This window comes from Aedes aegypti, chromosome 1 (genome assembly GCF_002204515.2).
Source record: "Aedes aegypti strain LVP_AGWG chromosome 1, AaegL5.0 Primary Assembly, whole genome shotgun sequence".
Classification (NCBI taxonomy): Eukaryota; Metazoa; Arthropoda; class Insecta; order Diptera; family Culicidae; genus Aedes; species Aedes aegypti.
The window spans coordinates 182,709,348-183,286,063 of record NC_035107.1 but is presented as its reverse complement, the minus strand read 5'-3'; the positions used below and the strand labels follow the sequence as shown (position 1 = coordinate 183,286,063).

Below are 576,716 nucleotides of genomic sequence, written 5' to 3'. Positions count from 1 at the left end.
GCGATTGGTGCGCCAAGTATTAGGATCGATCCAGAAACAACCAAGATATGGCCATTTCCCCGGAATCGGTGCCGGTAGTGGATCCGAATTGGCATCAAACAATTTATTCACTCAAAATATGTCGCGCAATATTGTTTTCTCCCTAGCTTATCATAAAATATCCTATTATAAATTAAAAAAGAGTCTTGTACAGATTTGGCCACTCATGGCGCCGCCAAGTGCCCCGAGGGAACCTTGCATAGGGGACATTTCGATTTTGACACCAAAGCATATCATGCGACGGCTCATTCTTCATGTCTTGTCGTAAATAGGGCAACTGTAGACTCAAAACGGATAGTTGACTACAGTGACTACTTCCGGGACCACCGGATGTTCCAGAGGGAACCTGTAATTAGGGACAATTGAAATTGAACTCCAATACATATCGTGCGATGGTTCATTTTTCATGTCTTGTGCTAAATAGGGCTATTGTAGACCTAAAGTGGATATTTGACTACAGTGGCCACTTTTGTGACCACCGGAATTTTCCGGAGGAACCTGTCATTGGGGACATTTCTGTTCTTACACCAAAACATAACATACTCCGTGGATTCACCTCAAAACTAGATTAGTTGACCCGTCCATTACTTCTTAAAGAATTGAAATCGGTCAATTTTTGTCAAAGTTACAGCATTCCAAAGTTGGCCCAATTTTTGCCTGTCCCAGTTATTTTGACAACCCCCGTTTATCAAATATTCCATCATTTGCGATACTTTAAAAATGGGGAGGGTGCAAAAAAGGGGGAGGGCTTCCTGCAAATCTTATTACAACTCTTCATATTGGACTTAACGTTTTAAACATTATATGGCACATGAATTCCGCTGTCCTGAATATAAAACACTGTGTCGGTTTATTGATTAGATTAGATTTTTAAATAAAAAATGCAAAAAGTTCAAGTATATTTTAAAAATGACCTGGGGCAGACACGAACATTCTGAAAACGCCATTATTTTTTTTTATTTTTATACCTTCAAGCCCGAGTTGTCCGGTCTCTGTGCATTCAGATCGACTTTTTTTGTCGAACAGTGTTATCATAAGGTCGCACATGCTCCTTGGGGACAATATAGATCTAATTGGAATCAATCACAGGTCAGTGGAAGAGGCCTTCGTGCCTCTGAAAAGGGAGACAGCAGGATAGGCCTGATCATTAATTCTACCAAAACGAAGTACATGATTGCAGGTAGAGATAGAGTCAGGCATGGTGGTGTAGGTGCTGAGGTAGTATTTGATGGGGATGTGTTTTAAGTTGTTGAAGAATTTGTTTACCTTGGAACACTTGCGACATGTGACAACGACGTTTCCCGCGAAGTGAAAAGACGTGTTGCGGCTGCGATTAGGGCCTTTTACGGACTACGTAACCAGCTTAGGTCCCGCACCTTGCAAACGGAAACAAAATTCGCCCGGTATAAAACATTGATTCTTCCGGCGGCACTCTACGGGCATGAAGCGTGGACGTTGAAAGAGTCAGACAGGAAAGCTCTCGGTGTTTTCGAGCGTAAAGTACTGCGGACAATACTCGGTGGTAAACTCGAAAATGGTGTGTGGAGCAAACGCATGAATCACGAGTTGTATCAAGTGTACAAAGATACGAATATTATCAAGCGTGTAAAATACGGCAGACTTCAGTGGGCTGGTCACTTAGTTGGAATATCGGAAGAAAGAATTGCGATAATAATATTCAGCAGGGAACTAGGCACAGGTCGGTGGCTTCGGTGAAGACCCCGAATACGCTGGCTGTACGCAGTGGAAGTGGACCTGGCGACCCTAAACATTCGGGGCAACTGGAGAAGTTTCGCCCAAGACCGACGAAGATGGGGCTCTACAATACGCCCGGCAATGGCGTGACGCTACGCTGTAGCCATCAAGGTATCAAGGTAGGTAATCAGTTGGCTACAAAGGTGACTAGAGTCGGTTAGGACCAAATTAATCGTTGAAGGGTTTCTAGAAAAGGAAAAACATGTAGGACATACATCAGGGTATTGAATTGGGTCCTAAAATGTATAATGAATTCTCGTTTTTATTCAATAATACGAAAGAGCATGTTCTTGCAACTACTTTAGCAAGTTTTCCCGCTCAAATAACGGCTATATATTTTTTTAACTAAAATTTTAAAAATGGTTCCAAATATCAACCTTGACACTTGTGATCTTGTTTGACATTCACTTTTTCGACAAAAATGCCACAGGGCATATAGTTTTAACTCTGGGGTTGTTCCTATCTGACATTTCGGAAGGGACACGGAAAACAAAATATACCCAAAATTCAAGTTTAAACCAAGGGGTTTGACAAAATCTCAAAAATCATAAAAAAAATGTTTTTTTGTGCTTAAAACAATGAAATCATTTAAAAATTGAGTAAACTTGTGTTTCTGCCCTAAACTTAAGCGTTTGGTAATAAAATTGAGACGGGGCTTTAGGACCCTATTGAGAAATATCCTGGAGAACACTCATCAAATAAAATTCTGTCGTTGGAATTACTTCGCGAATTATTCCATGAACGATGTTTGGCATTAAAGTCACCAATGACAAAAAAATTGACTTATTGCGAGTCAATTTTGACAAGTCAGTTTGAAGCAAATAAACAAATTCACTGCTCAGAGCAATGAAAAGGCATTCAGACAGCAATGAAAGTATATTTACCAAACTGTGTTTTTGAATGTTGCAAAAACCATTAGTTTCAAATGATGAAAAAAGTTTATGTTTTACACACCTATGAATGATGATTGCAACTCCACCACATGCTCCGTCCAGTCGATCATTACGATAAACAAAAAAGTTTTGACCTCTTTTGTGTTTGGATCCAGGCTTCAAATGAGATTCAATAATAACTGCTATATGTATGTTATAAGCTGTTGGAAAATTAAACATCTCGTCCTCTTTACCATTCAAAGAACCAGCATTCTAATTCAAAATATTTAAAAAAAAGGTGAAGGTGAAGGTGAATCGAAGCCAAACCTCAAATTTTCAAGAGCACAAATCTGGAGAACCAAACATCCGTTTCAGCTATAAACTTAATCGATTGGTCACTAGCTGGTGATGACCAATCGATTAAGTTTTCAGCTCAAACGAATGTTCGATTCTCCAGATTTGTGGTCTTGGAAATTTGGCGATTCATCTTCACCTTAAATCAATTGGATAAACGTAAACCAATAACAATTTAAATAGTAAATTTTACACCAGCTTAAACTGATTCAGCCTTAGTGGTGGTTTTGAATATTGCATCAATCATTTGATTAAATTGTACAGTTCAAAAATCAAAATCACAGGGAAATAAGTTACTAGAAGTAGGTGCATTTTCTGATGATTTTCGGTTGGGATTTTCCGTTGATGAAGGGACGGAATAGAGGTTACCTGCAGCAGCATAAGCATAGATATATCCATTTGATTTAAAACAATTCGAACGGTTACCCTTATAATGACAATATGAAGAGGAAAAACTGAAATTAGCTTTTGAATTAGCATGGTTATAATTTACCTGATAAGTAAGAGCAACCGATCATAAACTAAAAAATTAAATTCGTTGAAGATTTTGCCAGGGGAATTCCGACTACAAAAAACGTTACCGTTTATCTGCATGGTACGAACCTCAACAATTGGTTTGCCCGAAGGACAATAGTTAGACATATGATTGCCAACGCAATTTGTGCACACCAAATTTTTGGTATCTTCCTTTGTCGTCATAAGTAAAAAAAATGTGCTTCTTCTCTTCAAGTTGTTTGAGAAGAAGCTCGCGATCATTAAGAGTTTCCGGCAAAACGCGAAGTCTACTTTCTTGGGGATTTGGAAGGAAACCTTGATGATCCTAATGGAGTTTAAGATTTTCTGCCCAAATCCTCCAAATTCGGAACAACTGACCACGATTGGAGGCACCCTTTGTTTACTCACTGGAATCAAAAAGCCTGGGCTAGAGGCTGCTTTGATTTGATGTTCTGAAAATTTGTCTAAAGCATCTGACTGATTGCTCATTTCGATGCTATTATAGACATTAATCATTTCACCCTTGGATGAAAGCGCGCATTCCGGACAAACGTTCTTGCTTCCATTCTTGATAGTATCAGTTCTTAAACCAACTTTTTGGAAGAAAGTTTTGAATTCAGATATTCACCCTTTCTTTTGCTTATGGTTGCAACCATGTTCCGTGAATAAACGAAAGAAGAAGTTACCTTTTAAGAGGATTTTTCCCAAGACGGTTTCCAAGAAGGATTAGCTTTCGCTAACAGGCCCCGCGTAAAATTGGGTCCAAAAAAGGATCAAAAGTAGAAAAAAGATTTTGGCAATGGGATGTCATAATTCGCTTATTCAATTTCCAAATTGTTCAAAACATAACCCAACTTCTATTCGCCAATTTTGCTATCAAGGTTTTTTTCGGTTTAACATCTATCGAAATGCATAGATCGATCTGAATGCGCAAAGATATGATCGTTCGTTGATATTTGTTGGCCAGCAGCCATCAGTGAGTGAATTTCAAATTGAAATCATGACACTATTCGTTTCGCTCGTTCCAACCTCTAGCCAAATGTGTGGCATTGCACATTCCAATTACCCCAATTGTCAAACATCCATAATTTCTGGAAATTATTCCTGATAGCGATTAACGTTGATAAATTGCGATTAGAGGCTCAACAGTATACGTACGATCACATGGGCTAAATGGAGATGACGAGTTTAGAAACCATGGCCACTGCACAAGGGTTAAGCAAGCTGATTTACGAGGGAAGATGCATTTTAGGATTCTAAGTGAAATTGAAATAGTTGATAATAAACTTTTTTTATATATGTGATTGGTGATATGTAAAATAATGTTCACATTTTCATGTAAATTAGGGTATCTATGCTTCAATAATGTTGTGGATCATGCAATTTTTAGCAATTGTGCTAGAAAAAGTATTTTTGTTGCTTTTATGACTGCTTTTTAACTATGTTACGCGTTATTAAGTCCGTTGAATCAGATGATGCTTATATGTAATAAGTATTATGAAACAATTGACATGAACATGCCACGAACAAAACTAATACAAATTTATGTTTGTTATCCCAAACAATAGTAACTAGTAAGTAAAGTACTTTTGGAAGCTTGAAAACATTAAACTTATTCAAACATGTCACTTAAAATTCTTTGCTTTTGGTTTAGGGCTCCTCAACCACAATACAATTTATAAAAAGCAGGTCAACAAAGCAGAACTTGCAGACATCTAGTTTCCTAATGTTGAAGTAGACTTTTGAACTTAACGCTAACAAAGAATTTCAAGCTATATGTATAACCAACTACTAATAACATTTGCAACATAACATTGTAAAAAAGTTTAGTTTAGAATCGAATCCAAAAAATGGAAAAGGTTATTTTCTTCTGAATGAACACCAAATTTATAAGAATGAAATCGTCCGTTTTTTTTTTAATTTTAACAATTACGATAAATGGACGTTTTCATTTTTTTTTTTTTGTGATTTATTGACCTATCGGATGAAAATTGCTTTTATTTCCTCGCAAATACTTCATTCTAACTAAAAAGACAATTTACACCATCTTCAGCCATAGGCTGCACAGACTGAACATAACTTACATTAGACAGCGGACACACGGAACGACAGCGGACCACTGAAGAATTTTTCGTTGTACGAAAAGTTTTCTCCGACTGGGGCGGGAATCGATCCCACACTCCGTAGCACAATACGCCTAAACGACTGACGCCGCTAACCGCACGGCTGCAAAGCCCACAAATTCATTCTAACTAGAGCCTTAGCTTTGACTGTTTGACCATCAGCGTCGACTTCACATGATCGCCAAGCGTTTGTTAATTTTGCTATCATTGCCACGAACACTCAGATGAAATGATTTCGCTATACTCAAACGCTTCTCGATACAGTCACTGATAATGATGAAACCGAAGAGAATGACAAAACGAATGTTCCAATTGGATTTTAACCCAAACGCGGTTGTAACTCGTTTTTAGCACAAGTCGGCAATAATGTTTTGTATGCATCTATCGAAATTGCATGAGTTTGTGATGAAGATGATCAAAAAAACTGTGTGTCTGTATCCTAGTCTTTGCTGCATAAAACACGTGGAGCGAATAAAAGAAATCAACACAGAGAAGTTAAACATCAGCATGTTTTTTATTGCTATTCGTGTCCACGGAGGTACGATGCTGCCATCTGGAAAACAAGTAAACTGTTCGATAAGTGAAGCACTAAATAAGCATGGCAGGAAATATGAAATGAACCTTCAAGTGCTCAAACAAAATTAACTGCAAAACTTATTTAAAAACCGTTCAGTATACGTTGAAAAGTTTTTGATGGGCTGCATCATAAACGTATTACCTATATTGATTTGTATTTGTATTTGTATTTGTTCCTATATTGATGTTTTTTTCTTTATAAATTGTTGATCCTATAGCTTATCAAAATTCCTAATCCATTAACTTAAAACTGTTTAATTAAATAGTATTTTGAATTTCATAGAAATATTTCAAATTTGACTACTTTGCCAACTGAGCTCAGCACATCGTGTCAAGTATGGTAATTATTCTCGTGGTCTCGAATAGAAGGTGTGTTCGTTGTCCAGTTTTATCGAAGCGTTTTTTATTCCAATTCCAGTCTCTCTTTAGCATTGATGACTGCGTAGTTACTCACGAGCAATGACAGTGGAGAGAGGAAAAAGCGCGCGAATTTGTGAGTGACTTTTGTTTTGATAACTGTTTTCCTTCCGAATGATATTCAGTTCGTTGAGTATGTGAATGGAGAAGGTTTCATTATTTCAAGTGCATTGTGATATTATCCTTAAGTTTGGAAAAAATATCTGCATACCAAAATGGCACACTTTGCTGAGTTACCTCGGTAAGTTTTTTTTTGTATTGACCTTGCGCAAACAGCTGGGTGGTTCCAGTAGGGAGAACAGAAATGAAAAAAAAATCAACAACAAAAGCTTTTCTAAGATTAGACTAAATTTCAAAAATGAAAACGCTATTTTCTCCGTAATAGTAAACAAGTCGAAAAGAATGATTATCGAGAGATGGAACTTTTTCATATCAATTTTGAGGGAAATGTTAAAAGCTATGGACTATGGAGTCCATGATTCACAACATTATACACCGTACATTTTATTGCTAAGTTTTAGAGGAAAAAAAAAACAATGCCAAAGTGAATCGTGGAAGTGCCCAAGAAATTCATGTACGCATGTTTGGCAACAAACAAGCTAATAGTTGTTGCTTCCATAGCAAGCAATAGCATTTATCATATATCTCGAATATTTTTTCGAATAGTTAATTACACAGCTAAAAATATGTTGTAAATCTAAGTTTATTTTCATGCACATATTTGGAGCATCAAAATAAACGTAAACGACCAATCCATTATTTTTCAATTGAATTCACTTAAAATTTACACGATCATGTAATATTCAACCGTTTTTAGTTGAAAATTCAATGTATATTCATTTAAATTTACATTATGCTGTAATAACACACGAATTTAATTCATTTATACAGTAGACTTCAGTTTACATCACATTGAAAATTTAATATTTTTTTCTGTGTAGTTTTTTGTCGCAGTGCAAAGATGAAGATAAATCGATTATTGCAGATAAGCCCTAATAAATTAAATGTAGCCCATTTTTTTTAATGTTGTTGCTATTGAATGTATAGCAACGCGTGATTAAAAAACACTTTAGTTCTGTGCAATAATTCACGTTTGAAGTCCCATTCAGGTGATTTCAGCTTGTATGCAAGCAGCGGCAATTTATTACGTAGAGCTAAAATTGAAAATTTTTGAATTCCTTCCCCCTCTATAACACATTTTGTATGAATAATATCAAATTGTTGTATGAGCCGTATCGCTTGAGCCTACTCCCCCATCCCCCCTTTCTAGCGTTACGTTATATGCGGACGGCGCCTATTTTTTCAAAAATTGTACGAATGCTCGCAGCCATAAATAAGGTAATTTACGGCTTTCGCGCCATTCGACTATTATTGGCACTCAAAATCAAAACGCCTAATTTACAATATTGTTTCTATCAAAACACACCGCTGAAAACATTCAGATGATTCCTTGTACTGTCAGCTTTTTCCTGACGATATTTCCGAGACTGAATGAACAATTTCAACAGAGAAATCATTTATTGAAATAAATACGCTTCAAAATGCGGCTAATGGTGGCATTGTAAAAACGATTCCACAAAAATTTCAACAGGTCTATCGGTGTGAATCGATAGAGGATTAAGCAGCGCATAAAAGTTAACAGAGTTCTTTGTGACCCTCAATAAGTTCAGATATTTACTAAGAATTTCCAGATATCATCAACATTCAATTAGCTTAAAACTATTCTAGGTATTTCTGGTTATCCATAAACAATCAAAATTTACTCAGACATTTATTTAGGATTCCAAAGTTTATACCAACAATTCAGAAATTATCTAAGGGATATCTATACGTTTAAATTAATTCATAATCATTCTAGGAAATTTCAGTTATACTTCAACACTTCTAATTTGTTCAGACATAATCTGAGATTTCCAAAGTATCCATCAACATTTCAAGTATAATCTTAGAGTTCTCTGTACTCCTCAATTAGTTTCGAATCAAAATGGGAATCCCTTGTTACCCATGAGCATTCCAAATTAGCCCAGAAATTCAACAAAATATTAAAAATATTAAATATTAAATATTCAATATTCAACATTCCAAATTTATCCATGTTTTATCAAAATGCGTCTTCAGAACTAAAAAAAATAATCTTAGAGTTCTCTGTGATCGCAATTCGTTCAAAATCAACCAAATATTCATTATCCGTTATCATTCCAAATTTCTCAAAGCATTCTCCAAAAATTAAAAATATCACCAAGAATCCAAAAATAATCTTGTAGTTATCTGTGATCCTCAACTAGTAAAGGAGCATTCTAGGAATTCTTGGTTATTTTTGAACATTCCAAACTAATTCAGTCAGTCTCTCAAAATACCAAATAATTTTCATCATTCATAGACTATCTCATTTTGTCCAGAGTTTTTCTCAGAATTTCAATTTTTTTTACCAACAATTCAGAAATAAATGATATATTTTAAGAAATTCTCTAACATTCCCAATTTTCCAAGATATTTTATAAGCGTTCGAGAGTATTTACCAACAATTCTTAAATACTCTTAATATAGACTTCTAGTATATGTTAACCCACCGTCGGTCGCCCTAGTGTACTGAGTACACGCACTTTGCGAAAAGACGAAAAACACGTTGAAAATCTCTTCAAATTGATCCGGGTGTTGGTCCTATTCCAAGATCTACTCTTCTTTTTGATTGTACAGAAGAAATTTTCCGAAAAAATCAACGAAAAGTATTCGAAAACATCGTGTTTTTAACCTAAGTTTTTACGCGTGTACTCAGTACACCAGTGCGACCACTCGTGTAACTTTTTTTTACCGGGCCCGTCACACGAGTGGTCGCATCGTGTACTGAGTACACGAGGAGCATTTTGATTATAAATCTAAAACTAGGCAAGATAGAGTATTGATGTCTTCGGAAAATTTCTTCAGTTCAACGGTACCAATTGGTCAGTGGACAAATGACATCCTCAACTTCCAGTGGCCATCGGATTGTTCCCCGGGGGAACCGATGAAGGGGACATTTTGCAATGCAACTTCTCGAACACAAATATCTCAGGATCTAGATTGTTTAGCACGATAGTGTCTTCGGCAAAGTTGTTCAGTAGGTCAAGAACTAACATGTGATAGGCCGCTTGTTTCGGAATTCTGCCACCAGTTGGCGCTAGTGAGCATGTAATTTTTCAAACACAGATATCTCAGGATCCCGACTACCTAGAAAGATGCGGTCTTCGACAAAGTTGTTTAGTAGGTCATGCACTAACATATTATAGGCCATCTAACTTGAAATTCTGCTATCAGATGGCGCTAGTGAGTACACAATATTTCAATCACGAATATCTCAGGATCCCGATTTTTTAGAAAGATTGTGTTTTCGGCAAAGTTGTTTAGTAGTTCAAGGACTAATATGTGATGATCTATTCAATTCGGAATTCTTTCACCAGATGGCGCTAGTGAGCATGACATTTTTCGAACACATATATCTCAGGATCCCGATTACCTAGAAAGTTGACGTCTTCAACAAAAGTGTTTTTTGTTTATTAAAGACACTTTACACTCAAAGAGTGCATTCGTGTCGTAAATTGTATTTGTTCATTTCACATATCAACAGCGTCTTATTAATTAAAAACATCTTTTTTTCGATCGTGTATAGTGCACCTTCCACTAAGAATCGGGTTTCTGATCGCCCTGATTACACGATCTCTTGGCAGTGTTGAGTGGGATAGGTCATGTGATAGGCCACCTAACTTGAAATTCTACTACCAGATGGCGCTAGTACAGCATGCTGTATTTTGATCGCGGCAATCTCAGGATAGCGATATTATAGCATGATGGTGTCTTTAGCAAAGCTGTTTAGTAGATCAAGGACTAAACATGTGATGTGCCGTTTGATTAGAAATTCTTACAGAACACGGTTTATGTATTTTTTTCGAAAGCATATATTTCAGGATCCTGATTAGGAAAATAAAAGATTAGAAAGATGATGTCTTTGATGAAGTTGTTGATCACGGGCCAACGTGTGAGGGGTAAAATATACTTGAAATTCTTCTACATTCATTTTAAAATGTAGTGGGCGGCTAAATTTTAAATACTTACATCAGGCTACACTAGAGATCCTGATTCAAATTTTTCTAATACAGAATCTCGAGTTCCCGATTATTTTAAAACTTGACGCCTTCGTCAAAGTTATTAAGTAAGCAAAGTGCTGACATGTTATGGGCAATTATATTTGGAATTATGTAATTCGATGCCAGTGAGCATTTTATTTTTTAAACATCTTATTATGCTGATATTTAGGCTATCAGTGCACGTTTTGTCAAATGTTTAAATATTTTGCTACCAATGAATTAATAGGCAAGCACAACATAAAATGAGAGATATAAGGTTCATTCTATAGTTCTAGATTAAAATTGAACTTCTTTTTTACATTTAGCCCATTGAACGAACTTCTGATGAATACATTGATTATGTTTGCGTGAAAAGACTTCGTAAAACGCACAGAAGTTCTCACATAAAACGCACTATATCTACGCGGTTTACAGGTAGAATCATCTCGGAAATTCTCATGATACGGTGAACCGGATACATGGAGATCCGTACACACTTACATTATGCCTCCGACCTCAGCGAAACATTTCGCCAAGATCCCAAGAGCTGAGAACTCGGTAGTTTTTAAAATAGAATCTCGGAATATATTCTTCCGAGATATCGGCAAACCGAATTTTTCACAACATAAGTACTGTTTGGTTTTGGTAACATTTGTTTTCGACCCCAATGCAATGGGTTTCCTAAATATGTTATGACATAGCATTAATTATGAACAATGTGTATAACAAAATCAATGTTATAGGATGATTTACTATTTCAATATCTAAATAATTTGACTTCAAAACTGAGTCACAAAAAGATCATTTAATTTTGGCATGCTTCGTTTATAGCAACATAAATAATATTGAATTTTGCTGCACTGGTATATTTGCGTTAGTTCTACGAGTGTCGTGAGGTGACAATTGTCGGTGTCGTATAGAGAGGTGACAATTCGCGACTCGAGTGAAGTGACTCTTCATTTGATTTGCACGGCGAGTCACGTCACTCGAGTCGAGAATTGTCACCTCGCTATACGACATCGACAATTGTCACCTCACGCCAGTCGTAGAATAAACCCAATTGTGAAACCTCCATGAGTCAATTTTTCGCTACTCGATATCGACTCATGGAATCATACTAAAATTCAAATTTCATGTTTACTGTTATTACCCCCAACAACAGCTTTCCAAGGTACTGTACATAACGCGATATTACAATGAGTCGATGATCCTTTCAATTATCAGAGCAATCATGGAGCGTTGACTATAATGAGCAAATATGATTATGCTAGAGATGCATTGAGAGTATTTTGAATTTATTTATTAACAACACAGGCAGTGACAATAGATCGTTGCACGCCTGACGTAACCTCAAAACTCCATATAAAAAAAAATGTCAACAATTCCAGCAGTGAATGACAGAGATGAGGAATTTTTGTGACCTCACCATGCACTCTTCTATCACATTCGAGGTGATTCGAAAAATGTTGTAGTGTGCGTGTTATCCCGTGAGTCGCCATAATAGACCGAGATAATCGGAGACGTCACTTTCATATCGCTTTGCACTAACACACACCCATCTTCATTTTTGTGTAACAGCTTTCTGCCGCCAATTGGACAGGCCTTTTCATGAGACAGGTCCGTGTTTCCATTCGTTTCTATCGGTGGAGGACCGGTGCATTCAAGGGACTGTCATTTCTATTCAAGACTTCAAAGGGATCGTTCAAATATTACGTAACGCAACAGGGGGAGGGAGGGGGTCTTACATAGTGTTACGGTTCATATAAAAATTTAAAATTTTCCATACAAAAGCTGTTATGTGGGGGAGAGAGGGGGTTAAAAATTGGCAAATTTTGCGTTACGTAATATTTGAATGAACCCAAAGACCTTCCGAATCAGTTGATTTGAAACATCTCGTGAAAAGGCCTATTGCTCGATTGGAACAACGTTTGACAGTTCTTTGATTCCAATATTCACGCATCTCTATATAAACAAATTCTGTGGATAACCCTACTTTCTGGATAATCTTGAACTTCAAGTAGTATAGTAAAATACCTTAAGATGAATGAAAGATGACAGATTTGACAGATACGTGTCTTTTGAGCTCAATTGTAAGACCGTCTTCAGTGTCGTGTACTCGGAAAGCAATTCTATTGAAAAAACGATGTCAAAAATGAATATGAGAACGAATTTTATAAAAAATGCTGGTGCTGCTGATATAGAGAGGAAAACTTATATAATTCCTAACCAAACACAGTTCAGCCAAGATTTTTTAGGGTTTTTTGTAATAGGAGCCAGGAAGCTGTTAGTTTCGAGAAAAATCCAACACAGTTTGTAAAGAGAATAGAAGACGCCATATTTACAGTCAAACCTCCATGAGTCGATGTTCCATAGCTCAATATCGACTCATGAAACCATACTTGAAACAAAAACAGAAATCATTGTTACTATGATGTTCCCTTCAACCAGCTTTCCAAAGAATATCTCTTCCATGAGTCGATGATTCCATAAATATCGATTGGAAGTTTGACTGTAGTGAAGATTCTGAAGTATATACTTATGGAATTTTCATGCTGTACAGCATCGTTTGGTGGGATAATTTCGAAACAAACGGATTATTACAACATACTTTAGCCTTAAATAGAATAAACCTGATAGAGACTCGCGAAGAGGAAAAATATCAACGTCATATGCAGTCCAGATTTTTGCCCTACGGCACCTGAGCCTTCGAAATAAACGAGTAAAGTAAAAAAATAAATAAATATGCAGCCCAGATTCCGCTGTCACGAAACGTCAAATACAGCCCCTGTATTTTCATGGCTGAAAAAGTGAAAAGTATTCAAAATAAACTATTTTGAAAAACCTCAGTCAACGGAGCAGTTTTTCCAAAGATTCTGATAAATCTAAACACAAGACTAATGTCTGCTACGTTTGCTGGCATGAAATTTCACTCAAAATCCCGTATCTGCTTCGGTGTGATCCAAACGCAATAGTTTATGGCTGAGATGGTCATGTGAGAGCTTGAACGGCTTGCGCAAGATTGATGTAAACACTAAGTGAAATAAGAAAAAACACAGCAATTGCAGAAAAAGAATACCGTCTCCGCGAGTCTTGTCTCAGAAATAAACAACTGAAGATATCATTTTCATGATTATGTAATCACGATCCTAGACATTTGGGTTGTAACTATAGCATACTCAGTAGCACCATCTAGTGGAATAATTCCGTCCTAAATGTGGCCCATCACAAGTTTTTACTTGATTAGCTGAAAACTTTTAGCTGAAAACTTCATCTTTCGATGTAATCGGGATCCTCAGATATTAGCAATCACAATTCTGCATGCTCACTAGCGCCACCTATTGGATGAATTTTGAAACTTGAGGTCCTTCGCATTTAGGGCCTAAATTTTAGGCTTTCATCTAATGAACAACTTTGCTGCAGATGTTATATTTCTTAGTAATGAGTATATCTCAGGACATTAATTTAGGAATCAGGATCCAAAGATATCTGCGTTTGAAAAATTCCATGATCACTAGCACCGTTTTGTGGAAGAATTCCTAACCAAACGGCACATCATATGTTTAGTCCTTGATCTACTTAACAGCTATGCCGAAGACACCATCTTGCTATAACATCGCTATTGAGATAGCCGCGATCAATATACAGCATGCTCACTAGCGCCATCTGGTGGTAGAATTTCTAGTTGGGTGGCCTATCACATGCTAGACCTTGACCTACTCAACACTTTTGTCGAAGACGTCAACTTTCTAGGTAATCGGGATCCTGAGATATATGTGTTCGAAAAATGTCATGCTCACTAGCGCCATCTGGTGAATGAATTCCGAATTGAATAGATCATCACATATTAGTCCTTGAACTACTGAACAACTTTGCCGAAAACATCATCTTTCTAAGAAATCGGGATCCAAAGATATTCGTGATTGAAATATTGTGTACTCACTAGCGCCATCTGATAGCAGAATTTCAAGTTAGATGGCCTATAATATGTTAGTGCATGACCTACTAAACAACTTTGTCGAAGACCGCATCTTTCTAGGTAGTCGGGATCCTGAGATATCTGTGTTTGAAAAATTACATGCTCACTAGCGCCAACTGGTGGCAGAATTCCGAAACAAGCGGCCTATCACATGTTAGTTCTTGACCTACTGAACAACTTTGCCGAAGACACTATCGTGCTAAACAATCTAGATCCTGAGATATTTGTGTTCGAGAAGTTGCATTGCAAAATGTCCCCTTCATCGGTTCCCCCGGGGAACAATCCGATGGCCACTGGAAGTTGAGGATGATTCCAAAGTGTCATTTGTCCACTGACCAATTGGTACCGTTGAACTGAAGAAATTTTCCGAAGACATCAATACTCTATCTTGCCTAGCTTTAGATTGACAAGCAAAATTGCTCCGCGTGTACTCAGTACACGATGCGACCGCTGGTGTAACTTTTTTTTGAGCGACTGACGGAAGGTTAACCTAATCTAGAACAGACGTATTCTTTTAAAAAAATCAGGTTATGCTTCAACATTCACAATTTTTCCAAACAATCTTTCATAATTTCAATGTAATATCAACTTTTCAGAAATACTCTCAGAGATCTCAAAAGGGTCAGATATATTGTATTATTTTCTCGATATCCTTCAACATTCTCAAATTCCAAAGTATTCAACAATAATTTAAAAAATTGTAACATTCAAAATAATCTCAAAGCTCTCTGGGATTTTCAAATAGTTAAGAAACATTGAAGGAATTTCTCTTTATCAGTAACATTCCCAATTTGTCCAGAATTTCTTACAGAGCTCCTAAGTAGTGAAAAACAATTCTGTTGAATCTTTAACTATACTGTAGCGTCATTAATGGACTCACTTCAACTGCTCGAATAGTTACATCAATAGTTGTCTCGCTTTCGCTCATGTGCCAATATTATTAGAAGATCACAGCATCCGATCGGATTACCGATCGTTATCAGATCCTATCTCTATACCATCTTCCCGCTTATCGATAAAACTCGATAGCCATCAGAGCTCTAACTCAGTCGCAAATAAAACTAAACTCTTGATCCGTCTTAAAAACGTGAGGAGAAGGCAATTTCAACGCACTCGCGATCCTGCTATGAAAATTATATGGCAGGATTTGCAGAAAGAAATCAAGAAACGTTTTGCTCAATTAAGAAACAAAAATTTTGAAAATAAAATTTCTCAATTGGACCCTGGCTCTAAGCCCTTTTGGAAATTATCTAAAATCTTAAAAAAACCTCTGAAGCCAATACCGGCATTGAAAGAGGAAAACAAATTATTACTAACTAATTGCGAAAAAGCTCAAAAACTTGCTATGCAGTTTGAAAGTGCGCACAATTTTAATTTAGGACTTACTAGTCCAATTGAAAATGAAGTTACTCAGGAGTTCGAAAATATTCTCAATCAAGAGAACGTTTTCGAGAATGCCTGTGAGACTGATTTGGAAGAAGTGAGAACTATTATTAAAAAATTCAAAAACATGAAAGCTCCTGGCGATGATGGAATTTTCTACATCCTCATCAAGAAACTTCCAGAAAGTAGCTTATCATTTTTAGTCGATATATTTAACAAATGTTTTCAATTAGCATATTTTCCTGACAAATGGAAAAATGCTAAGGTTGTTCCAATTTTAAAACCAGACAAAAATCCTGCAGAAGCTTCTAGCTATCGTCCAATCAGTTTGCTTTCCTCCATCAGTAAACTTTATGAAAAGGTTATTTTGAACAGAATGATGGCCCACATCAACGAAAATTCAATATTTGCCAATGAACAGTTCGGATTCCGCCATGGACATTCGACCACTCATCAACTTTTACGTGTAACAAATTTGATCCGTTCCAACAAATCTGAAGGCTATTCTACTGGTCTTGCTCTTCTAGACATAGAAAAAGCATTCGACAGTGTTTGGCATGAAGGTTTGATTGTAAAATTAAAAAACTTTAATTTTCCAACATACATTGTTAGAATAATTCAAATTTATCTGTCAAATCGTACACTTCAGGTTAATTATCAGAACTCCAGATCTGAAAGACTTCCTGTAAGAGCTGGGGTTCCTCAAGGCAGCATTTTGGGACCAATATTATACAATATTTTCACATCTGACTTACCTGAGCTACCTCAGGGATGTCAAAAATCTTTGTTTGCGGATGACACAGGCCTCTCCGCCAAAGGTCGAAGCCTGCGTGTCATCTGTAGTCGATTGCAAAAATGTTTGGATATTTTTTCTTCATACTTGCAAAAATGGAAGATTTCTCCAAATGCTTCCAAAACTCAACTAATAATATTCCCACATAAACCAAAAGCTCTTTATTTGAAACCTTCAAGTAGACATGTTGTCACGATGAGAGGGGTTCCAATAAATTGGTCAGATGAAGTTAAGTATCTAGGGCTCATGCTAGATAAGAATTTAACTTTAAAAAATCACATTGAGGGCATTCAAGCCAAATGTAATAAATATGTAAAATGTCTCTATCCCCTTATTAATAGAAAATCAAAACTTTGTCTTAAGAACAAGCTTTTGATATTCAAACAAATTTTCAGGCCAGCCATGTTATATGCTGTACCAATTTGGACTAGCTGTTGTAATACCAGGAAGAAAGCTCTGCAGAGAATTCAAAATAAAATTTTGAAAATGATTCTGAGACTTTCTCCCTGGTATAGTACCAATGAGTTACATAGAATATCCAATGTTGAAACATTGGAACAAATGTCAAATAAAATAATAAATAATTTCAGGCAAAAATCGTTACAATCTTCTATTGCCACGATTAATGCGTTATATGTTTAGGTTAAGTTAGGTTAAGTATATTAAAAACGTTTTTTTTTCTCTTATAAGCAGGTGAAATCAACTCACCTGTAAAAAAACTGAACTGCTACGGCAACTGAAATGTAATATGTTGTTAACAAAATGTTAATTAAATCTTAAATTTGTTTTACCAAATTAGGATGATAGTGTTGTCTAATAACACAGAACACCTAGATATAAGAAATGAATGTAATGTTTAGAATGATACTAATAAAGAAATTAAAAAAAAAAAAAAAAAGTCGCAAATAAAACGTTAACCGCATCACACTGTATATCGCCGCGTATATTCAGTAGAGCGAATAAAGTCGTTCTTTCGTTCCCCCCCCCCCCAAATCGAAGCACAATCATTCCAAATTCGAAATCCTACATAAAGTATGGTCCTTCGAGCCGGATGATTTGCTTTTGGGAATTGTGCTTGCGATTTTGTCGTCGTCGGTTTGGAGTGATCTCGAGTGATTTCGTGCAAAAACTGTGACTGATCGAGAAAAGAAATTTTCATCCACGGACGAGTGGATAGTGATAAAACGAATCGAATTGAACGATCGAACCTTGAGTTGCGTGGTCGCTGTGAACAAGTGGTTGGTGCTATCGGTCGCTGATAAAGTGCAAAAAGAAGCCACCGAAGAATATTTCAATTGTGAAGCCGTGCTATTGAGAGTGAGGAAGTATTGTTCCAGATTTCTTTGGCGCCGAATTCGATAGCTTGGCTTGGGTGTCGTCGAGCAGCGTGGCTTGGGCATCACCGCGTGGGGTGGCTTGGGTACCTCATCAACGACTGTAAGTACTGAACTGCATGCTGCATGTGACCCGATCGTCAGGAAATACCACTTTTCTGCAATTTCCTGCATCGCTGAATTTTTGAGAATTTTTGCATGAGCTGATTGGTAGTAAATCGTGGATTTTTAGAATTTGCTGATCTGTGTTAAGCACGTGTATAGCCTACTACGATTGTTTAAGTGCTAATGATGGCTCCAAATTTGAGAAGGTTAGCGAAAGGAGAGCGTTTCTGCCGCGATTCATTGAAGAATTTAGCGCATTTGGTAGATAACTATCAAGAAGATAGAGATAGGGTAATGCTTGAGGGTTGGAAGGAGCGTTTAGAGGAGATTTTTGATGATTATAAGGACACTAGGTTGCAGTTAGAAGTTTCTGAAGATTTCCAGAACACGCTCAAGCAACAGTTGGAAGCAAAGGCACTAGAACAATCGGAGGCAGGAATAGAAGTTGATCCACAATCTCTCGAGCAAGTGAATAGAGAAGCACGTGCAAATTTTGATTCCACGTATTTGAGGCTGAAGGGTTTCATTTTATCCAAAATTCGCGCTAATGGAGATATTCCTCGGGAACCCACACTGGTCCAGGCACCGGTACAGCAGATTCGAGTAAAACTACCGGAGATCAAATTGCCAACTTTTGACGGCACTATTAAAGAATGGCCGTCGTTTCGTGATTCCTTTCAGTCGCTAATTGCCTCAAACCCGCAACTCAGCGACGTGGATAAATTTTCCTACCTTCTTTCGTCACTCTCGAAGGAAGCAAAGCGTGTGGTCGAGGTGATTGAGGTAACCTCCGCCAACTATGCAGTAGCGTGGGAGCTCCTTGAGAAGCGGTATGAAAACAAATACCTGATTGTAAAGTCGTATGTTGAAGCGCTGTTTTCTGTCGATTCAATAAAGAGGGAATGCCATGAGTCTTTACATCGCCTAATAGATACTTTCGAGCGTAATTTGATGATGCTGGAGAAAGCAGGAGAACAGTCAGCCAACTGGAGTACGTTGTTGGTTTTCATGGTCAGTTCTCGTCTAGATCCTGCAACGTTACGTCACTGGGAGACTCATCGAAAGTCAACCATGGTCCCAACATACACTGAACTCATTGATTTCCTACGCAGCCATAGCCTCGTCTTGCAATCAATCGACACTTCCAAAGGTCGACCATCCGATCCCTCTCGCTCCTCCACACACCGTCCCCCTACACAAGCAAACAAGCCGAATTTAGCACATTCAGCCATTACCGCTCCAAAATCCTGCCCCTTCTGTAAACAGGTAGCTCACTCGCCCTACCAATGCGAAGTGTTTCGAAAAATGACTCCTGCACAGCGGTTTGAAGCCACGAAGAAAAACGCTCTTTGTATCAACTGTCTGTCACCTTCGCATATCGTTAAAGCTTGCATGAGTGGAACCTGCAGAGTGTGCCAGCAAAGACACCACACAATGTTGCATCAGAGACCCGTCGCCTCGAATAATCCATCGGTCCAACCGACCATCAAACCGTCAGACTCTCAGCCATCGTCGTCCACAACTCCGACCAACCGTCCTCAGTCTAGTCTTCTGCATAAACAGTCTCAGCAAGTCGAAATCCAAACCCAAGCCACCGCGGTCCCTGCCCCTCAAACCAGCCACTTTTCGATGCCTTTCACCGAAGCCCAGCGCACTGTTCCTGCCACCGTTCTTTTGTCGACGGCTCTGGTGAAGGTTTTCACTTCATCTGGTTCTCCATTGTGGGCCCGCGCCTTGTTGGATTCTGGATCGCAGCTGAACTTCGTCTCGGAGAATCTCGCCCAAAAACTGAAGCTTCGTCGAACCAAGGAATTCGTTCCAATCAGCGGGGTTGGCCTTTCGTCCGTTTCGTCCAAACACACCACATCTATCCGTATCCAATCCCACTGTGCTGATTTCGAAGAGACTTGGAAATTCCATGTGTTGTCCAAGCTAACTTTGGAGCTGCCGAATCAAGCTGTCGATGTTTCTCGATCTAATTGGCCTTCGGATATTGTATTAGCAGACCCAACATTCGACCGTCCTAGTTCAATCGATTTGATACTAGGCGTGGACATCTTCTACGACCTGCTCCGTGATGGTCAACTCAAGAATGGATGCGGGGAGCCGGTTTTGCAGAACACCGCCCTTAGATGGGTGGTATCCGGAAAGGTAGAAGGGAAGGTTCCTGTGTCGGTCTCCCATCTTGCCCATATTTCGCCAAGTTCTACGATCGGGGACCAGTTAGCGAGGTTCTGGGAAATAGAATCGTGCTACATCCAAAGCACGCACTCCGTTGAAGAAGCAGAATGCGAGGAGTTTTTTCGCAAAAACGACTGTAAGGGATTCTTCTGGCCGTTTCATCGTCGCGCTTCCTACCAAACCTTCGATGATCTCGAAGCTTGGGAACTCCAGAGACATTGCCGATCGTCGCTTCTTTTCTCTGGAACGTCGCCTCAATACTAGCCCTGCGCTTAAGCAAGCCTACTCCGCGTTCATCCATGAGTATGTCCAGATGGGACATATGAAGATTATAGAAGATGAACAACCGGGTCCATTTCCGGCTTACTATTTGCCTCACCACTGCATTGTCAGACCAGATAGCCTCACCACCAAATTACGGGTGGTTTTCGATGCGTCCTGTACTACCGACAGCGGCATTTCCCTCAACGACGCTCTTCGAGTAGGTCCTGTCATCCAGGACGACTTACTGACCATCGTCCTTAGATTCCGAATGCCCCAGTTTGCCATCATCGCAGACATCGAAAAGATGTATCGGCAAATCCGAGTGCGGGATTCAGATCAGCCATTACAAAGGATCCGATGGAGAGATTCGCCGACTCAACCATTGCAAACCTTCCAGCTTACTACGGTTACTTACGGAACGTCTTCGGCTCCGTACCTTGCGACAAAATGTCTGCAGAAACTTTCCGAAGAGGGTGCCGAAAGTCATCCCGCTGCTGCCATTGTTCTCGGTCGTGACTTCTACATGGACGACATGCTCACCGGAACCGATAGCATCGATGAAGGTCGGAATCTCTGCCAAGAATTAATAGAACTGACTAACTCAGCTGGTCTACCTCTCCGCAAATGGGCTTCAAACAGTTCGGCCATTTTAGAAGCAGTACCTTCGCATCTAAGGGATGAGCGAACTCTTTTCGAGCTCGATTCCTCAGCCTCACCCATAAAGGCATTGGGACTTCAATGGGACACTACTTCGGATCTCTTGCAGTTCAGCGTTCCGAAATACACCACGCAAATCCCGATCACCAAACAGTCAGTACTGTCGGACATAGCTCGCTTGTTTGACCCTCTAGGTCTAGCTGGTCCTATATTGGTTCAAGCAAAGCTTTTTCTCCAAGATCTTTGGAGAGACGGTTGTGAATGGAAGGAGCCGCTCACAGAATCTCGTCAACATCAATGGTTAGAGCTTCGAGATAGTTTTCGTCAACTGGCCGACCTCAGTATACCCCGATGGGTTGTCGCAACCACCAATGTCGTGAGTCTCGAGCTTCACGGATTTTCCGATGCGTCTGAAAGAGCGTACGGAGCTTGCGTTTATATTCGCGCGGTATCCAACACTGGTAGCATCCATGTCAACCTACTTACTGCTAAATCCAAGATCGCTCCGAAGGGAAAGGGATTGAAAGGAGGAGTTGTAAGTCTTCCTCGCCTCGAACTTTGTGGCGCTCTCTTGCTGAGCCACTTGTTCGAGAAAGTCGAGTCCAGTTTGAACCTGAAGGCCAAGAATTTCTTCTGGACAGATTCTGAGATCACGCTCTATCAAATTACCGCAAACCCTTCTCGTTGGAAAACCTTTGTCGCCAACCGTTGTTCAGAAATACAGCGGATTACAGCCAATGGCATATGGTCTCATGTGCCAGGTTCGGAGAACCCTGCGGATATAATCTCCAGAGGAATGCCTCCAGCTCAACTTCGTGAACACATTATCTGGTGGAAGGGACCAGATTGGCTTTCGCAACCATCCAGATTCTGGCCGGGTCTTGGTCGTCCAACTAACCGAACGTTCACTTCCGAGGAACTAGAGGAAAGGACAGTATCGCTACCCGCCCAAATACAGACCCCAAACGAGCTCTTTTCGTTGTATTCTTCATACTTCAGGCTCGTCCGAATCGTTGCCTTACTTCGTAGATTCTCGCATAACACAAAGACTGCAGATAAGGGAAGTCGTCGTACTGGATTCCTCTCTACTACAGAGATTAACGAAGGCACAGTAATTCTCGTGAAGCTTGCACAGACAGAACGGTTCGGTCAGGAACTACTGGATGTCGCACGTGATAAAGAAATCAAACCCAACTCTCGCCTCGTCGCTCTCAACCCGATTTTGGTAGATGGCGTCCTGCGGGTCGGTGGCCGGCTGCGCCATGCTCCTATTTCGTTCGAACAACGCCATCCGATGATTTTGCCGGATAAACATCCTCTCACCGAGCTTATAATGGTCCACTACCACTGGAAACTCTTACACGCCGGACCGCAGCTTCTCGCCGCGGTTGTACGGGAACGTTTTTGGCCGCTTCGGGTCAGAAATCTTGCTCGACGAGTGGTCCACGCTTGCACACGCTGCTTCCGCTGCAAACCGAAGGTTTTGGAGCAGCTTATGGGAGAACTACCACCTGAACGTGTGCAACCAGCCTTCCCATTTCTTCACACCGGGGTCGACTACTGTGGCCCATTCATGTGTCGTCCTACTCGCCGCGCCACGGCAGTGAAATGTTACGTCTCGGTGTTCGTCTGTCTTGTGACAAAGGCGGTCCATTTGGAGTGCGTAGCAGACTTGACCACCAACTCTTTTCTAGCCGCCTTGAAGCGTTTCGTTGCTCGCAGAGGCAAACCGAAGCTAATTCAATGTGATAATGCGCTCAATTTCCAAGGAGCTAAACGGGAACTTGAAGAGCTAGCCCGTCTGTTTCGGTCTCAACAGCATCGAGATCAAGTCACCCGTAGTTGTTTGGAAGATGGAATTACTTTCAAATTCATCCCTCCCAGATCCCCGAACTTCGGTGGACTCTGGGAGGCGGCTGTAAAGTCCATGAAGAACCATTTGCGTCGGACCGTAGGGAATGTGATTCTCTACCAGGACGAATTTTGGACCTTGCTAACCCAAATAGAAAGCTGCCTTAATTCTCGTCCTTTGACACAGCTATCATCGGATCCAAACGATCTAGAGGTGCTCACACCTGGGCATTTCTTGGTCCATCGATCGCTCACTGCCATCCCAGAGCCCAGCCTAGCCGACATACCGTCCAATCGACTGGACCGGTATCAACAGACACAGGAGTATGTTCGTAGAATCTGGAGTCAATGGCAGTCCGAATACCTGTCCGGGCTGCAGCCTCGTACTCGGTGGACCAAGCGGCATAACAACATCCAGGTCGGCACGTTGGTACTGGTGAAGGAGGACAATCTTCCTCCGCTGAAATGGAGCATCGGACGTATCACGAAGATCTACCGGGGAGACGATGATTGCATCCGAGTCGTCGATGTGAGGACGAAGGACGGAGAATATCGCCGAGGTATCTCCAAGATCTGCGTGTTACCAAATCAACCCGAAGGTGGCGACGCCGCCGAACCCAAAGAAGGAAACTAGGATCCTTCCATCGAACGCAGTGTTGAACTGCGCACCATTGGGAGGTCAAATGGCCTCCCATTCATGTAAGTCGTTGTGTTTCATTATATTTCAAAAAATAATAGAATTGTCGTCCCCCTGCGTCTGCGATGTCATCGAGCACCGATCTACAACTACGAGAGAGGTTCAAGCTGGCTTCAACGGTCTGTAGCTGACCCAATGCATCCACTGTACGTCGGATAGACTTGTGGATCAGCTAGGTGGAAAGCGAAGACTTGAGATACCAAGCTAGTAACCAATCAACGTCGAATCCCGCTTCGAAGGATGTTCCGCTACCCAACTCATCATCACTCATTGAAGGATGTCACCATTCACCAAATCAGACTCATCAATGCACAAGCGCGCTCAGTGCTTCGCTGCCAACGGTCATCGTCCGATAGAGGACCCGTGGAGGCCGGTTGCCTCCGCTCCAGTTAAGTATTGTTTTTATTGTGTTCTCGATAGTATGAAAAAGCCGCCTATGTTTAGCTGTGTTCAATGACTTTGATCGAACTTGCTCGGGGTTGGTTGTACTAGCTCGTATTTTTTGTCAACAAATAACTGTCAAAGCTACTTCGAGCAACTCCAAGCTGCTTTCTCAATGAACGCTCTTTTTACTAATTTACCGGAATTCCACGTGAAAAAAAAATCGCGCACTTAACAATCCGTATCGCTTCGGAATTTTGCTTTTTTTTTCAATGTTTACGTTTTTAAACGTCAAAAACACGAGCTACTGCGAGCTGGTTGAACTAGCTCGGACTCTAGCTTCCAACCTGTTTCGAGCGACTCGGAGTTGGTTGGACTCGGCTCAATGAACACAAACCCGAGCGACTCGAAGTAGGTTGGAGTGGCTCAATGAACACCAAAAGCTGACTCGCAAGTGGTTGCAACCAAGTTCGAGCAGCTCGTTGAACACAGCTTTTGTTTGCAGTATACCACCCCGAAGACGACGACCCGAGGAGCCCGATGAGAAGGAAGCCCAACACCCACCATTCACCCCATTTCCATCCAAGCAAGGCCAAGGTCAGACACGATCGGCCATACCCGAACAGTCACATGGCCCGATCCAGCAATTGCCGAACTGTCGCCGAAATAGCACGTGGAGAAGTACCTAAATACTGGACGAAGTTAGCGCGAACACCGAATGAAGACGGCAAGCAGGAGACCCAGCAGCAGAAGGAGCGACATGCCATCGTAGCACGAAGAATAAGTTATTTGAACTCTCAAGCGACGGATAAAGCGGATTGGAATTGGAAAGAACCAATAATGAATTCGAAATAGTAGATTAGGACATAGTTTAGTATGAAGCCCGGCCAATAGGATTAGTAGATAAATTAGTTAAAATTTGCATTTTCACGGTGGCCGGCATGTTGAATCTTTAACTATACTGTAGCGTCATTAATGGACTCACTTCAACTGCTCGAATAGTTACATCAATAGTTGTCTCGCTTTCGCTCATGTGCCAATATTATTAGAAGATCACAGCATCCGATCGGATTACCGATCGTTATCAGATCCTATCTCTATACCATCTTCCCGCTTATCGATAAAACTCGATAGCCATCAGAGCTCTAACTCAGTCGCAAATAAAACGTTAACCGCATCACACTGTATATCGCCGCGTATATTCAGTAGAGCGAATAAAGTCGTTCTTTCGTTACCCCCCCCCCACCCCCCCCCCCCCCCCCAATCGAAGCACAATCATTCCAAATTCGAAATCCTACAAATTCAGAAATAATATTATAGTTCTCACCGATCCTCTAGCGCAGTGTTTCCCAAACTTTTTTGACTTTCGCCCCCTTGAGACCAATATTTTTTGAAATCGCCCCCCTGATGTGAAATTTAAACATTTGTATAAAGCGTTAAACTTATGTTGAAGTATTGATCAATGTCTCAGCATAAGTATTCCGAAAATTGGTCAAATTTTAAGGGTATAGGGGAAGAGCACCAATTTTATCCATAATATATTCGGCAATATCTACAATATGCATCAAATGTTTTTTTTTTTCAACAAATCTACGATTCTAGCAACTACGATCATCGGAAAAGTTTTGGCTCACTTTCTGCTTTTTTGGCTTCTTTTTGAATGTTCAGTTGTTGAAATAAATTTACGAAATTTTTGGTAATATATTTTCGGCTCTCATGGAAAATATGAAAAAATATAAGTAAAAGCAGGCTTTTTTCCAATTCTTCATTCACTGAAATACAACGTTTAGTGCAATTAAGATTCTTTCAAGGCTTTGATTTATGCAATTTTATGTCACTTATGCATATTTTAAGTAGTTTGATTTAAGTATGTGACATTTAGTGGTTTTGTGAAACCAAAAAAAAAATAATTGAATAGTGACATATGCGTGACAAATGATAGAAGCTCAAGCTGTATTATTCTAAAGATCCCCTAACAAAAAGTCGTCAAACTTTAACTTAGAATTGAATAAACTTACTTTCAAAATACATTCAATATTATTTTTGGCAAAAACCATTCAGATCTCAATGATAATCGCCTAATTTTTTAATCAGATTTTAAAAACGATCGCATAAAAAGGCATTTTATTGCTCCCATGCCATCACTTTCGCCCCCTTATTAGCTTTTTCGCCCCCCAAATTCAGTTTTACATATTTTCGCCCCCCTGGACCTGAAAATCGCCCCCAGGGGGGCGAATTCGCCCACTTTGGGAATCGCTGCTCTAGCGGTTCAGAATGAATCTATGACATTTGGTCGAAAGTACATTTGGTCGAACGAACATTTCGTCGAACGGACTTTTGGTCGAAAAGAATTGAATTGCTTTGACAAGCGTATAATATTGTAACGTTGTATAACAAGGGAATTTCAATGGGAATATTAAAGATTATATTACAGAGAGACATTTTATCGTTAGTACACAGTGATTGCGTTACTTGTGTTTTTATTACGTTTTTTGATATTACTTCTCATTCAAGCTGGTTCTGCGAGTCGGATGAATTGCAACAAGCTGATTTCAAATGGAAGTATTTCCACTTTTGTCACATCAGTCAACTCTTCTCACCTCACCCAATACAGAGAATAAACATGAGTCTGTTGGTCGATTTCCTTCGTTTGAATTATTTATCCAATTATTATCATTCAAAGTCGGCGACACCGTCATCAAATTTGCTCTTGGAATATATGTTTTTGACTTCTAGACAACAACCTGATTCACAATAAGCGGCTCTTTTGATGCACTTCGTCATAAGCAATGCAATGGTCAGTGAAATTGGACCCTAGATTCGACTTACAAAAGTTAATTTTATGCATACAATTCTATGTGACCAAATAGTTCTATAGAGAAACTTAAAAGTAGATTAGCATTGGTAGGGAGACTAACGGCTTCGGCACCATTCGACTATTATCGGCAACCACATTTTTTAAACGCCAAATACACCGTATTTTTCTACAAAAACACATCAATGAAAACATTCAGGTGATTCTTTGTTCTGTCCGCTTTCCACTGACGGAATTTCCGAGACTGAATAAACCATATCGCCAGAGATGTCATCAATTCAAATGAACTAGCCTCAAAATGCGACTGATTTGGAGCTGCCGAAGCGATTCACCAGCTGTTCTTATGGGAAAGTTGCCGAAGAGAATGAGGCTGCCGACAATAGTCACACTAACACTCACATGTTCGCAGCGTTGTAAAAACGTTTCCAAAAGCATTTTGACAACAGACTAACACGGAATTTGTCTGCTGATGTCCGAGAAAATTGCAAAAGAAGCGCGGCATCGGGTTAGACTGCCGAGAATACGTAAGTTCCCCTATATTCCGCCGGAATTAAAAGGTACAAGGTACTCCAATCTACTTTTAAGTTTCTCTATTGAGATTCTTATCAGAGGATTCGAATATATTAAAAAGAGTTTAAAAAAAATATTTCTATACACATTCCAAGTCTGGTCCCCGCATTCCTTATTTTTAACCAAGTTCAAACGCTTTAAGATCTGAAAATCGTACAATTTTCCGAGCACTCCAACTGAATATCAGCAGATAGATATCAACATTTAGATATAAAGAACGATGAAATTTTGATAGAATAATAAATTCAAGTTCGAGCAAAGTTACTGAAAAAAAAGAAAAATAATTGGAAGGAACCAAATGTCCCTTCGACCAAATGTACTGTACCCAATTTCCCCAGACATTCTTTGACAATTTATTCTAGGTATTTCTTTTATCCTTAAACATTCCAAATTTATTGAAACATTCTCTTAGGATTCCAAAGTATTCATTAACAACATTAAAATAATCTTTCAAATTATTATCTTAGAGTTAATAAGTTAATAAACAACCTAGTTATCCATTAAATTTTAATATATGTCCAGACAATCTCTCAGTTTTTCAAATTATTCAACAACAATTTTGAAATAATTGTACAGCTTTCTATACAATGGCAATCTTTCCGAATAGCAAATAATTCACCAACAATTGAAATATAATCTGAGAGATCTTTTTGATTCTCTTTTAGTTCATGTTCTAATTCAACTTTCCTATTTTGTCCAGATATTCCGCATTTTCATATATCTGAATCCCAAATCATTCAGCCACAAGTGAAAAATAATCTTTAGGTTCTCTGTGACCCTCAATCAGACAAAAAATATTTAAGGAATCACTCGTTATTCTTCTACATTCCCGATACATCCCCCCCATAAATTCTCACATAGCTTCTCGTGTATATTGTGTATTTATCACTGCTAGAAATCAAACCCATGACCACTTGCTTACGCAGCGAAAGTGTAAACTCGCAACTATGAAAAACCTTGATTACTAAAATTTTATGGATATAAAAATATGCTGCTCACATATTGTATGCCCAAGAATTCTTCAATTTAATTATTTAATTTTTACCACAATGTATCAATTTAATTATTTAATTTTTATCACAAGTCATGCAGTACTTCTTACTATTTATTTGGAATATTGGAAAGTAAAACTAGCCTAGATGGTTTCAAAGCCATGTAGATCGAATTTTCGCTTGACAAATCTATGCAATACAGTTCGTGGGAGATAACAATTCTCAAAAACCCATATACATATTGGGCTATAGAAGATTTAACTAAAAAAGTCGGGATTTTGTCTCACCGTGTCAGGCCTACTACAGTTGTTGAGCCTAAAGTAAGTTATTTTACTTTTGTAAACATGCACCTGTTTATAGTATTCTTATATTTTCCATTAATTGAATTACAAGAGATTACAATACTTCCCATACCGGTACTTGGATGAGCTCACTACCACCAAGAAAATTTGGATTTGGAAGCGGGTTATGCTAATCCCAACGGAAGAGTGGTCAATTTCTCATTAAGTGTCCGTAATATGAATTAGAACGGTCGATTTCTTGATTGATGGTATCCTGGGAGGAAGGCACAGATACTACACACGAAATATGATACAAAGTTTTTTCAAACCGCAAGAAAATCCCAGCTTGCCAACTACAATCAAGGCAGACTTGATGAAAACGGCTCGTTTTCTTTTGTTGTGTACCTTCGATCTTTCCGGACAAACATGGAAAAAGGGCCAAAGTTTACTATGCATTTCATTTTCGTTTTTGTGAGAAAAAGTAAAATTATGCGTATTTGAATACTTTATATTAAATCAGAATAAAAAGGTGCTATCGTGACCAAGGATGGAAAAAAATCAGCTCTAACGACAAACAACACGGTATTTGAACGGTCCAAGAGGGCCATTGCAGCAACATGATTTCAACACCTCACCACGCGCGCTAATCATAGATATATCGAGCATCCGATAAACTGTTTGTCGTAGGACAAAGGGTTTGTCGGATATTGTAACAAGTTGCGATTAATGCGAATCCATTTAAAATTCACGAATAAACTTTCTCACATTCCATGCACGGTTGACTTTAGGATAAAAAATGGTATGCTAGAAGTCATATCGCAGAGTGAAAGCGTGAAAATCTTCCAAAATTTATGAATTCGGTTTGCGAACAATTGATCGTTAGCACCTGGGAGGGAGAAACTAATACAAAATTTCTCTACGTCACGGTGAGCCGAGATTTTGCTGTCACGAACTGTCACTGTGAGCCCGGATCTTAAACAATGGACAAACATGATAAAAGCGCTTAATAAGCCTAAGCTTATTTTTGCCTTTCATCAAAAGTAGCAAAAATTGAATTAGAATCAATGCATGCACATTCAAAAGAAACGTCACGAGAGCACCGTTAAGGTGAAGCGGCGTGTAAGTCAAAGAATCATTAGAATCATCATTGATGTAATAGTAGTAGTGTCGCCTTTCCATGTATATTTTCAAAACAAACAAACAAAAAATATAACATTTGTGTTAAGAATATTTTTATGTAAACACATGGGAAATTTAGTAGATTGACGAGTATTGGAAATCAAAATCAACTCTTCAATCGTACATATCAAAAGAAAACATTACAATTTAATGAAGGGCAACGAAATTTCTCAGTTTTTAATTGGATTTATCTTATATTTTTGTTATGCATCGGTACGGTTTATGTTTGCAAGGGATGACGGTGTTGCCAGGTGATTGGTGACAGATTTTTCTAGCAATTTTTATATGCTTGTTTTCGGAACATTTGCTGCATATCATAAAAACTTATCATTTTGCAAATAGTTTTCCATCACAAGATCACTGATTTAATAAAATTTTAGTGATTTTTGTGATCAATTCACATTAAATGCTATGATTTTACAGATAGCAACTCTGACATCACTGCGCTCAACGATCGCGATGATTGTGCACACACGATAGACGCGTTCCGACGCATCCCGACGCATCGCACTGTGGGGCTTTTCAATTATTTTGGGTGGTCCAAATTGATAAACTATTGGTATGATTTTATGCTTCGTAGAGATGGTTTTTGTAATTTGAGAGAATCTAAAAACAAACAACGTATGAATTTCAAGTTTCTATGCTTTGCCCAACCTATCCGCACTGAAAATTAATACAACAGAAAAAAAGTTTTATATTTTAGACTATAAACACAGGCATGTCTCAGTGTGCGGTGGCGGCGTCGATTCGCAGCAAGTGAAAACCACCGCCATAATAGTTTTGAGTGTTGCGGTTGATAAAACTTTATAAATATTTGATTCCCGTTTGAAATGTGTTCCTTTAAGGGAAGTAAATGAAAGATTTGTTTAGTGGAAGTGTAGTGAACGCAATTTGAAATCCAAAACACAAATGTTTGCTGCAGAATTACAATGGAAAAGGTAAGCACCTTCTATTTACAAGTGTAGTTGTGTGAGGCAATGAAATGCGGCATAAAATCGGAGATTTTTTTGAGAATATAAATCTCATGTATATTGTCGCTAAATTGATAATGCTGTACCTGAAAGTGTTGATTAAATATTGAAATACCACCTGAAGCATTTTTCTTCGCATAAATTATCCATTAAATCAGGTGATAAGCAGTTATATTTCATCGATGTTGCAAAAACCAATACTATCATAACAATATGTTAATGATTTTGGAAGAAGCCATTTTGTGATGACGCACCAAAAGGCCTTAATTCTTATTTAATAACAACGTATTGGAATGAGGCTTTATTTACTGTTTTCATTCAAACTGAAAATCAAACGCATAGAAAACTGTGGCCCTTTTTCAAGGTTTGTCCAGAAAGATCGAAGGCACACAACAATTGAAAACTAGCGATTTTGACTAAGCCTGCCTTGATTGTCGTTGGCAAACTGGAGTTATCTTGCAATTTGGAAAACAATTGTATCCAATTTCGTGTGTAGTATCGGTGCCTCCCTCCCAGGTTAGCACACATGCCGAGCGATTCATTTTTCGCGGAGCGAAGTTTGTTATGATGGCTTGACGACTAAGGGTTTATCGTTGTTGCTATGATCGCATGATAAAGAACAACCACGATGCATCATTTGTTTTATCATGATCACTAGATTTCCATCCTTGATCGTGACATTGCTTTTGAATAAGCATGAATAGCTTTTAAATCTTTTTTTTGTCATTTTTAATGAAATGCAAAAATATGTTTGATCAATTACGCGCTTTTATCATGTTAGTCTATTGTTTAAGATCCGGGCTCACAGTGCCAGTTCGTGACAGCATAATCTCGGCTCACCTTGACGTACATAAATTTCTTACCGGTTTCTTCCTCCCAGATGGTACCCATAGTGATTAAAATGTCGCTGTTTAGACCACACGTGCATATGGCCTGCTTGACGATGTACTTTGATGGTTTTTAAATCTCGGCCGCCTTTCTTTTCCTTGATGCGCTATAACATTTACAGACAACAAAAAAACTCATGAAAGTTTAGAAAATCATTTGCATATTGTCAACCAACTTACTCAAGCCATATCCACTGTACTTCAAGAGTACAACTACAATGAGACTCCTCAACTGGATCAAATAATATTTAACAGATCGCCAACAAATAGTAAGATTTGATGGAAAACTGTCTAAACCTGTTCACGTTTCATCAGGAGCTCCCCAAGGTTCACATTTATGTCCCTTTTTATTGATATTGTTTGTTAAAGATATTTCATATGTGATAAATCATGTTAAAATTCCCATTTATGCTGACGATATGAAACTTTCTATGGAAATCAATATCAAAAAAGACAGCGACATTTATCTGAATGGAATAAGTATATTTGATGAGCTGAAAGCTTACTTCAATTAGACGTCAAAAAATGAAATCTAATCACATTTAGCAGATTACTATCTTTTAAGAAACCAAGATGTTCAAAATTGCGATAAGATTAGTGATTTAGGTGTTATATAAGATTTCAAACTTACAGTCACTGATCATTATAATACGATTAGGGATGGTACACAAATTATGTCACGCTAAATTTCAACTTTTCCGACCCTCTCCCTCTCAAAAGGGAGGGCACTTTTGTCACGTTTTTGTATGAGTCCTCCAAAAATTTTGTAAGGTTTGTCACGCTCGATCTGACCCCCTCCCCCTCCTTGGAACGTGACGTAATTTGTGCATGACCCCTTATCCATAAAGCTATCAATATGTTAAGCTTTGATAATCGTTTTAGCTACAATTTTCAAAATCCATATACATTGCGTATGTGAGATTAGTTCTAGAATATTGTAGTATTGTGTGATCTCCACATATGAAAACCCAGTACAGAAGCAATTTCTTGTATATACCTTACGCAAATTAGTCTGGACAACGTTTCCACTGCCATCATATGAGGCTCGATGTATGCTTATTGACATTCAAACTTTAAATGAGCATCGTGAATAAGTCATTTCATTTGTCAATAAAATTGTATCGCATCGTAATGTTTATGATTCGGAATCGAACAAATATCGCAAAAAATAACCGATTGCATGCCTGGAGGCTTGCAGGATGCCTTTAAATGTTTGCTCTCATTCCAAAACTATCGTAATATTGCTTCAACTTTCTGGCACATTATTGGCTGATTTAACGATAATAAAACTCGATAACCAAATCATAACAAACATTAAACAAAGCAATGGTCTATGTTTTCATAGTTGTCACAATTGACAGTGGGCGATATTCACTTATCGCCCGGGACATCCTGGCTACGAAGAACACTGTGTATTGATATATGGTTGTCTATGGCCTGGTTTTAATGCATTTTGAACATAACAACGTTCCAGATTTTAATTATTTGATCAAAAAGTAGACGAACGTTAATTGTTATTAATTTTACATTTGTTTGTCTGTGTCACCGATTTGCTGCATTGCGTCCTCCAACAAAACCACGTTAACAAACCCAAGGCTAAATCCATTACAAACGACAACCAAGATCAGATTTTTAACGGTTGACTAATTTCTCTCCCAAGATCATTCCATTTTTCAATCCACTGTAATATGTGGTTTAACGCTGGTGATAGATATTACGGAAGACGAAACTTTCTGCCTCGCTGCAAAAATATGCCAATAGCGATGAAAAGTGGCATTAATTACCCACTCAATACATTCCTCCAAACTGATTTCAAATGTGATCATGTAATCGCTTCAGATCATCTGAGTTTTTCGCAACTGAAGCAAAAGCATATTTGTGTCATAACGGAGAACATATAATATAGTATACCGTAAAATGGGGTGAAGTGGATCACTTATGAGCGATTCGGTTCAATGAGATCTGGTGGAATGAATGTATTATCATCCAAATATTGGTTTAACCAGTTGGATTTGGATGTTTTTACAAATAAAAAAACAATAAACATACTTTACTATACATATAAAAAATAACACATTTTGTTTGAAAATGTTGTGGCAAAATATGAAGTTAGTGTAGTCCCATATTGAAAAATAAAGGCATAATGGTCTCTATATGAATTATGATACCTATTAGCAGCTACAATACTTAAATTATGTTCAAGTTAGTTTATTTCTCGATGCCTACTTTTTCCATATGGGGCAGTTTTGCCTTTCTGGGCAGTTTAGTCCTCAAGGTTTTTGCCATCCTGCAAGGCTCCTTTTTTAAACATGTTGTAATATTCAACCAGAAATGCCTTCAAGGATTTGATTGTGAATTTCTCTAAGAATATCTTCAGCAACTACTCCAGAGATAACTCCTAAAATTTCTTTTAAAATTCCTCCAGTAACTCTAAGAGATTTCCTAATCATCCTAATATGCTAAAACAAATCTAAGATTTTATTACAATTTGTTAACAACATTTTACATTTCATTTGCCGTAGCATTTCAGATTTTTTACAGGTGAGATGATTTCACCTGCTTATAAGAGATAAAACGCTTTGAATATACTTAACCTACTTTAACCTAAACATATAACGCATTAATCGTGGCAATAGAAGATTGTAATGATTTTTGCCTGAAATTATTTATTATTTTATTTGACATTTGTTCCAATGTTTCAACATTGGATATTCTATGTTACTCATTGGTAGAAATTTTATTTATTCTCTGCAGAGCTTTCTTCCTGGTATTAAAATAGCTAGTCCATATTGGTACAGCATACAACATGGCTGGCCTGAAAATTTGTTTGAATATCAAAAGCTTGTTCTTAAGACAAAGTTTTGATTTTCTATTAATAAGGGAATAGAGACATTTTACATATTTATTACATTTGGCTTGAATGCCCTCAATGTGATTTTTGAAAGTTAAATTCGTATCTAGCATGAGCCCTAGATACTTAACTTCATCTACCCAATTAATGGAACCCCTCTCATCGTGACAACATGTCTACTTGAAGGTTTCAAATAAAGAGCTTTTGGTTTATGTGGGAATATTATTAGTTGAGTTTTGGAAGCATTAGGAGAAATCTTCCATTTTTGCAAGTATGAAGAAAAAATATCCAAACTTTGTTGCAACCGACTACAGATGACACGCAGGCTTCGTCCTTTGGCGGAGAGGCCTGTGTCATCCGCAAACAGAGATTTCTGACATCCCTGAGGTAACTCAGGTAAGTCAGATGTGAAAATATTGTATAATATTGGTCCCAAAATGCTGCCTTGAGGAACACCAGCTCTTACAGGAAGTCTTTCAGACCTGGAGTTCTGATAATTAACCTGAAGTGTACGATTTGACAGATAACTTTGAATTATTCTTACAATGTATGTTGGAAAATTAAAGTTTTTATAATTTTACAATCAAACCTTCATGCTGTCGAATGATTTTTCTATGTCTAGAAGAGCAAAACCAGTAGGATAGCCTTCAGATTTGTTGGGATGGATCAAATTTGTTACACGTAAAAGTTGATGAGTGGTCGAATGTCCATGGCGGAATCCGAACTGTTCATTGTCAAAAATTGAATTTTCGTTGATGTGGGCCATCATTCTGTTCAAAATAACCTTTTCAAAACGTTTACTGATGGGAGAAAGCAAACTGATTGGACGTTAGCTAGAAGCTTCTGCAGGATTTTTGTCTGGTTTTAAAATTGGAACAACCTTAGCATTTTCCATTTGTCAGAAAAATATGCTAATTGAAAATATTTGTTAAATATATCAACTATAATAACAACGTCAAACGGGGTATCTTGCAACAGGGGTGAAACATGCACCACTTCGATATGCAACCTAATTAACATTTCGTTTAGCATTGAGTTACATTATTATTATTTTGTTCACCGTTTATTGTCCATAGATACAAAACAGAAGATTTTGGCGAGTATGTGGGTATTGTTTATTTTTTGGTTGGTTTGCTGGAGGGGAAAAGTATATTACACGTTGCATTATACGAAAATAATGCTGAAAATCGTTCCTCGTACCCCCAAACGGTAGAAATATGTCATTCGAGGCATTTGCTATCAGTTACAGTACATAGTAGTGTACTAATAGACAATATAAAAGTTTTTTTTATAATTTGACGCTTAAACACTATAAAAATTTAAAAATGTTTTTGACTACCCTTGTGGGGTAACTTGCAACAGCAATGTTAATCTCAATTGTTCGATATTTCTTGCCGCACGCCATCAACAACACATGAAAAAGCAAAATTGAGCATATATTTGTTCAAAAACATTACAATTATTGTACCTCAATCGATTCAATACTCGTTTGGTACAGAATATTAGAAAATTTACATTAACCCCATTATAATTAGAATTAGTTTTATTTTCTTCATGAACATGATTAATAGTTTTGAAAATCTGTATCAACATAACCTAGCAGATCTGCTCTTTCTACTTTCTGCATGAAATATGATGAAAGTTATGCCAAAACACCAACAGAGATTATTTTTGGCATACATATCAATATGTAATACGTCGCATTGATTGAAATATGAATAAAAAATAAGTTATTTGTAAAAAAGTTTCTTTGTATTTGTAGAAAAGTTGCATTAAAACGTTTTAATGGCTTTCCCATAACTGTAAAGACTTATGACAAGCTAGAATTTTCCCGTGTAGACACCCCATGCAATACCAATGGAATTTTCAATCGAATTGGCTTAATACTCATAATTCAATCAATAATAATTAGTTTTCTAAGAGTAGATCATTCTATTTTTGATTATTGTTATGCTTTTACTGCAAAACATTATTAAATGTTCATAATAACACGATATAGGTTATGTTTTGAATAGTGAGCTTTTGGTAGCACTGTGTGTTGCATGTTACCCCACATCAGGGGTAGCATGAAAAATGTATGTTTTTCGTCTCTCCTGATCCCAGAAAACCAAATACTGATAAAATGAATACCACGTGGTATTCTTTACGTGGCGATAAGGATACTAGATGGTTTTTGTCTCATCTGAATCCATACATTTTTCATCCATATAGCTTTGAAGTTGAAAAGTATTGCAAGTTACCCCGTTTGACGGTAAGCTACTTTCTGGAAGTTTCTTGATGACGATGTAGAAAGTTCCATCATCGCCAGGAGCTTTCATATTTTTCAATTTTTTAATAATAGTTCTCACTTCTTCCAAATCAGTCTCCCAGCAATTTTCGAAACGTTCTCTTGATTTCGAATATTTTCGAAGTCCTGAGTAACTTGATTTTCAATTGGACTAGTAAGTCCTAAATTAAAATTGTGCGCACTTTCAAACTGCATAGCAAGTTTCTGAGGTTTTTCGCAATTAGTTATTGTTGTTTTGGATATCTCAAAATACAACCTGGATTTTTTTCCAAAAATAACCACAGAAATTATCTCAAAGATTCCGTCAGGATTTACTTCATAAATAATTTCAGATATTTTTCAGGAAAGCCTTTACTGCCCATGAAAGCATAACTGTCCCATATTGATTTCCGAACAAACACCTTTTTCATTGCAACATTCGTGTTGCATGTATACCTAATTTACTACACATATAAAAGTTAACACATTTTGTTTGAAAATGTTGTGGAAAAATATGAAGTTAGAGTAATCCCATATTGAAAAATAAAGGCATAACATATAAACTTTGAAACCCAATAGCAGCTGCAAAAAATCTAGAGAAACTGAATCACGAAACAAAGGTTGAATTTGAAATGTTCCCAATAGATTTGCTGGAATAACCACTCGAGAATTTTTGGTAATAATTCTTTGGAATGTAGACAAAATGAATGTGGACAAAATGGCGTAGAAATTCTTGTTTCGGGATATATTTTAAGTATCCTCAAAAACTTTTAGGTTGATACCATGTCCAAATCCTTGCTTAGAACTAGAAGTTTATGAATGTTTGTCAATAATACATCATACATGAATCTGGAACTTACCTATTTAACTTTATTTTCATAGCAAGACACATTCTTTAACACAGTAATTTCACAACACGCCATTCGCCAATGGTCCCGAAGAAAAACGTTCATTCACTGCAGGTTTGAGGTTACATTGACATTTGTGCTTCATTAGGAAGAAATAAAATCATATGACCCGGTAATCAATTTCACCCGAATTTACGGTATTCCGTTTTGCAAAAAATAAAAACAACATTCAAGAGTTTACACATGACTAAAACATAAGAATATGCGTATTTTTAGACCAAATTAATACGAAAAATCAAAACAAACTTTGTTATCGATCAAACACATTCTAAAGCCACATTTTGCAAAATATTTGTTTTGTCACGAGTTCCATATGAATGGAACATTATAAATAGCTTTCGCTTTTCAAGAGTTAAAACAGTATAATCATTAAAGGGAGTGTTTGAACAAATTGAAGGCCAAGACTGAGCCTTCCAGTAAAAATCCAGTGCATCCATCTTCTTCTGTAGTCCTGTTTACTGATAGTACTGTTGCTTTTATGTGGAGCGCTAATAAACGGTTCCTTATCTCCACGTGCCCTTTCATAATTCTTGACCCTCGGGAGCGCTGCAATCTACTTGAATACTTACGCCTGCAATCCCAGCTGGTTGGTGGGGGCAACAGTAAAGGAGGAAATCGTCCTCTCGTGTGATTTTCCTCTGTTAAAAATCGTTAATTCAAATAGTGCAGTTTAATGAAATCGTTTCTAGCGATAATCACACCAACACAATTCGATCAGTTAATCGCAATCGTCCTATTGGCGCACTTTTTGTTTTAGCTGGGCGTGCGCATGGCACATTAGAGCTTCATCAATACTATGATTTTGCGAAGATATTTACCTCGGCGGATGCTGTTGAGCGATGTTCAAATCAATTCTCGATTCAGTTGCAGTTCATCGTTCGTGGACATTCAACGGTCAGGACTGGACAAGTGGCGACCCAACACGGAAGGATCCGATCAAGTGCAGGATTCGGAGCAATCAAGCTTTAACGGATTCGCGTTACCATCATTTTTGAACGGAACTTCGACCGCTTCAGACGTTTCTCCGTTTTCGGCTGTTCGAAAATTAATCAAACCTTTTGTGGAGAACATACCTTGTGAAAAATCGACCGACGCGAACATGATCGGTACGGCTAAGGTTTTATCGGGCGTGGAAGTTTCCAAGTGAGTTATCAAATGAAAAAGTGTACAAAATACGCTGAAAGTTTAGATACCAGTGACGAATGAAAATGATTATCAAACAACTGAGTGCTTACAGCAGAATATTTCTTTTTATTTTAACAACTCATTTTGCAGAGAAATTCGTGACAAATTGAAAAAAGATGTGAGTGAAATTAGGAATAAGATTCCTACCTTGGTGCCAGGATTAGCCATTGTACAAGTGGGTGGTCGGGAAGATTCGAACGTGTACATCCGCATGAAGATAAAGGCTGCCGAAGAGATTGGAATCTACGCTGAGCATGTGCAACTGCCCAAATCAACCACGCAGGATGAGCTTTTGATGGTGGTAAGTGCTCTAGATCAAGCTGGTGGGAGATGAATTTAAGTCGTGTTTTCAGACATTCGGCTTCCCAAGTGAAAACATGAATGTACCAGTTTTCAACCAAATAAGTGATACCAATGATAATTGCAGTTTTACGAAATAATCATTCACAATACTCAGAGGCGACCGACACTAGTCAAAACCTTTATAATAAATATATTATAATATATTATAATAATAATATATTTATAATAAATAAAAATAATAATAATTCACAATACAGTGTTAAACAGCATGAAAATAAGGTTTAATCATTGGTGGAATATTTTAACATTAAAAGATTCACAAATGTTAAGTGTGACTTTCTTTTATCTTTTATTTTTGGCATTTAAACTCACAATCAGTTAGACTTGGCTATAATAAAAGAAATTTCAATGCATAAAGTTGTTATTTGTAGCAAAAATGTTGTTTCGAGAATATGAGACACTCACTATGAAGCAGCAAATCATCCATACTTTCTGACGTGCAATACAGGTGAAAATTCCATTTCCATTTTTCATTATAATTTATCTATTTTATCATTCAAATCTACATAATGTGTCATTACTCGATTAAAACTTTACTGAAATTACTGCAAGGAACTTAAATATGTATCTCTTGTTTAGGTTTATACACAAGTTTCTGCATTATAACCATTTTTTTGTAATAATAGCCATTTTATTCGATTGTATGAAAGGACTTAATTTTGACAAATTTCACTATAAAATAGAATTTCCAATTTGACAGTTATTTTCAACGGGATGATATCAGGTATCCAAGATAGTTGATAGATTACTATTATCAAGCGATTTGGGACTTATTTGAGGTTTTGTCCGCTCTTTGTATGAAGGGCCGCCACTGTACGTTGCATCGCGTGGCTGTAAGATAAAAAACATACATTAGTAAGTTTTTTTTTTCAAATTTAATTAAACATAAGTTAAGGGATCTATTTTATAAGTCGAGTCGATCAAAACACTTGACTAGCTCTGTCACTCGAGTTTCTCGATACTTGTCACTCTACGTGACCGGATTACTATGGGAATCGATGGGTGACATCTGAAATATGCTTGCTTACTTTGATCGATAGTGATTACAGACATGATCTCATGAATCTGCTAGATTTGCAAAATATACACCTAATACTACGTTCAAACTAGCACTTATATTGCGTAATATAGGCTCTCTTGATATCAGATATAATACATCTAGTTTTCACTGGAAATAACAAGTATGACATTTGATATCAAGTTGGCCTACACACTTAAATTATTTCACCGACCTCAGTAAAATTTTTCGCCGAGAACCCAACAGCTGAGAATTCGGTAATTTTCAACGCCGAATCTCGGTACTTATTTTACCGAGATTTCGGCAATCCGTATTTTTTGCCGAGATCTCGGCGAACGTTACCGAGAATCGGCAAATAATTACCGAGATATCAGCTGTTGGGTTCTCGGCGAAACCGTTTAAGTGTGTATATTACGTAATATCAGCTCTAGTCTGAACATAGCATAAAACTAGAAAACTCCAGCTCAATTTGAAAATCTAAAATTAAGTTTTGTCCAAAAAAGGGGGTTTAAAACTGTCACTAAACGTGGTATAGATGGAAGAGAGAACGTCTCCAGAATGCGCACTTTCTCCCAAAAGTGAAATGGGTAATGCTGGTAATTGCATCGAAATGAGTGAGAAAACAAAGGGTGCTGCAAATCGTGCCCAATTGTTCCGAATTTGGAGGATTTTTCCAAACAGTTTTTAAAATATTGTGTTTTGGATTGCTCATTCTTTGGATGGTTAAGAGGATGAGTTGTTAATTTTTCTCATAGCTAAAATCATGCATATAGCAAATATTTCCGATACTTATTTGAAACTTGAATCCAAACTCAAAAGAGATGCAAACATTTTTGTTTATCGTAATAATCGACTGGATGGAGCATATGGTGGAGTTGCAATCATAATTCGTAGCAGAGTCGATGAATGGAGAGTTGCGCGAAAACTGAAACCAAGTCTACCTATTGAACTGTCAAATCGTCTACCTACCGAGCAGAATAAACAAGCACGTTTTGAGACGAGAGGGGTATTGTTATCGTGACGAAATTAAAAAAAAAGATTTACAATTATGTAATGAAATAATTATTCTTTAGGGCCTATGATTTGTGAATGAGCCCCCTACTTGTTACATCTAATGTAATCTCACCCCATTAGTGGAAATATATCAATCCGTTCAATAGTTGAAATGTAACTGGAATTAAAAAAAAACTATTCAAAATTAGTTAGTTTAAAAAATATATAATTGTTATTCAACACAGACTAAAGCTATAATAATTAAATGATTTGTGATTGGGGAACTTGTTGCCAGTTCTCTTTGCGCAACTCTCCATTCATAGACTCTGATTCGTAGGCGTATAAAACATCAACCTTTTTGTCATTCGAAACCTAAGCTTTTGGAACTTTGGTGTTTTTGTTGAAACCAGTGCTGGGAATGGTAATAGTAGTAGGCTTGAATTTCGCGAAAATCACGTGGCTCTCCCAGTACAGTAGTTCAGAAACGTAAATCTCATCAAGTAACCTATGTTGGGTGTATGAATTTTCTAAATGATTAGTGTCATTGAAGACTCTGAAGCCTGATTCGCTGCTGACAAGTAATTTCTCGGCCTATCTTGATGCATGGAAAATTTCTGCAAGGAATTGATCAAGAATACGCTTTTTGCTGATCGCAGTACGCAGTTGAAAAGAAATGTCAGTTCAAATGGGAGTCGCTGTAGAAAATTCTGCAAGGAATCGACGAGAAATTTCTTTAGCGATTCCTTTTCAGTAGCATACCAGACTTAAATGCGGGAAATGCGACGGGAAATAGAACATTTTTCTGCAGTAATTTTGGGTTGCCCTTAGCAACGAGTGTTTTGCTATTTTCAAGGCTTTTTCACGGTGCTCCCCTGACCGTTATTATCAGAAAAAAAAATCTCCATCAAATCTGTACTCACCAGTCGATTTCTATAGCTAAGCTGCATGTCTGGGCGAAATTTCAAAAAAATCGTAGGGCCCGTTTTGAAGTTACGCCTTTTTGATTGTATAAATCCACAATTTCATAGGAAATCTGAGATATTTAAACGGATTTTTATTCGCCATGATTATCGGAAGAAATATACTAGCAAAATTTGGTTCAAAGTTGGTGTTCTTAGGTATTTGTAACTTCTAGGTGGAGTTTTGAATGGTAAAATTAGCAAAATATGGAGTTACGCTCTTTTGGAGGCATAACAATTAAATTCACTATTTTTCAATCTATTAATTAGGCATTGTAATACCGTTAAGCGTATTCAAATGTTATCAATCGCACATTGCTCTTGCATGCCGTCAACATTTTTTCACAATTAACTGTTTTTTTTTCATAGGCTCAAGTGGTATAAGGCATTACGGAGCCAAATTAGTGTTTAAACAACAAAATATCTGGATAGTTTAGTGAAACAATGAACTCACGATTCTGATTATTCAACATGAAATTAACGTTGCATATCGAAGCGCAAGTTGACGTCAAACAATACTTTTGGACTTGAATTTTCGGTTAAAAAATGGAAAAAATAATGCAAAGTATAGAACATTTGTTATTATTTTGTTAAATGGAATATAAAATCGTAACACTTACAGAGCTTAATTTCAAATATTTGTCTTTTTGTCACCTATGAAAATTTTGTTTAGCAAAGCATGATTTATTTTCGTGTGTTTTGATTGATAAGAGCTGCGGGTGGGTCTCAACTTTACATGCACAGTTTGCGATCGGAAAAAAATGAAAGTGTTCAGATAAATCATCAATTTGGGTAGGATTCATACCTCAATGAACACTTCGACAGTTATTTACTGAGAGTTTCCAAAGTTGCCATTTTCGCATTCGTATATCGTGTGGCAGGTTTGATGATACGCTATGCCCAGGAAAGTCAAGGAAATTTCCATTACGAAAAAATCCTGGACCGAAAATGTGAAGTAAAATTCGAATCCGTTAATATAGACAATGATCTTAAACTCTTAATCCATCTTTAAAACGTGAGGAGAAGGCAATTTTAACGCACGCGATGTGTGGCAATGATCTACAAAAAGATAATAAAAAAGTTTTACTCAATTAAGAAACAAACATTTTAAAAATGATGTCTCGATTGAAGCCAGGTTCAAAGTATTTTTTTGGAAATTATTAAAAATTAAAAAATGAACCTCGGAAGCGAGTTCCGGTATTGAAAGAGGAAAACAAATAATTACTAACTAATTGCGAAAAAGCTCAAAAACTTGCTGTTAAGTTTACGAACACGTACTAGCCCAATTGAAAATCAAGTTACTCAGGCTTTCAAAAGCATTCTCAACCAAGACAACGTTTGAGAACATTCATGGGAGACTGATTTGGAAGAAGAGAGAACTATTATATAAAAAAAAATATGAAAGCCCCTGGCGATGATGGATTTTTTTTATATCCTCGTCAAGAAACCTTCAGAGAGTAGCTAACCATTCCTGGATGATATATTTAACTAATGTTTCCAGTTGGCATATTTTTCTGACACTCGTAAAATACAAAAGCTTTACCAATTTCAATGAGACAAAAATCTGCAGGCTTCAATCTATCTTCCAATCAGCTTGCTTTCCTACATCAGGAAACTTTTTGATAAGGTCATTTTGAACAGAATGATGGTCCACGTCAACAAAAATTCAATTTTTGCCAGTGATCAGTTCGGATTCCAAAATGGACATTCGACCACTCATCACTGTTCTACGATCACTAATTGATGGAGTCATAATGAGTTCGTCGCTTATCCTTGACAGCCTAGTTATAATAGAACATGAATTCGGTCTCAAATCTCTTATCGAAAGCCAATTTTACAAACTAGGACCATTTTTATAATCTAAGTCAGAAATTTCCATATAGCGTTAAACGCCTAGAGGTATGCAACGCGCTATAAATGTTCAGGAATCCATTCAATTTTGTTCGATTTATACTCCACTATCAAAGTTACCCCAAAACAGAAATCCGACTTTCGATTATATGAAAAATAATATATCTATTCAGAATTAATCTTTTAGCAATCTATCAAGTGCAATCGATAGCTAGGCAGTACTGGTTTTAAAAATATAAATTGTAATTCTTTGCATCAGCATGCATAAACATTGCAGTTTTCTTCGAAAAAACTATCAAAGTTACCCCGTTTTACGGTATGTCATAAAAATCTTTCCACCATAAAATGAAGCCTACGTGTCATTTGTAGTAGTTAGCAAAAATGTTTGGAAATTTTTTCTTCATACTTGCAAAAATGGATGATTACTCCTAATGCTTCCTAAACTCAACTAATAATATTCCCACATAAACCAAAAGCTTTTTATTTGAAACCTTCAAGTAGAAATGTTGTCACGATGAGAGGAGTTCCAATAAATTGGTCAGATAAAGCTAAGTAGGGAGCCGGATCCTATTCTTGACACTCTTGATTCACTTCGGCAGTGGTTTTTTAGGAATCCACTGTGCTCATATTTGGCCACAATATGCGTTGTATAGAAATATTTCTTATTACAAAGTTTCAGACAATTCGGCCGAGAAAAACCCTCCATGCCAAAGTGAATCATGGAAGTGCCCAAGTAACTCTGCACCCTATCTAGAGCTCAAGCAGATAAAAATTTAACTCTCGAAGATCATATTGAGGGCATACATGCCAAATGTAACAAATATATAAAATGTCTATACACAGCAAATCCAGATTACCGACCCCAGTAAAATTGTAAGGATTTTTAGGTAATTTTTACGATTACCGAAAAACCCAGTAAACCAAAATATGTTTTGTTTGATGGAAATTACTGACTTAGTTAGTAAAATTGTAGAGCGTTTTACTGGCTTTCCAGTTTCATATGCTTCACGCTTTGCTGATAATAAACATCTACGGTATGCTCGTATCTTAGTGGAGGTAATCGAAAAATGTGTGACAAAATCATTATTATTTTGTTAGTTTGCATACAAGTTTGATACAAATGAATTTACATTTTTGTATGGATACAAACCGAATTTACCATTGTAAGCAGTTTAAATCATGCTGAGCCTTTTTGGTTGCTTAAACTAGATGAGTTGGTCACTAAATTTCGCCTTCTTAGGGTTTCGTTCTACTTCGTCGTAAACGCTATTATTTGTCGTATCACATTTAAAATGTTTCACTACGGCGGATATTCCAACTAACCTGCAACATAGATGCATTTTCCAAGTGTATTTTTGTGGAAGCTGTTAGGGTTTGTACACTTGTTCACGAATTCACGAAATTTTATTGAATTTTCTCACCGTCCGCGTAAAATTGAGAATGTAAACAAAGTTCAATCCGTACTGAGAAAAAAAGCTTGTGCGCATTAACCCTAATTAATTAATACGGTTCCTTTGATTGTGTTGTTTTCGCTGCACTGTGAGCAAACAATAGAAATATAAGTATTAGAACGCTAGTGGCGCTGTTATCACAAAATTGAATTATTTTATTAATTCTTACCATTGAAGTTTTTGATTGTCTGTTTAGTGCCATGTAGTAGAGAATGTTTTATTATGGTTGAAAAATTTGATTTGACACTTATAGACCCGGTACTCAGACTGTCAGAGCGTGGCAAACTAGATGTTTGTCACACGAACAGTCGCGACATTGGCCTTCTACGGCTAATGCATCTACTGAGCAAACGCCATAATTGTAAGGTCAATAGAAATTGTGTTCATATGTTTGGGCTGAATTTTGATGACGAACAATGAATTTTAAAGGGAATTAGTATATTCCATCATGCTGAATGAATGGAGGGAGAAGCCCGTTGATCTATATATTCTAGTAAAACATTTTATTATAGCGTTGATGTATTGTGTTTTGACCACTCAATATATCACAGTAAGCCGTAAGTTGTGAGACGAATCTGGAAAATGATTGCGACAGAAATGAAAACGATACGACGGATTGAGAATACGACAAGATGCATTTTCTTTGCATTATTTCCAAAAAGAGATCAAAATGTATCAAAATCTTATTGTACAATGTTAAAGCCATTCTGAGAAAGAATTGTTTGGAATCGGTTTGTATCAGCATCATTCACTGCAATACTTGGAAAATTGCAGTTCTCACTGGTTGCCATTCGCGACTACGAAGGTGCTGATGTCTTCTTCGGTTTTCTGTAAGAAAAACAAGGAGAGAGATATTTTTTGCTTTTTTTTTCACGCACACGATGACAGTCCCTTACGAAATTATCTGTTGGTGCGAGTGCTTTGTGGAATCTCTTTTTGCTTCGTAGTCGCGAATCCGTGTTGCCATAGCCGTGTCTCCTGGCGCTGGATGATTCTACAGCAGCTGCTGTATCGCCTAGGAGATTCTCATTTGACACATTCCCGCATGCGCATCAGTATGTTTTGATTTGATTTTGACGACCAGTCAGTAAAAAACTTCAACTGATATTCTGTAATTGTTGAAAAAACTTCAAACAATAGCCGGTAATTGTTTTTACTGACTTTTCGGCCTGTTTGGTATTGCTGCAAAATTGGGTCTGACAACGGTAGCTGTTCAGTAAAAAGTAAAAATTATTGCTGAACCTCAGAAGTTTTCAATCAAAAAGCTGAAAGTTCAGTATTTTTTTAAGATTTACAATTCGTACTCAGTATAAAAAAAATACCGAACAAGCAAATCGTCATTAAGTTATATCCACTAATTAACAGTGTGTATGCTGTACCAATATGGATTAGTTGTTGTTATACTAGGAAGAAAGCTCTGTAGAGAAAAATAATATACTTAAATGATTCAGAAGCTTCCTGCCTGGTAAAATATTCATAAAAATTACATAGAATATCTAATGTTGAAACATTGGAACTAATGTCGCATAAAATTATTAATAATTGTGTGCATGAGCGTGAGCATTGATGTCCGTACAATTCGTAGTTGCTACTCCGTGATTGACAAGAATCATCGAAATTGTACAGGGAACCAACAGATGTAGCTTGGGAGTAGCATACCATCTTCAATGTACATTTTCGAGAACTCTGAAATTAGTAATGTCAATAATGGCGCCGGCCACGTCCTTACGGTCATCGGAGAAGGGAAGGAATGTTAGTGTGACATCCATTGTTACTAAAGACCGAGTATACCTCAGCATCTTCATGATTGCCACGAGAAGGAGTTGGGTGGCTTCAAAGCTACATGATCAGGATTCACTTTGGTAAATGATGCGATTTATGTAACCTCTGTTTAAAAAGTCTATCAATGCGTCGACATTTTAAACATCGAACTATTCCAAGGTTTGAATCTCAAAATGTTTTAAAATATGAATGAGCGCTTATGTCAACACTTAAAGTGACGAACTATTCATAGTTTGATCAACAAATTCATAAAAAATACATGTTATGATACAAATGTGTTATTTTAGCATGAAACGAGCTCACCAGTTGGTAATCCATCCTCGACTGAAAGTTACAATCGCAGCGTCAACACATATAAGCAGGTATATAAAATAACTCCGATGGCGCGCGTATGAAGTGCTAACTGAAAAACAACGATCACTCCGAGCGCGCAAAAAATGAATCGGACAGCTTGGGCCTTCACAAAGCACTACCCAAGCGAACGAATCCAGCGAAAAAACACTCCGAGCGCGCGAAAACCGAATCACTTGGACCTTCACAAAGCACTAAGCAAGCGAACGAAGCCACCGAAAAAACACTCCGAGCGCGCGAAAAATGAATCGGACTGCTTGGGCCTTCGCAAAGCACTCAAAAAATATTAATTATTCTAGACAAAAACAGTTGCAATCTACTATTTCACGATAAATGCGTTATGTATCTAGGTTAAGTTAATTCAAAACGTTTTTTTTTCTCTGAAATATACTCACCTGAAAAAATTCGGAACTGCTACGGCAAATGAAATGTAATATGTTGTTAACAAAATGTTGATAAAAACTTTATTTAATAGCACCCAATAAGGATGATACACAACACACAAAACACATAGATATAAAAACAAAACACAAAACACATAGATATAAAAAATGAATATAATGTTTGATGTGAAACTAATGAAGGAATTTGAAAAAAAAAACTGGAATGTACAGATTGACAGATAACTTTGGTTGGTACTAACAATGATTATTGAAAAATTTAGGTTCTACAATTTTTCAATCAACTCTGCCGAATATTTGTTTATGTCTAGAAGAGTAATACCAGTTAATTCTCCGACATGGCTTAAGGACATTTCGTCGAATGACATTTGGTCGAATGACGTTTGGTCGAAAGTACATTTGGTCGAAGGGGCATTTGGTCGAATGGACATTTGGTCGAAAGCTTATTTTGAAATGGTTTTTGAAAGATCATTCGGGAAAATTGATTATTCTTTTCTAAGTTTTGCAAAGTTGGGACTATAACGTATTCATTTGAATAATCTGAATTATTACCTGTTGTTGAATGAAAAACGAGACATTATTGTAGTCATATTTTTAAATTTCATACGTCTATGTATTTGTTAATGATTTGAAGTTATGCCAATATCTAGGATATCGATGGTTATTCAAATGATCTTTAAAGAAGTATTTTTTATACATTGACTGGAATATTTAGATCTAGTGAATTTATTATTCTTTTAAAATATCATCATTCTTTGCCAAAAACTGCTCAACGATGATTTGTTGAATTCATTATTCTTTTTAAATGTCATCGTTCTTCGTAATGAACTGCTGATCTTCATCTGATGGAAGCATTCGGCGAGAGTGCTCGGGATCTTTCTTTCAATTTCGGGTCTTGCAGCTAACCAACGTGGGTAAGGTTTTTGAATGCGGAAATCAGACATAAAACGGCAGGAAAAATTTGCTTCAAGGAAAAAAGTTTAATAACATTCCTCAAGCAAATATATGACTTTGCTATCGGTGTTGATGACATTGGGTACATTACAGAGTTTGCAGTGGAAGCTTTGAATAGTTGAACGAGAAAATTGTATTTATTCTATGTAACGGGTAAGAATAGACGATTTGGCAGAGGTGACAAAAGTTGATTTGTTTCTATTTAAGATCAGTTTAAATGAAAAAGCAGCATGTTGATCAGTATGATGGGAGAATAGGCATCAAATTGAATAACAAAATTTTCTAACCCTGTATAGTTTGTTGGTAAAATGGCTGATACCTGTTTCAATAATTCAATCACGACGATAATGAGACTAAACGTAAAATTTTGCTTCCATACTGTTTAGATTCGACCACATGTTCTTTCCACGAAATGTCGGTTCGATCAAATGTCTTATGCTTTCTGTTCAAATAAACCTTTTCGACCAAATGTCCATTCGACGAAATGTCCGTTCGGCCATATGTACTTTCGACCAAATGTCATTCGACTAAATGTCATTCGACCAAATGTCTTTCGACCAAATGTCATAGATTCCTCCGAGAATCTATGACATTTAGTCGAATGACGTTTGGTCGAATGACATTTAGTCGAAAGTACATTTGGTCGAACGGACGTTTCGTCGAATGGACATTTGGTCAAAAATAATTTAGTTGTTTTGAGATTTGATCGAAAGGACATTTGAATAGGGATTTAAAAAAATAATTTTTGCTTCAGCAAACCTGGAGCGTCTGCACTTCATGTTAGAAGCGGCTCACAACAGCGTCTGTTCCCTATGTAAGGGGCAGCTGATCATCGTCCGAGTGCCAGAGACGGACATTAAGCTAAACTGCGCACTATGGTCCTCCGGAAATCTAGGGTGTAGGTGTCAGGCCCTGCAAACCAGCCGTAAAAAATCAAGCAACGAATAATCAACGAGGGAATGCGAACCGGGACAAACGGCGAAGACCACAGCGACGTAAAGGGACTAGCGATTGGAAGCTCGGTACATGGCACTGTAAATCTCTCAACTTCATTGGGAACACACGCATACTCGCCGACGTGCTGAAGTACCGTGGATTCGGCATCTTAGCGTGTTGGAAGGGATTAATGGTTCGAACGTTTAGAGGTAACCATACCATCTACCAGAGCTGCGGCAACGCACACGAGCTGGGAACAGCTTTTATAGTGATGGGTGATATGCAGAGGCGCGTGATAGGGTGGTGGCCGATCAATGAGAGAATGTGCAAGGCTCAAGGGCTGGTTCTTCAAATTCAGCATAATAAACGTGCACAGCCCTCACTCCGGAAGCACTGATGATGATAAAGACGCTTTTTACGCGCAGCTCGAACGCGAGTACGACAGCTACCCAAACCGGAAGTAGGTCATTTGGCATAAAGTCGTTTGACATAAAGCTGTTCGGCATAAAATCGTATGGCATAATGGTATTTGGCATAAAGTCGTTTTGCATAATGGTCGTTTGGCATTATGGTCGTTTGGCATAATAGTCGTTTGGCATAATGAGTCTGAAACCAAGAATTTCTCAATTTTTCGTTTTTACGTTTCTATTGAATCTTTCTGATGACATCAGGCTTGTTTTGGAGTCAATTGATACAAAATGACACTTTATTCAACAATCATATGTTCTTGAATAAATTTAAGCATATTAGGAAAGTTATTGCAATTAGTATTTTATTATTAATCCAGAAATTACCCTTCTTCCAAATATTAATTCTTCTTTTTTTTTAGTTTCGCTATTGGAACAAATTTTTGCACTGAAGATTTTTGTTCTTTGGAGCTATATTTTTAATGTATTTTTTTGTTTCCAACTGACAGAAGGGCGGCATTCGATAACATTGATCTGCTCAAATTATCAGGGAAAAGAGAAATCGATTACTGCAGTTACTTCGATGGGTTGTGCTACTTTTCTCCGAATTTCGGTTCCCTGAACGCCAGTTCCCCGAATATCTCGTTTCTACGACTAGCCCACATCCCCGAAAAGTTTTAAACACTCATAATTGTCGTAACTTTATACATTTCAGGGTGGTGAACGAAATGACCATCTAATATGCACCCTTCTTTATTTAATTGGCGGTTCTGTGGAGTTTTACCGTCCTCAGATTTTTTGCCAACATGCGTATAGCCGAGAACGACGGAATACTTCATTCTTTTGACTGTTTATCGTTCTTTCTCGTCACCGCTTTTCGGGGAAACCAGTCATTCGGTGAAATGGCATTCGGAGAAAAGTAGTACAATCACTTCGATGATTCTGAAAGCCCTTTTTTATGTCTTTTCATTTTATTATGCCGCAATAATTTTTGGAGTCCATTTTTCTATTGGTTTAATTATAAATTTTCCCTTTTTTCAAATAGGCTGTTCTTTATATTTATACTGTTTTAAATTTTATAATTTAGTAAAGCTAAATGTTAACCATTTTTATATTTTGCTGTTTTATCAATTCTTGCCAGATGTATTGTTAGAATGATAATTACTTTAGAACCTGCCAATATTCAACATATACTTTTTTGGGGAAAATGTGTGATCTCCTTTCGAGATATGCTAGAAAAAAATATTATTTCAATCACTAATTTTTCCTTCTCTCGATAAAAGGCGGTAATTTTCTTTTAAAGATGTGTTGTTTATTTGAGCTATGCTGTGAAAAGATTTTTTTACGTTAAAGCTTAAACATTTTAAACGAAAAATAATCTGCTCTCGTGTAAAGGCTATTTTTGCATTAAGTCGCATTGATAGATCTTTGGATTAGCGTTTGATATTTTGCAAAAAAAAAACATCCATTATTTTATCAAGTAATTATAAGTAAAATCATCGAGTGTTACGTCCAAACTGGAACAGAGCTTGATCAGCAGAGAAATATTTTATGAGCGTTCCCTTGGTTAATAACTGTGAACTTTTTTTGCCAATTTACTATAATTTTTATATGTATCGCAACAAGCTCAAAGATACTCTATGTTCTGAGATGTAGGGACCCGTCAAGAGTTTTTATTTAGTAATGATCTCTAATGTCACAACAATTTTTGAAATTTATTTATTTATTTATTCAGTAAACATTATTATTGTATTATTCATGTAACATAAGGCTACGGCCTTTTTTATCGTTACAACTAGTGATTCAATTGCTTCAATTATGCTTTCTTGGCTTGGAAAATCTCTGAACGAACACCACGCTTGTTTAGAACCTACCAAAATTTTTTGCTATAGGCTCGGTGGTGTTGATCTCGATAAAAGCTTATGCCAAACGGCCATTATGCCAAATGACCATTATGCCAAATGACTTTATGCCAAACGGCTTTATGCCAAACAACCTTATGCCAAACAACCTTATGCCAAACGACTTTATACCAAACGGGGTACAATCGCCCAAACCATAACGTCAAAATCATCATAGGAGATCTAAACGCTCAGGTTGGCCAGGAGGAGGAGTTCAAACCGACGATTGGAAAGTTCAGCGCCCACCGGCTGACGATCGAAAACGGCTTACGACTGATTGATTTCGCCACCTTCAAGAATATGGCCATTCGTAGCACCTACTTCCAGCACAGACTTCCATACCGATACACCTGGAGATCACCACAGCAGACAGAATCACAAATCAACCACGTTCTGATTGATGGACGGCACCTGTCCGACTTTATCGACGTCAGGACCTATCGTGGCGCTAACATCGGCTCTGACCACTATCTGGTGATGGTTAAACTGCGCCCATAACTCTCCGTTGTCAACAACGTACGGTACCGACTTTGAGCGGCTCAAGCAACCGGATGTCGCAGCGGCACACGCGCAGCACCTCGAGGCTGCATTACCAGAAGAGCTGGAAGAAGCCCCTCTTGAGGACTGCTGGAGAACAAATAAGGCAGCCATCAACAATGCAGCTGAGAGCAACGTCGGGTATGTGGGACGGAGTCGACGGAACGATTGGTTCGACGAGGAATGTAGGCAGCTTCTGGAGAAGAAGAACGCAGCGCGGGCGGTCATGCTGCAGCAAGGGACCCGGCAGAACGTGGAGTGTTATAGACGAAGACGGCAACAGCAGGAACAGCTGTGCCGGTCTCAAGAAACACGCAAGTTCTATCAGAAGCTCAACGCATCTCGCAACGGCTTCGTACCGCGAGCCGAGATGTGCAGGGATAAGGATGGGAGAATTTTGACGGACGTGAGGTTATCGAAAGGTGGAAGCAGCACTTCGACGAACATCTGAATGGCGCTGAGAGCACAGACAATGAAGGTCGGAACAACGGAGGAAATGCCTTCGTCTGTACTGCGAAGGATGGAAACCAACCAGCCCTCACTTTGAGGGAGGTTAAGGATGCCATTCACCAGCTCAAGAACAATAAAGCTGCTGGTGACGGTGGTATCGGAGCTGAACTCATAAAGATGGGCCCGGAGAGGTTGGTCATTTGTTTGCACCGGCTGATAGGCACAATCCAAAATATTAAATGTCTTTCAGTCGTTCTGATGTTTAAAAAGGCCCTCCCTCTATCATAAGAGATAAAAAGAACCTTTCTGGGTTTGTTATTTTGCTCAAAAATTAGATTCTTCCACCGCCTTGCTTATATGTATGCCAATTTGAAGCAGAGAGAAACTTAAAGTCAAATTTTAAAGGACAATTGAAACAAAACATAAACTTTTTTACCGTCAAACGTTTCAAATGCAATACAGATTCATGCAGAATATGAACTTTTGTTGAAGTATGCATATTCTCAGAGATTAAGGGGGTGTGCATTTCGCCCCGGGTATTCATTATGCCCCTAATCCCCATATCATAAATTTAAGCCATTTGCATATGACGTATTTTTGCTTTTCTAAATATGCATGGACTTATCTTATTTTTATAGCATCTATCAAAATTACTTGCAAAGTAGAAAGTCACAAGTTGACCCACTCTATAAAGGCCATAAAGTGTTTAGATATGTCACACAAATAAAAAAAAAGGAATTTCTGGTAGTCTTTTTAAGGGAAACTCTTCTGATTGGTTTCTGATTCAACTAAAACTATAATAACGTTTCATTCAACAAAAAATATAAGAGAAATGAATAGATATTAATTATAATATTTAATGACTTTAAAAAAAGAACACATTTTCAGTCCACAGGAGGATGGTTAGACATATGTTCGAGAAAAAAGACATGACCATTACTTTTCAGTGCTTGTAATATCCGAAAATATTATCTTGAACTCCTGATCGTATTTACCTTTGAGCTTTTTTTACAGTAATGGTAGAGAGTAATGCTTTTTGTGGAAGTGCAGAGGACTCCTTGAATTCCTTAAGGTGAAAATGAATCGAAGCCAAACCTCAAATTTTCAAGAGCACGAATCTAGAGAACCGAACATCCGTTTAGGCTGAAAACTTAATCGATTGGTCACGAGCTGGTAGTGACCAATCGATTAAATTTTCAGCTCAAAGGTTTGGCTTCGATCCATCTTCACCTTAAAGCAAGCTACACGTCAACATTCCCCTCTAATCCCCAAATTGACCTGCATTCGGACTTAGCCGGTTCTTTTATTGCTTCTTATAATAAGATCACCGGTAAAAGCTACTGATCCCGATTAGCGTCTGTTGGTTCCCTGTGTAAGTACAGCTGTACTTACAATAACGGAATGAGGGCGGATAGTCAATATTGATCATGTTCATGCTCTTAGGTAGTATTTTCATTATCAAAGCTTGAAAAATATTTTGAATAATCGCGTACTTAGGTTTTTTGCAAGAATATTATTTATTTGTTTTTATTACAAAGATTTCCAGCCTTAGTTCGTTTCTTTTCGCAATGATTTGAGATTCGTATGGCAATGAAGAAAAATATAATTTATAAAGAGGATCCTTGTTTTTTGGGATGATTATACATTTTTATTAGAAGAATTGAATTACATGGTTCAAAATCCATAGCAATATGAAATTAAATTTGTTCATGTTGGAGCTCCACCAAAATTGTCTCTTTGACAAATCATTTCCCTTTCAAATTCAGCATGTAAGTACATAATTACGGAGACAAGCATACGAGATGTGCAAAATGACACTTGGTCACGGCCTAAATAACGTTTCGCTATGGTAATTTCGCACCTCATGATAGCATGACATAGGTGAAGACAAATCACACGCCGTCATACGTCGGTCGTTCATTAACACGATGGAGATTTTTGGACGACATCTGCGCTTATTTATGCCTTACTTGATTAATCAAACACTCTGCCTATTGCCACTCGCCCACAGCTCTGTAACGATACGAAAACATATGTAAAAGGGTGGTCGATCAATTGCAACAAAATTGTCAATTACAAAATTGTGGGTGTGCGGTAGTATCCGACGATCAAAATGCTCTCTCATCTCATTCACTTCGCGCGGGATATTTATGATGACAGTGCAACAGCTAACCACTGATGATTTATTCGCAATGAAGGCTATACCTTAACATGTATTTCTAACGCTACCGAGATGTAGCGCTGCAGTTTTTATCGAATACAAATTAGTCAAATATTTTTCAATAAATTGCGCGTGGAAATATCCGGTGTACGTAATTGGAAAGACATATTTTCAAATGATGTACATTTTTCCGCTTTATTGCAGATCAAACGGCTCAATGAAGATCCCAACTTCCACGGAATTATCGTGCAGATGCCCTTGGAGTCCGACAATCCAATCGATTCGCACCTGATAACCGATGCCGTATCGCCCGACAAGGATGTCGATGGGTAACGTAATTCATTATCATTAGAAAAAAAAAATTGTATTATGTTGTAGTATAAGATGGGGCAAAAGTTATAAGTGGAATAACAATGGACTTTAATGCCTACAATTTTGCTGAACAACCTACGGTTAGAATGTTTTTAGTTATAGCACTTTCAGAACTGGTTGTTCCAAACGACCAATGCTCCACCGATACGGCAAGAGTTCAAAACTATTATGCCCATGTTCACATGGTCAACGTGACCACCAGCATTATGATTTCTGCAACAAGTTGCAGAATGAATATTTACAGCACCAGTCGTACATTGCAAACTACTCTGATTACTACGCTTTGAAATGAATCAACATTCGTTTATACCATACAAATCACCATTTAGAGAATAAAGCATAATGCTCGGCATCTTCCATCAATAAGCCTTATCTTGAAATCCTTGAACCAAACATAACAATCAAATATAAATATTTACCTACTAAAATATTACTTAATAAATCAGTATCCGTGCCTAACTGTTTAACATTTTAAGTCTCAACACAGTTAACGAAGGCCGTGTAGCGGTCGGGGATCTGAGTGGATTCCTTCCGTGTACCCCAAACGGATGTATGGAGCTTATCAAACGCACCGGAATTCCGATCGCGGGATCGCATGCAGTCATCATCGGACGAAGCAAAATCGTCGGCACTCCGATGTCCGAACTGCTCAAGTGGCACGATGCCACCGTCACGGTTTGTCATTCCAAGACGAAAAATATGAACATGACGGTAAGACACGGTCTCTTGGTTGGAAGTTTTTTGATAATGAACGTTGATTATTTTCTCATTGTTAGATCAAAAAGCCGACATTTTGGTGGTTGCAGTTGGAAAACCGGAAATGATTCGCGGTGCCTGGATCAAGCCGAGTGCCGTTGTCATCGATTGCGGTATCAATTCAATCCCAGGTGAGTTCAATTTTATATTCGCAACAAATATAACACTCAGAAAAATGCAAGTTAATGGGAACACGAATCAAAGTTATACGTATATTTCTCACAGAGCATAAATCTAGCGAACAAGCCAGTCGTTCAAGCTGACAACATGAATCGGTCGATTACCAACAGTAAAGTGACCAGTAGATCAAGTTTTCAGCTTAAACAACTGTCTTGTTTTCTAGATTGGTGCTCTTGAAGATTTGAAGACTAGCTTCAGATAAAAAAAATCGACATTTAGTGTTAAAAAACATCATATTCATACAAATGATGACGAAGTTAAAGCATTTTGAATAGTTGATGTTAGCACCAACTAGCGTAAGAGTGAAGACACCGTAGAAACCGGTCTTAATTTCAGCTTATCCTTGTCGTCGATTTCGAATTTCTTCTTTTTCCTAGTCATATCCACGGGTTGTTATTGCTTTGCTTCAGAGGTCTGAAAAAAGCTTTTCGTTGGCTTTTTGACCTTAGACGTGAGTTGACCACTCTTACTGCTGCTATGCTCTCTGGTCACGGACCTGCGCAGGACGGCCGCGTAAGTCGCATTTTCTTTAGAACACATGGCTACGCTATTCATATCTTGGGAGGTTCCCTCTTACCCAGCATGTTATCGAATGATGTGATCTGACATATAGGGCAGTTCAAAATTTAAAATCAATCTCCTATATCTTCTTACCAGCTACAATAAAAGTAGTGTTCTGTGAAATTTTCTGCTTTCTCGGTAATGATTTAAAGGGGCCCAAAGCAAATGTAGGTTTATAGGAATTGTTTGGAGAAATATGGAAATATATCAAACACGTTAGTAATGTAAGTATTATCACCATAGTTAAAAACTCATTCTTTGAACTATAATAAAGAATTGCTGAAGAGTCAATTCAATACGACGGATATGAGGAGAGATATCCCTTGCAGTTGCCCTAAAATTTTATGGCTTAAGCCTGATTCGCTGCTGATAAGTAATTTCTCGGCCATACTTGATGCATGGGAAATTTCTGCAAGGAATCGTCCGAATGCGCTTTTTTCTGGATCGCAGTTACGCAATTGAAAAAAACTGTCAATTCAAATGGGAGTCGCTGTATAGAAATTTCTGCAAGGAATCAAAACGGTTTGCTCAAAAGAGTTTGGGAAACTTCCCCCCACAACATATATATTCTAGTAAAACATTTTATTATGTTTCATTGTTTTGACCACTCAATATATCACAGTAAGCCGTAAGTTGTGAGACGAGTCTGGAAAATGATTGCGACAGAAATGAAAACGATACGACGGATTGAGAATACGACAAGATGCATTTTCTTTGCATTATTTCCAAAAAGAGATCAAAATTTATCAAAATCTTATTGTATAATGTTAAAGCCATTCTGAGAAAGAATTGTTTGGAATCGGTTTGTATCAGCATCATTCACTGCAATACTGGGAAAATTGCAGTTCTCACTGGTTGCCATTCGCGACTACGAAGGTGCTGATGTCTTCTTCGGTTTTCTGTAAGAAAAAACAAGGAGAGAGATATTGTTTGCTTTTTTTCACGCACACGATGACAGTCCCTTACGAAATTATCTGTTGGTGCGAGTGCTTTGTGGTATCTCTTTTTGCTTCGTAGTCGCGAATCCGTGTTGCCATAGCCGTGTCTCCTGGCGCCGGATGTTTCTACAGCAGCTGCTGTATCGCCTATAGGAGATTCTCATTTGACACATTCCCGCATGCGCATCAGTTTGTTTTGATTTGATTTTGACGACCAGCCAGTAAAAAACTTCAACTGATAGTCGGTAATTGTTGAAAAAACTTCAAACAATAGTCGGTAATTGTTTTTACTGACTTTTCGGCCTGTTTGGTATTGCTGCAAAATTGGGTCTGACAACGGTAGCTGTTCAGTAAAAAGTAAAAATTTTTGCTGAACCTCAGAAGTTTTTAATCAAAAAGCTGAAAGTTCAGTATTTTTTTAAGATTTACAATTCGTACTCAGAATAAAAAAAATACCGAACAAGCAAATCGTGATTGAGTTATATCCACTAATTAACAGAAAATCGTGTGTATGCTGTACCAATATGGATTAGCTGTTGTTATACTAGGAAGAAAGCTCTGTAGAGAAAATTAATATACTTAAATGATTCAGAAGCTTCCTGCCTGGTAAAATATTAATAAAAATTACATAGAATATCTAATGTTGAAACATTGGAACTAATGTCGCTCAAAATTATTAATAATTTTGTGCATGAGCGTGAGCATTGATGACCGTACAATTCGTAGTTGCTACGCCGTGATTGACAAGAATCATCGAAATTGTACAGGGAACCAACAGATGTAGCTTGGGAGTAGCATACCATCTTCAATCTTCAATGTACATTTTGAGGACTCTGAAATGAGTAATGTCAATAATGGGGCCGGCCACGTCCTTACGGTCATCGGAGAAGGGAAGGAATGTTAGTGTGACATCCATTGTTACTAAAGACCGAGTATACCTCAGCATCTTCATGATTGCCACGAGAAGGAGTTGGATGGCTTCAAAGCTACATGATCAGGTTTCACTTTGGTAAGTGATGCAATTCATGTAACCTCTGTTTAAAAAGTTATCTATCAATGCGTCGACATTTTAAACATCGAACTATTCCAAGGTTTGAATTTCAAAATTTTTTAAAATATGAATGAGCGCTTATGTCAACACTTAAAGTGACGAACTATTCATAGTTTGATCAACAAATTCATAAAAAATACATGTTATGATACAAATGTGTTATTTTAGCATGAAACGAGCTCACCAGTTGGTAATCCATCCTCGACTGAACAGTTACAATCGCAGCGTCAACACATATAAGCAGGTATATAAAATAACTCCGATGGCGCGCGAATGAAGTGCTAACTGAAAAACAACGATCACTCCGAGCGCGCGAAAAATGAATCGGACAGCTTGGGCCTTGACAAAGCACTACCCAAGCGAACGAATCCAGCGAAAAAACACTCCGAGCGCGCGAAAACCGAATCACATGGGCCTTCACAAAGCACTAAGCAAGCGAACAAAGCCACCGAAAAAACACTCCGAGCGCGCGAAAAATGAATCGGACTGCTTGGGCCTTCGCAAAGCACTCAAAAAATATTAATTATTCTAGACAAAAACAATTGCAATCTACTATTGCACGATAAATGCGTTATGTATCTAGGTTAAGTTAATTCAAAACGTTTTTTTTTTTCTCTGAAATATACTCACCTGAAAAAATTCGGAACTGCTACGGCAAATGAAATGTAATATGTTGTTAACAAAATGTTGATAAAAACTTTATTAAATAGCACCCAATAAGGATGATACACAACACACAAAACACATAGATATAAAAACAAAACACGAAACACATAGATATAAAAAAATGAATATAATGTTTGATGTGAAACTAATGAAGGAATTTGAAAAAAAAAACCTGAAATGTACAGATTGACAGATAACTTTGGTTGGTACTAACAATGTTAATTGAAAAATTTAGGTTCTACAATTTTTCAATCAACAACAATCAACGAATATTTTTTTATGTCTAGAAGAGTAATACCGATTAATTCTCCGACATGGCTTTAGGACATTTCGTCGAATGACATTTGGTCGAATGACGTTTGGTCGAAGGGACATTTGGTCGAATGGACATTTGGTCGAATGGACATTTGGTCGAAAGCTTATTTTGAAATGGTTTTTGAAAGATCATTCGGGAAAATTGATTATCGTTTTCTAAGTTTTGCAAATTTGGGACTATAACGTATTCATTTGAATAATCTGAATTATTACCTGTTGTTGAATGAAAAACGAGACATTATTGTAGTCATATTTTTAAATTTCATACGTCTATGTATTTGTTAATGATTTGAAGTTATGCCAATATCTAGGATATCGATGGTTATTCAAATGATCTTTAAAGAAGTATTTTTTTATACATTGACTGGAATATTTAGATCTAGTGAATTTATTATTCTTTTAAAATATCATCATTCTTTGCCAAAAACTGCTCAACGATGATTTGTTGAATTCATTATTCTTTTTAAATGCCATCGTTCTTCGTAATGAACTGCTGATCTTCATCTGATGGAAGCATTCGGCGAGAGTGCTCGGGATCTTTCTTTCAATTTCGGGTCTTGCAGCTAACGAACGTGGGTAAGGTTTTTGAATGCGGAAAACAGACATAAAACGGCAGGAAAAATTTGCTTCAAGGAAAAAAAGTTTAATAACATTCCTCAAGCAAATATATGACTTTGCTATCGGTGTTGATGACATTGGGTGCATTACAGAGTTTGAATAGTTGAACGAGAAAATTGTATTTATTCTATGTAACGGGTAAGAATAGACGATTTGGCAGAGGTGACAAAAGTTGATTTGTTTTTATTTAAGATCAGTTTAAATGAAAAAGCAGCATGTTGATCAGTATGATGGGAGAATAGGGTGCATCAAATTGAATAACAAAATTTTCTAACCCTATATAGTTTGTTGGTAAAATGGCTGATACCTGTTTCAATAATTCAATCACTCTGTGTATTAGCGGAAAAATTCTACTCACGACGATATTGAGACTAAACGTAAAATTTTGCTTCCATACTGTTTAGATTCGACCACATGTTCTTTCCACGAAATGTCGGTTCGATCAAATGTCTTATGCTTTCTGTTCAAATAAACCTTTTCGACCAAATGTCCATTCGACGAAATGTCCGTTCGACCTAATGTACTTTCGATCAAATGTCATTCGACTAAATGTCTTTCGACCAAATGTCATAGATTCCTCCGAGAATCTATGACATTTAGTCGAATGACGTTTGGTCGAATGACATTTAGTCGAAAGTACATTTGGTCGAACGGACGTTTCGTCGAATGGACATTTGGTCGAAAATAATTTAGTTGTTTTGAGATTTGATCGAAAGGACATTTGAATAGGGATTTAAAAAAATATTTTACATGTGACATTTTGACGTTATTACACAGTGTTTGTGTAACATGTGTTTTTTTACATTTCTTGCTATCGTTTTCCTCATTCAGGCTGATTCTGTGAGCCGGATGAATCACGACAAGCTGATTTCAAATGAAGGCAATTCAACATTAGTCACCTGAGTTGACTCTTTCTACCTCACAAGATACACATAATAAACACGATTCTCTAATTTATTTTTTTGTTGTTTTCGTTTGAATTATTTATCATCTTATTATGCACCAAAGTCCTCGACACCGTCATCTAGAGCAATTATAGAACCATATTTCAGCTGGAAGATACAATAACCTAATTCACGATTAGTAGTTCGACGTATCATATAGACGGCTATTTTGATGCACTTTATCAGAAGCGTTTCATAAATGCAATGGCCACTATATTCAACGTATTAATGTGAACCCAGACAACCAAAATGTACGTATAACAAAATCACCTGGAGGCTTTGTATGTGCAAAATTTCACTTATAAGATGTTGTGAAAAGGCCTTCTACGTACAAAAGTGGAGGCGATATACGTGCATATATTATGTGATGAACAATAACATACAATGCGAGTGTATAAATTTTCTTCCGAACTAACATGTGATCTTAAGCGACTTAACTTAGGATAACAAATGTTGATTTGACAGCTGCTACGGATTGATTCGACTTACTTTGTACGATTGTACGAGACGAAACAAAATGTACAAATGAACTCAGAAAAACAGCGTTTTATGCGAGGAAACTCATCAATCTGACGATTTTACCCACCGTGTGTTGCGGGTTTGATGAAATTTGTATGAATAAACGAGTTATTACGTGAACTTTCATGCGACTTCTGGTTGTCTGGGAATTTTATGCAAAATTTTATTCGAGTTGATCAAATAGTTCTATGCCCGTTCTATGTCTGGTCGTCGTATTTCAAATTCTTAACCAAGTTCGTACACTTTAAGATCTGAGAATCAGAAAAGTTTCCGAGCATTCACACTGACTATCGTTGAATAAGATCGGCAGTCATATTCGAAGAACGATGAAATTTTGAAGGAATAATAAATTCAACATATCTAATGACCGAATCAATACGAAACAATAATAGCTAAAATATTTATTTGGAAGAAATTTTAACAAAGAACGATAAATTTTGAAAGAATAATAAATTCGACAAAAAAATCAACATCTTTGAACTAGGAAAAATTATTTTTAATAACTTATCGGATGAAATAAAACGGTCAGCTTTTCTATCCAACAAAAGCTGAAGAATAAGATAATTGATAAGAATTATGTAGCTTGCATATACTAATCTCGTTGAAAACGTAGTTAGTAAATAATTATCATTTAGCTTCTGATGAAAAGTATGCTTAAAATAGATCCATTGTCATCCATTGTGCAAAAAGTTCAGTTTGATTCACCTTTTTCTGTTGGACTGAATGATTTTTCAATGAACCATTACAAAATAATCTTCCGGTAAAATGCCTCGATTGGAACAAATATCATTTTACGAAATGTTTTAAAGGTATTCGACCAAATATCCATTTTATCAAATGTCCCTTCGACTAAACGTAATTCTCAACTAAGTGTCCCAAAGCCCTCCATGATATTCCCAAATGGTACCCATGGCGTACCATTGGTATCTCGCGTACCTGCAGGAATAAATTGAAGTCCTTAGCCTCTTGCCCAGCAACTCCTATCCCTACCTCCTCGTGGTACTGGCCGGGGTACGAGTAACCTTAGGGAAGATCTGGAAACCAACCCCGTATGATGGCAAGGGGGGGGGTTGCTTTAGTTTTTGCTTCAGCAAACCTGGAGCGTCTGCACTCCATGTTAGAAGCGGCTCACAACAGCGTCTGTTCCCTATGTAAGGGGCAGCTGATCATCGTCCGAGTGCCAGAGAAGGACATTAAGCTAAACTGCGCACTATGGTCCTCCGGAAATCTAGGAGGTAGGTGTCAGGCCCTGCAAACCAGCCGTAAAAAATCAAGCAACGAATAATCAACGAGGGAATGAGAACCGGGACAAACGGCGAAGACCACAGCGACGTAAAGGGACTAGCGATTGGAAGCTCGGTACATGGCACTGTAAATCTCTCAACTTCATCGGGAGCACACGCATACTCGCCGACGTGCTGAAGGACCGCGGATTCGGCATCTTAGCGTGTTGGAAGGGATTAATGGTTCGAACGTTTAGAGGTAACCATACCATCTACCAGAGCTGCGGCAACGCACACGAGCTGGGAACAGCTTTTATAGTGATGGGTGATATGCAGAGGCGTGTGATAGGGTGGTGGCCGATCAATGAGAGAATGTGCAAGGCTCAAGGGCTGGTTCTTCAAATTCAGCATAATAAACGTGCACAGCCCTCACTCCGGAAGCACTGATGATGATAAAGACGCTTTTTACGCGCAGCTCGAACGCGAGTACGACAGCTACCCAAACCGGAAGTAGGTCATTTGGCATAAAGTCGTTTGACATAAAGCTGTTCGGCATAAAATCATATGGCATAATGGTATCTGGCATAAAGTCGTTTTGCATAATGGTCGTTTGGCATAATAGTCGTTTGGCATAATGAGTCTGAAACCAAAAATTTCTCAATTTTTCGTTTTTACGTTTCTATTGAATCTTTCTGATGACATCAGGCTTGTTACGGAGTCAATTGATACAAAATAACACTTTATTCAACAATCATATGTTCTTGAATAAATTTAAGCATATTAGGAAAGTTATTGCAATTAGTATTTTATTATTAATCAAGAAATTACCCTTCTTCCAAATATTAATTCTTCTTTTTTTTAGTTTCGCTATTGGAACAAATTTTTGCACTGAAGATTTTTGTTCTTTGGAGCTATATTTTTAAATTATTTTTTTGTTTCCAACTAACAAAAAGGCGGCAATCGATAACATTGATCTGCTCAAATTATCAGGGAAAAGAGAAATCGATTACTGCAGTTACTTCGATGGGTTGTGCTACTTTTCTCCGAATTTCGGTTCCCTGAACGCCAGTTCCCCGAATATCTCGTTTCTACGACTAGCCCACATCCCCGAAAAGTTTTAAACACTCATAATTGTCGTAACTTTATACATTTCAGGGTGGTGAACGAAATGACCATCTAATATGCACCCTTCTTTATTTAATTGGCGGTTCTGTCGAGTTTAACCGTCCTCAGATTTTTTGCCAACATGCGTATAGCCGAGAATGACAGAATACTTCCTTCTTTTGACTGTTTATCGTTCTTTCTCGTCACCGCTTTTCGGGGAAACCAGTCATTCGGTGAAATGGCATTCGGAGAAAAGTAGCACAATCACTTCGATGATTCTGAAAGCCCTTTTTTATGTCTTTTCATTTTATTATGCCGCAATAATTTTTGGCGTCCATTTTTCTATTGGTTTAATTATAAATTTTCCCTTTTTTCAAATAGGCTGTTCTTTATATTTATACTGTTTTAAATTTTATTATTTAGTAAAGCTAAATGTTAACCATTTTTATATTTTGCTGTTTTATCAATTCTTGCCAGATGTATTGTTAGAGTGATAATTACTTTAGAACCTGACAATATTCAACATATACTTTTTTGGGGAAAATGTGTGATCTCCTTCCGAGATATGCTAGAAAAAAATATTATTTCAATCACTAATTTTTCCTTCTCTCAATAAAAGGCGGTAATTTTCTTTTAAAGATGTGTTGTTTATTTGAGCTATGCTGTGAAAAGATTTTTTTACGTTAAAGCTTAAACATTTTAAACGAAAAATAATCTGCTCTCATATAAAGGCTATTTTTGCATTAAGTCGCATTGATAGATCTTTGGATTAGCTTTTGATATTTTGCAAAAAAAAAATCCATTATTTTATCAAGTAATTATAAGTAAAATTATCGAGTGTTACGTCCAAACTGTGACAGAGCTTGACCTGCAGAGAAATATTTTATGAGCGTTCCCTTGGTTAATAACTGTGAACTTTTTTTTTACAATTTACTACAATTTTTATGTATATCGCAACAAGCTCAAAAATACTCTATGTTCTGAGATGTAGGGACCCGTCACGAGTTTTATTTAGTAATAATCTCTAATGTCACAATTCTATGTTAATTTCAAAAATATTAATTTATTTATTTATTCAGTATTATTCATGTAATATAAGGCTACGGCCTTTTTTATCGTTACACCTAGTGATTCAATTGCTTCAATTATGCTTTATTGGCTTGGAAAATCTTTGAACGAGCACCACACTTGTTAAGAACCTCCAAAATTTTTTGCTATAGGCTCGGTGGTGTTGATCTCGATAAAAGCTTAAAAAATGCCGATATTCAATTTAAGTTAATCATTATGCCAAACGGCCATTATGTCAAATGACCATTATGCCAAATGACTTTATGCCAAACGGCTTTATGCCAAACAACCTTATGCCAAACGACTTTATACCAAACGGGGTACAATCGCCCAAACCATAACGTCAAAATCATCATAGGAGATCTAAACGCTCAGGTTGGCCAGGAGGAGGTGTTCAAACCGACGATTGGAAAGTTCAGCGCCCACCGACTGACGATCGAAAACGGCTTACGACTGATTGATTTCGCCACCTTCAAGAATATGGCCATTCGTAGCACCTACTTCCAGCACAGACTTCCATACCGATACACCTGGAGATCACCACAGCAGACAGAATCACAAATCAACCTGTCCGACTTTATCGACGTCAGGACCTATCGTGGCGCTAACATCGGCTCTGACCACTATCTGGTGATGGTTAAACTGCGCCCAAAACTCTCCGTTGTCAACAACGTACGGTACCGACGGCCGCCCCGGTACGACTTTGAGCGGCTCAAGCAAACGGATGTCGCAGCGGCATACGCGCAGCACCTCGAGGCTGCATTACCAGAATTGCTGGAAGAAGCCCCTTTTGAGGACTGCTGGAGAACAAATAAGGCAGCCATCAACAATGCAGCTGAGAGCAACGTCGGGTACGTGGGACGGAGTCGACGGAACGATTGGTTCGACGAGGAATGTAGGCAGCTTCTGGAGAAGAAGAACGCAGCGCGGGCGGTCATGCTGCAGCAAGGGACCCGGCAGAACGTGGAGTGTTATAGACGAAGACGGCAACAGCAGGAACAGCTGTGCCGGTCTCAAGAAACACGCAAGTTCTATCAGAAGCTCAACGCATCTCGCAACGGCTTCGTACCGCGAGCCGAGATGTGCAGGGATAAGGATGGGAGAATGTTGACGGACGAGCGTGAGGTGATCGAAAGGTGGAAGCAGCACTTCGACGAACATCTGAATGGCGCTGAGAGCACAGACAATGAAGGTCGGGACAACGGAGGAAATGCCTTCGTCTGTACTGCGAAGGATGGAAACCAACCAGCCCTCACTTTGAGGGAGGTTAAGGATGCCATTCACCAGCTCAAGAACAATAAAGCTGCTGGTAACGGTGGTATCGGAGCTGAACTCATAAAGATGGGTCCGGAGAGGCTGGTCATTTGTTTGCACCGGCTGATAGGCACAATCCAAAATATTAAATGTCTTTCAGTCGTTCTGATGTATAAAAAGGCCCTCCCTCTATAAGAGATAAAAAGAATCTTTCTGGGTTTGTTATTTTGCTCAAAAATTAGATTCTTCCACCGCCTTGCTTATATGTATGCCAATTTGAAGCAGAGAGAAACTTAAAGTCAAATTTTGAAGGACAATTGAAACAAAACATAAACTTTTTTACCGTCAAACGTTTCAAATGCAATACAGATTCATGCAGAATATGAACTTTTGTTGAAGTATGCATATTCTCAGAGATTAAGGGGGTGTGCATTTCGCCCCGGGTATTCATTATGCCCCTAATCCCCATATCATAAATTTAAGCCATTTGCTTTAATGTGTGGGGCGCATATGACGTATTTTTGCTTTTCTAAATATGCATGGACTTATCTTATTTTTATAGCATCTATCAAAATTACTTGCAAAGTAGAAAGTCACAAGTTGACCCACTCTATAAAGGCCATAAAGTGTTTAGATATGTCACACAAATAAAAAAAGGAATTTCTGGTAGTCTTTTTAAGGGAAACTCTTCTGATTGGTTTCTGATTCAACTAAAACTATAATAACGTTTCATTCAACAAAAAATATAAGAGAAATGAATAGATATTAATTATAATATTTAATGACTTTAAAAAAAGAACACATTTTCAGTCCACAGGAGAATGGTTAGACATATGTTCGAAAAAAAAAGACATGACCATTACTTTTGCTTTTAATATCCGAAAATATTATCTTGAACTTCTGATCGTATTTACCTTTGACTATTCTACCTTTGAGCTTTTTTTACAGTAATGGTAGAGAGTAATGCTTTTTGTGGAAGTGCAGAGGACTCCTTGAATTCCTTAAGGTGATGATGAATCGAAGCCAAACCTCAAATTTTCAAGAGCACGAATCTAGAGAACCGAACATCCGTTTAGGCTGAAAACTTAATCGATTGGTCACGAGCTGGTAGTGACCAATCGATTAAATTTTCAGCTCAAAGGTTTGGCTTCGATCCATCTTCACCTTAAAGCAAGCTACACGTCAACATTCCCCTCTAATCCCCAAATTGACCTGCATTCGGACTCAGCCGGTTCTTTTATTGCTTCCTATAATAAGATCACCGGTACTTACACATTGAGAAAGCTACTGATCCCGATTAGCGTCTGTTGGTTCCCTGTGTAAGTATAGCTGTACTTACAATAACGGAATGAGGGCGGATAGTCAATATTGATCATATTCATGCTCTTAGGTAGATTTTCATTAGCAAAGCTTAAAAAATATTTTGAAGAATCGCGTACTTAGCTTTTTTGCAAGGATATTGTTTATTTGTCTTTATTATAAATATTTCCAGCCTTGGTTCGTTTCTTTTCGCAAAGATGTGAGATTCGTATTGTAATGAAGAAAAATATAATTTATAAAGAGGATCCTTGTTTTTTGGGATGACTATACATTTTTATTAGAAGAATTGAATTACATGGTTCAAAAACCATAGCAATATGAAATGAAATTTGTTCATGTTGAAGCTCCACCAAAATTGTCTCTTTGACAAATCATTTCCCTTTCAAATTCAGCATGTAAGTACATAATTACGGAGACAAGCATACGAGATGTGCAAAATGACACTTGGTCACGGCCTAAATAACGTTTCGCTATGGTAATTTCGCACCTCATGATAGCATGACATAGGTGAAGACAAATCACACGCCGTCATACGTCGGTCGTTCATTCACACGATGGAGATTTTTGGACGACATCTGCGCTTATTTATGCCTTACTTGATTAATCAAACACTCTGCCTATTGCCACTCGCCCACAGCTCCGTAACGATACGAAAACATGTGTAAAAGGGTGGTCGATCAATTGCAACAAAATTGTCAATTACAAAATTGTGGGTGTGCGGTTGGATCCGAAGATAAAAATGCTCGCTTTTCTCATTCACTTCGCGCGGGATATTTATGATGACAGCGCAGCAGCTAACCACTGATGATTTATTCGCAATGAAGGCTATACCTTAACATGTGTTTCTAACGCTACCGAGATGTAGCGCTGCAGTTTTTATCGAATACAAATTAGTCAAATTATTATATATTTTTCAATAAATTGCCCGTGGAAATATCCGGTGTACGTAATTGGAAAGACATATTTTCAAATGATGCACATTTTTCCGCTTTATTGCAGATCAAACGGCTCAATGAAGATCCCAACTTCCACGGAATTATCGTGCAGATGCCCTTGGAGTCCGACAATCCAATCGATTCGCACCTGATAACCGATGCCGTATCGCCCGACAAGGATGTCGATGGGTAACGTAATTCATAATCATTAGAAAAAAAAAATTATATTATGTTGTAGTATAAGATGGGGCAAAAGTTATAAGTGGAATAACAATGGACTTTAATGCCTACAATATTGCTGAACAACCTAGTGTTAGAATGTTTTTAGTTATAGCACTTTCAGAACTGGTTGTTCCAAACGACCAATGCCCCACCGATACGGCAAGAGTTCAAAACTATTATGCCCATGTTCACATGGTCAACGTAACCACCAGCATTATGATTTCTGCAACAAGTTGCAGAATGAATATTTACAGCACCAGTCGTACATTGCAAACTACTCTGATTACTATACTTTGGAATGAATCAACATTCGTTTATACCATACAAATCACCATTTAGAGAATAAAGCATAATGCTCGGCATCTTCCATCAATAAGCCTTATCGTGAAATCCTTGAACCAAACATAACAATCAAATATAAATATTTACCTACTAAAATATTACTTAATAAATCAGTATCCGTGCCTAACTGTTTAACATTTTAAGTCTCAACACAGTTAACGAAGGCCGTGTAGCGGTCGGAGATCTGAGTGGATTCCTTCCGTGTACCCCAAACGGATGTATGGAGCTCATCAAACGCACCGGAATTCCGATCGCGGGATCGCATGCAGTCATCATCGGACGAAGCAAAATCGTCGGCACTCCGATGTCCGAACTGCTCAAGTGGCACGATGCCACCGTCACGGTTTGTCATTCCAAGACGAAAAATATGAACATGACGGTAAGACACGGTCTCTTGGTTGGAAGTTTTTTGATAATGAACGTTGATTATTTTCTCATTGTTAGATAAAAAAAGCCGACATTTTGGTGGTTGCAGTTGGAAAACCGGAAATGATTCGCGGTGCCTGGATCAAGCCGAGTGCTGTTGTCATCGATTGCGGTATCAATTCAATCCCAGGTGAGTTCGTTTTTATATTCGCAACAAATATAACACTCAGAAAAATGCAAGTTAATGGGAACACGAATCAAAGTTATACGTATATCTCATATCTTCACAAAGCATAAATCTAGCGAACAAGCCAGTCGTTCAAGCTGACAACATGATCGGTCGATTACCAACAGTAAGTGATCAGTAGATCAAGTTTTCAGCTTAAACAATTGTCTTGTTTTCTAGATTTGTGCTCTTGAAGATTTGAAGACTAGCTCCAGATAAAACAAAATCGGAATTTAGTGTTAAAAACATCATATTTATACAAACGATGTCGAAGTTGAAGCATTTTGAATAGTTGATGTTAGCACCAACTAGCGTAAAGATGAAGCACCGTAGAAACCGGTCTTCAATTTCAGCTTATCCTTGGTCGTCGATTTCGAATTTCTTCTTTTTTTCCTAGTCATATCCACGGGTTGTTATTGCTTTGCTTCAGAGGTTCTTGAAAAAGCTTTTCGTTGGCTTTTTGACCTTAGACGTGAGTTTGACCACTTCACCGCTGCTATGGCCTCTTGGTCACAGGACCTGTCTTCCAGCTCTGGAGGACGGCCGTGTAAGTCGCATTTTCTTTAGAAACCATGCGTCATATCGCTACGTATTTATTCTTGGGAGGTTCCCTCTTACCCAGCATGTATCGAATGATGAGATCTGACATTAGGGCAGTTCAAAATTTAAAATCCAATCTCCTATATCTTACTTACCAGCCTTACCATTAAAGTAGTGTTCTGTGAACTTTTCTGCTTTCTCGGTAATGATTTAAAGGTGGCCCAAAGCAAATGTAGGTTTACATGGAATTGGTTTGGAGAAATTTTGAAATATGATCAAACACGTTAGTAATGTAAGTACAAACTTATCATCCCATAGTTAAAACTCATTCTTTGAACTATAATAAAGAAATTTGCTGAAGAGGTCAATTCAATACGACGGATATGAGGAGAGATATCCCTTGCAGTTGCCCTAAATTTTATGGCTTAAGCTAAGTATGCTGTTCCGCTCAAGAAAAGTAAAAATTTTTGCCCAAGAAATGGTCAAGAAATTTCCTACAGTGAGCTCCATTTGAATTGACATTTCTTTTCAATTGCGTACTGCGATCAAAGAAAAATGCTTTTCTTGAGCATTTCTTGCAAGAAATTTTCCACGCATCGAGATAGGTGATTACTTTTCTGTTGAAGTGCATACTTCGCTTTATACGGTAATCTAGAATGCCGTGAAAAGTGTACTGCGATCTGTCAAACTTGGGTACCTATTGAACTACCGAGGGACCAAATGCAGTGCTAGAAGTGGTACCCAATCTGAGCCCGAGTGGGACGGACCTGATTCAGCTAACTATGAATGCGTTGAACGAAGAATCAACAATATTATTTGGCAAACAATTTTCCGGATTGAAGGAAGTGTTGAAAATATGATTTATTTTATAATATTCTCCTTAGAATAATTTTTCAAGAAATTCCTATTAAAATCATGTGGCGGCACATAAACACAAAACTATCCTGTCTTATTCGGATACGTAAAAAGGAACGGAATGCTGCTCATCGAAAATACCGCACTAATCGATCATCGTTAAATAGAGCCTCGTTTAAAGCTTGCAGCCAGAGATACAAAGTTCTAGGCAACCATCTTTATCGTCGTTATGCTAAAAAAAGTCCTATACTGGAATCATCCTCTATTGTCTGGGATCCCTATCATGCAACAATGATTGGCCAAATTGAAGCTGTGCAGCGCAAATTTTTAAGATTTGCTTTGCAGTTGCTCCTTTGGAATGAACCTGTGAACCTGCCTCCGTACGAAGCTAGATGCCAGCTGCTGCAAATCGAACCATTACAACTACGCAGTGAAAATGCCAAGGCTGTGTTCATCTCGAAGGCCCTGACTGGGGAACTTGATGCTCCTAACTTACTGGGATCGTTAGATTAGATTAGGCTCCCCCAAATCTACGCGACTTTTTACGGCGACAACGACAAAATATCGTCGCGATTTCGTTGTTATGTCGCTGCAAGCACTCTTCTATGGAACCATCTTGACAGACACGACGCGAATCGCTGCGAAATCGCATCGCTGTATCTTAGACGCGCCCATCAAACAGTGCATGCAGCGAAACATCAGCGAAATCGCGGCGATTGTTTGTCGCTGTCGCCGTAAAAAATCGCTTAGATCTGGGGGAGCCTTAAACGTGTCAGCATATACGTTCCGCTCCAATGATTGCTCTCGCTTACCACGACGACTCCACGCCTACGATTCGAACGAGCCAATTCGATCAATGATTAACGTTTTCAATCAAATGTATGATAACATAGATTTTATTTAATATTGACGTTTATGCTCTAACTATAGATTCATTTAGAAACACAATATTGTCAGATGAATACACCACCAAATAAATAAATAAATCTAATTTAACATGAACATAAAAAAATCAAATAACGCGCACAAAAACTTCATCAACACAATGACGATATTTAGCAAAATATTTGGATATATGTGATCAACTAAATTTTGCAATCAATGCAATGCATTTGAGCAATATAACTCAAAAAATGAACTTCAGATAAAGTCCTGTCCAACAATTATGTGAAAACCAAACTTCAATCCAACCACTTCCTTATGTATTGCGTGTATGTATGTACCCTGAAGAAATTTGCAATCTTTTTGCCGAATTCTTCCAAGACGTATATACTTGGGTGGTTCAAAATCTTGTTCTTACTCCACACTGCTTATCTGATTTTATTTCAGATTCTGAGTGTCCTCCCAAAATTTTGGCTCACTTGGATGACTGTATTAGTATTGGACTGATACTGTTAGATACATTCATTAGTTACAACTTTGTCAAGTGCGCATCGTACCTTCGTGCTGTGCGTACACGAATTCTCTCTGCTCTTGGATGTTTTCTTAAAAACTACCTAAAGCAATAAAACAATACTTTTCAGTGCTACATAAACAGTACTTTTCAGTGCTAAAATTAAAAACGGTACTTTTCAGTGCTACTTAAACAGTACTTTTCAGTACTATTTTTTCTACTATTGATCCCTTTACGATCCTTGTTTGGACCCGTGCCTTCGATTTTTCGTTGGACCCGTTGGCGAAAGCTAGCGGTGGTAATCCTTCTTGGACACCGTTTTGGGAAACAAACCTCTTGAAGGTCACGTCTTCTTTCGTTTATTAACTAAACATGGTATCAACAACTAACAATAGGAAGGGTGAATCTCTGAATTCACAACTTCCTTCCAAAAAAGTGGGATTCAAAACTGTCACTAAACGTGGCAAGAATGGAAGAAAGGACGCTTCCCCGGAATGCGAACTTTCTTCCAAAGGTAATATGAATAATTGTATCGAAATGAGCAATCAGTTCGATGCTCGATGGAATACTGATTTACCAGTCCAAGTAATCATTATGAAAAAGAGAACCCAATATGGCATTGTTCGGAACGGGCTTTCTCAAGAATATTATTTAGTTCACTTTAACAAAAAAGAACTAAATAATTGTGAAGCTTTAGAAAAAGCAAAACTTTTGTTCGATGTCCGTGTGACATGGGAACATTTTCAGAAACCTGGAGGAAATTACCAGAACCCCACTCAGTGCCGCCGATGCCAAAAGTGGGGTCAAAAAATTGCCGCATGGATGCTAAGGACTAAGGACGTCTGTCCAGTGAAGGAAGATACCACCAAGTTCATATGCTCTAATTGCGGGGCTAATCATAAGTCAAATTTTTGGGACTGTCCTTCATGCAAAAGAGTCGTTGAGGCTCGTGCCAGGCAGATGAAGGATAATATCCGTTACGATAACGGTCGTTTCTGGAATTTTCCTGGTAGAGTATCGAACAATACTCATTTTTCTGTTAACGATCGCTTGATTAGGAATCATACCCATCAGCAGTGTTGTGAAAAACTCAATTTCTCACAACTCACGCTTGATATTTTTCATGCGTGAGTTGTCAATCATGCAACTCAGCAGTCAAAAAATCATGGATGAGTTGGCTCACCTTTTTAACTCATTGTCTCGTATTTCCACAGTTTACTCACACACGGCAATAATTTCTTGTTAGTCTGGTAAAATTATGTTAATCCTTTCTAACGTAAACAACAACATTCGGGTTTCACGAGTTTTTGCCGGGTTTTGCGACTGAATCATTTTTTACGGTTTGAGTTGATTTTGCATCAAAATCTCAAGCGTGAGATTTGCGAAGCAGATCTCTAATGAGTTTGCTCTCACGGGAGAGCGTATTGATTGAGATTTTGAGTGTGAGTCTATCAACACTGCCCATCAGGAAGATCATAATCATGCTCATTCACAAACTAATTTTAATCCGTCGGGTAGCCGTTCGAATCTTTCAAATTCGAATGTATCTACCCACGGTGAATACTTTGCCGATATCGTAGCAGCTAATTTAAACTCCTCCCCTATTCGTACTATGAGTACCCTACCGCTACAGGTAACATCTACTCCACCTCCTCGTCTACCGAAAATTCTAATGGGAAATCATCAGATAATGTATTCACTTCAAGTGATATGTCTGCCTCTGATTTTAATTTTCTAACTGAACAATTGAATCTAATGATTGATGCAAATTTTAAAGCCACCACTATGACTGAAGCAGTCCAAGTTGGTGTAAAATTTACTAATCAAATTGTTATTGGATTACGCTTTTCTAATGGATCCAAATAATAATTTAAATATTTTAATTTGGAATGCTCGTTCTTTGAATGGTAAAGAGGACGAGCTGTTTAATTTTCTTACAGCTAATAAAGTGCATATAGCAGTTATTACTGAAACGTATTTGAAACCAGGATCTAAACTCAAAAGAGATCCTAACTTTTTTGTTTATAGTAATGATCGACTTGATGGGGCATGTGGGGGTGTTGCAATCATCATTCATATGCGTATAAAACATCAACTGTTTTCGTCATTTGAAACTAAAGTTTTTGAAACTTTAGGTGTTTCTGTTGAAACACAGCTTGGTAAATATACTTTCATAGCTGCCTATTTGCCTTTTCAATGCTCTGGACAGCAAGTTAATTTGCTCCAAAGGGGTCATGCACAAATTACGTCACGCTCCAAGGGGGGGAGGGGATCAAGCCAAGCGTGACAAGCCATACAAAAATTTCGGAGAACTCATACCAAAAAAGTTACAAAGGAGGGGGGAGGGGGTCGAAAAAGTTGAAATTTAGCGTGACATAATTTGTGTACCATCCCAAACTGACTTGCGAAAATTGACTCGCAATAAGTCAAAAATTTTTGTCATTGGTGACTTTAATGCCAAACATCGGTCATGGAATAATTCTCAAAGTAATTCCAACGGCAGAATTTTATTTAATGAGTGCTCTTCAGGATATTTATCAATTCAATACCCTGATAGCCCTACATGTTTTTCCTCTTCTAGAAATCCATCTACGATTGATTTGGTCTTAACCGACTCTAGTTATCATTTTAGCCAACTGATTACTCATAAGTAGATGAAAAAACCCGTAGCCCACCTAGTGAAAGATTTTCACTGATCGGGCTAAGTTTTAAGCTGTCAAATAACCGATTACAATAGAAATTCAGTGCTACCAACATTGACAAATTAAGGTTTATGTCGTTTGCCTTCGTTTTAGGTGGGCTATAGCCCACTTAACGGGAGCCCAATTAAAACGAAGTGCAATCAAACGTAATGCAACGAACGAAATTCGACTGTATACCATTTAATTCCACTAGAGTTTGTATCCTTTGACAGATACGCGTATTTCGACCTCAACTGTAAGGCCGTTTTCAGTGTCGTGTACTAGACTCGAGTCTAGAGTAAAAGTGCACTATTTTCTTTTCAACGGAGTAATTCTTACTATATAATAGAATACTGCTGTAAGTAGCAGCAGTAGTTTGTTTGCCAACACATATAAACATAGACCTCTCGCGATGTTGTCGGGTCAAAAGATTATCAAAAGTAGACAGAAAATAGCAACAGTTATTATACTTGACCGTTATCAAAGCGAAACACGAGTGAATGTTTTTGTTTACAAGACATTCAAATATTTGAGGGCCATACCTACTCATACGTATAGCCTTGCAACTGTTGTAAAAGGGAGTTGAAAGGTCGATCAATAATCTCAAGAAGAAATGTATTGCAATGTCACTACCCCTCTACCAGCAGCATCATTTCTAACACACATATATTGAGGATGAATATAAACTGCAGCCATACTTCGACTTCTCAAGCACGAAAATCTGGGAAATAAGATATAGGTCTACGCTGAAAACTTGGTCAGCATTATTGTTTATACTGAAAAATACTGAAGTCGCGAAAACTTGTTTTTCGATATTTTTGCTCCATTTATGCCCTTAACGAGTTTAAGGCGAAGTAGGCCGTCACTGAAATTTGTACGCGTCGTTGATGATTGTTGCTAATTCATCTCACGATTTCGAATAAAAGAAAATCAGTTGGTTTTGCACTGACACAGCTGAAAAAGTAACAGCATACTTTATGCATGTTAGCGCGTACAGTGATACTTTTTCAAGCCAAAATAAACTATCAAGACTGAATTTTATCACTTTACAATTGCAAGCAACAAATTCATCATTTCTGCTAAAACAAATGACGGGCTATAGTATACTTAGCCTTAATAATCCAAGTAAATCCAATTTTGTGATATTTGTTTGTGGAGTGTTGAAATAATACAGTGAGAAGTATATCGATATCATATCGATTTCCGCCATACTTCTTTTTCGTGACATTATATCTTCACTGAGACAAAGCCTGCTTCTCAACATAGTGTTATGCACTTCCACAGTTATTAACTAAGAGCTTTCTTTGCCCAAGTTGCCATTTTCGCATTCGTAAATCGTGAGGCAGGTACAATGATACTCTATGCCTAGAGAAGTCAAGGAAAATTTCATTGCGAAAAGATCCTGGAACGACTGGGATTCGAACACAGACACTTTAGCATGGCTTTGCTTTGTAGCCGCGGACACTAACCACTCGGCTAAGGAAGGCCCCGAAGCACTCCGTGATTTTTTTATTAGCTAATTGTCTAGCAGCCCCTAGAGTATTTCTTGCAAATGCAGGTATCTCTAAAATAATTCTTCTAAAGTGATTTGTAGTAATTCTTACAGGAATAAATCCAGGAATCCCTGGAATGCTGCTTTGATGAATTAATGTGAGAATTCTGAGAACTATTTTGGAAAGAAATCCTAAGAAATAGGTAGATAGACTTCTAGAATAATGTTTGAAGCAAATTTATGTTAGAATCCCCGTTAGATTTCTGGTGTAACTCCATAATCAAAATTAATGGTCAAGTAATCAAAAAATCGCAGTGAAATTGACAACATTTTTTTATATGCGATAGGATGATTTCGACAATGGCATACATATAATAGAACGTCAATCATAACCGTTCATCTGATATGATCGATTTCTTTTCTTTTCATCAATCCTCACTTCACTTACTTCGTTTCCTTGACCCGATGTAAAGTTCAACTAACAGGTTATCGTTTATAATTAAGTTCAAATTACAAATTACTTACAACTTTGGTCAAATCGAAGGATCCTAATTCTGTAGGGAAACGCCATAAATTACGTCACACAATAAGATGGCAACCGAGTTTTGTAAATCCATACAAATCTTTCGAAGATTCTCTTTAAAAGCGAGATATAAGAAGGAAGGGAATTTGAAAAACTACCATTTTTGCGTTACGTTATTTGTGGACGTTACCCAGCAATATGAAATGATACTCTATCGCACAACTTTGAGCCATCAAAGCTTATTCTATAAGGTTTCGTTTTGATTCAATGTATGGTGATCGTTCATCGTGCCGAAAAACCTGTCGAGAACACTGATTGATTTAGCTGTAATGTTGCGGATAAGAAAACAAAAAGAGACAAACGATCAAGTCATTTGAGCTGTAATGATATTGCTTCTAATTTATTCATATATATATAACAAGAAGAGATAGTCATAAGAACTTTAGAAGAATCAGACAAGCAGTGAGAGACGCAAAAGGAGATAACCATGCTATCGTTATCATTTCTTGGTAAGGAGAAAGTGATTCAAAATGCGTCAAAATGTTGTTCACTTTTCTTTGTTGAAATCTGCACAATTTCGAAAACAATACATATATGAATTCAAATGATTTTCCATATCGGAATCTAGAAAATATTTGGAATGGTGGGTGCTTTTTGAACTACTTATCCCTATTTGGTTAAGGTTTTAATCTATCTACCGGACAAATCCGGTAATAGGATTTTCGATTTGAACCCATAGGTATAGACGCCGACATTATATTGTAGTCCATCTCATACAAACATTTTGGCTTTGGACTTGGATGTGCAAAAAGGATGTTAATACTGAGATGAGCTGTTTGACCAGATTTGACCTACCCGTAGAACTGATACATTCACAACTCTTCTAACTCTATTATCAACTGTCTTTACTGTACTGCTACTGATATTGTTATTCTTTCGTCAAATTTTCGTTACATGCCTTCTTCACCGCTCGACCGGACACGTTTGAAACCAGATCCGACTAAGAAGAGTGGACAACGGTTGGTGGGGGATGTGAAGTATGATGAAGCCCTGGTGGTGGCATCGTATGTCACTCCAGTACCGGGTGGCGTTGGCCCAATGACCGTGGCAATGCTGATGCAAAACACCGTTCAGTCTGCTCAGAGAGTCGCCAAGAGGTTGATCGATATGGAGTTCCGCTGGACGATTAAGACACTGCCGTTGAAACCGCTGGAACAGGTGCCGAGGTAAGTGGCTGTAGTGAAGTGCGTTTATCTACCGGTTTGAAGTGATGTGCGTATGTATTTCAAATAGTGTGACAACTGTAATTAGTTTCATCAAGAGATAATGAGGTGTTTATCGTGATTACATTGCGAATGGAAGACTATCGGTAGTTTAAAGTGTTTCTATTACGACCTAGTTGAGTGGTACAATTTAAAATGTGTAATACAGTCAACTCTCCATAACTTGATATTGATGGGACCATCGGGTTAGGCTATCAGTACATTATGCCAAATATTTGGCTTGGATCGGTACAGAGCCAAACAAATGTTCGACATTGCAAAGATTTGGTCAGAGTTGAAACCGATGTTTGTCTATTGATTTATGCTTAGCATAATATTTGCACATTTGGCAAAGCGTGTACTGATAGCTTTAAGTGCAACTTAGTTTCAAGGGATCATCAAGGTAGCCATGAAAACCAAATTTTACTATGGTTCTCAAACTCAATATCGAGATATAAAATATCGAGTTAGGGAGAGTTGGCTATATATGACCGCCTTATGTAATCAATACCTTCAATAGTCACACATATCTTTTCCTGAGATGATTTATCGAAGAATATAGGTACAAAATATCTGCTAGCATTTTGTATTTGTTTAGCTTTATATTGCTGTTTGCTTCAGACCTGCAAATCTTATCTAACTCGGCTTGAAATGCGGTAACACAAAGAAACCAATGGATACTTAGCAATAATGATCAATATCACTGCCAACCTATCAAAGTCAGTGCTGGGAATGGTAATAGTACCGTTTTGTTTCAAATTCCGAACAGACTCATATTCTGAACACTCGGTTTTTGTATGGCGATTTGGTTGAAATGTTTCGCTGAAATATGTCACCAAATAACAAGGAAATGGCAGTCAATTGCAATTCAATTTTAATTTTTCCAATATAATTTTTACCGCGGGAAAAGTGATGACTCTCGAGTTTGAGAACAGTAGAACAAGCTCAGATAAATTTATTTGCGAAATTATTCATTTGAATACGATTTATTCGTGCTGTTCGGAATTTGAATCAAGGTGTTCGGAATATGAGACAGAATAAGCACAGTGTTCGGCATTTGAATCAAAATGTTGTTCCATACTTTTACGTAAAAACAATACTGAAACTAATTAAATCAACATTATTATTGGTACACCCAACAGCTAACAGTTAGGCTTTGCGAAGAAATTAAAATTTACACAAATATTAACCAATTTATGTCAATCAGATGCATTTGAAGTTACTGTTGTCCTTAAGTGTTCGGAATATGAGTCAAAACGGTAGTAACGAGTAATTTCGAGATACTCACGTGGGTCTTCCCAGTACAACAGTATAGACCAATGCACGAGCTCACTAATTTGACGTTTGAGCGGTGCCGAATTCATTCGTTCCCTTGGTTACGTAAATAACACGGCACCGCTCAAGTGTCAACGAATGAACGCGTGCATTGGTCCATAGTAGTTCAAAAATGTGAATCTCAATTATGTTGGGTGCATGAATTTTCCAAATCATTAGTGTCATTGAAGGCTCTAAAAGCGGGAAACAGGTAGAACATTTTTCTACAGTAAGTTTGAGTTGCCCTTAGGGGCTGTCCATTAATTACGTAAGACAATTTTAGCAGTTTTTCAAACCCCCCCCCCTCCCCCCATGGTAAGATTTTTTGTATGAAAACCAAAAATATTTTGTGTGGTGCGTAAGAAGTCTTCAACCCCCCCTCCCCCCATAAACCCTTACGTAATTAATGGACCACCCCTTAGCAACGAGTGTTTTGCTATTTTCTAGGCTTTTTGCATACAGCAGCGCTGGGCGTGAGTTTCACTGGCTTCGATGACTGTGATTTGCTTTGCTTGGCTGCTGCAGAGTGATTTTCATGTTTTTTCCCAATCCTGAGCAATAAGTACCGTATTGTCTCAAATTCCGAATAGACTCATATTCCAAACACTCGGTTTTTGTATGGCGATTTGGTTGAAATGTTTCGTTGAAATATGTCACCAAATAACAAGAAAGTGGTAGTCAATTGCAATTCAATTTTAACGTCTCCAATATAATTTATTCCGCGGGCGTAGTAATGATTCTCTTGTTTGAGACCAGTAGAACCGGCTCAGATAATTTTTTTTCGAAATTATTCATTTGAATACGATTTATTTATGCTGTTCGGAATTTGAATCAAGGTGTTCGGAATATGAGACAGAATGAACACAGTGTTCGGCATTTGAATCAAAATGTTGTTCCATACTTTTACGTAAAAACAATAGTAAAACTAACTAAATCAACATTATTATCGATACAATCAACAGCTAACAGTTAGACTTTGCGAAGAAATTAAAATTTACACAAATATCAGCCAATTTATGCCAATCAGATGCATTCGAAGTCACTGTTAGTCTTAAGTGTTCGGAATATGAGTCAAAACGGTATTTGCGTTTCAAACGCATACAACAATATTCAGTTTAAGCATAGAGCATAGAGAGAAACACTGTGATTTGAGTTCACTGTGCGAAAAGATATTAAAAAACTCATACAAAATTGCTTCCGACAGAATTGCTTCTAAACCGACAAACACATTGTAAATTATGGCTAAAATTTATCTAGGCTTTTCTCATATCAAAAAACGTAAATAATGTTTCTGATTGAAACACGAAATCAAATTTTCAACAGTATTTAATAGTAAAAACTAAACATGTCCTGCTAGTCGGCATGAATAAAATATTGCATGATAGAAATTGATGATCATGAAATTTAGATGCGAAGAACCGATTTTCTATTCAACTGTAAATCAAACAGTTTGAAAAGATTATGACTGCTCGTGTGCACTATTGGGGGACGAGTCTGCTTATCAAATTGAAAAGACACTGGCGACCTTCAAATAAAGTTCACAGACAATTATTCAAGTACAGCCAAATTTCCATTCCATGGACATGTATGGTTTCAATTGACTATGTCAAGCGATGAAGTCATTCAACTTTCTGAGTAGGGTACCGCGGGGCAAGTGGGTATATAGGGTAAGTGAAAATAATTGGTATATTTTACTGAATATGTAAATTATCGGTTTAAATTCATGCGTAAACCTTTTAAGCCATTCACAACATTAAAATAGGTAAGAGATTCCTGAGATTTTTCAACCATTTTTGCAAAATAGAGCGAAAGATTGATAGCCTTTTAACTATTACTCCGTTACAAGTTGGTGGCGTGCAATCTTATTTTAATATTTTCAGTAGAAAAAAGCTGCGGAAAATAATTTTCTGTACCACTTCTAAGTTGTACTCTCTGATATTTTCAAACTGCAATAAAAAAAAGTTTTAGAATTGATTCGACGTAGACCTAAAAATATCTAATTTGAATCACTACCAACTTTCTAATCACGTGGGGCAAGTAAAAAGTTTCTCATTAGAGATTGATGTTTTTTTGTTTTCTCTTTTAAACTTAATTAGGTTGCTATAAGTATACAAAATTCACAATTATCGTAGAAAAACAGAACGAAGAAACACTATACTCAAAGCGTTAAAAGCTATTATAAATCATGGAACTTCTTTAAAAGAGGTTGCCAAACATTACGATATTATTATGTCTACTTCGGACAGCCGATTAAAAGGAAGACGTTGATTGAAAAGTTCCAATATAAGATAACGCACAGAAATCTCGCAAAATGTCTATACAAAGCTAGTTCAAACATAAAATGGGGTATAGGTGTATACACTCAAAAACGATTATAAATACTTTATTAAAGGATTCCGTTTGATTTTTCCCGAACAGTTATCCTACGTCAAATTCGGTGGAAATTTCATAGAGCAGACAGCAGAATGGCTGTCCCATGATGAAAGAACTAACATTAAGAATGTTGTATTTATAATGTTGTCGAATCATTTCAACAAACATATTTTTTTTTTATGGAATTCTTTCTATTTTCCGTGTAATTAACGGAAAAACTGGTTTGAAATTATTTTAATACCACCAAGCTTTTCTTTCGTGATTGGTTGATCGTAGAAAAATATAAGAGGTACGATTTTCATATAACACGTTGAATGAACCCCGGTCATTTGTAGGTTATATAAGAATACAATTTTTCAAACAATTTTCAAAAATACTAAAAAGTTTCAAAAGCCATAAAAACATTTCTTATATGCGTGTTATGAGTCCAGATTTAAGCTAAAAATGAAATAATTTTGTTTTCCGAGCAACGAAAAAATACACAAAATTCCAAAGTGTACCCCGTCTAAAGGCGGGGTTGGGTATTAGAGGGTTAAGGATATTCTTGGATAATTGTCTCTATGTTGCACGGTATTTAGTAGTATGCTCATGGTTATTCCTAGTTGATCAAGATAAAATGTTTGATATTATTAAAGATATTATTATTTGAGGAATTCCCAGCGAAACTCATAGAGGTAGCCTTAGAGAAAATTTTGGAATATACGTTGAAAAAATAACAAACAGAGATTCTTCTGAAGTAAAAATATTTTCCTGGAACTCTGTCAAAATTCCTTATATTCTCGGATTTTTTTATAAAGTCCTTATAAAAGAAGTCTTAGAGAAATCTGGCAAGAATATTTAAAAGAATTCTTAAAAAACTGGTAGAATCGCTAAGGAGTTTCTGGGGAGATAACTGCTTTTCTCACTTTCTTCAAGTGTAGTAATGGACGAATCCAAAAAAGGCTCTCTAGAAAATATGAACGGCGAATCTCAAAACTACTAAGATGACTGCAAGAAAAAGAAATCCTCAGATAAATCTCAAGGGGTATATTTGAAATGAATAAAATAATTCGTTGAATAACCCTGAAGTAATCGGTAAAGTAATACTAGAGAAAACCACGGAATTTCTTCACCAAGGGTACACCAAGAAATCCCTTCAGTGGTTTTCAGAGGACAATGCTCAGAGGTCTGCTCAGTGGAATTCTTGGTTGAAACCTTGATAAATTCTTAGAATGATTCCTGTTAAAACTCATGAAGAATCCTTGAAAAAATCCATGACATGAAAATATATGTTGTTAATTAATGCACTTCTTGGAAATAACATACAGAGTCTATGTTGACAAGTTGTAGCACAGATGGCATCTTCAAGCATCTTTTGACCATGATAGACAGAAAATAAAAATTATATAGATTGCGATCGAATATCAAAACGATAGCCATTTGATGAAAGATCCATTTTCTAGCATGAACGTTATTTTTTTTTTTTTTGTTTTTTTTTTTTGTATGGTATTCAGTTGGAGCTGCCTGACAGCTTAACTTGTCAAGGCTGAACCCTCGGTCTGGCTTTTGCCAAGTTTCCCCTCTACCAGGACCAATACTCAGACGGACTAGGCAATGGCGCCCACATGAACACTGTTTTTTTATTAGTATTGTGACGTGGTAGTTTTTGAAAAGTACCCATATTCCCTTGCTTCTGAGAAAAGGAAGCATTATGAAAATCAGCAGCTCCATTAGAATTTGTTTGAAATACTAGTGTAGAATTTGTTTGAAATAGTAGTGCATTACTAATACTGTCTAGTCGAAATGGTTTTGAATAATTTGTCATTCAAGTGCTATTCTGATTACTATTGTCTTTTACGTAAGATTAGAGTCTTAAATGTCAAGTGTCGTCAAGTCTTAACAAAATTAGGCTGTTTAGTAGTAGTTCTAGTTAATTTCATTTTTTGTTGTTAAAAATATTTATTGGTCATTACGTTCATATATCCTCAAAGAAAAAAGTCGCTTTCCTTGTCTGTTCAACAATTTTTCGAAACTAGCAAGTGTACCCTAATGATCGATCTCAGCGTCTTATTTCCATAGTCATTTTTATAGTGAACATTGAAGAGTAAAGTTACCTTAGGCTTTTATTACAGTCTCCTACAAGATTCACTTTTCGGTGGCAAATGCAATGCTTCACAACGCCTACTTTCTACTTGTAAATTTTGCGAAAATGAAGCTGGAATTAGATTATTTATACCGCTGTTACAAAAGAGGTATTTCTTATTATGGCAATGTAAAAACCATATTAAAATAAGATTGTCGCCACTCATTTCTACTCAGTGAATCTACTAGTCATTTTCCTAAGAGTTCCTAAGTATTCCCTACGTCGTATATGATAACGATGTATCTAGCTAGCTAATAGTAAGAGTGGCTACGGATCATTCTGGTTAGCAAAAGGCAAACTGAACGTCACCAATAGTATTAATGTCCACTTCGAATAGATTAATTATTTGAAATGGGCATCAATTCTATCAATGACGCAGAATGTCCGTTGGATCACATCCGAGATATTATTGCGTCTATGCCATATGAATTATGACGCGGCTTTAAGCAAAAAATGCCAAAATGTGATACCACCACTACAGGTTACGCCTTTGGTTTCCATCATATGGGCTAATGGATTATGCCCTCCCATCGCGGCAAGGTCGCATAACCAAGGGGAGGGTCTAGCATGAACGTTATTGAAGTTAAATACATGAAATGTGCTTCCATCTATACGTGAACAAGAACTATCTGAAGTGCCTCGTCATTTTTCGGGCCTTGTATGTCATGTATTCCCTAGTATTTTAGTCGTTTATGCTACTAGTCTGAAAAGAGGTCAATGTTATAACTATATGAACTCACTAGTGAAAGAAAACCATAAGTATTAGGATTAAACAGGAATTAGTGAGTTATCATTGATTTATGTTTCACTACATTCCTGATTATAGACAACGACATCGGAAACTTGATGCATTGATCTAGTTTTTCCTCAGTCCCGTAGGTCAGTATTGCAATAGGTCAATAATAACATTAGTCAGTTTGTTATATACAGCTTTTCATATTATAATCTGGTTTCGTCTGTTTTCATTTAGAATCGTCGTAAATGAATTTCTATGTACCGTAAAATGGGGTGAAGTTGATCACTTTAGAGCGATTCTGTTCTGTAACTCCTAGTAGAATGCATGTATTATAATCTAAATATTTTTAAAACATGTACTGGTTGGATATCTATCGAATTATACAATCGAAATTACGACGAAATTTTCTCTTCATAACAAAAACATTTTTAATAAATCAAAAAGTGGAGTTTTTGATTCCGGGGTGAAGTTTCATTTTCATTTTGCAGCGTTTGGTGGGGCAATGAGAGCGCAAGTCAGTCCAAAGCCGGGGTAAGGGATAGGTAATGGCCGTAATAGTCTATGCGGACCACTTGAACACCATCGGAAAGGATAAGAAGGGTTGGGGTAGGGTATAGGGAATGGAGAAGACTTGACACAGTAATGCGATTAATGCTGCAAAATGTAAATGTGCTGAAAGCAATTTAATTTGAGTTTTGAAGTTTGATTTGACTTATTAAAATTCCAAATAGATCGGCCATTGTACAAGTAAGAAAGAATATGCTGATCGCTTTCTAGAAATTTTATAAACAACAAAATAATAACAATATGAGAGTGATGCTAAGGGCTGCTGATGGCACAATGCGACGCTTTAGGAGATTTTGATACTGATTGAACATTACTATACAGAGCGCAATTTAATCGATGGTGATAACTTTACAAACTTTATCTGTTTTTACACTGATTGACGATGCTGATTTATATAAAAATATTTTAAAAATATTTGATATTAGTTCATTTGTTTGTGTGATCTAGGTGTTAATAATGGAAAAATTTTACATACCCTTGATGAAATACTTCCCTGACCAGAAATATTATATTTTGAGCGCCCTTTTCGAAGCTATTCTATCCAGGTATCCATGTACTGCTTTCAATCCTGAAATTATTCTTATTGTGCATGCTCATGCATTATATTAGTGATGCTCATAATCATGCAACAGATAAGAAGGAGAGAAAAAGAGAATATAGGAACAGTGATTAGTAATGAGTTAGTTATGTAGTTTTGTTAGAATTATAAACAATTAAACAGCAGTAATGAATAACTCATAAAATTACTTTGCAGCATAGCTGAGCCTTTCGGAACGTAAGACCGATGTATAAAAATAATTTGTTTCGAAATTGTCCGCGTGGTCTTCTAGTGCCCCTATTAGATCAGAATCAGTCATAGACATACATATCGAATGCTCGCCATGACCCTATGACCAACATTTGTATATGTATAGACTTAGCTGATGTGGCTTTTCTAATAGGTAGTTCTTTCACTCATTGATTGTCTTCAAAACCTTGTCAAGTATAGAAAATTGATTTTATTTCATTTATTACTACATTGAAGCTACATTGTACTTATTAAGTATTAGGTATTATTTTATGTTTTTATCACTATTGATATTATCAAGGCCAGAATTCCCAGTGAGTGAAGAATTTTATAGTACTAGAACACCATAGAAGATCGCTTAACATTACCTAATCATGGAACGGCTTTTTGCTCTATTATTATAGGTAGATGCTATTGATCTCCCTTTGCTCCTATCCGCAACCCGGTGCACGCGCCCTGTTGGTTTTCGAAAACCTCGTAGAAGATTACAAACCGTCAATGGCATTCCCAATTACTACCCCACATTGCACATTCAAGGGTCTGATTGTGCTCCTAACCCACCCTCAGTTCGTAATCTTCTCGCCATCTTGAAATTATATTTTCCCGAAGTGAAAGTAATTTTGATGAGTGATAGCCTAGTGCAGCCCAACTGCATAGTACAGTAGTTTAACCAGAATCTTAAGGTCAGAAGATAAAATCTAAATTTTGTAATAAAAAGGTTGCCATTGCTTTGCTTTGAAATTTACCCAACATCTAATCAAAACTACTAACAACAGCGATCAATTATCAAAATTCATCGCTCCCTGGAAAATATAATCCCAAGCCCAGGGGAGTTTTTGATTCCGGGGTGAAGTTGATCAATTATTGCGATGAGTTTCATAAGATAAAGAGATAAGCTATTCACTAAATTTAGAGTCACTGAATCTGGATCAAGTCTCAAAAATCTTACAACTTAATGATATATCGATCAATTTAAAATTGTAATGTCGTAAATTACAGAATACACCACATTATGCATGCCTGAAGGTATGCAATTTTCTTTGAAATTAGCAACTCACACACAAAAAATACATTTTTTTACTCAGAAAATAGTTGTTTATCCATAATACAAAGTCAAAACTAGATTCACAGAACATATCTGGAATGTATGAAGCAGTTTATTTAAATGGTGTCTTTATATAGCCTTGTCAATAGTTGATTTCGTGCAGAAGAACCATTCAACAGTTCATCAAACATTTCCTAAAATATCTGTTTTTCCATTATATAATTATGTTGATTGTCAAACCGAATTAGGAATCATCAAGAGCAGTCATCAGATAATACGACACCACATAAATTGTGCTAATTGAAATCGAATAATAGCTCTCTTAACAGTTTATACATGTCGGTACGTGAATGATCAACTTCTCCCCACTGATCAACTACACCCCGAATTACGGTAATAGAAACTTTACTAGAAATAATGAAGAAATAGGAAGTCATTTTTTATTGTCCGGATCCACTTTTCGGTGACAATTTAGAGCTTCATCGCGCGAATTTTGCGAGGATGAAGTTGTTGTAGTGTTATGATACCAACATAATAAATGTGACTCTTTTATTATGATTTTAATAAGAGAAGCATAATAAATTAACATTTGTGTCTTATTATACAAGATTATAATTATTTAAACAGAATCTAACCTATCTGCATCAAAGCGTGGCTACGGCTCCTGTTACCCCGATGCCTGGTAACAGGATAACCGTTAGATCACATCCGAAAGATTGATGCGTCTATGCCAGATGTTTGAAGACGCGGCATTAACCAAATATTTCATGTTATGATACCACCACGACTGGACATGTCTTTGGTTCCCATTTAAGGGGGCAGGATCCGTCATTGATTTCGGAATTTTCAAAAGCAGTTTTTCCGTTCATTATCAAGAAAATTTAAAGGAAAATGTGTTCACTGTATTCTTTTCGCCAACCGAAACACAGTGAACGCTTTTTTATCGAATAATTTTCAGTTTCGAACAGAAAAACTGTTTTTGAAGTTTCGAAGATGACGATGATTGCGATGACAGAGCGTTGAACGTTAAGTACTAATGGGGTAAGCCCACCTATCGCGGCAAGATTACATGTCATAGGGGAGGGGTTAACCCTATCAAAAAGTTAAAAATATTGAAGGTTTATTTTATTTAATTCTATAAATCTCTAAATACTTTATTGGAAACTCCACACCGGGGGATGATTTCTCCAGAAGATTTATCTAACGTTACTTCCGACCTTTGTAAAAACAAACTAGGTACAAAGTACAATTATAAGAAATTATACAACACAGGAATGCAATTGCTGTCCCATGATGTGTAAGAAGTATGTAACAATAAATATGATGTAATAATAATGTTGTCGATTGATTCGAACAAGCATGAAAAAAAATGAATCGTTCTGGTGGGCTTCGAGCCCACGACTCGGAATACGCTAGACTGGGCGCGTAGGCACGCCTAGAAGAGTTGAATTGGGCATCTAAGAGAACCAAAGGAGATGCAGAGTTGTGAAGGAGAATGTGGGGTCGTTACGGACCTTGGATTTAGGTTGGCCAACGGCGCTGCAGAATCGTTGCCCGTTCTGTGTCGTAATTGGTTAACGCGTCTAGCGTTAGTTAACCAGTCTAGCATATTGGGAGTCGTGGGATCGAAGCCCATCAGATCGATTCCATTATTTTTCACAATTTTACATCTCAATTTGTTCAAATTCACTTTTGTGCCTACGAACTTCAGTTTTTTCAAAAATAAAATGTTCGTTGCTTACATATTATTCATGTTATTGTTTATCGTAAATTGAAGTGTCAGTTTTTTAATTTATTTTTTAAAACGACAAAATTTTCACTTACAAGTGAAAATAGAGGAGTCATTTTTCAAAAACTTTTTCATATGTTTTTCCTGGAATTTTGCACGAAATTTCAGAATACTGTTCATAATTGGTGGAAGTCAATCTAAACAATACACACGAGCTCATTTGTTTCAATTATAAATGTCTTTATGATTCAAAGAATCTCAATTGTACGATTTTTGTCACCTACTATTCCCACGGTACCTTAATATTTCATTTAAAAAGACACTACACGTTAATGCTTCCAGTGGGCTATTTGCCCTTTGAAGGAAGCACCACACTAGACAACGGACTAGCATGCAACGCCCAGTGGCACAGTCGGAAAACATTCCTCTTGAAAAGTTTTTCGGCCTGAGGCGGGAATCGAACCCACACTCCTTAGCACGATGCGGCTAAATGCCTCGGTGACACTAACCGCACGGCTACGAAGCCCACAAATATTATTCATTATATTTATTAACTGATAAGTCGCTATTGGTATTATCAAGGCCAAAACTCCCAGTAAATCAAACATTAGTACTAGAACACCATAGGAGATCGCATTACATTACCTATTCATTGAACGTTTTTTTTGCTCTGTCATTTTAAGTAGATGCTATTGATATACCTTCGCTCCTATCCACAACCCGGTGCATGCGCCCTGTTGTGTCTCGAAAACCTCGTAGAAGTTTACAAACCACCAATGGCATTTCCCATATACTAAACCACATTGCACATTCAAGGGTCTGATTGTGCTCTTAACCCACCCTCAGTTTGTAATCTTAAATAAATAATATTTTCCTGGAATATAAATGATGGTAACCGTATTACGCAGTAGTTTGAATAGAATTACTAGATCAGAATGTATAAGAACTGATTATTTATTTAAAAAAATGCAAAAACAGTGCATACAACCTATAATGAACACTTCAGATACAGCGATCAGAAATCTAATATCATTACTCCCTGGAAAATATGATTCCAGGCGCAGGGAGAAATAAAGTATTAGTGTAAATAAATTCAAAACTAGTAATAACCCATCTTGGGGCCTTCTTTAGCTTATTTAGCCGAGTGGTTAGAGTCCGCGGCTACAAAGCAAAGCCATACTGAAGGTGTCTCGGTCGGTCCAGGATCTTTTCGTAAAGGAAATTTCCTTGACTTACCCAGGGATAAAGTATCATCGTACCTGCGAAAAATGGCAACTTTGGCAAAGAAAGCTCTCAGGTAATAACTGTGGAAGTGTTCATAAGAACAATACGCTGAGAAGCAGGCTCTGTCCCAGTGAGGACGTAAATGCCAAAAAAGAAGAAGAAGGAAGAATAACTCATCTTGCCCCGTTACTATTTAAATGAGTCTGTATGTAAGGAAACTATTCAAAGAGCACAGCACAATATTAATGCACAACTCTAAAATTTGATACATATTCATAGAATCCTTTTTTTACGGCTTTTCCAGTCAAACGTAGTGAAAGCGGGATAGTTATGTAACTTCCGAACATTTTATCTCGTGGTTTGACCGGAAGAGCCATAAAAGAGGGTTTTATGAACAAAACAATCGGTCGTATCAAGCAGAAGATAGTCATCTGACAAAATCAATTATGTTATTAAATTCATATTACGTTCAAGAATCTGAACCATCTACCCCGTGTTCGCCCATATCTATTCGCCAATCTAACGGAAATGAATAAAATCTGATTGATCTTTTTTTTCTTCTAGTGACATCGAAATCGCTCGGTCCCAAACACCAAAGGATATCTCTCTGTTGGCGTCTGAAATTGGACTGATTCCTTCGGAGGTGTCTTTGTATGGCGACAAAAAAGCTAAAATTTCCCTCAAGGTGGTGGACCGCTTGAAGAACGAAGAGAATGGAAAATACGTTGTCGTAGCTGGGTAAGTTATAATTTCTAAAATATTAAGTTTCAGTTCCAAAACTCTGCTATTTCTATCCAAACAGTATTACACCTACCCCTCTGGGCGAAGGTAAAAGTACCACCTTGGTAGGGTTGGTACAAGCCCTCACTGCCCACAAGCAATGCAACTCCATCGCTTGTCTTCGTCAGCCATCGCAAGGACCTACGTTTGGTATCAAAGGAGGAGCAGCCGGTGGCGGCTATTCTCAGGTGATTCCGATGGAGGACTTTAATCTACATCTGACCGGAGATATACACGCTGTTACGGCAGCGAATAACCTATTGGCAGCTCAGTTAGATGCGCGAATTTTTCACGAAGCGACGCAAACCGATCAGGCTCTCTATGAACGGTTGGTTCCGGCTATTAAAGGGTCCAGGAAGTTTTCTCCCATACAATTGCGTAGACTAAAGCGATTGGGCATTGAAAAGACTGATCCGTACGCTTTGACACCGGAAGAAATTCGACGATTTTCGCGATTGAACATTGATCCACATAATGTAGTGTGGACTCGAGGTAAGATAGGAAAAAAATAAAGATCGTTTGGTATGATGGACATAAACAGAATTTCGAGATATGCTTGTTTATGATAAAACAATGTTACGCCAAATGACCATTAAGCCTGATGACTCTAATGTCATTCTATATAACATTAATATTGTAAATCCGATTTCAGTGTTGGACGTCAATGATCGCTACCTTCGTAAAATCACTATCGGTTTGTCCCCGACTGAGAAGAACATGATTCGGGACACCAGCTTCTCTATTTCCGTTTCAAGTGAAATCATGGCGATCCTTGCTTTGGCTACTAGTCTGGAAGACATGAAGCAACGACTTGCCAAAATGGTCGTGGCTTTCGATCGCACTGGCAATCCTGTTACGGCTGACGATCTTGGAGTGACAGGAGCCATGTTGGTTCTACTTAAGGACGCCATTGAGCCGACATTGATGCAAACGTTGGAAGGTACTCCAGTGATGGTACATGCAGGACCATTTGCCAATATCGCACATGGCTGTTCGTCGATCGTAGCCGATGATATTGCTTTGAAGCTGGTAGGAAAACCAGGCTACGTGGTAACTGAAGCTGGATTCGGATCGGACATTGGAATGGAAAAGTTTTTCAACATTAAATGTCGTGCTTCTGGAAAGATCCCTAATGCCGTTGTCTTGGTGATGACCGTTCGAGCACTCAAGATGCACGGTGGAGGTCCTCCAGTCATTTCCGGAGCACCCCTTCGCAAGGAGTATACGATGGAAAACTTGGAACTGGTAGAAAAGGGTTTACCCAATCTTCTGAAGCACATCGAAAATGGCTTGAAATACGGAGTTCCTGTTGTGGTTGCCATTAATGCTCATTCTAGCGACACCAAGGCTGAGCATGATCTAGTCAAAAAGGCTTGCAAACAAGCTGGAGCCTTCGCTGCTGTCGTATCCAATCATTGGGCATTGGGTGGCGCAGGGGCAGCTGACTTGGCACAGGCAGTCATCGACGCTTGTAAGACTAAGTCCGATTTCAAACTGTTGTACGAACTGGACATGACGATTGAGGAAAAAATCCTCAAAATTGCCAAAGAAATGTATGGAGCTGGAACAATTGAGCTATCTCCCAAAGTTAAGGACGCTATCAGGCTATATACTGAAAAGGTAAAGTGAATCACCCTTTGTAATATTGTTTATTAACGTAATTAATATTTTTACAGGGTTTTGGAAATCTTCCAATATGCATGGCAAAGACCGCCATGTCGCTGACCGGTGATCCCAGCGCCAAAAATGCCCCAAAGGATTTCAAGCTGGTCATCAACGATATCTGCCTGTCGGCCGGTGCTGGATTCATCGTTCCGATGTGTGGAGAGATCACCAAAATGCCCGGTCTACCCACTAGACCATCGATCTTCGATATCGATTTGAACACTGAAACGGGCGAAATTGAAGGTCTATTCTAAACCTTTGCGATTACTTCATGCAATTACACCGGAACGATGATATCTGCTTTTACAACAACATAAGCGGGTGGGGCTTTTAATTTCAATCTCTCTGTTTTCTCCTGATAGCTATTCTACTATATACATTATTCATGACAATCACCACACTTTGAGCTTAATAGACGTATGACGTATATTTTAAACTGTTTGTAAGTTTGTCTAATAAAACTTCTATTTTACGATACAAAGTAATAAATTTAAGGTTGACTAACAAAAACAAAATAACAATTCTACAATTTAGCATTAATCCGAAAAATCCATGCCCACACTTAGACTGTGGACTTGGAGTCATGCACAAATTATGTTACGCTCTATGGGGAAGTGGATCATGTAAAGTGTGACAATCGTTACAAAAATGGCAAATGGTTTTTACCTGGGTAATATCCAAAAAAGGCGTGACATAATTTGTGTATCTCCCACTACTAAGTCTCATGTACTGGGTGCCCGGCCATTGTGGAATTGAGGGGAATGAAATCGACGACAATCTAGCAAGACAGGGTGCAGCTTCGAGCTTCGTTGGCCCCCAAACCGTTCTGTGGTGTTCCTGAGTGCACTCTCAGAATGAAACTAAAAAATTGGGAAATGTCCATGGTATAATCCAATTGGAACGCCACGGATACATCAAAGCAAGAGAAAAGATTAATAAAACCGAGCCTAGCAAAAGCCCGGGCTATACTGAATCTTGGGCTGCAAAACGGTGAGTCGACAACAAGGAAGGAGCGTTCAACACAGCTCTGGTCCTCACAAGTTCCTACCTCACGCTTCCACGGGTCAAACGATGACAAAGACCGCCAGCTAAGGGTTGCGTACTTAGCTGGTAGTGCAGCCTGGGCACTGTTGTCCTTCTGACATCAGCTAGATTGAGGAGGTACGTCTCGAGCGTCTGTTCACCAGGAGGTGCGGCTCAAACAGCGTCTGTTCTGGTATCCAGCGGCTGAGCAAGAAATGCTGAATCGCGCACAGCTAAATCCAAGGTGGTAGCCCCATCAGCGCGATCGTCCTAGTGTTAGTTGGGACGTTAAACAGAGCTGGCACGATGGCGCTCCGGCGAGACAGGAGTGTTGGCGTAGGCCCAATAAGCCACCCGTAAAAAACCTTATTGCGAATAACATAGGAGATAATACGACCCGGAACAATCGGCAAAGACCCACGCGACGAAATAAGGATTACGATTGGAAACTTGGAACATGGAACTGCAAGTCACTTGGTTTCGCAGGTTGCGACAGGATAATCTATGACGAACTACATCCCCGTAACTTCGATATCGTAGCGCTGCAGGAACTTTGTTGGACTGGACAGAAGGTGTGGAAAAGCGGGCATCGAGCGGCTACCTTCTACCAAAGCTGTGGCACCACAAATGAGCTAGGAACTGGCTTCATAGTGTTGGGCAAGATGCGACAACGCGTTATCGGGTGGCAGCCGATCAACGCAAGGATGTGCAAGATGAGGATAAAAGGCCGTTTCTTCAACTACAGCATCATCAACGTACACTGCCCACACGAAGGGAGACCCGACGACGAGAAGGAGACGTTTTACGCGCAGCTGGAGCAGATTTATGACGGATGCTCGCCGCGTGACGTGAAAATCGTTGTTGGCGACATGAACGCACAGGTAGGACGAGAGGAGATGTACAGACCGGTGATCGGGCGGAACAGTCTGCACGCCGTATCTAACGACAACGGCCAACGATGCGTCAACTTTGCAGCCTCTCGTGGTATGGTAGTCCGAAGCACCTTCTTCCCCCGTAAAGATATCCATAAGACCACCTGGAGATCACCCGATAACCTAACCGAGAACCAAATCGACCACGTTCTAATCGACGGAAAATTCTTCTCTGACATTACCAATGTTCGCACATACCGCAGTGCGAATATAGATTCGGATCACTACCTAGTTGCTATATGCATGCGCTCAAAACTTTCGACGGTGACAAACTCGCGTCGAAGCCGAACGCCGCGGCTTAACATCGAGCGGCTACGGGACTCAGAAGTAGCCCAAGAATACGCGCAGCAGTTGGAAGTGGCCCTACCAACGGAAGAGCAGCTCGGCGCCGCCACTCTTGAAGATGGCTGGAGGCACATAAGATCCGCCATAGGTAGCACCGCAACAGCAGCACTAGGTCCAGCGGCCCCGAATCAGAGAAATGACTGGTACGACGGCGAATGCGAGCAGTTGAAGAATGAGAAGAATGCAGCATGGGCGAGAATGCTGCAACACCGCACGAGAGCGAACGAGGCACGGTATAAACAGGCGCGGAACAGACAAAACTCGATCTTCCGAAGAAAAAAGCGCCATCAAGAAGAACGAGATCGCGAAGCGATGGAAGAGCTGTTCCGCGCTAAAGACACACGGAAGTTCTACGAGAAGCTTAACCGTTCGCGCAAAGGCTTTGTGCCACAAGCCGACATGTGTAGAGACTTTGACGGAAATCTTCTCACGAACGAACGTGAGGTGGTCGAAAGGTGGCGGCAGCACTACGATGAGCACCTTAATGGTGATGTGGCCAGTAGCGGAGGTGGCACGGAAATAACTTTGGGAGCACGCGCGGACGACGAAAGACTTCCGCCTCCAGATCTCCAAGAGGTAGAAACGGAGATTAGACGGTTGAAAAACAACAAAGCCGCTGGAGTGGACCAACTTCCTAGCGAGTTGCTAAAATACGGTGGTGATGCACTGGCAAGAGCGCTGCACTGGGTTATTTCCAAGATTTGGGAGGAGGAAGTATTGCCGGAGGAGTGGATGGAAGGTGTCGTGTGTCCCATCTACAAAAAGGGCGACAAGTTGGATTGCGCCAATTATCGTGCAATCACAATTTTGAGCGCCGCCTACAAGGTACTCTCCCAAATTCTATGCCGCCGTCTATCACCAATTGCTAGAGAATTCGTTGGACAATATCAGGCAGGATTTATGGGCGAACGAGCAACAACGGACCAGATATTCGCCATCCGCCAGGTGTTGCAGAAATGCCGCGAATACAATGTACCCACACATCATTTATTCATCGATTTTAAATCGGCCTATGATACAATCGATCGAGAACAGCTATGGCAGATTATGCACGAATACGGTTTCCCGGACAAACTGATAAGATTGATCAAGGCGACGATGGAGCGAGTGATGTGCGTAGTCCGAGTATCAGGGACACTCTCGAGTCCCTTCGAATCTCGCAGAGGGTTACGGCAAGGTGATGGCCTTTCGTGTTTACTGTTCAACATTGCTTTAGAGGGTGTGATAAGAAGAGCGGGGATAGACACGAGTGGCACGATTTTCAGAAAGTCCGTTCAGTTACTTGGTTTCGCCGACGACATTGATATCGTAGCACGGAACTTTGAGACGATGGCGGATACGTACATCCGACTAAGGGCTGAAGCTAGGCGAATCGGACTGAACATCAATGTGTCAAAGACGAAGTACATGATAGCGAGGGGCTCAAGAGAAGACACGGCACGCCCCCCACCTCGAGTTCATATTGACGGTGATGAAATCGAGGTTGTCGAAGAATTCGTGTACTTGGGCTCACTGGTGACCGCCGACAACGACACCAGCAGAGAAATCCAGAGACGCATCGTTGCTGGAAATCGTGCCTACTTTGGACTCCGCAGAACGCTCCGATCGAGCAAAGTTCGCCATCGCACGAAGTTGACCATCTACAAGACGCTGATTAGACCGGTACTCCTCTATGGGCACGAAACATGGACCCTACGTGCAGAGGATCAACGCGCCCTTGGTGTTTTCGAACGGAAGGTGTTGCGGACCACCTACGGCGGAGTGCAGATGGAAGACGGAACGTGGAGAAGGCGGATGAACCATGAATTGCACCAGCTGCTGGGAGAACCAACCATTGTCCACCTCGCAAAAATTGGGAGGCTGCGGTGGGCCGGGCATGTCACCAGAATGTCGGATACCAACCCGGTGAAAATGGTTCTCGAAAACAATCCGACCGGCACAAGACGACGTGGTGCGCAGCGAGCAAGATGGGTCGATCAAGTTGAGGACGATCTGCGGACCCTTCGCAGAATGCGTGGCTGGCAACGGGCAGCCATGGACCGAGTCGAATGGAGACGTCTCCTACGTACAGCAGAGGCCACCCAGGCCTTAGCCTGACTGGTAAGGTAAGTATACTGAATCTTAATAAAGGAAATCACAGTTCGCGTTGAGCACCCAGTGTGATCGATCGCTTTGCCATTAGATCTGAAGTGATTGATTTATTATTCTCAACGATATTATCCGGGAGCGCCAGCGCTACGCCTCCCGGCTGGATAGTTTTGTGGAATCAGTGTTCTGAGTGTAGTAGTTGAATTGCGAAATTATACCGCGAGTATTTTCGCTATCTCTACCAAGCGCACAAACGAGCGAAGTAGCATATCCCCAATTACCGGGCACGGGTGGTCGACCAATCGGCTCCATCAGCGTTGGGGAATTGTGGAGAAAAACCGCAACCTAGGTTGCTAACACAGGTAGTGATAGGTTGAGTGGGTGAAGAGAGAAGCAACATCAACAGGCTATTAGGCTACCATCCATATTGATCAGGTGATCACAATCTTATAAGGTAGGGTCAGATTTCCTTTTTCCTCTTTATTCTTCCGCCGCGTCGAGGTAGGTAGTGGGTGACCACTACCCTTATTTGCGGTTTGATCTCTCCGGTCTGAAGTAGGAACAGTGCATGGCCTCCGCTAACGGAGGTGACCCCGGGGGGTCAAATGGAAGAACGTTACCCGTATATCTGGATAGACGCAACGAATTCGGAGCTGTAACTACTCTGCTGATGACGGGTAAGGATGGTAGAAACTTTCCATCGAGCCGTTTATCATCGGAAAGAGTCTTGAACTATGCGCCGGTCCGATCGAACTCGCAAAATCGCAAATTCGTGGGCTTCGTAGCCGTACGGGTAGTGTCACCGAGGCATTTAGCCGCATCGTGCTAAGGAGTGTGGGTTCGATTCCCGCCTCAGGTCGAAAAACTTTTCGTCAGGTTTTTCGACTGTGCCACTGGGCGTTGCATGCTAGTCCGTTGTCTAGTGTGGTGCTTCCTTCAAAGGGCAAATAGCCCACTGGAAGCATTAACGTGTAGTGTCTTTTTAAAAAGCGAAAACAAAAGTACACGTTATGTGATACAAACGAGGAAGCCGACACAAGTTGAGAAGCTGCTGAAAACCCCAAACGTTGCTACAATTGCTCCCAGAACCACGAGGAAAAAGATGTTTGTGACCATGCTCCTTTTTGCAGAAATTGTGAAAAAGACCATCGGCCTTCTAGTCGACAATGTCCTATTTACAAGAACGTAATGGACATCATCAGAACCAGCTATGTACAAGTCGCGGCCCAACCACAATTGGACCAAGCTAGGATGGATGCGCTAACAGCAAAACTCGCAGAAAAGGATAAGAAGATCGAGCAACTCGAAGCGAACCTCGAGCGCACTTCACATGAGATGCTTGCAAAATTGAATGCTTTCATTGAGAAAATGGAAGAAAAACAGAATCAGATCAAGGAACTGCTGGAGGACCTTCGCCACCGAGATGAAAAAATAGCCAAAATCGAAGCCGACAACGAAAACATGAAGAACTACATCGAGAACATTCTAAACAAACCGAGGACGAGCTCACAGAGCAGTGAGCCGACTCCCAACAAGCAGACAAAAACCAAACGACCAACAGCACAGAGCACTAACGAACACACTAGCCGCTCAAACATGTCACCTCCCCCGAAAAAACAGCCAAATGCAAGCAGAAGCTCAGTTATGACTAGGTCAAACTCAAACAAAGGCAAATGCGATACGGTAACTTCAATTGACATGGACTCCTCAACCGAGTTGACTTTTCCAGACCAAACATTGCTATGGTACTTTCAATGTAGTGCGTACGAACCGACACTCATGCTAATTTAAGATTTGTTGAATTTGATTTGCTTTTTCAAATTAGTTCTACGATTTTGATTTAAACGGTCTACCAGTTCAATGAACTAGTTCAGTGCTTCCCAAACTTCTTTAGCTTTCGCCCCCTTGAGGCCAATATTTATCTAGAATCGCCCCCCTGATATGTGATTCAAATATTTTATTTAAGTGCTGTACGCCAAAAATGTATTCGAATCGCATATCCGTATAATCATAATACAATAACTATTATGTACGTTTAAAAATATTTTCTTGAATATCGATAATCCACAATGATTAAGAATGGTTTACTGGACTGTTATTTATAATAGCAATTTGAACTATTTCTTTCGTGCATTACAGGCTGATGAATCAGTTTTTGATACAAGTTCGGACCAGTTTCAACTATTTCAATGTAGGCGCCAACTTGTGACAAAGTTGGGGGGATGCACTCCAAAACAAATATTTCTTCAAATCTGTTTATAAATAGAGTGTTTTTCGTCTTCGTCATCAAACGGTTTCATCGTTGGTATCCGTTGTTTTTTCTGCTAAATTTTTCTAAATTTGTTTTTTATATGATTTGTACCGTAAGAAAAGATAAGAATAAGTGCAACTGAAACTTCAAAATAGGTACTGTAGATTTTGTTTTCGTAAAAAAACTGAATTAAAGAAATATTAGCTTCCTAACCTTAAAGTTTTCATACAAAAAAAGTTCCTTATATAAAATAGTGCGCCTAAGTTTGAAACATTTCTAAAAATTCTCAGATACATGTTTTGTACATCCAAATTATGTTTCAAATGCTCCCGTGTTATCTTTTTCGCCCCCTTTCTGGATTTTTCGCCCCCCAAATTCTGTTTTACAAATTTTCGCCCCCTTGAGCCTGAAAATCGCCCCCAGGGGGGCGAATTCGCCCACTTTGGGAATCACTGAACTAGTTGAACAGGCTGACCAGACGCCTCTGTATTTTACAAACATCAAATTGTAACGTATTAAGGAAGACAAATAAACGTCAAGAATTCAAGACAAGTTTGAAGAAAAGTGTTTTAGAGCCAATCCAGAAATATGCATTGAAGCTGAGTGAAGATAGTTTTTTCGATTTACGTGGTGTTTTAAGCAGTACCGTAAAGTGTCCTAATTCACCGCATTGCCTCATTCCACGCATTTGATCCAAAAATGGTCGAAATTTTTTAAAACTTTTAACATGTTCCCATATTGTTATCTGAAAACGACGGTTTATATCACAATTGCACTTAAAATTATCATTAACAACCATTTCCAATTTATTATGAATATTCCAAAATGCGTTGACTTACGATTCGCGGTATTTTTACATGAGAATAAAGAACCGAACAAGTGTTTTAAATACTACAATGATCTCTCATAAATCTGCAAGTTTATTAAAGTTTCAGGTCAACTAGATTTTGTTATGTTCTAGCAAAATACTTGTATTGGCGAACCGATCGCCTAATGTACACATATTGAAATGTTCTATAGTTAAATCAATATTTTTTATTAGGTTTTGTAAAAAATAATATAAAATATTTGGTAGGACAATGCTTTAACTGTCCTACGCAAGTATTTTTGTATTGACTTTCCGCTCCACTGGGTGGCCCGCATAAACAGTTAGGCCGACGACCACTGATTTTTGCAATCGATGGCAATGGAAATCGTCTTACTAGAAACACAAACATATTTCATATACCATCAGTGCACCAGATTCCGCTCATTTAAGGGAAGTCATGTGTTCAAATGTTTATTATAAAATAACTATTGTGTCAATCAATACCATTTTTATGTCACAATGTAGCTCCAAGTATAGGTAATTAGCAGCAAAATAAAAAGAATCTGAAAAAGTTTCATAAAAAAATATTTATTTACATTTGTTACTGCATCTAAGTGTTCCTATTTCCGCTCACGGTAAACAGATTTCGAGACGAACTTACTAAAAAATGCATTATTTCGAATTTCGTTATTTATCCTGATATTTTTTATAGTCAAACCATAGCTACTACTGCAATAAAGAAGGCTGTATACTAAAAACAACATTCCTTCAAAATTTTGTTTGATTTTTTGCATGAGCGGTTATTGGAACACACAAAAATACCTAGTGACTAGCGTTGGACAAATTTGTCCAGAACATCGATGTTATTGAATCGATTCACATTTGAACTGCCGAATCGATTCACCGATTTAATCGAAACCTTTGAATCGATGTTTTCGAATCGATTCGAATCGGATAAAAATTGTCATTTTTGAAGCTTCAAATGAGACCAAATGCATTTGCATTCAATTTCAACATTTTTCAACCAAATCAGTTTCTAAAGTCAATGGAACAGATTTGCTAGTTCAAAATATGATTTCTTTTCCACAAACTCATTAAGAAATATAACACGATTTCAACAAAATGAATCGAATCAAATAATTGAATGAAGAGAATCGATTCACCCGATTTTAGATGCTCCAAAAATCGATTCAAAAAATCGATTAATCGGAAAGCAAACATTGATTTTCGGAACATCGATTCAAAATCGCCCAACGCTACTAGTGACCCAATAACCGCTCACGAGGTCTTGTGTATTCAATATAAAGAATTATTTTATCAAATGACTTCATTCGAAAGTTGTTAATAGTGCTAGAATATGTCCGTGCTAAAAATGTGGATTTTTTACACGAACAATCAATTTTTACACTAGTGAGCGGAAATAACGGCATGAGCTGGTACACTGATGGTAATTATATCTTTGAACTACACACCATAAGTTTGAAAAACCAAATAACAAAACGTATTTGATTAGAATAATATAAGCCCAGTAAAAATAGTTTGATAGTGTTTCATAACATTAAAAGACATAAACCCTCGAATGTCGCATAATAATACAATTGTGAGCATAGGCTAGCAAAACTAGTAAATCGCAACCACAGTTTTAGGAAACCGACTTAATAATAAAGCAAACTACTCGATCAATTTATTTTAAGAGGCATTCTTTCCAGTGAACTTGAACATTTCGATTCGACAAACCTGCTTTTATTACGCCTAAGCCACACGTACCACTGCTCGTAACTTTGCGGATCGGCTCCTAGGGTTCTGCTCTACTTCATCGTCACCTGGCAGAACAACGTGCTTAGTCATCTGGTGCCAAGAGGTTTTCATTACGTTTTCCATTACATCATGCTCATAACTAATCGTATGGCTACAATACTTCAGGGGCAATGTATTGGCCATATCATTCAGCACGTTTCCCATTACATGGCGCTTCACTATAGTGTCTTCAAGGGAATGGAAAGTGATCGCGATCATTTTACCACCTATTTTCAGGTACCGCTGCGCCAGAATCATACCGTAGTTGATTTCGTTCAGTTCATTGTTCACGAATATTCTCAACGCTTGGAAAGTCTTCGTCGCAGGATGACTTGGCCGTTGTAGTTTATCCAGCCGAAAACTGCCACTTCCTAGGCAGGACTGAACTATATCAGCTAATTCTTTGGTGGTTTCGATCTTCTTGATCGAGTATCGGGTTTCCACGATGGCTCGTGCAATTTTCTTTGCTTGTTTTTCCTCACCGTAGATCTTCAAAATTCGTGCCAAATCCACTTCATCAATTTTAGCAAGAATTTCGGCAGCAGAAGGTGTATCTGGAAAACGATCCTGATCCATTCGCATATCCAACGGTCCGTTTTTGCTAATCGAAAATCCACGAGACCCTTCATCAAACTGCATTGAGGAACACCCAAAGTCGAATATTATCCCATCAATCGACTGCTGATTCACATTGATCTTAGCTAATTGTTCCGGCAATTCGGAAAACCTTCCCAGTATAGGAAATATTTGACCAGGATACTTTTTGGCCATAGCCAGTGCCATGTCGTGAGCGGTCGGATCACGATCTAATGCTATTATCTTGGCATTTGGGGCAACTTTCAAAATCTCTTTTGTGTGTCCACCCGCTCCGAACGTCATATCCAGGAACAGTTCATTGTCTTGTGGTTTGAGAAATTTGATCGTTTCTGTGGCCATCACTGGGACATGAGATATGCCAGCCAACGTTCCAGCAGACCGATTTCTACCTAATACTAAACTTAACTTACCAAAAGTCCTTGCGGAAAACATCTTGCTTCATACAGTTTTTGAGTTTATTTGTCGAAACCCCCTTTTCGGTTCACTTGCTCCAGGAACTCCGAAGATAGAACTTCTCGGCACTGCTCCCCGGTCAATCCCGTGGCCGTGGAATTCAGCAAACGAGGATGTGCGCGCAGGTGAACGTCGTTTACGATGTTTTCCAGGGATTGATACTGTTTGAACAATCGTTCGTCGTTAACAGCGATGATGTTCGACCCTCCCAGCACGGCTTTCAATTGATCGCGCAGGTACTGTCCAAGATCACGGCCAATCTTGCTCTGATCAACCGGCCAACGTTCCAACAGTTTGAGAAAACGATTGTAGTGCTGGGACATGATAGCGAAGTGAAATCCTAGAAGCATAAGCGTTACAAAACTTGGACGCAGAGTAACTTGAGAAAAATGCGGAATTACGAGAAAAGAACCGTCTCACATAATTATAAGCACTTTTGATTTAAATGAGATCACAAATCCAAATACTTACCCGAACAAAATTACGTAATATTTTAAGAAATTATTCCCCACAGCAGGATCTAATCCGACCGCAACACATTTTCCGGGCTGATTAATTTTGTTTTGGTTTTGATCTCAGCGAACACTGAAGTGACAGTTCCGATTCGAACACGCTTTGAAATTTTCAAACAAAACTGCGCAGTGCACACAAAAAGTAAAAAACCCAAAATTGAATATTTGTGTGTTCATGTAAATAATTTATATGGGGCTCTGCATCAGGGTTGTTATTACCCGGTCAACCATCCTATGCGCTACTTTAAATATCTTTATCCAACAATATAGATTTCTGTCGTTTTTACTTTACTGTTAATTCTGTTACGTATATTTATGTATCTTCATCGATCCATAAAACTTCATAAGTAACTTCATTTATCAAGCATACGATATAAATCTTCAACGAAATGGTAATAAATTTCGTTCAATCATCTTTTATCGGTAGAACTTTACCTTTATAAATATTCATCGGAAAATGTGTCACGAATGATGCCAAAATAACGTTATATATTGACAACGAAAAATGAAGCTTGGTATCGAGGCACCTTTATCACTCTTTTCAATATCATTTCGTAAAGCAGCGTAAATTCTAGTACATCGTATGACAGGTTTCGATGTTTTGATTTTGCAAAGATCAAACTATTTGAGAACAATAATGATTCTCCTCGACTCTTTTGAATCATTCTCTTCAGATCCAAAGCATTACGGATTATCGCCTTTCGCAGGACAAGAAGGATGTTATATAACCAGTAGGTATTATTACAAATATTTTTCGGCAGTAACCATGCCTGCAGCTAGAGTTCTGGCTATTCTTGAGGCCAACTCTTCCCCTGTATTGAACTGCAAATGAATCACAATAGTTTATGAATACTTTTTGCCACCCTTAATTATATAAGGAAGCATGGCTTATTTGGTAAGTATCCTCCGATTTCCCATATCATTAGAGCAGAGCGTTAATGATTAATCATAAACTTAATCATGATTAATGATTAATGATTATGATTAATCAAAAATGTTAATCATTAATCACAAAAAATCATGAGTTAATCATTAATCACTAATCATAATCATTGCAATATTATGTTTTAATCATTAATCATTAATCATAATCATAAAGATCTCTAATTTTATTCAATAATCATAATCTTAATCATAATTGGGTCCTAAAGCCCTGTCCCAATTTTAGTGCTAAACGCTTAAGTTTAGGCCAAAAACACATGTTTACTCAATTTTCGAATGTTTTCCGTTAATTTAAGCCCAAAAACATTTTTATTTGATTTTGTCACATCCTTTGGCTTAAACTCAAATTTTGGGTGTATTTTGTTTTCCGTGTCCCTTACGAAATGTCAGATAGGAACAACCCCAGTGGTCGAACTAAAACCCCTGTGGTGTTTTTGTCGACTAAGCGAACGTCAAACATGATCAAAAGTGTCAAGGTTCATTTATGGACCAAATTTTTAAATGAAAGTTTAAACATGATATAGCCATTATTTGAGCGGGAAAAATTGCTAAAGTAATTACAGTAACATGCTTTTTCGTGTTATTAAATAAAAACAAGATTTCATTACAAATTTTAGGACCCAATTCAAACATTAAATCAATCATCAATAAATCATTGAACAAAATTCGACAAATTTTACAACATTGCTTTCTAATGTATAAATAAATTTTGCATTTCTAACATCGTGTGACAAGAACAATGTAACCCACGGAAGTTCAAAATTCAACCAAGTACAGCATGGCTTTGCTTTATATCCGCGGACGTTACCATAAGACTAAAAAGACCCTGAAATATTTCCTTCAAGTAAGTCGGCGAATTTTCTCAGTTTTATTTGATCCGAATTCGAAGACCCCGCTGGTCGCTTGTGAGTGGTACCATTCTACATGGAGGATTGATAGGATAGGCGCAGATCACCAAATTTCGACCAAACACTAGTTTTCTAGCCGTTCATAAGATGTTTGAGTACTTTATATGAAAATACGAAAATTTGCACAAAATTTTCGAAATCGAAAATTAGTCCTTTTCCCCTAGTAGGTGGTATTTCTGTCAAAAGCTCCTTGCTGTTCTTGTTCACGTTTGATGTTTGCAATCCTACATCGCCTGAAGATATCCACTGAATAAAAGAGAAAACTGCTTTTTTTTGCAATTTCTCATCGTAATAGGCTATTTTTCATCACGCCATTCTGTCATGGAACGGCCTACTTTACTGCACAGAAGTATGCAAATGCGGGAATAGTCATTATGCAACTCAAACCAGTGCTGTAATGATTCATTACGCAACACTCTCTCATTAAGCAACCATGGGCGTAAATAGTGGTAAGTCTTGAGGGGGGCCACGGCCCCTTCTCATGAGAGATAGAAGTCGTAAAGGATTTAGATAACTTTACAGTGCTTGTTTCGATAAAATTTGTGAACTGATTAAAGTGGCGCACTTTCATACAGAGGCAGATCAAAACCTGAAAATCGTCTAAAATTGATTGATCAACTTTCCATGTTACCTAATGTCACTTTTATGGAAAAATAGTAAACGTATTTAAAAATCTTTTTGGTCGTGTTATATTGCCAAGATGACTTGTTCAAACCCATCTCAATCAAGGTTTAAGATCAATGTAGAACCCTCTTGAAGCCGAAAAGCAAAAAATAAACAAGCCTTTAAATAAAGAAAAACGCATGCTAGTTTGAAAATATGGATTATTGTTGCTCCCATTTTTAGTTATAACAGTTTCAAAATTGATTGTCTCAAACGAACTTTCGCCCCACCGGTGGGGCAAGAGTAAGAATCAAGTGTGAGGCAAAAGGCCGCTGGCCGCATGATCACGCAAGTTTTGCTAAACATAAAGATAATATGTGGATTTGGAGTAATTTGTAAACTTCTCTGAGAGTTTATATGTGTGTCGAACTTTTGCTCAGCTGATTCGAACATTAGCTCCGCTATGGGTAAAAAATTGATTCCATGCATTTATGTAATAACTTATACACCTCAGAGCATCCTGATGATAAGCCTTGAAACCCCCTACACTTAAAAATCAGAGAAGATTTAATCCTTATTTGTTTCCATGTGAAGAAAGTTTGACCAAAAATTACAATTTTTACGTTAAAAACAACAAATAGCCATAAGTTTTCCAAATCTCGAACCTATGCCTCACTTTACTTTATTGTTCGATTCGGGGCTACTGAAAATCGAAAAAGAAATCCGACCGGTTTCAAAATATAAATGTACAACTGAGAAATACAAAAGCTCATTCTAGAAAAACAATCAGTTTCTATACAGGAGACTGACATAAATGTAAGTAAAGGTCGCCTAACAAACAGCTGTTTCGTTGGACTTAGTAAAATAAGGAATCTGCGCCAAGAGAAATTAGAGAATATTTTGTGATTTTACATGCATAAAATTCTAATGTTAGTGTAACTTACAGAAAACCGTTTGCAGTTAGGCTTTCTAGATTTGTTCAACTTGCAATGAAAAACATATATAAAACAGTAATGCTCTTAATCGTCGATATCTCGTCATGAATCTAGAAACAAGTTTAATCTAAGTAACGCAACGTCTTCTTATTACAGAAATTTTACATGAATGCAGATATATTTAACCCTTCAGTCACAGACAAACAGACGTAACACTTCGAACAAATCTCAATCAAAATCATACTCACGAGGACATGTACGCCCAATGCTAAAATTAGTGTGTTTGGCCGACGGAACAACAGATGGCGGTAGTGTGTAAACGTCAAACGCGAACAGAAACGATGCGAGCGCTGTGGGTGGCGGATTGGCCACCTACCACATTTTTGTATTGACCGTTAAAAAGGTGGTCGATGGACAATGGTGAGAGTGTGACGTCTGTTTGTCTGTGCTTCAGTCGTCGCGCGGTTTGTCACCGTCAGAACCACTACGCTGATGCTGTGTACGATAAGCGAGGTTTTTTCACCACTGTTGTACAAAATACAACAGCGCGACGACTGAAGTGTTAAAACGAATAAACATCTCTTAACAGAATTGATGTGGGAACGGGCCTAGTGTAGTGGCTAGAACACACGCCGAGGACCTGGGATCGCATCCCATCCCCGAGATAAATGAATGAATTTGAATATAAAATATTTAAAAGTTCGTGAAAATATAAACATGGCTTGCTGCACCATTGTTTATTTGTGGGACATATTTGTTTGTTAAACTTTACCATAACTCTCATATACAAATATTTCCTAGTAACAGCTAATGAATCACAAAATATCGCAGCTTGTTTTAAAATTTGAAGAGACTTTGGTTTTCTAATTGACAATACAACTACAAATGAATCGAACCAGGTCTGCCAATTCTTAAACGAGCTTCAATGAATTTCAATAACGGAAAAGGGCGGAAAGGTAACAGTATGGCAGTATGTGACGTTTTACAACTACATATTGCTTTTGCCTGTCAAACAGTGAACATCCAGAAATTTATATTCAACATGCATTTAACGTGTTTAGTATCATAAGGGCATGTTTGATACTAAACACTATTTTTAGCTATATTGTAATTGCTTTTCCATATTTTTTTCGGGGGGGCCAATCCAATGATTCAGGGGGGACAGGCCCCCCTGGCCCCTCCCTATTTACGCCAATGTAAGCAACTGGTTTGAGTTGCGTAATGAATCATTGCACAACAATTTTTAGAAATTGTAAAATGATGGTCAATGCATTCCGATATAATTTCTGATACCCTCAAGTGGTCTTCTACAAAATTGCAAAAAATGTTGTACGTAACTCGTTGCAGAACTCGATTTTTACAGCACTCGTCGTAATTATCCTCCGTCGTAATTAGTTCCGTAAACTACTATTTCAATTTTGATTTTTGCACCATTTTTACTTGGGCCTTAAAGCTTTTCAATTTTAATTTTCCTCTTCAATTATGAGTAAAGTCATTCATTTTCATGTTCTTCCGAAAAATCAAAAAAAAAAAAACAAAAATCACTAGAAAGGCGAGCAAATGCCATTTAACTTATTATAACCATATAATGATCACAAGATAAACAGCATATTAGAGTTTACTGAAGTTTGCTCACCTTGCTTATGATTTTTTTCTACACTCTTCTTTCTTTTATGAAGTGAAGTGTTGAAATCCGACTAGTTTTTGACCAATATTTTGAATACTTTCCCTTGGAAATCAACAAACCTTAACACCCCGGTGTTCAAGTGCATCACTAACATCCACTTAAAGCTACGCTTCAAAAGGCCAATATATTGTCCACTTCCTCTGTTACAAACAGCGAAAGACACCGTTCTTTCAGCAGGGCAATAAATACGAACACAACAGCATCTATTGTCACATGCTATAAAGCTAAAATATATTTATTAAAACACTCAAATTACAATTATAAATCACAACAGTACTTACAGCTTCGGTGTTTTCGTGCCAGAACAAGTTGGTTATTTTGCTGTTGTTTGTGATCATATTGCTAGTTGATCAGCGATCAACAACAACAAAGCAGAGCCGAAAACACCGAAGATTGACAAACATGGAATCGTATGTAGTCCGACAAATGCTCAGGGGTTCGTATCACCATTCTCACGTAACACTCCCCCCCGTAACACTTCGAAACAGGAACACTTCGAAGTTTTTCTAGTTTTCATCGTCAGGATCAGATGAACTCACGTGAGAATGTTGTGTTGATACTTAATTGAGCGGACGAACTCATACACTGGATGTTGAATCTGCCACTTGAACCTTTGGGACGTGCATTAGCGCCAGCTCGCTTGTGACCTTACGGTGCAAGTTAGTTAGCATGTAAAACGGTCTGTTGCAACTGGCATCGCGTTGTCCAGTCCAAGATATGAGCAGCTATCCAATGTAGTGTGTTGTCCTTTGGCTCTACAGCAACCGATCTCCATCCCATCTGATCGCTAGATGTGGTTAGCTTCGACACATGAGATGAGCAGTCGAAGCTCTTTATAGTGTTACAAACAGCAAAAGAACCAACTTGTTCTGGCACGAAAACACCGAAGCTCTTTATAGTGTTACAAACAGCGAAAGACACCGTTCTTTCAGCAGGGCAATAAATACGAACACAACAGCATCTATTGTCACATGCTATAAAGCTAAAATATATTTATTAAAACATTCAAATTACAATTATAAATCACAACAGTACTTACAGCTTCGGTGTTTTCGTGCCAGAACAAGTTGGTTATTTTGCTGTTGTTTGTGATCATATTGCTAGTTGATCAGCGATCAACAACAACAAAGCAGAGCCGAAAACACCGAAGATTGACAAACATGGAATCGTATGTAGTCCGACAAATGCTCAGGGGTTCGTATCACCATTCTCACGTAACATCCTCCAAGATACTGGCTTTTGAACAAGAGAAATAAATAATGATTTGTGATTAAAAACTGTGATTAATTTCACATACCGTAAGGGGCGGTCCATTAATTACGTAAGACAATTTTCGGGGTTTTCCAACCCCCCCTCCCCCCATGGTAAGATTTTTTGTATGAAAATTAAAAATTAATTGTATGGCGCGTAAGAAATCTCAGACCCCCCCTCCCCCCATAAACCCTTAAGTAATTAATGGATAGCCCCTAAGATCGGGTGTAATTGATCAAAAGGATGAAATTGATCATCGAATCGCACGATTTTATTTATTCGTAATGGAGCACATATATCAATGTAAGCTGCAGTAAATGAACGTTGTTTGTCGTAACTATTGTCGAATTGTGTGTTGTACAGTTTTTTGCGTTGAAGAATGTTTATTACTATGAAAATAATGTAAAATTTCAAAATCATGCACCGTGCAGTATTGACAAACACCTCTAAACTTCTATTGCTAAGCAAGGATTTGATCAAAGTATAAACCTGAAAGTTTGTGAGGATGCTTGAGATATATCCGCAAACCAGATTTCATCATCAAAACTCGTACCAATTGGGTCCTAAAATTTGTAATGAAATCTTGTTTTTATTTAATAACACGAAAAAGCATGTTACTGTAATTACTTTAGCAATTTTTCCCGCTCAAATAATGGCTATATCATGTTTAAACTTTCATTTAAAAATTTGGTCCATAAATGAACCTTGACACTTTTGATCATGTTTGACGTTCGCTTAGTCGACAAAAACACCACAGGGGTTTTAGTTCGACCACTGGGGTTGTTCCTATCTGACATTTCGTAAGGGACACGGAAAACAAAATACACCCAAAATTTGAGTTTAAGCCAAAGGATGTGACAAAATCAAATAAAAATGTTTTTGGGCTTAAATTAACGGAAAACATTCGAAAATTGAGTAAACATGTGTTTTTGGCCTAAACTTAAGCGTTTAGCACTAAAATTGGGACAGGGCTTTAGGACCCAATTTGCTCAAATGGTTTAAATAATTGAATTCCTGTTAGATATCATTGAATTCCTTAGGAAATTGCATACATTTAGGCAATTTCCGCGTAATTCTTGAAATTAAAATATACGTTATTTTTATAAATATTGCATTGTTAAGAATTTGACAAGCATATGCGGACTCAGGGAGCTCAAATTTATCATGTAGAGTTGTTTTGAAAACTAATAATAATGGCACTGACAAGTGATCAATTTCACCCCGAAATGAGATCCCCTGATTTTTTATTTTAGAGATATTTGTTAACACTAAAATGACATTTGTTAGAAAATTTCGGTACATGAGTCGATGAGGATCACCTTCGTACTTGTTTTCCTGCATTCAGTTGTTTGGCATTGTTAACATTATAGAAAACAGGCTAGGAAAACCGTGAAAAATGATCAATTTCACCCGAAATTACGGTAACGAAGTTCAAAAGATTTGAATATAGGATTGTTTGTTAAGTAATATCATCATCATTATCTAGTCTTAGTGTATTACCCTTCCATTGGTTGCATACTTTAAGTCGTTTAGTGCATCTTTTCGGGCATTTAATCATTAGTTAATGGATGATTAATGATTAATCAAAGATTACATTTTGGTTGTCTGGGACACTTATGATTAAGAAAAATCTGAATCAAATAGTTCTCAGCATGATTTTTCATTCAATCATCAACTTTTTTATCATGATACTCTTATCTTTTGGGACTCGATATGGAAGTGGCTACTGAATCTCAGGGGGGCTACTCCAGTACTCCACGCAATTGAATCCGGAATCATCGTAATTTTCGAAACTCTTATCTTTTGGGACTCGATATGAAAGTGGCTACTGAATCTTAGGGGGGCTACTCCAGTACTCCACGCAATTGAATCCGGAATCATCGTAATTTTCGAAATGATACCCGCAGTTCTGGAGACAAATAGCAATCCTGATATTTACGAAATATCGTTAGAAGACGAATGAAAAACATAATTCTGAACAACTATCGTGAAACTTAACATAACATGTACTTCCTCAATTGGATTAAATGGGAAAAATTGATATGAAATTTGCGATAAAGTAAGACGTCTTCTCGGTGCGAATCGAACTCACGACTCCTTGTTCACTTAATAGGGCGCGTTATCCCTACACCACGAGAGGACTCATGGACACAACAGTTTCTACTGTTGAATGCCTAAGGCGAGAGTGCATTAGTTGTTAGGTAGTGATCCTTTATAGAGAGATAAGCGGAAGTAAAATGGAATGATTTGGCAACAAACCAGCAGTGCTGATTTTGCTCGGCGTCGAGAATAATATTGTAACGCGGACATGACTTCCTCATTGCTATAAAGTGTATTTTGTTTCGTTATAGATCTTTGAGCTACATATCAAAACTAAAAATCGCATTGACAAAAATTCAAAAAAGTAAAACATTTCATTTTTTTGCTTCATGCAAAATTACTTTTACCGAAATAATTTCAAGCGGATTACATTACTCCTCAAGAAAAGTTCAAAACAAACATAACGCATGTTCGTTTGGCTCACACTTTGACAGCTCTCGCTGCTCGATTGGCTCACACTTTGACGGAAATGTCAGCTTCCGCGAATCTCTCTTATAAAGGATTTCTATTGTTAGGTATAGAAAGACCACATACTTCTCGCCAACAACGTGCTGGACGAGATTCGTATAGTGCAGGCTCGCAATGTGTCGCGACGTTCTCAATATAAATACGATAAATGATAATTTAAAAAAAGTATTATTTTGAAATTAAAAATTTTGATCAAATTTGACATTATTCACGTAAGGGTTAATCATAATCATTAATCATAATCATTTATCATACTGAGTTTAATCATTAATCATATTCATTATTCATCTAAAATTTAAATTTAATCATTAATCATAATCATTAATCATACTTTGGCTTAATCATCAATCACAATCATTAATCATGACCTCAAAAAATTTAATCATTAATCATAATCATTAATCATGATAAACTTGAATTTAATCATTAATCACTTAATTAATCATTGCGACCCGTTAATCATTAACGTTCTGCATTAGAGTTCAAATCCCAATTTAAAAAAGTGACAAAAGAGTTCATCACAGACAAACAGACGTAACACTTAGAACAAATCCTGATCAAAATCATAGTCACGATGACATGTACGCCCAATGCTAAAATCGGTGTGTTTGGCCGATGGACCAACAGATGGCGGTAGTGTGTAAACGTCAAACGCGAACAAAAACGATGCGAGCGCTGCGAGTGGTGGATTGGCCACCTACCATATATTTGAATCGGTCGTTAAAAAGGTGGTCGATGGACATCGGTGAGAGTGTGACGTCTGTTTGTCTGTGAGTTCATGATAAACATAAACAAAATGACAAGGTGCGTATAGAACCCCACAAATGTTTTGGTTCACGATCGATTTTTTTGCAAGTCGATTAAGTAGGAGATTTTGGTCTCGAAATTTTGATAAAAATCTGTGTCAACATTTCACGATACTACTTAATGAGCGTTGAATTTCTTTATGAATCGATGACGATCGCTATCGATTTGTTATATGAGCGTCTTTAAAGCTCGACATAAAGAAATGTGAAGAAAATTGAAGAAATGGTTGACCGGGTAGTCGCCGGATTCGACAGACTATCAGTGACGGTGACAAAAAATAAAAAGTTTTCGTCACTACCTCAGCTCAGCGCAAACTTAGACGCCCAACTACCAGCAACCAAGCACCTCGTCGCGACGAAAAATCTTTGCCGTTTCTCTCTGTATGTGTTTTCGTTGAACATGTTCAGCTTGAATGGAAAGGCAGACAACTAATCGGTGCCAATTGAAAGGCGGACCAAAAAAAGGAACTCGCAAAAAAAAAATCTGCGCGCTCCCGAAGTTGAACAAAATACCTTTAGATTATCAGTAGCACGCGCCTACCGACAGGGCTATCACAACTTTTTGAAAATGTACTTGCCCAATTGCTTACACAAGACACCTTGTTGACTAGAAGTTTGTGGCTCAGACTCTCTTTTTCTGCAATTGTGCGCTCGGTGACGATTAGAAGCTTATGTTGGTTCAGTGCGGAGAGGTGACGGGAAGAGTGACGAAAAATATTACTCGTGGACTTTTTGCGGTTTTGTTTCGTCGTGGTCTCCTTGCCAGTCATTGAAGACAAAGAAAATGACGATCTTTTACGCACTGAATATTTTTCTCAATTTTTCGTCATCGTTCAGTGACGAAACCGATGGTTACCAACCCTGCTCTGCATTGTTTTGATTTCGCATGGGATTTTGACGTTTACTGGCTTTGTTGTTTACACATTTTGTGTAGGGGTGAAAGAGAGAGAACGATTTTTGTGCAGAGCCCCATTAAATAAGGGTTCGTTCAAATATTACGTAACGCAACATTTTCCAATAGGGTCCTAAAATGTTCAATGAAATCTTGTTTTTATTTTATAACACGAAAGTACATGTTACTGCAACTACTTTAGCAATTTTTCCCGCTCAAATCACGGATATATCATATTAAAACTTTAATTTAAAAATTGGATCCATAAATGAACCTTGACACTTGAGATCATGTTTGACGTTCGCTTAGTCGACAAAAATACCACAGGGGTTTTAGTTTTTACACTGCACGGAAAAAAAATTCTGTGGTAAAAATAACTATTTAAGCCAGGCCCCTGACAACCATATATCAATACACAGTGATCTTCGTAGCCATGATGTCCTAGGCGATAAATGAATATCGCCCACTGTCAGTTGCGACAGCTGTGAAAATATAGACCATTTCTTTGTTTAATGTTTGTTATGATTTGTTTATAAATTTTTGATATCATTATATCAGCCAATACAGCGTCAAAAAACTGAAGCACATTCAATATTACGATGGCTTTGGAAGAAAAGCAAACATTTCAATACATCCTGCAAGCCTCCTAGCATGCAATCAGTTATTTTATTTCGACGCTTGTTCGATTTCGGATCATAAACATTAAACAAAACATCAATTAATGATTACACTCTCGATTCAATTAACCCGAAAATGGGTAAACACATCAAGATGTTGACTATGCTACAAGTCGTCTCGTGCCATGGGCCTGATTTTAGCTGACTACGCCCATTCTTAAAACTACCAGGGAAATTCAGACCAATTTACTATGTTTACGGTACACCCCACCGCATTACTGGTACATTTAACAGAAATAATTTACAACAATCTGATTCCAACTACAGACATGGTAAAATCAGGGTGAGGGTCGTGGGTTCGAATCCCACCGGTCGAGGATCTTTTCGGGTTGGAAATTTTCTCGACTTCCCAGGGCATAGAGTATCTTCGTACCTGCCACACGATATACGCATGCAAAAATGGTCATTGGCATAGTAAGCTCTCAGTTAATAACTGTGGAAGTGCTCATAAGAACACTAAGCTGAGAAGCAGGCTCTGTCCCAGTGGGGACGTAACGCCAGAAAAGAAGAAGAGACATGGTAAAATCAAGCGCATTTCTGGTGTGCTAAAAATTGGGTTGTTTAGTGATGAAAAATTCGCAGATTTTTGTAGCTTGATCGAAAGAGCACAGTTTTCTAAGTGTAATACGATTTTATTGCGCTTTATTATCTTAATTTTGATATAGTAAATGATTAAAATAGATTTGATTCCGTCGACTCAATGACATTTCCATTTACATAATGACAGCTCGTCCCGGAGTAAATTAAAAATAGTTCCAGGGCACGGAAAATTATGAAACTTTGGATTCTGGCTCAGGCTCAAAAAACAGGATACCCCTAAACAAGCCAATTGCCAGTGCGAGCGCTTGAGTTAACCCTAAGACAAGACGTGTCAGGTCAAAGTACAAAAATGAAACCAATTGCCTGTCAAAAAAGACCACTTCTCATTGGTCGTTTTGGCAAAGGCCTACTTTCACATCGTTGCGTTGAATTGCAACAGGGCACTTTGTTGCTAGCCTGGCCGTGTTGCTAGTTCATATATTGGAGTTGTTATCAAAACTTTGGACATTTTTCATGAAATCTTTTTGTTTCAAATCTATTTATATTCGATCTTATGTTTGCCACATGTGCTTTTACAATGCTAAAATATTTGAAAACTACCTGTTTGAAAGCAATGCTATAAAAATTGTGTCAAATTTCTCTTAACATATCGCTCGTTTTGTGTATAAAGCTTTGCATTGTATGAATGAAGCGTGCAAGAAACAACAAAATTATGAGTCATGAAATTTGATATTTTTTTACAAGATTTGCTCGAAAAGGATACTGGTAGCACTGGCTTTTGTATCGTCAAGGTTATAGACTGAAAAACAACGGGGCAGTCTTATGTCGTTTTCGATTATTCCCGACGGTGCACCGCGCGAGTGTAAAAACTGACACCGGAAAATAGAAAGGTTTCGGTGCAATATTATGACAACATATGATAGTGTTAGTGAAGGCGTGACGTTACGTAATTATTAAATAGGGATCGTTCAAATATTACGTAACGCAACAGGGGGTCTCACATAGTGTTACGGTCCATACAAAAAATTAAAATTTTCCATACAAAAGCTGTTACGTGGGGGAGGGAGGGGTCTAAAACTGCCAAATTTTGTGTTACGTAATATTTGAATGAACCCATAGGCCAAGAGTGAGTACCGTTTTATCTCAAATCCCGAACAGACTCATATTCCTAAAGGCCTAGAGGGTCCTAAAGGCCTGTCCCAATTTAAATGCCAAACGCTTAAGTTTAGGTTAAAAACACATGTTTACTCTATTTTTTAATGTTTTTCTTTTGTTTAAGTTCAAAAAACATTTTTTTAGATTTTGTATCACTCCTTAGCTTAAACTCAAATTTTGGGTGTATTTTGCTTTCCGTGTCCCTTCCAAAATGTCAGATAGGAACAACCCCAGTGTTAAAACTAAATGCCCTGTGGTGTTTTTGTCCATTAAGCGAACGTCAAACATGATCAAAAATGTCAAGGTTCATTTATGGACCCAATTTTTAAATTAAAGTTTAAATATGATGTAGCCGTTATTTGAGCGGGAAAAATTGCTAAAATAGTTGCAGTAACATTCTCTTTCGTGTCATTAAATAAAAACAAGATTTCATTAAACATTTTAGGACCCAATTGGTTGAAATGTTTCGCTGAAATCATCAAATTACTAAAGATTGGCAGTCAATTGAAATTCAATTTTAACGTTTTGGGCCCATTCACAAATTTCATAACGCTGAAGGGGGTGGGTGGGTGTCTTGAAGATGTTACAGCTCATACAAAACTAAAAAAAATATTCTTACGAAATGCGTTACGAGGGGGTGGGTGGGTGTCGAAAAAGGTTATTTTTGGCGTTATGAAATTTGTGAACAAACCCTTTCAGTTTAATTTTATACCTCGGGAGTAGTTTCACTAGTTCAAGACCAGTAGAACTAGCTCAGATGAATTTATTTGCGAAATTATTTATTTGAATATGATTTATTCGTGTTGTTCGGAATTTGAATCAAGGTGTTCGGAATATGAGACAGAATGAACACAGTGTTCGGCATTTGAAGTGAAATGTTGTTCCATACCTTTACGTATAAACAATACTAAACAAGTTTAAATTAACAATTTTATAAGCAAACCCAACAGCTAACAGTTAGACTTTGTATATATTTAAAAAAGCTTTCACAAATATCAGCTCACTGATGCCTATCAGATGCATTTGAAGTCACTGTTGGCCTAAAGTGTTCGGAATATGAGTCAAAACGGTACAAAATTGCACGCATGTTTGTTAGTGTCGTCCATGGCCATGTGACTCATTAGAGGCACAACATTCATTTTTGCTAGTCCGTCATAGCCCAATTCGATTCAAACCCATATGCTTCAAGATTCTTAACTTTCGGTAAAGTTGTACTTTCGTTCGTCACTATCGAATTAAATCATGTAAGGTACAGTGGGGTAAGTGGGTAATGAAAAACGTATATAATATATTTTGGAGTAATTTGAACACCTTAAATAAGAATCAATGATGTTGTGACTATTTTTTAGATTGGCATCTACCAATAGGGTCCTAAAGGCCTGTCCCAATTTTAATGCCAAACGCTTGAGTTTAGGCTAAAAACACATATTTACTCTATTTTTAAATGTTTTTCTTTTGTTTAAGTTCAAAAAACATTTTTTTAGATTTTGTCTCACTCCTTAGCTTAAACTCAAATTTTGGGTGTATTTTGCTTTTCGTGTCCCTTCCAAAATGTCAGATAGGAACAACCCCAGTGTTAAAACTAAATGCCCTGTGGTGTTTTTGTCGATTAAGCGAACGTCAAACATGATCAAAAATGTCAAGGTTCATTTATGGACCCAATTTTTAAATTAAAGTTTAAATATGATGTAGCCGTTATTTGAGCGGGAAAAATTGCTAATATAGTTGCAGTAACATTCTCTTTCGTGTCATTAAATAAAAACAAGATTTCATTAAACATTTTAGGACCCAATTGCACAGCGTAACAAAAATGACATTTTTGCGTGTCTCAAAGATCAAATTATGTGTCTCTAAGGACTGTTCATTTTTATAAAGTGGACACTTTGTTTCTGCTATATCTTTTTTTATTTATTAATGAAATCGTAATCGGTTTTCTGTGCATCGTTCTACAACAATTCTACGCTGTTATGGAAATATAAGATCTAACTAAAGGCTTCTGTTTGCAGAACTAAATAATTTTTCCAAAACCTCCTACGAAAAACTGATTTTTAAAGTTCAACATTATTTTTCGCATAACAAAAGTCCTCATTTTTGTGCGAAAATTGTATGTTTCTATCATTTACTGTTCTACTGAAGGTAGAGCAAACTTATAATACTTCACTAATCTCGGACACTAAGTCACACTAGTGGTTTATCCATTGATTGTCAAATTTGCTGAAATACCATTGGTCCATTCTTTTACTCCCAGCCAAAAAGTAAAATAAAAGCGTGTTCAAAATTGGTTCAGATTACTAAATGAACTATATTTATATAATAGAGAGCAAAATTGTTCGTTGTAATTGCATTCTTAAGTAATAATGTTACTCACGCCACTCGTAGAATAAACCCAAATAATGAGATGATGAACAGTCATGCTGTAGAAGGCTGTGAGATCGTAAAACTTCATCGTTGCTGTATAAATGAATAGAGGGAGACATTTCGGATACAATAACTGTTCTACGTTATTTCAGTTTTGCAAATTCACATGAAATTTTACATTTATTTTTCAGTAAGATGCCATCACTTTGCCATATATTTCATCATGAATTTTCAACAGCATGTGTTATGCCTGCATCTAGTTTTTCGTTCGCCTGGTACTATTACCTCTATCTGTTTCGTTATTTCTTAACATATATGCTAATAAATCATTATCGTTCACTACTTGCATGTATGACTGCTGAAAATTAGTTCCTTTGTTTCTATAAGTCGATAGTTGTAAAGATTTTTATAGGTTACTGTTTACTCTTTCATAATTTCTGCATCGTAATACACACCACACTTCCCTTAAGACGTCCTTTTATGCTTGCTTCAGTCAACAAACCGCGTTCAGGGCAACCCCCTCAGGGCTGCGATTAGTTTTAAGCCATCATGTTCATTTTTTCTTCTTTTTTTCAATCATGGAAACGAAATGATCCTGAACTCATAGCTGCTTAATCAATAAAAAATATTGTAGTCAATATAGAAAAAATGAGAATATCTCATAAGATTTATAAAATCTTTTTTTTTTATTTTAGATCCGTTTTCAAATATTTTTAATTTCGACTAATAGTGGATATATTTAAACTAGATTTTATTCACGCATTTTTATCGCCATTATCGTGAGAAATTTTTATTCGAAGACTACGACGAATTAAACTAGTACGTGCTTCTGTGCAAACCTTTACGTTTGATTCTATTGGTATATTTGTTTGCATTTGAGTCAACACCACTTTTGTCACTTTCGTGTTGCGTTCTAAGAATTACATCTTAGATAAATATCAACAGACCTCCCAGTCAAGCCATGTGATGAGTTATGTCCGTCCAAGCTATGTGCGCTTTGTATAAATTTTGATCAATGAGTCTACCTTTCACTATGGCGTTCTTTAAGAATGAACGAGTATGGCATTGTCTATTTTGTTTCTTGGATTTTTTATAGCAGTATTTGGATTGAGCTCAAAATTGAAACAATAATAGAAAATTCCCAATTACAGTTTGTTTTCAATAAGAGGGATCGTGATCTTTTTGTTGTATAGCCTTGTGAAAAATGAAATTCCCAAATAACTTATGCTGGTAGTGAAAATTGTTTGAGAATCATTTAATTTTTGCCGTCTATCTATTTTTTTTTTGTTTATAGAATCGAGTGCACAAACCGTATTGATAGACAGCGGTCTACAGTGAGTTATTTTTCGATTCACTCTTTGTACAATGTTCACCTAATAATTACTGTTACTGTTGGTTGCTAAAATGATCAGTTTTTCTATTGATCTTGCAGCTGGGAATAGTTTTCTTAACATGATCTGGATAAAGATGAACGTTTGGCACTAATGTTGGTAGAGTGTGTGTTCATGGATAATCCAGTTATGGATTCTCACATAGCTTTAGAACAGGGTCTATCAGCATTTGAAATAAACGTATATCATTCAAACTTATTTTTCAATAATATGTCATACTCTGGTGATACTAAATGATGTTTCATTGAGAAGCCCTTTTCCAAAGCTATACGAGAATCATCTATTGTTTGATGGCTATTCGTGTTTTCTTCTCGCATGGATGTGTTTAATTTCAGTAAGGAATTATTTTTATAACATTTTCATTGCATGATTTAAAAAGATGTTTTTCAACATGTCAGATATTTGTTCTGCCATCATTAGTATCATTACAGTTACAATAATAAATTAGAAAACCAGTCTTTTTGACGATCTAAAGCCAGAAGAAACTGGACTTGTTGATCACGGTTCATCCAAATTTTCGGCATGCAATCCAATTCTCTTGCACGATTCATTATAACTGAGTAGTGCTGCATGTAGCAGAATCGCTGTACATCAGCTTTAATTTATAATATTAGTGAACTAACTTGGTTTTGTTTCTTCAACGGGTTGGCGTAACTTAATTTATGTCGGTCACGGAATTGGTTGGAAAATACTTTATTTTACATAGCTCAGCAATTTCCAGAATGGCGAAAATGCTTATAAAAGTGAGATCTAACCCTTTCACTGAACCAATCACTGGAATCACAAGCGATTTTTGTTCTCTATTTACAAAACAGAAATTGTACCTTTTGTTGTAGTTGGAGGAATTTTGTAAAAATATGAAGGCGAATATTTTGTTTTATTTTTTTGAATTCGAGCAATGGGTGTTTTTGATTTGAAAATGTGAAAAGACCTTACAAACCGAAATTATTGTATGACATGCATTTTTCGACTAGATATTTGGAGTATTTGACGCCAAATGAAAAAAATTGTAAAACTTATGATGAAGGTTGTTTTTGACCATAAAATCAGACAAAAATATAAAAATGGCGAAAACGATTTTGATGTTGGCCTTAATAACCGAAATGTGCTTTTAACCAATAAACATCCATTCAATTATACCTACAAGGAGTTTTATAAATCTTATCATAGACCTGTGTTAAAATGCTAGACTGCCAAACAGTATACAGTCGGGTCTCCTATTAAACGCATTCCTATAACGTGCACTCCTATTACGCTCACTCCTATAAGACACACCAGAACGTTATAGGAGACCCAGGGCTTATGGGATTTCAGCACTTTGGGGGTGTCGTTGAATATCTCGTATGCCAAAAGAGATAGCACAGTACTGTCTTCGGCGAAGTTTCAGTGCTAAGTACGATCTACCTTTAGGAGTTGAGGATCATCCTTTTAGTTGAGAACTTGGCCGGTAGGGGCGCTTTTTCTGATTTGCACTATACGAACCATGAGGGATAAGAAAGCAAAATTTTGTAACATATGATATCTCTAGATCCTGATGTTTTGGAAGGTTGGTGTCTTCGGAAGAGTTGTTCAGTACCTCAAGGGCTGACATGCGGTGGTCATTCTAATATGGAATTACGCCACCAGGCAGCGCTAGTGGGCATGGAATTTTTGTTTTGCGCATAGCTCAGTTGCCTGACCACTTAGAAAGATGGCGTCTTCGGCAAAGTTGCTCAGTATCACAAGGACTATCATTATTTGAGCCGAAAGTTTCGAAATTTTGCCTCTAGGCGGCGCTAGTGAGCATGGAATTTTTGTTTTGCGCATAGCTCAGTTGCCTGACCACTTAGAAAGATGGCGTCTTCGGCAAAGTTGCTCAGTATTACAAGGGCTATCATTATTTGAGCCGAAAGTTTCGAAATTTTGCCACTAGGCGGCGCTAGTGAGCGAACAATTTTTGATTTGCGCATAGCTCAGTAGCCTGACCACTAAGAAAGATGGTGTCTTCGGCAAAGTTGTTCAGTATCACAAGGGCTTACATTATTTGAGCCGAAAGTTTCAAAATTTTGCCACTAGGTGGCGCTAGTGAGCAAAAAATTTGTGTTTTGCGCATAGCTCAGTGCCTGACCACTTAGAAAGATGGCGTCTTCGGCAAAGTTGTTAAGTATTACAAGGGCTAACATTATTTGAGCCGAAAGTTTCGAAATTTTGCCACTAGTGAGCAAATGTCACGTTTAAGTGAAAGTGCCTAGAGAAAAATATATACATTTTTGTTTACAATCTGATAAAAGTGTGGCTAGTATCCTAGTATTTTTGACGGATTGGGAGAATTGTTGATCAATTATTTGATATGAGGAAGAGTGAGGATCCGTTTACTACTCAAATGTATGATTGTTAGCTATTTATATGAACCAAAGAAAAAAATATGTATGTTTATTTTCATTTTGTCATTGCATGAACTTCATTTCTTGAACATTATCCAAGATATGGATTGAATAGAAATTAAGTTAGGTTGGAATGTCAGTCATTACTTATCAATTGGGAAATCCATTCGCTAACAATCTTAATAAGATAACTAGGACTGGCCGACACGAGGAGTTACAAGACACTCTTGTTTTAATATTTTTAAAATATAAACCTTCTTTTTCAAAACGATAATTCAATCCTATAAGAACAACTTTTTTCTCCCGATTTCTACGTATATATAAAATCTCTAAACTCCCGGCTCAAATAATGTTAGTCCTTGTGATACTGAGCAACTTTGCAGAAGACGCCACCTTTCTAAGTGGTCAGGCTACGGAGCTATGTGCAAAACAAATCTTCTTTGCTCACTAGCGCCGCTTAGTGGAAAAATTTCGAATCTTTCGGCTGAAGTAATGTTAGCCCTTGTGATACTGAACAACTTTGCCGAAGACGCCATCTTTCTAAGTGGTCAGGCTACTGAGCTATGCGCAAAACACAAATTTTTTGCTCACTAGCGCCGCCTAGTGGCAAAATTTTGAAACGTTCGGCTCAAGTAATGTTAGCCCTTGTAATACTGAACAACTTTGCCGAAGACGCCATCTTTCTAAGTGGTCAGGCTACTGAGCTATGCGCAAATCAAAAATTGTTTGCTCACTAGCGCCGCCTAGTGGCAAAATTTTGAAACTTTCAGTTCAAATAATGTTGGCCCTTGTGATACTGAACAACTTTGCCGAAGACGCCATCTTTCTTAGTGGTCAGGCAACTGAGCTATGCGCAAATCAAAAATTCTTTGCTCACTAGCGCCACCTAGTGGCAAAATTTTGAAACTTTCGGCATAAATAATGTTAACCCTTGTGATACTGAACAACTTTGCCGAAGACGCCATCTTTCTAAGTGGTCAGGCTACTGAGCTATGCGCAAATCAAAAATTGTTTGCTCACTAGCGCCACCTAGTGGCAAAATTTTGAAACTTTCGGCTTAAATAATGTTAGTTCTTGTGATACTGAACAACTTTGCCGAAGACGCCATCTTTCTAAGTGGTCAGGCTACTGAGCTATGCGCAAATCAAAAATTGTTTGCTCACTAGCGCCGCCTAGTGGCAAAATTTTGAAACTTTCAGTTCAAATAATGTTGGCCCTTGTGATACTGAACAACTTTGCCGAAGACGCCATCTTTCTTAGTGGTCAGGCAACTGAGCTATGCGCAAATCAAAAATTCTTTGCTCACTAGCGCCACCTAGTGGCAAAATTTTGAAACTTTCGGCATAAATAATGTTAACCCTTGTTATACTGAACAACTTTGCCGAAGACGCCATCTTTCTAAGTGGTCAGGCAACTGAGCTATGCGCAAAACAAAAATTCCATGCTCACTAGCGCCGCCTTGAGGCAAAATTTCGAAACTTTTGGCTCAAATAATGATAGTCCTTGAGATACTGAGCAACTTTGCCGAAGACGCCATCTTTCTAAGTGGTCAGGCAACTGAGCTATGCGCAAAACAAAAATTCCATGCCCACTAGCGCTACCTGGTGGCGTAATTCCATATCAGAATGACCACCGCATGTCAGCCCTTGAGGTACTGAACAACTCTTCCGAAGACACCAACCTTCCAAAACATCAGGATCTAGAGATATCATATGTTACAAAATTTTGCATTCTTATCCCTCATGGTTCGTATAGTGCAAATCAGAAAAAACGCCCCTACCGGCCAAATTCTCAACTAAAAGGATGATCCTCAACTCCTAAAGGTAGATCGTACTTAGCACTGAAACTTCGCCGAAGACAGTATTGTGCTATCTCTTTTGGCATACGAGATATTCAACGACACCCCCAAAGTGCTGAAATCCCATAAGCCCTGGGTCTCCTATAACGTAGATTCCTATTACGCCCCCCAACCATGTGTCTAATAGGAGACCTGACTGTAGTAACCTATAATAAGATCCGTGACTATATGTCCATGCTGGTTAACTCAGAGGAATTGGAAAGTTTTCATATTGATAGATCACTAGACAGCCTACGATTGATTGTGATCCAAATTCAGATGATTACTGGTTGCTACTACCACCGACAGTTCGTCGTTGTCCTCGCCGTTCATCTTCACAATTACCGTACCTCCATTTTGAATAGTAGCTGCGGTAGTTGTTCCGCCGCCGCTCATTGGTAATCCACCGTTAGTTCCGTTTCCCGTAGGAACACCATCGTTACCATTTCCCCCACCATCGCCACTGTTCAGATGTGTATTTATGCTACCGTTACTACAAATCTTACTATACAAATCAGGCGTGGCCGTCATAATGGCCGCATCGTCGAACTCCGTTCGCAGTTCAGTACATTTGAGCAGACCCAGATCTTTCGGCATGTACGACAGTATCCGATAGATTTGCCGGATATCTTCGTATGAGCTCCAAATTCCTGGGCGTTTGTTGTGATAAAGTTTGGCGTAGGTGTACACGTTTGCTGTCTGGTCATACTCCAGCTGCATCGCGAGAGAACTGATGCAGCAGAACTGGCACGCCTGGAAGCCACCGTACCTGTTGAATGGGTAGAAATAATGAACATTAAAATTGTGTTAGTATAATAGGTATTTATCTCCAGGACTTTAGGAGTGAATTCTCAATTGTAAAAGCAATAATTTCGTCATCCATAAAACACACAATGATAATGCTACCTATTGCTTATTTCATACAGTACCTAAACATTGAGTAACAGTTGAGTACCTTAAAAAAAGTTTGACTCTAATTTTCTTCTAAATCAAATTAAACTAACACGAGTTTTGCGACATTAACAAGCTTTAGTCGATTGCTCGCATTTTATTAAAATTAGTCGTCTTGTGTTACTCGCGCTGAAAAAGACCAATCTCAATACAGCTGACCCGCTGAATAAGCCAGATAATTATAGTATTTTATAAAGTCACGGTCGCCATATCCTGTCAGAGTCATCTTTTGCGAGATTAAGGCGAATCATAACTGCAAAATAGTTTGAACATTCCATCTCTCATATCTTCCTTACGATGAAAAACATAGTCCTTTTTATGTTTGTTGGATTTTGGAAAGGGATTATGGATGACACAAGGACATTTAAGGATTATATGGAATTTTATATGAAGATACTGAAATAATACTTCTAACACCAGTAAAACTATCATATGTGGGCTTCGTGGCCGTACGGTTAGTGTTACCAAGCATTTAGCCGCATCGAGTCAAGGAGTGTGGGTTCGATTCAGTCCGGATTTTTTTTTTGCTAGGAATGTATTTCGACTGAGCAACTGGGCGTTTCATGCTAGTTCTTTGACTAGTAGTGTGGTGCGTCTATCAGAGGACAAATCGTCTACTGAAAGCATTGACTTTTCGGTGTCTTAAGAAAATATCCATGATGATGCTGGTATGAACTATCAAACCTTATTTGCCACCTTCAGCTATAGGTTTTAAAAGACACGGATACCATCTCTAAGTTTGTTGTAAAGTTCAATGAGTTCATAGTCCTTCGCCGTCACCCGTTCTCCTGCATACTGTCAAAGATCGTCATAAGCACCCAACGTTCAAAGACTCCAAGTGCTTCTCGAGCAAAGGCCACGTTTCATGTCCGTATAGAACTACTTGTCTTAAGAGCATTTTGTACATGGTATATATGGCGCATGAACGAAACTTCTTCAATTGCAGATTCTTCTACAGCATATAGCTAGGATGTCTTCTACAGATAATGAGCCTTCGTATTTTGTTCCGCTCATCAGTTTGTACTTCATTTTTGGCGTATTCACTACTAATCCGACTTTCACCGCTTCGCAATTCAGCTGGGGTACATAGCTGACACGGTTTAAAACATTCTGCCGCTTGTATTTATATTATTAACGAAGCAAACAAATTGACTGGATATTGTGACAATAGTACCACAGCTATTAAACCTCGCTCTCCGCTAGACACCTTTCAGCACAATTGGGTCCTAAAATGTTTAATGAAATATTTTTTTTAATTTAATGACACGAAAGAGCATGTTACTGCAACAATTTTAGCAATTTTTCCCGTTCAAATAACGGCTACATCATATTTAAACCACAGAGAAACAGACGTAACACTTAGAACAAATCTCGAACAAAATCATGTACGCCCAATGCTAAAAACACTGTAGTTGGCTGATGGACCAACAGGTGGCGGTACTGTGTAAACGTCAAACACGAGCAAAAACGACGCGAGCGCTGCGGGTGGTCGATTGACCACCTACCCAATATTTGAATCGATCGTTAAAAAGTTGGTTGATGGACAGCGATGAGAGTGTGACGTCTGTTTGTCTGTGTTTAAACTTTAATTTGAAAATTGGGTACATAAATGAACCTTGACACTTTTGATCATGTTTGACATTCGCTTAATCGACAAAAACACCACAGGGCTTATAGTTTTAACACTGGGGTTGTTCCTATCTGACATTTCGGAAGGGACACGAAAAGCAAAATACACCCACAATTTGAGTTTAAGCCAAGGAGTGTGACAAAATCTAAAAAAAAATGTTTTTTGGACCTAAACAAAAGAAAAACATTAAAAAATTGAGTAAATATGTGTTTTTCAGCCTCCTGGCACCGCCCATACAATCCCATTGAAAAATAACGACCAAACATCTCTGGTTCCTACTAGGAAGTGGTTCCCACTGACAGCTCAATGTTTGTAAACAAATAACCGTTTGAGGAATAACAATTGATGATGGCGAAATCTTTTTCTCCGAAAAATTTCTTTTCTCGCATAACAACAGTTATTCGAACAAACAAACGGTTGCAAACTATTGTATTGCAGTACAGCAAGTCGATTTGGGTTGATGTGATTAGCTAGAAACACATTTTAGTATTGGAGGAAAAAAATCCCTAATATGATTAAGCCATTGTACGTTGTTGCTCTTGAGTTTGATGCTGACCACGAAAACATGGCTGCCTAGCACCGGGTTGGTGTTTTTGGCCTAAACTTAAGCGTTTGGCTTACAGTATTAACAGCGGGGCGTTTGCCAAATGACGGTTCGGTCGAGAAAATAGTAAGAAAATTCGTTGCCGACAGGAAAGGCCGTGCCCATATTGCCTATCTTGAGGAAAGCCAGTTTAAGCTGTTGAAGAATGTTGACATTGCGAAAGAAATGTGGTGCATTTTCTCGGTCAGTTATGCAGTGCAAACATGTCAGAAGGGAAAGATATGGAAGTGCATCTATCAAAGATGGAAGATATTTTCGACAAGTTAGTGGCTGTAGGTTAAAACATCGAGGAGCCTTTGCAAATAGCGATGGTTTTTCGCAGCGTCCCACCATCGTACCACATTTTGATAGTTTATACCAGCATCATCATGGATATTTTCTTAAGACACCGACACTTCTTGACTCGATGCGGCTAAATGCTTGGTAACACTAACCGTACGGCCACGAAGCCCACATATGATAGTTTTACTAGTGTTAGAAGTATTATTTCAGTATCTTCATATAAAATTCCATATAATCCTTAAATGTCCTTGTGTCATCCATAATCCCTTTCCAAAATACTTTAAACATATAAAAAATTTGTCAGAGTCTGCAGAGCCGAGCCGATGAGGGTTGGATGGTGGCGTTGATCATAGCACGTTTGCTCAACGAGGTGATTCGCTCTTGCAGGATATGCGGGCGCTAAAGTTGGACGCATTGCGTGATAATAAGAAAATTTGCTTTTATTGCAAGTTAGCTAGCCGTCGCTTCTCGTCGTTGCGTACCGATTTCGAGTCTACCGTTACTCTCGCGGACGGTAATAAAATTAAAGCAAGTGGTTTTGGAGACGGCATAGTTTACGGTGAAGACAGCAGTGGTAATCGTGTCGAGGTAGAGAGACGTGTTTTTCGATGCAAGAAGTGCGACATTCAGAACTCGATCGGTGAATCAGTTGTGATCGGAGGCAAAGTTTGTGGTCTTTACCGACTCCGTGTGCAACAGTGCTCGCAAAAAGTGTCCGGAAAGCATCACGAATGGTTCGTGTTGGTGTCAACACACCTGGCACCGCTAGGTCAACAATACGTGACGTGGGTTCAGAACTTGTTCGGACAGAAGCCGCTTGTTATTCGCTCCAATGGCGACGGGGAATATCAGAACCGGGAGTTACGCGAATTTTATGAGGCTGGAGGCATAAGAGCGCAGTTCATCACTCAGCTTAAGAACAGAGAGATGGCGGAAATGGCGATCTGCATGTTGGCATGGATAAAATGTACTTACAGCGGTTCATTTTCAAAACCGATTGCCATCGAGAGTGACCCATTTCGAACTGTGAAACGGTACCAACTCAGAATTGGGTCCTAAAATGTTTAATGAATTCTTGTTTTTATTCAATAATACGAAAGAGCATGTTCTTGCAACTACTTTAGCAATTTTTCTAGGTCAAATAACGGCTATAACATATTCAAAATTTAATTTTAAAAATTGTTCCAAATATGAACCTTGACATTTTGATCATGTTTGACGTTCACTTTGTCGATAAAAAGGACACAGGGCTTTTAGTTTTAACACTATATAGGGTTGTTCCTATCTGACATTTTGGAAGGGACATGGAAAACAAAATATACCCAAAAATATGAGTTTAAACCAAGGGATGTGACAAAATCTCAAAAACAGTTAAAAAAATTTTTTATTGACTTTAACCAATGAAAATCATTTGTAAAATGAGTAAACATGTGTTTTTAGCCTAAACATAAGCGTTTGGTATCAAAATTGGGACAGGGCTTTAGAACCCTATTGTCCCATATTAAGGTTTTTGGATGTCCCCCAAATCCCAGCCTTTCGAAGCTCGACCATAAAGCAATGAGGCTTATTTTTGTCGGTTATTCCGATGAACAAAAGGGATACCGGTTCTTGGATCCTCTGACAAATCGCGTAACCATTAGCAGGGATGCTAAAATTATGGAGCTTGGAGATGGGTCTGAGCAAATAAACCAACAAGACACGGCCATCGTTCCCGAGACTTCGTGAAATGATGTTGAGCTTCCAATCCGAAATAATTCCGAATTAAGGGATGTATCAGATGCAATACAATCCGTAGAAGGCGATTCCCAGCTAGGATCCGAACCAAGTGTACGTGAAGACGGCGAATCATCTGACGGATGGAACACAGCGGTAACGAGTCTGAACCACCTCAAGAGCCCGAATTACGGAGGAAACAGCGGTTTACACGAGGAACATCGCCTGATTATTTGAAAGATTTTGTCGTCGGCGCTGCGATCGACACGGTTGAAGAACCAATCGATTATCGAGAAGCGTTGTGCATTGGAGAATGGAAACAAGCTATGGATGCAGAGATGCAGTTGCAGGCGCAGAAAGTCACGTGGACTTTAGCTAAATTGCCAGATGGGAGGAAGGCCGTCGGGTCAGGATGGGTATTTCAATTGAATCGAAACGAGGAAGGTAGAGTTTGCAAGCATGAGGCCAGACTGGTGGCCCAAGGCTTCAGCCAGCGCTGGGGAGTGGATTACTGCGAAGTCTTCGCTCCAGTGACGAGACACTTCGTGCGCTGTTGGCGGTAGCGTCGAAGAACAAAATGCACCTAAGTCACTTCGATGTGCGAACCGCATATCTTCATAGAGTCGTTGAGGAAGACATCTATATGCGCCAAGCTCCAGGATACGCCGTTGCGGGAAAGGAGAAGTACGTATGCAAACTTCATAAGAGTATATACGACCTCAAGCAGTCGGCACGTTTCTGGAACCGTGCACTCCATGCGGTGTTGGTGAAGATGGGTTTCCGGCAATGCCAGTCGGATTACTATTTGTATGTTCGTGGACATGGCGAGGACAAAGTGTTGTTATCCAGGGATTATTGCGGAGGTGTACGAGGCACTGGTGAAACAGTTGTAACATGTGACTAACGTCGGAGCGGTGAAATATTTTCTGGGCTTCAATATTCGTTGCGAGAAGAACGTCTACAGTAGGCAACTTACCAGCTACAGCGAGGCGCTTGTTAGGCGTTTCTGGCTTCAACATAGCAACCCTGCGAAGGCTCCAGTGGAAGTCGGCTATATGAAGATGGATGTTCTCGGTGAACCTTTCACGGATACGACGCAATACAGGATTGTGTTGGGGGCTTTACTATAAGTGGCCGTTACTGCACGTCCGGATGTAGCGGTGAGCGTGTCCATCCTCGGGCGTAGGGTGAGTGCACCAACGATCATGGATTGGAAAGCAGCAAGATGTATAGGGTAGTACCTCAAGGGAACGAAAAATATGCAGCTAGTGTTCGGCCCAGGAGACGGTTGGAAGCTTTCCGGCTACTCCGACGCAGACTGGGCCGGTGATCAAAAGAGCAGACGATCAACAATAGGTTTCGTATTTCTTTTTGGCAGCGGTTCTACTGTCTGGGCGAGCAAACCTGTGTTCTTTCCTCAATGAAGGCTGAATTTATCGTCCTCAGCGATGCTTGCCAAGAACTAATTTGGCTGCGCCGATTGATGATCGATTTCGGATTTTGGAGAATCAAAGCTGCCTCAGTTTTGTGCAGGCAGAACGAACAACAAAACGTTCAAAGCATATAGACACAGGGCGGCACTTCATTAAGGATCAATGTGAGCGAGGCGAGGTTAACCTTGTTTACTGCCCATCGGAAGAGATGATGGCGGACGCGTTAACCAAGCTACTAGGAGGGACCAAGTTTCGGCAACTGCTGGGACAGTTTTTACTAGTTAATAGCCAACGTCATCAGTGAGGAGGAGTGTTGGTTGCTGCAACCACGGCATCGCCAATCCATCGTGTGAGTGTCGCTCTGCGACTAAATAAGAGCATTAAATAACCCAGCTGATCAATGTTTCAATTGGGTCCTAAAATGTTTAATGAAATCTTGTTTTTATTTAATGACACGAAAGAGAATGTTACTGCAACTATTTTAGCAATTTTTCCCGCTCAAATAACGGCTACATCATATTTAAACTTTAATTTAAAAATTGGGCCAATAAATGAACCTTGACATTTTTGATCATGTTTGACGTTCGCTTAATCGACAAAAACACCACAGGGCATTTAGTTTTAACACTGGGGTTGTTCCTATCTGACATTTTGGAAGGGACACGAAAAGCAAAATACACCCAAAATTTGAGTTTAAGCTAAGGAGTGAGACAAAATCTAAAAAAATGTTTTTTGAACTTAAACAAAAAAAAACACATTAAAAAATAGAGTAAACATGTGTTTTTAGCCTAAACTTAAGCGTTTGGCATTAAAATTGGGACAGGCCTTTAGGACCCTATTGATCATAAACAAATGTTGTCGCTCCGTGAAAGAAGTTTCCCTCAAGTTGATGTGTCGTACGAGGATAAATCTTTGACCGTTAACCATTCGGTGTAGTTATTTACCGGCCAACTCTTTTGCCATGGCAGGAAACGTATCGATTGTGGATTTTGTAAGAAACGCCGGTAGTTCATACCGACACCAAGCTGTATGGAGCATATTTAGGCTGTGGCCGAATCAATGACGAATTTTCAGGCTGTTTTTGGTGCTGCCTGGTGGTGTGCTGTTGTATGGACTGAGCCGACCGAGCCAGTATTTTTATGGTCAGTTGTACGCCGTTAAAAATGTATTTTGTTCTAATTTTTTCAATTTTATTGCTGGAAATTTGCTACTATTTTTGAGATTTTTTCTTTTATGTTTTCTTTTCTAAATTGTGTACAATTTGAAGTGCTGATTGGTGCAATCAAAGCTTACATTCTTACTACATCCTACTAGCTCTGCGTAGTATGTGGAGCAAATTGAATGGATCTTAAAGATCAATAAAATTCCAGAGGAGGAAAAGCTAGCATATTTTCTTGGGCTATGTGATAGATAGACTTACAGTGAACTTAAACTGTTACATCCTGGCGTCGACCTTGCGACGTTGACCTATGACGCAATGATTGACTCATTGAAAAGACGTTTTGATAAGCCAGAAACTGACATGTTTCAGCGCTATAAGTTTCACAATATGATGCAAAGTGAATCGGAGGCTGCTGAAGAATTCATATAAGGGGTCAAGCTCCAGGCGGAAAGCTGCGAATTTGGCGCTTTCAAGGAAACAGCTATCAGAGATAAGCTAGCAATGGGGGTACAGGATAACCAAATTCAACAGAGATTAAAATAAGAGGAGGATTTAAGGTGAAGATGAATCGAATTTTCAAGAGCACAAATCTGGAGAACCGAACATCCATTTGAGCTGAAAACTGTTATTACCAGCAAGTGACCAATCGAAAAAGTGTTCAGCTGAAGCGAATGTTCGGTTCTCCAGATCCGTGATCTTGAAAATTTGAGGTTTGGCTTCGATTCATATTCACCTTAACGTTGCAGAAAACAAAGCAGAAATGCTCATCGTAAACCGAGAATCCGCGGGTGTCCGAACTAGGACGATGTACGTTAATACCTTAACAGTTGTTGCTAAGATTGATTACAACAAGCCAAAGGTTAACAGTTCCAGTCGATCCAGGAGTATAGAAAAAAGAAGTAGGAACAACATAAATTTTGGCAATAGTCATAGCAGAAGCCGCAGTAGATCATGGCCAACTCCCATGAAGTTACTTCATTGTAATTGTTGCAATAGTTTGGGCCACACAAAAAAGTATTATCATAAATTAAAGAAACAGAAAAAGTTGCATGTTAAATTCATTGATGCTCCTCCAGCTCAAATTCCTAGCACTTCGGATTACTTCAAACGTCTGAGAGAAGATCCAAAAGATAACGATTCCGAATTTGAGGAAAACTGTATGAAAATTACATCGGTGAAGCGTAGGAATGAGCCATGTTTTGTAAGACCAATAGTGGGAATGCATATGGAAGTCGACTGCGGTTCTGCAGTCAGCGTCATTGATGTGCGAGTTTTTCTTGATTATTTTGATTATTATTTGTCTCTGGAACGGTATAATAACAGACTTGTAGTAGTAGATGGAACGAGTTTGGAAGTTTTAGTATGCGTTCGAGTTACAGTCGAGTGAAATGGCATTTACGTTGGAGCTAGTTGTGATGAAATGCACAAGCGGTTGCGTAGAATTGTCCATCTTCTTAGAAGAAAATTAGTGGATATTTTCTTTCCAGAATAGGTCTGCCTTTTCTAATGAAAGAGTCAACAAATTTTTTGAAGGAGATTTGTTTCTTCAGCATATCCGCTTAGTAATCGACTGCAAAGTGTCAATAAATGAGCTCATTGTTGCAAACACCTATCCCAAATGCTCAAGATCTTTTTGTATCTTTGGCAGGAGCTAAGGTGTGTTGTTCTTTAGACCTTACTGGAGCTAACACTCAATTGAAATTGTCAAAAAATCCCAAGAGTTCATGGTGATCAACACTATTAACGCTCAACGCTTTGTCATCGTAATCATCGTCATCATCGAAACTTCAAAAGCAGTTTTTCTGTCCAATTCTAAAAAATATACGATGAAAATGTGTTCACTAAGTTTCGGTTGGAGAATAGAATACAGTAAACACATTTTCATGTAATTTTTTTTGATTTTGAACGAAAAAACTGCTTTTGAAAATTTCGAAATCAATGACGGATCCTGCCCCTTTAAAGGTTTTTATCAATATAATAGGCTGCATCAGGGTGCATCTTCCAGTGATTCAATATTTCAAAAGATCATGGACCAAATTTTAAGCGGTTGTTATAAAGATGACGTTCAAATTGCAGGAGTTGATTTTGAAGATTGCAAAAAGAATTTTTACTTAGTTCTAGACAGGCCTTCTAAAGCAAATGAATATTAGCAAATGCCAATTCTTAGAAGATTCTTTACGTTACGCCCAAGATGCATGTAGTTTCCGATCAAGGTCTTATGCCGTGTTCAGAAAAAAGTAAAAACTCTCCGTGCAGCGAAAGCTCCACAAAATGTGTCTGAATTGAAAGGAAAGACTTTTGAACTTTAACTGAAAGTTCATTCCGCATTTGTCATCTAGTTTAAGCTGTCTCCATAAATTACTTAAACACGATGCTCGTTTTGTTTAGTCTAAGAATGTCAGAAAACTTTTGACAATTGCTCGAGACTGAAGAAGTCTGTAAGTCTTATTTTAGAATTTAATTTTTTCGCAAAAGTGAAGTGTTACGTTGAATTTTTTTTTCTTAAACATACTCTTATAATCCCTCCCCTAAATTTAATAAAAAAGTGTAGTACTATTATAGATTGCCCGTCAACGAAACCGAGTTGATAGCTTCCCACAAATCTGCTTGCTAGCGGCGGTAGACGGTGGTAGATGATATGGGGAAGTACTTTATAGGCTGCGTTAGGAATAGTGATAGCTCGATAGTTTTCACATTCTAACTTGTGGAACGGTTTAACACAATCCCAATACTTTTTCTTCTGGTATTACGTCCAAACTGGGACAGAGCATGCTCCTCAGCGTAGTGTGCACTTCAACAGTCATTAAAGCTATCAGTAAACGGGAATATTTGATACAAACAAATGTTTTACACACTTGGCAAAGCTGAAAGCTTTCCTTGCCAAATGATCATTTTTGCAATGTAGTATTGTGTGAAAAATCGAGAAAATTTTCAATGGAAAAAGATTTTTTTGAAGATTTTCTTGGCCGCCCACTACCCACAGCATGATATACAGCTGAATAGCTGAATTGATTTCAACAATTCTACTTACCGATCAACAACAACGATCGGACCGTTCCGATACTGTGCACACCTTTCGTGCACTCTCACAGCAAAGTCGTAGATAGACCGAGGGTTGGCCATATCCGGCCACATAGGGTTTTCAAACATACGAACACTTAGCTCGTAATCGTCCTGGATGGACTGGATGACAAAGTTCCGCACAATGTAGTTATTTTCCGACGTTTCGGAAACCATACGAATACGGTAGTAATCGCTCTCCATAGGTTCCGATTCGTTTGGCCAGAATTGAAGAAACGACTGAAACGTATCGAATACAAGAATTAGAGTTTGATTTTTTTTACTTTTTTAATGTAATTCTTACCATATTATCAGCGGATGACAGCAGAACTACAGTTTGGGCGTTGTGGTCCCAAACCATTTGCCAGAAGTCTTTGAATGTTTCAATCAGCGGGTGTTGCGTTACGACAAAGTCCCGTAACCGCCGGAAACCGTGTAACCACGATGCATTGATGTAATCACTACCCTCTACGCCTGGCTTTGGAGTCAAATGCACCCGGCTGCCCTCCAAGGGAACGAGTGAACTTCGGTTCTTGATGGCGTTAACTGATTTCAGGGCCGACGTCAGATTTATTTCCTTTGGCTGGTAACTGGTGATGAGCTGAAATAAGTATATAATTTTGAAATATTTACTGAAGAATGCGATGTTTCTGTTGAAAATTACCTTATATTGATTATCGATAAAGTCAATGTTGTTCACAAGTCCACCAATGGCATCCATTTTGATATTAGTCTCTCCGCTATCTATAGCTTCAACGAGGGCATCATGTATGAAGATATACTGCTCCTCTGTTTGTACCAAATAGTTTCTCTGCGCTCTAATGTACCTTAAAAAGCCAAACACATTTAGCATTCCCTTGGATTCGATCTGCTTCAGCATGGCATCCAACACTATGTACGTTCCGGTACGGCCTACTCCAGCACTACAGTGCACTACAATAGGGCCAGCATCCGACGGATTAGCTGCTGTGGACTTCTTCACAAAATTGATGACAGGCAGTGGGTGATCCGGCGTTCCATGATCTGGCCAGTTAGTGTAGTGATATTGGTAGACAAGTTTTTCCGATTGGGAAGCTTTTTTCTTTTTTAGTTTTGTGTGCTTAATCTGTAACGTTCGCACCGTGTAAGTGGCCATGACATCCTCCCGGATAAGGCGAACCTGAATCACGCCGTACATTTCCGCTCCATCTTTGGGCCAGTACATGTCGCATTTTCGGCGCCCACGTTCGACTAGATTCGTAATCATAACGATAATGGCCACTCGTTGCTCCCAAATCATGCGCCAAAAACAATCGAAGGTACCGGGAAGGGGACCCTGGGTTCCAATGAATGAACGAGGACGCTGGTATCCATCGATGTAATTGGCATTGATATAATCTAGATGTTTCTTTTGCCCAGGAACTTGCCGCAGGTGCACTCTACTGTGATCATCTATAAGAAAATTAAACGATTATTAAACAATCATGCACGACATCCATTATTCATCAAAAACACTTACAAGCAATCACATTCAAGTAACGATTCTTTCCCTTATTATCCGGATGCTGCGAGTGCTCCGAAGGGTATTCATCATTCAGCGCTTCGCCCTGAATGGCTTCGTACTCTTTGCTGAACCCGATGTCGCCATCCACGTGCAAAGAAGCGACATGTTTGGCAAATTCCGTAACGGGGATCGGGCCACGAACCTCACCGGCTACCTCGCAGGGGGCTTCCCAGTCGATCAGCCCGGCCGTATTGGCACCCTGGCAAGCCGGTGGATCATCCAAGTAGTAGTACGCAGCGTGGAAGCATTTTCTGAAATGAAGAGCAAACAATGCGGGAAAGTTAGTTTACAGTGTAATACAACGGAGCTAGTTGCATTGTTTTATGAAATACTGGTCCAATGCGGTGGCAACAAACCAGAACGTGGAGTTAATTTTACAGCATTTGCGTGCCAACGAATGAAAGACTAGATAGGACCTAAGAAGAATGATCAGAACAGGATGTCAAGAAAGGCATCGGTGGTGCTGGTCGGAGTATTTCACTGAGCATACAGCAGTCTTCTAAAGTTTGTTTCTTGTGTATCGGAAAATTCCGTTAGTCGTAGAAATGCAACAGACTCAGAAGAAGTAAGCTGTGTAGAAGATTCAACAGCGAAGATCATAGGATAAGCGATTGGAAGCAAATCGCAAAGATTCCAATATGTGACGCCAGAGCAGCTAACAGACACCCAATGGAAAGACCCATATGTGCGAAGTATCGAAGCAATCAAAACGAAATTTATACAGTTGATGGTATATCACTGTGATGGAGCCCAGCAACTCATTTGAAAAATATTCTCGGACAAGTTCAGAATCGTATATGGAAGGTGCGGACAGCAACAACTAGTAGAGATTCTGGAAAGGGAAACCTAATCTGCATGTAGTCCAGTTTGCCATCCAGTCAGCCAAGACTACTCTTAACCCCTCTACCGGTAGCTTAATTTTTTATCGTCCACAAAATATTCAAATCGCTATAACTTTTTAGTTTCTCGATTATTTTGCATCATTTTTCCACAAGTTCTCAAAAAACTCTTCTATTAGAATCTGTGTCAAAATTTATTATTATTATTATCTTTATTATCGAGACTTCCAGCCGTTGGCTGGTTCGTCTCCGAGTGTCAAAACTGATCATTGGTCATCTGGATCCGGAGATATTCCAAAATTCCTTGGGGGACCGACGCGTTAACCATATTCGTTAATTTCTTATGTTACAGAATTTGTATCGTATTCGAATATTCACTCAGCGGGATGATACATTAATGCGAGTATGTTGTGAAATAATGAAACAATTTGGTGCAGCCGTCTTTGAGTAATGAGCATTTATGTTTCTGGTACCACGCTGGTCAAATAAAGATCTTGAAAACTCTAAAAAACTTCATATCGTAATTTTTAGATTTCTTCAAGAATACTGAACCGATTTGTATGATTTTTTCATAGTAACTCCTTATTACCTGGCATTATATAGTACACATTTTATATTTTTGATAAATTGACCAAAAACAATATGGCCGTCAAAAACATTTTATATGGAGAATGTGGGTCCCCCATGGAATATCGGAATATCTTCAAACTAGAACACCAATGATTAATATCGACACGGATTCACAAACTAAAAGAGTTTTTTGAGATCTTGTGAAAAAATGGTGCAAAAATATCGAGAAACAAAAAAGTTATCGCGATTTCAATATTTTTTTAGCGGTAAAAAATGAAGCTGCCGGTAGAGGGGTTAAAAGCGGCGACAGAGCAGAACGTGGAGTTGGCTTCATTGTGATTGGGAAGCAGATGAATACCGAATCTGTGTATTGAGAATGAAGGACAAGTTCTTTAACTACAGCCTGATCAAAATATATGCGCCAACGAACGATAAGGCCGATGACATGAAAGATGAGTTCTACGAGGGCCTAGATGAGGCTTACGGATCGGAAAAGAAGATTTCTTCAGACCCGTCATTGGAACGAAGAGTTTTCATACCAATGATAATGGCCTGCGGCTAGTAACGTTCGTTGCTGCTAGAGGGATGTCAATCGGCAGTACTTACTTCACACGATAGAATATCCGCAAAAACACATGGCGACACCAGAGTGGCGATGTCTACTCTCAAATAGACCATGTGCTGGTTGAGGGGCGATTTCTCAGATGTCTTGGATGTCAGGACCTTTCGAGGCCCTAATATCGACTCCGATCATTAGCTCGTAGCTAAACTTCGGGCGCGGTTATACAGCGTCACGAGTTCAAGAACTAACAGAACGCTGCGCTTCAATATACAATGCTTGTCGATTGATAGGGTAACTGCATAGTACCGCTAGCAGCTAGACGAGCAGTTCAGAAGAATTAACGTTTTTGGAGATGTCGACAGCCTGTGGGACCCTATCCACGGCGAGCAAAGTGATTGGCGACGAAGACAAAACGACTGGTTCGATGAAGAGTGCCAGAGAGTGACATACATGAAGAATGTCGCCAGAACAGAGAACGATACAGGACAGCGAGAGCCGAAGAAAAGCGAATCCACCGCAGAAAGAAAAGGCAGCACGTAGAACGTGTGGTAACTGAAGCACAAGACAGCATGAATCGGAACTATAAGCGGAGATGAATATTGATAATGGCGGTCAAGCTGTGGGCCGACCGACCATAGGGGAGGGTAAAAAGGTTATCAGCGAGCTGAAGAACTATAAGGCTGCATGGAAGGACGAGATCCCGATCGAGCTTCTCAAACATGAAAGTGAGCAGCTTTACCAATCGATCCACCGAGTACTTCTGAGGGTATGGGAGAGCGAAGAAATGCCCACCGGCTGGTTGGATGGCCTCATATGCATAATCTACAAGTAAGGGCACAGACTGGAGTGTGCCAATTACAGAAAAATTACCGTGCTGAATTCGGCGTACAAACTTCTGTCACGCATCCTTTTTTAACAGACTGAGATAGATGAATCCTTCGTTGGCGAATAACAAGCTGGTTTTCGTGAGGGCCGCTCGACAACGGGCCAGATGTTTGCCTTGCGAATGGACCTAGATAAATACCGGGAGTTTAACTTGCCGACTCACCATCTGCTTATTGATTTCATGGCGGCGTACGACTGAGTGAAAAGAAATCAGCTATGGCAGATAATGTCTGGACATGGTTTTCCGGCGAAACTAATAAGGCTGATACGTGCTACGCTGGATGGTTCGAAATCAAGTGTTCGGATCGTAGACGAGGTATCAACCTCGTTCGTGGCGTTAGACGGATTGAAGTAGGTAGTCGCACTTTCGAATGTACTGTTCAACATAGCACTCGAGGATGCTATTAGAAGATCTGGCGTGCAGAAACATCACTAGCCGATAGATCACACATGCTCCTTGGATTTGCAGACGATATCGACCTTATAGGAATCAATTACAAGTTAGTGGAGGAGGCCTTCGTGCCTCTGAAGAAGGAGGCAGCGAGGATAGGCCTGACCATTAATTCTACCAACACGAAGTACTTGGTTGTAGATAGAAATGCTGAGGTAGTGTTTGATGGGGACGTGTTTTAAGGTTTTGAAAAATTTGTTTACCTTGGAACACTTGTGACATGTGACAACGACGTTTCCCACGAAGTGAAAAGACGTGTTGCGGCTGCGAATAGGGCCGTTTACGGACTACGCAATCAGTTTAGGTCTCGCAACTTGCAAACGGGAACAAAATTCGCCCTGCATAAAACATTGCTTCTTCCGGTGGCTCTCTACGGGCACGAAGCGTGGACGTTGAAAGAGGCAGACCGGAAAGCCTTCTGTGTTTTCGAGCGTAAAGTGATGCGGACAATACACGGTGGGAAACTCGAAAATGGTGTGTGGCGCAGACGCATTAGTCACGAGTTGTATCAAGTGTTAAAAGATGCGGATATTATCAAACGTGTGAAATACGTCAGACTTCAGTGGGCTGGTCACTTAGTGCGAATGTCAGAAGAAAGTATTGCGAAAATAGTATTTAGCAGCGAATCAGATATAGGTCGGCGACTTCGTGGAAGACCACAAATACACTGGCTGTACGCAGTGATAGAGGACCTGGTGATCCTTAATGTTCGGGACAACTGGAGAAGTATCGCCAAAGACCGACGAAGATGGAGCTCTACAATACGCTCGGCAATGGCGTGACGTTACGCTGTAGCCTTAAAGGTATCAGGGTAAGTAAGGACGTCTGCCTACGCTTGTCGCCGCCTCAGAGTTCCGGTTCGGTTGCGTTAGTTTCTGAAAAAAGATTGCTGTAGTCTACGATATGACTCATAGAAACGGCAGACAACAATACGATTTACCGCGTAAGTGCTACCAAATCGAATTCATTTCCATAGTTGAGGAATGAATGAAATCTTGGAAACTGGGACTAGATGATAAGCTTCATTAACCACGCTGAATATGCCGAAAATAGACATCTACGGGTAATACAGCGCTTTTGAGGTTGATGTTCGACAGTTCTGCCAGCAAGCATGAGCTCTTGGCAGGCGTAACGCTATCCATATTTAGGCAAGGAGAACCTAAAAGGTCAAAGGCACTTAGAACAAACAGAAACCGTTCAACAAACGACAAACAAACAGAATAGTCCGCAATGCACGTAACGATGGCAGCAAGAATGGGATAACATTTCTAAAGGTAGATAGACTCATCGTTTAATAGTTATTGACGTCAATAAGTATTGTTTGTTTGAATGTTTGAGATCAACCCTTTAGAGCAGATTTTGTAAATATCCATATGCGCTGTCCTTCGATTAATCTTTACATTATGCACTATTCGATTTCCATAGTTCTTTTCGTCATGGCAACTTTTTTTTCGCTGGAATTATCGGAATTTCAAATTATCTGAAACTGCGCGGCTATTCAACAAGATCCGGCTGCACAACAAGTCTGGCCCTCAGCTCCCGGCGGTCCCCAAGAGTTTGCAAATCCTTCTCGAGCATAGTCCACGTTTCATGCCCGTTGAGGGCTACTGGTCTTATGAGCGTTTTGTACCTCGTGCATTTGATACGGGGATGAATCTTCTTTGACCGCAGTTTCTTCTGAAGTCCATAGTAGGCACAAATTCCACAGATGGTGCGCCTTCGTATCTTACGACTTTTTTCCGCTTGAATTATCTGAATTTCAAATTTTCTGAAACTGCGCGGCTTCTACAAGAAACCAAGCTGCGAATGACGTGTTTGAATTCTGGTCTGGCCGAGGATCTCTTCGGGTTATTTATCTACATATTGTATATAAAGTACTTCCACAGCTGTGAACTGAGACCTTTCATCCCAATTGATCATTTTTGAATTGCATATTATGTGCCAGGTACGGAGACGCCATGTGAAGTTAATACAATTTCTAAACTGTAAAGGAATTGACTGGACTGAGATTGGAACACACCATTCTCAAAACGATCTTGCTGAATAGCTACGTGCTTTACACTCCCGCCATATGGGTTGCAATTACAAATGCATTTTTGAGGAATTCCTCCAAGTATTACTTTAGCTTATTCCTGTGATGAAATTAGCTCTACTTCTTAGCATTCCTTGACCGTTTCTTGTCCTATCTTTTTGCACAGTACCTATGAACAGCGTATCGGACATAATACTGAAGATTGCTATAGAAGAAACCAGTCTACTAGTACAAAGTACATAGTTGCGGATAGAGTCAGAGGTAGTTCTAGAGGTGTAATCGCTGAGATCGTGTTCGTGTAGTTATGATTATTTTATTAATAATATTATGTTTCTGTAGTAAATGGTATTCATCGTATTCAATCAGAAAGCAGCGCCGTTCCCTTTGAATATTTGATTGATTATTCATTGGAACGTTATTTTTCAATTGCTAATATTTTCGTGCAGAGCGCTGTCGGCAGATGTTTGCACTTACTAATTCTTAACACCACTGATATACGTAGGTATATCGTTTCCATAAATCTATTGAAGTCAACAAGCAGAGCACGTATCGAGCAAATGTTTGAGGTCAACCCTTTAGAGCAAATTTTGTAAATATCCATATGGATGTTGCGCTGCTCTTCAATTCATCTTCAATTTAGACATTATTCGATTTCCATAACTCTCTTCGTCATAGCAACTTTTTGCCGCTGGAATTATCTGAATTTCAAATTATCGGAAACTACGCTGATATTCAACAAGATCCAGCTGCGATTGGGTTGTTAGAATTCTGGTCTGGACGAGGATTTCTTCGGGTTATTTATCTACATATTGTATATAAAGTACTTCCACAGCTGTTAACCAAGACCTTTCGTCCCAATTGATCATTTTTGCATTGCATATCATGTACCAAGTACGAAGATGCCATGTGAATTCAATACAATTTACAAGCCGAAAAGATTTTGGCTGGACTGAGATTTGAACACACCATGGTCTAGCTGAATAGTTTCGTATTTACCAATACCGACATTTGGGCTGCAATTACAAATGTAAAAATAGTTGAATGACTACGAAAGCTTTCTGGAAAGCAGACTTTTATTTTGGATCATCATAATATATAAGATCTCCAAAATTTATAGAGGATGTCAGAAGTCAAATATGATTTTGATGCGGTGCAGCAGAAATAGGGTTTCTATACCAACATATTGTTCCAACATATTAGGTCCTGAAGGGGAGAGGGGTTGGTTAACCCTAAAAAGCCACTGGATACTCGAAGAAGGAAACACTTAATGCGGCAAGGCTGGTAGCGAGTCACTTTTTAGTGACTTGGTCAGGCCAGTCACTTTAAAGTCTCTTTTTTGAAGCCATTTTAACTAAAGTCACTTTTTTCGTCAAAAAGTCACTTTTTTCAACTATTTTGAGCTAATTTTTTGGGAGAAAATTATGAATCGACCTTTTTTTAATTTAGGCTACCAGAACAACTTCATTTCAGTTCAAAAATGTTGGTTAGTGGTTTTATTGTGAAGAAAGCTTGGAAAAAAGTTATTCTTTCATAGAGTTCCACGCAATTTATAATAGTATCTAAGTTATTATTAATATTGTGTAAGTTCATGGTTATAAAACTAAAGGTTTAAATGTTAAGTATTCTTTTTGAGTGTCTCGTACATTCTCTTTAAATAGAATTTTTCATACCTCGTGGTGGATAACTAGATGTTAATCTTCTATTGTCGAACACTATGCATTATAAATTTTCTCTTTGTCTTTGAAAATCGTTTGATTAACCATACCATCCTGATATAAAGCACATTAGCTTTTTAAAATTTTACAAAATCTGTAATAAGGGTATTTAACACTAAAACGCAAAACAAAGAACAATTATTTAATGTTCTATTTGAGAGTAAAACTTATCATACTTCTTAGGACAGACTTGATTTGCAAACCAAACCTTTAAAAGTGGCCTGATAGATCTTAGCTAGAGTATACACTAAGGTTTTTTTTTACGTTGGTCGACGTACCGCGTGAATTTTTGCATACCGCCTTGGTATTAAAAAAAACGACGTAAAAAAGACCTCGTGTTTTCGATGTTTCATAACCGAATCATAACAAAACATTGTTTTAAAAGGGAAAAAACATGCTTAGGTGTTTTTTACGTTGTATTTTTAATAACGCGGATTTTTTATGCGGTAACGTGTAAAAAAATTCAGTGCGCTGCCTTTTTCTATTATGCATGTATTTAAACAACTAGGGTAGGTGTACCAGTTATGGACATAATGGTTCCCTATTTTGCCGAACGTGATAATTTAATTGTTTCGAAATGTATAATCATTTCGTGTGTTTTACTAGGTAGATATCAAATATATATTGATGTTAAAACATTTAAAACTATTTCAAATCTCGCATAACTTGTGAATTCGCCCTAAAAGCCATTGGTAACCAAGTGTGTAGCTTGTTGTTGCCGAACAAACGAATGGACTTACACGCTATTCAACAATGCTATGATGGAGAGAAGATCCCCTTCTATCTCCCAGTGGTGATAGTTTTTATCCTGATCCTTTCATTTGCTCAGAAACAAGGAGCTACACACTCGGTTACCAATGGCTTTTAGGGCGAGATCACAGGTTATGCGGGAAATGTGAATGTTTTCGAAAATTCACATATGGCCATATATAGGGAACCACTATAGCCATAACTGGTACGCTCTCCCTACTTAAGATTGTATTTTATCAACACAATATTTTTTTAAAGAACCTCTTTCGAAGCTATTTGAGAATGATACCAAAACATATACTTACAGGGTTATAACTAATAATGTCAATACAGAAATGCTTCGAAGAATTTATTGTTGTCATTGAATCGGTCATGAAATCATGCATGCTTTCTTCAAACAAATGTCGAATCCTCTTCTTGGCTTTTTTGAATCACGTAAACCAGTTTTACCCATATAGTTAAACTGGGCTTAAGGCTTAAGCGAAACCGCTTATTAATCGTTTATTTATTAGGCTCATGCGCAAGGAGTTTATATTTGACAATATTATGCGTGATTTTAAAGTATTTTTTATTGCATAGTTTGTTACACTTCAACCGACTTTAACCTCCAATGTCGAGTGAATCATGAATGTGTCCAAGTAATTTTGATTAAGATATTAGAGGCTTAGTATCAATAACTACTTTAACAGCATAACTCAGAAGCACAGCCTATCAAGCATATTGCCTTTATGCTAAATGTCCATCCGGCCAAATGTACCTCCCATTAAACTTATTGATGGAAAATAGTAATGTCACTCAGGCTTATGTCAACCATTTGTTCTCTCTTAGTCGGCATTCGAAGGACGCTACCGTCTACCGTCTATGATACATTGGTTTTAAAAAGTATTCCAATCAATATTCGATCTTCTACCATTATTTTCAATTGGATATATTGAATAATGCCCAAGTATTACATTTTCCTTAATCTTGATTTAGTTTTGATTTCAAAAATGTTCCAAATTCTTATTGAAATTTACAAAATTTAATACTTGGGTGAAATAAAAGACACGAAATTTTGAAAAGTTTGAAAATCTGCTAAAAAAGGATTATTTACGAAAATGTAAATTTTTCTGAAAAATAAATTGTAGACAATATCTTGAAATTTTTTAAGTACAATAAGAATTTTTAAATATGGTATCTAGGATTACTTCCTTTTGTAGATCATATTGAACATCCTTTATTATATTGGACAGTGTCTGCATATTTCAATATACAGTCAACAACGCCGATCCTCAGTAGGCTCCGTCATCGTTGAATTCTTCTTTGTGTGAATGTTTGTTTGACAATACATGCACGAATCTGGTAGAACGTGCATTCAGTTTTTCAATTACTTTTGTTACACTTATTCTCATCCACTACTGACATTGAAATTCAATTTCACTAGTGAAAAAAATCATTTCCGTCAGAATACCCCACAAAACATCCGCAAATTGCAAAAGTTGTAATTTTTCATTAAAAGACAATCATGATTGATCAACTGGAGGCACCACATTGCCGTTTTCTTACACCAGTAATATAAAATTCATTTGTATTTTTTTATATTCAATTTTCAATTTCAGTGCCTCTAGGTGAAACTGAATTTTGAAATGACACCAACAGTGGTGAAACTGAATGTGTGCGTGTGTTGCACCCACTCTCTTTCTCGTCGCATTCGCACTCGAAGTCAGATTGGCTTCTTGCTAGCGGAGTTTGTTTTTGTTCGTTTTCGCACTGATCGGGTATCATTCGGCTGAATTTTTACGACACTGATATTGGATATTTATGGTAAAACAGTATAATGGAATTGAAATAAAAGTGATTACGGTTAGACTTTCAAGTCACTTTTAGTCACTTTTTCGAGAATCGAAAGTCACTTATATCTCAAATCTGGTCACTTAATTATTTTTTTTCGATAACACTTTTTGCTACCAGCCCTTTTAATGCGTCGTTAAATGTATATTTATAGTTACCTATGGACTAATCTTTGGAAAAATCCTTGGATGTAAATTATACGAATCTCCTGACAAATTTCTCAGGAAAGGGATTTGAAAAATGGAATAGACCCCTCTGTGTGGTCCTTAGCATCCTGCCCAGCAACTTCTTTCCCTATCTCCTCGTGGTACTGGCCGGGGTACGAGCAAACTTAGGGAAGATCGGTTAACCAACCCCGGTGGGACCAATGGTCGTATGCGAGTAGTGAATCGTCTGTACTCCATGATAGGAGTGGCTCCCAACAGCGTCTGTTCCCTATGTCAGGGGCGGCTGATCATCGTCCAAGTGCCAGAGAAGGACTCTAAGCTAAACTGCGCACTATAATCCTCCGAACATTAAGGAGAAATGGTCGTCCGGAAATCTAGGGGGTTGGTGTCACGCCCTGCAAGCCAGCCGTAACAAAATCAAGCAAAGAATAATCAACGAGAGAAAACGAACCAGGACAATCGGCGAAGACCCCAGCGACGAAAAGGGACTAGCGATTGGAAGCTCGGTACGTGGAACTGTAAATTTCTCAACTTCACCGGGAGCACGCGCATACTCGCCGACATGCTGAGGGACCGCGGATTCGGCATCGTAGCGTTGCAGGAAGTGTGTTGGAATGGATCAATGGTGCGAACGTTTAGAGGTAACCATACCATCTACCAGAGCTGCGGCAACACACACGAGCTGGGAACAGCCTTTTATGGGTGATATGCAGAGGCGCGTGATCGGGTGGTGATCAATGATGCAAGTTAAGAATCGAAGGCCAATTCTTCAACTTCAGCATAATAAAGTGCACAGCCTCCAACAGCACTGATGATGATAAAAACGCTTTCTACGCACAGCTCGAATGCGAGTACGACAGCTGCTCAAGCCACGACGTCAAAATCATTATCGGAGATCTAAATGCTCAGGTTGGCCAGGAGAAAAAGTTCAGATCGACTATTGAAAAGTTCAGCACTCACCGGCTGACCAACGGCCCTACGACTAATTGATTTCGCAGCACCTATTTCCAGCACAGCCTTCCATACCGATACGCCTGGAGATTACCACAACAGACCGAATTACAAATCGACCACGTTCTTCGTTGTTTAAAGCGTACGGTACCGACGGCCACCGCGGTATAACCTAGAGCTGCTAAAGATCCCAGATAGCGCAACTGCATACGCGCAGCACCTCGAGGCTACCGGAAGAGGGTAAGCTGAATGAAGCCCCTCTTAAGGACTGCTGGAGTATAGTGAAAACAGCTATCAACGATGCAGCTGAGAGCAATCATCACCTGGAACGGAGTCGAGGGAACGATTGGTTCGACGAGGAATGCAGGCAGATTCTGGAGGAAAAGAATGCAGCGCAGGCGGCAAGCAGCAAGGGACCCGGAAAACGTGGAACGTTATAAATGAAAGCGGCAACAGACTCTCTCTGCTGAGAAAAAAATGAGAAAAACGTGAGGTGATTGAAAGATGGAATCAGCACTTCGACGAACACCTGAATGGCACTGAGAGCACAGGCAATGACCGTCGAGACAACGGAGGAAATGCCTTCACCAGTACTGTGAACGATGGAAACCAGCCCCTACTTTGAGAGAGGTTAAGGATGCTATTCACCTGCTGAAGAACAATAAAGCTGATGGTAAGGATATTATCGGAGCTGAACTCATAAAGATGGGCCCAAAAAGGCTGGCCATTTGACTGCACCGGCTGATAGACACAATCTGGGAAACTGAACAATAGCTGTTCTGAAAGACGTGGTAGGAAGGGATACTATGCCCGATCTGCAAGAAAAACGACGAGTAAGACTGTGAGAACTTTCCATTGGCGAAATCATTAAAAGTTTTCATTCCAGCAACATATTTTTTCTCTGACTTTGCTTCCCTTTTTAAAGTAATTCGACATGAATGAACTTGTTGATTGAAATCTAAACTACATTTTTATCATCAAACTTTATTTTAAATTCTTAAGAAATCTCAAACCATATTTGACTAATTTCCAACAGATCTACAGCAAAAATGTTGAAGCTACCCGTCGATGTTCCTTGAAGAATTTTAGTATAACGAAGTTCCTCAAGGAAAATCGAATGGTGGCTTCAGAAATTTTTCTACAAAGCTCTTGGAAATTAGTTAAACAATATTGTGAGATTTATTCATACTTTCGTCTTGGAGGAGAACTATCCCTGCTATGTCTATTCCCGGCTTAACTAAAAAAGCAATTAATCTTTCATAAGCTCAAAATTTTCCTTCGCAATTCCTAAAAAAATCATTGATTTTGTCAAATCAATGAGATATTTATCTGAAAGTTATACTAGAAAATCTTATGTGAATTGTTTCAAATAGTTTTCCCAAACATTTTATTATAATTTATTTTGTTAAGTTCATCATAAGTCCTTCCACGGTGCCCCGACAGACCGTTATTATGTAAAAAAAATGTCCATCAAATCTGAGCACAGGGCTCGATTCCTGAGGTCATTCTGCACCTCTGGGCCAATTTTTAAAAAAATCCTTAGGACAAATCTCGAGAAGTCTCGATTTGAAGTTTTTGACTTAAAAATTCAATATAATCCATATCATACAAAAATTCAATAACATTGAAAAAACCTACGAAAACGCTCAATAAGTTAGCCAAACTGTTCTCAACTACTATATAACTGTTAACGTTGTTATAATTACAAATATTTATTACTGGCTTAACTTACCAGAGTAACTTAAGTATGTTTTTACATGGCGTAAACCAGTAAGCTTCGTTTAATATAATGAAATCAAAGAAATAAATTTAAATATGTATACCACAGACAAACAGACGTAACACTGACAAAATTTCCATCGCCCACTCATTTAACGATCATTTCAAATTCACTATGTTACAAGTCTCACAACCAGAGGCGCGCGCATCGTTTTTCTTCGCGTTTGACGTTTCATACTACCGCCATCTGTCGGTCTTATTGCACGAAACACCTTTTCGTGCAACATGCTCACCAGATGATGATGGTGTAAACTGGGCGATGGATTTTGAAGAAATTTGTTCTAAGTGTTACGTCTGTTTGTCTGTGTGTATACTATTGATGTTACGTTCGATAAACGAGAAACATTCTATGCTGAATATTATTAATTAACAGCTTATTTTCCGACTTTCACACTAAGTGACCAGCCTACCCAAGTCTGCCGTATTTATTTTGCTTAATACAATTTTCTTCTTTGTTCATCTGGTACTACTCTTGATGTTTATGTCTAGTTTTCCACCGAGTATTGCCCTCAGCACTTTACCTAAAAATATCCTGTTCAACATTCTCAGCCTCAACAGGATTATAACTACACGGGAAACATGTTTGTCATATGTCACAAGTGTTCGAAGATAAACAAAGTCTTTAACAATTTCAAACAAATCCCCATTAAGTACTACTTAAGTATCAACTTCACTAGGACTTCCACTCTATATACCTGCAACCATTCACATCGTTTTATTTTTTCGGGATACATCGTCAATCTGCTTATTGATTTCAAGGTCGCGTTCGACTCAGTAACAAAAATCTAGCTGTTGCAGGTAATATCAAAGACTTCAAAATGAGACTTAAAGCTGTTTAAGCTGACAAATACAATCAAGTGTAAGGATTGTAGACGAGGAGCCTTTTTTTGTAAAATTACATGGAATGAAAAAAGAAGAGTTTCAGAATTTACTGTTCAATATTGCGTTTTGTCGCTTATACTCAGGGTAGACAATCGTTCCCGTCAAATGGAGGAAGTCGGCGACGAAACCAAAAGAAGCGTTGTCATCGTCTCTCAACCAGCGTCGGATGACGATTTGCCGCAGAGATCCAGTCACATAGGCTCGACGTCATGACGAAAAAATACGATTCCTTCGTTATGGTAGTAGTTTTTTGCAAAAATAAAACAAACACAAAACAAAACGCGTCTGGAATCGAACAAACGATCTCTAAATCGTAAAATCCACGCGCTCACCAACATAACTATTGCAGAAACATGAGAAGAGCGGGTTCACTTGCAAATTCAAGCAATTATGTGATGGCATTCGTTGTTTGGTGCGTAGCAACCGAATATACAATAAACGCTTTCTTCATGTATGTAAGGGTAGCAAGCGTAATGAAGAAACATTTCTCGCATAACTTATGATCACGCCCTAAAAGGGGGCTTTCTGAGGATTTGAATGGATTTACACGTTTTTTATCAACTCTATGGTGAAGAAACGATCATTATCTACCTGCCAGTGGTATTGGTTTGGATGTTTATACATTCATTGGCTCAGAAACAACGAGCTACACACGTGGTTACCTATGGTTTTTAGGGCGTTATCCCAAATTATGCGAGATTTGCTATTTGACGATTTTAGGTTGAAGCTCTTTTTTTTAAGGCACTCTGTGCTCGTGGCCACTACTGTGCCGGAATCAGTTGATCTGTAGCTTCTTTACCGATACAGATCTATTTTCAACTTAGCTATATTTACATGTACTTTTTCACTCTCTCCTACTCTTTTACTCTCACACCGAGCAGGTAGTAGATACCTCTGTTAGTGAGGCTAGCTGCCTGCGAAGAGGGTCAGTTTGTCTCAGTCACCATCTGATACTGACGGAGGATGTATGTGCTCCACAAAGCACGGTCCTCCGTGAGGCGTCTTCTGGTGGCTGGACGGGTTATTTTGTGGAGGGGCAAGGTTGAAGTTGTCGTGCATTCTTTCGTCGATGACGAGATGACGACCTGCCAGAGTTGTTATACTGAATGACGATTTTTTTTTATTTCGTCGGTGACGAATCTGACGATTGTCTGCCCTGCTTATACTACTTGATTTTGCAGACGATGACTTTATTGGAATCGATCGCAGTGCAGTAAAGCAGGGTTTCACTATTTTAAAGATGGACTACGAAGACAAGCTTGTAATGTCATTTACTTTACCTAAACGTATATGGTCGCATATAGAGAAAAAAAATGGGTTCAGATGTGTTGGTACTGAGGCATTAATTGATGGAGATGTAATTAAAGTTGTTGAAGAGCTATATAACATTTGTGACGTATGATAATAATGTTTCCCGTGTAGTAAGAACACGTGTTCTAGCTGCGAATATATCCTTTCATGGATTACGTAACCAGCTTAGGGACCCGTAACTTGCAAATGGAGACGACATTTCTACACAGTTGCTTGATAAAGGCTTATCTGACTTCAAAGATCCATTATTTCGTTAACAACTTCGCCAAAACACCTCGCGATCCTTTATCGTGCAACACTGAAAAGTGTTTCGAAAACTAAAGCAGTTTTTTAATAATAATGTAAAGAGAGCAACGATCAATGCAAGCTTGCCTAAATGAAACATCATTGTCAATTTGCCCTGTATAAAACGCTTATTCTTGGCTCTCTTAGCACATTTATTTGATGACAGGAGCGAAAACTATTGAGCGAATAAAATAGGCAAACTTCAGTGAGCTATTCATTTAGTGCGAATGCCGGAAAAGCTGTAAATATTTCTAATTATAAAAACTGTAACAATGTTATACTAGTTGAGAACAGTTTGGATAACTTTTTGAGCGTTTTTGTAGTTTTTTTTCAATTTTAATATGGATAATATTGCAATTTTCAGTTAAAAATTTCAAATCAAGATTTCTCGAAATTCCTCCTAGGGATTTTTTTAAAAATTGGTCCAGAGATGCAGATTGACCCCAGGAATCGAGCCCTGTGCTCAGATTTGATGGACAATTTTTTTGCATAATAACGGTCTGTCGGGGCACCGTGCCTTCAGATTTTTTTTCAGAATACATCACAAATTAGGTCAAAAATTCTTCTGTTTTGTTTTTCTGGAAATTTTGCTTGAAATCCCTGGATTATACAATCATTATCTATGAAATGTGTTTTCGAAATGTCTTTTGCTTTCGAATTTTCCAGGGGGGTGGTAAGAGCCAATAATTACCAACCCAACATCAATTCAACATGGCGTCCAGTGTTCTTGTTTTGATTATTTTGGGATGGACAAAACAAAGTTGTTATGGGTAGGAGAAATTAATGATACCTCGCTGATTAGTAAAACAATAAACAAAATGATGAACAAATGAGAAGCGTATTAACATACGACGATTTAATGCGATATGTTTAATTGCCAGAATCTAGCACTAGCGGCGTATGAGCCGTATACTCGAAAATCAGGAGCAGGGTTAGGGCAGAGTCTATGAATGGAGAGTTGCGCGAAGAGTGAAACCAAATCTACCTATCGAACTGTCAAACCGTCTACCTATCGAGCAGACCAGCAAAACAGATAGGGGCTATTTTTGAAGACGAAGAAGAACAACCATTCAAGGAAGCCTCTTCGCGCAACTCTCTATTCATAGACTCTGGGTTAGGGCAATCCGACCTAACCGAAACGATGTGAGGAAAAGCCGAAATGTATGCAGGATGACAGTCGTGTCAGTCCCCTGGAATTTTCAGAGGAATTTTTTTGAAAATCCCAGAAATAATCTTGCTTCCGAAATTTGTATAGCGGTAAAGTAATCTGCGGAGAAACAACTGTGAAGAGGGAAGGGATTTATTGTACATAAGGAGTTTTGCAAGGATTTTCCTAAAAACTTTTTTTAGAAATAGTTCTTGTGCAATTCCCAAACGCTTTCTGGTAGAATTTTGGAGAATCTTGAAGTCAAGTAAAGAATTCTGCTGGATATTAAGGATAATTTCTGAAGAAAATTATGATGGAAGTTCTTGAGAAATATGTTTATTTTTATTCATAAGAGAAATTTGTATTATCCTTCAGAAAAACGAGTAGTAAATCCTACATAAACCAGTTAAGCTTTTCTGTAAAGAAATTTCATCATAACGTTTCAGAAATTCTACGCTGAATTCTCGAATTTTTCGACAGGAATTTAGTATATTTTCCAAATTCTATTAAAGTTGAAATTATCCAGCAAATTCCATTCTTCCATAACTCTTATATCACTTGGATTCGTAGATTTGTAAATTTGTAAAGAAATTTCTAAATTTTATTGAAATATTCCTGGAGTAGTTTTTGAACTAAAACTGGGATGTGGATAGATATTAGAATTTAAGAATCACGGGATTTGCATTCGAAAAATAATTTTGGAGTAATTTTAGAACAATTTATATATAATTTCTAGAATTTGAAACGTATTTTATGGAATATCTGGAGATTTTTTTAGAAATAAAAAAAAAATTCAAAAACATTTAGGGTGATGTACTAGTATCCATCGTATTAAGCATTGATCAGTGAGAACTGCAATTTTCCCAGTATTGCAATCAATGATGCTGATACAAACCGATGCCGAACAATTCATTCTCAAAACGGCTTTAGAATTGTACAATAACATTTTGATAAATCTTGATCCCTTTTTGGAAATAATGCAAAGAAAATGCATCTTACCGTATTCTCAATCCGTCGTATCGTTTTCAACTCCGTCGCAATCAGTTTCCAGATTCGTCTCACAACTTACGGCTCACTGTGTGTATTTAATTGTTAAAACACAACATATCAACGCTATAATAAAATGTTTTACTAGAATATATAGATCTACGGGCATCTCCCTCCATTTCTTCAGCATGATGGTATATACTTATTTCCTTTAAAATTAATTGTTCGTCATCAAAATTCAGCCCAAACATATGAACGCAATTCCTTTTGACCGTACAATTATGGCATTTGCTCACAGTACAGCGAAAACAACACAATCAAAGGAATTGTATTTTTACGTCGAGCGTCGCGCACACATTGATGCGCATAAGCTTTTTTTCTCAGTACGACGGATAGAACTTTGTTTACATTCTCAATTATACGCGGCGGTTGAGGAAATTTCGTAAAATTTGGTGATTTATTGAAGTTTTACGGCGTGTGGTTGGAATGAAATCCTTCAGTGAAGAAGTACGAAGGTTTTCCATAGTGAAAATAAGTGTCCGGCGAAGTAAGTCACCCACGGGGGCGGGAAGAAACTTGTGTTGGAAAGTGGTGTGGCTCAGTCGATCGCTAAGCATTTCCCTCAAATCGTGTTCGTCCATGCGATTTCGGTGAAAAAGTGCAAAGTGGATAATTGAACTGAAGTTATTTACCGAAATACAGTAGTTTTATTGCATTTTTGGTGTATAAGTGTACAAACCATAACAGCTTTCACAAAATAACACTTGGATAATGAATCTATGTTGCAGGTAAGTTTGAATATCCGCCGTAGTGGAACATTTAAAGTTTGATACGACGAATAGTGGCGCTTACGACGAAGTAGAACAAAACCCTAATACATCTTTAAAAAAACTTCTTCAAAATATCCTCAGAAGAATCGTTAATTCTGCTAAGCGAAAAAAATCTCTAGAAAATGATCTTTGGTAATTTTTTTGGAAGATTCCTAGGGCGACACCCTAGAGAAAAAAAAATATAATTTTCTGAAAATCTCATGAAATCCCATGTCAGCTCTATAATAGCAGTATATTGGCACGCAGGGCGAATAATAGTGCTATTTGCAAACTTGGGTGTAAACCTTGAGTGTCTGTTAATCCCAAGCAGTTATCTGGTTGGTTCCTTGTGTAAGTGCAGCTGATCTAGCGATACTCGAAAAGCAACCACGGACGGCCAATCAAGCTTAATTGGAATTATATGTAATTAGCACGTAGAGGATCTTCCAGGAGAAATGTTCAAAACAATCTCACATGACTGATAAGAGTAACGATGGAAGGCTTGCATAATTGTATGAAGATTTCAAGCAAACAGTATAGTTCGTTTAAATCCCACCGGGAACCACGACAAGGGTATGGACTTTCATGCCTGTTGTTCCATATTGCCCTAGAAGGTGTTATGCGGAGAACCGGGCTTAACACCAGGAGTACGATTTTCAGGAGATCCAGTCAATTCCAGTCTAGCTTGGATTTTTGCTGACAGCGGTAGCCGTGAAAGCCTCCACAAGAAGCCGCGGTCAAAAAGAAATCACCCCCGCATCAAATATACCATGTATAAAACGCTCATAAGACCGGTACTCCTCTACGGGCATGAAACGTTGATAATGCTCGTGAATGATTTGCAAGCACTTGGAGTCTTCAAAAGCCAGGTGCTTAAGACGATCTTTGGCGCTGTGCAGGAAAACGGTATGTGGCCAATGCTGGAAGGATACGATGGGCAGGACATGTTGCAAGAATGCCGGACAGCAAGGAATGGAGCACAGCGTGTTAGGTGGACGGATCAAGTATACAACGAGCGTGCGGCAGAACCGAGGAGGGAAAGATGCGGCCATGAACCGAGTATCGTGGCTTAAAATTGTTGATTCAGTGTTATCTCTCGCGTTGAGTATCATACAGGCGTATCTGCAGTGATCGATTTCTCTTCGTCGATTTTCTCTTTCGGTTAGTACACATAATTCAATCGATTTTCGTTATATTTTACTTCGCAGTATGATCAAATACGATGAGTTGTTCTTCCTACTGAATCAAGAATGGCAGCCGAAAACAGTCACCCTGCCAAGTAATTAGCCAAAGAGAGAATCGATGAAGAGAAATCGATCATTGCAGTTACGCTCTCATGATACTGAACGCGAGATCTGTTTATTTGTTGACAACATAAATTGTTTGCGATCAAATGATCTATTAAAGGTGTCCTCAGAGTTAAATCTGGACTAACGTTTATATACATTCTTGAATGCATTTCATAAGAATCTCTTGACAAATTTCTCAGGAAAGAATTCGATGAGGAATTTTTAGAAGGATCCAAGGCAGAATCTCAAAAGAATTATCAAAAGAAATGTCTACAGTAACATCCTGAAGAAATCTTACAGCATGTTTTGAATGCATGTAAAAAATGTTTTCTTAAATCCTGAAAAAAACACAGTTTTCCTGAAATAATCCATGAAGTGTAATTCTTGAAGGAGTTCAAAAGAAAATATCTAAAATTATTTGTGGAGAAATCCTTAGACAAATGTTTTTTTGCAATGTTGGAAAATTTCTGAAGTAATTCTCAACGTATTTTATATTTGGTTTTTTCGCTGGAGTTCCAGATTGTACTAATGAAGTAAATAAAACATATCTTAGGTAAGATACTTAGATGATTTTAATCCTAGAATAATCTCAAGTTTCTCGAGGATTAGTCCAGTTTACATAAGAATTATAAATAACCATACAAAAAAGATGCGGAAAATGTCAAAAACTATAATTTTGTGAGATATTAATGAATAAAATCTTCGAGGTTGTTCGCTCTCCCCTGATGGGAATCCTGGCTTTGCCCATGCATCCTCTTGTTTTGTAAGTGCCGTACAATGACGAAGAATTTGGCTCAAAATTATGTCACAAATAGAAGCTTACCTGAACCAATGTTTGAACATGCTGTCGTCACTGTAATTACGTTTCAACAATTTCTTCAATTTAGCTTCGTGAGATTCACATAACTTAAAATCAAGAGGAAACTTTTCGAAGTCACTATGCTTCAAACCGGTCACACGAGTCACAAAGCTTTCTTCACATTTAGTTGTAATTCATCAAGTTGCGCGCCCCACCTAGGTGTTGGTGTCACCGATATCCCATTAGAAATGAAAACCGCGCGCACTGTTATCACATCTTATCTCACAGTCGTAAATTGAGCGATTCGATATCTGGTCTCAACGTCGTTGTCCAAACAAAGGAAACCCATCTAGGGACCTCGACATGCTCATCAGCAAAGAACTTTCCCAACTAACTCTGGATGTAGAATCTACGTAGTAGGACTCCAGGTGACAGAACATTTATTTAAATTAAGAGGAATAGAGGTACACAATTTGAACAACATCAGAACTCCTATAACGAAGGCATGCGACCTTCAAATCTCTTCGATTCACGTTCGCACGAACTTACGAGCAAAACAAAACTGAATTACATACTCAAGAAAGCTCACACCATTCAATAGAGGAGCAGCTTACTCGAACGTCGTCCCCTAACTACGACTTAGTTTGTAGAAGTGGGGCCGCTCCAGTTGAAGCGAAAAACCTCTAGAAACCTACAGGAGCTACAAAAGGCAACGAAAAATGTTACAAATTTATACGCTCCGTAATTCATGGATGGCCACGCATTGATAATTGTCGCTGGCTGTATGGTAAGCGGAGAGCGGCAGTAAGAGACAACTGGATAAACCTATTCCAGTCGCGTTCGTCGCCGTCTGGAAACAAACGGCAAATGTGGTTGTAGCGCTTGAGAAATTAAATCAAATGATGTGCTTTTTTTGCGTCTCCATCTGTGTGTATGTATGTAGGTTGACCAGCCTCTGCATTTGAACGGCGGTAGCTCAGTTATCAACAAGCAACGATTTAGATGGTATGATCAGCTCTTCAAGGGAGCGTGTCCAAGGAAGATATGGCTTAAAAATGGATCTTTGAAACGGTTGGGTAGATACGAAACAAAAAATTTGAATAATTGAATTCTAAAAAAATCTAGCAGGAATAGGGATTTGTGTCTAGACAGTTTTAATATATTTTTTCGGTTGCACAAATCGTGTGTAGCGTGTTGTTACCAACGGCTTTCAGTTATCCGAGAAATGTAAAATTCAAATAAACCTTTTGCGTATATATGTACCGTAAATGGAGTAACTTTGATAACTTTTAAGACATTCAAAATGATGATAAATATCTCCAATCTATTATCTCAACGATTTTTTTTTTATCATTAACTCATCATTGATAAAACAGTAATACAGTCACCCCACAGCTATGGATCACCTAAGGATCATTTTTCAGAACAACATATGATTGAAAATCATGATGACGCTGTACAAAACAAAATTACCTCTCTGGCACTGCAGAATATAGTTGTTTTTGAGAATACACCTCAAAGTTCACGATTATTTACGAAAAAGCGTCGATTTTGATAAAAATTTTCAAACGATGTCCACCCCACAGATGTGGATCAGTGGGAGAGGAGGATCTCTAATATGGATCAAATCGACTAATATTATGGATCAGAGCACTATAAAAGCTAATTATCTGCGGGGTAAACGAATGGTGTGTTAGTAAAAGCATACGTTTTGGCGTTTGTTTCGGAATCGTCTTATCTTTGATTCATAACTGTGGTATTATTTCCAATGCCCCACAGTTATGAATCAACGCTTCTGGGAACACGGTTGACATTTTGTTTCCTACGGTCGGAAAAAATATGCTTAAGCATATTATAATTTATTGCGATGCTGTACAGATTTATGGTTCAAATAGTTAAAATGTGTTCTCCGTAATTGCAACTATATTTGATGAGATATCCATCCATCAAAACAAGGAGAGATAGAGACTTATGTGAATTTTTTAACGACTTCTAGATAGAAAACCACGCTTATACTAGAAAAATAATCCCAAAACAAGCAGACCTCATTTTGTTTTAACCGTCGCGCGGTTTGCCACCGTCAGAACCACCACGCTGCGGTTGTGAACGAAAAGCGAGATTTTTTAAAAGGGTTGTACAAAGTACAACAGCGCGACGACTGAAATGTTAAAACACTCTAAAGTTTTTCTTCCAAGGATTCTTCCAAAAACTTCTATTGAGATTTTTTGTCTAGAAATCATCGAAAAATATACTACAGCTATACGGGAATTCTGGAAGAATCTATGAAGGAATTGTTAAAAGGAGCTCAGGAGGATTTTTCGGAAGAATTATTGTCGGAATGAATGTTTGAGGTCAACCCTTTAGAGCAAATTTCGTAAATATTCATATGGATGTTGCGCAACTCTTCAATTCATCCTTAATTTAAGCACTATTCGATTTCCATAACTCTCTTCGTCATATCATCTTTTTGCCGCTGGAATTATCTGAATTTCAAATTTTCGGAAACTGCGCGGCTATTCAACAAGATCCAGCTGCGAGTGGCGTGATTGAAGCCTAGTCTGGCCCTCATCACCTGGCGGTCGAAAACCCCAAGAGGTTGCAAATGCTTCTCGAGCATAGTCCACGTTTCATGCCCGTAGAGGACTACCGGTCCTATGAGCGATTTGTACCTCGTGCATTTGGTACGGGGATGATTCTTCTTTGACCGCAGTTTCTTCTGAAGTTCATAGTAGACACGACTTCCACAGATGGTCTTCGTATCTTACGACTTTTTATCTGAATTTCAAATTTAACAAGTTCCAGCTGCGACTGGCGTGTTAGAATTCTGCTCTGGCCGAGGATTTCTTCGGGTTAGTTATCTACATATTGTATATAAAGAACTTCCACAGCTGTTAACTGAGATTTTTATCCCAATTGATCAATTTTGCGTTGCATATCATGTGCCGAGTTCAAAGATGCCATGTGAAGTCAATAAAATATAAAAACCGAAAAGGTTTCGCCTGGACTGAGGTTTGAATACAACATGGTCTTGCTGAACAGTTACGTGTTTACCAATATCGACATTTGGACCGCAATTACAAATGGTTGAATGGCAAAAAAGCTCTCGGCTATCTGAAACGCAAGCTTTTATTTTGTATTATAATAATATATGAAATAATATATGAAATAAGATTCAAAAGCTTTCTAGAGCGTGGCAGAAGTCAAACATGGTTTTGATGCGGTACAGCAGATTTTCTTTTTATTTTCATAGGAGTTCTATACCATCAGATTGTTCCAAAATTTAGGTTAGGTTTAGAGGGGGTTGGTTAACCCTAAAACTCCCTTGGCTACGTTACTGATGGTTGCCTTGTTCTCAAAAAATCAAAAAAAAAAATAATATATGAATTGTTAAATGTATATTCAGAGTTAACTTTGGACTAACATTTGGATAAATCTTTGGATGCATTTTATAAGAAACTCCTGACAAATTTCTCAGGAAAGGGATGATGCCTGATATCGAGCAAATGTTTGAGGTGAACCGTTTAGAGCAAATTTTAAAAATATCCATAGGGATATTGCGCCACCCTTCAATAAAGCATTAATTTAAGCATTATTCGACTCTCTTCGTCTTCGTGGCACCTTTTTACCGCCAAAATTATCTGAATTTCAAATGGTCTGAAACTGCTTGGCTTTTCAACAAGACCCAGCTGCGAGAGGGGTGTTTGAATTCTGGTCTAGTCGAGGATCTCTTCGGGTTAGTCATCTACATATCGTATATAAAATACTTCCACAGCCGGTAACTTTTTTTCCAATTGATCATTTTTGCATTGCATATCATGTACGTAGATGCCATGTGGAGCCAATAACATTTGAAAACCGAAAAGGGTTTGACTGGACTGAGATTTGAGCACACCGAACACAATACCAATATTTGGACCGCAATAGGGTCCTAAAATGTTCAATGAAATCTTGGTTTTATTTTATAACACGAAAGTACATGTTACTGCAACTACTTTAGCAATTTTTCCCGCTCAAATCACGGATATATCATATTAAAACTTTAATTTAAAAATTGGATCTATAAATGAACCTTGACACTTGAGATCATGTTTGACGTTCGCTTAGTCGACAAAAATACCACAGGGGTTTTAGTTTTTACACTGGGGTTGTTCCTATCTGACATTTCGGAAGGGACACGGAAAACAAAATATACCCAAAATTTGAGTTTAACCTAAGGGGTGTGCTAAAATTCATAAAAACATAAAAAAATGTTTTTTTTTGTACTTAAACAAATGAAAAACATTAAAAAAATGAGTAAACATGTGTTTTTGGCCTAAACTTAAGCGCTTTAGGACCCTATTACAAATGCAAAAAATGGTTGAATGACAAATAAAGCTATTGGTTAAGAATTGTCGGAATGCTCATAGAACACTTATCTGAAAAGCAGACTTTTATATTATTTTGTAATAATATATTGCAGCAATTTATATACCAGCAAATTGTTCCAAAATGTAAGGTTCTGCAGTGGCTGGGGGGGCGAGGGGGGAGTTTGCTTTGGTCAACCTTAAAACTTCCCTGGATACGCTACTAATGGTTGCCTTATTTACAAAACATCGGAAAAGGAAACACTGAATGAACCGTATTATATATAGGGTAGGTGTACCAGTTATGGTCATAGTGGTTCCCTATTTCGCCATACGTGATATCTTGAATGCCTTCGTATTTTGAAAAATCTTTTGTGTTTCAGTAGTAAAATAAAGGATAAATCTTGATGATAAAACATTTAAAAAGAGTAAAAATGTAAAAGTTATCCAAATTTTGCATTTAGCCAAATAACTGGTACACTTTCCCTATTCAGAGTTAACTCTGGACTAACTTGGATGCATTTCATAAGAATCTCCTGACAAATTTCTCAGGAAAGGGATTTGAAAAATGAAATAGATCCCTCTGTGTGTTCCTTAGTATCATGCCCAGCAACTCTTATCCTGGTGAAATCTCTGGTTGCATTCCTAAAGGTATTCGTGGTCTTCCAAACATCGTTGTTAGGCCTGAATTTAAGATAGGGGAAGCGCATGAGTTAACCTCATGATGAATGATTTTGTGGTTTTGTCATCACTTGAGAATTTGTACGCATTTTGAAACAACTATTGGCTGTAATGGGCCCCCACTTGAAACTTGCACAGCTTACTAAAGTTAATAATCAGTGTTGATTGAATCATACTCAAATCTCAATCAATTAGCTCTCATATGAGAGAAAACTCATTAGAGATCTGTTGCGCAAATCACTCAATCACACTAAAGCCCTTAAGGTGAAGATGAATCGAAGAGAAAATTCAAATTTTCAAGAGCACGGATCTGGAGAACCAAACATCCGTTTGAGCTGAAAACCTAATCGATTGGTCACCACAAGCTAGTGGCCAATCGATTAAGTTTTCAGTTTCAACGTAAGTTTGTTTCTCCAGATCCGTGCTCTTGAAAATTTTAGGTTTGGCTTCGATTCATCGTCACCTTAAAAAGCGTCAAAAACTCATAAAAAACAAATGCTGTTGTTTACGTTGGAAAGGATTACAATAATTCTACCAGACTAAAGCCTGTATTCGAAAAGAATACACCATTTTTATCCGTGTGTAACTTTTTTGTCCGTGGGTAAAAAATGATGAAAATCTTGGTATAACTAGATTGGAGTGTATTGTTTACATGTGCAAAATTTCATAACAATCGGTTTAGATGGCATCGAAACAAGAAGAAAAACGCCGAATAATTTTGCGCGCCGTCATGGAAAATCAGACTGCGAGCATGAGATGGATCGGAAGCAACTGGGAATCACCCATACAACCGTCTCTCGGATGGTGAAATCTTTTGAGGAATCCCAGACGACCGAGCGGTGGGCTGGAAGTGGAAGTAAATCGAAGATAGATGACCCAGTGAAGGCCCAGAAAGTGTCGGATTATTTCGGGCGTAATCCGAACCTTTCGTTTCGCGACGCGGCTCTGAAGGCCAAGTGTTACGACTGGTTCGTTCAGCAAACCATGAAACGAGCTGGGATTCGTGTATTCAAGGTCCGGAAGGCATCGAAGGAGTAATCAACAAAACACGGAGGTCAAATCCCGCGCAAGGAAGCTGTATCGATAGTGGTTAGCGAAACCGAAATTTGTGGTTATGGATAACGAAACCTACATCAAGGCAGACGCAAAGCAGATACCGGTGCACGCTATGTCTAAACCAGAGTTGATTAATATCAATCATATCAGCTGATGGCTAATGGTCTTAAACTATCACTATCACTTGCGAGCCAATAATATCACTTTGATTTGACAACCAACAGCAGTGATGCAACATCGCACTCTAGATCATAATCACTGCGGAATGAGTGATCACGTGGAAATTATCCATGCTATTACTGTTTTTCTGTGACCAACAAATAGTTTCAAACTATCTGCAATACTGTCAAAAATATCGTACTGATAAATTGCCATTTTAACTGCTTAATTTAAGGCTAAACTTAACTCATCAGTGATACCCATATTCTATCGCCATCAATGCACTTGTGATGGAGTAGATAGCATGATTTTGATGTGATATAGATTGATCCGGATTGTATCGCAGTTGGCCTGTACAAATCATTCTATCGGTGAAATTTTTCCCATACATTTTGTATGGGCTGAAATGTGTAGGAAAACGTGATTTTCATTGATTATCAAAAGCGTGTAGGGAAAAATAGCTAAAATGTCGAAAAAATCAAAATTTCATCGATGGAAAATTTTAAAACCTTCCGATTATGAGCATAACTGAACTCGAACGAAAAAAATCCGAATTAAAACACTCACATTTTCATAATCTTTTGGTTTAGACACAGCATGCGGGGCTGGAGTTCTACGTTGCAAAATCACGGTTTGATGTTCCGGAAGACATAAGGAAGAAAAAATGGACAAATTCGCCAAAAAATACTTGCTATGGCAGGTCATATACCAATGCCATAAACTGAGTAAAACGGACATTACAACGGGTACCATCAGTAGCGAAATTTACCGCACCGAGTGCCTACAAAAGCGTCTGTTGCCCTTCCTATGGTCTCACGGAGGCGAGCCTTTATTTTGGCCGGATCTGGCATCATGTCATTAGGCGCGATTGACGTTGGATTGGTACAGAGACAATAACGTTGTTTTTGTACCAAAAACTGTCAACACCCCAAATTCACCAGAAATTCGTCCGGTGCAAAAATTTTGGGCTATAATGAAGGCCAAAGTCCGAAAATCGTCCAAGGTTTTTAAAAACGAGCTGCAGAAAGTATGGATGAAAGTGACCAAAAAGGTTGGCTCCACCATTGCAAAAAATGCAATGAGGGGTCTTAAGGGAAAGGTGCGGGCTTTCAGCGAAGGAAAAGACATTACATAAAGCAATTATGCTGAAACATAATCCTACCTAAAATAAATTTTTGTCGAACACTTTTGCCTGGTGCATTTTTTCGAGGACAGACCTTAGCAAGAAATCAATGGAAATACAAGGCAAAGAGTCAAACAGATGAGCCAACTCATTCATGATTTTTTGACTTCTGAATTGTGTGATTGACAACTTAAGCGTGAGTTATGAGAATTTGAGTTTTTCACAACACTGCTCGCAAATAAGCACAAAAATGTAAATAGGCTCAAGTCGAGTCTAGTACACGACACTGAAGACGGCCTTACAGTTGAGGTCGAAATACGCGTATCTGTCAAAGGATACAAACTCTAGTGAAATTAAATGGTATAGTTCTAAATTCGGTTTTTTCATCTACTTATAGGTATTCTACTAAACAGCTCGAAGATTTCTTATCATAGCTGAAGCTATCAAAATAATAACATGATATGTTATTTAGTTACGATCTATTTTTTTGTAACACCGGTTGCTATAAATTAGATACAGGATGTTGTTAAAATAACCAAAATTTTGCACTACAGAATATAAAAGAGTTACGGGGTCTTCCTTAGCCGAGTGGTTAGGGTCCGCGGCTACAAAGCAAAGCCATCCTGAAGGTATCTGTGTTCGAATCCCGGTCGGTCCAGGATCTTTTCGTAATAGAAATTTTCTTGACTTCCCTTGGCATAGAGGTATCATCGTACCTGCCACACGACATACGAATGCGAAAATGGCAACTTAGGCAAAGAAAGCTTTTAGTTAATAACTCGCTTTGGGTAAAAACAGTTAGGGTAATAACTATATATTTTACTCACATTTTTAGTAAATATTTTTAAGTGCGTAAGTCTATTTTTAGAAAATCACAGAAATGAAAAAAAGTTTTCTATTGTTTTTGAAAAACTAAGTCATTTACGGGAATCGAACCGAGACATGTACCAAACCACCGGAATGGACCTGACGCCCCTACTGTTGAGGCTTTGAAGTAAAGGGTGCTGGAAGCTCAAGTGGTTCAACGTCTTTTCAGCTCATATGAATGGACTTGGTGTTTTTCAAATTGCTCCTGCGTCTGAGCTGAAAAACATGACGAAAAACTTACGCGAGCTTGATAAATGTTCTTCATACAATAAAACACAATTATACCATTTCCTGTTATCATAACAACCTGTGATATAATTTTGTTATGGAATAAATTTTTCGAAATCGGTTTAAAAAAGTTGATTTTCAATAGTAATATTTATCAATAGTTTAACTATTGGAATAATCTTCATTATCTCAACTTCTTAACGAATAAAACATAAAATTTGGGAATTTTTGAAAATTCTAGCATAAGATTGGATAATACTTTTTATGTTAAAGTCTGCGTGGCTGTCGACCTCAAATTCTTACGATTGCTGTACGATTAGCTGTTCGAAACAAGCAAAACGCATGGTACCTTGTTCGTGAATTTAATGATACATTAATTTGGTAAAATGTTAACACAAAATCGAGAAAAAATCTAGTTTATAAGTAACAATATACGGGTTAGCTTGGTAGAATAAAAAAAAATCGTAATGAAACTAGGAAACCAGAACATTTTTAGTTTATTTTATGATTTTACATATCAATTTGTTCAACTACATATTGAGTTATTGAAAAATTCTTTGTATTTAGTCTTCCTCAAACTTGCATTAAAATCACAGAGAGAAATGTAAGAGTTTTCAACCCAAATTGTTATTTAAACATAGTTTTAAAATTAATTCCAAATCACGAATATATACATAATCGATATCTCATTAAAGCCAACTGTTGATTCGCCAGTGCAAATCAATGCTAATCAGCTTTCAGTTGAACCAAAGACACATTAAAGACCTCCATGTCCCTTGCAGTTGCCCAAAATTTTATGGCTCATAAGGTAATCTAGAATGCCGTGAAAAGTGTACTGCGATCTGTCAAACTTGGGTACCTTTTGCACAACCGAGGGACCAAATGCAGTACTAGAAGTGGTACCCAATCTGAGCCAGAGTGGGACGGACCTGGTTGAACCGTCAAAGTACGTAGTTTTTTTTTTTTTTTTTAATAGGCACTCCGTGCTTGTGGCCACTACTGTACCGGACTCAGTTGATCTGTAGCTTCTTTATCGATACAGATCTATTTTTAACTTATCTTTATTTACATCTAGTTTCACTCTCTCCTACTCTTTTACTCTCACACCGAGCAGGTAGGAGGGAGCTCTGCTATTAGTGAGGCTAACTGCCTGCGAAGAGGATCAGTTTGTCTCAGTCACCATCTGATACTGACGGAGGATGGATGTGCTCCCCAAAGCACGGTCCTCCGTGAAGCGTCTTCTGGTGGTTGGACGGGTTTTTTGTGGAGGGGCTGGGAATCGAATCCATGACCTTCCGCTTATGAAGCGAAAGCGTAACCTCAAGGCTACAGACCCCCCTCACCTATGCTGTTTTCCACAAGGAAAATTAAAAAAAAAATCCTTGACCAACAAATTTTCTACAGAGAGCTCATTTTAAAATTACATTCCTTCTCAACTGCGAACTGCAATAAAAAAATGATTTTCTTGACCAGTTTAGACAAATAATTTCTCACTTCACCAAGATAGGTGATTGCTTTTCTTTTCAACAGCAAGTGGATCATTAAAATAACCAGAACGGCCGCTATGGAAATAATTAGATAAGGTATTGTAATACCTAAATAATACATGATGGATTTTCATATAAAAGTAAAATTTTTCAATAGTAGTTCAATACCTCCAGCAGTCCTCAATAGCTATCGAATACCAAAATGAAGTATTTTTAATTGTATTAAACATTTTTTTCAAATCCCATTATAATTATGGTCGGCTTCGTGGCCGAGCGGTTAGTGTCGTCAGGCAATGAGCGCATCGTGTCATGGGGTGTGGGTTCAATTCCCGCTGCAGCCATTGAAACTTTTCGTCAGGAATGTTTCTCGACTGTACCATTGGAGCATGCTTGTCCGTTGTCTAGTGTTAAGTTACAGTCTGTGCAGCTAAATGGCTGAAGACGGTGTCCGTGTCTTTAAAAAAAAAAAAAAAATACTAAATTGATAACTGTAAAATACCTTTTTGTGGTATGATACCAAAATATGGTATGCATAAGTTATTGCGAGTTATTCTTTCCTTCTCGAGTGCGACAGTAGCCTTGTGAATTTGACAGAACAGCAATGCTGTCACAATGTTAAATCCCATATACAGTGGCGCCTTTGTTTTGATGCGGTTAGCACTGACAAAAACGAACTTCAATGATCCATTAGAGTAACATTTTGTTTAAAAGACAATAATTGATCCCAAAATCTCGAAACTTGTTATAAAAACGATAATTATACTTAGCAGCTTAACCGTTTGGTTTTCTGATTAACAATACGACTACAAAAGGATCAAGCAAATTGAACCGATTGTGAAACATGTTCCAATGAATTTCATCATCGAGAACAGTATTGGACAAAACATTTGCAACTTTTTCGATTTTTCATACAAAATGGTCATCTTTGGAGGGTCATTTCTCAGCTATTTGTGGACCGATTTGGATGAAATTTTCACATCACGTCAGATATAACTTGAATTTTAACATATATTTATGAGATTTTTCCAATCACGAGTTCAAAAGTCATAACGGGTTGACTAAACTGAAATTTTTGACGAAAAGTAATGAACGATTTATCTGAAAATAGGCAAGCCCTACACATAAACTGTCTTCAGCAAATTGTTCATATTACCTTAATCTCAACTTTGCTCAAGACACCATCATGATATTCATTCAACTTTTTAAGTTAGGTAAATTATAAAAAAAATGTGAAAAAAATCGTCTTAGCCAAATTGTTATTGCTGTTGAACTCGTAATTGAAAAAATCTCTGATTAGTTATATCTAATGTGCTGTGAAAATTTCATTCAAATTGGTCCACAAATAACTGAGATATGAGCCTCCAAAGTTGACCATTTTGTATGGAAAATCGAAAAAGTGGCAAATGTTTTGTTCAATACTGTAGATGACAAAAAAAAAATTGGTTTGGCAGTAGACACGCTATCGTGCTTACTGGTTACTTGAGTAAGAATTTCATTTTTTTATACAAATGAGCTTCCTTCGGAAGGATACTTAAATATTATTAAGCATCAACTCAACGGTATCGGTGAACCAACAAGATTGAATTCACTGATTAAACCACTGACTTATTTGATAAATGATAGGTATTTTTTATCTATAAATAACAAATAACTCAAATATTGAAAACTTTTTCAGACTCCAATATAAACCTACAAGTTCATCGAAAGATTTTGGAGTTGTGCACAGAGTCTACTTTGGTGCAGAATCCATAATGGCAAATATTTCCGACAATGTTCATCTCAGATACCCACATGTGTGTAACTTCGAATGTAAGCAACGGTAGGTTAATTTTATCCTCGAGTATGTTTATGGAATTCGACTCGGCTCCGCGAGTTAAACCCAAATCCGAATGATTTCCATACACTGTGCTATTTATAGCTTTAGAACGGATGAGTTGAATTGCAAAAGTTGGGAAAATTATGTTTGGTTCACTTTACTTACTTCCACAGCAGGAACGATAGTACAATTAGCAGCAATCCAAAACAGCTGAAAACGATGCCACCTAAGACGGCCAGATTGTAATCATCGTACACTTGTCGCTGCGATGGCTGCGGAATTTTTTCGCAGTGTAGTTGAAGAGAGATCTGTGAATGGGAAGATTGGCATCAATATTACAATAATAAACGATTAAAAAAAATTGATGATGATGCACTGTTTTTACTTCCAAATTCATCAATCTAAGTAATCAATAGTGCTCCCTTACCTTTTTGGGTTCCGAGTAGGATCCAAGAATGATTTGCTTTGGGTTAATGACACTTGCTGAAGCAGCTCTCACTTTTACTTCGTATACCATATTAGTTGTTAGATTTGGAATGATCATCTGCAATCAAATAAGAATTTTAGTAATCCAGCCAATTAAAATCAGTCGTTCTCTATCTTACCGATGTTTCTACGATCGAGGAATTTGCAGTCAACCGAATGTCTTTGTATTCACTGTGCTCTAAGTTACGGTAACTTATGATGTAGTAGTCTATTGTGTTGTAGTAGGTTTGCGGAATGTGCCACCCGAATAGAAGCTCATGTTGGGAATGGCAGGTTAAGTTGACCACTTTCGGCGCACTGGGACCGCTGATGTCCGTTCGCTGGGACACTTCCGATGGTTCACCATCGAACTTCTTGGTGAATGCAGCTACGATAATTTTATAATCGGTGTAGGGCTCTGTAAAAAAAAAACAATAGAAAAATGAATGAATTAGGAATGAAAAGTCGATTTTTTTTTAAATATTCCCATTTTGTGCAAAGAATTTCACAGTCTCCCCATAAGCATATGTTCCGATGTTCAATTTGCGTCGTTGAGTTATGAAGGGAGGTTCTCCCGAGAGGAAGAGCTAGGACATGTCGGGTTCCGGCGACCAATAGTGCATTACAACAGTAGAGTGGCCAATACCAAGTCTAAGGCCAGTGAAAAAAAAAGATCCAGGATGGAACAGCTTTTCACCAACATCCACGGGAGCAAAGCTATATAAACCCAGATCTGACGAGTAAGAAAATGGTTAAATTAGGATAAAATCGGCAACCAAGGACAAGCCAAAACAAAAAAATGCGTAACTATGAAACGAAAGGCAAAGGGCGAAGAACTTGAGCTTGAGCTTGATTGGTTGCTCGTGGTTGCTACTCCAGTATTGCCAGATCAGCTGCACTTACTCAAAGAACCAACCAGATGACTGCTTGGGATTAACAGACATTCTCAAAGTATAAGTGCTGGTGATCTTCTATTTTTAGGCAACAATGGCGCCTGCCACGTCAAAATGCTGAGCAATGAGGGTAAGGGGGAGGAATTGATGATGCATTAAACTGGCTCCTACGGTAGACCGTATATACCACTGCGTCTACGCCAGTTCATAGGGAAGGGTTTTAGGGGAGGTAATTTTTATGGCAGAGAGGTTTGCTGTTTGGTTAGCAGACTGCCTATATATCAGACGTAAGGAAAGGCGTGTTATAATGATGGAAGAATGGAAGCGTAGAGAAACGTTTTTTTTTGTCCGTCTCTGGTTCTAGCAAATGCTATAAACGTATAGATCAACTGTGATAGATTAAGAGTGGCAAGATAGAAGCAAGTGAAAGATACAACTACAAAGTACGATAAAAGGGACGGACCTGAGATTGAACCCATGACCTTCTGCTTATGAAGCGGAAGCAGTAGCCATTAGACCACCAGCCCCGTCCAAAAAGAAAAGAACTCGTTCTGAAAACGTTGGTAAAATACGCTGAAGTCCTGAGGTCCTGGGGCTGAGGTCGAAGTAAAATTTTTGATTGCAGAGGCCTTCGCCTTCCGCCAAGTGTTGCAGAAATGCCGCGAATACAATGTACCCACACATCATTTGTTCATCGATTTTAATCGGCCTATGATACAATAGATCGAGAACAGCTATGGTAGATTATGCACGAATACGGTTTCTCGGACAAACGGATAAGATTAATCAAGACGACGATGGAGCGAGTGATGTGCGTAGTCCGAGTATCAGGGACACTCTCGAGTCCCTTCGAATCTCGCAGAGGGTTACGGCAAGGTGATGGCCTTTCGTGTTTATTCTTCAACTTTGCGTTAGAGGGTGTGATAAAAAGAGCGGGAAAAGACTCGAGGGGAACGATCCTAAGGAAGTCCGTTCAGCTACTTGGTTTCACCGACGATGGCGGATACGTACATCCGACTAAGGGCTGAAGCTAGGCAAATCGGACTGAACATCAATGGGTCGCATACGAAGTACATGATAGCGAGGGGTTCAAGAGAAGACATGGCACGCCACCCCCCTCGAGCTCATATTGACGGTGATGAAATCGAGGTTGTCGAAGAATTCGTGTACTTGGGCTCACTGGTGACCGCTCAGTGTTGCTGGAAATCGACCTACTTCAGACTACGCAGAACTCTTCGATCGAGCAAAGTTCGCCATCGCACGAAGTTAACCATCTACAAGATGCTGATTAGACCGGTACCCCTTTATGGGCACGAAACATGAACCCTACGTGCAGAGGATCAACGCTCCCTTGGTGTTTTCGAACGGAAGGTTTTGCGGACCATCTACGGCGGTATGCAGATGGAAGACGGAACGAGGAGAAGGCGATTGAACCATGAATTGCACCAGCTACTGGGAGAACCAACCATCGTCCACATCGAAAAAAAAATGCAGATTGCAGTGGGCCAGGTACCTATGTCACTAGAATGTCTGATAACAATCTGGTGAAAATGGTTCTTGAAAACAATCCGACCGGCACAAGACGACGTAGTGCGCAGTGAGTAAGATGGGTCGATCAAGTTGAGGTTTTCACAAGATCCGGACAATTTGTCTGCTTTGCGGACGACATGGATATTATTGGGAGCGAAGTAACAAGAGTCGGACTAGTGGTGAATGTGTCGAAAACAAATTGCTGGGCTCGCCTAGGTAGCAGTGTCTCGATAGGCGGGAATACTTTCGAGCTCGTCTATCTCGGATCCTTGCTGAGATCCGAGTCGAGAATGAAGCGTGGACTATGCTCGAGGAGAATTTGTAAGCTCTTGGGATTTTCGAACGCCGATGCTAAGGACGATCTTTAGCGGCGTGCAGAAGAACGGTGTGTGGAGGCGAAAAATGAACCACGAGCACGCCCAACTCTACGGTGGCCAAAGCTGTAAAGATACGATGGGCAGGACATGTTGCAATAATGCCGAACAACATATATTAAGTCAATTCATGTGAACCAAATAAATGAAATAATAGATGTTTGGTCTCAAGCGGAGTATAAAAGCATTCAAAATGGAAGAACGACAGTGGAATTTAACCCTCCAGTTGCGCGCGCTTTGCCGTCGTCAGAACCATCGCGCTTGGGCTGTGTTTAAACGGCTGTATCTACCGCGATATAACGCTGCATAAATCAAGGAGCAACATGATCGCTACCATGAATGACAATAGAGTTTGAGCGGAATCCTTTGAGTCTTAGAGGCGACTCATTGAGCTTGATTTTTTTATGGAGAAAACCGACCAAATGTATGAAAAAAAAAACTATTCCGATTACATTTTCGACCATAGGTGGCACCATAAACGATGAAATTCTTTCGTTAACCCCTCTACCGACAGCTTCATTTTTTACCGCAAAATTCAAATTCAAATCGTTATAACTCTTTTGTTTTTCAATATTTTTGCACCATTTTTTCACAAGCTCTCAAAAAACTCTTCTAGTTTTAGGATCTGTGCCGATATTGATCATTGGTCATCTGGTTTTGTAGATTTTCAAAAATTCCTTGGGGTACCGACCCGTAACTAGAACCCCCCGTTAATTTTATCAGGCTACAGAATTTTAATCGTATTCGGATATTCACTCTTCGGAACAATACATTAATGAGAGTATATTGTGAAAAAATAAAGCAATTTGGTGCAGCCGTCTTTAAGTTATGGCCATTTAGGTTTCTGGAACCACGATGGCCAAATAAAGATCTTAAAAACTTCAAAAAACATCATATCGTAATTTTCAGATATCTCCAAGAATACTGAACCGATTTGTATGATTTTTTCAGAGAAGCTCCTAATTACCTGGCATCATATAGCCCACATTTTATTTTTTTTTGATAAATTGATCAAAAACAAAATGGCCGCCAGAGACATCTTGTATGGAAAATGTCGGTCCCCCAAGGAACATCGGAATATCTTTAAAACCAGATGACCAATAATTAATATCGACACGGATTTCGAAACTAGAAGAGTTTTTTGAGAACTTGTGAAAAAATGGTGCAAAAATATTGAAAAACAAAAAAGTTATAACGATTTGAATTTGAATTTTGCGGTAAATAATGAAGCTGCCGGTAGACCCAGTCAACATTTTGGTTGGTATAACTTTTGTTATACATCATTCTATATGAATCAATTCAATCATATAGAATGCACGAAAAGGCTATATACCTACCAAAGTGGAGGCTATATGCGTACTTGGCACGACTTTTTCGGACTTTCTGCGATCAGATATACGATGCCACAAAATTTGGATGAAAATAAAAAAAAGTTTCCAGCGAGTCTCGAACGCAGGACCTCTGGATCTGCAATCAGGCACCTAACCACTGGACCACTAAGGGATGCATATCTCATAGGTGATTGTTTGCCGATATTAATACATGTTTCATGTACAGCGACACATACTTTGTTGTTCTTTGAGGCCCATCGTCAGCAGATAGACAGAGTTTGGATGGCAATTTTTGCTAAGTTATTGCGATTTCATATGATGCTTTCTGGATTGATATATGATCTGTCAGTTTATATAACATAACGCGATTCTATGTTGCACTATTTACGACATGTTTTGTTGTCAACACAGATTGTCGTTTATGAATCGTATTGGGGATTAATATACAACTTGTATTGACATTGATAACGCTTAATATGGCATCTTGCGTGATTCTGATTTTGGACGCATGAATATGTGATTTTGGATGCACATTCTTATACGATACGTGGTTCACTGGGGAGGGGTTAATGACTTGAAGATTCTCCAATCAGTAGAGAGCAGATTCCCTAACCATTTGATCCTAGGCCACATAAAGCCGCATCAAAACGTGAAATACAGATCCCCTGTGAGGTGGAATTGTTCACTTTTAATATTTCTCTTTGAACACATGTAGAATATACTATGTATACTTACTGAGATTTGATAGCGTATATGTGTAGACGGAATTAACAGCAGCATCGGCCTTCAAGATCGGTAGGTGCAGCAGGGTTTGGTTCTGGTGTACATAGTACACACGGTAGCCATGTATGGCTCCATTCAGTTTTTCCGGCTCTCGCCAGGTAATTTTAATGGTCGTTGAAGTCACCTCAAGAACGCTCAAGTTCAACGGTTTACTGGGAACTGAAATGGCATGAAACGAGAAACATTATTACTGACAGTCGGAATCAGTTCTGAGATACATCGGCCTGCGGTCAAAAATATCAGCAATTAAAAATTAACAAAATAATTCTACATTCCATTAAGTACGTTACGTTTCAAGGGTAAGTTCTGTTACGTCAAAATTCTATAAAATCGCGTAACATACAAATGGATGCCAATAAAAATGAATAGTAAATGGAAATTTACCAATATTATCATCTGCAGAAAACGTGGGATAACCATGAGTTGTGGTGAACGGCTCATCGTTTATCTCTGGTTCCTCCAATATCACCTTTAATACGGTATTAATATCCGCGTGAGGCTGGTCTGGACCATGTATGTTCTGATTAAATCTGTGTTTATTGCGAATATCAGCATCCGCCCCGTTTGGAGATTCTGATGAGGATGCCTTTACACTAACGGGAAGCGCCTGTAGAGGAAGAACTCGAGGTTCTTCAAGTTCTTCGTAGGGAATCTCCGGTTCCGATACCACATACGGAGTTGATCCATTGGATTCGGTTAGATTGACAGTGGCTAATGCACAACCGCGATGATTCACTAGGACCACCAGTACTTGCACTAGTGCCAACCACGTGAGCGTGGTCAGCAGACGAGTTTTCATGGTTTGTTTCCCCACTGTTGATGTTTGTTTTTCTTGCTTCAGTTTGTCTCACTTTCCTATTGCACTCCCAGCACCAGCACTGCTTTCGTGATTTGTACCAATTTCACTCTTACAAGTAATTATCTCTATGTTTGCACCTAACACTACATTCGCTTTGCATCATCAAACACACTGATTTAGCAACACTTCATGCGTTGATCATTTCTTCCGGGGGCAGCTCTCCTTTCACTCCATTTGTTATATTTAGGCTTTTAAAAACACTGACTGGCATCATTCACCAACTGCTAGCAAATCACAGATGAGAGGAGAAAACTATAAATTGGATGCAAATCATGGAACTACATGGCCCCTTAAGCGTGGTTGATGCTGAAGACATTGTTTTTTTATGTTGAAGTCTACCTTTGTGCTTAGTAGTTTGCAAATGCTTGCCAAATAACGAACAGAATTTGATTGTTCTGATAAAAAAAACTCATAGAAGATCACTTCTTCTGAACATAATTGCTATTACAACGAACAGAGTAAACTCCAAAGTCACAACTTCCTTCCAAGGAAGCCAGGATTAAACTGTCGTTAACCGTGACAAACATCGAACAGAAAGGCGTTTTTCGGAAGGCACACTTCCTTCTAAACGCGAAATGGGTAATACATACAGCAATTCTCACTGAAACCAGGCCGCCATCGGCACCCATCATTAGAATTCCAATTTTATGTCACTGATCGCTAGTATATGCTAAAATTAAAGGGTGGTCCTTTCAGTGCGCATCGTACCTTCGTGCTGTGCGTACACGAATTCTCTCTGCTCTTGGAAGTTTTCTTAAAAACTACCTAAAGCAATAAAACAGTACTTTTCAGTGCTACAAAAACAGTACTTTTCAGTGCTAAAATTAAAAACGGTACTTTTCAGTGCTACTAAAACAGTACTTTTCAGTACTATTTTTTCTACTATTGATCCCTTTACGATCCTTGTTTGGACCCGTGCCTTCGATTTTTCGTTGGACCCGTTGGCGAAAGCTAGCGGTGGTAATCCTTCTTGGACACCGTCTTGGGAAAAAACCTCTCGAAGGTCACGTCTTCTTTCGTTTATTAATTAAACATGGTATCAACAACAAACAAAAGGAAGGGTGAATCTCTGAATTCACTACTTCCTTCCAAAAAAGTGGGTTTTAAAACTGTCACTACACGTGGCAAGAATGGAAGAAAGGACGCTCCCCCGGAATGCGAAGTTTCTTCCAAGGGTGAAATGAATAATTGTATCGAAATGAGCAATCAGTTCGATGCTCTAGACAAATTTTCCGAACACCAAATCGAAGCAGCCTCTAGCCCAGGCTCTTTGATTCAAGTGAGGAAGCAAAGAGTGCCGCCTATCGTGGTCAGTTGTTCCGAATTTGGGGGATTTAGGCAGGAGATCTTGAACTCCATTAGGGGAATCAAGGTTTCCTTCCAAATCGCAAAGAAAGTAGACTGTCGCGTTTTGCCGGAAACTCTTAAAGATCGTGAGCTTCTTCTCAAACATCTTGAAGAGAAGAAGCACAAATTTTTTACTTATGACGACAAAACTGAACGTTTGTTCAAAGTTGTCTTGAAAGGTCTCTCAAGTGACTATAAATCACCTGAAGAGATCAAAAATGGAATAAATGATTTACTTGGATTTTCCCCAGTCCAAGTAATCATTATGAAAAAGAGAACCCAATCTGGCATTGTTCGGAAAGGGCTTTCTCAAGAATTTTATTTAGTTCACTTTAACAAAAAAGAACTAAATAATATTAAAGCTTTAGAAAAAGCAAAACTTTTGTTTGATGTCCGTGTGACATGGGAACATTTCCAGAAACCTGGAGGAAATTACCAGAACCCCACTCAGTGCCGTCGGTGCCAAAAGTGGGGTCATGGTACAAAAAATTGTCGCATGGATGCTAAATGCATGATTTGCGGAGGTTCTTCTCACGCCAAAGACGTTTGTCCAGTGAAGGAAGATACCACCAAATTCATATGTTGTAATTGCGGGGCTAACCATAAGTGGAATTGTCCTTCACGCAAAAAGGTCATTGAGGCTCGTGCCAGGCAGATGAAAGATAATATCCGTTACGATAACGGTCGTTTCCGGAATTTGCCTGGTAGAGTATCGAACAATGCTCATTTTTCAGTTAACGATCGCTTGATCATGAATCATACCTATCAGGAAGATCATAATCATGCTCAGTCACAAACTAATTTTAATCCGTCGGGTAGCCGTTCGAATCTTTCTATTTCGAATGTATCTACCCACGGTAAATCCTTTGCCGATATCGTAGCAGGAAATTCGAACTCCTCCCCTGTTCGATCCATGGGTACCCATTCTACTAGTTTCAAATCAAATGGAAAAAACCCTACCGCCACAGGTAACTCCGCTTCTTCGTCTACCGAAAATTCCAATGGGAAATCACATGACATGTCTGCCTCTGATTTTAATTTTCTAACTGAACAATTGAATCTAATGATTGATGCAATGTTCAAAGCCACCACTATGACTGAAGCAGTCCAAGTAGGTGTAAAATTTACAAATCAAATTGTTATTGGATTACGTTTTTCTAATGGATCCAAATAATAATTTAAATATTTTAAATTGGAATGCTCGTTCTCTGAATGGTAAAGAGGACGAGCTGTTTAATTTTCTTACGGTTAATAACGTGCATATAGCAGTTATTACCGAAACGTATTTAAAACCTGGATCTAAACTCAAAAGAGATCCTAACTTTTTTGTTTATCGTAATGATCGACTTGATGGGGCATGTGGGGGAGTTGCAATCATCATTCATAGGCGTATAAAACATCAACTGTATTCATCATTTGAAACTAAAGTTTTTGAAACTTTAGGTGTTTCTGTTGAAACACAGTTTGGTAAATATACTTTCATAGCTGCCTATTTGCCTTTTCAATGCTCTGGGCAGCAAGTTAATTTGCTCCAAACTGACTTGCGTAAATTGACTCGCAATAAGTCAAAATTTTTTGTCATTGGTGACTTTAATGCCAAACATCGGTCATGGAATAATTCTCAAAGTAATTCCAACGGCAGAATTTTATTTGATGAGTGCTCTTCAGGATATTTCTCAATTCAATACCCTGATAGCCCTACATGTTTTTCCTCTTCTAAAAATCCATCTACGATTGATTTGGTCTTAACCAACTCTAGTCATCTTTGTAGCCAACTGATTACTCATGCTGATTTTGATTCTGATCATGTCCCTGTTACATTTCAAATATCCCAAGAAGCGATTCTCAATCCTATCAGCTCCACTTTCAATTATTTACGAGCCGACTGGAATATATATAAAACGTATGTTGACTCCAATCTTGATGTTAACATTTCTTTGGAAACTAAACTTGATATTGACAATGCTCTTGAAACTTTAACAAATTCCATTGTTGAAGCCCGGAGCATTGCAATTCCAAAAAGTGAAGTAAAATTTGAATCCGTGATTATAGACGATGATCTTAAACTCTTGATCCGTCTTAAAAATGTGAGGAGAAGGCAATTTCAACGCACTCGCGATCCTGCTATGAAAATTATATGGCAGGATTTGCAGAAAGAAATCAAGAAACGTTTTGCTCAATTAAGAAACAAAAATTTTGAAAATAAAATTTCTCAATTGGACCCTGGCTCTAAGCCCTTTTGGAAATTATCGAAAATCTTGAAAAAACCTCAGAAGCCAATACCGGCATTGAAAGAGGAAAACAAATTATTACTAACTAATTGCGAAAAAGCTCAAAAACTTGCTATGCAGTTTGAAAGTGCGCACAATTTTAATTTAGGACTTACTAGTCCAATTGAAAATCAAGTTACTCAGGAGTTCGAAAATATTCTCAATCAAGAGAACGTTTTCGAAAATGCCTGGGAGACTGATTTGGAAGAAGTGAGAACTATTATTAAAAAATTCAAAAACATGAAAGCTCCTGGCGATGATGGAATTTTCTACATCCTCATCAAGAAACTTCCAGAAAGTAGCTTATCATTTTTAGTTGATATATTTAACAAATGTTTTCAATTAGCATATTTTCCTGACAAATGGAAAAATGCTAAGGTTATTCCAATTTTAAAACCAGACAAAAATCCTGCAGAAGCTTCTAGCTATCGTCCAATCAGTTTGCTTTCCTCCATCAGTAAACTTTTTGAAAAGGTTATTTTGAACAGAATGATGGCCCACATCAACGAAAATTCAATTTTTGCCAATGAACAGTTCGGATTCCGCCATGGACATTCGACCACTCATCAACTTTTACGTGTAACAAATTTGATCCGTTCCAACAAATCTGATGGCTATTCTACTGGTCTTGCTCTTCTAGACATAGAAAAAGCATTCGACAGTGTTTGGCATGAAGGTTTGATTGTAATATTGAAAAACTTTAATTTTCCAACATACATTGTTAGAATAATTCAAAGTTATCTGTCAAATCGTACACTTCAGGTTAATTATCAGAACTCCAGATCTGAAAGACTTCCTGTAAGAGCTGGTGTTCCTCAAGGCAGCATTTTGGGACCAATATTATACAATATTTTCACATCTGACTTACCTGAGCTACCTCAGGGATGTCAAAAATCTTTGTTTGCGGATGACACAGGCCTCTCCGCCAAAGGACGAAGCCTGCGTAGTCGATTGCAAAAAAGTTTGGATATTTTTTCTTCATACTTGCAAAAATGGAAGATTTCTCCTAATGCTTCCAAAACTCAACTAATAATATTCCCACATAAACCAAAAGCTCTTTATTTGAAACCTTCAAGTAGACATGTTGTCACGATGAGAGGGGTTCCAATAAATTGGTCAGATGAAGTTAAGTATCTAGGGCTCATGCTAGATAAGAATTTAACTTTCAAAAATCACATTGAGGGCATTCAAGCCAAATGTAATAAATATGTAAAATGTCTCTATCCCCTTATTAATAGAAAATCAAAACTTTGTCTTAAGAACAAGCAACAAACAACAAGAACAAACAAATTTTCAGGCCAGCCATGTTGTATGCTGTACCAATATGGACTAGCTGTTGTAATACCAGGAAGAAAGCTCTGCAGAGAATTCAAAATAAAATTTTGAAAATGATTCTGAGGCTTCCTCCCTGGTATAGTACCAATGAGTTACATAGAATATCCAATGTTGAAACACAGACAAACAGACGTAACACTTAGAACAAATCTTAATCAAAATCATAGTCACGAAGACATGTACGCCCAATGCTATAATCGGTGTATTTGGCCGACGGGCCAACAGATGGCGGTAGTGTGTAAACGTCAAACACGAACAAAAACGATACGAGCGCTGCGGGTGGCGGATCGGCCACCTACCATATTTTTGAATCGACCGTTAAAAAGGTGGTCGATGGACAACGATGAGAGTGTGACGTCTGTTTGTCTGTGGTTGAAACATTGGAACAAATGTCAAATACAATCATTAATAATTTCAGGCAAAAATCGTTACAATCTTCTATTGCCACGATTAATGCGTTATATGTTTAGGTTACGTAAGGTTAAGTATATTAAAAACATTTTTTTTTTCTCTTATAAGCAGGTGAAATCAAATCACCTGTAAAAAAAAAACTGAACTGCTACGGCAAATGAAATGTAATATGTTGTAACCAAAATGTTAATTAAATCTTAAATTTGTTTTACCAAATTAGGATGATAGTGTTGTCAAATAACACAGAACACCTAGATATAAGAAATGAATGTAATGTTTGGAATGATACTACAGTTAACTCTCCCTTACTCGATATTCCGTATCTCGATATCGAGTTAGAGAACCATAGTAAAAGTTGGTTTTCATGGCTAACTCGATGGTCCCTTAGATCGCAGTTGCACTGGTTTTGTGTTCTGTAACTCGATACCTCCCTAACTCGATGGTCCCTTCAATATCGAGTAAGGGAGAGATGACTGTAATAAAAAAAAAAAAAAAAAAAAAAAAAAAAAAAAAAAAAAAAAAAAAAAAAAAAAGGTGGTCTTTTCGGTTTTCTCAAATTGCTGGACCCTCGTACGCCAGCTAGCTAAACAGTTTGCAAAAAGCCCATTTTTTGATAAATCTTAGGTATTTCTTCACGTGATTAGTCTCATACTTCCCTTGGAACATAATCTTAGCGGCATCGTATAGAGCAAGGATATAGCTTACATCTGAGCTTAAAACATTTTAGGTGGCCATTTTGAATTTTGCCGCCATTTTGAGTTTTCGTTTGGAATTCTGAGGTCGGCATCAGAAAGCTGAGAAAACACTGAGTAAGAGAGGCTACAAAAACTAGGTGAGCAATAGTATTTCCCCTATGAAATGACCGATTTTCTGAATCATGTTCTACGATTTTGGCATATATGGCGAGTGCAATCAATGCAAACATCATTTTCTGTACAACAAAGAAACAAGTTTACAATCGTTGGTGTTTTCTTCGAGTCAAGTGAAGAATAAGAGCACTAAGTTGAGTGAAAAAATCTGGCGGCCATCTAGGATTTTGACTCCTTCTTGATTTTAGGTAGTAGTATGAGTTTTGCACCTTCACCAATTCAGTTTTTTCTCAAATTTCGAGCGGATGGTAACCTCAGAATTTCAAACGAGCGCACCAAAGGTGAAAAAAACGGGTTTTAACTATATTCAAGATGGCCAATTTTTTTTTAGTCTCAGATAAATGCTTTATTCTTCCTCTATACCAACCAGGCCAACCTTTTTGGCGCTTTTTCAACATAAATTGTTGGTACGTTCGCAAGAATAGACCGATATGAACAAAATTAGTCTCAAATGAAAGCTTGGGAGTATATCTGTCTAATCCATGCTGAAAACTTTAAATTTATATCAAACTCTTCGCTAGCGATGCAAGCAAAGGTAAAATTCATTTGAGACTAATTTTGTTCATATTGGTCTATTATTGCGAACGCATAAATCATTTAGGGTCAGTGTTCCCTTAGTAGACAGTCCCCTATAGTCGCTCTAGTAGCTTTTTACGGCCGTTTCGCTATTAAACGGTTCAACATATTTTTTGACATGAAGGTCAGGAGCTATTTATCTAAGTAACATTGATACACAACTTGATTTTGTTCAAAAAATGATCGAAAAAATTAGTTTTGTTTGAAATTTGAGCTCCCTTGAGCCTATGAATCAATGCACGAGTTCACTATTTGGCGTTTGAGCGGTGCTAAAACGTCAACGAGTGAATTCGTGCATTGGTCCATAGTAAACCTATTGTTCCTATAGTAGCACTACTGAGAGAAACTATTTTTTATTATACGAAATTATTGATAAATTAAGAACTTTTTATACATCAAACAAAAGCTTTTGATCCACACTTTAAAGGAAAAATATAAAAGTTTTGTAAAAATACGGGTTTGATTTGTATTTTGCCAACGCCGTGGTGCTAGTGCTACTATAGGAACAAAAATTAGAAATAGTGCTACTTTAGGCACAATCGTTCCTTTAGAGGCACAAGCGATAATAAATACAAACATATGAGTTTTCGTAGTTTTCATATTTTTCCTACAAAACCAAGATAAAAAGCTTTCAGATGATGTAAAAATAATGACGCTAGCGTTATTTTTCGATTTTATATGAATATTTGTTCTTAGCTATGCGGCTATTGGTACATCGACCCTATGTGGAAAAAGAGTCAAAAAGGTTGGGCAGGCCTGCTCTATACGATGACACTAAGTTTGCTATGTGTTACAAGGGAAATATGAGACATGTCACGTAAAGAAATACCTAAGTTTTATAAAAAATGGACTTTTTCGCAAACTGTTCAGCTAGCTGGCGTACGAGGGGTCCAGCAATTTGAGAAATCCGAAAGGACCATCCTTTAGTTTTGGCATATACATACTACCCAGACAACCAGAAGTCGCATGAAAGTTCACGTAATAACTCGTTTATTCATACAAACTACATCAAAATCGCAGAATACGGTAGATAAAATCGCCAGGTTGATGAGTTTCATCACATAAAACGCTTCTTTTTTGAGTTCATTTGTACATTTTGTTTCGTCCCGTACACTCGTACAAAGTAAGGCGGATCAATCCGTAGCAGCTGTCAAATCAACATTTGTTATCATAAGTTCAGTCGCACAAGATCACAGGTTAGTTCGGTAGAAAATTTACACTTTCGCATTGTATGCTATTACTCATTACATAATATATGCACGTATATCCCCTCCACTTTTGTACGTAGAAGGCCTTTTCGTGACATCTTATAAGTGAAATTTTGCACATACAAAGCCTCCAGGTGATTTCGTTATACGTACATTTTGGTTGTCTGGGTAGCGATCAGTGACATAAAATTGAAATTCTAACGGCCTGATTTCAGCGAGAATTGGTCATAATGGCTTTTCGATTCGAGACAGAAAGCAATACAATTTTTACGCTTTTGGACACTGTGTCAAATTCGGAGAAAAAAAAGTCGATTCTATTGAGTGAGAAAAACAGAATATTATAAGCCCACAAAGAAAAAGCCCTGCCAAAAGTAGTTTAAAAACTCACACAATTTTAATTTAGATCTTACTAGTTCAATTGAAAATCAAGTTGCTATCATGGCTATTTAATTGAAAACTCCTCAAACATGTACTCGTATTGTCCGATCTACAACGATTTCTTAACATTTTCTCCAACTGTTGTTCGACGATCTTTTCGGGTAGGATTTTTTTCTTCGACTGTTCAAAGCATCCCAGTATCGTCGTACCTGCCACACGTTGGACGATTAACATTCGAATGATCAATTGGCAAAACAGCTCTCAGTTAACCCAAATAACCGCTAGCGCGCTAATTCGACTTTTTGGGCTTATAGGGCTATTATACAATATATATATATAGCATGCCAGTTGTATAATAGCTCTATATTAGCACGCAGGGTGAATTAAAGTGTTACCAAGCATTTAGCCGCATCGAGTCAAGGGGTGTGGGTTCGATTCCCGCTTCAGTCCGGAAAACTTCGTCAGGAAGGTTTTTCGACTGTGCCACTGGGCGTTGCATGCTAGTCCGTTGTCTAGTGTGGTGATTCCTTCAAAGGGCAAATTGCCCACTGGAAGCATTAACGTGTCGGTGTCTTTAAAAAAAAGTGCTATTCATTTACTTGGGAACCGTCATCCAGCCAACATACTTTTCACATGCTGCAAAGTTGATTTTTGGATGGATCTTTTTGAAATTTTCAGAAATTCCCGAATATTTTAAAATATATAAAATTTTTGAATACACCGAAACGTTACGACCGGCCTTCATATTCGGCTTCAGTGACCATGATTTTAGTAAGTAATGATATTTTCAATATTACCGAATGTTGTTTCCATGGGGGGTCAATGTTACCCAATATTAGCCAAATATATAAAAAAACACTTAAAACATTTTTAAACATGCTTTAAATTTCAAGAAATCAAAATATAGTACATAGACACGAGTAATAGGTGTCAGTATTTGCTTTGAAAATGTAAAACTTGCAAGATATGCACTATCAAATGAAATTTTAAAGAAATATAAAAAAAAAATGATCAAACTCATCAACGGTTATTCCAAGACACTCATGGGCTGAAAGGTTGGTGTCTTCAGCAAAATTGTTAAGCAGATCAAGGGATATCGAGCAGTAATACATATAAAAGGAAATTTATCCGCTAGGTGGCGCTATTAACAAATTTCCTTCAATCTTCTATATCTTAGGACCCTGATAAGCTAGAAGGTTGGTGTCTTCGGCAAAGTTGCTCAGCATATCCAGGGTTATCTGACAGTATAAAATATAATTGAGAGTTTATCTGTTGAGCGGCGCTATTAATCAATTTTCTTTAATTATCAGCATCTCTAGAGCTAAAAGGTTGGCGTATTCTACAAAATTGCTCAACAGATCGAAGGAATTCTGGCAGTAACAAATATAATTGAGAATTCATCCGCTAGGAGACGCTAGTAATCAATTTTCTTCAACTTTCTATATCTCTAGATCTTGATAAGCTAATAAGGTTGGCATCTTCGACAAATTTGTTCAGCAGATCAAGGGTGACCTATCAGAGTAACGCTTGACTGGGAATTTATCCGCTAGGTGGCGCTCGTAACAAATTTCCCGCAATCTTGAATATTTCGAGATTCCAATGAACTAAAAAGTTGTCTTTGGCATGATTGTTCAGCTCAAGGGTTATCTGCCATTAACAAATCTTATCTATGAATTTATCCGCAAGGTAAAGCTAGTAACTATTTTTCTTCAATTTTCAATATCTTGAGATTCTGATAAGTTAAAACAGCGGTTTTCACATGGTGCTCCGCGAAGACTTGGCAGGTGCTCCGCAACAGTTTCGAAAACTTGTACCAATGTCCTAAAATATCTTAACTTTTTTATTCTAAAATTATACCAAACAAAGTCGTATCTAGAACTTTCGAGACGATCAATTTAACTCTCTGTTTTGTTCTCTAGATTTCGGCTCTTGTAAACTTTGAGGTTATTTTAGTTTATATTCGCCTCTTGTTGTTTTCGACGTTATGGTGGATTACAACACAGTTTTTTCGACAACCGGTGTCAAAATCTTTATTATTATTAGACTTTCATGTACCTCGGTTATTTTTACGAAATGTCAGCGTTTGAGATAATATTTGGGTAAGTGGAAGGTTAAAAATATGCTGTCGGTGAAAGATTTCCCATACATTTCACACGGTTTCTTGAAATTAATTTGGAAAACAACCTAAAGTTAAAGACATTTTCCCCGACAAAACTTTCAAGGTGTGAGAGTTTTGTTGGGAAACTTATCCATGTCGAGGATTTGAGGTACATGCATCTTTGATTATAATTGATATTTTGACGCTGTGATATAAAATAAGAAATATTTCACCAATTTGATCAAAATTATGAATATATCCAAAAGTGCTGAACTTGCCTATTATATTTCAGACACAAAATAAAGGTCTAGTGGTATAATCAAAATTTCCAGGAAAACAATAGCAGTGGGGGGCAAAAGTTAGCTAGCCGAAACACAAAATATCGACACTTTTATGACAGACATACTTTATACAGGCCAAAAAATTATGGTGAATGAAAAAAAAAACACTAAATTTACATTAAAAAAGGCCCAAACAGGGTTAATTGTAATATGCCCAAGGATAGCAGTTTTTGCAAAACTAAAAGAAAATATAAAATTTTGGTGACATTTTTTGCATTCGATCAGGCATATTTCACTAAATTTGAAGATAATATGTGGATTTTATGAAATTTTCAATTATTTCCGTTAAATAATACATGGGTCGAACTTTTGCCCCACTATGGGCCAAAATTGGTTTCCAAACATTTATGCAAAAACTAAAACACCTTGAAGCGTGCCTAGAATAGGCCTAGAAACGCCCTTACATAAAATATTGAAAAAGCTTTTATATCAAACAGAAAGAAAAATCTATGTAAAGTTCAGCCTAAAATCATGCACATGAAGGGAATGCCAGATTTGTCACAAATTTACACGTCACATCGTGTAAAACTACAATAACATCATGTAAGTTTCTGCTGTATGTCGTGTAATCTATCATGGACTCTAACCGATTACACGACAATTCGCATAAATTTACATGATGTTGATGTCATTTTACACGATGTGTCATGTAAATTTGCGACAAATCTAGCATTCCCTTTATGTGCATGATTTTACGCTGAAATTTACATGGATTTTTCTTTCTGTGTTCATTTGGTTTCATGCAACAAAAGTTTGACCAAAAACTAAAATTTTCACGTTAAAAAATAACAAATCACCATAACTATAGCAAATCTCAACCGATTTTTATAATATTTGTAGTGAAAGTCTCTTACTTGACTGGCATTCAAACTATCATGACAATAATCAATTTTGTTTCAAATTGAGCTAGAAATCTTAAAAAGAAGCTCTTGCCCCACTCGAACTTTTGCCCCACTTTACTCTACTAAAGAAATATTTCGCAACAGAAACTCGCTCAATTGTTGCCAGAAAATTTCCCAACTATAGCAATTCTGCTGTTTCCAATCCACGGATTTTGAAATACTTGATGGAAGAAATATAGTTCTATTTAGATGTCAGTTGTCACAGTTAAACTTTCAAATAAAGGAGTTTACTCACTTAAAAAAAAAAAAAAAATTAAACAAAAATTGATGAAAGACTGACAAACGTAGGAATTATAGGGGCAAATTAAGCGAGTTTAATATAGAGATTTCAAACGGAGTGATGATGAAAAACAGGTGCTCCGCGCAACCATTTTATTTCAAAAAGTGCTACGCGAGCGGAAAAGGCTGAAAACCTCTGAGTTAGAAGATTTGGTGTCATTGACAAAAGTTGTTCAGTAGATCAAAGGCTATCTAGCAGTAAAACTTTGAATTGAAGAATTATCGCGCCATAAGAAACAATATTTTTTATTTGTATCTCAAGTATTGATGAGCTAGAATGTCGATTATTTGGTAAAGTTGTTCAGCAGATCAAGGGTTATCTAGCAGTAACAATTTGTTTGTAAGGTTATTCTCTTTAATCTTCTGTATCTTGAGATCCTGATCCGCCAGTCTTTGGCACAGTAAGTCAGTAGACCATAAGCAATTAATCAGATCCAAGGGGGGGGGGGAAACATGGCATCTTCGGAAAAGTTGTTCAATAGATCAAAAAAAAAAAAAACAAAAAATGGAAAACTGAACAAATATTCATCTGCTAGATGGTGATCCAATTCAAATGTTCTCCAATCTTCTGTATCAAAAAATCCTGAATAACTCAATGTTTGGTGTTTTATCAAACAGTTCAGAGCCTCAATATATACTTGATAGTGATAAAATTGATCCAAATTGAATTCTCTAGATGTCACTTCTCGATTTTAAGAACATAATAAGCAAGAGGGTTAGTATTCAGAGCAAATCATTTAAGATGGCTTAAATCTACATGGGAAGACCTACCAGTTGGTTTAAATTTCGTATGTTAAGTGGCACTACGGTATTTTTTTACGAAAATTTCTATCGCAAGATCCTCATAAGCTAGAATGTCGGTGTTTATGTTTTTTTTTTCAAAAGACAAACATATTTCCAATTGATTCTTATTTTGTTAACCGGGTGGTCTGGTAATATGTCTACAATTTAACATAACTCAATAAGCATACATTTTACTGTTCCACAAAACGAAACTGTTGTGTATAATTCAATGTAAGTGTTGTAGTCGATGATTTCGATGTTCCACTTTACCGTAATATTTAAAGTTAGTGCGTTTGAGTAGAACAAAATGCCTTAGTAATAATACAAAATGTCATTGATAAAAAACTTGTTTGAGTTGTGAGTTATTGAAAATCAACATAAGTCGATGTTCTTTTACTCGATTTTCTTACTCGATTTATTTACAGAAGCCGTCGAATTCATCATTGGTCTACTGAGCAATTTTGTCGAAGACACCAACTTTCATGCCCATCAGGGTCTTAAAATATAGAAGATAAAAGGTAATTAAAGGATAAATTTCCAATTAGGAGCAGTCCATTAATTACGTAAGACAATTTTCGGGATTTCCCGCCCCTGGTAAGATTTATTCCATGAAAATCAAAAATTAATTGTGTGGACCGTAAGAAATCTTATGTTTTCCTCCTTCAATGCCCGTATTGGCTTCTTAGGTTTTTTTTTATTTTTGATAATCTCTAGAAGGACTTAGAGCCAGGGTCCAATTGAGAAATTTTATTTTCAAAATTTTTGTTTCTTAATTGTGAAAATCGTTTTTTAATTTCTTTCTGCAGATCATGCCATATAATTTTCATAGCAGGATCGCGAGTGCGTTGAAATTGCCTTCTCCTAACGTTTTTAAGATGGATCAAGAGTTCAAGATCGTCGTCTCTAATCACGGATTCGAATTTTACATCACATTTTGGTATTGCAATGGCTTCAATAATGAAATTTGTTAAAGTTTCAAGAGCATTGTCAATATCAAGTTTTGTTTGAAAAGAAATGTTAACATCAAGATTAGAATCAATAAATGTTTCATATATATTTCAGTCAGCTCGAAAATAATTGAATGTGGAAGCAAATAGGCAGCTATGAAAGTAAATTTACCACGATGTGTTTCAACAGATACACCTTAAGTTCCAAAAACTTTAGTTTGAAATGACGAAAACATTTGAAGTTTTATACGCCTATGAATGATGATTGCAACTCCCCCACATGCCCCAACAAGTTGATCATTAAGATTAACGAAAAAGTTAGGATCTTTTTTTAAGTTTGGATCCAGGTTTTAAATATGTTTCAGTAATAACTGTTATATGCACGTTATTAGCTGTAAGAATATTAAACAGCTCGTCCTCTTTACCATTCAAGGAACGAGCATACCAATTCAAAATATTGAAATAGTTATTTGGATCCATTTTAAAAACGTAATCCAATAACAATTTGATTTGTAAATTTTACACCAACTTGGACTGCTTCAGTCATAGTGGTGGTTTTGAACATTGCATCAATCATTTGATTCAACTGTTCAGTTAGAAAAATAAAATCAGAGGCAGACATATCGCTTGAAGTAGGTACATTATCTGATGATTTTCCGTTAGGATTTTCGGTAGACGAAGAGGCGAAGTAGAAGTTTCCTGTTGCGGCAGGGTTTTTTTTTCCATTTGACTTGGAACAATTAGAACGGGTAGTCATAGTATGTAAAGGAGAGGAGTTCTAATTACCTGTTACGATATTGGCAAAGAATTTTCCTTGGTTAGATCCATTCGAAATTAAAAGATTCGAACGGCTACCCGAAGGAATAAAATTAGTTTGTGAATGAGCATGACTATAATCATTTGCCTGGCACGAGCCTCGACGACTCGCCTACGCTAAGGGCAAGCCTAAAAGTTAGACTTATGATTGCTTCCGCAATTTGTGCATATGGACTTATCGGTATCTTTCTTCACAGGACAGACGTCCGTAGCGTGAGAAGCACCTCCGCGGAAATCATGCATTTAGCATCCATGCGGCAATGCTTTGTTCCATGATCTCACTTTTGGCACCGATGGCACTGTGTGGGATTCTGGAATTCATTCAGGTTTCAGGAAATGTTCCCAAGTCACACGGACATCGAACATAAGTCTTGCTTTTTCTTCTTCTTTTTTCTGGCGTTACGTCCCAACTGGGACAAAGCCTGCTTTCTCAGCTTAATGTTCTTATGAGCACTTCCACAGTTATTAACTGAGAGCTTTCTTTGCCGATTGACCATTTTTGCATGTGTATATCGTGTGGCAGGTACGAAGATACTCTATGCCCTGGGAAGTCGAGATAATTTCCATCCCGAAACGATCCTCAAACGGTGGGATTTGAACCCACGACCCTCAGCTTGGTCTTGCTGAATAGCTGCGCGTTTACCGCTACGGCTATCTGGACCCCACAAGTCTTGCTTTTTCTAAAGCTTTAAAATATTTAGATCTTTTTTTTTTTATTAAAGTGAACTAATTAATATTCTTGAGAAAGCCCTTTTCGACCAATGCCAGATCGGGTTCTCCTTTTCATAATGATTACTCGGACTGGGGACAATCCAAGTAAAACATGTATTCCATTTTTGATGTTCGCGATCTTTAAGAGTATCCGGCAAAACGCGACAGTCTTCTTTCTTTGCGATTTGGAAGGAAACCTTGATTCCCCTAATGAAGTTCAAGATCTCCTGCCTAAATCCCCCAAATTCTTGAATCAAAGAGCCTGAGCTAGAGACTCCTTGATTTGGTGTTCGGAAAATTTGTCTAGAGCATCGAACTGATTGCTCATTTCGATGCAATTATCAACATTATCCATTTCATCTTTGGAAGAAAGTTCGCATTCCGGAGAAACGTCCTTTCTTCCATTCTTGCCACGTTTAGTGAAAGTTTTAAATTTCACTTTTTTTGACGGAAGTTGTAAATTCAGAGATTCACCCTTCCTTTTGTTTGTAGTTGCAACCATGTTTAGTGAATAAACGAATGAAGACGTGACCTTCGAGAGATATTTTCCCAAGAAGGTGAATTACCACCGCTGGCTTTCGCCAACGGGTCCAACGAAAAATCGAAGGCACAGGTCCAAACAAGGATCGTGAAGGGAGCAAAAAATAGTACTGAAATAGTAGTTTACGGAACAAGTTGCAGAATGATGATTTTTACAGCACGAGTCGTAAATTTATCCTACGATTCTTGCCGATTAGGATAATTACGACGAGTGCTGTAAAAATCGAGTTCTGCAATGAGTTACGTACAGCATTTTTTGCAATTTCGTAGAAGACCACTTGAGAGTATCAGAAATTATATCTGTATGCATTCACCATTATTTAACAATTTCTGAAAAATTGTTGTGTTATGATTCATTACGCAACTCAAAACAGCTACGTAATAAGAAAGCGTTGCGTAATGAATCATTACAGCACTGGTTTCAGTTGCGTAATGACTATTCCCGCACTGCATACCTCAGTGCAGGAAAGACAGCCGTTTCATGACAGATTGGTGTGATGAAAAACAGCCTATTACGATGAGAAATTGCAAAAAGCACTGTTTTGGTAGCACTGAAAAGTACTGTTTTATTGCTTTAGGTAGTTAAAAAAAACTTCTGAGAGCAGAAAGAATTCGTGTACGCATAGCACGAAGGTTCAATGCGCACTGTTTAAATTTAAATTAATCTAACTAGTAATATCCTTAAATTTTTATTAATCTTTGTAAGGATCATTTGATGATTCCCTTAATATTAGTACTTATATTCAAATTACGATTATTCTATTCATGTTATAATATTCAAGTTATTGAACATACTGATTTACTTAACAGTTTGAATTTGCTGTAGGGTTGATATCGATGTTGGTCAAAATAATATTTATTTACACAAAGTAAAAACAGTCTGAATTGATTAATCTAATTTCATAATAAGTTTTAGCTGGTTCAAAAATGATTAATTAACTTAAATAATTTTATAAATTATAGTTTGATTATTTTTTTATTTGTATTTTTCATAAACCTATTACATATGCATTGAAGTAAAAGTTCTTTGAATGAATATATTTGAATCATTTGAAGGGTTAGTCCTCAGAACCCACCTGAATAGAAAAATATTCGAATTTTTATTTTCGGAAATGGCCAAGTGAAGTTGTGAAGAAAAGTCATTTCAAATGTAGCTGGCTATAGAAATTTATTTAATTAATTCTGTCAAATAAATTTCCATTTTTTCCACCCCCTCCCCCGTAAATGCCCTACTATAGTTTCATCTTAAGTTGATAATTTCGTATTTTCGAAGAGCGAATGTTGTATTCTGAACTACTCAGTGAACTATTGAATTTACTTTAATTTCCAATGTTGATCTTTGGATTGCATTGTTTGAAGCTATGATTTAGGTCATACAATGATCTATTTTTTGTATTTTTCATTCAAAGAACCGGGGCCACAATGTAACCAGGAAAAATAATGTTTTAGTAGCCGTAGGCTCACTAAATTCTTGCATACCTTGTGACCCGCAGCATGTTATGATAATCTGAAATAGGTTGGCACAAGATATACGTTGACAACACAATTCACGCATCCAGTTCTTGTGCAGGTAGCTTTCAGCCACAACCTCCAATCTCACCAGCGAAAGATACATTTCTGCAGACAATGAATTCAGCGTAGGAATTTAATTGGCAAATGGATGGCAGTGCCAAAAAAATCAAGATTAAGACCATCATAACCACCTCTGTTTCCCAATGGAACAATTATCATTCCATTATGGTTTGCGTTTACACGTAGATTGTAGATATCTACAACATCGACGATCCAGTGCACAAAACCGCAAAACACTTCTGCTGCCGCTAGTTGGGGAAACGTTTACCTACTCTCCCTCCATCCTACGTCGAATTCTATTGAAACGCTCCGCCACAGTGTTCGTATGGGACACAGCTGCAGACGAGAGCCGGTCATCGTCACGGTCACCTCATCACTCGGTTTTTGTGATAGAACGCGTCAGGCCCAAGACAGATTCCTTCTGAAGCGTGACCGACGACGCCCAAATGGACTCCACTTCCACTCGAAGCCGGAGAACGAAACGGAACTGCACACATAAACGATGACACTGCCAGTAAGGTGGCCCATTTTCATGTGGAAAAAGTAAGTTGTAAAAATCTTTACTTACATTCCCCCATTTTTTCATTTGGACCACTAGAAGCTCTACGGAGGAGCTATACGAGCTTGCAGTATGTAGAAAGAAAATCAACCTTTTTTACGCAAATTCCATTTACGTAAATTCTATTCACGTAATATTACTCATCGGGAGCTTTAGCATTGCAATTCATGGTCCCGTAAGATCAAACAACTATGATATATTATGTTTTCAGTTCAACGCCTGCACTCTTTTGAATTAGGGACTTCAAATCTGAACGCATAACCTGCGACCTATTTGACGTTAATGAATAAGTTTTACACCCAAATAGACTCAATCAAATATGTTTAATAAAAAATCTAAAGGAACGGTTGTTTACATTCGTCCAAACATGTTTTAGAGTTGACGGATTCTGCTCAAATTTTCACATTTCTGGAAATCGGAATGAACAAATTGGGGGAGTGTAACATAAGGTTGTTATAGATCAATCATTATGGACCATTCTACTCTTCAGCTTAGTAGTGCGCTGTGTAGGGGAGATGCGGTCAGAGTCGTCAGGCGGTGAATTTGTATGTCAGCCCGCCCGAGACTGGCCCATCACCCGCATGTCAGCTCCAATTGATATCAATTTAGCACACTCTCGCTTTAGCCGGGTTTTGTTCCGTCAAATGGATCTCACCGCAAAGTGTTTGGTGTCGTCGTCGTTGTTGTTTTTGTCATGTTTAGATTGTGTGAGTGATAATTGGGGGCTGGATTTGTGGTCAATATGCGGTGCCGGTCGATGATGGACTGATCTCGTTTGTCGGACAATACGTCACCGATATGGCTAACGGGCTGTGTCCCAGAAGGTGCCAAAGATCTATGAGTACTCACATGCATCTTCGACATTGTTAAGAATGGTAAACTACTCGTAGTACATTTTTCCATGCACATTTTAGAAGCAAATAGCTGTAGTATGGTATTGACAGCGTGCTATTTGTACTACCAAATTGTCGATGTGCACCCAGAAGAGTCAAGAATCATTTCAATTGACCTTTCTCGTCAAGTGTATGGGAAGATGAATTGATTTGATTTAGTGAGTACGTACCACATAGTTTGTATAAAAACATTCATTGATATTTCTATTCCAAGAGAGAATATTTAAAAGTTCGCAAAGAATTGAATGTTCATAGACAGGCGTGAAATGTAGACGAACCGTTGCCGGAACCCACTATCAACTCATATAGGCCTGAACTAAAACTCTCACCGCTCAGCGAATACTTAACGGATTTCAATTATTTTATGTCAGTATACTCGTAAACATAGGGAGCCGGATCCTATTCTTGGCACTTTTGATTCACTTCGGCAGTAGGGGTTTTTGAAGGCCATTGAGCTCATATTTGGCCACAATATGCGTCGTACTCAAGTGCTTCTTATTGCAAGGTTTCAGACGATTCGGCCGAGAAAAACCCCCCATGCCAAAGTGAATCATGGAAGTGCCCAAGTAGCTCTGCACCCTATCTAGTTTCTAAAAATGGTGAAAGGATCGGGGAAATGTTCCTTTGGCCGGTGTTCTTCCAGTGGGTCACTGGGTCAGGTCGGGTGAAAAGGGTTATGTGCTTCTGTGTTTCTGGATGTAGGCATATTTCCAGTCACAGATAATTTCCGGAATCGGCTATAATGTGACCACTATATCAAGAAGTTTTAAGGTGAAGATGAATCCTCTGGCCGCTTCTAGAAACAAGATATGCGTATGCTGACAAAAACCTGTTTGAATCCGTTAAATATTCGCTGAACGAAAAGGGTTTTGATATTTTTGCTTTCACTCAGGCCTATACGGGTTAACTTTTGCAGCTATTCTTCCCGCAATTTATCCACAAATTCTTCCAGCATTCAATTCGGAAGCAACTCTTCCAGTATTTCATTCGTCCAGAAATTTCTCATATAATTTTCATTGATTTTTAGGGTCTGTTTTAAACTAATCTTTTCCTAAAAATTCTCACAGTGGAACACCCAAAAAACCAGAATTTTTTTTTATTATTTATTTTTCATTAGATTCTTCCAGGATTTACCATATGGATTCTGTTTGATGATTCTCAAGAGTATGGAAAGGTGAAATGATTTTATTCTATTAAACCATCAAGAGATTCCTTACTAGTTCTAAGTGCAATTCTTCAAATACTACTGCAGGACCCGATAGATTGATTTTTCTATAATTATCTCGTGACAATTGTATGTATTCTTCTGTTATTTTTCCAGTACTGTAAACAATTCAAATGATTCATCACCCATCAAGAATTCAGGTTTCATTTCATCCATCCACAGACACTGCTCTCATTTGATTTTGAAGCACGATCAAAGCAAGGGAAGAAAAACATCCCATCTGTATCGGTCCATGTTCGGCAATGTTTCGCAAGTAGTAAGGCAGCGTCCATTTATTACGTAACGCTAAAATTTAATTTTTTGGACCCCATCCCCCCCGTCCGTAACGCTTTTTGTATGACAAATTTCAAATTTTTGTATGAGCCGTAACGCTTGAGCCAACTCCCCCCCTCCCCCTAGAGCGTTACGTAATTTGTGGACGCCGCCTAACAAGCTTGATAAATAAGAGCAGCGAACGACAGCTCCAAAGAGAGAGCAATGACAAATGACGGATCTTGATTGTTACAGAGAGTGATAAGTGAGAGATGTTCTCGATTCTCTCTCAAGTTTCTCATTGTTTTCATCGAAAAAATCATTCTAGCTCTTTTTTTCTTTAAATTCCTCCAGAGATATTTCAATTAACCGTTAAAAGGCGTGAACGCCTTTTATGCACTCTTTTGCTCATATCTTTTGATTCAATTGATCAATTTTCAAAATTTTAACAGTATTGTGTAGGGGATTAGTTGTACCTTAAAATCAATTCACAAAGATTAAGATACCGGTGGCCAATCTAGATACATGTGAATGTAGGGTAAGTGTTCCCTTAGTTGTGGGTGTTCCTATAGTAGCGGTAGTGCCATATTCACTGATTTTAATACACTAGCCACAGAACCGACACTGTCAATCGACGTTTGGGCTTGTTAATACACGGAATAGGAATTTAGGCGGTTAAATGAAGTTCAATCGTGCTTAGTACCTTCACTATTGGTACATCTACCCTATATGAATACAGTATGTATCAAGTCTTGCGAGCTCATATGAAACATTTTTGAACCACAATAATTCTCAAAGAAGCACAAAACCTCCTCATCTTTTCCAAAACGTTATAATGTGAATATATAATCTAAAGGCTCCAACGGACATAAACCATAACAAACGGCCAAACGCTTGCATTTCTGGGGTAAAAACATCATATGGATAAAGGAGGATCATCAACTAATCTGAAAATAAACAGAAAAAAACGCACGAGTATCAAACAATATATGAAATTTCATTGAAAAAGTCAAATAATTATTTCAAAATAGAAGGACATTTGCTACCAAGTAATTTTTATTATTAGAAAACACCCATTTGCGAAACATCAAAAAACACTGTTTCGGCAAATTGGAACATATAAAGTTGGGACATTTTGAACGTGTAGGTGTCATTTTCAGTTTTTAGTCCGTATATATCTGATATCCATCTGATGAGAATCCTGAAACAATTTTGATCAGAATTCGGCATCGATGCTGATTAAATCCTGTGAGGATTCTGATGGAAACTTCTTCTAATCAGAATCCTGGAAATAATTCTGATTTTTACGGGGATTCTGACAAGCATCTCGAAAGATGATCTCTGATGAGAAACCTGAGAGGATTCTGATGAGAATCCTTAGAACTTTGATAAGAATCATGAATAAATTCTGTTGAGAATCCTGCGAAGAACCTTATATCAATCCTGCTAGGAAACCAATTAGAATCCTGAGTGGATACTTATAAGGATTCTGAGAGATTCCTGAGAGGATTCATCCGAAACTTTCTGGGATTCTTATCCTCCCTTCCAGGATTCTAAATGAAATTTAAGTATAAAAAATAAATCATTAGCTACTAAAACATTGATCAAATAAATTCAAAATACTCAAATTTAGCTTCCGATTGTTTAACCTTTACGAATCAGTTGGACTTCTATTTCTCGTGCTGGGAATTCTCTTCAAATCGTCATTTATGTGCTAATTTAATACACTGCGAAACACATTTTTGTCTCAAGCACCTAAATACCCCTATTTACTTAATTAAGGGTTGTTGAATCCATTCCCACTTTCAAAAATATCATAGCACATCTAGTTTTTGAGATATTTGCTGTTGAAAATGCTAAATTAGACTATTTCAGCCAACTTGCATGCAAGTTTGACAGCTTGTACGGCAATTTAGTTGCTTAATTTGCCTCGGAACTTAAATTTAATGTGTATAACAATACTTATCAACAAAGTTCATAATACTTCCGATGCTCTTAAGTTATTTTTTGTTGATTAAGAAAAGTATTATATTTTGCCATATAAGAGAAACGAAGAATTTTGTATGGGGACTGTAAGCATGTTGAAAAAATCGATTTAATATAAATTTAACCTTGTACTTTCAACCAAATTATATCTGAAATGAAAGTTGAAGTCCTATTTTGCATGTTTGGCGACCACCTGTAGCTAAAAATTGTGACGTGCTGGAATATTTCTGAGAACGGCATCAGAGTCAGCAGCCCCAAATCTACTAGAGAGACATAATTTGATCTTTGAGACACGCAAAAATATCATTTTTGTTACGCTGTGATATTGTTTAAAATATGAATTTAAACTTCGAACTAAAACTTAAACTCCGCGGCTACTGAACAAAACTCCAAATGGCCCATGTACGTCCAAATAGTCTCAACTTTATATCTGCAATTTTTCATTAGCTGAAACAGTGTCATTTGTCGCATAATACAGTTTTTTGATGATAAAAATCGGTCTTCTGGAACCTTAAACGGGGTTCCGAAACAGTACTTAAATTTGCAACTCAGATTCGAAATGATCAGAAAGACTTCCGTCATTTTTTGTCGAGTAAATACCCAAGTAATTACAAGCTTATTTTTGGGAAATTATAATCAGAAGACACAGTGTGTTTGTTTGACAAATTGAGACATGAATTTGCGAAAAAAATACGCGTTCTAGTTAAACTCGAACTCACGACTCCGTGTACGCTAGAACGGCGCTTTAACCAACTAAGTTACAGAACACCTTATGATATGATTCTGCGGAATAGAAAGCCAAACTGAATCCAAGTACTAACTATAAACACGTCTCTTTTCGCAAATCCATGTCTCTTTCGGACTTAGATGCCAAATCCCCAACACGCTCGGGTTTGTATCTCCCGATTACAAGTGAGAGCGAATTGTTTATAGGGTGATGTACTAGTATCCATCGTATTAAGCATTGATCAGTGAGAACTGCAATTTTCCCAGTATTGCAATCAATGATGCTGATACAAACCGATGCCGAACAATTCATTCTCAAAACGGCTTTAGAATTGTACAATAACATTTTGATAAATCTTGATCCCTTTTTGGAAATAATGCAAAGAAAATGCATCTTACCGTATTCTCAATCCGTCGTATCGTTTTCAACTCCGTCGCAATCAGTTTCCAGATTCGTCTCACAACTTACGGCTCACTGTGTGTATTTAATTGTTAAAACACAACATATCAACGCTATAATAAAATGTTTTACTAGAATATATAGATCTACGGGCATCTCCCTCCATTTCTTCAGCATGATGGTATATACTTATTTCCTTTAAAATTAATTGTTCGTCATCAAAATTCAGCCCAAACATATGAACGCAATTCCTTTTGACCGTACAATTATGGCATTTGCTCACAGTACAGCGAAAACAACACAATCAAAGGAATTGTATTTTTACGTCGAGCGTCGCGCACACATTGATGCGCATAAGCTTTTTTTCTCAGTACGACGGATAGAACTTTGTTTACATTCTCAATTATACGCGGCGGTTGAGGAAATTTCGTAAAATTTGGTGATTTATTGAAGTTTTACGGCGTGTGGTTGGAATGAAATCCTTCAGTGAAGAAGTACGAAGGTTTTCCATAGTGAAAATAAGTGTCCGGCGAAGTAAGTCACCCACGGGGGCGGGAAGAAACTTGTGTTGGAAAGTGGTGTGGCTCAGTCGATCGCTAAGCATTTCCCTCAAATCGTGTTCGTCCATGCGATTTCGGTGAAAAAGTGCAAAGTGGATAATTGAACTGAAGTTATTTACCGAAATACAGTAGTTTTATTGCATTTTTGGTGTATAAGTGTACAAACCATAACAGCTTTCACAAAATAACACTTGGATAATGAATCTATGTTGCAGGTAAGTTTGAATATCCGCCGTAGTGGAACATTTAAAGTTTGATACGACGAATAGTGGCGCTTACGACGAAGTAGAACAAAACCCTAGATACTGAGTTCTTACGCTCTGCAGCCGCATACCTATAAGCCGAATACTTGCCGGCAAGAAATTCAGTATGCGTTGAGCTCTCAGTGCGGTCGCACGTTCTACGCACGCATCTCGGGATGCATTAAAATACGTATTTTTTCGCAAACTCATGTCTCAATTTGTCAAACAAACAGTGTGTTTGTCTTCTGATTATAAGTTCCCAAAAGTATGTTTCAGACCTACCAGCAAATCTGGTATATGCCAGTAAAGGGCAAACATTCATTAATGTAACCACAAGCATTATAATATTGCACGTATTCTAATGTACACCAACAAAACTGATGCGACATTGCTTTTATTCGAAAAAAAATCAAGAGCTGTCAGGCAATAGAGCATTAACGCTACGTTACTGTCATGTATACCTATCTCAAATGATATTAATTATTCTACCTTTTGAATTGGTACCTTTTATCTGTTCGCACCTACGGTATTTCTGAGCTATAAATACTGACTGTTGTAGGCTCAGTAGAGAGACTTCCCGAACTGTGGACAGATTAACAATTTTGTGAAGCAATTGCTGTATTGAGATGAACGAAATTGTTCTTTAGTGTTGACGAATTTGTCAAGTGTAATGTTGAGCAGTAAAATCCAATGATTTAAATGTTTTATTGTAGTCATTAGGGTTCCTAGTACCGACCCCTTTTGACGAGTACCGGTTCCACGGTACTGTAACTCTCAGTACCGGTAGTACCGGTAAAATACCGGTACTGGAAGATTTTTTTGCAATCAATATAAAGCATTCAATATTGGACAAAATTAAATCATCTTTTTCACATTCACCAATAAGCCCAAGTTTGCTAAAGCTTGTTCTTCATTTTTATAAATAAGTAAACCGTTCTAACTTTATAACTCATGAAACAATCAAAAATGGGCGTAGACATTCAAGTTTGGTCTGACGTGGTGGGTCACATTAATTCATATATGTTCTTTAACCATCCATAGTTGACCGTTTTACAGGAAATTGGAAAAAGTTGCAGATGCATTGTGTAATTCTATATTATGCAGAAAATCGTTCAAAATGAATAGTTTATTGACTATTTTCATGTTAACACCTTGCTTATCATTCATAAAGAAGGATTTAAAAAATCCAAAGCTTGTTGAAAGGTCAATGTTTAACTGCCATACTTGTGTATTTATATAACTAAACTTTCAGACACGGAGATATCTCTTTTCTAGCCCATCTGGATGCATCTCGAATTGTTGCCCATGCATCCTGAAGTGTCAACATTTTTTTCGTTTTGAACAGATTCGCAATTCACGAATTATTCCAACAATTTATATCAATCTTTGTATCATAATTGAAGCACCTTTAAATGCTTCAATATCCTGATATTGTTTGTACCTAGTTGTCTAGGAAGCTTGATATTCACCATTAGAAACTTCATTTGTATTCGGCAATTGATAATTCGATAATCCTGTTGATAACCATAGGATCTGCTGAATCATTTCCGTTCAATAATTTAAGTTTTAATTTAGATGTTCAAAAAAATTGTTTTAACAAGATGCAAACAATGAGCGTGTCTCTAACGTTTTATGTACGGAGATAAACCGTCCTTAGTGCTGGAAAGATTATAATTCGAATAGGCCTGTATGTAAATGTTCCTTGATCGACCTGAGAAATTCACCATCAACAAATTTTTCCAAACTTACGTACCATTTATTATGAAGGAATTTGTTGATTCAAACGGTTATTAGATTTTTCATCAGTACCGAAAATACCGGTACTCAGTGCTCTCCGGTCCCGGTATTTCGGTACCAAAAAATGGTCGGTAGTACCGGTACTTTCGGTACCGGTACTCCCGGTACCAAAACCCTAGTAGTCATGGAATCGGCAAATTTGCGTATTTAAGATAAGATCGTGGAATCCTTTGGATATATTTTCGATTGTTCGTTGTATGAGTTGTTGCAACTTGTATGCTTTTAAAGAGTTATTAGAAAGTTTCTAAAGGGGAAAGGACTGTCATGTATACCTATCTCAAATGATATTAATTATTCTACCTTTTGAATTGGTACCTTTTATCTGTTCGTGCCTACGGGATTTCTGAGCTATAAGTACTTGCTGCAATTGGCGCAGAAGACAGTGACTTCCCGAACTGTGGACTGATTAACATATTATTTTATTCTTTATTTGCAGGATATAAAAATTACAAATGTATCAATGCACTAATTTTACTTTATGAATTGCTTGGCTGCTTTATATTTTTTTTTTCAAAAATCGTCATCAACTCAAGCATTCTAAAAATATCTATTTCAAGAACCTTGGTCAAGTTTCAATTGATCATAGGCCATTTGTTTAAAATAAATAAATGGTAGCGTGATGAACAATGACAAATTAGAATTTTTTCAGAGAATCTGAAACTGATCTACCAAAACCGTAGATAACAAGATTTTTACTCGCGACCCACCAGGGACCGCCTCACGACCCCCCTAGGGGTCGCGACAGCTTGTACGGCAATTTAGTTGCTTAATTTGCCTCGGAACTCAAATTTCATGTGTATAACACAGGCTATCGACATGATGGAGACACCATCTTCTATGGTGACAGAGGGCTCGATTAGCTTGTCAGATAGATTGGGCCCGGGACATCCTGTCTACTTCAAATCGCTGCAGCTGATATAGGGCATGTCCATTGCCTGGTATAACAATACTTATCACAAAGTTCATAATACTTCCGATGCTCTTAAGTTATTTTTGGTTGGTTGGTTAAGAGAAGTATTATATTTTGCCATATAAGAGAAACGAAGAATTTTGTATGGGGACTGTAAGCATGTTGAAAAAATCGATTTAATATAAATTTAACCTTGTACTTTCAACCAAATTATATCTGAAATGAAAGTTGAAGTCCTATTTTGCATGTTTGGCGACCTGTAGCTGAAAAATGTGACGTGCTGGAATATTTCTGAGAACGGCATCAGAGTCAGCAGCCCCAAATCTACTAGAGACACATAATTTGATCTTTGAGACACGCAAAAATATCATTTTTGTTACGCTGTGATATTGTTTAAAATATGAAATTAAACTTTGAACTAAAACTTAAACTCCACGTCCAAATAGTCTCAACTTTATATCTGCAATTTGTTCGGGAAACTATGGCCTAGTACAACGAGCGAAAACTTCGAAGGGGGCATGGGATGCACTTCAAAAGGCATTTCAAGATGACAGTCTTCTGCGAAGATTTGGCCTGCTAAACAGATTAACATCCGTGAAGCTTTAAGAGTGCATTTGTGTGGAGGATTATGTGGACGAGCTAGTCACCACAACGAACAGTTTGAGCGGGATCGAATTTGAAGTTAATGGCCAATGGCGTCGTTGCTGATGAAAGGACTTGCGGAATATTACAACCCAATGATTATGAGACTTCAGGTATCTGAAATCGAACCATCGACTGACGTCGTGAGGGCGAAAACATTGCTATTTAAGGCGTCAAGCCAAGGTGCGTTGTTCACGAAGCAAAAATCAAGGCAACTCATGTCAGAAAAGAAGACTGCAGCGTGTTTTATGTGCAAGAAAGTTGGGCTATTTGCTGCGAATTGTCGGATGCTTCTAAGTTCAAGAGGAGTGCTTTGTGTGAAATGCTGACCGTGGAGAAACGAAGACGGTTGGTTCTTTGATTCGGCAGCAAGTTCGCATATGACGAAAAGTAGCAAAAATTGTTCGAAGTAAGACCTGGTGCACTCGATTGACACAGCCAACAATCAGTCGATCGCGTCAATGGATCATTGAAGATAGTTTTTGCAAGTGCTCACCGCATCAAAACAAAGGCACCACTGTATATGGGATTTAACATTGTGACAGCATTGCTGTTCTGTCAAACACACAAGGCTACGGTGGCGCTATCTATGCTTTCCATAGCGGCCGTTTTGGTTATTTTAATGATCCATTGCCAAAGGTAAGGTGGAACTCGAGCTTGAAGAACGACCAATAGAAATTCAAGATGTTTTGCAAATTCCGGATTTGGCAACCAATCTTTAATCTGTAAATACAATCTGCAAGAAAGGTCTGACGATGGTGTTCACTGCGGATAGGTGTAGAGTCGTGGATAAAGGAGGACATGCCATCGCGCCTGGAATTGCGGGAGATGAACTGTATCGTTTGAACCAAAAGCAACTCCACAAATCCTTCCTAACGATTGAAGCTGCAATATGGCACAAGAGACTCGACCATTTGAATCAACAAGGTATGCACAAATTGGCAACGATGGTAGATGGAATTAAGCTCAAGATAGAAGCTAAGTTGGAGTGCGTATCGTGCATCAAAGGTAAACAGGCGAGAGATTCATTTTCTTCAAGATATTCTAGAGTAAAAGTCTGCTGGATCTAGAACATGTGGGCGTGTGTGGACCCGTTAAAACACCGTCAATTGAAGGTAGCCGGTATTGTCTTACTCTTCAGGACGATGCAAGTAGAAAGGTAATCGTGTATTTCTTGGAAGCAAAAGATCAAGTGTTTGAAGCTTACGAGCATTTCAAATCGATAGTGTATGTGCACCGTGAAGTTCTGGAGTGCAGAGACCTAAATTAAACTCAAACTCTTATATGGTCCAGGGGCAGGTTGATCGCTTCTACAAGACATTAGTGGCAGCGCTTGTAGCTTGTTTAGTGTGGCGCGCGTTGACTTCCACACGAGGGAACCGTAATCGGGTGAATACTAGATTTTCAGGTCGAGTGTTGTAACCCAGTGGATGACCGGCTTGGATTGGTCACTAGTCTCAGGGTCTCGGAGGACTGATGATTCGACGAATCTTTCTGTTTTGCCACACCCAGCTAAGCGATCACCCACCACAGGCACGCACCCTGCTTCTTACGCATCATGTATCGCCCAGACGTTACGATTTTTAACTAACCTAAAAATGTTGGTCTAATTTCCTGCATTCGCAAATGTTTTCCGCCGGTAACATTACTAAAAGAATTTCGAAGTTATTGAAAAAACACCTTGAAGAGTACAAAGTTCCGGAGCAGGCATGATGATACTCTATGCCCAGGGAAGTCAGGGAAATTTCCATTTAGAAAAGATCCTACACCGACCAGGAATCAACCGCAGACGTCTTCAGCTAGGCTTTGTAGCCACAGGCGTTATTATTAGGCTAATGATGGTCCCTTCCAACTCAACTGTGTTCTTCGTATCGCAGACCTCGCATATCCTGTAGGAATGTATCCCCCTAGATTGCGGGTTACTCTCGTGTGACCGATTCTCAATCTGGAGATTATTGTTTGGTCTTTCATTGACTTCAGATACATCTAAGCACCAACGCTTTCTTACGTTTTCCGCAGGTAGTCCCCACGCCAGTTTGTCCACTCAATCTGCCATACCTGGCGCAAAGTTTGTTTCATCAAACGTTGAATATCTAAATGATTTCGAAACATGCTTCTGACTTTTCTCAGGAGAGATTGTACAAGTTTGAAATCTACCGCATTACAGAAGGGTGCAGAGCTGATGTCGTTGGTACACTTGAACGCTGGACAGTCGAAGATGACTCATAGCCGCTAATGGCAGGAAGTAAAGAATTTGCTAGCAATGCTAACAGATGGGTATTTTTATACTGCACATCGGCCTATGAATTGAGCTTGTTATGACTGCTGGATAAGTGCTTGCTTGTGTGTGAAATGAGCGAGTATAGGCATCTACCTTGGAAGCAACAATATCAGTTGGATTTCGTGTAATTGTTAATCTGTGATTTGGAATAAATGATAAATACTAAAACATACTAGTAATTTAAGGTAAAACTTTCATGTTTTCTGGTTATCATATATAAAACTATTCACTTTGAAGTTAGCGATATTGTTTTGATAGAAATCTGCAATGTAAATAAAATTCGCACACATTCAACCTATCCGGGCAGCAATGTAAGCTCATCATGCTCACAGCAGCACTAACACGTGCTTGAATCTTTCTCCGTTGGTGCAGGATGTAAACATACTGCGTGCTGCCATGCTGAATGGCAAAATCAGTGAGGTGGAAACGTATGAATGGAACCAGTTTAGACACAGCGAGAATTATGGAGCATAAGTATACATTAAAACGGCGCACACTGGAATAACTTCAACATATGTAGTTCCAGGCAGATGTCAGCCAAACATTGCTTAACACTAACACTAGAGGGCGCAATTTTGGAAGGAAGTTGAACACATACACGCACACAAGTACAGGGCACGGATTTATCGATTTTTGTTCTACCGTTTTGACACTTTTTTATGCAATGATCTAAAATTAGGACAAAATCTGGACGACATTAATATGCACTTTTATCTTTTGCACTTGCACTACGATGACTTTCTCAAGACATGGAAATCACTTTGCAATTAATTCTTCATCATACTAAATTGCTCCAATCACATCGAGTGGCATTAATTTCCAAGGCAGCCACTGTTGAAACTGCTTACTGCAGCAACACTAGCACATTACACACCAGGAGGAAGCCATCATCTCTTGGATATCTGCAAGCAACACACAACACACTCCCCCTACCGTTGAACTCGCGGGGTCAATCGTGAGATTTTCCTTCATCCAAGAATAGCGATAACTCGCGCCGTACTTCAACTCGGTAGATTAACGTTTTAACCCTCGATTATTACCCGCGTCGACCATTCCGGAATGGATTTTAACCAGCAACCGCTTCACGGTTTTTCGACAGACAAAGTATCCCCTGCGTGATGCGCGAACTGTCCCGTGTGTCTACTCGTATGGGAAGGTGGGGCTTTTCTCCTTAGTTTTCCCAACACAGTCTAATAATTTCGCTTGCTGCTGCTGTTTTTTTCACTCTACCCACATTCACTGGATCGAACTACTCTCGCTCACTGCTTACACGATTACTCACTATCTGGCAGAGTGGTTCTCAACTTTCGGGTGGTTTATTAACTCTTACGGAAATTGTGCAAATTCTTGTTGTCTGGACGAAATTTGAATTTTATCGTAATAGGCTGTTCTTATTATCGCAAATCTGTCTTGATCTGTCGTAATAGTCATTCCCAGACATTGCAAAATTCGTTCTCAATTGATTTTGAAGCACGATCAAAGTAAGCGAAGAAAAACATCCCATCTATAACGGTCCATGATCGGCAATGAATCACAAGTTGTAACAGGTTTGATAAATAAGAGCAGCGATCGAGAGCCGCAATGAGAGAGCGATAATAAAATCCATTTTTCTTGCTTGTTGACCATTGGAGGTACAGTATTGGACAAAACATTTGCAACTTTTTCGATTTTCCATACAAAATGATCAACTTTGGTAAGCTATATCTCAGTTATTTATAGAGCGATTTGAATGAAATTTTGGCAGAACATCAGACATAACTTGAATTTTAACATATATTTTTGAGTAATTTTTCCAATCACAAGTTCAAAAGCAGAGGGGCCCAGATAGCCGTAGCGGTAAACGCGCAGCTATTCAGCATGACCATGCTGAGGGTCGTGGGTTCGAATCCCGCTGGTCGAGGATCTTTTCGTAATGGAAATTTTCTCGATTCCCAGGGCATAGAGTATCTTCGTACCTGCCACACGATATACACATGCAAAAATGGTCAATCGGCAAAGAAAGCTCTCAGTTAATAACTGTGGAAGTGCTCATAAGAACACTAATCTGAGAAGCAGGCTTTGTCCCTGTTGGGACGTAACGCCAGACAGAAGAAGAAGAAGAAGAAGTTCAAAAGCAGTAACGGTTTGACTAAAGTCAATTTTTTGTCGATTGAAGGAATAGCTTCATGGTATCTTCAGCGAAGTTGTAGATTTTAACGAGGTGAACAAGTTTGCTGAAGACAGTTTTTGTGTAGGCCTATCAGATTTTGAGAGAAATAGTTTTGAATTTTTCGTCGAAAATTACTCTTTAGATAAACCGTTATAATTTATAAACCCGTGTTTGGAAAAATCACTCAAAAATATATGTTAAAATTGAAGTTATATCTGATGTTCTGTGAAAATTTCATTCAAATCGGACGATAAATAACTGAGATCTAGCTTACCAAAGTTGGTCATTTTGTATGGAAAATCGAAAAAGTTGCAAATGTTTTGTCCAATACTGTAGGTGTTTTATTTTACTGGCACGAGAAACAATCCCCAAACATCCGATAGCAATCCCGGGCTTGGAGCTTGTTCAGATCGGTTTTATCATGCACTGATATTCCCCCGCTCTAATCAGAGCTGCAGCAGTATACACACATAAATCAGAATGCCGAAATCAGCTGTGCGAATCTCGGTTAAAGTTCGTTTGCTGACATCTCAGCAAAACTGACGTTTGATGTCAGCGGCACCCGAAGCTGCTGCTATAAACAAACTTGATTTTTAGCTGAAATATCAGTTAAAATTCAGTTGCTGACCGCTCGGCTGTGCGGATCTCGGTAAAAGAATGAAAATAAGCCGAGCTCAACTGAGTGTGTACGATATACAGGCTATTTTTTTAAATTTCAAAATTATGTTGAATGCTTCCCAGTATGATTTTCATACCCGCAAGTGGATTTCTACGAAATTGCAAAAAATGTTGTAAGCAACTTGTTGCAGAACTCGATTTTTACAGCACTTGCCCTAATTGTAATTATAAATGAACGACTCGTGTTATAAAACTCATCATTCTGTACCTTGTTGCATAAATTACTATTATGCAACAAGCTGCAAAATGAAGATTTTTTTCAGCACTAGTCGAATGCTCAAAAATCTGGTTTTCCAACGAGTTGCATACAACATTTTTTGCAATAATCAAAACTATAGTTACAGTTGGATGTTTTAACGATCATCGATCCTATTTTCACTCAAAATCCTTCAGATGATTCTGATTCAGATGGACCAAATTTTGTAAAATCGGAAGGTAGTTAACTATACAAAGAAAAAAAACCGAGCAACTCAATTAAGGCACTCAAATATTAATTTGCCAATTTTCAAAACAGATCGTAAAAGTATAGTCAAATATCCCTAACTCGATATTAAAGGGACCGTCGAGTTAGAGAGGTTTAGAGATATAGAACACATATTTTAGATTTTTTTTTAATTTCTCCAGTAAACTTACATGAGAAATCGAAACAAATCGCATTGATTTATGTTATAAGTGTTACGTCTGTTTGTCTGTCATAGTAGAATTGCGATGAATAACAATAAGGGATCATTCACAAATTTCATAACGACACCCACCCACCCCCTTCAGCGTTATGAAATTTGTGAATGGTCCCTTTTTGTAATTACTGCAAAAATGACCAAACCCTAAACTTGATAAAAGGCAAAATTTTTACTGCCTCCAGCAGCCAGCCATCGCATTGAGAATCACCAGATGCATTTCTCGCTTCCAGTTTCAGACTGGAGTTTGGTTTCGTTGTGGTTGTGATTTTGGTTGAACTTCGTTTCGCTCTCTTCTCTCTCTTGATTTAATTGAAATTCGTCCGAGGTAAACAGCGGCTGGCTAATCTGGGACTGGGATATTTTTGTTTCAGCAATAAAGCTATTCGGTTTATTTAGAGGGCGAAAGGCATCTATAATGTGAACAAAACATTTTCGTGAACGCACGAAATGATTGAAAGTGTAATTACGATTGATCGAATAATGATAAATTGAACTGCTGAGCCAGCAAATCATAAACACTGGAAACCTTCTATGTTTGGCAATATGCAAAAATAGCATAAGCAAGAAAGCCAAAATTTATGAAAGTCCAATTGGAATCACCCATACATTGTAGTTTATGTTCAAGCAGCATAAAAATTGTCTCACTGCAGTTTACGTACGTAAATGTGTTTGTGTCGACAGTGCTGGCAATATGTTATTACGATGGCAGCGCCATCCCAGATGGCTGAATGTAACGGATGTTCAAGATGTGGAATCTAGATGGCAGCAATGAACTTTACAGTGTCGGTCAAAAAGTTTGGAACATCGCTAAATAATATATTTTGGACTGGCCAAATAAGTGCCTGGAAGTGATGGATTTATTACATACCTACACAGTTCGAACGTAACGTGTAAATTTCTGAAAAATATAATTCACATAATTGGAGCCTGAAATATCATGGATATTTACATTATACACTCCCGTGCAAAAGTTTGGGTTCACCCCCTCAAAAACATACAAAAGTGATCTGTCCATATCTCTGTGATTACACGTCCAATTGAAACTCTCTAAGTCGCATTCGAAAGGCAAAGAGTTATTCGTATGTATTTATCCAAAAACATTTTTTGAATTTTGTGTACTAAATTTTTACTTAAACTTGTGACATTTTTCAAAAAACACACTGAAAAATCATATCTAATTTCCTCAGCACTAGGTCGACCAAAATTTTAAATCAAAGTGTCATTAGAATCGTAATCTTATATTCTTTGAGGAGACCCCACGAAATTTTGGCGGAAAAATCTGGAAAGTATTCAAAATCAATGAAACAGTCAGCCAAGTCATCGTGCAAAAGTTTGGGTTCACCCCTCATAATGATGCAAATCGTGCAAAAGTTTGGGTTCACCTGAGCCGCTCACACAACAATTTTGTCAATATCTCCGCCATTTTTCAACCGATTTTAATAGTTTAAAGCTTTTTAGAGCGCAACTAATGGCGCGTACATGAGTGGTTTGAGATTTGAGTAAGTTCAGGTGAACCCAAACTTTTGCATGATACACCATACTGAGGGGTGAACCTAAACTTTTGCACGATGACTTGGCTGACTGTTTCATTGATTTTGAATACTTTTCAGATTTTTCCGCCAAAATTTCGTAAGGTTACCTCAAAGAATATAAGATTACGATTCTAATGAAACCTTGTTTTAAAATTTTGGTCGATCCAATGCTGAGGAAATTAGGTTTGTTTTTACAGTGTGTTTTTTTGAAAAATGTCATAAATTTAAGTAAAAATTAAGTATACAAAGTTCAAAGAATGTTTTTGGAAAAATACATACGAAGCCAGAACAACTCTTTTTCTTTCGTATGCGGCTTAGAGAGTTACAATTGGACGTGTAATCACAGAGATATGGACTGAACACTTTTGCATGTTTTTTAGGGAGTGAACCCAAACTTATGCACGGGAGTGTATGTCATGTAAACTTCAATTATATGTCATGTAATCCTGTAATCCCGCAGGATTCTGTTTGGTTACATGACATGTAATACATTTTTACATAATTTCAGACTTAAATTTACATGACGTCTTGTTTACATCGCATAAATGAAAATGGTTTTCCGGGAAATACCATAGAATCTAGATACACACTTAGAATAAATAAACAAAAACTGTGAGAAAATAATCGGATTTGACTGTGACCAACAAAAATATTAATATTTCTGTGAAATATATCGTTTTACCGACAAAATACTATAAACTGTAAACATTAAAAAACAGTTCAATGACACTATTATATATTAATCAAACGTCCGTGAAACCATTTAGCAGACATGAACTCCTTTTGTTTCAATTTTGCACACCTTCAACAAGTAATGAAGGCTGGTTTGGTGGGAGGAATCCTGCTTCTTGATCGGTATGTCGAGAATTTAATTCCCGATCCCATTTTCTTTATGATTTTGTTCTTCGATTTCACAGATTTTGCAGAGCTCTTTCATCGAACGCTCAGCTGTTGAGATTTTGGTGAGTTTCCGCAGTAATCTGTGAAATTATCTCAGTGTGTACCATATGCGTGCTTAACTTTGTTTGTTGATAATTTATATCAGAATTTCTTTATTTGCAGGATACAAAACATGCACTAATGTAAATTCTGTTCGTAACTATCACAATAAATACTGAGGAAATTTATTTTGCCAAATTTTCAATCGACTCAATAATATTATATTCGTACAAAATAGACCCTTTCAGAGCCCCTCCTGGCTAAACCACTGGTCCATCACCCGAAAGGCTTTGGGGTTTTTCATTTTTCGGCATGTAGAATCTGGCAAAAATAGTGCAGTTGAAAACCTCGTGTAACACCATCGTGACCTTGCCTTGTCAGCATTTTTTTATTTTTTTTTTTCAAAATAAGCTTTTTATTTGACTGACTTTAATTAGATTCTACGAAAATTGATTTGTTTGTGCACTGCAAAAGGCTTGGCTAGTAACCAAATACTGTTTCTAAGAGTTAGCCCGTGGTTCAAAAAGGTTGGCTGGTCTGATCTACATATATGCTTGCGGTCTTGCTGTGGATCTGAGATATCTATTGAGATGTATATTGGGCTTTCGATTGAGTAAATAGAAACAAATTTGCTTTTCATTGGGGAATATTCGTTGTGCATTCCAACTTTGTAGAACATTTGAGATGCCTGTCTTAGGAATAGCTTACAGCATGTCCTAAGTTTTGAGCTTAGTCGATTAGTCGCTATCTTGTTTAGAATTAAGCATATTAAACTTATCTTCATTATGTTTAAGCAGTGTTGGCTGCTACATGAAGGTTTGCAAACTACTTCAATTTTGATGATTATTCGTAGGCGTTATTTTTAAAATTCGAATGTCAGTGTTACATCCCCTTCAGTGGCCTCCTTGTGTAGTTGAGATCATAAAAAACTATTCTGGAAAACACTCAAATCATACTTCAGTTTTATCGAATGTTTTGGATTATATATCCAGTGTTTGTGTTTTAAAAATCATCACAGCTTTAATTTCATTTTATGACCTTTCTATAATGGTCACGGCGGAGGATTCGATGAAAACAAATTTGAAAGACATTCGTAATGAAACCGCCTATAATATGATAAAAACCCTTACTCAATGTTCACCAACTTATTTACTACTGAAAACGAGTGTTTTTTTAAGTTGCACATTTCCCTCGGCCAAGATATGCTTAGTTTGGAAAATAGGCGCGGCGGGTTAACGATAACATCTCACAATTATTTACTTTAGGTTCGAATCACGGCAGAGGAATTAATAAAAATGGTGTATATGCATGATATTAGAAAAATCAAGAGCACTCGGAAAGCAACAAAATTGATTCTCAACATTACCGCTAGGTGGTGCTAGTGAGCATTTAAAATTGGGCATGTTAAGCATGTTTTATCTTGTGATCCACATGAGATAGAAAGTTCGAGTCTTCGACAAAGTTGTTCAGATCGTCAAGGAAATCTGAGAAGTAAACAGTTTAGCTTTGCTGCTAGGTGGTACTAGTTGGTAACTAAGCATGTAAATTTGAGCATTTTAAGCAATCTTATGAAGATAAGATCCACATGAGATAGAAAACTCTAGTCTTCAGGAAAATTGCTTAGAAAGTCCGTAAGGCAAACCTTTTGATTCTGCTTGGTGCCGCTAGTGAGTAAATCAAATTAAGGATTTCAAGCGAGTTATATCTTTTGATCCAAATAGTCTTGAATATCCCGTGGTTTAGACCTGGAATATGAAGTAAATCAGACCTGCAACACTTGAATATGATGTGAAGCAGACCTGAATCACCTAATAATGATGTGAATCTGAAACAATTAGCTAAGAATTAAGTAGATCAATCCTGAATCTTTTTAAAATGAAGATAATTAGTCATAAATTATTTCGATATGAAGTGAATCAGACCTAAATCATTGGAAAATGAAGTGAATCAGTCTTAAACTGCTTGGAAATGGAGGGAATTAGACATGAATCACTAGAAAATGCAGTGAAAGAAAAATGAATGACTTAAACTTGAAGTGAACCAGACCTGAATCAAGTGATCCATATTTCAATATTATAAAGCAAATCAGTCTCGATTATGAAGAGATTACAGCTCAAGCCATATGAAAATTAAAAGCATTAGCATTAGCATTAGGAGGGGACGGACCTGTGTAGTGGTTAGAACACACGCCTCTCACGCCGAGGACCTGGGATCGAATCCCATCCCCGAGATAGTCACTGAAAATTTCAGTGACGACTTCCTTCGGAAGGGAAGTAAAGCTATTGGTCCCGAGATGAACTAGCCCAGGGTTAAAAATCTCGTTAATAAAGATAAAAAAAGCATTAGACCTGATCCACATGAAAAAACACAACTTAATTACTTGAAATTATAGTAAATCAGTCCTGAATGAAAATTAAGTAAATTAGTGCTGAGTTCCATTAACATAAAGCTAATCAGGCCCGAATTACTAAAAAATGAATTGAATCAAATTTGAAACAATTAAACACAGACAAACAGACGTAACACTTAGAACAAATTTCTTCAAAATTCATCGCCCAGTTAACACCATCATCATTTGGTGAGCAAGTTACATGAAAAGATGTTTCGTGCAACAAGACCGGCAGATAGCGGTAGTGTGAAACGTGAAACGCGAAAAAAAACGATGCGCGCGCCTCTGGTTGTGAGATTTGCAACATTGAGAATTGGAAATGATCGTTGAATGAGTGGTCGATGGAAATTTCGTCAGTGTAACGTCTGCTTGTATGAAGTAAATCAATCATGCATCACTTGTTAATAAAGTGAATCATACCTGACTTACTAGAAGATGAAGTTAATCAGTAATGAATCCCTCAAATATGAAGTAAATGAACCCTGAATCTCTAGAAAATAAAGTGATTCGTACCTGAAACACTTGAATATAAAGTGAATCAGACATGGATCACTTGAAAATAAACAGAATCACTCCTTAGCTTCTTGAACATGAGGGGCATCAGACCTGAATCACTGGAAAATACGTTGAAACAAAACTCAATGACCAAAACTCGAGGTGAGTCAAACCTGAACCACTTGAATATCTAGTAATTCATACCTGAATCGGGTGAATATGAAGTATTTCAGACCTGCATAACTCAAGAATATGCAATGAATCCAACATGAATCACTTGGATATGGAGCGGATCTAACATGAACCACTAGAATATGAAGTGAATCAATCCTGGATCACTTGAAAATGAAGTGAATCAGTTCTGAATCATTTGAATATGAAGTGACTCAGACCTCAACCACTTTAACATGAAGTGAATCAAACCTGATGTACTTGAATATGAATTGAATCAGACCTGAAATATTTGAATATGAATTGAATCAGATATTAATTACTTAGATATGGAGTGAATCAAGCTTGAAATACTTGAATATAAAGTGAATCAATTCTAAATCATTACAAAATAAAGTGAATCTGACGAGAATCACTTGGATATGGAGAGAACCAAACTTGTGATCAGGATTCACCTTGGTAAGTGATGCGATTTATGTAGTTAAAAGTTATCTATCAGTGCGCCGACATATTTAATGTCGAACTACTCAAAGCTTATTTTTAGTAAATGGGACAAAACAAATCTAAAAATAGGTACATGTAGGGAGACTTACGGCTTCAGCACCATTTGACTATTATCGGCAACCAAATTTCAAACGCCAAATACACAGTATTTTTCTATCAAAACACATCAGTGGAAACATTCAGATGATTCTTTGTTCTGCCCGCTTTCCGCTGGCGAGATTTCCGAGACTAAACAAACGATCGCCGGATATGCCATCGATTCAAATGAGCACGCCTCAAAATGCGATTGATTTGGAGCTGCCGAAGAGATTCACCAGCAGTTGTTATGGGAAAGTTGTCGAAGAGAATGAGGCTGCCGACAATAGTCACACTGACAAGGGATGTTCGCAGCGTTGTAAAAACGTTTCCAAAAGCATTTTGACAAGTCTGTCGGTGTGAATCGATAGAGGATTGAACAACGCATAAATGTAAATAGACAAACACGGAATTTATCTGCTGATGTCCGAGAAAATTACAAAAGAAGCACAGAATCGGCTTAAACTGTTAAGAATGTGTAAGTTCCCCTATATCATTTTAGTAATAAGGGCTTATGCCGGCACTTAAAGTGATGAATCGTCCAACGTTTGTTTAACGATAAAATAAATCCAGCATTATTACAATACAAATTTGTGTTACCACAAGCATGAAACTGACACGAATGCCATATGTTTGGTAAAGTGTCATTAATGAATAATAATAACAATAATAACAAGCATGAAAAAAGCTCACCAGTTTATAATCCATCCTCGGCGAAAGTCACTCCGGCGAAAGTGAAAAGACCCGCTTGTTTGGTTTCACCAAACGCACTGCCGACAAAACGCGAAACGAAAAAAAAACTTTCAATTTGGCGACGCAAAGAAAAACATAAACCCGCTAAATCACAGATTTGACGAAAATTGATCACTTCCTCTTCATATTTCATTGTTTCACAAAAATCCGAATTGCAGCATTTCAGCGGTCGCATCATAAGCGCTGTGTAGTACAGTGATGATCAATATTCGCGCGACAAACGGAAGAGCTGCGCGACAAAATTCCACCCACATTAATATTTTTCTAAACGTTTCTAGAAATCAACATTTGTTCTTCTTCTTTGCTCACTCAAAACGGCGGGTTGTTTTTCGATCCCTTCACTTTCACTACTGGAAGTAGGTAATTGCCAATCTTTGCGAACAGAAGCTCCTTTTTCTCTGCAATCGGACTGCAGCAATCAACCGGGGTATCACCAGATAAACCACACGAGCCGAATTTGCAGGGAAACCAATCATAATCTTCCTACTAGCCAAAATAAGCATCCTAACGATCAATACAAATTTAATAGAATATTCTTCACACCACTATTGAATCGCACAACTTTTTCACTTATTTTACACTTTTGGCCGTCCAAATTGAAAATTCTAGAGAGCGATAAAACCCGTGACAGAAAATTTTAAAGACACGCCCGTTTGCATGGCCTGCTATGATCAGTAAATCAATCCAGAATCATTTGGATATAAACTAGTTCTGACTTGAAAATTCAAATTAGATGTTAATTAGGCCTGAATCATTCACACATTAAGAAAATAATATCTGAATAACTAGAATATGAATCAGATCTGAATATACTAGGATCAGACCTGAATCTCTTGTATATAATATGAATCTGACCTTAATCACTTCCGCTTCCAAATGCCACAGGCTTTCTGAACAACATTCTGGGCATTCCAAACCAAACTACAGTAAACTCTCCCTAACTCGATATTGAAGGGACCATCGAGTTAGGAAGGTATCGAGTTACAGAACACAAAACCAGTGCAATTGCGATCCAAGGGACCATCGAGTTAGCCATGAAAACCAACTTTTACTATGGTTCTCTAACTCAATATTGAGATACGGAATATCGAGTAAGGGAGAGTTAACTGTATTTGCTTTCAGAATGTCCTTGATCTGCAAAAAGAACTTCGCAGAAGGCCGCCCAGATAGCCGTAGCGGTAAACGCGCAGCTATTCAGCAAGACCAAGCTGAGGGTCGTGGGTTCGAATCCCACCGGTCGAGGATCTTTTCGGGTTGGAAATTTTCTCGACTTCCCAGGACATAGAGTATCTTCGTACCTGCCACACGATATACACATGCAAAAATGGTCAATTGGCATAGAAAGCTCTCAGTTAATAAATGTGAAAGTGCTCATAAGAACACTAAGCTGAGAAGCAGGCTTTGTCCCAGTTGGGATGTAACGCCAGAAAGAAGAAGAAGAAGGCCGCACCATTATAGATTATCAGCTTCTACAGATATAGCGTCATGAATGGTCTTGTTTCAAATAATGTTAAACTTTTCAGGGTGATTCAATATTCAACTGAGTGTTGCACTACTGTTTCAAGCGAGTTCGTATTTATGACGGGTAGTGTATATTCAGCTGTACGATTACTTGGGGTATCATTAAAGCACAGACAAACAGACGTCACACTCTCATCATTGTCCATCGACCACCTTTTTAACGGTTGATTCAAAAATATGGTAGGTGGCCAATCCGCCACCCGCAGCGCTCGCATCGTTTTTGTTCGCGTTTGACGTTTACACACTAACGCCATCTGTTGGCTCGTCGGCCAAACACACCGATTTTAGCATTGGGCGTACATGTCCTCGTGACTATGATTTTGATCGCGATTTGTTCTAAGTGTTACGTCTGTTTGTCTGTGATTAAAGTTTACACGTTTTGTTCGAACTATAAGGATCGAACTCATGACCGCTAATAGAGCTATTTTTTTATCTTAGCAAAGAATTCATGTAGAGCCGCTCAACATTGTGCAGAGTTCGACTTCTTAGCTTGAACTGTTGGCGAACACACCAAGGGTCAAAAGCCACTCTCTCTTAGCTTAGACCACTACAGTTTTTCTTTTATGGTAGATTTGAATCTGGTATGCAATCGAAAAAAATCGACGATTTTTTTTCAGTGTTGTAGAATCAAACGAAATCAGAAAAAAGAAATTTCGCCTCATTGTAGGGCGTCGGATTCTATTCTTTGGGTGGGTTTTTTTGAAAACTACTGAGCTCATACTCATATTTGGACAACATGCGTTGTATTGACAATTCGGCCAAGAAAAAACTCTCATGACAAAGTGAATCATGGAAGTGCCCAAGTAGCTCTGTACCCTATTTCATAAAATTCCGCGAACTTACGTTTCAAACAGCAGTTGGCGGAATCATTCAAAACATCGCATACCTTTAATGCTCAAATACAGAGAAGATTGAGCCGCCGAATGCCCGGTTTAGTTAAGAAACTAATGGTTTTGCAACTAACACGGGTTTCTCCGGTGGTCATTGCTGGATTATATCAGTAACACAAAAAACACTTTCACTCATTATTGTGTTGAATTATTCACACGTTCGAAAACTTAGAAAGATCGAGCCGTTAGATGCCTAGTTGGAGTACAAAAAATGAAATGTCCCATATTCCTGGGTTAATACAGTGGCCAAAAAGAACCAAAGTAGTCATTCATTTATAATTGAGTAAAAAGAGTCATAGGCATAAAATGATAAAGATTGAGCCGTCGCACGCCAGTTTTGGTGCTAGACCTAATTGTTCTATTAAAACGGGTTTTCCGGTGGCCATTCCGGCGCCAATAAATCCGAGAAAATTTATTGATTTGTCCCGATTGGCCATTTTCCGAGACTACAGGAACCGGTTTCGCATGGACCATACTGGACCGATATGTTCAGGAATTGTGCTCGGTAACTTGTTCTTTATGGCAGAGAAAACTACGATGGAAACTTTCTTTTCGGATGTATCACCGGGTTTCCGGAACCAGGTATGAATGCGTATTTATGTTCATAGTCCACGTGAATACTTATTTCACTTATGGACGGTTCAAATTACTTGTTTGGTTATGAAGTTACAGGTCGTCAAAGTAAGGGTCCCTAAAGGAACTTTTTTCAGATGTAGCAGGCTCCCGGATCGCTCGGAGGGTTTTTTTTTAAACAAGGCATGTGTGCCTTTTATTTAAGCCCCATTGAACTGAAATTGGTCAATAAACTGATTTTTGCGAGCTGTTTGAATTTTCGGATCTAAAAAGACCCTAAGTCTCAATTTGTAACTCTTTTTATGAAAGCTGTCCAAGGGGTCAATCAAAACTTACATTTCCGCAAAAATGAGATTTGTTACGAAATAATCATTGACAGAAACTTTCAAATTGCTTTGTTATTCCAATCAAAAGTCCTTACTAAAGTTAACCCAAGATCGGTCGCATACGTGTACTAAGTACACGCACCTTAAAAAATGCTCGCTTTTCATACACTGCTCGAGCGAGGTGGCGCTGGCAATGGCTGAATGCACGACCGCTCTTAAGTTAAAGAAAACGTGATGTAGGGAGATTGGGGGCATAGTGGAAATTAAGCGAATGCTCTTTTTAAGATCATAAAATGGCTAGTTTTTATGCTTGATATTATAATGACGTGCTGCATTTATTCATGATGACAAAAATCATACTAAATGACAGAAAAACGAGATTGAAATTGGGTCGAAACAAAGCTGATACAAAAAGGTAATCGGGGAAAAAGGTATCGGGGCAAAATGAACACTTTTGTGAAATTTAGTGAAAACAATATTATTAATGAGTGTCAATCGTTCTGATACGTAAAAGGGCTCCCCCTCAATTACACTAGCAAGAAAAAACTTCTCTGGGTTCGTTACATTGTTTAAAAACACGATTCTTCCACCGGCTTATATCCCAATTTTAAACTGAGATAAACTCAAAATAAAATTTCAAAGGACAATTAAAGCAAAACTAAACTTTTTTGATAATAAATCTTCGAGCTGTTTAGTGGAATACCTAGAGTTAGTGGAATACCACCAGAGTAAATGGAATGAAATGGTATAGTTTTAAATTCGGTTTTTCATCTATTTAATTTTATTTACCCACCAAACAATTCATATGCAATACTGATTACTAACTTTCTTGTACACTGAAATATAAAAACTATAACGGTATAGCAGAAAAGCTTTTAATTTTTCAAATGAAAAAAAAATCTGCATTCGGCCAGTGTAAATACAGTGGAAATGGATTTTATAGCTTCATTTTATTAGAAGCAATCTGTTCTAAAAATAAAATTAAATCGATAGTTTTGTTGGGCAAGCGAAAATTTCCATTGCTTGCAGAAAAATCGTTTAACGGATGATGAGTGAGCGGTTTAAATTGCTATGAAGCTGCGATGAGCTTTGGAACCAAAAGGAACAAAAACTAATTTTCCTTAGAAGAAAGGCCATTCAACCTGACCTCGCATCCTCCACGGTAAGACAATCATTGAGATTTCCCAACATTCGCTTTCTTTCTTTCGTTTACATTCTTGAGCGGTCCAACCGTACTAAACTGGTTTCAATTTCAGCTGTAGGTATTCTCGCTGCCGAGGCAATGAATCGTTCTTCTTTTTCATCTTCTTGGCATTGCGTCTCAACTGGTACAGAGTCTGCTTCTCAGCTTAGGGTTCTAAGAGTACTTTCACAGTTATTAACTGAGAGTTACCGTTGCCAACGTTACCATTTTCGCATTCGTATATTGTGTGGCAGGATATCATCATTTATGCTTTGAGAAGCCGAAAACAATTCCATTACGACCCCGGACATCTTCACCATGGCTTTGCTTGGTGGCCGCGGACTTTACCACTAGGCTACGGAAGGCCCCGAGTGAATCGTTCTACCTCACTGTAAATTGAATGAAGCCTGAGGCTCAAATATTCCGGTCTATAGTAGGATTTTGCTGGTTCTGTTTAATTTTTCGTCTGATTCAATTATGGAATTAAATTATCGAATTTTCACGTCTTTATCTGCTTCCTTGGATGAGTGTTCGGACGATGGCTGCATTGAGAAGACAATTTTTCCGCTCAGTTAAATTCGATAGTTTATATTAAGTTTTATCGACTTATGGATTCGGGCGAAGGGAAAGCTATACTTTTGTTTGCTTTATTTCCAATGTAAGGATTGTATCAAGAATCATCGAGCCATAATCAATACTGTGTGGCCGGAAGATATTCAAATAATAAAAAATGAAACTTTCGTCGTTCATGCTTTGTGCCGAATAAGTTTTCCCACCGAAAGTTGCATCGACAACAAGAGGAAGACCTAGTGAAGAGTGTAAAGAGCTCCACCCTTGACTTTACAAAACATTCGCTTTGGTGGAAAAGCTGAAAATTCTGAGAGTCGTTCAGGTGGAAAAAGAAAGCTCACGATAATTTTAGTGCTTGGTGGGTTCCGTTTGATGTTTCCTTCCACAGCGAGCATTTCGCATACTTTTTTTTAAGTCGGTAAGTGTGATTCGCTGTGGCCAAAAAAAAAACTTAATTCTAGCCAGTTTCACGTGCAACCGTTGTCGGCTAAGTTTTGCGCACAGAGGGTAGCACTGAAGGAAGAATTTGACTTTTCAAGTATTTTTGTAACCACCGGGATGAAAAGACCTCTAGGCAGATGAAAGAAGTTTTTTGCTGTGAAGAAGAGGAATTTAAAGTTGCTGCTGAAAATTTAACACTCGAAAATAAATTGCTTTTTGGTTTATAGGGATATAATTTACGAGTGATGTGGTTGTAGTACAGCAATTCGACAATTGTTACCCGAACAAAAATCTCGTCTATTGTTGACTTCTCTTTGAGTTGATGGAAAAAAAACTTTTGAAAGGTCAAAAGAATCATGAAATACTTGTAAAGTTTTACTACACACGACGATTTTCCCGTGTCCCGTGTTCTATGTAATCCTTATAGACCGAGGGACATATGTATATGCGTAGAACGGCAGCATAGTAATACCCATACAAAAATTAGAGGGCTACAGCAGTATTAGTTTTTATTCATATTAGTTATCATTTTGGGATACTCAGAATCTCAATTAGAATCGAATGAGTGGTGTGGAGCAAAAAAGTTATTTATTTATTTATTTATTTATTTATTGCCTTCATCGGACTTCAAAGTCTTAATGAAGTGTGATGGAGAAAAGCCTCCTTGAATGAGCTAATGCGCATTCAATTGAGATCATTCAAAAAGGCGTAAAAACTCCATATCTTTTAGAAAAACATTACAATGAATAAAAGTTACATTAAAAAGTACACGAGGAACTAGATTACAATATTACCTTCACACATTCAAAGAGAAACTCTCTCGCTTTAAGATTAAAATTGTCGCATCCAGATGATCCTCGTCGTAGGGGTGATAAAAAAAAACAAAAAGAAAAAAACCGAACAGTAAATTTCTTCCAAAGTAAAATGAATGGACAGATACTCACCCTCCTAGATAATGCTGGGCTACCACTCAATATTGGGCTCCGCAGATCTGGTTTGGCTACTCTGAAGTTTTCGTTTGAAGGTCGTAGATGAGGAGTTGAAATCGAAGAAGGTGTACAACTCGTTGAAGCTTGCGGACATGAACCGGATAGGATCATGCAGCCCGTATTCGGTATTCCTGGAGTCCATCCGTAAGAATTCACGCCTTCGAAGAATTCGCTCTGGCGCATAGACATTTAGTTGTGAAAGAATTGCAGATGAATCAGTCTCTCCCAACAAAATTTTTGCTACAAAGACGGCTTGTGCATGTTTCCTTCTTTGGCTTAAAGTCTGCATTCCCAAAAGGTTACAGCGGTCCTCATATCGTGGCAGGTTTAATGGGTCACGCCATGGAAGATCACGTAAGGCGTATCGTACAAATTTCTTTTGAATCGCTTCAAATCTCGCAATCCATGTAGTCTGGTACGGGCACCACACAACGACATCTGACTCCAGTATCGGTCGCACTAACGCACAGTACAGTGATCGCAGGCAATGTGGATCCTTGAATTCGCTTGCAATTTTGAACATAAACCCGAGTTGACGGTTGGCTCTGCAGATCATGTCATCGTAGTGAGCACGGAAAGTGAATGCTGTATCAAGTGTTACACCTAAATCACGAACTTGAGAAACTCGTGCAAGGGTCTGGCCGGCGATATTGTATTGGAAGATAATCGGATGCTGCTTACGATGAAAGGATACGATGCTGCATTTTTGGACACTCAGGGTCAGAAAGTTTTCCGAGCACCATTCAACGAGACAGTCAATCTGACTTTGTAGATTCGAGCAGTCTTGGACACTCATGATAGCCATATACAGCTTTAAATCGTCCGCATAAAATAGGCGACAACCGGGAGGAAGGACAAATGAGAGATCGTTTATGAATATCGTGAATAGAAGTGGTCCCAGGTTACTTCCTTGTGGCACACCGGATACATTGGCGAAAGTCCTCGATTTGTCAGCACCAATTTTTACTACGAGCTTTCGATCCATTAGGTATGACCGGAACCAGTTTATGATGTCAGCGGATATTCCGAGTTTACATAGCCGGGCAAGCAAAATTTCATGATCAACTCGATCGAAGGCGGATTTGAAGTCTGTGTAAACTGCATCAACTTGAGCTCCTGCATCCATGTTTTGCAAGCAGAATGAAGAAAACTGAGCAAGATTCGTACATGTGGACCTCTTAGGATAAAATCCGTGTTGATCCGGGGAAATATACGATTTGCAGGCTTCAAACAATGTATCGTTAACGATGATTTCGAAAATTTTGGAGCATGCACACAAAGAAGTGATACCACGATAGTTGGCGACATCTCGCTTGTTCATCTTCTTGTATACAGGAAACATTTCCGAGTATTTCCATGCCGTAGGAAATTTGCACTGTCTAAGAGAGTTGTTGAAAATGGCTGTTAGTGGTTCAATCAGAGCAATACTGCACTTTTTCAAAAAGCACGGCGGTATACCATCGGGACTTGCTGAGGAAGATGACTTTAGCTTATTAATTGCAGCACTAACTTGATGAGGAGTGATTTGGAATGCTCTTAAGGTAACCAGATTACTTGGAGTGTTATGACAAGCTTGTTCAATTTGAGCCGGTGATGGTCGATATTCATTAAATGCACTCTTAAAGTGGGTTGCAAAAAGATTGCACTTTTCCGCAGCAGTGTTACCGGTATTATCTCCCAGGAACATCTCGACTGGCAACCCGTCTTCCTTTCGTTTGGAATTAACAAAACTCCAGAACTTCTTCGGATTTCTTCGAAGGTTTTCTTGCATCCGAAGAGTGTACTGTTTGTACAAAAAATGGCCATAGGTTCGGTAGTTATTACTTGTACGGTTGAATTGCTGTTTGCTAAGCGGACAACGTGATCTACGGTATTTCCGAAGCGATTTAGACCGTAATCGTTTCAGTTGTCGGAGGCGTGCATTACCCCATGGGGGCTTAGGATTAGGGCGTCGTGGTGGAACGAATTCTACAAGAGTGGTTGTCAAAAGGCTTGTGAAGCGTGACACGGCGTCATCAATGTCAAGTGAATTTAGGAACGACCAGTCAATTTGTTGCAGTGCATCGTTTAATCCTTCGTAATTTGCTCTGTTGAAATCCAGGCTTGGCTCATCGGAAGTAATACTGACCTCGGGTTTTGATAGAGCTATTTCGATGTCCAAAGCAGGATGATCTGCATCAATGAGCGAAAGAGGTTCTACCGCTTCACAAATAGAATATGCAGCTAATGTGATATCATTCACTAACGCAAGATCAAGAAGGCGATTGTTTCTGTTACTGATGAAATTTATCTGATGCAAGCCATGAAAACTGAAGCCATCTAATAGTGCGGCACAAGCAGCAGAAATGTGCGATTGTAAAGCATCGACGATAGGTACGCCGTCATTAGCTCGAGTCCAAACCAAACCAGACTGATTGTAATCGCCTAGCAAGAGTACATGATCATTGGCTCGAAGGTTGTTATGTACTTTTCCGATTGATTCGATGTGATTATTGACAGATACCAAATCTGCCTTGCGATCAGGCGGAAGATAGATAACTCCAATACTAACAACAGAGTTTGTCAGTTTCAGCCTGACCCAAAGATGTTCGAGTTCCGTTGCGACGGGAGATGGATCAACGCAGCTATTGATAGCTGTTGACACAGCGATTAGTACACCTCCGCCGCGAGATTTGCGACTGTTGAAGATATTGCGATCATTTCGGTACACAGTGTATGTGTTTCCAAATAACTGGCACGAAAAAATTTTATCGTCGAGCCACGTTTCAGTTAGAACAATCACGTCGTAGTTGAAATCGGATGCAGCGAGAAAGACATCTTCAATCTTCGTGCGGAGCCCTCGTACATTTTGGTAATACACGGTCAGTTTCTCGCAGGGATCGGCCGGATGCGAAGTTGAGTCATGGTTTACCTGGAAATGATTATTATTTGAACGATGTGCAGTATCATCCAGGGCTTCGACAAGACATATACTATCCCTCGCATTACCTGATAATGGAGAGGGCTTTGCAGGAATAATGGTGTTGAAAACGGATGATGTTGCAGTATGCAAAGTTGAATCGGTTGAATGAAGCGTAGTAGAGGCCTGAAAATTATCATCTCTTGAATGACGTGCAGTATCATCAGAAGCTTCGGCAAGACATATGCTGTGGTTAGCGTTACCTGACAAAGGAGGTTGGCTTTGGAGAAGCATGTTATGAGATGAATGCGCTGGGATAAAAATTAACTCGGGTCTGACACGCAAATTGCATTCCATGGAGTTTTCAGCATGTATATGAATGTTCTGGAAGTTGTCGTGACTTGGATGAAGGGTAGTATCGTCGGTAGCTTCGACAAGACATATACTGTTTCTAGCATTACCTGGCCTAGTAGACAGCTCCTCGGGAAGTAAAACGTAGAGATCGGTCGAAGGTAAAGAGTTACGGAACTGAAATTTTTCATTTCTTGAATTTTGTGTAGCACCGTACGAAGCTTCGGCGAGACATATACTATTCTTCGCATTACCTGACAAAGGAGGCAGCTTACTGACGATAGGTAGTACAGGCAGGATCGATGAGCTTGGAAGTGTGTGCTGTTCTAATGGACAAAATCCTATTGACCGCCTCCGGAAGGATTCAAATCGGGTGCAATTCGGATGACTGATCTCTGGTTTTTTGAATAATTAACAAATTCGCGGAAGTAGATGTTCTCCGGCCAAGTCTCTTTTGAAAGAGCAACATCTCTAAGTGTCTTGCTGACACCGACTTTGAAAGTAATGAAACTCAGCGATGTGGGATCTTTATCTTTAGGAACGAGACGAACCACCTTTGGTTGCCCATCTATTCCAAGGTCCAAGCAATCCTTCACGAGAGTTGAAATTTCTTCATCAGTTGTGCTAGGATCAAATGCTGATAAGTAAATCCAAACCAATTCTTCGGGTGGTGGAATAGTTTTAACAAACTCTGATGCAGCTTTCAAACCACGAGAGTTAGACAACTTAGCTGCAACTGGACCTTCAGCACGAATACGTTTTGGAGTATTGGGAACGGTATTCAAACCCGAAAACCTTTTCCAAGGCGAGTTGACGGTTGGAGTTATTGGTTTCGAGTCCACTTTAGCAGAAAGAGCTTTAACGCTATCCCTCAATCCAGCGATTTCATCTTTCAGCGACTTTAGCGATGATTCATCAGGAGCATTGTCACAGCGCGATGACAACCTTCGAAAGTGATCGTTGGAAAACATATCAGCACAGTCATCGCACATCCAAAAGATATTGCGCGCGTTAGCTCCTAATACATCTCGGATATCGTATTCCATTCTAACGCAGATCATATGGAATGAATTTCCGCAGTATCCGCGACAGATGATTCGATCCGAATCATTAACAACTTTTGAGCAGGTTGTACATGCCATGCTGGATTGTTGAAAAATTCACAGTCGAGAACGGGAAAGCGCCTACGGTTATGCAACGTATGAAGAGCAGAAAACTTGCACACAACAAATAGTTTATTTTTTTTGTCGAAAGATGTCGCTTCACGGAAAAAAATGTGCGTGGGGTTGTGGAAGAACAATGGTTTTTAGTCACTTCACCACACGAAATTTCACACGATCAAATATGCACTTTTGGGATTGATACAGTTTAAAACTTTAAAAGCACAGTTTGACGATTCCGTTGAAGATCCAATCGATGAACGACAAATGATTATCACAGGTAAATGTCACACAATAAACACAATCGAAAATTTACTAGAAAAACAATCACTAAAGTAAACAACCAGTGTTGCCAGAAAGAAACAACCCCCGTAATATATAGTTGTTCTGTGTTGGAAAACACTGTCATCCTTATTTGATGAAACTAAATCAAGCTATGAATAATATTTAGTTAATAACATAGGGGAGGTGTACCAGTATTCATTACATCATGGAAAAATTATCATAAATTAATCGAAAGACCTATGGTTACTGTCAATACGTTAAACAAGCTTTCAATCCATGTTTTGCAGGAAAATATAAAAACTGGTTAGAAATGTAGCTTTTGCATTGAAAATTGAGGTGGCAAATATTGAACCTCTTGCACCAGTAAGGCTTCGATCGACTTCGTCGTAAGCGCAATTCTTCGTCGTACCAAACATAAAATGTTCCTCTACGGTGGATATTTAAACTAACCTGCAACATTGGCTCATTCTCCATGTGTAATCTTATAAAAGCTGTACTGCCCATAACTGCACATTTGTAACATTCGACAAAAGTAGGCATTGAGTAAATGGAATATCAAGTGTATATTTTATAGCAGTATGGGAGGAAACTAAAATTTCTAAAAATTACCAGGAACTCAAAAGTGCTTATTTGAGGCTGATGTTTTGTACAACTCATATCGCATACTAGGTGAATTGTCAGAAAAATAATTCTGATAGAAATTTCACTACTATTACTACATTACGAGGCTCATTTATAATCTCAATGTGACTGTTATGCGGTTATAATTACCAATGTGACAAAACAACTTGGTATTTTTTCGAATTTTCTAGAACAATCTCACAGATTTCAGTAAGTTGATCGAAAGTATTTATAATTTGATGAATCTCCATGATATTAACTCCATTTTATCAAAAATGTCGAATGTGACTGTTTTGCAGTTATGGGCAGTGTAAAAAAGCAATAAAACTACTGTATTTCGATAAATAACTTTAGTTCAATTATACACTTTGCACTTTTTCACCGAATCCGCATGGACGAATACGTACCGAGCGAATCTGATTAGCTATCGACTGGGCCACGCCCCATTACGGTTCACATTTCTACGTGCTTTAGAGACGAACCAACCAAGGGCTGAAAGTCTCTTTAATAAAGAAAATTCATTCATTCATTTCTACGTGCCGCCTGTGTGATTTACTTCACCGGGAACTTATTTACACTATGGAAAACCTTCGAATTTCTTCACTGAAGGATTTCATTATAATCACACGCCGTAAAACTTCTATAATTCACCAAATTTTATGAAATTCCCTCAACGACAAACAAAGTTCAATCCTTCGTAGTGAGAAAAAACTTGTACGCATCAATGAGTCATGTTTTGAGTAGAAAACGATTGCTTTGATTCTGATTGTTTTCGCTGCACTATAAGCCGTCATGCATTAGTTCGGTAGAATGTAACTTTTTTCAAATGGGCAAAACTAACATTGACATAAGATCGAGAAATCGACGTGTGAATTTTCCATTTAGAAAATAAACTATTTATTTTTAAAAAGAAAGGCTATTATTTCAAAAATACTCTAAAGTCTTTGATTTTGAATGATTGACTATGTCGCTTATCAGTAATTACTAACAATGATTTTCCCAGTAAAAATTGGGAAAATTGTGATCACGCGCTTTAAAAATGATATATTTGATTATGCCTATTGACAGATCAAAATTGTATTGTGTTTAATTTTGCCTGTCTACCGAACCCGTTTGTCAAACGTAATGTTAAATAAGCCCTTCTGCTCCTTGCCTTAATTTTCAATTATAATGTAGTTCTTAATACAACAAGTTCTCGCGTTCAATATCATAAGGGCGTAACTGCAGTGATCGATTTCTCTTCAGCTAATAACTTGGTATGGCGAGCTAATTTTGACCCAGTAGAAAGTACTCGTTATCCTTCATCATACTGCACCGTAAATTGTTTTGAAAACCGATTGAATTCCGTGTAATAATGCAAAGAGAAATTTGACGGAGAGAAATCGATCACTGCAGATACGCCTGTACAATACTCAACGCGAGAGTTGTAATTATGGCTTATTTCGTTTACGCAACGCGCAGCAAGAAGTGCGATACCATATAAACCAGGTAAATGTACAGGGATTGAATCCTGAGAAAATTGAGAGAATCTCTCACGTATCGCTCTCCGTAACTATCATAATATGCTGCACATTATGAGAGACAGTTTATTGTATACTGCTACAACTTTGATCAGATTGGGGGCATAGCAGTGCATGATAAAACCCCTCTAAACAAGCTCCAAACCTGGGGGACAGTATTCCTATTGGAAGTTCGGGGATTGTTCATCGTGCCTCCAATTTATCATGGATTTTATCATCGCTCTCTCGTTCGCTGCTTCCATTTATCAGACTTGTTACAACTTGCGATACATTGTCGATCGTGGACCGCAACAGATGGGATGTTTTTCTTCGCTTGCTTTGATCGTGCTTCAAAACCAAATGATAGCATATTCTGTAATGCCTGTAAATGTAACGTTAAATTGATTCATGAATGTTATTTAATATCCAGGAATGTCCTTCTAACGGGAGGAAAACTAGCGATACATTTCGACCACGTATGGTTTGCAGCAGATCCGGTGATGATGTCAATCTACGAATAAGATGCAAATGTTGCATTTTTATGCGGGAAATCATGCAGGTCATATTATTGGAGATGAGTCAGCCGAAACAGGGACATGTCAGAATTTGCTGCCCAAAAATGCAGACAAGTTCGAGGATTCAACAGCAAATCATAAATATCCTGAATGCTAGTGACGTGATTTTCAGTAACGAATTGCGAAATCGGAATCCAAACTACTTAATTGCGGACTGAAAAGTGAATTCTAGATGCATGCATAATTTATCACAAAATGTGACTTTTTTGTGTGGGAAATCATTAAGTTCACTTTAATGTAACGCCTGTGGTTGAGTTGTTTTTAATTTAAAATTGTTCATTTCTTTTTATTTTTGTTAAAAATGCACAAGACACCAATTAACAGAAGATGTGGCCGAAAGAAAACATATGTGTCCAATAAGCCCTTTTGCACCTGTTAATTTACTACAGGGGAAAGGGGTGAAATTGTAATTGTAATACAAACTCTATTGTTCGGCATACAAATGTTTAATGGAACTATTTACAGCTTCGAGCTAAGTTTCGAGCAAAAATCGAAGTTTGCATCGGAGAATCCGAATACTTCAACAACAAATTCTCGAAGATTTATCCTTGAGGAGTCATGTCAAGGAGGTCAAACGTTCGTCAAACGAGATCCCAGGCCAAAGCTTTGCGAGACCAGCAAGCTAATCTCCATGATGACATTGAACGAGCGGTACTTTCATCTATAGATAATCGCAATATGGCTCCAACCACTGAGCGCGCAGAAGCTTGCGACTGCGGTGGATGTGAACGGCCAAACAATGCCGAGCCAATGGTATTGTGTCGCGATTGCCAGTGCTATTATCACTATTCATGTGCCAGTGTAACGTCTGAGATGGTACGTACGAAACCATTCGTTTGCTCTTCTTGTGTCCGGCTAACTCGTCTCCCCCCAGCACGCTCCACGTTGGTCGTTTGAGTACGTCCAGTTCACGCCAAGCACAAAAAGCGCGAGAGATTCAGCGACTAGAGGAGGAAAGACAATTGGAGGAAGAATTCCATCGGGAACAGATAGAGCAGGAGAAACTGCTGCAAGAAAGATCTAAACGGGAAAAGCAAGAACGGCAGCAACAATTCATCGCTCGAAAATACGAGCTTCTGAGCCAGGGGGACTTAGAAGAAGATGATGCTAGTAACAACGCCAGCGACAATAACCGAGTCGAGAACTGGATCCGCGAGCAGCAAGTGGCTATCAGCGCTGTTCCTTCCGATGCCGTGATACAGGGAGTACCCCAGAATAGGCTCCAACCGGGGACCGCCATACGCCTTCGCGGGAAATATTCCCAAATGTGCAATCGACACCGCTGACCCCAAAGGAAACGACCGGTGTTGAACCGAACCGTATGCCATGTTTAGCGGAACAGCTTGCTTTGGCAGTCGATATTGACACCACTGGAAGCATTACTATTGGGGATACAGCCGACGATGAAGATGAATGTGGCGCTATAGATACCGAAGTGAAATCATCTCAACGCTTCGCCTCTATATCACCAGTAGATGTATGGATATATAGACAGTTCTTGAAGGAACCCAACATCACCAAGCCGATCACTGGGATAGTGCCAACAATATTGAAGAACACAACGTCATTCGAGAAGTGGCGTTCTGAAACCGAAAACCTCAGAAAGTGCAAGGAATTGGAATCGGAGCGTAAGAAGGAGAACAAAATACTACGAAAACGGGAACTGCAGCTGGCGAACCAATTGAAGCAGCTAGAGATCCAGAACCGTGACGGTTTGCAAGTTCAATGAGCACGAGAAGCAGATTTGAAAGCATAACTTCAACAACTGGAGCGTGACCAAGCACTAATCGAAGAGCAGAAGCATCAAGAGTTGGCCGCGCTTCAGGACGAACTACAGCGCCTGCGAGCAGTGGAACAGCAGTTTCCGAAGCATTCCCAACAGCAGCATACTGGTGTATATATCGGTGTGCTCAAATCTGACCCGGTCGAACTGCTTCAGGGAAATCACCAACAACCTACGAGGGACGAGCAACCAGAGCGGACGGTCAACGAGGAACCAGCGCAGAGGATCCACGAGCAGCCAACGTTGCAACATGCAACAAATGTAAGTAGCTACCCCGCACCCCATTGTACCATCATGCCACCAATGAGTTTCATAAATGTAATTCTCAATGATTTACAAAACGCATCAATAAATACTAGCCCCTCGTATCCGCGCTACAGTTTTAATGAAAATTATTCCCCATCGCCGATCAATACCCCTGTGGGTGGTCGAAGTCATTACAATGTACCAGTAAGTCCACCAATAGTTCCCCCCATGTTGTGTCTGGTGTACAAAGTCAACGTCCGATTCCAAATCCGTTTGTGATGAACACAACAGTGCCAAACATTGGATTCCAGTCAGCTGAGCTTGGTCCATCACCCCAGCAGTTGGCTACTAGGCAAGTAATGTCAAAGGATTTGCCTGTTTTTTTTCGGGGGATCCAGTGGATTGGCCACTATTCTGCAGCAGCTATCAACACTCGACTCAAGCGTGTGGTTATTCCAATTCGGAGAATTTGCTTCGTTTATAACGAAGTCTCAAGGGAAGCAGTCAGCAGCTTTTTGCTTCATCCCTCTACGGTTCCACAGGTGTTGTCTACGTTGCAAATTTTGTTTGGGAGGCCAGAACACATCATACACAATATGATTTCCAAAATCCGCGAAATTCTAACACCAAGGGCGGACAAACTGGAAACACTTGTGGGTTTCGGTCTTGCAGCGCAGAACCTATGTGGACATCTCAAAGCGATTGGCCTGGAGCAGCACCTTTCCGACCCTATGCTACTGCAAGAACTCGTCGACAAGTTGCCGGCCAACGTTGGGCATAAGTTGGGCACTTCAACAACAGCTATTACCAGCGGTAAACCTCACTGAGTTTGGAGAATACAAATACGTCTTGCGAATGGAGAGGTTCGAACAATCGAGCCAAGTCACCCGATAAGCAAATTGCTGTCAGCAAAATGTGTCCAGCTAGAAGTCATCAAGCAGCCGCATGCCCGTCTTTCAAGAGACTATCCATCGACGATCGGTGGAAGCTAGTGAAGGAAAATAAACTATGCCATCGCTGTCTAACACCGCACACACGGTGGCCTTGCAAGGGAGAAGTCTACGGGATAGACGGTTGCCAAAGGAAACACCATCGGCTGCTACACTCCAACAATTCGTCGTCAGAAGTATCAGCTCAAAATCCAACTAATGCAACAGTAGCAGTTCTCCGTCAAATCAGCTCGTCAACGTTGTTAAGAGTCCTTCCGGTAACCCTGTATGGTAAAAACGGTCAGGTGAACACACTGGCATTCCTCGATGACGGTTCGTCAGTCGCTTTGATTGAACGGTCATTGATTGATGGACTTGGAGTAAACGATCACATAAAAACGCGACGCGAGACGGAACACAACACTTATTGTTCTTACAAATAAAAAGGATATTAAAAATTACCTTTTTATGTCGACCGGTTTCGGGCTCGATATTGCCCATCTACGGGACGATGTGTTGTGTTCCGTCTCGCGTCGCGTTTTTATGTGATCGTAGTGGAAGTTCTTACGTTAGCACACCCAAAAAATGGAATGTGAAATTGGAGTAAACGGTTCTACAGAATCCCTATGCATCCACTGGACAGGAGGTGTGAAGAAATAAATTACCGACACAAATCTCGTGCAGCTACAAATATCAGCATTGAGCAGTAATCAGCGGTTCAAACTAAACGAGGTTTACACAGTAGAACACCTCGGATTACCAGAGCAGTCGCTGAATTTCAACGAGATGTCTGCACGTTTTCAGCGCTTGGAAGGTTTACCTGTACAGAGTTTTGATGCTGCAGTACCAGGTGTGCTAATAGGACTAACCAATATTCACTTGTTGGCTACCTTGAAACTTCGAGAAGGTCGACAAAATCAGCCGATTGCGACAAAAACCCGTATCGGTTGGTCAATCTACGGATGTCAGCGAGGAAATGTAGAAGTTATGCCACACCGACAACTGCATATCTGTGTGAAACCTGTCGACGAAGATCTGCATGATTACGTACAGAACTTCTTTTCCATAGAAAGCCTTGGAATTGCGATTGTTCCTCAGGCCGAAGGTGCCGACGATCGACGAGCGCGCAAGATTCTGCGAGAAACAATTATGCGGACAAATAGTGGTAGATTCCAAACTGGTTATGGAAACACGACGGGATAGAGTTTCCGGATAGCCGTCTGTTGGCAGAAAAGCAGTTGAGGTGTCTAGAGAAACGACTGTCGAAACATCCGCAACTTTACGATAACGTTCGACGACAAATGCTGGACTTCTTAGAGAAGGGATATGCACACAAAGCTACCACAGAAGAGTTGCGCAGTTTTGATCTACTTCGAACCTGGTATCTTCCTCTCGGTGTAGTTCTCAACCCCAGAAAACCGGGTAAGGTGAGAATTATCTGGGACGCTGCCGCAAAAGTTGAAGGCGTTTCACTCAATTCGATGCTGTTAAGGCGAAGTAGGCCGTCATTGAAATTTGTACGCGTTGTTGATGGTTGTTGCTAATTCATCTCACGGTTTTGAATCAAAGAAAATCAGTTGGTTTTACACTGACACAGCTGAAAAAACTATCAGCATGCTTTACGCCTGTTAGCGCGAACAGTGATCCTTTTTCAAGCCAATACAAACTTTCAAAACAGAATTTTATCACTTTGAAATTGCAAGCTTCCAAGTCATCATCGCTGCCAAAATGAATGACGGGCTACTTAGCCTTAAAAGGACCAGATCAGTTGACTTCGCTTTTATCCGTGCTGTTCAAGTATCGTGAGCGGGAGGTGGCCATTTCAGAAGACATCAAAGAAATGTTCCACCAGCTGTTGATACAAGAGGAAGACCGTAGTGCACTACTTTTTCTACGGAGAAAGTTACAATATGATCAATTCCAGACCATTGACGTTCATCTCACTAGAGACCGCTCAACACGAGTCTTTGACGCCAAACCATTTCCTTCTCCTCAGTTCTACTAGTGTACGACAACCTATCAAAACCCCTGTAGACGATAAGGCTGCAATACGTAATAGCTGGAATATGATTCAAAACATACTGGATGAATTTTGGCGGCGATGGGTTGAAAAATACCTTCTGACCTTAACCCGGAGAACAAAGTGGTTCGAAGATGTCCAGCCGATACGAGAGGGTGCGCTAGTAGTGGTAGTTGACGGGAATGTTAGGAATCGGTGGCAAAGGGGGCGAGTAGTATGAACATATCCGGCACAGTACGTAGGGCCGATGTGCAGACATCCTGCGGCATCCTACGACGGCCAGTCGTCAAACTAGCTTTGATCGATGTAGATAAGGAAATTGACACCGAAGCAACAGTTCTGGTTACACGAAGGGGGGAATGTTAGGATTAATCATCTGAATAGACCCCTCGATCGTTTGTCTAACCTAACGGATGGATCGCAGGCAGCTTCACACTAGGCTAAGCAAAACCCCAATAAACGTACAACAGGCAATAGAGCTTCTCGTCATTGTTTGCCATTATGTCCGATACAATTAATTATCAGCTAAAGCATTAAAAACCAGAACCATTGTCCAATCGTTAAAATCTAATTTCTATACCATTACACAGTGGTCCAGGAATCAGTTTTACGCGGAAAGATGCATTTTGAGCTTTAGAATGAAACATTAGACAAAAACGGTCTTCTACAAAGTTGTTTGTATTAGTTAAGCCCTTTGTTTGGTGATATTGAAAATTAGGGTGGACCACGTTTTCATAGAAATTGTGTAACTAACTTTCTTATTTGTAGAAATTATATTATACATGCTTCAGCAAAGTTGTAGACCATTCAATTTCAAGCAACTTTGCCAAAAAAAGTTTTTTTGTATCTCTTAAATTGACCGATTTAGAGCTTTTTTCCTGCAGTGACATAGGGTGGTCCGAACAAAACTGGTTTTCTGGCTCTAGAGTTTTCAATTCAAATTTCTCATCAAAGTAGTCTATGAAACACTTTTAGAGCTTTGAAAAATGCGTAATTTGGTGAGTGAAGAAACTCGCTATCTCCTTCCGTTTAGGAGTTATTGTTGTTTTTCTCTCAAAAACATGCCTACTTTGATTGTGAATATCTCTGATTGGGGCAAACATAAAAAATATCTTTTGACGGCATTCAAAAGACAAAATAAAATTGTATATTATATCAAAAAATTACAGATGTGTTATTTTTGTAACTCTAATAAAACGTCTTGAAAGTAAAATATTTTTTATCACAAAAACTTTAATAACTTTTGAACTAAAATAGATATCATCAATATTTTTGCATGAAAATTTGCGTTTTATTAAGTTTTTAAAGTCGTTCATAGACTGCTTTGACGAAAAACCTGAAATAAGGAAGATAGGGCTCTAAAACTATTTTGAAGATTTTCATAGTATGTATTTCTTTATTATTTTGCATTTGCATCAAAATGCATCTTTCCGCGTAAAACTAATTCCTGGACCATAGTGCATTAGTAAGAGTTAATTGCTACTTATACCTAGAAATTGTTCAACTTATACTAAATTTCTTCTTAAACTAGGTTTCCTTAAGCTAACTTACCTAGAAGTATATTTGTTCGCTGGAAAATACTTTAATGAGGACATTAAATGTAAGTATAAACGCTATTGTTTGGTATGCAAATGTTTAATAAAACTATTTACAGCTTCGAGCTAACTTTCGAGCAAAAATCGAGTTTGCTGCGGAGAATCCGAATACTTCAGCAACAAATATATTCACTGTATTGTTTACATTTTCTACTACATACTTTTTTTTGCTTTCGAAACATATAACTTTCTAACGAAAAAGTTGCTTTTAAAGTTGTGCGTATGACGATCCCAATGATAAATGAATCAATGGAACGTTCCCTCTTTAAACTAAATTCACGGTAGACTGGAGCTTGAAAACACTGCTGGCGCGGAAAAACTTGGCATTTTGTCATTAATATATGAAAATCGATTTTCCTGACAACCCTCGTCACATTTACGACAGTGACGACGTCATCTGAACTTGATGGATTGTAGGATGAAATATTTTCCCCGGTTAGAACTCTACTTAATCGGGCGCCTATTTCTCGCTTTGTCATTAAGAGGATACTAATTTCATTAAACCTCTGGAAGATTCACTTTGACCGATCTATATTTTTCCAGGAAATAATAAACCTGGCTTAGAAATTGTTTTTGCAGTTGGTGTTCCATGAAAAATGGGCTGCCAAAGGTTGAATTGATGCATTAGCAATCATTACCAGAGAGAAACGGTCTCTATTCAGTCTAGTTAATGAGGATTGTCAATTCAGAGACGAATGGAAAATTTCTCGGCTTTTTGGACATCGTCTGTTAGTATATGAATTCATGTAACAGTAGTAAGAGATTATTTTGAAAAAAAAAAAAACATAAAGTGAGGTGGGGCAAAAGTTCGACCTTAGTGGTATAATCAAAGTTTCCAGGAAAATAAAAGCAGTTAAAACAAAACAAATACTATACAGTGAACCTTCAACATATTGGCTATAATTTTGCTGAACAAAGTTGTGTCAAAATATTTACCCATTTTTAGTTATAACAGTTTCAAAATTTATTGTCTTATTCGAACTTATTGCCCCACCGGTGGGGCAAGAGTTCGAATTTAGTGTGGGGCAAAAGTTTGCTAGCTAAAATGCAAAATATCGATCCTTTTATGACAGGCATACTTTACACCAGCCGTAAACATAAGTTTGCCGAAAAATACACACTAAGTTTTCATCAAAAAATTGCCCAAAACCGGGTTAATTGCGAAATAGCAGTTTTTCGAAAAACTAAGTGGAAATGTAAAATTTTGTTGACAGTTTTCACACAATCAGACAAATTTAAATAAATTTGAAGATAATATGTGGATTTTAGGCAATTTGCAAATTTTTCCGTGATTTTATACATAGGTCGAACTTTTGCCCCGCTGATTCGAACTTTTGCCCCACTATGGGCCACATATTGTTTTCAAGCATTTATGCAAAAACTAATACACCTCAAAGCAACCTTATGATAGGCCTAGAAACGTCCTTACATAAAATATTGAAAATGATTTTATCTTCAATTGGTTCCATGCAACGAAAGTTTGACTAAAATTACAATATTCACGTCAAAAAACAACAAATAGCCATATCTTTTCCAAATCTCAATCGATTTTTATGATATTTGGAGTAAAAGTCTCTTACTTGAATAGCATTCGAACCACCATGACATTAATAAGATTTGTTTTGAATTGAGCTAGAAATCCTAAAAAGAAACTCTTACCCCACTCGAACTTTTGCCCCACTTTACTCTAAGAAACCCACTTTAAAAGCTTTCGAGAAAACACGCCTTTTAATGGATGATCCCCACCTAAACGAACCAACCCAAGGTTGATTCAGAAAGATTCAATCAACCATGACGAAATGGTTTTTTTTCTCAGTTGCCTCCCTTTCTGGTGATAAGCTGACAAACTAATTAGAGCTCGCTGTCCCTGCTCGTTCAACTAGCTGACGGGTTTCATTAGGATGCGATATCAAATGTACGTTTTTCGAACCACATAGTGCATAAAACCATCACCCGAAAATGGGAAAACTAAATGAATTTTGGAAAAGTAATCTCGCTGACGCCGAACTATTCGTTTTTTTTTGTGCGGGCCCGGATGCTGTCTATTCACATTAAAAAGCCTTCCGAACGACCACTGACTGCATCGACGGCACGCATAATCCATTTTCAGCGGTTTGTGCTTTTCGATTCGTTTGGTATTGACAGGAGCGTAGTGTACGTTTTCCGTTATGGAAGGTCTATGCATTTAGTCTTGGCTTTAAATAAAGCTGATTACTTTATTATTAAATTATAGAGAAAAGCATGCGTGAAAAGTATGCAAAAATATTGTTAATTCCACAAAACGCTATTGTTAGCATAACCAGGTGAATTTGGTATAGAGGTCTACAAGCAAACTGCCACGGTTCCCAATGCACGATCAATCTCATCAGTAATCGTTTTCCTCAGAATGAAAACGTACCGATGTTTGTTTGACGTCATTTGAGCTTTCGGTGAACGTCAGTCGAACAAGGAAGTAAATGCCCGGCTGCCATTCTGTTTATGCTTGCTTTCTCCCAGCAAACAAAAGCAAAGTTGTGACAGTTCTCACAGCAAACGAAGAAAGTTTTGTCAACATTGCACTACTACGCAGTCAATTGGATTGGTCTATATCATTGGCCTACACCGTACATAGCATTGCACACTGTAGCCGTCGCTGAAAAAACGTGATCGAAATTGTTTTGACCTTGAAAACATGATTTTAGTACTATAGTGTCTTCGGGAAAGTTTTTCCATAAAATAATCGCTATTTTATGAAAATGTCAGTTTGGTGATTAATCCACCTATAAGTGAGAACGAAATTTTATTTTTCGTATTTATGAATTTAAAAATAAACTTTATTCGGGAAAGTTGTAGGTAATATTAGAAGAATCAACTTTGCTGAAGATTTTCATGTACATTTGTGGAGTTTTTTGTGGAACACCCCTAAAAATCACTTTTTTCATCATAACTTGGTTGGATGATTTTGTACAATTTTCAATTGTTCTAGTGTTATTTGTTACTTGCAAAAACGCATAACTTTCTCCAAAAGAGCATATTTTTATCTCTCATACTTTTCGAGTTATTGAAGGTTTTATATAAAATTTTGCACCTTTTTGACACTAAAAATCATTTGGACGCGCACATTTCCGCAGTCTGAGACATGTTCATCCAATGGTTTGAAACTAATACTATGAAATGCAGAGAAAGCCGCTTTTAGCCTGCTTTAGCCTGACGGTCAAAAGAAAGTTTGAAAAAATGTTTACTTACATGCAGATATAATTTACACTTATTCACTACACCCTATATTGGCTTAACTTGAATATCTGGCATCACTGTATCGAATTTTATGCAATAAAGTCTACAATATAATCAATCAACAAAAGGTCGGAATAATCTATTCAGACAAGTTTATCACAGACAAACAGACAACATATCCAACACACTTTTCGTCGTTCACCTTTCCAACATTAGCTGTTTATTTTGTGCAGAAAAACACTTATTGCTATTTTTTCTGCAGGAAGTCTCAGTTCTTTCTTGAGAATTTGTCGGAGCTCGCAGCAAAAACTAAAATGTATAATATAACTATAAAACATTTATTTTTTCCTTTAAAATTCATATGCAATCCATAAATCAGTAAATATTAATGTTTAAGATTATCATCATTATTTTTAGCTCCGCTATCACTGGTTTGTTCGTTATCTTTTTTAACCAAAAGATTTTCCCATCCTGAAAAGGAAACACTTTTTTCTTGGGAATGCTCTAATAGATGTAATCACAGGATTTGATGTCGCCAACAAACAGTGTAATAATTCTTAGTCAGTATCAATTCTGGAGATCCTCCCTGCAATTCTTAGTATCCTTGTTACATCCTCTTGAGCCTCTTCGGTCAACTGTCCAATAGAGACTAAGAAAGAAATTACCTCACTAGTATTAAAGGGACGAATGACCTTCGGGTTAAAGTCCCTCTCAAACAACAACAACAACAATTACCTCACATCCTCGTATAAGGATTCAGTGTACAAAGCGTTGAGCAAATTTCTCCATAGCATCGATGTTACTGAATCGATTCACATTTGAACTGTCGAATCTATTTATCGATTTAATCGAATCCTTTGCATCTATACATTTGAATTGAAATTTATGAAGTTTGGGATGGGATCAAATGAATTAGCAGTCGACACCAACATCTTTCAATAAAATCAGTTTTCATATTCGATACAACAAATTCACTAATTAAAAATTTGGTTTCTCTCCCATCAATTCACTAAGAAACATTTATCGATTTCTACAAAATAAATCGAATCAAAAACTCGAATTAAAAAAAAACAATTCATTCGATTCTAGATGCTCCAAACATCGATTCAAAATATCGATTAATCGTAATGACAACTTAAATATTCGAAATATCAATTTAAACTCAGCCAAAGCTAGTACGGATGCTGATATTGGGTGCCACTCATATAAAACAAGAAGCAATTAAACAGTTTGAAATGCATACTTACCGATTTTCTCGCATTAAAACATATTTACACAATTATGAAGAAACAATCCACAATCGCCTTCGTGTACTGCCATTCTACGCATATTTGGCTCGCAGCTTATAAGGTTTACATAGAAAATGGGACAAGTAGGTGTAGATGAGCAGTGTAAGCAGGTTGTAATTTATTAATGGTCCCTTTTATACATGGGTTCGATCACCACAAATGAACAAATTCAACAAAATGTTATCATAGAAAAATGTATGAACAAATTTTGTTACATGATCTTTAATATGATCATCTTAAGATTTCAGTAATTCCACTGTTTTATTTTGTATGATGCTGATAAATAACCTTCGCCAATCGTATCATCAATCAAGCGTTTCTGGTGATGGCAAATCACATGACACGATAACTATTACTAATATTCTAAAATATTTCAACAAATGTATATTTTTTCATTCTCCACAAATTATCAACTATTTATTGTAAAATGCATAAATGTTATAATTGTGAATAAAACTAAAATATAGGGATTTCGAATCTATGACAAAAGGTCGAAAGACAAAAGGTCGAAAGGACAAAAAAGAAGGGACAAAAGATCGAAAATCTTTTTTTAAAGAAGGAAAAATTTCTCACCAAGCAAATCATTTTCGACCTTTTGTCCTTTCGACTTTTTGTCTTTCGACCTTTTGTCCTTTCGACGTTTTGTCTTTCGACTTTTTGTCCATGAACCCTACCGATTCTGATCGATGTAGTACCGTTGAATCGGTATTCAGCAAAAGTAGTCGGAGCCGGAATCCCTAATTGACCACCTACTTCATAAATAAAACTAACGTTAGAAAAGTGAACGATGAAAAGAGTGTATGATATTTAGTCTGTTTGTCTGTGGTAAACCTGTCTGAACAGATTATTCCGATCTGTTGTTGATTGATGTCATTGTTGATTTGATTGCATAAAATTCGATATAGTGATGCCAGATATTCAAGTTAAGCCAATATAGGGGTAGTGAATAAGTGTAAATTATATCCGCATGTAAGTAAACATTTTTTCAGACTTTCTTTTGACCGTCAGGCCAAAGCAGGCTAAAAACGGCTTTCTCTGCATTTCATAGTATTAGTTTCAAACCATTGGATGAACATGTTTCAGACTGCGGAAATGTGCGCGTCCAAATGATTTTTAGTGTCAAAAAGGTGCAAAATTTTATATAAAACCTTCAATAACTCGAAAAGTATGAGAGATAAAAATATGCTCTTTTGGAGAAAGTTATGCGTTTTTGCAAGTAACAAATAACACTAGAACAATTGAAAATTGTACAAAATCATCCAACCAAGTTATGATGAAAAAAGTGATTTTTAGGGGTGTTCCACAAAAAACTCCACAAATGTACATGAAAATCAAAAAATATGCATACGGTGTCTTCAGCAAAGTTGATTCTTCTAATATTACCTACAACTTTCCCGAATTAAGTTTATTTTTAAATTCATAAATACGAAAAATAAAATTTCGTTCTCACTTATAGGTGGATTAATCACCAAACTGACACTTTCATAAAATAGCGATTATTTTATGGAAAAACTTTCCCCAAGACACTATAGTACTAAAATCATGTTTTCAAGGTCAAAACAATTTCGATCACGTTTTTTCAGCGACGGCTACAGTGTGCATTGATCCTTTCCAACACACTTCCTGCAACGCTACGATGTCGAATTCGTCTCGTGGCCATAGTGCACAGTTTAGCTTAGAGTCCTTCTCTGGCACTAGGACCAGGGTTGCCACTAGATTTTTGAAAATGTCTGGCGAGTTCAAAATAAAAAGTCTTGCAAAGTCTGGCAGACTACACTCACGCAAATGGACTATCGATAAACATAGGAACCCCTTATGAAAATTCGCCACAAGAAATCGGATTGAAATTCATAAATTTGCCTTATGAAACCAGAATTTGAAAACAAAAAACGTTTTCGTGGCAACCTGGAATCGAACCAAGAACATTGTGATCGATAGGCCCGAGCGTACACCACGCGACGCCTTGATGTGAGTTGATGCTAAAACGATACATAAAGCGTTCGTATTGCAATAACCGTTCCACCTTTCATAAGGCAAATTGTATGAAATTCGATAGTCCAGTTCACTGCGTGTAGACTCGAATTTCAACGGTAATAAAAAAAATACAACATAGAAAAAAAAAATCTATATTCACATCAGCACTAAAACATGCCCTTTTTTAAATGTTTAAGTCTGTATCGGAAAACATTTTAGTATTTCAGCTATGGTATTCATCAAATAAGTCCTTTATGTTTGTTTACATTATGGAACATAGATTCATATGATTGTACAAAGTTAAAATGATGAATATCTGAGAAAGTTTCACCATGTATGTTTTCAAAACTCTATATCAAATTTATTAATGAGAACTGCACTGTAGTAGAGTTGATCTGGACACAGTTTAAACAACATACCGAACAGAAGAGTCTAGGGTAAATATGATTTAAATTCTAAAATATCATCGCATAATAATCAAAGTCACTAGGATAACCCCTCTACTGCCATCATCATTTTTCTACCATAAAACAATATTTTATTCACGATGACTTTTTTGTTTTTTAATAGTTCAGCAGATCTAAAAAACTTTTGTTTTTGAAATCTGTATCGCTTTTGAATCATTGGTTACTTGGTTTTAAAAATATACCGAATTTCTTTGGGGAATGACATTCCCCATATAAAACTCATTTGGCCGCCATTTTGTTTTTAGTCAATTTATCAAAAAAAAAAAAAAAAATACATAGGCAAAATAATAACAGGTTTTAAGGAGATTCATAATCATAGAGATAGGTTGAGTTATCTTCAAGAAAACTAAACATTACAAAATGATGTTTTTCGAAGTTTTCAAAATCTCTTTACGGCCAGAGTGGAACCAAACACATGAATACACATTACTAAAAAACGATTGCACCAATTTAGTTCAGTTCTTCACAACAGACTCTCATCAAACTATTGTTTTGAAAAGCGAATATACCAATCATAAGAAAAATTCTAATCCTGCGTAATTAAAGTAAGTATGGCTAACCGTCGCGAACAGTTATATTTTTCCCGACTTCCTTAACACTTCTGTGGTTCAAATCCAAAGTTTGAAGCAGATTCATTGGGTTTTGAATTTTATACAGCTCCTTGAGTGGACCGTGGACATGATTTTTCAAGAAAATTAATATTTGCAATCCATCTTTCACAAGCTATTTATGAATTTAAAAGGAGCTCAAGCTGCAATGGTATCTTCAGAGAATTTGTTTGTATATACATAAAGTACACCTGAGTTCAATAAAAAAAATCATAAAATTCATACAAAGTGAATTAAAGTTAAAATTGTTCAAAAACCATATTATTTTTTAGAAAAGTACCCTAAGACATTAGTAGCCCGCGAATGCCCGCGATGAAAATAAGTTCATTCGAAAGCTAAAAACAAGAGCTTTCAAGTAGGGTGCAAATTATTTTGCGAAAACTTGCGATAGACCACTTTCAACGCGTTTGAAGATGTACGGAGTGCAATTCTAATTAAATAATAATAATCCTGTGATACGCTAGTACGTGCAAATTAAATATTGTCTACACCTATATTTGATATTATTAGGGTATTGAAGTACTTTGAATTCAAATTTGAACTGTCACTAAATAGTAAATCACAAATGTGGGCTTCGTAGCCGTGGCATTTAGCCGCATCGTGCTAAGGAGTGTGGGTTCGATTGTACCATTGGACGTTGCATGCTAGTCCGTTGTCTAGTGTGGTGCTTCCTTCAAAGGGCAAAATTCCCACTGGAAGCATTAATGTGTCGGTGTCTTGTAAAAAAAAAATATCTCGGCTTATTTAAATGGTTGAACGAAACTATTTCCTTTGACGTGCAGTCTCCAGATAAAATGAAACAAATTGGAAAAAATCATTCCCTAAGTGGAGTTGCTTTTGCTTTTAAAACAAGTATGATAACAGACTGAAGCTATAGACATGACAATCATGCTGGAACTGATTAAATGGATGATACTTGCATCAAGGCAAGGTTAGATCTGAGATATTTATGGACAAATGTGCATGAAATTTTCACATTTTGTTCAGACATCACATGAATTTCAACATATATTTTCTCAATCACAAGTTCATTGTAGTGATTTATTTTACAAATCTGAAAAATTGGCGTAATAAATAAATATGGTGGACATTTAGACGATCATATTTACTTATGATGGTTTTTGTGTAGAGTTTCCATATCTTTGGATGAATAGTTTATATATTTTTGTCAAAAATTTCACTTTAGTCTAGTTGTTTTTACTATTGGAGTTGTGCATGGAAAAATTACTCAAAAATATATGTTGAAATTCAAGTAATGCCTGACATGCTGTGAAAATTTCATTTCAATCCGTCAATAAATAACTGAGAACTAGCCTGTCCAAGTTGACCATTTTGTATAGAAGATTGAAAAAGTTGAAAATGTATTGTCCAAACCTAAATATTCTAATTATCAGTCCAAAACAAGAAAAAAAATTGAAAACAAAAGTCCATAATAGTTAAATATGGCATAAAATATCTCAAATATATGATTTCAGCTATATAAAAGAGAGTTTGAGGTTTTGTCCGACATTTGTTCTAGATCGAACCACTGTGCGTCGGTCTGTAAAGCCTGGCTGAATTTGAAAAAGTCTTGCAAAATGAGTAGTTTGTCTTTTTGTCTTTTCCTCTACCAAAAGTCTTGCAGTGTCAGATTAATCTGGCATAATGGCAACCCTGACTAGGACGATGATCAACCGCCCCTGACATTGGGAACAGACGCAGTTGTGAGCCGCTTCTAACATGACGTACAGGCGCTCCCTTTCTCTGTCAGTATACGACCAAAGTTCGCACCGGGGTTGGTTACCCGATCTTCCCTCAGGTATACAGGCTCGTACCCCGGCCAGTACCGCGAGGAGGTAGAAATAGGAGTAGTTGGACAGGAGGATAAGGATCAGCAAAGGGGTCTATTTTATTCCTTCAGGTACGCGCGGTACCAATGGTACGCCATGTCCAGCATTTACCAACCAGATGGAAGAGTTAAATTTATTTTTTCTCTGCCCGAGTTCGATACTGGTGAAGTATGAATGAATCTGATATGATAACCTACATAATGAACGTCCTTCTATGTTTGGGGTAGCATAAACTACATAACCGTACCATGTTATCTTTTCTTGAAATTTATGCTAATGTACATTAAAGTAACAGTATTTGCGGTCTGATAGTACCATTGGTTTCGGTGAACTGCACACAACAATATGAAATATCAGAATCCTTCGTTTTTTTTTTGTTCGTGTTTCAAGTTCTTCATCTGTGCTCCATCTCTTGTAATGACAACGACCCAAAGTTTTACTTTCCCAAAAACTCCCACGAATTGTCTCTAAACGGTTCTGACAACATAGGTGATAAAAAATCCTCCTGCCGATTTATGGCTGTATTCGAGAGAAGAAAAAACTCATAAAAAAAGCATGTTTTCCCACACGAATGCAATGCCTGTTATTTCCACGCCCGAACACTAACTGTCAAGCGGTGAAGTGCAAAAATTGAATCAAGAATTTACTGGCCACTGAGCGATCACCACGTTGTCTGCCTTGTTCTACTAAGGGTACACAAGATTTCATTTCTGTTTTATAGCCCGCTATCTATATGAAACGGTAAGTTCTACATCTGTACCGTCGGACATGGTCGTTAAATATTTATTTGAATGTGGGTTTCGGTACGCATTGTGTGGTTTAAGTTTTGCACTAGTGTATGGATTTAGATTAAATTTCAGCCATATGAGCAAATTCGTTACTCTCTGGAGAGCCCTATATTGTGTTTTTTCGTAAGTGACGCGCGAATGGGGAAAAACATATTCATATAAATCTTTCTTCAATGAAGACCATACACAATGTTCACACTATTGTGGTCACCTTGTCATGATATGTTTTACATGCAACTCAAATGTAAATGACCCATAGTAGTGTGACCACTGTAACCTATACATTTTGCAAGTATGAAGAAAAAATATCCAAACTTTTTTGCAATCGACTACAGATAACACGCAAACTTCGTCCTTTGGCGGAGAGGCCTGTGTCATCAGCAAACAAGGATTTTAGACATCCCTGAGGTAACTCAGGTAAGCCAGATGTAAAAATATTGTATAATATTGGTCCCAAAATGCTGCCTTGAGGAACACCAGCTCTTACAGGAAGTCTTTCAAACCTGGAGCTCTGATAATTAACCTGAAGTGTACGATTTGACAGATAACATTGAATTATTCTAACAATGTATGTTGGAAAATTGAAGTTTTTTTTAAATTTTACAATCAAGCCTTCATGCCAAACACTGTCGAATGCTTTTTCTATGTCTAGAATAGCAAGACTAGTAGAATAGCCTTCAGATTTGTTGGAACGGATCAAATTTGTTACACGTAAAATATGATGAATGGTCGAGTGTATATGGCGGAATTTGAACTGTTCATTGGCAAAAATTGAATTTTCGTTGATGTGGACCATCATTCTGTTCAAAATGACCTTTTCAAAAAGTTTGCTGATGGAGGAAAGCAAACTTATTGGACGATAGTTAGATTGTAAATACATCTTCAATGTTACAAGTGACTATCTTGGGGATGGGATTCGGTCCTCGACATTAGAGGTTGTGTTCTAACAACTACACCAGACCCGTCCTCCGCTCGATAGTTCCTAAATGTTCTTTAATTAAGTCAAGTCCCCTTTTCATCCTTCCACATTGCATATAAAAACCATAAACTAGACCACGGCCGATGTGGTTATGCGTTATCAATTATGTTCACTTACCTCCCTCATCGGTCATCACCAGGACCGTGGTCGGTGGTCCCAATCCTTCCGGGTTGAACACCTGTATCGAAGCCAGATACTGGGTATAAGTTTCAAGATGATGAATCTCGTGGCTCTGGAAAAGCAAAAGACAGAAGAAGGAACAGGTTTTAACGATAAATTTTGGCGTGTGGAAAAAAGTCTTTCGTATTCGCTCGGCGAGTTGCTTTTATGGTCCATTTCGCTGGTGATGATTCATTTCAGGTGCGAAGATTTAGCGGTCTTTCAAGCAGGTATTATCCTTTCGGGAGAAGTTTCATGGCCCGAGTGTCCCTGGATTCTCTCCTGCTGTGGCGCAGAAACGTGCTCGAAAAATTTATGTTATTTTAGGATGGAATTATAAAAATATCGCTTTAAATTAATCTGCTTACTCCAGCTACTGATACGGATGCTTCGGGGACGGTCGCATAGCCAACCGGACCGGACCGTTTTGGGTTTACTATGGTATTAATTGCTTGATATATAGCACCATGATTAGGTATTTTGCAGTATTTATGGTATTGATGGTTTTGAGTCACAGTAAAGTTTCAAGATTGGGGAGCATGTTCATTCCCATGTAGATTGTACACAGAAAAAAATCCGTTCTCGTATCCGTGAACAGCAGACGTGAACTCGTCAACAACAAAAATACACCTTGAACTAGATCATGTTTATGTGACCATTTGTGGTAGTTCATGGTGTATTTTTGACAGTTCACGTTTTTCAGAATTCTTTTTTGAGCGTGTAGAGGCATATTTACTAGATGGCTACCATAAATGTAGTGATCGATACTATCTAAAGAATATTAGACGAAAATAAATTGGGCCAATATCTGTGATCAACTAAATTCCGCGATCGGCAATCCATTTGAGCAATATAACTCAAAAACAGAACTTGGAATAACGTCATGTCCAAAGAACTTCGTTATGTCAGTTTATTGGTAGCGTCGGTTGTAATGTCATCCAAAACTCAAAATTTCACAAATAAAGATAAGGTATGGTAAAAAAATTAAGGAAATCCACTCAAAAAATGAAAAATCAAGGTTGTCGGTTTTACCATGACTAGTAGATAGTGCGGGGTTTAGATAAGGATTCTTTATTTGACACATGTTCAACAATATAGCAGATACCCTATAGGTTGAACAAAATCCAAAGTGTAAAGAAATTCATTATTATGCCTTTCAGTACAGTTTAAGATACGTTTAAACAAGAATGCCAAACATTTTACTGATTAAGCTCCATATGACCGCTTTTACGTGTTGCGGGATTTTAGGGCTAGGCCACGTGCAACCACCAAATGGGAAAACTTCATGCGGGTACAAGGTATTTTTACTTCTATTTTGATTTTGAACAGTGGGGAGAGCCCTTGGAAAGGGTGAAACATGCAAACATAGGATATTATACAGTGTCTAACTATATAGCTGTCTATGCACCGGCTGCTGACTCTCACTCATGATGAAAGAAGTACAGTTTTAGGTTATAATTACCACAAATAATGACGCTCTGATTGTTACGGTTGCGTTTGTTGTATGTGCAGAATAATTCTGGTGTCCGTTATTGAACAAATAATTCGCTATAAATCATAATGGGTTCAAGGGTTCAAGGGTTGAAAAGCTTACTTTGAATTATTCAATAAACCATCCAATGGGTACAATGAAAAATATGGTTGAATTATCATGCAATCAATGGCCTATTGATAAAGTAAATATATACATTTACAATTGTACAAAGATGGTCGGTTTATTTATTTATTAATACACATAACATTTTATGTATTGAGCCATCTGTAGAAGATTGCAAAAGATTACCGCCTTGACTCATTTTTATATGGACTTCGTGGCCGTGCGTTAAGTGTCGCCAGGCAGTTAGACGCATCGTGTCATGCGGTATGGGTTTGATTCCTACTTCGGACGTTGAAAAGTTTCATCAAGAATGTTTAGCGGCTGTGCCACTGGAGCATGCTTGTCCGCTGTCCAGTGTTAATTTACAGTCTGTGCAGCTAAATAGATGAAGATATTGAACGTGTCTATTTTTAATATGACTTAAGTGTCACAATGACTTGAAATGTACTCAACTAATACTTTTGAAATATCTAGTATTTTTTTTGTAAAATTTTACAATATTTATTCTTTTTGTACTATTTTGCCAACAACTGCATATTTATAACATTTGAGTTAATACCGTGGAACGTCATCAAATCATAAATAATTTTGGCCAACTTAATAAAATCTGTATGTTTGCTCTAGTAAGCTCGAAAAATACCAAGTTGCTTTGTCACATTGCTAAATACCGTTTTGATTCATATTATGGACACTTCCCATGCAGAAGCGAAGTTCTGATCAACAAATCGAGATATTGAATCGAGATCTGAACATAATATCAACATTGCATTACTGTAAATGAATAGCATGCTGATATTGTTTAGATCTTATAAAAGCTAAACATTATATGCTAATCAGAGGCGCGTCCACGTTAGAGAGTGCTTCGTGAAACCCAAGCAGGACAGTTCGGTTTTGCGTCGTCCGATAAATTTTGCTCACGGTTTCGCTCGTGTTTTCGTCGCCGCAGATTTTTTTTCCTGTTTCGGAGCGTCTTGCTGGGTAGTGCTTCGTGAAGCCCAAGCAGGACAGTTCGGTTTTGCGTCGTCGGATAGATTTTGCTCACGGTTTCGTGCGTGTTTTCGTCTCCGAAGATTTTTTTTCTGTTTTGGAGCGTCTTGCTGGGTAGGTATTTAGGAAGGCACAAGCAAGACGGTTTGTTTTCGGGACGCCAAGAAGTTTTGTGTTCAGTCGAGGATGAATTACCAACTGGTGAGTTCGTTTCATGCTTGTGATAACACATATTTTCTTGAAAGCGTAACTTTTAAATAATATCAAAACAAACTTTCTATGGTTCGTCACTATGAGTGTCGGCATTATGCTTTTTTCTTATACAATTTCAATATACATATCGTCCCCTTGATGCTACAACTAGATAACTCGAAATTTAAAATTTTTGACTTCAATTTTATTTATTAGATCTGTAAAATACCTACAGCTCATAAGCGTGCACAGTTCGAACGAAACGTGTAAATTTCTAAGACATATAATGCACATAATTGGAGCGTGGTGTATAATGGATATTTACATGATATGTCATGTAAACTTCAATTATATGTCATGTAATCTTGCAGGATTCTGTGTGATTACATGACATATAACACAAATTTACATGATTCCAGACTCAAATTTACATTAGGTCATGTTTACATCGCATAAATGAAGTTTACATGACGTGTAATCTTCATTATTTTTAACTGTGTGTGATTCAATATACACAAGTTAAAGTTTATTTTTCAACCATATCCTCTGCAATTAACCGTCACCTTGTAAAACGGTCATATTTTCAAAGTGTCACATCCCAAAATTTTGATTTTCGAGTTATCTAGTTGTAGCATTAAGGGGACGTTATATTTTTCCATTTTGACATTATTAAAACTTATCTTTTGAATTGTTCGACATTGTGAAAGTTGACGTATTTGTTAAAACTTCTACCATATCGAGACAAAATGCACAGTAATACTCATATGTAATTTTCAAACAAACTATGTATAGTTCGTCACTACAAGTGTCGGCATTATTCCTGTTTCATATGATTTAAAACATATACATGTAAGTTTCAGTTTTCGTCATTAATAAAAACATCTTTTGAATTGTTCGACATTATAGATGTTGACGTATTTTTAAAGCTTCCACCAAAGCTTCTACTTCTCGAGACAAAAATACAAAACTAGCTTTAAATATAAGTCGTATATTTCCCCCTTGTCTATGGATCGCATCATCGACCAGAGGTGACTGCCAGATCTTTTCCTCCCTCACTAATAAACACCCTTCCCGTGGTGATTGTGGAGATGCAGAGGAATTCTCGGTCTCTAGAAGCAACAATCATTACACCCTAACATTCCTTCCCCATTCCAACTGACTGTAAGGACTTGGCCGGCGCCGTTATTGATCAATAATATTAGATCTGCTAAAATTGCACTTCGAGAGTAAGCGGAACTTCCATCCCTTATTCATTTGGATCGTAGTGCAATTCTTACCTATTCCGATCAATCACGGAGTAGCAACCATTGACATGTACAGTCAGTCTATGCTATGCTATGCTAATCAGAGGCGCGTCCACGTTAGAATCCTTGGATAGGACAAACATTGTCAAATTTTCTTTCTAAGGATATTTTCAGGGGATTTTACGACAAGTATTAGTGTATTTGTTTTTTTTTTTTCATTATTTTCTCTAGAAATTTCAACATAAATTTATTCAAATGCTCAGGTTTTACTACGAAAGTTTCTAAAATAGTTCATTTAGTGATTATTTCCCAAGGAATTTCTCCACGAATTTTCCTAGCAAATTCCTCCAAGAAATTTGTTTAGAATACCTCAAGATTTCAATCTGTATTTTCCTGCGGAAGATTTCCACAGAAATGTATTTTTTCCAAAGATTTTTTTCAGAAATCATCTGAAGAGTATGGTTTAGAGGCTTCAGAGGAGTACAGACTGACTATTGGAAAGTTCAGCGCCCACCGGCCGACGAATGAAACGGCATACGACTAATTGATTTCGCCGTCTTCAAGAATATAGCCATTCGTAGAACATATTTCCTGCTCAGCATTCCATACCTATACACACGAAGAACACCACAGCAGACAGAATCACAAATCGACCACGTTTTGATTGATGGTCGGCACTTCTCCGACATTATCGATGCCATCGTGGCGCTAACATCGACTCTGACCATTATTTGGAGATGGTTAAACTGCGCTCAAAACTCTCCGTGGTTAACAACGTACGGTACCGACGGTCGCCTCGGAATGACCTAGAGCGGCTTAACCCATTAACGCCCGAATTATTCCACATTTATAGTAATCACCTGATTCTTTCTGGAGTATCGCATTATGATAAGAGAATACTTAAACCATCATTTAAATGGAAATCTACGGTCACATTTTGTCACAGTGCACAGTGGGTCATATGTACGCAAAATATTGAAAAAGAAAATAAAATACTTGACTATTTTTGCAAATGTTTGAAGGTGGTATGGTGCATTAAAAAGTGACAAGATATTATGACAAACATTATGTAAACGGTAAGAACATGATACCATAAGTATAAATAACAAAACGAGGCTTAATTGAAAACTACACCACAGAATGATGCTGAATGTGACACGCGTACGAAACACACACACACACGATCCCATACACGTACATGCACAAAACAAACTCGTTTGTACATACAAACATGCATACATTCATACACATATAGCCGCAGTAGTCGCATTTTCCTCCTTTATTTTACGCCAGGCTCGTTTGTATCAAATGGTTACGGGGTACACACTTATACAAATTTCCACGAATATGATATTTTTTGTAGTAATAAAAACCACTCAGGATTTATCAGGATTCCCAACAATTACATATTGTTTCTACAGAAATCCTGAAGGCTTCGCACAGAATTCCAACAGGATTCCCTCAGGATTCTCGAAGAATATCACAAATTCCATATTGCATTAATTCCAGGATGCTAATGAAAAAACACACTGAATTCTCATAATGTTGATAATTCCCGCAGTATTTCTACACAATACCCAAATAATTCTTACAATTGACTCTTACCAATTAGACCAATCCAAATTCCCAAAGTATTTCTACGTGATTCTCTCAGGAATACTAACTGTTTGCCATATAACTATAAGACAAGATTTCAACAGGGCCATCACAAGAATCTCAACATTCTCGTTAGATTTCCAATGTTTTTGCTCACTATTTTCGCGATTTTTTTTTACAAAATTTGCACAGACTTTCAACATAACTCCAATAGGATTCTTTCAGTATATCCTTGGGTTACCATTTAACAATTTCCACTGGAACGCCAGAATCCTCACTGGAATACAAGCATCTACACTAGAATCCCAAAATCCACACTAGAAATCCATGATTTATGCTGGAATCCAAAGATCCACGCTGGAATTCAAGAATCTACACTGGAAACTCAAACTCTTCACTGGTATCCATCAATGAAACCCTAGGATCCACATCTGAAATCCATACTGGAATATCCCAGGATCCCCAGTGAATTTCAAAGATCTACACTGAAAATGCATTATCTTCATTGGTGTTCAAATATCTACACTGAAATCCTAAAATCCACACTGAAATCCCAGCATTCACATTAGAAACCAAGGACCCATGTTCTAATCCTGCGGTTCACACTAAAATTGCAAGGTCCATCAATCCTGAAAACCCAAGGTCCCTACTGAAATCTCAGGTTTCACATTGAATTTACACGACCCATGTTACAATCCCAGGCTCTAAACTGGAATTCACGGATTCAATTCCAGGAATTTCAATATCCACAATGGAATACCAAGATTTGGAACAACAGTCCCAAGATATACACAAAAATACAACAAACCTAGTGGAATTCTAATATCCACATTAGAAACCAGAGATCCACAATGCAGCAACACAATCTACACTAGAATCCTATGATCCACACTGAAACACTTGGAATCAGACTGGAACACCAGGATTCACATTGTAATTCCAGGATCCACACTGGATTCCAAGAATCAACACTAAATTCCTAGAATCCACACTGGGTTTCGCAAAATCCACACTGGATTCCCAGAATCCACACTGGATTCCCAGAATCCACACTGGATTCCCAGAATCCACATTGTATTCCCAGAATTCATATTGGATTTCAAGAATCCACACTGGATTTCAAGAATCCACACTGGATTCCCAGAATCCACATTGTAATTCCAAAATCTATACTGGATTCCCAGAATCCACACTGGATTCCCAGAATCCACACTGGATTCCCAGAATCCACACTGGATTCCCAGAATCCACACTGGATTCCCAGAATCCACACTGGATTCCCAGAATCCACCACACTGGATTCCCAGAATCCACACTGGATTCCCAGAATCCACACTGGATTCCCAGAATCCACACTGGATTCCCAGAATCCCACACTGGATTCCCAGAATCCACACTGGATTCCCAGAATCCACACTGGATTCCCAGAATCCAACCACTGGATTCCCCAGAATCCACACTGGATTCCCAGAATCCACACTGGATTCCCAGATCCACACTGGATTCCCAGAATCCACACTGGATTCCCAGAATCCACACTGGATTCCCAGAATCCACACTGGATTCCCAGAATCCACACTGGATTCCCAGAATCCACACTGGATTCCCAGAATCCACACTGGATTCCCAGAATCCACACTGGATTCCCAGAATCCACACTGGATTCCCAGAATCCACACTGGATTCCAGAATCCACACTGGATTCCCAGAATCCACACTGGATTCCCAGAATCCACACTGGATTCCCAGGAATCCACACTGGATTCCCAGAATCCACACTGGATTCCCAGAATCCACACTGGATTCCCAGAATCCACACTGGATTCCCAGAATCCACACTGGATTCCCAGAATCCACACTGGATTCCCAGAATCCACACTGGATTCCCAGAATCCACACTGGATTCCCAGAATCCACACTGGATTCCCAGAATCCACACTGGATTCCCAGAATCCACACTGGATTCCCAGAATCCACACTGGATTCCCAGAATCCACACTGGATTCCCAGAATCCACACTGGATTCCCAGAATCCACACTGGATTCCCAGAATCCACACTGGATTCCCAGAATCCACACTGGATTCCCAGAATCCACACTGGATTCCCAGAATCCACACTGGATTCCCAGAATCCACACTGGATTCCCAGAATCCACACTGGATTCCCAGAATCCACACTGGATTCCCAGAATCCACACTGGATTCCCAGAATCCACACTGGATTCCCAGAATCCACACTGGATTCCCAGAATCCACACTGGATTCCCAGAATCCACACTGGATTCCCAGAATCCACACTGGATTCCCAGAATCCACACTGGATTCCCAGAATCCACACTGGATTCCCAGAATCCACACTGGATTCCCAGAATCCACACTGGATTCCCAGAATCCACACTGGATTCCCAGAATCCACACTGGATTCCCAGAATCCACACTGGATTCCCAGAATCCACACTGGATTCCCAGAATCCACACTGGATTCCCAGAATCCTCATGGGATTCCCAGAATCCTCATGGGATTCCCAGAATCCTCATGGGATTCCCAGAATCTACACTACAATCTTAGCGTCCACACTGAAACCCTACGATCCACACTATAACTCCAGGATTCACACTGGAATCCCAGGATTCTGCACTGGAAACCCTGGATCCACATTGGCATCCCAGAATATATTCTGAAATCTCAGAATTTACTCTGGAATCCCGGAATCCACACTGACTTATGGCACAGGAACCATTCTTTAATTGTTCAGGAATCTCTGATTTGCAAACCACGCTTATGGTAGCATAACCCGACCAAAACCACATAACAAAGTTATAACACATTCCTAACAGCCGCAGTTATAAATAACAGAAGTTGATATAATTTTGTTATCAAGATAACTTTGTTCTCAACTTGTTATATTTTTAGTAACACATTTATAACAACATTTGTTATATTTTTGACATCGCGTTTATAAGTTTGTTGAAAATAAAATCCGGTTTCATAAACAGTAACATAATTAGCAATAATTTTGTTATTTTGTAACATCCTTGCTACACATTCTGTAATAATGTTGATATAATTATAACAGGGTTTGTAATATTTTAGTTTAATTTGGTGCAAATTTTGTTAGAATTTTTGTTATTTTAACTACTAACGGTACATGTTTTATAACAACTGGTGTTATAAAATAATCATATCAGGGGAACACATTCTGTTATAATCTTGTTTCTTCCATCTGGTCGGGAAGACGAGCGTGGTGATGCCGAATAGAGCTGGTGACAAAACAGAAATGTTTCATGCTGATGGCGCAACCTAGAGGAAGAAATATGAATTAAAAAACCTGTCATTAGACTGCCCATAATGTCTTTCACAACTTTGTCAAAGATACCAACCATCCATTTTGTCTAAAAAATTAACTGTATTCAGAAATGTTACTGATCTCAAAATAGATCACTGGGCGTTCGAGGCATCTGATCTCAAAATAGATCACTGGGCGTTAATGGGTTAAGCAAACGGATGTCGCAACTGCATACGCGCAGCACTTCGAGGCTGCATTACCGGAAGAGGGTGAGCTGGATGAAGGCCCCCTTGAGGACTGCTGTAGAACAGTGAAAACAGCCATCAACGATGCAGCTGAGAGCAACGTCGAGTACTTGGGCAGGAGTCGACGGAACGATTGGTTCGACGAAGAATGTGGACTTATTCTGGAGGAGAAGAATGCAGCGCGGACGGCTATGCTGCAGCAAAGGACCCGGCAGAACGTGGAACGTCATAGACGGAAACGGCAACAGAAGACCGGTCTCTTTCGAGAGAAAAACGGAGACGGAGTGCGAAAAGATGGAACAGCTGGTCAGCCGGTCTCAAGAAACACGTAAATTCTATCAGACACTCAACACATCCCGCTAAATGGCTTTGTGCCACGAGCCGAGATGTAGGGATAAGGATGGGAACATCTTGACCGTCGAGCGTGAGGTGATCGACAGGTGGAAGCAGCACTTCGACGAACATCTGGATGGCGTAAAGAGCACATGCAATGAAGGACGGGACAACGGAGAAAATGTCTTCGTCAGTGGAAACCCGTTTTTGGACAAAAGGTCGAAAGACAAAACGTCGAAAGGAGGAAAGGTCGAAAGACAAAAGGTCGAAAGGACAAAAAGTCGAAAGTGATATGCTTGGAAGGAAATTTTTCCTCCTATGAAAAAAAAAATCGACCTTTTGTACCTTCTTTTTTGTTCTTCGACCTTTTGTCCTTTCGACCTTTTGTTTATCGACCTTCTGTCCTTTCGACCATTTGTCTTTAGACCTTTTGTCATAGACTCGTAAGGATGGTTTCGGAGCTGAACTCATAAAGATGGCCTCGGAGAGGCTGGAGTACCAAGTCTCAGCGCATCACCTTTTCACCGATTTCAAGGCGGCATAGATAGTATAGTCCGCGTAAAGCTATGGAAAATCATGGACGAGATCAGCTTTCCCGGGAAGCTCACGAGACAGATAAGAGCAACGACGCAAAGTGTGCAAAATTGTGTGAAGGTTTCGGGCGAACATTCAAGTTTATTTGAATCTAGCCGAAGACTACGACAAAATGATGGACTTTTGTGCCTATTATTAAATGTTGCGCTAGAAGGTATTATGAAGAGAGCCGGGCTTAACAGCCGGGGTACGATTTTCACGAGATTCAGTGTAGCTGTAAGAAAACGGTGTGTAGCTGCGAAGGATGAACCAATAGCTCGCCCAACTCTAGGGCGAATCCAGTACCCAGAAGGTGGTGTTCGTATCGGATCCAGTTGGTACAAGAAGACGTGTAGCGCAGCGAGCTAGGTGGGTGGATCAAGCGCGCATCAGGTCAGGTCAGTAACGTATTAACGTGCCTTTCAAGACTCTCGCATCCTGTTTCAGCACGGAGGCTGTTTTAAACTCGTGAGAGTCGCCTCAAGGAAGTGTTGGAAACCAACACAACCCCATTTTTGCGCCCCGCGGCGTGGGCGACTATCTCCGAGGTGATCATACAATCCAATCTCGCTCAGTGAATTAAGTAGCATAATTTTTTATAGTACTATTCAATTCTGGATGAGTTCAGTTGTTTAATCATCTCAGGGCCCCCATATGTAATTTGGGTGGGTAAGGATTTGGGATGGGATAATTTGGCAAGGGTAGGGAGCGCGCATCGATTTGGCGATCGTGGGACGGAACCGAGGATTGAGAGATGCGGCCTCGAACCGAGTATTGTGGCGTGAAATTGTTAACTCAATGTTATCTGTTCAGATGTGAACCAAATAAATGAAATAAAATTATGAGTTGGAAAATAATAAAAGTTTAAGGTGAAGAAACACAGCTAGCGACCACGAATAATTCATTTTAGGATTATGTAGTTGAAAACAAGACAACTACAAGTTTTATTTACTACAAACCATGTTATTCAAACATGTTTATTTTTGTGCACATTTCTATTGACAAAATGTGATTACGTTTTGTAATACTGAAGTGAGGTAAGTCATTTGATTCGGTAAGCGTGCACTATTATCATAATGAAAACTGAGCATCTCTGAGCACATAGTAAATAATTCGCCCAAACGCTTCTCGATTGTTTCAATCACGTTACATCTGATTGCAAGTTTCTGTGTTACTGTGCTATGGGAATATGCTTGTTCTACTGAGAGTCATAGTATCCACCCATTACGCTATTGATTATGTTTGTACTGGGAAGTGCATCCAGTGCAGCTCATATGCAGCATGTGAAGCTTGAAGTAGTAGTTGTTGTTGTTGTTGTTGCAGTAGCAGCGTAAATTAATTACTTTAAAATGTCTATTAAACGAGTAAATTATTCAATTATAATTATATGACCGATGAGTACAGGAAAGCACTGATGGTTCGCATTCATTATAGATTAGACAACTTTCACTACGGAGAAGCGCCATACATGATGGCGCATCAGTCTGAGCGTGGGATACTCTCTCTACCTGCATGCTGCGATCTAATATATGAGTTTGCATATTACCACTACTGTAATGGATGCAACTAATTATCTAGATGCTTGACACAATAAAAGCTGCCTTTAATAATTTCAAACTCATTTAATTGATTAATTTAAACGTGGAATCACCAACAAACTTTCTTCATAGTAAATTAAATACCTTTTAGATATTTTTCAACTCATATTATTGGGACACTCATAAATATGCTTCATAGACAAAAGACAAAAAAATTATGTTTTGTTTACATCACGCTACAAAAAACGATAAGCTTCTTAAAATAGACTAAATAGAACACGATTTTTTGGACTGCTGAACTTTTAAGGCACTGCTATTTTTTTATTCGCTACTTGAAATTATTCCACTTTGAACGATGGTACCGACAACGGAACCAATTTAATAAATGACACAGTTCTGATCAATAAGGCAACCTTCAGACCCAAGCAGTAATCTATAATTTCAATCAGGAAATGATATATTCCGATATCGGTTTTCCATATTCGGGTGGCACCCCACAGCAAAATTTTTCACTTAATCTACACTCCATATGACACTACATATTATACCATCAGTGCTCACTATTCGGATGTGAACCAGTAAAACAAACGAGTAAGATCTTGCTTCACGTATTTTCCACATAATTTACGTAGGTATATGCACGTCCATTCTCTCGTCATCGCTGTCACTTGATTCCGGCTGCCGATTTACTTTTATTAGTGTTCAATTGTGCATTATCACATATAACCGCAAATCGAGGTACCGTTTTGATTCAAATTACGGACAGCTTTTAATTCCGGACACTCTTCTTTATATGGGATACATTTCACACGAAATGTTTCAATTTTTGCCGTTCAAAAGTTCGCACTTTCGAAGCTTGTTTTAACAAGCATTTTTCACAAATATCTATGAAAATTTACAATGTCGAACTGCCTTAGACGTCTGTATAGTGGTTTGGCGATTTCAATTGATTATTTGACTTCTCTATTTATGATTTTCATGAGCTGTCCGGAATTTAAATCAAAGTGTCCGCAAATCAAAGCAACAGTAAGGAAGCGTCCGGAATAAGAATGGTTCAAATATGGTGGGTTGATTGATTAGTTTCAGGTTTGAAACATTTCACCCATAAATTTTAAAATGGCTGCGTACGTTGTATTTAACCATTCTATGTCTGTTCGTACGCAGCCATTCTAAAATTTATGGGTGAAATGTTTCAAACCTGAAACTAATCAATCAACCCACCATCTTTGAACCAACCGTTACCGCCTTCACAAGTGCAGTGTAAAGTAGTGGCAATATTAAGTGAAACTTCAAAAAAACATAAGCTATAGTTCACTTAATAGAATAATGTAGGTTAAAATACGTTTGCACAGCCGATGTATTTCCCCAAACTTGACACCGACAGTTTTATGTTACACCATACGAAATACGACTAAACAGAATGTAAGTCACTTAAAATCTATGTAATCCTACCACTAATCAAGCCCAATTACAGTCTCCCCTGAAGAAGACTCGGATTAGAGTTGAAACGTCGGGAAAAATCTAAAACAGTCGTTTTGATTACCCGAGACTGCAGCGCTGAAACTAGTAGCTCCAATTCTCCCACATCAGTCGAAATCTCCTCGTTTAAGATTGTTGCAACATAAATAGTAGAGTACAATGTCTACGTGTCTACGTACAGAGCCTTCAGATTCGTTCGCAGACATTCTTGACAACATTAATTGGATCAAACGCTAACACGACAACAACATTGAACACATGAGTTGATTAAGACATGACTTGGATGTACTCTCTCTGGGAAGTGCTCACTGGTTAGCAGGACTACGCATCCGTATACTTCCTCGAAATATGCCAGTGCAATCCATATGCCTTTTACGAGCAGTATTACATCAGCTTTTTTTTTCTTAATACAATCCATCACCAAACGGTTTCATTAGGAAATCTACCAGGAATATAATCAGAATTTCAATCTCTTTCATGGATTCTTCCAGTATTTTTGAGGATATGCCTAAGGATTCCACCTCCAGAAATTTCACCAGTAGTTCCGACATGGATTCCATCATAATTTTTTTGAGGTTTGACAAGGATTTTTTTCAAAGATTTTCACTAGGACTTTCTCCAGAGACTGCACCAGCCATTGTCGGATGGATATCACCAGGAAATTTTTCAACGTTCTTACCAGAAATTTTATATGATTTTTTTCCTGGGCTTTGCCCATGTATTCCGCGTGGAATCCCACCAGACATTTTCGCCGGGAAACACGAAAAGAATTGCACAAAAAGAAAATGGACTGCACCAGAATTTCTTCAGAAATTCGATTAGGGATTCCAATAAGAAATTCGTCCTTCCACTCGACCAGCGTTTCCACAGGAATTTCCACAAGCAAGTCTTCCAGGGATTCCTTCAGTATGTTGTGTACGGATTCTACTAGGAATTATTCAAGAGATTACAGCAAGAACTCTTCCAGGGAACCCTTCCAAAAATCTACGAAGTGATTCCACCAGTTTTCCTCCAGGGATTCCACCTGAAATTTCTCCAGAAACTTCTACAAGGAATTTCAACAAGAGCACGTCAAGGGTTTTTTTTTCTATGAATCGCACCAAGGATGTGACAATAAGTTCCTCCAAGAATTTGACCTGGCATTCTTTCATGGATATAACCTGGAATTCCTCCAATAATTACACCCAGGAAATCCGAAAAGTACTCAACTAGAATTTTGTGAAATTCTACCAACGATTCCACTAAAAGTTCTACCCTAAATGTATTCACTTATTTAAATGTTTTTTTATTTATTTCATCTGAAAACACTTCAATGATTCCACCATAAAAATTCCAAGAATTTTCTGGATTTTTTTTCAGGAATTTTATCAAAAATTCTTTGAGACATCCTACCAGAAATTTCATCAGGGATTAAGAATTTACTCCAGCGATTTCACCAGGATTTTTTTCAAATATTCCACAAAAAATCTTCCAGGGATTTCACCAATATTTTTTTCTGATGAAATTTATAGATTTCTTAGTGGGATCTCTGGATTTATCTCTAGCGGAATCTCTGCAGAAAAAGATGTCTCTTGAGATACTTGTTAGGAATCATACAAAATTTTACCAAGGGTTTCCCAGTTCCTAAAGTAGTATTCCTCTAAGTATGCTATTGAAATCCTTGGTGGAATTTCTGAGAAAATTGCTTGTTGAATTCCTGGAAAATCATGGTGGAATACCGGTCGGAGATACTGGTTAAATCTCCTTATGAATTCCGGTTGAAATACCTGCGACAACTTTGGAGGAGATTTGCTGGAATCGCTGAGAGATTAATTCCAGAGAAAATACAGGGGGATATACTGGAAGACATATTTGTGTGAAACTTCTGGTAGAATTTCTGACAGAAAATTTGGAGGAATTCTTGTTGGAATGACTGGAGCAAATTATGATGGGTGTAATTTCAAGAAATATTTCTGATGAAATCCTTGTCAGAATTTATGATGGAATTCCTGAAATATAGGAATAAAGGTAGAATCATGAGGAAAATTCTTGGAAGATTCCCTGGATAAATTCCCATTTGAAACCCTGGAAGAATTTTTCGATTAATCCTAGAAGGCTTCATTGTTGAAATGCTTGGGAGTATTCCAAGCTTAAACTCTGATAGAATTTATGGTGGAATCCTTAGAAGAAAAACTGTTGGAATCCCTGGAAAAAATCTTCTAGGATATTCAGGTGGATAGATGTTCAAATTCCATGAGAAAATACTGGTGTTATCCTATGAGCATGAGCATGAGCATGATTGACTGCCCGCAGTTGCTACTCCGTTATTGCAAAAATAGCTGTACTTACACAGGGAACCAACAGATGCTACTCAAGATCAGTAGCATCTTCAATGTGTAAGTTCTGGTGCTCTCATTATTATAACAAACAATACCGGCGCTGGCTGCGTCCGAATGCAGGTCAATTTGGGGATGGGTGGGAAATGTTGACGTGTTACTTGCTTTATGGAAGCCGAGGAGTCCTCTGAACTTCCACAAGAAAACACTGGGAGTTTGGATAAAGGGTGTCCACGATAAAATTGCCACACACAAAAATGATTCGCAAAATTCAAGTTTTCATCCGATTGCCATCAAATTTTCAGGGATTGAAAAATAACTATTAAACTTCATTTTACCATTTTACTACCTATGAATCAACCGTTTTTTGCATGTAAACCCATACTTTCTTCAGTTCCTCGACTGTCTTCTTCTTCTTTTCTGGCGTTACGTCCCCACAGGGACAGAGCCTGCTTCTCAGCTTAGTGTTCTTATGAGCACTTCCACAGTTATTAACTGAGAGCTTACTATGCCAATGACCATTTTTGCATGCGTATATCGTGTGACAGGCACGAAGATACTCTATGCCCTGGGAAGTCGAGCAAATTTCCAGCCCGAAAAGATCCTCGACCGGTGGGATTCGAACCCACGACCCTCTGCTTGGTCTTGCTGAATAGCTGCGCGTTTACCGCTACGGCTATCTGGGCCCCTCGACTGTCATTACTACCTTAGGTCGTTTAAGAAGGTGCTGCTTCATAATCGCTCAGTACTTCTCGATGAGGCGGAGCTCTGGAGTGTTGGGAGGGTTGAACATTTTCGGCACGAAATTGACCTTATTGGCCGCATACCACTTCAGCACGTCCTTGGAGTAGTGGCATGAGGCCAAATCCGGCCAGAAGATTGTTGGGACGTTGTGGGCCTTCAGGAGAGGAAGCAGCCGCTTCTGGAGGCACTCTTTCATGTACACCTGTCCGTTCATCGTGTCCTGGGTCACGAAAGGTGCACAACGCTTCCCGCACGTGCAGATGGCTTGCCAAACCAGGAATTTCTTCACAAATTTGGACATCTTCTGATGGTTGGTTGGTTTGACTTTATTAACGAGTTTTTTAGCCCTGGGCTAGTTCATCTCGGGACCAACGGCTTTACTTCCCTTCCGAAGGAAGTCGTCACTATAACTTTTTACGTCATAAGTGACTATGTCGGGGATGGGATTCGATCCCAGGTCCTCGGCGTGAGAGGCGAGTGTTCTAACCACTACACCAGGTCCGTCCCCACATCTTCTGAGTGCGGACATGCTCTGGAACGCTGAACTTATCCTTGGTCGTGAAAAACAGGTTGCCGGGGATCTGTTTGAAGTCGGCCTTAACATATGTTTCGTCGTCCATGATGCAGCATTCAACTTTCGTCAGCATGTTGAGGTACAACTTCCTGGCACCGGTTTTGGCGGACTTGTTCTGCTTCTCGTCGCGATTATGGGCCTTTTGTACCTTGAACGTTCGAAGCCCAGCCTTAGTTTTGGCCTTCTGGACTGGTGTAGGTTCTTAGCCACATCCCGAACAGAGGCATTCGGGTTTCTGTTGAAGGCCCCAAGTACGCGGTTGTGATTTTTGGTGTTGTACGGAATACTTTTTCCTTCACTTCTGGGCTTCCAATCGGTGGTCAATCGTTCCTCGAACCGCTTAAGGACATATCACCTTGAGTACCAAAATGGCCTCTAATATGGCACCTTACCCCCCTTCACTTTCCGCTCCCTCCTCCCACGCTTCTCACAGTGTTTTCGAGAGCGATCACAAAAAATGATTATTTGAAGTTACTAACTTCAAACCTCATTAACTTAAAGCATTCCATAATGTGTTTTTCACAAATCTCCAGTTTTTGTATGCAAACACGTAGTTATGGCTGTGATTTGTGTTGTAAAATACCACGCACTACCAAATCATTTTTTCTTCACTCACCGAGATATTGTTTGTTTGCTTTTTGGAGCCCGTTCTAAAACTCACTTTTAATCGTATTTATACTCACCGTAGCAATTTAAAAATCTAATGCGATACTTGAATCACTTTGATTATTCACGCACAATTCTCCTTGGAGCAATAAATCACTTATATTTGTCAATTTGTGCTCGAAAACAGCGACGGAACGCGAATTCACTGAACCAAAATTGTTTATGGATCGGAATCGCCGCTCTCTTTGATTGAAAGTGATGTCAGTTTTTATGTTTAGAATTATAATTGTTTTGATATTCATACACTTGCTACAACCACGTATTTCACAATTCCATAACACTCAAAAAGTGTACTATGTAACAAGTGTTGCAAAACATTATTATGCCTGAGGAAAGCTATATGGGACGCAATTTAACAGCAAGAATGAATATATGGTATTATACAGTACAATTGACTGTAGAATTCAAATGCATACTGATGGCAACTTTCTCCGTCCGTGAAAAGCGAGAGAAGAGAGGAGAAAACTGCCAAAAAAGTAAACAACACACGCATTGTGTTTAAAATGCTTATAATTTTAGTCAAAAGACATGTTTTCACTACCAAATGAAATAAATTATGATTTTGAACTTTTATGAAGTTGTTGATGAATTCATAACGATAATAATACCTTTGTATGAAACGTGTGCTAGTAATACTGCCTACATAATTCTGTGGGTGAAGGTATACATGGAACATGATGATTTATTTTTGGCTGACGCACATAACATTGTGCTCCGCCTTGTTCGGTGGCTCGAGTGGGTGGCAACATTATGTTTACGTGCTCAATGAACTTTCATCTTAGTCACTCGCGACACCGTGGAATTCGCGATTCCCAACGTTTTAGCGATGGAACGATGCGAGAGATCCTTGTTCTCGTGATGAATGCGCAAGATTTTATCACGCACGACTCCATATCCGTGAGTTTTCACAGGACTTTAAAACTTGCAGGATGTAAATAATGCACTATGAACTAAATTCACCTAAATTTTCATTAAATTCTACCCAACGGTTAAAAAGTTAGAGCAATTTCATAGTGTGGCAATTTCATCGTGGACTATGGGAAAGGATTCGTTTTGGTAAAAGATAAAAGTATAATTTTAAATGAATACGTGAACATATTCACGGATGATCGATACCGATAGTGTGGTTACTATGCGAACCGGACACAATCCGAATTCCGTCGCTCGCTCACAAAGGAGCATGCAACAGATTCAACGGATCAAACACTACTGACGCGTCGATTCTTTTTTTTTTCACCCGCACACATTGTATTCATTTATTTTCTTCCGCAAAACGCGAACCGGACACAATTGATCCGGATTCCGTCGCTCGCCTTCAAAGGAGCATGCAACAGATTCAACAGATCAAACACCACTCGATTTAAAACATTAGTGTATAGTATAGAATCTTATTTTTGATAATTGTTCACAGGTTGTTTATCGTAAAGGTTTTGTTAACCTTGCAGAAACATTTTCTAGACTTGGTGTTCACGTCGCTATACTCATTGAACGCTGAAAAGACCGTTTTCTCTGTAATAATGGACAAATTGAAAAACATTAAAACACAGATGATTCGAAAATAAAACGGCTGTTCTTATTTTTTTCGACCCGTCGATTACTATGGAGAAAACTGCTATTTCAGTTGACATTTGCTACAGTTTCACTAGGGCCTTGATTTTTCCTGTTTATATTATGTATCATATATTCTGATTCGAACCGTCCAGAATATGGTACGTCAACGGTATTCTAACAAAACAAAATAACACTGGCAACACTGGAAATCAGACGATTATTCATATCGTACACATAAAAATACACTCTAGGGGATTTTTTTTTTATTATCGTACAAATTGGGCTGAAGGGTCTCAGATTTTCATGAAACTTTTTCCACAGGCAGGGCTCATGGATATATGAATAAAAAAAAATTGAGAAAAATTCAGGGTTGCCTATTTTTCCGGAAAACTCAGGTGGAAATTTTTTGTTTTCCCTTGACACTACTTACTTTGGAAAATCATAACTCATGAACGAAGCATCGTAGAAACAAAGTTTTTATATGAAAATTTAAGCAAATTTTCTCAAAAATCCAAAAAAAATATGAACTGGAAAAAGTTTTCCACAAAATTTTCCACCGTTGGGAAAATTCGTAAAGAAAAGCCGGAAAAACTATGCCCGAACTCGTGGAAAATTTTCAAAAAAATATTTTCGAGAAGGTAATTTTATAAGCTTTAATCACTGAAATTTTTGGAATGCACTTTTTTTCCGTTCTTGAGTTATGGCCAATTTTGTGAAAAATGTCCAGATGTGCCATATAAGACTTTTCTTTGAAAAATCATAACTCAAGAACGAAACATTGTAGAAAGAAAGTTTTTGTATGAAAATTTAAGCAAATTTTCTCAGAAATCAAAAAAAAAATATGAACTGGAAAAAGTTTTCTACAAAATTTTCCACCGTTAGGGAAATTCATAAAGAAAGGCTAGGAATCTATGCCCGAACTCGCGGAAAATTTTTATTAAAATATATTTGAGAAAGAAACTTTATAAACTTCAATTCTAGTAACTTTTAGGATGTACTTTCTGTTTGTTCCTGAGTTATGGTCAATTTTGTGAAAAATGACCATATTAGCCTTTTCTTTGAAAACCCATATTTCAATCGAAGCATCAGAAAAACAAGGTTTTTTTTATCAAAGCAATTGCAATTTTTTTAAAAGATCTGAGAGAAACGATATGGGATTGGTTTTAATGAAGTATAAGTCGGATTGGATTATATTTTTCATGAAACATTACACCGTTAAGCAAAGCTGAAAAAACTGTTTCTTTTCCATTCCAAGTATTGAAAAATATTGTAGGATTGGATCTTATTGATCGATCTTTTCAAATATACTTTGTTTGAAAGCTGGAATAGCTAATCGGGTTTTCATTTTTTTTTTCTTAAACAGTGAAAAATGTCCTGGGAAACTGATTCCATGTCAAAAATTTCATATTTTTGAGATAATTTGAATCCGGTTCGACAAGTCATGATGAGTCTTGAGTCATGATTTTTTAACAAAAAGGCATGTATGGCAAATCTTTGCATTTTTTACAAAATTGACCATAGATCAGGATTTAAAGAAAAGTACATCCCAAAAGTTACCAGAATTGAAGGTTATAAAGTTTCTTTCTTAAAAATATTTTATTAAAAAATTTCCACGAGCTCGGGCATAGATTTTCCAGCTTTTCTTTATGAATTTCCCCAACGGTGGAAAATTTTGTGGAAAACTTTATCCAGTTCATATTTTTTTGGATTTCTGAGAAAATTTGCTTAAATTTTCATATAAAAACTTTCTTTCTACAATGTTTCGTTCTTGAGTTATGATTTTTCAAAGAAAAGTTTTATATGGCACATCTGGACATTTTTCACAAAATTGGCCATAACTCAAAAACGAAAAAAAAGTGCATTCCAAAAATTTCAGTGATTAAAGCTTATAAAATTACCTTCTCGAAAATATTTTTTTGAAAATTTTCCACGAGTTCCGGCATAGTTTTTCCGGCTTTTCTTTACGAATTTTCCCAACGGTGCAAAATTTTGTGGAAAACTTTTTCCAGTTCATATTTTTTTTGGATTTTTGAGAAAATTTGCTTAAATTTTCATATAAAAACTTTGTTTCTACAATGCTTCGTTCTTGAGTTATGATTTTTTAAAGTAAGTAGTGTCAAGGGAAAACAAAAAATTTCCACCTGAGTTTTCCGGAAAAATAGGCGACCCTGAATTTTTCTCAATTTTTTTTATTCCTATATCCATGAGCCCTGCCTGTGGAAAAAGTTTCATGAAATTCTGAGACCCTTCGGCCCAAACCCGTACGGTAATAAAAAAAAATCCCCTCTACTTACAATTTCGATGTCCTGGAACCCGGACAGAACCAGATTCTTCAAGATTTCACATCCTATTCCGCCAGCTCCCACGACCAAAATCTTCGAATTGGAAATCTTCTCCTGAAGTTCCGGTTCGAAAACACCAACAATTTGGGCCGCCATGTTAAGCTAGTTGTGTTGTGATTGCTGCCTGCAGTGCAACTCCACACCAAGGTACGTAGCCTTCACGATAGTAAATTTGCAGATGAATTTCACGAAAATTCACAGATAAAATTCACAAAAGCGGCTTGCAAACAAAATTCAATTTGACAGGACCAGAAAGTACTGGTGTAATCCTATGAGGAAAAAGTGATGGAATTCCTGAAGTAATTTTTGTTGCTATCCCTGGAAAAAAAATCGTGTGAAATCCCTTTGGTAGGATCCCTGGCAGAATTCCCTGTGGAATCTCTACAAGAGTTTGTGGTAGAAACCCTGGAAGAAATACTAGTAGAACCCTTGGAAAAATTCCTGGTAATATCCCTGGGTGAATGTTGGGTGTAGTTGCTGGAGAAATTCCATGGTGAAGTTAATGCAGGAGTTAATGCAGAAATATCCTAGAGTAAGCTCTGGAAGATTTTTTCGAAAATTATTTGATAAATTGCTTAAGAAATCCTGGGGAAATCCTCACAAGAATTTATTTCGCAGCTTAAAAGGTTTGAGACTGTCTGGCATGTGTATAATAAATTTCGTAGAAGACATCTTCAGACCACTATATCATCCGGATTTCCAAGCGCATGGATGAGAATCTTTTATCCAGCATTTGCCGATCATTAAATCTTCTTCTTCTTCTTCTTCTTTCTGGCGTTACGTCCCCACTGGGACAGAGCCTGCTACTCAGCTTAGTGTTCTTATGAGCACTTCCACAGTTATTAACTGAGAGCTTACTATGCCAATGACCATTTTTGCATGCGTATATCGTGTGGCAGATACGAAGATACTCTATGCCCTGGGAAGTCGAGAAAATTTCCAACCCGAAAAGATCCTCGACCGGCGGGATTCGAACCCACGACCCTCAGCTTGGTCTTGCTGAATAGCTGCGCGTTTGCCGCTACGGCTATCTGGGCCCCGCCCAGGAGCCGATCATTAAATGCGACCCTTCAAACTTTTTTTTGATGATTTTCGACTCATTGGGCTGTATCAACCAATTTCTGATGGTTTTGAAAATACTTCTCCAAGAAATCTGGCGTTGTTCGGATGATAAGACCAACACTTCGAAAAGAAATCAACCTTGTGTGCAATTCTTTCTGGAATAACATGACAGTTGATTTCTCAATGTTATCGCTTCCGTGTATGGAAGAAATGGAATTCATTTATATAAGCGGATTTCGCAGCAGTAGTATATCTTAGATAACTAAAAAAGCCAAATATCGAGTGCAAACTTGAGATCTAAGAGCAAAGTTTTGCCGCGTTAATTATACTGCCAACGTTCTACGTTTCGTGGACAATCCGGAGTCTTTCGCTGAACTATAGGATCGCATAACAGGGGCCCGGATAGCAGATTAGATAAGCGTAGCTATTCAGCATGACCAGGGTCATGGGTTCGAATCCCATCTATCGAGGATCTTTTCGAGTTGGAGAGGAATTTCCCTGGGAACAAGGAGTATCTTCGTACATGTTCAACAAAAATGGTTAATTCGCAATGAAAACTCTCAGTTAACAACTGTAGAATTGCTCATAAGAAAACAGCTGGGAAGCAGGCTCTGTTTTAATAGGAACGTAACATTAAAAATAAGCAGATGAAAAACAGGTCGGCTGCATCATCAGGAGCTGAGTAATACCGAGAACTACATATTTGCACCATGAAGACGCCTTCACTGATGAAATGGTCATTGGCCTCAGAAAACCCAGACAACAATTTTCCACGAAATAGATCGCTCTCCCGGAATGGAGTCTATCTGGATGAAGCAAACATAATAATGGGTTCAAGAATAACACATGATTTGTGAAATAGTTATTGTTGTTAAAACTTCAGCAAAACTTAAATGAATAGTCTGTAATCAAAAGAAGAAAAAATATCTGATTTATTGTCAATAATTATCGGAGAAGCTTCTGTTCTAACAATTGTAATTGTTAGAACAAAGCAGAACAAGAACTTCTCCGAGGAAGAAGCCCGGAGGAAAGTTTGGGTGTTTTTTGGGTTTTATAATGGCCTATTCGACCAAATATTTCTCGGCTTTATAAAACATTTGGCGTAACGAAATTAAGCATCCGATCCAACTTTTATTTTTTTTCATAAAAATATAAAATGCTGAATCTGCAAGGGAATGAGTGATAAGTATCCGATTTCGTGATGAACCGGTCATGGAATAACGTCGTGTATGGTGTCTTCCTTTTGGCTAATCAATATCGTACGTTTGACCTGCACTGTCGGGACAAGTTTTTGGGACAAACAAGGTGTCACTTCCCTTGTTCATTCCGAATCTGACAATGATAAGTTTATTTATGGCCAACATTAACAGACATCACCGTAGGATTGTTTTGAGTGCTTTAGCCAACAGAAAGACAAACAAGCAAATGCATGCGCATTCATCTTGCCTGAAACAGGACACTCACAACGGTATATACACATGCTACCAGCTCCCACATCCAACCGAGCTGAAGAGACAAGATTGATGTTGTATTTCCTTTTGGAGTGTCATCGTTTGTTTTGCGGGAGATGATGAGGGCTATTAGGTAATATTTGTAAAACAAAGCCGTAGTCGAATATGTGTGAACTCTTATTGCTAATTTAATGCTTAGTCATCATTAGTACCTGATAAGGAAGAAAATATCGTACAATAATTGCACAATATTTTTTTTGCAATTTCTCATCGTAATAGGCTGTTTTCCATCACGCCAATCTGTCATGAAACGGCCTACTTTCCTGCACTGAAGTATGCAGTGCGGGAATAGTCATTACGCAACTGAAACCAGTGCTGTAATGATTCATTACGCAACGCTTTATTATTACGCAACTGTTTTGAGTTGCGTAATGAATCATTACACAACAATTTTTCAGAAATTGTAAAATGATGGTGAATGCATTCCGATATAATTTCTGATACTTGACGAGGTCTTTCACGAAATTGCAAAAAATGTTGTACGTAACTCGTTGCAGAACTCGATTTTTACAGCACTCGTCGTAATTATCCTACTCGGCAAGCCTCGTAGGATAAATTGACGACTCGTGCTGTAAAAATCATCATTCTGCAACTTGTTCCGTAAACTACTATTAATCAATAATAAACAGAAAACAAGCATTTTATTACACTGTTGTGATCAAATCATGCTTTAAAGCTTAGTTTTCAGTGCTCATCGTACTTTCGTGCTGTACGTTCCAAAATTCTCTCTACTGTAGGAAGTTTTTTTTTTAAACTGTCAAAAGCAACAAAACAGCACTTCTCAGTGCTACAAAAACAATACTTTTGGTACTATTTTTCCAATATTGATCCCTTTACGATACTTACTAGGACCCGTGCCTTAAATTTTTCGCTGAAACCGTTAGTGAAAGTTTGCGGTGTTTTTTTTTCTCTTCTTTATTAGTATCATTCCAAACATCACATTCATTTCTTATATCTATGTGTTCTGTGTTATTAGATAACACTACCATCCTAATTTGGTAAAACAAATTTATGATTTTATTAACATTTTGTTCACAATTTATTACATTTCATTTGCCGTAGCAGTTCAGATTTTTACAGGTGAGTTGATTTCACCTGCTTATAAGAAAAAAAAAACACGTTTTCAATTTACTTAACCTTAATAAATAACGCATTAATACATTTCCCAATTTACGTACTCGAGAATTTAGGGAGTGTTCCCCCATTATAAGATAAATCAACGATGCTGTTAGAAATGTCATACAATGCTGAGTACTATGATGTTATTACGGTCTGACGGCGCTGCAGCGGCGTCCACGAGTAAATTCTCAAATTTCATGAGATTATGTGGGATCAATTATGTGAACCATATCAAGTTTTGTACAATACCGCTAGATTTAGATCATGATAGATAAATCAGAAAATATTATTCAATAAACCCTTTTAACAACGTTTGTTGGCCCTGAAAAGAGCCGATTAAGCTTGTATGCTGTCACAGATGAATAGCACTACGAGATGTTATCAGTTGATTGCCATGGTTTAACAGGGAAACCCCAACGAAAGTGTATATATGAATAAGGGGTCTATTCTGTAAATCGAACGGTTTCATGTGACTCATCTGTAGTCATTGTAGATCAAAGCAAGCATGCATATTTCAGATGTCACCCGTCGACTCCCATAGTAATCCAGTCACATAAAGTGACAACTATCGATAAACTCGAGTGACAGAGCTGACTCGAGCGAAATTTTTGGTCGACAGTGACTCCAGTCGAGTCGTTTTTGATCGACTCGACTTATAAAATAGGGCCCTAAGTTCTCTGTTTATACGACAAACCAGCTGAATATTACATGGGTGCACAACAGTAACAGGGTAGCGGATCACAGAGATTTAGGGCCCTATTTTATAAGTCGAGTCGATCAAAATGACTCGACTGGAGTCACTGTCGACCAAAAATTTCACTCGACACGGCCCTGTCACTCGAGTTTTTCGACAGTTGTCACTTTATGTGACTGGATTACTATGGGAGTCGACGGGTGACATCTGAAATATACATGCTTACTTTGATCGACAGTGACCACAGATTAGTCACATGAATCTGCTCGATTTACAAAATAGACCCCTTAGTCGAAATCTGGAAACGTAGCGGTTTAGGGGTCTATTTTGTCAATTGAGTGGATTCATGTGACTCGTCTGTAGTCATTGTCGATCAAAGTAAGCATGCATATTTCAGATGTCACCCCTCAACTACCATAGTAATCCAGTCACATAGAGTGACAACTGTCGATAAGCTCGAGTGACAGAGCCGAGTCGAGCAAAATTTTTGGTCGATAGTGACTCCAGTCGAGTAGTTTTTGGTCGACTCGACTTATAAAATAGGGCCCTTAGCTTCGGAAGATTGTCTCTAATAAAAAACGAGGGGGAAAAACGAATGCGGTAATCGGATGTAGCCACAAGAGAAGGGGGTCGAAGATAGCACGACGGCACGAGAAGATCATTCTGTTGACTAAAGTTTACACGATCGGACGTGCTTTGTCCGATATCCGCGTTTTTTACTGCGAGTGTTGGCGAATAGTGAAATTCGGTAATTTTTACGATCCCGGGCATTCCGAAAAAAATGTAGTTACGACAGTCACTATTATTGAAAAAACTTATTTTTGAAAATATGATTGCAAAACCATTCACAGCTGAAAAATATTGATGAAATACGATGCAAACAAGACGAAAAGATATCTAAGATGTTTCACAAGTATGATAAACCCACTTAAAAGAACGATTATCCAGCTTTTTACGCTTGGTTGCTATAAACTTTGATTCACCCCCTTCCGACATTTCTTGTCTACTCCATAATTTTTATGGCTGGGTCGTAGTAAGCTTTGCGAGTAATCAATAATTTTATGTTGACTAGGTAACAAAACATATTTTCATGTTGTTGTTAGTTGGGTTTGCCAGAAAATCGAAAATTATTTGTTTTCTTATTATATACTAATGGTTCATATATTTCAGGTTTTCTGGAAGCATGTGAGAGGAATAGGCTTGATTTGTGTCTGTACAATCATTGATTGCTGTTGATATGAATGTTGCGAATGAGTTACCGGCGGAACTAAGAGAATGGTACCGGAATGGTTTTGTATCTTAACGTTTACCTAGCTATTTCACACTATTTAGTGCCTGTGTAGTGTATAACAGAGAATGTGAAATATTTTTACTAAATCATACTGCCTTTGGTGCATCCGAGACTATTCCGGACTGTCTTTTTTTCCGAACTCTTGTGCTCCAAATTTTACGTTGATGCGTTCATTGAGAAGTACCATGAGCTAATAAAAGACCTCTCTATCCCTTCATGCATCCTGCCATGGACAGTTCTTCGGTATGTCCCAAACCATACAATGTTGGTTATACATTGCGTAGTACATTGAACATCAAATATCCTTTTTTCTGGCATACTTTAGACATCTCATTCTGACGATCTTTGACTAAAAGGCTCCATGTTTTTTGAGACTAAAACGTATTATAATTCTCACTACTGCGCATTGCGCGATTATTTATCGCGACGGCGATCTTGAAAACTTCTCAAATGCATGTAGATCGCCGCAGGTACTTCAAATCGTTTTGGTGTCTTCTGCGCGATTATTCCTGATTGTCCAAGGCATGATCGCGCAGAAGACACTAAAATGATTTGAAGTTCCTGCGGCGATCTACAAGCGTTTTTTAAGATAGTCGGTGCGAGAATTTTTTGCGCCACGCATAATACCTATAAAGAGAAAATCAGCGCGAATCTAAGGGCCATTTTTCTAGAATTGCAAATACATTAAATCAAACTGTTCATTGGATCATTGGCTAGATATCCTTTTTGCGGGATTTATGTACGGTTTTAAAAGAAACATAACTCGACCGGAACTCTGAATCTGAACTTTGTTCTGAATACTTACTTACTTATTTGGCTTTACATCAATTATCTTGATAAAGCCTCGCCAACAATATTTCGCCAATTCCCTCGGTTCATGGCCGCTTCTCTCCATCCTCGACTGTGACCCACGCTCTCCAGGTCCTGATGTACCTGATCAATCCACCTAGCTCGCTGCGCCCCACGCCTTCTTGTTCCGACCGGATTCGTGGCGAACACCATCTTTACAGGGTTGTTGTCCGGCATTCTTGCAACATGCCCTGCCCAGCGTATCCTTCCAGCTTTAGCTACCTTCACGATACTGGGTTCGCCGTAGAGTTGAGCGAGCTCGTGGTTCATCCTTCGCCGCCACACGCCGTTCTCCTGCACGCCGCCGAAGATCGTCCTTAGCACTCGGCGTTCGAAAACCCCAAGAGCTTGCAAGTCCTCCTCGAGCATAGTCCACGCCTCATGCCCATAGAGGACTACCGGTCTTATGAGCGTTTTGTACATCGTGCATTTGGTGCGGGGGTGAATCTTTCTTGACCGCACTTTCTTCTGGAGCCCATAGTAGGCACGACTTCCGCTGATGATGCGCCTTCGTATTTCCCGACTAACATTGTTGTCAGCCGTCAACAAGGATCCGAGGTAGACGAACTCGTCCACCACCTCGAAGGTATCTCCGTCTATCGTAACACTGCTTCCTAGGCGAGTCCTGTCGCGCTCAGTTCCGCCAACCAGCATGTACTTTGTTTTCGACGCATTCACCATTAGCCCGACTCTTGTTGCTTCGCGTTTCAGGCGGGTGAACAAATCTGCCACCGTTTCAAATTTTCTCCCAATAATATCCATGTCGTCCGCAAAGCAAACAAATTGTCCGGATCTCGTGAAAATCGTGCCTCGACTGTTAAGTCCGGCTCTCCGCATGACACCTTCAAGCGCAATATTGAACAACAGGCACGAAAGTCCATCGCCCTGTCGTAGTCCCCGCCGAGACTCGAACGAACTGGAGTGTTCGCCCGAGATCTTCACGCAGTTTTGCACACCGTCCATCGTTGCTCTGATCAATCTTGTGAGCTTCCCGGGAAAGCTGTTCTCGTCCATGATTTTCCATAGCTCTATGCGGTCGATACTATCGTATGCCGCCTTGAAATCGATGAACAAATGGTGCGTAGGGACCTGGTACTCACGGCATTTCTGGAGGATTTGCCGCACGGAAAAGATCTGGTCCGTTGTCGAGCGGCCGTCGATGAAACCTGCTTGATAACTTCCCACGAACTCGTTTGCTATAGGTGATAGACGACGGAAGAGAATCTGGGATAGCACTTTATAGGCGGCGTTTAGGATGGTGATTGCACGATAATTTTCACACTCCAGTTTGTCGCCCTTTTTGTAGATAGGGCATATAACGCCTTGCTTCCACTCCTCCGGTAGCTGTTCCGTTTCCCAGATTCTGACTATCAGCCGATGCAGACAAGCGGCCAACCTGTCCGGGCCCATCTTGATGAGTTCGGCTCCGATACCATCCTTGCCAGCGGCCTTGTTGTTCTTGAGCTGTTGAATGGCATCCTTAACTTCCCCCATCGTGGGAGCTGGTTGATTTCCGCTATCCGCTGTGCTGACGTAGCCATCGCCTTCGCTGTCCTGACCTTCTGTGCCTGTGTTCTCTGCGCCATTCAGGTGTTCATCGTAGTGCTGCTTCCACCTTTCGATCACCTCGCGTCCGTCCGTCAAGATGCTCCCATCCTTATCCCGGCACATCTCAGCTCGCGGCACGAAGCCTTTGCGGGATGTGTTGAGCTTCTGATAGAACTTCCGCGTTTCTTGAGAACGGTACAGCAACTCCATCTCTTGGCATTCCACCTCTTCCAGGCGGCGCTTTTTGTCCCGGAATAGGCGGGTTTGCTGTTTCCGCTTCAGTCTGTATCGTTCCACGTTTTGCCGCGTACCATGCTGCAGCATTGCAGCCCGCGCTGCATTCTTCTCCTCTAAAACCTCTTGGCACTCCTCGTCGAACCAATCGTTTCTTGAGCTCCGTTCCACATATCCGACAACGCTTTCGGCAGCGTCGTTAATGGCTGCTTTGACTGTCCTCCAGCAGTCCTCAAGAGGGGCCCTATCGAGCTCGCCCTCATCCGGCAACGCTGCCTCAAGATGCTGCGCGTACGCATTGGCGACATCCGGTTGTTTCAGCCGCTCGAGATTGTACCGGGGCGGGCGTCGGTACCGTACATTGTTGATGACGGATAGTTTTGGGCGCAGTTTCACCATCACCAGGTAGTGGTCGGAGTCAATGTTGGCGCCACGATAGGTTCTGACGTCGGTTATGTCGGAGAAGTGCCGTCCATCGATCAAAACGTGGTCGATTTGCGATTCTGTCTGCTGAGGTGATCTCCAGGTGTACCGATACGGGAGGCTGTGCTGGAAATAGGTGCTACGAATGGCCATGTTCTTGGAGGCGGCAAAATCTATCAGTCGTAGGCCGTTCTCGTTCGTCAGCCGGTGGGCGCTGAACTTTCCAATCGTCGGTCTGAACTCCTCCTCCTGGCCAACCTGAGCATTCAAATCTCCTATGATGATCTTGACGTCGTGGCTTGGGCAGCGGTCGTACTCGCGTTCGAGCTGCGCGTAAAATGCGTCCTTGTCATCATCAGTGCTTCCGGAGTGTGGGCTATGCACGTTGATTATGCTGAAGTTAAAGAATCGGCCTTTGATTCTTAACTTGCACATTCGTTCATTGATCGGCCACCACCCGATCACGCGCCTTTGCATATCACCCATCACTATAAAAGCTGTTCCCAGCTCGCGTGTGTTGCCGCAGCTCTGGTAGATGGTATGATTACCTCTAAACGTTCGCACCAATGCTCCTGTCCAGCACACCTCCTGCAGCGCTACGATGTCGAAACCGCGGGTCTTCAGTACATCGGAGAGTATGCGAGTACTTCCAATGAAGTTGAGAGATTTGCAGTTCCACGTACCGAGTTTCCAATCGCTAGTCCATTTTCGTCGCTGTGGTCTTTGCCGATTGTTCCGGTCCGTATTCTTTCGTTGACGTTCCTGTGCTGATGTGTTTTTACGGCTGGCTCGCAGGGCCTGACACCAACCCCCTAGATTTCCGGAGGACCATTCCCCCTAAATGTTCGGAGGGCCATAGTGCGCAGTTTAGCTTAGAGTCCTTCTCTGGCACTCGGACGATGATCAGCCGCCCCTGACATGGGGAACAGACGCTGTTGTGAGCCGCTCCTAACGTGGAGTACAGACGCTCCAGGTTTGCAAAAGCAAACCCCCCCTTCCCTGTCAGCATACGACCAAAGTTCCCACCGGGGGTTGGTTACCCGATCTTCCCCAAGGTTACTCGTACCCCGGCCAGTACCACGAGGAGGTAGGGATAGGAGTTGCTGGGCAAGAGGCTAAGGACCGCACAAAGGGGTCTATTTTATTCCTGCAGGTACGCGAGGTACCAATGGTACGCCATGCCCAGCCATTTACCGCGCCAGTTCTGAATAGTTGAGCCAAAAAAAGGAGTGCATATATGCCGTAATTGAAGCTTCAATTCATTTTAATAAACAAAAGTATTTTTTTCCCTATTGTAGAATGGAAGGTCCCTCCGTGCCTGGTACCTAAAATGGTATGAAAAGATTAAAGCTACTTCAAATCATTGATTAATTTTTGATTTAGTTGATTCGAAATAAAAAAGTTGAACTCCAAAACAAATGCAGTGAAAATTATTGACATCTCGATCAACAATTTAAAACATTGCCTACTAAGATCAGGCTATAAAATGTGTTGACAATAAATGTCAAAATCGAATCACCCCTCGCAGTTTTATAGCCAGCGTAAAAAGCTGGATACCAAAAATTTGAAGAGCTATGAGAAAATATATGAGACCCAACATTTATCGTCAAGTTTACATAAATTGTCTTATTTGTTTCCCTCAAATTATCTTCAAAGTCTCATCCCCATTGCCATAAAGCCTATTCAGTTTTCCCAGAGGTGTACTGAAACAGTGATTATTTTAAACCCTCGCAAATAATTATATTTCGGTGCGACATTCCTCGAACAATATATTTCAGGCAGATTTTGACTTCGTAGTACCAGTATTTCAGTCATCCAACTCATTCGTATTTTCGTGAGATGTTTCTGTAATATGAATTTATTAAAAAAAAAACCAATTGATAAAATTTTACGATGTTGCTGCGCACGAAACACAGTTGCTGGTTTGAGAAGTTGTCAAAATTCGTTGCATTGTTATTCGATGCACGGAATCCTCAAGTTTGATGTTTCAAAGATGCTGTATTTAGAAAGAATAAACACATCTTAATGTGGAATGAGAACACCCGGCACCGTAAAATGTCAAAAAAGTGGTCTTGCCTGTGATCTTGCCCTAAAAGCCATTGGTAACCGAAAGTGTAGCACCTTATTTCTAAGCAAATTAATAGAACAGGATGGAAACTATCACCACTGGGAGATAGAGCAGTGTTTTCTCTTCATCGTAGCATTGTTGAATAACATGTAAATCCATTCGTTTGCTCGATAACAACAAGCTACACACTCGGTTACCAATGGCTTTTAGGGCGAGATCACAAATTATGCGAGATATTACATAAATCCAAATTTTCCGTTTTGACCCAATCTCACCCCCTAGACCCATTGTCGGTATTCATTTATTTCAAGTAAAATATGATTTGCAGTGTAAGATGATTTTCTGTGAAATTTGATGGATCGAAAAAGTTATGTGCTTCTTCGGAAAACCCCATATTTCTAGTTATTTGGTGTTTGCGAGTAAAACACGCCAGGTGAGTGTAGTAGATCAAGAAATTTGTATCAATCATAGCAGGCACTGAAGTATAGAAAATAATAAATGTCACTTTTGATTTAGAGTTCTAGGAAGGAACAGGTGTTTTATTACTTTCTACAAAGGCGTCAAGAGTTAAGGATGTTTGGTTATCGGCGAAAAGTTCCTGCAGCAGAAGTGTTAATAAATTTAAGAGGAAAAGGGAAAATCGCCGAGTTTGAGCGTGTGAAAACCAGGAATCATCGTTAAGCTGCACGGAATAAAGACGAACGATAATTATACTTAATGTAAGTGAAAAGATTATTGACACTTATTTATAGGGCGGATTGATTCGATCTTTAACTAGAGCCAAAGGGAAGATATTGCAGTCTGCCCAAGGAAAATTTCAAACGTAGAGCAAGATTGTTCTAGTCTATGTTGAAACGGAAAAAATCTAGTCTGTTTTAGGAAAATCTCGTTACTTCGGTATTATATTTAATCCAGTCTGTCTGCGTACTGACTCGTTGCACAAATTCTAACAGTTGCGTAATGGAAAAACGTTGCGTAATGAGTCAATACGCAACTTCAATCAGTTGCGTAATTACTCGTACGATACTACATAACTCAGTGCAGAAAAGTAGACCGTTTTAGGGACCATCGAGTTAGGGAGGTATCGAGTTACAGAACACAAAACCAATGCAACTGTGATCCAAGGGACCATCGATTTAGCCATGAAAACTAATTTTTACTATGGTTCTCTAACTCGATATCGAGGTACGGAATATCGAGTAAGGGAGAGTTAACTGTATACACTTCAATGTTATTGCAACATATTTCTATCTGGTTTCTGTTTTAAACCTTTGCAATACACAACAAAACCAGTGTGAAAGCATGCTTACCTCAACCGTGCTGTCTCGGATGTAGATTTCCTTGACATCATCATCGGTGCCTTTGTCGCGCGCACGATACGTTATCCGGTAGCCGAGAAATTCTCCCAGAATCGTCTCCGCTGGTGGTGGTTTCCATGAGATGTACACCGAAGTGGCGGATGTGTTGTGGGCTATCGTCGTCACCGGTTTGCCGGTGGGTGCTGCGATTGATAGAGAAGAGAAAACAAAAACTTTAGCGAAGAGCAATCAAAAGTTTAGTTTTGTACGTTTTAGGTGAAAAAAATTAAAGCCACACCTACACTGCCGTTATACGCATAATTGTCCCATGTTCCAAAACATGCAATCGAGAAAAACGCATTTAAAAATTTTAACACATTTAGGCCTCGTATTGATCTGGTGTGTGGTAAATTGAATTAAAATCTTTACAATAGTATAAAGAATAGCGTGTTCATTCGAGTCAAGAGTTTGTATTTTGGGGAAAAAGTAAATTTAGCTACGAAGTTCAAAATGGGACTGTTATGCCTAGAAATACGGGTTTTTTGGTGAATTTCTACGCATAACAGTCCCACTGAATATAGTGACAAATTATGTGCTAAGTATACTGCTGTAGATGACCGTATAGATTGTGCTGAATGTAGAGGATGTATATCCTTAAAGACTATGTTAAGGCAACTAATGAAGGCTCAAGTGACATGTGCCAAACTTAGCCACGTGTGGGGAAGTGAAAATAAAACAATTTTATAGTTTGGGATGGAAAGCAAAGTTTTATGTATATGTGATAATGAGAAAATGTATTAGTTAGTGAAAGAAAGAGCGGATGAGTTAGTCAGAGAGTTTATAAGACGTAAAAATTCCTATATTGACTCTTCCAGCTGCAGGCTTGACAAAAACTTATCTGCGAATTCAAGGTTATTCTGCGGAGTAATTATTTAACTTAAAATTCATTACACAAATCTTCACACAATTTGACATTTCTTTGGACTTGGTTATGCGTAAAAATACAGTAGTGGGACAGTTATGCGTGGAAATTCAACAATGGGACAAATTGACTTGGCTTGCTTTTTATTGAGTTTCCGAACAAAGTTAATTTTCGGTAAGTGTTTTCTTAAACTATACGAAAAAATAAACTGTTTGATGACAAAAAGTCAAAATGCACAAAAAGTAACATGGGACAATTATGCGTATAACGGCAGTACAATTCTTGTAAATGTTCACGGGTCCAAGTCTTATAGAAAAGGATCAATGTATTACTACACATGACTGAGCGTCTTTCTATTTTGAAGGAATTGATGACATGAGAAAGAAGACATTAAAATTAGGTGATACATAATTTACCCAGAGCTTTATTTTAATGACACAAAGTGATACTAATTTTTCTCTACGCTTAGAATAAACAAGACACTAGTGATATGCGTGTATCACGCATGGAAAATCACATTTTACGATTTCTTCTTTCTCAACTTGCCTTTACAGTTCAAGTGAAGAGCTCCATTGAAATGAATCAACTAGGACCAAACAACGACAACAAAGCCCGACGAGGGCTGTATCAGCCAAAACATGGCACTTTATGACATGATAACAAGTTATTGTTATTGTCACCATTAACGAAGAGACGCGTTTTCCCACCAGTAAACACGGCAGCAGCAGCAAACACGAAAAAATTAAATCACACTCTGAAAGGCACACGCAACAGTTTGTGGCTCGCGGCTTCATTGTGTTCAGGACTTTTGGAAGGGGTCCCCGACCGACGCTGTCGTGATAAGAAAATTGTATAATTACTATCATGGAACGCGCTGAATGAAATTAACATAATTTCAATTTGTGCCAAAGTATGGGGGTACAGCAATTACCTCCTCGTTTCTTGCAGCCAGCCGCAGACTGTAACAACAATACAGCCTAAAGGCCACTACAGTTCAAATAATGTAGCTTCATAACGACGAGCAGGTTTCTTTTGAGGGGACGGAAGGAGGCACCTTTGCACCGGTCACGCAGAGGAGTAACTAGAGCAAATTCATGGATATAATTTCAAACAAAAAAAATGAGATTTTTGATATAATCTCTATAAATTCAAGGTTTCAGTACCATTCTGCTATTATCGACAATCAAAATTGGAAACGAATAATTTATAGTATTTTTCTATTAAAACATTCTAAACAATACATTTAGATGAATCTTAGTACGTAATATAGCAGAGCTACGGAATCTCATGCAGCGTCATGTACCCGAGCGGTCAATGCAAGTGAAGGACAAGCGTACACATTGGATAACATTCGAAATCGAGAGGGCCATATCTGTTAGGGACTTAGCACATGCTCTGTATAAGCGGAACCCTAACCGAAGCAGAAGTAATGATGAATGGAAGGACTACACGCGGAAACGCAGCAAGGGGGTCTCGCTGATATCGGCAACTAAAAGGCGTTATGGAGAGAAGCAATTCGGGCGGGACCTTCCTGCGAAAAAACTTTGGAATAATCTCAGAAGAGAAGGCATCCATAATAGCAACAAAAATTTCTGCTGCGATCACATCGATGGCGACGAGCTCAATACATTCTTCTGTGATGGACACCGGCAATTGAGGGTCGCTGCTCCTAACGATGCTCGTAATTCCAACACAGAACCACCTCATCGCACTGCTGCTGATCGTGGTGAAAGATTCACCTTCCGTCCAACATCTGTCGTGGAAGTGGCTGGGAAAATCTCTGAAATCCGGACAAACGCTGAAGGCACTGACGGAATACCCATTTCGTTCATCAAAATGTTGTCTCCTTTCATCTTTCCTCTGCTGGTGCATGTCTACAATGCAGCAGTTGATGCAAAAGTCTTCCCGGATATTTGGAAGAAAGCACTAGTCACGCCCATTCCAAAACTGGCGAACCCTGTGCAGCCCAAGGACTTCAGGCCTATCAGTGTTCTTCCAGCACTTAGCAAAGTGCTTGAGAAGACTCTGCTAGACCAAATAGTCGAACACGTCAACGACACTCAAGCTGGCCCTGCGCTCCTTGCCGCTAATCAGTCCGGTTACAGGAAAGGGTACAGCACCACTACGGTTCTAACCAAGATCATACACGACATAGTTAACAACTTGGACGACGGCCGCTGTACGGTTATGGTGCTGGTCGATTTCTCCTTGGCTTTCAACTGTGTCGACCACCGGAAACTTGAAGGAAAGCTGTATGACGAACTCCATTTTTCGAACATGGCATGCAACTTGATCTCATCTTTCCTTGGCTCTCGGTCTCAAGCTGTAAAACTGGGTGACCATTTGTCATCTCAACTACCAGTCTCCGAAGGCACACCCCAAGGCTCATGTTTAAGCGCGTTGCTATTTAGCCTTTACATAACAGCCTCCCTCTGGAACTTCAATGCAGCTACCAACTTTACGCGGACGATCTCCAGATCTATGTTTGAGGCCCGATTCAGCAAGTCGATAGGATTATCTCTATCATCAACGAGGATCTGAAGCACATCGAACGTTGGGCCGGAGAGAATAAGCTGTTTCCGAACCCAAAAAAGACGCAAGAGATAATTTTTGCCAAAGAGAATTCGACAGTCGTACCTACCACGGGGATTATTTTCTGTGGCGCGGAGATTGCTATTCTGGACACAGTGACTAACCTTGGACTTCGAATGGATAGGTGCCTCAAATGGACGCCTCAAGTGAACGATATCACGTCTAAGGTCTTCTGCACACTCCGTACCTTCAAACGTTTTGCACCAGTTTTGTCACTACACACAAAGCAGAAGCTGGTGCAATCTGTGATCTTGCCGTTCTTCACTTACTGCGACGTGGTGTATTATCCTGGTTTGTCGGCAGCGCTGAAAGATCAGTTGGACCGATGCTTCAAAGCATCGGTTCGATTCGTACACAACATTAAGCGCAGAGAGTCTACGGCTGGGGTAGTCAACACTATAATCGGACATGACCTAACAACGAACTACCATGAGAGGATTTGCTGCTTCATGCGACAGGGGTTTACTGGGAGTCTTCTTAGCTACCTTTAACAGCATCTTCGTCGTGGACGGCTTGAACGATCCCGAGCATTCGTTGTTCCACGGCATTCAACTTCCATGGGAATGAGTGTACTTATCGCGGGAACCATCGTATGGAACCAACTTCCGCTGTCGGTGAAACAACAGCCATCCATTACCTCCTTCAGGGTAGCACTCAGAAATAGACAACCATAAAAAAATATTGTAGCTTCCTCACGATCTTTTTTATATATATTTAGTTTTCAATCCTTGTTATTTTTTCCATTGAACACTTCCTTGTCCTAGAAATAAGGCTACCTTGTACCTAAAAGATTTCGTCGAACTAAATAAAATTACATTACATTACATTACATTACATTGTTATTTTATCAAAAGGTGATCAAAATCGATTACATATTCTGTTAGTCTAGAACTGTATATTTTTCTATATAAATTATTTAAACTATACCCCCTTGAAGCCTTATTTAGTTAACGTTTGGGCGTACCAAAAGTATTAGTGGCTGAAAATAATGTTGACCACGATGGACCCGAATTACTCCTGTGTGCGTCGTCCTGTGCAGACATATGCAGATGCTGATGGCGACGACGACGATGAGGACGGTGGCTTCGTTTCACTCGAGCATTAAAATCATTGGCAAGGAAAACAATAGAACGTGCGACCAAAAGTTATAATAACAATACAGCTGGCGAGAACTTTGGGGCCCGAACTTTAGTGAAACGTGCCAAAATCTTGAAGGACCTCTTAATTGGATCCCAGGAGATTACCACTGCATACTTGTAGGTAGGTTGTACAGCGAGGGAGCTTGGCAACGTACCAGAAGGCAAATTTTATGTAACAATTCGTACCACGCGACGTTTTCCCGTTTCGTCCTTCTTCGTGTCCCAGTTCAAGTGGAAGAAGTTATTGCTTCCGATAACAGGACAGTCAATGGAGGAAAAATCCTATACAAAAGTTTTTCACCCCGAGCCCATGCCGCTAGTTTTCCGTCAGCGTAAAGGAAAATTTATACAATCAAAATTCCAGGAAATTCTTCAACCATCGTCTAATGCTTGCCGGAACCTCGGGCTTGGTTTGCTCGTCTACTGGTATGTGAAATGGCGGTCGGCACCAACAAGGATAGGTAGGGCTATGATTCCACCACCACTGCTAGTCGGGGTACACTCTTGAAGAAGCATTTTAAAACAATTGCCGTTGCACTGTGCGATGGTATTTTACTATGGTCGCTTGTTTTTTTTTTCTCTCCATCCACCGGGAAACCGTCGTACCTCAAGCACAGAACAAAGACAACCATGAGCGTTGCCAGGATTTCCATCAGTGATGAATTTAATTTTGATTCAAGAATTTCTTAAAAGTTTTACATATTGCTAAGATAACACTAAGATATTTCTATAGACATTTGTTATTTAGCTGTCATTTAGTTCTAAATTTTTTACTGACTTATATTTAATCGATTTCACCAAGCAATCTTTCGTAGATGTATTAGGAGGAATTTCTTTGAAGATTCTTCATAAAATGCATCCCCGAATTTATTCAAAATTTCTTTGTTCCTGTCATACTGAATAGGGTTCTTCCATAATTAACACCAACAACTATGAATAGAAACATATTTTTTGTGATTTGACATATGATTTGTAACCTGCTTAAGATGCCCTTAGATTACCAAAGTCACTACAAAGACTCAAAAGAGATCCAAACTTTTTTTTTCTGATTTCTTTATTAGTATCATTCCAAACGTTACATTCATTTCTTATATCTAGGTGTTCTGTGTTAGACAAAACTATCATTCTAATTTGGTAAAACAAATTTAAGATTTTATTAACATTTTTCTAACAACATATTACATTTCATTTGCCGTAGCAGTTCAAATTTTTTACAGGTTAGTTGATTTCGCCTGCTTATAAGAGAAAAAAAAACACGTTTTCAATTTATTTAACCTAAATATATAACGCATTAATAGTGGCAATAGAAGATTGTCACGATTTTGCCTGAAATTATTAATTATTTTACAGTGATACCTCGATATAACGTAACCTCGATATAACGTAACCTCTTTATAACGTAACTCGATATAACGTAATTTTTACCTCGATATACGTAACTTTTTTTTTAGCACCCATTTATTTTTCATTTTTTTTTTAAATAAACATTTTTCAAATTTCAAACACCAACCAATAATAAATCAAAGCAATGCAAGCGTTTAAACGCTTAATACAGTCATAATATCGAGTGAGCTATAAGCTCAATGTGAAGAACAACATTTTGTCATTGCTGTACATATGCTTACATCATTCTTCTTTATGTTTGCTGCATTTACGCACCAACTGGATCCAAGCCTGCTACTCACTTCAATTTTCTACGAAAACTCTTATGATTTTTTATTTAGACTTTGCAGTCAAAAAGACTACATCAAACTCAGATTACACTTGTGTGTCGCCGGGTTTCCGTCTTGAGAATTAATTGAGGAATTTCTTCAGAATGTTCTCATTGAATTTCAACAAAAAATGGTTCAAATATTCCTCCAGGAATTTCCCCAGAATATGTGTAAGGAATTCCGGATTCTATGCATTTTAAATTCAATGATTGTGAATTTCTCCATTTTTTTAATATATCTTTGAATTTTACTGTACCTTTGATCAAAAATTACACCAAGTAATTTTTCTATAGATGTTTTTATTACAAAAATATATTCAGGAATTCAATCAAAAACTGAGCCAGTTCCCTAGTTACTCCAGAGAATTCTCCTAGAATACTGCCGATAGTTCCACCACGTATTCATTCAGAAACTTTTCCATTGAAAACCCCTCAAGGATAGTTCTTGTTTTTATTGGAGCGTTCTTTGGTTCTAGTGACTTCTTAATGAATTCTGAAAAAAAAATCATGAGTTCTTGTGACATTCAATTTAAAATTCGGTCAAGAAATTACCAAAGAATTTATTTTAAGAATTTTACCACAAGCTCCTAATAGCAAAATTATTGAATTTCCATAATTACCTGCTAAAAATGTTCATGGACTGCTCCACATTAGTTTGTTTAAAGGTTTCTGAAAGATCTCATTTATGAATTTATTTCAGAGATTCTCCGAGTATTCAAAGATTCCTTCAAAGATTTTTCCTGAAAAAAATTCTCTAAGGATTCTTGTAATAGAGACGTAAAAATAAAAAAAAATAAAATGAAAAGAAAAATATAAAAAAATTAGACACGGAAAAAAATCGAACAACTATGTAGGAAAGACTGAAAATGCCTGCTAGGTCAATAATATCAATTCAAGACTTATTCTTCGTCAAAAAATACATATTGAACGAAATTAGGAAAAAAATATTTTGCTTCGATATAACGTAACCTCGATATAACGTAACGAAAATAAAAATCGAGTTACGTTATATCGAGGTATTACTGTATTTGACATTTGTTTCAATGTTTCAATATTGGATATTCTATGTAACTCATTGGTACTATACCAGGGATGAAGCTTCAGAATCATTTTCAAAATTTTATTTTAAATTCTTTGCAGAGCTTTCTTCCTGGTTTTACAACAGCATTTACCATATTGGTAAAGCATACAACATGGCTGGCCTGAAAATTTGTTTGAATATCAAAAGGTTTTTCTTAAGACAAAGTTTTGATTTTCTTTAAGGGATGGAGATATTTTACATATTTATTACATTTGGCTTGAATGCTCTCAATGTGATTTTTGAAAGTCAAATTTTTATCTAGCATGAGCCCTAGATACTTAACTTCATCTGACCAATTTATTAGAACCCCTCTCCTCGTGACAACATGTCTACTTGAAGGTTTCAAATAAAGAGCTTTTGGTTTATATGGGAATATTACTAGTTGAGTTTTGGAAGCATTAGAATCAATCTTCCATTTCTGCAAGTATGAAGAGAAAATATCCAATCTTTTTTGCAATCGACTACAGATGACACGCAGGCTTCGTTCTTTGGCGGAGAGGCCTGTGTCATCCACAAACAAGGATTTTTGACATCCCTGAGGTAACTCAGGTAAGTCAGATGTGAAAATATTGTACAATATTGGTTCCAAAATGCTGCCGAGGAACACCAGCTCTTACAGGAAGTCTTTCAGATCTAGAGTTCTGATAATTAACCTGAAGTGTACGATTTGACAGATAACTTTGAATTATTCAAACAATGTATGTTGGAAAATTAAAGTTTTTAAATATTATGATCATACCTTCATGCCAAACACTGTCGAATGCTTTTTCTATGTCTGGAAGAAGAAGACCAGTATCAAATTTGTTACACGTAAAAATGGATGAGTGGTCGAATGTCCATGGCGGAATCCGAACTGTTCATTGGCAAAAATTGAATTTTCGTTGATGTGGACCATCATTCTGTTCAAAACGATCTTTTGAAAAAGTTTACTGATGGATGAAAGCAAACTGATTGGACGATAGCTAGACGCTTCTGCAGGATTTTCGTCTGGTTTTATCCCGTATAGGCCTGAGTAAAAGCATAAATACTAAAACCCTCACTGCTCAGCGAATTCTTAATGAATTCAAATGATTTTTTGTCAGTATTCTGGCACACAAATCTAGTTTCTAGAAGTGTCCAGAAAAACGCGGAAATATTCAGGTGGCCGAAGGTATTCCGGTGGATCACTGGATGAGATCGGGTGAAAAGGGTATTTTGTGTTGGAGCCCCTGGAAGTAGGCAAATTTTAAGTCACAGATAATTTCCGGAATCGGCCATAATGTGGCCAAGGAAATTTTAAGTAAATTGCATCAGTGTAAACCTTTTGAGAAACGATTGAATTTGATAACTATGAGTCCTACATTTGTTTGATCCTACAAATGACCATTTCCGGGTCCCCGGGACTCAAATTTACGATAAAGAGACTAAAAAAGCCTTTTTTACCGGGCTTGACACAGTGATCCACCGGAATAATTCCGGCCACAGGAATATTTCCGAGTTCCTCTGGCCCCTTATAGAACCTAGATATGTGTGCCACAAAAAATCATTTGAATCCGTTAAGAATTCGCAGAGCGGTGAGAGTTTTAGTATTTTTACTTTCTTTCAGGCCTATACGGGTTAAAATTCATTCCACCTTAGCATTTTTCCATTTGTCAGGAAAATATGCTAATTGAAAACATTTGCTAAATATATCAACTGAGAATGATAAGCTATTTTCTGTAAATTTCTTGGTGAGGATGTAGAAAATTCCACCATCACAAGGAGCTTTCATATTTTTGATTTTTTAAATAATAGTTCTCACTGCTTCAAAATCAGTCTTCCAGGAATTTTCGAAACCGAATTTTTTTTTTTTGAGGATATTTTCGAAGTCCTGAGTAACTTGATTTTCAATTGGACTAGTAAGTCCTAAATTAAAATTGTGCGCACTTTCAAACTGCATAGCAAGTTATTGAGCTTTTTCGAAATTAGTTAGCCAGGGTTCAATTGAGAAATTTTATTTTCAAATTTTATTTGTTTCTTAATTGTGAAAAACGTCTTTTGATTTCTTTCTGCAATTCCTGCCATATACGATGTAATTTTCATAGCAGGATCGCAAGTGCGTTGAAATTGCCTTCTTCTCACGTTTTTAAGACGGACCAAGAGCTTAAGATCATCGTCTATAATCACGGATTCAAATTTTACTGCACATTTTGGAATTGCATTGCTCTTGGCTTCAACAATGGAATTTGTTAAAGTTTCGAGACCATTGTCAATATCAAGTTTTGTTTGTAAAGAAATGTTAGAGTCAATATATGTTTCATATATATTCCAGTCGGCTCGAAAATAATTAAAAGTGGAGCTGATAGGATTGAGAATCGCTTCATGGGACATTTCAAATGTAAAAGGGACATGATCAGACTCAAAATCAGCATGAGTAACTTATTGGCTACAAAGATGACTAGATTCGATTAAGACCATGTCAATCGTAGATTGATTTCTAGAAAAGGAAAAATATGTAGGGTATTGAATTGAGAAATTTCCTGAAGAGCACTCATCAAATAACATTCTGCCGTTGGAATTACTTTGTGAATTATTCCATGATCGATGTTTGGCATTAAAGTAACCAACGACAAAATATTTTGACTTATTGCGAGTCAATTTTCGCAAGTCAGTTTGGAGCAAATTAACTTGCTGTCCAGAAAATTGAAAAGGCAAATATGCAGCTATGAAAGTATATTTACCAAGTTGTGTTTAAACTGAAACACCTAAAGTTTCAAAAACTTTAGTTTCAAATGACGAAAACAGTTGATGTTTCATACTCCTATGAATTTACCTCCAATTCCAATTTAAAATATTTAAATTTTTATTTGGATTCATTAGAAAAACGTAATCCAATAACAATTTGATTAGTAAATTTTACACCAACTTGGACTGCTTCAGTCATAGTGGTGGCTTTGACCATTACATCAATCATTAGATTCAATTGTTCAGTTAGACAATTAAAATCATAGGCAGGCATATCACTTGAAGTGGGTACAAAATCTGATGATTTTCCATTAGAATTTTCGGTTGACGAAGCGGCGGTGTAAGAATTTCCTGTGGCGGCAGGGTTTTTTCCATTTGATTTGAAACAATTAGAACGGGTACTCATAGTATGAAAAGGGGAGAAATTCAAATTCCCTACTACGATTTCGGCAAAGGATTTTCGTTGGGTAGATACATTCTAAATTAGAGGATTCAAACGGTTACCCGACGAAATGAAATTAGTTTGTGAATAAGCATGAATGGGTATGATTCTTGATCTAGCGATCGTTAACTGAAAAATGAGCATTGTTCGATACTCTACCAAAGGAATTCCGAAAACGACCGTTATAGTAACGGACATTACCGTTCATCTGCCTGGCACGAGCCTCGACGGCTCGCCTATGCAAAGGGCAAGCCCAAAAGTTAGACGTATGATTGCCCCCGCAATTTGCGCATATGAACTTATCGGTATCTTCCTTCACTGGACAGATGTCTTTAGCGTGAGAAGAACCTACGCAAATCATGCATTTAGCATCCATGCGACAATTTTATGTACCATGACCCCACTTTTGGTACCGACGGCACTGAGTGGGGTTCTGGTAATTTCCTGCAGGTTTCTGGAAATGTTCCCATGTCACACGTTATGTTCGATGATATGTCTTGCTTTTTCTAAAGCTTTTATGTTATTTAGATCTTTTTTGTTAAAGTGAACTAAATAATATTCTTGAGAAAACCCTTTCCGAACAATGACAGGTTCTCTTTTTCATAATTATAACTTGCTCTTTTCGATGCAATCATCAACATTATCCATTTCACCCTTGAAAGAAAGTTCGTATGCCGGAAAAACGTCCTTTCTTCCATTCTTGCCACGTTTAGTGACAGTTTAAATTCCCACATTTTTGGAAGGAAGTTGTGAATTCAGAGATTCATTCTTTCTTTTGTTCGTGGTTGCAATCGTGTTTAGTGAATAAACGAAAGAAGACGTGATCTTCGAGAAGTTTTGTCCCAAGACATTGTCCAAGAAGGATTACCGCTTGCTTTCACTAACGGGTCCAACGAAAAATCGTAGGCACGGGTCTAAGCAAGGATCGTAAAGGGATCAATAGTAGAAAAGAATAGTTATAAAAAAGTACTGTTTTTGTAGTACTGAGAAGTATTGTTTAACATCATAGATAAAATGCCAAAGACCAATATGAGGTTCAGGCCACATCCGTATACCCCGGAATCGGTTCCGGGAGGGCCTCAGTGGGACACTTTTGTGATCCTACTCACCCATTTCATGCGACGTCTATTGTTTGGTGGTGGAGGGGGGTCTACAAAAGTGTGACAGTGCATGTGTTAGGTATTCGAATTAGCGTAACAGAGGGGGGGGGGGGGAGGAGGGATCTATAAATTCTTAAAAACGATGGTCGTCATATTTGAATCCTACCTTAGCGATGTTTTATGATTTTACAGAAACATTTTGGTTTTAAAACAGAGCACAGCAGTTTTCAAGTAGCAGGGTTGCCAGAAAGTTACTATCCTGTATAGAAAGAAAAATCTTTGTAAATTTCAGAATAATATCAAGCACACAAAAGGGATGCCAGATTTGTTGCCAATATACATTACTCATCGTGTAAATTACTCTAGAATCATGTTAATTTCCACTACACATTGCGTATTCCATCGTCGATTAACCGATTACGCGACAATCCGCTTAAATATATATAATGGTTATGCAATTTTACTTGATTTTTAATCGCATTCTCTTTATGTGCACGATTTAACGCTGAATTTTATATTGAACTTTTTTTTCTGTGTTATACTACCTAAGGTAAACTACTGAAAATATTCCTGAAATGACTTCTTGGAAATTATTGTTCTAGGCAATGTTTGAAGACGTTCTTAGTAAAACTTTTGAGATTCATAGAAATTTTTATAAACGAAATTATGGGACTCGTTTGACAAATTCTATGTACTTCCAGGAAATTTTTTCGAAAAACCCCTGAATGGGCCTCGTGGCCGTGTGGTTAGTGTCGTCAGATAATCAGCGCTTCCTGTCATGGGGTGTGGGTTCGATTCCCGCTACATTGAAATTTTTCGTCAGGAAAGTTTTTTGGCTGTGCCACTGGAGCATGCTTGTCCGTTGTCTACAGTAAAGCTACAGTCTGTGCTTAATGGCTGAAGGTGATGTCCATGTCTTTTCTTTAAAAGTTTTCTCAAACATTCCTATGAATCTATAGGAAAATAAAATAGACTTCAAGAAGGCAATTGCGTGGTTGTAAACTTGTAAAATTTTTCCTTATTGGGTTCCTTGACGAATTCTTAGACAAAAGTTATATGATTTTAATTTAAAATATTCAAACAGATGTTTGGCTGATACCTCGCAAGATTTATTGGGGAATGTCCATAAAACCATCAAATGATTTTTGGTGAAAATTTTGGCAGGAGTTTTATTTTATCCGAAAAGTTTATCACGACGCAAATTTTTGAAGGTTAAAACCAATCTTTAAAAATTCTAACAAAATATTAACTTTTGTAGGAATTCAGTTGATTTTAATTGTTTTCTCTTCGGCCAGGAGAAGGGCCTTAACCAGGCCTCCTAGCTACGTCCATGAAGACAACCATCGGAAGCGGTGCTGCCAGATGAAAGAATGAACTGTTGCACCGTATCGGAACTCGATGCCATCGAATCTGATAATCTCATCTGTTCTTCGTGGCATCCAATTTGCTTTGGCAAAACGATTCATTCTTTCATACCTCCCCCTTTTGCACAACCAATATGTATTGCATCCATCGTTAACGTTATCTTTATCAACTTGATCCATCGTTAACGTGAGATGTGGCCACGTGGTCCAAAGAGTCATGAGCAGGGCAATGAATATTACTAGCCTTCCACTGTTGGTTCACTTTCCCATGAAAACCTTAGGTGATTCGACCTAAATGATCTCATTGATGTCGTACAAAAGTCGACAGAACCGCATGGAATAAAACCCTTAAGTTACTAAGTTTGAAGTTTCCATACTTATAGCGTACACTTTGCTCAATATGTATCACACTTTTGAATATGTACTGCAACCAAAAAACTACAAGAAATCATTCATTTAAAAATTCTCATAAACTTACCTTCACGCAGTGTTACAAAATAGTAAGACTCTTTGGACGGTGGACTGTGGCCAAGCTCATTTACGGCTATCACTCGGAAACTGTACACGGTGAAGGGAACTAGCCCGGTGACTTGGTAGAAGGCTTCGTTGCTATTGGTGTAAAGTGGATCCACCTGGTCCCATTCGCCATTCTCGCCAACCCTGTAAAGAAAAGACGCACGACGAGATAGAGGGGAAAGCACATAAGTAGAGTGTTACGAATGTCATGAAAATTTTTCGCACAAAGCAAAGAAAAATATCCCGGCGATTTTTTTTTGCGGATGGTACGATTGAGGTGAGTGCATTCTGCTGGGTCTTGAAATACGTTTCTTTAAAATTTATGCGCGAAAATGTTTCCACCCGCATAGCACCAGCAAATGTTCTCCTCCTCTGGGCACGAGTGAGCGAGCAAACGTATGAGTACTCCGAACGCGCGGGAAGAAACCTTTTTTAGGGTACCGTCAGATGGGGCTTTTTTGACACCATTTTGATATTCTTCAGTTTTGAGGATTTGTAACTCCAATAATGAATGGGCCCAAACGTAAAATGGAGTAAGTAACATTTTGGTCGGTTTTGAGATAAGTATACTTAAAAAACCTGTTTTCTTTTTTCAAGCTTTCCAACGGTATTTTTAGATGATTTTCCGTCCAACAGAAAAAAAATAACATAATTTGTAGAAGATTGGCTTGTTTCTGTGGCTCCCATACAATTTGTAAAGAATGAAAAATAAATGGAAAAACATCAAAGCTGATTCTCTTAAAATAAGTTTTTTGTCACTTACATACTTTTGCTTCTTCTTCTTCTTCTTCTTCTTCTTCTTCTAGTTCGCATTACGTCCTCTCTGGGACAGAGCATGTTTCTCAGTTCAATGAGCTAACATTTATTAACGGAGAGCTTTCTTCACCAAAGTTTCCATTTCCGCATTCGTACATCGTGTGGCTGGTACGATGATACTCTATGCCCAGGGAAGTCAAGGAAATTTCCATTACGAAAAGATCCTGGACCAACCGGGAATCGAACGCAGACACTTTCAGCATGGCTTTGCTTTGTAGCCGCGGACTCTAACCACTCGGCTAAGGAAGACCCCTTGTAACGTTTTACGTTTTTTCTTAAAAAAAAAATATAGTGAAAAGTTTGTGAACTTTTGACGATTTTATCTTTTTAAGCAAAATCACTTGAATTTGAATTTGATTGAGCTCAGTGTTACGTAAAGTATTGATAAGGTTTGTGTCTTGACTAAATGTACTAAATTGACGCCACCCAGTATGGGATATGTGTAGTGATGTGGAAACCTTTGTAATGTTTTTATTCGTTAAGCTTGTTCGTTTACCGAAGGCGCGAACTCTCGCCATTTCAAATTTAATTTGGGCGCAAAAAGATTAAAGAATAGGCTCTTTATGTAAGTAGGTTTCTTGTCTGTTAAAAAACTGAGACTCGGTCATTTCGCTTCCAAATCGGCTGGTTTCCAGAAGTTTTCGCGAGTTTAGGTCAAGTGGTAATTCTTAATTTCTATTAGTGACCATTTTTACAAACGTTTTACAGTAAAGGTAGTTAAAGTAATTGGAGTGATGTTTTAAATTGTACTTAACGTTTTTTATGTGCTTTGTTTGTCTTCTAGTGATTCGTTAGTAGTCGGTGCGTCCGACATTCCCGATTTTTGGAATTATATTTCATTTTACACCCAAAAATGTAATTTCTATTAAGATACTCGATTTTGTTATAATTCAGTTTACTAAAAACAATTTCGTGTTGGACTTTCCAGCGCTTAGCGCTAGGGCTGGAGTTCGTGTGTCGACCGGAGTCGACGAAGATTATTTTGTGGAGTTTTTTTGAGTCCGTGCAACCGTCAAGGCCCGCCCTTAGGGGTAGCTAAACGGAGTGTGGTGTTTCGCCAGAAAGTGGAGCGAAGAACGACCGTTGATCGCCAATCAATCGACGGAGGTCCCCTTACGTCAATTCCAACGGACCACAATATTGGAGAGCACGGATCGTGCGTTGCGTCGCCAATTGCGCACCACGATTCCGGACCTGATCCAACGGTAAGGGTGCATTTCATCACGGGCGGTCAGAGCGCAATACGCGAGGCCGCACGAAGGTACGTTAGCCCTTGTCCGGAGGAAGACGGTCAATTCCCGGGCCGCACGACATCCGTCGTAGCGAATCGCTCTCCGGAAGAAATCGGAGGCCATCCGTCCAGCCGCCACCCACTTCGCAACTCTAATTTCGGCCATACCAGCACGGACTCATTTCGCTGCAAGCTAATCAGGCAGCGACGGCGAATCATTACCCTTCACCGCCATTTCAACGGAGGTTTTCGTCGCCATCGTTACGAAGAGTCTAGCCACCATCGCCGAGGTTCCTGGCGTTTTCAAGTCGTCAACGAGCAACAAGTCGACGAAGAAAAATCCTGCGCAGGTATGTGATAGAGTTAGACATGGCCATGATCTAGTGAATCACTATCCCGTCCAAACCCAAGTTAGAAGTCCAACCCGAAGTTCAATAAATTAATGAATTAATTGTGATATTTTATGAAAATCGAGTAGTTTACGTTTTATTTATTCCGTTTCCGTTTAGGTGCAATAGAGAAAGTCATTCCAATTGCTTTTAGTTTATGTTCCGTTAATACTTCGATTTTCATTTTCATTTTTAGTTTTTTTTTCTGTTGAGACCAGAGGGTTGAACGAGTTTCAGTGGGTTTGTTGTCCGGAGGGGAAAAAGCTAGTCTTTGTTTGTTTTGCGCTTTAAATTTGAGTTTGAGCCAGCGACCGTTCGAGGACCCCTGATGTTAAAGGTTATCAGTAGTCGGGCAAATAAAAATCAGCCGGATTCGAGAGTGGCGCTAAAGCCACCGGTTGTCACAACACCTCGAGCATTTCCGCCGAACAGTTACACCCTACCATTGCTTCTAACACCCTCAATTAGAAGTCGATTTCGATAATTCTTGTAACATCTCAGTTGTATTCTTGGCAGTCTATGTCGAAGCCACGCTCTCTTTGTAATTTTTAAGGACATGACCAGAAAAAATACGTTTTGTATGTTTACATTTGTGCGCTGCTCAATTCTCTATCGTTTCACATCGACATACTTGTTAAAAGATTTTTAGAAAAGTTTCTACAACGTCTCGAACATCTCATGTCAGTGTGACTATTGTCGGGAATCTCGTTTTCTTCGGCAGCTTTCCCATAAAAACTGCAGGCAAATCTGTTTTGCAGCTCCAAATCAGTCACATTTTAAGGCGTATTCATTTGACTTGATTACATCTCTGGCAAAATTGATGGTTAAGTTTAAGAAATATCGTCAGCGGGAAGCTGACAGAACAAAGAATCACCTGTGAATGTTTTCATTGGTGTGTTTTGATAGCATAATACTGGGAATTTGGTGTTTTAATTTCAATCACCGTAGCTGTAAATTACCTTGTATATGCTATGAGGTAAATCTATGAAAAAAATGAGCAAATTTTTCTTAGCGTATCATTCAAGAGATAATATTGTATCATTCAAGACAAATAAGGATGATTTTGGGCCACCATTTTTTTACAGCAAACTAAAACTAGTATCATGAAAACAATGGGTGATATGATTAAAAAGCGTTAAACTTTACTACATGTAGCATTTAGTCAAAAACAAACTCCACAAAGTTTACTACACTTTTGGTATGAATAAAAAACTTTTCGAAAATGTAGTACCTACTACATTCGAACATGAGTGAACAACGTGCAGAGTGATTCTGCACGTAAAGAAAAAGCTATTCAGAGTGACGCTTGAAATTAATACAATCATGTTTATGAAGGAAATGCATGAAATCTAATCGATTACGTGACAATTTGCACAAAATCTTGAAGGTGCCGTAATTTGACTAGATTGGTAGTGTAATTTGGCGATTAGTTTTTATGTGTATGATTTTATGATGATTGTACATCAAATAATTTTCTGGGTGGTTTTCGGTCTTCGCCAACGCCAGTGAGTGATGATTTTTTCAAATTTTAGCTTAACCTCTATGAAGAGATCTTGAGATTACTGCTATCAAATAAGGAACCACATATTTCCTAGCAATAGTACTGAGATTCTGGTGAAACTAAGGTAGATTTTTGATGCTCCCCGTGTGTTTTCTTAACAACATGTTGAATTCCGGAAGTTCCAAGTGTTTCTTTGATATTCTCGTTATTTCGTTGGGGGTTCTGATAGTATCCTTGGAATTTGTGGAATATAGAATGTAGAGATTTTTATGGGAATAGTAGTGACTCCATTGGTAGTCGATAGAATTCAATGAGGATCTCCCCTAAAACACCAGGGTTCCCTTTGAATTTATTAAAATTCTTATCGATTTTACAAAAATCCCATTGAAACCTAGAAAATATTTACCGGCATTCAAAAGGTTTATATTAAAGCTTTGCTTTGAAATTCCATCGGAACTGGAGATCAACGGAATCCTAAAGGTTTTTACAATACATTTACGATTATCCGGAGTATCGTTTTTTTTTTAATCCGGATAATCGAATCCTCCGGATAATCGAATCACTAAGAAAAAAATAAAATCTTTGACAAAAGAACTTATATATACCCCCCCCCCCCATACAATTTATTTTTGATTTTCATACAAAAAATCTTATCATGAGGGGAGGGGGGGTTGAAAAACCCCGAAATTTGTCTTACGTAATTAATGGACCGCCCCTTTTCTTAAATACATTCTAAACTGCAAAACCATTCATATTGTACATTGCAATACACAATTATCTTAGATTTATGCATAAAAATTTAAAAACAAGAACATCAAAAAACAAATTCCGGATAATCGAATCCCGGATAATCGAGTACCCGGATAATCAAGTCTCCAGATAATCGAGTCCAACCTGTAATTACAAAGATTGATTTTCAGAATTACAAATATTTACACAATAATTCTAGAGTTTTTACCAGATTTCTAATATTTCCGCAATATTCCTAGAATGGCTTTATAAAATTCCAGAATAATCATTGAAAATTCGACATCCCTATCGGAATCCTAAAGTTCCTTCAGAAATTCCGGAATTCCAAAGGAAATCAGAGAATCTTACACGTGAAATTGAGAATTACATTAAAAATATCCTAATTCCTACCGACATCCCAAAATTCCTAGAAAATAACATAATTATTGTAATGCCAGAATTCACACGGATATTACAAATTGCTACAGCCGGTAATCTTACCGGAATCTCAGAATTGGCGGGGCGAATGTTTTCGTAACCTCAGAATTCCTAAGCAAAACGCAAAATGCCTTCCAAAATATCAAAACTCATATCGTTTTCCCATGATTTTTACTCAAAAGTAAATTATTCCATTCAATTCCACAATCTCAAAGCATGTGTAGCAACCTCTGAAGCTAACTACCAGTAGTTTTGTAGTAAATGCTAGTAAATGTTCTAAAGGTGTAGAAAGGAAAATGACACAAACATTTTCCACTCGTGTTCCACATATAGCGTTTACTACCGAGAATGTAGTAAACTCAACTTTACTACATTTTATTCATACTGCCCAATGTGGTAAGTTTCAAGAATAAGTTATAAATAGCCACTGGATTAGTTGTTTGGCACCCATCCTAGCCATGAGAAGTATTGAAAATGGCGGTCAAAGTCACCCCCTAGGCGGTACTCAGGATAATTTTAGAAATGAGTGTTATATGATGATATTTCGTAGGAGATATCTAGGCTTATTTTAGAAATGAGTGTTTTTTGATTATGCAATGATTTTTGTCATAAATTTTGAACTTGTTTTACAAATAATCAATATTTTTTAAGGTTTTACCCGTTTTTCTATGAACTTATTTAATATATATAAAAAGATGATTTTAAACCTTAAAAATATATACACATTTGTGACATTTTCCAGTGAGACATGTTATTCATCTTTTTTTATTTTAATTTCTTTATTTGTATAATTCCCCCTGTCCTTTGGTTCAGAAAGGGGTATGGGCGCGTTCTGCCAACTCGGTCGAGGCAGATTTCTTGTGTGAACAAGTAACAACATGGACGTTCTAAAGTGCCAGAATGAAGTGTTGTGCTTGTGGGGAGCACTTGAAGATGGGATGGAAGGTCATTACTTCGCGTTCGTGCTTTACTACTGCTTATCTTAAAAGTTATATACAATAACCGACCCTAAGTTTAACTATCGAAATTAACAGTTGCAAATACAATAATCGTTCTGAGTTCACTAACATGTCGTCGCGTTAATTTTATCATAATGATCTTTTATCTACATCCGTCGAACCATTCTGAATGGCCGTTGTGAGAATATCATCAAGAACTTCTCACATGCATTAAAGCTGAATTGTCCTACATTGAAACATTGAGGTTTTCGCTCTTTTGGATTCATTTTTTGTTGTTCGTCCTCAGTATTGTTGAGATGTCCTGAATGCCGCACATGGCGTACAGTGATCATTGCCATGGAGTTTCTCGTAAGCTGCTTGGGGATTGTTATCATGGGAATCCAAAGAGCGAATTTTCTATGATTTCATTGTAGGCCAATACAGCATTAAAGCATGTAACAATCACTAACATTTCTTCTCTCTTTATCCTTGTTTTCATATCTAACCCGCCATTACAACGAGGAAAAATCCATTGGAGAGGAAAGACATGGCAGCGTATTGGCCAAGAAAAGTTAAGTATCATGTTTTTGTAAATATTCTTATTACTGATTGCAAGGTGAATCAGATTAACTAAATTTTTAACTAATAACAAACTTGTTCCACAGAGCTATTTACAAAACACCACCCAAAATCCCTCCTTTCCCATATCCTTAGGCAAAACACTTCACTACCGCTATATGTATGACTGATTCATGCTCTTTTGGCCTTGCATCATTCATACGTGTATTGGAAGTCAAGAGTAGAAGCAAAACTTAAAGAACCTTCTGGTCAAAGATGTTGCGTTGCCTACTTCCCAAACTCCAAAACCCCTTCGGTGTATTATGGACGGTGTGAGTTTTCAAACTTATGCTGGAGACTTGGCCCCTGGCCCCCTTGTACATCAATGAAATAAAATAAAATAAAATAAAATAAAATTTCTTTATTTGTATAATTCCAAACATTACATTCATTTCTAATATCTAGGTGTTCTGTGTTATTAGACAACTCTATCATCCTAATTTGGTAAAACAAATTTAAGATTTCATTAATATTTTGTTAACAATATATTACATTTCATTTGCCGTAGCAGTTCAGATTTTTTACAGGTGAGTTGGTTTCACCTGCTTATAAGAGAAAAAAACACGTTTTCAATTTACTTAACCTAAATATATAACGCATAAATCGTGGCAATGGAAGATTGTAACAATTTTTGCCTGAAATTATTAATTATTTTATTTCACATTTGTTCCAATGTTTCAACATTGGATATTCCATGTAACTCATAGGTACTATGCCTGGGAGGAAGCTTCATTTTCAAAATTTTATTTTGAATTCTCTGCAAAGCTGTCTTCCTGGTATTACAACAGCTAGTCCATATTGGTACAGCATACAACATGGCTGGCCTGAAAATTTGTTGAAATATCAAAAGCTTGTTCTTAAGACAAAGTTTTGATTCTCAATTAATAAGAGGTTAGAAACATTTTACATATTTGTTACATTTGGGCATTCAATGTGAAGATATGTTATTCATAATTTTAGCTTGACTTCAAGTTTTCTGGCCATTAAATGTAACACCAATGCACTATGGAGGATCAGGCGGTCATAAATCGAAAATGTTTTTTGTTCCAAATCAATTTTGGTTATTTTTATGTTATTACTTACATAATCTTTAAGAAAAATCCAAAATTTGAAGATCCTACTTGCTTTAGTTACTGAGATATACGCTATCAAAGTCAGAAATTGATTAAAAAATTACTGTTTTCGGCGAAAAAAATCTTTTTCTTCAAATTGATTAAACAATTAAATTTTTAATTGAAGCATTCATTTCAATACGCTCCCATAAAGGTTTTTACATAAGCTTTCTGCTGGACTATTAAAATAATGTCATATCGCTAATAGAAAAAAAGTGAAATCAACTGATTTTTTTTGAAAATAATGCCAAATTTGAACTTTGATAGCAAAGAACTTTTTTTCCTCGCATTTCTCTATACTGCTGTTTAGATAAAAATCAAGCGTGGAACTTCAACAAACATGTCCCGCAGAAAAATCTTACAACAAATTGCAACTTTCAAAGTCTCTTTATTTTTCATATTTTTGTCGTTTGAATTTTTTTACCGTGCATGCTTAAAGTGAGTTTACTTCCACATTTACAAAGTTCACAGATGACCAGAATTACTTTATTTTTAGTTGGCCTTCAAATTTTGTGATTTATATCAGTAGAAGCATTAACCTAAGAATGCTAATGTCGCTACTGTTCGTGTTACCAACATCTAGTTTGCCACGCGCTGACAGCTTGAGTACCGATCCTCAAAGTGTCAAATAAATGTTTAAATCATCCACTACAACATGGCATCGAACAAACAATGATAATATACAGTTAAAGGTGATAATAAACTAATTCAGTTTTGTGAGAACAGCGCCATTAGCGTTCTACTACTAATATTTCTATTTTTATATCGGACCAATATTTTTATTTCGCCCTTAGGGTAGCCATCTTCAAGATAGGATGGCCAGAAAACATGATTTTAGGAAATATAAATCGAAGCGATTAACCTAAAGATAGTAAAATCGTGATTTTTTTACGTTTTCATTCATAACCACGACCACCACCATAAATTTCAGAATAATATTTCTCCATTAGGTACCTATAGGGAACATCAATTGTTCGTTATTTGTTGAACACAAACAAAAATATAGTTTTTCGATTTCTTTGACATTAGTTAGTATCTAATACTGGCAATTGAATTGTATCTATGAGTAGATTATTTAACTGATCCGGAAAGAAGGGAATTCCACTTCCATTCAAGCCGTTCATTTCCATGAAATCGGTTGAGGCATGTGCAGATGGTCCAATCGAGAACGTGAAGTCCGAAGCGCAGGGTTCGAAATACACTCTGCGAGCTCGAGACTCAGCCCAAGTCGCCAAGCTGCTTAAGCTAACGAAGTTAATTGACAGAACCGAGGTGGAAGTTATCCCTCATCCAAATTTGAATGTCAGTAGGTGCGTCACTTTCTGCATCGATCTGATTCAAATGGAGAAGGACATCCTACAGGAAATATTCAGCGAGAAGGTAATACGTGTGCAACGGATCACCCGTAACGAAGGAGGCGGAAGAATGAATATTCTGGCATTGATACTTACTGTTCAGGAATATCTGACTTACTGCGCATTCAAACCCGTCCGTATTTCCTCAATCCAATGTTGTGTTATGGCTGCTTTAGCTACGGTCACACTCGCGTTGTCCTGGACCACAATGCTGCATGAATTGCTCGCAGAACTTTTATGGGGAAGAATGCGGCTCCGTTGTGCCGAAGCTGTAAGGGTGACCATCGTTCAACAAGTCGTCAATGTCCGGTGTACAAAAAACAAGTGGAAATGATCAAACTAAAAGTGAGCGGAAACTTGAGTTTCCCAGAGAGAGATAGCTACGTTCAGGTAGCGGCCTAACACAGCGTTTTTGAGAGGACGCTGAAGGAGTTCGAATCGGATATGTTGGCGAAGGATAAGGCAATAGCGAAGCTGCAGGAAGAAATTAAACGAAAGGACGAAAGGATAGAGCAGATAATGGATTCCATTAAGCAAATAAAGCAACAGTCGAGCCTAGAGAGAATGCACCACGTGCGTGAAACCGTCGTTGTAGGGAAGCCCCGCCACAGCTGAGAGCATCGGGTGGTTCACACGATGGCTGGCCCAATGACACGGTCAAGAATCAACTCCCCGGCCGTTCAGGAGGCAAAGCGCGGACCTCCAAAATTCGTCAATCCCAAACTACCAACTTTGCCAGATATCGGTGTCTGACTCAGATGGAGTATTCTAGCGAAGAATCTGAGGTATCGGAAATATCCCTTATCCAGCGTCTTCGATAACCTCACTCCCGAACAACGTTCGGAATACAACATGAACATGGGCAACGAGACTTTTCTGTTCAGAAGTAGTGTAGTACCTCTTCCGAAGCAAGTACGGCAGGCTGAAGGAGTCATCCGGGACGTCTTACCCCAACCCGTTGATGACGAGCTCACCTCCTTAGCCGAAGGGATCCATCGATTTTACCACGACAAAATAAACCAGCACTAACATCAACCAATCGTCTCGCTAACAACAACAAACTAACCGATGATACTACACAAAGTCTTTCCCCAGTGCCGACTGTTGCCGACATTTCTGGAAGCAATCGTGTATTTCGGCAAAGACTGTCACTGTGGGCCGGATGCTCTTGCGCCTGATAATTTTGCAGCATACGCCTCACCACCCCCATCTTCCGGAGAAGGCCCTTCGCAACCTCATCGTAGAAGCATTGAACAAAGCGCTTCCCCAGTGCCGGCTATTGTCGGTATTGGCAGAACTAGTGTAATGATGTCGACAGCAGCTGGTAGCTGGACTAACGGCCCCACATGCAAGTGATAGTTTGGGTTTTTGTCGTCAGAGGCTACCGTACTCCTTCCTTCTCCCACAACAGACCCGCCGACCCGAAGAACAACAACCTCATTATTCACCACACAATCAACTACGGATACTCCAGCGGCTGCTTCGCCCTCCAGTGGAATATCTGTGGTCTAGGAGCCAACATCAGCGAGCTAAAGATGCCCATCTCCGACCTCGAACCGTGCATCGTAACTTTAAAGGAGACCACCAGAACTGCTGTATCGCCAGACTTTGTTGGCAGAAACTACACGTTCCTGCTACAGTCGAGGAACGCCAACTACGGTGTACTAACCATCCTGAAAGGCATACCGTACGAACGCATCCAAGCCGATACCTCTATGCATCTCGTTGCTACTCGCCTTCACGTACCGATCCAGGTAACAGTGGTGTCTGTGTATATTTCACCGCGTTCAACTCAGTGTCAGACCGCATCAATCCGATCAAGAGAGAAGGTCTGATTCTGCTCCTGGAAGATTTCAACGCTCACCACATCGCATGGGGATCGCACCAATCAAGCGCGATTGGGCGATTTATAGCCGAAACAACCATGACAAACCAACTGGTGATCTTGAATGATGGCTCAGCTAGACGCACCGACCCGGTTTCGGGCTACACTTCGACGATCGATGTGACCATCTCCCTCGGAGAGTCTGGCTTGAAAGTTCTACTGGCGAGCCTTAACAGACACGCACAACAGTGATTACTTCCCAAATCGCAGTGTCCATTCCTGGGTGGTGGTCATGTCAGCAAACAACGCGACGAAAATGACTGTACGATCGAACTGACAGGGAGTTATACGAATGGAAAACAAATGTTTCACCGAAAAAATAACAGCAGCAGCTACTAGGTCCATCCTGCAAACTAGTGGCCGAAACGGACCGAAAACGGTACCGCGCTGGTGCCCAGAGGTGAAGGCGGCAATCCGTTGGCGACGAAAGTGTTTTTGGCTGCTCCGACGTCCACAGCAGGTCAACCCAGATCAACCCGAAGCGTTGACGGAATTCCAAGCAGTAAAAGCTGAGGTGACGATTAAAGACGATTAAAGAAGCGAAGGAGCAATCGTGTGAATGATTTGTAGGGAAAATATTTAGCCGTGGGTTAGTTGACCAACGGCTTTACATCCCTTCCGACGAAAGTTTTTTACGTCATAAGTGACTGCCTCGGGAATGGGATTCAATTCCAGGTCCTCGGCGTGAGAGGCGTTTGTTCTAACCACTACACCAGACCCGTACTCACTTGTAAACTTGGTGCTGATACGTATTTCAATACATATATTTTATAATTTTGTTTTCTGAACATTTTTTTATTGTTTTAGGTTTTAAAATATACAAACCAACCAACTCTTTATGATAAAATGAAAGGCATAAAAAATAGACCTTCGATCAACTATATTTTTTATAAAACCTACAATTTTAAAATGAAAATACCAAAATATTGATGATATATTTGTAGATGTTTATTTACTTATATGTTTGGACTTTTTTTTTAATATATTGTTGTTTAACCAGTTATTAGTTGTGTTGACCTTTCGACCTTGACGGGGGCGGACGATGAGGGTAGGATCAAACATGTCGCGCGTCGGTCGAGTGTGTGAAAAAAACAACCGCGATCCGAAAGTTGTGTTTAATTTTTTGATCTTGTCGCTTGCTCCTATGGGGGCGGGCAACGAACACCTGTTCGGTGTTCAATGCGTTTATCGAGTAATATCGCGAATTCGGTTAGGCGCATTCATTTCAAATTATATATTTATCGTTTACCAAAACGAATCCTTTACCCAAACATTTCCCATATCCAAACTCCCAGTGTCTACTTGTGGAAGTGCAGAGGACTCCTCGGCTTCCATAAAGCAAGTAGCACGTCAACATTTCCCTCCCATCCCAAAATTGACCTGCATTCGGATGCAGCCGGCACCGTTATTGTTTGTTATAATAATGAGAGCACCAGTACTTACACATTGAGGATGCTACTAATCCCGAGTAGTGTCTGTTGGTACCCTGTGTAAGTACAGCTGTTCTTGCAATAACGGAGCAGCAACTACGGGCGGTCAATCATGCTCATGCTCATATGTTGTTATTTAACCAGTTATTGTTGATATTGTTTCAGGGAATTTATCTGCTGGGTTACAATATATTTAAGATAATGAAAGTGCTGAAGACGCAAAATTGCTCAGATTAATATGTAAGCTGCAAACTAAGGGCAAAACGCGACTGGCCAAGTAGCCTCGTCTGACGGTATAGCCAGCGCGGAAGCTACCATGCTGCCAAATGTGAATGTTGGTGTGTATACCTACTCCACCAGTGGCATACAGTGCAAAGCCAGGCGAGTGGAAAAGAAATATTATTTCACTCTCGGGACTTTCCTCCCAGCTTCAGTTTTTAAGACATACAAGTTCTCACCGGCGTCATCGTCTACTGTGGGCTGCGTTGGATCTTTCATAAAATCGTCACAATGGCCAATTCTTAATAGATTCATTCGCTCTTAAAGATATTCGCATACTGTTTCACTGAGATGATGAAAATATATATGTTTTTCCGCTCACCAATCCTCTCAATGGCTTTACTTTTAATAATAATTTCCCATTTTAGGGGTTTTATAAAACTAAAAAAAGGGAGGGCAAGAAAGCCGAAGCGGTAAACGTGCAGCTATTCTCCAATACCAAGCCGAGGGTCGTGGGTTCGAATCCCACCAATCTTCTTGTACATTACACTGTGGAACACGATTTTGTCTCAAGCACCAAAACACCGCTATTTACTTAATTAAGGGTTGTTGAATCCATTGCCATTGTTTAGAAAAGTATTGTATTTTGCCGTATAAGAGAAACGACGAATTTTGTATGGAGACTACACGCTTGTTGAAAAAATCGATTATACCTCAATTTAATTGTGCAACTTCAATCAAATTATATCTGAAATGAAAGTTAAAGTCCTGTTTTGCATGCTTGGTAGATTAGATCATAATATTTTTTGGTAAATCATTGTTTAAATTTTATGTAAACATCAATGAAACTAGTGTTTTATACAACTTTGGCGACCTGTAGCTGAAAATTGTGACGTGTTGGAACATTTCTAAAACCGGCATCAAATTCAGCAACCCCAAATCTACTAGAAACACATTATTCGATTCTTGAGACACGCAAAAATGTCATTTTTGTTACGCTGTGTTATTCACCACAATTCTACAACATCTGCCCCACAGCGGTATCGTCACTCGATAGCTCTGTTGGCCTGGCGACGCCCGAAGCCTTCGGTTGGTTATGCATGCAGGACTTTTCTGAGTGTAGGTGGCAGAATTGGGAAGTGAAGGGTTGAAAGTTTATGCTGTGTGTTTAGCTTAGTGTAGCTGGTAGGTTTTAGTGCTCTGCTTTCGTCTTTTTGCCTTTTCCGTGCCAAAACTGTACATTGCTGAAAGTCATCTTAAAAGCTCCCCTTCCCACGCGCATCGACTGCTACATTCCGGGATTCAACGTTTTGTGTGCGGAACATTGGCTGGAGTAGGTGTGCATGATCTGGTTTCTGGGGGAATCCGAACGATGTGGTCTCATTTGTTCCTAGCCAGTGTTCAACCGAAATCAGAAGCATAAATTGTACTCGCAAGAATAAATAAAAACACCTTCACCAATGGGACGCCATCCGGTAAGGAAGAGCAGTATAGAACGTATGAATAAGTATACACAACGATATAAAAATTTACGCTGGAGATTGAAAAATTAAGGTTGGTTTTAAATTTATCGCTATTCGTTGATATATTGACAAGTGTAAACAATTACAGTACATTTATGTGAATTCGCAGAAATGTTGTATGCATAGTATTTATATGATTGATGTTTCCTTTATTTTAACGACATTAAGGAAAAACATATCCGAAATTAGATGATAATATGAAATCGTGTCATAAGGGAGCCTGATCTGGGATATTTGTAACACTAAACACGACAATCGAGCCATTCAAAATGTAAAGCCAATAATGGCGTTGGCCACGTCCTTGGTCATCGGAGTAGGGAAAAAGACAAACAACTTTAATAGGCTGCACGCAGGATCCAAAATAGCCATTGTGGTAAACGGTCAGCTAGAGTAACGGTCGTGTTTTGGACCCCTAAGGAATTGATTTTGGGTTTTTGTACAAATCAATTATTTACCCAACATAACCAAGTCATGAACATGCCAAAATTTAAGAAAATCTTTCTCTGTGAAATAGAAATGGTCAAACAAAATAGATCGAAAGTAGTTCAATAATCAAGGACTGTTATTTAGTATTTTGGACACCCCAATACATTTTGGACCCTCTGAGTATATATTTTGGATCCTTGGCGTTTTCGTTTGATGGGAGGCTAATATGCTCACACACAGTCTAATTAATCGATTAACAATGGAAAATAAAAAGAATTTTCACTTTTTGGTTCAGAAATTTGAAAATAGTTTTTGTTTACATTTGCAAAATTTCTGACGACTTAAATTTCTGCGTGAAACGTGTTGTAACGGTTTTGTGGTTATTTATTTATTTATATTAACTAAAATTTTGAAATAGGGAAAAACCCCTTTGAGTGATCGCCTTACTAGATCTTCACAAAAAGGCACAAAACCTCTTCATATGTTCTAAAACGTTATAATAAATATCTTACAAACTAAAGGCTCACTCGGATTGAACCATAACAGAGCCTGAATCTTCTGAAACGTTCAATCAGAAAAAAGGGAAATAATTTCTCTGGTCTCACATTTCAATCCTAAAAAAAAAAAAAAAAATTAAGGCAGATAAAAATCAAACAAGATATGATATCTCATATAGATAATTATATAATAATTTCAAAGTGGGATCCAATTTACTTCCAAGTATATCCCGGACGGATGTAGGAGGAGTTTGGTATAAGATTTCTACACTTTTAATGAATTTATTTCTAGGTATCATAAAGTTGTCGCATACAAACACAATATGATAAATATCTTCATAAAATTCCCCACATTCGCATAAATTTGAATCCTTCATATCCACGCGGTATAAATAACTGTTGCATATGTAATGATTCGACATTATTCGTGAAAAAGTGCAAATAAAATTTATACTTACATATATGTTTTTAAACCATGGGAATTTATCAACAAACGAACAAATGGAATGACACCAACGTCCTTTATCACTTGAATTCCAAAAGTGTTGCCAATTATCCATGCAATATTTATTTAGTTTTGAATGATATTCTGAAGCACAAATTTCTCTATTGTAAATAATTCCACGAGTAACCCCTAATTTGGCCAAAGAATCGGCTTGTTCGTTGCCACAAATATTACAATGAGCAGGAACCCATCAACATTTGATTAAAAACTCTTGAGTATATAAATCATACAAAAGATTTTTAAGCCCTAAAGAATGTGATGTGTTTTTGAATAAAAGTTTATGGAATTTTAAACATGAAGAGACCTCAAACTATCAGAACATATTATAAATAAGTTTGGAGTAAAAAGTTTAATCAAGTTACATGCAAAATATAAAGCAGTTATCTCAGCTATGAATATAGAACAAGGATTATGTAATTTGAAAAAGTGAGCTATAGTGAGTGATACCTTCAAATTTACGTTTAAATAAAAAAAAATGGCAAAACGCGAATATTCAATTTTTGGAATTTGTTTCAATTCTTCATATAAAGATAAATCAATAAGAGGCCGAAAAGTATGAATATTAATATTATAATTTTGGAATCCAGGGGAAGAAATTGGCGTTAAATTATCATTTAAAGAATAAATAAAGGAGCATAATATTTTACTTGACGGGTTGATCCCATACAACGATTTAAAAATTATCAATAATCGAATGCTTGTATGAAACACATTGCAATTGAAATTTACAATTTAATTTTTGAAATCGAATTTTGAGAGGTTCAATTCCAGCCAACACTTCAATAGATTGAGTATGATTTGAATTCAAAAACTTCAAACAAATTCTTAAACAACGAAATTGCATTTTTTCAAGTTTTGAAAAATGAGTTTGAACAGCATTACCAAATATAAAGCATCCATATTCCATAACAGAGTGAATAGTTGTTTTGTAAGGCGTAATTAAATCAGACGGATGAACACCCCACCAAGCACCAGTAATTGATCGAAGGAAGTTTATTATTTACGAACAAACGTTTTGAATATAGGAAATATGACTTGCCCAATTTAGTTTAGAATCAAACCATATACCAAGATATTTATAATCAAAAACTTGTTCAATTTCATATCCATTCAGATATAAACTAATACTAATTGATGAATGCTTTCTTGAAAAAATAATATATTTAGTTTTTTGAACTGAAAATGTAAAATCATTATCAAATGTCCAGGTAGCAATATTGTCTAACGCAGATTGTATGAAATATCTGATAATTTATCTATTTTTTACCACTAATAGATAAAACATTATCATCAGCAAACTGTATCAAAAAACATCCATCCGGAATAATATTCATCATATCTGATGTGAAAAAAATATACAAAAATGGACTCAAACTTGATCCTTGAGGTAACCCAAAACAACTATGGCGAACAATTTTAGATGACCCATTATGGAAAAATTGCATTATCTTCAAAGAAAACAAGTTACACAAGCAATTGGAAATTAAATTAGGAATTTTCAAATTATTAATTTTCATAAAAAGCAAATCAATCAAAACAGAATCTTATGCAGGGGAGAAATTGATCGACATTTCTTCTCGCTCATAGATAAAATACAACATAATTCTGAATGAATAAATACATCCTTAGATCATGATATGGGGGTTCGAGATGGAAGAAAGTCATTTCATCATTATAGTATTCTTGTATGCTGAATTAAAATAATGCTATAAAGCATTTATAATGTCAATCAAAGGATTATTGCTAGACAGTTATTGAATAAATGCATGATAACATTATTAATACAAAATATGTTGACTTTCGGTCAAATTAATGCAATGGTATAATGCTTGTGGTTACTTAGGTAATTACTGCAGAATGAGTGATCACGTGGTAATTATCCAAGCTATTAATGTTTTTTTAGTGGCCAACACTTGGTTTCAATCCATCTGCTGCACCATCAAAAATATCGCATCGATAAATTGCTGTTTGATTTGCTTAATTTAAGACTTAATCTAACCCATCAGTGATATCCATAGTCTATCGCAATCAATGCAATATCGATGGAGTAGACATGTTGATGTGCAATAGAATGATCAGAGTTGTGTCGCAGTCGGCCTGTGCAAATCAGTAAATTTTAGGCGTTAATAGTGACGGTGAGAAATTTTGCTCAGGAGGTCTAAAATATATCGGTTACCCTATTCAACAAGACCATGTTGAGGGTCCTGGGAAAGGCTAGGAATGGTTACCTGAGCAAAGTTGAGTAACAGTAATTATCCGATAACAAGCATTCTTAGACTTGTTTTCACTTTGGTTGAATAAACAGGCAACAAAACAAACGTGGTAACAAAAGTTTATGCTAAAGATATCATTTTAATAATTCATGGTTTTATAATTTGAAACAGTTGATTACATTCAATTTTCCTCATTGATAACTCAACATGTTATCAATTAGTTACAAAGACCTAATTAAGATAACAAACATTTGACGTCATTCACTCGTCGATGGCATCCTCGATCTGGCAGCTCAAAATTAGTTGATAACAAGAGTCTTCTTATCAATAACAAAAATTAACAAAATTAATTCATGATGTTTATTTTGATATCACTATGTTATTCGACTAGTACCCGAGCAGGAATGCCGTATGAAAAATAAAAATATCTCATTTAGGTATTGGAAAGCTATTGAGGACTGCTTGAGGTATTGAACTACTGTTGAAAAATTTCACTTCGATATGCAAATTTATCATATATTATTGAGGTATTGGAATACCTTACTCAATTATCGGTGTAGAGCTTGTAGAATATGCATGAGGTATTTTAGAGGCTCTTTCATACCTTATTCAGGTAGTAAGTATTGAAAAATATCATGTATGGAATATCTTGTTATGGTATTCAGCAGCAATTTGCCACGGGTAGTTACGATGTTCCGAATCCGTCATAATACAAAAATATCCATCGAAACAGAGTACAAGACGCGATTCTTGAGGTCATTCCGCACCTCTGCGACAAATTTTAAAAATTGCCTAGGAGGAATCTTGAGAAATCTTCAAAATAATCTATATTAGAAGTTTTTTTTATTAGAAGTATTTTTAATAGAACCGAAAAAAAATCGACTATCTTTGGGGGCCTTCCTTAGCCGAGTGGTTAGAGTCCACGGTTAAAAAGAAAAAGCCATGCTGAAGGTGTCTGGCTTCAATTCCCGGTCGGTCCAGGATCTTTTCGTAATGGAAATTTCCTTGACTTTCCTGGGCACAGAGTATCATCGTACCTGCCACACGATATACGAATGCGAAAATGGCAATTTTGGCAAAGATAGCTCTCAGTCAATAACTGTGGAAGTGCTCATAAGAACACTACGCTGAAAAGCAGGATCTGTCCCAGTCGGGACGTTAATGCCAAGAAGAAGAATAGCACCTAAAAACCAACAAAAACATTAAAGTTGCTTAAGCTGTTTCATCTGGTATATAATACTAGATTGTTACCGTTGTTGTTATTAAAAATATTTACAACTGACTTACGAAACTGGCCCAAGTCTGTAAACATAGCTTAATTGATTAAAGGTTAAAATATAATTTCAATTATGTTGGATTAAAGTGAAACATTCCCTCTTGAATATTTAAAGATTATTTTCTCGACTTCCAGATTATGTGACCAGCCCACTGAAGTTGACCGTTCTTATTGTGCCTTATAGTATTATCATAAGTGAACATCGTAAGAAAAAGTTGCAACAATTAGGCGGAGGTCGGTTGCCCGTTGAAAGCATCCGTGACTCTTCATTCTGATACTGACGTGTTGATAAGTGCCGTATTTGACTATAACAGTTCTTCTTCTTATTATTATTGTGCTAAATTTACTTTCAGATCACTTTTCAAATAAACCATTTCTTAATGTGCTTCGCCACAAAATTGAAAATATTTTTTTATGAATTTTCTTAAGATTGAAACCGCAATACTGACTTCATACAGGTGATTTTTTCTATTCAGAACAATGGTTATACGTTTCTTGGTTCGTTAAGGAAACTACAGCATCTGAGTGTAATCTTTCCACCATTTCTAGCTTAGCGTCGTTTCACTTACCCGTGTCATCCCACTGGGACAACAAGTTGACAATTTATTTCCATGGCACCGGGGTTCAAATTTACGGTTCTGATGACATTTCTCCAGGTGGCGTAATTTGTGTCACACGTTTTATTTTATTTTATCCTCGTGCATCGTCGCTTTCCACACAAGTAGTCCCTTTTCACTATTGGGTATACCTGTGTGGCACGGAGCTTCTAGGTGTTGTTTTACCGTAGTGAGTGTGAACCTTTTCCTTCAGTTTTGAGAGATGAAATTTTATTTCGTAATCCCTGCGGCGTCACACGAAATCGGTAGCAACTTTCCTTCAGATGTGATTATATATATAAAAGGTCTTGAAATGGTTTCGGAGAAGGCAAATGCAGTAAGAACAAGTAACAATTAGTGTTAAGAACTCCAGATAATGCCATGAGTGATGCAGCATGGGGTGCAAACTGAGAAACGAAACGACCTGCAAGAATTTTTAACTTCAAAGCTGTATGGATGAAAATGAAGATACATCCATAATATGCAAAAAAGTTTACAATGGCAGATCTGCGAGTAAACTTTGCAACAACATTTTTAAACTAATCACAGTTTTCACGAAGAAAAAATGAATTATTCTAATAATATGTAATGCGGTTCATGTAAATGTTGATCATTTTTAACTAACCGTAAAATAAAAATAAATGTTTATTTTCGCATTTTATTGTGTTGTTCATGACAAACGACAAGATTTATAAAGAAATTGGGATTGAAATTGCTGTTACAAGTTGCATATGGATATTCAAACACGTTTTTTAATTTTTGTTTAGCGTAAAATTAACAAAACTTTTATCTTGCCCCTTTGCACACTTTTAAGTTCAGTAAATGATAGCTGTTGATAATTGAATTAAAAGCCAATGAATTTGAACCACACTAAGGTGGTACTAGATTAGGTCAGCTAGTGATCTATTTCCTTCATACTGGTAACAATTACCTTTCTCTAGCTTCGTACTAGAGATGGTCGGGTTTTACATTTTTCAAACCCGAACCCGACCCGTACCCGACTTATTTTATTTCTTCAAACCCGGACCCGACCCGAACCCGAGACAATAATTGAAAAGCCAACCCGGACCCGACCCGAACCCGAAAATTTTTCGCTGTGTTAACCCGAACCCGACCCGAAACCCGTTTTTTTTTTTGTAAGAAAACCCGAATAACATCCGAGTTTGAAAAAATGGTACATTCATCGTTTCTGATGCATAGGGAAGCTTTTAAGTTGTTACTCTGTTCACAATTCTCACTAAACCCGACATTTTGTAATCCCGAACCCGACCCGTACACGATAATTTATATAATAAACAACCCGACTCGAACCCGAACCCGAAAAATTTCGAATTTTCAAACCCGAACCCGGTTCGGGTCGGGTTTCGGGTTTGAAAACCCGAGACCCGACCATCTCTACTTCGTACCAAACGATCGCGACAACGAGCGCAGGTAGAATTTTGAACTACAATTTTGTAAAACCATTGGCATCTCATAGAAGCCTATACAAGAGCCAGATCAGTTTAGTAGCAAATAAATATAAACACCATTCGCATCAACCCCTTTATCGTTGTAATATCGAAGAGAGCAATAAACTCTACCAATCTAACACCGTAATCGGACCAAATTAGTTCTTTTTAGCTACATAAAAGTTGGTCCTTCGAGCCGGATAGTTTGGCGTCGGCCGAAGTAAAGTCGGTTCGCAGTAGCGCAAAATAAGTTTCGGGTCGTGATTAGTGATAATTAAGTCGACTATCGCATCGCGGTTGATCTCAGTTTGCGCCGGTCAAAGTGAGCCACTGTGGTATCAAGTGGTCGTATTGTCTGTGAGACATTCTGTTCTGTTCGTGTGGACAAAAAAAGTGCGCCATAGTGCAAAGGACTGTCCTTCTAACTACGGGATTGCGAGTGAGGCAGAAGCAATAGCTAAATTAGATTGTTGTCCGTCTGTGTAATCGAATTCGGACTGAACGAACGATAGTGCAACGTACTGTTAAGTGCAAGCGAAGAGTATCCTGAAATTGAACGGGAAAAGAAAAAAGTGATCTTTCCGCATAGGTCGGCAAAAGGAAGAAAGCTGAAGTGTCCGAGTCCCAAGTCCCCAGAAAATAGCGTCAAGTGAGAGTGTGACCCGCGTGGCTTGAGCTTCCTGACCGCGTGGCTTGGGTTCATCCACACAAAGGGGTCAATCGACAAAGGACCCTCTGACAAAGGGGATACTTCACTCCGCTCCCCCACGCTGATGACTACTGTAAGTAGAGAGCATGTTCAATAATAACCCTTGTATCGGATGAGCTTTTGCGTTCTGCTTGTTCAGTGGCAAATAAGTTGAACTTTTGTTTGAAGATTTGTCAATTTTTAACACGAGGTGGTGGCACGCAAATCGATCGTGATAGTAGCTGTTGGCTTTTGAGCCACAATCGGACTCCAGCACCTTTTGCGAATTTTGCGTTCAGTATTTTTGGGTTTTGACTGGACGATGACGATATGGCGCCTGCTTCGAAGACGCTTCGGAGGCAATTCTATTCAATTCTATCAGGAAGATAGAGATAAATGTTTGATTGAAGGTTGGAGAAATAGTTTGATCGAAACTTTTGGGCAATTCCTGACTATTCGTTTTAAGCTGGAGTTGATTGAAGAAGATGAAGAGGAAGTAGAAAATGAAGAGGACAACAGTAAGACACGTGACGAGTTTGAGAAGAACTACGTGAAAATATTTGCATTCTTTGCAACTGCTGAGCGTAGGGCAAACTCTCCACCCCTGCCGATCGCGCAAGCCTTCGCTTCTGGATCGAAATACGCAAATCTTAACGCTTTCCAATTTAGAATCAAGCTACTGGAGATTAAAATTCCTTCGTTTGATAGTACAATTACCGACTGGTTGCTTTCCGGGACTCATTTAAGAGTCTCATCGATTCAAACCCTAAATTGTCCTACCTTGTAGGCTCACTAATAAAGAAAGCGAAACGTATCGTTGAGGCAATCGAAGGTTGGAGAAATAGGCTGAGAACTATTCGGCTACCTGGGACCTGCTCCAAAAGCGTTTCGTCAATAAGAAGCTTACTGTAAAAACGTACCTTGATGCGCTTTTTTCGGTCGAAATACGATTCACTCGTGCGACTGATCGATGATTTCGAATGGAACCTAAAAATAGTTCATATGATCGAAATAGACACTGAAGGCTGGAGTGTTTTCTTGGTGTACATGGAATGTGCTCGCTTAAATTCGTCGACCCTGAAGTAATGGGAGAATCACCAAAAGTCAACGGACGTTCCCGCTTATAAGGATCTCCTACAGTTTCTCAGAAATCACGCTATGGTTCTCCTATCAATCTCACCGATCAAAGCTCGTTCCTCTGATTCTCCATCAACAGCGCCCCGCACACAAAAACCGAAGATTAACTATAGCCACATCTATTCTGTTGTTGGCTCCATGTCCAAACCATGCCCATTCTTCAAGCAGGCTTTGCACTCAATCTTCATGGGCGAAATTTTTCGTAACTCTTCGGTAGCAGAAATGTACGAGTTAATGAAGAAAAAAGGCCTGTGCATCAATTGTCTGTCTCCCGATCACCAAATCAAGAACTGCACATCTAGTGCATGTCGTGTATGTGCACAAAAACACCACATAATGCTACACCAACAAGCAAGCAATCGCTATCCAAACCAATCACAAGCTCAGAAACAAACCCAAAGTGCACTTGATCCCGAATAAGTGCAATCCCATTCTCAGAACGCTAGGAACCCTCCAAATGGTTCAAATTAGCTCGCCAGCCCTTTCAGTGCCAGTCGCTCAGCTATTACTCCACATCATTGGTTGCCAACGTCCGTCAGATTCTATCAACGGTCCTGCACACAGCTTTAGTAAAGGTCGTCGATTCCAGTGGATACTTACTCAGGGTTAGAGCTCTACTTGATCCAGCTTCTCAATTGAACGTTATCTCCGAACGGCTGGTCCAGCGGATGCAAGCACGAAGAATTAAGGATCATCATACAATCGGTGGCATGCATTACTATGCGTTTCCGAATTTCAAGAATTGCCATTACATCCGAATCGAGAAGATGTATCGCCAAATTTGGGTGACTCCTGGTGATTGACCACTTCAGCAGATTCTGTGGCAAGAAAACTACGGCGATCCGATTAGGACCTTCCAGCTTACGACAGTAACGTACGGAACCTCATCAGCCCCATACCTAGCCACCAAATGCCTTCAGGAGCTAGCCAAGCACGGTCAACCGTCTCATCCTGGCGCTGTAGCAGTTGTCGGAGTCGATAATGAGTGCGAAGGAAAGGTGCTATATAGGGGTCTATTTTGTAAATCGAGCGAATTCATGTGACTCGTCTGAAGTCATAGTTGATCAAAGTAAGCATGCATATTTCAGATGTCACCCGTCGACCCCCATAGTAATCCAGTCACATAGAGTGACAAATGTCGATAAACTCGAGTGACAGAGCCGAGTTTTGATCGACAGTGACTCCAGTCAAGTCGTTTTTGGTCGACTCGACTTATAAAATAGGGCCCATAATCAGCTTCTCGAGTTGTTGAACTCAGCAGGCCTCAGCATACGTAAATGGTGGTCGAACTCCTCCGAAGTTCTTGAGAACATCCCACACGAGCTGTGTGATGAACGTACTGTTCTTGATCTCGATTCAACCTCTTCCGTCAAAACCCTAGGTCTCAAATGGACTCCTGCTATTGATCAAGTTCTTAAGTGGAATGAAGAAGGAGTTATCACCAAACGTATAGCTTTTTCGGATTCCGCTAGCCTCTACGACCCGTTAGGACCCGTAGGTCCTGTAATCGTACTCGCAAAGTGTTTCATGCAAGAGTTTTGGAGAATAAGAAGACTTGGGACGCACCTTTAGAAGAAGACCTTCAGCAACGATGGCTGCATTTCAGAAAGGAGCTTGCTACAGTGGAAACCATCACTGTTCCACGGCGAGTCATTCCAATTTCTCAACCCATCATTCTAGAAGCACACGATTCCAGCGATGCCTCCTAACGAGCGTACGGAGCCTGTATCTATCTCCGAGCAGTGTCCACTCCAAGTCGAAAGTTTGTTTTGGGAAATAACAAGAAGCAGATCAGCTTTCCCCGCCTTGAACTTTCTGGTGCGTTGTTTCTTAGCCATCTTTTCAAAAAGGTCCAGCAAAGTTTGAAAACGAACTTGAAATGCTTCTACTGGGTCGATCCAACTATTGCGCTACATTGGCTTGCTGGTGCTCCTTCCCGCTAGAAAACTTTCGTAGCCAACAGAGTCTTCGAAATCCAGCATCTAACTAAACAAGGAGTTTAGGGTCACGTTGCTGGGCAGGAAAACCCCGCTGACATAATCTCGCGAGGAATGCTGCCCGTTCAGTTGAAGGAAACAGACCTCTGGTGGCACGGTCCAATCTGGCTTTAACAAACGTCCAGGTTCTGGCCGTCACATATACGTACGTCCGACGATGATTTTCTCGCCGGAGATCTGAAGGAACGACCGATCGCTCTTCCAGGTGCACAGTCAGCCTAGCAATCCCATCATCGCTCTTCGATCATTTTTTTAGCATTACTTCGTCTGGTGGCTCTTCCGCGAAGGTTTCTCCAAACTGAAAACCTACCAACCGGCGGCATCGAATCACTTTATTTATCCAAGCCCCAGAACTACATAAAGCAAGCAACAACCTCGTCCGTATAGCACAAGCCGAATCGTTTCAAGATACCGTTTTGTCTCAAATTCCGAACAGACTTATATTCCGAACACTCGGTTTTTGTATGGCGATGTGGTTGAAATGTTTCGCTGAAATATGTCATCAAATTCAATTGCAATTCTTTTTTAACGTCTTCCAATCTATTTTATACCTTTGGAGTAGTGATGATTCTCTAGTTCAAGACCAGATAAACCAGATAAGCTCAGATAAATTTATTTGCAAAATTATTCCCTTGAATACGATTTATTCATGCTGTTCGGAATTTGAGTCAAGGTGTTCGGAAAATGAGACAGAATGAACACAGCGTTCGGCATTTGAATCAAAATGTTGTTTCATACTTTTACGTAAAAACAATACTAAACAAGGTAAAATAAACAATTTTATCGGCACACCCAACAGCTAACAGTTAGACTTTACGTAGAAATTGTAATTTTCACAAATATCAGCAAATTTATGTCTATCAGATGCGTTTGAAATTACTGTTGGCCTTAAGTGTTCGGAATATGAGTCAAAACGGTATCTCGAACTCAAACTCGAAATGAAAAATCTCTGTTCAATCATCATCGATGTGAAGTAGCGCATCGGTGGTCGGCTTCGAAACGCACCTGTTTCTGAAGACCGTAAGCATCCGATAATCCTCGCCACACACCATCCGCTAATAGAGCTGATCATGGTCTCCTATCATCAACGATTGTCACGCGCTACTGATTGCGAGAGTCCGCGAGAAATTCTGACCTATACGTGTACGCAACCTGGCACGGAAAGTAGTTCACAGCTGCTTGAATTGCTTTCGTTGCAAGCCTACTGTATCTGAACAGGGTAACCTTCAGATCAGCATGACTCCAGTATTTCCGTTGCTTAACACCAGCGTCAACTTATGTGGACCGCTATTCTCGCTATCCCATGATATAATCAAATCTGGTCAAATGCTACGTTGCGCTACGTCTAGCGACGAAAGCGATACATGCAGAACTTGTTGCCGATCTTTCGACTGCCTCGTTCGTCTCCGCTTTAAAGCGCCTCGTAGCGTGGCTTGGCAGACCTGCCGTGATTGAATGCGACAACGCTAAGAATATACTTGGAGCCTCACGAACGCTTGCCGATCTCAAGGAGCAATTCTGCACAACAACTAAACAAACACGTTGTCACCAGTCATTGTGGTGAAGACATTCTTCAATTTGATCTCTCCAAGATCTCCTAATTTTGGCAGACTCTGGGAGGCCGCGGTCAAATCTTTTCAAAAAAAGCACTTCAAGGCGACCATTGGGACCACAGTTCCTCTTAGAGACGAACTCGAAACGGTGTTGACCCAAATCGAAGGCTGCTTAAACTCCCGTCCTTTGACGCAGCTGACTTCCGAACCAGAGGACCTGGAAATCCTTACCCTGGGTCACTTTTTGGTACATCGCCCACTAGTCTGCATCCCGGAACCGTCGTACCGAAGATTAGCTCAAACCGGAACCGTCGTCGTACCGGGGAGTACCAAATACCTCCCTGGCCTACATCCCCGCACTAAATGGACTCGTTCGCGGGAAAATATCAGCATCGGCACTGCTAAAAGACGCAAACCTCTCGCCACTAAATTGGCTCCATGGCCGTGTGACCCCGAGTGGTCTCCATCCGACTCAAATATGGTGAATATCGTCGCGCTATCTCGAAGATTTACGTGTTGCCGGTACAGAAACCAGCTCCTGCTGGTGATAACGAGCTTCTCTCCAAGATGTAATAGCATGCTTCGCGCTGCGGCGCTCTTGTTTGTAAAACCAACTAACATATTGAGCAAAAGTAATGCTTCTTTTCCCAATCAACTGCTACAACGACATCGACACTCGCCAAGACAGGTTGACGTTCTGGTCATCCGACGACAACTGGCCTTCAAAACAGGCTGCTGGCCTCATCTATGACCAACAACCGTGTAAACACTTCCTTCGAACTCGTCAAATGTCTAAAAGGATGGTCTGCAGGCTACCTTCAGCCATCCTATCGCCAAATCATCGAGAACCAGCGCGAGATGTGAAACCGTTTCCTACCCAGCCAACCAACGCAAGAAGTCGGTAATCTACCGGCCGAGTGTTGGTATTCCGCCAACCGAGAGGATCAGTACTTCGCTGATCATGAAGAGCCGTCAAGCAGCCGAACACGTCAAGGTCGAGGTCCCGTATATCAACAATCCGAAGAGGTCCCCAATGCACTTCAACTGCATTCGTCGTATCCAATACAATAGCAATTACCATGAATGACACCTTTTTTAAGTTTGTGTACGATCAAATATAATATGATTTTCACCTCCAGCAAAACAACCAAAATAGAAAGAATACTCAAATCCTGGCCTACATCGGTGTAATCTGTTTATCTGTATAAATATAAATATAAATGGAATGGTGTTTGTATGTCACGAATTGGCATGAAAACAGGACAATTGATTTACCTGATTCTTTCACAGTTAGATTATTTAAGTGTTCTGACGTGTTTGTGTGCACGAAAAGCAGTAAAACTTAACGGGAAAAGTCGCAAAACGGGGGATGGAAACTGACACTTTGTCAATTGATTGTGGTAAAACAAAATTTGTCGGGTAAGTTTTAAACCTTCGGAGACAGTTTATACATAATGCATACAAATAGATATTAAGGCAGCAAGTTGGAAAAGGATATTATATTAGCAAGAGTCGCACATTTATCCTACAAGGTTTGCCGAGTTGAATAAACTCAACGAGCGCCGAAAAAAAATAGTTTTGCTTCGCCTTACCAGAGGCAAGATTGAATCTTCCAACGGATGTAGATTTAGTAACTGGTTTACTTAATCATTGAGTAATCCAGAGCAATTCGATTGAGGCACTCAGATATTAATTTGCTATCTCTCAAAACAAAACTGAAAAGTACTCCTGTTCAGCACTGTTATGAAACAGCGTTTAAAAGTAACACTTTTCAGTAATGTTTTTGATTATGAAAAAAGTAGACCGTTATGTTGTTCATTGTTTTGATTAAAAATAGGATATCCAATGGATCGCAAAAAAAAATCTGAGTACGGACCTGATGTTGTAGTTAAAACAATTAAAACAAACACCTTTCACGCAGAGGGCCTGGATTCGAATGCCATCCCAGAGATAGCCACTTGTGACGTTAATGTTAAAGAGGCGACTTCTTTCTGACGAAAGGGAAGTAAACTGTTGGTACCGAGATAAACTTGCCCAGGGCTAAACATCTCGTTAAAGAAGACAGAAAAAATAAATTATTAAAAACCTCTTAAATTTAAGTGTATTTAAGTTGGTACAAGACAGTAAATTACATATATATCTATAAATTAAGTCTAAGAAATCGATCACAGTATCAGTGGTCGCTCTCATTTGCATATTTGGCACGAGTAAATCTAGAACTAATAATAATTTGCGCAGGGTTGTGATAATTTGGCTGTTTGCCAAATGGCGAAATTAATTAAAGCCCGACAAAAACTCCATTTGACTGTTTTTAGTGCAATGACGTGCTCCATGCAACACCCAATTTGCACTGTTCTGCGACTGAGAACTATTTCTATTATGGATTGCTCGACCATCCAGAGAGTCCAACTGGTCCCGTTGGGGGCCCTCACATCTAGGAAGCATTCACGATCGTTACTAATTTACGAGTGGTGAAATGAAATTTTCATTTAATGTTTTTATCACGTAGCATCACCGAACCAGCCAGTAGAGCTGCTCAGTGCAGTATTGTCGGTCGATGTCGGAAAAGGTGAAACATGGGTCTCCGACGAAAGCAGAGGATAGTTTGGCTCTGAACCCAAACCCAAACCCAGCCATTCATCTCACATTTCGGCAGCCTAGACGTGGTTGTGGTGGGAAGAAAATGCAACTATTTTATCTCCACACCCCTGCGGGCGATTCTCATTGCGGTTGGCCCCGAGGGCTGTCTTGAATAAATAAATTTTCTTGTTCGCACTCGCCCTCTCTTCGGGACAGCATCAGCTTTTGCTGACAGCAGCTCGCCCGACCACTTTTCATCTAGTATCCGTATTGGTTAAGATTCGTTTGAGGAACGATCTCAAAGCGCAACGGAAATGGTTGGTTGAGAGTATGGAGTCGAAATAATCGTCGCTCTTACAATAGCATAGTTAGCGAGAAACGAAGTCACTGTGTATTTAATTGAATTAAAGCTTTTATGAATTATTAACCAATACCAGAAAAGCACCCTAGTTAATTAGTTTGAAAAAGCTAACAATTTTTTATAGAAAGCATTTCCAGCTGAAAAAATAAATAAAAAGAACATTTTCAGCTAGCACAGACCTCACTTTTTCGTTTTATTGTAATGTTGCATGTAAATCTTTTAAAATCTATCACCGTGACAAGTTTAAGTACATTATGGTAATGATAATTTATATAGCATCTATTTTAAATTTTATTTTGCTTCGCTAGAGAACATTTGGTAAAATTGAAAAATTCTTTAAACATTGCTAGTTTTTCTATTCATGTAAGACAATATCATAGAGTTATAATTTTCAAAAGAAATTTAAATAAAAAAACAGATTCACTTAGGTCTAATCCTAATATTTTTGAATCGGAAACCAAAATGTTTTATACATACATGTTTTAACTAAAATATAAGAACTTGTTTTTTGTCATTTTCAAATCGACCACAGCTCAAATCAGATTTTTTTTTTTTGATATGAAAGGAAAATACAAAAGCATGAAACTATTTGTTTGTTTGCAAAAAAAGGAGAAAATCATTATATAAGTCGTACCCAAACTTGTTGGAATACTCTATTTATAACAGGAATAAGAATTTATGCCGATACTTGTAGTGACCATCCATAAACATCCATACATTAAAGCTACGCGACCACGATAAAAATGTGTTTTGTTATAAGCATAAAACGAGCTCACCAGTTGATAATCCATCCTCGACTGAAGTCGAGTCTGGAATATAATATCAAACTGTGTTAAGAACTGTGAAAGTGTCCCTTGATCATCAAGGTATAATGCTGGCTTTCATCCTATGGGGATGTAACGCCTTGAAGTAAATCATTATGAATGCATGTTATGTTTGAAAAGATATCAACAAAGATAAATGGAATGGCTGCTCTCGAATGCAAACCATATTATGCACGGATGTGTTGGTTTACCTCAAACTCGCTAAATGGGTAATAAGTAACTTAATTCGCTCCGTTGTGTGATTTTATTTTCGGTTCTGGTACATCGTTCTACCAGGATGCTGTAGTTTGCCACGGTTCAGTAATGTACCTATATGAAAGTCTGAGTCTGAAGTATCGTGGATTGACTTCCCTTGTTGCTTGCGTTTCTGAGTTCGTATGTGATGCTGCTGCTCACTGGCTGGTATTATGCATTATTGATATTACGTGCCGCATATTTTGGCTGATGGAACATGTGAGGGGTGATTTTATGCTTGTGAAGGTATGCTAAGTGGATTTTCTACAAAGTCTGAATGGGAAATGTTGGTTATAAAAGCTGTATGATGTATGAGTGATGAGGTAGCTTGAAAGTTTGTACAGCAGTGATCGATTTGATTTATTGTTTTACGATTCAACTTGCTTTACAATTAAAAGCCATCATGAATCGCAAATTTTAGATTGCTATAAAAAATGAGATTAAAAAGCTAAGTGTCAATATATATGATAGGATAGGGAGCCTTCCATAGCCAAGTGGTTAGAGTCCACGGCTACAAAGCAAAGCCAAGCTGAAGGTGTCTGAATCCTGACTATATACCTTTCCCAACCTCCTACTCCGTAGCACTTATGAGGGTGTCGTTGAGTCGGTGGCCTCTCATTAAGTAAGTGCTACATCAACATATCCTTCCCCTATCCCAAGTTACGGTAAAGATGGGCGTGGTCGGGAATAGCGATATTCATGCTTTTATAATTCTTATCTATGATTAGAACAAGGTATACTCCCCTGTCTTGTTCCTGAAAGCAGTCTGGATGAGATTATTAAAAAAAAACGTGAATATTGCTAGTATCCAATCTACGAAGTATACCGTAACTACGCTAACGCTCACGCATTCTTTTGGTAGACTAAAAGTCCCGGGTCACCAGCTCTGATACTCCTCTTCACGTCCCATACAATTGAGGGTTTCGGTTCGTTCCAAGCTCGATCGCCTTGTCTCACAAGTTGACCGATTGCAGGGAGTGCTGTGTCGGTGATTTCCTCCAAACGATCGGATGCGCGCCGTATCAAAGGGAGTGTGTTGTTATGGCTGTTCTTCGAAAGAATACGGATGGCTGCTCTCGCTACGCGCTGTACCGTCAGCATTTCAGATGGTAGGGTGCCCGCTTCGGCCATGATCGAGTTAATCGGGCTAGTGTCAAACGCTCTGGAAGCAAACCGAACCATTATATTATACGCCGGAGCGAGGATCTGCAAAGCTGCTGGTCCTCCTTGGCTCTCCAATCCGACTCCGTACGTCAGCTTTGCAGTGATAAAGCCGATCCGACTTGCAGCAGACTTGTCCGATTGCCTCGGGATAATTTGGCTCCAATCATCTGGAGTATTCGTAGACGTGACCCACATGCTTTCTTCGCAATCTTGCAATGCGGCTTGAATGTCAACGTACGATCTAGAGTGATACTCAGAACCCTCAGCCGATTTGTTTTCGGGATGAAGATTTTGGTCAACGACAATATTCCTCGCCGGCTCCCGACGCGCATTCGGGCTGCAGTAGAAAATATGCTACTTTGCCGCGGACATTGCAACCCCAACACTCTTCGCCCATTTGCAGACAGCCTTCATGGCGGTCTGCAGTTTTTGGTGTAATCCTTCACTTTTATTCCTTTTTACGACGAGGAGGATGTCGTCGGCGTACATCAGTATGTCGACTCCATCCGGCAGTACCCGGAAGAGGGGCTGCATCGCCGCCAGGAACAGCGTTACGGATAACATTAATCCCTGCGGCACACCATTTTCCAGCTTGTGTTCACTGGACGTGTAACCACCCAACGACACCTGAAACGTTCGCTCCAAGAGGAAGCTTTGCAGATGGTTCATCATCTGACCACGTATCCGCCATGAAACCGTGTCACCAGGTAGTGTCGTATACCTTCGATAGATCCAGAGACGCTACCTAACAGTGCTCGTTGGCGTTCGGTATCGACCTCTCCAGCTCGGCGAAGTACGTGGCGGTACCGCGTCCCACACGAAAAGCGTGTTGACGCTTGTCAAGTCGTCCGTTGGACTCCAGCTCCGTGATTAACCGACGGTTAACGATTGGCTCGAGAGTCTTCGCCATGCAGCTGGGCAGCAGGACCGGAATCCTCACAGATCGGCATCGTAATCGGAACGACGAAGGCATTCCGCCAGCTGGCGGGAAACTCACCGTTGCCCTAGATTTTGTTCAGCAGCTCCAGCAGTACAAACTTTGCGGGCGCGGGAAGACGTTGAAGCAGCGGGTACCCTATCGCATCGGTACCTGTCGAGGCACCTCGCCCTTTGTCGAGAGCCCACAGAAGTTCGGCTAGGGTGATGTCAACGATGTACGCGTCGCCGGTATTAGACGAAACATCTATGGACTCCCTCTCAGCTGCCATTTTCGCCATCTGAAACGATGGAGGGTAGCTGGACGTCGCCGATCTTTCGCCGTAGTACGTTGCTAACTCTTCCGCTACTTCTTCGGGGTTGTCCGTAAAACCGTTAGGCCGTTTGAGAACAACTGAGCGTCTCGTCCGATTTCCGCGAAGTGTGTAACCGTACGCCACAATTCTGGTGTCGTGCTGTGCGGGGAGGTCTTCCACGATTTCTCCTTCGCTTCTTTAAACGTCTTTCGTGCCTGCGCTTTTGCTGCTCGGAAATCCACCAAAGCTTCGGGATAATCTGGGTTGACCTGCTGTAAACGTCGGAGTGACCGAAGACACTTCCGTTGCCGATAGATTGCCGCCTTTGCCTCGGGGCACCACCACGGTAGCGCTTTCGGTTCGATTCGGCCACTAGTCTGCGAAATGGACCTTGTCGCCGCTGCAATTATTTTTTCAATGAAGTTTCCTACATCCCACTCGACCTCTTGGCGAATAGTTTCTGTTGTAATCCGTTCGTATGCTCCCAATCAGCTCGATCGTACAGCCATCTTCGTCGCGTTGTTTGCTGATTTGACCACCCAGGTATGGACACCGCAATTGAGAAGTTTTCACAGGTGAACCTCCGAGCCAGACTCTCTGTGCAGATGGTCACATCAATCGCCAAAGTGTTGCCCGAAGCCGGGTCGATGCGGGTAGCTGAGCCGTCATTTAAGATCACCATTTGCTTCATCAGGGTTGTTTCGGCTATGAATTGCCCAAGCGCGCTTGATTGGTGCGATCCTCATGCGATGTGATGAGCGTTGAAGTCTCCGAGGAGCAAAATCGGTCCTTCCAGCTGGTCGAACAATTAATCCAATGCGGTCTGGCACTGAGCTGAACTCGGCGGAACGTTTATCGACACAACGGTTGCTTGGGTCGGCGTGCGAAGGCGAACAGCGACGAGATGCAAAGGAGTGTCGATCTGCACACGTTCGAACATTATACCTTCTCGGATGGCAAGGCCTACACCGTGTTGCCAATAGTTGACGTTCGTCAACTGTAGCAGCAACGTGTAGTTTCTGCCAATGAAGTCTGGCTGAACAACAGTCCGGTTCACGTTGGTCTCCTGCAAGGCTACGACGCGAGGTCGGAGATAAGCAGCTTTAGCTTACTGATGTTGGCCCTTAGATCACGGATATTCCACTGCAGGGCGAAGCAGCCGCCGGAGCGACCATTCGTAGCTGATCGTTTTCTTGATGACGAGGTTGATGTTCTTTGGATCGGCGTATCTGAAAGGATTACAGGCGCGTCAGTACCTGTTTGTGGTTGAGAATTCATAAGACTGACCTGTGGGACGTCTTGCCCCACAGTGCCAGACATTGCCGAAACTTCTACATGACTGCTTCTAGAAACACCGGCAATAGCCGGCACTGGGAAAAGAATTTATGTAGTATCGTCGGTGTTCTCGTTGTTGGTATCGATGCTATTGCTTGGTGTTGATACATAGTGGATTGTATCGCGGCGGTTTTGCAATGTCGTGGTGTCGTGTAGGATACCATCGGTTACGGTGGTGAACTCGTCATCAACGGGTTGGGGTAAGACGTTCCGGATGACTCCTTCAGCCTGCCGTACTTGCGTCGGAAGAGGTACTATACTTTCCCTACTTCCGAACCGAAAAGTCTCGTTGTCCGTATTTGTGCGAGGGTCGTTGTTGTATTCCGAACGTTGTTCGAGAGTGGGGTTATCGAAGATGCTGGTTAGGGGGTATCTCCGATACCTCAAACTCTTCGCCGGAATACTCCATCTGAGTCAGGTCATGGGTGGTGGGTGCGGTCTTCCTCAGGGGCGGGCTGGTATCTGGCGAGGTGGCTGGTTTGAGATAGATGAATTTTGGAGGTCTTCCGCGCTTGGTCTCCTGTACGGCCGGGGAGTTGTTCCTTGAGCGTGTCATCGAGCCAGCTGTCGACTGAACCACTTGTTGCTCCCGGCTGTGGCGGGGCTTCTCAACGACAACGGTTTCGCTCACAAGGTGCACTCTTTGTGGGTTAGACTGCTGCTTGACCTGCTTGATGAAAGTCATCATCTGCTCGATCATCTCGTTTTTCTTTTTATTGTCTTCCTGTGTCCTGGCGTTTTCCTTATCTCTTTGGAGCTTGGCCGCTTCCAGCTCCTTAAGCTTCTTTTAAAAAACGCTCTGTTGGGCCGCTACCTGGGCGAAGCTACCAACTTGTTGCTCCACGCGTTTTCTGGCCTCCGGGAAACTCAGGTTTTCACCCGCTTTCATTCTAATCACTTGCACTTCCTTTATATATACCGGACACTGGCGATTTGTTGGCCGATGATCACCCTTGCATTTACGGCACGACGGAGCTTCACCGCATTCTTCCCCGTGGAAGTTCTGCGAACATTTGATGCAGCGTTGCGGTCTAGGGCAACGAACACCAGTGTGCCCGTAGCTGAAATAACCATAGCAGAGCATCGGGTTTGGAAAATAAGGACGAGTAGCAACACGCAGTTAGCCGACTTTCATATACTCCAGGTACGTGGTCCTACAGAACGTAAGGATCAGCGCAGGTGTATTGACCCTTTTGCCACCTTCATTTCGGATGATATGCTGCACACTAAATGCAAAATGTCCTTTTCCTCCATCTGAATTAGATTCTTGGAGGAAATGACGAGGGACAACTTCTACCAAAGTTCCGTCAATTAGCTTCGTTAACATAAGTAACTTAGCAACTTGGGATGGGTCGCGAACTCTTAGGGTGTATTTTGTACCCTGCGCTCGGATTTCGCGCTCTCAATAGGCCCGCCGGCACATGCCCCAACCGATTTCCTGGTAATGAATGGGTTAATCGGCGACGCTACTCCGTTGTCCCAGCCAGTTGCAGGAACGTCAACTCACCAAATTGGTTTGTTGGGTCCATGTACTTCGATACTCTACGTTTCACAGACCCACCTGGGTCGCCGCTACTAGCGGCCGCCATGTTGTTTCACGTGGAAAACACTTCCACTGGCAATGGTCACCCGTTATTTACGCCAAATGGACGATAGAAAAGTAAAAAGAAAGATCCTACTGTAATGTCGGGAAGAAATCCAACACCGGACTTTCACTATTCACTTTATTACGCTTAGTTATTAGGCTTAGTTTATACTTACAGAACGGTCGATCGGTAAAAGAGACCGATGATGGGGACGCATGGTATTTTATAGGGTGCAGAACAAAATGGTTTTACAATCTATTGAGCGTGGAGAAAGTTTGTGTGGATTATCTACTTCAAGGTCATGACTACTTCTATACACTACTACTATTTCCAAATTACCACAGTATATAATTAATGTATTCTGAATTGCTAGTACAACACCTACCTTCTTTTCCCCTTTTTCACAACATTTTGTGGCCCTTCTGGCACGCACTGTAGTATGCCCCTGAGGTTTATGGACAAAAGGTCGAAATGACAAAAGGTCGAAAGACAAAAGGTCGATAGGACAAAAGGTCGAAAACGATTTGCATGGTGGAAAATTTCTCCTTCTTTGAAAAAAAAAAAAATTCGACCTTTTGTACCTTCTTTTTTGTTCTTCGACCTTTTGTCCTTTCGACCTTGTGTCTTTCGACCTTCTGTCCTTTCGACCTTTTGTCATAGATTTGCATTCGTATATCGTGTGGCAGGTACGATTACACTTTATGCCCAGGGAAGTCAAGGAAATTTCCAGTACGAAAAGATCCTGGACCGACCGGGAATCGAACCCAGACCAAGGATGGAAAAAAATCGTCTCTAGCGACAAACAACATGGTATTCGAACGGTCTAAGAGGGCCGTCGCTCTTGCAGCAGCATGATTTGAAAACCTCACCACGCGCGCATTGTACCGACATAAGGAGCATCTGATGCACTGTTTGTCGTGGGCCTCGTATATTGTCTGTCATTTATTACATAGATTTTGCTATATTTAATAGTTTTTATCGAAACATCTTGGCGTAGATATTCGTAGAATGTGTCTTAAGCATCCAGTGAACAATTTGTCCTTTGAAGTTGAAGACCATCTAAATTGTAAGGCTGAACTTTCATTAAACTTTTCCTTTACAATGTACGGAATTCCTTGAACTAGCTTTTTCTTATACACAAAACACCATAATTGCAAATTCTCTCTGGTGTACATCCATCCAAAACAAAACATTTAATTTTCTTGTTGATTTATAATCATTGGGAAAACTGCTGCCACTCACCTGGTTTCGATGACAAAATTATTGATCGGTGCATTGCGGGGGTCTTGTGTATACGCCCACGACAAGTTTACCGTCCTGGACGTGAAGCTAAGCACGAGCGGTCGCCCCGGAGGGTCTGGAACGTCTGCAAAAACGAGAATCAATTATTGTCGGACACAAGTCCCTAATAAACTGCTGGCTGCTGTTTGAGATGCTTCACCCACCTTGTACCAGCAAATCCACTAGCGCATCCGGACTGTGTCGATCGTTTACAAGGCAGCTATATTCGTCGGTATCGGAGGCAAAAGCCGGATTAAAATGAAGACTAAAATTATCAGGTAACAACGTAATCTGTCGGGGAGAGATAAAATACAGATGAGAATATCAGTTGTTTGAAAGCAGTAATTAGAAGGTGAAAATGTGATGAGCTGCTTGTGGTTTAGAGAAGCGTTTCGGAGCAGGGAAGCGCTGCACTATGGGGTATAAGGACAATCTAACTGGCCAAAAGTATTAAGGGATATTTTCCGTATTCTTAAGTCAATGTTTAGCTAGTAGCGAAACACATTTTTATTAGTATTTTAATGTATCATGGGTGACTTACACACTTAAAAACAATCCCAAGAAATTCTCGACTCTCAGATTGATCTTTCTAGCTACGCTACGGCTATCTAGTTCCCACTTTCATAAATTGCTTATTTTTTATTCATTTAGACGAAATATTGTCAGATGAATTATTAATACAAACATTTTTAAAATTTTTGAGACAAAAAAGCAATATCTAATGAGATTACCTTTTGGGTCATTAACATTACAGGTATGTTTAATATAGTAATTTTTATGAGGTTTTAACTTTTTATTTATGAAATCAAATTTTTTTCCTTAACAATTCTATTACAATTCAAAAAACTTTACATGTCTATTTAGTTTTTATATTCCAAGGTACTATTTTATCTTAGCGTATCAAAACATTAAATGTTCAAGAAAACGATTTTGCTCGTTCAATGATAGTGATTCTTTTGAGATTTTTTAGAATATCACGATAATATTTTTAAGCCAAGCTGGAAATTAGGAAAGTTGATGTCATTTCATTGCATTCATTTATTTAGTTAACATATTAACAGATAACACTGAATCAACAATTTCACGCCACAATACTCGGTTCGTGGCCGCATCTCTCCATCTTCGGTTCTGCCCCAGGCTCGCCAAATCAATGCACACTTGATCCGCCCACCTAGCTCGCTGCGCTCCACGCCTTCTCGTACCAACCGGATCCGAAACGAACACCATCTTTGCAGGGTTGCTGTCCGGTATTATTGCAGCATGTTCTGCCCATCGTATCCTTCCACCTTCTGGATACTGGGTTACTGGGTTCGCCGTAGAGTTGGGCGAGCTCGTGGTTCATCCTTCGCCGCCACACACCTTTTTCCTGCACACCGCCGAATATCGTGCTAAGCACCCGACGTTCGAAGACTCCAAGTGCTTGCAGGTCCTCCTCGAGCATCGTCCACGTTTCATGTCCGTAGAGGATTACCGGCCTTATGAGCGTTTTGTACATGGTACATTTGGTGCGGGTATGAATCTTTTTTGACCTCAGCTTCTTGTGGAGGCCATAGTAGGCCGGACTTCAACTGATGGTGCGCCTCCGTGTTTCACGGCTAACGTTATTGTCAGCCGTCAACAAGGATCCAAGATAGACGAACTCGTCGATCACCTCGAACGTATCCTCGTCTATCGTAACACTGCTACCTAGGCGAGCCCTGTCGCGCTTTTGTCCCACCAGCTAGCATGTACTTTGTCTTGGCCGCATTCACCACCAATCCAACCTTTGCTGCCTCGCGTTTCAGGCGAATATACAGGTCTGCCACCTTTACAAATGTTCAGCCGACAATGTCCGCGAAGCAAACAAATTGACTGGATCTCGTAAAAATCGTATACCGGCTGTTAAGCCGGCTCTCCGCATAACACTTTCTAGTGCAATATTGAACAACAGGCCCGAGAGTCCATCACCTTGTCGTAGTCCCCGGCGGGATCCAAACGAACTTGAGTGTTCGCCTGAAACCTTCACACAGTTTTGCACGATTCCAAAATATCGATTCAAAAGAATCGATTAAATCGGTGAATCGATTCGACATATCGAATTTGAATTGATTCAGTAACATCGCTGTGCTGCTCAAATTTGCCCAACGCTAGTGCCGACATGTGGAGAGACTTAAATCTTCTGACAAACGAATGTGAGGTGGTTGAAAGGTGGCGGCAGCACTACGACGACCAATTCCATTCTACCAGCAGTTCTATTTTTACCGCAAAAAAAATATTCAAATCACGATAACTTTTTTGTTTCCAACAATATTTTTCACAAAAAAACAAACTCTTTGTTGTGACGGAAGAGTACTGAAGCCCAAGCAACGTGTTGTTTTTTTTCCTCGTATCGTCGGTGGTGCGGTTCCATTTGTTCTCTGTTTACGCGCGATTTGCTGGGCAGTGGAGTAGTCTGTTGATTCTATTCTACGTTCCCGTGGAGCGAGCGATAGAACCAAGTGCACAGTTAATTAATGATTAAGTTATAGGCAATTCCCGTCTAAGGAATCTTGCTGTTATAAGATTTTGACGTTCTGAGGTTTACATATACACGACGAAGCACGTGTCAAATGTACGAATTGAAATTGAAACTGCGAAAATTACATGTACTTTTAGTGTATGCATAAGTGTGTTCTGTAATGGTTCAGCCATTCGGTTTTTTTTCTTTTCATATGAGTAAAATGTGATAACACATGCTTTCGTCCTGACAGCTGGATGTTGCGTTTAGCTATTTGTACCACAAATTTTGAATGGTTTGTCACTTCAAGTGTCGACATTATTTTCTTCTACTTGATTTTTTTTATATCAATTGAAAATATTATATTTATGAGCATGTTTATATCTCACAAATAATTGTTTATAATGGTCCTCACTAACAATTATCCCTCCCAGTAACCTTCGTGGAGATGCAAAGGTAAACACGGTCTCCAAATAGCAAAGGTTACACACTAATTTTACTTCCCCTAATTCCACCTGACTGCAAGGACGTGACCGGCGCTGTTAATGGTCCTGTTTGAATAGAGACACTCAATTATGAACACTGGAGACGATCCCAACCGAACTTTTAGTTGATTCTTTGTGCATTTTCACTGACTTCGGTCAATCACGGAATATCAACCATCGATATGTGTAGTCAGTCTAAGCTAACCTAAGCTAAAAAAAACTCTTTGTTGTGACGGAATTCTTTGTGAAAGTGGCAACACTGAATGAAAGAAGTGGCCTCCCGGGCCGTTGTTTGGTAGCGCGTAGTGAACACCAAAATCAAAAATTATAGATCGGATTCTTCGGAATGGCTTCCTCACCTTCGAGCAATGTTCGTTCTGCTTGCCAGAGTCAATGTCCGAAGACGTTGGATGGATCTAATGTGGACCAATTTTTCGTGCGCTAGTGTTGACCAATGGGTCGTCAATAGTGATTGGTTCTACCCAAAGATTGTCCCAAGTAGTGTTCGGCGCTTAGAGTTCCTGATGTGACTGGTAAGAAGAGGAGTAAGAAGGCCAGCAAGAAAAGTGATGCAAAGTTCGATTAGGGAGTTAGTTCTGACGTTGATCCAATTGAGAAGCAGTTGGCGGAGGATGGATGGATGGAAGGAAGAGCAGCTGAAGCAAGAACGGTAGATACGTGAGCTGGCACTCCATGTTCAATGCTAGATGAAGGAGCAGCAGTTGCACCACGAACAGGAAATGTAGCATGCTCAGCTGACTGCGAAGAAGGTGTATTTCAAGAAGCGAGATGCAATCCGGAAGCAGTTTGCTAGCAGCGTCAGTAGAGTCAAAGCGTTGGAGCATCAAGAAAGCGCTGTTGGTGGAGTTTCGGCAGACCATCCGAAGCATCAAGTGTATAAGTGGTTGAACGAGCAGACGGAAGTTGCCGAAGAGTAGTCGGTTACCGATTTTCTGGGAGCGCACTCGAAGAGAGATCCACTGCAAGCAGATATGAAGTCAAAAAGAGTTGGCAAGCGAAAGTCGATGAAGAAAGTACCAGAATTAGTCAAAACCGAGTTTGAATCTTGCGGAGACAAAAGCAGCGATTCTTCGGCGGGTGCAGTGACAAGTAGCCATTATAGCAATAAAGTCGGTTACGGGCCGGGCGAAGCGTTGGTCAAAAGTCGAAAGATAGCAAAGTTGACGATAGGTCGGGGAAAGCCACCGGCTAACATTGATTCCCAAAGTGGGCGAATTCGCCCCCCTGGGGGCGATTTTCGGGTTCAGGGGGGCGAAAATTTGTAAAACTGAATTTGGGGGGCGAAAACGCATAGAAAGGGGGCGAAAGTAACAGTAATAAAATTGAAGAATTGTGCAAATTACTTTTAGTCACAGTATGTATGTATTTTTTAAGGGAGACATTTGTTGGTTCTGATTTTCTTTGAACATATTTCAAAATCAGAAATATTTAATTACTTTTAGTAGGGGCAGCTAAAGTTTTTATTGGTGAAATCTGATTTTTCACAAAAAAATCTTCATTATTAATTTTTGAATATTGGTTTCACGTGGTTATCAGTAACCATGATAACCAACTATTTTAAAACTTTTGTCAAATTTGATTTACCAAAATCGGGTACTATGAATAAAATAACTTATTGCTAAAAACGTAAAATTTCAAATATGGCTTATACAAATATTAATTTTCTATTATGTCACACACCATCCAACTCTTTCAAAAAGTCGGAAATTGAGAAAGAGAGAACACAATTTCATTATATTTTTGACTACTATAGGGTATTTAAAGTTTTTACGTCACCAAGCCCGGTAAAAAAAGATCAAAAATGGTACAAATAAAAACGCTATTTTTCCTTCCATAGTATTAAAATAAAAGCTCGTTAAATTGGTTTTTTTATTTAAATCTTTTAGTTCCTTATTTATTTTTAACAAGTTGCAGAAATCTGTAATGTGATTGATATGCGGATACGTTTCGCTATGGGACAATTTGATTCAGTGGTTTTCCTAATCTAACTGAACCCTACCATCAATATAGCTTTCTAGAAGGTTACATAACTACACAGGTACCTTAAGGCGGTGGAGTGCGTGGGCTATCGCTATCGCGGAAAGAGTACATCGATTATCAATCACAGCAACTCGGGCGACTTCTCTTGGGGCGCTATGACATCTTTGGTCTTAGCTATTACCACTCTGTGTGCGTCACTCCACGGTCTCCAATTGTCACTCTGGTATAGACTATCAAAGCATGTCCATTTTCGACTCTTGATTTGCTTCTTGAGAGCTAACTTCGCGTGAAAGCTGCTCCGCGTTCTTCTCTTTATAATTAGGCCTTAGCCTGACTGGTAAGGTAAGTGTCTAGTTATAGAGTGTCTGTTATGACAAAGCAGGATAGTAATGCCATACAGTATTTCCTAGTGGAAGGCCGATCATCCTTAATCCTCAAATAATTAGATCTCAACTTTGAAAGATATCAGAACATGGATGCACATAGTTGGAAGGAGCTTTTAAAAGACAGGGAAAAGATGAAGGGAAACTTGATGGAATTTATAAAAATAAAAAAGTGTAATGTCTGATGGAAAGTCATCAGATGGAGATCAGAATTCTAGATATAAACGTATGAGATTGTTTGAAATGTTATTTCAACTCCATTTTCAATTTGCACTTATTGTGCCTAATAAAATCCGTGTTATCACGGCTTCAATTCTTTAGAAGAACACTTCCTTGGAAATCTTTCCTAAAATGAGCTATGCCTAAAGGTCACACTTACCACGGGTTCTCAATAGCACCGGAGTACTTTATCAGTTTGAGTTCACTGTTTTCAAAACTCTGATGTTGAATTGATATAGTTAACCTCAAATATGTGACAACTGAGTATGAGATATTATCCTACAACTGTATACGTGTCATTTGTAAAACATTAGTTCAAAATCCAAATAAATGTTGAAAATCACTTTTGGTCAGCTAGACTTGCAAAACTCCCCTCAGTGCATTGGTTCAATGGAAAAACTATCCCACTTTTCCGATAATGATGGTAATTTTTTGCGCACCCAGTTAGGTTTGTCCTAGCTGGTACGGCCGAAAAGAACATGATAATTACTGCTCTGATGGCATTCTCCGGGTTGGTATCCACTGAAGGTAAACGAATGAAGTCAGGGTTGAAAACATTTGAATGGAATGTTCTCTCTGGGTGTCGAATTTATGGGGATTCAACCCAGAATTTTCTCACGAAAAGCATCGAGCAAGCACACAACCTGTCATTAATCTCGTTTTTGTCAGATGTTGCTGATGGTTGCCGTCAGTGTTGCCACTGGTTCGAATGCTGCTAAGATAAATTTCCATGTTAACAAGATTCATGATGAAGATGAAAGTTGGACCTGTTGTCCAGCTGCCTCTGTTTTATTGCGGAAAAGCAACCAAGTGAGTCAAGCACCGTCGACGACGTCCATTGATTTTGTGAAAGAAACCATTTTTTACCAAGGATTTCTAAAAGCATGTCCGAGCACACCTAATGAGCTTTTTCTCGGTTACTCACCACTAGTCGTCTTTCTATCGTAGCTGCTTGAGTGGGGCTTCTGGCAGATTCTTGTCAAACAGTCGTAAGACGAATGATATTTGAGTAGATCTTGGCTGAGACTAATACCCACTTCTTCAGCCAGCATTCAACCTGGGGTAAGAAGACGATGTGTAATTAGTGTTTCGATTTAATCAAATTTAGTCATAAACTTTCTCTTACTGTAGTTCAAGCTCTGTAGAGAAAAACAGATGTTCGTAGGGTTTTGTTGCTTCGCTCTGCGGCAGCTTGACGAGAAGTGCATTCAACAAAAGTCAAATTATTTTGCACACCTCGAATTTTTGCTCACCCAAGATAATGTTAGTTAATTTTATCAAATAATAGAGACTTTTCTGAAGAAAATCAATCCTCCTAATAACTTGAGTGTTGTACCGGCAGTGCGAGAACCGAATCTAGATTAGGACTAATGACTAGCTCCGTCGATGATTAGTCGAAAGCTTCCATTAGCGTAATTGATTGTTTTATTTCATTGGAAATTCTGCTTGTTTGCCGAAGAGATAAGGATGCCGGAAGGAAAAGAATTTGATTGGTTTCATATCTGAAAGCAATATCCAGATAGATGCGGTTGATTGATTGTATGATTTGAAAATGGGTCAATCAAATAGGTCTCTAGAATCTGCACAGACATTATCAATGCTGATGGGTATTTATTGTGGGCAGAGCATTCCGACTGTGACCGGAATGTTTGGATTGCCAGTTCTCTGTAAGTTGTCAAGACTGAATCTACGAATATGACGTTATTCACGATGTTATATGAATAATTAGGTATAGGTATGAACTTGCTTGGAATAAGTAGTAGCTCAACATTCAGTCAATCACATAGCTTAGAATCAAATACATTGAAACATCAATTTCTGTGATGGGTTGAAGGTTCGAAAACATAATCGTACGAACTTGCCCTCCAAATTTAGCATGCATCAAAATTCGGAAATTGACATTAAACAAGTCCAAAGTAATAATTGTGCGATTCAGTTTGTTTGAAACTATGTCAGTATTTGTTTATGTGTTCTACCTATCTTGTACCTTGATGGCTACAGCGTAGCGTCACGCCATTTCCGGATGTATTGTAGAGATTGTGTTGCGGTGTATTGTGCCAAACCCATTCGCGCAAGGTAGATTGAGTTACCATTAATCTGGCAGCACGGTTAATGCTTAACTGCCGATAGGGCAGTAAAGCAATGACGCTAATAGGGAATGAGGAGGAGGACAAAGGAGAAAAACAAAAACAAACATATGTGTAGAGTCAACTTAATTCAAGTGCTCTCATATTTTTTGATGAAATATACCATCTGTATCATTTATATATTGAATTCAATTGTAAGTACATCTAATTATCAACACTGAAGTTATACACTTATGAATTATACAAACACAAAAAACTGGAAACGATAAGGACTAGTAAATGTAAGTAAAAAAACGAGTTATAATTAGTTTTTGGGGTTGTGAGTGTGTTCGAGGGCTGGAGTTGTGCTGTCGTGGTTTTCCCAATTAAAAGTGATGAAAATATCAGTGTAAATACAATAATGTGCTATCAGATCATGGAGTGAACCGTTGGGATGCCGAAAAAGTAGAAGTTTGTTACATTTAGTGCTGTAGGTGATCAGAAAATTGCTTTTTCTATGGCAAATCGACATGGCTGTTAAATTACTCTCTTCTGCATATGAAGCACAAACTTATACAATAAAAAAAAAGTGTATTACTCTTTCGGTTTTCAGTAGTAAAATAAATAAATATGCCTCTCTTGGAATCCCCTTTGCAGGTGACATACGGTATTGACTACGGCACCTGTATGTTTTTGGGTTGGAATTCCAATCGAATGTATTTCGCATCATTTCTAGGTATTACTTGAAAAGCAGTAGTTGGCTGGCTAGAATATAATGACCGTGTGGAAAGTATCCAATTTATTGTAACTTTGGTGGTTACGGAGAAGCGTGTACCTTTCTACTGCGGCATAGGTGGAAATGACAGTTTTAACTCTCAGCCGTCGTCATTGTTATTGTTAACCTTCTCTGTCTGCTGGCACGGAGTGCAATTAGTGTTTTAGAGCCTAAGTTTCAAAATTCTAGGGATTTGTGATTATTGTTTTGCTTGCATTGAAAGACAATGGCTGCAAAGTGGAAGGCAGCGGTCTTCCGTGAAGGATTAGACCTCATCAGGATCAGGATTAGTAGGAATCGACCACGATTGTGGAGTGAAGAATGTGTTTTGCAAGTGAGCGCAACTTTGTCCTTTGGATTCAACTGATCACCTCAACGAAATAAGTAAACAGTATGTGTTCGCTAATCAGCTGTGTTCTGCCTCAAGAGAGTGTTATTAAAAAAATGTGCAATCTAGAACATATGATTTCTACAGGAGTGAGTCCACTTAAGAAAAATTGCCACATATTAGAATGGTGCTGGCAGAACAGTTTTCTGAAATCACTGTACTGTGATGCGTAGTAATTCCTGTCATTGTCACTCAGCTGACGACAGAAAACGAACACCGTAAGTGAATTATTGTAACAGGTTGTAATATTGTGACTAACTTGAAGTTGTTAGAAGGAGTGTTGCGTGAGTATGTGCATCGTTAGTGACGGGACAACTAGTTTTACAATCCTTCAAAATGCAAAATGAGATATATTTTAATATTTTAAGAGCTGTTCACTTACATATGGTCAGTTATCAGAAATGGATCGTGCTAGTTTTGTGATTCCTTTTCAAAAATGAAAAACAACTTATTGATTTAATCGAATTCAGGAGATAGAGTGACTGATACACAGAATTTTAGTTTTACATAAAATATCTGTTACTTGTATTTGATAAAAGCTTTGTTATTGTTAAGAGACTAAGAACTATTCGTTTAAATCGGATTCATCAGTTGATTCTGCAATATCTCGTCAATCTTTTTGTGTAAGTGCTCCTTGTTCTGAGCTAGTTCAGTCCATTCATCGTAGGACATATTACGATAACGTTTCATTGATGGCAATATTGAATCCCACCAGGTATGAGATGGCCTACATCGACGTAAACGAGCAGCATACAAGCGGGACGCAGCTTTTGTTGGGTGAAAGTCAGGACGGCGTTGAATATGTCCTCAGTAACGCAGCTGATGTACGCGAACTCGTTGAGTGATACTCTTTTTTCGCAGTAGCACACGGACAGACCGGCGCAGCACGTTCGGGTCATCGTGCCGGCACAATGCTGCCATTTCTCTTACTATCTGTCTTTCATAATTTCGAAGGGAAGTTCTGCTATGTTCGGCTAGCACAGCCGTCTGAGTACCATAGAGCAGGGCAGGTGCCAGGGCGGTGTCATATATCAACCTTCCTATATCCCGTCTAGGTTTGTGTTGCTTCAGGAAATCCATTATAACTCATGAAATCTTAATAGTATTACGGCATCGGGTCCTAGTAGTTAATGGTCGGTCTAATTTTGGGGTCAGGAGAGTTGTTTTTGAACATCGTAGCTCTTCCCAAGAATCGTGATATGATCATGAGTGGGACCAGTTGGGTCACGCACAAGAACTTGACATTTGTCTTTATTTAGGTTCAGTCCAATGGTAGCTAAAAAATCTTTGATCGACGCAACAATGAGTTCAAGTTGTTCTGGTGTCTCAGCAATGATGAGCATGTCGTCAGCGTAAGCAAGGACGATTGGTAAGGTAATTGAATTACCTTGATTTAAACGGAATATTCCACATTCTTCCTCCACACTCTCGAATACAGCTTCCATTATCAAGTTGAACACGAAAGGGCTCAATAGGCAGCCCTGTTTGATGCCAATTCTACGCGGTGTCGAATGTGACAGCTCTCCTTGCCATAGTGTTTGCTCTGTATCACCTCGTAAGCATTCTATCACCCGATTGATTACGCAATGTGGTACCCCTTTTCCTGCAAATAAACAACATTGTAGAAGCTGCTTATGTTTTTGAAATTCTTTGTCAGACTTGATACCTCTCAATATCGCAGGAAGACATTTAAAGTTGACCATGTCAAAAGCTTTCTTGATGTCCAATGACATGAGAGTTACCGGTACACCACCATTCCACCGCTCTTGTAGTATGCGTTGTACCACAAACAAATGGTCGGTAGTGGACCTTTCCGACAAGAATGCAGCTTGATGGTGCCCAATATCGCCAACATACCTCTTCAGAGTTTCAAGAACCCACATCGCATACAGCTTGTACCTTGTACTTGAAAGGCAAATCCGTCGAACAACGAGATTTTTTTCCAGGAATCCGGCAGACTATTTTCGGCCCACACAGATTCTAACAAACTCTAGAGCTCAAATAAAACTGTAGAATCTGCGTACTTTAAATACTCAGTAGGAATTCGATCCTCACCATTAGCCTTCCCATTCGCCATCGTATCCAACAGCCGACGTATTTCGCCAATCGTAGGGCTAGCTGGCAATGGGTGGCCATTAGACTGATGCAAATTTTGAAGTTTTTGCTCCCCTATGCTTAAACGATGTCAATTATGATGAAAACGATCCTCCCAAAATTTTAAGTGATTCGGAAGAAATTTGGTTGTGCACAAGCTGTTTGAAGTTTGTATGGAAATTACTATGGGAAAGGCAAACTTTTTGTGTTCAGTCCTCTAACTGCTCGTCATAATAATCTATGGAAAAGTGAACACACTCATCTTATGTGAAAACTTCCCAGCTACAAATTTGCCGAAGACCACATTTCGATGAGACGTAAGGATAATTTGTTATTATTGATAACAAAGTCTAAATCATGCTGAGATGATCATTCAATTACTTTCGGAGCAACACTGCTGTTTTGCTGTAGAACATAGTAGCCTGGATTACTTTGATCTATTCTTCCCGCCAGGAGCACCACTGTTGCCTGCCGAACAGTTGGTGAAGCATGCTACATGCAAACCAACTTTATGATGATGAATAACAATTTATCCTGAGGTCCAATCAAAAAGTGGTCTTCGGCAAAGTGGTAGCTGGGAGGATTTCACATTAGAAGAATTTGTTCACTTTTCCATGAAATATTATGACGAAGAGATAGAGAGCTGAACACAAAAGATTGGCGTTTTCCATAGTAATCGCCATATAAACTTCAAATGGTGTGTGCACAGCCAAATTTCTTCCGAATCACTTCAAATTTTGGGAGGATGCTATTTACCAGAATTAAAATCGTTTAATCATAGGGGAGCAAACATTTCAAAATTTGCATCACTCTAGTGGCCATCTGTCTCGGAAATCGAGCCAGGCAATCCGTTAACAGACCCCCCAACCACCATACCCCAGCTACTTATAGGGATAGTTTAGTAGTGCGTAATGTTCCTCCGTTTACGATGCCTTTTCAAGTATTTGTGAGTACGTTTTACACGTGAGCCAAATGAGTACTGATGTAATTTTTTGAAAAACTCCTCACACTTCTGTTCATCTATTTCCTGAAGCTTCACTTTTAAACGTGAAGTAACATCAGAGAGTCTGGTGGATATCTTCGTTGAAGGTTTGTATGACAGCCAAAATTTATATTTACATATCAGTGTCACCATTTTACGACAGTCTCGATCAAGCGGTAAACCTCCTTTCCTCAGGGCTTTGCTTGCGGCCCTCGTTGTCCGCTGAACCAAGTTATTCAAGGCATCAGTCGTTGATGAGTCGTTGTGATTTTCTCAATTCGTCATGAAAGACTTTTTGGGTAGCTGTATGCTGAAGGGTCAAAGGTTCAGCCAAAGGTACAAAGTTAGGTTTCCGGAACCGCCTCATTTGCTGGTTGCATTTACCATTCGGTTGCACGACAGATTTACGGTTCGGTCTTATAGTCCAAGTCAGCACCTTATGGTCAGTGTTCACGCTCAGGGCTTACGCCCCTTGTGGTCACGTATATAATACTTGGAAGCAAATGGGGTCATAACATGATCCAACTGTGAACATTAGTCCACGCCCACAATAGTGATTTGGCTGACTGCATCGACCGCGCAACCATATTGTGCCGCAACAAAACATATCGGAACTGAACTCCTGGTTCATTAGTCTTATCGTGACATGTATGCTTTCCGAGGCAGAGTTTTTCCCGTTCGGACGAATCATTGTAAGCAAGATGGTAGTTGAAATCTCCGAGCATAATTATAAGCTTTTTGTCTGGGCAACTTTCAAAGAAACCATCAAGTTGTCCCAAATAGCTGGAGTTCGATCTATTGGCAGCATGAACATTAGCTACAATCACATGACAAGTGGTAGAACCAATGGTGTATCGAACGTCAGCAATCAAAACGTATGGTCCCAGGCAGTTGATGTTGTTAACGCAAATGTTATGCCATTTTGAAACCAATATGGCTAAATTTTGTTTTTGATTCTTTCGTACACTTCCGGTCAACCGGATATAATACTTCGTTTCGGACTTAGCAGCATCAATATTTGCCTCTTGAAGAAAAGCAATACCAATCCCCTCCTGATTGAAATGATAATCGATTTCATTCCGTTTCTCGCGAGTTCTACAACCGCATACATTCCATGACGCCATCTTTATATAGCAATCGGCATCGATACTTAAATCCGGCGCCACTATTGGACCATTGTTTCCAACTGCATTGTTTGAAAACGGCATGGCAAAAGAATAATGACTGACTGAAGGACCAATGGAAAAGGCGGATTGAGGAGATGGGAAGTTGTCCGTTGTGCTGACATAAGATGTAGGATTGCAGATAGATGACAGGGACGGAAGGTAATTTGTTGGAATGTTGGGGTTCGCTTCGGGTTTATTGGCACTAGTCTCATTCTCCGTTTCCACTACTATCTCGTGGTTTTTCTGATAGAACGGACGATCGCTGGGAAGACAAAGCAGCAGTGTACGAGGATTTGACTGCGGTACTGTCGTCGTTGGTAGGATCACGGGAGGACAAAGCATGCGAAAGACGGTTGGCAGCAAAGCAGAAGCCTACCTCCTGCTCATCGGACCATAGCAAGGCTTCTCGGGAGTTTCCATTCATCGTCTTCTTAATCGGTTGGCTGGAAGGAAAGTTGAACGAGATCAGTCGTTTGGACGGAGATTTGTCTGCTGTGTCACTATCAATGGTAGGAGTGCAGGGGCGCGACAGGAGCGAAGGGCAGTTTCGGACAGTAATGGGGCCCTCTCCTGGTTCACAGGAAGGAGATTTTACTTCTTGAGCCGTTTCCGACGTCGGTGCAACTGGTAATGTGGGTGATATAGAAGCACAACTGGATGATATGAACTGAGGAATGGGTAGAGGACTAGTGAGGTTGACTTCAGATCCCGTAGAATAGGAAGCTTCTCGTATTTTGATAATCTTCGTTGGAGATGACAGGTAGGAGATGTGTACAACACTGCCGATCATGAAAGAATGGCTCTGACCCACATAAGCCCTCGCTGGAGATGTGGCGCCATCAAAGCATTTGGGAGATATGGCAAGCTCTGCAGCGACTCCACTGTACGCCACAATCAGGACACCAAATAACTTAGTGAGTTTTAGTTTTCTACAAAGTTGTTTGTCATAAAAAAACCCGTGTTTTTGCTGAACATGGGTGATAATCACCCTATCTTTTGAAATAACAAAGTTATTCGTGAATTACTCTTTTTTCAAGGGGTAGTTTAGGCCTCTATAACTGGCTTAGGCGCAAAATGGCGCAGACAACTCTTACAAATCATGAGAGTACCATATCTCCCCTTTCCGCATTTGATAAAAACTGTTGTCTATATGCGTCTTTGCATGGGTTTTTTCTATCAAACAAATCTTCTACAAAGTTGTTAAATATCTTAAAACGCGTGCTTTTGCTGAACATCGCACCTCTCTATCTCTTAAAGAAAAAGAATTATCAGTCGAGTTCGTTTTAATAAGGCATATTTGTTTGATAGTAAAAACCCATGTAAAGACGCTTACAGACAAAAGTTTTTTTCAACTGCCGAAAGGCGAGATATGGTACTTTCATGACTTGTGAGAGTTGTCTGTGCCATTTTACGCCGAAGCCAGTTATAGAGGCCTAAGCTACCCCTTGAAAAAAGAGTAATTCATGAATAATTTTGTTATTTCAAAAGATAGGGTAATAATATGTTCAGCAAAAACTCGGGTTTTTCATGACAAACAACTTTGTAGAAAACACAAAAAATGTTAAAAATCTTGGACAAAAGTTATGATAAAAAATATGATTTTTAGAGGCCAATCACATACAACGGCATATATCTCTGAAAGTATAAGAGATAGAAAAATCGTGTCTTCGACAAAGTTGTTTCAAATTGCCAATTCTACAACTTTGCCGAAGACACTATATGTCTATCTAAATGTTTTGAAAAAAAAAGTTTTTCTATCTCACTGCTAGGTGGATTGATCACAAAACTTTTTTTGTCAAAAGTTGCGTTTTAATACACCAAGAAACTTCTCCGAACAAACTATATCGCTAAAATCAACGGTTTGGGTGCTATTCAAAAAGCGCATGAAATCGAGAAAATAAAACACAGTGCGGTGTAGTATTCCCGGAAACGATCGATGCGCTCATCCAAATCCGTGATATCGATATTGTACAGTTCACATGCAACGGATAGACACTCTTCACCTCCCCAGAAAAGGTTATCAGCCAGCAGGTCTAAATACTGCCAAACACGATCGTGTTCGTCCACGAATCCGTGCTCAACAAAATCCTCAGCGAAATAATTGAAATACCGCGTAAAGTTTTTCCGCAGATGGTCCACAATCAAGGCACGTACATGCAGCGTCGTGGATGCAAAAACCTCATCATCAGGATGAATGCCCAGAACCTGGTGGACAATGCTACCGAAGAGACAACTACCATTACCCGGGATGGGTTGAAGCCACAAGTCGTACCCGCAAACTTGACGACGTTTTAGACGAAAATACTTATTGTGGTCCATTTTCGTAAGGCGCGGATGGCGGCAAAGACTGAAACTGAACAGAAGAATACAAATCTTGTGCTTTGTAGCAAAAGTTATTTCTAATCCTACACTGTGCCTAAACACCATTTGTATATTATGTGCTTCTCCCTCTAAAATCTGTAAGTGCTGTCTATTGTTTCTATTATTTCGGTTTACGTTCGAAACAAGCCACTTAACGCAGAAAAAAGCCGCGGGTAATTATTATTATTATTACTTTTTTTTTTTTAAATTTTGGATTGTTTGGAGAATTTGTTCAAATGTAAACAAAAACTTTTTTCAAAATTATAAACTACAAGCGTTTAATTTCTTCGGTTTTCCATTGTCAACCGATTGATTAGACTATGGGCAAGCATACTATACAACCAGAATCGTAGACTTTGTCACCAAACGATAAAAAAATGCCGGGGGTCCAAAATATATACTTTGAGGGTCCAAAATGTATTGGTGTGACCAAAATAATGAAAAACAGTGCTTCACAATTCAATTATTTTCGACGTTTTTTGAATCCTACATGACCGTATGGACATTTTTATCTCTTAGATGAAGTTTTTCTCTACATTTTGGCATGTTCTTTGACTCGGTTATGCTGTGAACAAAAAACTGAAATCACTTCCTTAGGGGGTCCAAAATACGACCGTTACCCTATGTAGTAAAAATCGGTTTATTCTGTCCATTATTTGCATGATTTCGGTTCACGTTCGGGGCGTAAGTGCTAAACCGCAGTTAACTATAATTTCTTCCTTTTTTACCGATGACCCTGGAGGGATCGGCTTTGTTTAATGCGTCGAACTGAGCAGAAATTCGCCAAATATTTAATAATGCCAACGCAGAAAATATGGCAAAACTTTCTTATTTCGATGGTCGGGTTCTAAAATATTGAATTATAAACATTTAAACTTTTTCCGATGACCTTGGAGGGATCGGTTCTGTTTTGTAAACTGAGCAGAAGCACAAGAAACATTTAAACTTAGTACAAACACAATAATAAATAAAGCAAGTCTTTCTTATTTTAAATCACAAACACTTAAAAAACAACTGCCATGGGTCCATTGCCAGCTTATCAGGCGAATCTTGACCTAATACCCATCCCAACCCCCACCGTATCACTTATGAGGGAGTCGCTGAGTCGGTGGCCTCTCATTAAGTAAGTGATACATTAACATTTCCTTCCCCTGTCCCAAGTTACGGTGAAAATGGGCGTGGCCGGGAATAGTTATATATATTCATACTTTGGGTTTTCTTGTTCATGATTGGATCATGGCTTATTCCTCAACCATGTTCCTGAAAGCAGTCTGATCGAGATAATAAAAAAAAAAACAAAACAAAACATGAGTATTACTAGTATTCAATCTACGAAGTATACCGTAACTACGCTAACGCTAAAAAGAAACGAGTTATAATTGACCTAAAATAACGAATTAAAATGAACTGCAGCTTACAGCTAACTCCCATCTAAATAACGAGTTTGCTTATCAGAGGTCCGAAGATATCCGTACGTGTGACAACAGATTCATATTCGTCGGTCTTGGGCGATACTGTTCCAGTTGTCCCTAACGTTTGAGGTCGTCAGGACTTCTTCCACTACGTACAGCCGGCGTATTCGTGGTCTTCTACCATGTCGCCTACCTCTATCTTGATCCCTACTGAATCTTATTTTCGCAAACCTTTCTTTCGACATTCGCACTAATGGAACAGACCACTGAAGCTTGCCGTATTTCACACGCTTATCGCATCTTTAAACAGTTGATACAAATCTTTAAACAGTTGATACAATTGTTAGGCTTTGTCGGTTTCAACAACGCTAACTGTTTCGGTACATTTGCATACGAGAGGTTTGCCGAGAGCTTCTGCACTAGCAGTTTCTTGTTTTGCTCACATGGTATACCAACATGTACAAACTCCTTGCAGTGCAAACACGTCTGACGCTGCCCCTTGTAGCCCATCGCCGAGTCCTCATCTCGAATTGTCACAAGTGAAGGAATGTTGTTCTTTACAACCATCCGTGTGATGCGTACGCCAGTTTTAACGCCTGCACAAGCGGATCGTTCGTCCCACAGCGAATCATGAACGTTAAAAACGTTACCATACTCAGAAAGTAACTCGGCGATCTGTTCGTTTGAAATATCGTTGGATAGATCAAACAAGCGTACTTCCACTGCTCCCTACTCCATCATTAAGCGTAGCTTGTAGATCTCAACCTTCAAACACGAACTCGTGCTTGTTATCGTGCTGCTGGACAATCGTTTCAGCGAGCTCGAGTTTGTTGACCTCCACGAAGGTACATCCCAGCCGCCGGCTTGGTTGGAGGAGAAGAACGTTTTCTCACGTGAGACCGAGTTCTTTCCCTATGAATTTATGTATTTCATCATAGGAAAGCTGTTTCGGAAACTGCGAATAATTGACGCGAAATGTATTTTCGCAGCGCGTCATCGCGTCAAAGCACAGTAGATATTCGTGGCGGTAATAGCAATCAACAAACAACGTATGAGCTGAAGTGTCTTATACTTACTCGAAGACTGCTGACCAGCGGCAGTCCCCCGTCCACGTACTCGGCTATGGTTTGTGAAGTGCGCCAAACCAACGTGTCCACCAGCGAGTGCTCGGTTACTCCCGGACAGTTGAGGGTAACGTTCCTACCAGCAACGGCCACGTATTTTACCACTGGTATATTTTCGATATCTGAAATTAGAAGAAATAAAATTTTATACATTTTTTGTGTAGGTAATTTCAAGTGCATAATTCAATATACAAGACAACAACATATTTTCAGTTTAAAGGTTATCTTTCAATTAGACTATATCAGCTATATATATTTATTACAGTCTATGGTGAAACTGAAGTCGATGGCGAAACTTAGTAGTAGTTAAAAAAACTATTTTGCAAACAAACAGCTAATTAATATTCGTTTTCGAATGTGATTAAAGTTTTTTTTTTTCCTGATATTTGCTTCCCTATGGATCCCCACTGTTTCCCTCGGCTGTCAAGTGAACCGTTTTAAACCATTTACATTATGGTTCATGGCATTTTATATATTTTGATTTATTTCATCTGTCGTATTTCATTGATAATTAAATAATGAAATTAAATTGACCCTTGGTTAGTCTGATGCCAGTAATGTGTTGTGAAGGACATTTCTGAATAAAGCTGTCGCCTAAGCGCAACCTTTATGAAATATACAACTCCTCAACCAACAGTTTTTTTTTTTTATTTCGTATGGCCACATCGAATGCTGTTTCATCTGATTGTTGCATGGATCAAATCATTTGGCGTCATCCAGTCCAAGCCTAAAAATAATGAAAACAGCTTTCCAGGCAAGCTGCCAAGCCCAACTGTCGATGATTGACATTGTCTTCCATAAATCAGGCCAAAAAAAAATATTTTGTCAATCATTTTCCCTCTGCTACTTTTAGGTTCTGATTCAGTTTACCCTTTTTCCGTTCGGTAAGAGTAAACCATTAAGGGTCAAATAACATGGCTAAGGCATGCTTCCAACAGCCATTCTGCTTACTGTGCTTACTGTACAGTTCAAAACGATAATTTTAAAGAGTATATTTTTTCAACATCAGAGCAGTGGCCCTTTACTCCAACAAAAATGCATCCAGAGAAGATCTTTTCCCCTTGTTTCATCATTCAGCATCGATGATTCATTATAATGGTTCCAAAGGTTTCGTGCTTCGTATTCCAAACATGTTTGAATAAATCTTACCATATTGTAGGCTGTACTTAGCAATGTGCCTCATATTCCGTAGTTTATAATTGAGTTGAGGTGTCGATCTGATCTATCCCAACTGCTGTTTCCTGAACAATAGGGTAACGGTCGTATTTTGGACCCCCTAAGGAATCAATTTTAGTTTTTTGTTGCAATTAATTAATTGCACTGCGTAACCAAGTCAAAGAACATGTCAAAATGTAGAGAAAATCTTCATGTACAAGTTAAAAGTGCCCATATGGTCATGTAGGATCGAAATAATTGAATTGTGAAGCACTGTTTTTCATTATTTTGGGCACATCAATACATTTTGAACCTTAAAAGTATATATTTTGGACACCCAGCATTTTTGTCGTTTGGAGACAAAGTCCACGACACTGGTTGTATAATATGCTTCAATGCTAATCAATCGATTGACAATGGAAAACCGAAGAAATTCTACGCCTTTAGTTCAAAAATTTGAAAAAAGTATTTGTTTACATTTGAAAACTTTCTGACGGCTTCTATTTACGTGTGTAACGTGTTGTAACGGTTGCATGGATGAACCGATTAAATTAAATTTATTTCAGATAAAATAAACACATTTTCAATGTACAAACGGTTAATGCAAGGAATAGTCCTATCTTTCCAAATGACGTGTGAATTGAGTTAGTCTTTCGATTTAAACTGGGAAATTTGCAGGCAAATGGTCCAGGGGTCCAAAATATATTGGTTACCCTACTATCTGCTCGCCTTGTTGCGAAACAATATGGAAAAGCCTTGGAATGTGATACCTACATGGTATTGATGTGCAAAGATCGCTTCAATCTCTACAACAAAAACAGAGAGATAGTCTACTTGGCAAATCATTGTTGTGTCTGATCTATTTCTGATGCACGATAGAGGATGATCTGTCTGAGCATTTGTTTATCTTCAATTGCAGCGAATAGTACCATGGGGTGTATAAAAAACTTGCGAAGCAAATGTTATGTTAAATGGAAACTGAAGTGCATTCAAACGCATTTGACATTTGTGTATGTCAGAAATCAAACATTTACTTACTCTACTAAATTCCTATCATGAAATTCAATAATTAATTTCAGACACTTGTTAACAATTACCTCATTGAAAAGCCTAAGGCGCAATTAAAAATGGAGCAAATGTCAAAAAATCGAAAAAAAAAACACACAGCCTTTTTATTTTGCAAATAAATTGTCGATTTTAACGACGAAAAGTTCTTTTTCACTTTAGACATTTGCTCCATTATTACTTGGGCCATTAGTGGTCCTTGTAGGATTTACTTCGAAAAAAATTGTCGTTATTTTCTTTGTCTCTTAGAATAGAAAATGATTTGTTTTAAAACGGATGGAATTTTTACTGAACATATCTGTTACTAAAATCTTAGATAATATTTTGTATGAACTTCGAAGTTTCATGGTATGTGTACTATGGTAAACATTTTAATATAGAACTAATTTTCCTACCTGAAGAAATTCCAAACGATTATTGTGTAGTACTGTAGAAGTATAACGCGAAAATATTGCCGGTATTTTTCAAGAAAATTACCGAAGATGTGTTGTAGAAAAATTTGTAATTTAAGATTTTAATAAACTAAAATATTAGGGAAAATGTTTACATTACTAAGAAAATTTATAGAGAAATTCCTGATGAACTTTCAGGAATCAGGAACCATACGTATAAGAATCCCGCAATTCATCAAAACTCCTATAGTGTACCTTTTTCTATATTCTTCGAAATGTTGCTTTTTGGAGAATGGAAAGATGTTTGTAGCATCATGAGAAGAAAGATATTTAAAACGTCATGAGAAGAAAGGAGAATCAACAAAATGTTGATGCAGGTAGAACAATAGATGGGCAATGGTACAATGAAAGATAATTTATAAGTTTTTCTCTGGAAGTAAATTACAGGATAGTCAAAACCTCTCTACTTGATTCACAAATATACAAAATTTCTAAAGAAGGTCCATCAGAATCGTCTTTAAAAATTATCCTTTGAATTTATCCCTTCTTGACTTCTGGTTTTTAAGAATTCTGCCAGAAAGCCTCTAGAAATTCCACCCTTGTATCACACAAAAATTCAAACCTAGAATATGGATTGTGCCAATATAATTAATAAATCTTTTTCTCCTTTCCCAGTTATTTTGCTATGTATTTCTCGACAGAATCTTTTACCGCTATGCTAATTTCGGAAGCAACAGTTTTCCTAGTTCAACAAATTTCCTCTGAAGATTCAAAGACAAGAGACATTTAAAAAACAAGTTTATTGAGGTAAGTTTTTAAAAACTGAATGTTTAAAATTTCCAAACCGGCTTCCGGTATTGAAATACATTGTTAATGAATTAAAAGTCAATGTTTTGACATTTATGACTTCAAAAACGGTGTTACTCAAACTTTCGACTAAGGATTTTTTTTTAATCTGCACAGAGGTGTAGAATAGGTGTATAAACCATCTGGCGTTTAACCCTCTAATACCCAACCCCGCCCAGGGGCCCAGATAGCCGTAGGGGTAAACGCGCAGCTATTCAGCAAGACCAAGCTGAGGGTCGTGGGTTCAAATCCCACCGGTCGAGGATCTTTTAAAGGAAATTTTCTCGACTTCCCAGGGCATAGAGTATCATCGTACTTACCACACGATATACGCATGCAGAAATGGTCATTGGCATAGTAGGCTCTCAGTCAATAACTGTGGAAGTGCTCATAAAGAACACTAAGCTGAGAAGCAGGCTCTGTCCTAGGGCGGACGTAACGCCAGAAAGAAGAAGAAGAAGAAGCCAACCCCGCATTTAGACGAGGTAGACTTTTGAATTGAGTGTGTTTTTTTCCGTAGTCCGGAAATCGAATCGATTTTATTTTTGGTTTAAACCTTGACTCATAACACGCATATGAGAAAAGTTTTTTTATGGTTTTTGAAAATTGTTTGAAAAATTGTATTCTTATGTAACCTACAAATGCCTGGGGTTTAATTAACGCGTAATATAAAAAATCGTGCCTTATATATTTTTCTGCTATCAACCTATAACAGAAGAAGAGCTTGTTGGTATTAAAATGATTTCAAACCTGTTTTTCCGTTAATTACGCGGAAAATAAAAATATTTCCAGAAAAACATTAAAAAAATATTATTTTTAAAAGTTTTGTTAATACTTGAATTTTTATTATTGCCAAAAATCAGTTACTTGAAGAGGCTTCAAGAAAGAATGAAAAAGGATAGGGATGTTCAAACATAAAAATTATAAAAATCAAATCCCAAAATTCATAAATTTGCGAATAAAAATAAATCATTGCCCAAAACGTGCTTAGAACGAGTTTAGATAACTAAAAATGATATTTGGATCGAAAATAAAAATTTGGGTATTGGAGGGTTAAAGTTTTCATGGCTATTTTTATTTGATAATAACGGTAAATTCTGCACCGTGGCTTGTATTGCGACTCAAGACGAGCTGATCTCAAATAGAAGCAAGCCGACTAATGCCACATCGGTCAATTCGTCTAACATTACCTAATATATAGCATTAGCACTACTTTCCTCCTAAGTTATTTTTCATTAAAATATTTCTCGGCGTTCTCATCATAGTCATTCTAAGCTTCTATTACAAACTCTGTTATTCATTCAAAATCATCAACACCGCCAGCAAAGCCATATGTTTGCATGAAGAATGTTAGTAAGCTGAAATTCACACTAAATTAATTGACCCTAAATAGAGAATCGTATCCTGTCGTCGACACTTAAGGTTCACTTTACCATATAGGGTTTCCTAAAAGCATTTTTTTTCTTGCCGCTCGTCATTCGACTAAATGTTAGTTAGTTAGTTGTCTTTGATTGAGACGCTTCAAATGATTAAGTCGTTAGTGTCTTGATATGAAACGATAAAATGATTTAAACATATTCGACCAAATGTTCATTCAACCAAATGTGCCTTCGAATAAATGTACTATAGACCAAATGTCATTGGTTCTATCGCGTTAGTCTAAATTCCGTTAGGCCAAAAGGGCCCTTATATCGAGGGTCATTATGCCGAAAGGGTCAATCGACCGCGTAAGACAATTGTAATAGTATTGGTACAATTTCTCTGGATAGATCATCCGAGTGCGATTCGGAAACTAGATTCAGTTTGGGTGAAGGTGGATGCTTCGGAATGATAAATAAAGAGCAAGAAGCTTAGGGCGAGGAAAAGAAGGCATTAACTGCGGCACCCCCTCAAGTCTGACATAGAAACGAGCGCGCCGATCGGCATTTAGAATTGGGCCGATGATGAAGGAAAAATGAGTCTGTTGGATAATGTTGACAAGCTTAGACGTGTGTTTTTTGGACTTTGAATTTTCCAATCCGCGAAGTGATACCAGCGAATAGTTGTTGCGGCAGATGTCAAATATAATTGATCAGGCGTCACGACAACACCTACAGATTGATTTGCATTACCTAAAAGCAGCCTAATACTTTTTTAGGATGTATGGATTGTTAGCAGTTGTAGATAAAATACATGTGGGTTCTCTTGTAATGTTTATATGGTTTGTTTATTTATTTATTTATCTATTTTAACTAAAATTTTGAAAAAGGGAAAACCCCCTTTGAGTGATCACTAAATTAGATCTTCTCAAAAAGGCACAAAACCTCTTCATTTTTTTAAAACGTTATAATAAATATCTTATAAACTAAAGGCTCACTCGGATTGAACCATAACAGAGCCAGATTCTTGATCTTCTGAAACGTTCAATCAGAAAAAAGGGAAATAATCTCTCTTGGTAGGTGTTTCATATTTCAATCCTGAAAAAAAAACAAAGAAAATTAAGGCAGATACAAATCAAACAAGATATGATATCTCATTTAGATAATTATATAATAGTTTCAATGTGGGATAAAATTTACTTCCAAGTATATCACGGACAGATGTAGGAGGAGTTTGGTATAAGATTTTCAAATTTTTAATGAATTTATTTCTAGGTATCATAAATTTGGTGCATACAAACACAATATGATCAATATCTTCATAAAATTCCCCACAATCGCATAAATTTGAATCCTTCATATCAACGCGTAATAAATAACTGTTGCATATGTAATGATTCGACATTATTCGTGAAAAAGTGCAAATAAAATTTCTATTTACAGATATGTTTTTAAACCATGGGAATTTATCAACAAACGGACAAATGGAATGACACCAACGTCCTTTATCACTCGAATTTCAAAAATGTTGCCAATTATCCATACAATATTTATTAGTTTTGAATGATATTCTGAAGCACAAATTTCTCTTGTAAATAATTCCACGAGTAACCCCTAATTTGGTCAATGAATCAGCTTGTTCATTGCCATAAATATTACAATGAGCAGGAACCCACAAAAATTTAATTAAAAACCCTTGAGTATATAAATCATACAAAAGATTTTTAAGCTCCAAAAGAATGTGATGAGTTTTTGAAAGTTTATGGAATTTAAAGCATGAAGAGAACTCAAACTATCAGAACATATTATAAATAAGTTTGGAGTAAAAAGTCTAATCAAGTTCCATGCAAAATATAAAGCAGTTATCTCAGCTATGAATATAGAACAAGGATTTTGTAATTTAAAAAAGTGAGCCAAAAAATTACTAAATACTCCAAATCCCGCAACATTCTGAATTAAAGATCCATCAGTGAAATTATATGGTTTGTGTTTTTTGAATTAATCCATCATTTTACAACTTGTTGCATAAATAACTATTGCAGTTTGAGACGAATTTCAGTGATTGATTTATCAAAGAAGAAATAGATGTCGAGTCATTAAAGATTTGCATTTCTTTGAGGTTATGCAGTGGGGGCCATAAAATCACATTTAAAGTCACCAATAACCTAGCAGAAAGAGTTGTCAGCTCTCCAGTAGCAAACCGTTTGCAGAAGAACGTCTCACTCAGCATCTTGAACGTGAACACAATGGAAGATCATCACAAAGCACTACTACTGTGGTGTGATGGTGCACCCCACGGATTTCGTTAGCGAGTGCCAAAGCTCATTGCCATAAAAAATGGGCCAAATCGCTGATCGAAGGGATTATTGTTTCGGTGAAATGTGGGCCCTTACCTCCACCCCATCCGGCGGGGTATAAAAGGGGATGGTTCTATCCCATGCACAGTGGTGGAAAACTGGACAAAATCTTAAGAAATATTAAAATTTCATTTTAAAAATATTTTCTTTTATTTCAAGTACTTCAACGAAGAGTGCCAAATTTTCAACTCAATTGGATGAAAATTGAGTTCTATGGAACTTTTTAAATTTGAGATTTAAATATTTAATTTAAATACTCTGACATTAAAAATAAATAAGCATAAGTGAACATATTAAGTTTAGAGTTATTACACCAAATTACACCTAAACCATATGATCGCTATGTCTGACAAAACCCTGGTGGTTTTAGCATGATAAATTGATTACTTCATGCATTAGATTATATTTTTCAGATGGGTAATATGATTAAATCGTTAAACTCAACCTTATGACTGAAAATGCACGCGATACGGGAAAGCTTACACCAAAAATGCATACTACAAAATTATCAAATGGTCAAATTTTCAGCTATTTGATCCGACTTTTTTATGGAGGCCCGTCACTGTGCCCTGGTGGGTGAGATTCACATGGGAAAGAAACGTATCGTCAGCTATTTCCGGCGATGCCATTCTATTTGTATGGTTGATGGTTGCCTGTGGATGTGGGCGAGCATGGATGGTCTGAAGCGAACAATGAAAGCGTTAACGCTGCTTAGATACGACGAGGACGATGAAAAAAGAATATGACTGTGGCAGATTATTCTTCCAGACAAAACCTAAACCACATAAAAAAGTCGTGGGCCCATTTACGGGCGATAAACTCGGACATTGGGCGTCGGATGTGGCTTGGCAGGCAGAGATTGGCCCAGTGTGATGGCACATCCTTACGGTTTATTCCTAAATCACTCCCAAAACGGCTGAATAACCAGACCCCACTCAGCGGCTTCCTGCTTTGCCACCAGCGAATAAGAATGTTGAGATTAGCTACCAAGAATTTAATTTTATTCGTCCCGTTCTGGTGTGAGGATTTGACTCTAGGGCCACTCAGGGAACAAGGATCATCTGTTTCTAAGGTAAGTGAGGAAAACAATCTAGCTTACGGAAACCTGAGTACTGGGCGTCGTTTTCTTTTATAATCTTCGTTAATTATTGTTTTCTCAGGATTAGCTGCTTGTTTTGTTTTCATCGGCTGGAGGACATGGGTTTTATTTAATTTTAACAGTTGCTTTCCCGTATAGTAATGTCGGGTCGGGAATGTAACCGGCATGGAATATTGCTTTAAGGAATGTGTTTTGTACGCAAAATTGCTTAAAACCCCAAGTTTGAAACAAGTTGAAACATTGTTCTATAAGTTAAAATTGTGGAATACATGATACTTCAAAGACAACAGCATAGCATCACACCATAGCCATACTCATCGATATTGGACGATACTTCTCCTGAACGATTGGAGTTTCCAGCTCGTCTTCCACTGCATACAGCCGATGTATTCGTAGCTTTCCAGAAAGTCACCGATGGTTGCCTGATAATATTACAATATTTCTATTAGAGTTGCTAAATAATATTAGCTGATGGCTGATGGTCTAAAACTATCAATATCACTTGCGAGCTATCAATATCACTTTGATTGTTGATTGTCAACAACAGCAGTGATGCGGCATCGCACTCTAGATCAAAATCACTGCAGAATAAGTGATCACGTGGTCATTATCCATGCTATTTATGTTTTTCAGTGACCAACACATAGTTTCAATCTATCCGCAATACTGTCGAAAATATCGTACTGATAAATTGCCATTTTATCTGCTCAATTTAAAGCTAAACTTAATACATCAGTGATATCCATAGTCTATCGCCATCAATGCACTGGTGATGGAGTAGACAGCATGATGTTGATGTGATATGGAATGATTCGATTTGTATCGCAGTTGGCCTGTACAAATCAGCAAATTTTAAGCATTGATGGTGACATCGAGCAACTCTGATTTCTAATATTTTTATATTCACTAAAATTTAAGTAATTGAATACAACTGAATCGATCAACACAAAGTTGACGAAGTTCTTGACCAGTTGTAATAAGCATCTAGGAGAGGTGTACCCCTCCTAAGAAAAAAATATTGTTTATTCATAAATCCAGAGACCTTTGATTACTGTCAATACACCCGATTCTGTGTTTGCACGGGGGATGCGTACCGTGCAAAAAAAGTTTTCAGTTCAAAATTTCAAAAACCGAGCAAAAATAGTAACACCAGTTCTCGACGTTTCATGAAAAAATAAGGTTTTGGCGGAAAAAATGTATGGAAACTTTATTTTGCACGGCCGTGTAAAAAAAATCCGTGCTAAAACAGAATCGAAAGCTTTCAATTTATACTCAGCAGGAAAAATATAGAAACCAATAAGAAACTATGTTTTTGTATTAAAAATGGGGGTGGTGAATACTGGACCACTTGCACCAGTATTTGCCACGTTTTTAATTTCGATTCCTGAATTCGCCACCTACGTTGAATTCTTATGGAGGGTGGCGAATCAGGATCACCAGGGCGAAAATAGGTGCAAAGGAGCAAAAATTTTAAGGAAAATGTTTCCGTATCATCTTAAAGCAATTTAGAGAACACTAAACAATTGGCAGCCATATAGAGTAAGGTGGGCCAAAAGTTTGACCTTAGTGGTATAATCAAAGTTTCCAGGAAAACAATAGCAGTTAAAACAAAAAAAAAATACCATACAGTGAACTTTCATCATATTGGCTATAATTTTGCTGAACAAACTTGTGTCAAAATATTTACCCATTTTTAGTTATAATAGTTTCAAAATTGATTGTCTTATTCGAACTTTTGCCCCACCGGTGGGGCAAGAGTTTGAATCTAGTGTGGGGCAAAAGTTTGCTGGCTAAAACACAAAATATCGATCCTTTTATGACAGGCATACTTTACACCAGCCGTAAACTTGAGTTTGACGAAAAATACACACTAAATTTTCATCAAAAAAGTGTCCAAAACCGGGTTAATTGTAATATACTCAAAAATAGCAGTTTTTCGCAAAACTGAGTGGAAATGTAAAATTTTGGTGACAGTTTTCACTCGATCAGACAAATTAAACTAAATTTGAAGATAATATGTGGATTTTAAGCAATTTGCAAAATTTTACGTGATTTTATACATGGGTCGAACTTTTGCCCCGCTGATTCGAACTTTTTCCCCACTATGGGCCAAAAATTGTTTTCAAGCATTTATGCAAAAACTAATACACCTCAAAGCAACCTTATGATAGGCCTATAAACGCCCTTACATAAAATATTGAAAAAGATTTAATCTTCAATTGGTTCCATGCAACGAAAGTTTGACCAAAAATTACAATATTCACGTCGAAAAACAGCAAATAGCCGTAACTTTTCCAAATTTCAATCGATCTTTATGATATTTGGATTGAAAGTCTCTTACTTCAATAGCATCCAAACCACTATGACATTAATAAGATTTGCTTTGAATTGAGCTAGAAATCTTAAAAAGAAACTCTTACCCCACTCGAACTTTTGCCTCACTTTACTCTATGTCGTAAAACGGTATATAATCCGGGGTGGCGAATAATTGGTATATGGCGAATACCGGTACACCTTCCCTATTGTTCTGAAATTTTTCTACATGTTAGTTTCAATAAAGAAATCCGTTGCAAATGTCATATTATATAAAACCGAGTATTCATATTAACGCTTGTATTGGGTTTCGAATTCCGTTTTCCATTACGCACATTGACAAGAAATATTTAAAATTTGCTCAAAACATTCGTGTTTTTTCATTTATTGTAAACTATTGAAATAATGTTTTATTGTTCATTCCAACGCGTCCATGAATTTTCAAAATCCCTAACCAACACATCAACTTCATATACCTTATGCCCCAGATTGGTCTATCAGAAAAAGGCGAAGAATACGAAAGTAAGGTACATCGTCTGCTTTTCGAATTGTGTAAAACATACTACTTTCGACTGATTCGATTCATTTCATTTAAACTTTCGAGCTAGTTTCCAGATTTCGATTTAATACCTGTGGTTGTCATATAGCTTATTTCCCAGATCAGAAAGCGAAGAAATAGGAAATATCCTATATGAAATTGATGTCTTGGCAAAGCATGTATGAGATGAACATTATGCTGTTATTGCATCCCGACGGTCCCGATGGCACTGCAGCAGCGTCCTTGAAATCATCCTCAAAATATCGTATTGTCGATTATTCGTAATAAATCAGATATTGTATGATGCTACGAGATGAATTAAGAGATTATACCAAGTATGTAATTTTCACATTAGAAAATATTACACAAATAAGGGCCGATTGAATTGTTGAATTCGAGTAACACAGATACATTTTGACGGCGCACTGGTTGAAATTCCTAGCCCGATGAGTTTTGCGATGGCGGCTTCTTCGGGGTCTTCTTAATCACGGCGGTCTTTGAAATTTGATGGGTTTTTGCTAAGATTTTTTTCACGAGCTCGGTTGTGCAAATCTCGGTTTTCCAATTTTAACCGAGACTCAGCTAACAAATGGTCCGGTTGCTTAACAACAAATCACGATTTACTTATACTCGGCTTCTATTTGCTGGGATCCCAGGAAATTCGTTTACCGACTACTCGGCTGTGCGGATCTCGGTTAAAATTAGCCGAGATTCGGCATTCTAAATTAAGTGTGTGCCTTATTTTTTCTCCTCCTGCTTCTCGAATGCCAGCCACAGTCACAGTTTAGGACTGTGATGACGGCCACAACCATCACATCAGGGATGCCAGATAATTGTTTCCAATGTTTTCCAATTGCATGGAAAAATGTCTTCCAATGTCTTCCACTTAAAACTTTTCAATTATCATGGTAACTTTATAGCCTTTATACATTTTCGGGTTAAGGTCCCAGTAAAAATGGAGCAAATGTCAAAACTGAAAAAATCATGGGCATCTAATTCTTCCGAAAGAGGTGCACTTTGCGAAAAAGAACCACGTGATTATTGAGCTGAAATCGAATTCAGGTTAACTTCTGCGTTCATGAGTCCTCTCATGGCGTAGTGGTTAACGCGCCCCAACTAGAGATCGGGGAGTCGTGAGTTCGATTCTCACTGAGAAGACGTGTAACTTTTTCGCAAATCTTCTCATCAATTTGTCCATCTAATCCAATTGCAAATTATATGTAATGTTTAGCTTTTCGGTAGTTGTGAAAAAATCAGTTTTCTGCTTCTAAATCTACAATTCTGAAAAAAAAAATTAAATACACACAGCTGTTTTACTTTCAAACTAAAACTGCTGTGTGTTTTTTTTTATTTGTTGATTTTAATGCAGAAAACTGCTTTTTCAGTTGTGAAATTCGCTCCATTTTTAGTTAAGCTTGGTAAGTCAGAAAATTAGGCCTTTTATCATGTTTGACATTATCGCTTCTTCAAAGAAATCCTTCACAGCCAATTCTTCTAGCATACTGTTTTAAAACCGTGCTTGTCAGGCAATTGTTAAACTGTGCAAGGTTTTATTTTCAACTAGATTTCTAGAAGAATACTTCTTTACGAGTTCCTTCAGAAATTTTCAATGATATTCCAAGCCAATCGTAGAGAAACTTTGTGTTCTTTGTACAAGAATTTATTCAAATGTTAAATCAGGGATTTCTGCAACAATTTATTCGGGAATTTCGCAAAGAATTTCTCCAGAAATTTTTATACAGATTTCCTTAACACGCCCACCTTTTTCTCCAGCAATCTCCAGTAATTCTAGCAAAAATACAATAAGTTTTCATGGTCTTCATCAGACTCTTTAGCAAATTACTCAATCGGTTTTTGAGTTTTAGTTTTTTTTTCAGGAGATTTTTTCCAAGAATTCCCCCGGAGATTTCCCTCAAACACTTCTTCGGGATTTTCTCCAGGAATTCTCATGTGATCTCAATAGCAATTTTTTCGTGGATTTCGTCCAAGATTTGCACCAGGAGTTCCTCAGAGGATTTCGGACAGCAATTTTTGCGGGGATATGGTCCAAGATTCTCTGGGGATTTCGTCTAGAAATTCATTAAGTAATTCCTCTGAGACTTTTCTCCAGAAATTTTTCCGGGGATTTTTCCCTGAAAATTTTTCAGGAATTTCCTCCTTCCTCAGGAACTTCTCCGATTATTTTCTCCAATAATTGTCGGGGCTTCCTTCGGGGATTTCAAGGATTTCTCCGGCGATATCCCTAGGAACTCCTCCGGAATTTTTCTCCAGGAATTTCGCAGGGGATTTTGTCCAGAAATTCCTCCAGGGATTTCGCCAAAGAATTCCTCTGAGAATTTTCTTCGGAATCTTTTCTGGCAATTTGCTCCAGGTATTCCTCCGGAGTTTTCTCCAGAAAATTTTCTGGAGGTTTTTTCCAAGAATTCTTCCGGTGATTTCCCCCAAGAACTCCTCCGGGATTTTCTCCAGGAATTTTCAAAGAGATTTAGAACCACAAATCTTTCAAGGATTTTGTCCACAAATTCATCTGTGGATTTCATCCAGAAATTTTTCCGGGGATTTACTCTATAAGTACCTCTAAATATTTCATGAATAATTACCTAGGGGGATTCAATTAAGAAATTCCTTGAGGGATTTTTCAGAGAATTTATCCGGCGATTTCCAAAGGGATATCTCTTGGGATTTGCACCAGGAATTTCACGGAAGATTTTCTCCAGGAATTCCTTCGGAGATTTGGTCCAGAATTTCGTCCAGAAATTGTCTAAGAAATTCATTCGGGGATTTTTCAATGATTTTCTCCTGAGATTACTTCTGGGAATTCCTCCAGAACATTTTCCGGGGATTCTGTCACGAAATTCCTCCAGGGAATTCATCCAAGAATTCTTCCGAGGATATCACTTGGCGATTTGCTTCAGAAAATTCTCCGGAGATTTTTTGAAAGAATTCCTCTGGGATTTTCCCCAAGAATTCCTCCGGGGATGGATGTGTTTCTGGAGGAATTGTGGAGGCGTTTCTAGAGCAAATCCGGGGAAATTGCTTGACGAACTCCGCAGAAATTCCTGAAGAAACTAAGGGGATAATTTGAAGCAATCCCCACTGTTGTGATGAACACCGGAGGAACCTTCTAGGAATTACAAAGGAACTTTCGAAGAGGAATTTCTGAAAGAAATCTAGAAGAATTGCCTGTGGAAATATGGCGGAAGTTCCGAGGAATTGCTGGACGAAATCCAGAACAATTGCCAGAGAACATTCGAAATAATTTCTTAAAGGATTTAAAAAACTTGGTGGAAGTCTAGAGAAATTCCCGGAGAAATTGTTTAGAAATTTCCTGAGGAACTCTGGAGGAAATTTTGTGATTTTTTCGAAGCAACTTCAGAAGAACTTCTAGAGGAGCTCTGGAGCATTTACGAGTAAACATAGTAAAACCCATGAGTATAAGTGTGAAATTTAATTAATTTTGTATCTTTTGTATCACCACAACATTATACAATATTAGGCAAACGGTGTACATAAAACCGATAACGATTTATTTAATAAATGAGGGAGATATTACATGCACAAAGTGTCCACTTTATAAAATGAACAGTCCTTAGGAATTTTCAAAATGCTAATAATTCAAAATTGTCTTCGAAATGTCTTCACAAATTCTGAAACGTCTTCCAAAAATCTTCGTCTTCCAAATGTCTTCCACCAGGGTTGGGAAAAAAATCTGAAATTCACTCTACAGTAGCCAAACAAAGCCAATCACAGTCAGCGGAGCCAGTGAATTTCACGCCCATCACTGCTGTAGGCAAAAAGCCTTGAAAATCGCAAAACACCCGTTGCTAAGGGCAACCCAAAATTACTGTAGAAAAATGTTCTATTTCCCGCATATAGAGCCTTCAATGACACTCATGATTTAGAGAAATTCATGAACCCAACGTAGGCTACTTGATGAGATTCACGTTTTTGATCTACAGTACTGGGAGAGCCACGTGATTTTCGCGAAATTCAAGCCTACTACTATTACCATTCCCAGCACTGTCTTCCACACTACTCAAATGTCTTCCAATGGAAGACATGTCTTCCTACCTGTCATCCCTGCATCTCATTCTCCTGTGGACTGCTTCCTCTTCTTCTTCTTGGCGGTGGCAGTGGTGATGGGTTTGGCTTCGGACGGCATCTTCTCTCGATCGGTCGACGGTCAGTTTGATTTGAACAAAGCAAGAACGGGGGGTCCTCGACAAATGGTCCTTTTCAGGACCACCAAAAAGAGTTAATTTCTGAAAACTTCATCCGATCAATAACAACACAAAACTAGTACACTTACAAATTCAAACACATGACAAGTTAATAGTAATCTTTCACAACACTTATACTCAAACTTCACTGTCACTCAAACATCATAAACAAATCAAATCCTTTTTAAAGTATTTTACTTCGAAATTTGAAACTCTAAAAAAGCTTCCAAACCAAATGACAGATATCTCTTGAAACCATAACGTAATTGAATACTCAAAATCACAGCACCTATCATCTATCATCAAACATCCTATCACCTTCAAAAGGCTACTGCACTGTTGTAAGAGTCTGACCCAGAATTGATCAAAGTTGTGTCCATAGTAGTCCTACGTCAACCCTGCGGGAATGTAACAGACATTACCCACCCCATTTTTTTTCGTTTATTTTTTAGGGTTAGGGTTTTAGGGGTAGGGTTCATGAAGTTATGGTCAAATAAAAATGATTTTTTAGTGAAACGAGGACAATTTTTGAGAAAACTACTTTCACCTAAGAGTTTTGATTTTAGACAAATTCGATATTCTACAAACTTTTTATTAATTTGATTTTGAAAAAAAAAATGATGTTAAGAGCTTTAATATCCGTTGGGAAATAATAAAGAGTAGTGTTTGATCCTTCGACCTTGCCGCTTGCTCCTGCGCGGGCGAGCGACGAGGGCAGGATCAAACATGTCGCGCGTCGTTCCCGCAGGGAAATGAAAAAGCGCCGCGGATCATTAGTAATGTTTGATCTATTGATCGCGTCGCTTGCTCTTGCAGGGGCGAGTGATGAACACTTCTGTGGCGCACATGCGAGTATGGAATAATATCGCGTATCCGGTTAGGCGTGATTATATCATGGATCGCATCACCAACATTGGTGACTCCCAGATCTCTACCTTATCCCACTAACCCAATATCCTTTCCATGACAACCGTGGAGATGATCTCGGTCTCTAGTAACAACGATAGGCACACTAACATTCCTTTCCTTCCCCGATTACCGTAAGGACGTGGCCGGCGCCGTTATTGACTTTCAAATTTTGAGCTCTCGATTTGTGCACATTGAAAATGATAAGCTAATCTCAAGCCCAATTCATTGAATCCCTGTGCAACTTCGATTGTTCTGGTCAATCACGGAGTAGCAACTACGAGTTGTACGGTCATCTATGCTCATGCTCATGCTCAAAATCCGTTGCACGGTTAAATATAAAAAATCTAAAATGCTTATAAACCATACTCAAACCATATTCGATCTTTTAACTCCTTACAAGGCATATCCCTGCATTATTGTGTTAAAAGATAAACGGGGTTTAATCGTTGTAATGCTTAAAACGATTAAATTCCCATACTGGCTTTCAAGCTTTTGTTTACTCTCCTCTTGGAATTAGAACATAAAAAAAATCAAATGGAAATGAAACTAATCAATGGATTCTTTTAATTTTGCTGATTCATCAAATAATTGCACATCATATTCAATTTAACAAAGATTAGTGCAAATAATCATTTCAGTAGGTACCCGGGCAAGTTCCTCCTGCAGTTTGGTTCGCGGATTCCGGTAGTTTTTTGGACGACGAATTTTGTTTCGGTTGCACCCGCTCCAATTGCTGCTCCATCTTCCAGGTTCAGATTCACTCCCGAGTATTATCAGGTTTCGTATGCCAGGTCCGGGTTCCTGGGCACTCCTGAGCATCCATGCGAACAATGATGAAATCCCCTGCGATATTCTATGATTAGTGAAAAACACAGAGAAAGACTAATATAATGTAACTTACCATAATGTATCCTTCGTGTCTTCTCAGGAACATTCTTGTTCAAAGCGTTTCTACTGCCAGCTTTTTCCATGTCCATAATCTCCGTGCGGCAGAAACCCTGCTTCGATAACCACCAATTTTTTTTTTGTTGAGGACTAACTTCAATATTTCGAACTTTCCACTGATAAATTAAACTGAAACTCGCACTAGATCGCGGTTTTTTCATGTTTGCTTAAACCGTATTGCAGTATGTAATTGATGTCGTTGTGGATCCGGAAAATATCACAAAGTGTCAAGTGTAGCGTGAAGCAACTCATATGCATGAGTTGTGGAAAACAGTGATATAATATGATATTATGGTGAAACTGATTAGGGGCCCTCCATAAACCATGTGGTTATTTGAGATAGAAGGAGAGTGTCTGGCCAAAGATCACGGTACAAATAAATTTGTATATCCCTGTATAGAAAAACGACCACAAGGGTTGAGAGAGAGTCCGAAAATCCGAAAAAATGACCACATGGTTTATGGATGGCCCCATAGAATGATTCGTGCATATAACCACTCGGACCAGAATAAAGATTCATATAAATTGTTTAAAAAAAATAATTATACAGCTTTCAGATTCAATCTTGGTCTAACATGGCACTATTGCACGTTATTGATCAATTTAAAGTAATAAATCGATCTAGCAGTATCTTTTCAATTTGGCATTAATCACATATCGCTCAATAAAAAGAAAAACAAAACATTACAGTGAGTTAAATGAAGTTTATCTAAATGCCAGATGAATCCCCCCTTCAAACAACAATTTATCATTTGCCTTGTTAGGCACTCTCATCCACGATTTACGATTTTCAATTGTTCAAGCTCAAGTTGTTCAATCCTCTGAATCCTTTAAAAAAATCTCCCACGTTCGGTGGCGCAAAGGTCATATCGAAGCAATATTTCCCATTCGTCTAATAAATTTTTATACACCTGTCTGTTCCCTTGGAGTGACACGCTGTCAAACTTTCAATCATTTCCCTCTTAAGCTAGGCTTGTGAGCACCTGCCGCTCTGCCACGTGCTGTTTTCACTGGAATACATTTCCCTAACGAGACGCACCGTCGACCTTACACTTTTCCTCCATTTTCAATTCGACTTGGCTCGATCCTATCTATCGCCACAGGCTCTAAACAGGACTACTCTGCGCATCCCCACTTTAACCACCAAAAGGTAAGTGGAATGTAGGGGTAAGTGCTATAAATCGAACCGAGCATATGTATCTCTAATGGCATCATATGTGAACCCATATCGATTTTTTTGAGTGCCTCTTGCAATCAACTCTCCCTTACTCGATTTTCGGTACTCCGATATCGAGTTAGAGAACTATAGTAAAATTTGGTTTTCAAGGCTTCCTCGATAGTCACTTGAACCGCATTTGCACTGTTTTTGTGTTCGTTGAAATCGAACTATGGATAGTTGACTGTATTGTCAAGTGATCGACTTCCATTTTGATAATCTTTGATGAGCGCATTGCTTCAGATTTACGTTATAAAAAACAAGTAAAGCGCCCGGAGTCAAATCATACATGATTACATTCTACAGCACTTTCCCCTACCATATTTGAATTGCTAATGGGCCATTTCCCCATCCACTTCATTCCCGCTGATTGATGGAATGAGTCTTCTAGGCTTCGGCATGGTGCGAAAAGAAATCCCGCCAAGTCGTTAAACCGAACGAGAAACGATAAAGGGAAAGCGAGTTTCCATTTCAAAAAGCCGTTTTGGAAATTTCTGATGATGTGTTATGGGGAGGATTTTTGGTTTGCTTGGTCGTCAAACGGTCTGCTGCAGCTTTCCGTCAGCTGAATGGAATGCGAATAGACGGTTTCTTCCCATTCCTGGAGAAATATGAATTATTTTCGAGATCAAATTGTATCAAGTAAATTGGTACGTTACCGTCACGAAAGACCACTTCAATTTCGAAGAATTGTCGCATTAAATGGTCTGATGTATTTATTGTTAGAATTTGTTACTGTTATTTCGGCTTATGTAATAAATCATTGTTTATTTCAAAGAATTTTTTGGTCAGGGCTTACTGCTAGTTTGGATAATGGATTTGGATGATAGCTTTTTTTGTGTTGAGCGAGTTTACATACATTACTAAGGGGTCTATTTTGTAAATCGAGCAAATTTATGTGACTCGTCTTTGGTCACTGTCGATCAAAGTAAGCATGCATATTTCAGATGTCACCCGTCGACTCCCATAGTAATCCAGTCACATAAGGTGACAACTGTCGAAAAACTCGAGTGACAAGACCGTGTCGAGTGGAAGTTTTGGTCGACAGTGACTCCGGTCGAGTCATTTTGATCGACTCGACTTATAAAATAGACCCCTAATTGTACAATCTAAAACTATGATATCTCTATAAATTCCTCCGGAAATTCTTTAAGGGTTCTTTTTTGATTATTCCAAGAGATTTTCTTACTATTCTTCTCGGTATTCTTCTCTACAGTTATAATCACACCAATATTTCAAGATACAGTTATGTCCCGATTTTGTCAGCCCTATGCTGCATTTAGGGTTGACGAAATAGGGAAAGAGATAAAATCAGGAAAACATTTTCGATAGATTTCAAGTGTTATTTTAACTTAGTTTTAGGACTTAGTTTTATGATTTTATTAGGATAAACATTGCTTTTACTTCCATTTTTTATGCACCGTAATTCAAGGTAACATTGATGAGTTTTTTGGCTAATTATTTAAAATTTCAAATTTCAAAACTTCGATCTTCAGATGATTGTACAGACGTGGCTAAGGTCATAATTGACTTTATGCACCCCATACTGCCAGTAAAGACGTGTTTACTCTGATTAAAATAAATATAAATTTTAGGCTGACAAAATCGGGAAAAAAGTATGCTAAAATTGGGGGCTGGCAAAATCGGGTCATTACTGTATTTAAAGTGGTACATTGAACTATTTTTTCAAAGACTAGCTTTTTATTTAGAAAATCTTTCAGCAATTACTTATTTCTCGAAACATTTATTCATTTTATTATGTACCACCTCCTTCAACTTTTGCCGTACAGACTGTATAACCCAAAATTAGGCATTCAAATTTCACAATACCTAAAGCTTGTTCTTAAGACAAAGTTTTGATTTTCTATTAATAAGGGGATAGAAAAATTTTACATATATGTTACATTTGGCTTGAATGCCCTCAATGTGATTTTTGAAAGTTAAATTCTTATCTAGCATGAGCCCTAGATACTTAACTTCATCTGACCAATTTATTGGAACCCCTCTCATCGTGACAACATGTCTACTTGAAGGTTTCAAATAAAGAGTTTTTGGTTTATGTGGGAATATTATTAGTTGAGTTTTGGAAGCATTAGGAGAAATCTTCCATTTTTGCAAGTATGAAGAAAAAAATATCCAAACTTTTTTGCAATCGACTAAAGATGACACGCAGGCTTCGTCCTTTGGCGGAGAGGTCTGTGTCATCAGCAAACAAGGATTTTTGACATCCCTGAGGTAACTCAGGTAAGTCAGATGTGAAAATATTGTATAATATTGGTCCCAAAATGCTGCCTTGGGGAACACCAGCTCTTACAGGAAGTCGTTCAGATCTAGAGTTCTGATAATTAACCTGAAGTGTACGATTTGACAGATAACTTTGAATTATTCTAACAATGAATGTTGGAAAATTGAAGTATTTTAATTTCACAATCAAACCTTCACGCCAAACACTGTCGAATGCTTTTTCTATGTCTATAAGAGCAAGACCAGTAGAATAGCCTTCAGATTTGTTGGAACGGATCAAATTTGTTACACGTAAAAGTGGTCGAATGTCCATGGCGGAATCCAAACTGTTCATTGGCAAAAATTGAATTTTTGTTGATGTGGACCATCATTCTGTTCAAAATAACCTTTTCAAAAAAAATGGCAAAAAATGAATTTTTGTTGATGTGGACCATCATTCTGTTCAAAATAACCTTTTCAAAAAAGGAGTGTATCGAAAAGTAGTCGCAAACTTTCAAAACAGTCTCAAAAATAATGGGTTGAACCTACAAACAATATTTCGATCAGAAATGCTTTACAATGTATTTAAAAATGATGATGCGGTGATATTATTTCAAGAAAGTGGCATTTTGCATGATAATTTTGCAAATTACTAACAGATGTCGATGAAAATCTTGCACACCTCTGGAAAAATTGATATGGTAACAATGTGTTAAATTTTAAGAAAAAATGATTTTTATTTATGCTCATATATTCTGTGCCACAACTCTCATGACATAGTGTAAACAATATTTTGAAAAATTCATTAACAAGCATTTAAGAGCAAATACAAAAATCGAAAAACGTCGATTTTTAAGGACCTCGTTTTTTGATTTTTTCTTTCTACACGTTAATGCTAATATCGAACGATTGTAATGAACAAAAAATTGTTTTTTGATTGAAAAAGTTTCTTTGCATATTTATGAAGTAACTAAGTTTAATGATGGAGGAAAACAAACTGATTGGACGATAGCTAGAAGCTTCTGCAGGATTTTTGTCTGGTTTTAAAATTGGAACAACCTTAGCATTTTTCCATTTGTCAGGAAAATATGCTAAATGCAAACATTTGTTGAATATATCAACTAAAAATGATAAGCTACTTTCTGGCAGTTTATTGATGAGGATGTTGAAAATTCCATCATCGCCAGGAGCTTTCATATTTTTGAATTTTTTAATAATAGTTCTCACTTCTTCCAAATCAGTCTCACAGGCATTTTCGAAAACGTTCTCTTGATTGAGAATATTTTCAAAGTCCTGAGTAACTTGATTTTCAATTGGACTAGTAAGTCCTACATTAAAATTGTGCGCACTTTCAAACTGCATAGCAATTATTTTTGTTTCTTAATTGTGCAAAACGTTTCTTGATTTCTTTCTGCAAATCTTACCATAGAATTTTCATAGCAGGATCACTGGTGCGTTGAAATTGTCTTCTCCTCACGTTTTCAAGACGGATCAAGAGTTTAAGATCATCGTCTATAATCACGGATTCAAATTTCACTTCACATTTTGGAATTGCAATGCTCCTGGCTTCAATAATGGAATTTGTTAAAGTTTCAAGAGCATTGTCAATATCAAGTTTTGTTTCTAAAGAAATGTTGACATCAAGATCAGAGTCAACATACGTTTCATATATATTCCAGTCGGCTCGAAAATAATTGAAAGTGGAGCTGATAGGATTGAGAATCGCATCAAGGGATATTTGAAATGTAACAGGGACATGATCAGAATCAAAATCAGCATGAGTAACTAATTGGCTACAAAGATGACTAGAGTCGGTTAAGACCAAGTCAATCGTAGATGGATTTCTAGAAGAGGAAAAACATGTAGGGCTATCAGGTTATTCAATTGAGAAATAACCTGAAGAGCACTCATCAAATAAAATTCTGCCGTTGGAATTACTTTGAGAATTATTCCATAACCAGTCAGTCTAAACTAAGCTAAACTCAATTATTTATAAAATGATCTCTAGCAGACATATCATCATATAAGGTACACACTCATGTGGCCCTCCCAATCGATCCTATCAAAACATTACCCAAAAATAATGCGATAGTTGATTCCCAACCAAACAGCGTGAGATGAAACTACGTTTATTACTAAACCGCCGAGGCTGCTAACGAAAACATTAGCACAATGCCTTATTGTTATCCACATAATCACTTTTACAAGGAAGTTACATATCTTTCAGATGTGGCAGCGGCAACACGGTATGATATAATCGGTATTACCACTACCGACAAGAGGCCTCCATACGCTGCTCATACCGTCCGGATTATTATTCACCACGGTACACCGCAAATGAAAGCACCTGAGTTGCCCTGCAAAATTTCATGTTTAATTTTTTGACCTAGTTAGGTTGACGAAAAATAAGTCGATTCGAAAAAAATCTTATTGTACAAAAAAAAAACGTTTTTTTTATTCAAACACCATGTTTATTTTCAAGTTTTATAACGTAAAGTAAACATGCCAAATTTCATATAAATCCGTACATTTTTACTATAGCCATAAGCAGTTTAATTGATTTTATATTTAAAAAAAAATCATTAGTGGTTATTTTATACCACTTACCCCTAATATAAAAATCAGAAATTTTGCGCAATCTATTCTTCTATATAGGAAATCAACTCCTATAAATTTCAGCTCGATCGGAGAACATCAATACAACCTCTCTGGGCAATGAGGTTGCGGTACTCGCAAAATGGCCCAAGTTCAAGACACGAAAAAAAAATTTTTTTCGAAATTTTTTGAAACGGCATGTCTGAATCATACCTCAAATGAAAGCCCATGAGTTGCCCTACAAAACGTCATATTTAGTTTTTTGACCTAGTTCGGTTGGTAAGAAAAAAATCGGTTTGGAAATCACTGAAATTTTTATGAAAAACTTGTTTTTCTCTATTTGAAGTTCTTTCAAAATTCATATACCATGCTTATCTTAAATTTTATATAGCGTAGAGTAATCATGCCAAATTTCAACATAATCTGTGCACTTTTACTAAAGTTATATCAGTTTTTGTGATTTTGCATGTTAAGTGACATGAAATCATTTGGGGCCACTGAGAACCGCAACCCCCTTTCCAAGGGAAGTTGTATCGATGTTCTCCGATCAGGCTGAAATTTTCAGGGATTGTTCTTCTATATAAAAGATGATGTTTTGCAAAATATTATATTTTTATATTAGGGGGAAGTGGGACAAAATGACCCCCAATGATTTCATGTCACTAAACATGCAAAATCACAAAAACTTATATAACTATAGTAAAACTGCACGGATTATGTTGAAATTTGGCATGAATACTCTACGTTATATAAACTTTGAGATTGGCATGGTATATGGATTTTGAAAGTACTTCAAATCGAGAAAAATGAATTTTTCATAAAAAATTTAGTGATTTTCAAATCGATATTTTTCCTACCAACCGAACTAGGTCAAAAAACTAAATATGACGTTTTGTAGGGTAACTCATGGGCTTTCATTTGAGGTGTAATCCGGATATGCCGTTTCAAAAATTTTCGAAAAAAATTTTTTTTTCGGGATAGTGTTTGAACTTGAGCCATTTTGCGAGTACCGCAACCACCTTGTCTAGAGAGGTTGTATTGATGTTCTCCGATCGAGCTGAAATTTACAGGAGTTGTTTTCCTATATAAAAGAAGATATTTCGCAAAATTTCAGATTTTCATATTAGGGAGAAGTGGTACAAAATAACCACTAATGATTTAATGTATAAAAAATTACAAAATTAATTAAACTGCTATAAAAGCGATAGAAGAGGCCCAGATAGCCGTAGCGGTAAACACGCAGCTATTCAGCAAGACCAAGCTGAGGGTCGTGGGTTCGAATCCCACCGGTCGAGGATCTTTTCGGGTTGTAAATTTTCTCGACATCCCAGGGCATAGAGTATCTTCGTACCTGCCACACGATATACATATGCAAAAATGGTCAATCGGCATAGAAAGCTCTCAGTTAATAACTGTGGAAGTGCTCAGCTGAGAAGCAGGTTTTGTCCCAGTTGGGACGTAACGCCAGAAATAAGAAGAAGAATAGCGATAGTACCCGACCAGAACCACATAACAAGATTATAACACATTCCTATCAGCAGCAGTTAAAAATAACAGAAGTTGATATAATTTTGTTATCAAAATGGCTTTGTTCTCAACTTGTTATATTTTTTGTAACAAATTTATAACAAGATTTGTTATATTTTTGACATCGCATTTATAAGTTCGTTGCAAATATCATCCGATGTCATAAATAGTAACATAGTTTGTAATAATTTTATTATTTTGTAACATCCTTGCAACACATTCTGTGATAATTTTGTTATAACTTTAATAGGGTTTGTTATATTTTAGTTTCATTTAGAGCAAATTTTGTTAGAATTTTTGTTATTTTAACTACTAACGGTACATGGGTTATAACAACTTGTGATATAAAAAAATCATATCAGGGGAACACAATCTGTTATAATCTTGTTTCTTCCGTCTGGTCGGGTAAAAATGCACGAATTTGTATGAAATTTGGCATGTTTACTTTACGTTATATGAATGATCATTTTGGATAAAAAAATGTATCAAATCGAGAAAAACCTGTTATTTTGTAAAATTAGTTTTATTTTTCAAATCGACTTATTTTTGGTCAACCGAACTAGGTTGAAGTTTTGTAGGACAATTCAAGGGCTTTCATTCGCGGTGTACCGTGGTGAATCAAAATCCGGGCGGTATGAGCAGCGTATGGAGGCCTCTTGTAGGTAGTTGTAATACCGAATATATCATACCGTGTTGCCGCTGCCATATCTGAAAGAAATGTCACTTTCTTGCAAAAGTGATGATGTGGATAACAATAAGTCATTGCACCAATGTTTTCGTTAGCAGCTTCGGCGGTTCAGTAGTAAGCGTTGTTTCTTCTCACGCTGTTTAGATGGGAATCAACTACCGCATTTTTTTTAATTTGGATAATGTTTGATGGGTTTGATTAGGAGGGTCACATGTATGTGTATATGATGTTATTTTTGCTAGAGATCAATTTGTAAATAATTGAGTTTAGCTTAGTTTAGACTGACTGTTCATATGGCTGCTATGAGACACTGTACTGTTTAAATCTTGAATGGAATTTTGACTTTTACTAGCCTTGATGTTTGCAAATTTCTCGAAAGAGTAACTTTGTGTATTATTATGTTACAATCACTACTGCTGCAACGATTGCCTCCATCTAAGCGCCCCTCGAATGCATATATACCATCCATGCGAATTAGTGGGGGAAATGCCAAGTGTGGGAATGTCAAGTGGGGGAATGAGAATTGAAAAAATTACCTTCTCATTGTTGATTGAACGATGTGAATGCAAAATCGTTTATTAAGTGAATTTTAATTCATATATTATTACTATATGCTTATTAAAACTGAATAATTACAGATAGCGCTCTGAACTACCCTATATTAAATTTAAAAATTTGAATTTGTTTGCCTAGTAAGAGACCAAATGTAAGTAATAAAAATATGCTATACGATTATCTCTAACCAATAAATGTATACCTTTGAGCTGATCTCATCGGGGACATTGATGAGATTGTTGAACAGACCTCCGTAAGGCCAATACGTCGTAATAACTACAAAAACAGCTATTTTTTTCATTCAATATAGTTGTATAAATGTTTCATTCAATATAGTTGTATAAATTGGTACCGTCTGAATTTTGATTCACTACGGTACACCGCAAATGAAAGCTCCTGAGTTTCCCTACAAAACTTCATATTTAGTTGTTTGACCTAGCTCGGTTGACAAAAATATAAGTCGATTTGAAAAAAAAAAAATAATTTTATTAAAAAAAATAAAACTAATTTTTTTATCAATTTGAAACTTTTTTCTAATCCAAATACTATGTTCATTTTGAAGTTTATATTACGTTAAGTAAACTTGCCAAATTTCATGCAAATTCGTGCATTTTTACTATCGCTATTATAGCACGTTAATTGATTTAGTATGTTTTTATATATTAAATCATTAGTGGTTATTTTGTACCACTTCTCCCTAATATAAAAATCTGAAATTTTTCTAAATATATTCTTTTATATAGGAAAACAACTCCTGCAAATTTCAGCTCGATCGGAGAACATCAATACAACCTCTCTAGACAAGGCGGTTGCGGTACTCGCAAAATGGCTCAAGTTCAAACACTACCCCGAAAAAAAAATTTTTTTCGAAAATTTTTGAAACGGCATATCTGGATTACACCTCAAATGAAAGCCCATGAGTTACCCTACAAAACGTCATATTTAGTTTTTTGACCTAGTTCGGTTGGTAAGAAAAAAATCGATTTGAAAATCACTAATTTTTTTATGAAAAACTTGTTTTTCTCGATTTGAAGTACTTTTAAAATTCATATACCATGCTTATCTCAAAGTTTATATAACGTAGAGTATTCATGCCAAGTTTCAACGTAATCCGTGCAGTTTTACTATAGTTATATAAGTTTTTGTGATTTTGCATGTTTAGTGACATGAAATCATTGGGGGTCATTTTGTCCCACTTCCCCCTAATTTAAAAATCTAAAATTTTGCAAAACATCATCTTTTATATAGAAGAACAATCCCTGAAAATTTCAGCCTGATCGAAGAACATCAATACAAGAAGGGGTTGCGGCTCTCGCGAACTGGCTCTTAAAGTAACCAATGACACAAAAAATTTGACTTATTGCGAGTCAATTTTCGCAAGTCAGTTTGGAGCAAATTAACTTGCTGTCCAGAGCATTGAAAAGGCGAATAGGCAACAGAAACACCTAAAGTTTCAAAAACTTTAGTTTCAAATGACGAAAACAGTTGATGTTTAATACGTCTATGAATTTGATTGCAACTCCCCCACGTGCCCCATCAAGTCAATCATTACGATAAACAAAAAAGTTTGGATCTCTTTTGAGTTTAGATCCAGGTTTCAAATACGTTTCAGTAATAACTGCTATATGCACGTTATTAGCTGTAAGAAAATTAAACAGCTTGTCCTCTTTACCATTCAGAGAACGATTTGGATTCATTAGAAAAACGTAATCCAATAACAATTTGATTTGCAAATTTTACACCTACTTGGACTGCTTCCGTCATAGTGGTGGCTTTGAACATTGCATCAATCATTAGATTCAATTGTTCAGTTAGAAAATTAAAATCAGAGGCAGACATATCACTTGAAGTGGGTACATTTGATGATTTCCCATTAGAATTTTCGGTAGACGAAGAGGCAGAGTAAGAGTTACCTGTGGCGGTAGGGTTTTTTTTTCCATTTGATTTGAAACAAGTAGAATGGGTACTCATAGAACGAATAGGGGAAGAGTTCAAATTACCTGTTACGATATCGGCAAAGGATTTTCCGTGGGTAGATACATTCAAAATTGAAAGATTCGAACGGCTATTCGACGGATTAAACTTAGTTTGTAATTTAGCATGATAATGATCTTCCTGATGGGTATGATTCCTAATCAAGCGATCGTTAACTGAAAAATGAGTATTGTTTGACACTCTACCAGGGAAATTCCGGAAACGACCGTTATCGTAACGGATATTATCTTTCATCTGCCTGGCACGAGCCTCAATGACCCTCTTGCGTGAAGGGCAATTCCAAAAATTTGACTTATGATTTGCCCCGCAATTCGAGCATAGAAACTTGATGGTATCTTCCTTCACTGGACAGACGTCCTTGTCGTGAGAAGAACCTCCGCAAATCATGCATTTAGCATCCTTGCGACAATTTTTTGTACCATGACCCCACTTTTGGACCGACGGCACTGAGTGGGGTTCTGGTAATTTCCTCCAGGTTTCTGGAAATGTTCCCATGTCACACGGACATCGAACATAAGTTTTGCTTTTTCTAAAGCTTTAATATTATTTAGTTCTTTTTTGTTAAAGTGAACTAAATAATGTTCTTGAGAAAGCCCTTTCCGAACAATGCCAGATTGGGTTCTCTTTATGATAATGATTACTTGGGCTGGGGAAAATCCAAGTAAATCATTTATTCCATTTTTGATCTCTTCAGGTGACTTATAGTCACTTGAGAGACCTTTCAAGACAACTTTTTTTTCAGTTTTTTTTTTTTTTTTTTTTTTTTTTTTTTTTTTTTTTTTTTTTTTTTTTTTTTTTTTTTATTTTTTTTTTTTTTTTTTTTTTTTTTAAATCTTTATTTGAGTGTATTTTAACGCACGAGGGCTAGTTCTACACTATTTTTCAGTTTTGTCGTAATAAGTAAAAAAATGGTGCTTCTTCTTTTCAAGATGTTTGAGAAGAAGTTCGCGATCTTTAAGAGTTTCCGGCAAAACGCGACAGTCTCCTTTCTTTGCGATTTGGAAGGAAACCTTGATTCCCCTGATGGAGTTCAAGATCTCCTGCCTAAATCCCCCAAATTCGGAACAACTGACCATGATAGGTGGCATTCTTTGCTTCCTCACTTGAATCAGCAGAAGCGAGAAGCAACTATTGCTTATAGGACCGCTTGGTTTTATGGTATCACGGCGATGATGAAGCAGCAGCGGGAAGCAACAACTCTGCTGAAGGAACTGGCACGTCGGGACCATGGCGACTCTGGGTATTGGTCGTAGTTGCACGGTGATGACTAAAAAGGAGATGCAAATAGCAACAAATGCTAATAACGGTCATCGTATATGTATGGAAGTTTTTTTTGAGACGCGTAGTAACAATGGCTTTGGACATTTGTCTGTCCGCTAATTACTGGCATTTATACGAAGCCTATAATCCTGATAGGACCATACCGACTTCGGGAGTTGTTCTTAGATTTTGAATTTAATTCGAATCAAGGAATATCAGGCACGACTTCTACTCATCTTTGACGTCAATATCAATTGGATATTTATTACATAAGATATGAAACCGTTTATATATTATTCCAGATTTCACATGGTGTGATAGTTCTTTTCTAAATTGCCCGAGTAATTATACTAAGATAATTGATAAGTTCAATCAATTCCTAGTGCGCCCAAATTGATCCTTCCTAAAACTGAGGTTTGATGTACCTACCTTGATGGCTACAGCGTAGCGTCACGCCATTGCCGGGCGTATTGTAGAGCTCCATCTTCGTCGGTCTTGGGCGAAACTTCTCCAGTTGCCCCAAACGTTTAGGGTTGCCAGGTCCTCTTCCACTGCGTACAGCCAGCGTATTCGTGGTCTTCCCCGAAGCCGCCGACCTCTACCTGGTTCCTTGCTGAATATTATTTTCGCAATTCTTTCTTCCGACATTCGCACCAAGGGACCAGCCCACTGAAGTCTGCCGTATGTTATACGCTTGATAATATTCGCATCTTTGTATGTACACTTGATACAACTCGTGATTCATGCGTCTGCGCCACACATCATTTTCGAGTTTCTCACCGAGTATTGTCCGCAGCACTTTACGCTCGAAAACACCGAGAGCCGGTCTACTTCTTTCAACGTCCACGCTTCGTGCCCGTAGAGAGCCACCGGAAGAATCAATGTTTCATACAGGGCGAATTTTGTTTCTTCCGTTTGCAAGCTGCGGGACCTAACTTGGCTACGTAGTCCGTAAAAGGCCTTATTCGCAGCCGCAACACGTCTTGTGATAGTAGTGCCATTTCTCTTCTCGCCAGATCTCCTAATAGCACCCTCGAGTGCAATGTTGAACAGTAAATTCGAAAGTGCGTCTCCCTACTTCAACCCGTCTAACGTCACGAACGAGGTTGACACTAAATAATTAACCGGAAAACCATGTTCAGACATTATCTGCCACAACTCATTTCTTTTCACTGAGTCGTATGCCGCTTTGAAATCAATAAACAGATGGTGAATCTGCAAGTTATACTCCCGGAGTTTAGTTAGGATTATTCGCAAGTTAAACATCTGGTCCATTGTCGAACGGCCCTCACGAAAACCAGCTTGGTATTCGCCGACAAAGGACTCCTTGAGCAGTCTCAGTCTGTTGAACAGGATGCGCGACAGAATTTTGTACGCCGAATTCAGCAGGGTAATTCCTCTGTAATTGGCACATCCCAGTCCCTTTCTTGAAGATTGGGCGTATGAGGCCATCCAACCAACCGGTGGGCAATTCTTCGTCCTACCATACCTTCAGAAGTACTCGGTGTATCGACGGATAAAGCTGCTCACTTCCGTGCTTGAGAAGCTCGACCGGGATCTCGTCCTTCCCAGCAGCCTTACAGTTCTTCAGCTCGCTGATAGCCTTGTTAAACTCTCCTATTGTCGGTGGGTCCACAGCTTGATCGTCATAATCAATGTTCATCCTGTTCCTCGCTACATTTCCATTTTCACCGTTCAACAATTACTGAAAGTGCTCCTTCCACCTGCAGCCACCGCCGTTTTATCGGTCAGCAAATTCCCTCCTCGATCATTACACATGGTGAGCATTGGTGCGGTATTGTTCCGCGCACCATTGACCGTTGTATATCACTCCGGTTCATACTTTCTTGAGCTTCAGCAACCACACTTTCTTCGTGCTCCCTTTTCTTTCTGCAGTGGAATCGCTTTTCTTCGGCTCTCGCTGCCCTGTACCGCTCTCTGTTCTGTCGGGTACCGGCCACAAACATACGGCTTCTGGCGGCATTCTTCATGTCTGTCACTCTCCGGCACTCTTCATCGAACCAGTCGTTTCGTCTTCGTCGTTGACCAGTGCCAATCACTTCCCGCGCCGTTGTTGTCACAGCTTCGTGGATAGGGTCCCACAGGCTGTCGACATCTCCAGCAACGTTGATTCTTCCCAACTGCTCGTCTAGTTGCTGGCGGTACTGTTCAGCTACTCCATCAGTCGACAAGCGTTGTATATTGAACCGCAGCGTTCTGTTTGTTGTGGAACTCGTGACAGATTCGGTCGCTTACCGGTTTCCACCGAATAATTCGCTTCATCTGCTTCTCAATCACTATGAAGCCAACTCCACGTTCTGCTCTATCGCCACCGCTGTAGTAGATGTGGTACTTGAATGAAGTGTTGGCGATGGGGTCCACCAATAGAAATATTAGTAGTAGAACGCTAATGGCGTAGTTGTCACAAAACTGATTTTAATTTTTATTACCTTAAATTGTGGTTTTTCATTGTTTGTTCAAAACCATGACGTTGTTTTGGTTCTTAAAATTAAACTGACACTTTGAGGCCCGGTACTCACGCTGTCAGTTCGTGGCAAACTAGATGTTGGTAACACGAACAGCAGCGACATTAGCATTCTTAGGTTAATGCTTCTACTGGTCCACCGCTCGGAATTCACGTTCTCGCCTACATTCCGCAGTTCACGAGTCAGAAGCCCAACACGCGCAGGTTCATTCAAAATTCTCACGTTCCAAGATCCAACTTACCAATCGTTGTCCTTTATTCGATGCCGGGTCTGTTGCCGTAAAATCAATCCGTCTGCTCTACTTTTGCCTTTCTTGGTTGGTGAAGAGTCTTCAATTGGCCGTCTAACCAGGGTTGCGCTACCTACATCGTGCTAGAGGGGCTGCCTCCTCGGTGCTGACACGATACAGCATTGTTTGTTCTTTACATGATTACCACGGTCATAGCCATTACTACCATCGCACTTTATCATGGCTTTGGACCTGTAGCTCTGGTTCTTAATAGTTTCAAGTTCTTTCGGACATGCTACTATGGTGAGCCGTCATGCGCTAGCGGTGTTTGAGGTTTGAATTACAGTTTCCTTTTAGTATATTTGCCACTTTTTATTCAATTCTTTGACAAACGAAGATATGCATGAAAATATATATATAACCAGAACCAAACGATGCACTAATCGCCTTTTTTCACATAGGATGAATATTATAACAGTTATCCTATTTTTGGCACATTTATCAACGATGTTTGTATGACCTAAAAATCTCATTCCGCGAAGGTTCTCATAGACTCACAATCCCATCACATAGACATTAATCCCTTTCAGTAGCTCTTCCCCCATCTGCCGCTTTTTATCGGGTCAACATAGTCCAATCGTTTCCGAGAATTTCCAATTACACTTGAACCTTCTTGCGAGCCAAGTAAAGCGGTAAGCTATTCTTATTGCATGGCAAGAAGTCCAATCGAGCGTGAACGGGGCGAGTGGATGAAATGGACTCGAAACAAGCAATACACTTAGCTGGTGCGACGCCATCAATCGAATTAACAGTCGTCAAATTGTGAGAGACAACGGTTCGAGTTGAGTTTCAAAAGCTCATACATATCCCAAATGACCCAAATGGAGCACAGAATTCAATTGTCATTTTATGAGATTTTGCTAGCGACGAAGGGGGAGGGGAAACATGCTCAAACGATAGCGGGAAAAATGTTTACCTGGTGTCCTAGGACTTAACTTTTTCAGGAAACTTGAGGGCTCAGTTACTGACAAAATTACATTTTGTGTGCGACCAATGACTAAAATCTACACAGATGTTAAAGGAAAGAAGAGTTTTTTTTTAAACTTATGAACCAATAGTGTGCAATTTTTAAAAGAATTAAAAAAATAGTCATGACTGATATGATTTTTTGTAATAAAACAAATTAACCGGTAGATGAGAGGTGTGAAAAGATTTATTCTGATTTTTTTGGTAAAACTGTGTTCAATTCACTGTGTCTAAAATTGTAGAAAAGGCTCTAATCATATACCCATACTAAGCAAATAGGCTTAACTAACGTTTTCTAAATAGAGTTTGTAGGTTCCAGTACCGATAGTCAGAGATTTGAACATTTCTGATCACGGGAGAAGAGAAGTCATGCATTGCGCGCCGGGATTCCAAATCAACCCTAGAGCTGCCAGTGGCCATCCTTCTCGAATCATCCTCGGAAGGATCAAGTTACTTCTCTATAGGTTGTACCGATTGTGTGATTATGTGCTTCAGAGCTGAAGAGCTGTTGTCCGTTTGGCCGATGGCTGCAAGGGGAGATTCTCTGCTGCGAACGACACGCATCGAAAAGCAATAGAGAACGAGATGTGCTTCAATACGTTCATTTAATTTACTGGTGAAAATCGAAATTGAAACGCTTTGCTGGCACATTTTCCGCTCATCCTCCCAACCTTATCTTCCGGGACATTGCGATGAGTGGCCCTGAAAACTGTCGTTGAAGGGCGTGTGTGAGTACGCTGCTCTAATCTCGGTTTCTTGCTACGTCTTCTGCTTCCATGTCAAGAGTTCGGATTCAATTTACCAAATGAATTTCAAGATGCAGACGGACGATGGGTATGTGCACGAAAATGTTCTCTTTCTTGTTGAACACACAGTCAAGTCGATAGCGTTTGTTTGTAGATAGTAGAAGTTGAACGATCAATCCAAGCAACAATCAAAAACACTGTAAATTCCAAAGCATCAGTGAACGGTACACAGTGGTTCTTCCATAGGTCATAAATCCATAAATTCAACCCAATATCACGTGTTTTTGCCTTTTGGCTGTTCACCTAAGATGCATTTATAAATTAAAATAAAAAAAGATATAGCATTTTGTAGGTGTGGAAATTATTTTGTTTCTTACCCTATGTTAAAACCTAGGTTTCCAATAATTTAAACTGTATTAAAATTTCCATTTTTGAGCTATCTTAATTACAATCTGCTAGGGGCAGTCATTTTTAAGTCGTATCCTACACAGATATCAGATATTTCTTTCCGCGCTTCACACAAACCATTCATTCCAGTGTGGTTCCTAATTGAATCTCTCCACCACCTAGTCGTAATAAATTGCCAAATTAATCAGCTTCATTTGATTTCTCTTTTCGACATAGCCACCAAATCTATGCCCTGAAGGTCGGCACAGGGCAGAGCAGCGACTGCAAAATAAAATTCGGCACAAGCTCATCGTCCAGAATCTACTGAAATTTACCCTTCTTGCTATGTTTCGGTCGCGTTGCCTGCGGGGATTAGAAGATGAGCTCGACCGTACAAAGGCGGCGAATATTTTCATCATTCATTTTCATCGTAGCCATACAGCCCCTTCTAGAACGTACAATCAATTCTCTTCAAGATGAACTGCTGAGGATAATAATCATCATTTTCTTTTTTCAAACTATTCTCTTTTCCTTCCTGATGTTTCCGTACTTTGCGACTTCCGTAGCTGTTTTACCCTTTGTCTTGACACAGAACGTGTTCTAGTTATGCAACAATTCACATTTTAGCATTTTAAAGTGAGCATGCAGTTATTTTTTATTTGAATCTTGAAAAATAAGGTCAATGTTTTAGTTAAAAGACATAATTTGTACATTTCATAAATGTACTACCCTGGTGAAACTTGTATGGGAATCATTTTTCCTCTTCGTCTGAGCCATTGTTGTCGAAGCAGCGCACTTTGGGCCAATAATCAAAATTTTGACAAAAGTCCAGAAACTTTTCCATAAAATGAATGAGCTTATTTTGTCATTATTGAAACCATGTATGTCATGAGTCTTACTGAGCAAGAGCATAAATGACCGTTTTATTCGTAGCTGCTACTCGGTGATTTATCAGAGCAATCGAACTTGCACAGATATTCAACGAATGTGACTTGTGATAAGTTTACCATTCTCATAAGCATAATCCGAACGCTCATACTTTAAAATTCAATAACGGCACCGGCCACATATTAACGGTTATTGGAGAAGAGAAGGAATGTTAGTTAAGCAACCGTTGTGACTAGAGACCGAACAATCTTCCGCATCTCCACATTTGTCATGGGAAGGATATTGGGATAGTGGAATACAATAAGAATCACGTGCTCATCTATGGTTGATGATGCGATTCATGATATATCCACGTCTAACCTAATTTGCGATATAATGTGATAACCGCATTGTATGTGAAACAGATTGTCGTTTTTTGGTCGCTTCGTGAGATCAAAAGTAACTTCAGCAGCGTTTTTTTTGTCGCGAGTGTTTTATTTTGTTTTTAAGTGATTGTATTACGGTTGGTCGGCGTTTACGCGCTTTGCTCCGTTTTACGGTAGCCGCAGAGTTCTACCGCAGCTGTCAAAGTTCTACCGTAGGCTTTGAAATCATTCTATCATTGAAGCAAAAGATTCAATCATAGTATGCTTGATAGAGAAAACGCTATGAAAAATAGCAACAAACAACAATCATCAAGACGATCTCCAAGGTATCATGAGACTCTGCATGCTATAAAACGTTTGACTTTTACTGTGAGCCCTGTTTTCAAGTTACCCGTGAGAGAGAGCGAGACAGCGCCAATACACGGCGCACAGTAAAAGTCACAAGAACAAAATAATTTATGGCTCGTACAGAGGCTCATTGAAGCCTACTGATGATTTACCAGTACAAATCAGTAATGTGACAGCTGCGGTAGATTTTCGTTGCACTGTAAAACGGAAAGTTTTCATTGAAATGTATCATTGAAGGTAGTTTTTGTCAGTGCTTACCGCATCAAAACAAAGGCGCCACTGTATATGCAATTGAACATTGTGACAGCAGTACAGTTCTGTCAAACACACAAGGCTACGGTGACGCTATCTATGCTTTTCATAGCGGCAGTTTTGGTTATTTTAATGATCCATTGCAATATGTGTTAAATTGTGGAGTGCAATTCGGAAGCCCAAGCATGCGGTTTTGTTATTTTTCCGCATTGATTGTTTCAATTTATGCGTACACTGTTTTGCTACGGTGACCAAAGCCATCAGGATCGTTTACACCACCCTGAGTGTAGAAAATTTAATTTGGACGGTCGATTGAACGTCAAATTGCAGAGAGGTTGCAAATGCAGAATCCGGTGAGTTTGTTCCAATATGAACCAATGCCAAGATATTATTCATAGGTGCCAGAACATCTGCCAAACGTATCCTATCCTACCCTGTCCCGTAACACCTATGAGAGGTCGTAGAGTTCCTTCCCTTTCCTCAGCATTCGCAAGGACGTGGCCAGGACAGCTCTCAACTGTTGGAGGATGCGTCAATCTTGTCTGAGAGTTAATGGTTAGTCCCAAATCTTTGACTTTGGTAAAGGACGGGCAACCCCTTATACAATAGTTTAGGACTGTACCACCTACGAATTTGTGCGAATTGCTTAATGCTAATGCTGTTAATGTGATAACCGCATGGTACGTTTCGTAGATATCTAAGGATCCTGACTACTTAAAAAGATGGCGCTTTTGGCAAAATTGATTATAAGGTTAAGGGCTATCATTTTTGGAATCAATTGATTCGACATTTTGCTACCAGGCAGCGCAAGTGAGCATGCTAGTTTAAGCATGTATGGAATCGCATCACCTAGTATTGCAACACCCCAGTTGAAAATTGCAGCACCCCCCAAAAAGTTTAGCATAACCTACAACCAGGGATGGGAAATGTACTGTAGCAAACATTTACCACCTCGACATTTACATTTTTCTACACGACCATCAAAATCCAAAGCAATCCATGACCGTTCAAAACAAAAAAATGTCACGGCTCTTCAAAACTGTAATCTTCTTCTTCGCAACGTTTTTTCAAACACGAATGCGAAATGACTCGAACACAGTGGTAACACGATTTTTTCAATTTTCGGGGTTTTGCATTTTTGCTCGATAAAGGCAGCATGAAATTGAACTTTTTTATATGTATCGCAACGGAATGATTGTGTTTTTGCTGTTAAAGCTCATAGATTTTAATTAGTTGAAAACACAAGCCGTATATTAGCGATTGAATTATTTAACATTTTTTTCAATCATTCACCTCGAGATGGCTGCCCGAAAACGTGTTGGAGTGAGCAATGATTGTGCCTCGTATGCAAAGCGGCAACACTGAATGTGTAGAATTTGGAGAATGAGGCTGCGACGCATGCGCCAGTAGGGCAGGCGGCGAGCGCGCCAAATTGGACGAAGAAAGAGAGACTGGAAAGTTTATCCATTCATCCGTAATGTGATGTTCGATCCGTTCAGACGTGTGTTTATTAAAGCTTTCTCGTTGCGTACAGTAGTCAAGTTGTAGTTGTGTTCTTTCCTACCGAAATCCTGGTTCCGCGTTCCGCTTCGGTGACCCTGTTCTGCGTTGTGGTGTGTCCACCTCTGCCCAACAGGTTATGGGCCCAGCAGTGCCGAAGGGAAGGTTCCGGATTGCATAGGAAAAAGGTTCCGAGAGAACGAAAGTGATCACGCCGTGTGTGAGTTGTTTCTCTGCGGTGCCAGTGTGTGCTTCATGGCGGGAGTGGATCAGCGAAAGTGCTGGTACATTGACAGTGGAGCAAGTCGGCACATGACGAGCGATAGAAGCTTTTTCAAGTCACTGAAGGAAGAAAAAGGCCCAAGCGTAATGTTAGCGAATGGTAAAGTGGTTACCGCCGCTGGTTGTGGCGAAGGAGTTGTATATGGTGTAAACGGAAACGGAAGAAGAGTTGAGGTGAAGCTTACCAACGTCTTGTATGTTCCGTCGTTGGCGAGTGGACTTGTGTCAGTGGACAAATTGACGTCAAAGGATTTCTCGGTTGCGATGTTTGCGATGCATCTGGTAAGAAAGTGGTAAATGGTGAAAAGTCGGGGTCATTGTATCGGCTGAAGTTGGCGAAGGTTGAGAAGAAAGTAGAAGGCCAGCAGCCGATAATTGATGAGAAGAAGACAACGAAGGGAAGAAGTTCACCAGTTGGTGTGGTGAGCTGGTATTCGGAGATGAAGCCGAATAAAGCCGATGAAGAAGAGGAAGAATATTTCGATGCGGACACTTCAGGCGAGGAAGTGGAGCCGTTGCAAGTGGAGGAGTCCTACAGTGGAAGCTCGGATTCGGATGCTGATAACTGGAGAGAAGTTCGGCGATCCAGGAGGAGTAATCGTGGAGTTCGACCTAACAGGTTGGTAGATTACGTTTTCGATGCTTGAAGCAGGAGGAGATCAACCCGGCATGGAAGGCAGAGATGAGAAGGACGAGTACGAGGACAACATTGAGGAGGAGTGTTGGAGTGAGCAATGATTGTGCCTCGTATGCAAAGCGGCAACACTGAATGTGTAGAATTTGGAGAATGAGGCTGCGACGCATGCGCCAGTAGGGCAGGCGGCGAGCGCGCCAAATTGGACGAAGAAAGAGAGACTGGAAAGTTTATCCATTCATCCGTAATGTGATGTTCGATCCGTTCAGACGTGTGTTTATTAAAGCTTTCTCGTTGCGTACAGTAGTCAAGTTGTAGTTGTGTTCTTTCCTACCGAAATCCTGGTTCCGCGTTCCGCTTCGGTGACCCTGTTCTGCGTTGTGGTGTGTCCACCTCTGCCCAACAAAACGGTCGTAGTGGAGAGACAAAAACAGTCAAGCAGTATGTGAACCGTTGGCAACGCAACACTTGATGGTATTGATGCTGCTGCTGCTTTGTGTTTTGGTTGACTGGCAGAATCGATGAGCTGTGGCAAATTGTGATCACAGTTCCCATGGCTACCTACAACTTTAATATTTATGATGCAATATCTCAGAATCCTTACTTTCTGCAAAGCTGCGGTCTTCAGCAAAGTTGGTAAGAAGCCTTATGACGTTCATTAGGTGAAATTTTTAATGTGGAACTTGGCAGCTACGTGGCACTAGCGTGCTTGTAATTTGATCATATCCTAGCAGTCTCTTAGCTCATGATCCCGACCTCCTAGAAAGTTCGTGTATTCGGCAAAGTTGTTAAGAAGCTTGAAAGCAATTTAAGGCAGCACTGTTTAGTTAGCAATTTCACCGCTACGATGCGCTAGTGTGCATGTACATTTGGTAATGTTCTAGCAGGCTCCTAGAAAGATCGTTTATTCAGCAAAGTTGTTAAGGAGCTTGAAAGCAATTTGAGACAGCTTTGTTTAGTTAGCAATTTTTGTGTTACGTGGCGCTAGTGTGCATGTAAATTTAATCGTATTCTAGCAGGCTCCAGTTCATGATTCTTGCCACCTAAAAAGTTCGTGTCTTCATCAAAGTTGTTGCAAAGCTTGAAAGCTATTTAAGGCAGCATTATTTAGTCAGCAATTTTGCTGCTGCGTTTCGCTTGTGTGCTTGTAACTTAGAATGTTCACGTCTTCAGCAAAGATGTTTTGAAGCTTGAAAGCAATTTGAGGCAGCACTATTTAGTTGGATATTTTGACGATACGTGGCGCACGTGTGCATGTAATTTGGCCATAACCAGTAGACTTTGGCTAATGATCCTGGCCACCTAGAAAGTTCGTGCAAGCAAAGTTGTTCAGAAGCAAGGTTAAAATTTGAGGCAGCTCTGTTTTGTTAGCAATTTTGCTGATAGGGCCACAGTTTGCATGTTATTTGTTTATATTCCAGCAAATTTCAACTCATGATCCTGGTCACCTAGGAAATCCGTACCTCAAAGTTGTTCAGACATTTGAAAGCAATTCGAGGCAGCGCTGTTGTAAATTTGGTAATATTTTAGCAGGCTCTAGCTCATCATCCTGCCCACATAGTATGTTCGTGACTTCAGCAAAATTGATCAAAAGCAATTTGAGGCAGCACTGTTTAGTAAGCAATTTTGATTTTTGGATATTTTGAAAACAAACAAATACATAATATTATTTAATATTGTATCATATTATATTTCACCAAGTTTGAAATGTTCTCTAAGTCTAAAAGTTGTGGAAAAAATCGTTCTTCTAAATATTAGCACTACAAAAATATTTCTATTCAAATTTATTGGTATTTCCCTAAAAATGATATTGTTCAACAATTTTAAAATTGCTGAATAGGATTTCATTAGTTTCTCATAGGTTAAACTTCAAGGTATTTCTAACATGCAGCTCAATTTTCAGTGATAAGGATCATACTATAAACAAGCTTGAAATGCGATAAAATTATACATTATATTTTTCTACCCAATAAAAATTTCTGGTCAAGTTTGTTGAAAACCAGAACATTGAAAATTATGAAGATTTTGAGATATTTCACTACGGTGAAATATCAACGGGAAGGAAAATTCATTTTTAAGAGTGTATAAAACACTCAATAGAAGCGTTGCAATACTTGATGGAGCGGTTACATATATCTACATAGATTGAAATGCGAACAAATTATGAGATCTCTTGTAATGTATATTCATAATAACTTTAATTGGATTGAAAAAGATTTGTGTAAAACTCTATTATGAAACAGTGAGAGCTAAAAGTTTTCCGCAAAATAGGCTGACAAAATCGGATCAGTGCTGTATACGGTGAGTAGTACTATCCCTAAGTCACCTGAACAACTTTGCTGAAGACCGCAAATTTGCAGAAAGTAAGGATTCCGAAATACTGCATCATAAATATTATAATTTTTAGGTGACGTTAAACTTTTCGGGGTGCTGCTAAATTCAACTGGGGTGTTGCAATACTATGTAATGCGATTCATATGGTGGGTAGTGTATGTCAGGATCTTGCCTACTGAGCAAGATGACGTCTTTGTAAAAGTTGTTCATTAGGTCAAGGGCTATCATTATTCAAACCCATTAATTCAACATTTCGCCACCAGGTGGCGCTTGTGAGCATGCAGTTTTTGTTTTGTAGATATCACATGAGACTGCCTTGAAATATAGCGTCTTCGACAAAGATGTTCAATAGGTTGCAAATATTTCGGGGTCTTGATAACTTAGAAAAAAGGCGACTATGGCAAAGTAGATCATTAGGTCAAGGGCCGTCATTTTCCGAATCAATTGATTCGACATTTTGCCACCAGGCGGTGCTAATGAACATGCAATGTTTTTTTAGTTATCTCAGAATTCTGATTGCCTATAATGATACCTTCTTCGACAAAGTTGTTAAGGAGATCAAAGACTATCATTCTTCGAGTCAGTTGATCCTGACTCCAGCATTTTCAGCAAAGTTATCCATAAAATCAAGGACTGTCAATATTCAATCCAGAAGATTAAATGTTTTGCCACTAGGAGGAGCTACCAAGCATGCAAGTTTTAGTTTCACAGATATCACAGGAAACTTAAAGAATGTAAAGTAGACCTCTTCGGCAAAGTTAAATAGAAACGTACGCGTTGATTCTTTTTGAAAGAAATACTACCAGTAAAACTGCGATCCAACTTTCTGACTTTTTGCTTGCTTCTCTAACTCGATATCAAGATATTGAATAAGGGAGAGCGGACTGTATTTTTTAACCATTTTTACACAAGCGCTTAAAAAAACTCTTCCATTATCAGAATCTACGTGGATATTGATCATTGGTCATCTAGTTTGAAGATGTTCCGATGTTTTTTGGGGACCGATATTTCCCATATTGAATTTCTTTAGACATTTTGATTTTTGTCAACTTCTCAACTTTGACCTTCTCTAAAAAATCGGTTGAGTTGTCTCCAAGATATCTCACAAAATTATGTTTTTTGAACTTTTCAAGATCCTCCTACGCCCAGTAAGGTACCACAAACACAAAAGCTCCCCAAGTAACCACAAGCATTATAACATTGCACGTATTCTACTGCATATCAACTACATTGATGTAACATTGCCTTTATTCGACATATTTCAAGAGCTGTCATGCAATATAGCATTAACTCTACATTACAAATATATCAATGCACTAATATTACTTTATAAATTGCACTAATGTTACTTTATTAATTGCTTCATTGCTTTATCGTCGTTATTGCATTAGTGCAACTGTAAAAGGGCCCTTTTCCACTTTTAAACTACTTTAATGGTAGGCTAACGGCAATGCAGCTACATTATATATGCAATGATATAATGCTCCATGGTTACTTGGGACATACAGTCAACTCTCTCTGATTGGATATTTCGTATCTCGATATCGAGTTGGAGAACCATTGTAAAAGTTGGTTTTCATATTAACACGATTATCCCTCGGATCGAATTTGCGCTGCTTTTGTGTTCTATAATTTGATACTTCCCTAACTTGATGGTCCCTTCAATGTCGAGTTAGTGAGAGTTGACTGTATTTCAAAAACGGTTGTACCAAATCATTTCATTCTTTCACAACAGACTCTCGTTGAAGTATCGTTTTGAAAAAAGAATAACCCAACACGAGAAAAATCTGTAGCCTAAGATATTGAAGCGGGTTATAGCTACGTGTCAGTCCTCTAAGGCATTTTGCAACAACCCCGGATCCAGGCGACATTGGTTGAAATCGACACAGATTATAAAAGCAGAAGATATTTTGAGAACCTGTGATAAATATTGAAATACAGTAAAGTAATTCCGATAGCTCTTTACCTTTTTAACAAAAACAAACTGCATGCCCACAAGCACCAACTTGCGGCAAAATTTTGAAGTATTTGGTTTGAATGATGATAGCCATTAACTTAATAAACAACTTTGCCGAAAACGCTATGTTTCTCAGCCGTCAGGATCCTGAGATATCTACGAAACAAACTCGCATACTCACTAGCGCCGCCTGGTGGCAAAATGTAAAATCAATTGACTCATAAAACGGCAGCCATTGACCTAATGAACAACTTTTCCGAAGGCGCCATATTTCTAAGTAGTCAGGATTAAAGATTCTAAATTATAAAGAGACGAAATCTGATCATATTCAAAATAAATCAGCTAGCAACTATGCCGAATCTATTACGCAGCACTGCCAATGTTGAATCCCACGCTAAAAGTGAGTCACAGGTTTTATGTGTTGAATTTTCACAGGTTTGGGTAACGAATGAAAAATTGACTGAATGTGTGGAAAACCAATGTAATGAGTAGAGCATTCATTATGCAAAGCATAAAAATTGCAACCGACACTCAAGTATTCAGAAAATATTCTATTCAGAAGAAGCAAAATTTTCGCGAGCGTTAACATTTTTGTGTGAGCCATTTTCAGCTTGTGTGAAAAAGTGTTTGACAAGTTTCCTACTCGATTGGAATGACATTGACAGTAAACTTGGAATTCCAATTGGAACATTTCGCTTCTTTGCTTATAGTTTCTTTAGTCAGGATCCTGAGATATCTGATGATACTTGACTCCTAAGGGGTTATTATTATTATTATTATTATTATTATTATTATTATTATTATTATTATTATTATTATTATTATTATTATTATTATTATTATTATCTCTTTTAAGGAGATTTTCAGCCCTATGGCTGGTTCATCTCCATCCCAAGGGGTGATTCAAATATTACCTAACGCAAAATTTGACAATTTTAGACCAGCTTCCTCCCCCTTGTAACAGGTTTTGTATGGGAAATTTTCAATTTTTGTATGGAGCCTAACACGTTGCGTTGCGCAATATTTGAACGATCTCTAAGAGAAGATCGTACTGAGTACTGAAACTTCATCGAAGACAGTACTGTGCTATCTTGTACAACATACGAGTTATTCAACAACTCCTCCAAAAAGTTTAAAGCCACAAGCCCAGCGTCACATATAAAGCGGATTACATAGTGTGTTCAAATTCCAAGCAGTGGGGCCTTTCACAAATCATGTAACCAGTAGTGGGGTGGAAGCTGTCAAAGAGTCGTGATTTACAAACACATTCCAATACTTTCATATAAAAGGGATGCAAATAAATTGGAGGAGGTGTTAAACAATATTTTCTACGTTACGTAATTCGTCAACGCTCCTTGCTGAATCGTACCATCGTGGAGCCACTTAACTTGTCAATAACTTTCCCGAAAACACTATACTTCTATAACGTGAAAATCATAACAAAATTTAACATTTAAAAATTAACTCCATTCGTTACTGGACACCTCCTTTCCACCCTGTCTGTTAAAAATAAAACGCTGACCACCACCTTTTCACTTGAGAGTGCTTACTCCGTTTTGCCAATTTGACATGCATCAAATCATAGGGCAAATATTTGTCGAACTTCAAAGTTTAATTACTTCCGTACTATTGATGCGATCTAATTCGTGTCTTCGACAAAAACCATCGCAAATGTGTGCCCGAATTTCTCAAGATGCGACCGGATTTTCAGCGTTGCTATAAAATAATATTTTTCGATGATTCTTGGAAATGCAACTTTCTCAATACTGTAAAATTGAAATTCCCATACTAAACGTCAAGTCGATAGCGCACAAGCTAACCAGTTTTTAATTATTTTTATGTTTTGCAATGATATTTTTTTTGGATTTTTTCTTACAATAATTTACAAGGCACGTTATCGGTTTCGATTTTTTTCTGAAATCGACACAGCTTACTGTCTCACTATGAGAATTTGACAGTTGTTACGCGCAGCAAAGCAGAGATATTGCAAAAAGTAGATAAAATCCGTTTGTTGTGGGGCATATTATACTGATGCTGGGGCATATATCTCAGGTTCTTCTTGAAGTGCGAGATTGTAAAAAAGATATTGGGCGGTATGAATAATATATAGTAAAGTTGAGTTTATTACATTCTCGGTAGTAAACGCTACGTGTGGAACATGAGTGGAACATGTTTGTGTCATTTTCCTTTCTACACCTTTCGACCATACTGGACCATGGGCGAATGTTCGAGTTTGGGTCTGTGAAGAATCGTACCCCACCGTTGATATTTTAAAACCTTTCATCACAAAGATATTCAACTCGATAACTGCATGATAAAATTTGATAATATGCTTAAAAATCCCCTCCAGTAAGGTGAAAGTAACAAATAAAAATCATTCCAAAGTGAAAAACAGAATCTAAACAGATTGAACAATACAAATAATGAATAACACAATAGCTTCGTTTTCATTTTTCATATAAAAACTACCATAAAACGTGATATTCACATTTTTTATGGGCCATACTGTAAACTATTTTCAGTACATGTTGATAGGCTTTTGATGGGCTACATTATAGGCATATTATTTCGAATTTAATATTTTTTCTCAGTACGCTGCTGATTATATAGCTTATCAGAAGTCTAACCCTGTACACTTCACAGAATTTAATTAAAATGTGTTTTGATTTTTTAAAACCATTTGAAAATTAACCTCCTATGCTTTGACATGTAAAAAATCGAAGCTTCACGTATAGGGTCAACTGTGGTAGTTCGTAGACGCGAATTGAATCAGTAACATCCACGGATTGAAATTAACTTGTTACGTTGAGGTTCATGCAGTTGAGGGTATTACTTTCATTGATTTTTTTGCAAAACTGTGGCTTCTGGCCCATAGTGCTCTGGTGAGTTTGATGGAGAAAGCACTGGAGATGTATTGCGGAATATTTATATCGGTCCAATGAGCAATGGCCACTCTGCTGGTAAAGATATCGCGTCCAGGGGGTTTTTCCACGTCGTCGTCATCATCGTAGGATTTTATTAGTATTCTACTCACGTACTATATTGACCAGGAATTTATTCCAATTGTTGTTTTATTAAAATGATCATCATCCAATCGGATTATTAGGTTTATATATTTCTATTGGCCACTGCAGGGCTTAAGCAGAGTGGGTCGAGAAAAATGTTGGCATACAAATTTGCCACAACACGCGACAGCGGATAAAAACGGATTGTACAGAAAGCAGCAGATTGGTGGGACGCTTCGGCCACTTTGAATTGATTTATTTAAAAGCAAACGAAGTTTATTGAGCAGAAAGAGAGCAAACGATGAGCTGAGGCGCTGGGAAAAATCTTCTGTAGCAAGGGGGCTGCTCATGGGCGAGATTTATTGTCCTGATCTTTCACGGTTTGGTGAAAAGAAATAGAATCAGTATGAGAGCGGAGGTCATCCCAAAATCTTGACATCTTTCTTATTGAGAAGTTTGCATATTTGCTACTGCCATTGCCGTCGTAAATTTCTCTGACTTTCTACCTACATAATAATACAGCTTGAAAGTTTTTGAAATAGAAAATCTCATTAATTTTAACTCCTATAAGACATGCAGGTAAATAGTAAGAAAGGCAAAAAAAAATCATGACTCTTTGAATAATTACTGTAGACAAAAATCAAATTTCTATAATTTTATTCGCGGAAAATTAACATACAGAAGTGTTCATAGATGGCATCTTCAATGTTCACAAATATTGAAAAACTACACAAAGCATTACTATTATAACAAGCGTCATAGGGGACAGTTGTCGAAGTACCGTAAAACGGGGCATCTTTGATATTAATAATGCGGTATCAAGTGAAGACCCAGCATAAATTAGACCATATAACATAATATATGTTAGGCAAAACGAATGCTTAACTTATGTATATTAGTATGACAAATTTGAGCTCTTAAGGTGAAGATGAATCGAAGCCAAAGTTCAAATTTTCAAGAGCACGGATCTGGAGAACCAAACACCCGTTTAAGCTGAAAACCTAATCGATTGGTCACCACCAGCTAGTGAGCTAGTGAAATAAATCGAAAAATCTTCAAAAAGTTCGCCTGGTTATAGAAAAAGTTGAATTCGGTCTCAAATCTTATAGCGGAAAGCATATTTACAAGTTGGTGCGATTTTTGAAATCAAAGTCAGAGATTTCAATTCAACAATAAACGCCTATAGTATGCAACCCCCTACACGAAAAAAATTTATTCCTGGAATCATGAATAAATCATGAATATCCATATTCATGGTCGGATTTTGCTTGGAAAAGAGTGCCATGAATATGGATATTCAAGATCTCATGAATGATTTTCGTGGATTCAGACACACATTTTTACCCTTGTAATTATTTCACGCAATTCATACAATTTTGCATGAAATATGTTTATTTTTATTCAAAGTACGTTTATTTTTGTTGAATGCTATGTCAAAACATGAATAATATATTAATATAATTTTGCACAAATTTGTATAGACTTTAAATGGTGTTTCTCATATTTGTTTTAATTAATTCACTTTCGAATGTACTTTTCTCTGTAGATTCCGTGCCTAAATAAATAAAATCCAATCCATGTTCTCTATTAACGTACTCCAATCCAGTTCATACAACAACGATGTCAAACAGTAGTATGGTTGTGGATTCCCATGTGTTTACATACCCATTATCAAAGTTACCCCAAAACCAAAAATTTACTTTCGACCACATGAAAATTGTTGACCCATTTTGACTTTGATTTTGAAAGAAATAATCTTATGAAACCGCTACATAAAACTTTGCTTGGTTCCTATGCTTTTCATGCGTAAGTATTACCTATCGCCTATAGGTATACTACTCGCCTTCAATTTGTATGCAAGTTCTGATACCTAGCATGCAAGCATTACAGATGAAGTAAAAATGTTTATAGAAATATCATCAGTTGATATACTTATGTTTTAATTTTGTTTTGCCACTCTTATTGGGCTGTTAATGTCTGAATCGATAAATGAACAAGTTATCAATCGAATCCTCAAATCAAGCCTCATCAATCTAGCAAAATTTAAGCACATGTGAAAGCGACTGCAGCTATCAGCTTCCTGCGAGGCCACAAGCAATGCAATCATACATCATGTTTCGAGCTGTGTGCATTGATTTGCAACTAAATCGATAACACCATTATTTGTTCCGTCTCGATGCACATGGACTGCTTCTGTGACTGCAATATTCCAGCTACCAACATCAGATTTGCGTCATCCTGGTCGTAAAAGCTAAAATCTGTCGCATTTTAACACGTGTGCTGTTGATGCCTTGGCAAACATCAATGACATCCATTTCAGCGAGGCCGTATTTGACTGGGCACTTAGGTTGCCAATTGGATTTGATGGTTAGTAAAATTTGCGAGCGCACTAGGCTGTGGTATGCTGGCATTGTATGCAGAATCGGAATTTGATGGTAGCTACATACTTGACTGCTGAAATTGAGGTGATACAAGTGATTTTACTAAAAATAACAGTTACACATGGGAGCCCAGAGAGCTGTAGCGGTCGCTAAGGGTCATGGGTTCAAATACCACCGACCGATGATCTTTTCGTAGAGGAATTTTTCTACACTGAGCCAGAAATTGCGTACGAACTTCATAAGAGAACGCTTGTGAATTGAATTCTTGACTGGTTTTCTCTCTTTCATAAGACTCTTATGAAACACAAAACGTCCGATATTCACAAGAAATTCTTGTCGTTATCATTAGAGATCTTATGAATATCTTTATTTTCCTAAATTCAAAGAGCGATTCTCTAAATACATAATGGTCCTAAAGAATTCCATAATTGATATCTATGATCCTTCATAAGAGTATCTTATGATATTATATCTATTTGTATTATGAACGCAATGATCGATGGAAGTTCACAAGTTTTTCTTATGAGTCTCATTAGATGCTTCTTATGTCTTTATTCCAAAAGAATTTCGTGGTTTTTGATAGGAAGACGATTGATATTCACAAGTGTTACTAATCATTGTCATACGCGCGATTATGAATCTCAATCGTGAATATTTTGTTATTAGCATCTCTCCACGTAATTCATACGATTTTCGTATGAAATTGTTAAGAAAATACTCCATTAGATTGTCTTATGAATGCCAATGATCAATGCGTTTGATATCCAAAAAGAGTTTCTTATGGAATTATATCTGTCTATGTAATGAGTGTTATTTCATAAGTCTGTTGTGGAATGTTATAAGATTCTCGAATGAAGAACAAAATACTTCTTTTGTCTTTATTCCATAAGAAATTCTTATGTACCTCATACGTTCCGTTTCCTCAGTGTAGACTTCCCTGGGCATAGAATATCATTATACTTGATACACGATATACACATGCAATAATTAGTAAATTGGCAAAGAAAGCTCTCGGTTAACAAGTTTGGAAGCGCTCATAAGGGAACGTTCCTAAATGACGAAGCAGTTTTTGACAGATTTTTGACAACCCTTCTCCCATCGCAGCCTATTTTCCTATACCTAATACATAGTTCGTCACAAAATCGTAGACTCTCCCCTCCTTCGTAAAATTCTACGTCTTTTATGGACGGTTCCTAAGAACACTAAGCTGCGATACATGCTCTGTACTAATTGTGACTTAACGTTTTAAAGAAAAACAGAATCACACAGATAGCGTTAACTAACAACAACAAGATTTTTTTTTAGCTTTACTAAGATGATTTTTTGCGCATTACATTCTTAGAAGAAAAAACTGAACTCAAAATTTTCAACACAGATCATCAAGCGATTCGAGTGAAAGTGCAAAAAAATGCGAGGATTTTTTCCAGGTACTCTCTCTCTTGTTGCAATGCTCACGTTTACTCACACTTCAAAAGAACTCTTGAGTCTGCCGCCCGAACAAGCCAGTCCTCGGGGAGTTGGGAGAGCACCCTTTTTTGATGGAGTTTTGCTCTGTTGAGTTTTGTGATGCATCTTACTAGCTCCTTAACATATTTTCGCTCCCTCGCAGCACGCTGCACTAGAGTATGTCACCGAACTCTGATGACGTTGAAGAGAATTATCAAGCCTGCCGATAGGTAGGACGTACTTTATTTATGCAATTTTCTGATTGGACGGTCGCAATAGTTTCGATGTGGGACATGATCCTGTCAATTTGTTTGCTTCGCTGATAATATGATTATAATCGGAAGAACATTTCAAACGGCACGGTAAATGGCTGGGAATGGCGTACGATGATATGGACATCGTCGGCCGAAAATTTGAAAAGGTGGCAGACTTGTACACCCGCCTGAAACGAGAGGCAGCAAAAGTTGGACTGGTGGTGAATGCGGCCAAGACAAAGTACATGCTAGCTGGTGGGGCCGAGCGTGACAGGGCTCGCCTAGGGAGCAGTGTGATGATAGACGGGGATACGTTCATGGTGGTCGATGAGTTCGTCTACCTTGGATCCTTGCTGACCGCTGACAATAACGTTAGCCGTGAAATACGGAGGCGCATCATCAGTGGAAGTTGGACCTACTATGGCCTCCACAAGAAGCTGAGGTCAAAAAAGATTCACACCCGCACTTTCAAGACTTACAACGTCGGATGCTTAGGTCTTCAAGCGTCGGGTGCTTAGAACGATCTTTGGTGGTGTGCAGGAAAACGGTGTGTGGCGGCGAAGGATGGACCACGCGCTCGCCCAACTCTACGGCGAACCCAGTATCCAGGATACGATGGGCAGGGCATGTTGTAAGAATGCCGAACAACAACCCTGCAAAGATGGTGTTCGCGTCGGATCCGGTTGGTATAAGAAGGTGTGGAGCGCAGCGAGCTAGGTGGGCGGATCAAGTGCGCATCGATTTGGCGGGCGTGGTGCCGAACCGACAATGGAGACATACGGCCACGAACCGAGTATTGTGGCGTGAAATTGTTGATTCAGTGTTATCTGTTAACTATATAAATGATGCTTCACCCTGGGAGTCAGTTATATTCCAAACGCTGCGAATATAACCCGATTCGAGTGAGTGAACAGAGAAGTGAAAAGTATTACGAAGTAAAGTAGTGTAAATAGTGAACAGTAGTGAAGTTAGAAATAAAGTGTAGTAGCGAATTAGCAGAATCAGTGTGTTGATTCCCTTTCTTTCCGAAAATACAGTCCACCCCGACCCCATCGGAGTTGGCCACGGTTAACGTGCCAACAATGGACGTATGAGAAGAAACTTAGATTTATAAAAATTACCATGAACTAACAAGTGCTTATTTGAGGCTGAAATTGGGTGAATTTTCAGAAAATAATTCTGATAGAAATTTCTTTGCTACATTACGAGGCTAATGTATAATCTCAATGTGACTATTATGCGGTTACAAATACCAATGTGACAAAACAACTTGTTATTTTTTTTCGAATTTTCTAAGAAAATCTCACAGATTTCAGTAAGTTGATCGAAAGTGTTTATCATTTGATTGCTCTCCATCATTAACTGAAATTGACAAATATTTCAAATCTTACAATTATGCAGTTTTGGGCAGTGACTCATTGAATGAATATTTAAAAAAAAAATCACTTTTAAGTGAAAATCCTTCATGTATTATTTAGGTATTACAATACCTGATATAATTATAAGTTTGGTGTTTGTAGAAAATTCATGAGATATTGTTTGACTCATTCATACCTCATTCAGATTAAAAGTATTGGAAATAATCTGGTATGGAATACCTTTATTCGGTATTCAGTAGCACTTTTCATCTAATCGGGCAATGGTGTTACAAAGTAATGAATGCAAGTGTTTGGCGCCTACATCTGCATTGTGCTACTTCCAGGTCTACTATGACTGCATCATTCAAATTGCAACAGCTCCAAAATCAAATTGTTAATCAGTTTTATTCAACTCAAAAATTAATCACTTTGTTCTTCAAAGCAACACTATTTTTTTAGATATGACAAATGTAAATAAACTTTAATGATGTTCTTCCCTTCAATGTTTAGTTGTTTTTTTTTTTTTCAATTTTGTTGTTATCAACGTTTTTACCATTCTCTTCGCAACGAGCAGAATTTCTACAATAAATCTCTTTGTTTGTGGGTAATTGATCCACCCTAAACTAGAAATTGTATTGATGCAACATTGGGGATTGAACATTTTTCATTCCTCTTTTCCCGGCTACTAGGTATTCGTACTATTCAGGGATGGAACTGCAAACTTTTAACCACCACACCGTTGTCACTTCTTCCAATCAATCTCCTGCTGCGTGTTGATCGAACTAGTACGAGGGATCCCTGCAACGTTCCTTTTGTTTTTTTTTTTGCTAAAAACGAGAATTTCCAATCATCACACAACTCTTCCATTTGTGTTGTGCATCAAAGCGCAATATGCCTATCAACAGAAATTTGTGTGTTGAAAATTGAAGCACCCCTTCACGATGAGGTGTGACGTGAGAGTCAACAAAAAGCAACTGAGTCAAACGCAACGACGACACCACCGTCGCTTCAATGTTGATTGTTTCTAACAAATTTCGTCAATGCTGGAGCATCGGGTGCTGTCCGGAGAACGTGGATCCGCAGCAAAGAGACTCAAACATAGACACATAGTAGGTCAAGGCAAGTGGGGCAAAATGTTCCCAATAGATGTTTCTTTCACAGAAAAAAATTATGAGGTTCGACCTTGTTAATAAACGTTGCTTATCTTGCCTATTGTAAAACTGTTTGCTTTCGGGTGGAATACACAAAAGAAAATCTCTGAAGACGAGCCAGGATTTGAACAAGAAGAAAATACTCAAATAATTTCCAACAAGTTCTAACATATTAGTAGGTAGCTAAAATATTCGGTAAGAAATCTTAAGTATTAATTGATAAATCAAGTTATGTTTGATTTTGTTTTTGACTTCAATGGTATACTTCGATACACCGAACAAAGCAGACTTTCTAGCAATTTTAAGCATTTTAGTTGGCTTAAATGGTTGAAATCGAAATTAGAAACGAAAAATCAAAACTTTTCAATGGATTTTCAACACGTTTGAAAAATTATGATTATTTTCCAGGAAACTACAAGAATTCATAACCAAGATCAAAGACAATACTTGAACAAAATCTAATAACGTTCAAGCATTCATTAACTTTTAATTGAGTAGCCAGCAATATTCTCCAAAAATCTACTGATTTCATCTACAAGCTATTTTTTTTTCTTCAAAGTATAACATGTGGAAATATCATAGCTATACATCTCGATCTATGCTTATGGACAGCCACATCGAAGCAAGTTCCGCTCACCACCAGGCATCGGTGGACGAGCAGAATGGGCGACCTTTTGGGGTGGTGTAGAAGGAGCCATGATGGGGTGAATTCATCATACTGCGAGAAACTCGAGGTCGAGGGTTCTGAAAAGGACATCCACCATTGCTCTGGATCATTACCAAGCCAAAAGTGGAACAGGATAGACGTCTGAGAAAGTTTACGAGGCCAAACCAGAGAATTTGAGTTTAGTGGTAAACAGTGGTAGAAGTAAAAAACTCCGGAACATCCAGGTAATAGTCCCTCGACCAGAACCTATTTGCACCCATCATTAAAACACCTTCCATTTGTCCTCCAAATACCCGCAGAACCCTTGGTGTTACCCTTGGAGTGACCTTGGCCATCGGCGTAGAGTGTTTTTTTTTTTTTTTTTTTTTTTTTCATGCAACTAGGAGTTTAAAAATCTTCATAGACTGGCCTGTATATGTTCATGCTCATGCCAGTGTAATTTTTGGCGCGGTGTGGGATCCACTTAGTGCCTTCCCCACTAAAAACACTCTCCTAGATTTAGTACCATCACCATCACCCTCCGGAACTACCTTCCGGTATTACTTCGAAGGGGAGGACAACGTGCTGAGCGCACCACTTCAATTTGTTATTCTACATGCTGAGCCCTTCGGCTCCTGAGCCCTTCGGCTCCTGAGCCCTTTGGCTCCTGAGCCCTTTGGCTCCTGAGCCCTTCGACTCCTGTTAGCAGTTTTAAAACCGTTCAACGACGTGCCTCATGCTGAGCCCTTCGGCTCCACTCGTTAGTAATTTGTTAATACCTATTTTCGCCCTTTGGCGACCCGTCAATTTGTTAGTACCTACATGCAACATTCTGAGCCCTTCGGCTCCAGTTTGTGCACCACTCTGAGCTCATACAAAGCCCGCACTCGTACGGTTACGACGACCATCTCCTTTCCATAGTTCAGCTGGTAAAATGCCGAGGTCGGTCCAACGATTCCGGTTGAGCATAACTTCCGGTTCGTAGGCGCCCCGACTATTCAATACCAGCGTTCCGACGTATTCTACTCGACCAGTCCCCGACGGTGGACCTAATCTACACCGACGGAGAGTTCCCCGGCGGTGGAATTTCTCCCGACACCGATTCTTCTACTTCTACGATACGAGCCGACCGGAGGGGTGCCGAAGTCAGTCCAGCGATTCCGGTGGAGCCTAGCTTCCGGTTCACTGGTGCCCCGACGACCCTCAACCGTCGCTATGACACGTCTACTCAACTAGTCCCCGGCGGTGAACCTAGCCTACACCGACGAAGAATTCCCCGGCGATGGAAGTTCTTCTGATACCGATTCTTCTTCTGCTGCTGCTACTGCTGCTCTTCAATTTTTTACGGGCCGACCGGTAGGGTGCCGGAGTCAGTCCAGCGATTCCGGTGGAGGCTAACTTCCGGTTCACTGGTGCTCCTACGACCCGGGACCGGTGCTACGTCGCGTCTACTCAGCTAGTCCCCGGCGGTGGATCTAGCCTACTCCGGCGGAGAGTTCCCCGGCAAAGGAATATCTCCCGGAACCGAGCAGTATCACTTTCCCTTCGTCCGCTCTTTTAGAGTGTCGAAAACAGTCCGGCGCCCTTCTTCGTTCGGCAGGGCTGCCTACGTCATCTGACGCTGCTCCTCTCGCCATGTCCGCTGTAGTGTTGACATAATCTGAACAACAGATCGGTTCACCGCGTTCCACTTATCTTCATTACTACACATCTTTAGGACGATATTTTCCACGTTCACGTCGTCTCCGACGATGGCAGTCATTTCGCTTCGCTGCTGTGCAAACCGTGGGCAAGTAAAGACTACGTGCTCTGGTGTTTCTTCTATGTCTCGGCATTCAGGGCACAACGGTGACCTTGCGTGGCCGAACCTGTGCAAGTACTGCTTAAAGCAGCCATGACCAGACAGGAATTGCGTCAGCTGAAAATTAATCTCGCCGTGCGCTCTAGTGGTCCATATCGACACGTTTGGAATCAGTCGGTAAGTCCACCTGCCCTTCTCTGCGTTGTTCCATTGCTGCTGCCATTTACTAAGCGTGTTGGCTCTCGCTCTGTTCCGGCCTCTCCCTGTGGCTCGATCCCTGTAGCACTCGCTATCCTCCTCCAGTAGAAGGCAGATAGGAATCATTCCGGCTATTACGTGCACGGCGTGCGATGATATCGTTCGATACGCACTCGCTACACGCATTGCCATCAGCCTAAACGTACGGTTCAACTGGGCACGATTTCGTCCTGTCTTCAGTGCCGCCGACCACGCTGGAGCTGCATACCGGATGATCGACGTTGACACGCTCGCCAGTAGCCTCCTCTTACTACTGGTAATCGCAGAATTGTTAGGCATAATTCGGGATAAGGCCGATATCACCTTTGTCGCCTTATTGCAGACGTAGTCGACGTGACTGTTGAAATTCAAACGGTCGTCCAACATCACGCCCAGGTGTTTCACTTCTCGCTTCGAGTTTATGATGCACTCACCGACCATGATGCTCACATTTTGTACTGCCTTCCGGTTACTGATCATAACCAATTCAGTCTTTTGATGGGCCAACGCTAGCTTCTTCTCTCGCATCCAATTTTCCACGGCATCTATCGCCTCCGTTGCCAGTACCTCCACCTCTTCCCGTGATTCGCCGATCACTACAAGCACTACATCGTCCGCAAAACCGACAATCTTGACTCCTCTGGGCAGGTTCAGCTTCAGCACTTCATCGTACATGACATTCCAAAGGGTGGGACCCAAGATGGATCCCTGTGGAACGCCCGCCGTAACCAACAGATTTCTGATCCCGGCATCTGTTTCATATATCAGTGTCCGGTTCTGAAAATAGCTTTTCAGAATCTGACATAGATACTTAGGCACCCTCAACCTGTGCAACGAGTCGGCAATTGCTACCCAGCTGGCGCTGTTGAAAGCGTTTTTAACGTCAAGAGTGACAACCGCACAATATCGGTTCCCTCTCCTCTGCTGCTTCTGTGCCGTCTCCATCGGCGTAGAGTGTGGGCCATGGAGTGCGCGTAGTAGACCCGAAGATCTTGAGTGGTCCTACTGATTTGAAATACGCTGCAGTGCTTTTCGTTACCCTCGAGACTGCAAACGAGTGCCTTGTGCATGAGGCCGCGCCTGTAAACACCATTTTGCCAGCAGCGACGCAGCATCGTCAAGGCAAGGCCTAGGAAGGTGAACACGGGAGGAAAAAAGCAAGGAAGGGAGTCACGGTCGTCGTCCGTTTGAGGAAAGCAGGGAACCTGTGACGTTGAAGAAAGGACGAAGGTGTTGGAGCGGAACGAAGAAGAGGCCCCGTCACCAGAAGAAGGGAAAAAGAGATAGTAGAAGGTAGGAGATAGGCTGTAAGAAAGTGAGAGGAAGTTGTAAAGGTACCTGTGTGCAAGCAAACATTAATAAAGTGGGTTTAAGTGTCACATAACTGATATCCAAGTGTTTTCTTGGTCGCAGTTAATCAAGCGCATATGCTGACCCTGAGGCAGTGTAGAAGGAGGTCTCATTGATGCCGGATAGCTGCCCCATTAGTTACACATGTGTGTATGCAACGTCCAGTGGCACAGTCGAAAAACATTTTTCAAGAAAAAAATTACCGCACTGAAGTGGGAATCGAAATCACACAAGAAGTGTGATGCCTGACATATTGAACATTGAAGTCATTAGGAATTACACACTTAGATTAAATTACTGGGGTCGGTAAATTTTACTGGGTTTTGGAACCGGTAAATGAAAATGAAAACTGTCGCCAGGCGTAATTGAAAAGCTAATTTTACCATGTTTTATTTTTTATCGATATATGATATAAAAAGAAAGCTCTCTGCAAAATTTCAGTAAAAAAATCTCTGTTATTCGATTTCTGATATTTTTTTTTTTAGTTTACTGACTTTTTCGGTAGTTCAAAAACCCAGTTATTTTACCAAACAGATTGAGTGTGTAATGATATTGATATACAATACTCTCCTTACTCATTTATATGAACGGTGAAGGGACTGTGTCATATTCAAAAGCTTGTTACGGGTCATGTTGACCGAAATAAAATGTGTAACTTTATGTAATCACCTATCGCTAATTGTGTGTGCAGCCATAAAATATTTAGGACTATGCAAAGTTAGCCCTCCACTTCCCGCTGATAGCTGTCAATGTCGTTCCCGCATCGCGCTCGCACACACATCAGTACACATACAGTTCCCGGTAGGACTCCACTTCGCTTCGAGCTCAAATAGAAGAACCAGCTTGTAACTTCCGTGATGTGCCAGTAATCGCTGCACGTGGTAGAACCAAAATTGTTCTCCTTGCCAATATCAGCAAACATCCCGTTCGTGATACAAGTCGCCGGTCGGATAAAATCCAAATAAACTGTGGCTCTAGGAGCTTACGACCCAAACAAACCACCAGCGGCGCCACGAGCGGCGGATGAAGCGTCCAATTCTGGCGTGCATGCATGATCTGTTAGTACACTGAATGAACAAAACCACGTGCGGAACTAAGCCTTCACAGGGACTCTTTGTTTGAGGGCTTCCTCCAGCACTTCTCACGCACCTAACCACATTGATCGGAAGCTTGCCATCGACCAGGTGAAGGTGCAACATCCAGTGAGTCGCCCATAAATCGCTGCATGCAAACAGACATCTGATTCGTCCAAGATTGCCTCAGCGTAGCCTGTTGAGCCCTCCAAACACCTTCTGGTCAGGCCAGACTGGCCTAGTACTCTTTGGTCTACCCGATGAGAGACAAGCCTTCACATTGAAGTACACACTTTACGGATTTTGGTACTCAAGGCATGACACTAAAGATCTGCGATCATTTTAGGGCTCGCTTTACGGGACTAACTTAAATCAAGATCATCGATGGTGTAGGTAGGATTGACGTGTCGCAGCTTCTCGATCATATTCAACTCGCCAAGGACAACGTGTGAACTCCCGGGACTTCCTCCGTACGATTCCGGAGGCGTGACCGAGATTGGAACGCCATCGGTCCGCTGAAAAAGCATCGTTTTCAGCAGAAATTTGTCCACCAACTGGTCAACCCGGAGAAGGCCATCGCAACAGAATCGTGGAATTCCTTGGCCATCCTAACCACCTAAGCCCATCAGCGAAGTGGACTCGGGACCATCAAGACCGGATGGCAACCGGATATGAGCATTGTCAGCACTCGACGAGAGAACCAACGTGTCGCCGACACCGGTGGTCATGCCAACGACCGTCGCCCACTACTACGGAAAGGAACAAGACACATGTGTGTACGTGCATACGGAGTTGTACACAGTTTGCGCACCTGGTTCAGGGGATGACCTGATCGCGTTTAGACAGCGCCTTCGAACTACAAGAGCGCCATCGAATCACCGTTGGGGATTCATCGAAACACCGTCACATCGGGGCCCCGCAACGAGCAAATCAACAGCAACAGTAATTGCAGCCAGATTAGATTAGATTTATCACTTACGTTACCACTAGTCCCTTCCTTCTTCTATCTGGTGTTACGTCCCAACTGGGACAAAGCCTGCTTCTCAGATTAGTGTTCTTTATGAGCACTTCCACAGTTATTAACTGAGAGCTTTCTTTGCCGATTGACCATTTGTGCATGTGTATAATCGTGTGGCAGGTACGAAGATACTCTATGCCCTGGGAATCGAGAAAATTTCCTTTACGAAAAGATCCTCGACCAGCGGGATTCGAACCCACGACCCTCAGCATGGTCATGCTGAATAGCTGCGCGTTTACCGCTACGGCTATGTGGGCCCCCCTTCCACTTATGTTTAATCACCCTCGCATGTGACATTGACTGAGCGACACTGTTCAAAAACATAATATTCCGCTAGCCGGTTCAGACACTGATTGATTGAACTGTCAACCACTCAATGCACTACAGTCGGGTATTTATAAAGCGGTATCAACCAAATACCTTTTAATACCATATATTATTTTCATTCATGGGATTACCGTTATAAGCCGTCAAAACACGAACTGGCTACAGTCCTGGATTCTCAGACCTATAATCAATGGAGTCATTGAAGGACCAAGAACATCTGTTCATATCAAAACATTACTCTATATACTTTTATATGATAAGCTGAGAGTTTAAATCATAATTACGAGATATTCTAAAACTTATAAATAGTGAACATATCCATGTTTGCACATGTAGAATCATATACCTGAACTCCAGAGGAATAAATGGAGACCTTAACTTGCATAAATTTCGGCCAGATCATAATCTCTTAAAAATCAATATTATGATTAGCATAGTTTTTCGTTCTAAAAAGCATAATACATTGAAATACTAGAGGCAAACCCTCGTTTGAAGAATTATTTACCTCGTTTTACAATTTAATTTACGAACGCATATTTAGTGCGTAAATTGAGGTTCCAGTATATTGATTATTTCCATAAATGGTATATTGGTAAGAATTTAGCAAGCGTGTTCGAAATCGGAGACCCCAAATGCTAAATGTGATCTTTTTCACCAGACATTACGGTACTTGAAGTGTGTACATAATGAATTTTGATATTTTCAAGTTTCAACGGTCAGCAAAATAAAAAAAAAATTATATGATTGATCGTTTTGTAATTGTCTTTATTATACCTAGTGGATTTTCGCTCTTGGCGAGTATACCACAAAATTTTTGTATTGTACTGTAATAAAATCAGGAAAAAGTCAATAATTTTATTGCATTGCACGAAATGTTTGTCTTCTTGGTCTGATTAGTGGAAATTACAACACAGGTCACTGTACAATTTTTTTTAAGTCGATGATCCAGTATTGAAAGTAAGTTCAAAAATTATTACACAGCGTAACAAAAATGACATTTTTGCGTGTCTCAAGGATCAAATTATGTGTGTCTTGTAGATTTGCAGTTGCTGTATATCATGTCCTTTTCAGAAATGTTTCAGCACGTCACAATTTTTATCTACAGGTCGCAAAAGTTGTATAAAACACTGTTTTCTATGATGTTTACATGTGATTTAAAGTATGATTTATCAATCTTATTTTAGATCTTTTTTGTGGAGCATGAAAAATATGCAAATGGTGACCACGGACTTAAACTTTCATTTTAGATATAACTTGGGGATGGTACACAAATTATGTCACGCTAAATTTCGACTTTTTCGACCACCTCCCCCACCCTTTGTCACGGAGTAGTGTTTGATCCTTCGACCTTGACACTTGCTTCTGCGGGAGCGGGTGATGAGGGCAGGATCAAACATGTCGCGCGTCGGTAGTGAAGCGGTGAAAAAGTGATCGGTTCGTTAGTAGTGTTTGATCCTTCGACCTTGACACTTGCTCCTGCGGGGGCGGGTGATGAGGGCAGGATCAAACATGTCGAGCGTCGGTAGTGAAGCAGTGAAAAAAGTGATCGGTTCGTTAGTAATGTTTGATCCTTCGACCTTGACGCTTGCTCCTGCGGGGGCGGGCGATGGGGGCAGGATGAAACTTGTCGCGCGTCGTTCGCTCAGAGTAATGAAAAAGCGCCGCGGATCGCTAGTAGTGTTTGATCTATTGATCGCGTCGCTTGCCCTTGCGTGGGCGAGTGACGAACACTTGTTCGGCGTTTAATGCGATTATCGAATTATTTCGCGAATCCGGTTAGGCGTGATTATATCATGGATCGCATCACCAAACATTGGTGACTCCCAGATCTTTACCTTATCCCACTAACCCAATATCCTCTCCATGACAACCGTGGAGATGCAGAGGTGATCTCGGTCTCTAGTAACAACGGTAGTCACACTAACATTCCTTCCCTTCCCCGATGACCGTAAGGACGTGGCCGGCGCCGTTATTGACTTTTAAATTTGAGCTCTCGATTTGTGCACATTGAAGAATGGTAAGCTAATCCCAAGCCCCATTCATTAATTCCCTGTGCAACTTCGATTGTTCTGGTCAATCACGGAGTAGCAACTACGAATTGTACGGTCCTCTATGCTTATGCTTATGCTTATGCACCTCCCCCACCCTTTGTCACGTTTTTTGTATAAGTCCTCTGAAATTTTTGTAAGGCTTGTCACGCTTGGCTTGACCCCCTCCCCCCCTTGGAGCGTGACGTAATTTGTGCATGACCCCTTGGTTGAAATTGCATGAATAAATTCAGATAAAAGCGATTTTTCCAACGTGCCTGCAGTTTCCATACAAAATTCTTCGTTTCTCTTATATGACAAAATACAATCCTTTTTAAACCATCAAAAAATATTTTTGATTTCCGAAAGCACTATGAACATTGTTGATATGTATTGTTATACACATGAAGTTTGTATTCTGAGCAAATTATGCAAATAAATTGCCATACAAGTTGACGAACTTGTATGCCAGTTGGATAAAATAGTCAAAATTTATTTAATAAATTTAGTAAAGCATTGTCAACAGTCAATATGTCAAAAACTTGACGTGCTATGATATTTCTGAAAACGGAATTAGATTCAGCGACCCTTATTTAATTAAATAGCGGTATTTTGGTGCTTGAGACAGAAACGTGTTCCGCAGTGTTAGGAGATATTTTGTACCAATCTTCCCTACGACTGTGCACTGCGTGTGATGTACCGGAAGCCAATGATTGAAATTGAGTTTGGTGTTGATACAGTTTGCTTCCATATGCACAGTGATGACACCAGGACGAAGCGCCGTCTTTCACAACTATTTGGTCGGTTGACTTCACACTCCGGAGCGATTGATTGCAACTTAAACCGATTGTGATGTCGTAGATGTACTAGTGTTGTGACAGATGTGTTGATTGCAGTTGCTACCGGGAATCAGAAACGACAAACTGAACGAACAGGAACCAAACAAACGTGACTTATTTCAATTAGGGTAAATTGCCAATTATTGCACAGGCTAAAGACGTACCAATCATGGTACAGCTCGTGCATTGCTTATGGGTGTGCAATAATTGGATTGATTTTGAACCAATGCAATAATTGGCAATTTACCCTACTTAGAATATTCTCGGGAATAGGTATATTCCACTGAATGTTTTTACACACCTGGCAAAACCGAAAAAATATCAATACCATTGAAACATGAAAATATTATTGTGCATGGAGTTTTTTTTTTCATTCATTTATACCGTAAGGACGCCACTCACCGCTCATTTAACAGTATTTCAGAGTGTTCCATTTTGTCTAAAATCCGTATTTCGATATTTTACTACAAAAATTATGAAGAATCATGATGATTGTACAAAACAAATTTACCGCCCCAACACTACTAAATATAGTTGATTCCCTGAATACATCTCCAATAGGGCCCTAAAGCCCTGTCTCAATTTTAGTGCCAAACTCTTAAGTTTAGGTCAAAAACACATGTTCAATCAATTTTCTAATGTTTTCCTTTTGTTTAAGTCCAAAAAACATTTTGTTTATGTTTTTTTAGATTTTGTCACACCTCTTGGCTTAAACTCAAATTTTGGGTGAATTTTGCTTTCCGTGTCCCTTCCAAAATGTCAGATAAGAACAACCCCAGTGTTAAAACTAAAACCCCTGTGGTGTTTATGTCGACTAAGCGAACGTCAAACATGATCATAAGTGTCAAGGTTCATTGGTGGACCCAATTTTTAAATTGAAGTTTAAACATGATATAGCCGTTATTTGAGCGGGAAAAATTGCTAAGGTAATTGCAATTACATGCTCTTTCGTGTTATTAAATAAAAACAAGATTTCATTAAAAATTTTAGGACCCTATTGTACAGTTTGAATATTCGAAAATGTATCGATTTAGATGGAAGTTTGAAACGTTGTACGTCCTACAGATGTGGATCAATGCAAGAGGATTATGAATCAAATCTACTCATATAGTTATTATCAAGTTCAAATGTATGGGTACCCTTGTGTAGATGTGCTAGTAAAAATCGAAGGAAAACAAAATGCACGCCATCTTAAAAACACCCTGAGTCTGGGTGTAAATTACGCTACATATGCATTTGATTTGTCTGGAATATTTGTAAAATGGGGCCTCAAAAATCTGAAAGATCCAGATAGACCTTTGCAATTAATTTATAAGGTTTTGTTATTAATTTGTAAGGTTCTTTATATACGAAATAGAAAATCCAACTTTTCCAGACAAAATTTTCAAAAGATTTTCTAAAAAATGATTTGGCATCTCTGTCTGGAAAGCACGTGCAAGTTAAAAAAAAAAAAACAGCCTGTGTATGACGAGCGTATGCAAGTGTCCGTGTGTTCAAGTATCGCTAGGCTATATTTTGGAAGTGATCAGAACACTATACAGCAATTCATCAGCGAGGTAAACGAATGGTAGCCATGGTAGCTTAGTAAAAGCATACGTTTTGGCGTTTATTTCGGAATCATCTGATAACTGTGGTAAGGTTTTCAATGCCCACAATTATGAGTCAATCTAGGAATTGTCGTCGTCGCTCAAGAAATCCATTTCAATTATGAGCTTTTGCTGCTTTCGACATAAAGGTTCATTTATTTAATTGAATTTTACATGTTTGTACATCTGTACATTTCAAGTGATGCTGCGCATGGCATCTCAGCTTTGATCTTCTCTAACAAAAGTTTTGTTTCCTATTATAGTTTAGAATTTTTATTTTTGCTCATAGCAAATGTTAAAATTTTTCCGTAATACTCAATCAAAATTGGCAATTATTCTTTGATCTAGCATTTGAACTCCTGCAATATCAAACACATGAGTATTTCTTGCATGGTACAGTTTGTAGTGTTTTTCTAGGGGACATTGCAGTTAACTGTCAGACGGGCATAGCATAATCTATTACTGGTGATATTTGTTTAAATATTGCGGTTTTGTTTTTGAGGCTCAATTTTGATCTGCGGTTTATCAAGGGATAGAACACTCTTACAACTTTATTGCATTTATTTTTTGTTTTCCCTACATGGGATCGGAAGAGAAGCTTTTGGTCAATAGTGAGTCCCAGATACAAGACATCAGTAGACCTGTCGATCGGGACAGCATCCATGGTAATTTTTCAGTCATCGGGAGGGAGTAACTTTGGGGAGCGATTGTACGGGAAAATTACCACCTGGGTTTTGATTGCTTTCAGCTTTATTTTCCACAGGGATGCATACTGTTTGTTGGATAAGTCAGTTCCTACCTTCCTTCGATCCAGTGGAATTTTTCCTTCCGACTCCAACACTGTTAGCCAGCCTGGCTGATGTCGTTTGCGGGGAAGGTGGTGCGCACAGTGGAATGAGGTCCAATTCAAAAAATATTTGGTGCAAGCATCCACAGCACTTGTCCGGTGTTTTCCAAGGGTTTTTGGGACTTTGGGAGGCCTAGGTTTCCTTAGGACTTCGTTGCACAATTGAACACAACACGCGGAAATAGTTTTAACACTCAAAGTAAGGATACACTATTTTTATTGTACTTAAAACACAAAATTTTGCACTACATTTATTACGGTACAAAACTAAGTCTTTACGAATTAAAATTGGCCACATGTTCGAATATATGGATGTTCACGACGGCGGTTGGATTGGAACTGCCGATACTTGTTCAACCTCGGTCATCGGTCGACCTGCGGTCCAGTCGTGTAGAGATTCTCGTAGACGCTATGCTAATACCTTCATTCGGTGACCCATCGTGCTTTGTACAGTTATTTTCTCCCTGGTCCTTCAATTCAACTCTCTCGTTCAATCGCGATATAGGTAGTAGATCAACTTCGTAGAACTACAGAGTGGATATGTGGTCATCAGCAAGGTATTGTTAAGGTATCGACGACAACCGTGGGGATGATGGACAATAGTCGTAGATTTGTTTTGGTCGCTACTTCCTTCCTACAACAAATCATCCAGTGCAGTTGCAGTCGAAATAGCTAATCAGGGTTGTAGGCTTCTGAGAAATAATGGTCCAGTATCGTACACTGTTGAAAGGAGTTCAAGCATTCTTGCTGTTTTTGACTGTATTTCTGGTGTTATCTCCCTTCACCATAATGGCAGTATCGTCAGCAAAGAAAGACAAGTAACATCCATCGGGAAGGAGCGGCACATCTGATGTATAAATACTATAGACTATCGGACCAAGTAGACTACCCTGCGGCACTCCAGCTGGGATCACTAAGCTGTCCGAAAGTTCACCACTAAGGGCCACTTGAAACTGGCGATCTTTCAAATAATGTTGGATTATTTTGATGAGTTTTTTGGGAAATTATAACGATAGAGCTTGTAAAAAAGCACGTCTTTCCACGCATTGTCAAAGGCCTTCACTACATCTAGAAGATCCATGACGGTGGACTTAGTGACCGATTTATTTTTGTTGACGATACCTACTAGTTAAACGATACAGTTGATGAGACCTTGAGTGACCCTTACGGTAGCCGAATTGCTCCTGTAGGAGAATGTTGTTGTTAATAACGTGATCTAATACTTGATTTAGAATCATTTTTTCGAACAGCTTACTGAGAGCCGACAGCAGACCAATCGGCCTGTTGTACTTTGAACTGGTGGGAACTTTTCCTGGTTTCAGTATTTGTACCATTTTGCCAATTTCCTGCATGACGGAGAGTAGTTCAGATCTAGGCGTCTGTTGATGATTTTGGCAATGTGGGACGGTTTTTTTTCACGAGGTCGATGTCTTCAACGGTGTCCAGCTGCACTTCTGCGTTGACTCTGGAATCGACTTTTCGTTGAAACACTACCCAGTTTACCCGGTGGTAGTCCTTCTTCGTTCAGCGTCATCACCAACCTTTAGCAGTACAGGCAAGTGGTCTGAGCTCAATTCGTTGATGGTTATTGACAGTGGGACATCCATGTTATTCAGGAAGAAGTCCAGGCAGGCTAGGATAACGGCCGGGGACAGGAATGTCGGGTCCTCCGGAGCGTTCACGGCGAAGTTCCCCAGTTGGGACTCGTCGAACAGGAGGTTTCTTTTTTTGTTACGGCGTTGATTTCCACACGCCACGTGTTTGGCATTTGGGTCGTATGCCACGATAAACTTCTTGCTATGTCTGGTCAGCTTTGCACGATTATTTCTGAAGTGCCTTGCCTTACCTCGTCATTTATAGCACTGCTGCGGGGAGTAGGCGGCAATTACTAGCAAGGATCCATAGCTATTTCTACCCCAACTGCCTCGATGGCCGATGTTCTGTAGTTGGGCTGGATCACGAATTTTATCGGCTGCTTGACTGCAAAGGCCACTCCTCCTCCATTCGTAGCCGTTCTGTCAAGCCGCACTGTGGTGTATTCAGGAAGCAGAAGTTGACGCCGGGCTTCAGGTGGGTTTCGGTGATGGTGAATACTTGCGCTTCTTCTCTCTCCGCGAAGTCCAGTAATTCCACGTCCTTGGATTTAACGGAGTAGGCATTCCAGAGCAGAGCATTCAGACCATTAGCCATGGATCAGTGCACGAGTTCACTATCTGACGTTTGAGCGGTGCCGTGTTATTTACGTGACCATGGCAACGAGTGAATTCGGCACCGCTCAAACGTCAAATTCGTGAACTCGTACACTGGTCCATTGCGGACGATGAATTCTTCCAAGCAGAAGGTTTGGTCCGCACGGGTGCGACACTGTTGCATTTGCTGTCACATATCGTGAAAATGGGCAGTAGTTGCTCAAGCGTGAGCAATGGAGTCAAATTGTCGTGCGGTGCAGCAAGTCGATCCCGATAGGACCAACCCGGTGGAGGAGTATTCATTGACGGTTGGATGACCGGATTTAGACGGGATTTGGGAAAAATTCTCCATTTTGAATTGCAGCGCTCCACAATATGTCTCCCGGGCGATGATGATGTCGTTGACTGCTCTAGCTGCCTTCAGAGCTCCAGGAGTCACGGATCCTTCCTTGAAGTGCACGAGGTACACACTCAGGCAAATGGACTATCGAAATACATAAGAACCCTTTATGCCATCATGATGGCATCTGGTTACATGTCATCGAGACCACAGATGACAGCTTTGAATGGCTTTTCCAATGAAATGTCGAAGCTGTAGAATTCGACTTGGCTCCTGACCAGGTTGGTCTTGGCCTTTTGGTAGTCCTCCTTGCAGTCTATAATCAATTTGATTCCGATGCAACATAACTTGTACATCGCACCGATGGTGAGCCCCTTCATGGTGGCTTGCTATTTTGCTGAGTGTGACGAACTTCATCATCAAATGAGGGATTTTTACAGGTGGATCACGCTGCTGTTGTTGTTGCTGCTGCTCATCCGGCACGTCGCCAAAGTCACCTAAGTCGCTGTGGTTGACAGCCGTTCCGCCGGTACTGTACCGATTTATCTCCTGCAGTGTCTCTCGTCAACTTGACGCTGCTTGTTCGTGTTGGACTGCTCCGGTGTGCTGGCCGTGATGTCAGCCGGTTTCCCGTTGCGAACCTTTCGCTTGCGTTCCATACTGGGTTGCAAGCTGCGAACTAACTACGATTACTGAACCGCACTCTCGAATAACGTATGATAGTCTCGAGAGGCGAAAGTAAACTGAAAAAGATGATGACCGTTTGCTCAAAGTTTACCCCTATTTATATTCGTGTGGAGTCGCACGTGCATTGGTCCATGGATCAATGCACGAGTTCACTATTTTGACGTTTGAGCGGTGCCGAATTCACTTGTTGCCATGGTAACATAAATAACACGGCACCGCTAAAACGTCAACGAGTGAATTCGTGCATTGGTCCATGGACCGATGCGCTAGTTCACTATCTGACGTTTGAGCGGTGCCGTGTTATTTACGTGACCATGGCAACAAGTGAATTCGATACTGCTCAAACGTCAAATTAGTGAACTCGTGCATCGGTCTATTAGACATTTGGGCGGTGCCGTGTTATTTATGTGGCCATGGTAACGAGCGAATTTGGCACTGCTCAAACGTCAATGTATTGATCCGTGGGACGATGAGTTTCACGAAAGGCAGGCAACTCTGTGGGAATTTTCACAACGTTGGTGGAGGAAAGATGATGCAATCAACTTAGGCACAGATTATCGTTTCAATGTATCGGCAATTTCTTTCATTCTGAAATATTTCTAGTTGCGCTTTTTATTGAAGGTATGTAATTATTGTCATTTATATTTATTTAATTTATATTTATTCCTCTCTTTCTACATGAATTTTATTGAAATCTTATTTCCCAGCAATTTTTCATTCCATACAAATTGTATGAGAGCCACAATAACAAACTATTCTTCTACAAATTATGTTATTTTTTCTGTAGAACTGAAAAATCACCTTGAAACACCATTGAAATGCTTATAAACAGTAGAGTTTTTTAATACACTTAGGTCAAAAATGCCACTTATACTCCTTTGGGTTTAGGCCCCTCAATTGATTGCAAAACTTTCAAGGTTAAAAGTACACGTAAGCAATTTTTTTTTTGCTTGATCCATTTCTGTGAGTTATTCATACCTAAAAGATTACTGTACATGAAAAATATCATCGTTCCCAAATGTAGTAATTGTGATACCCCAGATAATGTAAATTTTGTAGTGGAAAATTACGTTAGGTATAGGAAATTTTGCAAAGCAATCAGTTTGATTTTGCAACGGGTTATCTGAATCGGGCGTGTCCCTTATTTGGTTCCAAACTATTAATTGCAAAACTATTAATTTTTGCGATTACTAAAGGAATTTATAACTTTTAAGTACCCAGAAAATTACGATGCTCAAAAAGTTTCTGTCAATCACACGTATATTCTAGTCAGTATTCGAGATGAGATTCAAACATTAGTGTTGGTTTGTCCAGCTAAAAGCTGCAAGTGAGAAACGTTACTAGATGCAATTTTATTTTCCGACAAGCAGCTCAAATCGACAGAACGGAACGCATTGGACAATTTACGAGCGTGGTACAAATTGGCTGATTATGTTTTAATTCAACGAGTGTTCCATTAATATAACATTACATCAACCATTACGGATCGAGTTATTGTTTTTGTTGATTTTTATTACGTGGTAGCTGTAAGGTTGCAATGGGGAGGTGGGCAATACAATTTAATTTTGGCATTTGGTCGCCCGGATTTCAATTTCTGGTAGCATAATTAATTCGTAATGGGAGTACGAATATAATTTATTATTCTACTGTGGGTCATTTCGCTGACCAGTCCCGTACAATAAGCCAGTGTGATGGGCGTCTGATAGCTTGCTCTGGTATATTTATGTTGTTTGTACAGAATTAATTCAAAGTATACGCTTTTAACGATTTATATTCAGATCCTCCTTTTCGGTATATATCAACGTCAAAGCAACACATGATTCATGCAAGAAGTGCTAAAACCAAACACACGAGCTCCACCTACTTTGCTTTCACACTCATGGACGAAATAAGTGTCTATATAAATCGCACTTTACAGCGTACTTTTCGCTTCGCTTTAACCTAACGTTATCAGATCTTACCCTGGAGGAGCTCTATTGTCTAATCTTGCGAAGAATCCAACACTCTCAGTTTGTTTTCCTACCAGCAGAAGCCTTTCTTTGCAACTTTTTTTTTTTCGACATCACAGAGATGGAAGATACATAAACTTTTAACACTACTCCTTTTCACCTTTTTTTTTCGTTCACGTCTACCTTAACCCTCAAATGCCCAACCCCGCAAGATCAAGGTGTTTTCAAAGCTTTAAAATCAAAATGATTAGAAAAAGCTCGGAAACTTTTTATGACTTCGGGAAATAACCAACAAATTACTGAATCTAATTCAATGTGTAATACAAAACAACAATTCATATTTTTCCAATATCTATTAGAAGAGGATGAGCAAAACTCAATAACATTCTAGGACGAGCTGCCAATGATTGCTTTCGTGCAAGAGATATGATATTCAAAACCAACAACGTTTCACCTCAGAGTCTAGTGATAGAGCTCTACTGCCTAATCCGAAGCTACAACTTTTCAAATCATGGTAATTGTTGTTTTGAGTTGAGACAAGAGATCAATCTATTCAGTCGAACGTGGTGATTTTTAATCGTTTGCCTTAAAAATTTCAATTTTCATAATTATCGAAAATCGGTAACCAGACTCTAATAAAAAATTAAAAAGGATAAGAATGTTCAAAAACGAAAAGTTGAAAAACAAGAATTCTTGAACACGTGAATAATTGCCCAAAACATGCTTAGATTGATTCAAGGCAGTAATAAATAACATTCAGATCAAAAATAAAAATTAGGACATTAGAGGGTTAAGCTCCATCCACTGAAAGGTACAGTCCTTATCTAAAACAAGGAAATCCACTTCCAACTCTGCAAGTGACCGAGAAGGTGAATCCACTTTGAAGACCTATCCGGCCCAAGACAGATTTTTCTTCGTTTACCCTTTTCCTCATTTCCGAGAAACGGGGGCGGCCCCGAGTTCAAGGTGCGGAAAAAGTTTCACTTTTCCGCATTCGCTGTGCTGCTCGTTATCGTCTTCCCCGGCCCCGAAGAGGACGCGTCGGGATCTCGTCTTTTCGGTAAGATTTGCGATGTATAGAAAGAGAGCCTGTCGGAGGCATTTACGATTTTCCCAACGGGTGGAGCGAAACGTGAAGAGAACGAGCATTAAGGTGAACTAGATATAAAATTGTAGAACAAATAGGAAAAGTGGTTGCACTTATTTGTTCTGACACACGGAAGCAAGAATTTATCTTGCGTCTGGGTCGGATGCCACTGAAGGTGGGAATTGTTGTGCTAATCGAGGTGGTAGTGTTTTTAAGATCTTTTTTTCTTAGCCTTAGCCTTCTTTCTTGATCGGAAGCAGTATTGGATTTGTTTATACTGAATCTTCGTTTTGTGTGTTCATTTGGGATCGCACGTAGCGCAGATTTTTTTGTGGGTTAGATATGATTAACGCTGTTTCTCGATAGAGCCTTATAAACACATCGTACAATGGTCCAGTTGTTCAACAAGCTGGCAAGAACCCAATTTCCAAACTTAGTTTTAAGTTCGAAAGCAAAGTCAAACATCAATATCAGATAATTGAAATGACATAAGAGAATTAATAAATAAAAATATTTTCCAACATGTTCTGATGCTAAATAGCTGCACATGTTTAAAACCTTATATTTTGCTTCAACCGGGCTTAAGATATTAACTACATAAATAAATGAATAACTGTTCTCTCTTGACATTACATTAGAGATATGCGTTAAACCATACAACTATATTTCACTCTGATTTCAGCTTTTTTCGATAGTTGATTATCTGCTCTTTTACACTAGAGACCTTGTAAACTCATTGAACAAGCTCATGATCTGCAATCTATTATTTTTTCAAATGCAGTGAAGTTTGACCAAATTACTCACAGTTGACATTTGGAATTGAATTTACTCTTCAAATGTTAAACATCGGTCATTCGTTGGAGCTTAACAAACTCTTTCGTGGATGCAGCAGGACCCGTTTTTTTGTTTTCATACGAATTTTAACTTTCGCATAAAAGTGCCATCTGGTTTCGTTCCTGGACCATTTCAAACAACGCCATGGAACAGATAAGCGTAACTACCGGGCGGGATCCTTGCAAGAGCCACACGCTGCGCTGTGGTCCATCTCTCTGAGGGAACTGGGACATCTGTGCCCGTGCTTCAGTTTTCCTTTCCTCTGCGGTTTTGACTGGCTAGCTGTCCTGTCCTCTTCTATTCGGTGTTTAGCTTAGAAGGGATAGATAGACGCTGAAAACTTTCGGAACAGTAGGAGTGAGGCGATTTCACCCACGAGTTTTAGTAACTCCCCCGTTTCCTCTGTGACGACCGTGGTGATGATGGGGATTATATGGCATCATACAGAAATTATGTTAGGTAAGAAGGAGCATACTCAACAACAACCTACGGCAACAACTATTCAGCCAATTATGCTTGGAAAATTTGTACTGATAAGATTTTCCTAAACACCATTTTTGTCATTCAACGTAACATTATTTATGCACGACCACTATTCGTCGATGAGGAAGGACCCACCAGATATACAAAAGGAATACATATATCAAGGCCACATCCAAATTCAAAAAGCATATGTGGATGATGTCGTTCTTGATATAGATGGAAGGATGTGAAAATAGACTTTGCATTAAAATTTCAGTAATTGCCTCTTTAATAAATTTAGTGATTTTACGTTAAAATCAAAAACAATAAATTACACCCAGGATTGGATCAACCAATCCCATAGTTTAATTTTGTGTTAGTGTCATTAGTCAGTGTTCTTTATTAGTACCGTTCCAAACATGTCATTCATTTCTTATTTCAAATCTATTGTAGAATGGTTTCTAGAAGAGGAAAAATAAGTAGGGCTAACAGGGTATTGAAATTAGAAATATCCTGAAGAGCACTCATCAAATAATTTGTTTACCGTTGAAATCACTCTGAGTATTATTCCATGAGCGATTTTTGCTTTAAAGACACCAATGATATATTCTTATTATTTGTTTTTGGATCCAGGTTTCAAATAAGTTTCAATAATAACTGCTATATGTATGTTTTGAGCTGTAAGTGAATTAAACAGCTCGTTCTCTTAACCATTCCAAACGCGAGCAATCCAATCCAAAATATTAAAAAAAATATTTGTATCCATTAGAAAAACGTAATCTAATAACAATTTAATTAGTAAATTTTACACCAACTTGGACTACTTCAGCCATAGCGGTAGTTTTGAGCAATGTTCAGTTAGAAAAATAAAATAAGAGGGAGATATGTTGTTAGATGAAAATACGTTTACTAATCATTTTAATGATTGGGATTTTCCGTTGATGAAGAAATGGGATAAAAGTTACTTGCGGCTGATTTGAAATATTTCGAATGGTTACTCGTAGTATGAAAAGAGAAAACTGAAACTACCTGCGACAACATTCGCATAGGAATTATCTCGGGTATTTCCCATCAAATTGAAAAATTTAACCGTTTGAAACCTGACGGAGAAGAATTAGGTTGTTAGTGAGCATGAATTGGATTCACTTGATGGGTATGATTATTGAGCAAACGATCGTTAACTGAAAAATCAGAATTGTTGGAGATTCTACCTGTGGAATTACGGCTACGAGAAACGTTGCAGTACCTGCCAGGTACGAGCCTCAATGATTTATTTGCGCGAAGGGTAATCCGAAAAGTAAGGCTTATGGTTTCTCCTGCAAATTACGCATACAAACTTTGAGGAATCATCTTTCACAGGACAGACATCCTTAGCGTGAGAAGAACCTCCACAAATCATGCATTTAGCATATGTCCGGCAATGTTTTGTACCATGACCTCACTTTTGGTACCGACAGCACTCAGTGGGGTTCTGGAAATGTTTTGCAGGTTTCACCCTTTGAGGAAAGCACGCATTCCGGAGAAACGTCCATTCTTCCATTCTTGCCACGTTAAGTGACAGTAATTAATTTTTGGAAGGAAGCTACAAATTCAGAACTTTAGTTCGTAGTTGCAACCATGTTTAGTGAAAAGTTTTTTTCCCAACACGGTGTCCAAGAAGGATAACCACCGCTAACTTTCGCTAACGGGTCCAACTAATAATCGAAGGCACGGCTCCAAACAAGGATCGTAAAGGGATCAATAGTAGAGAAAATAGTACTAAAAAGCACTGAAAAGTGCCTTTTTAAGCTCTTGGTGATTTTTTAAAAACTTCCAAGAGCAGTGTTGGCCTATCCCATGTAGCCAGCGCGTAAGTCTATCACCGTAGTCTCTGTATTGTTCGCAACCTTGCGAGCAAGACCACGGCTATGAGTCGTAGAAATGGGTCGAAAAACCCTGTTTGGATTAATAAGCAAATAAATAATTCAAAAAATCGTAAGCAAAAGCCTCATAAAATTTACAGGCAACAAAAATCTCGAGAAAGTTTAGAATATTATTTGTATATAGTCAACCAACTTAATCAAGCCATATCCGCTGCACTTGAAGAGTACAACACAAAAATAGAAAATGATTTAAAATCTTGCCCTAGGAACTTCTTTAATTATGCTAAATCGAAGATGAAGTCTAACAATTTTCCATCTAAAATGACATTGGATGATAGAGCAGCAGATAATCCAGATGGCATGTGCAATCTTTTTGCTACTTTTTTCCAAGAGACTTTTACTAACTTTTCGGATAAAGATCGTGATTTTGAATATTTTTCTAGCTTTCCTGATTTTACAAACGATATCGGTGTTAGTCAAATACTGGTACAGGACATTTTAAAAGGACTGAAGAATTTAGATTCCACCAAAGGATCAGGGCCAGATGGAATCCCACCTATTTTACTGAAAAACTTAGCTAATGAATTTGCAGCACCATTATTTTGGCTATTCAACAAGTCACTTGAAATGGGCAGATTTCCAAAAGAATGGAAAAGATCGTATCTCATACCCATTTACAAGTCTGTCGGAAAATCTGATGTTCGAAATTATCGTGGAATTGCTATTATTTCATCCATTCCAAAACTATTTGAATTAATTACAAATAAAAATGTATTTAGCCAAATAAAACATATAATAACGAATACACAACATGGTTTCTATAAAGGTCGTTCTGCTACAACAAACCTTTTGGAGTTTGTAAATTACACTTTGAATGCAATGGATATAGGTAACCACGTCGATGCACTTTACACCGATTTTAGTAAGGCATTTGACAGACTAGACATTCCTATGTTGATTTTCAAGCTCAATAAAATGGGAATTGCGATGAGACTCCTCAACTGGATTGAATCGTATTTAACAGATTGCCAACAAATAGTAAGATTTGAGGGAAAATTGTCTAGACCTGTTCACGTTACATCAGGAGTTCCCCAAGGTTCGTATTTAGGTCCATTGTTATTTATATTATTTGTTAACGATATTTCATATGTGCAGAGCCGTAGCGTTGCCTCATGGCGCCCTTGGCAAACCTCCATTTGTGCGCCCCCTAGTCAAAGTGAAAACTCAAAAACTTTGTTTGTCTTTGAATGGAACAAGTTTACATTAAATATATTGAAAAAAAAATCCTAGAGGTTTCGTATTGAAAGAGTATCATGCTGAATCTCACGGCTTTACTAAAATTTGAAGTTTATGAAACTGTTCGTAAAAAGCTAACATACCTTGTATAAAAGAACCGTCTGGTGATATTATCAAGATAATTTTTAGACGAAATACTAAAATTTAAATGCATGTTTATAAAAACAACCGCAGATAATGCTTGATACATAAGACAATTAGTTTGAAGTTTTAGTGAAATGAAATGAGCAAAAGCATAGAATTTGTTAGAGGCTCTAAAAACGTTGATTAAAGGAATCTTATTTATATTATTGAATCATTCATTTTTGCGTAGTTTTTTAGTTTCTACAGTTTTTCCGTAGAAATCGGCAGTTGATCCTGTCAATAAAATTTTCAGCACAAATTTATTCATCTCAAAAAAAAATTGAGGCTCTAAAAATTTCCCTTTGTTCTTACTTCTTATTAGTATCACTAAAATTCATCCTAGTCAATTTTTAAATTATTTCCATGGACTTATTATAAATTATTAATAATTTGAGAACATTTGTTGGGCAGAACCAGAAGGATATTTGTAAATCATTTTATGTTTCATTTATTTATTTATAAGTTTATTCGTAATAAAACCATCTTTGCTCAAAAACTTATTTCATAGCCAAATATAAGAAGACTTTACGTGTAAATACTATCATTACTAAGAGCCTGAAATACTCACGTTTTCCAATGTCATGGATTATGCGAGAATCCGCTCCTTAAATCTGCGGGATCCTGCTGAGCATCTTGTAATCAAACTTTCCATTATTGTGTAAAAATCTTACGCAAGATAATGTAAGATTTCTGCTCATTTTTTTTTTATAAAAAAAAATCTTCCCAGAATTTGCGTTTAGGAATGCATGAAATTTATGCTCAAGGTTCTTTCAATATATTTTAAAGAATTTTGTTGATATGATGATACAATAAAACTGTGTTTGAAAGCCTATCTAAGCTATCTAAGTGATTATCGACCTTCTCAAAGTTTCAAGAAATGTAGTTTTACCATTAAACAGTATAGAAAGCGTGATTGCGGAAGGATCTAGTGTGATCAAATTAATATAATTGATAAAAACTACTAGCTCATTCTCATTTTAAATATCAATCGAACGTCACAAATCAGATTTATTTGTTAAACAGTTTTCACGGCTATTCGAGCTCACAAAAGAAGAGCGTTGTAGCCTAACGGCTTAAATTATGGAATTTGGAAGTAAATTTAAAAAAAAATAATAAATAAAAATTTATTTATATTTTTAATTTCAAGTAGTTCTACAAAGACTCTTCAACTTATGAATTCTGTAATATGTAAACAGGGATGTCAGGTTGTTTTTTTTTCAACAATTTTGATGGTATTAGAAATTTCAACAAGAAAAGACTGGGTTTCCTATGTCTTATATGGAAAACCTTAGAATGTCACTATAAATTTGTATCTGGATCTTCCAGATTTTTGTAAAATGTAGACTTAAAAATCTGGAATATTCCAGACAAATCTGGAAGTTTGGTAACGTTGTTTTTGAGATGCTTTAGTGCTAAAAATTTTTCTTCAATTCTACACTGATATGTTTTCCATTTTTTTTCCGTTGGATATGTTTGTCCCAAAATTTTGCCATGTGCTTATTTTGGCGCCCCCTGACGGCTGGCGCCCTTGGCGGGTGCCAACCTGGCCAACCGCACGCTTCGGCACTGCATATGTGCTTAAACATCTTAAAATTCTTATTAATGCCGAAGATATGAAACTTTATATGGAAATCAAGAGCAACAAAAATAGCGACATTTATCTGAATGAAATAAGTATATTTGATAAATGGTGTAGCAAAAGCTTACTTCAATTAAACGTCAAAAAATGTAATATAATCACATATAGCAGAAAACGGAATACACCACAGATTACTGTCTCTTTGGGAAATTAAATTGTTCAAAAGTGCGATAAGATTAGATATTTAGGTGTCATATTAGATATAAAAAAACCTTTACTGATCATTATAATACGATTATCCATAAAGCTACCAATATGTTGAGCTTTATTAAGCGTTTTAGCTACAATTTTCGGGATCCATATACGATTAAAACCTTGTACATTGCTTATGTAAGATCAGTTCTAGAATATTGTAGTATTGTGTGGTCCCCACATATAAAAACACATGGTGATAGAATCGAATCAGTACAGAAGCAATTTCTTTTATATGCCTTACGCAAATTAGACTGGACAACGTTTCCACTGCCATCATACGAGGCTCGATGCATGCTTATCGATATTCAAACCTTAAAAGAGCGTCGCGAAATAGCCATGATTTCATTTGTCAATGATATTGTATCGCAGCGTATTGATTCCACCAATCTTTAATCATGTTTGAATTTCTACACGCCCGCTAGACAGTTAAGAAATCGGAATTTGTTTGCATCAAATAATCATCGAACTAACTATGCAAAATTCGGCCCAATGAATCGAATGATGTCTCTTTATAATCAGCATTGCACAGAAATTGATCTGACCATGTCGCGAACAAATCTAAGACAATATTTTAATTCCTTAAGATATGATACAACATAGAATTAAGGTGAAACATCTTGGAATACAAAGATGGCCGTCACAATGGCCGCCTTGTGCCCCTACTCACGTTTTCAAGGGCACTAAACTGGAGAAATAGTTGACAAACATTTCTGATCTTCCTATTTTAAGCTTTCTGCTAGTGCACAAAGCCAAAATTAAAAGTTCACTGATGTTGGATGCTTCCTTCGCGAGATTTGTGCCTTTGAAGTTTTAGTGCAATCTCAGAAATTGATTCCAAACTGTTTCACCTTAAGCAAACATGTAGTCTACTATTGATTGACGAACTAAATAAATATGGCAGTACGAATGACAAGGAGTGACAGGTACTCGCCCTGTCACCAGGTGAGTCGACAGACCAGAAGAAAAACAAAACCTTACGGCAAAGATGGATGCTCCTTAAGACAACACGAGCTGCTGCAAAATGAACAGAAGTCTAAGCATCATGGTGGCTGTGGTGTGCACGGCTACTAGCGGTGTATTCCTGCGCTGGTGGCCGTGACGTGCACGGTTGTCGGCATCGAGTGTCCCTGTGGCTGTATCGTGTACAGCTGTCGGCCCAATCCAATCCATCGTTCTGCAGGTGGCTGTGACGTGCACAGCTGTCGGTGGCTCGATCACGAGGTGAGTCGGCGTGTGTGCTACTGTGAGATAAGTGCAACGATTTGCCTCAGAGTAAAATCACCATTCGAGTTGAGTACCCAACACATTGTTTTTGCCCGTCTTTCCAGTAACCCACCCGAACAAACTCGGGAAAGTTCGAATAGTATGGACGCAGCCGCTAGAGTTTACGGTGTATCGTTGAATTCAGTTCTCCTGCAGGGCCTGGATCTGTTGTGCTCTCTTCTCGGCATTCTACTGCGCTTCCGATTGCATCCAGTTGCGGTGGCTGGGGACATCCGTGAGATATTCCATCAGGTGAACATTCGTCGAGAAGACCAGAAATATTTATGGTTTTACTGGACGGATGAAAATGGGTGAACTGGTGATGTATGCCATAACGGTGATGACCTTTGGAGCATGCTGTTCTCCAAGCAGCATCAGCGCGCTATACGTCAAAAACGTCAACGCTGACCGGTTTATCGGAAGTTATCCAGCGGCGAGATAATAAATTATGATCTAAAACTTAATTTTTATAAAACTATAAAGAGATTTCCGATAACTAACTTAAGACTGAATCCTTTTAACTATCTCAACGAACTGTCGTTGTCGAGCCACATGTTTTTTTTATTTGATACTGATTTGTGTTTATGTTTTGTAAATTTCAATTATGTTTTGACTGACTGCCGGTTCAGGGATCGTCGATGACGGTGGAGCTTGACTGGTATGGTGCTATGGTGGTGTTAACTAGCGTGTGAAGCAATCCGCTCCCAAAATGACAATTCGTCCGCTGGGGTGTGCTGCTGTCGTCATGATTACGGTTTCCGAGTGCAATGTCAAACCCATTCGTGGTTTCAAAACATTCTGAACAAAATATTTATTTTCACCGCTTAAGTGAAGTTATGTATGAAATTGAATGAGATCCAATGGTAGAGAATTCATTTCTTTACCCAATGGTATTTTTAGAGGGAGCGGATAATGTTCCGAAACGTGTTTTATGTAAGCGCAAAAATCGCTCAGGCGGAAGTTCCAATGAAACTAACCTCACACATCCTGGTTTTCCAATCTCACACTAGTGGTCCCACCAGCCGGATCTCAATTTTTTATGAAATTAGTGGAATAATATGAAAAAACAACTGAATGTAGAACATAGACCCTTTTCACTTAATCGTTTCACTGTTATTCGTCTTTTATCAAGAAAATAAAACATTTCCCCCCACAGTGCAGTGGCATGTGATGAATGCGTGAAAAATCAAATCTATCATTCGATATCTAGTTGCGCTACCCAAGTATAGATGGCTAACAGTATGTTGCGTTTCACGCTTGGAGGCGTATTACCAAATCACACTACGTCGATTACATGCTGATTAGTGTAGCAACAGAGGAAGAAGCGATACAAGTATCAAAGGATGTTCGACACATACACGCCCGGGGTGGTTTCGAGATACGGAATTGGATCAGCAACTTCAAAAAAGGAAAGGATGCGCTGCAGGAGTAGAGCGTAGGAAATGAGAAAAGCTTAGACCTGTCTACTGAATTGGCCACTGAGAAGGTTTTAGGCATGTAGTGAAATACAACAGCTGATGCCTTTACCTACAAGATTGGCTGGAATCGATACGATGCAGATTTGCTAAAGGGCGGCCGACGCCCAACAAAACGAGAGGTGTTGCATGGGACGAAGTAATCGACGATGATGCCTTTGAGAAATGGTGGCATTGGCTAAGCATTATACCGCAAGTGGAAAAGTTACAAATCCCTAGATGCTTGTGGCCCCACCATCTCATCGATACAGCCGACGATGTCCAGCTCCACACGTTTGTAGACGCCGGAAAGGACGGAATGGCGGCTGTATGCTTCATGCGGTTCCTGAGAATCGAAGAAATCTATTGTTCACTCATCACGGCTAAAGCTAGAGTTGCTCCTCTTAAGTTGACATCGATTCAACGGCTCGAGCTGCAAGCGGCAGTTATTGGAACAAGGTTATCGAAGACTGTGCTTGACACACTATCCATCAGGACTCAAAGGTTATACTGGACGGATTCCAGAGACATATTATGCTGGATAAACTCCAATCACCGTCGCTACAGTCAATTTGTAGGCTTCCGCGTCACTGAAATCTTAGAGTCAACCGAATGGCGATATGTACCAAGTAAGCTTCATGTTGCCGACGACGTTACGAAGTGGGATGGCTTGCCCGACTTGTCCGCCAGAAGTAGATGGGTCATGGTCCAATTTTTTTGCGGGAAGATCCCGAAACTTGGCCGACGTTCTGCGCCCGAAATGAGTCGACGAACACCGAGCTACTGACAAATCTGCATGTTCATCATACTCCGCCGGAGTCGGTCATCGTCGTACAAAAGTTCTCCAACTGAAAGCGATTGCAGCACGTCATGGCACGAGTAATACGTTTTGGGTCAAACTGCCGTTACAGATCGCAACGCAAGCCCGCGTACTGTGGCCCTCTTACTAAGGACGAACTTCGTGCTGCTGAAGCACAGCTGATACACATCGTACAGCAAAACGAATACTCAGACGAGCTCCGCACCCTACAAACTTCTGGAATTCTTCCTAAGTCCAATGCTTTGTACAAACTACTCCCACGGATCGACGATCGCGGCATTATGCGAATGAGGACACGTATTGCAGCGTGCGATTACACCATCGAGGACGCAAAGAATCCCATCATCCTTCCAAGAAAGCATCACTTCACAACACTAATAATTCAGCACTACCATAATCGCTACCACCATCAAACTCACGAAACGGTGATAAATGAGCTGCGTCAAAAATATCAGATCGCTCGCATACGGACTTGCAACAATCAAGTTCGTCGGAATTGCCAGAAATGAAAGAATGAAAGTACAACACCGAGTATCCTGATTATGGCCGACCTGCCACCCGGTCGCCTAGTAGCGTTTACCCGTCCGTTCACCCACGTAGGCATCGATTATTTCGGCCCCATCGAAATTGTTGTCGGCAGAAGGCACGAAAAGCGCTGGGGAATGCTACCAACCTGCTTAACCACTCGAGCTATATACATTGAGGTTGTCAACTCGCTCAGCACTGATTCATGCATCATTGGCATCCGAAACTTCATCGCTCGTCGAGGCCAACCTCGAAAGATATATAGCGACCATGGCACTTTGTTGACAACTTTGTTGGTGCAGATCACGAACTACAGCGGCTTCAGATAACGATCAATCACGACGAAATGATGCGAGAGTTTGAAACGGAGCAGATCAAGTGGGTATTTAATCCTCCGTTGGCACCCCACATGGGAACGGCTAATTCGTACCGTCAAACAGAATTTGATGGCAGTTTGCACCACCAAGTCTCTAACACATGAAGTCCTCCGCAATTTGCTCATCGAGATCGAGAACATAGTTAACCCTCAAAGCCCCGGGACAGACCTTTCATTTTCAATTGACTGGTGCTCAGGAGCAAATAAGTTTAACGAAATGCGGTTTTCACTACGATCGATGGGATGAGTTAGACTTCCTGCCAGTGGTGTTTTCAAACCAGAAGTTCAAGTCTGGACATGTTTTTCAACCGGAAATAAGTGTTCCCTAGCCACATATTTTATAACTTTGACAACGAAACCAATGTTTAACGATAAGTTTTAGCTCGTTTTTGACATTATGTAACGGACCAAGGCAAAAATACACTATTTGGATTATTTTCTTGCATGGGACGAAAACCGGAACCTGGTTCCGGAAGTACTTTATGAGTAGGAGCCGAGGCAAAGGAACACATGTAAATTTGACCTGAAGCAACATATGCGGCTACTTGAATGTCATGAAATCATCTTAGTAAGCCAATGCAAGACATCAACTCTCAATATTGTCAATTGTACCATATGACCAAGGCTGGAATGTAGGGTCACTTCCGGTGAACCAGGAGACAAATATGGATGAAGCTCAAAACTAGGCATGCGACTGCTCAAACTTCATGAAATAGTCTCAGCGTTGCTGTAATAACATGCTTCTTTCCTATATGGACACTTCGACCAGATTGTCAAACGTTGTCCGGATGCTGAGGTCACTTCCGGTGAATCTGTAGACAAACATAAATAACAGGTAAAACTAGACATGTGACCGTTCAGACTTCATGAAAGAACCCCAGCGTAGCTGTAAGAACATGCTTCTTGCCTGTATGGGCACTTCGGCCAGATGATCAGACAATGTCCGGATTTTGAGGTCACTTCCGGTGAATCAGAAACAAACATAATTGGCAAAACTAGGCATGTAAGACTGTAACTGTAACGGAAGTGTAAGACCAGACGTGCGACTCCAATCTTCATGAAGTAAACTCAGACTAGCTGCTGGAACATGCTTTATATCTTCATTGACTTTTCGTCAAGTTGAACAGGAAAAGACCGAATTCTGAGGCCACTTCCGGTGAATCAGGAAACAAACATGGATGAAGCTCTAAACTAGGCTTGCGACTGCTCAAACTTTATGAAATAACCTCAGCATTGCTGTAAAAACATGATCCTTGCCTGTAGAGACACTTCGGCCAGACGAACAGACAATGACCGGATTTTGAGGCCACTTTCGGTGAACATGAAGACACACATGAATAAAGTATAAAAAGAGGAGCGCGGCTATTCAAACTTCATCAAATCGCCCAAGCTCTGCTTTGCTGTTTGCAATTGTCAAATACAGTCAAATACTCAAGCTATAAGACTTTTGTACACATTTTTTGATAAAAGAGACCTGATTTCTTTTTTCATAATTGTTTCCTGATTCAGCAGAACGGATCTTAAAATCCGGACATTTGGCTGAAGTTTTGATACATACAATAAACATGTTCTCTTGATTCACCGGAAGTGAACTCAAAATCTGGATATTGTCTGGTTATATGGCGCAAGTATCAGTACATGTAAAAAGCATGTTCATACAGCAACGCTGAGGTTGTTTTATGAAGTTTGAATAGTCGCATTTCTAGTTTTACTTTTTATTCCTGTTTGTTCCCTGAATCACCGGAAGTGACTTCAGAAACCGGCCATTGTCTGGTCATCTGGCCAAAGTGTCCATACAGGCAAAAAGCATGATCTTACAGCAATGCTGAGGTTCTTTCATGAATGTTTGGCAATCTGGCCGAAGTGTACATATAGGCAAGAATCATATTCTTACAGCAACGCTTAGACTATTTCATGACGTTCGAGCAGTCGCATGCTTAGTTTTGACTTCATTCATGTTTGTCCCCTGATTCACCGTAGTAGTGTAGTGACCCTACAACCCAGCCTTGGCCACATGGTAAAATTGACAATATTGAGAGTTGATGTCGTACATTGGTTTTCTGAGATGATTTCATGACGTTCAAGTAGCCGCATTGTCGCTGTGGGATGTTTCTTGACCGCGGCACCAACCCGTAACTTCCGGAACCCGGTTCCGGTTTTCGTCCCATGCAAGAAAATTAACCAAATGATGCATTCTTGCCTTGGTCCGATACATAATGTCTAAAAATAGCTAAAACCTAACGTTTGACATTTGTTTCGTTGTTAAATTTGTAAAATATGTGACTAGGGAACACTTATTTCCGGTTGAAAAACATGTCTAGACCTGAACTTCTGGTTTGAAAACCCCACTCGCAAGAAGTCTAACTCATCCCATCGATCGTACTGAAAACCACATTTCGTTAAACTTATTTATTTTTGAGCACCAGTCGATTGAAAATAAAAGGTCTGTCCCGGGGCTTTGAGGCTTAACTCACAACCTCTCACACACGTTCTTCTTTATGAAGATTCCCCCCAGCCCTCACCCCAAATCATTTTCTGCTCGGTTCGTCAAACAGCTCGAAACCACTAGTCAACCTGGATGAAAGTGGCCATACACTGAAGCAGAATATGTGTACATCGCAGATCTTGGCGAATAGCTATTGGAAACGTTAGGTGACCGACTATCTACCGGAAATTACCCGTCGCACGCTATGCCTAAACCAGCAGATTAAGCAAATCGAATGTACAAAATATTCAATCGGTGAAATTTTTCCCATACATATAATATGGGCTGAAATGTGTAGGAAAACGTGATTTTTATTGATTTTTCATAGTCTGTATATGGAAAAATATCTAAAAAGTGGAAAAAATCAAAATTTTCACCGATGGAATATTTTAAAACCTTTGGATCACGAAAATATAACCCAATAGCTGAACTCTAGCGGAAAAAATCCGAGATACATTCGATTTGCAAGGGAAGGGTCATCGCTACGACTACCAGCCGAGACAGGCATACCCATTCAGCGACAGTGCAGACCGCCACAGGAGTCTACGAGCGTCCCGTGGCAAAGTTGGCGGTTCTAGACGTGCAACGCGTAGAGCAGTAAGCCAACCAGAAGTTGGCATACCCCGGGAGACTGTTGGCCTACCCCATGAGGCCAGCGCGTTAGTCTATCATTGTAGTCTCTATATTGCTCGTAACTTTGTGACAAGACCACGGCTATGGTAGTACGGATGACAAGGAGTGACAGGTACTTGTCCTGTCACCAGATGAGTCGACAGACCAGACAGAAAAACAAAACTATTGTACATGTTAAAAGCAAGGAATTAATTGAAAGTTAAAACAGTCAAAACACTAGTGCAAATAATTTAAAAATGAACTTAAAACTAGTGAAACAAAAGACAAAAGACGACTATACAGGGTGTCCGCAAATTATCCGTACAAACTTTGAAGACATGTCTCTATCCAATAACGTATAATAATTTCAATATTCTTGCATGGTTTTAACCATTGGCTTATTATATTCTTAACAAGTAAGTTTGATATATTTTACAGATTCAAATATTTGTAGAACCAAGCCAAATGTGTTAAGGTGTCTCAAAGAGAGCTGTTTTTCGATCTTTATGATGGAAGAGAAATGTCCGTAGAACTCACTGGATTTCAACCGTATAATTTTCTATTTCCAGTCTAACTTGAAACCACTAAACTGTAAGTTACTTCAAATAATAATAGGACATTTGGATTCATCTCTTTTAGATTTTAGGGATAACACATCTCCAGTATGACTAGCGGTTCTCAGGAAAACTGTCTCCGAAAAAAAAATAAATTGGCCTTTCAAGCAATCAATTCGAAATAATTTAAAGTTGTATTTTGTGTTAGCATACAGATGTATTATAAAAGGTACATAGACATTGATTTTTCATTGTTTTCCATGTGTGATCATCTTTCGCATATTTTGCTGTTCGGATAATTTGCGGACACCCTGTATACATGCAGAATTGGTTAGATTATTTACCTAAAATAGCTTTATTTGGTCTTAAAGTTCTACTTACATACTAGGTAACCTCAATTGCTACGTTCCCTGAGCTACACCTAAAGAACGTTAATAATTCAGTGCCAATAACGGTAAGACAGATTTGCTAATTTCCTTAAAATATCAGAATCTCAGTTGCAATGTTGTGAATATGCAACTTACTTTACTAGATTGTGTTGAGGTCACGCATATACGCTCAAAAGTCACCTACATAAAAGCGCTAATTATGGACTCAAAGGACTGAAATGTTAGGAGGATAGACCTTTGACTAACACCAGACTGACATTTGAGCAGGAAAGGGAACTAAACGTAAGTCAAATTAAAGGGAAATTTATCTTAACTATTAAACATAAACATATAAGTGTGGGATTGAACTCGTATATAACGAATCAGCTTAAGTGGGATGCAGAGGTTCACCTAACACACTCCACGTAGCACACAATCAATATGAATTATTTGAACTTATGTGTGAATTCATGTATCGTTTAATAGGAAATTTATATTCTCCCATGACAACGTATCCAGTATTTTTATTTCCGTTCCGGAGAATTATAATTTCGGAAATTCCCGTCGGATTAAATCTAACAAGCGCACTAGAGTGATGCAAATTTTGAAATTTTAGCTCCCCTATGCTTAAACGATTTTTATTATGGTAAATAGCATCCTTCCAAAGTTTGAAGTGATTCGGAAGAAATTTGACTGTGCACACGCCATTTGAAGGTTTTTATGGAGATTACTATGGAAAATGCCAATCTTTTGTGTTCAGCCCTCTATCTCTTCGTCATAACATTTTATGGAAAAGTGAACACACTCACCTCATTTGAAAACTTCCCAGCTACAACTTTGCCGAAGACCACTTTTTGATTGGACGTCAGGATAAATTGTTATTCATCATCATAAACTTGGTTTGCATGTAGCATGCTTCACCAACTGTTCGGCAGACAACAGTGGTACTCCTGGCGGGAAGAATAGATCAAAGTAATCCAGGCTACTATGTTCTACAGCAAAAAAGCAGTGTTGCTCTGAAAGTAGTTGAATGATCATCTCAGCATGATTTAGACTTTGTTATCAATAATAACAAATTATCCTTACGTCCCATCAAAATGTGATCTTCGGCAAAGTTGTAGCTGGGAAGTTTTCACATGAGATGAGTGTGATCACTTTTCCATAAAATGTTATGACGTAAAGATAGAGGGCTGAACACAAAAGATTGGCGTTTTCCATAGTAATCTCCATATAAACTTCAAATGGCGTGTGCACAATCAAATTTCTTCCGAATCACTTCAAATTTTGGGAGGATCATTTTCATCATAATTGACATCGTTTAAGCATATGGGAACAAAAACTTCGAAATTTGCATCAGTCTAATGCGCACTGAATGACAAAACTAGTGATTATCTTCTATGCTCAATAATGAATTTCGTATAACATTTTTTAAATTTCTCAATTGCTACTTCAAGTTTTCTTTTATGAGTGCATTGACATAATTTCCCCTCATGTGAATATCTGTTTGTCTATGATGGAGTGACAACGTTTTTCTATGATATATTGGTCGCAATTTTTTTTTTTTTTTTTTTTTTTTTTTTTTTTTTTTTTTTTTTTTTTTTTTAATTTCTTTATTAGTATCATTCCAAACATTACATTCATTTCTTATATCTAGGTGTTCTGTGTTATTTGACAACACTATCATCCTAATTTGGTAAAACAAATTTAAGATTTAATTAACATTTTGTTAACAACATATTACATTTCATTTGCCGTAGCAGTTCAGTTTTTTTTTACAGGTGAGTTGATTTCACCTGCTTATAAGAGAAAAAAAAAATGTTTTTAATATACTTAACCTAACTTAACCTAAACATATAACGCATTAATCGTGGCAATAGAAGATTGTAACGATTTTTGCCTGAAATTATTAATTATTTGATTTGACATTTGTTCCAATGTTTCAACATTGGATATTCTATGTAACTCATTGGTACTATACCAGGGAGGAAGCCTCAGAATCATTTTCAAAATTTTATTTTGAATTCTCTGCAGAGCTTTCTTCCTGGTATTACAACAGCTAGTCCATATTGGTACAGCATACAACATGGCTGGCCTGAAAATTTGTTTGAATATCAACAGCTTGTTCTTAAGACAAAGTTTTGATTTTCTATTAATAAGGGGATAAAGACATTTTACATATTTATTACATTTGGCTTGAATGCCCTCAATGTGATTTTTGAAAGTTAAATTCTTATCTAGCATGAGCCCTAGATACTTAACTTCATCTGACCAATTTATTGGAACCCCTCTCATCGTGACAACATGTCTACTTGAAGGTTTCAAATAAAGAGCTTTTGGTTTATGTAGGAATATTATTAGTTGAGTTTTGGAAGCATTAGGAGAAATCTTCCATTTTTGCAAGTATGAAGAAAAAATATCCAAACTTTTTTGCAATCGACTACAGATGACACGCAGGCTTCGTCCTTTGGCGGAGAGGCCTGTGTCATCCGCAAATAAAGATTTTTGACATCCCTGAGGTAGCTCAGGTAAGTCAGATGTGAAAATATTGTATAATATTGGTCCCAAAATGCTGCCTTGAGGAACACCAGCTCTTACAGGAAGTCTTTCAGATCTGGAGTTCTGATAATTAACCTGAAGTGTACGATTTGACAGATAACTTTGAATTATTCTAACAATGTATGTTGGAAAATTAAAGTTTTTTAATTTTACAATCAAACCTTCATGCCAAACACTGTCGAATGCTTTTTCTATGTCTAGAAGAGCAAGACCAGTAGAATAGCCTTCAGATTTGTTGGAACGGACCAAATTTGTTACACGTAAAAGTTGATGAGTGGTCGAATGTCCATGGCGGAATCCGAACTGTTCATTGGCAAAAATTGAATTTTCGTTGATGTGGGCCATCATTCTGTTCAAAATAACCTTTTCAAAAAGTTTACTGATGGAGGAAAGCAAACTGATTGGACGATAGCTAGAAGCTTCTGCAGGATTTTTGTCTGGTTTTAAAATTGGAACAACCTTAGCATTTTTCCATTTATCAGGAAAATATGCTAATTGAAAACATTTGTTAAATATATCAACTAAAAATGATAAGCTACTTTCTGGAAGTTTCTTGATGAGGATGTAGAAAATTCCATCATCGCCAGGAGCTTTCATGTTTTTGAATTTTTTAATAATAGTTCTCACTTCTTCCAAATCAGTCTCCCAGGCATTTTCGAAAACGTTCTCTTGATTGAAAATATTTTCGAACTCCTGAGTAACTTCATTTTCAATTGGACTAGTAAGTCCTAAATTAAAATTGTGCGCACTTTCAAACTGCATAGCAAGTTTTTGAGCTTTTTCGCAATTAGTTAGTAATAATTTGTTTTCCTCTTTCAATGCCGGTATTGGCTTCTGAGGTTTTTTTAAGATTTTCGATAATTTCCAAAAGGGCTTAGAGCCAGGGTCCAATTGAGAAATTTTATTTTCAAAATTTTTGTTTCTTAATTGAGCAAAACGTTTCTTGATTTCTTTCTGCAAATCCTGCCATATAATTTTCATAGCAGGATCGCGAGTGCGTTGAAATTGCCTTCTCCTCACGTTTTTAAGACGGATCAAGAGTTTAAGATCATCGTCTATAATCACGGATTCAAATTTTACTTCACATTTTGGAATTGCAATGCTCCGGGCTTCAACAATGGAATTTGTTAAAGTTTCAAGAGCATTGTCAATATCAAGTTTAGTTTCTAAAGAAATGTTAACATCAAGATTGGAGTCAACATACGTTTTATATATATTCCAGTCGGCTCGTAAATAATTGAAAGTGGAGCTGATAGGATTGAGAATCGCTTCATGGGATATTTGAAATGTAACAGGGACATGATCAGAATCAAAATCAGCATGAGTAATCAGTTGGCTACAAAGATGACTAGAGTCGGTTAAGACCAAATCAATCGTAGATGGATTTCTAGAAGAGGAAAAACATGTGGGGCTATCAGGGTATTGAATTGAGAAATATCCTGAAGAGCACTCATCAAATAAAATTCTGCCGTTTGAATTACTTTGAGAATTATTCCATGACCGATGTTTGGCATTAAAGTCACCAATGACAAAAAATTTTGACTTATTGCGAGTCAATTTACGCAAGTCAGTTTGGAGCAAATTAACTTGCTGCCCAGAACATTGAAAAGGCAAATAGGCAGCTATGAAAGTATATTTACCAAACTGTGTTTCAACAGAAACACCTAAAGTTTCAAAAACTTTAGTTTCAAATGATGAAAACAGTTGATGTTTTATACGCCTATGAATGATGATTGCAACTCCCCCACATGCCCCATCAAGTCGATCATTACGATAAACAAAAAAGTTAGGATCTCTTTTGAGTTTAGATCCAGGTTTTAAATACGTTTCGGTAATAACTGCTATATGCACGTTATTAACCGTAAGAAAATTAAACAGCTCGTCTTCTTTACCATTCAGAGAACGAGCATTCCAATTTAAAATATTTAAATTATTATTTGGATCCATAAGAAAAACGTAATCCAATAACAATTTGATTTGTAAATTTTACACCTACTTGGACTGCTTCAGTCATAGTGGTGGCTTTGAACATTGCATCAATCATTAGATTCAATTGTTCAGTTAGAAAATTAAAATCAGAGGCAGACATGTCATGTGATTTCCCATTGGAATTTCCGGTAGACGAAGAAGCGGAGTTACCTGTGGCGGTAGGGTTTTTTCCATTTGATTTGAAACAAGTAGAATGGGTACCCATGGATCGAACAGGGGAGGAGTTCGAATTTCCTGCTACGATATCGGAAAAGGATTTACCGTGGGTAGATACATTCGAAATAGAAAGATTCGAACGGCTACCCGACGGATTAAAATTAGTTTGTGAATGAGCATGATTATGATCTTCCTGATGGGTATGATTCATGATCAAGCGATCGTTAACTGAAAAATGAGCATTGTTCGATACTCTACCAGGCAAATTCCGGAAACGACCGTTATCGTAACGGATATTATCTTTCATCTGCCTGGCACGAGCCTCAATGACCTTTTTGCGTGAAGGACAATTCCAAAAATTGGACTTATGGTTAGCCCCGCAATTACAACATATGAATTTGGTGGTATCTTCCTTCACTGGACAGACGTCTTTGGCGTGAGAAGAACCTCCGCAAATCATGCATTTAGCATCCATGCGACAATTTTTTGTACCATGACCCCACTTTTGGCACCGACGGCACTGAGTGGGGTTCTGGTAATTTCCTCCAGGTTTCTGGAAATGTTCCCATGTCACACGGACATCGAACATAAGTTTTGCTTTTTCTAAAGCTTTAATATTATTTAGTTCTTTTTTGTTAAAGTGAACTAAATAAAATTCTTGAGAAAGCCCTTTCCGAACAATGCCAGATTGGGTTCTCTTTTTCATAATGATTACTTGGACTGGGGAAAATCCAAGTAAATCATTTATTCCATTTTTGATCTCTTCAGGTGATTTATAGTCACTTGAGAGACCTTTCAAGACAACTTTGAACAAACGTTCAGTTTTGTCGTCATAAGATTGGTCGCAAATTGTTAGTCGTAACTCATAGGCGTATTCGGTGAACTATGGATCACTTTAAAATTCGTCTATTCCCAAATCCTTGAAGATCCATTCAGCTGATTCTTTTTACACCAGTGGCAATCGAAAATATGCCGGGAAAAGTGATGTTTGATTTTTCGTTATACTCGTTTCCAGATGGATACCACGAAAAGCGTTTCTTTGAGGGCACAGTGGTCGGTGATTGGGAAAATGAAAACTGTGCAGCTTCCCTTTACCAGACTTCAATGAATCCATCCCCAACACCACACATACACTGCTATGTACACATCAACCAACCGGATAAGCCAATTAGAATAAATTTGCATTTACATTAATTCAACCGTAGCTCGCGCGAAAAGCAACGGTGAACAAACGGAAAATCGACAGACAGACTTTGACGTGGTCAGGACAGGGTTGATTTGCTTTCCCATTCCATTTGTTGCTTTTTTTTTTCGTTACCCCACTTCACCACACCACATTAAGCATAGCTTCATACGTACGAATACTGGAAAAGCACATGTGCTGAAATTAAATACGGCAACGACGGTTCTTTCTGACCCCCCGAGGTGCGGCGCGAAATTGGCGTGGAATGTGGATTTAGTCGAGCGTGGATGATTTTCTCAAATTGTACTGTTACGCTCTGTGAGAGTTTTGTTCTGAAGCGGATCGTTTTATTAGTGTAGAATACGTTCGCTGGCATGCATGAAAAAATGGTGACTAACGAACTTGAAATAAGTATTTGTTAATTTTTCATAAGGATATCGTATTGAGCTGAGCTGTGATGGATGGAAAGTGACGGGAAACTTTTAACAGAGAAGGTTGTGACATGGTCCTCCGAATATTTGAGGGTTAGTGTCATGCCTTGTAGGCAAATTAAAAATCATATATATTGTCCGATCACGGACACTTGACGGATGGGCAACTCTTTTCTCTGAAGAGAGTGCCAGCGGGAACAGCAGCTGACGATAGCTCGACTCGGTGAATAATTCCAAACAACTCAGAAGCCTTGAAAAAGGCTGTTTATGTTTCGGCTGTCCAAGAAAAAGAAACTTCAAAGATAACTTTTAACTTTTACCGATGTTTATTGCTCGATGGTTGAATGACAACTGATCCACTACGAACAAATTCATTTACTTATATACTACTCCACGAATCACCACCCACCAATCAGCGATAGCCTTGCCGTCATTCGTCGGTGGAACGTAGCAAACATGTTCCTACATGTTTGTCGTGTTTCTCACGCGCAGTCCGGGTGATGCCAGCCGCCGCATTCTCTGGCATGTTTAGCCGCCGTCATCGCTCATCAGCCGCCAGCCAATACATAATAATTGCCATTCGGGTGGGTAGTGCGTGTAGTAACAAGGGTGTAAGCCGAAGGGTGCTAAATTATTTACAAACTTTCGCTCTGTGCACGAACATATATCACAGGAACGTCAAAGGAAAATACACACCAGAATAAACGCCCTAGACTTCTCTCTTTGGTATTACATCCTCATTGGGACACAGCTTGTTTCTCAGTTTAGTGTTCTTATGATCATTTTCACAATTATTAACTTAAAGCTTTCTTGTCAACATTGACCCTCATCTAACATGGATTGAGTCAAACGATTGTTAGAATCAGTGTTGGAAATAATCGCGGTAGTCGATTCGTTTTCGTTGATATTCGACAGCTAATGTCTTCGGCATTCGCAACACGAACGTACGAAAGAAAAATGTCAATTGAATGCAGATAACCACGATGGCGTTGTCATAAGACGCTACGGTTTTGTTTGCGTGTATCTATTTTCGTAATAAAAGCTGCTTTTACTACATTTGGGTCATATTCGGCATTACAAGCAAGATTAAACTATTTTTGTTGTTTCTGATCAGAAATTTCTGAAATCTGTGCAAAATTTATGATTAATGAAAATATCATCGTGTCAGATGATATTCATTCTACACTTTTTGTGCTTCATGATGTTCATTCTACCGCTTGTGCTGTGTGTAAGGGTTGACGGTAGCGGATGGATGTAGAAAAATAAATTGACTGCTGACAATGAAAAAGAAACGAACGTCACGAAAAATATCAAAAGTTCACAGCAAAAACACGAACGCATCTGAATAAAGAATCTTACAGTACTATGTAAATTAAAGTAATTCGGTCAACAAACATAATCTTCTAAAACGATATTAATAAGGGTTAACTAATGTAGGCTTATACAATTACCATTGGCGTAGCATGCATTTTTTTTCCTGGAGGGAGCCTAGGAAAGAGGGATGTGATTTTGCTGCGCATAAATGATATTTGTAAATTTCAATTTTCACTACGGAAAATATTCATTATTTGTCTAATACAGTAGAACAATCTGAAATTCTTACAAAAAACTCACGAAGAATATCTCTTGTAATACTTCCTCGAACTTTTCAGGAACAATGTGCTTTCAGAAGATTCGTCTGAGAATTACTACGGAAATTTCTTCATGAATTATTTCCGTACATTTTCAGTGCTTTCTATAAGAACTCATTTAGCAGCTTTCACTAAGTTCCTCTTAGAATTCCACCGTAAAATCATTCACAGAATTAAAAATGATTATTTAATATATTTTTCTTTAAGTTTCTTTAGGCTTTCTGATCTTAACAGAAAAATTCCCCACACCTCTATCTATCAAATTGCTTCAAAATCTCTTGAAAACTTTTGACTTAAGAATGCTTTTGATATCCTTTAAAACATTTCTCATTTTAGAAAAGTCTTCGACGTACTTATCATATTGAAATATCAATTATTAGGTTGAAATACCATCTATTTGTTCATCCATAATTTTTATAATTCTTCAGACAGATCACCAACCATGTTTTTAACTTTGCCTTCGAGGTTCTTTCGTAAGTTTTTCTTCAGATTCCTTCAACAAATTTGTCAGAAAATATCTCGGAAATTTTTCAAGGACTGCTTGAAAAATTCGTAGAAGGAAATAATAATGACTTGCTACAAAAATAAAAAAAACATCGATTGATTATTTCAGGTGTTATATTTTACAAGATTTTCATGAGCAATACAACAGGATTCACATAAACTTCTCCAAATGTTTCTTTAGATTTCTCGAAAAGGCAATTTAATATTGCTCCCCAAATTCCTCCAAACTCTCTCAAAAATTATGTATACTAAAATTTATTCAAAAAAGGCTACCTAAGGAAATTGAAAAAAATATATCGGAAACGGAATACGTTCAATTGTTCTTTCAAAAACTCTTTCGTAAAACTCTCAAAATAACCGGAGACATTTGTTAAGGGATTTTTTTTAGAGAATTATATTGTTGTTTTCCGTTATCGCTCTAGAATTCTTCTGAAAAATTCATAAGAGTTTCATCAAAGTGCTTTTCATAGATTTTTTTTTAAACAGTACTAGCGATTTTGATCTTGCTTTAGCTTTGATCACCGGTTAATTAATCGTTTTTGGTTAATTGTTGCTTTTCGGCGATGGTTAATAATTGAATTTTTACGTTTCAACCTACTTTTATTCTTTCGATCATCTTCAGAAAAAAATTAAGTGTGCCGCCTCAACGGACGAACGGTCGGCGGAATGTTTCTGAAGATGACCGAAAGAATAAAAGAAGGTTGAAACGTAAAAATTCAACAACGGAAGTTAATAACCATCACTAAAAAGCACCAATAAACCGAAAACGATACTAGCGATTTAGCTAGGTATTATTTTGAAGAAAGTTTTCAAGCAATCGACTATAACATTTCACAATGTATTCTTGAGCTTCTAAAAATACCTTCAAAAATTCAATCAAGTATTTTTTAGGTTAAAGAAATTATTTCATACATTTCTGTCAATCCCAACATTCTTCCATAAATAATGTCCAGAAGTAGCATGAAAGATGTATATTTTCAGTCTTTCCTGATTTCAAGAAATCAAAATATAATAAAATAAATACGGCGTGGTATTCCTTACGTGGCGATTAGGATACCAGATTGTTTTTGGTTCATCTAAGTCCTTCAATTATTCATCCATATAGCTTTGATTTTACGGCAACATACGCGAAAACGAATAAAGGACAACGATTGGGACGTTGGATCTTGGATCGTGAGAACTTTGAATGAACCCGCGCGTGTTGGGTTCCTGGCTCGTGAACTACGGAATGTTGGCGTGAACGTGGCAGCTATCCAAGAAATACGCTGGCCGAGAACCGGAGAAAGTGAATTCCGAGCGGTGGACCCCATCGCCAACACTTCATTCAAGTACCACATTTACTACAGCGGTGGCGACACAGCAGAACGTGGAGTTGGCTTCATAATGATTGGGAAGCAGAAGAAGCAAATTATTCGGTGGAAACCGTTAAGCGACCAAATCTGCGTGTTGAGAATGAAGGGCAAGTTCTTCAACTACAGCCTGATCAGCGTATATGCGCCAACGAACGATAAGCCCGATGACATGAAGGATAAGTTCTATGAGAGCCTGGATAAGGCCTACGGAGAGTGCCCAAAAAAAAGACGTCAAGATAGTCATCGGTGACGCAAATGCGCAGATCGGGAAAGAAGATTTCTTTCGACCCGTCATTGGAACGCAAAGCCTACATTCCGTTACCAATGATAATGGCCTGCAGCTAGTAACCTGCGCTGCTAGAGGGATGGCAATCACCAGTACCTACTTCGCTCGAAAGAATATCCGCAAACACACCTGGCGACATCCAAGTGGCGATGCCAGCTCCCAAATAGACCACGAGCTGGTTTATGGGCGACGTGTTTAAGATGTCATGGACAGGGTTGGGAAAAAATCTGAAATTCATTCTACAGTAGCCAAACAAAGCCAATCACAGTCAGCGACGCCAGTTAAACTCACGCCTGTTGTAGGCAAAAAGCCTTGAAAATTGCAAAACACCCGTTGCTAAGGGCAACCCAAAATTACTGTAGAAAAATGTTCTTTTTCCCGCATTTAGAGCCTTCAATGACATTAACGATTTAGAGAATTCATTCACCCATATTACCATTCCCAGCTCTGGTCATGGATGTCAGGACCTTCAGAGGCCCTAATATCGACTTGGATCATTATCTCGTCGTAGCTGAAATACGGGCGCGGTTATCCAGCGTCAGGAGTTCCAGGAGGGGCCTTCCTAAGCCGAGCGGTTAGAGGCCGCGGCTACAAAGCAAAGCCATGCTGAAGGTGTCTGGGTTCGATTCCCGGTCGGTCCAGGATATTTTCGTAATGGAAATTTCCTTGAGTTCCTTGGGCATAGAGTATCATCGTACCTGCCACACGATATAGGAATGCGAAAATGGCAACTTTGGCAAAGAAAGCTCTCAGTTTATAACTGTGGAAGTGCTCATAAGAACACTAAGCTGAGAAGCAGGCTTTGTCCCAGAGGGGACGTAATGCCACGAAGAAGAAGAAGAAGAGTTCCAGAACAAACAGAACACTACGCTTCAATATACAACGTTTGCCGAATTAGGGGATAGCTGTACAGTACCACCAGCACCACCCTGTCCACGAAGCTGTGACAACAACGGCGTGGGAAGTGATTGGCACTGGTCAACGACGAAGACGAAACGACTGGTTCGATGAAGAGTGCCAGAGAGTGACAAACATGAAGAATGTCGCCAGAATGCCGTATGCTTGTGGCCGGTACCTGACAGAACAGAGAGCGGTACAGGGCAGCGAAAGCAGAAGAAAAGCGAATCCACCACAGAAAGAAAAGGCAGCACGAAGAAAGTGTGGTAAGTAAGTGAAGCTCAAGAAAGCATGAACCAGAATTATATGCGGAGATTCTATGCAACGGTCAATGGTGCGCGGCACAATACCGTACCAGTGCCCGCCATGTGCAATGATGTGGAATACCAAGTATGTGTTTTATGGCAGTATGGGAGGAAACTAAAATTTCTTAAAATTACCAAGAACTCAAAACTGATTCTTTAAGGCTGAAATTTTGTACAACTCATATCACATGCTGGGTGAATAGTCAGAAAATTATTCTGATGGGAATTTCATTGCTACTACATTATGCGGCTCATGTATAATCTCAATGTGACTGTTATGCGGTTACAATTACCAATGTGACAAAACAACTTGGTATTTTTTTCGAATTTTCTAGAACAAACTCACAGATTTCAGTAAGTTGATCGAAAGTGATAAATACTTGATGACTCTCCATGGTATTAACTCTATTTTGGCAAAAATGTCGAATGTGACTGTTATGCAGATATAGGTTATGGGATCGCGAAAAACGAACGCGAAACGATGGTCAACGCGGTCGAAGGCAACTTCTAGGTCCGTGTATATTGTGTCTATGTTTTTGATGCAGAAAGATATGAATTCTGTCAAACTGGTTGAAGTTAATCTGCCCGAATAAAACTCGTGTTGGTCATATGAAATGTACTGCTCTGCCTCGCTGAATAGTACTGTTCCCACGAGAATTTCTAGTGGTTTCGATCCAGCGCTAGTTGGCAATATCTCGTTTGTCCCCTTTTTTGAAGACCGGAAACATTACACTTCTCTTCCAGATTTCAGGAAACTTAGATTGCGTCATTGATTTATTGCAAATGGACATCAATGGTTTGCAAAGAGCATCTGCACATTTCTTCAAAATCGCAGGAGGGATTCCATCAGGACCAATTCGCTTAGATGATTTCAATCTTCCGATTGCGGTTTTGACTTGTTCAACTGAAAAGCTAATGTTGCGCATATCAAGTACATTTACTGGAACGTTAAGTAGTGCTTCCGTAATTTGATTGTCCGAGATTGATTCACTGTTGAAAACGCTTGAAAAGTTATGGGCGAATAAGTTACTCAGTTCTTCTGCGGTACTAGCAACATCGTCTTGCAGAAACATGCGAGAAGGTAGTCCTGATTCTTTCCGTTTACTGTTAACATAGGACCAGAAACGTTTAGGATTGTGTTTCAAATCATTTTCTGTTTTTTGCACGTGCGATTTGTACAGCTGGCAATTGTAGTTCTTATACGCATTGCTTGCTTCAGTGAAAACGCGTTTAGTACTGGCATTGCTGTTGAGTGATTCCAAGCAACAGCACCAAAATTTGGTAAATTTTTTAATTCATTTTTTTTCTATTCAGCTGAAACTTTGCACAGTTTTCCAGTTCCATCTAAATCGTCATTTTCCGATATCAAATCTTCAAGTTGAGTCACGACTAACTTTTCAAAAGGGTGTATGTGAAAATGGTTCAAAAATATTCAAAAAGCTGCACAGCAAAAACGGTTCGTTCGATTGTTAGACAACTAAAGAAACAAAGTTAGACAACTAAATAAAGATTCCAAAAAAAATACACACAGTAAAAAAAAAATTTTTTTTTGCATTTAAAAACATAATTTTTGACACAAAACTCAAATATCTCAAAACCCTATCGGAATACCAACGTAATTGTTTGAGGGAAAACGGTCCATTATATTAGCTATCTACCATAAAAATTTGGTGATGGTAAACCAATAAACAAAAAAGTTATGACATTTCAAACATTTCACAATTTTCACATTTAGTAGAAAACAAAATTTTTTTTCGGTGTAAATTATTACGGGAACCGCAGTTTGTTGCTGATTTTATTGTTAAGGGCCTTGCGTGAATTAAGCAAGTCGTTTTCATGTATTCATTAGTATTATGTATATCATATGTATAAATATTATGTATATGTATAAATATTATATGTATATGTATATATGTATTAATTAAAATGAATTAACAGATTACACGAAAATTAAATTTTTTTTTACCAGGATATTTTTTTTAGAGTATGATCGATGAGTTTCTAAATGTTATATATAAACTTTAAAAGTTTTGGATTTGGGTATGCGTTATGAGATCATGAAAACATTTTATTAATACTTATTTATTTATTTATTGTTATTCAATTTTTTTTACAATATCGAACACTTTTGCATCATTATCAGTACAGTTCGAGTATAGTTTTGCTTTAATTTTATTTTCTGACAATGGAATGAAACAGTGAAATTTTTGGGTTCCTTGGATCGTTTTCGCGTTATTATATTGCTCGCTGAGCTCTGATGCCGTTAATTCGTACTCTTCAGTAGTAGTAAAACTAAATGATAATTTTGTTAAATCTTCTTCTTTTCTGCGATTCGCCCAATCAAATAGTTCTTTTGCAGTTTTAATTGGATGCTCACGTTCTTTGGCTAAACTTGGTCTTGTGGCCATGCGCTTTATGGTTCCTCCAATAGCATCACAAGGACCTTTGCCATGTGACGTAGCAAAGAAATGCCATTCTGCATCAATTCCGTACTTTGATTTAAATTGACATAGGCTCGAAAAATTCTTACGGTTTTTGTACTGCGATGCTGCTCCATCAGACATGAAATATATCTTTCTGATTTCTTTATCCTTATCAACGCGTAAAAAGTTAATCATTTTGGCAATGAACAAATTTACAGATACTGAGTCGTGTCTTAAATCTTCGGAAATTACAATAAAACTAAAATGTTCAATTTGCGTACTTCCATTGAAATAAATAACGAATGGATGAATTGTAGCTTGTTGTACGTTCCAGTGATGGGACTGCACTTCATCTTGCAATACAAAGCTATAGTTTTCAGAAAAATCACAAATGACTAAAAATTCACCATCTTGTAATGTATTTTTCGTATTTTTTAAAAAAGCGGGATTTCTCTGTTTTAATGAAGTCGTGAGGAATTAAACTTTCTAATTTCAAGCAAAAAAATGACACAAACTCATCTACAGGTTTTACAATAGTTTCTAGGTCACACCTATCCGTGGTCACCCATTGCTCAAATGATAACTGATCAATATAATTTTCTTCAAACTCAGCGAATAAAGTATTTTCCAATGATGAAGAATCTGGACAATCCGAACAAGATCGTAGATAGCAATTTGATGTTGTATTTTCACACAAAAGACTACCAGTTAACATTTTAATATCCTTTGATAAATTGATTCTTTTCAAACTATGTAAGATTAGGTTAATATTTTCGTGTGTTGTGCACACACAAACATTATGTGTTCCTGAATTGGATAGAAGCTTGCATTGCCTTGGACGAAGGCTTGCAAATGAGGAAAAACCTACCTTAATATTTTCGTTAATTTCCTTGAAGCGTGTATACGCTTCTTTCAAAGTAGTCATCATTAATTGTTTTTGGATTGCTTGACGCTTTCCATCTTTTTTTACAGATACATAATCTTTTTGGCCAGGCATAGCTCTACTTACTTCATCGTCTTCAAAATATTGAATTATTTTTTCTTTTGTCTCATCTGTTAATGAAGTACTCGACCTAGCATTTTTGGTTGCAAGACAGTTATTTTTGAATTGTTTTGCCTCTTTTGCTGTATTTCTATTGGTTTTGAACTCATCAATGGCGTCTTGAATAGACCACGAGCTTGGCAGCATCGACAAAATCAATAATTTTTCTTTCCTTGTCGTGGCTAGATTCGAGAACCTTTCCTTCATATTCATAATTACCTCATCGTAGTCTGTATTTTCCACATCCTCAGGTCCTAATTTGAAGAGGTTTCTTCGTACAGCTTCGTTGATTTCACGGTATTTTTTCTCGGGATAATTGACGTAACCCATCTTCGTCCATTTAATCGGAGTCACTTTTATTCCAGCTATCCCTTCGTTGAAGCGTTCGATGTTGACCTTCTGGATGCACTCATCTTCTGATTGATTTGTTGAAACAGATGTCGCTGATGGTACCGTGGCAAGACTATCTGCACTTGGTACATCTGGTAACTCCTCAGTTGTTGTCGGTGCATCTAGTAATTCCTCAGTTGTTGTTGTTTTCGAACTTCCTGCAACCTGATCCACCGATGATGTACAGATTGCCCGTTTGTCAACGTTTAAACGGCAGGACGTACAAATGCGTAAATTTGTATTCAATGTAGACATTGGAGCATAACCAGCCGCTTTCAGTTTATCTATGGTGCTTTCGGTGAGATTTAGTAGCTTTTTCGAACACTTTTTTTCTGCAAACGGCCTGCAACAGTTGAGAAAGCGTAACTAGTCATATACCTGTATAGAAAACTTTTTTTGTAGCTTTTGTCTTCAATATAAGATTTCTTATAGGTTTCTTTTATCAAAAGGTTTCAACACTATTGAGAGATTTTTTCTTCAGTTACGTACAATAAAAAATATGACACTATCAAGACTTTAGATCACAACACTGGATCGCGTCTAACTTTCTAATAGATGCTATAATAGTTATGAATAATTGAATAAAATATCATGAAAACAACTTGTTAACCTCATGTGGTACCCTAAACAAAAAATTCAGCAACAAACTGCGGTCCTAAAAAAAATTAACAATGAAAAAAAAAAAATTTCACTAAGTGTCATATTTGTGAAATATTTGAAATGTCATAACATTTTTGTTTATTGGCTTACCATCACCAAATTTTTATGGTAGATAGCTAATATAATGGACCGTTTTCCCTCAAACAATTACGTTGGTATTCCGATAGGGTTTTGAGATATTTGAGTTTTGTGTCAAAAATTATGTTTTTTAATGCAAAAAAAATTTTTTTTTTTACTGTGTGTATTTTTTTTTGGAATCTTTATTTAGTTGTCTAACTTTGTTTCTTTAGTTGTCTAACAATCGAACGAACCGTTTTTGCTGTGCAGCTTTTTGAATATTTTTGAACCATTTTCACATACACCCTTTTGAAAAGTTAGTCGTGACTCAACTTGAAGATTTGATATCGGAAAATGACGATTTAGATGGAACTGAAAAACTGTGCAAAGTTTCAGATATTTTTGAAATGGTCGATCAGAATCGACTTGCATGCCTCCGTGGAATCCCTCTGTTAGCTTTGTACTGACGGAGTGGTCGCGCTCGTTCACGTTTTAATTCACGACAAAGGCGGTTTGACCAAGGAAGATGTAAAGGAGCACGTTGTTCAGGGACAAGCGTTTGAAAAAGCAGGTTCATTGTGTTTACTAGGAATTCCACGGCGACATCAACATCAGGTGCATTATACAAAGGGGACCAATCAGTAAGCTGAAGAGCATGGTTCAACGATGTAATATCAGCTTTTCGAAAGTTGAGTTGATTGACTTCAACTAAGTCTACAAACGAAATGGGCACATTACATTTAAGAGTAACAAGCAAGGCAGGATGAAAGTTATCAGGTCTAACGAGTGCTTCTATGGCTTCGTTTACAACGGCCCTGGTGAACGTTGAGATAATAGGATCAGGGTACATGTGCAGAGTGAAACTTCTTTTCCAGTTAAGTAGAGGTTGGTTGAAATCTCCGAAAAGTAAATGGAAATCACTATGACCGAGAGAGTTGACAATGGCACTAACCGATTCAATGTGTTTGTTGATACACTGAACATCGATAGCATTATCAGGACTAAGGTATACAACACCTATGCCGATGTTTCGGCCTGTTGCAACGACGCATACCCAGAGTTGCTCAATCTCATCACTTATTTGCTGACGCATCTTATGAGAACTCAGCCTGCGAGCAACAGCCACAAGCACTCCTCCTCCCCTTTCCTTTTCCGAGCTCATTGCAATCCGATCAACCCGATATACATTGTACAAGTTACCGAATAACTGAGATGAGATAATATGTACGTTTAACCATGTTTCTGTTAATACTATGGCGTCATGTTCTGCCTCAATTGCTGCCAAGAAGAAATCATCAATCTTCGTGCGTAGGCCTCTCACGTTTTGGTAGAATATCTTTAGTCCATGGAGGATGTCGTCGGGTGCGTCATCGACTTGGGAACGTATCTGGAATATGGGCAATTCACTCAGATTGGGTGCAGCGTGCAGCGCTTCGGTGGAGCATATACCATTCTGTGATTTACCTGACAAGACAGTGTAATCCATCGATGAATGGTTCAGCTCAGGTTGTTATTGTTATAGAGCATACTTTGTCGGTTCAGCTACTAAATTTTACCACTAGGGTTGTTGTAAGAACCAAACATGTTTGTTCCTATTCTAAGTGGGCCACACCTTAGGTATCAACATTCTTCCTAATCATCCGAAAGATCACTGATTACGCTTGTAGATCTGAAGCCATGTTTTTAATGAAGTTCTTGTATAATCTTGAACGGTCGTTGAATTGAAAACTTCACGGAATATATTTTCAATAACCTGTATGCGTAAATATGTTGGCCATAAACCTTCGAGACATCATTTGTTATAACTTGTATAATCTATACGCTTGTAGATCTGGAAGCCTGATTCCCATGGAGTTCTTTGCTGACTAGATCACCAAGTCAAATTAGCATATAGCAAGTCTTGTTTGTGATATATTTGATATTAAGATGCTTATAAAAATGCTGCTCCAAAACATTTAAAGTAAAGCATGTCCAAACAGAATACAGTTTCCAGGATTCGAAGTTGTCAAGAATTTGAATCAGAATGGTATTTTTCAATAATCGTCAAATTGTCCTATGTTATAGTTAAATACTCTGTCAATTAACTTTTAAATATGATGAATATGTGTTAAAATATGTAGCCATTCTATCATTCCGATTTATTGTGGATATTTTTTCAATATGAACGGCCCAAGTTTCACAACTTTTCGATGCATTCAATAAACTTCCTACTAGTCTGAGTCAATGTGGTATCTAAAGGGATAGCAAAACCACTAACATTAACTCATTTCCCTCATACACAAAATTTCGAAACGGGAAAATCAATTCTCCCCATTCCCCAAACCTGTACATCTTTTTCCCTTTTTAAATTCAAAAATAATTTTCGTTGCAAAATTTCAGTTCCGTTTCAGAGGCAACAGCTGGGATTAACCAAAAGTGTGTATGTTCTGCTCGTTTCTAGTCTGGCTTGGATTGGTGCTGAATTTGTCGTCATGGCAGGATCCAAATGTGCTGATGTCGCTTTTCTGCTGCTGCTGCTGCTATGGCTAGCAGGTCCTGGAAAACCGACCGGGTGGCATACAGTACGGGGAAAAGGCGCTTCAACATCGTTAGCTTTATAGAGTTGTTGCAGCCGTGTTGGTGATGCCACGTAAGCAACAACAGCAAACGCTCATATGTGAGATAAATAAAAAAAAAGCCACAGACGATTTTTAGAGTCACCGGAAAATGCAACAGGGTTTACTTCTGATGGTGGGCTGCATAAGCATACAGAGAGGAATCAGGCGTCACCAATGAAGCACGGTGTTCCAATGCACAGTGCTCCAGAAAGCAGATTTACGCGGAAAGGTGCAACTAGAGCTTTCAAATGCAACTTTAGACGAAAACTGTTTTCTACTAGGCTGTTTGAATTAGTTACACCATTTGTTTGGTGTTATTCTACATTAGGGTAGTCCACATTTCCATAGAAATGAAATAACAAACTTTCTTATTTGTAGAAAAATGTTATACATGTTTCAGCAAAGGGAGACTTCCGCAGCCGAGTGGTTAGATTCCGCGGCTACAAAGCAAAGCCATGCTGAAGGTGTCTTGCTTCGATTCCCGGTCGGTTCAGGATTTTTACAATCTTTGCAATTAGTAATAAATAGACAAATTGAAGTGAACAAATTTGCGAAAAAAAATTACATGTCTTCTCGACGAGAATCAAACACATAACTTCCTTGTTTTTAAAATAATTATGAATCGTGATTTACGGCTAAGCAGCCGAGTGGAAGTTTAACAACTACCGAAGAGCTCAACATTACATTTATTTTGCAATTGAATTAAATGGACAAATTGATGTGAAGTTTTGCGAAAAAGTTACACGTCTTCTCAGTGAGAATCGAACTCACGACTTCCTTATCTCTAGTTAGGGCGCGTTACCCCTATGCCATGAGAGGCCTCATGGATGCAGAAGTTAACCTGAATTCGATTTCAGCTCAATAATCACGTGGTCCTTTTTCACAAAGTGCACCTCCTTCGAAAAAATTAGATGCCCATCCAAACACGACGCTTTCTATATATATCCAATGCCTTGCCCGATTAACTAGCCTAACTTCCAATTAATTAGCCAAGGCGCGTTACCGCTAGGCCACGATAGGTCCCATGAACTCAAAAGGCAACCTGAATGAGATTTGTGCGAAACTATGACGTACACATTTCAAGTTTGAAATTTCTTATTGAGGATTTTGCCCTCTAATAGACTCTCACCTAAATAATTTTGTCACACCAAAATATTCTCCCACCATGTTTGCCATATATTGGATGGTGTCGTAGCTAACAAAACCAACAAGTAACGCACATGTAACGCATTATGTTCGATTGTACATTGAATGCAAGGTGCGTGCTTCTATGAAAGTTCCATATAAACTGACGTGTGAGTATTTATTTTTCCACGTTGAAAATATGCACGAGAATCTATTCCTTAACTAAACGAACAATACTATAGCTCCAATTGCATCTTCCCGTGTAAAACTGCTCTCTGGACCATAGTGCAATATTCCCAGCCGTTTCGCCACAGACAAGCCGGGGAAAGTTGCAGGCGGCTCATTCTGCAATATGCATATTTCATGGGTGCATTGTTTGGAAAATTGGGCGAGGAATGCAAGGTATTCATTCGGAACGATTCCAGTATCGGTTTGCCGGCTGCTTGTGCTGTCAGTCCCCAATGAACGGCCTTTGGAGGCATTCGGATCGGAAGACAGCAAAATGATTCCATGTTCGTGCGGAGATCTTTAGGGGGATTTGTACGTGTTCTAACCGACCATAACGATGAAAACCGCCTACCTTGGAAGAGGCACTTGGAAACAATCATGGTTACAGTTGAAGGAGTAATCTAGCTTAATGTGGGATTAGTATTATGGTAGAATCAGGAAACCTTTGCATCTTTTAGAATGTGTGGTATCTTTGAGTACAATTTAAGGGTAAAGTTTGCATTTAATTGCCAGCCCAGCTTGAATCGGGTGAAGTGCGAATGTAAATTAAAAATTCCAAACATTTTGACGATGATCCTAGTAACGAACCATGAACTTTCACTGGGATCCAAACCAATTATTGATCAAAAAATTCTGTTTAAACTCGCTTATTGTTTCCTGGAAGTAATCCTAACACTCTGCAGTGCAATTCAATTTTTCATTATATGCTCTTCAATTACGTAGAAAAACTGTACATAGATTGATGTGCTAGTATCCATCGTATTAAGCATTGGTCAGTGAGGACTGCAATTTTCCCAGTATTGCAGTGAATGATGCTGATACAAACCGATGCCAAACAATTCTTTCGCAAAATGGCTTCAGCATTGTACAATAAAATTTTGATAAATCTTGTTCTCCTTTTGAAAATAATGCAAAGAAAATGCATCTTGCCGTATTCTTAATCCGTCGCATCGTTTTCATTTCTGTCGCAATCAGTTTCTAGATTCGTCTCTCAAGTTGCGGCTCATTGTGATATAGTGAGTGGTCAAAACACAACATATCAACGCAGAATAAAATGTTTTACTAGAATATAAAGATCTACGGGCATCTCCCTTCATTCGTTCAACATGATGGAATACACTAATTTCCTTTCAAATTCATTGTTCGTCATCAAAATTCAGCCCAAACTTATGAACACAACTCCTTTTGACCGAACAATTATGGCGTTTACTCACAGTGCAGCGAAAACAACACAATCAAAGGAACCGTAATTTGACGTCGAGCATCGCGCACACATTGATGCGCACAAGCTTTTTTTTTTCTCAGTACGACGGATTGAACTTTGTTTACATTCTCAATTATACGCGGCTATTGAGGAAGTTTCATAAAATTTCGTGAATCATTTGTTTATTTGGTTTCTAGCTTCATCTGCTTTTGCTTAATGAAGCGTTTGATGAGGAAAAGCCGATTTGAGTAGACCAACAACTCGCGACTTGCTCAAAAAGGCGTAAAAACCTCATATCTTTTCTACATAAACATTACAATCACTGTCAGTAACAATTATAAACAAAGTCATTAAATACAATACGATCACAATTACTTTTCTACAAACATTGTCAATCATCATAAAACCTAAAAACTATTCGTGCATCATCCATCCATCCAAACATCGTGGTCTACAGGAAACATTACGATGATCTCTGGTCAAGACTCGGCGACAATTGTAATCGAGAATGTGAGAAAAAAAACATCTGGTAGCACCATTTACAACCTTTAGAGTTGTTGGAGAGGAACTCCAGTGGCGTAGCTAGGGTTTTAGGGGCCCGGTGCGGAGGTAGATTTGGGGGCCCCTCATATAGAGGTTTGCAAAATATGTCTTATTAGATTACACATACCTACATATTTTAGTCAAAAACGTTTAATATTAAAAAAAAGTGATTCAAAGGTCAAAATATATTCTGCTAGTAAAAATTTACCCATACGAGGACATAGCCAGGAAGTCCGTCAAGGAGTAATTTTTGATGTTATGTCTTGTGGAATCAAAAAATATCTATGAAGCAATTGCTGCAGAAGTTCCTATGAATTTCTGTTTTAAAGGATCTTCAAAGATAAATATCTTTATTTAAGAGATTTGCAGCCCGAGGCTGGCTCATCACTTTCTTTTAAGAAATTCTTGGATAACTTTCTGTATGATGTACGGTGTTTAGTAGTTTGCTTACGGTTATACCTAGATGAGCGCTCTAAAGGCTTGTAGGAAAATATCTCAATTCAAAGGAAAATAGCTGATGAAACGGCTCTATTTTAGTATTGCGCAAATCACTGAAATTGTTTTGTGGTTTTTGATGCAGATCTAGGAGGCAATCAAGACGAAATGTTTGATAAACTTTTGGAATATACCTTAAAAAAAAACATGCAGGAATTCTTCTGAAGTAAAAATATTTTCCTAGAACTCTGTCAAAATTCCTGAAATTTGTGGATTTTTTTTATTCTTGAGAAAAACTTCTTATAGCAGAAGTCTTGTAAAAATATATAAAAAAAATCTTGAAGAAACTGGTAGAATCTCTTAGAAGTTTCTGGGAATATTACTGCTTTTATTTTTAAGGACTTATTGTAGTAATGAATGAATCCATGAAGAGCTCCCTGGAAAAAATGAGGGACGTATTTAAAAGGATTTCAAATTATCTGAGGAATTCAAACTTCTAAGATAAATACCAAATGAAAATACTTATGAAAACCACGGAATTTTTTGGGCAACGGTACGCCAAGAAATCCTTCCAGTGATTTTCAGATGGTTCCTCAGTGGAATTTGTAGTTAAAACCTTGATTAATTCCGAGAATGATTTCTGTAGGAGTTCTTGAACGATCCTTGAGAAAATCCGGATATAAATTTTAAGATTTTCCGTGCCATTTTCATTAAAATCCCTTAATGAATCTACAACCATATAGGAAAGCTAGATAGATTATTACTAGCAATATTATAGTGTATTTCTTTCAAAAATAATTAGAAAAATCATACTGGCATAGTTTAGAATAGTATGTACAGTTTCTACATGAAAGCGCTGGAAAAAGTTCCTTGGATTTGTTGCTTATGTTTATTCCGTAGAAATAAAGGATTTCTGCAAAAATTCCTGAAAGAATCCAAAATGATTAATTGAAAATATGTTCTCGTTTTTTTTTTCAACGAAATCTTAAAGAAATCTCTGGATACGTTTAATAAAAAATAATGAAAATTCCATGGCATAATTTTATATAAAGTATCAGGAGAAATGTTTTAAGAAATGCCCTGATGAGTTGTCACTTGAGAATAAGTTTGGATGATTTAAAAATAAAATCTGAAAAATTTCAATATACATTCAACGTTTAAAATAAAGAAATAAATTAAAATTTGTAAAATTAACTTTTTGTATTTTATCTGTTTTTGACATTTTTGTCATTTATTCGAAACGTAACAAAATAAAAAGTTGCTGTGAACTGTGAAAAACCGAGTATATCTGCGCCGAAAAAAAAATCTTAGCAGTAAAGTCTTTTTTTAATTTATTTGTTAGTATCATTCCAAACATTACATTCATTTCTTATATCTAGGTGTTCTATGTTGAACAACACTATCATCCTAATTAGGTAAAAAACAAATTAAAGATTTTATTAACATTTTGTTAACAACATATTACATTACATTTAATTTGCCGTAGCAGTTCAGATTATTTACAGGTGAGTTGATTTCACCTGCTTATTAGAAAAAAAAAACACGTTTTTAATCAACTTAACCTAACCTAAATATATAACGCATTAATCGTCTCAATAGAAGATTGTAACGATTTTTGCCTGAAATGATTAATTATTTTGTTCCAATGCTTCAACATTGGATATTCTATGTAAGTCATTGGTACTATACCAGGGAGGAAGTCTCAGAATCATTTTCAAAATTTTATTTTAAATTCTCTGCAGAGCTTTCTTCCTGGTATTACAACAGCTAGTCTATATTGGTACAGCATGCAACATGGCTGGCCTAAATTTATGACATTTATGATACAAAACATAAGACAACAACAACCTTATAGAAAAATATTTTGTATTGGTCTTAGAAAAGCAAAGAATTTTGTCTGTTTTTTGAACGAATTTAATTTAATTACATATAATAAGAGCGTTTTTTTCCAAAAATTATATTTTTAGAGAATAATTCTGAAAAAATAAATTAACTTGTTTTCCATATGAGAGCTAAAGTTTATATGTTACATTATTTATTTTTTCAGGGTGTGTGCCTCTGTGGAATAGATATTCATAGAATATCACTCAAAATTCTTGTTTCTCCTTAAAATTTTAATAAATGGACCCATGGTATTCATTTTTTAATATCATTTTTATAAAATAAAATAAAGGTTGTTAGCATGATTGATAAGCTTGTTTTTGAATTTAATCCCAATATAAGGTAATTGTAATATATTTATAAATTGAGTGCAAAATATGTGCATTGAAAAATCCAAAAGCATTTCAACCCATTCATAAGTCTTCAAACAGCATGGAAAAGGTCGCTTAACATGCACAGCGAGAGGACAATATAGAGTTTTTGAAGGTATACTTTTAAAGGAATAACCAAACATTATCTAGAGAAGAAACCAAAATACTATTCCACATTCAATTCTAAACTCGTTAATTTTACCATTGGGTTTAAAAGTCAAAGATCTTTCATCCTTTTTCGGAGTTAAAAAATACCTAGAGATTCTAACAAAAAAAATAATTTGAAACTAATTGAATTCAAATTACTTATTCAATTAATTTGAAAGAGGAGGACATTTTCAGCGCAAAGAGGACGGGAGGACATATGAACAAAAAGGAGGACATGTCCTTCTTAAGGATACCGTCTGGTAAGCCTACCTTAAGGGGGCAGGATCCGTCATTGATTTCGGAATTTTCAAAATCATTTTTTTCGTTCAAAATCAAAGAAAATATCAGGACAATGTGTCAACTGTATTCTTTTCTACAACCGAACCACATTTTTATCGATTGATTTCGTGTTTTGAACAGAAAAACTGCTTTTGAAGTTTCGATGATCACGATGATTACGATGAAGTAGCGTTGAACGTTAATATTTTTCGCGCCCTCCGTAGTGGTCTCGGATTTAAAATAAAATTAATATTTGCATCTGCCTAAATAGTCGACCTTAAGTCGTTGGCTTACTCATTCTACAAGCTTCTAAGAATATCTCGAACATTGAAATTTGAACAAAATGTACACCTTTAGCATTTGACTCATGTATATACTATTGAGAAGGTATCCGTCAAATTTCTAAAATGAGTGACAATTAGAATGGTTAATATCGTAAGAAAATATATACAGGGTCAAATTTCACCAATGCTCCACATTTCTTGAGGCCTACAAACTTGGTTAGATTTGATTGGAAATCAGAATTCATGATATATTATATAAGTATAAATAATTATGAATCCAAAGCCGTAATTAAACTCAATAACTTAAGTATCTACATCAGGGTCCCGTTTTAGAAGACTCGGATTTCTCATGAGTGCTATCGATTGAACAATATAGGAAATAACTTACAATACAAATATTCGTGTAGGTCCCTAAAATGTGTAAAATGTGGGATAGATTTAGGTTGAGCTGAGGGCCCCGGTAGGACCGTGACTGTGGGCCCCACACTTTAGGGGCCCCCAGTCACGGTCCTCCCGGAGCCCTCAGCCCACTCTAAAATATTAAAAATAAGGGATAATCAAGGGGCCCCTGAACATCGCAGATCCAAGTCTGCTTGTCATGCTCAATTTTTTTTGGGATCTTACAAATTGCCAGTTTCTAATAAGCTATGTTGGACTTTTAATACTATGAGATATCCGTACTGCGATTTTGGGGCCCCTAGGAGCTCGGGGCCCGGTGCGGACCGCACCCACCGCACCCCCCTAGCTACGCTACTGAGGAACTCACCTGTTCAAAGTCGGTAATGAGCCTTGTAATCGGCGTTTAAACGCGGTTGTAGAGATGTTAAAGTCGAATACGTGAAATACTTCGTTAAATCTGGCAGATATGAAACGGATTGGGTCATGAAAGCCATATACTGCACGGCGTGGCTCAAGCTGTAGAAAGTTGCGCTGGCGTAGAATTCTTTCAGGAGCATAGATGTTCAATCGTCCTAAAATTTCGATAGAGTCGACTTCTCCCTGCAATGTTTTTCCAACAAACACTGCTTGGCTAATACATCTCCTTTCTTCTAATGTCCGCAGTCCGAGTAGTCCGCAACGATCTTCGTACGACGGCAAGTTTAGCGGGTCACACCATGGAAGGCTTCGAAGCGCTTGCCTGACAAACTTTCTTTGTATGGCCTCAATTCTGGAGATCCAGTTCGCCTGATATGGGCACCATACAACAGCATTAGATTCCAAAATTGAGCGAACTAGTGCACAATATAATGCCCGCAAACATAGAGGATCATGGAACTCGCTGGTTAGTTTAAAGATGAAGCCAAGTTGTTTGTTGGCCTTAGATATGATGTGTTCGTAATGTAGACGGAAAGAAAATGCCTGATCGAGTATAACTCCCAGATCTCGGATATGGTCGACGCGCTCCAGATGTTGATTCAGTATTGTATAGTGGTGAACAATTGGTTGCAATTTTCTGTGAAATGTTATCACGCTGCATTTAGCTAGGCTGATTGTCAGCTTATTATTGGAGCACCATGCTACGAATGAGTTTAAAATCCGTTGGAGTGTGTAACAATCTTGAATGCTGTTAACTACAAAGAAAATCTTAACGTCGTCCGCATAAAACAATCGACAGCCCGGTGGTAGCAATCTTGAAAGCTCATTCACGTAGATTGAAAACAGCAGAGGTTCCAAATTACTTCCTTGAGGAACGCCAGTTGGATTAGTGAAGAATTCCGACGACTCATCGCCTATTTTAACTAGCAGCTTGCGATTCGTGAGATAGGAATTGAACCAATCAATAAGGTTTGATGGGATTCCTAACTTATTCAGTTTGGCAAGTAATATTTTGTGATCAACTCGGTCGAACGCCGACTTTAGATCAGTATATATCGCATCAATCTGTGATCCAGCATCAATATTTCGAATGCAAAACGAGGAAAAGTGCAAAAGGTTCGTTGAGGCTGACCTTCTAGGGTAAAAACCGTGTTGATCCGAAGAGATATAATTCTTACAGCTCGCAAAAAGCAACTCGTAGATGATGATTTCAAAAACTTTTGAGCACGCGCATAGTGAGGTTATTCCTCGGTAGTTCTCAACGTTTTGCTTGTCGCCCTTTTTGAACACTGGAAACATTACAGAAATTTTCCAGTTAGATGGAAACAGACGCTGTCGCAGAGATTCGTTGAACAAAAAAGCTAGCGGACGGATCAAATTGTTTGCGCATTTTTTCAAGAGACAGGATGGAATTCCATCCGAGCCGGCAGCGGTTGAATACTTCAATTTAGAGATGGCGGCCTTAACCTGCTGGTGATCGATTTGAACGTTGCTCAATTCACATACATTATATGGTACATCGCGGCACGTAGCTTCTGCTTCGTCATTAGATGCAACACAGCTGTTGAAAGCATGCTTAAAATGCGTGGCAAACAACTCACATTTTTCGGCGGATGTGTTAGCAGAATTGTCTTGTAGAAACATTTGTACAGGTAAGCCGTTTTCATTACGCTTGGAGTTCACAAACGACCAGAACTGTTTAGGATTTCGACGCAGGTTTTTCTGAATGCTCAAGGTATATTCTTGGTATAAAAATCTGTTATAAAGCCGGTAGTTGTTGCTCGCATGATCAAATTGTTGTTTAACATGTGGGCATCTAGTTCTGCAGAACTTCCGTAAAAATTTTGACCTAATTCGTTTAAGCTTCTTCAAGCGAGCATTAGTCCAGGGAGGCTTGGGAGCAGGTCTACGAACAGGAACGTAATCGGACATTGTCCTGGTAATCAGGTGATTAAAGAGGTTCACGGCGTCGTCTAAGTTCGGGGTAGATATCATAGAAGTTTTACGGTGTGTGATTGAAATGCAATCCTTGTATTAAATAAGTACGAAGGTTTTCCATAGTGAAAATGAGTGCCCGGCGAAGTAAGTCACACAGGGGGCGGAAAGAACCTTGTATCATAAAGTGGTGTGACTGGTGTCGATGGCTAAGCATTTCTTTCAAATCGTGTTCGTCCATGCGATTTCGGTGAAAAAGTTATTTATCGAAATACAGCGGTAAACGAGCAGCTATTCAGCAATACTAAGCTGAGGGTCATGAGTTCGATTCCCACTGGTTGAGGATCTGTTCGTGAAGGAATTTTTCTCGAATTCCGTGGGCATCGAGTATCTTCGTACCTGCCACACGATAGGGGTCGTCCATTAATTACGTAAGAATTTATGGAGGTAGGGGGCTTCTAAAAACCGCAAAATATATTATACATAATTAATGGACAGCCCCATATACACATGCAAAATTGGTCAGTTGGCAAAGAAAGCTCTCAATTAAATAACTGTGGAATAGAGTGCGACATATTTCTTGAAAGTTCTCAAATCTCAAATTCGTGTGCTCTTCTGGATTCGAATCACATAGAAATGAAAATCTCAAATTTTGAGCCAAAATTGGAATATGACCTTCAGTGAAGTCTTCATAACTTTGTTATTTTCACCCAATTTTGAAGCTTTTAGCCTCATTTTCTTTAAAATTTAATTTATAAAAAGTTTGTACTATACCATACCGATTCCAAACCTGGTTGCACAAAAAGATGAATTTTCAACGTAAAATACCATATTTTTCTCATTTGTTAAACCTTCAAAAAGTTCTTAGAAGCAAATTATTATAAATTTTGTAACAAAAATATTTTCGTAAATTTCAAAATCAATATGCATTATTTAGCTTGCAGTTATAACAATATGCTTGATAAACCTCAGGTAAAGTATGTATGTAATTTCCAGCAAAAAAAAAGTCTATTACATTACCACGGGGTTGACGTAGGACTGCTATGGACACAACTTCGATCAATTCTGGGTCAAACTCAAACAACAGTGCAGTAGCTTTTTGCAGATGATATTGTTCGTTTAGTAGAGGAATAGATTTTTGTGCACATTTTTAACGTGGAAAAATAAATACTCACACGTCAGTTTGTATGGCACTTTCATAGAAGCACGCACCTTGCATTCAATGTACAATCATAATACGTTACAACATAATACATAATACAACATAATACGTTACATGTGCGTTACTTGTTGGTTTTGTTAGCTACGACGCCATCCAATATATGGCAAACATGGTGGGAGAATATTTTGGTGTGATAAAATTATTTAGGTGTGAGTCTATTAGAGAGCAAAATCCTCAATAAAATGTTGGACGCTAGATGATAGGTGCGGCGATTGTGAGTATTCAATTACGTTATGGTTTTAAGGGAATTTGTCATTTGGTTTGGAAGCCGGGAATCTAACTCAGACACCTTCAGCATGGCGTTGCTTTGTAGCCGCGGACTCTAACCACTCGGCTAAGGAAGGCCCCCATTAGCAATTATCAATTTTTCATAACAAATCAGATATTGTATGATGCTTCTTCTTTCTGGCGTTACGTCCCAAGTGGGACAGAGCCTGGTTCTCAGCATAGTGTTCTTATGAACACTTCCACTTCCACTTCCACAGTTATCAACTGATAGCTTTCTTTGCCAATTGACCATTTTTGCATTCGTATATCGTATAATTTCCAACCCGAAAAGATCCTTGACCGATGGGCTCGAACCCACGACCCTCAGCTTGGTCTTGCTGAATAGCTGCGTGTTGACCGCTACGGCTATCTTAGAATAATTAAGATTATAGCAAGTATGTGGTATACACATTAGGAAATATTACTAAATTAACTCTTTGGTATACAAAAAAAAAAAAGAAAAAAAGGACCGATTAAATTTTTGAATTCGAGTAACACGGACACATTTTGAAGGCGTACTGGTCGAAATCCTCTTTGCCCGATGAGGTTTGCGGTGGCGATGACGATGGGCGCTTCAACAAGCGGCTTTGGCTGATTTTCTTCAGCCATCTCGCATTAGCGCACCGATTCCTTCAGGGCCAATTCTGGAAGCGCGAGTCAATTTAGAAATCTTGAGCGATTTCACAATCTGGACGCTGGATTTGCAGCAGCTTGATGATAAAGAGCTCTGTGGTACAGGTAGCGAGGAGCTGAGCAGGTTCGGTGGAGCTCTTACCAGCTCGAAAGCGAAAATAGAATGAAACCGAATTCAACCAAGGAGGTATGCTTTATATCCTTTGAATAGTAGATGATGCTCCTCCTTTTCGTATTATTCGCCTTCTGATCTTGGAACTAGGCTATACGAAATTGATGTCTTGGCAAGGGATGTACAAGATGCAGCAGTGTCCTCGGAAACATCATCAAATTGGCGTTATGTCAATTATTCATAATAAATCAGATATTGTATGATGCTACGAGACGAATTAAGAAAATATAGCAAGTATGTGGTAAACACATTAGGAAGTATTTTACGAATAACTTTTTAGTACATACTAGTTTGCCCTGAAAAGGGCTGATTAAATTGTTGAATTCGAGTAACATGGACACATTTTGACGGCGCACTGGTTGAAAACCTCCTCGCCCGATGAGGTTTCATGATTCTCGGATGCCAGTTACAGCCACAGTTTCCTGAGATTTCACTTCAATCTTGCCAATCTTGCCTACATCGCAGTTGTAGTATCTGCCGATGTATTTCTCGATCACCTGCAGGGAGGACCTGTTCCGTTCGTTTAGGACTGCGATGGCTCCTGTGGACTGCTTCCTCTTCTTCTTCTTGGCGGCGGCAGTGGGTATGGCTTTGGCTTCGGACGACATCTTCTCTCGGTCGGTCGACGGTCAGTTTGATTTGAGCGAAGCAAGACAAACGCGGGGGTGCTTCGCTATCGATGTCTGTACCTGAGAAGCACGCCCGGTCAGAGCAAGCCGATCTGTTACCTGCTGAGATGCGATCCAAGTAGAGAGTGAAAAGCAAATGACGTCAACTTGATTTGCGAGATTTGCTTGAAATTAACGTTCTCTTTTAACACAGTAATTAAACTATTTCAACAGTAAATAAACGACATGAACCTTTAATGCCTCGCTATCGTTTGAGGTGCTAATCAAGGAATTTCGTTAGACCAGCAGAAAATTATAAACGTTTTGAATATTTCATGCCAACGTAACGCTCTTGGTTTAGAAATTCCAATTTCACTGCTGTATATAGAAGAAAGACGTGGCCCAACGTAAAAAAAAACAAATGTTCAGTGTTTTCGGGTTGTTTTTGTTGACTAAGTCAATACCTACCATTTTTAATAGAATTTTATGCATGCATGGTTTGAAAACAACTAATTGAAGGTTCGTTGAACCAAGGTATTCGTCTCAATCAGCAGGACTAGCCTTTCATCCGTGTCGCAAACACACCACATCTATTCGTATCCAATCATACTGTGCTGATTTCGAAGAGACTTGGAAATTCTCAGTTCCTTGGATAACCCGATTTTCGATGCTTTTTGTGCTACCGACAGTGGCATTTCTCTCAACAAGGCTCTTCAAGTAGGTCCTGTTATCCAGGACGATTTACTGGCCATCGCCCTTAGAAACCGAATGCTCCAGTTTGCCATCATCGCAGACATCGAAAAGATGTATCGGAAATTCCGAATGCGAGATTGGCATCAGATATAACAAGGGATCCGATGAAGAGATTCATCAACTCAACCACTGCAAACTTTCTAGCTTATTACGGTTACTTAAGGAACGTCTTCTGACCCGAACCTTGCACCAAAATATCAGCAAAAGCTTTCCGATAGTCATCTCGCTGCTGTCATTTTGCTCGGTTGTCACTTCTACACGGACAACATGCTCACCGGAACCACCGGAAGCATCTATGAAGATCGGAACATCTGCCAAGAACTGATCGAACTGCCTAACTCAGCTGGTCTACCCTCCGGAAATGGGCTTCGAACGGTTCGGCCGTTTCAGAAGCAGTACCTTCGCATCTAAGGGATGAACGAACTCTTTTCAAGCTCGATTCTTCGGCCGCACCAATAAAGACATTCGGAATTCAATGGGAACTACTTCGGATCTGTTGCAGTTCAGCGTTCCGAAACACATCACGCAAATCCCGATCACCGAACAGTTGGAGTGCGTAGCAGATTTGACCATCAACTCCTTTCTAGCCACCTTGAAGTGTTTCGTTGCTCGCAGAGCCAAATCTGAACTGATTCAGTGTGATAACACTCTCAATTTCCAAGAAGCTATGCGGGAGCTCGGAGAGCTAGCCCGTCTGTTCCGGTCTCAACAGCATCGAGCTCAAGTAACCCGTAGTTGCTTCGAAGATGGAATTACTGTCAAATTCATCTCTTCGAGATCCCTTAACTTTGGTGGACTTTTGTATGCAACTGTTAAGTCAATGAAGAACCATTTCCGCCGAACCGTAGGGAACGTGATTCTCTACCAGGATGAATTTAGGACCCTGCTTACTCAAATAGAAAGCTGCCTTAATTCTCGTCCTTTGACCCAGCAATTATCGGATCCGAGCATTCTGGAGGTGCTCACACCTGAGCATTTCTTGGTCCATCGATCGCTCACTGCCATCCCAAAGCCCAGACTAGCTAACATACCGTCCAATCGACTGGATCCAGGTCGGCACGATTGTACTGGTAAAGGAGGACAATCTTCCTTCACTAAAATGGAGCATCGGACCTATCAAGAAGATCTACCGGGGAGACGACGATTGCATCCGATGCATCGATCGATGTGACGACGAAGGACGGAGAATATCGCCAAGGTATCTCCAGGATCTGTGTGTTGCCAAATCAACCCGAAGGTGGCGATAGCGTCGAACCCCAAGAAGGAAAATTGGATCACCGATCGTTATCAGATCCTATCTTTAAACCCATCTTCTTGCTTACCGATAAAACCCGATAGTAATCAGAGATCGAACTCAGTTGCAAATAAACCGTCAATAGCGTCCCAAAAATTGAAATCCTACAAATCAAATTTTTTAGTATGGTCGTTCGGGGTGTCATGGCTATTATAAGCGTAAAAAAATAATATCAATAGCCATCCAATTGCAATTTATAATGTTTCTGCTTGCTTTGATAATAAGGACCTAAAGAGGTACTCGACGACGGTACTCAGCTCGCGATCATCAAAATGAATGAATGATTGGCCGTCCGTGGTTGCTACTCCAGTATCGCCAGATCAGCTGCACTTACAAAAGGAACCAACCAGATAAAAGCTTGTGGCTAACAGGCATCCTTAGTGTGTAAGTGCTGGTGGCCCACAGTAGACCGGATATACCCCTGCATATATGTCAGTTCATGTGGAAAGGTAGAGGCGCTAGTTTTATGGCAGAGAGATTTGCTTGTTGCTTAGCAGACTGCCTATGCATCCGGCTCATGGATATACGGGTGGCGAGTGCGTTATCGCCGGAATGACCCCCATCTGCAACACTCTGGCTGAGGACATAGCATGCTACCAGCAAAGGGACACAAAGAATGTGAGGAATACCATCCGACTGGATAACAATGGCAAGGTGGCAGCAGAAGTGGAATAACTCGGAGAAAGGAAGGTCAATTCCTAATTCTGTTGTGGACGTCCAGAAAACACGGAGAAGTTAACTTTCTCCTGATCCAGTTTTTGTCAGGCCATGGATGCTTCCGGAAATATCTGCACATACTCGGACAAGCAGAGTAAGTTAACACATTGTCCGGCCTGTCCAAATTTCGAGGAGACCCCGGAGCATGTTATACTCGACTGCTCTTAACTCAGGGACATACGAAGCGAGATGATGTCAGAAACTGCTAGCGGCCTAAATCCGGACAACATCGTGCAGAACATGTGCCAGCATGAAAGCACTTGGAATGCGGTGATAACGGCGATTATGTCTTTGCTGCGAAGGAGATGGCGTGAACACCAGAGAGTTCCAGACCGCGATTGGAGTAGGCTAGATCCTCCGTCGGGGACTAGACCGAGTAGAGCGAGCGTAGCGTAGTATCGGTAATAGGTCGTCGGGGCTCCTGCGAACCGGAAGTCATCCTCCAACCAGAAATGCAGAACTGACCCTGGCACTTGGCCGACCAACATCGAATCGGAGTAGGCTGAGTTCACCGCCGGGGTCTAGCTGAGTAATTCGCGAAACAGCACCAGCAGTAGTACGTAGCGTATCACCGACTTGAGTCGTCGGAGCGCCAGTGAACCGGAAGTCATCTTCCAACCGGAATTGCTGGACTGACCTCGGCATCCAACTGATTAACCAGGAGAGCTTGAAAAGCAGCAGCGGAGAACTAGTCGTCCTCTTCTTCTTCTTCTTCTTCTTCTTGGCATTACGTCCTCACTGAGACAGAGCCTGCTTCTCAGCTTAGTATTCTTATGAGCACTTTCGCAGTTATTAACTGAGAGCTTACTTTGCCAAAGTTTCCTTTTTCGCATTCGTATATCGTGTGGCACATAGAAAAAAATATTTAATTTTCAATGTGATGTAAACTGAAATCTACTGTAAAAATAAATCAAATTCGTGTGTTATTACAGCATCATGAAAATTTAAATAAATATACATTCAATTTTCATCTAAAAATGGTTGAAAATTATACGATCGTGTAAATTTAAAGTGAATTCAATTGAAAAATAATGGATTGGTCGTTGAAATTTACGTTTATTTTGTTGCTCCAAATATGTGCATGAAAATAAACTTAAATTTATAACATATTTTTAGCTGTGCAGGTACGATGATACTCTATGCCCAGGGATGTCAAGGAAAATTCCATTACAACAAGATCCTGGACCGGTCGGGAATTGAACCTAGACACGGGCACTTCAGCATGGATTTGTTTTGTACCAGCGAACTCTAACCACTCGATTAAGGATGGCTCCTTGGATAGCGTCCGAAGTAGATTTAATTCATAATTCTTAAAGATTCAACAACAATCTTCAGCTGTGAATAAGTTGGAAAACGTGACATTGAAGCCAGCCACCGTGCCAACGAAAGCTCATTCCAATTTAGTGCCTGCTGTACAAATTGTAATTACAAAGTTGCTTTATTTTTGCGAAAGCGAATTAAAATTTCTCACCCGTTTGAGATATGCGGTACCCCCTCACTCCAGCGTTAGACGTTAGCTTTAAATTGCACAACCAAACATCTCTTGTAATTGAGAATTCGGGGTTTCCTCTTCTATCTTGCTAAATAAAATCCCATTCCCAAAGCACTACCATCAGGGTTTTCAAGCATCGGATGCCTGCTAAAGGTTAAGGTTGAAATTTCGCCCAACGACGACGAATGAAGACGAAAGCTACGACGACGGTGATAATGTTTTGTTTACTCTCATGAAGACAGCTCATTTTTAGAGCAATTTCATTTTCAGCGAAGAAGCGAATCGTGCTCACATTCGTGTACACTAAACTTCATCGGAGAACAAATTTAAACTGCCCCGCGTTTTCACCAGCACTTCGCCGGGGCGGCTGCAGGTTTATATTCTCGATTGAGAAGATGCAGAGAACAACTTTAGATATCTTTTGAATTTGAATTCTCGGCCGACTCTGACAAGGCCTACATTAAATTGGTACAATAATCCCGCAGCCGACTGTCAGATGGTTCTGTATCTAAAGTTGGCTAACAACTTGGCAGGGGAAAATCTCTTTGCCATGACCCAGGAGCCCTACTGATACTTTGTGACTTGAGAAGTGATTCTGGCGGAAGAAGCAGGGGTAGAAAAGTCGTTCGCGCGAAAAAGAAATAATAAAAGGAAGTTTGGCATCAAGTTGTAATGAAAATTTAACAAGCGCGACGAGTTTTTATTAATTTCATTAAACATTCCGAAAAAGTTGCACGTCGCTGTATGTCTTAATAATTCTTGCGGCACCCAGTGACATCACTGGGAAGTTATTTTCGGGTGACAAAACACGTAAACGCAATGGTATTCCGAGTGAATTCTTTGTAGAAAAAAAAAACAGAATGAGGCGCTGTGATAGCACTTTGTTAAACTTTAGGTCTTCGAAAGAAGTTGCTTGATGGGAAATAATAAATTAAGATTCAGGATCGCAAGTTTTCACATCATTGATCAAAGCTTAGAAAATGCCTCACTAGAAGTAAATGTAATAAGCTTATATTTGTTGATGAGCTAGAATGTCCTTCTTGAAGTCTACTTACCTATCAAAATGATGACAACAAAATCAACCATAATAATCGAACTAATAATAATAAGTATGAATAAGTATGAAAACATTCATTTATCAGGACGAGAATGTGTGGAACATGATACATTTATATGTTCCGCAATACCTATGATGCTAACAATATATGTTGCATTGTATAAATATGAGTAAAAAACAGGCAAAAACAATATTGAAATCACAAGGTATTTTTTTTCAAGAGCAGAGGTCCTATCTATGTTGTTTTATTTGTGCTTCACATATTTTTCGTTATGAACCGAAAATCCATTTTTTGGATGGGAATATTGCAATGTTTCAAATTCCAATTATACTATAAGAGTACAGTGATATTATGTATTAAGTTTTAGAGACAAGCTGCATTCGAGATATTTTTAGAACAATGTTTTTTAAAATGACAATTAAGAAACTAGGTTACATAATTTTACGTTACCTAATGATGCATTAAAATTCCATTTTATACGAACCTGAAAAGAGAAGAAAAGTATCAATATTAATACTTATAATCATTGTTTCTGGGGCTTCATACGCTTGAAGTTCCTCACGTGACAGTAAAAGAATACAGTGGTAAAAGAATTCAGTGGTATGTATATCGTGATTATTGTGTCATGGCGTAACAATTTATTGCCGGTATACATCTGCTGTATGGCCAGGCTCCTCAATCCAACATAAAGGGAGAAACATACAAAAACTGGAGAAGCTAACACATGATAATTGAACTTTTGTGCAAGACAAGCAAAGAAAATCGTATCGATCAAGGGTGCCCAACATATTTATAACAGGAGCACTAAACCAATTTAACAATAGTTTGCTAAATTTGGCAGAGCTGAAATAGTCGGTAAACCAAAGTGCCGTTATTTCAGCACACCTATTTGCCAAGCTCCAGCAAAACGATGGTAATGTTCAGCCGAATTTTTTTATTTTTTATCAAACAAAACAGAAGCATAAAGTTGCTAAAAAATTCAACTCGGCACAATCCAGCAAAATATGCTAATTTTAACAAAAAACAGTTATGTGCAGGGTTGTCAACCTCGTGCCTCAAGGGTATCAAAGAGTTACGTTCTTGTGGTGTTGATATCCGTAAACTATTTGAACGATGTCATCATAACCCAAATCACACCTATTACAAAATATTGCTCATTGCGAGATGCATCTAACGAGACATAAGTCCTGACATCACGAGAATTAAATCTCCACTCACATTCAAAAAATTCACCCATACTTGCAAGGAAGCTCTATGGGCTATGGAATGTAATCACCGTCGCAGTTTTTCCAATCGCTTTGCCAACCGAAACCGTTAACATTACGAGTATGTTCCCGCTTTACTGCTGCTGACCGGTGAAGTGCCGAGGTCATGCCAGTAATTCCGGTGGAGGATGGCTTCAAGTTCACTGGTGTCCCAACGACTTAAGGTGAAGATGAATCGAAGCCAAACTTCAAATTTTTTTTTCAAGAGCACGGATCTGGAGAACCAAACACCCGTTTGAGCTGAAAACCTAATCGATTGATCACCATCAGCTTATGAGCAATCGATTTGGTTCTCCAGATCGATTTGGTCGGTAAAATACCGGGGTCGTTCCTGCAATTCCGGTTGGAGGGTTATTTCCGGTTTGCAGGTGCCTTGACGACTTATTGCCGATACTACGCTACGCCCGCTCTACTCGGTCTAGTCCCCGCGCGCCCGTTGGTCTCAATCATATCCTCGATTCAACAGACTGACTTGTCGAGTGCCAGGGTCGGTCCAACGACTCAAAGCCATGTGCTGTCCGCTGCGTTAAGTGCCGCTGCTCCTCTCACCATCTTCGTTGTAACAGAGACATCAGCTGATCGATTGTCTTGTTTACCGCGTCCCATTTTTCTTCAGCACACATTCGTTGGACAATCTTGTACACATTGACGTCACTGCCAACGACGGATCTCATATCGGCTCGCTCATACTCGAAGCGCGGACATTCGAAGACCACGTGCTCAGGGGTTTCCTCAACATCGCCGCACCCGGTGCATAACGGCGACCTTGCGTGTCCAAACCTATTCAGGTATTTCTTGAAGCAGCCATGACCAGACAAAAACTGCGTCTAGGGAAAATTCACTTCTCCGTGTTATCTGTTCACCCACATTGACAGGCACCGAATTAGTCAGTGGGTCCATCTCTACCGTTCTCAGCGCTATCCCACTTCTTTTGCCAATTGGTCATAGTTTCATCTCTTTCCCTTTTCCAAATTCCCCGCATGTCATTGCGGGCTCTCTGCATCCTTCTGCTAACTCGAAAGCAGCTTGCACGCAGATCGGCAATCGTCGAATTCCACCAGTATGCTGGGTGGCAACCATGTCTCGGTTTACCCTCCCTTGGCATGGTTGCATCACACGCTCGTGCTAATGCCGCTGTCAACTCACTCGCAGTAAAGTGCTGAGCATTGCGCTCCAACCTCAACGCCTCAACGAACACCTACTTGTCAAACTGAGACGTTCTCCACCTCTGCTCCTTTGATTGAGTCGCATGCACTTCCAACCAATATTATACCGAATCGCTTGGTGGTCACAGTGGATATACTCCTCACTTACTCGCCAGTTCAAACACGCTGACAATCCAGGGCAGCAGAAGGTTACGTCAATAATTGACGTAGTACCATCGTTGGCAACATTCACGTTAAGCCTTGCTAAGGCCTCCAGTAGACTGTTCCCTCTTGAGTTAGTGCAGCGACTATCCCATTCTATGGCCCACCCGTTGAAATCGCCGGCTAAGACAACTGGTCTGCAATCTATGAACTCTTCAGTCAGCTTGTCGAGCATCTCGTTGATCAATTGTCTATCCCCAGTGAACCACGTATCGTATAAGAATGTGCATCCAAAATCACATATTCATGCGTCCAAAATCAGAATCACACAAGATGCCATATTAAGCGTTATCAATGTCAATACAAGTTGTATATAAATCCCCAATACGATTCATAAACGACACTCTGTGTTGACAACAAAACATGTCGTAAATAGTGCAACGTAGAATCGCGTTATGTTATATAAACTGACAGATCATATATCAATCCAGAAAGCATCGTATGAAATCGCAATAACTTAGCAAAAATTGCCATCCAAATTTGGCATCTGCTGACGATGGGCCTCAAAGAACAACTAAGTATGTGTCGCTGTACATGAACCATGTATTAATATTGGCAAATAATCACCTATCGGATATGCAACCCTTGGTGGTGCAGTGATTAGCTTCCTGATTCTTGATCCAGAGGTCCCGCGTTCGAGACTCGCTGGAAACTTTTTTTTTTTATTTTCATCCAAATTTTGTGGCATCGTATATCTGATCGCAGAAAGTCCGAAAAAGTCGTGCCAAGTACGTATATAGCCTCCACTTTGGTAGGTGTAGAGCCTTTTCGTGCATTATATACGATTGAATTGATTCATATAGAATGATGTATAACAAAAGTTATACCAACCAAAATGTTGACTGGGTCGTGGGGGTGCGTAGCAGCTACAGAAGAAGACTCCGTTAATTTTGGCTATAACAAAGCCTTCATCTGCACGTTGTACCACTTCTTGGAATGGATATCTTCCCATCGTCCACATCGTCACTGGTTTCGCGTAGCCTGTTATCCAGTTCCCATCGCCGGCCGGGACACGCTATATGGCTCCGATATGATAGACACATCGCATTTCTACTCCGCCACAGATTGCCTCAACAAGTGTTGTACTGTGTCACAGTTGATTAGGTTAATTTTTATCACCTCCATTGTGGTTTGGTAGCAGTCGCCGGACATCGCAGGCCTCCTGTAACGTTGTTGTTACTTTCTCCATTAGCGCATAATATACACTTTGGAGACATCCGACAGGCTTGCGCCTTTTGGCCTACTTCTCCGCACCTTCTACATAAATTACCGTCTGACAGAATCTAGCAACTCAGTGGCCATACCGACCAGCCTACTTTAACCTTTTCCGTTTTAGTGCCTTGACGGCCGCTTTAATCTGAAGCCTAATTGATGCTTCTAGCATTCTGGATGGTCCCTCCCTTATGCGGAACTGCATCTGCACTTCCCCTAGCTCACACTGCTCCTTCATGGCAACCCTTACATCTTCGTCTATTGCATCCAGGTTCTTGCATTCAAGGATCGCCTTCGGGCACACGGCTCTCACTTGTACCGTATTACCCAAGGCTTTCTCGGTGAGCTCTTTGTATGAAGAGCTGCTGGCCACCGGGTCTCTTTTTAGCCCCAGGATCATATCCTTGCTGTTAGAGCTCTGGGTTTGTCCGCATTGCACGGAGAACCTTCTCGTACTAGTTATCACTTGCTTTGACTATAAGGTCCTTGAAGAGTTTTTGTTTTTCAGACCAGCTCGTCTTTCGATTTTTCCCTTGACGAAAGCCTTCCTTGGTGGTTGCTGCGTTCGCTGGGTCTGCCTCGTTGACGCGAACGTCCTTGTGTTTCTTAGTACCTCCCGGTCTTGCATGACGTGACGCCTTAGCCTCTTCGGCGTGAAGGGCACGTTTTCCGTCCTCTGTGATTTGTCCCTCTTTGCATTGGTTTCCCTCACAAAAGCGATCGACCTCGGCGTTTATTGAGTCGGCGCTAGCCTATTTCTAAGACACTCTTGGCCGCCGACAACTCCTTTTCAGTCGATTCCGCTTTCTGTACAATGGCCGCCCATGCCTTGAGACCTAGTCCATGGGTTCCTTTTTTTTTTTTTTTTTTTTTTTTTCCTTCTACTAAGCAATGGGGGGATAATCTGCTCAACAGACTCCGGACCGAGGTCCGGGAGTGTGGGGTTGGGGACCATTTACTACGTACAAGCAGTAAACAGGACTACACCCCCGACCCACTAAACCATTTCCATTGCCGCCAAACCCTTCGTCTCTCCGGGACCACCAAGAAGGCATTGCTTCGGAGAGGGGCTATTGCACATCGCATCCTCCAGGTTAGCTGCGTAGCCATGCAGCAACGAACATCGATGACACGCTTATGGGGGTCCACCAAGGTAGCATGCTGGCGCATTGCCAGCTTCCCGGGTGGTCCTCACCTCCCGTTGTCCGCTGAAGGCGGGCAGGGTCGACCACTAAGCCCGCGCCCAGCTGCACCGCAGGTATCAAGAACTGATACTGCGGGCTTCGCAATTTGACCTACTGAAGGCTCAGGCCCTATCAGCTAGCATCAGCTGGGATTGCTGACGAAGGGGCCTCCACCTGCCCCGAACAACCAGAGGCTCATATCCACCCAGTAGGCCGGCGCCACGACAGCAGCGCTACCAGGATGTTCTCCCGCGGCCACTTAATCCTTACAGCGATCTCGACCGTAGGGCACCGGTATGACCTACGTAGCCGACTGCGAACCCTTGGACCACCTTTTTTTTTTTTTTTTTTTTTTTCTTCTAAGCAATGGGGGGATAATCTGCTCAACAGACGCCGTGTGGGGTTAGGGACCATTTACTACATGCAAGCAGTAAACAGGACTACACCCCCGACCCACTAAACCATTTCCATTGCCGCCAAACCCTTCGTCTCTCCGGGACCACCAAGAAGGCATTGCTTCGGAGAGGGGCTATTGCACATCGCATCCTCCAGGTTAGCTGCGTAGCCACGCAGCAACGAACATCGATGACACGCTTAGGGGGGTCCACCAAGGTAGCATGCTGGCGCTTTGCCAGCTTCCCAGGTGGTCCTCACCTCCCGTTGTCCGCTGAAAGCGGGCAGGGTCGACCACTACGCCCGCGCCCAGCTGCACCGCAGGTATCAAGAACTGATACTGCGGGCTTCGCAATTTGACCTACTGAAGGCTCAGGCCCTATCAGCTAGCACCAGCTGGGATTGCTGACGAAGGGGCCTCCACCTGCCCCGAACAACCAGAGGCTCGTATCCACCCAGTAGGCCGGCGCCACGACAGCAGCGCTACCAGGATGTTCTCCCCGCGGCCACTTAATCGCTGTAAGGGTCGATTTCGACCGTAGGGCACCGGTATGACCTACGTAGCCGACTGCGAACCCTTGGACCACCTGTTGTTTAGCGTCTGCACTAGCCACTCCTCGAGTCCACTCGCCACCTCCTTTGCAGTTCCGAGACGATGTGGGTGATAGCCGATGAAACGGCATTCCAGCCAAACTCGTCTTCACACATCCTCTGGACCAAATTGTCCGGAGTCGTGTCCCGACCGCATGTGGCTAACATGCGGTCACGCATTGTGCGGAAACGCGGGCACACGAACAAAACGTGTTCCGCCGTTTCCTCTAAACCTGCACAAACTGGACATTCGGGAGAACCCGCATGACCGAAACGGTGTAGATACTGTCTAAAGCAACCATGGCCCGAAAGGACCTGTGTCAGGTGGAATGTTAGTTCCCCATGGCGCCTATTGACCCAGATATCTAACCTCGGAATCAACCTGTGAGTCCACACTCCCTTGGTGGAACTGTCCCACGCACGCTGCCATTTGACCATGGAGGCCAGTCTGGCAGTCCTGCGTATGCCTCTTGTGCCGCGCATTTCGAAGCACTCTATGTCTTCCATGATAAGGATACCAATAGGCACCATACCGGTGATGACGCAGAGTGCATCGTGTGACACGGTACGGTACGCGCTCGCAACCCTCAGGCACATTAACCTATAAGTACTCTCTAGCTTGCTACGGTAGCTCTTGATACTTAAGGCCGTGCCCCAAGCCGGGCCACCATACCTCAGTATGGACGAGGCGACACTGGCCAGAAGCTTTCGCTTGCTGGCGTACACCGCAGAGCTATTGGACATCATCCGGGACAGTGCCACAATAGCTGTGGAGGCTCTCTTGCAGGCATAATCGACGTGGCTACCGAAGGTAAGCTTATCGTCGATCATCACCCCCAAGTGTTTGACGGAGCGCTTCGAAGTGATCGTGCAGTCGCCTACACTGATCACCGCTTGCTGCACCGACTTTCGGTTGTTGACAACAACCGCCTCAGTTTTGTGGTGAGCCAATTCCAGTTTCCTGGAGCTCATCCACTCCTCCACAATTGCGATCGAGTGGGCTGCAGTCAATTCCACTTCTTCGATCGATTCACCGTAGACCTCCAGCGTAATATCGTCGGCAAAGCCAACGATGACCACACCCGCCGGGAATTTTAATCTCAACACCTCGTCATACATGACATTCCATAACACCGGGCCCAGGATGGAACCTTGCGGGACTCCTGAGGTTATGTGAAAGCACTTCCGACCCACCTCTGTGTCATAGACTAATACCCGATTCTGGAAGTAACTTCCGAGAATCTTGTACAGGTACTCGGGTATCCCCAGACGCAGGAGCGCATCGGCAATAGCCGCCCAACTGGCACTATTAAATGCGTTCCTTACATCCAGAGTCACTACTGCGCAGTAGCGAATCCCCCTCCTCTTACGCTGGAGTGCTATCTCAGCGGTTTTCTTAACCGTCAGAATAGCGTCTACGGTGGACTTCCCTTTCCGGAAGCCGAACTGGTTGCTTGAGAGACCATTTACACTCTCAGTGTACCTCAACAGTCTGTTGAGGATGATCTTCTCGAGCACCTTCCCCGCCGTGTCAATCAAGCATATTGGTCTATACGCCGACGGGTCACCAGGTGGTTTCCCCGCCTTTGGCAATAGTACCAGGCTCTGCCTCTTCCACGCATCTGGAAATACTCCCTCGTCCAGGCATATCTGCATAGCATATCTGAACATACCGGGAGCCTCCAAGATTGCGACTTTGAGGGCCAGGTTTGGAACTCCGTCCGGACCTGGTGCCTTCCCCATGCTTAGGGATTTTGCAATCCCTACAAGTTCCTCATCGGTTACTCTATCCTCATCGCCAGCCCCAATCCCCGGCTGTCCTACAAAAGGAGGCCATGGGCTAGGGTTGTGGCGCGGAAAGAGCCCCTCGATGATCCCCTCCAGCATCTGTGGAGATTGCTCCGTAGGAGCAATTGCACCTCTTGTCTTCGCCATAACGATCCTGTAGGCATCACCCCACGGGTTCACGTTGGCACTCTGACAGAGTCTCTCAAAGCAGGCCTTTTTGCTTGCCCTTATCTCGGACTTCAGCGCGACTTTGGCAGCGGTGAACACCGCCCGTCGTTCTTCACGCTCCTGCTCGGTACGTGCTCGCTGCATCCGCCTCCTGGCCCGTAGGCAGGCACGGCGCAGGTTCGCAATTGCTTGAGTCCACCAGTACGTCGGTGGTCTCCCATTTCTAGGGTGGACTTTCCTAGGCATGGTCGCATCGCACGCACGCGAAAGCACCGCTATCAGTTCGTCCCCGCTTAGGCCGAGTAGGTTACGCTCACGACGGAGCGCCTCCCTAAGTACTTCGTCATTGAAGTACGATGTCTTCCACCTACGAGGGCTTGGCCGTGACCTAGCCGCTTCCTCTACGCGCTGCCTGCTGTTGTTGTAGTCGATACTGTAGCGAACCGCCAGGTGGTCGCTGTGAGTGTAGGCATTGTCTACCCTCCAGTTCGAACTACTCGTTAGGCCAGGACTACAAAAAGTAACGTCGATAATCGACTCCGCTCCGTTTCGGCTGAAGGTACTTTTGGTACCAACATTAGCCAGATCGACATCTAGCACGGCCAGTGCCTCTAGCAGGATTTGACCTCGCTGGTTCGTGTTACGGCTTCCCCATTCCACGGCCCAGGCATTGAAGTCACCCGCTATTACTACTGGCCTTCGCCCTGTCAACACGGTCGTCATGCAGTCCAGCATCTGCGTGAACCGCTCGGTCGACCAACTCGGAGGCGCATAGCAGCTACAAAAGAGGACCCCGTTTACCTTGGCGATCACAAAGCCCTCGTAGGTAGTAGACACCAACTCCTGGACGGGGTATTTACCCGTCGTCCATATCGCCGCCATTTTTCCGGATCCATCCACGACCCAGTTGCCGTTGCCGGCGGGTACTCGGTATGGGTCCGATATGATGGCGATGTCCGTCCCCCACTCAGCAACTGCCTGGTACAGCAGTTGCTGAGCTGCGTCACAGTGGTTCAGGTTCAGCTGCGTTACCTGCACTGTGACTTTTCGTTAATGGCTCGTTTGAAGGTCGGGCACCTTGAGCCTCCCGTTGGATGATTGTTGTTCACGGACTTGCCGGAACAAATCAAGCACTTGGGAGGGTTCTTGCAGCCTAGTGCCTTATGACCTTCCTCACCACAACGCCTACACAACTTGGTCCTATCAGGGCCTTTACAGCCCCAGGACTTGTGTCCTGGTTCCCTACACCTAAAGCAGATCACCGGTTGCTCATGTATGTTCAGTGAGCATACTGACCAACCAACCTTGATCTTGCCTACCTTAGCGGACTTATTTGCGTCCGCCACAGGTAGGTGTACTAAGGCCACCTGAGTACCTGCCGGACCTTTCCGTAGCTGAACGGCAGCGGTGGGCACCTGAATCTCGCACTGTTGCCGCAGTGCTGTGACGAGCTCTTCTGCGTTGGTGATCTCGTCAAGGTTCATCACCTTCAGAGTCACTGACTGCGTCAGAGCCCTCACTTCGACACCCTCGCCAAGGACCTCTTCCGCCAAACTTTTGTAGGCGGCGCCCTTGCGCTCCTTGTCGCGCTTAAGCTCGAGAATCATTTCACCTGTACGAGTGCGTCTGACACTGCGTACGTCGGCTCCAAGATCTGCGAGCTTCGCGTCACTGCGCATCGCCTTCAGGACTTCCGAGTACTTGGACTCTTCCGTCTTGATGATGATCGCATCACCCTTTTCGCGCTTGGCACCTACCCTCCTACTTTTCTTAGGCCTGGTATCCCTGCGCTCCTGAACTTCCTGCTTCTCCTTCTTCTTCTTTCTCACTACGGTTGTCCAGGGGGCGTCCCCCCCCTGATCCGCCCTAACCTGTGGTGATTGAGGACCTCTCAAAGGTCGCAACCCCCTGTTCCCATCACTCCGTGAGGGGCCAGCCTTTTCGGGCCCACCCTTCTCGGCTTTCCGGGACGCCTGGCTGGGGTCCGATTTTCCGGCACTTCTGCCGGTTTTCGGGGTTAATATCCGCCTGGCCTTGCGAGCGCCGCCGGGTAGCTCCTCCCCTGACGGCTGCCTCGCGCGCTTCTGCGATTGCTTGTTGTAAGCATTCGCTTCCGCACTTTTGGGGCTACCCGCGAAGACGAAGGGCTCCGTCTGGGTAGACTTCGGCACCTTCAATTTCACGGGTTCTGCCGCAGCCACAGTCGCCATGGGTTCAGCATGGTTCTGCTTGGCCGCGAACATCGACTTACGAAGTCTGAACAGGGCCTGCTTGAGGTCCTTGCTGATGTTAGACTTCGAGGACGCAAAGTCAATTATGGAGTCGAGCTGCTGTGCAGCTACTTCCATCGCAGAGAGCCCATCTCTACTTTTATTGATGGCCCTCATCAACCACGCTCCATCCATAACCTCACCCGATGCGTTAGCCGGGGATGAAATATGGTTTCCAGCACTGGCACTACGTGCACTGCTGCCTCCTCCTGCTTCCGCTCTCCTCAACGGAGACCTAGCTAACCCACTTCTTGCGAAGGGGTTCGCTTCCCTACTACTGCTACTACCTGCACTACTACTATTATTTTGATTTTGGTTTAAGTTTGTATTCATGATTGGATCCCAGGAGTAGCACGGGAAAAGAGGTCCACCACGCCAGAGCCCTGCATTAACGCGGTAAGGGACAAAATACTGTGAGGGGTGCCCAGGTGCCCCACAGGCTCCGTTAACGGCCGAACATCTTTTTCACCCCTTCGACCATTCATTCCTCAGCACGGTTTTTCGCATCACACCTTGAATTGGGGTTACCCCGTTTGGTGGACTCTTACCACCGGAACAGGTCGTCCGTAGTTCTATTCTATACGCCGGAACTACACGGCTACACACCCTTGGACCACCTGTTGATTAGCGTCTGCACTAGTCACTCCTCGAGTCCACACGCCACCTCCTTTGGAGTTCCGAGACGATGTGGGTGATAGCCGATGAAACGGCATTCCAGCCAAACTCGTCTGCACACATCCTCTGGACCAAATTGTCCGGAGTCGTGTCCCGACCGCATGTGGCAAACATGCGGTCACGCATTGTGCGGAAACGCGGGCACACGAACAAAACGTGTTCCGCCGTTTCCTCTAAACCTGCACAAACTGGACATTCGGAAGAACCCGCATGACCGAAACGGTGTAGATATTGTCTAAAGCATCCATGACCCGAAAGGACCTGTGTTAGGTGGAATGTTAGTTCCCCATGGCGCCTATTGACCCAGATATCTAACCTCGGAATCAACCTGTGAGTCCACACTCCCTTGGTGGAACTGTCCCACGCACGCTGCCATTTGACCATGGAGGTCGTTCTGGCAGTCCTGCGTATGCCTCTTGTGCCGCGCCTTTCGAAGCACTCTATGTCTTCCATGATAAGGATACCAATGGGCATCATACCGGTGATGACACAAAGTGCATCGTGTGACACGGTACGGTACGCGCTCGCAACCCTCAGGCACATTAGCCTATAAGTACTCTCTAGCTTGCTACGGTAGCTATCGGTACTCAAAGCCGTGCCCCAAGCCGGGCCACCATACCTCAGTATGGACGAGGCGACACTGGCCAGAAGCTTACGCTTGCTGGCGTACACCGCAGAGCTATTGGACATCATCCGGGACAGTGCCACAATAGCTGTGGAGGCTCTCTTGCAGGCATAATCGACATGGCTACCGAAGGTAAGCTTGTCGTCGATCATCACCCCCAAGTGTTTGACGGAGCGCTTCGAAGTGATTGTGCAGTCGCCTACACTGATCACCGCTTGCTGCACCGACTTTCGGTTGTTGACAACAACAGCCTCCGTTTTGTGGTGAGCCAATTCCAGTTTCCTGGAGCTCATCCACTCCTCCACAATTGCGATCGAGTGGGCTGCAGTCAATTCCACTTCTTCGATCGATTCACCGTAGACCTCCAGCGTAATATCGTCGGCAAAGCCAACGATGACCACACCCGCCGGGAATTTTAATCTCAACACCTCGTCGTACATGACATTCCATAACACCGGACCCAGGATGGAACCTTGCGGGACTCCTGAGGTTATGTGAAAGCACTTCCGACCCACCTCTGTGTCATAGACTAATACCCGATTCTGGAAGTAACTTCCGAGAATCTTGTACAGGTACTCGGGTATCCCCAGACGCAGGAGCGCATTAGCAGTAGCCGCCCAACTGGCACTATTAAATGCATTCCTTACATCCAGAGTCACTACTGCGCAGTAGCGAATACCCCTCCTCTTACGCTGGAGTGCTATCTCAGCGGTTTTCTTAACCGTCAGAATAGCGTCTACAGTGGACCTCCCTTTCCGGAAGCCGAACTGGTTGCCTGAGAGACCATTTACACCCTCGGTGTACCTCGACAGTCTGTTGAGGATGATCTTCTCGAGCATTTTCCCCACCGTGTCAATCAAGCATATTGGTCTATACGCCGACGGGTCACCGGGTGGTTTCCCCGCCTTTGGCAATAGTACCAGGCTCTGCCTCTTCCACGCATCTGGAAATACTCCCTCGTCCAGGCATATCTGCATAGCAGATCTGAACATACCGGGAGCCTCCAAGATTGCGACTTTGAGGGCCAGGTTTGGAACTCCGTCCGGACCTGGTGCCTTCCCCATGCTTAGGGATTTTGCAATCCCTACAAGTTCCTCATCAGTTACTCTATCCTCATAACCAGCCCCAATCCCCGGCTGTCCTACAAAAGGAGGCCATGGGATAGGGTTGTGGCGCGGGAAGAGCCCCTCGATGATCCCCTCCAGCATCTGTGGAGACTGCTCCGTAGGAGCAATTGCACCTCTTGTCTTCGCCATTACGATCCTGTAGGCATCACCCCACGGGTTCGCGTTGGCACTCTGACAGAGTCCCTCGAAGCAGGCCTTTTTGCTTGCCCTTATCTCAGACTTCAGCGCGACTTTGGCAGCGGTGAACACCGCCCGTCGTTCTTCACGCTCCTGCTCGGTACGTGCTCGCTGCATCCGTCCGTTCCTTAGATCTACAAAACTGTAGTCTTGAAGTCTTTGTGCATATTGATTCTTTTGTCGACGAACTCGTGCAATTCTGCACCTGTTTCTTAGCTGGTACAACTCTCAGTAGCTTTGGTACCTTCGACCATGCACTGACCTGAGCCTGTTGCTGCTGTTCCTCCTAATTGCGCTGTTGTTGCCCTAGCTGCGATGGTGGTGATCTTACTAAGCCACCTTTGGCGAAAGGGTTCGCCACGCCTTCTTAGATTTCAATAGGGTAACGAATGTTTATTTCGTTCATAACCGCTAACAGTTGGCGCCACCGGAAAAAAAGTACAGACGAAAAGATATCGAACATTCAGTTTCTCTCACTGGCCGCCAAGCAGCGACACTGATGTTTGTATTCCACTCACTGATTGCGCTACGCTAGGTTCTCAAATTTCTCATACTTCCAACACAAACGCGTGGAAGAATGGTAGTCGAGAGCTGTCAACACATATGAAAAATAATGAAAAACGTAAGTTACTAGCAATTAAAAGACTGGAACGAAAAAGTAATGTGTTCAGAAATCAAGTGTAATGTGAATAGTTAACTTTTTGTTTTTAGTTCATCTTCCATGGTGATTTCTTCAATATGCATTTCAATATATGATTCAATATATGATTCAAAATATGATTTCAAAAATATGCAAGCCTTTGGAGATGATGTCATTTTCTACATCATCGTCAAGAAACTTCCAGAGAGTAACTTACCATTTTTGGTTTATATATATAACAAATGTTTATGCTTGACATATTTTCCTGACAAATGAAAAAATGCCAAGATTGTACCATTTTTGAACCGTACGAAATTCCTATGCAATCCTCCATCAATAAACTTTTGTACAGATAGATGGTCCACGTAAACAAAAATTCAATTTTTACCAATAAACAATTCGGATTCCGACATAGACATTGGACCAATCATCAATTTTTACGTGTAACAAATTTGAACCGTACCAAACAATTTGAAGACATTCTACTGGTCTTGCTTTCGACAGAGTTTGGCATGAATGCTTGATTGTTTCGGTAAACTTTAACTTTCCAACATGCATTGTAAGAATAACCTAAAGTTATCTTTCAAATAGTACACTTCAGGTTAATTATAAAAAACTTCAAGTCAAAAAGATTTCCTATAAGAGCTGGTGTTCCTCAAGGCAGCAGTTTGGGATCAATATTGTACAATATTCTTACATCTGACTTACCTGAGTTACTTCAGGGATGTCAAAAATCTTTGTTTGCGGATGACACAGCCCTCTTCGCCAAAGAACGAAGCTTGTGTATCATCTGTAGTAGATTGCAAAAAGCCTTGAAAAATGCTTGCAAAAGTGGAAGATTTCACCTAATGCTTCCGAAATTTGACTTCTAAAATTCCCACATTAAACCGTTAACGCCCAAGGTACCTCACAATTGGAGTTCAGCTCCGTTTTTGTTATTCATAGTTGAATTCCCATAAAATAAAGCTTATTTCACCAAAAAAAAAAAATCAAGTCTGTGGTGGGGATCCAGAAAAAATCTTGAATGTGTGTGTTGCCATATCTAGTTGTTCTATAAGATAATTTTCGAGATTCATCAAATATATTTCCATGCTATTAGAGCCATTACAATGTAAACAAGTTGGAAAAAAAAATGCAGGAGAGGGATCATTCATAAATTACGTCACGAACACAGGAGGAGGAAGGGTGTTTCAAGGAACCGTGACTACCCATATAAAAATTGAAATCCATACAAAAAGTGTGATAGAGATGAAAAAAGGGGGATGATTATAGCAAAACTTTGCGTGACGTAATTTATGGGCGTACCCTGATATATAAATTGAAACATAAAGGATTCAAATTTCAGAGGCGAAAGATGCATGCCAGCACTAAATCGAATCAATTTTCTGCTCTACCACGTAAGTAAGATACAGACATTCATACATAACCATACATGTACAATTATGCATGTTTAGGAAAAGATGTTATAAAACTTGCCAGCTGATAATGCAAACAATATGTTTTGTCAGTCAAGTTATTAGTACACGATGTGGCTCGGATCTGACAGTATATTTGTGTATATTTGACAATATCAGATTTCCGTTAGTGCTAATCAAAAGTTTGTCCTTCAGCTATAAACCAAACCGAATCCAGTCAGTTGATGATTGTTGACACTAGAGCAGGACAGAACACCTGGGGAGCGTAAGGAATCGTGCCCGCTCAAGTGTCACAATTCTTGGACCGCGTGAGTTCAGTTCATTGGTGGATAAGTCAATAGGGTCCTAAAATGTTTAATGAAATCTTGTTTTCATTCAATAACACGAAAGAGCTTGTTACTGCAACTACTTTAGCATTTTTTCCCGCTCAACTATCGGTTATATCATATTTAAAATTTAATTTAAAGTTTTGGTCCATAAATGGACCTTGACACTTTTGATCATGTTTAACGTTCGCTTAGTCGACAAAAACACCACAGGGCTTTTAGTTTCAACACTGGGGTTGTTCCTATCTGACATTTCGAAAGGGACACGGAAAACAAAATACACCCAAAATTTGAGTTTAAGGCAAGGGGTGTGACAAAATCTAAAGAAATATAAAAAAATGTTTTTTGGACTTAAACAAACGAAAAACATTGAAAAATTGAGTAAACATGTGTTTTTGGCCAAAACATAAGCGCTTGACACTAAAATTGGGACAGGGCTTTAGGACCCTATTCGTCGGTTTTTTTCGTTCTTCACTCCATTCAAGTGACCATCTTCTTCATTTGACGGCTAGAAAACATGTGTTTTCTTTTCTCAGCTTTCAAGATGATTAATAAATGGTGTCAAGGTTCATACAAAAAAGCAAGGAGCTTTGCATCCAAAATAAGCTATAGTTGTTCGACTCGATAGTAAGTATCCATCATTTCGGTTAAGCAGACCAGTTTCTCATTGGTTGTTTTCTTGATTTTTCGCACATAAAATCAATTTCGAAAGTTTTTTTTCGAAAATGTCTCCTTTAGTTGATCATCTTTTTCGAAGACATCACATTTATTTCTCATCAAATATTTGCCGACTAGCGCCATCATGAGAGTAACTTCCGAACTGAATATTGATATATAAGCGAACAAAATGTGTGCCCGCTAGTGCCTTTAAGGTGATTTCCGAAGTAATAAGATTTCAGGCGAATAGGTCTCATTTAGTTCTTCAACTTTGTCAAAGACACCAACTTTGTATCCAATTATTGGATTGAGATATAAGCAAATAATATGTTTGCCTACTAGCGCCACCTTGGGGGAGTTTGCCAAGCTATTATTAGTTATTAGTTGATCATTTTGTCGAAGACACCAATTGTGTATCTCATCACTGGACTGATACATAAAAAGAAATAAAATGTTTGACCACTAGCGCCATCTTGTGAGTGTTTTCCTGACCAATAAGATTTTAGGCGAATAGGTCTTATTTTGTTGTTCAACTTTGTCGAAGACACCATATTTGTATCTCATAAATGGACTGAGATACAAACATTTAAAATCTTTGACTACATACTAGCGACATCTAGTGAATGTTTTTCGAACAAATAAGTTTTCTTGTGAATAGATCTCAAACAATTAAACACATTTGTTGAAGATGCCAACGTTGTATCTTATCACTGAACTAACATATGAACAAGTAAAGTGTTCGACCACTACTATCGCCATCTTGCGAGTGATTTCCGAACTAATATGGTCTTAGGCGGATAGGTCTTATTTAGTTGTTCAACTTTATTGAAGATACCAATTTTGTGATTCATAACTGCGCAAAGGTATGAGCAAATAAAGTTTTTGCACACTAGCACCATCTTGGGAGTGTTCCGAGTTCTGTCTGATCTTTCGACCTTGACGCTTGCTCCTACGGGGGCCAGCAACGAGGGCAGGATCAAGCATGTCGCGCGTCGGTCTAGTAAGTGAAAAAGTGGCGTGATCGGTTAGTTCTTTTTGATCTTTTGACCTTGACGCTTGCTGCTGGGCAGTGCGTCAAGAAAGCCAAGTTTTTTTTTCCTTTTCGGGTCGCGCGCCTATTTTTTTCTGAGTGCTTTTATATAGCCGAGCAAACGAGTGAGGCTGAGAGTGGATTGTGGCTGCACAGTGAAGGATAAAGGATCAATTGGTGAGCTCGTTTCATGCTACTATTTCTAATCTATAAAATATGTATGACTGCACATTTAATCGTTACAATTGTGGGACGTAAATATGAATTTTCAACAAACTATGAATTGTTCGTCACTGTGAGTGTCGACACAAACTCTGATTCATGAATGGATTACATGCTTTGCTCTTGTTCACAGTTTATCAGCAGAAGTTTTCTCGTTTTATTGTGTATGGGGAAAGGCATCTAACTTCAAATATCTTGTGAATGAAAGCTTCAATCGAAAAAATATTTGGTAGGCGTGATAGCCATCATCATCACGCACAACCGGTACCAAATATTTATTCGAAAATAGTTCCCAATTTTGAGAAATAATTCGATAGATGCGTTTCGCCATACAAATATTTTTCGGGTTACCTTTTAGCGATTTTTCGTGCATAGACACTAGCGCATGTGCGTTACGGTGTGGCGAGTAGCGAATCAGGACATGCATGTAACCCATTATTTATGTTTAACTTTTTATTTCAGAACACCCCTTTTTACCTTTATTTTTGTAATTAAAAAAACTTTGAATGGTTCGACACTACAAGTGTAGACAAGTGTAGAAAGGTTCACTTTATTCAACAAACTTTGGATGGTTCGCCACTGTAAGTGTCGGCATAAGAATAAGAGTGTTCTATGATGTCCCAACCAATCGAGTTTTTTGTTTCTTTTCAAATGAGTAAAATATAATAACACATGCTTTCGTCCTGACAGCTGTAGGAATGTTACATTTAGGTATTTGTTCAACAAACTTTGAAAGGTTCGTCACCTCAAGTGTCGGCATAATTTTGCACTACATAGAAATTGTTCATATCAAATGAAAATATTATATTTACATATAAGCATGTATATATCTCACAAATCATTATTTATCATGGTCTAATCGCTTATCAAAGTGAATCCTGTGACCCAACGATCCTTCCCATTAACAAACATCCCTCCCAGTAACCTTTGTGGAGATGCAGAGGCAAACACGGTCTCCAAATAGCAAAGGTTACACACTACATTCCTTCCCCCAATCCCGCCTGACTGCAAGGACGTGGCCGGCGCCGTTATTGACCCTGTATAAATAGAGGCACTGAATTATGCACATTGAAGAAGATTATGGCCAATCCCAGCCAAACTTCTAGTTGATTCTTTGTGCATTTTCACTGACTTCGGTCAATCACGGTATACCAACCATTGATATGTGTAGTCAGTCTAAGCTAAGCTAAGCTAAGCTACTAGCACCATCTTGGGAGTGTTCCGAATTTATAGGGTTTTATGCGAATAGGTATCATTTAATTGTCAACTTTGTCGAAGACACCAATTTTGTATCTCACAACTGGACTAAGATATAAACAAATAAAATATCTGCCCTCTAGCGCCATCTTGTGAATGTTTTCCGAACTAAGGCAGCGTCCACTTATTACGTAACGCAAAAAGTGAAAATTTTCGACCTCCTCCCTCCTTCGTAAAGCTTTTCGTACGAAAAATACTACATTTTTGTATGAGGCGTAACGCTTGAGCCTACCCCCCCTCCCCCTAGAGCGTTACGTAATTTGTGGACGGCGCTTAATACGTTTTCGAGCAAATAGATCTCATTCAGCTGAATACATTTGTCGAAGACACCAACGTTGTATCTCATCACTGAGCTGAGATATAAAGAAATAATATGTTCGACCACGAACGCCATCTTGTGAGTGTTTTCCGAACTAATGTGGTGTTAGGTGGATAGATCTTATTTAGTTGATCAACTTTGTCAAAGACACAAGTTCTGTATCTCATTTCTGGACTGAGATATAAACGAAGCAAATATGTGCAGGCTGAAAAGTTGTTTCATGTGTTGCTTCTACATGCGACATTTATTTATTTATTTATTTATTTATTTGCTTCAATATATGTAGAGTAAGGACTTCTCCTAATTTATTTCTACAATTGGATGGAATTCGAATTCATTTTAATATCTTGACTAATTTTTAATCTTTACTCGTTTAACTACACCTTACTAGTTCCTTGCTGCTAACCATGCCGCGACCTCTCTATGAAAAAGTTTCAAATTTCTTATAGATTTTATTTCAGTTGGAAGTTGATTCCAATTGACAATGCCCCGTACAAAGAGAGTTCCTCCATAATGCGAAGTATTAAATTGAGATAAAACAAAGTTTCTATGGAATCTAAATTTTGTCCCACACTAATGGACTAGCTGTTGTAATACTAGATAGTAAGCTCTGGAAAGGATTCAAAATAACATTTCGAAAATGATTCTGGAGCACCCTCCCTGGTATAAAACTAATGAGTTACAAAGAATATCCAATGTTGAAACATTGGAACAAATGTCGAATAAAATGATCAATAATTGTAGACAAAACTCGATGCAACCTTCTATTGCCACGATTAATGTGTTGTATATTATGATTAGGTAAGGTTAAGTCAGTTCAAAGTGGTTTGTTCTCACTTATAGGTAGGTGAATTCAAGTCACCTGTAAAAATTCTTAACTGCCACGGTAAATGAAAAGTAATTTGTTGTTAACAAAATGTTGATGAAAGCTTAATTTAGTTTACCAAATAATAATAATAGTGTTTTCTCACATAGAACACCTAGATATAAGGAATGAATATAATGTTTGGAATCATTCTAATAAATGAATAAAAAAAGGAGAGTTTAATCAATCTCGGTCATAAATAAAGAAAAACAACTATCGAAATGCATTTCATATTCTCTTGTGTATGTATACAGAATTCCATAAAACATGAAACAGACTCGATTAAAGCTAAAAACATGCCTATCCAATTATCACTTCCTACACTCAAAGATCGGAATTGATTTCTCCTTCGCCACCATCGTCAGTATCGAATAATCCGCCTTCCTAATTTCCAATCTAATCAAAGGGCATATACAATTATACGAAAGCACATAATCACCATTTTTTTCGACTCTCTTGAAATCCCGGTTGATTCGTTCCGTTCGTACGACCACTGCCACTGGGGAAGGCTCGCTGACTTCTGTGCAGAGCAACCTACTTTTCGCATGTGGTCGTCACTTTCTTGAACTTCCATGAATGCTAACGAGAGGCAGTTAGTAAAAGGAAAATAAAAAAAAACATTGCCGCTCAGTGGTCTTCAGCCGCCAAATGTGCACGTCACAACACAACAACTTAATCTTGCCCATGCCGTTGCCGACTAGAGGGTATCACGCATTACCTCAGCAGTTCCCAACCGGTTTGATTTGGTGTTTATTCCTTAGCTACAGAAATTGAATGACTTCATTTTAATTCTTTATTAGTATCAATCCAAACATAGCAATCATTTTCAATATCCAGGCGTTCTGTATTAGAAAACACTATCATCTTAATTTGGTTAAACTAAATTAAGCATTTATAGGCAATCTGTTGACAATATTTTACATTTCATTTGCCGTAGAATTTTTTATTTTTTTCAGATGAATTGATTCCACCTGCTTATAAAAGTAAAACGCTTTCAATTTACTTAATCTAGATATTTAACGCATTTATCGTGCCAATAGAAGATTGCAACTGTTTTTGTCTAAAATAATCATTAATTTTATTCAACATTTGTTCCAATGTTTCTACGTTGGATATTCTTTGGAACTCATTAGTACTATACCAGAGAAGAAGCTTCAGAATCATTTTCAAAATTTCAATTTGCAACCTCTGCAGAGCTTTTTTGAGACCAGGTGAAGAAATACCTTAAAATTATCATAAAATCGGCAAACTAAACTTCTAAGCTGCTTTTGTTTAGAAATAACTGATTTTTACACCTTTTTGTGTGACCGTTGAAATGCATATTCAAAATTTTGGATGTGTCGGTCAAAATAATCAATTCGTAATGTTATTTACTTAATATCCATCGTATGGGAATAAGGAATAGCCATCTTTTTTCAAATCTTGGGAACCTCTGTCCAACATTACCGATCGTGGTATCACACCGACTGAAAATGAGCAAATACCAATGAAGTCAGCAAAATTTCCTGAAAGTGAGTTTCATTCCCGCCCCCTTGCTTACCATTACCATTGCCATTAGTTTATTTCATTTAAGGAGAAAATCCTTGGCACGGCGGCGGTGGATATAATCAAGGTCGCTTACCCTCCGCGCTCACGAAGGACATCATCGGGTCGGGGCAATACTTGTCGCCATGGCTATCGTAAACTTTCATTGGGAATCGTTAGAAATACGTCGAGTCGAGTAGGTAATCTTTATCTTGTCATTTTAGCCGCTAGTGTGTGCATAGAGTGCGAAGGAAAGCCGACAAGCGAGAAAGCCAATTTGTTCTATAATTTATTCATTCAAGATTGATTGGCCTGGCGCCGGTGTTCGGTAGTTGCCCGAAGAAATCGGTGCAAGATTGGCGGAAAAGTTTCTCCGGGATTGAGTGAGCTAGCAAACGCGTAAGCTGTTGGACGATTTTCTGAAGTGCCTGGTTTGGCGGAAACGTTGACTGGTCACTAGAAGTACGATTTGCTGTTGTTGCTTGAAAGTTTGTGAGAACAAATCGACAACGCGTGAATTGCTTTCAATTGAGAGTTATGTTGAACTTTTTTCGGAACAAGTTCCTGAGAAGGAATCAAGACATTAGGGGTATTCACTTAAAGTCGCGTAAAGTCCGATTCTGCGTAACTTCAGCAATGAAAAATTTCAAATGAAATATTCCTTATTTGATTCGGTGGAATGTCAAATGAGATATTTATAATCTAGTTGTCTATGGATCGAGGCACTGTTAACGTCAAAACTTCATTTCCAACATGATTTTCCTATTATTTCAGCTCGAAAGTGATCATTTTTCAAGGTTTATTCAGGTTGAATTTTGCCATTTAGTAACGTCATAAGTGTTGGTATTGATGATAGAGGTTGGCACAACAACTTCTCTATCAAAAATAGCGAAGCTGGATGATTGGAAAGTTAATATATGACCGCTTTTTCCACGATAGGTACATGCTACTGATTCCAGATTATCAGGAATAATCAGTTGCCTAATATGACACATTGTGGTGGAAGATAGCCCAGTAATCTATATTTTCTTGAAAGCAATTGTTGGCGACCGACTCTAGAACTGTCTAACACTGCATTCAGTTCATCGTTTACCTCACTCAATCGATATGAAGCAAAATGACCAAGCTATGCTCGGAGATTTTCTCAGAACAAATTTCACGAAACCCTACATAAATGTCCTTGACCAATCTATGTATTCAATAAGGATTTCCGGTTCATGATAGAGGTTTTCTTTGGCCACGTGAAGTTCCGATTTATGGTGCATGTCCATCTTGCTTCCAGCTGATTATCGAAACTTAAAAATATATTCTCCGTATGGGGCTCTGCATTGTTTTGATTTTGTATAGGATTTGGACGTTTACTGGCCTTGTTGTTTACTAATTCCATGGCAGAGTGAAAGAGAGAGGATGAATTTTGTGCAGAGCCCCATATGTTCCAACAATAATGACATTTGTCAGTTTGCCAAAGCGTTCTTGGATTGAAATCCCGTTGAGTTTCATCATCCCGAAATGTTTCATGGGCATTTAACGCAATGTCTTGAAATATTTAGGAGAGCCAATTTAGTAGGACTTACGCAGTGGCTTACGCTGTTAAGTGAATACCCTTATTGTGTTGATTGAAATATACAGCCATTAATTCAAAAAGATCACTGTTTGACGAACTTAGAAGACAAAAAGTGATGCAGCAGGCAAACTACACGTCGTATCATCATGGTGTTTTCAGCGCATTCGGTCCTTATCAATGAACAAATGCGCTTAAAATACCAAGATGATTGAACGCGTAGTTTTTCTGCTTTATCACTTTGTGTCCTTGTGCATTGTTTTGTCAAAATTCCACCTATTTGTTAATTTTGAATCGATAGTTTTCACACTTTTTTTTACGATACTTTAGAAAAATTTAGATTGAAGTTTGTCACGGAAAAAAAAATGAAAAGAATCGATTGCGAAAACAACGAAGATCTATCTGAAGTTGACAATTTTTAATGCAATTAGGGTTGTCATGTCTATTACGGCTTAACCAGCCGACGGTGTTTTGAAAATACCTGAAGGTCGTAGACACAAACAAAAGTCAATTTTGACAAATTGAGATGTAAGATTGTGAAAAATAATAGAATTGTTCTGGTGGGCTTCGATCCAACGACTCCCAATTCGCTAGACTGGGCGCGTTAACCAACTACGCCACAGAACGGGTAACGATTCTGCAGCGCAATCGGCCAACCTGAAACCAAAGTCCGTTACGACCCCATTTGCTCCTTCACAACCCTACACCTCCTTCGGCTCTCTGAGATGCCCAATTTGACTCTCCTAAGCGTGCCTACGAACAACAGTGAGAGATTTTATTTTTAGCGTCACACTATTGCCTTGTTTGAGCCACACTACTCATAAGCCAGCGTTGGCTCAATGAGATGGTTAGTATGGGTCCGGCTTTCGACGTGGTCGTATCTCGTCATATCGACCCCTTTTGCAATAGAGAGATCGCCGCTCAAATTTACTCAATTAGGGTTGTCATGTCTATTACGGCTTAACCAGCCGACGGTGTTTTGAAAATACCTGAAGGTCGTAGACACAAAAGTCAATTTGGACAAATTGAGATGTAAGATTGTGAAAAATAATAGAATCGTTCTGGTGTCCAAATTGACTAAGTTCCTAAAACCGGAAACGAAAGGGTGGAGATTTTTCTACTTAGTGGAATGAAAAACGTCTCAAAAATCTCTCAAATAATCTTTGAAATAACTGTTGTAGTGCTCCACAATTTGCAATTGCGATGTACTAACATTTAGGTTGAATGTTGTAGCGCTCAATGAAACTTTTCGATGAAACATTTCAATGCGTTACTGACAGACAGACAACTCTGGGATTTTATATATAGGGTGCAGAGCTACTTGGGCACTTCCATGATTAACTTTGACATAGGGGGTTTTTCTTGGCCGAATTGTCTGAAACTTTGTAATCAATACGTCGCACATTGTGACCAAATATGAGCTCAGTAACTTTCAAAAAACCCTACTGCCGAAGTGAATCAAAAGTGCCAAGAATAGGATCCGACTCCTATAATTGTTTTCAATGTGAGATATTCTTTCTCACATTTTGTTGTTTTGATAATTTATGGACACCCTGTATGTCAATATTGAACCTCTTTATGATTCGGATAATCATATCAGTTGTTGAAAAATATAAATCTAACTGATGGAACATTAGATTTCATTTGAGTCCTTCTTCCTTCCTTGTTAGAAAAAAAAGTTTTTTCAACAGATCTTGTACTAGACTAATTATGAGAATACACGGTTATATGAAAAAATGCTTTATTTATATTAATGTTACCCTTTCAATATATAAACTAAGTCCTACAAACGTAATATTGGTATTCATATCATTGAATTTTCAATTATATGTCACATTTTTTTTAAATAGGTTCTCATGTGTTGTCGAAAGTGTATTATTGATTGAAAATTCTTTCGATATCCTGGCCAACGTTTTCAGCCTTTTAGCTTTTCTTTAATAATACTTTATTTCCATCTCTACAGCCGCTCCTTTTTCAAATTTTTTCAATGTTTTTTCATGATGATTAAGTTTTTTGTTTCAATGTATATGTTCTTATATTTCCCTTGTCTTCGTTTGTTAAAGCGCGTACAAGAAAACTGCGAACTAAATATTTCTGAAAAGTATTAAACATGTTTTTTCCTTTTTATTTTTGTTTCAAATTATTATGCTGATGCATAGCTGTTGGCCCATCGAAACCAATATTCGCCATTTGCAGCTTTCTGTTCTAATATATACCATGAGCCAAAACACAACCAAAAGTAGATGAGTAACAGGGGCACTTTTAATGTCTATGTTCCTTGGCCCAAGAGGGTCCCAAGTGCCTCCTGTTTTTCGTATAAATTTCATCAAGGCATGTTCTGACTGGAAGGCATCCATTTAGTGTACCAAAAGTACGCCAACACCTACGTATACACATACACATACTAGTCTAGAACATTAGTCACAAAAGTCACAAACAGCTAAAGCAGACCGGCTAAGGGCAACAGCAAAGAGCAGGAAACCCAAGGCAAAACTTTTACTATCATTGCTGCTTCGGTTTGTGCTCTGGTGGCTTCTCTCAAGTAAGACCATTCTTGTATGGGGGATATGCGTGCTTTATCGATCTCCTGGGGGAAATTTAAGCTCTCGGGCAACAACTTTTTCCACGCCAAGCAAGCTTCACATTATTCAAAGCAAGCGCCGCGAGACAGATGAACCCACCCACGTACTGCAGTAGTGCTTGAGCCTAAATGTGGCTGTGCTTGTTTGTCAAAATTTGGGTACTCAAATTTTAACTATCCAAGAGTTGAGAGTGTCTCATTTGGATCACGTCGGCGACGGTCGTCACGGTTATTTTCAAGAGCCGGGAAAGTAGTAACATTTGAAGGAATTTGCTACGGCTGAGTGTTCGTCCACAAGTTTTCGAAAAGCGAACGATGGGGCGCTATGGGTTTGTTTTAGATCATTACCGTTTATATAAATTTGTTGAATTGGATTTTTCAGAATGTATGAAAGCAAATGATTCTAAACCTAATGATTTGTTCGAGGAGCAGCATAGCAAAGCCTTTGGAGGGAAGATACACACAAAAAAATCACACAGACGGTAAGTAAGCTTTTTTGTGTAAATTTACACTGCTTGCTCATCCATTGTGCTGATTCTTTTGATCGTGTATGCAAAGTTAGACAACAACGGGGCCATTGTCTGTTAAATTGGATCGGTATGTTATTTTTAATTATCTTTGAATTGTATACACTATTTTCTAAAAAAATCAAGCGTGTTAAGGTTTTTTTTTTCAGTACGCCCTTTAAAGCATTTTTTAAATATTCGGAAACGTGTAAAAAAATGAGTTGTTGTAATTACTTTATATTTATTATTATAATTATCTTTAATGAGGGTTTTCACAACCTCTTATGTGGAATCTTCCCAGCTATCACTTCTCTAAAACAACTACTTGGAAAATCGTTGAATACCGTCTGCATACTTAAATTATTTTACGGATTCCTGTGAAATCTCAACAGCTGAACGGTTCGGTAAAATAAATTGACGGAGTACGGTAAATTTTCACAGTATTCGGTAAAAATTCACCGGAATCCGTAAAATTCCGACGAAATTACGGTGTTTTATTTCACTGAACTGTTCAGCTGTTGAGATTACGGTGAAATTCACGGTAAGAGCTTAGTGTGTACAATATACACATCCGAAGAAGATTCCACCTCCATATGTTGATTAGGAATTTACTACAGATCTCAACGTAAATGTTGCCAAAAGTTTGTGGTGGCCTATCTTACATCTAGAAAGGATATTCCCAGAAATAAAAACTACTAGCTGGTTGTAAACCAGATGTTTTCCAAATGGACAGTCCGGACATCTATTTTTTAATTTATCTACAAAATATCACGAGACTATTATAGGATTTTAAGTTATTCATATAAACTTTTTCTCAGAAAATTACTTTACGGAGGGGAGGGTGTCAAAAATTTCCAAATTTAGCATTACGTAATAAATGGACGCTGCCTAACAAGGAACTTCGAAAAATAAACATCTAAATAAACAAAGTAATTCTTGAAGTAATTGCTAACAAAACACAAACCAAAATGTTTGTGAACTGTTTCAGAAATTTGGCAAATATTTCTCCATTAACTACACTGAGACAAAAAAAATAATAATTACTTAAAGAATAATTATGATCTGGCACCACAACAATTATTGTTGAAATTTTTAAATTTTACTTATGATTTTGGTGAAGAATTTAATTACTAAATTTCATAAGTCAGTCAATGAAAATCTGAAACTAACTCAATGATAATTGCTTAATTAAAATTATCAATCATTATTAATGCTTGCCTTTCTTCCCAGGCATCCACAAAAATTGACATGTCTTGATAACATGTAACTTACTTTCGATCGACTGGTACCCAACATCGAGAGCGGTGCAGTTATTTTAGCGATTGCTAGGAAAATTAATTCAAGTAATGGTTCTTAAATAATTCAAAGCTCTTACTTATGAAACTTATGATCCCATTTTCAAAATATTTAAGCGTTCTATGAAAGCATAATTTGGTTGGTTCAAAAAGTCATGATTTATGGGAAACCTAAGTATTTTTGCCTCAGTGTATAGTCTTCTTCTTTTCTGGCGTTACGTCCCCACTGGGACAAAGCCTGCTTCTCAGCTTAGTGTTCATATGAGCACTTCCACAGTTATTTACTGAGAGCTTACTATGCCAATGACCATGTTTGCATGCGTATATCGTGTGGCAGGTACGAAGATACGCTATGCCCTGGGAAGTCGAGAAAATTTCCAACCCGAAAAGATCCTCGACCGGTGGGATTCGAACCCACGACCCTCAGCTTGGTCTTGCTGAATAGCTGCGCATTTACCGCTACGGCTATCTGGGCCCCTATAGTAGGCATGTTTAAAAGATTTGTTCGAAAATGTATGTAAACATTTTACTCATGACAGGAGTCATTGAAGAAATTTATCAAAAAATACTTTTAATCATTCCTTTTTAATTACTACTACGAACTATAGTATTTGGAAACTTGCAATCAGAAGACACAGTGTGTTTGTTTGACAAATTGAGACATGAATTTGCGAAAAAATACGCGTTCTAGTGAGACTCGAACTCACGACTCCGTGTACGCTAGACCGGCGCTTTAACCAACTAAGCTACAGAACACCTTATGATTCTGCGGAATAGAAAGCCAAACTGAATCCGAGTACTAACTATAAACACATCTCTTTTCGCAAATCCATGTCTCTTTCGGACTACGACCAGTCGTAGAGCGTGCGACCGTACTGAGAGCTCAACGCATACTGAATTTCGTGCCGGCAAGCATTCGGCTTATAGGTATGCGGCTGTAGAGCGTAAGAACTCAGTATCCATAAACAATTCGCTCTCACTTGCGATCGGGAGATACAAACGTGAGCGTGTTGGGGGTTTGGCATCTAAGTCCGAAAGAGACATGGATTTGCGAAAAGAGATGTGTTTATAGTTAGTACTCGGATTCAGTTTGGCTTTCTATTCCGCAGAATCATAAGGTGTTCTGTAGCTTAGTTGGTTAAAGCGCCGGTCTAGCGTACACGGAGTCGTGAGTTCGAGTCTCACTAGAACGCGTATTTTTTCGCAAATTCATGTCTCAATTTGTCAAACAAACACACTGTGTCTTCTGATTGCAAGTTACCAAATACTATGTTTCAGACATACCAGCAAATCTGGTTTATGCCAGTAAAGGGCAAACATTAATTAATGTACTACGAACTATATCTGGAGTTTCTCTGTAGTTCATTTCGGGAATAACGTTACAGAATGTTGTATGATTTTGCCATGGAATCAATAAAACAACTGTCAATAAAGTGATATTCTGATGGGCTACAATTCGTTACGATGAATCTTCGTCAAATAGATGAGTATTCTCCACTGGGCTCGGTCCTGGACCAATCGCTAACAGCCGACAGTGTCCTTAAGTCCTCTTCAACTGCAAAAAGATCTCGTTTGCGTGGTCTACCACGAAGTCGGTGGCCTAATCCGGATTATCTGTTGAATATTATCTTTGCTTGTCTTTTTTCCGGCATACGGTCAACGTGACCAGCCCAACGTACCCTGCCGTGTTTTATGTGCTTGACAATATCCACCTCTTAATGCACTTGGTACAACTCGTGATTCTTCCCAACTAACAATTCAGAGCCACAAACAAGCATGCATGTTTAATTATTGTTCAATAATGGTAATGGCAGCTGAATAAAAAATTTGCTCTATAAAGAGCTGAGAAGGTGCTTTTTTAACACAAACTTAGATCAATGTTCAACGTTATGCATTAGAATGAACAAAAGTTGAATCACCACTTATTAAACGTTTCCAAAGATTCTCATTCGACTGGTCAAGATTGTTCTACAAATGAGCTGAACAAGACATGTTTCTCCCAATTAAAAAGCCAATATTCCACTAAACAAATGTATATGTATAAAAGTATATTCAGAAGACGAACTAACGTTTTACTTGCGTCGCACTTCAGCTATTCCCACATGCTTAACATAAGCATGAATAAGAGCTGAATAAGTATCTTATAAAATCCTAATTCAGCTTCAGTATATTATAAGAACAGTTGATCCAATAGAGGCCATAATGACGATTAACAAACACATTGTTCAGCAATAAATAAGCCTTGTAAAAGCGATCACACTATAGCTAAATTTCATAAAATGGACAAAATATCCGAAACTCGTGTTGAGTTCCGAATGCATTTCAAAGCTCATAAATTATGCTTTCTTAAAACTTTCGAAATAGCTGTTCAGGAAATAAACATGGTCAGTCTCCAGAAATGCAGAATTATTGTGAAAAACAAAAATAAACATTTAAGCTAAGTATTCCGAGTAGGAGCAAAGTACTGACAAACAAAGCGTGATATTGACTTGATTGACATAGGAGATAAAATATCTGAAGACAATATCAAAATTTTGTTCCTGGAACTTCTAAACCTATGAAAAATTTGATGTACGCAGATCTAATGAATAGCTCGCAGGTATTGGTAAAATCTTGCAGAATCTAAATATGACATGCCAATTTTGTTCTAGTAGTTTATTTTAGATATCATTTCCAGATATTTTAAATCATATATCTATCAAGTTAATATCACTTTTAGCTATCCATATTATATTTTCTATTGCTAAGCTTTTTTCGCCTGCTCGGGATGTTTTTCCGTACAAGAAAAATTGAATTTTTTTTGACAGAATTGATTGAATAAATTTCTATTTTCTACATTTGAAATGACATTTCTTCACAACTGAATAAATACTGCGCTCTAAGAAAAATGATTTACTTGGCCATTTCTGAAAATAAAAATCGCATCACGATTTTCGAATATTTTTCTATTCAGGTGGGTTCTGAGGACTAACCCTTCAAATGATTCAAATATATTCATACAGAGAACTTTTACTTCAATGCATATGTAAGAGGTTTATGAAAAATACAAATAAAAAAATAATCAAACTATAATTTATAAAAGTATTTAAGTTAATTAATCAGTTTTGAACACTACACTTTTTTATATTAAACTTTGGGAGGGATTATTAGAGTATGTTTAAAACTACAAATGAACTTTAACACTTCACTTTTTGCAAAAAAATAAAATACTAAAATCACTAAGGTGAGCAAATACCTTTAAACTCTAATATGTGTTGCTTATCTTGACAGATAGGCCTATTTCGTCTGCGACTTACAGACTTCTTCAGTGTCGAGTGCTCGACTTTGAACAACCTAAAACTTATTATGAAATTAGATTAATCATTTCAGACTGTTCTTACTTTGTGTAAATAAACATTATTTTGACCAACATCGACATAAATTTTCTCACTGTGCGCTAAAAATAGCCGACTGAACTCAGCTTGGATCAGCACTTAACAGCAGCTGAATAATATGCTTGTTCAGTTGTAGATTAGCGTACCATGTGTTGATTAGACGTTGTCGAATAGAAGCTCGAACATGGTCAATATTCAGCTATGAGAAGTTTATATTTTGCTCTGGATGGTACAATCATCAATTCTAGGATGGCGCAGATGGCAAGGCATACCGCTGACAATTGGAAGGTCTCGAGTTCGAATCCAGTATACAGACGATTTTTAAATAAGATTGTTATACTATCAAAATAATAGTGCACACTGCATTTATAAAGTGCCTAGAAAAATATTTTTTGTTTTTATTAGTATTTAATTATTTTTAGACCAGCCGTTATAGTTGGTATTCAACGACATGCTTTAAAGTTTCTCCAAATTTGTGTGAACAATGCTTTAACAAAGGTTGGCCATGAAAATTATTAAAATGTTATAAAACATGATGCTGGATAAAACTGCCATAATGGTGTTTGTTAAATGAGTGAATGTTAGTTGGGTTGCGACGCCACCAGGTGCCGAGTATTGTTCGTGGCACTTTACGTTAAAACGCCTCGAAAGCTCTGCGGTCGACTTTCTTCAATGTCATGATTCATGGCCATATAGGACAGCCGAAAGGATCAGTGTCTTGTATAACGCGAGTTTTGTTTTCGTGTGCAGAATACGGGACTTCAGCTGGTAACGGAGCCCGTAGAAAGTGCGACTCCCGATGATGTCGATATCGTCCGGCAAAGTCAAGAAGCATATCAGAACGTGTGCTGAAGGTACCGCTTCTCTGCACACCGGCTCTCCTGATACCACATCCCAGTGCTATATTTAAAGCAAGTTAGAAAGAGCGTCACCCTGTTTCAATTCATCCAAGGTTGCGAACGATGATGAAATCTCGTCTACCATCCGCACACATGATTTCGAACCATTAAGCGTTGCCCGAATCAGTCTAATCAGCTTCGCCGGAAAGCCATGTTCGGATATAATTTGCCACAACTCGTTTCTCTTCACTGAATCGTGCGCTGCTTTGAAACCTACAAATAGGTGATGCGTCAGCAATTTGTACTTCCGGAATTTATCTGAGATTTGACACAGGGTCAACATTTGATCCGTCGTTGATCGGCCTTCTCTCCAGCTTGTTATTCGCCGACAAAGGACTCCAGGTGCGGTCTCAATCTGTTAAAAAGAATTTCAGACATGATTTTGTACGCTGAATTAAGTAGTGTTATGCCTCAGTACCCCTTCCTTGTACAAAGAGAATCCAAACAACTAGTAGGCATTTGTTCTTCCTCCCATATCCTCGAAATAATACGGTGAAGGTGTTCGTGCAGCTGCTCACTTCCGTGTTTGAAAAGCTCGGCCGGAAGCTCGTCCTTTTCAGCAGCCTTGTTGTTTGTCAGCTCATTGATAGCTTTCGTTACATCATCTACTGTTGAAGTTTCCACAGCCTGTCCATCGTCATCGATTTGGATTCTGCTACCAGATGCACTTCCGTTATCTCCGTTCAACAATGACTCGAAGTACTCTTTCCACCTGTCGGCCACCATTGTTTTATCCGTCAGCATGTTTCCTTCGCGGTCTTTGCCCATTAGACTGGCCCAGCTCAGTATGGAAGAAAAATAAAGTTGTCTAATTTCATGGGTCACCCTCTGGAATTATTCCTTAGGGTTAAAGGAAGACTTCCTGAAAATTTCAGCTCATTTGGTCGTTGCAATTATGTTCATTAGGGTTTAACTAGTATCTTTGTCATTCTCGGCTCAATTGAACTCGATCATCTAGTGTGCCGAATGAAACAGTGACAAAGGGTAAATTTTCAATATGTTTGAAACGAAAATCCCATACAAACTTCGAACTGTATGTGCCAGCTGGGGGCGCAACCAATTGAGTTGAAATTTTGAGAGACCGTTTTTCTTACTCTAGGTCACATATCTATACTTAGAGTAAGGTGGGGCAAAAGTTCGACCTTAGTGGTATAATCAAAATTTTCAGGAAAATAATAGCAGATGAAACAAAACAAATACCATACAGCGAACCTTCAACATATTGGCTATAACTTTGTTGAACAAACTTGTGTCAATATATTTACCCATTTTTAGTTATAACAGTTTCAAAATTGATTGTCTTAAACGAACTTTTGCCCCACCGGTGGGGCAAAAGTTTGAATCTAGTGTGGGGTAAAAGTTCGTTGACTAAAACACAACATATCAATACTTTTATGCCAGGCATACTTTATACCAGCCGTAAACTTATGTTTGTCGAAAAATACACACTAAATTTTCATCAAAAAATGACCAAAACAGGGTTAATTGTAATATACCCAAAAAATAGCAGTTTTTCGCAAAACTAAGTGAAAATGTAAAATTTTTGTGACATTTTTCGCAGGATCAGGCAAATTTCGCTAAATTTAAAGATAATATGTAGTTTTCAGGAAATTTGAAAAATTTTTCGTGGGTTTATACATAGGTCGAACTTTTGCCCCGCAGATTCGAACTTTTGCCCCGCTATGGGCCAAAAATTGATTCCAACTATTTATGGAAAAACTAATACACGTCAAAGCATCCTTATGATAGGCCTAGAAACGCCCTTACATAAAATATTGAAAAATATTTTATCTTCATTTGGTTCCATGCATCGAAAGTTTGACCAAATATTACAATACTTACGACAAAAAACAACAAATTGCTATAACTTTTCCAAATCTTAATCGATTTTTATGATATTTTGAGTGAAAGTCTCTTACTTGAATAGCATTCGAATCACCATGACATTTCTAAGTTTTGATTTGATTTGAGCTAGAAATCTTAAAAAGAAACTCTTGCCCCACTCGAACTTTTGCCCCACTTTACTCTATATCACATACTAACCATCTCATTGAGCCAACGTTGGCTTATGAGTAGTGTGGTACAAACAAGGCAACGAAGCTAAAAATAAAATTTCTCACTGTTGTTCGTAGGTACGCTTAGGAGAGTCGAATTGGGCATCTCAGAGAGTTGAAGGAGGTATAGGGTTGTGAAGGAGAAAATGGAATCGTGACGGACTTTGGTTTGAGGTTGGCCGATTGGGCTGCAAAATCGTTACCCGTTCTGTGGCGTAGTTGGTCAACGCGCCCAGTTTAGCGTATTGGGAGTCGGGATCGAAGCCCACCAGAACGATTCTATTATGTATCACAATTTTATACCTCAATTTGTCCAAATTGACTTTTGTGTCTAGGACCTGCAAGTATTTTCAAAAAACCGGATGTCGCCAATGCGTACGCGCAGCATCTTGAGGCAGCGTTGCCGGATGAGGGCGAGCTCGACATGAGAGGGGCCCCTTGAGGACTGCTGGAGGACAGTCAAAGCAGCCATTAACGACGCTGCCGAAAGCATTGTCGGATATGTGGAACGGAGCTCAAGAAACGATTGGTTCGACGAAGAATGGCAGGAGGTTTAAGAGGAGAAGAATGCAGCGCGGGCTGCAATGCTGCAGCATGGTAGCGACAAAACGTGGAACAATACAGACTGAAGCGAAAACAGCAAACCCGCCTATTCCGGAACAAAAAGCGCCGCCTGGAAGAGGTGGAATGCCAAGAGATGGAGTTGCTGTACCGTTTTCAAGAAAAGCGGAAGTTCTATCAGAAGCTCAACACATCCCGCAAAGGCTTTGTGCCGCGAGCTGAAATGTGCCGGGATAAGGATGGGAGCATCTTGACGGACGGACACGAGGTGATCGAAAGGTGGAAGCAGCACTACGATGAACACCTGAATGGCGCAGAGAACACAGGCACAGAAGGTCAGGACAGCGCAGGCGATGGCTACGTCAGCACAGCGGACAGTGGAAACCAACCAGTTCCCACGATGAGGGAAGTTAAGGATGCCATTCAACAGCTCAAGAATAACAAGGCCCCTGGCAAGGATGGTATCGGAGCCGAACTCATCAAGATGATAGGCTGATAGTCAGAATCTGGGAAACGGAACAGCTACCGGAGGAGTGGATGCAAGGCGTTATATGCCCTATCTACAAAAAGGGCGACAAACTGGAGTGTGAAAATTATCGTGCAATCACTATCCTAAACGCCGCCTACAAAGTGCTTTCCCAGATTCTCACCTATAGCAAACGAGTTCGTGGAGAGTTATCAAGCAGGTTTCGTCGACGGCCGCTCGACAACGGACCAGAACTTTTCCGTGCAGCAAATCCTCCAGAAATACCGTGAGTACCAGGTCCCTACGCACCATATGTTCATCGATTTCAAGGCGGCTTACGACCGTATTGACCGTGTAGAGCTATGAAAGAACATGGACGAGAACAGCTTTCCCGGGAAGCTCACAAGATTGATTAGAGCAACGATGGATGGTGTGCAAAACTGCGTGAAGACTTCGGGCGAACACTCCAGTTCGTTCGAGTCTCGGCAGGGACTATGACAGGGCGACGGACTTTCGTGCCTGTTGTTCAATATTGTGCTTGAAGGTGTCATGCGGAGAGCCAGACTCAACAGTCGAAACACGATTTTCACGAGATCCGGTCAATTTGTTTGCTTCGCGGACGACATGGACATTATTTGGAGAAAATTTGAAACGGTGACAGATTTGTTCACCCGCCTTAAACGCGAAGCAACAAGAGGTGAATGCGTCGAAAACAAAGTACATGCTGGTAGGCGGAACTGAGCGCGACAGGGCTCGTCTAGGGAGTAGTGTCGCGATAGACGGGGATACCTTCGAGGTGATGGACGAGTTTGTCTACCTCGGATCCTTGTTAACGGCTGACAACAATTTTAGTCGGGAAATACGAAGGCGCATCATCAGCGGAAGTCGTGCCTACTATGGGCTCCAGAAGAAACTGCGGTCAAGAAAGATTCACCCCTGCACCAAATGCATGTATAAAAAGGTTATAAGACCGGTAGTCCTCTACGGGCATGGAACGTGGACTATGCTCGATTAGGACTTGCAAGCTCTTTGGGTTTTCGAACGCCGAGTGCTAAGGACGATCTTATGCGGCGTGCAGGAGATCGATGTGTGGCGGCGAAGGATGAACCACGAGCTCGCCCAACTCTACGGCGAACCCAGTATCGTGAAGGTAGCGAAAGCTGGAAGGGTACGGTGGGCAGGGCATGTTGCAAGAATGCCGGACAGCAACCCTGTAAAGATGGTGTTCGCTACGAATCCGGTCGGAACAAGAAGGCGTGTGGCGCAGTGAGCTAGGTTGATTGACCAGGTGCACCAGGACCTGGAGAGTGTGGGTCGCAGTCGAGGATGGAGAGAAGCGGCCATGAACCGAGTGATTTGGCGACATATTGTTGGCGAAGTTTTATCAAGATAATTGATGTTAAACCAAATAAACTTTGGTTGTTAAGAACGCCAAGCTTAATTCAAAACATTCGCTCTGTTCTGCAAAATCAATGGAACAATATAGTAAAGATGTGCTATATTTTTAACTTTTCTTTCATTTTGTACCGCTGCTATGAATGTCGTTAAATTATGAATTGACGCTTATATTAAATTATGTTTATTTCATATACTAGTACACTGAATGTTTGATGACAACAAAATTTGATATTATTGTTAGTCTCGATCAAACAATTAAACCGAGAAGGAAAGAATGAACAATGTATAATAAATAACTGCTCACAACAAAATCTAAAAGCCTAATAGTATTCATTGATTTTACTTGTACATTGTTATACAAAATTTGCCGATGAGTAGCATATAAATTGCATTTAAACGAAAGTACATTTTCTACCGCAGGCTAGAAAATCATTGTATCATTGAACAAAACCAACTAATCAAAGTATGCTTGTACAGTACAAATCGTTAAATATAGCAGAAAACAACAGTCATTAGCGTTGTTTACAAGGTATCATCGAAGCCGTTCGATGATAAGCTTTCTGTTTACCCGTTGAACGTAAAGTTATCTTTGAAATTGCAATCATGAATTAGTTATTTGTAGACAACTTTAAATGCTTAAAATCACAATTTGTCGTTAAGAAAATTTGTTTCATTATTAACGGTATTAGAATGCCTCGGTAATCAGTTAAAAATCAATGCCTTTAATGGTTACGCTGCAAAAAAGGCGTACCGTAAAATGGGGTGAAGTTGATCACTTTTGAGCGATTCTGTTCCGTAATTCCTAGTAGGTGCATGTATTCTCATCCAAATATTTTTAAAACCTGTAATGGTTGGATGTTTATCGAATTATAGAAACGAAATTTTTACGAATTATTATCATAATAACAGAAACATTTTTTAGAAATCAAAAAGTGGAATTTTTGATTCCAGGGTGAAGTTGATCAATTACTGTGACATGTTTCCAAAAATAAAGAGACATGCTAATTACTAAATTTGGGATCACTGATCCCAAATCAAGTCTCAAAAATCTTACAACTTGTTGATTAATCGAGAAATTTTAGAAATGAATCTTGTGAAATCCAGAATACACCAAATAAAACGCCTAAAGGTATGCAATTTTCTTTGAAATTGGCAACTTGCTCACAAAAAGAACATTTTTATCTCTGAAAATGATTTTTTATCCTCAATGCAAACATAAAACTGGGTTCACAGAACATATATGGAATGTACGAAACAGTTTATTTAAATGGTGTCTTTATATAGCCTTGGAAATAGTTGAATGTTTGGGGTAGAACCCTTTAACAGTTCAACGAACATTTCCTTAAAAATCTGTTTTTTCCATGGTATAACTATATTGAACGACGAACCGAATTTAGAAACACCAAGAGCAGCAATCAGGTAATACAATTTGACTTAACTTGTGATAATTGAAAACGGATAATAGCTCTCTTGGCAGTTAATACATGTGGGTACGGGAATGATCAACTTCTCCCCACTGATCAACTACACCCCGAATTACGGTAACTCAAAATTTGGGTGACCTTTTCCTTTAAAACTCCGCCCGCAGTTTAGGAATAAGGTATACCGGGCAAGTTGCAAAGTTTTGAATGGGATTTTTCTTCCATAAAAGTTTGTTTTATCTGGTAACGTAATGTTTGGGTTATCAAATTTCTCGTCATTATAAAATTTAACTAAAATAACTTGTCATTTCGTCTTACCCCAGTCGTTGGCACGGTGTACCTCAACTAAACAGACTAGCTTTGAACAAAGTGTGGATGATGAATTTCATTTGTCAATCACGGCCAATGAAAACCGGGGTAAATTTGTCTAATTTCGGTGGAATATCTAGGCTTATAGGGGAAAAGTACTTATTTTCGACCTACAAGAATTCTGTGCCAATTTTCGAATTTTCATACAAAAGGTCTAAATCGTAGAATCGGTCGAAAATCGGTGCTCTTCCCCTACCATCAAAAGAGCGTTACTGTAAAGCAAGCTCTTGGTTTTTTTTTTCAATTTTGCCGCGACATGCAGGTAAGCCGTTAAGATTGTCCGGGCCATTGAATGCCTCGTCTTGGAAAAAACTGAAATGTCCCTCAATACAGAATACTCCGGTAGTCCTGGCTTATTTCAGTCGAAAAGGACTTGAGTGATCATTTACTCCTTACTGTGTACACAGCTAAAAATATGTTGTAAATTTCAGTTTATTTTCATGCACATATATGGAGCATCAAAATAAACTGAAATGTCAACGACAAATCGCTTATTTTTCAATCGTATACAATGGTTTAAAAAACTAATGTACCCCACGATGCTGGTTTAGTCTGGTAATTCCAACAGAACTGAAATCGGTCAACACACTGATTTCGGGTCGAAAACGTAACAATTTGTATATTTTTGTTAGAGACTAAGAAATGCTAACGTGGCGAGTTCGCTACTTACATACGTAATGATGTGATGTTTTTGAAAAAAAACATTGTCTTGAAAGTCAGTTTATTTGTTTCAATTAGTTCCAAGATAGCAAAACAAAACTATGCTAGAATGCTGAATTGAATTATGAGAAAAGTTCGAAACAGCGCAAACAAATTAATCTTATCTCGATTAACTGACCATGATCTAGATAATCATTAAAAATGTCTAGGTAAAAATAGCTTATAAAACATTAAAATTGACTCACAATTGATTGCCATTTCCTAAAAATATTACATCATCTGTTCATTTCGTCTTACCCCAGTCGTTGGCACGGTGTACCTCAACTAAACAGACTAGCTTTGAACAAAGTGTGGATGATGAATTTCATTTGTCAATCACGGCCAATGAAAACCGGGGTAAATTTGTCTAATTTCGGTGGAATATCTAGGCTTATAGGGGAAAAGTACTTATTTTCGACCTACAAGAATTCTGTGCCAATTTTCGAATTTTCATACAAAAGGTCTAAATCGTAGAATCGGTCGAAAATCGGTGCTCTTCCCCTACCATCAAAAGAGCGTTACTGTAAAGCAAGCTCTTGGTTTTTTTTTTCAATTTTGCCGCGACATGCAGGTAAGCCGTTAAGATTGTCCGGGCCATTGAATGCCTCGTCTTGGAAAAAACTGAAATGTCCCTCAATACAGAATACTCCGGTAGTCCTGGCTTATTTCAGTCGAAAAGGACTTGAGTGATCATTTACTCCTTACTGTGTACACAGCTAAAAATATGTTGTAAATTTCAGTTTATTTTCATGCACATATATGGAGCATCAAAATAAACTGAAATGTCAACGACAAATCGCTTATTTTTCAATCGTATACAATGGTTTAAAAAACTAATGTACCCCACGATGCTGGTTTAGTCTGGTAATTCCAACAGAACTGAAATCGGTCAACACACTGATTTCGGGTCGAAAACGTAACAATTTGTATATTTTTGTTAGAGACTAAGAAATGCTAACGTGGCGAGTTCGCTACTTACATACGTAATGATGTGATGTTTTTGAAAAAAAACATTGTCTTGAAAGTCAGTTTATTTGTTTCAATTAGTTCCAAGATAGCAAAACAAAACTATGCTAGAATGCTGAATTGAATTATGAGAAAAGTTCGAAACAGCGCAAACAAATTAATCTTATCTCGATTAACTGACCATGATCTAGATAATCATTAAAAATGTCTAGGTAAAAATAGCTTATAAAACATTAAAATTGACTCACAATTGATTGCCATTTCCTAAAAATATTACATATCTTAGTAAAATATTTCAACCAAATCACCTTACCAAATCCAAGTGTTCGAAATATGAGTACGTATGTTTAGAATTTGAGATAAAACGTTTCGATTGAACAAAAGACCATGAGGGGGCATGAGATAAGAAAAGCTAAAACATGGCAATGTGGTTTATGGACAGTCCCATAGGGTTTCGTGCTACTCCGTCGTTAACGCTATTATTCGTCGTATCAAACTTTAAATGTTCCACTACGGTGGATATTAAAACTTACCTGCAACATAGACTCATTATCCAAGTGTAATTTTGTGAAAGCTGTTATGGTTCGTACAATTGTACACCAAAAATGCAATAAAACTACTGTATTTCAGTAAATAACTTCAGTTCAATTATCCACTTTGCTCTTTTTCACCGAAATCGTATGGAAGAACACGATTTGAGAGAAATGCTTAGCGATTGACTGAGCCACACCACTTTCCAACACAAGTTTCTTTCCGCCCCCGTGGGTGACTTACTTCGCCGGGCACTTATTTTCACTATGGAAAACCTTCGTACTTCTTCACTGAAGGATTTCATTCCAATCACACGCCGTAAAACTTCAATAAATCACAATGTACTGTGAGCAAATGTCATAATTGTACGGTCAAAAGGAATTATGTTCATATGTTTGGGCTGAATTTTGATGACCAACAATGAATTTTAAAGGAAATTAGTACATTCCATCATGCTGAAGGAATAGAGGGAGATATCCGTAGATCTATATATTCTAGCAAAACATTTTATTATAACGTTGATATATTGTGTTTTAACCACTCTATACACCACAGTGAGCCGTAAGTAGTGAGACGAATCTGGAAACTGATTGCGACGGAGTTGAAAACGATACGACGGATTGAGAATACGGTAAGATGCATTTTCTTTGCATTATTTCGAAAAAGAGATCAAGATTTATCAAAAATGTTATTGTACAATGCTAAAGCCGTTTTGAGAAAAAAATTGTTTGACATCGGTTTGTATCAGCATCATTCACTGCAATATTGGGAAAATTGCAGTTCTCACTGATCAATGCTTAATACGATGGATACTAGCACATCACCCTACTGACAACTTTTACTAAACACAGTGCAGTGTGATTGAAAACCACGGGGATTATGTCCAGAATTTCTGAATATTTTGAGCTGAGAATGCCCACCTCTACCTTACGAGACAGTTTCACCTTGTCATCCCTTATCCTCCAATCAGCACACACGATCAACGTGCTTAATAGGCGGACATGATTCCTCACTCACTGGGTCCTGACGAAAAAGCAAACCATTCTGCGCCAAGACATAAACCGTAGACAACAGGCGGCGGCATGAAGATCCTTGTGGCTCATTAACAAGCTCAAACATTTATTCGACAAAAAGGCGCAACCGGAGCGGAGCAATCTCCCTACCGAAAGTGGCTACAGCAACAACCCGTGCCGCAGTGTCAGCTACACAAAAGGGTGTCATAAACTTTTGTGACATGTCTCTATCTCCTGACAAGGGCTTCAAGCAGAAGGCACCTCACTCCCGTGTATTCCCATCACGGACGATGGGCTCGGAGGCTGTCTGTCACAGTAAAGCAAAGGTTTCATTTTGGCGGAGACATGGACAAATCTTTCTTTATTTACCTCGTTTCGACGCGGATTTGGTGGTCTTTGCCGGTGACTGTTGGTTTAAGACAGGTGGGGTCACGTCAACACCTGAGGAACGCTCCAGTTCCTTTGTTTGAAGACTGGGTAATTAGAGATGACGATGGGATAGGATGGCTGGGGTTGTGTGACAGACAGATGTTCCATTCACGAAACTGTGTAATTGTCATTTGAACTAAATGCGCATTATTTATTCGGAGAACAGCAAGTTTTGTATCATCTCTATCAAGAATGATATTTGCCTAACGATACTTACAATACAATAAGTATCAGATATCTGAAGGCTAACTGCAGAGACACATTTCCCACCAAATGGGAGCTTTGTACCATCGCCATATTTGCTAACTTGAATCATTCTGATCCACTTGAACAACGTCTGTACGTGCTCCTTCTATAAAGTTTCGTACATCGGAATTCCATCATGCGGTCGCTCTTGTAGTTTTCACAGACCACAGGTGACAAGCTTCAAAAACTCCCATAATGTAGTACGTTGTAGTATCAATGGCATCATACAAATAACCTAAATTTTCTATATCCGTGAAAATGGTTGCAACCAATTCAATTCAGAGTTCTCGGTTTGTTGACCGGAGATTCCTTAGCCGCAATGACTGCAAAGAAGACGTAGCAATGGTCAGATAAAGATTCCTCATCTGAAGCAACTCATGACTGATTCTCTTGTAGCAGAGCGTTTTGTCTAACAATTCTGCTCTAGTTGATATCATGAAGGTTGGGCGATTGCCTATATTCATTAATCCAACATCTGTACTAATTGAGTATCCCATCAGACTGGAGCCTCTAAATAACTCATTTGAAATCGGGAAAAGGAATTAGTATTGATTTTTTACCCCTGATGCATCCAACAGACATTGTACTTTGCATTATTTGTTTGAAGGTCAACAAGTTCAGTTTGATTTCCATCATCAATTATATTTGCCTAACAATGCTTAAATACAATAGAGTAAGTCTATAATATAAACTCCCCTCACCGCTGTCTCCCCATAGATCAACTTTTTTTTTCCAAACCCTTCAAATGTGGTACACATGTGGCACTAAGTGCACCAAGCAAAAAGTTTGTTTCCGTTTATTCGCAGATGCCAAATGAAATGAAATCCACTCTTTCCCAAACTTAGTTACCATCAACAACAGCTCCAAAAGAGATGTGACTTTTGCCTTAGTTCCGACTTCGGTAACGAGTCTTTTTTACTTTCGCCAAACTGCGACTGCCACAGATCACTGGCAGCGGATATCTAATGCTACAAAAGCAAAAGCACTGCCATACGAAGAACACAACAATATCTGCTTATACTCTTCGCTGTTTGGGACTAGCAAAAAAAGCGAGTTTACGTATAGGAAATGAAGTGGCAGCTGATGCTTCTTTCCACGAAGGGAACTTCCAAGATTAAATCTCGATCTCTCGCGCCATTCTAGCAACCAACCACGTTTCCACCCCTATAAGCAAAAACAGCGATGACGCTACGGGAAAAGTGTAGTGTACGGAGTATGGGACCAAGCACCATTTAATGCTTGTCGATAGTGAGATTTTGATCACCCATCTCTACTTGCTACAATTCAGTAGAACTGGAACCGATCCAATCCAGATCTTATTTCGGTCCCACGCGCGGACCATGTTTCAACAGCTGGCTGCTGGTTGGGAGTAGACCTGTGCGCCGACATATTCTCAATCGATGGCGACTCAAAATGGGCCAAATATTCAAATTTCATTACGGATGTTTTTTTTTTCTTTTTTTCTAGTACTATCTTTGAATTTAAAATCGATTGGTGCATTGCTCTATTTTTCATATTATGTGAATTGTAGAGATGTCAACTGAAATCAACTCCTTTGAGTATGACGATGTTATTCTAATGAATCGAAATCAGGGGTTGGATTCGGAGAGAATAGAGCGATATTCAAAACTGAAAAGGCAATATATGGCTCTTTTTCAGTGGTGGTAAATACGAAGTCCTGAAGCAAAAAAAGCATCACGAAAGATGAACTAAACACAAAATGTTATCTATTAAAATTACGCTTGATTTCTAATCACTACTTTTTCGATCCTGTTTCTTAATTGCGAGTAATTTAAGTTTTTCATTATTTACTATACGTTTCGACAATTATCGACTACCATTCTTCCATGCGCTTGTGTTGGAAGTTTGAGAAATTTGAGAACCGAACGTAGCGCGATCAGTGAGTGTAATGCAAACATCAGAGAGAAACTGCATGTTCGATATGTTGTTGTCTGTACTTTTTGTCGCTGGCGCCAATTGTTAGTATTTTAGAACGATGAAAACAGTCGATACCCTATTACGATGAAGTTGGCATGATAATTCGATGAAATAATTATGTTTTCAAAGATAAAGCTAGTAGGAGTGAAAAACTGCATTTTGTTCTGTCAGTTTTGTTACTATTATGTAACATACCTCGCGACGTTTATTCCATAGCTAATAAATTAGGCTACAGCTGCTGGGAGTGCGCCAATTATTGAACGCTTTATAAAACCAATAAAATCATAACACAAATCTCCAAAGACGCAATCAGTTCGGGATCTCCTTCTGGGTTTGCGACAATTATGCAATATTTATACAACACATGGTTGAAAGCGTAACAGGAACGTAACATCGATTTTCAACACCTACTTAAAGAATCCGTTCTGAAAATACCCATTATGCGCAGATTTCCAACGATTTCAATGAATCGAAAGTCGCCATCTTGTTCTATTGGCCACCATCTTGGATTTCAAAATGTTCAATTGAAAGCAATTTTCAAATGTATGAATGTCAATCGGGTTGACTTATGAATGCCTTTTGAAACCGAAATTTGGAAACAAAAATAGAATATATATATATAGAATAGAACCAAGAAACTTGCGACCGATAGGCAAATGCGTACACCCCGCGCCTCTTGACGCCTTGATGTGGGGTGATGCTAAAACTATACATAAAGCATTTGTATTGCAACAATCGTTCCATATTTCATAAGGCAAAATGTATGAATTTCGATAGTCCAGTTCGCTGCGTGTAGAATTCATTTCGAAATCCTGCCTTAAAATCATAGCAAGTGCTGTCGAGGATTTCATTTTAATCCTAGCTGGATTTAAGAAATTTATGTATTGAATTCAATGCAAATATTGGCTAGAAGTCTGTGGAATCCTGTTGAAGATTCCGTGAGAAACCTGCCTATTTATCCATAACAATCGTGTTCAGAATTAATGGTGAATCCTGTCCAAGACTTTGTGGAAAGCCTATCTATTATTTTAATCTTGCCGAGGATTTCTAATTAACACTTCCAGAAGCTATTAAAACTCATTTTCAGGATTTTGGGAGATTATTAGGGTAATCAAAGTATTTTAGACAGACCGTTACACGTATATAATTTGGTCATTTACAGCAAATCAAATGGAAGTGACCAAATTGTATACGCATAACGCTCTGTATAAAATACGTAAAACACCCTATTATATGATTCAGTAAAATTATGTTTGAAAATTTAGCCTTTTGGATATACATAATTATTATTCTGAGTTCATAATCGAATGTCGAAATAAAAAATATTGTAATCTTAACAAGATTAATCTTACAAACTTGACAACTACCGAAAAGCTAAACATTACATATAATTAGCAATTGGATTAGATGGACAAATTGATGTGAAGATTTGCGAAAAAGTGGACCACGTGATTATTGAGCTGAAATCGAAATCAGGCTAACTTCTGCGGTCATGAGTCCTCTCATGGCGTAGTGGTAACGCGCCCCAACTAGAGATCGGGGAGTCGTGAGTTCGATTCTCACTGAGAAGACGTGTAACTTTTTCGCAAATCTTCACATCAATTTGTCCATCTAATCCAATTGCAAATTGTATGTAATGTTTAGCTTTTCGGTAGTTATTATTTACATTGTTATGCTACTATGCTTCGCTTTGACAGCGCCATGGAGAAATTCAAGGTGGCAGTCTCAGAAGAATCTCTGGAACGATTTTCAATGGAATTCGTAAATAAATTCAAAGAGGAGCCCTTTGTACAAATTATTGAAGGATTCCATAAACAACTGACCTTTTTTGGGCGTCGGCATGATTCGGCGGCGTGACACAGCGCCGCACCAGTCTAGTTGGAAGCTTTTGAGTGCAACGAGACAACGCTGTTGATGATGATGATGCTGGTAACACTGTTCCTCGTTTGCCTTCCATCGCTCCTGTTTGCGTGTTTGCATGTAAGAAACTCAGCTGTCACCACAAGGCAGAACACAGCAAACAGTCGTTGGTAATTTTTCCACATCCCTGATTCGAACCGATCAAAATCTGTTTAAACATATGGGGCACCCCCATATTGGCGAACGGTTTCCGGACGGTGGGGGATGCCGATGGCAAATGGTGCGGTTATGAAGCGACACCACCTCTTTAAATGTAGCGTACTTGAATTTACATAAGGATTTGCATATCAATGGCGAATCCTCTTGGCGACGGCGGCTCGTAAAGGTACTCAATTGTTTCAATGCGGGATTGAGAAATTTAACAGTTGCAAACATGTTTTAAATTGGTGCGAGAGAAGCTGGTGCTTCTTTTCTCATAGATTTCTCAAAGTTTAATTTTGGTTTTCAATTGAAAAAATATTGTAATCAATTGGTAATTGCAACAATGTTGGTCCAATATATTTGATAATTTTATTTGAGATTTACTATAACATGGTATTGTAGCATATGAGAAAAAGAAATTATGTATTTACCTGAATTTCATTTTCTTATTGTCCTCAATCTCGACACATTTTCCTATAAAATGGCAAAAGAAAATTTTGAGGTTTGTTCCGGCCTTATCCTAGATCGACAAGCAATGTGAGACCAGGCTTTATATTGATGGATTTTAATCTCGTAACGCACCACAAAAAGAGGATCTACCCGCATAAAGGGTTCAAGTAAAATATACTGAATAAATTTGAAATCAACAATATTTTTAGAATGAAAAATGTTGAATCCTCAATACGTAGCTATGATTAAATGTGCATGTTACACAAGTCATGTTATTTTAGTGCAACGGAACACCGCAGTCCTAAAAACTTGTGCATTGTGAAACCATTTCCATCAAATCATCATCGTTGTCAAGTGCACCCAAAATCCTAATTATCTACTAAAGTCACTCTCGACTAGGCATGACAATGACGGTCGCACCATTCCGACATGCAATGCATGGGGCATGGCTGAAAAAGCGTAGATCGGATAAACACCCCCTGATTATAGCCCTCTGGAAGTTGTGCAAATGGCAGCCGGAAAGCGAACAAAGAGGAGAAAACCCGGATAATAAACTATTTCTGGTTTGGGGAAAGCATGTCCGTCGTCCATCGTCGAAGCGCTCGGAGAACTTTTCAGCGAATGGAACGTTTCTGTAAATTAAATTGAATGTTCGGCAAAGTGGTTGACATTCTGGGGTGAATAGCGAAAATCAACGAAACTTGATAATCAGGAGCTTAATTTTTGGTATGAAGTTATGTATGGCAAACCAACCATTAATTAGATTTTTTCCGGGAAGCTTATTGATTTTAATCCATGGAAAATATTCGCCCTTGCACATTAACCGTTGTCTGAGAAATACGTGTGATTCGTCTTATGCTTGAGCTTGAGCTTGAGCTTGATTGGCCGCCCGTGGATGCTACTCCAGTATCGCCAGATCAGCTGCACTTACACAAGGAACCAACCGAATGACTGCTTGGGACTAACAGGCATCCTCAGTGTATAAGTGCTGGTGATCTTCTATTTTTGGCGACAATGGTGGAGGAATTGATGATGCATTATACTGGCTCCCACGTAGACCGTATATACCACTGCATCTAAGCCAGTTCATGCGGGAGTGTATGGATTGGGGGAAAGGCATGGCAGAGAGGTTTGCTTTTGTGGTTAGCAGACTGCCTATGTATCAGGCGTAAGGAAAGGCATGCGCTTGGAAGAATGGAAGCGTTAGGGAAACGGTTTCTCGTCCGTCTCTGGTTCTAGCGTTTGCTATGAACGAATAGTTTGAGTGTGATAGATTTAGAATGGAAGATAGAAGCAAGTGAGAGATATACAACTACAAAGTACGAGGAAAGGGACGGGCCTGGGATTGAACCCATGATCTTCTGCTTATGAAGCAGAAGCGGTAGCCATCAGACCACCAAACCCGACGTGTGATTCGTCTTATGAGTTATTAAGTGATTCCATGACATGTAAGTGAAGAAACTTATAACTGTTTTTTTATAAACAATAGGCACATATAAAAGACAAGGAGAACGTGGTTAAAAAAATAAATTGTTACGGAATCAATACGCTTGTTTTTCTGTTCTCTTCTTCAAACCCTTCTACGATTGATTTGGTTTTAACCGACTCTAGACAGCTTTGTAGCCAATTGGTTTCTCATGCTGATTTTGATTCTGATCATGTTCCTGTATTCATGACGATTGTACTAACATTTCTTTGCAAGCAAAACATGATACTGACAATGCTCTCACAACTTCAACAAATTCCATTGTTGAATCAAAGGGCATTGCGGCATCGAAATGCATATACTAACTGTCCATGTCAATGGATGCTGCTTCGTGATTGATCGAAACTGATAAAAAATGCAGTTCGATCTAAATTGATAAGGGACTCGACTTTCCGCTTATTATCGAAGTGCACATTTTAGCAGACATATAATTGATCAATTGGTAAATGCTGGGTATTCATGTACCTGCAGGAATAAAATAGATCCCTCTGTGCGGTCCTTAGCATCCTGCCCAGCAACTCCTATCCCTACCTCCTCGTAGTACTGGCTATAAGGTACGAGTAACCTTAGGGAAAATCGGGTAACCAATCCCGGTGGGAACTTTGATCGTATGCTGACAGGGAAGGGACGGAGAGGGTTTGCTTCTGCAAACCTGGAGCGTCATGTTAGGAGCGGCTCTTAGCAGCGTCTGTTCCCCATGTCAGGGGCGGTTGATCATCGTCCGAGTGCCAGAGAAGGACTCTAGGCTAAACTGTGTACTATGGTCCTCCGAACATTTAGAGGGAAAGGTCCTCCGGAAATCTAGGGGGTTGGTGTCAGGCTATGCAAGCCAGACGTTAAACAAGTAACGAATAATCAATGAGAGAATACGAACCGGGACAATCGGCGAAGACCACAGCGACGTTAAAAGACTGGCGATTGGAAGCTCGGTACGTGAAACTGTAAATCTCTCAACGTCATCGGGAGCACACGCATACTCGCTGATGTGCTGAAGGCCACGGTTTCGGCATTGTAGCGTGGCAGGAAGTGTGTTGGAAGGGATAACCATCTACCAGAGCTGCGGCAACACACACGAACTGGGAACAGCTTTTATAGTGACACGCGTGATCGGGTGCTGGACGATCGATAAGAGAATGTGCAGATTGAGGATCAAAGGCCGATTCTTCAACTGCAGCATAATAAACGTGCACAACAAGCAGCACGGAAGCACTGTTGATGATAAAGACGTTTTTTACGCGCAGCTCGAACGCGAGTACGACAGCTGTCCAAGTCACGAAATCAAAATCATCATAGGAGATCTAAACGCTTTGGTTGGCGAAGAGGAGGAGTTCAGTCCGACTATTGGAAAGATCAGCGCCCAACGTCTGACGAACGACGGCCTTCGACTGATAGATTTTTTTCGTAGCACCTATTTCCAGCACAGCTTCCCGTATCGATACACCTGGAGATCACCTCAGCAGACAGAATCGTAAATCGATGGATTGACCGATAGACGGAACTTCTCCGACATTGACGTCGATCACTACCTGACAACGGTGAAACTGTGCACAAAACTATCCATCAACAACGATTACGGTACCGACACCCAATTCGGTACAATCTAGCGCGAATGAGAAAACCGGATTTCGTAACTGACTCTTGTATCTTGCGGTAGCGTTGCCGGATGAGGGTGACCTCAATAGGGCCCCTATTAAGGACTGATGGAGGACAGCCAAAGCAGCCATTAACGAAGCTGCCGAAAGCATTGTCGGAACGAAGATCAAGAAACGATTAATTCGACGAGGAGGTTTCGGAGTATGATATGCGGCAAAACATGAAACGATAGAGACTGAAGCGGAAACAGCAATCCCGCCTATTCCGGAACAAAACTCTTCGCCTGGAACAGGTGGAATCCCAAGAGATGGAGTTGCTGTACCGTTTTCAAGAAGCGCAAAAGTTCTATCAGAAGCTAAACACATTCCGCAGTCTTCGTGCCACGAGCTGAAATTGGCCGGGATAAGAATGGGAGCATCTTGACGGACGAACGCGAGGTGATCGACAGGTGGAACTACGATGAATACCTGATTGGCGCAGAGGACAAGGATGGTTTTTGAGCCGAACTCATCAAGTTGAGCTCGGAGAGTTTGGGTGCTCGTCTGCATCGGCTAATAAAGGGCGAACACGAAATTATTGCGACACCGAAAATGTCTTGCCAATATTCTTATAATGTTGAGAATCAAACCAAAATTTTAGGGTAGTTTTATACAAATATTTACTTCTAAAATCAAAAGAAAAATTAATCGATGGAGCCTTGAGTGTAAAATTGAAGGCATTTTCGCTCGATGCCCTCCATCAGTCTTTACAGTGTCATCCGGTACCAGTTTCCCAGTTTTTTTTTCAGTACTGCTCCACCGGGCGCAGCTCCGGACAGTTTGGCGGATTCATGTCCTTTGGAACAAAATGGACAGAATTGGCCTCATACCACTCCAGGACATTTTTAGAATAGTGGCATGATGCCAAATCTGGCCAAAATAGCGGAGCTTCGTCGTGCTGCTGCAAGAACGGCAACAGGCGCTTCTTGAGGCACTCAGATTTGTAGATCTCGCCATTTACTATGTCAAGAAAGGCTCACTGCTCAGTCCGCAAGAGCAGATGGCCTGCCAAATGAGATATTTGGAGGCGAACTTCGACATTTTCTTCTTTTTTAATTTGTCGTCCACATCAAAACTCCAACCCCGGAATTTGCTTAAAATCGGCTCTTATATACGTTTCGTCGTCCATCACACAGCAGCCATATTTTGTCAGCATCTTCTCGTAGAGTTTCCGTGCCCGAGTTTTAGCCGTCGATTGTTGCCGCTCACCGCAGTTCAAAAAGTTCTGTACCTTGTATGTATGTAGTCCAACTCTCTTCTTTGCATTCTGGACGTAGCTCTGCGACATGCCGATCTTTTTAGCCAAATCACGGATTTGCTTTAATCATCCGCTTCACCTCTCCCTCCGTCTTTATGTTCACTGGTCCTGGTTTTTTTTCCAGCTTCTTTGCCGTGGTCCAACGTCAACCGCTCCTGGAACCACTTCAACACTCTGGAGACGGTTGAATGGTGAATGTTCAACATGTTTTCCAACTGCCGGTGCGACAGGTCAGGAAATTCCAGGTGTTTGGAAAGAATTTCTTCTCTCGACTCGCGTTGATTCACCTCCATTTTCGTTGAATCAAAAAACACGACTTCGAGTTTGACAGCATGTAAACAATACACATCAATGAGAAAGTGTGCAATATTTGGTTGATTTTTACCCAATGGTAGAAAAGTTATGTTCTGTTCAACGTGTCGCAATAATTTCGTGTTCGCCCTTAAGTCAGAATCTGGGCTATGGAACAGCCACCGAGGGAGAAAAAGCAAGGCATTATATGCTCTTTCTATAGAAAACGGTGACAAACTGGGATGCGAAAATTATTCAGCAATCACTTTCCTAAACGCCGCCTACAAAGTGTTATACCAGATTATCTTCCGTCGTCTATTACCTATAGCAAACGAGTCCGTGGGAAGTTATCAACCAGCTTTCATCGACGGCCGCTCGACAATGGACCAGATCTTTTCCGTGCGGCAAATCCTCCAGAAATGCCGTGATTTCTTAGTCCATACGCACTTTTTGTTCATCGATTCAAGGCGGCATACGATAGTATTGACCGTGTATGTGGAGCTATGGATCATGGCCAAGAACAGCTTTGCCATGAAGCTCACAAGATTAAATAGAACAAGACGAGAGCGAGAACGAGACAGGGCTTGCCTAGGAAGCAGTTTCACTATAGATGGGGATACCTTCAAGGTGGTGGACGATTTCGTCTACTTTCGGAATCTTGCTGAAGGCTATGAAGAGATCAGCAAACTACGACTGATCTGTTAAAGAGGAAAATAATCATCATCGTTGTACAATTTTTTAAACCAGTAATTTTGCTCAAAATTTGAGCAATGTTTGAGAAAATTTATCATTGCCTTACACTTGTTACCTGAATTGCAATGATAAATTCTTATGAGAATTTCTTTAAATTTGAACGAAAAAACTGGTTTTTTGTTGTTATGATTGCTGATGATTGAATGATGGATTCTTGAGCCTTAAGGTAGTTTTACAGAATGAATATTTAACAATTTTACTGACTGTCATTGCCTACTTTAAGTCATTATCTGAGCCTACCATGATTAGATACAATAGTATTATTCACTACAGGCTGATAACATTGTTAGTCGGAAAATACGAAGGCGCATCATCAGTGGAAGTCGTAACTACTATGCGCTCTAGAAGAAACTGCGGTCAAGAAAGATTCATCCCCGCACCGAATGCACGATGTACAATACTCTCATAAGACCGGTAGTCCTCCATGGGCATGAGACGTGGACTATGCTCGAGGAGGACCTGCAAGCGCTTGGAGTCTTCGAACGCCGGGTACTTAGGACGATCTTCGCCAGCAGGAAAACGGTGTGTGGCGACGAAGGATGAGCCATGAGCTCGCTCAACTCTACGGCATACCCAGTATCCTGCAGGTGACTAAAGCTGGAATGATACGCTGCGCTGGGCATTAGCCTGGGACACGGTTATATGCAAAAATTAGATTCTCGCTCCAGTCCACTTTTTGGATTGCATTTAGGTCCCATAACAACTGTACAAAATTTCAGCTCGATCGGTGAAACTATATTTTAGCGCCAGCCCTTCAAAGTTTGTATGAGATTTACTATGGGAAAACTTACTTTTGCAAAGAAAAATCGCCAGAGGTCGCCCATTGTCCTCTATAAAAATTCTGAACACAGATCTCGATAGGTATTTCTACGATGAAAAACATTGTCGAAGACCGCAAAGTAATCCGATGCTTGTGAAAAAAGTTATTAAACGTAGACTATTCGGAAATTTTGCCCAATTTTGTTATTATTGTTATTCCTTTACGTGTTAATCAACGTGGCCTTGCCAATAGGTTTTCGTTGAATAACTTTTTTCACAAGTGTCGGATTGTTTCGCGGTCTTTGGCAATATTCTTCATCGTGAAAATACCTATCGAGATCTACGTTCCAAATTTTTATAGAGGTCAATGGGCAACCTCTGGCGATTTTTCTTTATAAAAGTAAGTTTGCCCATAGTAAATTCCATGCAAACTTTGAAGGGATGGCGCTAAAATATAGTTTCACCGATCGAGCTGAAATTTTGCACAGTTGTTATGGGACCTAAATGCAATCCAAAAAGTGGACTGGAGCGAGAATCTAAATTTTGTCCCACACTACTGGGCATGTTGCAAGAATGCCAGACAACAGCCCTGTAAAGATGGTGTTCGCTACGAATCCGGTCGGAACAAGAATGTTATGGCGCAGCAAGCAAGGTGGATTAACCAGGTGCACCAGATCCTGGAGATCGTGGGTCGCTGTCGAGGATGAAGAGAAGCAACCATGAACCGAGTGAATTGGCAATGTAGACCCAAATAAATTATATAAATCTTCTTTGGACGCTATCCAGTCGGTCGTTTAGACAGCTGAAGTGGCAATCGAGCATCGAGTGGCATCCGTTACTGTGCAGTTGTTGCTCTGAATGTGAAAAATCCGTTCAACAGCGCAAGTTGGGAAGTGATAGCCCTCGCACTTCTCCGCTTGAAGGTACCGGGGCAGTTGTGTAAGCTTCTAGAAAGCTATTTTAATGGTAGGATTCTGTTGTATGACACAGAGGAGAGACAGAAAATCGTTCGAATTACCGCGGGAATACCTCAAGGTTCAAACATGGGCTAGATCCCACACGCTCAAAAAAGCGTTCTGGAAAACGTGAACTGTCGAAAATACACCGTGAACTACCATGATTGGTCTCGTATACATGATCTAGTTCACGGTGTATTTTTGTTGTTGACGAGTTCACGCCTGCTGTTCACGGATACGAGAACGGATTTTTTTCTGTGCAGTACGTCATCGAAGCGACCCCTTCCGACGGGTGTTAAGATTGTTGGATTCACCGACGACATCACCCTATTGCAAATCGATGGTGGAAGTAGAGTTGATATCAGCGAACACTATCTTCATAGTTGAGGGATGGATGAAGTCTTGGAAACTAGAACTAGCCCGTCACAAGACTGAGGTGGTGGTTGTGGTCAACAACCGCAAGTCTGAGCAACGGTCGCTTATCACTGTAGGTGATTGCAACACCGAGTCTAAGCGATCCCTTAGACATCTTTGGGTAATGATCGATGACAAGCTCAGCTTCGCTAGTCACGTTGAATATGCCTGTAAAAGGGCATCTACGGATATAGTGGCACTTAAAAAATACCGCCCCTCTACACCCTTTCCGTATGAACGTTGACGTAAGCGCCATCGATAAATACAGCATTCTATCCTATCTACATTCATCAGCGTATGATTGCAAATAATATGATTTTATATCTTTAGGGCGCTTGTTTGAACCCCCATTTGAACCTTTAGAAAAATCTTGAAATAATATGAACCGAAAATATTAGTGGCGATTAATCTTTATTGAAACTGAAAGTCTCAAATTTTAGATGCATTCAAAACGATGATATTTGAAAAGAACTATGACACAATAATGTGCCGTCTATTATCTTATAAATACCAAACGTTACCCATTTAGAATCCCAAAAATCAAACAATTATACGAAACCTACGCAATCGAACAGAGACATGACTTCAGGTATCTGTCAATTCACAGTAAAATGGTAACGAAAACAACGGAAAGGGCAACAATACACCCACTAGACTCCTTACCAACCAATACCCATTTGCTGGCAGGGATAGCATTCGAAAATTGCTTAAATTAGTTATCTCTACGACGAAGGACCAGCAGCGATGGCCCTTTCCCCATCCGGACACAATTACCGAGGGAAAGTCTACATGTGTTCGGGTCGGTATCGTGTTCGAATCCCAAATTACCGCTGCTCAGACCGATGACGCCTCCGCTCTTGTTTCGAAAAGTTGCGTTTTCCCAGAGACTGTCGATAACAACAGCTCCGAGCGAATTGTATTTTAATTAACTTGTCACTTGGAAGATGTTTCTTCTTTCGTTGTTTCGCTCGTGCACAACTTCGAAATAGTCATTGGTGTATCTATAGGTATCTTCTGGTTCTCGCTTCACAACGTAGCCGAAAAAAACAACGTCGCATTCAGTAAAGATTGTTTTGTTATTTGTCGAGTGAAAATGTGCTTCTGAAAGTAGTGATAAATCGATAATTTGCGAAAAAGTTTTGCCTTTGAAGGTTTCACGTTTCGGAATACTACGCGCCTATCGTGGATCCATTACTGAGCGCGTCTGCTAGCATTTTATTGTTGGTCGAAAATAAGTATTTCTTGCCTTTTAATTTATTTTAAAAATTGATTCATGCAGGATGTATTGTGGTATTGTTTCAAATGACTGTTATCGTCCATCTTACATGTCCATATATATCCAATTAGTCTTTTTTGAGAAATGATAACTTTGCTCATATTGATAGCACATAGGTATACAGTTTTCATGCTGCGCAAAAAATTTTGATTATTTTTGCATGTTTTAAGGAAATAAGATAGTGTTCATTTTGCCATGTGTATTCACTATGCCATTTGTTAACCCGTAGGCTACAGGGCTGACATACAAGATTCAAATTGCTCTTGTTTAAACATAACTCAATATTTTTAAATGACATTTTTAAGATTGCATCACTATGAGTTGTAGTTTCATGAGTAATGGGAATGTATTCATTCTGAGTATTGTTGATAAATCTATTCCAGAACATCTCTGAGTCTGGATCGGGTGAAAATCACATAAACTTCCGTTTAGAACTCATTTATCATTTTGAAACGAAGTTTTTTTTATACAAAAAGTGTACAGACCAGTTATTTGTAATAAGTTACGATGCACCAGGGGATTGAGAAATACATAATTTACCTAGAACAATGCTAAGGCGTCCAGAACATTTTGAAATTTTGGCCATTATCTACACAGGTTCACAAATTTTTTTAGGCAAGTGATGTCTACGTTTAGTTGTTTACTGCACTCATTAAGCCTTAACGGACGTGTCCACAAATTTTGACAATATATTGGATATTGACAGAGTTGCACAATATCGGTCAAATCAGCTGATGGCTGATGGACTAAAACTATCAATATCAGTTGGGAACTATCAATATCACTTTGATCCGACAACCAATAGCGGTGATGCGACATCGCACTTTAGATCACAATCACTGCAGAATGAGTGATCACGTGGTAATTACCCACGCTATAAATGTTTTTCAGTGACCAACACACAGTTTCAATCCGTCTGCAGCACTATCAAGAATATCGTACTGATAAATTGCCATTTTATTTGCTTAATTTAAGGCTAAACTTGACCCATCAGTGATATCCATAGTCTATCGCCATCAATGCGTTGGTGATGGAGTAGACAGCATGATGTTGATGTGATATGGAATGATCCGAATTGTATCGCAGTCGGCCTGTACAAATCATCAAATTTCAAGCGTTGATACTGACAGCAAGTAACTCTGGATATTGAACGTCATCAAAATCGCCCTGGAGTTCAGGTCCTCATGATCTACCAAATCTACTACAGTCTTCTTCTGCTTCTTGGCATTTACGTCCTCACTGGGACTGAGCCTGCTTCTCAGCTTCTTCTGTTCTTCTGAGCGCTTCCACAGTTATTAACTGAGAGCTTTCTTTGCCAAATTTGCCATTTTAGCATTCGTAAATATATCGTGTGGCAGGTACGATTATAGTCTATGCCCAGGGAAGTCAAAGAAATTTCCTTTACGAAAAAATCCTGGACCGACTTGGAATCGAACCCAGACACCTTCAGCATGACTGTGCTTTGTAGCCGCGGACTCTAAGCACTCGGCTAATGAAGGCCTACTACAGTCTATACTCATCAAATTCTCGTGAAACAATCTTATTCCTATCCATAAAGCTTCATATGCCTCAGAAAGTAAATTGGCGTTAAATGCATAATTGACCCACGTTCCAAAATATGCAATCGAGAAAAACGCGTTTAAATATTTTAGCACATGCACCAAAATTTTTTGCTATGTGCTTGGTGGTGTTGATCTCGGTAAAAGCTTAAAAATGCTGATATTTATTTTTAGTCAATCATTATGACAAACTTTATGCCAAACGGCTTTATGCCAAACGACCTTATGTCAAACGGGGTACAATCCTTTTTATTAATGCTATTCTCTTAATTTTCTTTTTTCGATCATTTTTGTTTTAATTTTTGTTCTTCTAGTTCCTTCACAATAATTGCTTTGTTATTTAGAAGCATTTTTGCTGAATAAAAAAAAAAGCAAACAAAAGCAAACAAACAAACAAACGGCTTTTTGTAAACTATGCGTTTGCATAAAAAATATTTGATACATAAATCTATTTGCTCATATTATAAGTATGGATAGTAAGCAAGCATATCATTCCTTGCTTAGCGCTTGCACGAGTCGGTTGACAGGTTCCCGGTCTCATCGCACGGCACAAAGTTGCAAAGTTTATTTGGCCTTTTTCTCCACCGCCCACGTGGGTTTTTGGTCTAGTTTCGACTGTTAATAATTATCTAATTAGTGCATTTAAGTGCTTAGGCGATCGCGCTTTGCGAAGGAAGCGAACTAGTGTAACTAGTATCGTTCCACCGCAAACAAAAAAAGTCATCACCACCGGCACAACGGTGATTGACTTTTTTTCCCGCACCGAGAGCAACATCGAAGCAGAAGGCGATTCGGTCAGTCTGCTACCTACGGTGCTTGGACGTTCTGCTGCTATACGGATAAGTATCAATTTGTATAAGGTACCGCGGGGCAAGTGGGAACGAAAAAAACGATAGTTTAAACAAATTGTTCAATAAAATTTTCAAGTGTCAATATTTTTCAAATCCAACAACACAATCACGTTTTGGCAACATATTTGCTGGTGTGTGCATGAAACTAATCGAATAATTTCGAAATTGTGAAAACCTTTTAAGAAAGTTTCAGAATGGGCCAATGGACGCAGTTACCTCGCTAAGCGGGGCAAGTGGGACACATCCAGTTTCATGCGTCAATCCACATCAGTAAGTCAACCATTACAATAATAGGATTGATAAGTCATAGATTTTTTTTTTAAGTACCGTAATACGGGGTATCATTGATCAGCGGGGTAACATTGATCGGAATGACTCATCTCGTAAAAAGTTCGTATCATCCTATATTGATGGAACATTTCCAAATCACGAATGGTTCTTCTCTTTCTTATATTCGTAAGCTAATGTAAGTGGGGATTTTTGCGAAAATTCCGTTTACATTATCCGTAAATTTGTCAACTTTTCGAAACAATGATTTCAATGGGTAAGGATGACACTACCGAAGATTCATATCTCACATAAGTTCTGCAAACGATATGAGCAAGGAAAATGCGGTTCTTACTAAAAATGGCATCGCTGGAAACAATTCCGTTGTCAAAACTTTCATAAATATGCTCAATTGAGCAACATTAACGAATTACTGTAAAGAATATAGAATTCCCTTAGGAAATTGCCTACCTTTAGGCGTATTCCGTGGTTCGAGTTGTTTTAATTTTAAAATAACTCAAAAAGTAAATGACTTGTAAGCGTTTGGCTTTCATATTCGGCTGTGGGGGCCATGATTTAAGTTAGTAACGATATTTTCAATATTACCGAACGTTATTTACATAGGTGATCAATGTTACCTCATATCAGCTAAATCAAAAAATCAATTAAAACATTTTTTTAAACATACTTAAATCTTTCAAAAAACAAAATGCAGTATATAGTCACGAGCTATAGGTGGCAGTACTTATTTTAAAAATATATAACTTGCAACATTTGCATTTTTAAACAAAATATTTAAGAAATATTCAAAAAACTGATCAATGTTACCCCGGATTACGGTACATATTTGATGTACATAAGGGATCAACCATAGAATACGTTACGTTTTAGGAAGAAATACTTTATTTAATAGTATGTCACCTCACATTTAATCTTAACTGAAAATTCCTCAATAAAAGCATAAAGAGGAATTGAACATGTTCAAAATATGTCATTTATAAGTTGTTAATTAAAATGTAGCACATAAACAATCAATAATTGACGATATTATAAATATGTTTTGTTATTATTTATATGCATGGCAGAAAACCACTTTATGGGATGGAATTGTTTTCCATCACTACTTAATTTTGTAGAAATAACAAATAAAGTTCAAATAACATAGAAAAGTAATCGTTCTCATGATGCATTTCAAATTTCAGCTGTGTGTTTGTTCAATTTTGAAGTCGTATTTCAAAAATAAAAAATTAATTAAAAAATGAAGAATAATAACACTTTTCTTCTCCCTCTTATGCAATTGCGTAATTTGAGGTTGATCTTTTTTTGATAAAAATCATTTGTTTGAATGTTTTAGTGCTACTCTCTAGCAAAATGTATGAAACGTCTACTAAAAGTTTTGATTCTGGTTTTTGTTTTGATAGGTCCCACTTACCCCAGGTACAAATATATTTTGGGGTAAGATAGACCATCGAAAATTTCATATGAAATGAAAACAAAATACTGGTTTATCGTTAGCAGCTTGTATTAATACTAAAAATTATAGCTTACTGATGGAAATTCGATTTAAAACACATTTATTTTTTGCGAGTCAATGCAAGACGTGAAACGTGTCACAATTTGTCATGCAAGTTGAAAATGGCGCTGAACTGACAACTGTTACATGAACAACATGGTAATAAAAATAACAATATGTGTAGTACTAAATACATTCCTTGTCATTGTATCTCCAACTTTCTAGAAGAATACCCCCATGAAAAACTTTTCCTAGTTGAGCTATGACGAAACGCCCCACTTACCCCGGATTCTCACTTGCCCCGGGGTACCTTATCTATTGAATTGCTCTACATTTCCGAACAAACAAGTTCAAGGTTGTTTTTCGCTTCACCTCTGTCTCTCTCCCGGTGCAAGTTTTGCCCGTATAGGGGAGGCTTGTACAAAATAGCCCACTGATCGGTTAAGTTTTTTTTTCATATTTTTTTTCCTTCATTAATTAGTATTATTATTTTTTGCCAGTATAGGGGAGGTGTGTACAAAATAGTCCACTAATTAAATAATATTTTTCAAACGTTTTTTTTCTCCACATTTATTTTTTATTTTTTGTTGATTTGGTTGCGGTTGGATTTCTTCCCGCATGGATGATTCGGATGGAGGCGATACGCCTCCAAAAGATCTCGTTGCTCGAACGCGGTTTTACCAACCGTCTTCGGCTGGGCCTTGGGTTGTCTATTTCCGGCGCAAAAATAAGATTTTGAACGTGCTCTCGATCTCTCGAGAGCTGACGCGTAAATATCCAGGGACCGTTATTCACCAAGTGAAGCAATCCAAGCTGCGTGTAACTGCACCTAGTTACAAAGCAGCGAATGAGATTGCTCAGCATGAGGCTTTTGCTGTGGAATACTTTACCTATATTCCGGCACGAGAAGTCGAGGTGGAAGGGAAAATCATCGATGCGAGTCTGACATGTGAAGACATTAAGACTGGCAAAGGTGTTTTTGATAACCGGTCAATTCCTGATGTGGCTATACTAGATTGCAAACAATTGCAATCAGTTTCCATGGAAGGAAATAAGAAAGTTTTTTCGCCGTCAGCCTCGTTTCGAGTGACTTTTCCTGGTTCCGTCCTCCCGAAATTTGTTTGCATTGATAGTGTTTTTTACCCAGTGCGTCTTTACGTGCCGAAGGTATTCAATTGTACCAAGCAGCTTGGCCACAGTGCTAGCTTTTGCGACAACAAGCCCCGTTGTGGCAAATGCAACCAAGCTCATTTAGAAGATGCTTGCACACAGGAAGCTGAAAAATGCAGCTACTGTAGCAAGGATCTGCATGAGTTGCAGAAATGCCCGGCATACAAAAAGCGCATTCGAAATGAGAGTCGCTCAATTATGAAGCGCTCCAAGAAGACGTATGCGGAAATGGTGAAAGCTTTGAATCCGCCTGCAAAAGAGTCTTCATCAGCCATCCCAGTAGGTAACTCTTTTCAAGAGTTGTCTTCCGATGAAGCGAACGACGACGAAACCGATGAGGGAGATTCTTCGGAGGTACACGCACCCGGTAAAAGAAAGTCTCCATCTTCTCCGGGATTGCGCCGTAAGGTATTGAAATCTTCCCTCAGAAGTTTGCCTAATTCCAAAGGAGGTGGGGCAAATTTGAAAACCTTGAAGAAACAGGTCTTTGATGCTTCCGTGCCGTGTTGCAGCAAAGATCTGCCGCCCCCGCCTCCACAGATAAAATACACTTCGAAAAGAAGCTCTAGACAAGATAGCAAGAAAAAAGCTACTGAAGTTCCTCGCTCTTCCTCGAAAACCCCCCGGGCCAAGCGAGGACTGATAACTTTTACGGCCCTTGTGGATCGCATATGTGATGCCCTCGGAGTTTCAGACTCATTCAGAGGCATACTCGACCTTTTCCTCCCCGCAATAGAAGAGTATCTCAGGGAATTGACTATCTCGTGGCCCCTCCTTGCTTCGATCATATCTTTCGATGGATAATTCATCGAGTGAGGTACAAGATATGATCACTGTGTTACAGTGGAACTGTCATAGTCTAAAACCTAAATTAGACACATTTAAGTTTTTGCTTCACAATTCCGATTGTGATATATTTGCACTCTGTGAAACATGGCTTTCTTCTGAAGATGATCTTAACTTCTACGATTTTAATATTATACGCCAGGATCGAGATGATAATTACGGGGGTGTGCTTTAAGGGATCAAAAAGTGTCATTCATTCTACAGAATCCCCATCCCGACTCATCCAGGCATAGAAATCGTTGCTTGCCAAATAAACGTAAAGGGTAAAGATCTTTGCGTAGCTTCTGTTTATATTCCTCCAAGAGTATCAATAAACCGCCGTCATCTCTGGAATGCAGTCTCCATGCTCTCATCCCCAGTTTTAATACTGGGTGATATGAACTCACATGGTACTGGATGGGGCGAATCTTATGACGATTATAGAGCGGCTATTTTCTATGACTTATGCGACGATTTCAACTTGAACATTTTGAACACAGGTGAAGTGACACGTATTTCATCCGACGGCAAAGAAAGCCGCATTGACCTATCTTTGGGTTCAAGTTCGCTATCATTCGATTGCATGTGGAAGGTGATTGATGATCCCCATGGTAGTGATCACTTGCCCATAATAACTTCTATCAGAAATAATTGTGAAAGGTCAGAACAGTCAATTCAGGTTCCTTACGACCTCACTAGGAATATCGATTGGCAAAAATTTGCATCAGCGGTAACTTTTGGTATCGAAACATTCAACACACTCCAACCGTTGGATGAGTATCGATTCCTAACAGAATTGATTTATAAAAGTGCATTAGAATCCCAAAAGCAACGAGTTCCAAGTGCATCCTTCAAAAGACGACCAGCCACACCTGGTTGGGATGATGAATGCACTCAGTTGTATCGAGAAAAATCTAATGCCTTTAAAGCTTTTCGTAGATACGGTACCTCAGAACTTTATTTAGAGTACTCGAAGCTTGAAAAAAGACTGAAGAATCTTATTAAAGCGAAGAAGCGTAGCTATTGGCGATATTTCATCGATGGCCTCTCACGAGAAACTTCAATGACGACGCTTTGGAGAGTGGCTCGCAACATGCGAAACCGCTCATCCTCAAATGAGAGTGACGAATACTCCAATCGTTGGATATTCAACTTCGCAAAAAAGGTCTGTCCAGACTCAGTTCCAGCTCAACCGCCATTTTGGGAAACCCAGAGAGACGATGCGTTGGACAGACCATTCACTATGCTGGAATTTTCTATGGCTCTTCTTTCATCAAACAACTCCTCTCCGGGACGCGATATGATTAAGTTCAATCTTCTTAAAAATCTCCCTGATATCGCTAAAAGACGGTTGCTTGACCTGTTCAACTCATTCATGGAACACAACATTGTTCCATCTGAATGGAGACAGGTCAAAGTAATAGCTATTCAAAAGCCTGGGAAACCAGCGTCTGATCATAATTCGTACCGCCCGATCGCTATGTTATCATGTTTAAGGAAATTGTTAGAAAAAATGATCCTATCCCGACTCGATCACTGGGTCGAATCAAACAACATGCTTTCCAGTACTCAATTTGGCTTTCGCAAGGGCAAAGGAACAAACGATTGTCTAGCGTTGCTTTCATCAGATATTCAACTAGCTTTTGCGGACAAGGAGCAATTGGCTTCGGTTTTCTTGGATATTAAGGGCGCTTTTGATTCAGTTTCCATAGAGATATTGTCAGAAAGCCTGCACAATAGTGGACTACCTGGAATATTGAATAATTTCTTGTACAATCTGTTGTCAGAAAAACACATGAGCTTCACTCTCGGTCAACTGAAAACTTCCAGAATTAGCTATATGGGTCTTCCCCAAGGCTCATGTCTAAGTCCCTTGCTTTATAATTTTTATGTTAAAGATATTGACAACTGTTTGGAAGAACCATGCACGCTTAGACAACTTGCAGATGATGCTGTGGTCTCTATGAAGGGCCCACGAGCGGAAATCTTGCAAAGACCATTGCAAAATTCCCTTGATAATCTATCCACTTGGGCTAGAAATTTAGGGATCGAATTTGCGCCGCAAAAAACTCAACTGGTTGTATTTTCAAGGAAGCGGAATCCTGCCCAACTAAAGCTTAAGCTATTGGGAACAGACATCGACCAGTCTTTGACTTCAAAATACCTTGGGGTCTGGTTTGATTCAAAAGGCACTTGGCGAACCCATACTAGGTATTTAACGGAAAAATGCCAACAAAGGATCAATTTTCTACGAACAATTACCGGAACATGGTGGGTTGCTCACCCGGAAGACCTCATAAAACTCTATAAAACAACAATTCTCTCTGTTCTAGAGTATGGCTCTTTCTGTTTTCTCTCAGCAGCAAACAGCCACCTTATTAAATTGGAACGAATTCAATATCGTTGTTTGCGTATCGCCCTAGGTTGTATGCATTCGACGCACAATGCGAGCCTGGAGGTGCTGGCAGGGGTTTTACCACTACAGAACCGATTCTGGGAGCTCTCGCTAAGAATACTTATTAAGAGTGGGGTGAGCAACACACTCGTTATCGAAAACTTCGAAGAAATGCTCAAAATGAATACTCAGTCAAAATTCATGAGAGTTTATCTCTACTACATGTCATCTGACATAAGTCTTCCATGTTATAACCCTCCACGTGTACACTTCACCAATGACAGTTCCTCTGTTGAATACGATCTGACAATGAAACAAGCTATTCATGGAATCCCAGATCAACTTCGATGTATAACGATTCCACGTATTTTTAACACAAAGTACCAGAATGTCGATTCCTACAGGAGATATTTCACTGACGGGTCCCGCATCAATGGATCCACTGGCTTCGGTGTCTTCAATGAAAACTCTTCCGCCTTCCGAAAACTTCAGGAACCTTGCACGGTTTACGTTGCTGAGCTGGCAGCAATCAACTTCGCATTGGGGATGATCTCAAACATGCCCGCAGACCACTTCTTCATCTTTTCGGATAGCCTCAGTTCTATTGAGGCACTTCGATCGATGAAACACGTTAAGCATGCATCTTACTTTCTTACAAAAATAAGAGAGCAGATGTGTGCACTGGTCGAAAGATCATATAAGATTACCTTTGTATGGGTCCCCTCACATTGCTTAATTTATGGCAATGAGAAGGCGGACTCTCTCGCAAAAGTGGGCGCTGAGGAAGGTGAGATTTATGATAGACAAATTTCACACGATGATTTTTTTCATTTAGTACGTCAAAGTTCTCTTCACGGTTGGCAAAGCGATTGGCTAAATGACCAACTGGGACGGTGGTTACATTCCATAATTCCTAAAGTTTCCTTGCGAGCGTGGTGGAAAGGTTTGGATGTAGGTCGAGATTTCATTCGCGTGATGTCAAGACTTATGTCCAACCATTACTCGCTAGGTTCACATTTGCACAGGATTAACCTCGCGCTGAGCAATGTTTGTAATAGGTGTGGTTATGGTTATGATGACATCGATCACGTAGTTTGGAAATGCCCGGATATGGACGCCTCCAGAGCGCAACTTTTGGATACCCTTGCGGCCCGAGGTAGACAACCCTATGTTCCTGTTAGAGATGTGTTGGGCACCCGCGATCTCATTTACATGGTCGCAATTTACGATTTTCTTCGCTTGTCCAGTATAAAAGTTTAATTCTCCTGTGTTCTCTTCTCCAGTTTTTTTTTTCTCTGTGCTTTGTCCCCTGTATGTTGGATTGAGGATCCTGGCCATCCGGCAGACGAATACCGGCAAGAAATTGGTACCAACGCCACTACACGTTCATCGCGATACCACGATATACCTCCCGGATGTGCTGCAGAAAACCCTAAACCCAATCCTCACCATGTCCTTCCTTCCAAAAATTGTGACCATTAACCTCGAGTTGCCACGAGTACCCTGGCTCCATCCCATACTAATCTTAGTACAAACAAGTGAATGATTTGTAAACAATACAAAAAATGAATTTCGGCTCCGTAAAGCGTTAAACGCGATTGAGCCTCAAATAAATGAAATGGAAAAAAAAGCAAGCATATTACATAATTGGAGAGTAAGGTATCATCCTGGAAAAAAGAGAACTGTGATTTAAATATGAGATAATGGCTGAGATAATGAATCTGACAATGTTTGAATTATTAAGGCGAAAAAAAATGTAATCAGTGAGCTCTTTTTCGAAATATATTTTTCGGTCGTAAATCGCGTTAACTTTATTAAAAATGGTTCAAACATCATTTAGCTCATGGAACGAAGTAAAATGAAAAGAAACACTGTGGAACAGAGCGCAGAACAAATAAAAAACAAAACAGTAAAAGAGGTAAACAGAAACACCTTTCTAGAGTGACTAGATGTTCAAATTAAAAATGAACCCCGATGGTTTGCATGAGGTACCGTTCTAATTAACGGGGGTGTACGGTACTTCTGGTAACATAGTGCAACAAAAATGACATTTTTGCGTGTCTCAAGGATCAAATTATGTGTCTCTAGTAGATTTGGGGTTGCTGAATCTGATGCGGTTCTCAGAAATTTCCCAGCACGTCACAATTTTCAGCTACAGGTCGCCAAAGTTGTATAAAACATTGGTTTTATTGATGTTTACCTAAAATTTGAAGTATATTTTATCAAACTTTTTTGTAATCTTATCCACCAAGCATGCAAAAGAGGAGTTATACTTTCTTTAGGATATATTTTGGTTGAAATTTCACGATTAAATTTAGATTAAACCGATTGTTTTAACATGCTTGCAGTCTCCATACAAAATTCTTCGTTTCTCTTATATGTCAAAATACAATACTTTTTTAAACTATCAAAAAATAAGTTTTCCGCATCATAAGTATTATAAACTTTGATATCGTTCTTAATTATATAACCTTTTGAAACCACTAAATACGTGTCAGGGTCGAAAATTATACTTTTGATTCGGGAAGTGTGAACTCATTTTAGATATCCATTTGATATCTAGATGTTTTCATGCGGGGCTTGCTGTAGTGAAAACGACCTCAGAATGTGTGTGTATGAACAGCCATTCTTGAAATGGGTCGTTGGGATTGCAGTAGAGCTATCACCTTCCATCTCCAGGGCTAAAGTTGTCTGCATCTATATAGACTATGTATCTCGATAAATATATGCAAACAAATTTCTTCCATAAAAGCACTGCCGGTCAGTGGGCGATGGATTGTAAAAACACACACACACACACACATAAGTATTATAAACTTTGATGATAAGTATTGTTATACACATAAAGTGTGAATTCTGTGGCAAATATCGCATATAAATTTAAAAAAAAGACACGGACACCGTCTTCAGCCATTTAGCTGCACAGACTGTAACTTAAAACTAGACAACGGACAAGCATGCTCCAATGGTACAGCCGAGAAACATCCCTCACGAAAAGTTTCAATGGCTGCAGCGGGAATCGAACCCACACCCCATGACACGATACGCTCATTGCCTGACGACACTAACCGCACGGCCACGAAGCCCTTACAAGCTGGCAAACTTACATACATGTTATGTGAAATAGTCTTTTTTTTTGCATTTTCAACAACCAATATTTAAAAAACTAGACATGCTATGATATTTCTGTAAGCGGCAATGGATACAGCAACACTTGATTAAGTAAATAGAGGTATTTTGATGCTGGAGACAAAAACGTGTTCCGCAGTGTAATTCTATGTCATATCATCGATGATATGATCCTAATATTACTAATGAAAAGAAAATAGCAGCAGAAACGCTGATAATTCCAGGATGCTTTTTATTATTGGTTGTGCAATACAAGTGTGGAAGCACTAGAATATACAAGAATGACTTTATGAACGGTAAATGGCGCACTTAGGCAGCGTCCATTTATTATATAACGCTAAAATTGAAAATTATCGACCTCCTCCCTCCGTCCGTAACGCTTTTTGTATGAAAAATTTCAAATTGAGCCTACAGCCTCCCACCCCCTAAAGCGTTACGTAATTTCTGGACGGTGCCTCGAACAATCATACGTTATGGAGCGAGGCGACCTTAACATAAAACTTGAAAATACAAATATTGAGTTTGGATTTTTCTTCGAATTATAGTATAAGTTTGTGCTTCTTAGTTGTAGTCACGTTTGCGATTCATTATTTGGAAAAAGTTCACAAATTTTCAAAGTTTTAATATCCCTGGAATTCACGGCGAATGGTAGCTAGAATGTCAATAGACAAAAACAATTTTTGGCATATCATTTTAGTAGTAAATAGAATTTGAACCACGCGCTCAAATTCATACAGTTGATTCGTTTATCAATAACAGGCAATACGCCAGAAAAATAAACGCATCGAGTACAGAGCAAACACTCGTGTTATTTCATGCTGCCATTGAATTTTAAGGTGATTATATAACGAAGCCACACCTCAAATTTTCAAGAGCACAAGACTTGAGAACCATACAGCGCTCCGCGTTGAAAATCTATCCCATTGGTCACAATCTGAATGCAAGCAAGTTGATTGGTTTTCAACGCGATCTGCTCTCAGATTCACTCGTCTTGTGCACTTGAAAATTCAGAGTTTGGCTTAGTTTTATAATCACCTTAAAACTAATACTATATTTTCATAGGAAAATCCAGAACCCATACTCACCAAAAATCCTCGTTGCATCGGCGGCACCAAGCATCCTGACCACCAATAGGACCAGTAATCCACATGCGGCTATAAATCCACGTCTGTCCACGGAACGGGCGGCTCCGGCATTCCGCGGTGCACTGTTCATTGTGCTTCGGGTGGATTATATTGTTGATTTTTTCTCCGATTCGTATGTTATTTTCTCCTCACTTTCGTGGATACACACCTTTCTTCTCACACTCACGTTTCCGCTCACACTTTAGCACAATTGCGATCATCAGCATCCCACTGGGTCACCAGGGAATTAATCCCCAATGCCAACAAAAACAACCGTAGTGACACCATCGTTGCTCGACGTTCACTGCTGAGGGCGGTAAACGGTAGTTAAATTAACAAGCGTTTAAGGAAGGGAAATACACTGCGTTTTATCAAAAAGTAGCCAATAAAATAGTTAGTCATAAGCATTCGATTAAACAGTATTAGCAATAAGAAGATTCAAAAACAAAGCGAAAATAACATATAAAAACGATCTTAAAAACCTTAAAGTGATCAATTAGAAGCTAGCAATTAAAAAATCAATCGATACTGATAAAGAAACTTCATTATTCAAAAAGTAAAATGATAACGTTCTACTTTTCATCTCTCAAGTTATTCTTTGGGGTCGTCATCCATCATTTACCCTTTCAATATTTTGACTTATCTTTCGAGAGGGGTGATGATTAAAAAAAAATTGTTTCAGTCTTATCAATAAAGAATAGAAAATTAGAATTAAAATTTTCTAAGAAAAAATAATTTTTCTTCTTTCTGGCGTTACGTCCCAACTGGGACAAAGCCTGCTTCTCAGATTAGTGTTCTTATGAGCACTTCCACAGTTATTAACTGAGAGCTTTCTTTGCCGATTGACCATTTTTGCATGAGTTTATCGTGTGGCAGGTACGGATATACTCTATGCCCTGGGAATCGATAACATTTCCTTTACGAGAAGATCCTCGACCAGCGGGATTCGAACCCACGACCCTCAGCATGGTAATGCTGAATAGCTGCGCGTTTACCACTACGGCTATCTGGGCCCCTAAAAATTATTATTAATACTTTATAAATTAGATCTAATGGATATGTGATTGTTATTTTTACGAGTTCTGTGGCTGTGGGGGCATATTTCTACGATTTTTGGACAATATTCGTTATAAGGAAGAGCAGAACTATTAAAATTTAAGTACTGGAAGAAATGGATTTTGATAAGGAATTCCAGGCATAATCAGCACGAAGTATTCCGGTAAAACTTTTAAATTATGAGGGGTCTTTGTCAGGGATTAATGAGAACAATTATCGATATAGGAATGGCTAGGGAGTTTCTCCAAACATTCTATCTAGAATATTTTTGTGGTTTTCTCTTGTTATTCTACTTTGGAGTTTTCCTTGGGATTACTAGGGATTTCACCAGTAATTCTTCTTGGGTTACTTCCAGAAATTTTATCGATGATTGCTCTAGAAATTTGTCTACAAATCCAACCAGAAATTCCCCCGGAGATTCCAGAGATTCCTTCAAATGTTCCTCTACAAATCATCCAAAATTCCACTAATTCCTTCAAAGATCAATCCGCGAGCGTTTTTTTTCAGTAATTTTTCAAGGTTCACTCCAATGCTACCTCCGAGAATTCATCCAGTGATTTATATAACAATTTCTTTAGAGATTCCTTCAGGAATTCCTCTAGAAGCTTGTGCCAAGGATTCCGTCACACATTACTCCAGGAGTCACATCATGAATTCTTCCTGAAACTTCTCCTCAATAAATTCATCACCAGAAATTCCCACAGGGATTTTATCAAGACTTTTGCCAGGGCCTTAAATTCAACAAGGTGTTCCATCAGAAATTACACCATGAGTTTCTTCAGCGATTTTTTCCAGTATTTTTCTACAGATTCCTCCAGTGATGTATCCAAGCACTCCCCAAGGGGATTCAGTAATTCTTCCTTCAAGAATTACTCCAAAAATCCTCCAGAGATTTATTTGAGGATTTCTTCAGTGAATTTTCAGGAATTCATAAACGAATTCTTTCAGGATTTATTTCCTGTGATTCCACCAGGAATTCCTTCATAAACTCCCAAAGAGATTGCTCAAGAAATCCCTTCCAAGAAATAGCTACAGGAATTCCATCAAAAATTCCACCAGGAATTCCTGCTATCAAAAATCTTTCAGTGACACAGTCAGCAAGCGCACAGATACAGACAATTTAAGCAACACGTACGCTGGCGTACTACACACATTCAAGCACAACAGGTGTAGAAATGCTGTTCAGCAACAAACAATACAAACAGAATCGACACAACAAGAGTAAAAGTGGCGCCAAAACAGGCAACTGCGTTTTCAGTTCAGCGACCCGGATCGTTTTCGGATTTCTACTCCCGTATAGTACCCGAACGGGGAATTGTAAGTATCCGGACGATTTGAAAGTCCGCCTGCACATTTTGATCGCCTGGTAACTGATACTCTTGTTGTAGCGTTTTATGCTGTTGGACAAATGTTGCCTATGCTGTGGGCAAACGATAAAATGGAACACAGCTAGTGAGTACATCCAACATAATCAACACATAACCCGACGTAATGTATCATTGTCCACAGATCCTTGAAAAAGGCACAATACATGTGTCCGAAACGCAAAAATCCGTTTTTGAGTTTTATTTAAGACTGAAAGCCATAACCTCAAACATTTCTATAGAAATTCTTTCAGAAATTCGTTCGAAAATATCGGCAGAGATTTACTCTAGGAACTCTTGCAGTGATTCTAATCAGGAAGCTTCCAGGGATTATGCAAGAAATACTGCAAAACAATTCACCAAAACTTCCTCCACGGGAATTCATCCTGGGATTTTTTTCAAGAATTACTTCTAGAGTCTACCAGAAATTTCTCTTTTTAAAGTTAAAATCCCTAAGGGAATTTACCCAGCAATTCCTTCAGGAAGAAATTCTAGTATTTCTTGCAGGATTTTTTCCGATGAATCCACCAAGAATAAACTTAGGGAATCCTTGAAGATCTTCTTCAGTGATTGCTTCAAAAGTTTTCCTAGAGATATGTTTTAGAATTTCTCCAGAGAATTCTGTGGGTATTTTTCCAGTGTTGTCTTCGGTTATTCCTCTAAAAATTACTCGTAGAGCAAGATTTTTTCCAGACATTTTCCAAACAATTCCGAAGGCATTCAGAGAAAAGTATCTGAAGGAATTTTTGATAATCTTGAATAAATTTTAACAAAAAAAAAAAATCCTGGTTAAACCTTTGAAGGTTTTCCTGGGAAAATTTCTGGCGAAAATCTGAAATAATTAAAGAAACTATTGGTGAACTCTCTGAATAAAATACTCGTGGAATCTTCATAAGTAATTGTGCTCGAATCCATTGAGAAATTTCTTGTGGACGGATTCCTTGCAGGACTCTTTTTCCAAAATGTTTTAGAAGAACTTCGGAAGGATTTTTTTAATTCCTGGTAAAATTATCGGAAAAATATTGGTGTAGGCTTTGAAAGAATTTCTAGTGGAATCCCTATGGCAATTTCAGCTGAAATCCTAGGAGGTTTTCGTGATGGAAATCCTGGAGAATTACCTGTGCGAATGCCAGATGGAGAAACCTCTGGTTTACTTAGAAAAATACCTGAAGGATTTATGTAGGGGATTTTTAGTTGGAATCCTTAGAAGAAATTTTTGAAAGAACTTCAAGTGGAATTCTTAAAGGATTTTTTTTTAATCCCAGGAGGAATTCCTGATAAATTCACTGGAGGAAATATTAGTGGACTCCCAAATTGGAGGTGATATTCATATACAGCCATTCCATGAATAATCGATCTAGTGGGTCACCGAATTCCATAAAAATTTGCTATTTTGTTCCTTATTCGAAATAAGGATACACGTGTTTTGGATTATTTATAAGGGTGACCATTTCCAAAATAGAGTGACCAGAAAAATCGCGATTTTGCTAAATTTTTATTTCTTAAAAATTATAACTTAACAACCGATTTTCATTTTTCTTGGATGGCATGAAAGCTTAAGATTTTGAATTTTCAAGAAATATATAAAATCCCACAAAAATTGTTTTTACATGAAAAAATCATTAATTTCCGTTTTTTTCGTGTGCCTCGGGACCAAAAGGGATATTGCTGTATTCATTTTTTCTTGAAAGTTAAGTAAATTCTATATTGACTGTCAAATTTTCAGCGATGTATGTTTCAATTTTTTGAGATATTTATTTTTAATAAAAAATCAGTCATTTTTCATCGGAACACACTGTAGGTATCAGCGGAATAGATTTTTTATTTAAAAAAAATCATAACTTTTGAACAGCTCAGCCGGTTTCCAATCTCTTTTATGAATTGAAAGCTTAAGATTAAAACTTTTCAGATAATTTTTTTTCTTTTTTTTACATAAAAATATATAAAAATTTCAAGTTTTTTTAGGAAATTTTTATATTTTTTCATGTAAAAATAAAATTTCAGGGTTTTATATTTTTTTGTGAAAAGTTGAAATCTTAAGCTTTCATTCCATAAAAAAGATCGGAAATTGGTTGAGCTGTTCAAAAGTTATGATTTGAAAAAAAAAAAAATCTGTGTGTGCCGATAAAAAATGACTGATTTTTATGTTTTCAAATAAAATATGTCTCTAAAAATAAAAAAAAACATACATCGCTGAAAATTTGACAGTGAACGTAAAACTAACTGAACTTCCAAGAAAATATGAGAACAGCAATAGCCGTTTTGGTCCCGAGGCCTACAAAACACGAAAGATTATTGATTTTTTTTTATGTAAAATCCAAATTTTGTGCAATTTTATCAAGAAAATTGAAAAAAAGTCAATCAATTCACAAGTTATATCTAAAAAAAAAATTTGCTAAATTGCGATTGTTTTGGTCCTCTTCATTTGGAAATGGTCACCCTAATAAAAAAAAACAATAACACGTGTATCCTTTTTTCGGATAAGGAACAATACAGCAAATTTTCACGGAATTAGGTGACCAACTAGATCGGTTTTTCATGGAATGGCTGTGTATTAAATTTATGGTAATCCATGGAGATATTTTGGGAGGAGTCCCATAAAATTTCCGGGACGATGCTCTTGCAGAATTATGGGATCAATTGCTTGAAAAATTTTGGAAGGTGACATCCCTTCACTGAGGCAAATGGGCTAACAATATACATAGGAATCAAAATTCTCCACAAGAAATAGAGTTGAAATTCATAAATTTGCCTTATTAAACCAAAATTTGAAAACGAAAAACGTTTCTCGGCGACCTGGAATCGAATCTGGAACATTAAGATCAAGAAACTCGTACCAACACCACGCGCCTACCGACGCCTTGACGTGGAGTGATGCTAAAACGATACATAAAGCAATCGTATTGCAATAACTGTTCCACTTTTCATAATGCAAAATGTATGAGTTTCGTTAGTCCAGATCGCAGCGTGGTCAATAAAGTCTGGAAATCATGGGAGAAATCCGCACTTAATAACCTGATAGAACCCAGAATAAACCTAGAAGAACTCCTGAAGGGTTCTATAGAAGAATTGATCCAAGACAGTATTTCTGATGGAATGCAAGAAGGTACTCTTGATGGAATCATAGGAAGATTTCCTTATGAAATGTTAAAAGTATTCCTAATAGAATCCATGGAAGAACTTCTGATGTAAAAGATGGAGGAACTCCTGAAAGAATTCCTAGAAAACTCTTGATAGAATTTCTGTAGGAATTCCAGGTAGAATCTCTTAAGCAACTCCTTATAAAATCCCTGGAAGAGTTCCTGATAAAATCCCTAGAAGAACTTGTGATTGAATCTCTAGAGGAGCTTTTGCTGTAATACAAAGCTAAAATGAAGCCTGATGGAATTCCATGAGGAATTTGATATAATCTTTAGATGAATTACTGGTGCAATCTCCTGATGGAATCCCTAGATGAGCTGTTCAAAAAACCCCTGTAGGAATTCTAGAAGAAATCTCTGAAGGAACTAATGATGGAATCCCTAGAAATACTCCTAATTGAATCCCTACCGGAACTCCTGTAAAAAGACCTGGATGAATTCCTCATATAGATCATGAAAGAACTTCTGATGGAATCCCTGGAAGAACTCTTTATAAAATCCCTAAAATCAATCCTGATGCCACTTCTTGAAGAACTCCTGATATGATCTTATAAAAAAATCCAGGTGAAATCTTTGAAGTAACTTCTGATGGATTGTCTAGAGGATGGAGTCCCTTCAAGATTTTTTAGGAACTCCTTATGAAATCCTTGGAGGAATTTATATAAATTAAAATGAAATGGCGTTTGTATGTCACGGAATGGCTTATAAACGGCTCAACGGATTTAAATGATTCTTTCTCCGTTTTGTTCGTCAAGAGTTCCAACGTGTTTGTGTCTATAAAAAACCCAGGATATTCACCGGGAAAAAACGAGCGTGAACTAATTTGTCATTTTGTATAAGATGATCAATAGCGTTTTTCAACAGCCTACTTGATGGCAAGACGAAGTTTACCGGGCCACTTGTTTCTAATAAGATTTCTGATGCATTCTCACGAAAGCCCTAGAAGAAATCTTGATGGAATTCCTCGAGAAACTCCTGCTAAATTCTTTGGAGGAGTTCCATGTGGAATCTCTTAACGAATCCCTGGAAGAACTCCTGTCGAAATCACCAAAAAAACTCGTCATGGAATCCCTAGAGGTACACCCGGTGGAAACACTAAAGAAACTCCTCATAAAATCCCTAGCAGAAATCATTTTGGAACTCCTTGAGAACTCCTTGAAGAACTCCTGATATTATCTCTGAAGGAACTACTTATGGAATCCCTAGAGAAAATCCTTTTGAAATTCCTAGAAGAAATCCTGATGGAATACATTGAGGAACTCCTGATATTATCTTTGGGGGAATTCTAGGTGGAATCTCTAAATGAATTCCTGATGGAATCTCTGGCGGAAATCCATAGAAGAACTCCTGATGGGGACTTCTGATGGAATCCCTAGAGGCTGATGGTATCACTATAGGAACTTGGAATAGGAATCCTTGGAGGAGTTCCAAGTGAAATCCCTGAAGAAATTCCTGAGGAAATATCTGAAAGAATTCCAGATGGAATCCCTAAAGGAACTCCTGATGGAATCACTTGAAGAAGTTTTTATGAAATCCCTAGAAGAACTCTTGGTGGAATCGATAAAGAAACTAGAGAGACTCCTGATATAATCTCTGGAGGAAATCCTGGTAAAATCTCTGAAGGAACTCCTGATGGAATCCTTGGATGAACTCCTCATAAAATCCCTAGCAGAAATCCTTGTGGAACTCTTTGAGGAACTTCTGATATTATATCTGGAGGAATTCCAGGTTGAATCTCTGAAGGCACTCCTAATGGAATCCCTAGAGAAAATCCTTATGAAATTCCTGGTGGAATTCCTTGAAAAACTCCTGATATAATCTTTGGAGGAATCTGCGAACGAACTCCTGATGGAATCCCTGGAGGAAATCCCCAGGTACACCTGATGGAATCCTTGGAGGAGTTCCAGGTGAAATCCCTGACGAAACTCCCAAAGCAATCTCTGGAAGAATTCCAGATGGAATTTCTGAAAGAACTCCTTATGAAATCCCTTGAACAACTTTTTATGAAATCCCTAGTAAAACTCTGGATGGAATCCCTAAAGGAACATACAATGGAATCCCTGGAGAGACTTCTGATATAATCTCTGGAGGAATTCCAGGTGAAATCTCTGAAGGAACTCCTGATGGAGTTGATAAGTTTCCCTAGAGAAATTATTTATGAAATTCCTAGTAGAAATCCTGATGAAACTCCTGATATAATCTTTGGAGGAATTCTAGGTGGAATCTCTGAACGAGCTCCTGATGGAATCCATTGAGAAAATCCTGACGAAATCCCCAGAAGAACTCTTGGTGGGATCCCTATGGGGACTCCTTATGGAATCTCTAGAACTAGGCCTGATGGAATCACTATAGGAACACCTGATGAAATCCTTGGAGGAGTTCCAGGTGAAATCACTGAAGAAACTCCAGAGGAAATCTCTGGAAGATTTCCAGATGGAATCCCTGAAAAAACTCTTGATGGAATCCCTTGAAGAACTTTTTATGTAATCCCTAGAAAAACTCTTGATGGAATCCCTAAAGGAACTTCCGATGGAATCCCTAGAGAGACTTCTGATGTAATCTCTGGGGGAATTCTAGGTGAAATCTCTAAAGGAACTCCTGATGGAATCCCTGGAGGAACTCCTTATAAAATCCCTAGCAGAAATCCCGTATGGAACTCCTGATATTATCTCGGGAGAAATTCCAGGTGAGTCTGAAGGAACTCCTAATGGAATCCCTAGAGAAAATCCTCATGAAATTCCCAGAAGAAATTCTGATGGAATTCCTTGAGAAACTCCTGATATTATCTTTGGAGGAATCTCTGAACGACTCCTGATGGAATCCTTGGAGAAAATCCCCAGAAGAACTCCTGATGGAGACTCCTGATGGAATCCCTAAAAGTACACCCGATGGTTTCACTATAGAAACACTTGATGGAATCCTTGGAGAAGTTCCAGGTGAAATCCCTGAAGGAACATCTGATGGAATCCCTGGAGAGACTTCTGATATAATCTCTGGAGGAATTCCAGGTGAAATCTCTGAAGGAACTCCTGATGGAATTCCTAGAGAAACTCTTTATGGAATTCCTAGTAGAAATCCTGATGAAACTCCTGATATAAACTTTGGAGGAATTCTAGGTGGAATCTCTGAACGAACTCCTGATGGAATCCATGGAGGAAATCCTGACGAAATCCCCAGAAGAACTCCTGGTGGGATCCTTATGGGGACTCCTTATGGAATCTCTAGAAATAGGCCTGTTGTAATCACTATAGGAACACCTGATGAAATCCTAGGAGGAGTTCCAGGTGAAATCACTGAAGAAACTCCAGAGGAAATCTCTGGAAGATTTCTGGATGAGATCCCTGAAGAAACTCTTGATGATCCCTTGAAGAAATTTTTATGTAATCCCTAGAAAAACTCTTGATGATATCCCTAAAGGAACTTCCGATGGAATCCCTAGAGAGACTTCTGATATAATCCCTGGAGGAACTTCTTATAAAATCCCTAGCAGAAATCCGTATGGAACTCCTTGAGGAATTCCTGATATTATCTCTAGAGGAATTCCAGGTGAGTCTGAAGGAACTCCTAATGGAATCCCTAGAGAAAATCCTTATGAAATTTCCAGAAGAAATCCTGATGGAATTCCTTGAGGAACTCCTGATATAATCTTTGGAGGAATCTCTGAATAAATTCTTGATGAAATCCCTGGACAAAATCCCCAGAAGAACTCCTGATGGGGACTCCTGATGGAATCCCTAGACCCCAGCAACACACATGTTATAATTGTGTATTATCAACTGACATATGACCAAAACTAGTCATATATAAGTTGATAACACTCAATTATAACATGTGTGTTGCTCGGGGAAGTACACCTGATGGAATGACTATAGGAACACCTGATGGAATCTAGGTGAAATCCCTGAAGAAACTCCTGAGGAGATCTCTGTAAGAATTCCAGATGGAATCTCTGAAGGAACTCCTAATGGCATCCCATGACGAACTTTTTCTTAAACCCCTAGTAAAACTCTTGATGGAATCCCTAAAGGAACTTCCGATGGAATCCCTAAAAAGACTTCTGATATAATCTCTGGTGGAATTCCAGGTAAATTCTCTGAACGAACTCCTAATGGAATCCCTATAGAAAATCCTGATGAAATCCCCCAGAAGAACTCCTGATGGAATCCCTAGGCCTAGAGGTACGCCTGATGGACTATATTAAGGAACATCCCTACAGGCAGTACGATTAAGGGTATGCGAAATACCGAATGATTCCGTCAAATACGCTTCGAAACGAAATTCCGCGGAATTCCACGAAACTCGCACAGGCGAAATTTGTATTTTGCTATTTCGTTTCGTTTCGCCAAATTGCTAAAATATTTCCACGGAAAATTGAAAACAAACGGAATCAAACGGAATTTCGCGAAATTCGAGTATAATTTCGAACAAAAAAAAGGCTAAGCGTTCGCTTCTACTCCTAGCTACAGTCAAAAATGGGTCCGTATTATGGATCAAATCGACTCATATCATGGATCAGAACACTATAACAGCAAATTATATGCGAGGCAAACGAATGGTGTGCTAGTGAAAGCATACGTTTTGGCGTTTCTTTAGGAATCGTCTTACTTAGATTCATAACTGTGGTATGGGTTTCAATGCCCCACAGATATGAATCAACGCTTCTAGGCATATGTATGACATTTTATTTCCTATGAATAGAACAAATGTGTTTAACCATGTTATTGTTGATTGCGATGCTGTATAGATTTATGGTTCGCATAGGTAAAATGGGTTCTGCGTAATTGGTACTCTATTTGATGAGATATATCTCCGTTTAATCCAACTTTGATCCATATCTGTGTGCTACCCATAACTGTGGGATGACTGTAGTATTGACTGGTCCGTAGGATATGATAAACTGCACTGCCGTTGTAAAGTTTCCAAAAACGCCCATTTGCCCTAAATTCCTCGCGGCGAATAGCCCGGGGAAGGAACAACTAGGGTAAAAGCACCGGTTTTGGCCAGCCTAAGAGAAAATGTCAATAAAAGCTGAAGGGAAAACCGTATTTATATAACAAATATGTCAAATGCAAGCTTTCAATCCATATTATATGTGTAAAATATCAAAACTGAGCCAAAACCATTTTTTCGCATTGAAAATCCCGTTGGTCAATATAGGCCAACGGAACCAGTTTCGGCCAGAGATTTAACTTCGATTCCTAAATTGGCCAATGGCATTGATTTCTCATGAGAGTGGTCAAATTAGGAGTGCCCTGGCCAAATAAGGTGTATGGGAGTAAAAATTATAAGGAAAATTAATTGTTTTTCTTATGTTTTGAATCAATTTGTACAAGTAAATGAATGTAGCTCTATCATATGAATGTGATCTATTGCACACAAAAGGATTCATGCTGATTGGCTATGTAAAACGGTGTATAATCCACTATGGCTACAACTGGCGTATGGCCAAAACCGGTGCTTCTACCCTACCGCAATGTTATCTTCCATAAGAATGAAGAGAGCAAAACCACGGGCATCTCGTGTCCTTTTGAGCAAATCCGTTAATATATTGCAATAATTGTTTGTACACAAATATCAAAAAAGCTGTGAAGCGTGAGTCCCTGATATTCTGGATTTGCTCAGGTGGTGCAGATTATTGATGCGCGCATTAGTTCTCTCTCTTGCTTTCCCGCTATGACGTCACTTTTAACTCTGCATAAGAACAGCGGGAGAACAGAAGAGAAAACTAATAGCACGCATCAAGCAGTAAAAGCTCTCTCAAATCAACACGATTTTTTTTCGCAATGGCGACAAAAAATCGCCGCGATTTCGTTGTTGTGTCATAAAACTCTACATGTAGCAGCGAAATCGCAGCGATTGTTTGTCGCTGTCGCCGAAAAAAATCGCGTTGATTTGGGTGATCCAAAGCCACACCTCAAATCTTCAAGAGCACAAATCTAAAGAACCAGACGTCCATTCAAGCTAAAAACTCTATCGATTGGTTACTCGATGGCCAATCGATCAAGTGTTCAGCTTGAACCGCTGTCGGGTCCGTTAGATTTGGGCTGTTAAAATTCTGAGGTATGCCTTCAATTTATATTCACCATAAACAAGGAAGATGCATACCTACATTAGTTATATCGAAAAATGAATCTAGATTTATTCACGCTGTACGGCTGTACCGCACCACCAACTCCTCTCTCCTCTTATAACGTGGCATAATTTCCTCACGACCCCCAATTGAAAAATATGCGAATATTGATAATATATCATTACAAGTATTGGAAGTCAAATGCCGCAAGGTAAAGGTCTTAACCTTTTCAATACCGACAACAAGTTTCAAAATTCTCTAGTTTCGCCATCTTTCGATCGATTTCGATGATTTATTTTAAGAAAAATTACAAATCAGTTATAAATTTGATTCATGCATTGCATGCACTATCAAAATTGGTTCCGTATATAGATACAAGTTTGGTGGGGTACCTTGGGTATTTCTCAATGGAAAAGCGCAACATTTTTTTTATCGATTTTCGCACATCTAAATCTCGAGAAAAAAAATAAGCCACACATTAAATTTAGCTCATTGAAAGACGGATTGTCTGAACGAACATGGGTGAACTTGTCTGTCTTATTTGCGGTTCCTCTATGCTATGTAGTCCAGGTTCAAAACTTATTTTTCGAAATTTTCAAATATTTTTTAAAATACTCTCGAGGTTCAAAATTTAGTGAAAATGTGATTTTGTAGTCAGTTTTAAACAAGAATCTGAAAATGAGATAATATCAACAATCCTTAATTCTTCCAGAAATCGTCCAGAAATTCCTTCACAGATTTTGGAATAGGAAAATTTCTCCTGTATTTGCTCTACAAAATAATAGAAATACCTTCAGTACTTTCTACAAGGTTTACTCTAAAAGTTTGCTTTCGTCCAGATTTGATCCCTCCAAGAATTAATTCACAGTTTATGCAAGGCTTTTCCAGAAAATTTATTAGGAACTCCTAAATTAACCCCAACAGGCAATCCTGGTTAAGTTGCTGCCGCAATATCTCTTGGAGTTTATTACTTTTGCAGTTCTTTTAAATTTATCTTGATTGATTTTTTAAGTATGTGTTGATGGATTCTTTAAAATTTAATTTAATTCATTACTCCAACAAATACTTAAGCAAATATTCCAGTGATTTCTCTGTTCTACTTATTTTTCTTCTTCTTTCTGGCGTTATGTTCCAACTGGGACAGAGTCTGTTTCTCAGTTTAGTGATTTCATGATCACTTATCGACTTGTGTCCCCAATCTCATTCATTCAAGCCACAAAGCATAAAGTACAGCAAAAACAATGAATATCATTATTCCATGTTTTATGATATATATTAGCATAACATCACATCCAAATGATTAAAAAAATTGTAAGGCATTTCTGAAAATCAAATTTTTTTTGGGCTCCTCTCAATATCTTTGAGATTGTTTTAAATGTTTGTAACTGCTTTTCGACCCACTTCTTAGTTGTAACATTTAAATTAAACCCACTCATTGCCTTGTGTGAATGTCAGATATGTTGAAATGACCTTATAAAGTTATTAAGAAAATTTCAAACAAACAGAAAAGAGTCTTACCAAAACATGTCAGGATTTTGCTGAGCAACACTAAGGTTTCCATATGGTAGAGGATTTAAAAATACGTTTTATATGCCTACTGTCAAATTTACAGCTTTTGACAAGCAAAAATACTGAAACGTGTATTCCGCGAAACAAATTCAAAAATTTCGTTTCGTTTCGAAAAATTCCGTGAGATATTTGATTTCGTATCGAGTTACACGAAACATTTTTAAATTTCGTTTCGTTTCGTCATCATCAGCGCAAGATATTCCGCGTATCGTTTCGTTTCGTATCGGCATGGAAAAAATCCATATCGCATACCCTTAAGTACGATCAATTCGTCAAACATTTGGCTCCACCCACCGGTGGTTTGAGTTAAATTAAACTCAATTAGTTAACCCTAAAGTACAGTTTATGATTCGAAGAGGGGAAAATCATTGATATTAATATTGAAAGTGCAATTACTTTCAAAACCTCGTATAAAATATTATCATCTTTTTTGAGAAGTTAAATTTACATGTTAAAATATCGAATGTTTATGGCGCCAACATTAATTAAAAACATATTTTCATAAAAAAAGAGAAAATCATGCGAAATTAATATTGAAATAATATCTTTTTCTGTAAATGGTCTTTCTGGAGAATGGTAAATGATTTTCTGGCATATGATCCATTCTGGTAAATGCCATACAACCATTTTCAGTTATTTTTTATTTTTATTTTGCTTGTTTCTATTTATGTTATTGGCAGCTTTTTGGTAAACTAGTGATGCTTATCCTTCTTCAATGACATGATAACATTTTTCCCACGGAAAACACTGACCTCCTACAGACACCGGTCGCCGTTCCGGGCCCATTGTGTTCTGCCATCGTTGCACCTTGCTGTGTCGGGTTCTGCTGCTGCTACTGCTGCAAATGACACCAGCCAATCTAAATGGTCCATTTTTGCCTGTTTTACCACTTCACAAGTTCACCTGGACAGTATTTTTCGTTGCATTCACAAATCCACTCCCGGGGGGGAAACAGCAACCCAACAATTTCCATCATTACCGGATTTTCCCGGAACCGGGAAACAAAGCACTACCGTGGCCGTTGCCGTTGCTCTCGATGGCTTCGTTCCGTTCTATTGTTTCTCGCTTTGCGCCAACCGCCTTTTACATGAGACGTCGTCGGGCTTTTTCGAAGAAGTGTTTTTTCACGTTTGGGACGATTTCGTACCTTTATTTTTTAGTGTTGCCGATCGAGCTGGAAAATAGAAAGATAAGTTTTGTATGAATATGATTATTATTTGTTATCGAAGGTGCCGACTGGCAATATCGTCACCAAGTTACATTTGAAAAAGGGCAATCATAGAATATATTAATTCGGCCTCGTTGGATAAAAGTACGACTCGTGCTGTAGAAATCATCATTCTGCATCTTGTTGCGTTAACTATTATTATAGAAACGTGGATTATTCTGTATCTTATCATCTTTTGAACAGCGCTTTAATTTTAGAAGCATTGATGGGTAGAGTATTATTACATGAGCAATCGTAGATATGGAGAGACATTGATATGGTGAGCTATTTCTGACAAAGAAAGGTTACAGGACTGAAAATGTAAACTGATCCTTGTGGGACTCTTGAGACAATTTAAACAATTTCAGACAGATTTGCATCAATTGAAACCTGTTGTGAACGATCTGTTAAATAAGACTGAAAGAGACTCATGGCGGGACAGGAAACATTGAATTGATTCGAAAGTTAACTTAGCAGTCGATAATGGAAGACTCGGTCAAACGCTTCAGAGAAATTAATTAGAAGCAAAAAAGTGACTCCTTTCCTATCAATTGTACTATGAATATCATCATAGCCTTTCGAAAGAGCAGATGTTGAAAGCCTGACTGAACATCCGTTAAGAGATTGAAACTGTTAGAAAATTCAAGCATCTGATATTTCAATATTATATCAAAAGACTTTTAAAACGCACTTTGAATGCTAATATGATTTGGAATCATTGATAGAATTAATAACTGACCAATCAATTGCAGATAAAGTATGATTTGAAGATCTTAAATGTATGTGTTTGTAATCACGAAATAAAACTGCGTTACTGAAACCTAAACGAGCTACGTTGAAGGTTCGGACACTTGGTTGAAATTTATAATAAATTCAGGATCGTTTGTAAACATCAAATCTATTTGGGAACTTCCGCTGGAATAATAATGAGTTGGCTTATTTCCAACGCATGTAAACCCGAAATGATCAATCACACTACAAAAACGTTTGACTATTGGAGAATACTTCTACATGTTGATGTTGCAAACGCCTAGCAAAACAATGTTTTTGTACTTCAAGATAAACTCATTCAACTGTTGAAGAATAAGTTCACAGTAGTTAACACGTGGAGGGTTGTGGAAAATTACAAGCAAAAACTTATCAGCCCCAGTTGATACTTCGACAAATAAAAATCCAGTATTACAGGCATAACTCAGCCCCACAAATAAATCTGAAGCAGATTTTTTTTGCATTTAAGATTATTCTAAAATAAAGACAAATACCTCCTCTTCTGCCTAATTGCGATCATTTCCAATCAATTTGAAACCATTCACAGCAAAAGTATCGTCAGAAATATCGTTAGTCAAGTCTCAGTCAAACAAATCAAATCAACTTTACCGTTGCGAAAATAGGGACTGAACTAAGTGGACTTACTAAGCTGTCGTGAACAAACACTTCGCACATTCATACGGCAAATATTTGGCAAATCATTACGAAGAGCCTCATTTATAACAGCACGAGGAATATGCGCTACCCAGAGCAATGGTGTAGGCAACCTTGTATTTCTCCGAGATAATCAGCTGCTCTTCTTCAGTCTCAATCCTGAGGCTTAATGAGGGTGGGATTATAAAAATAAATTTAGTTTAAAATGTTCATCTTTATGGTTCCGTATTATGCGTTTTACACAGTGTTTTCTGTGCTTTTCGCCTTTGGCGGCTTTTAAAAGATACTGATCTGTTTGTTTTGCTGCTTATCTTTTTCGGGCGGCAATTGTAAAAAGCTTAATCGTGCCTAGTTTGGATAGTGGCTACTGTTAGGATAGCTCAGATCAATCTTCAACCCATGGTAAAATGCTACAGCCCAAGCGGCACGAAAAGGCGAACTTTCGTGCTACGCCTCATACATGCGTGCTCGTTAATAATACAATAGTTGCTATACTCATTTCTAAACTAACAACCAGAGATGCATGTGCCAGAGGGGCCCAGATAGCCGTAGCGGTAAACGTGCAGCTATTCAGCAAGACCAAGCTGAGGGTCGTGGGTTCGAATCCCACCGGTCGAGGATATTTTCGGGTTGGAAATTTTCTCGACTTCCCAGGGCATAGAGTATCTTCGTACCTGCCACACGATATACACATGCAAAAATGGTCATTGGCATAGTAAGCTTTCACTTAATAACTGTGGAAGCGCTCATAAGAACACTAAGCTGAGAAGCAGGCTCTGTCCCAGTGGGGACGTAACGCCAGAAAGAAGAAGAAGAAGATGCATGTGCTGCCACAATTGGTGTTTCTGTTGGTGATCTCAGTATGAAATACGTCCATTGTTTGGTTTATTTACCACATGATGAACCATCCCCAACGCATGATTTCAAACGAGTTGTCGTACACTACCTAAAACAAGGCCTTCTGTTGATTGTGGGCAGTGATGCTAATACTCATCACATCATCTGGAGCAGGTAGCGTTGCGAGCATGACGTAGCCCCTCTTGAGGACTACTGGAGCAACATAAAAGCAGCCATCAACAACGCAGCCGAAAGGCAAACAGGTTTTGGAGGAGAAGGATGCAGCGCGGGCTGCAATGCTGCAGTAAGGAACGCGACAAAACGTGGAGCGATATTAAAGAAAACGAAAGCAGCAAACCTGCCTATTCTGGGAAAAAAGCGCCGCCTGGAAGAAGCGGAATGTGAAGAAATGGAACAGCTGCATCGTTCAAAAGAAACGCGAAAGTTCTACGAGAAGCTTTACGCATCCCAAAAAGGCTTCGTGCCGCGAGTAGGGATGAGGACGGAAGCATCTTGACGGACGGACGTGAGGCGATTGAAAGGTGGAAGCAGCACTAAGATGAACACCTGAATGGCACGGAGAACACAGGGGCACAGGGTCACGACAGCGGAGGAAGTGACTACGTCAGCTCGGCGGATGAAGGATACCAACCTGCCCCCACATTGAGGGAAGTTAAGGATGCCATCAACCAGCTCAAGAAAAACAAGGCCGCTGGAAGGATGGTATTGAAGCTGAACTCATCACAATGGGCCCGGAAAGATTGGCCGCCTGTCTGCACCGGCTGATTGTCAGAATCTGGGACAGCTGTTCCCAGGAGGAGTGGAAGCAAGGGGTCATATGTCCCATCTACAAGAAGGTCGACAAGCTGGAATAAGAAAACTATCGTGCGATCACTATCCTGAATGCTGCCTACAAAGTGCTATCCCAGATTCTCTTCCGTCGTCTATCACCAATAGCAAATGAGTTTGTGGGAAGTTATCAAGCTGGTTTCATCAACGGCTGCTTGATGACGGACCAAATCTTCACTGTATGGCAAATCCTCCAGATATGCCGTGAATACTAAGTCCCAACGCATCACCTGTTCATCGATTTTAAATCGGCTTATGATAGCATCGACCGCGAAGAGCTATGGAAAACCATGGATGAGAACAGCTTTCCCGGGAAGCTCACAAGACTAATAAGAGCAACGATGGACGGTGTGCTGAATAGTGTGAAGATTTCGGGCGAACATTCCAGTTCGTTCTAATCCCGCCGGGGACTTCGACAAGGTGATAAACTTCAACATCGCGCTAGAAGCCAATTTCCAGCGAAAGCCGAAAGGGTGCGCTGGGCAGGGCATGTTGCAAGACTACCGGACAACAATCCTGCAAAGATGGTGTTCAAGTCGAATCCGGTTGGCACAAGAAGGCGGGGAGCACAGCGAGAAAGGTTGCTTGATCAGGTGCAACAAGATCTGAAGAACGTGGGCCAAAATCGAAGTTGGAGAGACACAGCCATGAACCGAGTAAATTTTCATAACATCGTTAACGAGGTTTTATCAAATTAATTGATGTAACACCAACCAAATAAATAAAATAATCATCTGGAGCAGCTCAGATATTATTTTGAAAAGCTCTAATCTGATCAAATACTTAAGTAGGACATATCTTGGATTGCTTATAATAGGCAATCTCCCAACCTTCATGGTAACAGATCCATTCCCCCATACTCCACTCCCTCTGGGGGTTCTTTTTTCTCCTGAAACAGATGGATCTGCTGCTTCCGATATTGTAGTATCGTACGTATTTCAAGTTGACCATTCTCACCTTAAACTAATCTTGACATTTGGTAACCCTATCGAAGATATTCCTAGCTTCATTAACATACCTTGTATTGTGTCCAACAGTATGGAAATAAAAAAAAAGACAGTTCTGTGACAGACGACCAAGCGACCGGACGCGTGTTTGCTCTAGTTAATCCGAATCAGCTACGACTGTACAGATATGATACTAATAAAGGCCATATTCTTGAAGGTTCGGAAAAGCAATCAGATTGTGTGATTGTTCCCTTCTTTATTACTCTATTGACGTTCCTGCTTGATATTAACCTTGCCTTTAAAAAAGGTACTTTTTGAAATTTTGTGTATTTTTTCGTAGTGCGGCAATCAAAATGTTTCAATTTTTGGCTCAAACCTTTTGTATTCTTGATAAATTGTATAATTTTACAACATTTAAACTGGGAATGTCTGAAAACTTGTTTTTGTGCAAGACAAAGCAAAGTACAATCTCTACTCTTTAAAGAGACCGTGAAAGCACAAAAAATCTTGCTTGAATATGTTCAATAATGTATGCTTCGAAAGCGGACAAGCCTAATAAGTGCTTTGCAAAAACTTATAGTTTTGGCTCTTAATATGTTTGGTAAAGTCAGAAACATAAGGTGGTAATGGATTATGTTCATCGTATTTAAGAGTTTTTTTCAGTCACATATTAATGAAATGAATTCAAACTTATCTAACAGCTCTTAAAACTCTATTTGATTAGCGGACAGGCAAGTGTCAAACCTTATTGAATCGTATATGACCTAACGACTGACACACTAACCACATAGCTTAGAAGGTTACACTTTGTAAGTTCAGCATTGCTATCCTAAAGAAAGTTGACGAACTTTCACATTGATCTAAAGACGGATTTTATTATCGAAATTTAAAAAGCATGGTTTTAAAACTGTTGGCAAATAATCTAAATCTGAGTCTAAAGTAAACAACTTGAAGCCTATTTTCAGGCTTTTGAAGCAAATGAAACGCAACCATCCAACTGCCAAGCCAACCGTAATGGCAATACAGAGCTCCGTTGCGCCTCGTTATCGCTTGTGCTGATGGTATGGCTGTACCCCATCTGGCACACCTCGGTGGAGCCACCAACGTTGACGGTCAGTCGCCCGGAGGCCGAGATTGCGTTGTAAATCACCACTTTATGTAATTATGGAATGCTCAGTTTGATTCCGTTTCTTTTTTTTCTTTTTGCTGCATGATCCTACCTGCCGGTCTGAAAATCTGTTCACTGGAATATTTTCCACTAGCTGATTTTTGTTTCGCTGCCGGCGTCCTCTTTCCTGGCTTGCAATTATGTAAATGCACCATTTGGCCGTTCGTTAACGTTGCGAAACATCATGCATCATTTCCTTCCGTTGGAATCGAATTCACGTTACACAGATAATCGTCATTAATTTTAAATCCACTTCCTCACGTGATCCACATCTTCACATGCTGGATAAAAGGCATGTGATCTTTATGCTATATTAAAATCACGGTGAAACTTGATTACCATGGTGGATTTCGATTTTATCCTGTATGATTGTTTACAAACAACAAGCCTCCCATATTTACCCTCCCATGATTTTTCAAAAGGCTTGGAATAGGGGGAAGCCCTGTTGACAGCATCTGTCAGACACTCACATTGTGACGTTTTCTTGCACTGTCTTTTGTAGCTGTTTACATCTTATCTCTTCTAAATGACTGAAACAAGAACGAAATCTATCCTTTGTATATCTCCGATTTGGGGCGTTTTCACTCGGAACGCAGCTTCTTAATCACGTAATCACACTTCAACAGATGAGCTAGTTGGCTCAAGACGATAACATTTTCCATTGTTTTGCATTTGACGTTCGTAAACTGTCGTCATCGTCAAACAAAAACACCGAAAACGGTAGAAAAAAGCAGAGCCGTTTTGCTCCCGCTAATACTCGGAGGTCACGACGGAGGTGGGGTTTTCTCACTCTTCCGAGACGCTCCCGGCAGTTTTTGAACACACACAAAATTTGGCTTGCCTTCCTCGAGTCCTCGAAGCGACCGAGGCGAGCGAAACGCGTGAGCAAACGCAATAACACCAATGGCACGACGTGACGAGCGCGAGCAAAGATGACGCGAAACTGAAGTGGGACTTCGTTTCCTTGGCTGTAATTAGTAGTCCTGTGCAAGAACACAATCTCTGGGCCTCTCAGGAGCACATCTTATGGGAGAAGCTGTCACACTCTTCCGTTATGTTCTCTGTGGTGAGCAAAAACTGCTCGAATATGAAGAGCGCATGCGCTCTCTTCCCATATTTTGATGAGCGATTTGTTTTGATACGTTTACGTGGGTACTGGAGAACAAAGAATACACTTGTTTCGATGAGTGCGTCCTTTGGCCATTGCAACTCATTGATGGACCCCTTGGGTGAGTGGTCTACAAGTAAGGGAATCAGTTCGCTGAAGTGCTTTGTTTTGATGAGTGGATTTATCTTGCAGCATGGAAAAGGAAAATGACGATTATGTAACAGATCCTTATTGCTGTGACATACCCGCACTGTCAGTAGGTCAATTGATGGTATGAAATTCAATATTAGTAATATTCTCATACACGGCAATGTTTTATATATTCTATTATCTGGGTTGATTCAAGTTAAAATGACGAAAAACGATATCGAGAACATACTTGAAACCACTGAAAATCAGCAATTAATATGAAATTTAGATGTAATATTGGCTGCTGTACAATTGGAACATAACCCAATGAGGATTAACTTGAATTTAAGGAAACACCGGCTTTTCTGCATTCATTATATATCTATTCTTCCCATTTCTATCTATATAAATAAAAATGAAATGGTGTTTGTATGTCACGAAATGGCTTACGAACGGGACAACGGATTTGAATGATTATTTCTCCATTTTGTTCGTCAAGGGTTCCGACGTGTTTGTGTGTATAAAAGTTCCAGGATATTCACCGGGAAAGTCGAAAAAACGAGAATGAACGGAACTGTCATTTTATATGGGACGATTCATTGCGGTTTTCAACAGCCTACTTGATAGCAAGACGAAGTTTGCCGGGACCACTAGTTTAAAATAAAATGGGAACAATCAAGTGGGCAAATTAAGAAAAACAGTGTCAGACATGTGCCTGCTGCGGAATAATTTCGGCACCCACGATGACATGTCATCTGAAAGGAAAAGCTAGTTTGCTAAAGAGATCAGTAACTGAAAAAATGTGCTTTTGTTGAAACTGTTTTTCGCGCCGTTTCATATATGAAATCTAAGAATCACCAACTGTGAAATCCTACTTCTGGTAAAATGTTTGCCTATACATGATTTCTTAACTTAACAATTGCAACAAACGATTCATGTAATGTTTCAAACCGCAACTATGGCTGTAGTAGTTCAAGTTGGATACAAATGAATTCTTAAATATTTTAAATTAGCGTGCTGGTTCTTTGAATACTGGAGAGAACGAGCTGTTTTATTTTATAGCAATTAAATACATGCATATTGTAGTTATAATTTAAACCTTTTTTAAAATCTGTGTCTTAAATGGAACATTTCAAATTTGCCATGAAGGAATTTCTATCAGTTCCACTCTCAATTATTCAAGAGCTGATTTTAAAACACACATCCATCAATAGCGATCTTGCATGAAATAGCGTATATTCCTGTACTGATTTATGCATTACTGAGATAGTTATTTTTTTTTCTATCTTTATTAACGAGATTTTTAGCCCTGGGCTAGTTCATCTCGGGTGAAATAGTTATTATGTGATTAATATAAGTTACGTAAGCAGTGTTGGTAGCTTAAATCCTGTGTCCATGCCTTCAAAAAAAATTCAATCATAAAACCCATCGGAAATTAAAAGAAAAACAGAGAATAAGTATTTGGCGTGAAATACTATGGAAACACAAGCCAATAAGTCAAATGGATAATCCAACCCATACATGATGTGTTGCCTGTTGAGTTGCATGAAAAATATCACGCATGAGAATTGAGAATTTGAAATTTGTGCGGGTTAACTCATTGCGCAATACTTTTTCATTAAACAACTCTTTTTAGGCTTGCAGAGCAACGCTTTTTTATAACGCAACTCTTTTGTGGATTGTACGACATTTCCCCGAAAACCATTTCCGCGAATGCAATTTCCTGGAATGATGTTTTTCCGAATGTACTATTCCCTTGAAAGCTATTTCCCCGAAAGCTATTTTTCCGAATGTACCATTTCCCCGAAAAAATCGTTCTGTAGTTGACATACTGAAAGCTATTCATGATCCTGCTGCCAAAAAGTATTTACCGTGCTAGCTATAACATAGATTTTTTTGTGATAGACTGATGAAAAAGGCGAGTGCACGATAGGCAGTTTTATTGGAAACGGTATCTTTGACGTATAAATAATGACATCTGGCCGAATAAACATTCGGCTTAGGTCTCCCCTTTTAGAATAATAGGCTGTTCTTTTTATTTATACTGTTCCAATTCTTAGTCACTCTTATCTGATAATATTGCAATATGAATTTCCCTTCTATTAGTAATAGGCTGTTCTTTCACATTGTTTCGTATTATTATGCAAAGACGCCTCATTCGGCCAAACGTCCTCATGCCATATGTCCACGAGGTAAAACGTAATTTTATTAATCATATTGCAATTTCAGAGACAATTTTCCATTCTGCGGTTGAACAGAAAGCTACCAACTACCTGGTTAGCCGTAAACCACGATTTATAATAAAAAACGTTCCCCACCAGTTGGGAGATTTGTGCCATCGCCATATTTGAGCCTATTTCATCATCTACCCGATGGGAGAGGAAAGGGAAGGGAAAGATGGGAGGAAATAGGAGTGGGATCCCTTGAAGAGGGAAGATCGCATAAGCGAAATGAGAGCATGTAGCTCCATACCACAAGGGGTTCGAACAGCGCCCTAAAAAGGGCACTGCAAAACGCATGAGCGTAAAGAGAGCCTATAGCTCATTACCACAGCGGGTTAAGAATAACAGAATATCCTGAAGATTCAGGCTTCTGTATTCAGTTTCACTTAATAAGTGTTTACCAAGTAATTGGAATCACATTTGCGCAAACACTGGACAGTTACATATCAGGTGATACGAAGTTCCACAACTATCACACACAAATGAGTCAGCACGCTGAATATTTGCCATGTGATAGTTGAGTCGGCAGTGGCCTTTCAACGCTCTGACCAAGAGACTGCAATTCTGCTTTGACAGATTTGTTAAATACTTCGCCACCCTTGGAGATGGCTCAGTTATGTACAATTTTGTTTGACGACATGACTCCAAACTATTCCAATATTGCTTGTGCTGAGTTGCCACCCAAGAGTTTTTCTGAAGCTTCACCCAGCACTTCGAAATTGTAATAGCCGGCTCAGGGCCAATGAAGTCATGCAATGCTCCATCGCGAGCTAGCTCATCAGCCAATTTATTTCCAGCGATGGAAGTATGGCCAGGTACCCATACAAGGTTTACAGAGTTGACTGAATTCAGTTCCTCAATTTGAGTTCGACATGCGATAACAAGCTTCGACCTTGAGTTGGCCGAAGCGAGAGCTTTTATAGCAGCTTGACTATCTGAACAGAAGTATATGACTTTACCCATTACGCGCTGTTGAATTGCTGATTGCACTCCACACATAAGAGCAAATATTTCCGCCTGAAAAACGGTGCAGTTTCTAGCAAGTGAGTAAAACTGATTCAGCCTTAGCTCACGAGAATATACTCCTGCACCAGCTCTACCTTCAAGAAGGGAGCCATCAGTGTAACATACTATATTGTTTGATATACTTCTTTCCAAATAGCCAGACGTTCACTCTTCCCGTGAAGGGAATTGTGTGGTAAATGTCCTGTAAGGAAAGTGACAAGCAATTGTGAGATCACTTGGAGCAAGGACAATTTTGTCCCAATTCACCAAAAGTGGAAACAACGAAGTGTGTGTAGATCTACGATTTACTGGATTTTTCTCCAGTAGATCCAGTACCCATAAACGGTAAGAGCAAGAAAGTGATTCTTGTTTAAGATATATGTGTAGTGGCCCAACGTCGAAAAGGGCCTCGAGTGCTGCTGTGGGAGTTGTAGAGAACGCACCAGACATCGCCATCAAGCACATCCTTTGGAGATGGCCCAATTTTGATTGGATTGTTTTCACTTCGCCCTTTTGCCACCACACAAGACATCCATATGCCAATATTGGTCGAACAACTGTTGTGTAAATCCATTTGATATATTTGGGTTTGAGGCCCCAAGTTTTACCAATGGTTCGCCGGCATTGACCGAAGGCCATACAAGCTTTTTGACTCTGAAATCAATGTGAGGTGTCCATGAAAGTTTGGAATCTAGAATGAGTCCGACATACTTTACTTGATCAGTCAAATTAATCTCAGTGCCAAAAAGACGTATTGGATTCAAAATGGTGTCGAACATAGATTTCCGTCATCAACCCATCGGACCCGTTCCAAAAATACCCATATGTAGTGGGTTTTAAGTGATTTTAACAAACCGGAAGTCGCCATCTTGGATTCAAAATGGCGTCGGACATCGATTTCCGTAATCTACCCATCGGTCCCATTCCAAAAATACCCATATTTTGTGGGTTTAAAGTTATTTTCACAAACTGGAAGTCGCCATCTTGGATTTCAAAATGGCGTCAGACTATGGTTTACGTCATCCCTATTGATACCCTCGAGAAGAACCACGGATAAACCCTACTCCTTCGCAGAACTTCTCGAGAAAAAATGAAAAGCTTTATTACGCTTCTAATTCTGTTTACGCTCAAAACTCGAACTTAAGCTCCCTCTTTTTACGCTCCAAATTCCCACTTACGCTCCCTCCTTTTGCGCTCCGATTCTTTTTGCGCTCCCCCAGTTAGGGGCGTAAAAAAAGGTTTGGCTGTACTTGTAGACTGAGGACTCATCAAGGAGACGGACCTGATGGATTCTATACCATTCCCCAGAAAACCATTCCCCCGAAACCCGTTTCCCAGAATTTAATTCCTCAGAATGAACCATTCCCCAGGAAACCAGTTCCTAGAATGGACCATTCCCCAGAAAACTATACACCCACTCCAAAATTTTCAAATAATTCAAAATAATATTCATTTAAAACTCCATACAAATTTGTTAACAAGTACAGTACTGGACAGAATGAAATACGCATTGGCCGTTTTTCCATACAAAATGGTCAAGTTTGGAGATCTGAATCTCAGCTTCTAGTGGTCCGATTGATCCGAAATTTTCACCACAGCCTAGATATAACATAGATTTTACTCAATTAAAATATCACTGCATTTGAAACACAATCTTTTAAATTATTAAAAATCTCTCAATTTGCAAAAAAATGCAAACTTGTGTGTCTTATCAAATTGTACATTTTTGCAGAAGGACATATTGCTCTAAGTATTTTCATTTAAAAAATATTTTTACTTTAAAATTTTGTCATTTTTAGAAAAATTTGAGATTTGCGATAACTTAAAAGTTCGTTAATGAAAAACTATGAATTTCTAGCCTAGAAAATTTGAGGTTACTTTCAAGCTGCGGTGAAAATTTCAGGTCAATCGGTCAACTAGAAACCGAGATATAAGACTCCAAACTTGATCATTTTGTATGAAAAAACGGTAAATGCGTACTTTATTCTGTCCAGTACTGTACATAAGATTAGCATTGGTGCTTATTATGAATACTTTACGCATAATTCAAATTTCATTTTAAAATGAACTATAACAATAGCTTCACTTTTATAGGCTTTTATGAAGACTAATAGATCAGTCTCGGGGGAAACACAATATCCAATATTTATTTGAAATAATATACAACGCATCACTATTCTACACAAAATAGAGCTACAGACTTTTTTCGGTAAAGTAGTTTCACAATGTTTAATTTCACAATTATGTCCAATTTTTTCAAGAAGGTGCATCATAGCTAACCTTTTGGGGCTACCCCGAATGGAATAAAGACGTTCATAGTTTCCTATTATACGTCTCCGATATAACTTTTACGTAAATTCGGCAAAATAAAATGATACTATTCTGCACATTAAAATGATACGCCCTTCTTTACAATATAATGATGCACCCTCCTTTCAGTCTTATCCTGTTGACGATATAGACAAAATGTTCAGTAGGGATATCATATGGCAAGAAGGCATTTGGTATGATTGAATAAATGATTCAAGACCATTTGACATAACATGAAGAACCTCCTCTTTGAAAAGAAGGAGCATAAGTATGGCCGGATGCCTAGTGATCATTATGTCAAATGGCCGCTCTGTGTTTCATAGAATTATGCCAAATGACTTTATACCAAATGACCTGATGCTATAAGGCTATAAGAAGGGTGTATCATTATAATATGCAAAATAATCAGGAATATGGGGATTATGGACAACATGGACACATTAGGCTATTGGCAAATTCTTATTGTACGGCCATAGAATGCCAATATGTTTCAGTTACCCTCGGCTGGTTTCCAAGTTCGTGTTTAGTATGACGTGCTGCATTCATTCATGGTGAGAAAAAATCTTATCAAATGTCAGAAAAACGAGGTAGAAAATTGGATCCAAAATACGACTGATAAAAGGTACCCAGGTAAAATTAACACTTTCGTGAAATCTAGTGAAAACCTAATTATTAATGGGTGTCACACGTACTTATATGTAAAAGCGCTCCCTCTCTTTCACATTAGCAAGAAGAAACTTGTATAGGTTAGTTAATTTGCTCAAAAATTAAATTCTTCCGCCGCTTTGCTTATAAACTAATTTGAAGCTGAGAAAAAAGTATAGTAGAATTTCAGAGGACAATTAGCAAAGCATAAACTTTTATACCATCAAAAAGTTAATATACAATACAGATTTCGTACAGTCTATGAAATTTTGCTGAAATACCGTCTTGATTGATATTACGGACAGCTTTTAATTCCGGACTCTCTTCTTTGTATGGGAAACATTTCACACGAAATGTATCAATTTTAGCCTTTCAAAAGTTCGCACTTTCGAAGCTTGTTTCAATAAGCATTTTAATAAATGTCTGTGGAAATATACAATGCCCACCTGCCTTAGACGTCTCTTTAGTTGTTTGGAATTTATTTGACTTCACTTTTTATCATTTTCATGAGCTGTCCAGAATTCGAATCAAAGTGTTCGGAAATCAAGGCAAAGGTAAGGAAGCGTCCGGAATAAGAATCATGATAAGTACACACATTTCCATTTTTTTTTAATTATTCATGTTGCGGAATCAAAATCTTCACCCTCCATTTGAAAGCTAAGAGTTCTCAAGGCTCGATAACGCGTAAAATAATATATACTGATTTATTTTGTATGATTTTTGAGGAGTACCACTTCAATAAGGCCATAAGTGTCCGTAATATGAATCAAAACGGTATGCATATTCCCAGAGAATAAGATGGTGTCCATTTCACCCTGTGTGTTAATTATACCACTAGCTCACTAGCCCAGCTACCTACATATTTGTTTTGTCACATCAGACCTTAGCCTGTCACATAAGTGACTCACGCAAAGCAAAAACTTAATAAGAAAAAAATGGATTTCTGGAGAATAGTGCATTCTGGGGATTCAAGTTCTGCGGAATGTCACATTCTGGCGAATGAAATTCTGAGGAATGGTTCATTCTGGGGAACGGAGTTCTGGGGAATGGTTTTCGGGGGAATGTTATAGAATCACCTGATGTAGGGGTTAGAACTCTTGCCTTTCACGAGAACCTGGTATCGAATGCCATGCTCGACTTAGTCACTTAGGCACCGTCAACATATTACGTAACGCTCTGGGGGGTGGGAGTAGTAGGCTCAAACGTAACGGCTCATACAAAAAAAATATTTTGTTCATACAAAAAGCTCTACGGAGGTGGGGAGGACGGAAATTGTTAATTTTAGTATTACATGATAAATGGATGCTGCCTTATAACGTAAAGCCGATTTTTCCAAGATAAACAACTACCCAGGACGATTTCGTTAATAAAGATAGAAATAAAAACGGATTCATCCTAATGAAAATTCTACAATCGAATTTTTCGTTGTGCACACCTTATTCTATCCAACAATGAGGCCAAGATATTTGCTGCTTTTCAAACGTTTCCAGTAGAATAAAATGCAAAATCATTTTCCGAAGAAATACATAGCTGTTAACATTTATTCCCCAGTTAAATCGTATCAAGCTGCAGTAATCGAACCCTAACTAAACAGGTACAATAATCGTTATCGTTATCGCCGTGTGCCTCAGCCCATAAAAGCGTTCGAATTTTGATGATGTAAGTACCCTTGTAGCCAATCGTCTGAGCGTACTGGTCCAGCTGAAGAGGAAATCGGTAGGTTAATCTCTCGTTAAACATCGCGTTCCACGACTGGAGGATTGGTTTGATTGAAAGTTACGTTTTCGATTTTTCCTCTATCTATATTCCATCTTTTTATGGCGATAATAAAACCTTCGTCATTTTTCTCGTTGAGTTTATGAAAGAATAATTCACATCAGGTATTCAGAAGCCAGCCAAACCGGCAATGGACGGAAATCAAACAGCATAATAACGGCGAAAATCATAGCACCAATAAGTATGTAGTTTTCTTTGAAGTCACTTCAGAGCCGCAGATCTGCAAAAAACTTTTGATTTCACTACCGGCATTTCCCCTCACTTTTTTTATTTGTAATTCAATTCGCAGTACTGCTGCCAAATTTGAAGCATGGCAATGTGAATTTCACCCCGAAACTGTTGGTTCCTTGCATCACTTCTGTTCTAAGCGTTGCGGATCCGTAGAACACCTCCGCATACAGATGGAACCGCATTTTGTTCCGAAACTTAAGGGTCATGCCACTATACCGGTGGACGAGAATACTAATTACACTCTCCATTAGGACAAAGTTCTTCTGTGCTGTTTCCGCGTTCAAGTCTGGGTCCAGCGGAGCCTTTCAAGAAACTGCAATCATTCTTCTTTCTGTCCGTGCTTATTTGGGGGTTGGGTTCTATGGTGGTAATCTGAGATTTCCTTGAGCAAAAACCGAAAGTATAATGCTCAAAGGAAGCGAAAAATGAATCAAAGGTACATACTGACTGAAAGTTCTTGTCGTAATTATAGCTACACCGTGCTTCTAGCGTACTAAATCAGGTGGACGGGACCTGATGATATGGAATGAGAATAAAAAAACAAGTGAATGAAAGTTCCTCGTATTCATCTGGGAGAAGGAAGAAACCTGTTTGCTCTCAACTTCCATATCAATGGAGATGGTTATGATGAAAAATTTATGTCAATTTGAAGAGTTTTTTTCTCGAAGGTTTTATGAATGCATCAAGAAATATAGAAGAGTATTTGAAATAGTAGAAAGGTTAATCGAAAAAAAGGAGAATATTGGTTAGCGTGACATTGATCTATTATGTGGACATAAGGTTTAAAAAAGAAGAGGACCTGCAAGCGCTAGGAGTTTTTGAACGACGTGTGCTTAGGACGATCTTCGGCGGAGTATGTGAGGAGAAGAATGAACCGAATGGGCGTATGGAGGAGAAGAATGAACCACGAGCTTGCGCAACTCTACGGTGAACCCAGTATCACGAAAGTCGCCAAATCTGGAAGGGTACGATGGGCGGGACACGTTGTGAGAATGCCGGACAACAATCCCGCAAAAATGGTGTTCACCTCAAATCCGGCCGGTACACGACGAAGGGGAGCGCAACGAGCTAGGTGGTTTGACCAAGTGGAGCAGGATCTTGAAAGTGTGGGGCGATCGAGGAATTGGAGATTAGCAGCCATGGACCGAGTTAGTTGGCGTAACATTGTGGCGCAGGTCATGTCTTGAAGGACGTAGAGCCAGCAAAATAAATAATAAGGTTTAAAAATCTATCACTCATCACAGAATAATCATCAATAACTCAATTCTACCCTCTTAGTCCAAAATTGGGTTTCAATGTGATCCAGTGAGCAAATAAAATACAGTTGTTGAGAAACGTTGCTGTCCTTCTTTATTTGTTTAAACAGTAGGGGACCGAAACCCGTACAGGCTCAAAATCCATACCCTTCATAAAAATAGTAGGGTAGATGTGCCAATAGTGGAGGTACTATGCACGTTTGAACTTCATTTATTCGCTTAAAATCAAGAAGCGCAATTAATGTACATGTTAATGTTGTAACGGGAAGTAACGACCATTGAGTTAATGATAAAAATGGTTTCATCACATTAATCCACGGCATGTCAGTGAAAAATAATACCACCACTATTGGTACACTGTTCCTTTAGTTGAGGTATATTTTTAATTTGTGTTCCTATAGTTGCGCTATCCGTGGTTTTCTTATGAGATCCTCTACTATAGGAACACTTTATCGCAACTATTGGTACAAGCAAGAAAAGTAATTTGAACGCTCTTTACAACAATTCCGTGTGTCAACAAGCCATTACGTCGATTGGCAGTGTTGGTTCTGTGGCTAATGTAGTAAAATCAGCGAAAATGACACTACCGCAACTATAGGAACACCCTCAACTAATGGATCACTTACCCTAGGCGTTTTGTATAAAGTGGACGGATTTAGATTCACTTCTTAAGTTAACGGATTCCGATCCCACACGGTACTAATCTATCCGAAAATAGTTTACTCGCTTATACTGTGTAGTGTAGATAATTCAGCTTTTTATCAGTAACTTATTTAGGGTTCAGTTTATTTTTTATGGTGGCACTTCTTTCAAGACATGACTTGCACCATAATGATACGCAAACAAACTCGATCCATGGCTGCAGGCCTCCAGTCTCTCGATTGTCTCACACTTCCAAGATGCTCTTCGACTTGGTCGTTATGCTCCTCTCCCTCTTGTACCGGTCGGCTCTGAGGGGAACACCATTTTTGCGGAATTGTTTTCCAAAATTCTCCTAAAGTGCCCGCATCAAACCCTTCTAGCTTTGACGACTTTCTGGATACTAGGTTCACCGTACAGTTGCGTAGGGTTCATTCTTCTCATTCATGAGCAGTTTTCACATACTCTCGCTGGTTATGAAATGCAATGTATGATGACGTACTGACAAGGGAAGGTCACGATGGTGTTACACGGGGTTTTCAACTGAACTATTTTTGTTAGATTCTACATGTCGAAATATGAAAAACCCCAAAGCCTTTCGGGTGATGGACCAGTGGTGTAGCCAGGAGGGGCTCTGAAAGGGTCGATTTTGAACGTATATTATATTATTAAGCTAATTGGAAATTTGACAAAAATATTTTTTCAGTATTTTTTGTGATGGTAGAGAACAGAATTGACATTAATGTATGTTTAAAATGTATTTTTCCATACCTTAGGCGCAATCGGGATGGATTTCTTATTGGTATACTATTCTAATAAAACCAAATTTGTTTTGGTGTCCATATTTCATGTTAGTTACACCAATAGCATAAAAATACATTTTTAACATGCATCAATGTCAATTCTGCTCTAAAACATATTTTTGTCAAATTTCTATTGTGTATAATCGTACCTGCCACACGATGCGAATGCAAAAATGGCAACTTTGACAAAGAAAGCTCTCAGTTAATAATTGTGGAAGTGTTCATTGAACACTAAGCTGAGAATCAAGAATTGTCCCAGTGAGGACGTTATGCCAAGAAGCAGAAGAAGATGACGAAGATAGAATCGAAACAACAATTTACATTACACCCGTGGCGATTCAATTGCTTTTGCTGTTGGAAGCACCAATACGTGACTGTTGATGGAGATGAAGGACTGTTACTTAACGGTTATGTCCAATAACAGAGAATAATTTGAAATGAAGCTCCTTACTGTAAATTTACTTGTGTTAACCAAGAAAATGTAATTTTCATACAGTTCCTCGTTTACAGTTGTAACCAGGTTTACTCTTTTGATGTTTTACAATTGCTTTCAGTAATTACCCGTTCAAAATGGGAAACGAGCTCTAATCCTGAAATGCTGTTTTTGCACACTTCCACTGTACAACGTGATGCAACGTGATGTAAAAGGAAATGTCGCAATTTACGAGTTATTCCTCCATTGACTGTTCACCATCGTAATCTTATCGAACGAACATTTGAAATTTACACACATTCCAGCATATGCCCAGAACATCCAGGGTAATGAAAATTAAACACTACGAGCACCAAACAGCAGGTTCTTCTATACAAGCTTCGTCGCACTCGTTGCAAATTCCAGCATCCGTATCGGTCATCATCTGCAACAAGTAAACACTTGCCACACACCGTTGGAAACCAGACGGACGTGTACTCGTACTACATAACTATACAAACTGCCGTCGTCATAAAAACCCGGAAAGTGTAGAGTGCAGCCTGGAAAGGATGTGACACATCTAACATAAATTTTGCATGATTCAACAACAATGTGTTCCAAGCGAGTGCTGCCGATCTCTAAAGAGGCAAATGCGACAAGGTGAGTAGAATCAGCAGCAGTGATGCAGCGCAAAATTGTGATGAAATTACCGGAAGAGCTGGATGTTACTTTATGTTGCTCCTGACTACAAAGTTTCGCTAGCCTCTTCCCATTCACCACCCCCTTGGGGAAATGAGTGTAACAGCGTTTCACCGGAGGGAATCTTATTTCCTGGCCATGGGCAGGCATGGTTTTAGCGGACTGCGAAGATAAAACAATTGTTTTAACATTGTACAGGTTTTCCTCCGGTGGTGCGTTTTAGAAACGGCATGAATGTGAAACAAGACATTGCCCAAGCAGCACATATTGTTACAAGTAGCTTACAGCAACGGCTACTTAACATATTCAAAAGTTACAATATGATACATTTGCAACATGGAAAAATACTGCTATGTAACCGAAAAAGCGCAAAAAGTCGGGCCTTATGTAACTTGTTTGTTCGTTACATAAGAAGTTTACGAGCGACTGCTAGGTAATTTGTTGATTACGCATGGGTTTTCCTGCGACAAAATAAATGAAACTTCGTTGAAATTGTTGTTACTTTCTGACAGTTTTGGAACCGAACAACCATTTCAGAATTGAATGTCAATAAAAGTAATACGTATGATTTTCAACGCGTAGTTATTCACAAGTACATAATAGATTTAATATGCCGATTTGAGTTTGTGGTGAAATCAATGATTTTACTTGCTCAAAATTGACGCGCTCATAAAATAGATGATAATTTTATATTGAATAACACATGATACCTGGATTGTTGAGATATTATTCCATTAGAACTGACACAAAAAAAAATGGAAATTGGTACTGTTACTCAAATCAGCAGTGTTTTTGATTTTAATATAATTGTTTGTGAAGATTGTGATTCCAAAATCACGTTGTTTCGTATCCCGCAGTTGGATTTTCTGGGTTGCCTATCATAAATCGCCATTTAATTTCATCTTGCTGCAGAAACACTTCCGAATAACTGTTTGAGGACAGCCAATCTAAAATGATGAAAACTATTGAAAAGCTGTTAGAGAGGCTGCAAATTGTAAATTCAACAATTTTTATTAATCACTGGAAAAATATCTATGAAAACAATAACTAGTCATAAAATGGTAAAGTTCTTATATCAAAATTCACAAAAAGTATGAAATTTTTTGACATGTAGTGTTGACCACTGTTAGCAAGTTACTCGTTTGTTACACATTAGTTACCCAGAAATCTTATGTTATTTTGAAACTGATGTGTAACTATACTGAAACTGCCAATAAATTACACTACTGTCAATAGGGGAAGGGGTATTAAAATGAACACTTAAACGATATCGTCTTGCTTTTAATGGGAAAAACGATGTATTTGCGATAACCCATCAAATAATGTGCAAAAATTCCCTAAGTCAATTGACTGGAACCTTACAAAAGTATGAAAATTAAATGCTCCGTCCAAGAAAGCACATGGTTTGTGACGTGCTCAAATGGCTCAAATAGCTCGAAAGAAGGCAAATTCAAGCGTGTGCTATAATAAGGGCGCAAGTCGCATGATCGATTTCTCTTCATCGATCCTCTCTTCTGTGAATAAAGGTGACAAGATGCGGGTTTGTTAACAATTTTTCACTACAAGACGCTAGGAAGTAATGCAATCTTGCGTCCTGAGGTGAAACAACGAATTGAATTTAGAAATTGATCAATTTGTGCCAATTTTAGGGACTGAGGGTAATATGCACATGATAAGGAAAATAGCGATTTAGATGTGAGAACATGTTTTTTTTTTAATTATAATTGGATATACAAATATGTTCTCTATCAAATAGTAGAAACAACATCCATCCATTTGAGTATTTCTAGGGTTAATAAATCAATTTAAAAATGCGTGCTTATGGGTCATCCATAAACCACGTAGTCATTTATTGGGGGAGGGGAGAGATTTTACCCAATGACCACGGTCCATACAAATTGTAAATTTTGTGTCTGGACAAATAACTACTAGGGTGAAGGTGGGTCTTAAATTGGGAAAAAATAACCGCGTTGTTAATGGTAGCCCCTTGTGCATTTCTGTGCTGTCACTACAATAGGGCCTACGAACATGAGTGATTTCTCTTCATCGATTTAGCATAATGCATACCTACAGGCGTTTGTTCTAATGTTATTGTTCAATAAAAGATACATGCTGATGCAAAAAAATAACATTTGTAAGGTTCTAATTTGCGCGTTACTTCAGCGTGGCATTACGTGTGGTAGAATTTGAATTCAGCAGCTGTTTTGGTGTTATGAAATAGGGGGGTGGGGTTTTGCACCCACGAGTTAATTAAAGTTGAGGTGCTTCGATAAGTTTTTCAACGACAAATTTAACATATTTATTGCACGTAATACAAACTATGACAGTGCATAAGTGGACCCTTGGGAGTTGGAATCCCAGAACAAATTTCAACAAAGAAGACAGCCACTGACTGCTGTCGTCTAAAAGTAATTAAGCTTAACAAAACACAATCATTTACGGGATTGACTGTTTAACAAGAAACTTGTGACGATCGACGCATCACAATAATTCGTGGACGGAGGGTATTAGAACTAAGTTGGAGATGTTGATCTCAAAATTTTGAAGTAAACATCACCTCCAAACACTAGCGATTTTGCGGTGGAATGTTGACGTTTGATTACGAATTGTCTAAAAGACCCAAACACTTTAACGTTCAAGGATTCGTCTTCGTAATCATCGAAACTTCAACAGCCATTTTTCTGTTCAGAACTGAAATTTGCTCGTCGAAAATGTGTTCACTGTGTTTCGGTTGGAGAATAACAGTGAACACATGAATATATTCATTCCGTGTCATGGGTGCAAAGATTGGCGTTCCCCACAAAAGTAGAAAAGAGAACATTACAAATGTAACTCAATGTTTTGTGATATGTCTACTCCCAGAAATTGTCCTTCATTTATTAATTTGTTTGTTAATTAAAACTAGTTCTATCGCACAACATCAGAGATGTTAATTAACGCAGCGACACGAAGTAAGACTAAGACAGCTTAATTTTCACATACTTTCATCGTCATTAAAATATTATGGAAATGTTCATTTTATGTTGGTGGTAGAACACACGAGCAAAACAAACATTTTTGAATCTTTTTATTACACTCCTAAAAAACATCTATGAATGATTATAATCCCTTCGAAAACAGTTCTAAAGGTTTCGGCTTCGACATCATATCATTACGATTCACCTCATTGAAAAAGCTCAACATCTCCGTGCCTAAAATCACATCAGTTTCAATTTCTGAATGTGATTCTGACTTCAATTTATCTTCGTATTAACATAAACACTCTTATTTATGCTCTAAATCATCCGTGCGTAATAAAAATTATTGAAATTTGTTGTTCATGCGTAACAAGTTCGGTGTTCATTTAACATCCTGTTCATGTTTTCACCCCTTCCCCTATGACAAATGGTAAACAAACTGCATGCTGTTACACACATGTGACTTAGCAATCTGTATGTAACCTAGCGTGTTATTTGTTTCTTTGCAACCACAGATTCAATTTCAATGTAACTTATTCATTTTGACAGCTCTAGGTTAAGTTACATGCAAGTTAAAATGCAACACCTATGTAATGTAAACAAAGCGTAAGTTACAATGTAATAGTTTAGTAACCAAAATTGAATATCATCAATAAGATATGCTACAAATTATCTGAAATGCAACGGCAATGTAATTTGTTTTATTTTTCTAAAATATTGCATTTGTTACCAGTGCTACTTGGGTGCCATTAAATACCATTGTCAAAAACGTTCACTTGACTCAATGTGATTTTTGAAAGATAATTTCTTATCTGGCGTGAGCCCCAGATACTTAACTTCATCTGACCAATTTAACACCTCCCAACGTGACAACATGTCTACTTGAAGGTTTCAAATAAAAAGCCAATAAAATATTGGTTTATGTTATTAGTAGTTATTAGTATTATTAGTTGAGTTTTGGAAGCATTAGGAGAAATCTTTCATATCCAAACTTTTTTGCAATCTACTACAGATGTCACACAGGCTTCGTCCTTTGGCAGAGAGGCATGTATCATCCGCAAACAAAGATTTTTGACATTTCTGAGTTAACTCAGGTAAGTCAGATGTGAAAATATTGCAGCTCTTACTGGAAGTCTTTCAGACTTGGAGTTCTGATAATCAACCTGAAGTTTACGATTTTTTCTGATAACTTTGGCACGGTGTCCCGACAGACCGTTATTATGAAATAAAAATTGTCAATCAAATCTGAGTACAGGGCTGGATTTCTGAGATCAATCTGCATCTCTGGGCTAATCAAAAAAGTCCCTTGGAGGAATCTCGAGAATTCTTCTGTTTTTGACCTGAAAATTCAATATAATCCATATTAAAATTACATAAAAGCACTGAAAAGAAACTTATAAAAATGCCTAAAACAGGTGGCCAAACCGTTCGCATCTAGTATATGATTGTTACAACAAGCTAAACTTACCAGAGTGGCTTAAGTATGTTTTTACATGACTCAAACCAGTAGGATTAGTTACCTAGATTAATATCTAAGAAATAAATTTCAATATGATATTGATGCTTTGCATAGCATAGCATAGCATAGGCTGACTGTACATGTCAATGGTTGCTACCCCGTGATTGATCGGAACTGGTAAGAATTGCACTACGATCCAAATGAATAAGGGATGGGAGTTTACGCTTACTCTTAAAGTGCAATTTTAGCAGATCTAATATAATTGATCAATAATGGCGTCGGCCAAGTCCTTACAGTCAGATAGGATGGGAAAGGAATGTTAGGGTGTAATGATTGTTGCTTCTCTCTTCAGTCTGCATACATTTTCACTCTCCATATCTCGATATCCTCCTTTTCTTGATATTTCCAAATCTCTATGTGTTTCTGTTGATTTTTTGTTCTCAATTTTCTCTTCGTATGTCGATATGACCAATATCGAAGGTGACTAGACCAAAGTTTTGGGATTCAAAACAAATAAAGAGCGCAAAATGACGTCTGTTTATGTATTACTTTCTTGGTAACCGAGTGTTTTTCAATCTAGTAATCATCCAAAATTTGTTATATGTTTCGATCTCTGCCTATCTCGATGGTCCCTTCGATATCGAGATGTGGAGAGGCGACTGTATATTGAAATTGTATAAAACAAGCTAATGCCGACACTTAAAGTGACAAACCATACAAAGTTTGTTTTAATCTATATAAATAAAAATGGAATGGTGTTCGTATGTCACGAAATGGGTTGAGAACGGGTGACTGAACTTACACGATTCTTTCACTGTTGAATTCGTCCAGAGCTCCAACGTGTTTGTG

At 38.9% G+C, this 576,716-nt stretch overlaps 3 protein-coding genes and 1 long non-coding RNA gene across 15 annotated transcripts; 1 reads left to right on the top strand and 3 right to left on the bottom strand.

Annotated features, from left to right (window-relative positions):
• Positions 1-6,734: 6,734 nt before the first annotated feature.
• Positions 6,735-94,355, top strand: LOC5567414 (C-1-tetrahydrofolate synthase, cytoplasmic). 2 transcript variants are annotated; one of them, XM_021854796.1, is made up of 11 exons: positions 6,735-6,872; positions 38,938-39,216; positions 39,349-39,559; positions 55,978-56,102; positions 56,622-56,866; positions 56,931-57,032; positions 79,232-79,463; positions 91,961-92,134; positions 92,199-92,668; positions 92,829-93,796; positions 93,853-94,355. In XM_021854796.1, exons 1-11 carry the CDS (start codon positions 6,847-6,849, stop codon positions 94,093-94,095), a joined length of 3,075 nt encoding a protein of 1,024 aa, XP_021710488.1. In that variant the 5' UTR covers positions 6,735-6,846; the 3' UTR covers positions 94,096-94,355. The 2 variants fall into 2 exon arrangements, with proteins under 2 accessions (XP_021710488.1, XP_021710478.1); XM_021854786.1 differs by lacking the exons at positions 6,735-6,872; positions 38,938-39,216; positions 39,349-39,559; ... (1 more) ...; positions 56,622-56,866; positions 56,931-57,032 and adding exons at positions 69,635-69,786; positions 70,306-70,540; positions 70,606-70,717.
• Positions 94,356-103,009: 8,654 nt separating this feature from the next.
• Positions 103,010-104,838, bottom strand: LOC5567424 (probable methyltransferase-like protein 15 homolog). Of its 2 annotated transcripts, none has more exons than XM_001657348.2 (2): positions 104,607-104,715; positions 103,010-104,475 (listed from the first exon to the last, which is right to left on the bottom strand). In XM_001657348.2, the coding sequence occupies exon 2, from the start codon at positions 104,112-104,114 to the stop codon at positions 103,041-103,043; it is 1,074 nt and encodes a 357-aa protein (XP_001657398.1). In that variant the 5' UTR covers positions 104,115-104,475; positions 104,607-104,715; the 3' UTR covers positions 103,010-103,040. The 2 variants fall into 2 exon arrangements, 1 of the variants encoding a protein (XP_001657398.1); XR_002502613.1 differs by having other exon boundaries at positions 104,402-104,514; positions 104,607-104,838.
• A 4,957-nt stretch (positions 104,839-109,795) lies between these two features.
• Positions 109,796-110,931, bottom strand: LOC110674568. The gene is made up of 3 exons (XR_002498993.1): positions 110,762-110,931; positions 110,004-110,704; positions 109,796-109,946 (listed from the first exon to the last, which is right to left on the bottom strand). It is a non-coding gene; the product is annotated as an uncharacterized LOC110674568 (long non-coding RNA).
• Positions 110,932-120,115: 9,184 nt separating this feature from the next.
• Positions 120,116-559,149, bottom strand: LOC5577246 (tyrosine-protein phosphatase 99A). 10 transcript variants are annotated; one of them, XM_021854693.1, is made up of 19 exons: positions 558,687-559,149; positions 552,539-552,960; positions 538,549-538,894; positions 349,889-350,058; positions 332,169-332,295; positions 331,966-332,089; positions 294,850-295,031; positions 281,330-281,520; positions 247,915-248,029; positions 175,067-175,273; positions 170,344-170,621; positions 170,166-170,282; positions 169,904-170,046; positions 137,894-138,189; positions 137,060-137,826; positions 136,700-136,996; positions 136,367-136,635; positions 125,723-126,329; positions 120,116-122,565 (listed from the first exon to the last, which is right to left on the bottom strand). In XM_021854693.1, exons 3-18 carry the CDS (start codon positions 538,676-538,678, stop codon positions 125,813-125,815), a joined length of 3,930 nt encoding a protein of 1,309 aa, XP_021710385.1. In that variant the 5' UTR covers positions 538,679-538,894; positions 552,539-552,960; positions 558,687-559,149; the 3' UTR covers positions 120,116-122,565; positions 125,723-125,812. The 10 variants fall into 10 exon arrangements, with proteins under 10 accessions (XP_021710385.1, XP_021710377.1, XP_021710392.1 ...); XM_021854685.1 differs by lacking the exon at positions 558,687-559,149 and adding an exon at positions 558,269-558,364; XM_021854700.1 differs by lacking the exons at positions 538,549-538,894; positions 552,539-552,960 and having other exon boundaries at positions 558,269-559,149.
• Positions 559,150-576,716: the final 17,567 nt, after the last annotated feature.

Bases quoted from the DNA above. Each gene is read 5' to 3' on its own strand.
- LOC5567414 (XM_021854796.1), top strand. From the start codon at position 6,847: ATGGCACACTTTGCTGAGTTACCTCG. The intron at 39,217-39,348 runs GTGAGTTATCAA...CTCATTTTGCAG, and splicing joins TCGGGCGTGGAAGTTTCCAA to AGAAATTCGTGACAAATTGA. The intron at 92,669-92,828 runs GTAAGATAGGAA...ATCCGATTTCAG, and splicing joins TAATGTAGTGTGGACTCGAG to TGTTGGACGTCAATGATCGC.
- LOC5567424 (XM_001657348.2), bottom strand. From the start codon at position 104,114: ATGTTTTCCGCAAGGACTTTTGGTAAGTTAAGTTTAGTATTAGGTAGA.
- LOC5577246 (XM_021854693.1), bottom strand. From the start codon at position 538,678: ATGAACAGTGCACCGCGGAATGCCGGAGCCGCCCGTTCCGTGGACAGA. The intron at 350,059-538,548 runs GTGAGTATGGGT...TTCTAATTTCAG, and splicing joins CGATGCAACGAGGATTTTTG to ATATCGAAAATATACCAGTG. The intron at 281,521-294,849 runs GTAAGTTTATGA...TATCAATCGCAG, and splicing joins TTTTGTAACACTGCGTGAAG to CACCCACCGGCAAACCGGTG.